The 474068-nt window shown below is 44.1% G+C and overlaps 5 protein-coding genes and 4 long non-coding RNA genes across 32 annotated transcripts in view; 4 read left to right on the forward strand and 5 right to left on the reverse strand.

The window, feature by feature from the left end:
* The first annotated feature begins 7439 nt into the window (after positions 1-7439).
* Positions 7440-17185, forward strand: LOC128344494 (uncharacterized). The gene is made up of 3 exons (XR_008315886.1): positions 7440-7781; positions 16143-16228; positions 17161-17185. It is a non-coding gene; the product is annotated as an uncharacterized LOC128344494 (long non-coding RNA).
* On the reverse strand, positions 10982-241725 carry TAFA4 (TAFA chemokine like family member 4). 5 transcript variants are annotated; one of them, XM_053294683.1, is made up of 6 exons: positions 241078-241725; positions 150224-150360; positions 147731-147846; positions 35405-35560; positions 21010-21134; positions 10982-13386 (listed from the first exon to the last, which is right to left on the reverse strand). In XM_053294683.1, exons 2-6 carry the CDS (start codon positions 150301-150303, stop codon positions 13375-13377), a joined length of 489 nt encoding a protein of 162 aa, XP_053150658.1. In that variant the 5' UTR covers positions 150304-150360; positions 241078-241725; the 3' UTR covers positions 10982-13374. The 5 variants fall into 5 exon arrangements, with proteins under 5 accessions (XP_053150658.1, XP_053150657.1, XP_053150656.1 ...); XM_053294682.1 differs by lacking the exon at positions 241078-241725 and adding an exon at positions 238642-239070; XM_053294681.1 differs by lacking the exon at positions 241078-241725 and adding an exon at positions 210319-210409.
* LOC128344493 (uncharacterized) lies at positions 93917-127060 on the reverse strand. Of its 2 annotated transcripts, none has more exons than XR_008315884.1 (2): positions 126950-127060; positions 93917-94257 (listed from the first exon to the last, which is right to left on the reverse strand). It is a non-coding gene; the product is annotated as an uncharacterized LOC128344493 (long non-coding RNA). The 2 variants fall into 2 exon arrangements; XR_008315885.1 differs by lacking the exon at positions 126950-127060 and adding an exon at positions 97473-97777.
* Positions 241590-244550, forward strand: LOC128344492 (uncharacterized). Its single transcript, XR_008315883.1, has 2 exons — positions 241590-241965; positions 243049-244550. It is a non-coding gene; the product is annotated as an uncharacterized LOC128344492 (long non-coding RNA).
* A 62590-nt stretch (positions 244551-307140) lies between these two features.
* Positions 307141-346792, reverse strand: EOGT (EGF domain specific O-linked N-acetylglucosamine transferase). Of its 13 annotated transcripts, none has more exons than XM_053291142.1 (18): positions 345977-346451; positions 345854-345904; positions 344580-344703; positions 339773-339997; positions 335705-335805; positions 333364-333472; positions 332510-332604; positions 330937-331041; positions 329600-329706; positions 327249-327352; positions 324127-324219; positions 321537-321608; positions 321274-321360; positions 319689-319757; positions 319484-319545; positions 318100-318219; positions 309505-309607; positions 307141-309119 (listed from the first exon to the last, which is right to left on the reverse strand). In XM_053291142.1, the coding sequence occupies exons 4-18, from the start codon at positions 339980-339982 to the stop codon at positions 308973-308975; spliced, it is 1584 nt and encodes a 527-aa protein (XP_053147117.1). In that variant the 5' UTR covers positions 339983-339997; positions 344580-344703; positions 345854-345904; positions 345977-346451; the 3' UTR covers positions 307141-308972. The 13 variants fall into 13 exon arrangements, 10 of the variants coding, with proteins under 10 accessions (XP_053147117.1, XP_053147116.1, XP_053147118.1 ...); XR_008315264.1 differs by lacking the exon at positions 344580-344703 and adding exons at positions 313389-313559; positions 313900-313994 and having other exon boundaries at positions 309089-309119; positions 345669-346789; XM_053291141.1 differs by lacking the exon at positions 345854-345904.
* Positions 346793-352327: 5535 nt separating this feature from the next.
* On the reverse strand, positions 352328-408880 carry TMF1 (TATA element modulatory factor 1). Of its 4 annotated transcripts, none has more exons than XM_053291130.1 (17): positions 408542-408880; positions 401697-402913; positions 399236-399339; positions 398045-398171; positions 396909-397014; positions 395450-395592; positions 385985-386151; positions 385673-385829; positions 384478-384570; positions 379164-379320; positions 370145-370337; positions 368953-369022; positions 368769-368861; positions 358546-358665; positions 357732-357878; positions 356718-356843; positions 352328-353400 (listed from the first exon to the last, which is right to left on the reverse strand). In XM_053291130.1, the coding sequence occupies exons 1-17, from the start codon at positions 408702-408704 to the stop codon at positions 353257-353259; spliced, it is 3327 nt and encodes a 1108-aa protein (XP_053147105.1). In that variant the 5' UTR covers positions 408705-408880; the 3' UTR covers positions 352328-353256. The 4 variants fall into 4 exon arrangements, with proteins under 4 accessions (XP_053147105.1, XP_053147106.1, XP_053147108.1 ...); XM_053291131.1 differs by lacking the exon at positions 408542-408880 and adding an exon at positions 406771-406795; XM_053291133.1 differs by lacking the exon at positions 408542-408880 and adding an exon at positions 404728-404815.
* Positions 363402-367767, forward strand: LOC128342935 (uncharacterized). The gene is made up of 3 exons (XR_008315267.1): positions 363402-363708; positions 365150-365246; positions 365916-367767. It is a non-coding gene; the product is annotated as an uncharacterized LOC128342935 (long non-coding RNA).
* A 4306-nt stretch (positions 408881-413186) lies between the features above and the next one.
* Positions 413187-438929, reverse strand: UBA3 (ubiquitin like modifier activating enzyme 3). 4 transcript variants are annotated; one of them, XM_053292754.1, is made up of 18 exons: positions 438629-438746; positions 438368-438430; positions 436764-436884; positions 435339-435419; positions 432277-432359; positions 431902-431982; positions 430830-430873; positions 429126-429190; positions 426980-427135; positions 426791-426893; positions 425856-425969; positions 425310-425363; positions 419563-419599; positions 419392-419473; positions 417277-417377; positions 417046-417109; positions 416891-416945; positions 413187-414724 (listed from the first exon to the last, which is right to left on the reverse strand). In XM_053292754.1, the coding sequence occupies exons 1-18, from the start codon at positions 438646-438648 to the stop codon at positions 414636-414638; spliced, it is 1413 nt and encodes a 470-aa protein (XP_053148729.1). In that variant the 5' UTR covers positions 438649-438746; the 3' UTR covers positions 413187-414635. The 4 variants fall into 4 exon arrangements, with proteins under 4 accessions (XP_053148729.1, XP_053148732.1, XP_053148731.1 ...); XM_053292757.1 differs by lacking the exons at positions 438368-438430; positions 438629-438746 and adding an exon at positions 438834-438929; XM_053292756.1 differs by lacking the exon at positions 438368-438430.
* A 20515-nt stretch (positions 438930-459444) lies between these two features.
* Positions 459445-474068, forward strand: part of ARL6IP5 (ADP ribosylation factor like GTPase 6 interacting protein 5) — a 20069-nt gene continuing 5445 nt past the window's right edge. The window contains exon 1 of the mRNA XM_053292759.1: positions 459445-459702. Within this exon, the coding sequence (XP_053148734.1) occupies positions 459527-459702 (176 nt within the window). The 5' untranslated portion in view covers positions 459445-459526. The remainder of the gene's footprint in view (positions 459703-474068) is intronic.

Here is a 474068-nt window from a genome sequence, read left to right on the forward strand (position 1 = left end):
TTGTTTTTTTCTTGTAGGCCTGCTTTGTTTCATTGGTGTTGAATAGTTTCGCGTTATTGACCATTTGAAGTGCATCTTCTTCACTGTCCTTGATATATTCTTCAAGGCCTCTTTTCTCCTCCTCTACTGTTTGATGGACTTGCAGCATCCCTCTTCCATCTCAGCTGCGAGGGAGGCATAGCCTATCTACATTACTCCAGGGGTGCAGAGCATGATTGATGGTCATTATTTTCCTGGTCTTACGATCCAGCGTCTCTAGCTCTGCCTGGGTCCAGTCTATTGTTCCTGCACTGTATCTGATAACAGGTTTAGCCCAGGTGTTTATGGCTTGTATGGTGTTCCCACCATTGAGTTTGGATTTGAGGATTTTTCTATCTCTCCTGATGTATTCACTTCCCATTTTTCTTTTAACTTCAGTGTGTGCAATGTTATCAGCCTGGAGAATGCCCAAGTATTTGTAATGTTCTTTCTCTTCCAGGTTCTTGATCTTGCTTCCATTGGGCAGTTCTATTCCTTCTGTTTTTCCTCTGTTCATTATTAATGTAGCACACTTGTCTAGTCCAAACTCCATTGCTATATCGCTACTGAATATACGGACAGTGTTTAGCAGTGATTCGATTTCTGACTGGGACTTTCCATACAACTTCAGATTGTCCATGTACAGCAGATGGTTTATTTGACTTGATGTTTTAGATGTTTGGTATCCGAGGCCTGTTTTGTTTAGTATTTGTGAAAGTGGAGTCATGGTGATTACAAACAACAGAGGGGATAGTGAGTCCACTTGGAAAATACCTCTTCTGATGCTAGCCTGTCCAAGTATCTTGCCATTGATTGTTAACTGTGTACTCCACATGCTCATTGCTTTTTAAATAAATATCTGAATGTTTTTGCTGACACCAGTTGTTTCTAAACATCTTAGTATCCATGTGTGAGGCAGTGAGTCTAAGGCTTTCTTGTATCCATGCAACACTTAGATTTATTTTTCTTCTCTTGCAATTTTCTAAAATCATTTTGTCAATCAGCAGCTGGTCTTTTGTGCCTTTGGTGTTTGGGCAATGTACTTTCTATTCAACTTCTTCTTCTTCTTCTTCTTCTTCTTCTTCTTCTTCTTCTTATTATTATTATTATTATTATTATTATTATTATTATTATTATTAATTTGATTTCTATACCACCCTTCCAAAAATGGCTCAGTGCATTTTACACAGAGAAATAACAAACAAATAAGATGGAACCCTGTTCCCAAGGCCTCACATTCTAAAGAGAAACGTAAGATAGACACCAGCAACAGTCACTGGAGGTACTGTGCTGGGGTGGATAGAGCCAGTTACTCTCCCCCTGCTAAATAAAGAGAATCACCACCTTAAAAGGTGCCTCTTTGCCAGGTTAACTCATTGACTTGCAGAGACTTGAGAGCAGAACATAGTCATCTGGAATGCAAGGGCTGTTCCACAGTGCTCTCTTTTTACTACACTGGGACTTAGATTAATGTATTTTACATTGATTTTGCCACTACAGTAGATTACTTTGAGGGGCACTTAATTTAAAGGGTAAGCAAACAACAGTCGCTTTTGCTTACAAATTGGTTGTTCTTCTGTAGCTTACATGAAAAGAAAAGAAAATCTCACTGCTAAAATACTATAAATAAAAGAGAGCAAGAAAAATTTTTTTCCTAACCTGCAAAACTTTGAATTAATCCACAGTGATGGATGCTTGGATTCAAAGATAATTTCACAGGGTACAGTTTGAAATTGTGGGATAGCTTCCTTGTGTTCTGCCAATAATATGTGAAATGATTTGCTTTATATAGGGTATTAGATCCTGACCAGAATTGGTCTTGCAGTAACAGAATTGTCCACTAAACCCCTCTCTAGCATGTAGCCACTGTTGGTAATATTTGCCCAAAGGGAACAATGGGAAACTCAAATCACCCCATTCCCTATGGGTAGGTCCTAGGGACAATAAAGGGGGTTGGGTGTTAGGACATTATGGGTGCTATCTACCACCCAACCCACAAAAGAAACAGGCAAGAGGAGGTGTGTGTATATATATGTATATATTTCAAAAACAAACAAACAAAAAACCCACAGCCCATAGGATCCTGTGGGGGTTTAGGTTTAAAAAAATTAAAATTGACCGCTTGCCCATTTCTTGTGGGTTGGGTGGTATGTAGCACCTATCATGCCATACCACCCAACCCACTTTGGTGTCTCTAGGGTCTACCATGGGGAACAATGGGGTGATTCGAGTTCCCCATTGTAACCAAACAAGCAGTGTGACTGCACACATTTTGCAATCCTGTCGTGAAAACCAACACGGCAGAATAGAAGCAGAACACACTGTCCCTCCCATCACAGAACAACATAGTTTGCCAAACATACAATCCAAAGATGGCCAAAAAAGAATCACTGGCCCAGAATCCACTGCCAGCAACAGAGCCTGCGCTTCAGTAACATCATTGGCACTAGTTGCTTTCTCACACTCCATCCTTACTTTTAACACCTGCCACAGCACAGCAGCACCCTTAGCAGCCAGCAAACATAGACCTAAGATCAATTACAGCAGTGTCTTCAGCCACATTTGACTGAGTGAGTACATCTTGCAATGCAGAATGCAGATTGCACAGCAGACCAGAGCAGAGAGTGAAGCACAAGTTACTCTCAAGGCCAAACATGGAGCTCATCACAGCAATCACCAAGATATATTACAGAGAGAGAGGGAGGGAGGAGGGAGGGAGAGCGAGCATGAGGGAGGGAGGGGAGAGAGCCAAGCCAAACTGAGTTGCCAGTGTCCATTTCTTACCATCTCACAAACAGACCAAACTACAACTCAAGGAAGGAAGGAAGGCATCCATGTTCTGCCTGCAAAAGCAGATCTTTAATAATATAGCAGCAATATCACAGCATATTATATTCAGTGCTGAGAAAAGAAAACCACAAAATCCAACCTTCCTCCTCTCCTGATGTTAGGGCTCTCTCTGCCTCCCAGTCCTTTTGAAACTCCCTCCTTTTTTGTTCCCCCTTTGTCAATCTGAGGTCCAGCAAAACAGTTATAGTAGCAAAAGCGCATAAGTGAATTCCAGAACACGTTGCAAGATGGTGGCTGTGTGTGTATCTCCCCCTAACAACTTTGCAATGCCTGGACCAATCTGGATCAAATCTAGTACAGTTGCAGTGCCCCATAGAGACATTTCAATGCTGTGTTTTATAATGATGTCATTGTCAATGATGTCATTGTCTCATTGCCATCCTCCACCTATGCGTGGTCCACCCTGTTCTTACAGATGAGGTTCTTGCAATTGCTGTTTTACTGCACTCTGCATATTGCATTTGGAGTCTAACACACACACACAAGCATGCATTTGAAGATGGTGATTTTCAATTAAAATTATAGTGAAAGGAAATTAGGCGGATTAATTCTTAGAATATGTAGATAGATGAGAGAGAGAGAGAGAGAGAGAGAGAGAGAGAGAGAGAGAGAGAGAGAACACACACATCACCACTATGAATACTATTACACATAGTTTTATACCACTTTTCAACAAAAGTTCTCAAAGGGGTTTACACAGAAAAAGAAATAATAAATGAATAATAAGATGGTCCTCTTATTTATAAATAAATAAGGTAGATCCCCAGCAATAGCCACTGAAGGGATACTGTGCTGGGGTTGGATAGTTCCTCCCACCCACCCCGGCCAAAGAAAGAAAACCACCACTTTAAAGAGCTGTATAAAAACATTATAAAAGAATAAGTAGACTTGTGCATCTAGTGTCTCTGTTGGAAAACACAAATGTAACCTACACATGAACAAAGAGAACAATTGATTGTATTACTCTCCCCCCACCCCCGTAGGTAATATACTATCTTATATACATGTACTAGAAGTCTACAAGCTCTTCTGAGTATCTGGTGGTTTTATGGGCAAGATTCAGTTTTATATTATTTGGTTGTAAAGCCATGATGATCTTTTTGTTCACAGCTTTTTTGTAAAACCAGCACATAATTGCTGTTAGCATTATAGAGAGTTATAAGTGCAGGCATCAAGGCTAGATTAGGCCCTTAAGTGTTTGAACAGTAATATTAATTTCTTCTGATGGGAAGGTTTGCCCTCATGCCTATAATAAAACTATATAATGGTGCATAAAAGAAAAAAGGTCTCTGAAGGTTGGTTCGTGCTGTTATTTTAAACCATTATCTTGTGTGCATTTCTGTCCAAAGTTTAGCTGGATCATATGACTAACAGAAGGCAGCCATTTAAAGAACATTAACAGATTCATTCTTTATACTGAGATTTACCAGTGTTAACTTACTCTCGGTTGTGGGGCACAATCTTCCTGCTTCAGAACCAGTTCACATTTCCACTGGGCAGTGTTCCTAGGCTTATTGGACTTTTTCGTTTTTTAAAAAATGGTATAAGAAGGCATTTGCGGAGTGGGAAGAGAACAGTTTGCTCCAAATCTGGCATCCAGGATGATGAGATACCCATGGAATTCAGCAAAGTAGATACTTCTGATGATGCATGAATTGGGAGAAAATCAGTGTTCGTTATTTAGGGAATGAGTTAGATTTTCCTGTGCTGGATGGGGTTACACTCCCCCAGAAAGAACAGGTACGCAACTTAGGAGCGCTCTTGGACCCAGGCCTCACCATGGTATCTCAGGTGGAGACTATGGCCAGGAGCACTTTCTGTCAGCTTCAGCTGATTCGACAGCTGCGTCCATTCCTTGAAGAGAACGAGCTCAAAACAGTGGTGCATCAGCTGGTAACCTCCAGGCTCAACTACTGTGATGCGCTCTATGTGTGGCTGCCTTTATACGTAGTTCTGAAACTTCAGTTAGCTCAAAATGCAGCAGCCAGATTGGTCTCTGGGGTAGCCCAGAGAGACCATATTATGCCTGTCTCAAAACAGCTGCACTGGCTGCCAATATGTTTCCGGGCGAAATACAAAGTGCTGGTTATTACCTTTTAAGCTCTGAATGGCTTGGGTCTGGATCACCTTAGATAGCACCTTCTTCAGTATGATTCCCATTGCTCGTTGAGGTCATCTGGAAAGGTCCGTCTTCAGTTACACTGGTATGTCTGGTGGCGACTCAGAACCAGGCCTTTTCCTGTAGCTGCTCCTGGTCTATGGAATGCAATCCCGGCAGATATCCGCAGTTTAGGCTCACTAGCGGCCTTTAAGAGAGCCCTGAAAACTTATTTGTTTGGCCTGGCCCTCCAAGGCTTGTAAAGTGTTGTTGTTTTCTACAAGTATTTTAAATGGTTTTAATTGTTTTTGAATTCTTTTTATATTGTTTTTAGTACTATGTTTTCAATTGTGTGTTTTTATGTCTTTTAAAAGTTGTTGTACAACGCCCATAACCTCTGGATGGAGTGGTTTATAAATGTAATAAATAAATATAACCACTACTCCTTAGTTGTTGCTTCCATATTCTTGAGAGATAGTCATAGACCTGACGTATAAGCATCGGAGTTGATGGCCACAATCCAATACAGTTAGGCATGCTTAAGCCCACTGACGCCAATGGGCTTGAGTGTACTTTACTTGTGATTGGAGTCATTGCAGTTCTCTCTTCTTGTGCAATGATAAAATGCTTATAAACCATCTGGTTTTAAAACTGAGTCCATCCGTCCCCAGTAAGCTGTCCAGAGGTGTGTTACCAGAACCATGTATCTGTTTAATTCCTTTGCACATACTGTACATCTTGCAGCACTGGAGTCCCAAAATGCATAGGCAAAGCTGCCACAAATGAAGTCTAATCATAGGGCTGGTTCAGACATCATGCAGAACTGCAGTAAGAGCTGGGCTCTGTGTGATGTCCCTGTGCCTTGGGAATTAGCAGTCCCCTCTTCCATTCCCTCATGAGTGTCTACAGGTGAAACTCGGAAAATCAGAATATCGTGCAAAAGTCCATTAATTTCAGTAATGCAAATTAGAAGGTGAAACTGATATATGAGACAGACGCATTACATGCAAAGCGAGATAAGTCAAGCCTTAATTTGTTATAATTGTGATGATCATGGCGTACAGCTCATGAAAACCCCAAATCCACAATCTCAGAAAATTAGAATATTACATGGAGCCAAGAAGACAAGGATTGCAGAATAGAACAATATCGGACCTCTGAAAAGTATACAGTGTACTGTGCTTGATTGGCCAGCAAACTCGCCTGACCTGACCCCATAGAGAATCTATGGGGCATTGCCAAGAGAAGGATGAGAGACATGAGACCAAACAATGCAGAATTGCTGAAGGCCGCTAATGAAGCATCCATAATACCTCATCATGTATTATGGTCTTCCATAATACCTCATCAGTGCCACAGGCTGATAGCATCCATGCCACACCACACTGAGGCAGTAATTGCTGCAAAAGGGGCCCAAACCAAGTACTGAATACATATGCATGCTTATACTTTTCAGAGGTCCGATATTGTTCTATTCTTTAATCCTTGTCTTCTTGGTTCCATGTAATATTCCAATTTTCTGAGATTGTGGATTTGGGGTTTTCATGAGCTGTACGCCATGATCATCACAATTATAACAAATTAAGGCTTGACTTATCTCGCTTTGCATGTAATGCGTCTGTCTCATATATCAGTTTCACCGTTGAATTTGCATTACTGAAATTAATGGACTTTTGCACGATATTCTAATTTTCCGAGTTTCACCTGTACTTCCTATTTAGGTTACAATAAAGCAACATTGGTTGTGTCATCCAAATCCATCAATCTAAGCTTATTCTAATCTACTATTACTATTACAGTCGTCCCTCACCAACTGCGGTTTCCCCAATCGTGGTTTTGAGTATTCACAACTGGGGAAATGAGACCTCCCTCACCAACCGCGACTTAGGTTTCCGCAAGTCGTGAGGGTTTTCATTGGCACAAGAGGTGGGAAATTTGTGGAGAGTCGGAGAGAGCATTGGAGAGGTGAGGAGGAGTGTTTCAGAGCTGGTTTTGAGGTTTTTGGAAAGCTTTGGAGTGGAAGAGGTGAGAGCTGCGGGAATTGGGAGCTGTAGATGTTGGGGGCAGAGGGGAGCTTCTGTGTCCTAACTGCTTGCCTGTGTCCTAACTACTTCTGTGTCTTTTGAACTGTTTGCTGTATGAGTGCGGGGTGTGTGTGTGTGTGTGTGTGTGTGTGTGTGTGTGTGTGTATGGGTTGGTGGACAGCATGGCTTCTGTGTTCCAACTGCTGCTTTTGAACTGTTAGGGGGCCAATGGCTGCTGGGTCTTTGCAGCTTTTTGGAGGCATTGGAGTGTTGGAGTTGCAGCCAAGCAAAGAGAGATTGGGAGAGGCAGAGATGGATGCTGTGGGTAATGGGGGCTGTATGGCTGCTGTGTCTTTGAACTGCTTGCTGCTGGTGGGAGCCTGCATGGGTTGGGGGGCTGCATGGCTACTGTTTCTTCATTGCTGCTTTTGAACTGCTTTTTAGGGAGAGGTAGAGAAGCGGAGGTGTGAGAGAGAGAAGTGCAGTGTTGAAAAATGGGTCCAAAGCATGCAGGCAAGGGAAAGGAGGAAATTGAGGCCAAGCGAGCCCTCCAGATGGCACAGCTGACTCTCCTGAGCTTCTTCAAGAGAGCACAACCTGGCAGTTCGGAGCAGCCTGGCACTTCAGGGAGCTCCTGTGACGTGCCTGCAACAGAGGGTGCATCATCATCATTGGAAGAGGGAGGATGCTACCCCCTCTTCCCTTTAAAAATACCCCCTAAGCCACCCCTCCCCTCAGCTGCCTTCGTACTCCTCCTCCTCAGGATCTTTGAACATCTGCATGGCTGTCAGGTAGGAAAAGTTTCTCAATAAGATTTCTTGTGTTCTGCTGACTCCTGGTGATTTTAAAGGGCATTGGAGAGGTTGTGGGTGACTCTTGACAGCCCTTGCTGACTCATGGACCATGGAGAGGAGAGCTGGTCTTGTGGTAGTAAGCATGACTTGTCCCCTTAGCTAAGCAGGGTCTGCCCTGGTTGCATATAAATGGGAGACTAGAAGTGTGAGCACTGTCAGATATTCCCCTCAGGGGATGGAGCCGCTGTGGGAAGAGCATCTAGGTTCTAAGTTCCTTCCCTGTCTTCTCCAAGATAGGGTTGAGAGAGATTTCTGCCTGCAACCTTGGAGAAGCTGCTGCCAGTCTGTGAAGACAACACTGAGCTAGATGGACCAATGGTCTGATTCAGTATATGGCAGCTTCCTCTGTTCCTATGTAAGGGTTGCCAAGAGTCATCCAAAACCGCTTCAATGCATTTAAAAATCATCAATCAGCAAGGGTCACCATGACTCATCGTGGAGGGGTTTCAGGAATTTCCAAGCCGCTCAATCTGCTCATTCCACTTGGTAACTCATGTTGATCCTTGCTGACTGGTGACTTTAAAATGCATTGGAGAGGGGGTTTTTGGTGGGGGGTGTCTCAGGGATTTCCAAGGGACTCAGTGATCATTCCTGTTGAGTTTTGGCGATTTCAGCGTTTTTAAAAGCATTTCTCTCTTTTTTTGGCGATTTTGCTGTCACGGTTCCCCCATCCCCACCCTTCCCATTAACTATAGTGCCTCACCAATTGCAAATTTGCCAACCGTGAGAACAGAACCCTCACAGTTGGCAACGGACGACTGTATAGGAATTATAAAAATAATGAATAGCATTAATTGCAATAATTGTAATATAATTACTATTAATAGGTTACTAAGTTGGTTCAGAATGTAGCAGCCAGATTGGTCTCTGAGTTATCTCGGAGAGACCACATTACTCCTCTGCTGATGGAGCTTCACTGGCTACCAATAGGTTTCCAGGCAAAATACAAAGTGCTAGCGCTTATAAAGCCCTAAATGGCTTAGGTCCTGGGTATTTAAGATACCCATCTTTTCACCCAAGCTTTCCCAGCTTTTAAAAACTTTTTAATTTTATGGCTGTTTTTTAATTGCTGCATTGTTTTAACTTTCATATGTATTTTAATTGTTTTTATGTTAACCGCCCAGAGACGAAAGTTTGGATGGTATAGAAGTTAAATAAATAAATAAATAAATAAATAAATAGTAATCAACTTTACTATTATAGTAATAGTAAAACTGCTACTACTCAGCTAATTATGACCCTGGCTTATTCTAACTTATTCAAGTAACCTAAGATCTGTAATTCTCTTCAAACACTGGATACAGATCTCGGGTTATTTGGAATAAGTTAGAATAAGTTGAGATGTGTGGGTTCAGACAGCACAATCAATCTTGACATTTTAACCTAGATAGGAAGTAGATACATAGGGATGGTGGGAGAAGCATGCAACTAAAGGCTCAAGGACATTGCATGGAGCCTGGGTCTAACTGAGGTTCTAACTGAACCAGCCCATAGAGAATGTTGATGGTTGCTATATTTATCCTCCCACCAATGTGATTATGATAGAGATCCATATACCACTGGTTCCAACAAATATTTCTTAGTTTATAAATGGGATAAAATAGATTAACAGAACAATCCTTTGGTAACCCACCCACCTCTCCACAATTGGGAACAACTGTTCTATTGTATACACGTACAAAGTTCCACAGAAAGACTGAAGAGTCCATGAAATAAATTGCTAGAAAAGAATGCAACAAATGCATTTGTTGCTGAGCCAGAGAGATATAAGACTCTGAAGACAAGTGAACCAAGCCACACAGAAGTGTCACAGCTCATAGAACATACGCACATGGTCTCTGGTTTGCCTTATTTTCATTGCAGAATACTAGCCACCTTCCTCCATGCTATTTCCATCTTGTCAAAGATAAATTTGCTTCCTATATTGAAGCAAGCCAGAACGAGTTTTATGTACATGGAAGTATTGTAATGCCAGGTTTGTGTAGATAAGAGCTGAGTAATAGCACAATGTCTGACAAATCCCCCTAAATATCATGCCAGCAATGTTTTCTTTGTCCTTATATTCCCAACATCGATGTTAACCAAACGCAGGCTGATCAGCAGTGGTATAATTCTAGGATGATTTTCTTGAGGGTGAACTGGTTCTGCCTCTCTAGTCCACAGAAATCATACTTCCTAATCCACAGGAGCACTGATAATCCCTGCAGTTATCAATTACATGCACAAATTGAAAGATTTGTATTAGGCTGTTCCTCTTTTTAAAAGTTTAACATTCTTAATTTCCCCCCTTTATGTTTAGTGAGTTTGTGATGAATGGGTTTCCAAAATGGTGGCAGAATGAAGCTAATCATATCCCTTTACTCCTAAAACATGAGAATACCTTTCTTTTTCTTACGAATATTACACCCCATGTACCCAAGCATAAAGTATGGGCATCTAGAAGGCTGTACAGAAGCATTCCTGATGACACACATATGTAATTGCTATAAGAATTCAAGCTTGGTGATTACATCCATTGGTAAGCACATGCCTTGAAAAAATAGCATTCCGGAAAGCATCCTGAGTATCTTCCAGAGGCCATGCACACACCCCTTTTCCCATTTGGCAGGTATTTTAGTAGCCTAGCATGAGGCAAAGAATGATTTTACTTGCATTTTTATTCATGTCTGTTTTATCTTTTCATATATGCTATTTATGTATATGTGTTGGCCGGCATCCTAACAAAGTGCCAGGACAGCAGCATTGTGTTCTAGACTAAGGCTGTGGCAGCATATGTGTGTATGTGGGTGGGTGAGGGACATCCTTTCCTTCTTCAGCTCCCTGTGCCACGCAAAAACATGTTCCTGAGGTTCAGGGACATATTTTCAGGTGGTGCACATAGGAGCAGAAGGAAGAAAGGATTGTTCCCTCTGCATGTGGCACTGTAGCCTTAGCCAGGAATGCAACACTGCTGCACCAAAACTTTGTTAATGGGGATTTTGGCCATTGTTTTGTGAGTGATCCTTCAGCTTTGAAGTTTAGGACATCAGAAGTGGATCAGACCAATCCATTAGGTTGAAAATGCAGGAAAACATCATCCTGGTGAGCCAATCTTGTTCTCTGGGTGGCAGAGCAGAGTAATTTTCCAAAACGTGTAGTCAGGGGGAAAAAAACCTCATTTACTAATTAACAAATACAGTAATAGATAATCACCCCAATTATTATTAGAGACAAACTTAAAGCTGGATTAAAACTAAGAATCTGAAGCAAAAAAATGGGAATTCATTTCAAGGAGAATAAACCTTGCTGGTTGAAGAAGGGGTGGGAGGGGGGACTTCCATGAAGGTCTAACACAACGAATGTTGCATGAATATTTCAAGATGTTCCCCACAAAAAATAAAAGCCAGAAATGACTATTATTCTAGACAGCTTCACATTGTAGCGAGAAAATCCTGGGCACAATTAAGTAAATTAGTGCAACAGCGTCTCCATGTTTTTGGCATTTCTGGATCTACAAAAATTGGTTGTACGTTAACACAGTAAAATTTACATAAAGCATAGCAATTCTTGGGTCAATGACAGTTCATCTGCAGAGAGATGAGTGTGCATCGCTGCATTTGAATATGTTCCAATGTATCTTATAGTCAAATGATGCAACCAGGAACAGACGGGCTATAAATTCACTTCCCTTTACAGTTCCATTTATGCAGGCTGATGAGAATACAAAAGCATGTAACACTTAGGGAATGATAGAAACCGGAATGAGATACAACTAAAATAATAGGAAACAATTACATGTCATAAATTGTATGAACTAGAAAATGTGGCCTGTCAAAGAATTGGACGCGTAATTATCATAATAATTATAAATAGCATCTAACTGAAAGTGAAGATCCTCTTTGTAGCTAGAACTTTGCTTATGAGTGTTAAATAGACTACCACCTAACAGGATGCCATCAGACCAAAAAAATTCAGACAAAACAACTTTCTTCCTCTAATCTTTCTAGGTGCCATACCGACAACTTAATTCTAAATCCCTTTGTGCCAGCAAATAAGTCTTAGGACCACAGTGTGCATTACAGCATTGGCAAGGGAAGTCAGAACTTCTCTGAAGAATCACCATCATCACTAGGTGCAGCAAGGCACCCATACAAACCATTCTAACTTAGTACAGAAATGAAGATACTTACACCACATCCCATAGACTTTCCTGTTGTCCTGGGGCCATCTATGAAATGCTAGATATGCTGCAGTTAAGCATTGGTATATGTCTTGCGGTACAATGCCCCCTTGCCCTATGCAAGTTGCTGCACTAGTACTGCTGGCAATAAATTTTATTTTAAATAAGGCTCCAAGTTTACTTATGAGGAGTGCAGTTTTAGGACCTTTGACTTCTGTTCTCCAGATGTGGAGATTGCTTTAGCCCAAGGTAGGCAACATTGGCTTTCTAAGTGTTGTTGAACTACAACTTCCATCATCCCCAGCCACAATTCATTGTGGCTGGGAATCATGGGAGTTGTGGTTCAACAACAGTTTGGAGTTGTAGTTCAATGGATGGGATTTGTAGTTCAACAAGAGCTGGAGAGCCAATGTTACCTACCCCTGCTTTAGCCTATGGTTCCCCACCATTCCAGAAAGTCAACAGGGACCAGTGTGGAGATGACCTATGATGTAAGCCATTTGTCTGGCTCTCTTCTAAATGTGACTATCTCGTGTTAAAAAGGTACCTACCTCTCCCAAAACACTTTTCACAATCATAACTTGGAGAATGAGAAGCTGTCATCTGGAAGTTCCTAACCTGAATGAAAATGCCTTGTTATTCGCTTCCCCGCACCCTTCCAATTTCTGGAAGTAAAGAGGCAATACAGTTTTGTACTTTGCTGTTTCCCAGATGGATGGAGTTATTTGGTCCACTAAAATCTATCTAATTTTGTAATAAACATCCTCACTACTCTCCTTAATACTGTACAAATGGAAATAAACATAATTGCACAGAATGTAATAGAACATAAAGAATGGCAAGGACTAATTATTGAGTAAGCATTATTTACTTCCCTACTTCGTTGGTACTTAGTAGATCTACGTAAAAATATATTGAAGTGGATTTTCTAACAATAATTCGACTGTCTTTCCTATCTTTTTCATGGTTTTATGATGAGGAGGCTGTCTGAATTATTCCTGGTTGTTAACTTCACCATTTCTTCCAATTTATTTGAATCAAGCTTTCAGGATTTATAATGCCTTAAGTAAAGTCCTTTACATGATACACATTAGAAGGTGTTTTAATTGTTCTTCTTGAGCATGAATGTAGACTCATAGTTCTTGTGCTAAAAATGTATAGTTCTGTATAAGAAAGTTGTGATTTGAGAAGTGTTGTCATTAGTCAAAAAGGAGTACTACTACTTCAGTTCTTGCCTACGAAGTTGAAAAGTTCAACTTGCCCATTAAGTTGAACAGTTTGAACTTGATACTTTTCTCACAAAATAAATGTCTCTGTAAAACAGTCAAGAATGCAGCTGTACATCCAACTTTGACATCTGTTTATGCTCTGCTACCGTGTCACCTGCAAACAAAGAAAAAGAGCAAAGTGAGATTTGTAGTGTAAATTGTTCAAAAAGGATATAACAAAATATGAGCTGAATCCTTCCATGATCTTATGAGTTCCATCAGGGTCTCGAATTCTGACTTGTATTTGGCAGCTTCGGTAAATTTCTAAATATTGGTGGAATTCTACATGTGTGGACAAGCAGGAATGGTGACAAGGGAGATGATTTTGAAGCAAACCTATATGAGGAAGCAGCAGAGTTGAGCCAGAGGTATTCCCCCTGCCTGTGCCTCTCAGAGAGGCCCTGGATGCTATCCCAGCCTCCCTTGCATTGCCCTTCAACTGGCAAGCTTTCACTACATCATCTACCTCACAGACAATAGTCCCGCTTGCAAAGGGAGCTGGCTTGCCTGGAACAAACCAGAAGTCCATGGTTCAGACATAGTATGCACCTCAGGGTGAGCAGCACTTGGTTTGGTAAGCCAACTTCAGATTTTGGTTACACATCTAGGTTTGATGCCCTGAACGAACTTCGGTTTCCTGCCTTGGCACAGGTTCAGATGTCCATGGGCAAATCAGTTACCAACTTTGCAAGCAGCTTCCATGTTATCTGTGAACCCAGACCTTTTGTACTTTTGAAGGAAAGGGGTGGTTAGCAGCAGCAAAGGTTACCTGATGCTGAGTGCAATATTGCTGTGCATATAAATACAAGAATCATACCAAGACCAGAAGGGAGAGGAGAGCTGGTCTTGTGGTAGCAAGCCTGACTTGTCCCCTTAGCTAAGCAGGGTCCACCTTGGTTGCATATGAAAGGGAGACTTGATGTGTGAGCACTGCAAGATATTCCCCTCAGGGGATGGAGCCGCTCTGGGAAGAGCAGAAGGTTCCAAGTTCCCTCCCAGGCATCTCCAAGACAGGGCTGAGAGAGATTCCTGCCTGCAACCTTGGAGAAGCCGCTGCTAAGTCTGTATAGAGTAGACAATACTGAGCTAGATGTACCTAGGCGTAGCTATAATTGAGCAAAAGGGTTCAACGAACACGGGGCCCCAGCTCCTGAGGGCCCTTCAGCTCCAACCCTTCCCTATTTTCTTCATTATCTCCCTCACTCTGGGGGGCCGCCAGAGAGAGGGATGAACACGGGCCCCTTCTCCCCTAGCTATGCCCCTGCCCATCTGACTCAGTAGATGGCAGCTTCCTATGTTTCTTCAGAATTGGAAAAAAGGGACTGTTCAAGCTTACTGCTAGAGGAAAGTTTGAGAGCTCTCTTTTGGTTCAGGTAAGTAATCCCGTCTTTATAGCTCAAAATATGGTTTCTAAGCAGTTAATGTGCATTTTAAGAGAGCTCTGTTAATTAGTTATGCTCAGTGAATATAAACAGTAAAATGTGTTCCATTAATTTTTATTTAGCTTCATAATCACTCCAAAAAGGATTTATTTGTGTGCCTATATTCATCTCCTCCAAACAGTTATTGTAGCTATTAACAACATGTGAAGGCATCATTGCACAAGTATTTTGCATTGCTCTGCAATTCATTTTGTTTAACCTAAATGTCTTGCTCTGCTCCACCATAGCACATGCAGATCAGTTGTGGTTAAGCATGCCTAGATCCTTTTTCTAAGATGCTGAAATCCCACAAATGAGCAGTTCAGGAGCAGGGTGCTTCACTGAAACTGCTACAAAGCATTCTTTTTTAAAAAAACAAACAAACCCTAACAATGCTTAAGAGCATTTCCATGCATTACATGCAAGAGAGATGTCTGCATTTCTCACACGATTCAAAAACCTAAACTGTAGGTTGTAACACCAGCTTTTGCCAGTATACAAACTGAATTTCAACATATTTCTGATCAGCATTGTGTCCCATACTAGCAATGGCTTACATGATGCACAGCATGCCTCCTAAGGTATCCCTGATGCTGTTCAGGAGCAGCCATTGGTCAAGCAGTGCTGCTGCAGTTTCCCCCATTTGTGACAATGAGCAAAACAATGGAAGGGCTGCTTGCACAACCACTGCTTCTAAGCAACCTTAGCAGTCCATAGCAGCCCTGGGGCAAAGTATCACGTCTCCATAACGCTATGTATTATGTAAGCTAATGTTCACAAGTATACATGGAATAGAATGAGAGCAGCTCAAGGCAATGTTCTGAGAAAACACATGCAGTTGTTCTTTCTCTTCCTTTACTTTTCTGTTATCATCTGAATCCAAGAACCTTGATAAAGCTGACTATCCCTCAACAATCTGCTGCAAAGGATCCTTCTTAATCTCCTGTGTATGTGTTTCTTATAGCACGATTAAGCACACTGCTTTGCTGAATGGGGCCTTTGGTCATAAGCTCTAACCAGCCATCTAATCAATCCCTTTGTGAATTTTGAGATGGTGCAATGATTGAAACTGAATTCCATTTAAATATTAGCCACAATCCAGAATATAGTTATTCACACTTAAGTCCTATTGATTTCTGCTGACAAGGATATTTGAGTGCTTGACTGCAAACATCACATATCAAGCAATAATAATAGCAGTTTAGCAGATAAGCTCAAAAACATCCTACAAAATATTATGAGGCTGTCCGTATGTGATGTGCATGTTCTGAGTGTACTTATGCGACTCATAAGGCAGTTTGAGTACTGGGTTTGGCAATCCTCAAAGGCATTCCAATTTGGCCCTAGTCTTTCTGAATGGATAAATGCCAGATATATCACAATATTTTATTTCTTTATTTTGCATATTTGTATATCACCTCAAATTCATGGCTATTATTTTATTTTTCAGCACTAGATGCCTGGGAAGCCACACAACCAGGAGATGAAGGCATTTTCCCTCTACAACTGGAATTTGGAACCAACCTGATCCTGGAGGTAGCCTATAGCCTTCAAAACTAGCAGGCATTGATAGATGTGTTCTCCATAAATCTGTTTAAGCCCCTTTTAAAGCCATCCAGGCTGGTAACCATCACCACATCCTGTGGCAGGGAATTCCTTAGATTAATTGTGTGCAGTGTGAAGAAGTACTTCCTTTTGTTGGTCCTAAATTTCTTGGCAAACAGATTCATGGGATGACCCCTCATTCTAGTGTTGTGTGAGAGGGAGACGAACTTCTCTCTGTCCACTTTCTTCAAATCTTGCATCATTTTATCACAGTGAGACTTCCATCCCAAGAAAAGATTTGATAAAACTGGTAGCAAAATTGGGCCTATGTCAATCTGGCCCCTGTCTCAATGAACAGACTTATTCAAATTTTTCATGTCCTATGTAATATGGTATTACGTTTCAACAGAAGTTATATTAATTACTCAATATTCTCTCCACACACACACACACACACACACACACACACACACACCCCACTACTTTGCTTTTCATGTATTGTTTCAGCATATTGATATCTACCAGATCACTCTTTTAGGACATACACCAGACATTCTCCACAATGTAATAAGAAATGCACCCATAAAATAAGCAATACCTAATTTTGCAGTGTTCTGTTTTAAATAGCATAATCTTATGCATATTTGCTTGGAGGTAAATCACATATATTCAATTATGCTTACTTCCAAGTAAATATGCTTAGGATACTAAGTATTGATGATTGATTGATTGGTTGATTATGTGCTGTCAAGTCGGTGTTGAGTCTTAGCAACCACAGTAACCACTGGTTTATAGCCCAAGTTATGAAATGTATACTGTACCATTATTTATACTGTATTTTGCAGTATCATCCTTTTTAATAGGATTTTTAAAAACTATGATAGTTACAGCCTAATGTATAAATTTGTTTGGTGGGGGGGGAGGAAGAGGAGGAGGAAAAGGAGGAGGAGAAAGAAGAAGAGAAGGAGGAGGAAAAGGAGGAGGAGGAGGAGGAGGTGGTGGAGGAAGAAGAGGAAGAGGAGGAAGAAGAAGAAGAAGAAGTTATGATAATCTTATTTATACACAGAAATAAAATGTTTTGCATAGCTCAAGGCACTCTGATTTGGGCTGACAATAACAGAAAATTGTTTATGAATGTGGAATTATTCTGAAATCAAATAATCACAAAAATTCTAGTTCTTCATGATGAATTAGGGAATTTCATTTTTACTTATGAAAATGCCAGATCAAACAGGTGTACATTAGAGAAGCTGGGAATCCAACATTTATATTCCCAGGTCACACTGAGACCTTCTTCCCAAGTAGGGAAGCTGGAGCCACAGCTAAGCAAACACAGAGAAACCAGAGTACATGAATTCACAGTATAAAAGGTTGCTTATGTGCATTATCTGTATATCCTCATCCCTCATCTCTTTGTCTCTGTGAAAAATACACTCACAAAATAACAAGAAACTGGAAAAGCCCTATCATGGACATCTTATCAAATTAAAGATACTTGCAGCACCTTTGGGTGCAATGCTAGCCCATTAAGATCAAAGTGAGCTTTGCACTGACTTCAGTGAGATGTGGATTGCACACTTGGGGACCTCTTCTTTGAAGACGGGAGTTAATAGCTTGTTACTTTAACGAAGCAAAGCCAGTTTAGGACACTCTTGGGTGCTAATTCAGCACAGTAGTTAATCTCAAACCATAGATGTGTGCAAAAGCCTAAATCAGAACTGGAAAGCTCCCTGTGCCATTTCTGCATACTGTAACCACATATGTGAAGAGCCAGTTTCTGCTCATTTTTAAGCTCAGGACATATAGCTCTGCTTTCCAGTTCTCTTGCTTCTGACTGGCACTGTGTGGACTTGCTTTGCTTGGGTAGCATTTGTTTCTAATAATCCGCTTCTTCCTTTATGCTCATGATCCACACTCTGGGATGCCCCATAAGAGCAAGTAAACAACTGCTCCTAGATTGTTGTTGTTGCTGTTGCTGTCATCTCCTTTACTGCCACCACATTGAACCCCTATACATTTGTGAAATACAAAGCAGCAGCACAAAACACAAAAACTATGGGGAAATAAGTAATGCCAACCTGGCAATGAAAAGCACAAAGAGATCAAACAATTGCAAGTGACAAACATACTGTAGAATGTGTGGGATACAAATTGCGTAGCCCAATACACTAAAATAGAAAATTATGTCTCACTTTGAGCCAGTAGAGGAGGAGTAGCCAACCTCAAGCTCTCCAGCTGCTGGACTACAATTCCCATCATCCCATTTCATATTGCAACTGGAGATGATGGGAGTCCAACAGCAGTTGAAGAACCTCAGATTGGCCAATGAGTTTTCAGTTCATGGATGAGGGATGGGTGATGGTTATCTCTGCAACATCATGAACCTAAACCAGTTCCCAAATATTTTCAAGCAGAGTCTCGAATCAGCAGCCAGATGATAAATCTAGTGCAGATGACCGAACATTTCAGGTTATTACTTTATATCTTTATTTTTATTTATTTAACATATTTCTATACCGCCCAAAACTTGTGTCTCTGGGTGGTTCACAATTAAAATCATTTAAACATTAAAATCATTTTAAAACCAACATTAAAAGTATTAAAACTATAAATTAATTAAAAGCCTGGGTGAATAAATATGTCACCTTTTAAAAAGCTGTCAGAGATGGGGAGGCTGTTATTTCAACAGGGAGCACATTCCAAAGCCCAGGGGCAGAAACGGAGAAGGCCTGTCCCCGAGTAGTCACCAGACGAGCTGGTGGCAATCACAGATGAACCTCTCCAGAAGATCTCAATGGGCGATGGGACTCATGGTGAAGAAGGCGTTCTCTTAAATACCATGGCCTAAGCTGTTTAGTTTTTTTTAAAGCTGTTTGCTTTATATGTAATAACCAATACCTCGTGTTTTGCCTGGAAACCTATCAGCAGCCAGTGTAGCTCTTTCAACACAGAAGTAATATGATCTCTCTGAGATGACCCAGAGACCTACCTGACCACTGCATTCTGGACCAACTGCAGTTTCCAGACAACATACAAAAGCAGCCCCACATAGAGAGTATTGCAGTAGTAGTTAATTCGATTTCTATACCACCCTTCCAAAAATGGCTCAGGGAACACAGAGAAATAATAAATAAATAAATAAGATGGCTCCCTGTCCCCAAAGGGCTCACATTCTAAAAAAAACACACAATAGACACCAGCAACAGTCACTGGAGGTACTGTGCTGGGGGTGGATAGGGCCAGTTACTCTCCCCCTGCTAAATAAAGAGAATCACCACGTTAAAAGGTGCCTCTTTGCCCAGTTAGCAGGGATGATCAAAAATCAGTTACACAGAAATGATCAAAAATCAGCTGCCAAGCCTTGATTGTTGACTTTTTGCTTTTGACTTGATCTCTACATCCATATATCAAGAACTTGGGGGACAAACTCCAGTATTTCAAAACTGGAGCTAAGAATTTCAGAATAAGAAGACTGTGCCCATGTGGAACATGGCCACTAACTGTAGTGTAGCATCTAGCATGAAAACAACATACAAAGTATGTTGATGATAACATGTCAAAAGCAAAAACAAACCTGCATAAAAACTACATGCAACTCTCCTTGGCCCAAAAACAGAACCCAAAAGAGGACAATACAGAGAGGAGCAGATGCAATTTTCCGCAGCTTGAGTCACCAGAAGAAGAGTGGAGCCCCCACCACCCAAATGTCCCTGAACACATTTCTTTTTTGCTTTCTTTTAAAAGAAAAGGAGAAAATAAAATCACATTACTTTCTCCTGTATAAGGAAAGGGTTGCTAATTACGTCGATATGGAAAAGTAAAGCATAGCAATTACAGAGACTGGTCATCATACCCCACACGTATGACATACTTATACAGAGGGGATGTGTATTTTGGTTTACATACCATGCAGTGAGCCACCTGTCTAAGCGGCAGGCATGCTCACTGCTTCTGCAGCACTTAACCCTGCTGGTGTCGCTTGGTTAGGAAAGGAAGCTTTGTGGTTACTAAGGAGTGCATCCTTGCACTCCCACTGAGATACCCCCATTATTCTCAATGGGAGTAGCAACAGGAGTGTGAGGATAGTATGTGATGGCATACTGCATGGTATGTAAGCACATAAACATCCTCTCTGTATAAGTATACCATGCATAATACTGACAGGGATTTTGATCCCTGTATGTATTTCCAAGGTAATACTGATTACCCATCTCTGGTTTAGACAATGAAAGCTGAAGGTGAAACAAAGCAAAATTGCCTCTGAGGATAATTCTGTATTTGTAGAATATTCTATATTTGTCATGAAACAAAATTAGAAGGCTAGTCCAAACAATATGTCCGGCCCTGCTGGAACACACATGGAGGAGTGTGGGTGTATATGTAATGTATGATTCAATTCTGCTTTGAAGCAGCATTTAAATCACATGGCTTGGGCAGTTTGGAGAGTCCACCCACACACTAGTGGGACAGCATGCTGGGTGGGGAAGAGTTATACATGCCCACACACTTCACATGATCTGGCCAGAGGTATCATTTGAACTGTCCCTAAATGGTGATAAAGTAAGAGTTAAAACTTCCAGCACTGATCCAATCCCACCCCTCTCTGAAGAAGAAGAAGAGGAGGAGGAGGAGGAGGAGGAGGAAGAGGAAGAACCACCTCAGGGGATCTGATCATGGATGTTCCAGGGTCCTGTCTACAGTAGTTTAGCCCTAGATTCATCTTTATATCTGCCAACTTGAGGAAAGGGAGAAAATGGTGTGTGTGAACTTGCCTTGGTAGTTTTGACCTTGTTTCCAGTGCTACACGACCAACCTGAGTAATCTGGAAGCACTTTACATTCTTCTCCATCCAGGCAAGGACTCATATGACACCACCACTTCTGGATGACAATGGCAGCTGAAAGACAAAAACAAAATACATTTGCCTTTTAGCAATGAGCAACTGTGTGATCAATGCAAGATACTACTAGCCTGCTTATAGACTAATATAGCAACCAATATAGCAATTGTGCAGCACAAGTTAAAAAAAAGGTAGCAGCTGCAGTTCCTCTGCAGTGTATGAGCAATGAACACAATCCTGTGCAAATATCCACGCAGAAACAGGACTTTTCTCTCTCTCTCTTTCTCTTGAACAACAGCCTCACACGAACCTCCACCACATAGCAAATCCTTCAGAAATCCTTCAGGGTTTCCCAAAGCAGTTGTAATGCAGCAGGAGGGAAGACTGGGGTGAGGGAAAGCTGAATACTGTTCTGGGTCATTGCCAAAATGTCATCAATGATCCATTAGGCTGAATTATTTTCTTGTATACAGTCCCAGCAATCCCTTTAGGAGATGTCCAGTGGATGTATGCAGCACGTCAGAAACTGGCCTTTAGGGTGCAAAGCTTCAAAATGCTTAATCTAAAATAGCCATATTGAAGTCCCATGGAGGTTGATGGAGACATTTTAGGACTCTTCCCCCAAAAGTAGTTTCATAGTACAATCCTAATCATGGTTACTCAGAAGTCTAAATTAATATAGCCTCCTCCCAGTAGGAGTGCTTAGGATTGCAGCCTCAGAATTGGAGCCTTAGGAAGCTCAGGGAGCCAGAGAATAGATTTTAAAAGCAAAACCCTGGTGCAACAAGCTGGAAATAAATGAACCTTTACCAACAAAGCAATTTGAAGGTCAGAGCATCAATCACTTTTGAAAATTTGATTATGAGACTCTCCTGAAAATACGAGTCATACTTGCAGGTAATATTAGATACAAATCTTACCCCAAACCACAGAGACATAAATCCTTGAAATCAAAGGTGCAACTGTTTTTGTGTGTGTATTGTAGACTTTGTTAATAACGTTAGTACTGGGTCCTTTTTAGTTTACTACAGTTTTATATATTTCTGCTCAAGTAATCTTAATAAGCTTATTGCCTTCTTTGCAAAGCCAGTAATTGGCAGTGATTAATATACTGTAGGACCAGATTACTCACTCGTTTTACTGATCCAGAGTACCTCCATCTTATCTGGCTTAAGTTTCAGTTTGTTTGCTCTGATCCAACCCAGAAAAAACTGCAGATACCAGTTCAGGTCATCAGCTGCTTCCCTTGTATCAACAGATTTAAATGATAGGTATTTAAATGATAGATTTAGATGGTATATGCATTCAGACTATCTATATATATAATATTCTGCATAGCATATTTTGACAGTCTACAAGAAGACATTCCAGCATTTGTGTTTAAATACACTCATGTGTGCATGCTGCAATACTGCGCACAATTCGGCTGCTTAAATTCCACTTTGAGAATAAAAGTCAGTTTACACAATGGTAACCAAAGACAGTTGCCCCTAATCAGGCTCCTTATTCATTTCTGTAAAGTGATGGTTACTGTTTCTCGAGTTGTGTTTTTACTGGGAGGAAATCACCAAGTGTACACATCCCTTATTTAATTTTATTCAGTGGATGCAATTAATCAATCCATATGAAATTAATAAGAGAATATATTGCTTCACAATTGAAACTGAATTACAAGCTGAAATATGGAAATAAATGTTAATTTGCTTCTCAAACATTATTTTCTTATGTGTACATTACAGAACTTCAGAGTTGATGAAGATTTCTTGTTCCACAGAGGTGTGCAAAATCACATTGCTTACATGTGAAGGACAAAGCAATAGCCCATTAACTGAAAGAGTAGGCATGTTTCCCCCTGTAAAACTCTAAATCAGGTTAACTAACAGCAAGCTGACAATGGTGGATTCAGGAGTTTGGATACTGATTCAATTATTTCATTTTTGTTATGCATTTTCAATGTAGGTAACAGCTAGAGATATCTTTGGTTAAGGGTTTGTCATTACAGAGTAATTTCATTGGCTGAAGTTTCATTTCATTTAATAAAATAAGTATATAATCTATGAGAGTTTTTTTAAGCAATGATATTTTAATGTTTGCAGCAAACATTTATGCCTAGTTTAATTAATGATTAACTAGTTTAGAATTATATTTTATAAGAATTATATTTTATTTTTTTAAAAGGTGAGGTGTATTGTGTTTCATGATACGTAAAGGCTCGTTTTCATGTAGAATCCCTTTCTGTAATGACTGCATCTCCTTACAAGATACTAGTAAAAAGCCTATTCACATGGACTGGAAATAGGAAGCTGGTAGAGAAATCCAATTATGAAGCCTCTACCACTTAGTTCCATGAGGAACAAGGGTTGTGCACAAAACCAGCTGGCCCAGTTTGGTTTGAGTTCAAACCGGACTTGAAACAGACTGAGCCAGTTCGGCTTGGCCCCCCATTGAACTCTCCTACCCTGTTAGGTTCGGTTCCCTGTCCCCTGCTGGCCTCTGTTTTTCCAAAAAGTGTCCAGTTCGGGCATTCTTCAGCCTGTTCTGAGCCTTTCCCCCTTGTGGCGACCATTTTGGAGGCTGCCACATGTGTGCAATGGGACTCTGTGTGGCCTGGGTCATGACATGGCCACGCAGGGGCCCACTGTGCATGTGTGGCACACTCCAAAATGGCCACCGTGACAGGGGAAAAGCCTGGAATGGGCCAAAGAATGGCCAAACCGGGTGCTTTTTGGCAAAACTGATGCTTTTTGGCAAAACTGATACTCAGAAAAGCCCCCTGGAGGGGGTAAGTACTATTTTCTTAAAAACACCAAAAAATGCTCATGAAGCCCCTCCCCCGCCCTCAATGGCAGGGGGAGGGGCAGTTTCGGTCCAGGGTCAAGCTGAACCAGGGTGGTTTGACTCAACCCTGAACTGTCAAACTGAACCGGTTCGATGTTGAACTGGTTTGACATTGAACTGGTTTGCACATCCCTACCAGAAGCTGGCAAAGGTGCTTCTGCCATAACCAATTCCTCTGAGAATACTCACAGTTCATACCAGAATATGTGTCATGGCTCAGACTTCTGACTCAGAAAAGTCAGAGCAGACAGGAGGATTCGCCTGCTGGTGAGGGCTCAGAGGCACAGCAGCAGGATTTGGCAGGGAGACCAGACTCTGGAGCTGAGGATTCAGAACAGCTGCCAGACATGATTTCTGAGGAGGAGGAGGCTGGGATTTCACCTGTCTTGAGAAGATGTCTCAAGAGGAAAGCTCAGTGGGAGTCACGCAGATGCAGGAGATCACAAGAGAGGAAGCAGAAGTGCTGACTCAGGGAAGCCTGATTGGCTGCTGGTTCTCTTGAGCCATGTATATTTAGCAGTCTGTCAATTGCTCAGATGCTGTTAGCAACTTTCACTGACTGCAGACCATATGCTATTTTGAATTCCCAACTTTTCTGAGTTCCAGTTTGCCCTTGTTTGTGCTTTCCTGCTTTGTTCCGTTAATTCCTTGTTCTGGGGTTCCTTCATTCTTTTCATTCCTTGCTTTGTGTTTTCTTTTCAGCTATTACTCAGTTATTATTAGAGGGGGGGTACCTAGTTCAGTTCAGGGGACTTAATTCATTTACTATTTTCTTTGTGAGCCTTTTATTTTCCTTCGTGTAGCTTCGCTGCTACTTTCTGTTAACTCACCGGGGAGTGCTGAAGGGGATTGTAAATCCTGTTGGGTTAGCGGAGCTAACAGATTTACGACAATATGGCATATAAAGTTCATAGCAGAATCCTCTAAATGGGGTGGGGATGTCACACAGTTTGCTTGAGTAGGCAGCCTCAAGCAAACTGAGAGAACACTTTCCTTCACCCTCTAACTTCTGAGCCCCTCCAGGAAGATGAATATAACTGAGTAAAAACTGGTGGAGAGTGGGAGACTGTATCCTGTCAGGTCATTGTGCACTGACATGAGAGAGACTTCTATTGCTAGGAGAAAGACAGGAGATTAAAAACTCATGAAATTCAATCAAACCTAGGTGGTAGAGGGTATGGGTGAAATGTTAGATATAATTTCCCTACACATCATTCATCTTGTAATAGGATTGCTGGCATGATTAACATTGTATTGGAGAAAATATTAATATTTTATTAATTAAAACCATTAATTCCAAGGACTCATGCATTGTACAAGTGTTAAAAACTATCTGTGGAAAGCAAGAATGTCAAAGAGAGAATTCCAAGCTAATCTTTTCCCTGACATGTTAGCTTTCAACATGCAGAGATATTTTACATGAAGAAACATTCAAATATGTGATAGCCCCCATCTGCATTTTGAAGTGGTACAGTTCCAGAAGGACTGCACCATGGATCTTTTCTTTATATGTAGTTTAGTTCTGAGGTAGGTATTTTCCCCAACCTTGGTATCCAAAAGCCTTTATCTGAAGATGTCTGCACAGCTCTACAGGCTGAACATGGGTGTTTACAGAAGCAAAACCCATCTGCTCCAACAATGAGCTACAGCCCTTTTCACACAGAAGAAGGGCAACAAGGAGGCTGTTCTCATGTGCAGCCAAGACTGGGCTAAGGAAGTCAAGCCTAAAATTGGCTGTAGGCCCAGGCCATGCAGAGGCCATGTGCGCAGGCACACAGCTTGCATAAGGACCGCTGGACTGCTGGGTGAAGGCCGAAAACTGGCTGAAGAGCACCAGAACCAGACGAGGGGGTCATTTTGAAGGCCAGTGGGGGGGAAACCTCCGCGGCCCCCCCGCCACCTCCAGGAACTCCCAGGAGGGGAGTAAAAGGTTAAAAAAAAGAATTTAAAGCTTGCAAACCCCCTGAACTTCTGAGGGTGTTCAGTCTGGGGTTGGACTGAATGGGGGGGGGGTCAGTTTGACCCCAAATGGTCTAACCAAACCAGTTCAACCTCGAACAGGTTTGAGGCTCGAACTTGTTTGCACATTCCTACTTGGCTGCTCATAAGAACCACCGGTATCATGCCCGATCCAAGATCTGATTTGGCTGCAAACCTGCCTGCGAAGCAAGCCTCCTAAACAAGGTTAAGGGAGTGAGCACTCCCTCAGCCCCTTTTTTTCAATTAGCTGCAGCGCCGGCTGCTTTTAGCCAGCACTATAGCAGTGATGGACTCCCACCCATGGCTGTTGATATCCCCAAATTGCATCGCGATGCATTATGGGACTTCTGTCCTGGCCACATCCCTGCCCCCAACCTTCCGCACTGCCTAGGCAAGTGGATTTGCACCCAGCAAGGACTGATGGATCATCTGTTGAGAAGGTAGGTTTGGGCAGCCTTCCCCACTGCCCATCATCAAGCCCTTCTCACTGCTCATGAGAAAGGGCTCAAGGACTGTTCTTAGAGGTCATTCACACAATTAGAAACTGTGTGTGCTCCCAATCTTTGGTTGTGTGGAAGCAAGGTAAGAGGAAAATCTGCGTAGAAGTGATTGTGTGGAAGCAAGGTATAAGGAAACCTGGGTAGCTTTTCCTCCTACTTTGCTTCCACACAATCACACAATGAGCCAGGTCTCACGATCAGTGAGACCCGGTTTTGAAGAGTGAGTGGGGAGAGCGGGCTAAGCCCACTCTCCCTGCAGACGAGCAGGGTAGGATACCTGGGCAGCCGGATCGGCCACCCACATGATTGCTGGCTCCATGACGGAGCTGGCAGGGGCTGGGGGGAGTGGGGGTCAATCGGCGCCCGGAAGCTCCAGCATGCCCTGTGCAAGCACGCAGGGCATGCTGGTGAGACCCCCGGAGCTGGCTTTTTGCCTCCCCTCCGGGGGTCTCCTTATGAGTAGCCATGGCGCAGAGCCACAGCGCGGCAACTCACGGTTAAAAAAACAGGTTTGCAGAGCACTCGCTCCGCAAACCCGGTTTTAGGGGCAGGCTACTTGAGTGGGTTAGCTGCTCAAGAACCACCGGGCTCGCAGCCGGGCCCGGTGGTTCTCACGACTGCAGAAAATTGGGCTAGCTGTGGCTAGCCCAATTTTCTGCAATCGTGTGAATAGCCTCAATTACTTCTACCCTGGTTTTTCTCTTACCTTGTTCCACACAACCGAAAATTGGGAGCATACACAGCTCCCAAACCCAGGCAGAACACAGGTTTTAATTGTGTAAATGACCTCTTTGATTACTCTAAGAGCATGTTTCTTTATCTAGGAGTCATAGCTTAAGTAAACAGCTAACAGATTAAGGGATGGGTAATGTATGTATTTTCTTTCACAGCTACAAGTACGTATCTGTTGTCACTCTTGTTGAGAAATCCCTTCTGGGATTTAGAAATACTTTTCACTTCATTGCAATAAAATGTGTTCAGACCGACTCTCCTAATTATGAGGATTGACTATATAAGAAGGCTGCTTTAGTTTTACCAGAATATTCCGCCAGGAAGGTGAAGCTTTACTGGGGTACTGGGATTAAATCCTCTGTGCTATTTGGTTCCCTAAACACAAGAGGAGTAACAGCAAAACCCTGTTATTAGTAAGTAGTATAATAATCTTCCCGTTCCTATGGCACGGAGGCGACTTTGGATTGGAAAGATTTACTCAGAGCCACATTTAACACACCAGAGAAGACAGTTACACAAAGCTTATTAATGCTTCATCTTCTTGGCTGACAGCCAAGTTCTAGGTACTAGCCCAAGAGTGTTTATTCCCACAAAGAGAAGGCGAAAAAAGTAAGTCTCTTGATGATCAGTTTGAATTAAATGTTTACTGCCTGTTTGAAACACAGAAGAGGCTGACCTTTACTAAACACAATAGTATGTAACTCGGTGGGAGTCCTACAACTGCAGTGCTAGGCAGTTAAAAGCTGGCACATTCTCCTCTGGTTCTCTTCCATTTTTTATTCTTCTATCCATTTGCTATGCTGCTTCAAGAGCTCAGCAAATCAACATATCTGGGGGAAACATGAGTTGAGCCCATTTCTAGAGGTTCAGACTCCCCCTGGGAAATGAAAAGGGATTGAGGGTCTGCCTGTATGAGATTCTGCCTGTAGCGTTAAGACTTCGGAGGACTGAGGCACAGGCACCTTAGCCTCACCCCTCACATTCAGTTGTCTTTCTCTTCTATCTGTTATAGCTAGAAAGACAGTCTAGTCTAGTTCCACCCCACAGGAAGCAAGAGAGAAGGGTAGGTGAATAGAATGAGGTATCTAGGATAGAGACTCCAGAACTGGGTAGCTGTTAAACAGTGGTGTAGCTATAATTGCACGGGTGGGTTCAAAGAACCTGGGAGCCCCAGCTCCTGAGGGCTCCCCAGCTCCACCCTTCGCTCTTTTCTTCATTATCTCCCTCACTCCGTGGGGCAGCCAGGTGGACATGGGCCCCCACTCCCCTAGCTACGCCCCTGCTATTCTAAACTACCCACAATGTTCATCTGTGTTCGTTCTCGTTTTCTTTTAATGAGTTCCTTTTACTTCTATCTTGATCTGCATGTGTAGCTGAATAGCACTGAGGAACTGCAAAATGCGGTACCAGCATTAATTAAGCCTTGCATCAGAATGATTATTATTAGACCCATTTCACAAATGAGATAGTTTAAGCTAAGAGTCAATTTTAAAATGCTGGATTTCTCTTATTTATGGCACTCAGGGCTTTGGCCTGATGGATTTCAAATTTTAATTACTGTTTGTGTTTGTTCCTCTCTCACTGCTGTTAGCTCCTGACAATCTACTGGCTACAGTCTCTTATCTTACTTTAATCAAAACGGTGCAAAACTCATTAACTGTAACCAAAGTTTTTCCAGCCCAGACATGCCCCATTTAAGGCCTGCTCAAATTCATGATCTTCTTCAAAGCTTAGAAACTGGATTTTATCAACTTGCTTCTAAGCAACTGCACATAGGATTCCACTATCTCTCTGTGATTTTTTTCAGCTACTCCATTTTGCTCTTCTTTGGGGCATTTAAAAGAGGGGTTTTCTTTGGAGATGCTAGTGATTTTCTCTGAATTCAGAGAATCTCATGGGAGCAGTGAGCTTCTCAAGGCCCTCCTCCCAGGTTCTACTTTGAGACCAAGCTTGGAGAAATTTGTCAGCATCTTTTCTCCCACTCCCACCACCACTATCACCAGACCTCCCCAAACACACTCCCCACCTTACTTTCCAATCCAGGACAAAAGCACTCATGTTGATGCTGTCACAGTGGGGAGGGAATTTCTCCTTTCTCACTCGGCATTGTCCTGGTTTACAGGCACAGCAAGAACAGCAGCGGTGTAGAGAGCGTTTTCTCCAGGATTGTGTCAAAATGCCTTCCACATTTCTGCCACTATTTTTGCAGTGGAAATGGGAGACAATTTTGAAAGGAAATTGCTGCAGAAATTCAAGCAGGAGAGAACTTTCTAAGAGTGGCAGCAGTAGTCCTCTCGTCTATCTATCTATCTATCTATCTATCTATCTATCTATCTATCTATCTATCTATCTATCTAAAATATTTCTATACAGCCCCAAACTTGTGCCTCTGCTTCAGTTTATACTTCATTTAAAGCATAAGCATCTCTTTGAAGAAGCAAGCAGCATCGGCAGCAGCAGACATGCCAACCATCTCCCTGTTGGCATCTTCTTTTTGCTGGAATGCACAGAGGAAGTACACACCATGTCAGATGGTCCATTCCAGCAGGAAACAGCAAACAGGCCGTGTTTCTGCTACTGCTGGCCCACTTCTCCAAAGAGCATTTTATACTTAAAATGTCAGGAAGACCGCTGTGCTCTCAGTAAGCTCCCTGCCCTTGAATTTTCCTACAACGTTCCTCATCCCCTCCATGAAAGCTGCAGGGGCCCTGCCATTGGCCTCAACAATGCCTGGCAAATATCTGGGTTTGAATACTTCGTCCTTATCCCTCAATTTTTGACTCCCCCCTTCATCACCCCAACATATTGCCAAGCAGCACACCACAGAGAAAGGTACAGTTGCCCTTGGGGCTTGTTGTCTTCATAAGGCCTAATAACAGACATCCTGTTTCAGTGGTCCACCAGATGCCTCTGGGAAGCCAGAGGTGAGGGCATGCAAGAGGCAAGGACATGCCCTCTCTCCTGCTGTTGCTCTCCTGCAACTGGTATTTAGAGTCATCTTGCCTCTGAGGCTAGAGGTGGCCTAGTCACCAGACTAGTAGCCATTGATAGACTTGTCCTTCATGAATCTGTCTAAGCCCCTTTTAAAGTCATCCAAGCTAGTGGCCATCACCACATCCCATAGCAGAGGATTCCATATATCAGTGGAATAATATATTCACCATTTCAGATTCTCCAAAACTCAGTCTGAGGTTTTTCCTCACGTGCAGGCAAAACCGGGCTAACGAAGCCAAGCCCAGTCTTGCACATGCATGAGAACCACCGGGATCGCCCCCGATCCCAGCAGCACCCTGGCGGCAAACTCACCAAGCCAGTCACCTTCTTAAATGGGGTTAAGGGAGCCCATTTTTTGATTGTCTGCCAACCCCAGTTGCTTGCAGCTGGGGCTGGGAGACTGGGGGGGATCCGACCGTCATCAGGGGAATCCCCGTAATGCACCGCACACTCACGTGGTGCATTATGGGTGTTCTGGGGGCCTGGACTATGAGTCCCATCCCATGACCCTCCATACTGCCTGAGGAGGCAATTGCACATCTAGGCGCATGATCTCTGCACACAAACCAACAGCGAGGGTCATCTGCAGGAGGGGTATGCTTTTTGAGGCTTCCTCTCCTGCTCTTTCAAGCCCTTTCTCACAGATCTTGAGAAAGGGCTCTCTGTGTCTTTCCCGGAAAAACTGCTTGAATATTTCCCAAGCTGCTGCTTTTGGTTCCTTAACACCCTGGGGCAGGGTGAGGGATAAGTCAAATTATGTTATTGCACCAACTCCTCCCATCAGGTGGACGCATGATATTTATATACTATTGAAAAGTGGTAGTAGTAGCAGTAACAGAGGCTCTGTTGACTTCCCCCATTAAGGTACATTAGGGTCATTAGTACCCATAAGGAAACCCCGGCTGGACTATTAGCCAGCGATCTGCCAAAGGAAAGCATCAACCAGCTAGCATTCTTAATCAAAACCCAAATTTATTACAAATCGAAAGATAAATATCCATGTGAAATGGTCATCAGGAGAGCCAAGTGTGCCGCCCTCATGGGATCTTGTACTGCAAAGCATTTGAACAGTTTCCATTCAGTTCTTGGGGATGTAGGTGGAGGAACAAAATATGATAAATAAATACGATAAATAAACAAGCTGCTGGTGCCCAGATTCAGATTGCCTGTAGTTCCAAACACAATCAACATGTACAGCCGCCGCCTCCCACCTCTAATGAAGGCTAAATGAACTTAGGACTATGGCCAATTTTTCATTTTGCTTAAACGATCTTTAAAAAAGAAAAGAAAAGAATCTTGCTATGTATGCACAAAATACATTCAAGTTACACAGTCCAAACTGGAGGTGGGGGAAACTCTTTGAAAAGGAAATGCATAATGAAACTCTTTCATGATACCAAAAATAATTAGTTACACAAGTGGGGCCAGGAGGAGACAAGCTTAATTAAAAACCTCCTTCAGGCTTCTGCAGCATGGGAGCCTCCAGAGTTGGGTGTATCGCAAAAAAATCAAAATTTCAAACTATAAGTGGACATGCATGGGTTTCTGCCCTAAAGTACCTGAATAAATTACCTCAGTGCTTACAGTGTAAATGAAGTACACTAAGCTATCACAAAAAAGTGAGGAAATGCAGGGGGGTCTGCTTTTAGATCTCCAGTTCTTGCATCTATAATGTTTTTCTTATTCGATCTGTAATGCAGTCAAGAGACATTGAACTGTTTCAGCAAGGGCTTTGTGTTGACAGATTGGACGTAGTGTCCAGTTCAGCTATGCAATCAGTATATCGTCACAAACGCAAAGATGGCTATGCAAATGCATATTTTAATAAATATCTTGAATTTAATGTCTGTCATAAAATACTGCTTTATTATTGTATGGAGCACAGTATAAAATTTACAAGCATTGCCTCAGATTCAGCAGAAAAAATATATCCAATGTATATTGAGTAATTAAATTTGAGTTGCATGCACAAATAACATGATATGAAAAATTTAAACTTCTAAGCAAATCAAATCTTTAAATAAAAGAAGAGGTTGTGCGGCATAGGAAATATGTAAAAGCCGAAACTACTCTAATAGCCAGTACTTTCAAAATTCATAAAAGAGTCTTTCCCCAACTCATGAGTAGCTTATCACCACCACCACCACCCACCCATTTTGGCGTACAGGAGATATGGACCGTTAGGGCTGCACTATGCCAACATAGATATAGCCACGCCCACTATGCTCCACCATGCAGTGCGGAAGGGCTTGGTACCACCGTCGACAGGGAATATGTTAATACATGTCTTCACATACATATGGAATCAAGACCCACCCACAACACAGATAGCACTGTATCCTGTACAGTGAGGCTTTTTAGCAAAAGGTTAACACACCTATGGTGTTTTATGTATCCCACCGGCACTGCATAATACAGAAGCATCAGAAGGCATCAGGAGGAGATGATGGAAACAATAGAAACCCTCCAGCTGCTCCCCCCTGCCCCGCCCGCCCAATAAATCCTCACCTCACCTCATGACTAAGAGTGATTTTCCATATAAGGGAAATCAGCTTCGTTAGGACACCTAATTCAAATGTAAAACCTTCATTCAGATATCCCTTCCTAGCTCATATACTGTGTAACTTAAGTCACCCAGTGCAAAGTCCGTAGTAGGAGTAGGTGCAAAAGAATGCATTCCAGACCCATGGACAATCATTGCAAACGGTCAGGAGAAACAGCTCCAACGAAAGAGGATACAATAATTAGTTACAAAAGTGGTGCCAGGAGGATCCATTTAAGATGTGACATGCATGACTCTGGGCAGCACAGAAGGCTCAATTCATTCACTCTAACTGAATGTCCATCGCTTCACCACAGTCCCTTGTAATCTGTTCCCTCCCTCCGTATTTGACCCTCTCTAATTCCTTGCTTCCCATCCCAGATGTGTCTGCTACTGCCATAGTGTCTTGTCTAACTGGCTTCTTTTTGCCCCAAAGCCAATCAATTACTTCCACCCCTCGGAGTCATCTGCAGTTGTTTCCTGCACTGGCCCAGTACAGTGGCGTCTCCACATTCCACCAACAGTATACTGGTTTGCAATGCACATTTGGTTTCTCTTCTGAAAAAAATGTGCCTTTTGCACCACCTATGGAAACACTAACATGCTGGAGGTTCTTTATGTGTTGCAAAGTTTCATTTATTTATGGGTTAATTCATAGATTAAAATGTCAGGGGAAGTTAGGAAAACCTGGGGCTCTTTGTTATTTCACTTTGAAAGGTCATGATTTTGTGTGGAAAGCAATGAAAATAGAAGATAAGTATCTTCCATGTGGATTAACAAATATTATTTCTGTGTCAATATTAATTAGCAACAAGCTATTAGAATATTGTACTGCTTTGCTTCTATTTAAATATAAATCTCACCACATTTCATGTCTTAAGAATCTTTCCTTTGGTGCTGACAGAAACATTAATTAAGACTTATAGGTGCCATTTCTTAACTTAAAGCTATCCAGTAAAAGGGGGGAATATGCCACTGTGTAGTTGCTAGAGGGAACGGGGAAGAAAAGTGAAATATTGAACCATTTCCTGAATATTTGCAGCAGCCTAAATTTTGGTTCTAAATGTGCATTTAACAGAGGATGGGAGAGCTGTCACATTTCCATCAAAGAGGTCATTCCCATAGTCACTGCAGTAATTTTAATAATAGTTGAAATAGAACTGGAATGTTTACCTGACCAAGCAGCAGAATGCTTATGACTAGCAGTTTGAAACAAACTTATGTATATTCTGTAAGAGGAGTAAGAGTAAAATTGGTGCAAAAGTAATCCAAATTCTGAAGCAAAAAAACCCCAAACAAAATTGAATGCTTAAGCCTAAATAAATTAGCTAACTTTGCTGACAGGATGGGGAGCATTACAGGATGGAGAGCATTGAAAGGCAGTGTTGGAACTGCTCAGAATGGGCAAGCAGCAGGAGATCCTCATCTCCAGACATCTGCTTATGTTTTCTTAAGGGAATCTTGTATCACACTTTGAAAATTCTACTACTAATGGTTTCCGTATGGCCTAACTGGATCCTTGGCCACACTGGAATATTGCTAGCAACATGTGCCACAATTTCCCAATCTGTACCACACCTTATAAGAGCGATACAGTCAATGCTGTTATAAAATACTCTTCCAAACTTTTGCATTGTTTGTACACAAACAAATATCCCAGAACAGTGTTCCCTCTAAAAGGGATTCCCAGATATTGACTACAACTCCCATAATGCCCAGCAAAAAGCCACTGCAGCTGGAGATGCTGGGAGTTGTCGTGAACAACATCTGGAAATCCCTGTTAGAGTGACCACTATCCCAGAAACATCTGCTCATTTCCTCTGATACACAATGGGGTTGGAAAACGGTGAAGCCTGATAGCAGTATAAGGGAATAGACACAGGAGCTGATCACTCTTATCTGGAGCTGTCTCTTCTGCCCTATTTAGCTGTTGGTGAAGAAACTAAACAACTCCCCCCCCCACTTTAACATCTTGTTCATAGGCTAAAATGTGTGGGGGGGTGTGTGTGGGGGGGATTACCTTTTAGCCAATTTTCAGGGAGGGGAGACTGGCAAAGGGATAAATAATTGTCCCAATTACCACCACCAGTACCAGCAGCAGCAAGGCCAATGAGTATTCATTACATGATGACACAGCAAGTCAAAACAGAGTGAGAGCGATGCTTCCTGTCCTCACTGTGGCATCTTGCAGATAAAACATAGAGATCAAATGGTGTTCAGTAACACAGAGTGTGATCACCAAGACCACTAAGAAGACAGAAACAAAGGCGAGTTGGGGGCTTCAAACGTTCCCTCTCCCTGAAACCCCCTATTTTCCCTACAGTGTACTTGAAATACTGGTTAATCCTCCTGTGGCCTACGAAGAGAAATCCTGTGCCACCAAATGGAATAGATCTGGCTACCTGTGAGTTAACAAGGAAGTTAAAACTCAATTCCCTTGTTCTGGTTTCACGCTGGCTTTAGAGCAGACTTTTCTGAGTACAAACAGAAGAGAAGAATCATAAAACCACTAAGAAATCTTCTTGGCACAGACATGGAATGGACAAGTACATAAATTAAGGAGATTAATTGCACCACGGTTTAGGCACATATTCATTATCATTAACAAAGAGAAATGTGTCCAAAATTAACAAGGGGAAGGATTAGACTTTTCCAGACAGCAGGCATTCAAACAATCCAGGAGACAAGGAGATTTCTATCATTCTTAAGCCAGCATTACAAATGAAGCTGAAGCTGTTTACCTTCAACACAGGAGGGCTGTGCTCTTGTTGTGCCAGCAACCTGCCCAGGGAGGCAAGAACACTTGACCGTTTGTGAGCGCTCTTCGATCCTGTTCTTGTTGCAACACCGATGCACCGCAACCACTTCGCATGTCCCTTGCTTAACTTGGTGGTGGCCTGTTAATGATGAAGGGACATTCTGTTGAATAAACCGCTCTCACAAACACAAGACTCATCCTCCCCATGCACTCTCCTAAGTTGGCTCATAGACAAGGGAAAGCTTATTGCAGCAGTCATTTCATGGCCATTCCCATTTTGGCACTCTTGAATCTCTTCTCAAGACTCAACATGGGGCAGGAATCTTGTAGTATTCCACAAAGCAGAATGTTATCAGGAACCATGTACACAGGACTGTCGCACCACGGGGAAAGCCATGGTAGCTTTGGTTCATGCTGAATCAGGAAACCTTAGGTGTGCCCCCTGACATCGCCCTTTTGCATATCTCTGCTCAGCCGTTTCTTATTCAGCACCCCAGAAGCCACTATGAAAAGCAGCCTCTCCTTTCCTTTCTCATAAATATCCTAAAGCCTTCTTTCTCCTCAAGTATAGACAAGGGCCTCCTCATCATGTTTGGGGTGTGTTTGCGCGCACGCACACGCGCCCATGTGTATTTCTCTTGTCCTCTTCAGACTGCAAGGTCTTTAAGGCATTGGGTAGGTCTTATCAGTGTTTGCAAAGCACTGGGCCAATTAGTAGTCTGATATGATCATAATTTCTTTTAATAACAGAGTTTGATAGTCAGAAGGAGAATAATAAAACACGGCTATTAAAGTCACACACAGTTTTTGTCTTACAGAGGGGAAAAGGACAAAAAGTGGGGTAGGCATTTGAAATCAAATGGATCCAGAGCAAAAGAAATAGACTGCCACGTAAAAACACAAAATACTGTTGTTTTAGACAGGAAGTGCTCCCTACTACAAATGTGGTGAAAAGAGTTCTCACTTACTTCCTGAGACATGTGAAGGAAAGCTGATAATAAACGGAGCTTGCTTCCACAAAGTATCGTGTGTGTGCGGGAGCCAGTTTGAGGGGAAATGGCCTTGAGCTACAAATGGTCAGGGTAAAATGGCCACTGCTACCTCAGAAAGGGCCGAAACAGCCCCCAAACAGACCAAACTGGCCTATAGAAGACCAGGGAGAGGCCAGTGGAGGAGAGGGAACCTCTGGAGATCCTCCCATGGTTGTGGCAGCATCCCCCAGAAGCCATCGAACCCGGAAGTATGTTTTTTTTTAAAAAAAAAACTTTTAGAACCCTGAACCAGCTCGAATTCGAGCCGAACCGGGGTTCTAGTTCAGGGGCACAAAACTGGTTTGGGTCCGGTCCAGTTCAAGTCCAGCTCGGGCTTGAACTGAACTGGGCAAACTCATTTTGTACATACCCCGAATGTAAATATTACCTTCTCAGATTACATTATACATTCATTTCCAAACACTAGTATTAAGCACCACAGTGGGGGGAAATGGAATCTGAAAACTTGTGAAAGTGCCCTGAAGCCAACTGACCCGAAACAACCTGGAATCACTCTGTAGGATTTCAAATCCTGAGCTAGGATTTAAGCACAGGCCCAAGACCAATACTCTGTCTAGTGGAATCCACTGACTCGACAACAGCCATGTTTGCGATAACATCCGTGAAGTTCTAATTGGCATGCAGAATTAGGCTGATGGACTGAGAACTATGCAAATGATTCCATCCATGTTTACACAGAATAATGTGTAGTTTTAATCCCCCCACCCCTTGTCTAGAATGTACTTTTAAACAAACTATGCTACAGCTGTGAGATGCATAATGCATTTTACGGAAAGTTGGGGAAATGTTGATCGCAGCATGAAAAGTCTCTCTCACAGCCACTGTATTATGCTTATTGGCAGGCTGTGTATTTTCATGGAAGTTAGGGATGTGCGAACCGGTTCGGATCCGAACCGGTTCGGGTCCGAACCGGTTCCGGTTCGGAGGTTCGGATCGAACCGAACCACCCCTGGTTCGGTTCGAATCCGAACCGAACTGGGGGTGGTTCGTTTCGAACCGGTTCGGACCGGTTCGGATCAGTTCGGAAAGCTGAAAATTGGTCAGATGGTAGCTGGCACCCAGGGGTACCTGTCACCCAAACCCCAAAGCAATCGGACACTCGTACGATTTTTTATGAATTTTTGAAAAATATTTTTATTTTTCTCTCATAGGATATAATGGGACCTGAACCAGGCCATTATTTCTTATTGTGGAGCACTCATGGGTGCCAACAACCATGCAAACCCTGAAGCAATCAGACACCCCTATGATTTTTTATGAATATTTGAAATATTTTTAATTATTTTTCTCATTGAGTATAATGGGACCCGAACCAGTCCATATCCCCTGTTGTGGAGGACCTAGGAGCACAAAAGCAGGGTGGGTGGTAGACAGGCATGGGTGCCTACCACCCAAAAAATCTCAAGGCAATTGGACACTCCTCTGATTATTGGTGAATTGTTAAGTGTTTTTGAATTCCTCATAGAGAATAATTAGGATTGCAGCAAATGTATAGCTTCACGTCGGGGGGAAAGGGGTATCGTAGAGTGCAGTGTGGTGGGTGGTAGTTCCTAGTGTGGGCAAGGAAGCTATCAGAATTATTTGAAAGGAATTGGGCAAAGAGGTGATTTTTAAGTGATTTTTGAAGTTTACGCGTCTTTAAGGTTTTTCCTCATAATAAGTTATAATGGAGCTTTCAGCAGCCCTATAAGTGCACATGGGGGTGCTGGGGTGGCCCAGAGCAAGTGGTGGTGTAGTGCACATAGGGTGCCAACCACCCCCATGGGTTTCTAACCCATGGGGTACAGGGATCTCTGGTAGGGGCACCCCCATGGGTACAGGGTTCTCTTGTTTCTGAGGTATTGAGTGTGGATTCTATGATAGCAAATGAGATTTTCAATGAGACACCATCAATCCACTCTAATATGCTATCATAGAATCCACACTCCGCCTCCTGCTTCTTCTCTGTGTGTGTGCTTAGTAGGGGTGTGCAATTTGGGATTTCGGGTGATTTGGCTCGGACCCGAACCGAATCACCCCTGTTCTGTTTTGTGCCCGAATCTGGGTCACCCGAATCACCCTTGATTTGGTTCAGATTCGGATTTAATCCGAATCCGAATCGGAATCGATTCGGGGGGTAAAAAGGGGCCCAGGGGCAAAATTTTGGGGTGGGGTGGTAGTGCCCAATGGGTAGAGTCTACCACCCCAATTTCAGGGGGATTGGGCAAAGGGCTGATTTTTGGTGAATTTTTAAAGTTTTAGTGACTTTGGGGCAGTTCGGGGGCATAGCATGGGATCTGGGCAAAAGGAGTGGGGTGGGGTGGTAGTGCCTAATGGGTGCAGGCTACCACCCCAATTTCAGGGGGATTGGGCAAAGGGCTGATTTTTGGTAAATTTCTGAAAATTTCATATCTTTGGGGCATATTGGGGCATATTGGGGCAGAAAGTGGGGCCTGGGGCAGAATAGTGGGGTGTGATGGTAGTGCCTAATGGGTGGAGGCTACCACCCCAATTTCAGGGGGTTTGGACAAAGGGGTGATTTTTTGAGAATTTTTGAAGTTTTAGTGACTTTGGGGCAGTTTGGGGGCAGAAAGTGGACCTGCCCCAAAATAGTGGGGTGGGGTGGTAGTGCCTAATGGGTGGAGGCTACCACCCCAATTTCAGGGGGATTGGGCAGAGGGCTGATTTTTTGAGAATTTTTGAAGTCTGGGTGTCTTTGGGGCAGATTGGGGGCAGAAAGTGGATCTGCCCCAAAGGAGTGGGGTGGGCTGGTAGATAGTGCCTAATGGGTGGAGGCTACCACCCATCCCCAATTTAAGAGTGATTGGGCAGAGGGGTGAATTATGGTGAATTTATTTGTATGAGGTTTGTCTTCATAAGGTGAAGTGTGCTAAATTGATTACTTCCTCATATTATTCATAGTAAAGGAAAGTGTGAAAAAGTGAAAGTGGGGTCATGAGAGTTGTTTAATTGAAAAATATCTCATTTGCTATGATAGAATGAGAATTCACACCTTTTCTATTCACCATAATTCACCCCTCTGCCCAATCACTCTTAAATTGGGGATGGGTGGTAGCCTCCACCCATTAGGCACTATCTACCAGCCCACCCCACTCCTTTGGGGCAGATCCACTTTCTGCCCCCAATCTGCCCCAAAGACACCCAAACTTCAAAAATTCTCAAAAAATCAGCCCTCTGCCCAATCCCCCTGAAATTGGGGTGGTAGCCTCCACCCATTAGGCACTACCACCCCACCCCACTATTTTGGGGCAGATCCACTTCCTGCCCCCAAACTGCCCCAAAGTCACTAAAACTTCAAAAATTCTCAAAAAATCACCCCTTTGTCCAAACCCCCTGAAATTGGGGTGGTAGCTTCCACCCATTAGGCACTACCACCACACCCCACTATTCTGCCCCAGCCCCCACTTTCTGCCCCAATCTGCCCCAATCTGCCCCAAAGACATGAAATTTTCAGAAATTTACCAAAAATCAGCCCTTTGCCCAATCCCCCTGAAATTGGGGTGGTAGCCTGCACCCATTAGGCACTACCACCCCACCCCACTCCTTTTGCCCAGATCCCATGCTATGCCCCCGAACTGCCCCAAAGTCATTAAACTTCAAAAAATCGCCAAAAATCAGAGGAAGGTCCAATCGACTTGAAATTTTGGTGGCAGGTAGAACACAAGGTCCCCTTTCAAACCAGCTATTTTTTGAGATCCGAACCGGTTCGGTTCGGATCCGAACCGGTTCGGATCCGAACCGAACCGGGGGGGTGGTTCGGCAAAACCAAAACCGAACCACCCTGGTCCGGTTCGGACCCGGTTCGGATCCGAACCGAACCGGGAGAACCGGTTTTATGCACATCCCTAATGGAAGTGCCTAACACCTAAGTAATAACCATAAAAAAGCTCCATTGGGCAACAGATGGGAATGAGGGAGGGAGAACATAAGCAGTATTATTTCATATTCCAAAAGAGCAATCCCTAAAATCTTCTGGTGAACATTTTCAAACATTAATAAGCAGAAGTTTAAATTTGGGGCAGGGGATGAGGATAGATACAGCTGTGGATGCTAGGAGACTGTTGTCCATTGTTAGGTTGATGGCTCAGTCACAGCTAAGGATGAGCTTTTACGTACGATGATTCCTAGTGAGTTTACTTCAGGCACTGTAGCTGTTTGTTCTTACAACCAGATCTTTTTATGACAACTGGCCCTCAAATACTGTACATACACATACACACACAAAGCAACGGGAAAGTAGTAGTTTAGCAGAACTTTGATAGTGCCTTCTCAATCACTGCGGGACAATCGGCTTGCCAGTGAGAACAGAAGTTGCGATATCTCCGGGACATGCGGAGCTGTGGCCAGCAGTTTGAGGGCGAGATGAGGGGGGAGAATCTCAACAGCAATGCCCCCTTTCATCACCTCTTTAGCTCCAAGAGAATCCAAGAGAAGCAGTGGCTAGCACGGTCAGAGGAGGGCCAAGTTCAGTTAATGAACATGCCCCCCCCCCCGTTTTTTGCACTTTATTTTTGGCAAACACTGCCACCTTTGCTAACACACACACACCCCAAGTCCCCATTCAAGTGCAGCACCTTATCCTCATTGCTGCCCTTGCCACCACTCCTCCCACCCACTGCCACACCACCACTTGGTCACCATTCCTCCTGACCACCACCCTTGCCAAACCTTGCCACCCTTGATGACATTCCCACCACCTGCTGCCGCTAGGAGAGCTTTGCTGCCACTGCTGCTGCTGCGCCTCCTACCGCTGCTGCTTGCAGAGCGCTGAGGCCATTGCCCCTATTGCTGCTGTCCTGTCACTGCTTCTGGAGCCCTGCCACCATTGCTACCATTCCTCTCACTCACTGCCCTGCCACAGCTTGTGGAGCCCCACTGCTATTGCTGCCACTGCTTCCGTTCCTCCCACCTGCTGCCCCATGGCTTCTTGCACAGCCTTGCTTCCATTGCTGCTGCTCCCCTGCTGCCTGCAGAGCCCTGCCACCACTGCTGCTCCTACCACCTGCTGCTCCACTGCCACCTGCAGAGCCTTGCTACCATTGCTGATGGGAACTGAATGGTGGGATGTACAGCAGTGAATGGGGCTCTTGAATGAGGCCAGCCAGAGGCAGTGGCAGTGTGCAGAGGAGGTAGGAGGAGGAGGTAGGAGGAGGAGGTGGCTCCTGGGAGCTATGCCCCTAATTGTAACATAAAGGAACATAGATTGTAACATAAAGGAACATAGGAAGCTGCCATATACTGAGTCAGACCATTGGTCTATCTAGCTCAGTATTGTCTACACAGACTGGCAGCAGCTTCTCCAAGGCTGCAAGTGGGAATCTCTCTCAGCCCTATCTTGGAGAAGCCAGGGAAGAAATGTCAAAGGTTCTGCTCTTCCCAGAGTGGCTCCATTCCCTGAGGGGAGTATCTTACAGTGCTCAATGTGGTCTCTCATTCAAATGCAACCAGGGTGGACCCTGCTTAGCTAATGGGACAAGTCATGCTTGCTACTCCAGCTCTCCTCTCCAGGAGACTGTGGAGAGATTGTGAAGGGTGGGGAGAAAGAGAAGGCAGTGGAAACTTGTGGCTGAACCCCTCAGCTTTTCAACGTGAAAAGGCTCATGTGTGGATCAAAGAAAGGGGGAGAAAATGGAGAAGAGGGGGTGTCTTTGTAGACAACTCTCACTGACTTCCATTCCCATTCAAGGGGAATAAGGGGTATTAAAAAGAGAACAGTACCAAACATGTGGGCAGTCTATGTAAGAAAATCTTACACAATCACTACAATTTCTCAGTTTCTGTTCTCCTTCACATGGCATGACAATTTTATTTACATGAATATCCCACTCTCCCTCTGAGGAGCCCAGAGCGATACATGGTTAGGTTTATTCTCACAGCAACTCTCAGCCTAATTTATGAGGTAGGCTAGGCTGAGAGAAAAGTGACTGGCCCGGAGTCAGTAAGTTTCATGGCTGGGTTTGGATTTGAACTCAGACCTCCCCAGTCCTAGTCTAACACTTTAACCATTACACCTTTTTTTTAAAAAGGTGATATGTGCATTATAAGTGTTCATCTATTTTTGCTTTTGATATAAGTTTTATCAACTTATGACAATGGTCTGAATGAGAAACTGTCTAAAGCATTTGATTTGATCTTCATCTATATATATAATTCTCCTGGGTGTGCCAGCTGGAATGTGCGTCCTGGCTCCCAGCTGATTGGCTGGGCAGCAGACGCACCTGATTGGATGAGGCGCACCCAAGATGCAGAAGCCAGAGGTGGCAGCAGGCCCAGCCCAGCTGTGGAGGCAAGGCCCAGGAGGGAGGAAAGAAAGGGGAGGCAGAAGTGGGGGGGCAGAAGTGGTGGTGGGGAGGAGAGGTGGCTGGGCCCGGAAGTGGAGACTGGGGCAGAAGGTGGCGGGGAGAGGTGACCACCAGCCCCAAAGAGCACACAGATGCTCTGAGTGGGGTTGGCTAGTGTAGTCATATTTCATGTAGTCCCACTTTCAATTTGTAGCCTTCATTTTGCTTCCTAGAATCATCATAGAGCTGGAGGGGGTTTTATAGTCCAATCCTCTCCTCGATGCAGGAAATCTAGTTTTGGATTTCCTGCATTGAGCAAGCATGCTGGATTAGGTGGCCAAGACCCCCTCCAACTCTATCATTCTAGGAAGTAAAATGATGGCTATGGATTGTGCAGCCCGCAGGAACATATTTTTCACTGGCACAGAGTGCTTCTGGGGGAAAGAGAGGTTGCCAAAATTTGCATCCCTGCTGCATGTGCAATGGAGCTGAGTTAGTTGAACTCTTTAGAAACACGGGAGCTTCTCCTGGAGCACCAGTCCTTTGTTAGTCTGGATGTCAGCCACTATTATCATGACTTGCATCAAAAACAGAGATATAGATGACCACTTACAATGTACAAATCACCTCTTATACTGAAGTCAGATGGAAGGAGGCCATCCCCTAGGCAATTGGTTCTTATTGTTGAACTGCTTTTACCTTTAGGAAGTTTTTCATAATGTTCAACTGAAATCAATCCTCCTGTAAAATAAGTCCATTAAATCTGGTGCTGCTCTCTGAGGCATTTGAGAACAAGTCTTTGTGCACTTCTGTCTGGTAGCCCTTCAGATATTTGAAGAGTGATATCATATCCTCTCTCTGTCTTTTTTTCTCCAGGCTAAACATAGCAGTTCCTTCAACCTTTCTTCGGAAGGCTTGTTTTCCAGACCCTGAACCATCCTTGCTGCCCACCTGAATCTGTTCCAGTTTGTCTACATCCATCTTAAAGTATGGCACCCCAAACTGGTCACAGTACTCTAGATAAGATTTGACAAGTGGAAATAAATAAAGTGGAAGTACTACTTCTCATGTCTTGGAGTCTATACTTCTGTTAATGGCGCTTGAAAGTGCATTAGCCATCCTTCCTCCCAACCAGCTGCATCACACCATTGTCTCTTGTTCAACTTGTGATTGATACAATCACGATACCCTTTTCAAATATGCCAGTCTAGGTTTTCATCAAATGTGCCAGACTAGGTTTTCCCCATCCTGCATTTATGCATTTATTTTGGTTTAAGTTCAGAACTTTGTATTTGCGTCTGCTGAACTTCATTTTGTTAGCATTGATCCAGTTTTCCATTCTATCAAGACCATTTTTGAATTTGATCCCATTCTTTTGTGGTGTTAGTCATTCCTCCCAGCTCCGGATTTGATGAAGACTCTCTTCACCCTTTCATTGAAGTCACTAATTTTAAAAAGTTATTAATAAAAATGTTGACAAGTACCAGGCTCAGGTCAGAGCCTCTAAATCCACCTTGACAGTATTATAATATAGCCAACATTTGGCCAAATTTCTAACTAAAATATGATGGGGAACTTTATCAGCCACTTTGCTGAAATCATGAACTTATGTGTCCAGAAGTCAGGAATGGAGTCCAGTAATGAAGCCCTCACAGTGTAACACATTAGGCAGGAACTAGCATAGTTCTGCAACAGCATTTTCCATCAGCAAGGCAATGGCTGAGATACTATGTAAGGCTCCATCTGGCTTGAGGCAGAGCATTTGCGCAATTGCATGAGAATGCCATTGTGCAAGGCCACACAATTTCACAAACACAGTGCGAAACAGAGGACAATTGGAAATAATGGCCTTCTATCCTGCAACTGTATGACAGGCAGGTGGAGCATTGCACAGTACAGCAGCCAGCATATTTTTGAGATATCCTTTTCTCAGAAGTTGCTGTCATTGCAGGCGCGTAACAATGATAGGGCAAGGGGAGACAGTTGTCTGGGGGCCCCACTGCCTGGAGGGGCACCCCAGAGGCACTTCATGTGACTCCCCATTGCCCCCTGCCCAGCCCCATAGCCTCTCAGCCACTCGCCCTCTTCGCCGTCTCTCCTGCTTGTTCTGCTGGCCGGCAATCGAAGCAGCAGGCAAGCTGCAAAGAGCTCCTTTTCTCCCGCCTCTCAGCTGATCGGCGGGTGGGCGGGGCTTCCACGGAGGCCTCCGTGTAGGCCGCAGTGAAGCCTGAACTCGAGTAGGGCCCAAGCCAGCCAGGAAGGAGGAGGCAGCCAGAGTGTTCTCTGCAGCAGAAGACCTCTTGCTGCCCTGCTCAACCCAGACCAGCATTTGCCAGGTAGAGTGTGAACTCCTTTTTGTGGTTACCTTTCCCGCCCCCCCCCCATATATAGGGATCTGCTTGCCATAGGGCTTGGATATGGGGGTGGGGGGGGACCGAGAAGTCTCTGAATATTTATTTTGAAACAGCTTGGGAAATTTGCTGACTTAAAAAAAACTATCTAAAAAGTCCTATAAGTGGCTTGTTTCATGACAGAAAATTGCAAAAACTTCTGGAACAGTATTTTATTAATTTTATTTATTCATTGATTCATTTATAAATGCACTTATGTTCAAGTTGTTTTGCAACCCAGAAGGTCTGAGTGAGAACTGTGAAGCATGTGTGGTGCTTTTATTTTATTTTATTTTTCTTGTGTGTGAACTGCTCCCCAATAACTTGCAGGGACTTCAGGGTCAATCTGGCCAACATGTGAATGCAGCACCTCCATTCCAGAGGAGATGTGTCTTAAAGGGCTTTAAAAGCCTCCTGTGAAAAACCTCCTGCAATCAAACTTGACTGAATTTGTTCAGAATTCTGAGAAAACAAACATAGGTTCACCCTGCATGGTTGAAAGTCTCCTTTGCTAATCTGCAGCGAGGGGCCCATTTTAATAATTCATCTTTCTAGTGTGTTCTAGGCATTAAAAGTAATACAAATGTATAGTACTCAATGTATATCACTATATATTGTGACGTGTGTGTGTGTGTTTCAGTGAAATGTATTTGCAGGCAGCATACTTATTTTGGAATATCAGACTTAAATCCTTGGGGGCCTGGGGTGTGCGGAGGCCCTGGACTTTGTGGGGGGGGCCATTTTAAAATCTTGTCTCTGGGCCCACTCCAACCTTGCTACGCCCCTGTGTCATTGTATTGTACAAATAAACAACTCCTAACATTTGAATTGGCTGCTAGTGTGCTCATGAAATGACCTTTTACTTTACTAATAAGCTTGACTATGCCTCATTTTTCCCAGTGAAAGCAAGAAAACTCTTGATGGTTCCTGTTTCTTCTCAGGCAGATGTTTAAGCAGATCCATGTAAAGCCATTGGTTTTTGATTGCTTGGAGATGCCACTGAAATGCTTAGAGCTGGCTACAATATCTTTACTTTTTTATTTATTCATTTCTTGGACAATAGTTTTTCCCCACCCCAGACCTACCTGCTAAGAGCACAGATATGTGCTTTGATAATGAAGAATTGAGTAAATTTATGACAGGGATTGTATGAAATCGAAACAACTCACATTGAAAGCTAAAGTGCAGATAAATAATAGCAACGTGAACATTGTGTCTCACCACAGAGCTGAATACTGGAAGATGACAGCTACGATAACACATTAGTCAGATACACTTCAAAACAACTGTCTATCGAGAGTAATGAGGATTTCTTGGTAGCAATGTAGTACTACAGTAGAAGACTGGTGTAAAAAGGGAAAAGCAAGATGCCAATGGCTCCATCACAAATGTACTATGACACCAGATGAAAACCAAGAACAGTTTTGAGATGGAAGCTTGTAAAAGAAGGAAAGAGGAATCTCCATAGAAATGGCTGGGGGTAGGGGGGACAACTGGAAGGGAAATGAATATTCCCAGCTACAAGGAGGACTACATGAAGTCTTCAGTTATTAAGTGCATTAGACATTTCTCATTTGGGCCCAATATGTTTCTGTAGAGAAGCTATGCAAATCAGTCACAATGGGGGATCTCCACTCCCATAATCAGTTCTCCATTCCACAGCTATACTGTTTACCAGCACTCATTGAGGTCATTCTCACAACCAGCTCTACCTGGGTAGGGTAGTGCTAGCCCGGGCAAGGCTGGTTGTGAGAACTGCTGGAACTGGGACCGATCCTGGTGCTTCTCTGCCCGGTAGCCCAGGTTTTCTACCTGGGCTAGAAGTGAGGTACAATGGTGTGTGCGCGCCCTCCTACCTCACCGCCTGGTTGTGTGGATGCTCGGGCTGTGGGCAGTCCAAGTTCCACACACATAGGCAGAAGGAGCACCCAGCAGCACGGAATTCCCCCAATGCACCACCCTCCTTGCATAGTGTGTTGTGGGATACTGGAGGACATCGTTGCATCGCTTCTAAAGGTGTGTAATTGGCAGAGCACACAAGAGCTGCCGGTCGCCTACCCTCACCCCCAGCTTACCAGTTTGGTCATGTGAACCAAACTTTAATGTAATGAGCCAATCATGTAACGAGTTTTCTAAGTTGTTGGAAAGGGTGGGGGAACTCAACATATGACAGCCTCTATTCATGAACATAAGAACAGCCCTGCTGGATCAGGCCCAAGGCCCATCTAGTCCAGCATCCTGTTTCGCACAGTGGCCCACCAGATGCCGCTGGAAGCCACAGACAGGAGTTGAGGGCATACCCTCTCTCCTGCTGTTACTCCCCTGCAACTGATACTCAAATGCACCCTGCCCTTGAGGCTGGAGGACTGCTACTACACATCAAGGGGTATGTGGGTGGGTGGGTGAGTGAGTGTGTATAAAGTCTTCCATGGAGATGCTACTCCCAAGCATCACAGTAACTTGTAGCCTAGCTGTCCTTTCTTCCTAGTATGCTTTTAGTCTGAGACCTACTGTGAACAAGGATCCCTCATTCCCCAAAATGTTTAATTCCCTCTGAAACACAAATCTTGCAGAAATAAGAACAGCCCTGCTGGATCAGGCCCAAGGCCCATCTAGTCCAGCATCCTGTTTTGCACAGTGGCCCACCAGATGCCTCTGGAAGTCACAGGCAGGAGTTGAGGGCATGCCCTCTCTCCTGCTGTTACTCCCCTGCAACTGATACTCATGCCTTTGAGGCTGGAGGTGGCCTATAGCCCTCAGACTAGTAGCCATTGATAGACCTCTCCTCCATGAAGTTATCAAAACCACTCTTAAAGCCATCCAGGTTGTTGGCTGTCACCACATCTTGTGGCAGAGAATTCCACAAGTTGATCATGCCTTGTGTGAAAAAGTACTTCCGTTTGTTGGAATTCCAGAAGTTGATCATGTGTTGTGTGAAAAAGTACTTCCTTTTGGTCCTAGATTTCCCAGCAATCAATTTCATGGGATGAGCCCTGGTTCTAGTGTTATGTGAGGGGGAGAAGAATTTCTCTCTATCCATTTTCTCCACTCCATGCATGATTTTATAGACCTCTATCATGTCTCCCCGCAGTCGTCTTTTTTCTAAACTAAAAAGCCCCGGGTGTTGTAGACTTGCCTCGTAAGAAAGGTGCTCTAGGCCCCTGATCATCTTGGTTGCCCTCTTCTGCACCTTTTCCAGTTCTACAATGTCCTTTTTAAGATATGGTGACCAGAATTGTACGCGGTACTCCAGGTGTGGCCACAGCATAGTTTTGTATAAGGTCATTATAATATTAGGAGTTTTATTCTCGATCCCCTTCCTAATGTAATTGGCAGAGCACAGAAGAGCTGCTGGTCGCCTACCCTCACCCCCAGCTTACCAGTTTGGTCATGTGAACCAAACTGTAATGTAATGAGCCAATCATGTAACGAGTTTTCTAAGTTATTGGCAGCTGTTGGAAAGGGTGGGGGAACTCAACATATGACAGCCTCTATTCATGAACATAAGAACAGCCCTGCTGGATCAGGCCCATCTAGTCCAGCATCCTGTTTCGCACCGTGGCCCACCAGATGCCGCTGAATGTACCCAGAATGTTGGGGGGCAATATGCTAAATCATTCTAAACTGCTTAGAGAGCTTCCAGCTATAGAGCGGTATATAAATGTAAGTGCTAAGTGCTAATGATCCCTAGCATGGAATTGGCCTTTTTCACAGCTGCCGCACATTGAGTCAACACTTTCAATGAGCTGTCCGCCACAACCCCAAGATCCCTTACCTGGTCAGTCACCGACAGCTCACATCCCATCAGCATATACTTGAAGATGGGGTTTTTCATCCCAATGTGCATCACTTCACACTTGCCAACATTGAACCGCATTTGCCACTTTGTCGCAGTTTGGAGAGATACTTTTGGATCTCCTCACAATCTGTTTTAGATTTCACTACCCAAAAGAGTTTGGTATCCTCTGCAAATTTGGCCACCCTGCTGCTTACCCTACTTCTATATCATTTATGAATAAATGAAAAAGCACAGTCCCAGTACAGATCCCCTGGGGGACCCCACTTCTTACTTTCCTCCATTGTGAAAACTCTCCATTTATACCTGTCTCTCAACCAGTTAGCAATCCACAAATGTACTTGTCCCCTTATCCCATGACTGCTAAGTTTCCTCAGGAGTCTTTGATGAGGACCTTTGTCAAAAACGCTTTTTGGAATTCCAGGTATACTATGTCAACTGGGTCACCTTGATCCACTCACTTGTTGACACTCTCAAAGAACTACAAAAGGTTTTTGAGGCAAGATTTACCTTTGTGGAAGCCATGCTGGTTCACTCCCAGCAGGGCTTGTTCTTCTGTGTGCTTTACAACTGTATCCTTGAGGATGCTTTCCATCAATTTGCCTGGAACGGACGTTAAGCTAACCGGCCTGTAATTTCCCGGATCACCCTGGATCCTTTTTTGAAAATCAGTGTTACATTTGCTACTTTCCAGTCCTCCAGTAAAGCGCCCGATTTCAGGGATAAGATATATATTTTAGCAAGGTGGTCGGCAATTTCACATTTGAATTCTTTGAGGACTCTTGGAAGGATGCCATCTGGCCCTGGTGATTTGTTAGTTTTCAGTTTTGCCAGACAGTTTAGAACATCATCTCTTGTCACTTCTGAGATAAAATGATCTTAAGACAGTGATGCACATGCTGGTAACCTCTAGGCTTGACTACTACAATGCAATGCACTCTACATGCAGTCTACATAGTGCTGCCTTTAAACATTGTCTGGAAACTTCAGTTAGTACATTTGTCAGGCAGCTTGTCTCTGGGGTAACTCGGAGAAAACATATGACTGCATTGCATTGGCTGCCAATCGTTTCTGAGTGGAATTGTTAAATTGTTTTAAGTGTTTGTATATATTTTAACTTGTTTTATGCTACTGTTAAACACCTAGAGATGAAAGTCTGGGGCGGTGTACAAATTTGATAAATAAATAAATAAAATTAATAAATGTAAAGTGCTGATGTTTAAAGCCTTTTAAAGCTGCCTATAACCTTAGAGAAGCTGCTGACAGTTTGTATAGACAATACTGACCTAGATGGATCAATGGTCTAACTCAGTAGAAGGCAGCTTCCTATGTTCCCTTAACAGCTTGGGGCCAGGTTACCTAAGACAACACCTACTTCTGTAGGATCCCTTCTGCGCATTAAGGTCAACTGGGGAGATCTGCCTGCCACTCCGGGTCGGGCTTTTTCTGTAGCTGTCTCTGAGCTTTGGAATGTGCTCCCTGCTGAGATACAAGGATTAACATATTTGGTGGCTTTTAAAAAGGCCATGAAAAAGCATCTCTTTGATCAGGCTTTTAGTTGATGTTTTACATTGCTTTTAACCGTTTTAACTGTTAATTGTTTGTATTTCTTTTTGTTTGTAAAATACCTCAAGAATCAGTGATTGAATCAAAGAAATATATAAAAATAAAATATCTGAATAGTTTCAGGATGGCTAAGATAAGTGCTGAGATACAACAAACTATTGTCTAGTGCCAGCTGTTCAAAACCCAGCCTGGTCTAGATGTGAAAGCTCAAGGAAAAAATTTTCCCATGTTAGATTGTTGAAGTTTTTAGTCCATTCTTTGCAACATACTATGAGGCTATGTAATCACAACGGGGTTGGGGGGGTGGAGGGTGTTGCTTTATTAATTATTATTATTATTATTACATTTATATCCTGCTCTTCCTCCAAGAAGCCCAGAGCAGTGTACTATATACTTGAGTTTCTCTTTCACAACAACCCTGTGAAGTAGGTTAGGCTGAGAGAGAAGTGACTGGCCCAGAATCACCAGCACTCTAGTCAATACACCATGCTGTCTCTCATTAATTTAGCTAAAACTTTCTGTAATTATCCCCCTGCTCTAAATGGAACCTGATACAAAACCTAAGCAAGAGATCTCATAACCATGACATACAAGTCTTTTCTTGGTCCTCAAGACCATGATGGAGCCCATTAATGAAGGCCTCTTTTGCCAGTAAAGGTTGCTTTTGGGTTAGATGACCTTTCAGGTCAATTCCACGCCAACTATTCTCTCAATCTCAGCAGTAAGCAAAGCAAGCCCATAGCCTGAACATTGACTTTTCCTGCCCTCCTCTCCCCCATGTTCAGATAGATGCTTCAGTGAAGGAATCCGGAATCACGAAGGATTGCTTATAGACTTCAAATAGCAAAACCCATCCATTTAGCTAACAAGTTGAATGTCTGCTCTACTCTCTATATTCAAATGCTAAAGGTAGAGCATATCACAAGACTGAACAGAAAAGGAGGCTGGTGTGTGTGAGTGTCATTTTCTGCACATTTTATACCCAGTCTTTCCCAGAGTTTAAAAAAAAAAAAAAACCCTTCATCTTATCCTTTGAATGGCATAGCTTACTGCAGAAGGATAGGCCTGCTCATGAATAAGCTCAAAGCATCTTACAATCAGTGTGCCACAACTCAGGAAGGCAGTGCAGCCAAGACACACAAATGAAGAATTTGTTAAAAAGAGAAAACCAGACTAGTGAATGAATTCCATAAGAGATTGCGGAAGCCATTACAGAAAGAGGGAGTTGCAAAAATTGCTGTCTGAAAAACAAATTCCTATGAGTCTCACTTATAAAAACTGTCAGGAATGCACAGTTTGCTCATAGGCAACTTCTTAAATACTGCTATGTAGTGGCACTCAAAACATAGACAACAGGTTTGGCCATTGCATTCCAATAAGGAAAAACCCACAGAGTGGAATGGATTCTGTGATAGCACAGCCAGAATTTTATGGTGAGGTTTCTTTGAATTACATTGCCCCAGGAAGAGGATGTTTATTCATGGACAGTACATCTTGACCTATAGTAAGTTAATTATAAGCCTCGGGCAACATCCAGACTAGTTAGCTAGCCATCACTAAGCACCATGGAAATCAATTAGACATGTTGGTCATGACAAACTAAAGTCCTAGAAATTTCAATGGGATTTAGTCATGACTAACGTAATCTGGACATTGACCTTTGTCTTCTGATTGACACATCATTATAATCCTGATTGGTGAAAAGGAAAACTTATGGTCAAAGTCCGACATCCAGAGTCTCTTCATTCTCTCCCATTACCACTGAACAGTAGTTTGCAAAGGAGGAGGATTGTATGCAAGGAGGCAGCTGTGCAGGACAGCTGTCTTCCCAGCAATACCTCTACTGAGGTAGAAGGAAAAGCCATTCTACCCAGTCAGTCTTTATTACGGTCTTTGACCAATAACACAACATTTAACACAATATAAAATTATAAACATAGCCATATTAATAACATAACTATACATTGGATCTAACCATTAGCAAGCAGAGCGTGATCAACTCATGTTCCAGAACAACAGAATTTTGCCACTGTGTGTGTGTGATAGATGAATTCACATCTATTAGCAGATATTTGGTGTAGAATTCATCTGATCAACCTGGCAGATTATGTAAAAGAGGGTCAATTAACCTTCGCCTAAGATCTACATAAAAGAAACACTGCAGGAGCACAAGTGCAACTGATCAATCTCATCAGAGTTACAGGAGCAATATCTCTGTTCAATTGGGATTCTACCCAGCTGCTGCTGTCTCACACATGATCGTTCTCCGCACCTCCTGCTTTAATGTTTGAAAGCACACAATTGAAGATCAGGAATGTGACCAGCTCTCCAACCCTGGCTGAGGGCTTCTCTTACACCTCTGGCGGGCATGTGAACAAGCCTAGTGTTTAACAAATTGTGTGTTTAACGGTAGCATAGTGCTACCAGCTAATGGCTGTTTATAAGAACAGGCCTGCTGGATCAGGCCCAAGACCTATCTAGTTAAGTATTCTGTTTCACACAGTGGCTCACCAAATGCCTCTAGGAAGCCCACAAGCAAGAGGTGAGATCATGCCCTCTCTCTTGCTGTTGCTCACCTGCAACTGGTATAGTATTTAGAGGCATCTTGCTTCTGAGGCTGGAGGTGGCCTATAGCCACCAGACTAATAGCCATTGATAGGCCCGTCCTCCATGAATTTGTTTAAGCCCCTTTTAAAGCCATCCAAGCTAGTAGCCATCACCACTTCCCATGGCAGAGAATTCCATAGATTAATTATATGCTGTGTAAAAAAAAGTACACAGCTTGTATTTCTCCTCTAAAGAAGACATCAAGCAAGGGAACACAGCAAGGAAATCAATCAATCAATCAATCAACCAACCAACCCACCTACCCACCCAACAAGAAAACAAAGGAGCAAGGAGAAGCTAAGTTTGTTAGGGCTAGTAATTTTCTAGGGTTTGATTTCTGGCTGGTAGGTGTTTTTGAGAGAGCAAGACCAGTTAGTCTGAGTGGAGGATAAATTCCAGGTGAGTGACTCAGCTTGAGGGAGGGGTCACATTCCTGAGGAGAATAAGATTGCCTGCAGATCTTGAAGACAATGCTGAGACCAGAGGAACTTTTCTCCCAGGAACATTGTGAACAGGAGTTTGCAAACAGATATCAAAGGAGTTTAGCAGGTGTTTAGCGGGAGATTGGCATGGAACTCTGTGGGGAGTTACACAAGCAGTACACAAGGTACACAAGCTCTGATACCCTTTATCACAGCTGAAAAACACAGCACAAGGATAAGGTGAGTATTTCCCAACTTTTGTAAAAAAAAAAAAAAAAATTAAGACTAAGCTTAAAACCTTTTGCTAACAACTGCACCCAATGCATAGCTTCAAGGGAACAAACCCTATATATTCTAAATAGCCAATCAAACCAGTTATTCTGGTAGAAGGCCAGCAGGGAAGGTGGTGCTTCCCAATGTATTGCACAGAGTGTTGCATGTATGACTATCTGCTGTGGGGCAGAAGTCCTGGGTATGCACTCGGTGGAAAGAGCTGGTTCTCACGGTACAAGTTCATTCCCTTGAAGCCAAGGTGGCTGACCTGAAGAAGCTCAGAGAGGGGTGTGGATGAGACCCTCAGGACTGTGATAGAGGCATCTCACTCCCAGGTTGAAGTTCCTTATATTCTCATGGAAAATGAGGGTCTCAGTGAAGGAGGACATCAATTTGAGGAAAAGGGAAACAATCCCTTAGAAGGGGCCCCTTCCTTGGATGATGCACCCATATTCTCTTGCAGAGGGGATATTCCTCCAGGGGGTGTGGGGGGTGCCCTCCTAGTAGTGGGTGATTTGGTCATTAGGGGCATATAGAGATGGGTCTGTGACCCACATATAGATCGCACAGTGACTTGCCTGCCTGGTGTGAAGGTTGTGGGTGTCATGCTGTGTCTAGGTAGGCTGTTAGGAAGTGCTGGTGAGGAGTCAGGTGTTGTGGTGCATGTTGACACCAACAATGTTGGGAAATGCAGTCAGGAGGTCCTGGAAACCAAATTTAGGCTGCTAGGTAGCATACTGAAGTCCAGGACCCCCAAGGTAGGGTTCTCTGAAGTGATACCTGTTCCACACACAAGGACAGTGAGACAGGTGTTGCTGAGAGGTCTCAATGTGTGGATGAGATGGTGGTGCCTGAAGAAAGGGTTTAGATTTGTTAGGCACTGGGATACACTTTGGGACAAGCAAAGCCTGTACAAAAGGGACAGGCTCCATTTGAACCAAGATGGAACCAGATTGCTGGTGCTTAAAATAAAAAGGATTGCAGAGCAGCTTTTAGAAAGACACCTGGGGGATTGCTGACAGGAACTGGCTGGTATCTGATTCAGCCAGCAAAATCCTCTAAGGTGAGAGGGTGCACACGTTTTAGATAAACCAGAGGGGACAGAGTAGAGCCAGGAGTTGAGCAGAAGGAAACACATGTCAGCTGGCCAAAAAAGTCAAATGATGGTAAGGGAGACAGCACACACCAACACCAACCAGGTGAGGGACTCTGGTATAGGTGTCTATATACTAATGCCAGAAGCCTCCAAGTGAATATAGGTGAACTGAAGTGCTTGGTTACTAATGAAAACATACTGTACTTTGGACTTCAGAAGAGGAAACTTCTCATAAATGAGGGGACTGGTAAGAAGGAAGTTGAAAGGGAATGTCAGGAGGGTCAAATCATTCCAGAAAGTATGGAGCTTACTTAAAACCACAATACAAGAAACTCAGTTAGAATGTATACCAAGAAGGAGGAAAGGTACACCACGTTCAGGAGGCTAACAAGTAGAGTCAGCAAAGCTATAAAAGGGAAGAAGACTTCCTTCAGAAAACGGAAGTCCTGCCCAAGTGAAGAGAACAGGAGGGAACATAAACTCTGGTAAAAGAAATGCAAGGAGACAATAAGAGATGCCAAAGAAGAGTTTGCGGAGCATATTGTTAGAAGTGTCAAGGGAATAACAAAAACTTCTTTAAATATATCAGAAGTAGAAAACCTGCCAGGGAGGCAGTTGGCCCTTTAGATGATGAGGGCATGAAAGGGACTATTAAGAAGGATAAGGAGATTGCAGAAAAGCTGGATGTTCTTTGCTTCTGTCATCACGGCAGAGGATACTGACCATGTACCTGCTCCAGAAGTAAGCTTCTCAGGTTTAGAGGCTGAAGAACTGGGCTAATTTGAGGTGACAAGGGACGATGTTCTAAACTGTCTTGAAAAAATAAAAATTAACAAATCACAAGGGCCAGATGGCATCCACCCAAAAGTTCTGAAATGATTTCAACTGTGAAATTGCTCATCTCCTAGCAACAATATGTTGCTTGTCCCTACAATCAGGCTCTGTAACGGAGGACTGGTAAGTACCCAGTGTAATTCCAATTTTCAAAAAGGGTTCTAGCGGGATTCGGGAAATTACAGGCTGGTAAATTTAACTTTGGTGCCAGGTAAATTGATGGAAAGCATACTTAAGGACAAAATTATTAAACATATAGAAGGAGAACTTGCTGAAGGAGAACCAGCATGGCTTCTGCAAAGGCAAGTCTTTCCTCACTAAGCTTTTGGAGTTCGTTGAGAGTGTCAGTAGGCATGTGGATAACAGTGATCCAGTTGACACAGTATACCTGGACTTCCAAAAAGCTTTTGATAAAGTTCCCCACCAAAGCTCTTGAGTAAACTTAGCAATCGTGGGATAACATGACAGTCATGGGATGAGGAGACAAGTTCATGTGTGGATAGGTAACTGGTTAAAGTAGAGGAAACAGAGGGTAGGAATAAATGGACCGTTTTCACAATGGAGAGAAGTAGGAAGTGGGGTGCCCCAGAGATCAGTACTGGGACCAGTGCTCTTTAACTTGTTCATTTATATCTAGAAGTTGAGGTGGCCAAATTTGCAGATGACACTAAACAATTTAGGGTAATGAAATCCACAACAGATTGTAAGGAGCTCCAAAAAGATCTCTCCAAACTGCTGGAGTAGGCGACAAAATGGCAAACGTAATTCAATGTAAGCAAGTGTAAAGTGATTCATATTGGGGCAAAAAATACCAGCTTCACATATTCACTGATGGGATCTGAGCTGTCAGTGACTGACCAGGAGAGAGATCTTGGGGTTGTGGTGTTGACTCACTGTGTGGCAGCTTTGAAAAAGGCCAATTCTATGCTAGAGATTAGGGTTGTGCGTTTTGTATTTTTTCTGTTTCGATTTGTACCAAAACCAAATCAACCCCATTTTGTATTTTGTCCAAAATTAAGCCTTCCAAATCACCCCAGTTTTGTTTTGGATCCGAATCTGAATCCAAATTAATTCAGATTAAAAAATGGGTCATGTGGTCAAAAGAGTGGGTGGGGGTTATAGTGCCCAATGAGTGGAAGCTACCACAAAAATTTCAAAGGAATTGGGCAAACTGCTGATTTTTTGTTAATTTTTGAAGTTTGCGCGTCTTTCAAATTTTCTCCATAGGGTATGATAGAGGTTTCAGGAAAGTATAGCTTCACACAGGGTGGGGGGGAAGGGTGACCCAGAGTGGAGTGTGGTTGGTGGTAGTGCCCAGTTGGTACAAGGAAGCTACCACAATTTTTTCAGAGGAATTTGGCAAAGGGCTGATTTTTAAAGAATTAATGAAGTTGCGTGTCTTTCAGATTTTCCTCATAGGATATAATGGCGGTTTCTGCAGTCCCATAACTCCACTTGAGGGGCACTGGGGTGGCCCAGAGCAAGTGGCGGTGTAGTGCACATACGGTGCCAACCACCCACATGGGTTGCCAACTTGTGAAGTACAGGGTTTTGTTGTTCTAGAGGTGTTCTGAGAGTAGACTCTCTGGTAGCATATGAGAGTGGATTCATGGCTTTTCATTAAAAATCTCATTTGCTACCAGAGAATCTAAACTCAACACCTCAGAAACAACAAAGCCCAGTACCCCAAAGGGTTAGCAATCCAGGGGGGTGGTTGGCACCCTCTGTGCACTACACCACCACTCGCTCAGGACCACACCAGTGCCCCCCTAGTGCAGTTATGGGGCTGCTGAAATCATCATTATTCCCTATGGGGAAAAAGCTTAAAGATGCGTAAACCTAAAAAATTCCTAAGAAATCAGCCCTTTGCCCTATTTGTAATCTGGGTGCACCACGCTTGGGGCACTGCCACACAACCCACTGTTTTGCCCCTGAAGCCTCACATAAACAAGTTGAAAGAGTGAAGAGAATGATGAACAGCAACACTTAATTTTTTGGCATAGTTATTTGAGAATTTTGCAGCAGCTGGGAGCCTGTCCCTGTGGCACTAGAACATCAGCACAACCCATTTGTGGATTCAAGCAATCTTTCAATAAAAACACTCCCTCCCCATGGAACAGTGACCACAGGTCATTTGAGATACCAAGATAGACCAATGAGCCGGTGTGGTGTAGTGGTTAGAGTGCTGGACTAGGACCGGGGAGACCTGAGTTAAAATCCCCATTCAGCCATGATACTAGTTGGGTGACTCTGGGCCAGTCACTTCTCTCAGCCTAACCTACTTCACAGGGTTGTTGTGAGGAGAAACCTAAGTATGTAGTACAATGCTCTGGGCTCCTTGGAGGAAGAGCGGGATATTAAATGTAAACAAAACAAAACAAAAACCCTGCCTTGGTACTATGGAACAGCTTCAAATGTTAATTTAACTGAAGTGGAGTGAGCTGTAGCCCAAACAAATCAGCCTACTGTTCAGAATTGTTGAGATTTATCATCACTGCATTTAAGAAAGTGCAAAACCATGGATCATGGTTACAAGAAAGAGAGAAGCAACTAAGATTCCTGGGAATGTCAATAGATTGACAGGTGTATTCCCCACCCCCCTCCTTTTGTCTCCTGTAGTCCCATGTGGATGACCTGTCCCTGCAATGGCAAAAGTTGTGAACCCCTGGCTTAGACATCATGTCCCACCAAATTACATTGTGGCCTAAATTACATTAGACCGCTCAACTTGGGCATCAAAACTTAGACACCACTATAACTCATAAAAATCAGGAGAAAAACAAAATAGCACTTCAAAAGACCCCTGAACGAGTCAAGAGATTCTTTCTAAACCTTTGGAAAGAAACACCTGTGTAATTTCAGAACTTTCCTAACCAGCTTCTCGAAAAGATTCTCCACACACTTTATACCATGGCTTTTAGCAAGAGCTTTGGAATTGCATTGAGCTCCCAAGGATATTTGGGTATTTCCGTCTCAAAATGCTGTCTTCCAAATCCCTTTGCAAGGTCAGTTTGTATTTCAATCACACTGAATACAACACTTAACTAAACTATTCAACAGTTTTTGCATATCTTATCTTCTGCTAATCACTCAGTGCCTCAGCTGGAGTGGAGAGAGTCAGAGAAGTCAATCTGAATTGCAATGCTTTCCCAAAGGACAAAGCATTCTGTCTGAAACACAGTCATTTCGATTTGGAAACAAAAATACCTGTTTTGTAATTCTTGATTTTGTTTTGGTTACAAAACCTCCGAAATTGCCATTTTCGGGCACAAAACATTTTGTACTCAAATCGAAATGCACAAGCCTACTAGAGATCATTAAGAAGGGAACTGAAATAAAAATGCTAATATTATCATGTCCTTGTAAAAATCTATGGTACAACCACATCTGGAGTACTGTGTACAGTTTTGGTCATTGTCTCTTAAGAAGGATATTGTAGAACTAGAAAAGGTGCAGAAGACGGCAATCAAGATGATCAAGGGCCTGGAGCACTTTCCTTATGAGGCAAGGTAACAACATCTGGGGCTCTTTACTTTGGAAAAGAGGTGACTAAAGGGAGACATGATTGAGGTGTATGAAATTATGCATGGAGTAGAAGGTGTGGACAGAGAGAAATCTTTCTCCCTCTCTTACAACACTAGAATCAGGGGTCATCCCATGAATTTAGGCCTGACAAGAGGAAGTACTTTTTCACACAGTTCATAATTTATCTATGGAATTCCTTGCTATGGGCTGTTGTCACGGCCACCAGCTTTGACGGCTTTAAAAGGGGCTTAGACAAATTAATGGAGGACAGGTCTTTCAATAGCTACTAGTCTGGTGGCTGTGGTCCACCTCCAGCTTCAGAGGCAAGATGCAGGGGAACAACAGCAGGAGAGAAGGCATGCCATTACCTCTGGCCTGTGGGCTCCCCAGAGGCTTCTGGTGGGTCACTGTGGGAAACAGAATGTTGGACTAGATGGGCCTTGGGCCTGATCCAGCAGGGCTGTTCTTATGTAATTTTGTCAGTCCATCAGGAGTTGTTGCCATCCCACCACAAGATTGCCATCTTTAATTTGGCTGCACATCCACAAGCATCTCTTCTGCACACACAGTGCCATTATGCAGAAATGGAATTGCCTTTCCACACTTAATGTGAAGTGCTCTCTTTCAGGAAGGGGAAGGAGAAGGAGGGCCCCAAAGGACTTAGTGCTTGAGGCAGAAGGGGGAAACTCAAGCCCTTTTTCTCTTTTGCCGAGGAGGAGGAGGTTCCAGAATAAACACAGTGCAAAGGAAAAGACGACCCAGAGACAGAAAAAAATGAAGTGGGAAATAACAACAACCTGTAAACAATTACCAGGCAAGGCATTTTGGTATGATATCTTATTTCTTTAGAAAAGGACCTTACAAAAATATTATTTTACTCCTATTAATTTGTTTATTCAGCATCTATCTATATATTTAATTCTCTTAGCCGGCATGCGTGTCCTCCTGGATTTGGCAGCAGAACTCTCGTGACACATTGCGAGAGTTCCAGCCTTGGGCGAGACTTGAAGGGAAAGGAAAAAATGGAGGTGGTGGCAGCGGCGGCGGGCCACAAAATGGCCAGAGGATGTGGCGGTGGGACGGCCTGGCCTGGCCAGGCCATCCCGGGTGAGGAGGCGGCGGCGGCCTCGGCTGGGCGCTGGAAGGCACTGGTGGTGGGACGGCCTGTCCTGACCCAAGTGAGGAGGAGGCGGCAGCAGCCTGGCCTGGCTGCCGGGAGCAGGAGGCAGCGATGGGACGGTCAGGCAAGGGGAGCGGAGGAGAGCCGGCAAGGGGGCGGGGGAGCGAGTGGGGCAGCCTGTGGTGAGCATGGGGAAAGGGGGGAGGGAAAGAGAGTGGGGCATGGGGGAGGGGCAGGAGGGAGGGGGGCAAGATAGAGTGGGACAGGAATTTGGGGGCAGCCAGCCCCAAAGAGTGCACAGATGCTCTGTGCGGGTCAGCTAGTATTTCTATATTACCCCAAATTCACATCTCTGGGTGGTTTACAATAAACAACACATTAAAACAGATTAAACATTAAAGCATTAAATGTTAAAACAATGTAAAACAATGACAGATTCAACAAACCTAATTAAAAGCCTGGATGAATTAATGTGTCTTAACAGCCCTTTTAAAAACTTTCAGAGATGGGAAGGCTTCTTTCTCCGCAGTAAAATAAATACAATTGCCGTGTTATGGCTGACATTCCGTGCAAGTGACACACGGATCTTAGGGACCCACTAAGGATGCTACACAACTTGAAAGGAAGCCCTAACAGAGCAGTGGAACAACTTAAAACAGCTTCTGGGTTGTCTCACAGCATACAACTGCCTGGAAGCTGTTTTAACCTGATCCACACTGGCCCCATTAGGGCTACTTTTCAAACTGCACAGCAGCCCCAATGGGACCCTCACACCAACAATCCACTGTGCAGACTCTTGGCCTATGAAAGAACATGTAAAAACATCAAATGCATTGAAAAGACCATATATTAAGTTATATTAAATGACATTGTATAGCTTTTATATGAGAGTACAGTTTTTATTGCTGCTTTGTGTTTTTTGTGTTACTGTTTTACATAGGTTTTTTAAACTTTTAAATAGAGAAATATTATTTTATATTTTATATTTGTACTTATTTTGTATTTTAATCAGGCATTGTTTTAATTAGATTGTAAACTGCTTTGAGATGATTTTAATGAAAAGTGGTATAGAAATGGAACAATAAATAAATTATAAGATGTGCTAACAGACATGTAAACAGATGATATACAAATAGGGCAAACAATAAAAAACTAAACAGCTTTTTAAAATATAAAACAAAATCAATTTGTTTTATTTATTTTTAATGCACTGCTCTTTTTTTAAAGTTATCATCAAGAAATGTAACCAGTGTCTCTTCTCTTCATAGGAATAATATTACAACAGCCTGAAATACATTGTGCCTTGGGGACCGTGTTCTGTCATCTTGTGTTCGCACACTATACTGGGAATACTGTTGATTGGCACACCAGTGTCTTCTTGTTTACTGGCTGCATGGAAGTTGTTCTAGCTGTGTAACAATATTCCAGTAATTAGATATTTGGTGTCGGTGGGTGAGGAAACATTAATGGTGCTCAGACGAATCGTGCCCTTACATGGCATTCTGCCCCCATTCCCGCCACCCACCTCTAGGTATGTTGCAGAGCCATCACTGCTGTTGCTGCAGCAGCACAGTTATTGCCAGCTCTGTAGAAAAACCACCACTGTTACCAGTCTCACTACTTCTGCAGGAGCATCTAGCAACAAGGCACGGCGTTATGTTACAAAATCCATTTTTCCTGAAAACCATGCCATAAGCCATGGAACCTTGAACCACAAAAATTCAACCAACTTTCAAGAAACCTCTGCAAACTTACTGAAATATCCTCCTCCTCCTCCTCCTCCTCCTCCTCCTCCTCCTCCTCTTCTTTTACATCAGTACATCTAATGTGAAATGCAGTTCCTCATGTTTTGCCTCAACAAGTGGAATCCGTTTTCCCATTCTTGCTGAAGTCAGGGCTGAGTACACTTGTGGAAGGACATTGTACTTGTAGAAGATATGTTCTGCTACATCAGGAGCTTGCATTCCAGACTAGGGTTGCACTAGCATAATGTTGTTATGCTAGCTTAAGGATGTAGTACAAAGAAAGAAATGTCTTTTCAGGATTAGACCTTGAACTAGCAGATGTTGATAAGCTGCACAACACTCACTGCAATGGCTGTGACTGCAACGTAACTGAGCAATGGCTGTTCCACATCATTGAACAACATAGTTGTGGGACAACTGTTGCACAACAGTCAGTGCACAATCTTGTAGTGCCACCTTGTATATGTCCCAAACAGTGTTCTACCCTAACAGGGATTCCCAGATGTTCTGGACTACAATTCCCAGAATCCCCAGCTGCAATGGCTTTTGTTTGGGGATTATAGGAGTTGTAGTCCGCAACATTGGGGAATCCCTGTTAGAGGGAACACTGGTCCCAAAGAAGAGCTTCCACGAGCGGTTGTGCAACATCACAGAGCACCATGACTTCACACAGGTCTGCAATGTCCTTGCATGAGTGCAATTTGGTTCAGTGTGCAAGCACGCTGTTAGCGAGGAGGTCAATCACTATATATATTTAAATGCATAACCTATCCAGTTTTTTAAAAGGATAATACACCCAACCCAAGTCTTTTGTTGAAACAAACACTTACTGTATGTTGCACTGCAAACCTACTTGAAGCTAAAGTGAGATTATCTCCATGCAGGGACAGATTAATCTCAGGTGGACCTTCTCAGAGTTCCAGGCCCAGGGGAGATACATGGGGCCAGGGCTCATGGGAGGGCCTTCTCTGTTTCAGCCCCCTCCTTATGAAACACCCTGCCTCCTGAGATTCATAATGCCCCTTCTCTTCTGTCCTTTAAGAAGCTCCTGAAAACCTATTTATTTTGACAGGCAAGTTTTTAACGTGTGTTGGGGGTCTTTTTCTTTTTTTTTCTTTTCTCCCCTGCCCTTCTTCTCTTGTCTGCATTGTTGTTGTTTTAATTTATGTAAACCGCCTCGAGTCAAAGTAAGTCAAGCAGTCAATAAATTTGCTAAATAAAACTAACAAACAAATAAAATTAATAACTCCAGAATGGCTGGGCAGAAAGCGATAACTCCCAGGTTAGGACTGGTATAAAACATATACACGTTTGTAATGTAGAAAGGTGTCCACCAGCTACATCTCTCTCTAGTGCTGAAGGATGACACTTTGACCCCACCTCTGCATGCTGCAATCATGGCATCATCTGTGGTTTCTCTATTATGATGTGCTCTTTCTCTCCTTGGTGATGGCTAAACCTCAAAGGTTAGGCACAGCATCATCCTGTGGAGGATGCAGGAGGAGAAGAAGTATCTCACAGGAGCAGCTTGGTTCTCCTCCTCCTCTCCCAAGAATATATGGGATAATCATGACAAAGCAGCTGTGCCCCTTTTAAATATTCAAATAAGCAAAAAGGCTGCCAAGTAAAAAGTATCTTTCTGTTCTAGAACAGGAACCTGTAATGGATGGAGGAAGTTTGAAACCAAGCAATCCAGCACATGAAGCAGGTATTTCAGCATCTCTAAATGCCAAATTATTTTACTTCCTTTCTTTCTTTGGCTCTGTAATTAACCTTTGCCAAGGCTTAATTCTAGAGCTAGTAGGGGAACAGCCTCAGTGAATGTAAAATCAGACTCATAAAATCTGTGTACATACCAGAAGGAATGCTGTATTGATCAAATAAACCATTTTGTAACCAAACAAGAGTACTACCCTACTTTTTAAGCAGAGAAAAAAGCAAACCTCAAAATCTGAAAATTAATAAGTTATTGCTTTCTGAAATATCAGTCGAGAGTGTCTGTCCGTACCCCCGCACCTACATCACTGTGTTAACAACCCTGAAGACCCCTATAAAGAGAGTTCCTGATTATTAAGAGAGCATATATGGTGGTACACAACATCCCCCCTCCTCTCATCACACATTGCATAACAATTTTTCCAGATAATTTCCAAAATGAAAGTTGCTTATTGTCCATTTGCCGGTAGTTTCCTATCCACGTTGGTCTATTCTCTAGGCAATGTAGTATCTTTTCTCACGACCAGCCTAACCCGGGCTGGTCTGAGAAGCAGCATGATCCCAGCGGATTCCTCTGCTTCCTGCCTGCCTAACCGTCCAAACCAACCCATACCATTTAATGCTATAATCATGTAGGAATCATGTAGCAATTTCAGGGCTTTCTGCCCAGCCATTCAGAATTAATTAATATTTTTGAGTTTCTAATTGATTCCTATGGGTAAATTATGATTTAAGGAAGGAATTCAGGCACAGCTCCCTCAACTGTAGATCCATCCCCAGATGACTGTCAATTAGGGATGTGCACGAAATAGATTTTGTGTTTCGTTTCAAGCTCAAAACAAAACGCAGATGGCTGAAACGTTTTTTGATGGAACAAACCTCGAAATGTTTCAAGTGTTTCAGCCATAGGGAACACTAGGGAAACTCAAAACACCCCATTGTTCCCCATGGGTAGCTCCTAGGGACACCAAAGTGGGCTGGGTGGTAGGGCATGATTGATTTACTTGCTTGCTTACTTGCTTAAGCAAGTAAGCAAGCTACTAAATCAATCATACCCATACATGGCCATTTCCCCATGAAGTGGCTGGCAAAGAAAAACGTAAGTGGTCTAGTGTGTACTCTAGTGAAGGGAAGGGAAAGGGGATTACTGTGGCCTCTCCTAAGATAAGCCACCTCTCCTGTCCTACAATCCTACCTTGAATGTAAGCCCTTCCCCCTTTTAGGCCCTATTTAAAGAACTTTAACCTGACTAGTGTGGAGGGAAGGAGCTTACCTTCCGGCATCTTCTGCTGGAGTCTGGCAGGTTCTGCTCTCAGAGGCACTCAGGCTGAGCAGACACTGGGACTCAACACCTGGGGGTAGGATAGGTGGACCAGGCAGGCATGCACCCACCCCCCAAAATAAAAATAAAAAGCTGGGGTGGGAAACAAAAAAACAACACCTGTTGCCAAAAGCCATACTTTGAGGTCATGGAGAAACTCACCCCCCCTCCATGATGTAGCAAAGAGGCTAACAGCCTTCAGTGAACTCTTCACCCTGCACAGCTCAAGTTTTTTTGGCACGAGTCAGGCATTAGTACAGGTGAGAGTTTGGCATCATGAGTCCGGGTTAAAGATTATTTTTACAGATGGTAAAAGGGCATTGCATACCCCTGCTCTATGGAGGCTAAACCTGCTATTGAAAGGAAATTGAAAAGGAAATTGAAAACCCATTGAAAGGAAATTGTCAGGGACGAGACGCTCCCATCCAGAGATTTGGAATACTCAGCAGGATGAGCCCATACACGGCCGTTTCCCTACACGGGCCGTTTCCCCACTTGTTAGTTTGATGAAGTGGCTGGCAAACATAAGTGAGAAGGCATTCATGTCAAACAAGTGATTTGCACATTTGCACCTGGGACAACTTTGTTTTGAGAGGGCAGGCAAACACAGAGCCATTTGCACATGAACATTTACATAGCTTGCACTTTTCTTTGTCCACGAGGACACACCTGCAATGACTAAATCCACTCCGGCACTGAACACTTTTCTTTTGCAAGAATCTCCCTACCCTTAGGGAGGGGGTGATCGCTTGATTGACTCACTAACTGCCTCAGGGCACATTTTACAGTATATTTGCCCTAAGGGAACCACATGGCCTTGGACTCTACTCCAAAACATACTCTCATACAGGTGAGCTGTGGTGGCTCTCAAACCGCAGCTTCCTTGCTTCACCCCTCTCTGTACTCCTGAGGAAGCATAGAAGCACCATCTGTGCAATGAACACACCTGGGAAAATAAACTAAAATCAAATTTAAAAACACCACAGTCACCGCCCCAAAGCCACATGCCCTGATTCGGATTAATGCTTAGTTTCCCCAGGGTTCAAAACACTGGACTTCTTGATCCTCTTTCGGGAAGACTAAAACGGTACACCTTAAGGCAGGAAGAAAGATGGTATGTTGGATTAGATCAGGCTTGCAGAGAAATGCAACCACTATAGCATTGCACAAAATAACCCCCCACAAAAAACCAAAACAAAAAAACACCATTCAACCCTGCATGTGTCTATTTTGTAGCTATTCACCAGGATGAGTACAGCTGATCATGGAATTATAAATCTGTGAGTCACAACTCAGGCCAGCCTCATCCACACACAATTGAGCTAATGCCAAATTGAGACATTATGTGCATTCACCACAAATATCAAATTATCCTCCCCAATTCAGAGGAAAAGGTCTGCATGTATTTTAACTATGTACAATGAAATATATATATATATAAGCATATCATATTTACATATGGAAAACACATAGCAATGAGCTGGATTCATAAGAACATAAGAACAGCCTTGCTGGATCGGGCCCATGGCCCATCTAGTCCAGCATCCTGTTTCACACAGTAGCCCACTAGATGCCACTGGAAGTCTACAGGAAGGAGTTGAGGGCATGCCCCCTCTCTTGCTATTACTCCCCCGCAACTGGTACTCAGAGGCATCCTGCCTCTGAGGATACAGTGTGGGCAAACATATGGTCCCACTATGCCATCAGTTATGTTCTAAGTAGTAGGCCTGCGCATCAACAGAAATTCGGACCAACACTGATCTGATCACTATATGCAAAAAAATTTCAGGGAGGCCACCTGAATACTATCTGTATCAGGTAGGCCTTGACCCAACATTTTACCAATGCTGAAAGTCAGCTTGGTTAAAATGTCTCTCCAAGTCAGCTTTAATCTGAAGCCTGCTGGAGAAGAGGAGAAGAGGATTCCATCTCCCCCAGGGTGAGAGACTGGGGTGTTTGCCTCTTCTCTTCTGCCCTCCCTGGTTGCCATCTGCTTCTCCCAGGACTGCTTGTGGAGAGGCTTTGCAGGACTGGGGTTGTAAGGGTGAGTGGGCAGTTTTTTTCCTGGTTCCACCTGCTGAGCTTACTGCTCAGCCTATATAGGAAGACTGCCAGTAGCCAAAGCCCCCAGAAGCCTGCTGGAGAAGAGGAGAAGAGGATTCCATCTCCCCCAGGGTGAGAGACTGGGGTGTTTGCCTCTTCTCTTCTGCCCTCCCTGGTTGCCATCTGCTTCTCCCAGGACTGCTTGTGGAGAGGCTTTGCAGGACTGGGGTTGTAAGGGTGAGTGGGCAGTTTTTTTCCTGGTTCCACCTGCTGAGCTTACTGCTCAGCCTATATAGGAAGGCTGCCAGTGGTGGCGGGCCCACCACCAGTGGGGTCGCCACCAAAGGGGCAACACCAAAGGGGGTTGCCCCTTTGGGGGAGCCACTTCGGGGGAGAAATGAGGGCGAGGGCTGGACACTTTGTCCAACCATTTGTATAGAGGGAGGCTTCTGTTCAATCAGTTTTAGGTTGTGCTGAGGTTGGGTTGAAGTTGTAATGTGTGTGGGTTTGTCTGGAGATGGGGAGCCAGGGAATGCCTTCGTTGAAGGTGGGGCTGCTATTCCTGTGGTGGTGGGGAATAGAAGAAGTAACGCTGGCAGGTCCGCAGGCTGTTCCAGAGGAAGGGTGGTCAGAAATCTAATAGCTGTCCCCCTTTCCGGCTCTCCTGCCAGCTCTTTGATCTCGGGGAGCACTGCCAACATCCCACATAACCTTACCTTGCTTCTCTGCAATGCCAGGTCGGTCCAAAATAAATCAGAACTCATCCATGATTTGATCATGGATGAAGGGGCCGACCTGATGTGTATTACTGAGACTTGGTTGGGGGAGGCTAGTGGTCCAGTTTGGTCCCAGCTTCTCCTGCCAGGATATTCTGTAGAGGAGCAGGTGAGGGGACGTGGGCGGGGAGGTGGAGTGGCTGTGGTCTATAAGGATAACATCTCCCTTACCAGGGTCCCTGTTAGGGTATCGGACCATATCGAATGTGTGTACTTGAGTTTGGGGACCAGGGATAGATTGGGACTTCTGTTGGTGTACCGATCGCCCCGCTGCCCAACGGAATCCCTTACTGAGCTCACGGACTTGGTCACAGAACTTGCGTTGGAGTCTCCCAGACTTTTGGTGCTGGGGGACTTCAATGTTCATTTTGGGACCAATTTGTCTGGGGCAGCTCAGGAGTTCATAGCGGCCATGACGACTATGGGCCTATCCCAAGCGGTCTCTGGATCGACGCATATTGCAGGTCACACGCTTGATTTGGTCTTTTATTCTGATCAGGGTGGTGCTCCGTGGGTGGGGACTCCTTCGATCTCCCCGTTGTCATGGACGGACCACCATCTGGTTAAGGTTGGACTTACAACCACTTCCCACCTCCGCAGGGGCGAGGGGCCTATTAGAATGGTCCGCCCGAAGAGGTTACTGGATCCGGTAGGATTCCAAGGATCCTTGGAGGGATTTAATGTTGGCTCTGCAGGTGATCCTGTTGATGCCCTGGTTGAAAACTGGAACAACTTGCTTACCAGGGCAGTAGACACGATTGCTCCTAAGCGTCCCCTCCGACCTGCTTCAAAATTGGCCCCTTGGTATACGGAAGATCTACGGGGGCTGAAGCGGCAAGGTAGGTGACTGGAGCGCAAGTGGAGAAAAACTCGACTCGAATCTGACAGATTACGACATGGAGCACATTTAAAGATCTATGCTCAGGCGATACGTGCAGCAAAGAAGCGGTTCTTTTCTGCCCGTATTGCCTCTGCGAGTTCACGTCCAGCGGAGTTGTTCAGGGTTGTGAGGGGACTAGTATCTGCTCCCTCTCCCTTGAACCAGAATTTGGAAGCATCAGTTACCCGCTGTGGTGTGTTTAATGAATTTTTCGCAGACAAAATCTCTCGGATTCGGGCCGACCTAGATGGAGACTCCACAATTAATCTGATGTCTGAACTGGAGGTGTCCGACAACCCCTCTTATACGATTCGGCTGGATCAGTTTCAGTTTGTGACTCCTGAGGATGTGGACAAGCTGCTTGGAGCGGTGAGGCCTACCACTTGTCCTCTTGACCCTTGTCCTACATGGCTTGTTCTATCTAGCAGGGAGGCTGTTGTAGGCGGCCTAGTAGAAATCATAAATGATTCTCTGAGGGAGGGCAGGATGCCTCCTTGTCTTAAGGAGGCAATTATTAGACCTCTTCTAAAGAAGCCTGCGTTAGATCCCTCAGAGTTGAGCAATTATAGGCCAGTTTCCAATCTCCCATGGCTGGGCAAGGTAATTGAGAGGGTGGTGGCCTCTCAGCTCCAGGCTGTCTTGGAGGAAACTGATTATCTAGACCCATTTCAAACTGGTTTTCGGGCAGGCTATGGGGTGGAGACTGCCTTGGTCGGCCTGATGGATGATCTCCAATTGGCAATGGACAGAGGAAGTGTGACTCTGTTGGTCCTCTTGGATCTCTCGGCGGCTTTCGATACTATCGACCATAGTATCCTTCTGGAACGTCTGAGGGGGTTGGGGGTGGGAGGCATTTTTTTTTCAGTGGTTCCGCTCCTACCTCTCGGACAGATTCCAGATGGTGTCGATTGGAGATTGTTGTTCTTCAAAATCTGAGCTTAGGTATGGTGTTCCTCAAGGCTCCATACTCTCTCCAATGCTTTTTAACATCTACATGAAACCGCTGGGAGAGATCATCAGGGGATTTGGAGCTGGGTGTTACCAGTATGCTGATGACACCCAGATCTACTTCTCCATGTCAACTTCTTCAGGAGTTGGCATATCCTCCCTAAATGCCTGCCTGGAAGCAGTAATGGGCTGGATGAGGGAGAATAAACTGAAGCTGAATCCAGATAAGATGGAGGTACTTATTGTGCGAGGTCAGAACTCTAGAGACGATGTTGATCTGCCTGTTCTAGACGGGGTCACATTTCCCCAAAAGGAACAGGTTCGCAGTCTGGGAGTACTTCTGGATCAACGTCTCTCCTTGGTTTCTCAGGCTGAGGCGGTGGCCAGGAGTGCCTTCTATCAGCTTCGGCTGATACGCCAGCTGCGCCTGTTTCTCGAGATCAGTGACCTCAAAACAGTGGTACATTTGTTGGTAACCTCCAGACTGGACTTCTGTAATGCGCTCTACGTGAGGCTTCCTTTGTACGTAGTCCGGAAACTTCAGTTGGTCCAGAATGCGGCAGCCAGGTTGGTCTCTGGGTCATCTCGGAGAGACCACATTACTCCTTTGTTGATGGAGTTACACTGGCTGCCAGTAGGTTTCCGGGCAAAATACAAAGTGCTAGTTATTACTTATAAAGCCCTAAACGGCTTAGGCCCTGGGTATCTAAGAGAGCGTCTTCTTCACTATGAGCCCCACCGGCCGCTGAGGTCACTTGAGGAGGTCCGTCTCCAGTTGCCACCAACTCGTTTGGTGGCTACACAGAGACGGGCCTTTTCGGCTGCTGCCCCGAGATTGTGGAATGCACTCCCTGCTGAGATACGATCCTCCCCATCTCTTGCAATTTTCAGAAAACACCTGAAAACACATCTCTTCAGCCAGGCTTTCTCAGCTTTTTAAAAATTTGTTTTTAAATTGTTTGATTGTTTAATTGTAGTTTTATGATGTTTTAAATTGTTAATCATTGTTATGTTTTATAATTTTTATTTTAATTATTAACTGATTTTAAGGTGTTTTAATGTAAACCGCCCTGAGCCTTTTGGAAGGGCGGTATAAAAGTTTTAATAATAATAATAATAATAATAATTATTATTATTATTATTATTATTATTATTATTATTATTTATGGAATGAATCCATGAATCGAGGCAGGGAGGTCAAGGCAACCCCCCAGGAAGCACCCACTGGGCCAGTGGAGGCTTCCTGGGGCTTACCTCTCCCCCACTCCCAGTTTCAGGAGTCCAGTCCTTAAAAACCATGTCTGCAGCTGACTTGGAGAGACTTTCTCTCCAAGCCAGCTCCTGGCCTGGCCTTTAAGGGCTGCACCCCCCCCCCCCAAATTGGGAGGTGGGTCAAGGTAACCCCCCCAGGGAGTGGGGCCAGTGGGTGCTTCTTGGGGGGTTACTGTTGCCTCCCCCCGGGGGGGGTACAGTGCTTAAAAACAGCCCAGAGCCAGCTTGGAGAAAGAGTCTCTTCAAGTTACAGGGCTGGTTTGCTTCTGATATTACTGTCGGAAGCAGAAGGATTCCCAATAAGACAGCAGGGACTCCCTGCTTTCATATCAGAAATCAGAGCCCTACTAAGTAGTACAGAGGAGCAATGTAAGGCAAAGACAGCACATGACAGCAGAATAATAAGGATCAAGGGAGAGGAGAGACAATTGATTCAACAGGTGAATCTGTATGACTAGGAAAGAAGTGCTGAGGAGGAGGTTTTTGGTGTTTTTTTTTTAAAGGGTAATTTGATGAATAAGAGGTTCCTAACATGACACAGAAAGAAAAGAATGTACAAGCATACATTATAGGTGGAAAACAAATACCAACCCATTTTACTACCCTTCATTCTGAAAGTGACAAGTTGAGGAAACAACCTGCATCTTACAAGCAATTTATTGATGTGAAAGCGTGAGGTGCAATAAAAGTAGAAATGTATTTGAAATCAAGGTGGATGACCTTAAGCTCTAGTAATGAGAGACCTAAGAAGTTAACTAAATCAAAACCATGACCTTTCATATGTGCTGTTGAAGGAAAATGCTGACAAAGCAAGAACGGACGGTATGGTACACTAAATTCTTTGGTGGGTGTCAGAGGTCACATCTGTATGGAGATTAAAGTCCCCTGAAAAATAAGTAGCGTAGGTGACCTTAGATCAGATATTAGTCTGAAGGCTTCACCAAGGAAAGAAGCACAGTCCTGAATTGGAGTGGTCGATAAATCAAATCAGCTTTGACAGAAGTGGGTGCTCCAAATATGCAAGGTGGAAACTTGCAGTTCACAAAGAAGAAAGATGGATGGCGAGTGACCCTAAACAAATAACTAAGAAGAAGGCAATGCTCTGCCCACTTAGGATTGCCAAAGCTTAAGTTAAATATGTAAACAGATATTTCCTTTGTCAAGGTATTAAACTGGCTTGGCCCAAGGATGAGTGCCATGTATTATATCAGTAACATCCTTTCTTACAGTGTTTCCTGAATTTATTCTAAGGTTTCATTATTATTTGTCTTTGACATTGTACTGTATAATAGTGATAACTACCTGAATAGAAATGAGTATCCTGATGATGGTAGGTCTTCCAAGAAATAATTATTTTTCTTACAAAAAGTAGGTTAATTGGACTCCCATGCAGACTTCCATCTAGGCAATGACCAAGCTTAGATTTGCTTAGCTTTAACAATGCAACTTCATTCCACCTAATCTGTGGCTGTTTTTATTGCTGTTTTAATTTGCTGTTCTTTTTACAGCATTGCTGTAAGCCACCTTAAATTAGGGGTATGTGTGGACCCAGTTTTGGCAGTTCGGTTCAAATCCAGAATGGATTTGAACTGACCCGGTCTGGTTCCAAGTTTGGCCTCCTCCAAGTCCCCCAGTTCTCCTGCCTTCCAGTTCTTTCTTCTTTGTGTACTGCAAACCAGTTCTCCTGAAGGACAGCCAGCCTCCTGAAGGACAGCCCAGGCCTCTGCGCATGTGCGGAGACCCTAATTGGGCTACAGCCAGCCAGCCCATACAATTCTTTGGGAGGCTGGCAGGGAGCTTTGAGCCACCACCCCCTGCCTCTGCCAAAGTCTCTAGTAGGGATGTGCAAACCAGCTTGAGAACCTGCCTTCGGTTCTGCCCCTGCACAGGGACCTTGTAGGTAGACTAACGACTTCCTCGAAACACCCACTCTGCCTTGCACATGCTCCATGCTTCCATTGTAAATGGCAATTGAGGGCACCATCTCCTCAGTTTCTTGCAGACTGCCATTTCTTAATGATCTGTCAAGTGCTCTCCTCCCCCCGCCCCTTTTTTTAAATTACTGTTGTGAGGAGGTTCAGGAGAGTCTTATGAATACAACGGGTCACTACCAGATCAAGATTCTCTTAGAATCTGTGGTAAGACAAGGCTGATAAGTCCCATTCAGTTTGACAGGGTTTATTCCCAAGGAACTATGCATAGGATTGCAACATGATCTTTAATGTTCCTCTCTAAACCTACCTCTCTAAACCCACCTCTCTAAACCCAGAGGGAAATAAATGCTTGACTAATAAGCAGAAGGTTGCTGGTTTGACTCCCTGCTGGTACTGTATTGGTACTTCCTTCTAGGGAAGTGTGACTCCATCCATTTTAGCTTGAGATACAAATTAAATCCACTCAAGGCTGACCAGAGAAATGGCCTTAGAAAACAGCTTTGGATTTAAAGAAAGCAAGAAAGAAGGGAAGCCAGAAATTAGTTATACCTAAGTCTGTCCGGTGGGGTGTGTGCACCCTTGTAGCTTGACCGATGTTGAGGGACTCATTCCTCTAGGACAGGCAGAAGGGGGAACCTAAGTGCCAGATGAGGTTCAGAGAACCAGGGAAAATCCCAAGGGGGTCTTATCTTGGGAGACTAATATCTGGATGCAGCCAAGCATGCTGCACAGATCGGGCTTGGAAGTAGCGCTGATCTGAAAGCAACAAGCAGTATGGGAACAAGAGTCCAGACAAAGCAAGATGGTATAGCTAATGCCTAAACACACACACAACGGGTGAATCCGAGACAAATGGTTTGGTAGTCTCAAGAGCTGAAATAGCCAGCATCTTGCCCTGAGGCAGAATGCTGACCACAACTTTCTGTTGGAAAGGGTGACAATGGTGTTGAACAAAAGAATACATTGTGTCCCATTCAAACTTTGCTGGGTGTGCTTCTACCAGCACAATGAGGTGAATAGTTTAGGACACCTGTTTAAGGTGGAATGAAATGGTCACATCAGAGCTTAATTATGGTCAGAAAGAAGCTTGGAGGTGCCTAGGAATGTTTTAACAAGTTTGCTTCCCACACCCAGAGCCAGCCTTTAACATTTGTGTTGGAGAAGGACATGCTACCTCTTATCTTATTCCTTCCTGTGAAGGTGATAAGCTTAAACTGATCTGATGTGCCTGCCAACATAGTGGGAGAGCATCTGGTTAGTCGAATAGCACTTATTTAACTCGTGTCTACTCTGGCTTCCCAACCTGAATTGCCACCGGAGAAGCGAGAAGAGGAATAGTCCTCCTGCAGTTACACTTGACCCAGAGCAACCTTCCCCATGCTACATTCCAAGTGACATGCCCCATGAGTTAGCTCAGGCTTTTAGTTAGATTTATAGTTTTAATACTTTTAATGTTGGGTTTTAAATGATTTTAATGTTAATGGCTTTAAAGTATAGATGATTTTAATTGTAAACTGCCCAGAGACACAAGTTTTGTGCGGTACAGAAATATGTCAATAAATAAATAAATAAAATTGAAATAAATGAATGTTAACCAAGTTTCGCATTTTAATGATCTGGATTTGCACCGCCCCCCAGCTTGGTAGCAGACATGTTTCATTATTGCTTTCTGCGGATGATACTGCCCTTTTATCTCAAATCAGGATAGGCCTCCCTAGGCAAGTATACTGATAAGAAGGCTTTAGAGATCAATTATTCTAAGATCAAGATAATGGTGTTTTCAAAGCACCCCAAAATTTTTAAATGGACAATGTACAGGCACAGTATTGAACAGGTTAACGTCTTTAAGTATTTGGGGGTGGTACTCCACCAAACTGGAACACGTAAAGCCCATCTTGATTATATTTCCCAAGGTGCTCAACAGACGGCAAACGTGATTAAGTCCTTTTATTACTCCAGGGGTGCCTTTTTTGTACCAGCGGCTATAAAATTGTTGAAAGCCAAGATATATCCCCAAATTCTCTATGGGGCACAGATCGGTCTCTGAAAATTTCTCTCAGCTTGAAGCAGTACAAACTAAATTCCTGAGGGCTATTTTTCAAGCACCCAGGGGTACAGCAAATGCCGTCCTTCGTAGGGAATACAACCCAGCAAAACAAAGGGGGATAAACCCAACTGTGACTAGAGCGAACGTATATGAAAATAATATAGCAAACCAACAATGGAGATATGTATTAATAAAAAATAAACCACTAGTAAAGAAATCTCAAAATTCTAACACTGATAAACAATAAATAATTAAATCAAATATAACAATTCAAAATAGAACATAGTTCTTCGTAGCGAAGCAGGGGTTACCATTCTGAAAGCGAAAATATGGTTTTGCATAATTAAATTTTGGTTAAGCCTGGTCTTCTTTCCAGCTGGTCTTGCCCCTTCAGTGTTATCAGACAGTTTCACTTCCAACTGGAAATCAGGTCTGAAATTAAAATTGCATCACTTGGGCACGTCTCAAGAAGCTCTTATTGGATGAGGATTAGAGCAGGCGCTTTGCTTTATGAAGCAACGGCTCCGAGATATAGATTTGCAGGAGGAGTCCGCACAGCTGCCCAAGAGAATATACTCAGGTTCTCAAACTTTTAACTATAAAGTGGCTGAATATTTAGACCAGATTTTGGTACCAAAATTTAGGACATTTTTGACCCTCGTGTGATTTAAAGCTCCCCCTTTGGCAGTACTTAATGGTAAATTCAAATGACTTCCTAATGGTCAGCGCTGTTGCCCTTGTGGCTCAGGGGATATAGAGTCTATCACCCATGTTATTATTTATTGCCACTTTTATAGGGATGCTCACACCAAATTTATTGCACCCATTTTAACCATTTATCCTGGTCACACAGACCAATTTTATTTGGAAATTATGCTGTCTAATTTCAAACCTGTAATTTCAGATAATGTGGCAAAGTTCTGTTTTGTGGCATCGAAGCTCTGTAAAGACTGTATTAGTAATTTGAACCGTTTGTAATTTTGTGAATTTTGAAATTTCTTGAATTTTGATATTAATGTCATTAATTGTTATTAATTGTTAATCTGGTTTGTGACTGTAACAAACTATCATTCATTCATTCAATGGTGAACTCACGATCCTGTGGGTTCAGAGAGATAAAGTAGCCTGTAGCTCCAAATCAGATGTAGGGGTGCTCCTGGGAGCCCCCAAACATGCTATCTGGGTACCAAGCCACTACAGGCAGAATGTGTGTATCAGCTGCATTAGCTCAAGATTAATGGTAGTGAAGGCAAGTGCAAAGATCCCACAGTTATTCTTGATTTTGCTAAGAGGAGCCACTTTAGCAATAGTTCCCCCACCTCATTCATCAAGGATCATGTGAAAACCTGCAAAAGCATTTTATAGAATTGCAAAAGCAACCGAGGTGGCTGAATGAGAGCAATCTACTTGGTCCGGAACCAAGAAATGACATTTTAATATGAGAGGCATGTATTAAAATCTAAGCTGACTGGACTGTCGAAAGATGTTTCAAGCAATCAGGCTGGCTAATGTCCTGGGCTGGAGGCCATCAGCTGCTTTTTAGCTCATCATCAATCCTCCGGAAAGGCCCTCTGCTTTGAAAATGCTGCTTAATTACCTTCAGAATTTGAATCATTTTAAAACAGGCCTTATATTGCTTTTACAGTTGTCTTGGGCTTAGTCACATGAAACAGATGAGAATGATATCCTTGTCATTCAAATTTAAGATCTGTTTGTTAAGCACACAATAATGACTCATAAAGATTAAATAGAACATGTGCATTTTTAATTGTGAAAAAACACTTTTAAAAAGTTTTAGCATTTTCATGTTGGGCACACAGCTTTTTAAAGTCGGAATACTTCTATTCTTTTTCATGCAGACTAAAATGTGAGGATGTAATCAAACAGAACGTGAGTGCCTTTTATTACTTTTTTTGAATTATGGCTTTCAAAATATAACTTGCATTTTACGTTCTATTGGATACCATTCTGCAGCCATGAATCAAGAGCTACATAAAATTATCAGAATCACATAATTCAAGAATCATAAAAACATCCAACAGTTTTCCACAGATCACCACTAGTACCCATGTTACAGTTTTATAGGTTCTGAAAGGCAATGGAAAAGCAGCCACCGTTGTGAAGTGTCTGCAACAGGCACAGTAGATAGGGACTTGATCCATAGATATGAAGGGATATGATCAGCTGTTAATATTTGAGATAAAGCAGACAAGAGTCCTTCCTTCCTTCCTTCTCACCCTCTTCTATGCCTCTCCTTCCCTTCAGGGGCCACCACTGAAAAACCTAATTCAGCAGTAATCACCAGCTTAATAGATGACAGACTGCTCAAAGATTCCCAGTTTCAAATCTTTAAAAGTGGGAAGGGACACAACACCGGAGCCCACCAGTGTGAGCCTTCAAAAGATCCGGCAGGATAAAATCTTTCCTTGGTGCTTTTCCACATTTCAATTGTGCAATCAATTGTTCAATGTCATATAAGGTAACCAGAGGCCATTGTGGTAGGGAGCCTATATGTAAATCAATCTGGGGATATACCTTCTGCTTGCTGTAGAGCATTAAAACGTGTGTCTCCCACGATTCAGTAGAAATTGGGCAAACTTGATGAGTGTAAACATGATTACCTTGGATCCCTCAGGGTTGAACAACTACAGGCCTGTCTCCGACCTTCTGTGGGTGGGCAAGGTAATTGAGAAGGTAGTGTCATCCTAGCTCCAGACAGTCTTGGAGGAAACTGATTATCTAGACCCATTTCAGACAGGCCTTCGGGCAGGCTATGGGGTGGAGACTACCTTGGTCAGCCCGATGGATTATCTTCAATTGGGAATTGACAGAGGAAGTGTGATTCTGTTGGTCTTTTTGGACTACTTGGCGGCTTTTGATACTATCGACCATAGTATTCTTCTGGAGCAACTGAGAGGTTTGGGAATGGGAGGCACTGCTTTGCAGTGGTTCCGCTCATGCCTCTTTGGCAGGTTCCAGATGGTGTCCCTTGGAGACTGTTGTTCTTCAAAATCTGAGCTTTCATATGGTGTCCCTCAGGGCTCCATATTGTCTCTGGTGTTGTTTAACATCTACATGAAACCGTTGAGAGAGATCATCATGAGATTTGGTGCAGGGTGTTATCAGTATGCTGATTACAGCCAAATCTATTTCTCCATGCCAACATCATTGAGAGAGGACATAACCTCCCTAAATGCCTGCCTGGAGGCAGTGATGGGCTGGATGAGGGATAACAAACTGAATCCAGATAAGACAGAGGTACTTATTGTGTGGGGTAGGACCTCGGGAGATGAGTTGGATCTGCCTGTTCTGGATGGGGGTCACAATTTCCTGGAAGGAATAGGTTCACAGTCTGGGGGTGCTTCTGGATCCAAGCCTCTCCCTGGTGTCCCAGGTTGAGGCAGTGGCCAGAAGTGCCTTCTATCAGCTTTGGCTGTTTTGCCAGCTGTGTCCGTTTCTTGAGATAAACGACCTCAGAACAGTGATACATATGCTGGTAACCTCCAGACTGGATTACTACAATGTGCTCTATGTGGGACTGCCCTTGTATGTAGTCTGGAAACTACAGTTGGTCCAGAATGCAGCAACCAGGTTACCATATTACTCCCTTATTGAAAGAGCTACACTGGCTGCCGATATGTTTCCAGGCAAAATACAAGGTGCTGGTTATGACCTATAAAGCCAAAAACGGCTTGGGTCCTGGATATTTAAGAGAACATATTCTTCATCATGAACCCCACCGCCCATTGAGATCATTGGGAGAGGTCCATCGGGAGTTGCCACCAGTTCATCTGGTGGCTAAGAGGGGACGGGCCTTTTCCACTGCTGTCCCGAAGCTTTGGAATGCTCTCCTTGCTGAGCCTCCCCATAAGGGTGTGCATGGAACCGCGGAGCTGCGGTCCAGCACTGGGGTGGGGAGTTCCTTTAAGGCATGGGAGGATTTACTTACCCGTCCCGCCACTTCCCACCCTCCGGTGCTCTGTTGCCAGATTTGGCTTTTTTTAAGCCAAATTTTGGGTTCCGGCCCATTTGACTCACGAGTATACCCCTAAGGTTCTGGCCACCCGCCCGTATTTCTTTGAGTAATTTCTCTTACTATTTGTTTGAGCGCCCCTTCTCCAGCGCTCTGCTGCAGCAATTCTTTTAGTAATGGGGAGGCAGGATACCACCCTGCTGCCCCTTCCCCCGCTTGGCGTGCAGTGCAAAAGGCTTTAAGAAGCCTTTTGTGCATGCGCACGTACGTACTTTCTTGAGTAAACAGAGTGGCAGGATTTATTTTTAATTAATTAATTAATTAAAACTTTTATACTGCCCTTCCAAAAGGCTCAGGGCGGTTTACATTAAAACACCATTAAAACCAATTAATAATTAAAACAAAAATTATAAAGCATAAAAACAATAATTAACAATTAAAAACATCGTAAAACAACAATTAAATAATCAGAAGAATTTAAAAAACAAGTTTTAAAAAGCTGAGAAAGCCTGGTTGAAGAGATGTGTTTTCAGGTGTTTTCTGAAAACTGCAAGAGATGGGGAGGATCGTATCTCAGCAGGGAGCGCATTCCACAATCTCGGGGCAGCAGCCGAGAAGGCCCGTCTCTGTGTAGCCACCAAACAAGTTGGCGGCAACCAGAGACGGACCTCCTCAAGTGACCTCAATGGGCGGTGGGGCTCATAGCAAAGAAGACGCTCTCTTAAATACCCAGGGCCTAAGCCATTTAGGGCTTTATAAGTAATAACTAGCACTTTGTATTTTGCCCGGAAACCTATTGGCAGCCAGTGTAACTCCATCAACAAAGGAGTAATGTGGTCTCTCCGAGATGACCCAGAGACCAACCTGGCTGCCGCATTCTGAACCAACTGAAGTTTCCGGACTACATACAAAGGCAGCCCCACATAGAGCGCATTACAGAAGTCCAGTCTGGAGGTTACTAACAGATATACCACTGTTTTGAGGTCATTGATCTCGAGAAATGGGCGCAGCTGGAGTATCAGCCGGAGCTGATAAAAAGTACCCCTGGCCACTGCCTCAGCCTGAGAAACCAAGGAGAGACGTTGATCCAGAAGTACTCCCAGACTGTGAACCTGTTCCTTTTGGGGAAGTGTGACCCCGTCTAGAACAGGGAGATCAAAATCGTCTCCAGAGTTCTGACCCCGCACAATTAGTACCTCCATCTTATCTGGATTCAGCTTCAGTTTATTCTCCCTCATCCAGCCCATTACTGCTTCCAGGCAGGCATTTAGGGAGGATATGCCAACTCCTGAAGAAGTTGACATGGAGAAGTAGATCTGGGTGTCATCAGCATACTGGTAGCACCCAGCTCCAAATCCCCTGATGACCTCTCCCAGCGGTTTCATGTAGATGTTAAAAAGCACTGGAGAAAGTATGGAGCCTTGAGGGACACCATACTTAAGCTCAGATTTTGAAGAACAACAATCTCCAATCGACACCATCTGGAATCTGTCCGAGAGGTAGGAGCGGAACCACTGGAAAACAGTGCCTCCCACCAGTTTTGCAGCAAAGTGGAAGAAGGGGCGGCAGGGAGATATCCTGCCGTTCCGTTTACTCAAAGTATGTGCGCGTGTGTGCTCACAAAAGGTTTCTTAAAGCCTTTTGCACTGCACACCAAGCGGGGGAAGGGGCAGCCGGGAGGTATCCTACCGCCCCTTTACTAAAAGAATTGCTGCAGCAGAGCGCCGGAGAAGGGGCGCTCACAGAAATAGTAAGAGAAATTACTCAAAGAAATACGGGCACCGGAGGGGGGAAAGCGGTGGGAGGGGTAAGTAAACCCTCCCGCGCCCTTAAGGGGACCCGCCACCCCGAACCACCCGAATCCGAACTGCCCATGTCCAGACCGGTCCGGAGGCCTGTAGAATGGCCTCCGGACCGGTCTGGGCACATCACTACCTCCCCATCTCTGACTTTTTAAAAGTCTTTACATATGTACCTGTTCACCCAGGCTTTTAATTAAATATTGTTTTAATAGTTTTAACATTGTTTTAAAATATTGTTTTAACATTTTAAATTGTTGTAATGTTTTAACTGTTTCTGTTGTCATTTATCTTGTTTTAAGTTAAGTTTTAACCTTTTCTGTTGTCATTTATTATGCTTTGTTGTAAACCATCCAGAGATGTAAGTTTTGGGCGGAATAAAAATATGATAGATAAATAAACTAAGTAAGTAAGTAAGTAAGTAAATATCCTGAGTTTCTGGGGGAAGTCTCTCTTACACAGGGTTTCCTTCAAAGAAAGAAAGCAGTTACTGAACTTATTCTGGCTGCCACCCCAAAAAGGTTGCTCTATATACACTTCCATTGCTGTTCTTTGTAATGCCTCTTTCCACTTCATTCCTCTGTAACAGGGAGCTTCAAGTCCTTTCCAGGGCTTGGCAGGAGGTTCTGGCATGCTAAGGCACTTCTTGCCTGGCAGTGTAAGCATCTGGCCATGGAGCCACAGGCATGCCCCCAGAAGCACAGACTTTGAAATTGTCATTATCTCTCTGGTGGAAAAGGAGCGGGCATGCCTCCTACTCCATCATGCAAAGATGATCAGTACTCAGTGTCAGATCCAGGCTGGAGCATTCATCAGGGCTAATCTTCAGATTCCAGAGCTCAAACTAACCATCCAGTTGTCTTATTCTTATGTATCAGATACACTAACCCATGATGTTTTTTGTATTTTACAGAGCTTCTTGCATTCTTGGGTTTGGATAACTTCATGGAGGAGAGCTCTATTAATGGCTACCAGTCGGAGGGCTGTGGGCCACCTCCAGCCTCAAAGGCAGGATGCCTCTGAGTACCAGTTGCAGGGGAGTAATGGCAGGAGAGAGGGCACGCCCTCAACTCCTGCCTGTGGCTTCCAGCAGCATCTGGTGGGCCACTGTGAATAACAGGATGCTGGACTAGATGGGCCTTGGGCCTCATCCAGCAGGGCTGTTCTTATGTTCTTATTCCAAAGAGAATAGTTTACATATGGTAATATACCTGCACATCTTCTAACCTTGTTGAGATGGATGGAGATAACATGAAACTAGGGTATATCAACCAACCAGCTGCAGCAATATCACAAACTATATTAAGAGCTTTTTGGTCAGTACCATCAGATATTGTTCAGGTGTACCACCAGATATATAGAATTTTGTGTCACAAACAGAAGTCCTTCAAACTCTGTAGTATTTTTATTATTCACAAAGAAAAAGCAAAAATGATGTTTTTCCTTCAGAGCTTAAGAACCCAAATTTCAACAACTGAATTGCATTCTTTTTTTAGACAACTCAAAGTTCCTGTCTGACTTAAAACTGTTGGTGATATTTTACAGGTGAAACTCGAGAAATTAGAATATCGTGCAAAAGTTCATTAATTTCAGTAATGCAAATTAAAAGGTGAAACTGATATATGAGATAGACGCATTACATGCAAAGCGAGATAAGTCAAGCCTTAATTTGTTATAATTGTGATGATCATGGCGTACAGCTAATGAGAACCCAAAATCCACAATCCCAGAAAATTAGAATATTGTGAAAAGGTTCAACAGTCTAGGCTCCAGGTGTCCCACTCCAATCAGCTAATCAATCCATAACACCTGCAAAGGGTTCCTGAGCCTTTAAATGGTCTCTCAGTCTGGTTCATTAGGAATCACAATCATGAGAAAGACTGCTGACTTGACAGTTGTGCAGAAAACCATCATTGACACCCTCCATAAGGAGGGAAAGCCTCAAAAGGTAATTGCAAAAGAAGTTGGATGTTCCCAAAGTGCTGTATCAAAGCACATTAATAGAAAGTTATGTGGAAGGGGAAAGTGTGGAAGAAAAAGGTGCACAAGCAGCAGGGATGACCGCAGCCTGGAGAGGATTGTCAGGAAAAGGCCATTCAAAAGTGTTGGGGACTTTCACAAGGAGTGGACTGAGGCTGGAGTTAGTGCATCAAGAGCCACCACACACAGACGGATCCTGGACATGGGCTTCAAATGTCGTGTTCCTCTTGTCAAGCCGCTCCTAAACAACAAACAACGTCAGAAGCGTCTTACCTGGGCTCAAGAAAAAAAGAACTGGTCTGTTGCTCAGTGGTCCAAAGTCCTCTTTTCTGATGAGAGCAACTTTTGCATCTCATTTGGAAACCAAGGACCCAGAGTCTGGAGGAAGAATGGAGAGGCACACAATGCAAGATGCTTGAAGTCCAGTGTGAAGTTTCCACAGGCTGTGTTGATTTGGGGAGCCATGTCATCTGCTGGTGTTGGTCCACTGTGCTTCATTAAGTCCAGGGTCAACGCAGCCGTCTATCAGGAGATTTTGGAGCACTTCATGCTTCCTTCCGCAGACGAGCTGTATGGGGATGCTGACTTCATTTTCCAGCAGGACTTGGCACCTGCCCACACTGCCAAAAGTACCAAAACCTGGTTCATTGACCATGGGATTACTGTGCTTGATTGGCCAGCAAACTCGCCTGACCTGAACCCCATAGAGAATCTATGGGGCATTGCCAAGAGAAGGATGAGAGACATGAGACCAAACAATGCAGAAGAGCTGAAGGCCGCTATTGAAGCATCCTGGTCTTCCATAACACCTCAGCAGTGCCACAGGCTAATAGCATCCATGCCACGCCACATTGAGGCAGTAATTGCTGCAAAAGGGGCCCAAACCAAGTACTGAATACATATGCATGCTTATACTTTTCAGAGGTCCGATATTGTTCTATTTACAATCCTTGTTTTATTGGTTTCATGTAATATTCTAATTTTCTGGGATTGTGGATTTGGGGTTCTCATGAGCTGTACGCCATGATCATCACAATTATAACAAATTAAGGCTTGACTTATCTCGCTTTGCATGTAATGCATCTATCTCATATATCAGTTTCACCTTTTAATTTGCATTACTGAAATTAATGAACTTTTGCACGATATTCTAATTTTTTGAGTTTCACCTGTATATTTTTCAAGCCTTTTAGTCTAATTTGTCATTATATACATTGAAATCTTAAAACTACTTTATATCCATATGGTTTAACCACTTGTTTATATTGAAAATATTGGAAAGAATTTCTAACATATTCCTGGAGTTTCAACTCTTTTTTTTTTCAACAGAAAAAAAATCAATGAGAACAAAAATGAGATGCAGATGGAAACACAAATTTCATATGTACCTCCCACCTTGAAGCTTGGATTCAGGTAGTGGGGATTAAAAAGTGCTCATTTGATTTAACAAAACAACATCATATGATATAGTGAAGGGAAGAAACAGTGCTGTTATGATAAGAATGCTTCTTGTTAGTATTTTTTTTCTACACTGTGAGATCGGTGGCAGATCAGCAGATGGCCTGAGGTTATCATAAATATGTAAGTTCCTGGAAGTGGCCTTATTTGAACAGTGTCCAAAAAAGCAGGGGAAAGCTGAGTTTTATCAGCAATGCTAAAACACAAATGTTTTGAATGCAGTACCTGTATTTCTGTAGCTGAATTTGTATGGGGGAAGAGGAGCTCAGGAAAGATGCTGCATTAAAGCTGCCAAAACTGAGCCTGTCACCACAGAACACACTTAACCTTCCATGCCCTCTGGATGTTTACATGATAAGAGAGTCAGTATTTGTTATGAGAGTTGGCACAAAACATCCTTGCTAGCCCAGTGTGTGTGTGTGTGTGTGTGTGTGTGTGTGTGTGTGTGTGTGTGTGTGTAAATGAAAGATGGAGGGAGGGAGGGAGGGAGAGAAAGAAGAAGGGAGGGACGGAGGGTGTGTGTGTGAGGGGAGGAGATTAAAATGTTATAAATCACACCACTGTAGCTGCGTACAGCGGCATGAAGTGAGAGGAAGTCCTGCCACCACTGCATCAATCACTCTCGTGCCCCACCATTCACATTTACAGAGGGACTTGTCTGAAGGGGGAAGTGCCCCATCCATGATGGTGAGCTTTTACACCAATGGGCTATGCGCCTGCGCAGAGACCTCATCGGAACCTAACAAGATCTATTCTCCTGCTTTTAGGCGGGAACACCGCCCTGCAGCCGCTATATGTGGCTGCGCTACTCCTCATCCCCTCAGTCACAGAGTCCACCTTCAGGAGACTCAGTGGGGAGGATGGGAGGGCATGTAAAAGTACAGATGACCACTAGAAGAACTAAAGTTACAGGTAAGCAACCAGCAGTTCTTCAACGTGGTCTCTGTCTTTTATACCAATGGGCGCATAACAAGCCAGCACCCAAAGAGGAGGGAAGAAACACAGGCCAACAAAGATTTATTTTCAGAATTCCAGTACATAAACTAAAAATGGATTGTAGGACACTCCTGCCAAATACAGCATCATTCCTTGCTCTGGCATCAATTGCATAATGTCAAATAAATGTATGTGGTGAAGCCCAAGTAGCCACCTGACATATAACATCTAAAGGGACTGCCCGATCAAAGGCCATCGAGGTCACCATAGACCGGACTGAATGTGCCTTAATCGTGGCTGGTAACTGTTTATGAGCCAACTGATAGCAAAGCTCAATTGTGGAAACTATGCATCTAGACATGGATTGAGCAGAAACTTGGAGCCCTCTACAGGGTCCATCATATAGAACAGTGAGGGAGATATCCTCCACTCCACAGACCTCTGGAAGTAGAAGGATAATGCCCTTCTAACATCCAACCGATGCAGTCTGCGCTCCGCAACAGAAACGAGATTCTGAAAGAATACAGGGAGAGTGAGAGGTGAAGAACAGTGTAACACTGACACCACTTTTGGAAGGAACTGGATATCTGTTCTAAGAACTAACTTCTTGTGAAACTGTAAGTAGAGTAAGTCAACCCTTAGAGCTCGCAATTCACTCACCCTTCTTGCGGAGGTGATGGCCACCAAGAAGGCAACCTTCCAAGTGAGAAGGTGTGGCTCTACCAAAGCCAAAGGCTCAAAGGGGGGGGGGGGCTTAACAAGCCGGCCAACACAACTGACAGATCCCAGGCTGGTGCCACGATAGAGCTGTCAGGAAAAACATGTGAAAGGCCTTTCAGGAAACTTTTGACCAATGGGTCCTTAAACCAGGAAGGCCAATCAAGTGGTGAATGGGCCACAATAGCAGCCAAATATACCCTCAGGGAGGAAAGTTTCATAACAGACTCCTTCAGAGACTGCAGGTAATCAGAAACATTTTGCACTGAGGGATTAAATGCATTAAAAACCCTTCAAGGAAGCAAAGGAACAAAAATGAGTCCATTTGTGGTCATACAACTTCCTCGTGGACTGTTTCCTGGCCACCACCAGAATATCCCTTAGGTTTGGCGGGAAGCTGGCAGGATCCTCCACGCCGTCAGGTGAAGGGATTGAACATCTGGGTGAAGTACCTGGCCTTCATCCTGGGACAACAGGTCCGCAAGAAGTGGAAGCTTTTTCCAAGCCACTGCCAGCCTCCTTAGGTTCAGAAACCAAGGCATCCTGGGCCACCAGGGGGCTATTGGGATTGCCTCTGAATGGTCCATTCTCAGTTTGACCAGAACCTTTGGGATCAGGGAAAACGGGGGGGGGGACAAATACACCAGACGGCCTGCCCAAGACTGGACCAGGGCGTCCCCCAACGAACCAACTCCCTGTCCCCCTCTGGGACAATAAAGGGTACACTGGGCATTGTTCTGTGAGGCAAACAGATCCAGAACCAGCATCTCCCACTGAGCAAACTGGTCCTCTAGAATGACTTGGTTCAGAGTCCACTCATGGGAGACTGTCAAGGATCTGCTCAACCTGTCTGCCTGGACGTTCAAGGCACCCTGTATATGGACTGCTTGGGGCCGACACTGCATGAGTGAAGCACCAACTCCAAAGTTCCAGAGACAGGAACAGAAGACTCCTTGAAGATGTGCCCTCTTGTTGATTTAGGTAGGCTTTCGCCGTCATATTGTCCGTCTGTACAGTCATTGTACAGAACCCCTTGAGAGCCATGAATACAGCCAACAACTCCAAGTAGTTGATATAGTGGGTCCGCACCTGGGGAGACCAATGCCTGCTCAGGTAAGAATCATCCAGGTGCACTCCCCATCCTAGCTCGGACGCATCGGTGGTGATCACCCACTGGAACTTGGAAGGGCGCCCCGAAGCTCAAGTGGGGAAACCATTCCACGGAGTTGCACACCCACCTGGGGGGCATTCTTTCCAGGTGTGGGGAATCCCAAAGAAGGTTTAATGTGTCCAGAAACCACCTTTGGACGATGCACATACGGAATTGTGCCTGAGGCAAGACAAATGTAGTGGCTGCCATTTGTCCCCAGAGGCACTGAACTGACCACATAGTCTGTGGTCATCCGTGTAGGAATTTCAAAGCCAGATTCCTGAGTGTTTGGATGCACGCGTCTGTGAGGAAGACTTTCTCTGACACCGTATTGAAAATTAGCCTGATAAAACTGAATCCTGTGGGTTGGTATCAGGTAAGATTTCTTGAAGTTGATGTTGAAACCCAGGCTTTGCAAGGTGTGTACTACGAAAGCCAGAGCATCCAAAACCACCCATTTGGACTGTGCCAGGATGAGCCAATCGTCTAAATATGGTAGCATGTGCACCCCTCTCTCTTGCAGGAATGCGACTACTGGAGCAAGGCACTTCATAAAGACTCTTGGGGCTCTCATGAGTCCAAAGGGAAGGGCCTTGAACTGGTAGGGGGTTCCCCCTATCTGAAACCTCAAGAAATGACGGTGCTGTGATCATATCGAGACATGATAATAGGTGTCTTTTAAATCGAGAGACACCATCCATATCCTCTTCTCCAGAACTTTTAAGATAGTTGGTATCGAAGGCATGCGGAAACGCTTGTACACCAGGTGATTTTCAGGGCCCTGAGGTCCAATATGGGGCGCTGGCCTCCATCCAATTTTGGTACTATGAAGTACCGGGAGTAGAAACAGGGGCTTCAAGGATAGATGAAACACTCTATTGCATCCTTCGAAAGTAGAGCTGTAACCTCATGGTGAATGTCGGGGGTAAATGGAGTAATCAGGATCTGAGACTGCGGGGGAGATTCCATGAATTCTAGGGCATATCCCAGACATATTATGGATAGGACTCACTGGTCCGTTGTCACTTCTCCCAAGGTTTCCATGAATGGCGCCAATCAAGTCCGAAAAGTCCCCGAGTCATTGCTACTTGGTGAAAGTACTCGGGCGTTGCTTTTGGAGGGCCGGATTATCCATGTGTGAGCCCGGTTTGTAACAGGACTGAGGCTTGCCTCCACAAAAGGATCGGTCTGAGGGGAACTGTTGTTAGAAGGGCTTCTGTTGGTATGGAGTCCACCTGGAAGGTCGTTGCAACTTGGCCGACGGCAAAGAGTAAGACATAGACCTCACTGTACTCTGCATCTTTGGGACTTTCTGGAGCATGTTATCTGTTTGCTCCGCGAAAGGGCTAGTGCCCTCGAATGGCAAGTTCTCGATCCTAGCCCAGTCCTCACAGTGCAAGCCAGAAGAGAGCAGCCAGGTATGGCACCTGAGTGCTACTGATGTGGTCATAACCTTGGCGGCGCATTCCGCCAAGTGCCGAGCCAAATACACCTCCTGCTTAGTCACCTGGATCACCTCCAGAAGGAAGGCCTTGGCCAGATCTTTCTTGTCCTGTGGCAAGAGGTCTAAGAAGGGGGCCACCTTCTGCCACAGGAAATGCTTATATCTGGCATTTTATGCCTTATAGTTTGCCACTCGCAGATGAAGGGCCAATGCCGAATATAGCCTTTTCCCAAAAGAGTCCAGTTTTCTGCCCTCTCTGTTGCTCGGTGTTGACTGACCATGCCCTCTAGAATTTTGCATGGAAGCCTCTACAACCATAGAATTGGGTGCTGGATGGTTTCTCAAGAAGGCAGTCTCGTCTTGTGATTGCACTCTGTAAAAGTTCTCAAGGTGTCTGTTCGGCTGTGACAACTTCGCCAGTCTCTTCCAGTGACCTCTCATTATCCCCATTATTCCGTCGAACGATACCAGTTGGACGAGGGTAAAGCACGACGGTCCCAGTCTTGTTTATACACTGATGAGCAATCGTCCGAGTCCCAACAAGCACCCTCTTGAATAGGGTGGAACCGCCCACCTGTGATGATGCTTCTTCCGTCGGTCTGTAAGGCAAATAGGCCTCTTCACCCAACGAAGCACCTTCTGGATCATCTGATGGCATCGACTGCTCCTTCCTCTCTTCGGTATAGTTGGTTACCACGGATGTCGAAGATTCCGCCTGTGAAGGGTCCATTTTCTGCTTCTTTGACGACAAGCCTTCTGCTGTAGAGCTTGGAGCAGTCTTGCTCTTCTTCGGTATCGGGGGAAGGTGCTGACCCACCGGAAGATCATGTTGGGCCTTTGGCTTCTTCTTCTTCTTTTGTTTGGACCCAGCCGGAGTCAGAGAAAACTCCGGTACCGGCAGCAGCGGACGCTACTGCAAGTCCTCAATGCGTGCAGTGGTTTGTGATCCCGTCAGTAGCACTCTGACGGAGGGCGTCGATGCTGGTATCGAGACCAGGGTTTCAACTGGAGCTGGAGCAGATTCTGGGCGATCTGGCTATACCAAAGTGGTGATTTTTGCTGATCACTTTAATGACAAGGCTTCCGAGGAGCGAAGTGCTAAGTCCCACAGGGCTGCGCTCAAGCGAGAAGCCTGATTTTTGCGAATCTGCTTTGTGAACCGTTGGCAGTGAAAACAGGTCTCAACAACGTGGGATTCCCCCAAGCACAGGAGACACTCACTGTGTGTGTCAGGGGAAAGGATCTTAGATCCACAGTGGACGCATTTCTTAAAGTTTGTCGTGCCCAGCATACACTTCACCGGCCACTCAGCCTACACACTCCATCCCAGCTGGGACCGAGGCACCAACAAAAGAAAGACCAAAAGAAAAACCAAAACGCTAAGAAGAAAAAAATGCAACTGCACGAAAAGAACCAAAGAATAAACAGAAAGCTGGAAAATTAACCTTGCTAACTTGGCAAAGAGGCACCTTTTAACATGGTGATTCTCTTTATTTAGCAGAGGGAGAGAAACTGGCCCTATCCACCCCCAGCACAGTGCCTCCAGTGACTGCTGCTGGTGTCTATCTTATGTTTCTTTTTAGATTGTGAGCCCTTTGGGGACAGGGATCCATCTTATTTATTTGTTATTTCCCTGAGCTATTTTTGGAAGGGTGGTATAGAAATTGATTGAATGAATGAATGAATGAATGAATTGAAAATAAAACCACTAGGGGATCAAGTAATCCTGCTCGTCGAGCTGCAGACTCCACGATGTTGACTGAAGCACAGATGATGAAAGACTGAGGGGATGAAGAGTGGCGTAGCCATATAAAGCAGTTGGGGACGGGGTTCCCGCCTAAAAGCAGGAGAATAGAGCTTGTTAGGTTCAGACGAGGTCTCTGCGCAGGCACATAGCCCATTGGTGTAAAAGATAGAGACCACGTTGAAGAACCAGAATGACTTCTGCAAAGGTAAATATTTCCTCACCAACTATCTTCAGGTCTTTGAGAGTGTTAACAGGCATGTGGATAAAGGTGATCCAGTTGGCATAGTATACTTGGACTTTCAAAAAGCTTTCTACAAAGTTCCCCATCAAAGACTCTTGAGTAAACTTAGTAGTAATGGGGAAAAGAGACAGGTTCATGTGTGGATTGGTAACTGGTTGAAGGACAGGAAACAGAGGGTAAGTATAAATAGACAATTCTCTAAATGTGTGTGTGTGGGAGTAAGAAGTGGAGTCCCTCAGGGATCTGTATTGGGACCAGTGCTTTTTAATTTATTCATAAATGATCCAGAAGTTGGTGTAAGCAGCAAGGTGGCCAAATTTGCAGATGACAACAAGCTATTTATGGTAGTGAAATCCAAATCAGATTATGAAGAGCTCCAAAAGGATCTCTCCAAACGGGGTGAGTGGGTGATGAAATGGCAAATGTGGTTCAGTGAGCAAGTGTAAAGTGATGTATATTGGGGCAAAAGAACCCAACTTCACATATACACTGATGGGATCTGAGCTGTCGGTGATTAACCAGGAGGTAGATCTTGGGGTCGCGGTGGGCAGCTTGTTGAAAGTGTCAACACAATGTACAGCCACTGTGAGAAAGGCAAATTCCATACTTGGAATCATTAGGACGGGGACTTTAAATAAAACTGCTAATATCATCATGCCCTTATACAAGTCGATGCTGCAGCCAGATTTGGAGTACTATATACAGTTCTGGTCACCATACCACAAAAAGGACATTACAGAACTGGAGAAGGTGCAGAAGAGGGCAACTGAGATGATCAAGGGCCTGGAGCACCTTCCTTACATGGTAAAGCTACAACATCTGGGGCTTTATAGTTTAGAAAAAAGATGACTGGTGGGTGACATGAAAGAGGTCAATAGAATTATGCATGGTGGAGAGAAAGAAAGTTTCTTCTTCTCACATAACACTAGGGGTCATCCCATGAAACTGATTGCCAAGTAATTTAGGACATACAAAAGGAATAATTTTTCACACAACACATAATTAACCTATGGAATTTTCTGCCACAATATATAGTGACAGGCACCAGCTTAGATAAATTCATGGAGGACAAGTCTATCAAGGGCTACTAGTCTGGTGGGTTTAGGCCACCTCCAGTCTCAGAAGCATGATTCCTCTAAATACCAGTTGAAGGGGAACAGCAAGAGAGAGGGCATGCCCATACCTCTTGCCTATGGGCTTCCAAGAGGCAACTGCTGGACCACTGTGTGAAACAGGATGCTGGACTAGATAGGCCTTGGGACTGATCCAGCAGGGCAGTCCATGGGGCTATTCTCATGACTGCAGAAAATTGGGCTAGCCTCTGCTAGCCCAATTTTCTGTAATCGTGAGAACCACCGGGCTCAGCTGCGAGCCCGGTGGTTCTAGAGCAGGTAACCCGCTCAGGTACCCCTGTCCTAAAACCAGGAGCGCTCCGCAAACCTGGTTTTCAAGATCGTGAGTAGCCACGGTGTGGCTCCATGCCGCACCTACTCACGAGGAGACCCCCGGAGGGGATGTGAAATGCTGGCTCCGGGGGTCTCCCCAGTATGCCCTGTACACTTACGCAGGGCATACTGGAGCTTCCGGGGGCAGCGTGGCCCCTGAGCTCCCCAGCCCCCACCAGCTCCGTCACGGAGCCGGCAATCGTGTGGGCAGCTGATCCGGCCACCCAGGGCTCCCTCCCTGGTCATGTGAGGGGAGAGCACCCTGATCGTGAGACTCGGCTCCTTCTGTTCTTAATCACAGAAACAACTGCCATCACAGGGAGGGCCCTTCCCTCTTCAGACAAACCCCTTTGTAAGCGTGAGCAGCCGGGCATGAGGGTGATTGACACAGCAGAGGCCGTACGTCCTCCCACTTCACACTGCTGTATATGCCTACAGTGGTGTGATTTTATGATGTCTGAATCAGACTAGAGAGAAATATTAAAACTATGGATGCTGTAACTGGGTACAGTGCCCTTGAAGTGTGCCAGCACACCCGACCACCCCACACCAATGCACTTTTAAACAACAGCTCCATTCCTCACACATAAAGCATTTATCTGCATTACAAATGCCATATTTAGATAGAGATTCTCCCTGTGGTTTAGAATGTAAGGTGTTCAATGTTCTGAATCACAGGAAGGCTCTCTCTTCAATTACAGTGCTTGTTTATGCAGATAAACTCCATGGATACAAATGCCGTATCCATGGAGTGTAGGAGGGCCTAGTTTAGGAGCATATCAGTGCTGAGGTGGGGATTATGGCACACTATCCCGGGTGCATACCTGGGTATAGTGCCAATAGTTTCTTAACAGGTAGAAATGTTAAATGGAAGCAAACTTGGGTTTGCCAACTGAGCATCTTCTCTACAGGAAGTTGTAACCAATGACAGCTGATACTTGCATGATTCACACATTTAAAAACCATATGTATTACATTCACACTTTTTATGTTTTTATTTGTCCTTTTTATTAAATATCAATTATTTCACACTTTCTATTTTCAGATGTGCACTTAGGTATACACTTAAAAACGAAATGTGTGAAATGTCCCACAGAGTCAATAACAGAGTTTTATGCTTCTCTGTGCTTGTGTGTTCTGGTGTGATGAGACTGTCCTAAAAGAATTGTCCAGATACATCATACAAGTAATCAGCATTTAGTTCATTCACCATAATTACATGACTGTACCACTGAAAAGGGGCTATGGATATATGGATTTAAGAATCAAACCTGAAAGAGTTGAACACCTCCAGTAGAAATTTTAGTCTCAACACTACAAAGAATGAGCCCATGAGTATGGCCTTTAAAATATGAACCTCCTGGCGATCTCTACCTAAATTACTGTGTTCTCATAGAGGAAAATTTGAATAAGAACCTCAGACATTCCCTCCTTCTTCCCCTTACAACACTGATGTGTCAGAAGCAAGCTAGGCTGCACAGGTATAGATCTTTGCCACAGGCTAGTTGAGTTATAGTCACTTCAATTTCTCTTGCTGCATCCTTTAATGTCAGTTTTTACTCTAATACATTCCAGAAGTGCTGAGATAAAATTAGACTTGTCACTAAACAAGAAAAAGCAAAGAATCTACTGAGCAATTGCCTGAGGTTTCTCTGTCATAATGACATATAGGGAAATAGATTGAGCAGAACTGCAATTGTGCCCCAAAAAGGCACCTTTACTCCCATTAGACAGTGAATTTACAAACCATTTTCAACACAACAGAGAATACCACCAGCTAGGGAGATAGATAGAGGTGTGTGTGTGTGTGTGTGTGTGTGTGTGTGTGTGTGTGTGTGTGCATGTGCCAGTTACCAGATTGTCAGAAAATGAATGTAGGGAACACCGCAATGCAAAAGATTATGGAGAGGCAAGACAATTGCCCACACACCTAGAATGATTATATGAGAGCTGGTATGGAATTAAATAGAGGCCACAACTTTATTAAGACTAAAGGGATCTGCAACAAGAATGCAGGAAACACTGCCACTAGAGATGGCAGTGAGGAAGTGGGGAAATGTTGTAATATCACCCAGTGGCAGAGCACTTTATTTGCAAGTATAGGATTCCACATTTAGTCTCTGGCATCTCCAGTTAAAGGATCTCTGAGATAGGTTCTGAGAAGGGCTTCTGCCAGGGACCTTGGAGAGACTGTGCCATTCAGAACAGACAATATCAAGCTCCAGGCCAATGACCTGACTCAGGCAGCTGCATATGAAGGTTTTGGAAAGTTGAGCTTTCAGGACTCTGGTTTAGATCGGATCTGCAAAACAGATCAATAAAAATTTACTACAAAATTTGATTAGATTTTTATTTGCAGCTTTCTAAAAAGGAGAACCAACAATATACCCTCCCAACACAGCAGTATTATTATTATTATTATTATTATTATTACATTTACATCCCGCTCTTCCTCCAAGGAGCCCAGAGCAGTGTACTACATACTTGAGTTTCTCTTTCACAACAACCCTGTGAAGTAGGTTAGGCTGAGAGAGAAGTGACTGGCCCAGAGTCACCCAGCTAGTTTCATGGCTGAATGGGGATTTGAACTCAGGTCTCCCCGGTCCTAGTCCAGCACTCTAACCACTACACTACGCTGGCTCTATCACTAGGGATGTAAACAAAATGGATTTTGTGTTTTGTTTCAAGCGCAAAACAAAATGCAAAACGCTTGAAACATTTTGTCAAAACAGCAGCCAAGCCAGATGTTTCAAAGAAACAAACTTGAAAAGTTTCGAGCATTTTGGCCATAGGGAACAATAGGGAACTCAAAAAACCATGAGTAGCTCCTAAGGAAAACACAGTAGGTTGTGTGGTAGGGCATAATGAATGCTACCTACCACTCAACCCACAAAAGAAATGAGCAAGTGAGCAAATTTAATAATTTTTAACCTTTCCCCCCCCAAACCCCCATAGGATCACTCAGAGTTCACACAAGTTTTGCATTGCATTTTGCAATGCATTTTGTGACCCCGCCTTGCAAAACACTGCAAGTTAGAAGCACACAGTAAAAGGGAATCTATCCATCCCAACAAAGAACACACACTTTTAAAAACACAGTCCAAAAATGGCCAAAAAAGAATCACTGGCCCAGAATCCACTGTCAGCCACGGTGCCTGCACTGCAGTAACATCATGGCACAAGTTGTTCTCTCACACACAATTATGACTCATTACAACAGCTGCCACAGCAGCACCCTTAGCAGCAAGCATAGCCATAAACTCAACTAAAACAATGTCTTCAGCCAAGGATGTAGCTAGAGCAGAAGTAGCCCGTGTTTGGCCCTCTCCTCGGGGGTCCCTCGAAGTGAGGGAGATAATGAAACAAATAGAGAGGGGTGGAGCTAGAGGGCCCTCAGGAGCTCTTTGATCCCATCCGCTCAATTATAGCGACACCCCTGTCTTCAGCCACATTTTGACTGAGTACACCTTCCAATACAGAATTATTATTTCTTGTTTACACAGTCAGACAGGTGTTATTGACTGGTTTGTTTTATCCAGACATCGTTATTATTATTTCGATTTCTATACGGCCCTTCCAAAAATGGCTCAGAATGTAGATTGCAGAACAGTGAGTGAAGAACAAGTCAGTCTCAAGGCCAGACAAGGAGCTCATCTCAAAGCAATCACCAAGAAAATGTTACAGAGAGAGAAAACTGAGCTGCCACTGTCCATTTCTTGCCATAACACTATCTCACAAACAAAACAAACCACAACTCAAAGTAGGCAGGCAGGCACCCAAGTTCTGCCTTTGTCAAGCTGAGAACCAGCAAAACCAGATAGTTAATACAGCAGCAATAGCACAGCATAGTATACTCAGTGCTGAGAAAAGAAAATCACAAAATCAAACCTTCCTTGATTCCTTCCTCCCTCCTTTCCTGATGTATCCTCTTCAATGGCACACTGAAGGCTCTCTCTGCCTCCCAGGCCCTTTGAACAAATTTTGAAATTCGCTCCTTTTTTGTTCCGTTTCCCTCCTCCCTCTTTCCTTCCCCCCCTCCCCCAGCCAATGGGGGCACAGTTGCCCATGACAACACTTGATCTGTATAATAACAAGCCAACCAAGGAGAAAGGAGATCTCAATCCAATTGGAAGCCAGTGCAAGAAAACCAATCAGCAAGGGGGAAACAGCCCACCAAAGTGGGGCTCAAAACTTGTAATGTTTTGAGTTCAAAATGGGGCTGTTTTATTTTGAGCTCAAAACAGGCCCTTTATTTTAAGTGCATATTGTTTCAAGCTCAAAACACTTGAAATAGTCTGTTTCGAGCTCAAAACACTTGAAACGGTCCATTTTGAGCTCAAAACATTTTGCACATCCCTACAAAATATCATCACCATCAGCAACTATGATTATGGTTAGTTTTGTATGTGCAAGGGTTTTTGAATATGAGAGGGTAGAGTGCAACCCTTAGCTAATCTCTGAAATGGTACACTCCAGCAACAGATACACCATGTGAATCTGCTCACTATGTAGCTTGAGAGTTCTTCATTTGCAAGGATCAAGCACCTGGTTAGCTATAATAATTGCCATTCAGCCATGATTACATACAGTGACTGTCCACAGTTGCCTCTGTGAATCTTAAATTGACAAAAATGTATGGAATTTGGGGATCTTAGCCCCCACTAGTCAGCAGGAAGTTTACAGGAATCTTTGAGATCACTGCTAGTGAGAGAATAGCAGTTGGGTCTGGCTGCCAGGCTTGGACTACTCCCTGATGTTTTGGAGGAGCTGAATAGTGCTTGCTCTGCTCTAGTGAGAGTGACAGAGACAAGTCCATGTATCCTCAGAGACAAGTCCAAGTATCCTCAGCCAAATATTTTTTTGAGATCCCAAAATGGTGCAGCTAAACGGCTATACTAGCACCCTTCACCTTTGTTTGCCAGTGATGCAATGTTCTTGTGTATTTATGTACTTTATGTATGTGTATATGTACACACACACACACACACACACACACACACACGTATTTAAGGGTTAAAGGTCTTTGTAGAGTACCAGTTGGAAGAAAAGAGGTGAAATGACTATCTCTTTTTTTAAGCCACATTCACTTAAAATTTAATAAGGCATACTGGGATTCAGAAAGGTTTAAGCCAGTGTTATAGGACAGAGCACTAATAAGGTGTGCTAACAGTAGTTTAAGGCTAGCTAGTTCATTTTAATTATTTAGCACAGAGACCAAAAGAGGTTAATATCACCCTGCAGATTTCTGTGCATTTAAATCCTCTGCCTCTCCATAAGTAGAAATCTGCAAATGGTGTCACTTTTTCCCAATGTACTGAGCTCACACTTTTTTTAGCATAACTAGAGCTAACTAATTTATACCTCTGCCTTAGTCAGTTCCTCACATAAGAAGAACCCTGCTAAATCAAACAGCATTATATAAATAGTAGTAGTGGTAAAGTGGAGGAAGCAGCTATCCCCTCTTAGACCAGCCGTCATAAAAGTAACCCAACTGGGGGGGTGGGAGTACTCTCCTACCTCCGGAAATTACCAGTGGCGGTGGTGGTGGTCTTGCAAGCCTTTGTTCTTTCTTTAACTGTTTCACCACACAGACAGCAGCAGCTTTCAGCAACACCAGAGAGTGATGATAATGTTTCTAGTGGCCAGTTCCTGCCAGTCACCATTTTCTCCCTCTCTAGAGTTCCTGGCAGATCAAATTTCTTGGCTTTTCTGGAACATTCTAGAAGGGCGAAATGACAAATAGCAGGATCTGGCCACTGAATATTTTATCAACAATTCCAGGCAGTGGCACTCTTACTCCTGGACTTCGGGGTCCAAGTCCAGGGCCTCCACACCCCCTGGGGGCCCCCAAATCCTCTTTTCTCTGTCCTGGGTGATGTGGTCGCTGCTGGCCTGCACTGCACTGCACTGGATAACCGAGTGTGATTATAATCTGTGCCAGGTGCTTTAGAGATAGAGAGGGGAGTGAGGACCCACGCATGTGTCACGGTGTGTGTGTGGAGATGATGCTTAACTTGCAGTGGGGGAGGGCCTCCAGCAGGCAGGGAGGCCTCCAAAGGCCTTTAGGTCCAGGCTCCAAAATTACTAGTAGTGTGCATGGTTCGGTCCGGGCACACTGTGAAAGACCTCCAGACCGGTTCGGAAGTCCAGAGGTTTGGATGGGCGGGGGCATGTAGCTTTAGGGGGTGGTGGTAGTACTTACCACCACCACCCCGCCGCTCTTCCCCCTCCAGCACTGGTCCTTTGAAAAACCTTCTTGGGGCGGCAGAGTTCCTCCCTGCCGCCCCTGCCCCCGTCGTTTTCCTTCAAAGCCTTCCACGGTGTAGACTCTGTAGAGCTAGCGGCGCGCATGCGCCCTTCGCAGCGTGCGCGCTTGTTTTTGTCGCTGGCGCGCGCGCTGCATACATGATATATGTGCCGCGCACGCGCCAGCAACAAAAACAAGCGCGCGCCATGAAAGGCGCATGCGCACCGCTAGCTCTACAGAGTCTACACCGTGGAAGGCTTTGAAGGACAACGACGGGCGCAGGGGCGGCAGGGAGGAACTCTGCCGCTCCAAGAAGGTTTTTCAAAGGACCAGCGCCGGAGGGGGAAGAGCGGCGGGGGGGGGGGGTAAGTACTACCACCACCACCCTTAAAGTAACAGTCGCCCCCATGCCGGACGGGGGGAATTCCGGACCGTACACACCCCTAAAAATTACCTAGGTGCACCTCTGATTCCAGGAGCTGCTGAGAAGTGGCTTTAGAACCTGGAAGCCCTGGAGAAGACATCTGGGGCAGGTGGCACCCACTGATCTTTTTTTTTTTTTTTGCCTCCACGTTCCAGAAAATGTGTCTATGACGTGACATAGGGTCATTTCATGGTACATTTTAGACTATGGCAAAGAAAAATGATGACAAGCAGTAGCTGGCTACCTGGAAATTTATTGGCACTTTCAGGTGCTGCTGAATACACCACTGCCCACTGAGGCACAGCCAAAATGTTTTTTAAAAGAAAAAGGACCCACAACTTACCAAACAGACATTCCAGGCCACCAATGAGGACCAGGCAAGTGGATAAGGACAAGACAGACTGATTTCCCCCTCATCTTCAATAGTGTCTCACATAGGGACAAGTAGTGGGATCATGACTCCCTTACAAACTTAAGGTAAATTCCATGGAAATGAAGGGGACTTACTTCCACGGAATTCTGTGATTTGGAGGTGCAAAAGGAGAATACATCCTATGAACTAGGATTATGGCAACACTGAATTGAAGCCTAGCAAAGCAAATAAGCACTAAATTAGTGATGCAGTCTTCAAATTATTCAGAGCTATTTTGAATGATCCCTTTGAAAATATACAGCTCTGTTCTCAAGGTGTGTGTGTGTGTGTGTGTGTGTGTGTGTGTGTGTGTGTGTGTGTGTGTGTGTTTTCACAATAAGCATATATGCTGACTGACAAGAGGCAGGAACACAATCACCAATTACTATTGTAAAGACTTGTCATGAATTTAGAGATAACCTTAAGTAGTGAGAGGCAGTTCTGGGTTCTTGTCACAGAACAAGCTTGGCGATAGCAAATATAGGAAATGGAGCCTACTTTTGGAAACTGCAGTCTGTCTCGGAGGTATACAATATACCTCCAGTTCCTGAAGAATATCTGTTTTGTATGAAATGCATTGTGAACTGTATGTATCCTGGATGTAGATCCTAGATACATATATTAGACCTGTGCAAAATTGGATCGGTAACACTGGACATGGTCTGAGTTTACTGAAATTGGAGGGGTTCAGAGAGAGTCCAAACCTGAACCTGCCCAGCCCAATTCAGATCGGACTTCTCAGACCCCTTTCATAGAAATTTGGAGCTTTCGAGAGCTCCAAATGGCAGTGAGAATGCTCTTTTTCTTTTCAGCAATTGTGGCTGAGGAGGGAACCCCATCTTCTGCCCCCTCTTCTCTCCTGCGCACCCATGCATATTTCATTTTTTAAAAGTCTTTAAAGAGTTTTAAAGCCAATTTTTCACTCACAAGCAGCCAACTTCTGTGTTTCTCCTGCAGTTCTCTGGTGTTACATCTAGGGGTGTGCAAACTGGCTCGACATCAAGCCAGTTTGATGTCAAGCCGGTTCGGTTCGATGGTTCAGAGTCAAACCGAACCACCTCCTGTTCAGTCCGACCCCAGACCAAACACCCCTGGACTGTTCAGGGATTCGCAGACGTATTTTTTGGTACACTTAAAAAATGCACTTACTCCCTCCAGGGGAGTTGTGGGAGGTGGCAGCGGGGAGCGGGGTTCTGCAGAGGTTCCCCCTCCCCCCACTGGCTTCATTGCAGCCCAAACTAGCCAAACAGGCTGGCTCTTTGGCCTGTTCGGGCCTTCGCCCGTTCAGGCCTTCCCCCTCGGCATGGCAGCCATTTTGGAGGCAGCCGTGTCTGCACAATTGGCGCCCGAGAGGCCCAGTTTGGGCTGCATTTAGGCTGGCGGGGGGAGGGGGAACCCCCACGCACCCCCACCACTATTTCCCACAACTCCCCCAGGGGGGGTAAGTGCATTTTTAAGTGTTTATAAAAGGTCCACAACCCCCCCCAAACCAAACCAAACTGGGGGGCTCGAGGGGGTGCTGGACCGAACTGGCCCAGTCTGGTTTGAGTCCGGTCCGGACTTGAACCAAACCAGGCCAGCAGGTTCCGTGAACATCCCTAGTTACATCTCTTCCCTCGAGACTCTCTGGTGTTAACGTTTCTTCTGGTTTCACAGTGAGCATCCATGGTTGCTTTAAAAACATGTTTTAAGGTTTGTCTAACTCCGACCCCTATCCTGACATACAGAAGGGTCCAAAGGACCCCGAATTGACATTTGTGCGATCAGATTAGATGGGGTCATATCCGAGTCCGACTTCTGTGTTTGTGCACAGGCTTAACATAGATACAATATGTTCCAGCTGCTGGCCAGCCATTTCCTTGAGCAGGTAGATGACAAGTTAGTGGTCTGTAATGATCAGCAGTTGCCTCGGCAAATCAGCACTGAGGACTGGCTTTATCAACGGCAGCACTAGCATCTCCACAAAATAAGACATCATACCAGCTGGCATTATAGGGACATTATGCCATCTTTAGTGGTTTGTGCAGACTTCAACTCACATTTTGCACCTCAAAGCAGCTTTATTGCACAGCTCAGTCTTACAAGCTCAGGACCCTAGACATTTACAGAAACGTTTATTCACAAATAAAAGAAGACAGAAAGGTCCTTGGAGGCTCATCCTGAAATTCTCAGGAGTCATATGCTGGGTGCAGGGGAAGAAAAGTACATCAGAAGTTTCTCCTTAACAATCATTAGCTGTTCAATTTGTATTTTAAGGAGTGAACGAGGGATTGGGGCATGGGAGTGTTTCCCTGCTGACCTAGATAAAAACCATGTGTTTAAATCTTTCCTTTTGCTCAGCTATTCCCCTACCCTACCCCTCGATCATCTCCCCCTTCTTTTCATTAAACTCTCCCGAGGCCCAGTGACAGGCTTAGAGAACCTCTGAAGAGGAGGAGGGGATTGGCTGGCTTGGCATCTAATTCTCCACTCTTCTCAGCCCTAATTACAAGGCAAAGATTAAAAAGACAAATGAGTTTTATCACGGCCTCCTTGGCCTTTTGGAAGGGGGAATAAAACAAACCACAAACAAACAAACAAACAAAAACCCAGTTGAGCTTTCTAACCTTAGATAAACTGTTGAAGTCAGCAGCTTGTAGCAAAGCAGGCAGATGAAATCCAATTTACGGGGAATTTCACTACAAAGCCCGCATGCCTTGTGGCAGTCTTGCTTAAGAACAAAGTTTTTGTTCAGCATGCAGGTGACATAATTAGGTCACTAGGGGCAAGAATGCTTAGAACCGCAGCAGGAAGAAATCCATGAGACTTCTCAAATTAGTCTCCTTCGGGTTCCAAGGGAAGGCTTTTCCCTTTTGCCTGCTGGGCTTCCAAAAGAGCGGTGCAGGGCTATTACAGATGCACTCCTGCGCTGGTGATACTGTGCACTGTGCTGCATAGATCTGGGCTCACTGAATCCCGCCCCCCCCCCCCCCGCTTTCCACCCCTATGTTACTGTATGATCATCTTGAAATTATGTAGGTCGCTGGGGTTAAATACAGCCTGCACACTTGGTACCAAAGGCTGAAGTTGATTAGAAGGGGATGGTTTTATGAAGAGGTTACTATCCATTATTTACCATATACAATCTGGAGTGATATTGACATAACACTGGAATACTCAATGAAGATAGTCCGGAGCTGATTATAGGAGGATTTCCAAAGAACTGACTACTCCTAGTTGTGCAAAGTACCCATTGGTATGGTGGGTTGCATTTATTTGCTGCCACAGAAGTTCACTGAACTTTTGAGAGAGAAAATATTATTGATAAAATAGGTGAGCTGTAGGGATGTGCACGGACCACGGAGGCACAGTCCGACGCCGGGGGGGTTGCTTTAAGGGTGGGGCTCCAGTTTTTGGCAAAATCTTAGGGGCGGCAGCATTCCTCCCTGCCTCCCCTGCCCCCTTGTTATTCTCCAAAACCAGAAGTAACATGGGCGCATGTGGCCGCCACCGCGCACACCACTAACGTGTACGCACCACGCACATCACAGTGATGTGCGTGACGTGCGCAGCAGCGGCGGGCGCATGCGCCTGTGTTACTTCTGGTTTTGGAGAACAACAAGGGAGCAGGGGTGGCAGGGAGGAACGCTGCCACCCCAAAGATTTTGCCAAAAACTGGAGCGCCGGACGGGGAAAAGTCAGGGGAGGGGTAAGCACAACCCCCCCGCCGCCCTTAAAGCAAAAACCCCCCACCGGTGGTTTGTCGGACCACCGGACAAGCGAACCGGTTTGCAGAACTCCAACATGGTCTGCGAACCAGTTCGTGCACATCCCTAGTGAGCTGGGGACAAAAACTCTAGGCACTAGTGCATTTAATCTCCAGAGAAGAACACAGGTTCAACAGTATCCTCAAGTGCAACACCATAATGAGGCTCTCCACATGAGCAGTATGGAGAGCCAAGGAGGGTTTGGCAGGGAGAGCAGCCACAGACGATCATGCTGCTAGCCCTGGGCGGCCGGATCAGCTGCCCACACAATAATAGGCTCCATCACGGAGCTGGTTGGGATGGCGGGGATCAGGGGTCACCTGGCCCCCGGAAGTCCCAGAATGCCCCACACAGTGTGCAGGACATTCTGGGGGAGCTTCTTGCAGGAGGCTTGTTGGAGCTTCTTGGTCGGGGGTCTCCTTGTGTCACCACAGCACCGAGCCGCGCCATGGTGACGCACAATCAGGGAAATGGGGCTAGTGGAGCACTTGCTCCACTAACATCATTTAACGGGGCGGGCCTCCAACAGTCGTGAGAATAGCCTCAATGAATATCTTTCACAGAATTCAATGGGATCTGCTTACCTCTATGAGCAGAAAATGAGGCTGTTCTCATGAGCAACCAAGACCGGGCTAGGGCACCTAAGCCCAGGCTTGGCTACCTGTGAGAACTTCAGGAGCTGACTGGCTCCTGGCGGCACCTTGGCAGCAAATCTGCCTAGGGAGCCCACCTCTTAAATGGGGTTAAGGTAGCAAGCACTCACTTAACTGCATTTACCTGACTGTTTGTCAACACTGGCTGTTTTCATCCAATGCTGACACACTGACAGGTGCCTGCCCGTTGTTGGGGGATCCCCACCATGCACCATGCACTCATGCGGTGCATTGTAGGATTTCCAGGGGCCAGAATGGTGCATCCTGGCCTCTGCACTTCCTGGGACAGTGATGGACCATCTGCACATGCAACGTGCACAGCTCAGCTATCATTTCGGGGAAAGCAGGCTTCTGCAGGCTTCTCCACCACCTACCCGCCACCCTGCCTGTCTGCCCAGTTGTGAGAATGACTTCATTGACTGAGAGCTATGAGGGGACCTCACAGGAGAATGAAATGGGGCTCTGTTCTGAGTACACAGAGTAGCATCATCTTCCATTTTTCTCTTCCTTGTAGCTGCACCTCCTTCAGGGTAGCTCGGTGTGACCAAAAAATATATGCTCAACTGGCATTTGTGCATACATCACAGCACATTTAATCTGCAATGTGCTTTTGGTTTTTACCATATTTCCCTTTACCTTATTTCCTTAACCACAAAAATCCTATGCTGTAAGTCACTTTTATCCCCATTGTTAGAGATCAGAATGAGAATCAGAGACAAAGGTTGTCAGCCAGACTAAGTTACATATATCAGTCCCACTGAAAGTAAAGGGACCAGTTAGTCATAACTAACTGGTCCCATTAATTTCAAAAGGTCTACTCACAAACGCATATCCAGTGATAATTCATGAAGAATGTGTAAACTGAAATACTGGCCCACATATTCCTTCAGCAGTACAAGGACAGAAGAAGAGCTGCATGATTGCAGAGAAGCTGGAAAATAGATGTAGTGAAGGCTTCTTCCACAGCTGGGAGCATGCAGAGAAGCAGGAGAAAGTGATTTTCGCTTACCTTGCCTCCCCGCAAAAGTTTTGCTTCTAGAAATATGTCCCTGAGAAATGCACAACCTTCTAGGGCATATTTCTTCAAGCAAAAATTGCTTCTGGAGGGAGGGGAAAGAAGCAAAAATTGCTTCTCCCTCCTCCTCTGCACAAACTTGATTGTGGAAGAAGCCTTTGCCACAGCTATTCTCCAGCCTTACTGTGAGCGTACAGTCCTCCTTCTGCCCTTGTATTGCTGCAGGACACTTGGGCCACTATGTTTAAACAGGTATTTGGAGCACATGTAGAGGGGCTATTCAGATGAACAGCCCACATAAACACCATAGAGGATGCACCAAGAGCAGGTCGAAATGTCCTTCACTGATGTCACAATGGGTGTGTTTTGGGCAATACTATTTGTCTAACTTCACCTACCAGGATGGAGTCATCCCTACTGGTCCTAATTTCTCTGTAATGCAAAAGGATTAAATTAATGTAATATGCTAAAGGAACACGCAGCTCTACATTTCTGTGATTTCAAGTACTAACATTATGCCACTTTTAACTACCCTCCTAGTAACCTCTCTGTTTCAGTTAGGTAATGATAGCCATTGTGCCCTACTGTCAAGGGGTTTAATCCTTTTTTAACAAGTGTGCCCCTTCTGTCTTAAACCTACAGCACAGATAAAGTAAAGTGTGCCATCAAGTCGGTATCGACTCCTGGTGACCATAGAGCCATAATAATTTTTTGTGTGTGTGTGGATACACACTTAAATGTTACAGTTATGAGAGACTACAGTCACTGGCTTATACCCAGATTAAGTTGTTCATGAGTACTCCCATAAACTTGTTCTAATAATTTCAACAGCAGTACTCATGAGTAACAATCTGGAAATAAGCCAGTGACTGTAATAGCCAAGTCCTCTGATCAGGAAGCAAAAAACCTGCATCCTCATAATTTGTCACTAAGGCGGGGAGGTGGGAAGGCTCTGAGTGCCCCATAAGCAGAGGTACCTGCACGGTTTCATGTACCCCTCATTGGGAACCCCAGAGCTAGAATACTCAGCTGGGCCTGAGGTTCATATCCCTGCTTGGCTCTGAGTCGCTGGGAGTTCTTGGCAAGGTACCATCTTTAATGTTAGATCTCTATTTATTAAAAAGAATGAGAAAAGAGCCCCTGGTGGCGCAGTGGTAAAACTGCCGCCCTGTAACCAGAAGGTTACAAGTTCGATCCTGACCAGGGGCTCAAGGTTGACTCAGCCTTCCATCCTTCCGAGGTCGGTAAAATGAGTACCCAGAATGTTGGGGGCAATATGCTAAATCATTGTAAACCGCTTAGAGAGCTCCGGCTATAGAGCGGTATATAAATGTAAGTGCTATTGCTATTGCTAATTGTTTGTATGAGTATATAGATTTATGTCACAGCATATTAACAAACACGTTAAAGCACCTGTTAAAATGCTATAGAAATGATTAATAACTAGCTGTATCTTTGAGTCAACATACAGATTCTGACTAACCAGGAATATTCCATATTTCCCCTTTACAGGCCTCATATATTTCCTTCATTTACGACATCTCACTTGAGGCACAAGACAGCGGCATTCCCAGCGGTCCAATCACTGCACAGCATTAAGAGCATTAACTAGTCATCTTGCTGGATGATGCAATTAATCCTAATTAAGAGATTTCCCCCCCATTCTATTCCTGCCCCCTTTTTAAAATCCTCCTTCACTAAAAAAAATTTTTTTACCTACTTACCTTTGGGTTTATTAAATTAACCAGAAGACCAGACAGTTAAAACAATCTTAAAAACCCAACAGTTCCGCTTCCACAGTGCAGTGCTGGGTAATTTATGGAGCCCACAATACACTCTTGCTGCAAGAGTCTTACACATCAATAATACTCACAAAAGGAGTTTGCAATGTTATTACTGTTTTTAATTGTTATCACTGTCATGCCAGACAGCCTGTGAGACAGGTTCACAGCTGCAGCCCAGCATATTTTGTCATGAAATTTAAGCTCAGTTATAAGAGAAACCTGCATCCTCTACAGGCTCAGCCATCTCTAGTTAGAAATCAGATTAAACCAAGCTTTTCATCTGTGGTCTGATAATTCCTTCTATCTGCCTGACAACTGGTTAATTTCAAAACCCAGCCCCCCCCCATTCTTTTACTGAAGTGATTCCTGCCTTGTCAGAACAAAAACATAGTACACACGGAAGAAATGTCACACCTGGAGGAGTCCTAGAATCCCACTGAGCTGCACCAATCCAAGCAACAGGTGATATTTATTTAATATATTTTTATACCGTCCAAAACTTGCATCTCTGATAGGGACTAAGATGTAGGCCATTTCCACATGTGAGGCTTAAAACACCCTTGACTCTCTCTGGCTCTATTTAGGTTCATGTCTTGTCGTTGTTCATGCAGAAGAGACAGCAGAGAGGAGAAGCATTTATACCATGAATGAATGTTTTGGCTGGTGTAGATTTTACATTCACATCACAAACCTAATATAGGTATTTTGCAACCCTAGGAATAGATGATCCCTGATGATCAGTATTGGGGGTGGGCACGGGGGACACATTCATACCTGAGGCTGAAAGTCTTAGAAGTTATACTCCCAGCAGTGTGCCCTCTAAGGCACACTCACACATTTTTGGAGATCTGCTCAATTTTAGATCGCACTCAAGTTGAATCAGGAAGGCCCCACTCTGAATGCACGTGTGCACACACTGCCTTGTGACTGCCACCCAGAACAAAACTCATTCTGCACATGAAAAAAAAATAGAGAGAACATTAACTCCCACTCCCTCCCACCCCCAGCCCCTTTCCTCCTCCAGTACCAATAATCAGTAATTCATCTTGTTCCTGGGGTTGGAAGATACTCATATTCTAAAAGACTGGTCCTTATGATGGTACACATTAGCTCTAGAAAACATAAAAGAGTTGTTCAAAAAGTTCATATTCTGACAAACATGTATTCAACCACAGGGCACAATTTTTTTTTTTTGCCCCAAATATCATCTTCCTGCACATAATGGGTTGTTGTTGTTGCTGCTGCTGCTGCTGCTGCTGCTGCTGCTGCTGCACATGGTCTGAGGCAAGTCAATCAATTTGCAAAAAATAGATAAATCTGTAATCCACGTAGTGATAAAGTACCTGTCCTTAAAGGGCATGTCCCCCACAGGAGGTTCATGCCGATAACATGGTTGGAGAATGCACTGATCTATTCAACTGTTGTGAAGTGGCAGACAGAATTCAAGTGTGGCAGAGAATCATGTAAAGATTGAGAACACACAGGACAGTCCTCAATGTCCATCACACAGGAAAGCATAAACAGTGTGCATAATTTTGTGATGCAAGATAGGAGAATGACAGTCAGGACAATTGCTGACGCTGTGGGCATCTCAATTGGTAGTGTCCATTTCATCTTGACTGACAATTTGAAGATGAAGGTGAATGCCAGATGGGTGCCATGAATGTTGACAGAGCAATAAAAGGTATGTCGCTTGCAGATGTCATCAGCCAATTTGTACGTGTTGCATCAAAATCCAACAAGCTTTTGGGCCCGGATCATGGTGATGGATGAAACGTGGGTCCGTCATGTGAATCTTGAGACCAAAAAGCAAAGCATGGTGTGGAAGCATACCTCATCACTGCTGCCCAAGAAGTTCTTCTGTCCTGTGACATCAGCAGGCAAAGTGATGGCTTCTATTTTGGGGGATGCTGAGGATGTCCTCATGGCTGACTATCTGGACCATGATTACTGGCAATTATGTCAACCTAATTGGTCAACTTTGTGCAGTGATCAAGCAGAAGAGGCATGGGAGGTTGTGATGAGGCATGCTCTTTCTTCAAGACAATGCACCAAGCCTCACCACCAACGTTGAAATGGTTGCCATTCGTAATTCAGTATTTGAACTACTTGAACACCTTCCCTATTCTCCACACCTTGCCCTTAGTGACTTTTATGTGTTTCCCTGAATAAAAGAGCACCTTTGTGGGGCAAAATTTTCATGGGCTTCCAAGATCATGACTGCTGTTGATGGGTGGCTGGACAACTGGGGAAAAATACGTTTTTCCCCCCAGAGGGATAGAAAGGTATTGGAGCACAGGTGGAACAAGCATATTGCAGTCAAGGGGGATTACACTGAAAAATAAACATCAAAATATACAGATCTGAGTTGTTCATATATGTCAGAAAAAGAACCTTTTTGAACACCCCTCCTAGCTAGTTACCCTTGCTTTCAAGTATTCAGCTATGTTTACAATGCAACTCAGAGTGGGTTACTCATAGGACCATCAATAGCGTGTATTTCACATGTCAGTGAGCACCAGCAAATGTAACTGCTTCAAATAAAAAGGACAGCATTGAGCCTTGACACTGTATTTAAAAGTGAAACTCTAGTCTATGCTGAATATAAGCAAAGGGACTAATGAAGAAGGTACAAAACTCAATAAACATCCCAGAAACTAGTCAACAGTTCCAATTCACAAGGTCTCTTGTCACACAAAACATTTCCACCAGGCATTCCTTTATGAGTAATTATGTCTTACTGAGACATTCAGTCCAATGGGGGATCATGTTGGGTCATCCCACCCTCCTCTAGTGCATGCATTTTGACCTGAATACTCACATATCAGACATCATGATTGCAAAGGGGCCTATGCATTAACAGCCCAGTGCATGTAGGCTCCAGCTGCCTGATCTGTTCACCACAAAAATCAGAATGTACAGTATACATTATAGAGTTAGGGCTTTTGTGCACTCTGTACAAATATGATCTTAAATGTGTGGCTGCTCTGAGCAATTATCTCTCTCAAATTCACAAAACAGGAATAACTATACCTCACAAGGCTGCATTAAGATGAAGATAAGTACTAAAAGTACTGAATATATGAAAAGTAGCCACAAATTTAGTCTGATGCCACCTGGGCAATAATATATGAAGACCCAGAACCACCTTGAGACCTGATTATAGGTGGTATAAAAATATGATAAATAAATAATAAATAATAAATAAATCCATGATTAAGTAAACTCTTAAGATCTATGAAGATTATCAAAGTGTGTCCAGTGGGCATTGTGATCACAGCAACAGGTCCTGCCACTAAGTCATACATCAGCTCACTGAGCTCACTGTGTGCACAGACCACATACACAAATCTATGTGCCAATGGGAACCCCTATAAAACCCATGGTTCTTGAACACACAGATGATGTACTGTTTGTATTCATACAGGAGGACCTCAATATTAGCAGATTCATCATATGCAGATTCATGCATCTGCAGTCAGGTAAAAGACACCTGATCTCAGCATACACCGAAAAAGGGGGGGACACTGCGACCTCATGTATCCGCAGGTCAGGGTGGCCAGAAATGGCTGCGGAGATCATTTCCGGCCGCCATTTTGTGTTTTGGAGCCTCAAAATGGCTTTAAAAAAAATGAAATCATTTTCTATCATTTCCCCAACAATCAGGAACTTAACCCCTGTGATCCCATAGCCCCAATGACTCGATATTCGTGGTTTCCATATCTGCAGTTACAGCCAGGAACGGAACCCCCACAAATATCGAGGTCCTTCTGTATAGCCTCTTATGCAGACGGTACACTGAACCTGTACAGGGCCAGCTTGTCCACTAGGCAGACCTAGGCAGTCACCTAGAGCACCAGCTTTGGGGGGGGGCATCAACAATGAAAGAATATAGCACTGCCAATTATTCTTTCTCTCCCTCTTGTATTGCACCCCCAAAGTACCACACAGTGGTATAAGATGCAACAATGCACCCTGCACCCTGATCCCCAAAGGGCCTGCATATTCTGCACCCCCAAAGACACAGTCTTCTTTTCCTCAGCTGCCAATAAACAGCTGGTCTTATAAGCTGCACTCCCTCTCTTGAATATGAATTGCCTACCTCAGCATTCATTTCCAAAAAGAAATGGTCTCTGGCTGGATTTCCAAGTTAACAGCAGCATCTTTTTAGCTCTGAAATGCACCATGATAGACTGGGAACTCTATCCCATTGTGCAGGATAGTCACACGCTGGTCATCCATGTGGGCTGATTATTCAGCCCCGTAAATGAGCAGGCTGTGGGCTCAAGTTTTTATCTATCTATCTATCTATTTGAAATATTTTTATACCACCCAAAACGTGCGTCTCTGGGCAGTTTACAATGAAAAAAATTTAAAACATCAAATAAATTAACAATTAAAATAATTTAAAACATTTTAAAAAACATTCATTCATTCATTCATCCAGTTTATATACCGTCCTTCCAAAATAGCTCAGGGCGGTATACAACAGGATTAAAACAATTAAAACCAGTTAACAATTAAAATCAAAACTATAAAAACAGAATAAAACCAATTAAACATTCAAACAGCTAAAAACCCTGGGAAACCAGCGAAACCATTTAAAAGCCAGTATTAAAAAACAACAACTTTAAACTATAAATCTAATTAAAAGCTTGGGTGAATAAATGTGTCTTCGGTGCCTTTTTAAAAGTAGCCAGAGACGGGGAGGCTCTTATTTCAGCAGGGAGCACATTCCAAAGTCCAAGGGCAGCAATGGAGAAGGCCCGTTCCCGAGTAGCTGCCAGATGCGTTGGTGGCAACCGCAGACGAACCTCTCCAGATGATCTTAACAGTGAGCCTCATGGCGAAGAAGATGTTCTCTTAAATACCCAGGGCCTAAACTGTTTAGGGATTTATAGGTAATAGCCAGCATCTTGCATTTTGCCCGGAAGTTTTGCCGCGGCTCCACACTTCCTGGTTGGGGGTCGAGGGGGCGCCTAAGTCAAACATATGCCTAGGGTGCCAAAAACCCTAGGGCCAGCCCTGAACATGCACAGTTTGGGGGTAGCATGTGTAGTCACTATCTGGCTCCCCGCCCATATGTTCACTCTACATTGCACTACTGTGTCAACTTCCCTAGCTCAGAGGGCTCACGGCTTAGCATTAGGGCACAGGCTTATGCTTTGCATGCAGAAGGCCCTAGGTTCAATCCTTGACATTTTCATTTAGAAAGCATGTCAAGAAGCAAGGCCAGGAAAGACCTTTGCCCAAGAACCTGAAGAATCATTATTTTTGGTTCTGGACAAAACTAGATGAACTGAACGCCAAAAAATGCTTGATATGTCCCATTTAATGTAATTGTAATTCTCAAATTTGATATAAGACTCTGGACGTTACTTGCACAAAACAAAGCTTTAGATCTAACTGAGAAGACAGCCTTTACTGTACAAAGTCCCTTCCCTATTATTGTATAGATTCTGCAAGCAGTCTGAAAATATAGCACCATTGTGAACAACCCCCTTTCTTCTTAATGGATCGTTAACTTCAGAGACTTCCTGGTCACCATTTCAAAGCCAGTGCTCTATAGAAGAGGCCTATGGGCACACACAAACACTCAATATAAAACCCTGACATTTAGTTCTGAAACATTTTGTGTTGCAAGTGTCCAATGCAACATAAACTTTTGTTGCATATTGAAAGACTCCTATAGGCAATATCAGAAACACGGTAACCCTCAAGGAGAAATATATTTACAAAGTCAACTGGGATGATGTGGTATTGGATTTTTTAAAAGTGAAAAATCAAATTATTTGTCTGAGCTCTGTGGAAACAACATTTCCTCATGTTTTAATTGCCACGGCTTGAAATAAACAAAATGTTGTTTTCCAGTAAGATTTTGACTGGGGTGGGCTGTTCAGTTCTGGACTATGACCCATGAAATGCATCCTGGCATGTCTCTAATAGACAAGATATGACTCAGCCACCTGCGTCTCAACCGGCACAGAAATATCTGTTTTTCTGATCCTTGTAGTAATTATTAAATTAAAGCACTGGTCGTGCCTCATGGATGCACAGAGCCAAAATGGAGAAAAGCAGGAAGATACAAAATCACCTCTAAAGCTGGGCGGAGAGGAGTAAGGAAGGTCTAGATTCTATCCTACTTCTAGATTTATTTCCAGGGCATCCTCTGTCTGGATGTTCTTCTACTGCCACCTACTGTCCGGGATGAATATAAAAGCACTTGAACAAATCTGGCTGGCCCCTGCTATCAAACAACATGGATCCCTGTCACTTGCACGACTGAACGTTATTATTGTGCACTAAACCATTAAGAAAGAGTAGATCAGCTCTTTAAGAGCCCTGCTGTGATATAGTGCCATTTGCATATGACTGCTGATCTACCATGGAAGCCACATTTTGTTCCTCTGGTTCTCATGACATCTGGGATTGTCAGTTCTTTCCGTCTTGGCTGCACGCACACCCAGTCTGTGAAAAGACTTCATACGCAGTGTAGGGTTTACAAAGTTTCAAGGCCTAGATGGAAGAAATTGTGCAGTGACACCTGAGCAGTTAACTATTGATGGGAAGTAAAGTAAATGGAGAGCTTTTCTCCAGCACTTGCAGATTAAAAGGAAAGTGAGTGTTTCCCCAGCAAAAATGCAAGGGGGCATATGTTTCTCAGCAGTCCTCAAAATCCCTGATGTCTGTGCTTTTATCTGCTGATGTGGACCACTGAATGGACTAAGGGATGTCAAGTGCAACTATACTGCAGAGTAATGCCATTCGCACACTAGCCCTTCCTTTCCCATTCCAATCATCTTACAACCTGCCTCAAAGATCAGGAATCTTCAGCAACAGAAATGGTGGAACTGAGTTCATGCATAGGTTAAAGGATATTGGTATCTCAAATTATCTGTCCCCAATAATAAACGTCCTTAGCTTTTGTATAGCACTTTTTGAGTGTGCAAATACACTTCATGCATATGGTCTTGATACAATCCATGCAACAAACCCTGCAAGGGAGGGGTTCTCAAACTTGGCTTTGTTGTTGTTGGACTGTGCTGTTGGACTGCAGCTCAGGTGTTGTTGGACTGCAACTCCCATCATTCCCAGCCACAAATGTTTAGCCCTGCTTCCAATCTGCAGGTGGAATGATGGGAGTTGTAGTCCAACAACAGCTGGAGCACCTCGGGTTGGCCATCCTGAACCACTCCCTTCACGCCATCTAGAATTCTATTAAACCAACTCCCTTGCCCAGAGTAGCTGCACCAATCAAAATCAGAGCCTCCACCCTGCTGCTGCTTTAAAGTAAAAACTTCTTTAAAGTTTGGATGATCTGATAATGGATGTCAGTGTTACATATAAGTTGGCCCTAAGGCACTCAGATTTGGGTCCCTAAGTGTTATTGGACTACAACACCCATCACCTCCTTCAGACCTTGTGACTGGGGTGATGGGAGTTGTAGTCCAAAATCTGAGGGCCCAAGTTTGTGAACTCCTTCCCAAAGGTAAACAAGGGGTCCCTATATTGCAGCAGAGGCTAAGAGTGAGTGGCTTGCCTTTTAAGGCAACCTACTGAGTTCAAGGCAGAGGTGAGATTCAAACCAAGGAAGCCTGGATTTGCAGCTCAGTCTCTTAGCCACTACAGACTACACTACACCAGGTCTTCCAGTTTTTTTCCTATTTTAACTTGCTGTTTTATTTCACTTTTAAGATTATGCATGTGAAAAGTACCTGTTGAATTTGAGGAGTTGTGCCAATCACTGCTCTTAGATTTCAGTCTAAATGCAGAAGGTCTAAAAAGAAGGTATCAACAATCACAGTGTGAGAATCTATAATTTGTATTTGTGGCTTGAGGGTGGGAGGATTTGAGATTCTTCCTCATTATTTGATGAAAATCTGTTCGTACAAGAACTTTTGCCACTGGTGTTAACTGGAACTTAGCTCTGCTCAACTACTCAAAAGACACCTTCCCCACTGAAGGGCATTAACAAATTTGTTACCAGCTGCTTTTGCAACAGCAGCAGCAGCATCACCAGTAGCGAAGTGTAATAGGGGCTTTTTGGAAAGGAGAGCTGTTTGCTGTGCAGGCAGTGGAGCTTAATTTTCAATTTTTCATTGTAAGAGTATTTGATCCTGTAACATTTAGCCTTATTTTTTATTATATATAGATCTTTGTATTGTTATTTTGCATGGCTCAAATAATTGAAAACATCTATAATATAAAGTTCCCATGTCTGCTCATATGGTGAAACACTGTTTACTACTGAAGAAAAATGCTGTACATAATCAGCATTACAAGGTTGTGTCTTTAAAGTCAGCTCAATAGTTGTTTTAAACCAGTGATTCTCAAACTTAGGTCCTCAGGTGTTATTGGACTTCAACTCCCATAATCCCCAACCAAAGGCCACTGAGGCTGGGGATTATGGGAGTTGAAGTCCAATAACACCTGAGGACCCAAATTTGAGAATCCCTGTTTTAAACTGTTGATTTGATGCTGATGCTTCTGAGGAAGTCTCCCTGTCTTGATTCTCTTGCTAAGTGGCAATATAAAAAAAATCATCTTATCCAATAGTTCAAGCAAGCAATCCTTCCTGACTACAGTTTCAGTAATCAAACATACCACCAAGTATCATTTTTTAAAATGATTACCTGTTGCAATAGATGAACTACCAACATGTAAAATAGAGGAACAGTCACAAAGTTAGTGATGCACCAAAGTTCAGAACAGAAAGAAGGTTTTGGAAACAAAGTGCCACAAGCTGAAGAACACCAAATCCTTCCTAAAGTTTGGCCTGTCACCAGAATATCCACTGGACTATATCAAGGCTTAACAAATCCCAGGCACCAGGAGACATGGTCCCTAGAAACTTAACCATGGCACCTAGACTAGGATATCAGAGCTACAGATATTTAATAAAATCTTTGTGCCCTAGACATCCCTGTTTGTGGTCTAAGTAAGTTACTTGTTAAGGGGATAAACAAGAAGCCCCTTTGCCCTCACCCTCCACAGTGTCCATCACTAAATCCTGTAATTTTAACAAGCATCCTTTGTCTGGCTCCTAAATCCAAAGATAATTTATCATGGCCTGGTCTGCGTTTACCTGTCCTATACGAACCCGCCAGGGTCTTTCATTCTGCCCCAAAAGAGACACAGATCTGGTTGGTGAGAAGCAGGGAGAGGAAGTGGCCCCCTGTCATTAGTGGCCCCCTGTCCTTGGAATGCCCTATCAGAAGAGTTTTGCCAACTTCCATACCTGATGAGTTTTTAAAAGAGCTTGAAAACCCTCCTCTTCCAAGAGGCATTCGTACCTGCCAACATGTCCTTATTTTCCCATTCTGGTGAATGCGAAAATAGGAACAGGTATTGGCAGGAATGGGCATTTTAAATCTGGTTTAAATCTGGGTTTAATAAGTTTTCCAATTTAATCAATTTTAGTCGTTGTGTTATTGCTTCTAATTTTTGTAGCTGTTTGTTTCGTGCTGATGTTATTGTGTTATATTGCTGTTTTTCTTGTAAGCCAACCTGAGCAGCAGTGTGCTGGAGGGGCGGGGTCGAAATGCCTAAATAAAATAAATAAAACAAAGTTGGGGCATGACTTGTAACAGGGTTACCCAGCACCACCTTTCCTTACACTAGCTAACCCTTCCAGCTGCGAGTCCTGCCCCTTCCCAAGTCCCCTTACTCTTACAAAGAGGAGAAGGAGTGGAGGCCGAAGAGGCTTCATTTGTAAAGCTGGATGATTAGGCAAAGCATGAATAATACTGAGGAGCATCGAGAATGCAGGTCTCAGTGCCGGTCAACATGATTTATTAAGCTAAGAGATACTGAGGCTATTCAGACAACAGCAGGTGGGGTGGAGCAGGTGGGCAGGCAGGGAAGGCAGGTTTCAACCTACATTCCCCCAGAAGATCGTTTTTTGTTGTTTGGGCGCATGACCCATGCTGCTCCCAGCAGTGCAGATCAACAGAGGCCGGGACTAGTTTTCCTGGCCTCTGGATATCCTAAAAGGATATTCACACCACACCACACGATGAGTGTGGTGCCTTGGGGCATTCCCCTGTCAAGGGGTGCTTTAGACGCCAATCTCCGAGTCTCTTATACAGCCCAAGGAGACATGCAATCCTGACAGCTGGGTTAAGGGAGTGCTCACTCCCTTAACCTCAGCTAAGAGATGGGCCAGGGGTAGGCTATGTGGGAGTGCTGGGATCTATGCAGATCCTGGTGCTCCACATCAGCAGCCTAGCCTATGATAGGCTGTCCTAGCCTGGGTTATGCTGCTTGTGAGAACAGCCTCCTTGTTAGCCAAATTTCCCATGATACCCAGGACAGTGGATGCTCCCATCCATTGCCTTGAACATGAAAAAGCAATGGAGCATCCAGGCCATAAAGGTGAGGTCTACAACTTTGACACCAGCCTGCCTCCACCCCAATCTCCAACACTGCTGCTAACTTTCCTAGCTGACTCTTCCCCACTGTTGCAAGGATCGTTTCTGGGAAAGGAGAAAGCTCCCCCAGGAAAGAAAATGCTCAAAAATCCCAAGGTTCTTCTAATAATTTTCCTAGAAACCTGGGAAGAACTGCGTCGATTATGAAAAGAGCTGAGAAAAGAGCTCACTCATCACTACATCAAGTTCCTCATACTGAACATGAATGGAACCTTTTTAACCAAAATATCTGTGTTTTATTATGTGAGCTTACATTCACAACAATGAGTAAATTCTAGCAACATCTGTGTTAACACTGGGCCACCTGGATCCCCCGTATTCTTTTTAAAACTCTTCAGAAAGAGACTATAGTGTATTAGTTAGGTTTCCTATATGTATTAGTTTCCAACCCTCTGGGGATTATCCTTACCAGGAAGGTATTCGTGCACAGGTGTATGAAGTATCCATGTAATGGAAAATATAGTCTTTACTAATTGCCTTATGAAATGTAAATTCAACACGCATCTTCATCATCCATGGTCAGTTCACAGAATGACAGGCCAAGATATAGAGCCTTTTCTCATGATTGGTGAAAAAGGGCTCAAGGGAGAGCTGGGAGGAAAGCTGCTTGCACTTACCTTCCCACAGACAATCCCTTTGGGCTCTTTGGACAGATGGATAGCCTGTCTACACAATTTCTGGCACCTGCCGGCAACATGGAGGGTTGGGGGCTGGGATGTGAATGTGCGGTGCATTATGGGGATTTCTCTGATGCTAGGTGGGAGCCCTGCAGTCTCCTAGCCCCAGCTGCAAGCAGTTGGGGCTGGCAGATGATCCAAAAAATGGGGCTGAGAGCGCTTGCTCTCTTAACCCCATTTAAGAGGGTGGCTGACTTGGCGGGCATGATCCCAGAGGTTCTCACGTGCAGGCAAGACTGAGCTTGGCTTATTTAGCCCGGTTTTGCCTAAGTGAAAGAACAGCCTCATAAACTACTCATGATAGAGAAAGGGTTGGGCCTCAGGAACATGTATAGTCATCATCACATAATGGAAATAACATGAAATCTGAGGCATGTCCCATGCCTAGACATCTGTGTATGATTCACCTGATGTCCTCAATTCTCCCATAAAAGCAGGAGGAGGACTGCCAAGTTCAAACACATTACACATACATTCCTATGCTTGGCGACCCACATTTTGCATTACTTCCTACAAGTAATGGCAGCCAAGGCCAATGCAGTATCCCACCACACAAAAACCCTTTCCAGGCCTTTCAAATATCTGACTGGCCCCCAAATCTATCTTCTGGCTATTATAAGGATTTGTGAAAATCACATGCAAACCTATAAAGACCAAAGCTCTCTTAACAAATTTGCAAATTATGTGTGGGCAGTCCTGAAGAGCACAGCGGGGGTGGGGGGGGAGAGAGAACCACCTCTTCCTACTCAACCAATGCCTAATTAGGTTTGACCTCTTAGATCACCACAGAATACTTACCATTTAAAATGCATATAACTCGTTTGCTCTTGATTGCTAAGTGACAAGTGTTACATTTACCCAACAGTGGCTAAGTGTTACATTTACCCAACAGTGGCTAATTCATTAAAACAAGAATCCATCAGGGTATCTGAAATTTAAATTACTATGAAGTACTATATGTTTCCAACCTCTTTGATTGCAAAAGCTGATTGAAGGATACAGCAAGATCACCCCCAAAAGCTTTCTTCATTTTAGTTCCGATTTATTCTGGACAAGAAATCTTTGATTTTCTCCAGTGAAGCCACAGTTTAAAGCATTTTATATATTAAAGGGGGGGGGGGACTCATAAAGCACCACTGCACAAAATTCCACTTTTGTAAAGAGCTGCAAAGAAGAGGTGGCCAGAGAATGCCACATAACATATAATTGTAATACTGGCACATTCTGAAGAAGTGATTGCTTAGAATTGTTCTGCCCTCAGACCTTAGGGTTTTTGTTTTTAGAGGGGAAAGCACCAGGAAAATGGAATTAACTAAAACAGCACAATATATAATTTGATCTGTTCTTTCAGTCAAGAAGAGATGTAATCACTAGAGCGAACCTACATATCTCTATCTCATTTCATCACTCAGTAATTTAAATCTGATTTTTGATTCTCAATCCGCTTATCAAGCACTAAACAACATCATGAGATCCTGTCTCTGCTGAAAATGATTTTCCTTTTCTTCTCCCTCGCAGACTGTCATGTCCTATTCACTTTATCAATCAGCTTGACATTATCTCCTTTTCACAGTGCAGAGTGTTTAAATCATGAGATTTATGCCAAAATTATATATAATAATAAATACAAGAAATAGCTCTTAGAGCAGCAGAGAGCTCTCTTTATATATAGATAGCAGTTTCAAGGTTCACTGTTTATCAGTATATTTACAAAGCCTCGTCCTTCGTTTTCATCAATTTGGTTTATTTGTAGCATATTGCAGGATCACAGACAAAAGCCTTGTTGCAGCATTCTACCTATCCACATCATAAGATAGGAATGTTGGGTCAAAGGACAAAACCATGTCCTTCCAAATTTTCTGAATAGTAGATTATTTTATAATACAATGGATGATCTGCAACGAACAAAGCACCAGCACTACATGAGAAGTGCTGGTAACGCATTCCAAGGTAACACAGTGCTCTCATTTGCGGGGCACAATTTTTGCTAGACACTCCTTCTCCCGCAAGTGCTCCATGCTACCCAGACATAGGTCCCTAAAGGTCATGCAGAAGGGTCCAATGTGCTTCTGGGGGAAGGGGAGATCAGTGGAAATTCCTCCTTCTCTCACAGTGCGGTTGAATTAGGCTACAGTGCAGCAGCAGCATGTCTCACAAAGTCCTAGTATTTTGTCAGTCTGCATGTCAGCCAATTTCAGTACATAACTACTTCTAAATCTATCAACAGATGCCCCCTTAGAAGACGCAGTCCTCAGAAGGGAATTCATCTTCTGAGACGGTGACTGCTGTGACAAAAGCAGAATCATCCAAAAAGGGCGGTGGGGGGGGAGAAGGCCTTTTCCTTCAGAACTATTGCAATTATGTGCAAATTTATGCAGATAGAAGACTAATTAACTAATTAATCCATTAAAACTCATACAAAAAGCCAGCTAAAGTTTATCTAATGAAGAGATTGCCATGATCAAAACAGAAGTGCAGCAACAAATAGCAATGGGGTATTAAAGCTGCCTTTCCCTAAGAAGCCTGCATGACACTTACTTCAGTGGAGGAGAGCTGGTCTTGTGGTAGCAAGCATGACCTGTCCTCTTAGCTAAGCAGGGTCTGCCCTGGTTGCATATGAATGGGAGACTAGAAGTGTGAGTACTGTAAGAGATTCTCCTCAGCGGGTGGAGCTGCACTGGGAAGAGCAGAAGGTTCCGAGTTCCCTCCCTGGCATCTCCAAGATAGGGCTGAGAGAGACTCCTGCCTACAACCTTGGAAAAGCTGCTTTCAGTCTGTGAAGACAATACTGAGCTAGATAGACCAATGGTCTGACTCAGTATATGGCAGCTTCCTATGTTTCTATATTTCTATGACTTTGGATTCTTGTCTTGGATTTTGGATTTTTGTCTTGGATTTTTGTCTTGTGGGGAAAGGGAATATATGATGACAGAGCTGGTAGAGGAGTTTGAATTTGATCAGATGGTCAATTTTTTGACTGACTTAAGAACTTTAAAAAAAACCAAAACCCTGCTGGATCAGGCCAAGGGCCCATCCAGACCATCATCCTGCCTCATGCAGTTGCCAACCAGGTGCATCTGGGAAGCCTGCAAGTGAGGGGAAAAGGACAACAATCCCCTACCATTGCTGTTCCCTAGCACCTAGTGTTCAGGGGCATCCCCCCATACAATGACTAGAACCACTGATATCCCTATCCCCCATGAATTTATCTAATCCCCTTTTAAAACCATCTAGAACAGGGATTCTCAACATTGGGTCCCCAGATGTTATTGGACTTCAATTCCCATAATCCCCTGCCCCAGTGGCCTTTGGTTGGGGCTTATGGGAGTTCATATAACATATGAGTTCATCTAAGTCCAATAACATCTGGGGACCTAACGTTGAGAATCCCTGATCTAGAAGATGGATGGCCATCAACACATCCTGGCAGACGTATCCTTGAGAATCAGGGATATTGTTTTTCACAACAGATGCCACTTCGGGACTAGCATGCTTCACTTGTGTGCCTGCTTGCTTGATACCTACTCAACCGGAGTATTTCTGTTGCATTTTTTTAGAACAGGAATTACAGAACACCATTAAGCATCACCACTGCTTTCTTCTCAAAAGGAAGACGTAAAGATGGATCTTTCCTTTTCGACTTTGCCCTTCCCCTTCCCCACTACAATGTTTTTCATCTTCCTATTATTATTTTTTATTTTAAAAGTCTTACTGTCTGCCCACTCTGAACCCTGGAAAGGGAATCAGCACAAAAATCTAAACAAGTGTTTGGAGCAAGCAAAATAGATGGAGTGACCTGAATGTGTCTGGGATTTGTTGCTCCATTGACTGTCACCGTTGTGTTATTTGTGTAGATTATATCACCCTGCAAGGGACCATGTTTTCAGAGTAAACTGCATTCTCCCTTGTCTGGCACTTGTTACCATGTGATTCATTCTGATAAAAGGGATGCTTCCTGACATTAGCAGAACAGAGTTATTCACAAGCTGAAGACTAATTATCTTAGCTCCTCGTTTGGGGATTGGAGCATCATTTGCTGTAAACAGCCTTTTGCTGAGGCTAGTATTTTCTCAATGTTTCCGCAGGACCTTCAGTTTGCAACAATTTTCATTTTCAGCTGAGAAGATGTAGAAAGAAGCTCCAACACCTGTCACAGTGGCTCTAACAAAGATGCCACGCAAATGCCCTCTCTCTGCAGTTCAGCCAAAAAAAGGGTGAAGTACGGGGGCTGGTGGGAAAAGTCAAAGCAATCTCTTCTATCTCTCCCTCTCTGCTCTGAGTCTCAAGCAACAATACAACCAAAGAAGTGAGGTCCAGAGTAAGGAAGTTATTAAGATTGCCAAACTTCCAGGCAATGACAATTCACCTTGGGATGCAGCCTTGCTTCCACATCTTGTTAGGGGGGAACCTTACAATTCAATTGGCATTTTATTAAGGGCAAAACACTCTTAACAAGGAAGGCTAAGAGAGCATGATGTACTATCATCATTACAGAGTTGCTAGCACTTATTGCTCAAGGAAAGCTCCAAAGACTGGCATTCAAGTAGGCCCTTCAAGGATCAAAACCTCTCAGGCCAAGACATCTCAAGGGCCTCCCACAAGAGGGGAGGAAAAGAGAAAGAAACCACGCAACAGACATTGTTAAAAGACAGAAGCCAAGCATAAAATTCCATATAGAATCAAAGATGAGCTCCTCTCTTAAACTAAAATGTTGAAAGAGCTCTGTCTCGACAGCTAGATTAGCAGGCTAGAGAAAGTTACTCTGGTCTGTACATATACATACTACATCGAATACTTACTACGATAAGGCATATTATTGTAAATCTGACACAGTTACTTATACAAGCTTGGCTAGCTACTGGAATTGGTACTGTACAGGATAAAGCTGCCAAGATATACTTTTTCTTTGTCCCATTAAGAGACTTTGAAAGAATGAAGAAAAAAGTGTGATATCTCGGGTTCATTCTATAGAAGGGATAGAGGCTGGACCTGCCAAAATACCTCATTATACAACCGGCAAAAGCAGCCACCTAATGGCACAGCAGGGAAATGACTTGATTGTCAAGCCAGAGGTTGCTGGTTCAAATCCCCGCTGATATGGGAAACACCTATATTGGGCAGCAGTGATATAGGAAGATGCTGAAAGGCATCATCTTATACTGCGTGGGAGGAGGCAATGGCAAACCCCTCCTGTATTCTACCAAAGGATATCACAGGGCTCTGTGGGCGCCAGGAGTCAAAACTGACTCGACAGCACACTTTACCTTTAAAAGCACAGAACCTCTGCCTTTCACCCAAGCTGGCTGTCCTGACTACCAATGTGGTTGGGATTGGATTGTGCCATTAAACTACTACTACCGCAGATATTTGTATACCACTTTTTATCTGCAAGTTTCTGTGGGAGGGGCCTGTTATTTTTCTTCTCAGAAGTCCAAACAAACATCTCTCCACACACTTGCAAAAAGTGACATGTGCGGTGGCGGTGGGGGGGAAGTATTGCAGGTGTGTCAACCAGTCCCATCCATGACTATATACACTGGGGCTGGGTGCATACCAATGGAGGGGTGTGACATGAGATCAGAATACAAAGGAGGAAATGCCACAGCCTTGTCTTCATAGCAGCCCAAGCGAAGTCCTTTGGCACCTGGATCAACTGCATTTAACCAGTCCAAGCACTGATGATAACAGCAGGGACTGGCTAATGTTCAACTTGCTGCATTCCCTTCCAGACAGTAGCCCAACTCCTCCCCGACATGCCCCTTCAGGAGTGACCTCACTCCCGAGGTAGAGAGCAGCAAATAGGGCTGAGCTGGCAAGAGGTCATGCAAGTGCACCCTATTTCTCCTCCCACCCAAGTCCCCACTGACAGCCTCAGGGCTGGGACCTCCATCCCGATGGTGATGAAACAAGTTCTCAAGACTCCCACTAGTGCTATGCTCCTGATTGGCTGCTATGTGTGCATGTCTGAGTATGTACGCAAGGCGGAACAAATTTGGTGAGAGGCAGCAATGTCGGGCATTTCCCAGAGTTTTCAACCAGAAACATGCCAACTTGGGTCCCAGCAGGTGCTCGCCCAAACCAACTGCTGAATTTGATGCATATATTTGTCCTGTTTTCGATTTCTGTTTCCAGGATTCATATATCTCAGGGACCTCTCTAAAAGGAACTTGCCTGTGCATTAAAATCTGTCTCATTCCCTTCTCTGGGTTACTCTCACTTGACTGTGTCAGATACAATGTGGAGCCAAGTTCTATTTTAACCAAGCTTCTAAGGACAAGCAAAGCTTTGCTCTACACATGAACAACAATGTGGTTTGTTTTTGCTGCTGGTGGTTTGTTTGGCCCCTCCCTTCGCCCAATCCTCCCCAATGCAATCCCAGAGTTCTCAGCCTGCCCGATTCCTGGCAATGCTTTGTCCCGTCATTCCCTCCCCTACCATTAGTTGCCAGCTCTGTGTGTGTTGGCGGGCCGGGGGGGGTGGTGGCTGCACAAACCGCTATAGCTTTGTTTGCCTGTCCTCAGCTGCTCTCAGTGCGTTGGAACCCTAGCCCTGGTGCAGTTATGCAAAGAAGGCAGCCTGGAACATTTTTGAAATAGTTTGGCAGAGGGATCCTGTGCTACAATTCATGCATTCTGCCCTTGGGGGGGGGGTAACTGTCCCTTCTCCCACCTCTGGCATTCAATAGCTTAGTCCCAACAGAAGAAGCTGATGGTCTTCTTTCATAATGGAGGTGGAGGGAGCATGGTGTTTCAAAAACAGCTACCACCACACCCATACACCCCACTGGCAGTGAAGGAGACTTATCGCTTGCCCAGCCATCCACTTCCTCTCAATCTCCTCAGCCCACAGCTTATTGCTTTGCGCCAGATTAGAGGGGAAAGGAGGATGCCAACCAATGGCACCACAACACAAAAAGCCATTTGTGGCTTGGTTTTTGGCTCCTGTTGCCACCCTTTTCTTTCCTTGCTGTAATTATTTTGCCCAGCATGCAATGGATGTGGAACAGCTGGTTTAAGGGAATAGCTGTTGGGGAGGGGGAGGGGAGTGGTGATGTCAGTAGTCACTAGGAAGGCTTTGTCCAAGTGCACTTTCAGGGGTGAAACCATGGAGAAGCATGGGTTGCCTAGAACGGTAGCATTTCTTGGCTGTTTCTTGGTTGCTTTGTGCTGGCTGCTTTGTGCACAGATGCAGAGCTCTTGCAAAAAGCTGAGGGAAAATCCACTAGGGTTGGATCTGATGTAACATGATGGCCAATTGAATGCAGATTAAAAACAAACAAGCCAACTGCAAACCTTGATTACAAAGATTGGTTTGTTGAGCCAAATTGAACCCCAGTTGAAACAGGGATGCATTAGGACAAAAAACAAATCTGGAATGCTAAAATTCAACAGAGGTTCCATGCAGCATCTGAATGCACCCACTGTCAGGAGTGAGGTGCAGGTATAGCCTTTGTGGCAGTGCTCCAGCTCTGGAACGTCCTCTCCAGAGAAGTTTACATGGCACCAAGGTCTTCCAGGCAACAGGCAAAAACCTAGTTATTGACCCAGAATTTTCAGATCTGTGTTTATCTATTTTCCTAGACCTTTCAAATGCTTCTTCTACTAGTGCTGCTGTGTATTAATCATTAGTTGTTGGGAGGCAGGTTGTCTATTGGTTTTGTTGAGTTTTTAATCTTTGTTGTAAACTGCTCTGGAAATCCCTGGATTGAAGACAAGGTAGCAAAGTGTTCACAATAAATAGCAAATATGATTTTGAAATTATTTTGGCAAGCAATGGAATGACAAGAGGCAACCCCCTCCCACAACCCCCTCCCACAACTTGTGACTCAGCATGCCAAATTCAGCCGACTAGCCACAGACTGTAGCCTGTTAGGTGCTTGAGGCTTTGCCTAAGTTGTGACTTCGAAAGAGGGCCATTATCACTCCTAAGAAGTTACAATACATGGCAGACAGGGGGGTTGTGCAGCTTGATGGTTCAGAAGCTGAGCATGCCTGTCATATGCTAGACTAGTAATTTTAAGCCCGTTATAATAACGGGCGCTAGGTTTTGTTTTTTTCCTTTATTCCTTCTTCCTTTCTCTTGCCCTTGTTTTTGTTCCTTTTTTCTTTCTGTTTGTCTTCCTTTCTCTCCTTTTCTTCCTTTTCTCACTCTTCTTTTCCCTCTCTCTCTATTCCTTCTTCTTCTTTTTTATTATTCTTTTCTTTCTCTTTTCCTCTTTTCTTTCTCTAATGGGCGTGCTCTGTGGGGCCGTTCCCCCCCCCCTTTGTTCTTTACTTCTATCTCTCCTGTTTTCCCTTCCTCCCTTTTTGTTTATTTTGGTTTTTTTCCCCTTCTCTCTCTTCTCTCTTATTCCTTCTTTATTTCTTTTCTTTTATCTATTGTTCTGTCTCCCTTCCTCACTCCTTGTTTTCTGTCTCTCTGTCTGTCTGTCTGTCTGTCTGTTTGTCTGTCTGTCTCTTTCTCTCTCTCTCTCTTTCTTTCTGTCTTTTCCTTCCTCCACTTTTTTTTAATTTACCCTTCCCTCTCCCGTATCAATTATTTCAAGATAGTTATCTTCTCAATCTAAGAACCATGTAAGCTCAAGGCAGCATATACAGGACCTTCCTTTATATCCTCACAACAATCCTGCAAGGTAGGCTGGTATGAAAGACAGTGACAGATCTTTGGCCATCAAGTGAGCAGCAGGACTGAGCAAGAATTTGAAGCAGGTGCCCCTGTGCAACACTGTAACCCCTAAACCATTTTTGTCTTTCATGCCATTTGCTCCAGCTTATCACACCCTGCACTGCATGCCTTTACCATGCAAGATGAGAAACATCAGTTGCAAAGAGCAGAGCTTTTATTACAACAGCACCAAACCTACAGAAAGATCTCCCCGATAAGAACAAAAACTGTTCTTCCCTCATGGCTTTCCAGAGAGGAACACAACACTTACTTCATTTGAATGGCATCTGATAGCTCTGTGTAACAATTCTGTAGCTAACATTGTGATGCTTTTGGGGGGGGGGGGAGACATTGTTTTCTTCTCAAATACATTTTAATGTTTGTTTACAAAACAAAGCCAGCTCAGGTGCAAGAAAAGTAGCATATTAACCCTTTAAAATAAAATACATGGCAGGCACTTTCTTCATTTTCCCCCAATCATGGAGATAGAGAAATTGAATGTGGAGACAGCAGGAAGCCATACCTGTTGAATTTCTGCCTTGTGCTTTTTAAAATCGGATTCGTTGTTGCTGTTTTTAAATGGTAAAGCAGTAGCAACCCTATGACAACAACTAACGCACACTGAGAGAAAACAGGTGTAACTACAGGGAAGGCCAGAAGAAGCCGAAGCAGGCCAAGGACAGCCTTCCCAAACCCTCCCCTGCTTCAACTGGGCCGGGCACTCCAAATGTTATCCAACCCTGTCCAGTGTTCAGACTTCGCTGCCCCCCGTGCAAAGAGGACCCCCTACCTGGGCCCAGCACCTTCGCCATTCCCTACCTGACAAAGCCCAAGGAGAGGCTCTTCCCACAGAGCTGCTGCCCGCGAGCGCCTGAGGCAAGAGCTCGCACGCAGCAAAGCTCCACAACCCGTCCTTCCCTCTCCCTTCTCAGCGCTGCTCACCCACATCCGTGAGAGGGGGAGAAAAGGCACCCGCTCTGCGTATGAACCCCTCACTCTGCTTCCGCCATGTTCTCGCCTCCCTCACAGGGAAGCACTACGCATGCACCTCACGGGCGGAAGGCGGGGCTTGCCAGCCTTTGAAAGGTCACTTGAATCCACCCCGCTTCGATTTTTCCCTACTTGCCTTTTTCCAGGCCGCTTTGGATGGAAAGCATCTTCAGTGCTTGGGGTGTTTTGCAGCTCCCTGCGCCCTCGTCACTCAGTTTGCAAATGCAAAGCTCTGAAAAATCAATGGGGTCTTAGAATATAAATGAAAACTGAATAGAAATACGGGTTCCTGTGTGTTGTGTGGGGTTTTTTTGTTTGTTTGTTTGGCTTTGTTGGTTTTTGGGCAGCTGGGCGGGGGGGGGGGTGTAGTGCTTAATGTCAACTTTGTGTGTCTGTGTGTGGGTGGGGGTGGTGGTTAGTGCTTAATGTTAACATTGTGTGTGTGTGTAATCCTCGTCTTTCCCCGGTCTATGGCTGGTCCCGCCGCTTCCGCCTCTGCCTTCGACAGTTTTTCAATTTTGTTTGTTTGTTTTTTGCTGTCTCTGCCTTCCTCTGGATTCCGCAGCTTCAGGCTAGTTCCACTTCTGTTGCTTCTGCCCTTCTCGGCTTCCGCCTCTCTTGCTTTTTCTTCATCATGTTCGTCATGCCGTTCTCTTCTCCCCGCTCTTATCTGCTCACCGCTTTTGGTTTTTCACTCCCGCAGGCCCGTTTTTTCACTTTTTTTTTTAACCTCCTCCCGGCCCCGACATTATTTTCCAAGGCAGGGCTCTTCCGCCGCTGCCGTTTCTGCCCTCCCCGTTCCCCTCTTCTCCTCCTCCCGTCCCCCGACGTTAGTTAACACGGCAGGGCTCTTCCGCCGCTGCCGCCTCTTCCCCAACATGGCCGCCCGTATCTGGCCGGCTGTATCTTTCACGCACGTTCTGCGCATGCGCTCCGCGCATGCCCAGAACAGCCCAAAAAGACACAGGTAGCACGGCCGCACACCGAAGGCTTTTATGGTATAGGATAGGTAGGTAGATGCTTTTATTGTTCCAACCATAGATTCCACATTTTTAGGATTTCTTAACCTTTTGGCTAAGATCAAGTGTAATATCTGTCATATGGGGAAAGGAAGATATAGAGGCTAGGTTAGATAGGATAGGATATCAAAGTATATTAGACAAAGGGAGACAGAACAACAGAAGCTATGTCCTGGAACACTTTTAATATTCAAAAGAAGAGCCCAGTAGTTTCTAATATGGCAGTGGGGGCAGGTACGGTGGGGGTATACACACAATAGTGTGAAATGTTTCTGTTAAATCTATACAGATGGGATTAGCTGATTACTTGTATTACTCTGCATGAGTCTACGCATTTCTTGGTCTATCTATTGGTCCATCTTTTCTACACTGACTGGCAGCAGCTCTCCAGGATATCAGAAGGGGTTCCTCTCTGGGAGCAACCAGGGATTGAAGACCTGCTTCATGGAAAGCATTGACCCACAGTGGTTTTGTGAACCTGTTTATGTTTTACTAGTGAATTTTGGCCCGTTGAACAACGGGCCCTAGTAACGGCTCTCCTGTCCCCCCGCTGCCATTCCCCCTCCCTCCCTCCCAGCTGACCCCCCCCATTAAGGGCCAAATCGGCCCAGCCACTTGCCCCCGCAGCTTCCGCCACCGACCAACCGGCCGCCCACCCAACTGCCGATACCTCCTTACCGCCGGCACACGTCCTCCGCTTGATCCGTTGATCAATTAACAGAAGGAGAGAGGTGCTCGCATGCACAGCTCCACTCTCCTTAAAGTCTCTTCCCGAACTGGCGCTTTGCGTCCTTGCCGCCCAAACTGCCAGTTCGGGAAGAGACTTTAAGGAGAGTGGAGCTGTGCATGCGAGCACCTCTCTCCTTCTGTTAATTGATCAACGGATCAAGCGGAGGACGTGTGCCAGCGGTAAGGAGGTATCGGCAGCTGGGTGGGCGGCCAGTTGGTCGGCGGCGGAAGCTGCGGGGGCAAGTGGCTGGGCCGATTTGGCCCTTAATGGGGGGGGTCAGCTGGGAGGGAGGGTCGGCGGCGTCGGCTGCGGGTGCCTTTAAAAAAATATTTAAGTGGCCTCCGCTCCGCCCCCGGCCTCCGTCTTTTGGCCGAGGCAGCTCCGCCGCTGCCTCGCTCAGTTTACCCCAGCGCTGGTTTTCCGGCTTTTTCAGGGCGGCCGCTTCTGGCCGCCCAAGATGGCTGCCGGATACCGGCGAGCGTGTCTCCCTTGCCCTGTTCTGCGCCTGCGCTTCGTGCAGGCGCAGAACAGGGCAGGGAGGCACGGACACACGCTTGGTGTCCGTCCACGGACGGACACCAAGCGTTTTATTAGAGAGGATGGATTCTGGACATTATTTTTTAGCAAGGGGTCATGAAGAAAAATTGTCAGTGGGGCAAGACAAATACCATGAACACCCACGAACAAACTACTTTTGCTGGTATCTCTGAAGATTCAAAGATGGCAAAGAAAACTTCAACCATCATTGGCTTCATTGTCTTTTGGATCTTGAATAGCAGGATAATTCACACAGAAATCACAAAAGAAAGGAAGAGTTGATACTAAGCAATGAGGGTGATGATCCCGGAGCTTCTTGCTCATAATTTATTTTTATTCTAGGGAGAATTGTTAAAGATTGCTATCCCAGAAAGTTAATGAATACCAAATGTTGGTTCCATTCTGTTCTGACAGATATCATTTCCAGTGTGATGAGAAGAGATTACCCAGCCGAGCACAAGATGACATGTATAATCTCCTGCTTTAAAAAGATACTGCCCTCCAATGGTCACTTTTCTGAAACAAAAACGACTGCAGTAAAATCAAGAAATAGCCTGGCGGTTTATTTTATTTATTTCTTTAAAGAGAGATTTCAGGAGAATTTATTGGAACCAAACTCCAAAATGCTATAACTTCTGCATTGTTCAGAAGGAGTCATCAGAGCTAACAAAAACCCTTTACCACCACCAAACCTTATGTAAATGAATGGGAAATAGTTTTACTGACTCAAACGGGTGCAGCAATGAGTACAGAGAGGAGTTTAGGATGAGTGAAGTGGCAATTCTTCTAAGGCAATGCTCTCCACTGTAAGGCCTGGGAGCCAGTAGTGGCCCTAAGTGCAGCTCCTTGGCTAATATTTTATTGGGTCTGCATGAAGCTTTGGCCAAAGCGGAATATTCGGCACAGTTCACCTGGCACCATGCAGAGATGACTATTTGCACCTTGCAGTGCTGTGCCCTGCCCAGTGCTACATGGTTCCATTAAGGGAAATTGAGACCTCTTGCGTCTCTGAACCGTATTGGAAGTGTGTGCACAAAACGCATCTACTGTGTTGTATCCCCACCCAGCCATATCTTCCTGTGCCACCTGGAGTGCTTGTGCTTGTGAACATACATCTTTGTCGCCTGACTTTCGGGCAGCAAAACACTTAGTGTCCATCGTGTCAACTTGTCCCCTTTCCCTCCTGCTTGCTTGGAGGGGGGAGCAAGGGACAGAGTGGGAAGAGGGCATGCCCCTGTGTGACTTTGCTGGTTGACAGGTGGACAAGCTTAAGCTGAGATGTGGCAATGTCCCTGGTGCCAGGCAACAGCTTTGTTGGATTGGAGATAGGAGGGGCAGGGCGAGTGCTCGGCGAGGCGAACAGCAAGAAGGCATGGAGTAGACGCGATCCCAGGCAGGTCTGCACCGCCATCTCTATGATTGCAGATCCAGAAGCAGCATGGAACCCAGGTTATAGCAGTGTCCACATTCAGGCATAACGCCATGGCAGCCAAACCTCTAGTTCTGGCAGCGAATCTTTGTGCAGGTTCTAACTGAAGTTTGGCAAGGCAAACCACAGGTCACTTTTGCCGCAAAACTGCAGTTACACACATTGGGATGAAATGGAGTTTCAAATCCTGTCCTGTTCAACGCTGGTCTTGTGTTACGTATGAATGCAATCAATGTGTTGGGGTAGAAAGGAAAGATCTACGTTAGACACTAATGTAGCTTGGAGACACATGGAATGGAATTATCAACTGTGCAAACTATTTAATAAGATCCCCCAAGGGGGTGTGGGCTATTTCGGTTTTTTTGTTTGTTTGTTTTTGTATTTTCTTTTGGTTTTGCCTTTTTGTTTTTGCTAGTGTCCTGTGGAACTTAAAACTTCTAATGAGGTGATATGCCTTAACATAATGTCAATGTTTGAGCTTTGATTTTTGATAACTAGTAATGAAGAGATATTAGACGAGTAACAAGTCCCACTACTTTTTTTAACTTGTCTGAACAAACCTTGGATTAGCCTAGCCTAATACCATAGGTGTTCATTTTGCTGTGAGAGAGAAAAACTAAGTTGAGATAAAACATATGTTTACAGCAGGCACATATATATCAAAAGTATCATATCCATGACAAATGTGTTAAGCACAGACACTTTCAGCAGTAGAAACTGTTAATCATCTTCCACACACCCTGCTTAGATAGAATAGGACAAGGTTTCTTAACCTTGGGCCCCCAGATGTTGATGGACTACAACTCCCATCATCCCCAGCCACGATAAGAAACCCTGGAACAGGACATAAGTCAAAATATAAGTTAAACATAGGAAGCTGCCTTATACCGAGTCAGACTGCTGGTCCATCTAGCTCAGTTTTGTCGGTTCTGATGGACAATGTATCTCCAAGGTTTCAGACATCCCTACTGGTTGATTCCGGGGACTGAACCTGGAATCTTCAGCATGCAAACCAGATACTTCTCCTGTTGAGCTGCAGCCCATCCCCTATAATGGATCAATTTCCCATTACAGATATCAAGCTTCTAAAATGATACTGATGGCCACAATAACCTGAGTCAAGGAAGTCTGCATGTCCCCAAGTCTTCCCAAAGGTCTATAGAATAAAATCACCTTATTCCAACTGCTATGGGGGCAAGGGGTGGACAAGAAACAGGACTCTAGTCTGCAGCCCGTGACATGTGTTGACCAATTGTTCGCTGACTGAGGTTTGATCATTCGAAAGTTCACCCTGCACTTCCTTAAGCAATGTTTTTCTTTCCCTGATTGTTTTGAAGCCTGACCCATGAAACCTACACATTAATCATCCAATCTGTAATTTGTTTCCAGCTCTCTTGAATACATAAATCTATTCATATAGGAACACACTGTAAAGTGCACATTCATGGAGAAACCATACCAGAGGCTATATTTTACATTATAAAAGACCAAATTAACATTGAATTGCTCCCTAGTGGAAAGCATACCTATGCATTTAAATTGAAGACTTTGTCAAAACCTGTTCTGTGTGCACTATATTCCCCTTTATAAAGCTATAAATTTTCCCCTCATCTATAGTGTTGGAAAACATGTATGTTCTCAAGCCAAGAATTACATTGTTTAAAATAATCCTTTTGTTGCACTGATGTGCTCTTTTCACCTATCTGTAACAATTACAGACACCGCCTTCCACTATAGCTAGCCTATATTTGGAAACTAGGCAATAATATCCATAAATATAGCATACTGAAGAAAACATTAAGACATAAACGGAGTTCACTGTAACAAAGGAGTAGAGACTGTTATGCCCCATCGATGATTGACCCATGAAGAAACAAAAGAGTTGTGATTCTGATTAGCAAACTGCACAATTATGACTTTGATCATTAGATGGAGTGCTTTGTGTCTGCCTGGTGTTGCTTACCTGGTTTTTAGTCTTGCAGAGCCCTCTAGTGGGATTTAGAAGGCTACTGTCGTTCCACTTACATTAACAGACTTTTCCAGTTAGGAACAATGGCTCCTGACAAACAAGCAAACAAGGAAATCGCAGAACCACATTGTATCCAGACACAGAGGCTGAGACACCCTATATCTGGAATTTCAGTCTTTATTTCACTTCTTATCTGAAGTCTGGAAAGCACTTAATATTTTGTTGCCTCCACGTTTCTTCTTTTAACCTCTTATGAGCGGGAGGGGCTGAAGTGAATGGAGGTGAAAAATAATGCAAGACACAGTTTCCAGCATGGTAGCCTGTGCAGTCCTAAGTTCCTGAGAATCTAACATTAACTAAGAGAGCGTCTTCTTCGCTATGAGCCCCACCGGCCGTTGAGGTCACTTGAGGAGGTCCGTCTCCAGTTGCCACCAACTCGTTTGGTGGCTACACAGAGATGGGCCTTCTCGGCTGCTGCCCCGAGATTGTGGAATGCGCTCCCTGCTGAGATACGATCCTCCCCATCTCTGGCAATTTTCAGAAAACACCTGAAGACACACCTCTTCAACCAGGCTTTTTCAGCTTTTTAAAACTTGTTTTTAAATAGTTCTGAATATTTAATTGTTGTTTTATGATGTTTTTAATTGTTAATTATTGTTTTATGTTTTATAATTTTTGTTTTAATGATTAATTGATTTTAATGGTGTTTTAATGTAAACCGCCCTGAGCCTTTTGGAAGGGCGGTATAAAAGTTTTGATAATAATAATAATAAATAACAATAATAAGAACCTAGACACACTGACTATTTGTACCTGGGTATTGATTGGATTCTCACTCATTAAGTCTGAAAGATGCATGCAAGTAAAATCAGTATACTTGTGGCATATATCCCCTTAAATCAGGGCTTCATATCTCCGGCTGTCCTGCCAAGGATGGAGCTAGAATTGGGTGGACGGGTTCCAAGAACCCAAGCTGCCCAGCTTCCAGGAGCCACCCACTGAGTCTTTCTCCCCTCCCATTCCCACCACAGTTGCTCGCCACCCATTCTTAGTCCATCAGGAAAGGTTCCATCAAGGCCTCTGGGAATGAGGGTGCACAGGCACCATGATGGAGACACAGAGTGCATGTGCACCATCATTCCCAGCAGCCCCGATGGAAGAAGAAGGGGCCTGGGAGCTGGCGAGAGGTGACTGGCACTGGGAGCAGGAGCAGTGACAGTGGGGGCACAGGCCAGCCGGCCTGCAAAGGGGGATGAGTTGAGTGAATGGGGGGTGGGGTGCATGCACCACTCACTGCGTCCGGGAGTCACCTCTCACTCCACCCACTGCCATTGCTTGCCAGCTCCCTGGCCTATTCTCTTTCCATCGAGGCCTCTGGGAATGAGGGTGCGCATACACCCTGATGGAGACACAGGGAACATACGTGGCCCCAGAAACCCCAATGGAAGGAGAATGGGCCAGTGGCAGGAGCACCAGGGGGCAGGGAGCTGAGAGAGGTGGGGGCAGCGGCTGTGACAGCAAGGTGCATGAGCGTGCACACTGTCATGGGGAGAGCGCTGCTGCAAAGCGGGGAGCCATTCTCCCCATTACTATGCCACTGCTTCCTGCAGATGTTAGACTACCAATCCCATAATCCCTATTGGTCACTGTGGCTGATGGGAGTTGGTTTTTGGAGTTGTAGTCCAAAAACAGCTGGAGGGCTGAAGTTGTGCAGCCCTGCCTTAGATACTTAGAAGCAGGAGCTCAACCCTTTCGTGACTGATGCTTCCAAGTATTTTAAAAGGACTTGTAGCAAATTTTACACATGCACATACACACACACACACACACTCTTCGGACCTAACAAAAGAATCACGTGCTAAATCATTGTGAACTGCTTAGAGAGCTTCCAGCTATAGAGCGGTATATAAATGTAAGTGCTATTGCTATTGCTATTGTAGCATATACACTTGGCTATACACAGTCCATTGTAAAATGCAAAATGTGAGAATCAGTCATGAGCTGAAAGAATGAAGACAGCACCCAGGTATTTACTATGTAAATAAGCTATATGCATGACTCTAGGATAGATCAAAAGTATATGTGAGTGGGAAATTTTCTTGAATTCACCCTTCTCTGCTCTTTTCCCCAGTCACATCGCTGTCCATAAATATAGTGAATTTTTATCTTCTAGGAAGCAGAAACATTGTTTAAGTACATTTCTAATATGGTTTCTTCAGTGCTTGCCATGACATGTCCTATAATGTGCAACGCTTTTTACTTACATGTCTAGACTGCCCTATCCTGCAAGCATATGCCAAAGAACAATAAGTTGTTTAAAGAGAGAAGTGTATAGAAAATGTGCAATTCAGCCAGATTAAAATAAAACATAAATCTCAGAACTCCTATAATCCTACTGGTTTATGATGAACACAAAAAGCCAGTCCAAGCAGAAAGGTCTTGCATGATTTCTGTAAGATACTCTTTTCTCGGGGATTTACTTGAGTACTTCATGCCATATGGCAAACTCAAAAGTTAAGCATATGAATAGCAGTTGTTTCTATGGGACCAGGCTCTTTCTTAAGCTTGTTAAAGATCATTAAGGGCATTTTCAAAAGTGTCATCTTTCATTGTGCCTGGAAAGCAATAAGCTCTGGATAACTTCTTCTGCCTTGGGATGGACACTACCTGAAGGATCAACTCTGCATGCCTGGCCTTGGAGCTACTGGGCAGAGTCGTCTCAGCAGGGGCGGATTAAGCTTTTTGCCACTCGTAGGCAAAAAGGCTTTTGCTACCCTTTTACCTTAAACAAAAAATATTTGCCTTTTTTTGTAATAAGGTAAAGGGGGGGGCTTTCTCCTCACCCACTCTACCCTTGCTGCAGCCGCCACTGCCCACAGAGAGTGGTGCCAAAATTTGAGGAGGGGCAAAATTTGGTGCTCCTCAGATTTTGCCACCGTAGGCAAATGCCTACTCTGCCTCTCCATCAATCCACCACTGAGTCTCAGCAACCCTTCTAGTCTATTCAAGAGCTCTGTTCAGTGCTTTTAAAACAATGGGCACTGAACCCAATACAATGTTAGCAGCAGATGCCAGCAAACCCCACTCTCATGCTGATGTGCTCTGTAGCCCTATTTCACCCCACACTCTCATGAATATAGCATCTGCCTTAAGATAAGAACACTATCTCCGAGGAGAGATCCTCCCCATGATTAAGAAGGCTGGGTGCCCAGAGTTCTTAAGCAGGGCAAGAAGCTTTTCTCATATACAGCATTTGAGCTCTGCAGACAAATGCTGTAAGCATGGGAAGTGGGAGCATACTGGAATGGGGAGGGGGGGATTTGCCATTGCACTCCTGTGGGCACCATCACCTAGGTACACTTGAACACGGCTTAGGCTTCCACAGCATCAGGGAAATGTATACCACAGCAGAAAACTTGACCACTGCATACATTCTGTAGGTCAAGTTGTTTATCTAGTTGTCCTAGGACTGCAAAAGTGAGGAGAAAGGATACTCTTAATATGCTTCTCTCCATCACCAGTCAATGGCCACTTGGAGATTTCAACCTCAGCCCCCTGGAAGAACACCGCAGCAAGGCAAAGACCAGGCTGTCCCCAACCATCAGCCAGACAAGAAGCAGGTAAAGGGAACTCACTTTCTTGCCCCACGCCTTAAGAACTCTGCTTCAACTGCCAGTTATTCTTCTCCCCCTAGCAGGCCCAGAACAATGCTCTGGCCTCTGCTATGAGCCATAAAAACAAATGCTGCTGGGTTGTTTCTTGTATTGTTGTAATGTGTTGTAATCCCACCTTGAGAAACATTTGGTCATTAAACTTCAAAATAACCCAATGCAGATCACACTGCATATGCAACCAGGACAATACAACAGGAAAAAAGGAGCCCCCCGATATGGTTTTCCCTCTATCTCCCAGCATGCACTTTCTCCTTCCCTCCGCACTGCACACCTTCATCCATCCCAGTTTTCCCCAAGGACATAAGAACAGCCCTGCTGGATCAGGCCCAAGGCCCATCTCGTCCAGCATCCTGTTTCACACAGTGGCCCACCAGATGCCGCTGGAAGCCTACAGGCAGGAGTTGAGGGCATGCCCTCTCTCCTGCTGTTACTCCCCTGCAACTGGTACTCAGAGGCATCCTGCCTTTGAGGCTGGAGGTGGCCTATAGCCCTCCAACTAGTAGCTGTTAATAAGGGCCACTCCTCCATGAAGTTATCCAAACCCCTCTTAAAGAGATCCAGGTTGTTGGCTGTCACCACATCTTGTGGCAGAGAATTCCACAAGTTGATTATGAATTGTGTGAAAAAGTACCTCTGTTTGTTGGTCCTAAATTTCCTGGAAATTTAAGAAGAAAATACATATTACAGAAATGTTGATGTGGGATGTGTAGTGAATTGTTCAATACTCAATATATGCAGACACTGTTAATCGCACACCACTGCAGTCAAATCATATGTCTTCTGCGTGATCACTTTAAAAGAGAGAAACAGAAATAGCATTTGCCATTAGATTTAGATGTGTAAGAGAAATGTAGTTATCATGTGGACCTCTTACCTTAAATTAGCTTCAGAGTGGTAGTGAGAAGGCAGAACGAGGATACAAAATTGAATGCTTATATCTTCCTGAATAGGAAGGGGAAAGGTGACATTTTATACACTGCAGCTCAATTTTTTCTTCTGCCCTGTAAATGACATATTTCCTATCTCCGCATGTCTGTGTCATGATGCAGCTGTTTGATTAGATGATGAAGGGAGAATTGAGCTATAGGCACAGATTTGTTTGTATGCCCTTTATGTCTCACTGAAGCTGTCCTTCTAGTCACCACTTTGAAGCTTGCATATTTACCAGACCTCTGTCCCAAAATATGTGCATTGATCTTGCACTTATATTTAAAAAGTGCAGGGTGGGGCGGTGGGGGGGGTGTCTCGTAGTGCCACAAACAATACCAAACTCAAGTAGGCAAGAGCTAATTATTGGAATGGGGCTTGCAGTTAATAGGACTTGCACTACTAGAATATTTTTGGAAGTGTGTAAGTGTCAGTTCCAGTGATGCAGTTATAAATTCAGAAGGGCAGGTGTTCTTCATGACAGCCCCCATAGCCACACCTACCCTGACAGTCATGCCCCATGTCCATGCCCATCCCAATGGCCACACCCCTCATTAGATAAATGCAGTAATTGGGGGTGGGGTCCTTTTACAAGAAGTTAAGGGTCATGTCAATTCCAGGGAACGTATGAGAATGAATGACAAGGAATGCCCACTGAAATGCACTGGTTCGTTCCAAATGGCCATAGGACTGCATGGATTGGGAAGAGCAGCACATTATTTCCACTCTTTCCATGAAAGACTGTGTCTTTCTGAGGCTGTCAACTAGGGATAGATTGGGGATTCTTTTGGTGTACCATCCACCCCGCTGCCCAACTGACTCCCTAACTAAGCTGATGGAGCTGGTCTTGGAGTTGGTGTTGCAGGGCTGGGTTGTGGCTGTGAAACCAACCTTAACCAGATAGTGGTCCGTCCATGACAATGGGGGAACCACAGGATCCCGCACCCATGGAACACCCCCCTGATCCAAACAAAAGACCAAACAGGATTCCAAAAAGCCTTGGAGGGTTTTGATGTTGGTCCTGCTAGTGATTCTGTCGATGCCCTGGTGGGAACTTGGAATAGGGAACTCACCAGGGCAGTAGACATGATCACTCCTAAGCGTCCCTTCCGATCTGCTTTAAAAGTGGCCTCTTGGTATACAGAGGAGTTACGGGGTCTGAAGCAGCAAGGTAGGTGACTGAAGCTCAAGTGGAGGAGAACTTGGCTTGAATATGACAGGACACAGCAGAGAGCCCGTTTATGCGGAGGTGGTGCGTGAGGTTAAAAATAAGTTCTGGTCTGTGTACATTGCTTTTATGGGCTCGCGTCTGGCAGAGCTGTCCAGGGTTGTGAGAAGTTTGATTCAGGCTCCTTCCAATCAAACCAATTCCTGGGGACTTTGTTCTGCTGTGATGCTTTTAATGGGTTCTTTGCAGACAAAATATCCTGTATTTGGGTTGACTTGTACTCCACTGTTTCTGCAGAGTCTATTAAGGTGGTGCCCAGCAATCCTTCTTGCAGAATTAGATTGGATCAGTTTCAATCTGTGATGCCTGATGATGTGGACAAGCTGCTTGGGGCGGTGTGGCCTACCACTTGTTCTCTGGATCCTTACCCAACTTGGCTGCTTCTATCTAGCAGGGAGATTGTTGGGGATGGCTTAGTTAATATCATTAACTCATCACTGAGGAAGGGTAGGATGCCTCCTTGTTTGAAGGAGGCAATGATTAGAACACTTCTTAAGAAGCCTTCCCTAGATCCCTCAGTGATGGATAGTTATAGGCCAGTCTCCAATCTCCCATGGTTAGGCAAGGTGATTGAGAGAGGGCTGGCTAACCAGCTCCAAGTGGTTTTGGAGGAAACCAATTATCTAGACCCAATTCAAACTGGCTTTAGAGCAGGCTATGAGGTTGAGTCTGCCTTGGTCAGCCTGATGGATGACCTTTACCGGGGAATCGACAGAGGGAGTGTAACTCTGTTGGTTCTTTTGGATCTCTTGGCGGCGTTTGATACCATTGACCATGGTATCCTTCTGGATTGCTGGGGGGAATTGGGGAAAGGAAGCACTGCTTTGCAGAGGTTCCGCTCCTATCTCTCAGGCAGATTCCAGATGGTGGAGCTTGGTGACAGTTCCTCTTTAAAATGGGAGCTATTATATGGAGTCCCTCAGGGCTCCATTTTGTCACCAATGCTTTTTAATATTTACATGAAACAGCTGGGTGAGGTCATCAGGAGATTTGGTGCAGGGTGTTATCAGTATGTTGATGACACCCAAATCTATTTCTCCTTATCATCATCATCATCATCAGGAAATGGCATTCACTCCCTAAATACCTGCCTACAGGCAGTAATGGGCTGGATGAGGGATAACAAATTGAAGCTGAATCCAAGCAAGACGGAGGTGCTCATTGTGGGGGCTCAGAATTTAAGGGATGAGTTAGATCTTCCTGTGCTGGATGGGGTTACACTCCCCCAGAAGGAACAGATACGCAGCTTGGGAGTGCTCTTGGATCCAAGCCTCACCATGGTATCTCAGGAGGAGGCTATGGCCAGGAGCGCTTTCTATCAGCTTCAGCTGATTTGACAGCTGCGTCCATTCCTTAAAGAGAATGATCTCAAAACAGTGATGAATCAGCTGGTAACTTCCAGACTCGACTACTGCAATGCGCTCTACATGGAGCTGCCTTTGTACGTAGTTCAGAAACTTCAGTTAGTTCGAAATGTGGCAGCCAGATTGGGGTAACCCAGAGATACCATATTATGCCTGTCTTAAAATAGCTGCACTGGCTGCCGATATGTTTCCATGCGAAATACAAAGTGCTGGTTATTACCTTTAAAGCTCTGAATGGCTTGGGTCTGGGCTACCTTAGAGAGCGCCTTCTTCAGTATGATCCCCATCGCTCATTGAGGTCATCTGGAGAGGTCCATCTCCAGTTACCACCGGTATGTCTGGTGGCGATTCAGAACCGGGCCTTTTCCATAGCTGCTCCTGGTCTATGGTATGCACTCCTGGCAGATATCCGCAGTTTAGGCTCACTGTCAGCCTTTAAGAGAGCCCTAAAAACTTATTTGTTTGGCTTGGCCTTCCAAGGCTTGTAAAGTGTAGTTGTTGGTTTTTTAAAGTATTTTAATTGGTTTTAAATGGTTTTAATTGTTTTTGAATTGTTTTTATATTGTTTTTAGCACTGTGTGTTTTTATGTCTTTTAAAAAGTTGTTGTACACTGCCTAGAGCCTCTGGATGGGGCGGTTTATAGCTGTAATAAATAATAATTAATAATAATAATTAATAATAATAATAATGTAGAAAGTGGTGTCGGCTGGTGTAGGTGCCACAAGGGTGGGGCAGCAGGAGGCACCTTTAACGGTAAACTAGAAGGTGCTTGCCTCTCCTCCTGCTGCACATGAAAGCTGTTCAGAGCAGCAGCACACCACCCAACACCCACTGCGGTGGAGGATCGGCTCTGCCACTCAGCTGGCAGAGGCCATTTGTATGTCCAGCAAATGGCCTCCACACATGTGTGGAGGCCAGCTGAGTGGCGGAGCTGATCCTCTGCTGCAGCGGGTGCTGGGCGGTGCACCACTGCTCCAAACAGCTCTCAGGTGCAGTGGGAGGAGAGGCAAGCACCTTCTAGTTTACAGTTAAAGCCACTGCCACCCCACCACTGACCAGCCGCCGGTGGTAGAAAACTCAGGGCTCTGCATCCCTGCTAAGACCCTGGAAGGGGAAAAGTACCAGGAAGGCGTCCTTGCCTGTCCCTGCACCTCTGATCAGTTCTCAGAAGATTTTTAGCACTTATTGCCAAGGGGTCAGCAAATATGCAGTCTAAGGACTGCAGGCGAACTCGGAAAACCGTTTTTGCCTTTTGTTCCAAAGTCTCTTGTGTGACCCTGACCATCTTTGCACTTACCCCCCCCTTCACCACCCTGTCTCTGCCTCTCTCACTGGTCTGCCCCCATATCACCAGCACTGCTGCCACCCCGCTCCCCCTCGCCAGCAACACCATTGCTGCTAGCTTTTGCAGGCTGGCAAGGCAGGGTGCACCTGGTGGCGAATTGGCTGCCTGACTCTCGTTGTCGCCACTTCTGCTGCTGCAGGGGCGTAGCTAGGGGAGTGGGGGCCCGTGTTCATCCCTCTCTCTGGCGGCCCCCCAGAGTGAGGGAGATAATGAAGAAAATAGGGAGGGGTGGAGCTGGAGGGCCCTCAGGAGCTGGGGGCCCGTGTTCTTTGAACCCTTTCGCTCAGTTATAGCTACGCCCCTGTGCTGCTGCGCTAGCACTAGCTTGCTTTCTCTCTTTCTTCTTCCATCTATCCCCTCCAGCACCAAACTTATCCACTTTGTCTGGGACAAGTATGGTGCAAGAGAGGAGAGAGACAGAGAGCAGATGTCCCTGAAATTTGGCATGGAGTAACTATGAGACAGGTACTGCCACCTATCCAAATGTAGTACAGATCTATTAATAAGCAACCGCATTACAGCAGTGAAAGCTTAGCCAGAAGAAGCTGATTTCACATGCTTGCAACTTTTTTGTTTTTGTGGCAGTGATTACACATCTTCTGGGTTTTTTCATTTGTTTGTTTCACATCCCTTTAAGTATGTTCAGAATTTACAGGGATATTTCTTGTTTTGAGAAAAACTACTTGATTCCACCTCTCCTAGAATTATTATAGCTTGAAGTTCTCTCTTTTTTTTTTTTTTTTCCCCAGTGGGAGATTAGCTTCTGGCACAGATAGAAGTGAATGGCAGAAACAGGACGTAACAGTTCTGGGACAGAACTGTGCCCTTCAAGAAAATGACTTTCCCAGTTGAATGGAGGCAGCCTTAACTGAACCTTTTATTGGTCATAAAATCCAAACCATTTTTCTGATCTGCCAGAAATTTGGCACAATTAGGTGACAAGTGTCACAAACTGCCACCCAATATTTGGCAAATTCATATAACTCATTATGTGAATTTAAACACTTTCAGCAGTATCTATTTGACCTCAATGTTCCCTTGGCTCACTGAATCAAGACTCTCCTAGCTTCTAAAGTGGTCTTGCCTGTCCATTACTAGCTCGCCGCCTTCATACAACCTTCTTCCCTGTGGCTCTGTGTGAGATTTTTTCCTCAGCACTCTTCTCACTAGCCTCTCCTAGTCTTTACACCAAGTCTCCTATTCTTGCCCTTCTTCCTTGCAGGCATCTGTTCCTCACCACATCTTCCTTTTAGGTGCCCACTTTTCCCATTACCTGCTCTATTTCCCATCCTCAGCCACTTCCCTTCCAGATTTCCAGATTCATGGTCTGTCAAAAGGTTGACGCCCTCAATCTGAACAGTTAGACTGTGAGCATGTAGCTTATTCAAGGTTATGAGGGGACTTGCATGCAGACAGTGCAGGCAAGCAAGAGGCAGATTGTATTCCATATTATAAGGTAGGCTTCCAGTCAAGTCTGAAGGAAGTCTGGCAGGAGAACTTGCCTCAGTTTCTAAGAAACAAAAGTTATCAGCAACAATATATTGCTTATAAGTTCCTTGAGACTTCCAGGAGCAATTGCTTATGATCATCTGTTATTCATTTGTATAAAGTTGCTGGTGCCTTACAAAGACCTTAATATTAGGAGGGACCATTTTGCGAGGAGTAAAATAAATCTTGATCCTAAACAAATCTACAAACAGAATCTTGAGCTGTAAAGAAAAATAATTTGCATCATGTATAATGAGCATTCATCTTGCATGCACACAACAGACAGCATCATCTTTCCATCTCAGGTATTTCCTTTGGGGATGGATGGGGAATGAATTTTAAAAGTGTGTGATTGAATCCTAAATTGGAAACAAATTCCAATGTCAACATGTTTTTGTCACTGTTAATTCTGTTGCATTCTAGAAAGGAGAAAGCAACCTAATTTGGAAGACTGTGTGGAAATGGTGGTTAACAAGATGGGCTGTGTCTGGGTGCTTGTGTGTGTAAAACAATGCAGATCTTCATTTGCTCATTAATTGTAGCTGATTTCTAGAAACAAAGCAAGGGAGACTATTTGGAAAGCGAAACCAAGAATTCATCCTGCTGTGGTAATTTAGGGCAAGTTTACACATTCAGACTGCTGAGCACCAATCAGCACCTTGAGAAATCACCACATCTCATCACCTCCAATTGGGCTTTCTGTTTTGGGGTGTTTATAGATGAAGTGACAGGTATTTTTTCTTACAAAGTGATAACCAGTTATCCCAAGAGTTTATTATTAACAAAGGAACTTGTCTTTTTTTTAAAGTGAAGTACATGTTTCAGAACTTTATATATTATATAATATTTAATTGTAATACAACTATATTTAAACAAGACAACTGCCAAACACTGAACAAAATCTAGCACAACACTCTAGAGATCTGTTAAACTTTAATTATGTTATCCTCAACCAATTTTGCAACTGGTATAATATTTAAAGTAGGCAGATTTGTATATGTTTGCATAGTTTATTTTGGTCCTACAGTTTGACAGGTCTTTTCATGCTGGGAATTTGAATTCCCCCCCCCTTCTTTCTGTCACCACATCCGCTCCACAGCCTAAGCGTTTAGCAGGAAATACCTACACATATTTCTTTCTAGCTTTCTCAAAGCAAGCAGGATGGTCCGGAAATGAGTTTATTTCTTTTGAAAAATAAAAAACATTTAAGTTTATAACCCCAGCATATGTGGTTATCTTTTCATGGTTCATTTCCTGTACTCTAATGTAAATTTAAACATGCATACTCTTAGGTACTTGCCTTTCCCCATCCCCTTTGTTACCACATTTTAAATATTCTGTGGCATAACAACTGTGATACTTATAAATACTCACAAGGTGGTGCTATATTGTTATTTTCATAGGTACAGCCTTAGCTCATAGAATAAGTAAGAAGACCTCCCTTGAAAAACAACCCATCCTCACTTTGTTCTCTCTGACTGGTACGGAAAAACCTCTCTAGTTCTATGGAACCAGGCTGTCCTCTTTGAGACTGTTCTCACATGCAGGAGAAACCAGACAAGGGAAGCCCAGCCTGGTTTTGCTTGCACGTGAGAACTGCCAGAGCCATGTGGCTCCCAGCGGCAGCCCAGCAGCAAACCCACAAGGGAGCCCTGGCTGTTAGCCCAGGTTAAGGGTGTGAACACACCATTAGCCCGGACTAACTTATTGTGTGCCAGTGCCAAGCAGCTCTGCACAGCACCCAAACACCAACAGCCTCCCGGCCGGCATCAACATACTCCCCATAATGCACCATACACTTGTGCGGTGCATTGTGGGAGTTCCGGGAAACTCCTAGCCCCCAAACTTCCCTGCTGCTGGCAGAAGCCAGCAATCAACTGGGCAGGCAATCTGCTCAACCAGCGAGAGGATCATCTGTGGGGGAGGTAAGCTTTTCGAAGCTTCCTCCCCTCGGCCCTCCAAGCCCTACTCACGGATCATGAGAAAGGGCTCAATGTATCACAAACCAGCACCCATAAGAGAAGCCTTACAGCAATCACATGAGAGGATTGTTGGGTGAAAAATGTGATAGGATAAGTTTGCTTGCTTGGTTGGTTGCTTGTTTAAATATTTATTTTATGTCCTGTCGCATCCTGAACAATATCCAAGGAATCTAACAAAAAACTGCCATGTCTTGAGTTTGAACTCAGACATTAGAATGAAACAAATCTACATGGATATTTGCCTGTTTAAACTTACCCCACTATTGTCATGATTCCCTAGTGCTTACCAGATTCTCCACTAGAAACTACATGTTGTGGGATCAGGGAAGACGTTTGTTTTCTGGTCCCACACCTGAATTTAAGATGTGTGTCATCTACCCCTCAGGATAATATGAGCAGCTATAGCAATGCACACAAAAAGGGCCACATTCACAAGGTCACAGAAGTGTGTATAGGATGTCCTTGAGGCATTAATTACACTACTTGGTGCTTAAGATGTAAAAGCCAAGGCACCAAGAAAAATCACATAGCAAGTACAGGAGACCCTTGTTTTTCGTGGGTTCTCCTATCTCCTATTTGTGGGTGGGTCGCAGATAGCTGGTTTCTTTGTTTGCAGGCTAAAAATAGGCCTATTTTGGCTATTCACAGTATAGAGAGCTGGTTTCTTTGTTAGCACACTAGGACTATTTCTGGCTATCCATTTCTTTGTTCGCGCACCAAAACTAAGGCTATTTTCAGCTCTTTGTCATTCAATGTCACCTGGAAATGACTTCCAGTGTGATTTCCAGTGGCCATTTTGTGAATCTTTTCTACACACACAAAAAGAGAGAAGGTTCTCTGTGGCTGCCCCAGGGCTTTGGAATATGCTCCATGTTAAAATAAGATCATCTCCTTCTCAGTTTGCTTTTATGAAGACCCCTCAAGACACACCTTTCTCAGGTTTTTAACTAAAATTAATTTTAAACTTTTATTTTTATCCCATGAGATTGCTTTAACTTTTTATTCTGTGAAATTGTTTTTTTCTGTTTTATATTTGTCATTTTTTTAATTGTATACATTGCCTAGAGATGCACATATCAAGCGCTATATAACTATGATAAATAATAATAATAATTTTTTAAACCACAAAAACCCACTGAAAATCAGAAGATTGGGGGGAGGCATTTCTACAGAGCAAGTGATTTCCTCCTCATATTTCTCTCTACACCTGCTTTTTTGTGATTTGAGCACACATAATTGTGCTGAGTAACCTGTTCCCTGTTCATGGCAATATTCTGGAACAGAACCCCCGTGAAAAAAGAGGGCCTCCTGTGCTCATAAATATAGCTATTGGGGAATGTCAACATTACATGCAGCAGTGTGTGCAAAATATTAAGTCTGAAGAACATCTGTAGAACAGAAATAAACCAATTTTAACTTCCTTGGCTTCCTCACAGAGCCATGGAAACTGCTGCTTGGTGGAGTCAAGCTTCAGTTATAGATCTCTAGTACCTTCATAGAATCTCAGAATCGCCAGGTGGGACGTATATGATGTACTATTTCCATGTCATGCAGACGTGTGCTGAGCAACAACATAGGCTTTGCGGATTATGAAACAAAGAGTGGACTCTACCCATTAACTTTCAGGAAATTCTGTGTGAGGTTAGGATAGAAGCACAATTAAAAACTATAGTTAGTATGAATCATTCTGCACTTTCCATCAGACAGAGTGCACGGAAATTTTTATCCATCTTCACAAGAGCCTATGACTCAGGTGAGGCTCGGAGATACTATCTCGTTCTCTATACTTACAGTAATCTCCATGGCTTAGCAGGGAGTGAACCTGGAACTTGCAAATCCAAGCCCAACACTGGTCACTGCACCACACAGAATTTATTTTTTAAATGCTATGGCCTTAAAAATCCAAAACCAACTAGACAGAATTCTCAACTGATACACATCTATTAAAATGGGAGATTAGTGCATGGCAAAAGGTTTCTGCATGCCAATGGACCTTTAAGCATATAAAGCATAAAAATAAAAATAAAAAAATAAAAAAAAAATAAAGCATAAAAATAAAAAAAGCATAAAAATATAAATAAGAGCCCCTGGTGGCGCAGTGGTAAAACTGCCGCCCTGTAACCAGAAGGTTACAAGTTCAATCCTGACCAGGGGCTCAAGGTTGACTCAGCCTTCCATCCTTCCGAGGTCGGTAAAATGAGTACCCAGAATGTTGGGGGCAATATGCTAAATCATTGTAAACCGCTTAGAGAGCTCCGGCTATAGAGCGGTATATAAATGTAAGTGCTATTGCTATTGCTAAGTGCTAAAAAGATACTGTATGGAGAAACAGCCTCCTATATTCAGTAGACATGGAGTACACATGTAAGCCTCAAGCCATAGGTCTTCACTGCCTACTACACTGCTCACACAATCCATCGACGAAACTGTTGAGGGAAGACCTCAACTCAGGCTCCCTTTCATCTCTTCAGTAGAGAAAAGTTTTCATAATACACTAAATATTTCTAATGTTTTAGACTGGAGGAACGGATGCCACAATCCTAAGCAGCAGCCTCCCAGCTGCTTAGGGTTGTAGCATCTGTTCAGAAAAGGTTTTTTTTTTTTTTTTTTTTAAGGTAATCAGCTTATCACAGAAAAAAATTAACCAGTGAAATATTGCTAGGAAACAACTTTTCTTCCCCTCTACATTTTCTCTCATGATGGAAAATGTTCTTTTTCTTCCTTTTTTTCATTGTATGAAATCAGGAGTCTTACATAGTTTGCTTTTTGATACAGAGAATAAATAAAGAAACTTGCCCCAAATCCAGGGATGTCATGAAGTCACTTGGGAAACTGCCCTAGATAAATGTAACTATAAACTCCTTTGAAATCTTAGCAATAACTCATCTCTGGTTTTTCGCGTCGACATAACCTTTTCACTCTGATCGTAACACATTGTCAACAGCTTCATCAATTATCCATGGCTAAAAAGTGGACTCTAACGTTCGGAGAGTGTTATTAATTGGCCTCGGTAGCGCGTAATGAGTTTAAAAGCTCCTACCTGGGTGCCCCCGGGGATGGTGGCTGGTAGCGGACAACAATTTACAGCACACCATTAACACATATGCCAGGAACAGCCACTGAGATAGAAGCATTGATTTGGCACAGAACCTCATCCTGCAGGCAGAAAAAGGAAGCCACTGAGTGAAAGGGACAATTTATAATTTAGGACTGATGCAAAATAAAACCAAACGCTGCAGAAAGAAAAAGTGGAGGACAGACTGGAAATTAATTGAAATGGATTATTAAGAACACAATCCTTAAGGAAGGAGAATCACATTCACACCTAAACTGAGATCAATTTTTTTACCAGTCATGTCTCATTATAAGAAGCGATGCAGCAGTTGACAGTGGGCAGCACTCCCCCTCTCCCCCACCCCAGTTCATGCAGCCCATGACATTATGAATATAGAATGGGCATCTGTTGAGGGGGGAAACAAATAACAAAGAAATAACATACTGCTACCAAAATTAAATACATATTAATTCCTTTGGGTCAAATAATAACACAGATCATGGTCAGTCATTCGGACCAACAGTTTTTAAAGGCTATTTGAACCAACAGTGCGATGTGATTTCCTGGACAAAGGAAAGGGAATGATCAAGGGGGGCTCTGTGTGTGTGTGTGTGTGTGTGTGTGTGTGTGTGTGTGTGTGTTTGAAAGAGAAAGGGGGGAGGGGGGGAGATCATAAAGGGAATATATTATCAATGTTTTTAAAGTGGTTGCATTAATTGTTGGACTTAAATATGGCTCCTAGGTTTAGAAAGACACATTTAAGGGAGAGAAATTGTGTTGCAGATAACATGAGAAAAGAGTACTCCGAGGAGCTGAGAAACAGGAATTCTGTGACATCAGAGGACCCAAGCTATCATTCCTCTGGATCCTGGCCAGAGAACACTGGTCTGCCATCTGGATCTGCTGGCTCAGTTGGACACTGACATGCAACCAAGCTACACTGCAACCATAATGCTAATCAGATTGTCACAAGCATCAACCTGTGACAGGATAGTGAGTGACATGGGAAGGAAGAACACTGCACCAGATCTGAGCCTGTTCAAAAATGAACTTTATGTTTCTTTGAAATCAGAAGTGCTCTCCTGGATAAAAGACATCACAATACTGCCTCATGTCTCTTAGGCAGAATGAAAGGAAGTCAAAATTCAAACACTTAGAGGGACCAATTTCCTTTTTCAGCCTCAGCTGGAAATTATTGTTTGTTTTTTAAGATACGTAAATGCAGTCCTTGGGTGAATTCACTCACACTTTTTCCAAGGAGCAATGGCCTACACCCACAGTAACTATTTCACATTGAATTACCACTGCCACCTCAATGAAAATAAACTACAGTTGCTCCTTTGGACTTTACTCCCAGACTTGGGGTGGAAAGCAATGGCTATCCAAAATTCCTTTGTATGAAGTGATATTACTTCAGAAAAGGACACTTATAAGAAATAAGACAATGTTATTCTTGCATGATCTATTCATCTTTCTTCTAGAATCCTTGTAGTCCACCAGAATATTTTAAATTCATGAAGTAGGAATTTATATTTTGAATCTCATTATAGAAAAGGCACAAATCAGCTGTGTAAAATTATCCTGACCAGACAAATTGCTTTAGAATGTAAGAACTAACATTTGGATTGGATTAAATCCACCAAATGCAATGTGTATTGCAAGAATCCTAACAACCAGCAGTGCTCAATGGTTCACCTGAGTTTATAAGCAACTTTCCACCCATCCCTGCTCTATACCACTATTTCTATCCGAATCTTCTTAAGAATTATCTCTGAAGTGCCAGAAGATGATTTCAGAAGGAATTCTGCAAATCTCGGGTTTTGACTGAGATCCAGACTGATGATATTTTTGGCTTTGCTCTGCCTTGCTACATTACACTCCAGCCAGGGCATAATTTCAGGCCCAATATCATTATAATCTATGTTAATGCTAAGACTCAACTTTGGGACATGTGAATGAAGAAGCAAGTGCCTAATGAACAGAGCATCTTTCCCTCGTTGATGAACAATACAGGTTGCAGTCCTATACACAATCCTATCACAGGTTTGTTAATAAGTTCCATTTAATTCAATGGGAATTTCTCTGATTAGATATGCATAGGCTTGTGATGTCACTTCTGAATCTCTACTGACCGCCCCAAACATCCAAGGAAAGAGTTTCTAGATTAACAGGTGCAGCTTCCAGGCCGTTTTTAACTGCAGTACTTCTCTTTTTTAAAAATTAAGCAACAATGACTCCAGACCATCTAAGGAGAAATGGATCCTCCAAAAAGATTATGAGGGTCTAAGTCTTTATAGGAGCTAATGAGATGAATATCAATGCTAAATAATGTTGAATTCCTCCAAATCAATTCTAACTTTTTTTTTCATGATTGCAAAAATCAGTTACTTGTGTCATCAAACACAGATCATTAATATTACCCTTTCAACATTCCAGAAATCCTCATGATCCATCAAAAGAATGAAGCAATCTCCTTACCTTGGTGATTTTTCCAGGTTTTTATTGCAGTTAGACAGAATAATCAATGAGGATATTCTGAAGTAAATCCAAATTCCCATTTGAAAATAGGTCCAAGCATTTCTGCACTTTGTAAGTTTATTTTCTACATCCAGGGCCTAGAGGGGAAACAATATTAGGCAACAATTACTGAGGGCTCAGAATGGTGATCTCTCATTAAAACCATTGTTACAGTGCCATCTGCAGTGCAACAAGAAGACTACAGCAACATTTTATGAAATGAGTTTACACAGGTCTGATTCTAACATAGCATTGTACATAGGATTATACCATTTTTCACATCATAATTTTTAGATCTAGCTTTCCATCAAAATATCTTTATCAACAGATTTTTTAAAAAAAAGAATAAAATAAAATAAGCCAGATTTAAAAAATAAATTAATTAATCAGATGCCTTATTTTCCTTTGTAATGTTTTTTGTTTTAAAATGAACCTATATATAGTTTTGATTTCACATAAGTATTGTTAGTACTTGCTCTTGTAAGCTTAAGAATATCATGAACAGGGATTATAATTATAATTTTATTATGACTCCAGACCACCTAATTATATAGTATGAACAAAACAGCAGTGTATGGCAATGAGAGATAACAGACCTGATCAGCCCTATGTCCCTGCAGAATGCAGCTTTTAAAAAGGAAAAGGAAAAACTGAATAACTAGTAGAAAACAATGAACTGAATGACTAGTGGTTTAATTTGTATTTAAATCATGGTTTTAACTGAGTTGATTTAAATCAAATCCAGACTGTTTGGGAGTGCTGGTCGCAGAGACTTCCTTAAAGTTAACTTGAACCTGAAAAGCCTCTATGTAACCTGAAGACCCATCTTTTCCTGCATGTTCAGTAAAGGTAAAGTTGTGCCCGTGAGTCGGTGCTGACTCCTGGCCACCACAGAGCCCTGTGGTTGTCTTTGGTAGAGTACAGGAGGGGCTTACCATGGCCATCTCCCGTGCAGTGTGAGATGATGCCTTTCAGCACTTTCCTATATTGCTGCTACCAGTAGGGATTCAAACCAGCAACCTCTTGCTTACTAGGCAAGTCATTTCCCCGCTGCGCCATTAGGAGGCTTTTTCCTGCATGAACCTGCCTGTATATGAAGACCTTCATCAGAGGCCCGTTTCTAGGTGTCTTCACCTTCTGAAATTAGGTTGGTGGCAACTAGACGTACAGCACTGCAGCACCTGTAGCAGCCCATTTATGGAAAGCTCTTTTACGTGAGGCTCACTTGGTGCCTACTCATATGTATTTTTAGCACAACACACACACACACACAAAGACCTCTTAATTTGCCCATGTCTTGCTAAGTACCAGTTAAATTGCTTTTAACCTGCCTTTGTAATGTAGCTTTTGAAGTATTTTTCTGTTGGAAGGTGGAAAACAAATTATAGAGTATGATCCTAAAAAACATCTTCCCATTTTCCAAACCAAGTTATTCTGGGATATCACATGGTGATTTAAGCAACACAAAATGGGGCGATCCCGAGGTGTAGAGAAGGTAATTTATTGTCCAATAGGTTTCAGGTATTGTAACCGTTTATCAGGAGCACCTCTAACTCAGGCCAGAAGTGCTTTCCATACCAGCTCAGTTCCTGAATTAGAGTTGCCTCTGATGAAAAGTTACAATACTCAAAATGCACTGGAAAATAAATTACATACCTGCTAACATGTCCCTATTTTCCCATTCAGCTGAATAGGAAAATAGGGACATGTTGACCAGTATGAAATTAACTTCTGTGCAAATTGAAGGTTCTTCCTCTTTTGTTTCTGTTCTTGGTTCTTTCCCTTCTTCCCTCAAACAGTGTTTTACAGCTGGCACCAATGCCTGCTAGCAAGAAAGCCAGAATAGCACAGTGTTGGACTAGGACCGGGAAGACCTGAGTTCGAATCCCCATTCAACCATGAAACGTACTGGGTAACTCTAGGCCAGTCACATATCTCTCAGCCTAACCAACCTCACAGGGTTGTTGTGAGGATAAAAATAACCATGTACACCACTCTGAGCTCCTCGGAGGAAGAGTGGGATATAAGTGTTGTAAAAAAAATAATAATCCCATAATCCCAGGAGGGATCAAGAATGAGAGAAATCTGTGTAACCAGCTCAAATAATGCTGCCTGTGTTGCTGTGTTATAACCCACTGTATGGGTTGTTATATGTAATACTGTATGTTGCTGTGTTATAACCCACAACTACAGCTGTGCTATAACCCACTGTATGGATATGCATGGATATTCCCTTCAAGGCTAGGACAAAGCAAGCAGCTACAAGGAACCCACACACAGCAAATATGCACAAATCATTCATGGAATGCTGGGGGGGCTTCAAACTTCGTCTGTATCTCTGCAGTGTACTATGGCACAGCAAGTACTGGGACTCCTGGGAAGAGGAGCCCAAGCTGAGGCCAGTCAGGCCTCCTTCTCCTACATGCCCTGGCCCTGCCTTCCAAGCCCAGGCAACACCTCTTCCGCCTAGCAAAGTGCAGCAGCAACACCACTGACTGTTTGCACAGTGAACCCCGGAGGGAGGGCAGCATGGAGCATGCAGGAGACTGCCCGGGTTCTCCATTGCTAGTTGCTGTGCCAGCACCGGCAGCACGTTCACTCGCTCTCCCCCCGCCCCGCCCCGCCCCCCCCACACTACACCCCCTTCCTTCCAATTATCGTGTTTTTCCACATCCTTGGACAAGTCTGACGCTCAGAGGGAAGAGGATTCAGTGGGAGGGAGGGAGCGAGAGGGACCGGAAGAGGAAGAGAGCTGCTGTTTGCTGCTGCTGCTCCTCATGCACCAGCCAGCAAAGGAGAACTCCGGCAGCCACCCACATACTCCATGCTGCCTCCCTCAAGGTGCACTGTGCAAACAGCCAGAGGCAATGCCAGCATGCTTCCTGAGAAGGAAGGGGCAGTGCCTTGGCATGGGAAGTGGGGGTGGAGTCAGTGAGAGGGTGGGGCAGCATCAGAGCTGGCTCCCATCTGGAGGCAAAACCAGCCAAGGGAGCTGGAGCAACAGAGGAACACCAGGCAGTAGCCAACAGAGACAGTGGAGGTGCATTCTGGCACCGCCCCAAAGGCCCCTAAAGGGCAAGGCACCAGCTGAGGTGATTGCCCCAGTTCACCTCATGGAGGAGCCACCTGAAATCAGAACTTCTAATAGTGCATGTTTAGGACTTATTGCTCTTCCAATAGTACGCAATACTGTTCCAATAAAAATTGGAATACTATTCCAATAAACAAATAAAATAAAAATCTGTCCCAGTTCAGTTTTGGTCCCCTTCAACACCCCCCACCCCCCGCAGTTCGGTCCAAATAACTTATCCCCTTCTCCAGGGTGGTGGGTGGGTCCGAGGAGGTTCCACCTCCCCCTGCCAGCCTCCTGGGGAGTTAAACTTGCCCGGTTCAGGCATCTTCAGCCCTTTCTGGGCCTATTCCTGGCGCAGTGGCCATTTTGGAGGCTGCTGCACCTCCGCAATGGGACCCTGAATGGCCGGGTCATGACCCAGGCCACGCAGGGTCCTACTGCACAGGCACGGTGGCCTCCAAAATGGCTGCCAAGCCAGAGAATAGACCTGGAAAGGGCCAAAGAGGCCCAACTGGGCAAGTTTTAATTCCCCAGGAGGCTGGCGGGGGGAAGGGGAACCTCTGTGGCCCACCCCCGCCACATTGGAGAAGACTGAGGAGGGGATAAGTTTAAAAATAAAATAAATAGATAAAATAAAACATTTTTTAAAATTGCTCGTCAAACCCTCAAAAGGGGGAGGGTTCAGGGTCGAGTCAAACTTGGGGGTGGTGGTGTTCGATTCAACCCCGAACTTTTGTACCAAACTGATTTGACATTGAACTGGTTCAGTTTCGAAGCTGTTTGCACACGCCTACTGCTAACTGGGCTTACTCCTGCTAACTAGGCAAAGTGGCACCTTTCAAAGTGGTGAACCATCTTATTTTTATTCTTTTTCTGTGTACGTTTTGTGAACATTTTATTGGAAATTGGTATATACATAATATACAACGGCGGCGGCAGACGAGGAGGAATACAGCACATGTAGTACCAAGGTATCTCATAAGTCTCACTGAATGCTTGAAGCCAATGGGAATGACTCATATATAGAGCTGTATCTTGTAAACACATTCATCATTTCAAGAAAATTCATTTTATTTTTGCTATTTTCACAGCTGCAAAATCTTCCTGGTACCATCAGTGGAAGGGTGACTCCCTTTCTGTAAAGTTTTAATTATTTGATTTTAGTGCCACCTTAGAACAATTTCAAAAAACTCCTCCTCTTGCTTTGCACTGTCCATCTCATACTAATGAACCATAATCAGCCTTACTATTTACAGGCGTGGCTCGTGAACGTGCCTCCGGAGGGGGGCTTCTTTAAGGTAAGCGGATCTGGTGCTCCGTGCCTCCCAGCAGCCCCCGCAGCGGGGAATTGCCTCCGCCACTCACCTGGCTCCCACGGAGGTGAGCCCCCGCCAGTGGCCAGGTGAGTAACGGAGGTGATTCCCCACCGCAGGGGCTGCGGGGCGGCACGGAGCACCGGCTCCGTTTACCTTAAAGAAGCCGCCCGCCGGCCCCCCACCGGAGGCACGTTCATGAGCCGCACCTGCTATTTAATCATCTTCACACCTTTTTAACCAATACATTTTGCAACATTCTTGCCACTTGTAAATTCCTTCTCTTTCACCAAACAGTTAACCCTGGCACATATGGCTTTAAAAAAATGTATACCCTCTCTATCCATTCTGAAGGAATCCCAGGCCCAGGTCGCAGAGGAGAAGTAAAACGTCTCTATCCCATACCTTTATTCTACTCCCAAGACATGGTGAAGGAGAAGAGGAAATGGTTAATGAATGCAGAAGTAAAATATATCTACCTCAACTTGTCCTTAGTGGCTAGTGGACTACCCCTCCTGTCAGCATGCATAATTTTGTTAGCATGCACAACTAGCTGTTTTATGAGAAAATGCATGAAAAAAATGGTAGGAGAAAAGAACTGTTTTGATAACAGTGCATTATTATGAGCCCGGTTAAAATTATATAATATTCATATATATAGTTGAAGGTGAAGCTGTGCCCAAGGGTTGAGAGGGAGCAAAGATAAACAACAATCAAAGCAAATGCTTATGCATTTCTATGAGATGGATGAAGAGGCTGGTTCATTACTTTGCAGGACCGCTGTCAATAACGGCTACTGGGACTTCTCTTTCAAATCATTTCTCAAATCAAGTGCCTGTTTGAAAGAGACGTGCTTTTTTAGAAACTAACTGCAGTAAAAGACTCCAGAAAACAACATAATGTTCTGCACTCCTCTCTTCCCCCGCAACTTCAGGCAGAGCCCTACCTAGGTTTGGGCTTCTTTCGCGGGAGAGATCCCTGAGGCTGCGGGTGGTTTTGTTATGTTAAGTTCATTTACAAATATACAAACTGAGCAGCTGGTGGAAAAGAACAGGAATACCACCTGCCAAGCAGCAAGAGCATGACCTCACATCCAATTCCCAGGCAGAGGCCCTGTACCCCAAGGGGCTTCAGCCCTCAGCTCCAAACTCAGTCCATTTCTGACTCTCTCTCACACCAGAAGCTGCAAAACTGCAGTATCTTTGTGTACACACAGAGAGAGCTGGCGTGGGGTAGGATGTATCACCTTACCATCTCAATGGCTTTCCACCTTCTAAATCTCCTGGATATTTCTTATCAAGAAACCTCAGTGAACCATCGGCAGTAATTTGCCTAACAAAGAAATAGCCAGCCAGGATTCATAACACCAATCTGATAACAGTAATAAAGCTTGTGTGGTGAAACTTGGAAGCACTAGTTAACAATGATCTTGGACCAAAAAATAAGAAGTTCAACCATTCATCCATCTCCATCCAAACTTTTGGCTGTTCTTTATTACTAGCAAAGTGCCACCCGTATGATGAACTGTATTTACTGTCAGATCTCAAAATTTTCTTAGGTGAGATGAAGAAGTGTCTCCATTTTGCAAGTGTGGGAAAGAAATATGGCATCTCCAGATGTTGCCACTGCTGCTTATCTCTCTGGCAGCTCTCATGGACCATACCTGAATGAGTCAGAAGGATAAACAGCAATTGCTGGGGCAGTTTGGGAGCTGGCAATAGCCTTCCAGTGATTCCAAAGGGGAGCCCTTATCTCCTCCCCCTTGGTTCAGACACTTTGTGCTGACTGGCCACGTCAAGTGAGAACAGTGAGAGAATCTACAGCAAGGGCAAGGCAATGGATCTAAGCACCACAGTTATAGAGCTATGTTGTCTCCCAGTAGAGTTCTTGATCTGCACATCTTGATTTATTTTGAGGTATTAAAAAACTAACCATAACAAATGCTCTTAAAATGCACTGCATTTTTGCAAATCTTGAATGTACCCAAATGATAGGCCATGACTTGTCCCCTTAGCTAAGCAGGGTCTGCCCTGGTTGCACATGAATGGGAGACTTGATGTGTGAGCACTGTAAGATATTCCCCTTAGGGGATGGAGCTGCTCTGGGAAGAGCATCTAGGTTCCACTTCCCTCCCTGGCATTTCCAAGACAGGGCTGAGAGAGACTCCTCCTTGCAACCTTGGAGAAGCCGTTGCCAGTCTGTGTAGACAATACTGAGCTAGATAGACCTATGTCTGACTCAGAATATGGCAGCTTCCTATGTTCCTATGATGTGAATCTTCCCTAGGCCTTCCATGACTCTCCCTTATTGAAATCTGAAAACAGTGCTCCTCTTCTCCTCAATAAATTGCATTGTCAATTATTCTGAAGCAACAAACAGAATGTTTCATTTTATTGCATGAAAGGGACTCACTTTATGAATAAGGTAAAAAAGGGAAAATCTTGGTCTTAATCACATCCCTTTTCTTTCCAGTTGTAATGCTGTTGTCTGCATCAGACAGAGGCACTTTGGGAAGTACTTAAATACAGCATAATTAACAAGATATCTCCTGACCTTTTGAGGAAAGAGCTCTAGTGTGACATTGTGGTTTGTGACCGCAGCCATTCCCTTGAGCCTTGGTAAGGAAATATATTAATCACCTGTCATTTGTACAACTTCATTTGGTCTTCAGTAAACAGGGGCCCAATCCAGAAATGTGTCAAACTCATTTACCAGCAACAGAAGGACTCAGTGAGTTGGAACCTTGGCTTCAATGATCCCAACTGAGTTCTCACAGCAGTGCTTAAATTTTGGAAGATTATGCAGCAAAGGGGCTAGACCAACCCTTTGCTGCTGTTAACACCTTTCTCCCCAGTAGGACTGATACTTATCTCAGAGCAGATTTAGAGGATACTTATTTTGATCTGACAGCTACTACATCAACTACTATTTTTATACCACTTCTTAAAGAATAGGTTCTCGGAGGAGGAGGAGGAGGAGGTGGTGGTGCTAGCAGTGGTGGCTCCCTGTCCCCAAAGGGGCTCAAAATCTAAAATAAAATGCAAGGTGCACACGAGCAACAGCCACTGCTAGGATGCTATGCTGGGGCTAACAGAGCCCGCTGCTCTCTCCCTGCTTAAGACCAAGAGAATCACCACTTTGAAAGGTGCTTCTTTGCCCAGTTAGCAGGGCTAAACCTAATCATAACATCATATGTTCAATTCAGGCTGGTGCACTTTCTAAAAAAATCTTTCTGCATTTATGCCACACATATAATCGGATCATGAGCATTCATGTGGCAAGGAGACCGTAAAACAACCTCTAACTAGTGAACTTTCATCAAAAAGATAATAGACTGCCAATGTAGTCCATGAGATTTAAATACCAGTAGTGCAGAGAAGTGGTTTGCGCTCACAGCTTAAAGATTAGAGCTGAAGCAGCACAGCTGAGTTTTTGATTAAGACAACATTCTAAATCACATTATTCCTTTCAGCTAAATGCAATCTTCCCCCATCAATATTTACAAATTGCAAAATGCATTTTTATAACCTCTCCAAAATCATCTGCTAACAATTTACTCCTAGTGCAATGTTATAGAATCCTTTATAATGAGCAATTAAAGATGATGACTATGCCAATTAAGGAAATTATGGATGTAGATTTAATTGTGAATTGTTCTCCAGTTTCTCTCTGTCTCTAAAACCAAGTGCCCCATTACTCGTTCTCTTGTCCGTCTCTTTTTACAAGAACTGCTTACATATCCTTATTTTTATCAGCAAAATAAACATGCATGCCATGTTTTTAACTGTTGAAGAATGAAAAAATCGTTAAAATGGAGCTGAGAACATGTACATTCCTGCCGACTTCTTTGTGTACAAATGACGTATTCTAAATAATGAAGCACTCAGAGAAAAACACATGCAAAATTAGAAACAAACCACCTCAAACTGCTGTTGATCAGGTAGATTCTAAAACTATCAAGGCAAGTAAGAGATAAAGTAAAATACAAATCCACTTACCAAATTCTGAACATAACCTGCTGTCCAACAGAGTTTGCCCTTTTAATGGCTAAACAAATGTAAGTGTAATGGATATTTAGCTAAAAATCCCTAAAGGCCCAATTATCCCTGTTTTTGTTCTACTTTATTTAAAAACTGGACTTTTTAATTGGACTTTGGCCCCTAATCTTATATACATGAGGAAACCATACTGAATGTAAAAAGGCTACTCATGAGTAAGCAGGATTGGGTGGGTTCACTATCTCCATCTCTTTTATTATATAATCATATGTCAGTAATGGCAAAATCATTTCAGATCTCCTAGATTTGAGAAAAGAAAGGCAAGGATGCAGAAGAACAGAGTTCATATGCTTCAGAGAACATATAAGTGAGCTTGTGATCATTAGTGAGTGAGTTATTATTAACGGCTACATTTCTAATTACAATCCCCACTCAGCCAGAAGCTCACTGGGTGACTCTGGGCCAGTCACTGAGGCTGTTCTCATGAGCAGCAGAAACCAGGCTAAAGCAGCCCAAACCAGTTGCTGTTGCTGGTGTGCTGCAACGGGAGCCACATGGATCCCAGCAGCCAGCCCTCTTAAATGCCCCACCCCCGTTAAATGAGGTCAGCTCAGAGAGAGCTGACTCCACTAACTCTGGGTTTTTCATCGTGACTCACAAGTAGACCCTCAACGGGGAGGCTAAGCAAGCCTCCTGGTGGCGGAGGGGCTCCCCAGAATGACTTGTCCACTCGCATGGGGCATTCTGAAACTTCTGGGAGCCAGGAGGCCCCAGATCCCTGCCACCTCGTGATGTAATTGTGTGGGCAGCCAATCTATCCACCCAGGGCAAGCTACCTGCTCGTGTGCGGGGAGAACGAGTCAAGCCCACTCTCCCCACAAACCCCCTGCAGGATCTCCACACTGTTCATGTGGAGAGCCTCACTATCTCCCAGCCTAACCTACCTCACAGGGTTGCTGCATGGATAAAATTGGGGGAGGAGAAATCCTTGTATGCAACCCTGGAGGAAGGATGGGACATAAATGTAACTAAAATCGTAACAACTCATCCACCAGACCCGCAGTGTTTCTCAACCTTTTTGGAGTCAAGAACCACTAAATTCTTCGTGCAGAGTTTCAAGGACTGCTACATTCTTCATGTGCAGTTTCCTGGACCAGCAGTTAGAAAAGGGGTTTCAAGTTTTAAGTTTTTCTAACTATCTATCTATCTATCTATCTAGCTGTCTGTCTATCTGTCTATCTATCTAACAGACTTCTATACTGCCCAAAATTTGCATCTCAGGGCAGTTTACAATTAAAATAATATAAGCATTTAAATCATTAAATTTGGTATCTTTTGTGACCATGGAATATTAGGGGTTCTCAACTAGGCATGTGCCCGAAACGTTTTGGAGGCCATTATGAAGGCCTCCGAAACATTTCAGCACTAGGGGCGTTTCGGCGTTTCGTTGCCGATGGGGGGTAGCGCTTTAAGGGCGGGGGAGGGTGTACTTACCCCTCCCGCCACATTTCCCCCACGGGCGCGCTGTCATTTGGAAGCCCCTTGGGGCGGCAGCGTTCCTCCCTGCCGCCCCGTTTGCCCCGTCAGCCGGAAGTGGCCCAAAGCGGCCCGAAGTGGCGAGCGCGCATGTGCCCCTTCGTGCGTGCGCACGCACATGGCAGAAAGGCGCGCACGCATGCACGACGGGCGCACGCGACTTCCGGCCAACGGGGCCAACGGGGCAGCAGGGAGGAACGCTGCCGCCCCGAGGGGCTTCCAAATGACAGCGCACCAGCGGGGGAAATGCAGCAGGAGGGATGAGTACACCCTCCCCCGCCCTTAAAGCGCTACCCCCCGTCAGCAACAACGATCTTCGTGCACATCCCTATTCTCAACTTTGGGTCCCCAGATGTTGGTGGACTTAGACTCCCATAACCCCCAACCACAATGGCATTTGGCCATTATGGCTGGGGATTATGGGAGTTGAAGTCCACCAACATCTGGAGACCCAAGGTTGAGAACCCATGAATCTAAAAGCCTGGGTGAACAAATATGTCTCCAATATGTCTTCAGTATGTACAGGGTGCAGGTGGGGATGCTTGTGATTACTCAATGGAGAGGGGATGTTGGGCCATTAGAAAAATTCAAAAGCTACATGGGGCCAATGAAAACGATGCACAAGCAAGCTTTTGAATTCCCCCAAACTCTTCATCAGGCTGGATGTCAAGCGAAACAAAAAGGAGGTGAGGAGAGCTGGGAAAGTTGTCAGAGCCCGAAGTCTACGGTTTAACCTTCTCTTAATGGAGGTGGAGTTTTAGCAGGAGTTGTGTAGTCACAGGGCCGGATCCAGACGACGTTAGTCAGGACCACCCACTGAAATTAATTTAGTCTTCTCTCATTTGTGTCAATGCTGTTTGGTCATGATCACCTGGCTTGATCTGGATCCTGCTCTTAGATGTGCTCTTTGTGAGGTGGACCTAATGAAACCCGTGCAGCTCCTCCAAAACTCCTTAAAAACGGTTACATGGCAGGTGCTGGGAATGTTTTGGTTGTTGTTTTTTACATGGTGAAAGAAAATGTGAAGAAGAGCAGTGGGGACCTAACGTTAAAGGGAAGGGGGTGATTCTGAGATGGGGGGCGCAGGGCGTTGTAGTGGTGGATGTCTTCCTCACTGAGGAGTCTTCCTCACTGGGGAGACAAGGCACTATTCAGGGTGGGCGAGGCAATGGTGCACTGGACCACTCTCAGATGGTTGCATGGGTCCAAGAGCCGCTACCGCTGTCCTTGCGCACCATAGTGTAGCAGGTGTTCCCCCATCCTCTCTCGCAGTGCACACTTCTGCACCCCCCTCCCAACTCCCCTGTGTGTGCCAATCACAGCAACCTGCCTTTGGGGCCACGCAGCTCATGTGGTCCCACATGCTGCCCGCGTGTCACTGTGAGGCGAGCCAAGGCAGTGCTACTCCCTCCCTCCACCACTTAGCCCTCACCGCAGCATAATCCCAGCTAGAGGTCCCGTTCCCCCCCCCACCCAGCGAGTTCATAAAGGGGACCGCCGTCTTCCATCAGTGGTGCAGACTAGGGTGTTATAGGGGACCGAGGGACCACAATGCCCCACCAATGCAAGAGGAAAACAGCGTTCCCTCTCAAGGTGCCTTGGTCACAACAGGCAGCTGGTTTTAAATTGGTTGGGATCGGACACGAACCACGCTGGGCATCAAATGCCCAGGATCACTTCATTCCATGCCATTCATCCAATGACCCATTTGCATGAATGCACAAAATGGTCTCTTGCCTCTCCCCCGCACCACACCGCTTCCCTCCGCCACTTAGCCCTCCTTGGTACATGTGCTTGCTCCCCCTCCCCTGAGGAAGGTCCACCTGCACTCCCTTTCTGCAAAGCCCGAGCCAAGGCGGCTCTTCTCCCTCCCTCCACCACTTAGCCCTCACCATGGCATGATCCCGGCCAGAGGTTCCACCCCACTGGCAAGGTCACAAAGGGGACTGCCATCTTCCACTGGCGGTGCAGACCAGGGGATTATAGGGGGCCTATGGACCACAATGCCCCACCAATGCAAGAGGGAAACTGCGTTCCCTCTCAAGGCACCTCAGCCGCAACAGGCAGCTAGGTTTCAATCAATCAACCTTTGGCTGCAAACAATGAGCATGCAAGAACCAGCAGCCCTTCAAGCGGCGCCCACTGCCAGCCATACCTTTTCCTTGATGCCCCCGCGCTGCATACAGTTTGAAGCTGTACAGATAGGGAATAAGATAGCTGTAGGAAAATCTCAGTAGCACGTGGAGGCAAGACGGAAGCAAGGTCCCGCGCCTCCATGATACTCCTCCTCTTCCTCTTCTGTGCCATGTGCAAAATTGAGGAAGTGAGTGCCTTGATTGCAGTTGGGGTTTTGGGGGTGGGGGGGGTTGACTCCCAGTCACGGACCGGCACTCAACCCTTCATGGACCAGCAGCGGTCCAGGGACCGCTGGTTGAGAAACTGTGCACCAGAGAACATAACCTTGCTTGCATTATCTTTTATCCTAGGATGAAAAAGAAGTTTGCCAAGAGCCCTTGTCTTGGCAGGGATTACTGACTCTCAATTCAGTACAACCTCACATTCAGCCTTTGAACGTGTGATGTGAGTTCAGGGGTTATTGTTATCCTAAGGCAAGTAATAATGCAAATAGGCTCACAATTCCTTGATTACAAAGAAAGAGTTTCAGAATTGTTTCATCCATAATGATGATGTAAACATAAATGGATGAAAGCCAGACTAAGCAGCTTCCTCAAATCTTAAGACCTGTAACCACAAGAGAGAAGACTGCTGACCATCTCCCATGTTTTTTTGTTTTTTCCATTCTTCTCTGTACTTGCCCCAGCGCTGTGGAATGCGCTTCCTGCTGAGATGAGAGCTGCTCCATCCCTGTTGGCTTTTAGGAAACAACTAAAGACACATCTCTTCAGCCAAGCTTTTTAGTTATGTGGTAGTTCTTATGGGTATTTTAATTTGATATTTGTATGTGTTTTAATTGTTAAAATGTCTTGGTTTGTTTTATTGCTGAAAACTGCCTAGAGATTTTGGTAGTGTGCGGTATACAAATATGTTAATTAAATTAAATTAAGACAAAGCAAAGCCCAGCATCTATCTCAGCTAAGCGAGGTTGGAATGAAACCACTGAGCCCTAGCTCCACTCCACTCACCTCAAAGAACTCCCCACACCACCCCCGTTTTAGTTGTTTGTTGTTGGGGGGACATATATATATATATATGCCTCTGAGAACTTGTGTGTGTGTGTGTGTGTGTGTGTGTGTGTGTGTGTGTGTGTGATTTATTTGTTAATCAGCAACCCAAGTTGCTGATCACAGAAGCACCTGCCATCATGTTTCCTGGGGTAGTGCTCACCTCTTTAGACCAACACCCTAACCGTGAGCACGGCAGGAGGTGGAGTGAGTGGCACTTGGGGGTGTAACTGCCAGACCTGCTTTGCGTGGCACACGTGAGTAAGCCGTCCTGTTTTTAAAATGGTTACAGACATTTTAAACATTCCTACTACATAATGAAGCTATTTGGATGATCGGCAGAAAGCAGGCTCAAGGAGCCTAGCCTGCTTCCTGGTGATTGTCAGAAACACTGATGGCTAGCTGTCCAAGGCGGCAGGCCCACCTAATTCCCCCTCGCCTTAAATGAGGCTAACGGAGGGAGTGCTTGTTTTTCTGCTCGTGTGCTGCTGCAGTGTATGGCGACACATGAGTAGACCCCAACCAGAAGGCTACACGTAGCCTCTCAGGCTCTGGGATCCCCCCCAGAATGTCCCGCATGCTTACGCTTTCCCCGTGCGCTTCCCATGTACTTGCGCAGGGCATCCGTGCGCTTTCACAGGGCCAAGTGGCCCCTGATCCCTGCAGCTCCCACCGGCTCCGAGATAAAGCCGGTAGTCATGTGGGCAGCCAATCTGGCCGCCCAGGGCTCTGTGGGGAGAGCAGGCTTAGTCTGCTCTCCCCGCAAACCCCCTTGAGGCATTTCACATAAATCATGTGGAGGGCCTCAATGTCTTCTACTGCTACACTCCTACTACATAAAGTCGGAATAGGGCTAAAATTATCCAACAACCACAGAAACTTTGGAAGGGGAAGGTAAATGGGCTTCTCTTAATATGTTTTACAAGTAACATAACAAAAACAAGGCGGCTTGAGCCAATAAATATTTTATTAAATAACTCAACTTCTGAATATCCTACTCCAGACAGCTTTTTTTTTTTTTAAAGGCACAATGGCTCCCTGGACCTGGGATTTGTCAAGCTTTATGTTAGTACATTAAGAACTTAAGAACATAAGAACAGGCCTGCTGGATCAGGCCCAAGGCCCATCTAGTCCAGAATCCTGTTTCTCACAGTGGCCCACCTGATGCTGCTGGAAGCCACAGGCAGGAGTTGAGGGCATGCCCTCTCTCCTGCTGTAACTGCCCTGCAACTGGTACTCAGAGGCATCCTGCCTCCGAGGCTGGAGGTGGCCCACAGCCCTCCGACTTGTAGTCATTAATAGACCTCTCCTCCATAAAGTTATCCAAACCCCTCTTAAAGCCATCCAGGTTGTTGGCTGTCACCACATCTTGTGGCAGAGAATTCCACAAGCCAATTATGCGTTGTGTGAAAAAGTACTTCCATTTGTTGGTCCTAGATTTCCTGGCAATCAATTTCATGGGATGACCCCTGGTTCTAGTGTTATGTGAGAGGGAGAAGAATTTCTCTCTTTCCACTTTCACCACACTGTGCATGATTGTATAGACCTCTATCATGTCTCCCCACAGTTGTCTTTTTTCTAAACTAAAAAGCCCCAGGTGTTGTAGTCTTGCCTCATAAGAAAGGTGCTCTAGGCCCCTGATCATCTTGGTTACCCTCTTCTGCACCTTTTCCAGATCTGGTGACCAGAATTGTACACAGTACTCCAAGTGTGGTCACACCATAGTTCTGTATAAGGGCATTATAATACTAGGCGTTGTATTTTCAATTCCCTTCCTAATGATCCCTAGCACGGAATTGGCCTTTTTCACAGCTGCCGCACATTGAGTCAACACTTTCAACGACCTATCCTCCATGACCCCAAGATCCCTCTCCTGGTCAGTCACCGACAGCTCAGATCCCATCAATGTATACTTGAAGCTGGGGGTTTTCATCCCGATGTGCATCACCTTATTATTATTATTTTATTATTTTTACATCCCGCTCTTCCTCCAAGGAGCACAGAGCGGTGTACTACATACTTAGGTTTCTCCTCACAACAACAACCCTGTGAAGTAGGTTAGGCTGAGAGAGAGTGACTGACCCAGAGTCACCCAGCTAGCCTTACACTTGCCAACATTGAACCGCATTTGCCACTTTGTCGCCCACTTACCCAGTTTGGAGAGATCCTTTTGGAGCTCCTCACAATCCCTTTTGGATTTCACTACCCGAAAGAGTTTGGTATCATCTGCAAATTTGGCCACTTCGCTGCTTACCCCTGCTTCTAGATCATTTATGAAGCACCCCACTTCTTACTTCCCTCCATTGTGAAAACTCTCCATTTATACCTACCCTCTGTTTCCTTTCTTTCAACCAGTATGCAATCCACACAGTCCCCTTATCCCATGACCACTAAGTTTCCTCAGAAATCTTTGATAAGGAACTTTGTCAAAAGCATTTTTGAAGTCCAGGTATACTATGTCAACTGGATCACCTTGATTCACACACTTGTTGACACTCTCAAAGAACTACAAAATGTTGGTGAGGCAAGATTTACCTTTGTGGAAGCCATGCTGGTTCACTCCCAGCAGGGCCTGTTCTTCTATGTGCTTTACAATTTTATCCTTGAGGATGCTTTCCATCAATTTGTCTGGAACGGATGTTAAGCTAACCAGCCTGTAATTTCCTGGATCACCCCTGGATCCCTCATCCAGCCCAATTCCACCTCCAGGCAGGCATTTAGGGAGGTTATGCCCTCTCCCGATGATGCTGACATGGAGAAATAGATTTGGGTGTCATCAACATACTGATAGCACCCTGCACCAAATCTCCTAATGATCTCTCCCAGCGATTTCATGTAGATGTTAAACAACATCGGAGACAATACAGAGCCCTGAGAGACACCATACAAAAGTTCAGATTTTGCAGAACAACAGTCTCCAAGGGACACCATCTGGAACCTGCCCGAGAGGTAGGAGCGGAACCACTGCAGAGCAGTGCCTCCCACCCCCAACCCCCTCAGACGCTCCAGAAGGATACTATGGTCGATAGTATCGAAAGCCGCCAAGAGGTCCAAAAGGACCAACAGAGTGATACTTCCTCTGTCAATTCCCAGTTGGAGATCATCCATCAGGCCGAACAAGGCAGTCTCCACCGCATAGCCAGCCCAGAAGCCAGTTTGAAATGGGTCTCGTTTCCTCCAAGACTGTCTGGAGCTGGGAGGCCACCACCCTCTCAATTACCTTGCCCAGCCACGGAAGGTTGGAGACAGGCCTGTAGTTACTCAGCTCTGAGGGGTCCAAAGTAAGCTTCTTCAGAAGCGGTCTAATAATTGCCTCCTTAAGACTAGGAGGCATCCTATCTTCCCTCAGAGACGCATTTATGATCTCTACCAGGCCTTCTACAACAACCCCCCTGCCAGATAGTATAAGCCATGTCGGGCAAGGGTCAAGAGGACAGGTGGTGGGCCGCACCATTCCAATCAGCTTGTCCACATCCTCAGGAGTCACAAACTGGAACTGATCCAACCTAACCACATAAGAGGAGCCGCTGGATACCTCCACATCAGATACTGAAGTAAGTGTGGAGACGAAATCCAAGTCGGCCCGAATACGAGAGATTTTTTTTTACCCATGTCAGGCAAGGGTCAAGAGGACAGGTGGTGGGCTGCATCATTCCAATCAGCTTGTCCACATCCTCAGTTTACCATCCTCAGTGGTTTACCATTGCCATCTTCCACGCAGTGTGAGATGATGCCTTTCAGCATCTTCCTATAACGCTGCTGCTCAAAATAGGTGTTTCCCATAGTCTGGAAACATACCAGCGGGGATTCGAACCAGCAACCTCTTGCTCCCTAGGCAAAACCTAACAGTAGGTTAAATAACTGCATTTCTATGCAACAATTTTAGAACAAACACTGCAAGAATACAATGGGAGTCTGTGTTTAGTGTAGCAAGGCTGCCCTCTTGTGGTCTAACAAAAAAGGAATTCTGAGTCCAGCTAAAGAGCTTCAACAGCTATATTTGAATCAAGCAGTTTGTTCATTGTAATTTCAGCTATATGTTTAAAATAACCAGAGAAAATTCATCCCTGTCATGGAGTAAAATTAAGTCATCCCTGACTTATGGGAATGAAGGCAGCTCACTAGATTGTGCATACATAATTTATAGAGATAAAAGATATTAAACATTTCCAATTTGGGTCATAATCTCATTATGTCTCATCTTGAAGGTTGCACAGCAACAAGATGTGTTTTTGTGTTTTTTTTAATGCTAAAATGTTTAATGCTAAAATGTTGCTTGCTTGCTCCTCCCTCTCAGACAAACCATTTCAAAGGCCTTGCTATAAAGGCTATTATTGATTTCAGGAATCTCCTTTGTGTACAGATGTATCATCCATGCAAATTTAGCTGTGTCATTAATCATATTAATGTGCCAGCATCATAGATGCCTTCATTCATCCTCTTCCCCACACCAAAGCATGTGCCTACTATTTTCAGTCACACGCATCGACACCACAATTACTTTCTCTTATGAATTGAACTACAAGGCTCCCTATCCAAAAATTCTGAGCGAAACTGAGGTTGAGTCAAATTCCTGGGAGTGACTTCTCTCTCTCTTCCTCAGATTTTCTGATCTCTATTTTTTTTTTTGATGGAATCGCATTCAAACCAGGGAAGCATAATGGTCTTATGGGGCCAAGTACACACGGGCACAATTTCTTCAACCTTTCTGCTCAGTCAAAAATAACAGCAGCATCCATTTCATAACAAGTTGCAAAAACTGAGAAGTCAAGTCTTCTCAAGAGAAATTTGATAAAAGGGAAACAATAAAGGAAAGGCAGAGGGAATGGAAGCAAGAATAAACTGAGGAAGAATATCCAATTATTGCATATACTTAGACATAGTTAAAAGATACAAGATATTTGACTGCACAATTTGAAAATGTTGAAGACACCCTAACCCCGAACCTCTTCCTGCACTGACACTGTTTATTTAGGATCTGAATCTATACAGAAAATAAATAGAAGGCATATACTTGTTACTTCCCATCACTTCCTTTCTATCAAGAAGTTAGACAAAATATGGAGCAGTCATTGGTTTTAGTGTGCTCACCACATGAGAACTGCTTGCCCATAGTGGTGCCTCATGGAGCTGCAATTTGTGTGTGAATGTGGATGGATGCCCCTGAACCTTTTAGGGTTAGACTGACAGTATGGGGCTTTCTGACCTGATTGACATCCACCTTCCTAGTTAATGTCCCAAGTGGGTAGGAAAGACCCTTGCTATTGGCCCTGCCCAAGTCTGAGTAGTATTCATGCTAGGGATGTGCAAAACGTTTTGAGCTTGAAACATTTTGAGCTTGGAACGGCTGTCTTGATCTTTCAAAAAAAACTGCCTTCAGAATAAAGGGCCTGTTTCAAGCTCAAAACAAAACAGTCCCATTTCAACTCGAAATGTTTCAAGTGTTTCGAGCATCATTTTGGAGGCCTGTTCTTCTCTTTCTGAATGGTTTTCTGGCACTGGCATCTGATTGACTTGCATTCTCCTTGCTTCTTGTTTGGCTTGTTATCATTCAAATCAAGTGTTGTCATGGCAACTATGCCCCCATTGGCTGGGGGGAGCCAAAGGAGGGGTTTTCAAAATGTATTTAAGGGAGTGTGAGGTCAGAGAGCTTATGGTGTGCCTCAGAGGAGAAAGGATCAGCACTGCAGCACAGAGTGAGACTGGTGGACTGAGGCCTCCCTGTGTAGAGAGAGGGATAGAGAGAGCCTATGGCTTCTCTCTTCCTCCTCCTTTTTTTTTTTTTGCAGAGCCATCTGCTTTTTATTTTGTAATTTTGGCCTGCCTGTGGGGGGCGGGGGGAAAGAGACAGACAGAGACAGAGAGCGCCCTATCTGTGGCTTATCTGCCTCTCTTTTTTTGTTGAACTGCCAATTGCCGTTTTCCCTTTTTTCCCCTATTTGTTTTTAATTGGACCAGAAGCCCCAGTGGATTTAAACATAGGAACATAGGAAGCTGCTATATACTGAGTCAGACCATAGGTCCATCTAGCTCAGTATTGTCTACCCAGACTGGCAGCAGCTTCTCCAAGGCTGCAGGTAGGAATCTCTCTCAGCCCTATCTTGGAGATGCCAGGGAGGAAACTTGGAACCTTCTGCTCTTCACATCCCCTGAGGGGACTATCTTACAGTGCTCACATCTCAAGTCTCCCATTCATATGCAACCAGGGAGGACCCTGCTTAGCTAAGGGGACAAGTCATGCTTGCAACCACAAGACCAGCTCTCCTGGGTGCTATTGTAGAATTTTTCTTCTTCTTGTAGCCAGCCTTCAGTGGCTTCAATAACTGGGGTGCTGTGCTGACATTTTGTCTTTTGCAGCCCCAAGCTGCACCACCTTTTCTGCTGCTTTGTGCCTTTTTCTTTTTTGAGGTAGGTAGGTGCCCACCCGCCTGGCACCCACCTGCCCTACCCTCAGCTGTTGAGTCCCAGCGTATCTGCTTGGCCCGAGTGCCTCCCAAAACGGCACCGGGCCAGACTCCAGAAGAAGACGCAGGTCACCGGAAGGTAAGTACCCCAACTTTGGTCAGGTTAGATTTCTTTAAATAGAGCCTAGCTTGGGAGAGGGAAAGCCAGGTAATATGGAGGACTGTAGGGGTGGGTTAGGAGACAGGCCACAGTAATCCCCTTTCCTTTTCCATCAACTTACCCAACTGTTGCTTGTTCCCCTCCATAAAAGCCCCCCCCCAGCCTGCTTCTTTATTTGGGGGGGTTAATTTTTATAGCTTCTGTGTGTGCGCTACATTGTTAGCACTGAGTGTTGCACAAACAGCATAATAGACCACCCCACACCCCTTTCTTTAATACCCACCTTAAAGGCACTTACTCTCCCCCACCTCATCAGAGCTAGGGCTTGAATTAAAAACAAAACAAAAACCAAGATGCCGGGGAGGGTGTGAGGTAGAGCCAGAAGCAGATTGACAAGCAGAAGGAGGGGTGATGTGGGTCGTGGGCGATGGCGAAAGGGGACTACTCCCTGATGTGGTTATACGTAGACTCTCCCTTCTCAGAGGAGGATGGTCCTGAAGCACAGCCTCAGCCACTAGTGGCAGCTGAAGAAGAATTAGCGGGGAGATCCTCCCCTGTCAGGGAAGAGCTTCCTGTGGCAGTGGAAGAGGAAGTGATTGTGTCAGCTGCTACTAGACCAACCATATCACACTCACCATCCTCCCCAACCCCACTTGGCAGTGCGACTGCCTGGTCTGTGACTGAGGAGGAGCAGGAGAAAGTCATTCCACTTCCTGCGCCTGGACCATCTCAGCTCCAGGCCAAGGGCGGTGGTGGTGGCCCCAAAAAGGAACCAGCAACTGCCACCACCAAAAAGGTCCCGGACCGAAGGCAGCATGCTGTGGGACTACTTTGAGTTTTGCCCTAGTGACCCAACCCATGTTGTCTGCACCCGCTGCAGTGCGCATTTCAGCAGAGGGAAGGCCCAGGGCATCTTCCAATACCAGGGATGCTGCTGCACCTGCGATGGCATCACTTGGGGGGAGGGGGGCTGTTCCTGCCAGCAGCAATAGCCCTGGTGTGCCCTCAACTAGCAGCAGCAAGGCAGTTGTTCCTGCTCCCAACAGGAGAAGTTGCCTGTGTGGTGGGTGACGTTGGCGGGTAAGCAGTCTGGGCACCCAGAGCCTCATCTCATCATCCAGGCCATTGCTGAAATGATGGCTTTGGGCGACCAGCCATTCCAGGTGGTGAAGAATGCCAGCTTCCGCCAGCTGTGCTGACTGCTTGCCCCTGACTATAAAATTCCCTCACGCACCACCTTCAGCAGGCGGGTGGTGCCTTCCCTGTACCAGTTGTGCAGGGAGGCTGTAGGGATGCTGCATGCAGCAGCATGAGACACAAGCACCCACTTCATGTGCATATATGGACCAGCCACAGTGGGAGGCACACTGCTTTCCTGTGCCTCACGGCACACTGGTGGGGGCTGGAGAGTGAGGACATCGGCTACCCCCTCCAGGGAGCATGGCAAACCCCTCCCATACAGCAAAGCACAGGTGGGCTTTGCTGCATGTGGAGGTGCTGGACACTAACCACATGGCAGATGAGCTGTCGGTGGCCATGGATCGTCAGGTGGAGGGATTCCAGGCTTCCAAACTTTTGCGGAGGATTCATGGTGACCAACAATGCTGTTACTGCAGCCCAGCAGCTTCACCTTTGTGTCCATCCATTGTATGGCACACACTCTGAACCTGGCCATGTAGGATGTGCTTGGCCATTCTGGGGCTAAGGCCAGGCATGCCCACTGGAGGTGCTGAGTGCCAGCCCGCTGCTGCCATGGCTGCTCTTGTGTAGAGGTGCTGCAACATAGCAACTTACTTCCACCAGAGCTAAAAGTGTAGGTGGATTCTCAAGGAGAGGCAGCTTGAGCTTGGCTTACCTGAACACTTGATCCCACAGGATGTTCCGACCCGGTGGAACTCCACCTTTCTCTTGCTCTGGTGCCTGCGAGAGTAGGGATGTGCACAGAACCAGGCCAGTTCGGTCTGGTACCCCTCGAACCACCCTGGTCTGGTCCGGTCCAGGGGGGCGGGTTTGGGTTTGCAAATTTTAAGTACTTTAAAAAAAAATTACCTTTAAAATGATTGTCGAGGTGGCAGGGGGGTGCGCGGAGGTGTCCGCCCCCCCCCCCCCCGCCAGCCTTCAAAGCGCTCCCCTCAGACCTTTTAGGCCCATTTTTCTGCCCGTACAGGCCTTGCTGAAAACGGCACGGCAGCCAAAATGGTGGCCGCCACGCATGCACAAAAGGCCTCTGTGAGGCCTGGCATGACCCACGGCCTCACAGAGGCCATTTACGCATGTGCGGCCACCTTTTTTTTTTTTTTATGGGAACCAAAACAAAAATGGCCACCATGCATGCGCAAATGGCCTTCTTAGCCATAAACCCTGATGCCTATTACAATCTTCTGGAGAGGTCTGGTTAAGGATGCCACCGGCTTGTTTGGTGATGACCCATGACCAGGCTTTCTCTGTGGATGCCCCACGGCTTTGGAATAAGCTCCCTGCTGAAATCAGAGTATCTCTTTCTCAGTTTGTTTTCGGGAAGTCTCCTGTTTTTGCAGGCTTTTAATTATAATTTTTAATAATTTTAAAAACATGTTTTCATAACTATTTTATTGTTTTTATTGTCATGTATTTTAATTTGTGACTTCAATATTTTAAATTTTGTACACCACCTAGAGATGTACATATCAGGCGGTATAGAAATATGATAAATACATACATACATAAAATAAAGAAAGAAGAGTTATTCTCATGGTAAGAGTCAGCTTTTTGTTTCTTCTTGTCAAATGATTGGATTGGTTCGTCTACCTCAATATTTTCTAGAGTACTCTGTCCTCCCGTCTCTCTGTGGCAGGCAAGATAGAAGGCTTGATTTTGTGGTTTCCTTATTATACTGAGTATAATATGCTGTGCTACCACTGCTATAACTATCGTATTTTGTTGGATCTCAGAGTGACAAAGGCAGAACTTGGGTGCCTGCTTTCCTTGACTTGTGGTTTGTTTTGTTTGTGAGATAGTGTTGTGGTGAGAAATGGACAGTGGAGGGGTGGGAGTGTGTGTGTGTGTGTGTGTGTGTGTGTGTGTGTGTGTGTGTGTGTGTAACATCTCTTCGTGACTGCTGTGACGAGTTCCATGTCTGGCTTTAAGACTAACTTGTGCTTCACTCACTGCTCTAAACTGCTTTGCAATCTGCATTGTAAGGTGTTCTGTACTCATTCAAAATGTGGCTGAAGTTGCTCTAATTGAGTGTATAGCTATGCTTGCTGCTAAGGGTGCTGCAGTGGCAGCTGTTACAATCATGCCAGGAAGTAACATAAAGGAGTCATAAAGGTGAGAGAATAACTTGCCAATGATTTTACTGCAGCACAGGCACTGTGGCTGGCAATGGATTCTGGGTCAATGATTCCCTTGAATGAGGAAGAGGATGGGTTGCATTAATGCAACCCATACTAATGGAACAGAGGAAGCTGCCATACACCAAGTCAGACCATTGGTCTATCTAGCTCAGTATTGTCTACACAGACTGGCAGCGGCTTCTCCAAGGTTGCAGGCAGGAATCTCTCTCAGCCCTATCTTGCAGATGCCAGGGAAGGAATCTGGAACCTAGATGCTCTTTCCAGAGCGGCTCCATTCCCTAAGGGGAATATCTTACAGTGCTCACACTTCTAGTCTCCCATTCATATGCAACCAGGGTGGACCCTGCTTAGCTATGGGGACAAGTCATGCTTGCTACCACAAGACCAGCTCTCCTAGTATATGCATCTTATAAATACACACAGGCTAGCCAACGTTCCATTACAGAGCAAGTGCTCTCTCCCCCCACCCCCTCCCTCATACTGCTTGCTCTTCAAGCAGTAGGGAGGCTGGCCTCAAGACCATCCTCTTTCTCAGCTCTGATTAAAAATTTAGCCTGAAATCCACAAATCCCTTACTCCATATTACTCCTAAGCAGGACAACAGAAAAGCTTCATAGTTTGCAGACTGGAGACTTGGTGATCTTACATGAGCCGATATATTAAGGACTAACAGCCTACACAGACAAAGATATATTACAAAATCAATTCTATGTAAACTGCCAGGAGATGTCTATATCAGGTGGTTTAACAACTAAAAAATAAATCTAGTAGTATCATACTCCCACAGATCTCCACAATATTTGGTGCCCTGGTTATGAAGAAGATGACAAACTTTCTACAGGAGAGAGGAGAACAGTTAGGATAATGGTCATTCCCCCTTTTCCTTAAAACAAACAAACAAGCTAGCAGGGTGTGTTCTGGGGAATGTACAGCTACAGAGGAGAGCTCAAAGAAAGGCGGACAAGCACAGCAGGTGATAGCACAGACATGGATGAGCACACATTCATTCCAGCTGTAAAATGGAGGAGGACTCACCCAGCAAAGAATTTAAGTGAAAAGCAAAAAGTCACAAAACAGAATGGACAGGGAAGAAGCTGCATCAACTCAAGCCGGGACTTAAACACTGGACTACTCAAATACTGTCAGCTGAACAGTTGTTTTCTGACCTAGTATGTCTTTGGCCATATCTACATAACACTTAAATCAGTTTCAATAGCCATTGCCTCTATCTAGAAAACACTGAGTACTGTAGACCTAAGTACTGTAGACCTAGACTTGCCATGCTATCCCCCCGCCCCCCGAATTTCAGGTTTCACCCAGATTTTAAGCATCTCACCCAGACTGCTTAGCCCACCCAGATGCGCCCGGATTTCAGCTTCCATTTAAAAAAAAAAAAAAATTCATTAAAAAAAAAAAAAAAAAGCTAAGCTCTAGCCCTCATAGAAGCAGAATTATGGAGCAAACCCTGCAATCACTATTCTGTTCAAAAATTATTTTCAAGCCAATTTACATAATATGCAAATTAGGCACCCAGATTTGGAAAGCCAGAATATGGCAAACCTGTGTAGTCCTGGGATCTGAGCCGGTGGTGGGGAGTCTCTCAAGAGTACTCCCAGGATACTTTGTTTTCATATTTGTATACCGTCTGATATATACATCTCTAGGCAGTGTACAAAATTTAAAATGCAATATAAAAGAGTAAGATTAAAATTCCACATGACACAATACGAATACAACCAATATTTATATACCGCTTTTCAACCAAAGCTCCCAAAGAGGTTTACATAGATATAAATAATAAAATGGCTGCCTGTCCCCAAAGGGCTCACAATCTAAAAAAGAAAAGAAAAAAAGATAGACACCAGCAACAGCCACTGGAGGGTTGCTGTGATGGAGATGGAGGAGGCCAGTTGCTCTTTCCCTGCTAAATAAAGAGAATCACCACTTTTAAAAAGCTGCCTCTTTGCTCAGTTAGCAGAGAATAAAAACAATCTCATAAAACAAGTTATTAAAATTAATTCTGTGAGAAGCCTGTGAGAACAAGTGCATCGTGAGGGCCTTCCTGAAAACAAATAAGAAGATGCTCTTATTTCAACAGGGAGCATATTCCAAAGCCCCGGGGCAGCCATAGAGAAAGCCTGGTCCAAGTCACCACCAAACAAGGCAGCAACAACTGTAACCGGTTTAGGGGAACACGACATTTAAACTCCATATAATTATGTGATGCAGAGATTTCCTTTGTTTGAACTGTCCTGGAAAGGGGAGTAATGAGTATTGCTCTTTGTTGTAGTTCTAATACATCAATCCTTCAAGCACCTGATCATTATTTGTTGTTGTTTTAAATTATATCTTGCTTTTCTACAAGAAGTGGTGTACAATCAAGAAGGTTTTTAAACACACACACACCTCCTGTAAAATGTAACTAAAAACCCTAGACAATAATAATAAAGCCACCAGTACCAACAATAACGTTTCTATACATCAACACCAGAGAGATGCATAACGGCTAAGCAAAATAGCCAAGTTTTGGTCAGCCCCCGGAAAGCAAGAAGAGAATTGGTGGACTTCCAAAGGACGGGGACCACCACAAAGAATGCTTTCTCCCACATGGCCATTAGCTGGACATCACCTAAAGACAGCACACACAGCAGGGCCTCCATAAATCCCTTTCCTCACAGATCCACAGGGATCTACTACAAATGTGGTAGATCCCTGTGAGGCAAGGCACCTCAGATACCCCAGCCTCAAACCATTTATCTTTTTAAAGCAGACCTTGACAATTTCCCCCTTAATTGGGATCTATGAGCCAGCCCAAAAATTTAGGAGCCAGGCTAATGGACACTTGACCAAATTACTGGATTTCATGATGGACACTGTCAAAAAGGAGGATAAATGGACTTCTCTTCATCCCCTTTACAAGTAAAATATGTTAGGTATGGCAAACTTACCTAACAGGGCTGTTTGAGATGAATAAAAATGTTATTAAATGTTTAAAATGTTTTGTTTTTGTTTTAACTCATGTTTTACTTTTTCTGTTTTTATTTTGTGGTAAACTGCCCAGAGACGTAAGTTTTGGTATAAAAATATGTTAAATAAATAAATAAAATTAACTGTCTCTCTGAAGATCCTCATGGTTAAATTTTTAGACGTCAAGGCTCCCTGACACCTGGGATTTGTCAAGCTTTGGTTAAAGATAATCAACAGCACCTTGAAATATATCCAGAAACAAACTGGTAACCAAAGAAGTGGGAAAGGAATCAGTGTAGTATGGACTCAGAGTTGTACCAGTCAGAACCCTAGCAGCGGTATATTTTACTAGGCAATCAACCCACTATTTTTGACCAGTCAAATACCTAATCCTGTTCATTGCTGATCACTGTTCATATCACAAGCATGACTCAATAGATACAACCAGCTCTTTTTCTGCAATCACCTATATGACTATTGCATTAGGCATGACAGCACTATTTGAGGACAAAATTGCTTTTCCTGGCAACATGGTAATAGCTTTACCAGATTCTGCCCGAAGGTTATTCCATTTTGGTTCCTGTGCCAGTTCCCTCTCTACAAGCTGAGCTCAGGATCATAACATGACACAAGCTGGAGGCGAGGGAGAGACTAAGTTATTCATCATATTGATAATCAGTGACGTTACAGGCACTGTCCAATATATGTTCATATGAAGAGATGCAGCTACATTCCAGGCAGCACTAAAAATTATAAAAGCCTTCCTAATTTTTCACAACTGCAAAACACTGCTCTTTGAGAGTTAATGTTGGCATGTGATAGTTAAAAAACCTTGCTCAACTGACAAGTAAATAATGGTCAAATATTGTCAAAATAAGTCCAGTTTATAAACCACTAATTTATTAGAGCAACAAGTAAACCAAAAAAAAGTACACTAATCACATAAGCTATCCTCTAGAAGACTCTAGAATCCAGACCCCGCAAATGTTTTACAGTGCACTAGGTCAGACCTCATGAAGATGCCAAACCAAGTGGTCGAATTGGGACTGGAGAATCCTGAGGAGGGTAAATGATCTTCAGGTTATAGGGCAAGAGGCACCTGCTTCTATATGCAGGCATTATACATTTGTGACTGTTGACTCCTGCAGAGCTGGGAAACCACAGACTACCCTCCTGCCATTGCTAACCGACAAAACCATGACACAATAACAAAGATACAGCCACCCATGCAAGGGTATTTTTGAATTTTTGGAATAAATGACAACTGCTGTTGATGGCCAAATAACTGGCAGTCAACTGACTGGTCAGTTGACAACACTTGACCAATACCAATTCTGTTCTGAGTGGTGGAAAATGCAATGTATTTGAAACAGGAGCATTGCTTTGATGTAAAATGCCTGGATCCCACAAGAAATAAGCAAATGTACATGTTTGTGATCTGATATGGAAACACTCTCTACAACAGAGCAGCATGGAGTTAGTTGGGAAGTGACGCCCTTAAATGCAGCACTTGTCAAATGCACATCAAGCAAACAGAAAATGTAGTAGAAAAATAACGTCTTGGTTGAGTAACAGCTTGGTTGAGTGAAACTGGCCCAGCAAGATGAACAGCATTATAGTCCTTGTGTAAACACCTTTGACATTACTTCCAATCATGCTAGATTGAGGCCACCAGAGGGCCTACAGATAAAACAAAATCCCAAAACAAATCTAAGGACCACATCAAGGTCATGGAAGGTAAAAGCTTCTGCTCTTTGAGTTCCACCTCAGGATATATGAGCAACATAGATTTTATAACTGTTGCCCATTTACCTAGTACACCCTTCAGTCAGCAGCACTTTAAAACCATGAATTTACTTTAGAAAACATTATATTCTTATATGTTTCTTGGACACTCAGAGAAGCTCATGGACACGCTCTGCAGACCCCATCAGTTTTTTTTATCTTGATAAAAAAAGGGATATGTATCCCTATCAAGATACATATTCTACATCAGGGTTTCTCAACGTGTGGGTCCCCAGATGTTATTCGACTTCAGCTCCCATAATCCCCAGCCCCAGCGGCCTTTGGTTGGGAATTATGGGAATTGAAGTCCAATTACACCTGGGGACCCACACGTTGAGAATCTCTGTTCTACATCACGGATCCTTGCCCAGTGAGTCTCTGGATGTGTTTTTTCAGTGCAAGACCAATTAGATCCCTGCTACATTTATGCCAAATAGGAGGGTGGTTATTCCCTTTATGGATTATCTCCCGCTCGGTGGTGGGAAGGTTGGTTCCCAGCCATGAAGGTTGATATGAAGGTTGGTTCCCAGCCATTCAATTGATAATGAAGTATATCACCTGAGCGTTCTGCTAAACACAGTAGGCAGCATCCAGACTACATACCATTGAACTCAATGAGACGTTAGTCATGACTTTTCATGACAAGTTAGTCATGACTTAATTTCAATGGGATTTAGTCATAACAAACTAGGATCAAATGCTGACCAGTATCAGGGAAACCAGCAGAAAACTGTATATAGATTCAGACCAACAAAGAATGTAAAAGACAGCAGCAACCCATTTTCCCCAGCTTGGGATTTAAAAATTGCATAATTATTAGACACCTTCTGTTTACTGGGCCCCTGGCCTCTTGTCTTCAGTAACAGCTCTGCTCCCCAAGCCGTTAAGGAACATAGGAAGCTGTCATATACTGAGCAAGACCATTGGTCCATCTAGTTCAGTATTGTCTACCCAGACTGACAGTGGCTTCTCCAAGGTTGCAGGCAGGAATCTCTCTCAGCCCTATCTTGGAGAAGCCAGGGAGGGAACTTGGAACCCTCTGCTCTTTCCAGAGCGGCCCCATCCCCTGAGGGGAATATCTTACGATGCTCACACTTCTAGTCTCTCATTCATATGCAACCAGGATGGACCCTGCTTAGCTAAGGGGACAAGTCATGTTTGCTACCACAAGACCAGCTACCATAAAACCAGCTCTCCTCTCCAGGGCCCACCAATAGCTGGGGGCAGGTCAGGGCTCACAAGCAAGGTCTTTTTTTCATCTAATTACAAGGATCCAGTGCAGCCAATGTAGGTCTTTCAACACAGGAGTAATATGGTCTCTCTAAGACCTGACTGCCACATACTGTACCAAGTGCAGTTTCTTGACTACATACAAAGGCAGCCCCACACAGAGCACACTGCAGTAGCCCAGTCTGGAGGTTACCAGCATATGTACCACTGTTCTGAGGTCATTAATCTCAAGAAATGGACACAGTTGGTGTATCAGTCGAAGCTGGCAGAAAGCCACTGCCTCAACCTGAGACACCATAGAGAGATTCAGATGCAGAAGCACCCCCAGACTGCGTAGCTGTTCCTTCCAGGAACTGAGACCCCATCCAGAACCGGCAGATCAAAATCCTCTCTTGCGTTCTGACCCTACACAATTAGTACCTCCATCTTATCTGGATTCAGCCTCAGTTTGTTATCTCTCATCCAGTCCATTACCACCTCTAAATAAGCATTTAGGAGTTTATGCCTTCTCCCAATGAGGCTGACATAGAGAAATAGACTTGGGTGTCATCAGCATACTGATAACACCCCATTCCAAATCTCTTGATGATCTCTCCCAGGAGCTTCATGTAGACGTTGGAGACAATATGGAGCCCTGAGGAACACCATATGAAAGATTTTGAAGAACAGTAGTCTCCGAGAGACACCATTTGGAATCTGCCTGAGAGGTTGGAGTAGAACCACTGCAAGGCAGTGCTCCCACCCACAAAACCCTCAGACGTTCCAGAAGGATACTATGGTCGATAGTATCAAAGGCCGCCAAAAAGGTCCTCTCAGAAATGCATATAGTATGGAAATTCATGGTTTGCATTTGCTGCAGTATCAGAAATAATAAGAATATTGTACACTACCTTGTTCAAGGCAAATATTTAACTATCTGGTCCTACCTATATTGCTTATATCCCTAACAGTTTTCTTTCTAATTTTCTTCACTGTGTGAGGAATGAATTTAGTTCTGGGTGAAAGTATCAATGCAATGTGTGCACACGTGCATTCAGAGTGAGCCCTTCCTGATTCAACCTGAGCAGCATCTAAAATTAATTGAGCAGACATTCAAAAACTTGTGAGCGTTCACACACCTTAGAGGGAGCACTGATCCCTAATAAACAGACACATCTCCCTAGAGATTCAGTACTACTGGCCTTCTGTCTGGCTCAGTTTCAAGCTGTGTTCTTGAATGCTGCCTTAAAGGCACCTACACAGAGAAACAAAAACTCTGAACCGGGAGCTTAAGATCTGGGTTGAATGTTTGTGTGTTATATTCATCAAAGTACTGTTATCATACCCTAGTGGAACTCAAAGGTGTTACTGGCTGGAGGGCTCAGGGTGTGTGTGTGTGTGTGTGTGTGTGTGTGTGTGTGCGCGCACACAACCTTAATCTGACCTGACACAACTTATTTATTTGTAAACATTTCTATCCAGCTGTTCCATTAAAAGGTTGCTGGTGGTGGATCACAATATAAAGAAACAGCAGATAAAGTCAGCAGTACCAAGTGCCTGGAACCCTTCAAATGAGAGGGATACATGGACTTCCACAGTAGGGGTATGCACAGAACTAGTGTGGGGGAGTTAAAAGGGTGGGGGAGGGTGCACTCACCCTCCTGCTGCTTCCCTTCTGCCGGTGCTCCATTGTAAACCGTGCTGGCGGGGCGGCAGTGTACCTCCCTGTTGCCCCGTCCCCTTGTCGAATTGAAGTAACCGGAAGTACCCGGTGCACATGCACATGTCGGGCACATGCACATCAAGCTTGCTCGCGTGCACGTCCACAATGTGCGCCAGGTACTTCCGCTTACTTCTGGTCCAATGAGGGGATGGGGCGGCAGGGGCATATGCTGCCACCCCGCCTGACCAGTTTACGATGGATCGCCAGTGGAGGGGAGCAGCAGGAGGGATGAGTGCACCCTCCCCCACGCTTAAAGTCATTCCCCCCACCTTCAAACTGGCAGAACCACCAGTTCTGTGCACATCCCTACGCCACAGTAGTGGGGGAAATGTATTAAAATGACGGATGTCATTATTTATACACTACCTTTCAACAAAAGAAGTTCCCAACGTGGTTTTCATAGAAAAAGAAATAAAATGGCTCCTGTCCCAAAAGGGCTCACATTCTAAAAATAAAGACAAGGGAGATACCAGCAATAACTACTGAAGGGACGCTGTGCTGGGGTTGAATATAAGAGATACACCACTCTGGAAAGTGCTTCTTCACTCAGTTAGCAGGGCCAGATAGACTCTACTAGGGTTCCAAGATTGCAGCCTGGAGATCCTGCCTACACATTGGCTAGTTCAGTAGTGGGAGAGAATGTGGCTACTACCCCATCCTTCTCCATTCCCTCCACATATCTTTCATCCTTGCTATCTGTATTATCATCATCATCATAATTTTTATTAGCCCTTGAGCTGATTTACATAAAATCCCATTTTTAAAAGACAGGACTCCAGTAAGCACTGTTTGCTCCACAACAGGAAGGGGGCTGGTGATCAAGAGGGATTGAGGATTGAAGACTCAGCCACTTCTATCTTCTCCTGCTGCCTCAGAGCTTTTAAAGGTATAGGCACAATCTCTGGGTGATCCTGGCCCTACAGTGAGTTAATGGGATTTAGGCACCTAACCTCCATTTGTACTTTTGAAAAATCTCAAATGTGAATCCATACCAGCCATATCTATTATTCATGATCCTACAGAAAAATGGGAAGTGAACAACTTGAGGAGTAAACATCGAGAGCTCTCTTTCAACAGTAAGGCGACGCTGCTAGAAGTCAGTGCTTTCCTCGCACATCATAAACCGACTCCTCATTACAGAGGAGGGCTTTAGTTCTTTCAGCTATAATTTATCAAAGGTAATTTTGAACTGCAAACCTCCCCGTCTAGCTTTTTCTGCAGCCTCTCCTCCCCAGGCAGCCACGCCATCTAATCAAGCAAGTGGAGCACAACTTCAAAAGGCAGAGAGGGCAGTCATGGGAAGCAGACATGCTACAAATGGCAGGGTGCTGTGGGGAGAGGTTCTGCTCTCTCGAGACATCACATAGAACCACTGTGCACTGAGACATTGTCTCCAAATCGGAGCAGGATTCCCCAACCTGGACCTTTATTGCAGCTGCTTTGGAGGTGGCAGCTTGGCTTTTGTAATATAGGTTATATTTTGTGGATGTGTTAGCAAAGTCAGCTTGCCTCTAGGAGTATTCTTCTTTATTTATTTGTTACATTTCTACACCACCCAAACCAATCGCTCTGGGCGGTTTACAAACGAAAATGAAATCAAACGTAAAACCATAAAATCTTAACAATCAATTCAAACAGTTTATAAATCCTGGAAGGCCAGACTAAGCAATTAAGTCTTAAGGGCTCTCTCAAAAGAGGATAATGTATTTAAAGCACAAATTTCAGTAGGGAGTGCATTCCACAACCTAGGAGCGGCTACAGAGAAAACCCAGTCACAAGTCGCCACCAGAAGCACCAGTGGCAGCTGGAGACTGACGTCTCCAGATGACCTCAGCATGCGATGAGGAGCATACATAAGGCGTTTTGGAGCAGGGTCTAAAGCATGCCTTTCTATTCTTCATCACTGTTATATACCTGTAATAAAGTATGGGGTTCATTATATCACTCACACACACAGAGCTTGGAATCTCCCTCCATATCTTAGCATGCCTCATACCTCATATGGAAAGGAGTCAAAGAGATACTCAAGCCTGTTACCTCTGTAATCCAGGATATTCATCCAAGCCTACATTGCAATTTGAGCCTGTGATGAGCTGTGTCATGTAGCAAAGTGGCCTGCATAGAAACCAGTCTAAGCTTTGCACGGCATTGATCAACCCATATTTTAACCAGAATGTCACACAGAGAGAATTTTGGTTTTCAAGGACAGCCACAGAACCACGTATGCACATGATGAATGACAATCACCATGTGCTAAAGTGGTCATGGCAACCAGCCTTCAGCTGAATCAGTAGCAGGATTCATGGCACCACAAGTAATATGCAGAGTGTTTTATACTTGAATCCTAAAACCCATAATCCTAAGGATCACATTTGCACAGGTTGTTTATAGTCACAGTGCATATAGAGTTCTTATTCCCTAACAAGCAATGAGAGGAAACATATATGGTTCTCTGTACTGCATGAAAAGTCCAAAATGGAACTCTTCCAATCAAACCACTCTTCTTCAATGGCCCATCAGTATACAAGTATCCTCCCAATAGTCCCATCTTGGTAACTACAAACAAAGCAGCACAAGTGTGAAACAATGCAGGATATGCTCTCTCTTTTTTTTTTTAAGTACTTTTAAATGCACAAAATAATTTGCGATTATAAATGTGTCTCTGAGGGAAGCTAGGATGCGTCCTTGTCTTAAGGAGGCAATTATTAGACTGCTTCTGAAGAAGCCTACCTTGGATCCCTCAGAGCTGAGCAACTACAGGCCTGCCTCCAAACTTCCATGGCTGGGCAAGGTAATTGAGAGGGTGGTGACCTCCTAGCTCCAGGCAGTCTTGGAGAAATCTGATCATCTTGACCCATTTCAAACTGGCTTTCCGGCTGGCTATGAGGTGGAGACTGCCTTCGTCAGCCTGATGGATCATCTCCAATTGGGTTTGTCCTATTGCATCTCTCGACGGCTTTCAATACTATCGACCATAGTATCCTTCTGGAGCATCTGAGGAGGTTGGGGGTGGAAGGCACTGCTTTGCAGTGCTTCCACTCTTACCTCTCAGGCAGATTCCAGATGGTGTCCCTTGGGGACTGTTGTTCTTCAAAAACTGAACTTTGGTATGGTGTTCCTCAAGGCTCCGTATTATCTCCGATGCTGTTTAACATCTACATCGACATGAAACAGCTGGGTTCAGGTGTAATCAGTACGCTGATGACACCCAAATCTTTTTCTCCATGTCAATATCATAAGGAGAAGGCACAACCTCCCTAAATGTTTGCCTAGAGGCAGTGATAGGCTAGATGAGAGGTAACAGGTTGAGGCTGAATCCAGATAAGATGGAGGTACTTATTGTGCGGGTTCATAACTCAGGAGATGATTTTTATCTGCCAGTTCTGGATGGGGTCACACTTCCCCAGAAGAAACAGGTATGCAGTCTGGGGGTGCTTCTGGACACAAACCTCTCCCTAGTGTCTCAGGCTGAGGAAGTGGCCAGAGGTGCCTTTTGTCAGCTTTGGCTGATACACCAGCTGCGTCCATTTTTTGATATAATTGAGCTCAGAACAGTAGTACATTTACTGGTCACCTACAGACTGGATTACTACAATGCGCTCTATGTGAGGCTGCCTTTGTACGCAGTCTGGAAACTGCAGTTGGTCCAGAATGTGGCAGCCAGGTTGGTCTCTAGGTCATATCGGAGAGACCATATCACTCCTATCCTAAAAGATCTACACTGGTTGCCAATATGTTTCCAGGCAAAATACAAGGTTTGGGTTATAACCTATAAAGCCCTAAACAGCTTGGGCCCTTGGCATTTAAGAGAACTCCTTCTCTGCTATGAACCACACCACCCATTGAGAAAATCTGGAGAAGTTCATCTTCAGTTGCCACCGGCTCATCTGGTGGCTATGCAGGGAAGGACCTTCTCCATTGCTACCCCGAGGCTTTGGAATGCACTCCCTAGTGAAATAAGAGCCTCCCCGTCTCTTACAACTTTTAAAAAGGCAGTCAAAATGTGTTTGTTCACCAAGGCTTTTTATTAGATATTGTTTTAATTGTGTTTTTAATAGTTTTAACATTTTAAATTTTAATTGTTGTGATGTTTTAATCTTTTTATCTGTTTTTGTTGTTTTGGTGTGAACCACCCGGAGACTTGCATTTTGGGTGGTATATAAATGTTTTAAATAAATAAAATAAATATATATGGATATATAAACACAAGCCAAAAAGTGGCTCCACACTGCCTGCAGAAATGCCACTAGACGTGACATGAGAAGTCACTTGCGGTGGCCCAGAAACCACAGATAGGCAAATATCACCTATTTTTAATATCACGGATAATGAAACTGGGTTTCTAAGGCCCCTCAGATACACAAGACCGTGGTTGCCGAAACCACAAACAAGGGCCACCTGTACTTCAACCAGTTTTCCTTCAAAGGTGTGCGTGTGCTCACACGTTTTTTGATTTCCACTATGTTAATTTTAGAACCTGCTCAGTTTGTATCAGGAAGGACCCATTTTGAATGCACATGCACACACACTGCATTGATACTGCTGCCCACAACAAAACTCATTCCACACACAGATGGGAAAAAAATTAGAGAAAACACTGACTTCAACCTTTCTGAAAAATTGAGAAACAAGCAACAATCATTATAGCAAGAGGTATTTGCAATAAACATTCTGACATACATTCTTTTTATAAGTTACAGCAGACATCCCCAAACTGCAGCCCTCCAGATGTTGCTGAACTACAACTCCCAGCATCCCTAGACACAATTTTTTGTGGCTGGGTATGCTGGAAGTTGTAGTTCAGCAACATCTGCAGGGCCGCAGTTTGGGGATGCCTGAGTTACAGGAACATAGGCAGCTGCCATATACCGAGTCAGCCCATTGGTCCATCTAGCTCAGTACTATCTGTACAAACTGGCAGCAGCTTCTCTAAGCTTGTAGGTACGAGCCTCTCCCAGCCCTATCTTGGAAATGCCAGAGAGGGAACTTGGAACCTTCTGCATGCAAGCAGCCAAATCCCTACAGAGAATTTCTTATAGTGCTCACATGTAATCTCCCATTCATATGCAAACCAGGGTGGACCCTGCTTGGCAAAGGGGACAATTTATGCTTGCTACCACAAAACCAGTTGTATGAGGCATTGGAGATAATTATATCATTTGGAGTCATTAACTAATTGTTTTTAAATGCGCAGTTAGGATCTATCTCTATCTCTCTATCTCACTAAGATAGTCCATGTGTGGATGAAGCGGGATGCGTCCCAGAAATCTTGCAAGAGCCACAGAACTCTCGCAGAGAGGCAGGGGGAGAAGCAAACTGGCCCAGAAGGTTGCGGGGCAGGTGGCAAGGGTTAGGAGGAAGTGAATTGCCAAAGCGGCCGCCAGGCTGAGGAGGCGGCAGAGACGGGCCCTGGCCTGGCTGCCGGGAGGAGGGGGGAGACAGTGGGGGGACGAGAAGCTCCCGGCGGGAAAGGAAAGCGCTGCTGGCAGGCGGGGACAGACAGTTGTGAGGAGGCGGGCGGCAGATCCACGCCGCCGATAGGAGCCCAGCCGGGTGGACGGCAGAGCTGTGCAGCACCTGGTGGGGAAGGAAAGCATTGCCAGCGGGCGGGGAGGGAAAGGTGAGAGGAGGCGGGCGGTGGCAGGCGAAGGAAAGCACAGCGGCAAACTAATGGTGCAGAAGCTATGCGCCGGGTCTGCTACTAAAGCCCTAAACAGCCCAGAGTATTTAAGAGAACATCTTCACCATGAGCCTCATCACAATGAGATCATCCAGAAAGATTTGTCTGCAGTTGCTACCAGCTTGGGGTGTCTACACAGAGACAGTATATGTATTGGTTTATTTCGGCCCAAGGCCAGCATATTTACACAGAGACAGGCCTTCTCTGTAGCTACCCCGAGACTCTGAAGAAATAAGAGTCTCCCCATCAGAGGCATATCTAGGGAAAATAACGCCTAGGGCAAGCACTGAAATTGTGCCCTTGTCCAAACCTCTGACACCCATCTTTCAGATAACTTTACCACAATACCAGCTCAAAAATACAAGTTCAGACACTTTCAAGAGAAACAGGCTGTAAGCAACACATACTGTACATGCATACACACATAAAACCACACATGTGGCACATATGTGCCAGTCGCCTTCCCATGGAAACACAGCACATCCATGTGCTGGGCATGCCTCCATAGAGCTAAGCCGTGAAAACTCTCTTTAGCAAATGCTCTGCCACCTCAGCACACCTCACTACAGGTTGCTGCCTCCAAGAAATTCAGAGATGGGTTTTTTCTGTCCAAACAGCTTTTGCCTTAAAGGGAGATGGTTGCAATGGGAAATCCTAGGGGCCCCTAAACAATCTGAAATTATCCAGCTGCAACAACTGTGTTCAAAAGAAAAAGGGAGTTGCATTGATTTTTTTAAAAAGACATTCTAAAATACAACTTTTTTTTAGAAGGCAAGGAAACTTGAACAAATCTACTTGGGAGGGATGCACAGGCAATAAAAACCTGAGTACAACTCAGCTAAATTGAAGGGAATAATTTGCAGCACATTAACCACTTATTACAAAAGACAAACCATTTCTCAGTATGGTAAGACTGCACAACACAGGGATGGCAATACATTGCAAATGCAACATTTCTGAGCGTGAATTCTTACAACAGGTTTTTTTTTCCCCAAAGCACCATACAAGTTAAAAGGCAGGAACTTTCCAAGTTTGAAATCCTACAAGCCTTATAATCAGATTGCTTGACAAATACGCAGATAAAGATAGAGCTCTGTATAGAGAATTAAACAGCGTGTGAGTGAATATTTCCATTTTATTCCTTGCCTCTCTCCCCCTCCCCCCCTTCAGTTTTGCCAGCTTACAAGGTATTAAACCAACATTGTCTTTTTAAGGGGTGTTTTGTCCACTTACTTTTGTGACATTTATATCTGTTTTTTAAATGCTCGGGTCCCTTGCCAACAACTTTGCATTCTTCTGACTCCCTAGATCAGGGAAAAATCTAGACTTGGGTCTCACAGAAGCCATTTGAGCATGTGCGGTGGCCATTTTTGTTTTCAGCAGCCTTTTTTATTTTTAAAAATGGCCACCGCACATGCTCAAATGGTCCGAGGCCTCACAGAGGCCTTTTGAGCATGTGCAGCGACCTCCAAAATGGCCACCGCACTGATCTTTGTAGACTCGAACAGGCCTGACAATCGGCCCGAGATGGGCTGCGGCGGTGATCTAAGAGGTCGGTGGGGGGAGGGGGAACATTTGCAGACCACCACCCCACGGCCCTTAGGAAGCCCCCTGAAGGGGCTACAGGTAAAAAACATTTTTTTAATTTAAAAAAAAATCCGCGTATAGGGGAGGGGCAGCATGGCACTGGCACACACACCCAGTGGCACCTAGGGCATGTGCCCTGGCTGCCCCACCCTAGTTTCGCCTATGCTCCCCATCTCTGACAGCTTTTTTAAAGTCCTTAAGGACTCATTTTTTCACCCAAAGTTTTAAACTTGACAGTGGTTTTAAATTGTTTTAAGGTTTTCATTTGAAAAATGAAATAGTTACAGCCGCATGAACTTTTACAACTCTCTACAGTATAATCCATTGCCAGCTTCATCATGGGCACGATCCAAGGCATAGCTCTTCACCACTGGCCACACCTCCCAATGCAGGATCAGGGGCAAGGCCAGAGCCCATCCCTTCATGCGCCACTTCTATCCCTCTCTATCACCACCAGGAGCATTTTAAACTCCAGATTGGGCAGTAGGAAGGCAGGAGCTCCCTTGCAGAGGCTCCACCGGAGGCCATCACTTCACCTCTTTAATGAGCCACCCTGACATAATCAGTATACCAGGCAACACATAAAGCACTGGCCACTCATGACATTTCACGGCAGGGGCGGGGGGCGGGTAATGCTTAAAAGCATGTCTGTCATATCCATCAAGCATAGGTGTGTCTGTCTGCACTGGAAACAGTGCACTGAGTTTCCTCCCCTTTCTTCCTAAGAGTGTAGCCATTTAAAGGGGCCGTGTCTTATTCCTGAGGTGAATAAGACCACCTCCCAAAGCAAGGGGGTGATTCCTTTCTCACAGGTTGAGGGCCCAGAGAGTCTTCTGAGCCAAAGGATGAGGGCAGCAGTATGTCCTTGGGGTGTGGCAGTGGCGGCGGCAGCTCTTTGGGGACTGGCATCTCTTCAGGTGCCCCCTCCGGTGAGTCCCCTGCACCCTGGCTTGGCACATATGGCTCCAAGGGTAAGTCCCTGATTGGCCCCTCAAGACACAGGTGTGATGGTCCTTTGAGGGGGTCTGGAGTCCATCCAGAGGCCTCGACCTCAGAGCTCTCATTGTCCAGTCTGAATAAGTGTGGCAGCAGGGTTGGGGCCATGACAATGTCCTGTCCTGGTTTATTCAGAATTATTATTTATATACTGGTTTTCAATAACAAAAGTTTACAAAGCAGTTTACGTAGCAAAAGAAATGAAAGAAATTATTTCCTGTCTCAAAGGGGCAAGAAAGAAAACACCAAAGAGCCCTGGAAAAGATGTTATGCTGGGATGAACAGGGACAGTTGCCCTCCTACTGCTAAATACAAGCGAACAACCTTTTAAAATGTTTCTGGGCTTAAAAGCAATTCCCAGTTAGCAGGGAACCACTAAGTAGGCACATGTATATACTGTATGATCTATTTTGCCCATAAGGATGGTGGGGAGGAGGTGGAGACTGCAATGCCCTGAAAATATCTATTATAACTAATAATGTGTTGTTTTGTTCAGAGGATAATGTGCACTTTTTAGTAGCACAGAGAAACAGTAAGCAATGATGAGTGCTATCAGTACGGGAAAGAAGCCAGATCATGAGAGCCAAATCACTCCATGCCTCATTCTGTTCTTCCAACTGAAATCTTTCCGAACTATTTCTTTAGGGGAAACACTGCTCTCATTTGGAATGTACTTTCTTCTTCATGTAGTAATTGGAATGTACTTTCTTCTTCATGTAATAATTGCAAGGATTGTCCATTTCAGAGAATGCTTTCACCAAATTATTCTGAAAAATTAAATGCCATTTTAAGTCTCTGCATGTTATGAAATGGGGAAAAGTTGACACCAATTTCCACCACTTCTCTAGCTTCTGCAGTTTGGTAATTATTCCTGAAAACGGTTTGTTTAATGTCACTCTTCATTTTCTAAAATTCACTGACTGAAAGCAAAACACAGCTAAGAGGCTAGAAGGGCATTTGTACCAGTGTGATGATTCAAAGCCCGATCAATAAATAATTGCACTTAAAAGATTAACCCAATCTCGTCCAATCTTTTCCCTAGTTAAGTGGCTAAAAATACATTCAGAAAAGGGTTCCCGCAGATCTTTACCTATTTCTGGTTTACCAATACCAGACAGGGCAACAATGGATAATGTTACACGGTGCTTTCAAAAATTATGGCTCAGTGGAACATTGATTTTTCCCTGGGTCTTAACTGCAGGAGGCCAGACACTGAATATTGATAGCATGGATACTGCTATCTCTTGGGAATTTTTCTAGCTGAGTACTAATAGGAAGGATCAGTGGGCTTAATCCAATGCCCACTTAAGACTGAGGAAAGGTTTCTAAGGAACGTAATAGGCACAGGATTGAGGTCAAACTTTGCAATCATAATTGAAGTTCTATTTTATGACACATTTGTTCAATTCAGATAAGTTTCCTGGGGTGCTGTGAATATACCAATAAAGTTTGATTAATTCTTTTTCCATGGAATGTCATGACATCCTTTAAAAAAATCATCTTCAATTGTTTCTTGAACATAGCAAACATTTTTTTTACCACATCGGTGGTAAAATGCCACACTAATGCCACACACAAAAATAGAGGGAAAAGTCTTCCTTTTCATATCAAAAAAATTGTGGGCAACTTTTCCACATCAAAAATTTAATGTGAAAATGGACCTTAGGCAGAAGAAGATAATGAAGAATCGGAGAGTTAGAACAAACACCAAAAACCATTTAGTCCAGCAAGATCTTAAAACTGGAGGAGTTCATCAGTGAAATCTTACATTAGTCCCAAAATTCAATTAACCTACCTATTCCAGGCAGGCTTTCACACACTGCACAAATACTTATGGTTTCCCATTATGTCCGTCTCTCAGCCCCTCTCAACAGTTCAGTGGTGCTCCAGATGCAACACATTCCAGAGCACATACTGCACTCATTTGAGATAAGGAAGCTTTGGTTTTTTCCTTTCTTGGTACCCCTCTGTTCTACAACTCAGTAGCAGCTCCATTACAATTTAATGCATTTGATTAACTGAAGAACACTAAACTTCACTGAAGCGAATATGGTTATTTAGTTCTCGGCAGATAACAAAACTATTGTAATAGACACTCTGGTTAAGGAAACATAATCATGGTGGAAGCTGTAAAATGGCAGAGATTAGAATGGTCTGAGCAATTGCTTGGTATACTCTGTGGCTACTCTAGCTTTGAAGAAAGAAAAAAATACCCACCCACCCCCAAAATGCACGCACACACATTCATGCAAGCTGCACAGCTCCAAGCAGCCATTGTGGAGTCAAGAAGTAGATGACAGAGAGCTCTTTCTCACAATCAGAGAAAGGGCTCAAAAGGGGCAAGGGGAGGAAGCCTTCAAAAGCATACCTCCCCTGCAGGCAATCCACTTAAAGAGGCTGGGTGCAAAGATCACGTGCCCAGACGTGCTGCTGCCTCTTCAGGCAGCGTGGAGGACTGGGAGCATTTTCCTGCCCCCAGAACTCCCACAATGCTCCACGCAAATGCCAACCAGGAGCCCTGCCGTCTCCCAGCCCCAGCTGCAAGCAGTCAGGGCTGGCAGACAACCAAAGACACGAGGTCAACTTGCTCTCTTAACCTCATGTGGAAGTAGGAATCCGCAGGTGGGTTTGCTGCTGCAGTGGCAGCCACTTGCCTCCCGCTGCTTCTCACAAGCAGCCAAGAGCAGGCCTGGCTGCCTTAGAGCGAGGTGGACTACTTGCGAGAACAGCCTCAAAGAATGCTGCTACCATTTCATTACTGTGTAATGGGAAAGTGGTGTTTCCTAGAACTCTCAAATTTCCAGCAATGGGAATTAGCACCAAGTTGGATCTCCCAAAACATAGAAGCCTTAGAGAAACTTAAGAGAAATCTCTCACACAAATATTGCAGCAGTTTGGAACGTCTTCCTTGCTTCCACATAATGAGGCTATCCACACGAGCAGTGTGGAGAGCCTTACTGGGCTCTCCTCACAGACAAGCAGGGAGCCATCCCTGGGCAGTCGGATCAGCCACCCAGACGACTACTGGCTCCGTCACAGAGCTGGTAGGGGCAGTGGGGATCGGGGGCCGCACGGCCCCTGGAAGTCCCAGGATGCCCTAGGCAAGTGCATGGGGCATCCATGTCGACTCATGAGGAGACCCCCAACCAGGAGGCTAACACAAGCCTCCTGCCCTCAGAGGTCTCCTCATGAGTCGACACGGAGCCGCACCATGGCATCTCATGATCAGACAAACAGGGTTAGCAAAGCACTCGCTCCACTAACCTCGTTTAAGGGAAGGGGTACTTACTGCAGTTTGCTGCCAGGAACCACTCGGCTCCCAGTGCAGTACACATAGGAACATAGGAAACTGCCATATACTGAGTCAGACCATTGGTCTATCTAGCTCACTATTGTCTTCACAGACTGGCAGCGGCTTCTCCAAGGTTGCAGGCAGGAATCTCTCTCAGCCCTATCTTGGAGACGCCAGGGAGGGAACTTGAAACCTTCTGCTCTTCCCAGAGCGGCTTCATCCCCTGAGGGGAATATCTTGCAGTGCTCACACATCAAGTCTCCCATTCAGATGCAACCAGGGCAGACCCTGCTTAGCTATGGGGACAAGTCATGCTTGCTACCACAAGACCAGCTCTCCTCTCCCACAAACACAGGAAAGCAGGCTAGGTTCCCTTAGCCCGCTTTCCTGCAGTCATGAGAATCACCTCAATATTAGTATAGCTGGTGAGCAGGAATGATGCGGTATTTCTCTCATTTATGCCTAGCAGTACGAAGGAGGGAGGGAGGGCCTTGAAGATGCTACATTGGACAAAGCTGCCTTGAACCACAGAGAACTCAGTGTAACTTCTGCTGCGTGCCTCAAGCCCTGGGATTCACGCACATCAGTCAGCTTTATAACCTCCTGCGCTGTGAGGGCCACCTCAATTTAGTTTAATATTTAAGGCAAGTTTACATTTCTTTATTTATAGTCAATAGTCCAGTGCCTCAGGTAAGGGCTCATTTTCCTGCCCACACCTTCACCCACTCTACAACATCAAGAAGCAAGGAAAGCAACACAAAGCAAAATCACTGAATGGAAAAAGAGAAAATGTGCTGGATCAGAAAAAGACAGTACTACTAATCGTTAGTGTGTACAGAGTTTTGTAGGTGTCCAGTGTGCTTCACATACATTATCTCAGTAATCCGTCTACCCATTTTCTAAAAGAGTTCAGCATTATTTATTTTTATTGTTGAATTTATATACCGCCTTTCATTAAAAACAATCTCAAGGTGATTTACAAAAGTTAAAAAACATACAATAAAATGACAATAAAAATATTAAGCTAAAAATGTAAAAACCAAGCCTAATTTAAAATCTATAAAATACAAGCATAAAAACTATACACGGGTAAAAACACATAGAAGCAGCAATAAAAACAATCATGTAAAAGCCTGGGGAGAAAAGCAGAGATTTAAGAAGCTTTCTAAAAACTGTGATGGCGTCTCAGGAGCGAATGGCCACTGGGAGAGAATTCCAAAGTCTGGGGGCAGCAACAGAGAAGGCCCTGTCCCGAGTGCACAACAGCCGAGCCTCCCTCATTGTCGGCACCCGGAGCAGAGCCCCCTCAGATGACCTTGTCAAGCGGGCAGCAACCCTTGGGAGCAGGCGGTCCATCAGGTACCCCAGGCCCAAACCTTTAAGGGCTTTAGAAGTCAAAACCATCACCTTGAATTGGACCCAGGAATGAACTGGCAGCCAGTGCAACTCTTTCAAAATGGGTGTGATGTGCTCCCAACGGGCAGCTCTGAATAAAACCCTAGCTGCCGCGTTTTGCACTAGCTGCAGTTTCCGGATATTCTTCAAGGGCAGCCCCACATAGGGAATGTTACAGTAATCCAGCCGTGACATAACTAAGGCATGGGTAACAGTGGCCAGATCTGCCTTCTAGAGAAAGGGACACAGCTGGTGCACTAGCCGAAGCCATGCAAAAGCACCCCTGGCCACCGCCTCCACCTGAGCTTCCAAAAGCAGAGCCAGGTCCAGTAGCACCCCCAAGCTGCATACTTGCTCCTTAAAGGGAGTACAACCCCATCCAGAACCCGTAAAGTCTCCTCATCCCGATTGGCTCTCCTACTGACCAACAGTACTTCCGTCTTGTCCGGATTCAATTTCAGTTTATTAGCCCACATCCAACCCATAACGGCCTCCAGCCCTTGATTCAGGACATCCACCACCTCCCTAGGATCAGGTGACAAGGAGAGATAGAGCTGAGTGTCATCCACATATTGCTGACAACTCAGTCCAAGTCCCCGGATGACCTCTCCCAGCGGTTTCATGTAGACGTTAAACAGCATGGGGAACAAGACCGAACCCTGTGGGACCCCACAGGCCAGTGTCCACGGAGCCAAGAAATAGTCCCCCAGCACAACCTTCTGGACCCTCCCCTCAAGAAAGGACTGGAACCACTGCAACACAGTACCTCCGATTCCCATACTCGAGATGCGGCCCAGAAGGATACCATGGTCGATGGTATCGAACACCGCCGAGAAGTCCAGCAGAACCAACAGGGACGCACTCCCCCTGTCTAGTTCCTGGTGTAGGTCATCCACTAGAGCAACCAAGGCAGTCTCAGTCCCATATTCGGGGCAGAACCCAGATTGAAAAGGGTCAAGATAATCCGTATCATCCAAGACCCACCATTATCTTCCCAGGAGATTAAGTCAGAACACTAGTTTGACTAACCCCTGCTAACTGAGCAAACAGGAATATTTTTTAATGGTGATGCTCTTATATGTAGTCGGGGGAGAACTACCGGCCCAATTCACCCCCAGCACAGTATTCCAGCAGTGGCTTTTGCTGGTTTCTACCTTGTGTTTCTTTTGTGAGCCCTTCTGGAACAGGGAACCATTTTATTTATTGAGGCCATTCACACAAACAAAAACTGTGTTCTACCCGGGTTTGGGAGCGGAGTGTGCTCCCAATTTTTGGCTGTGTGGAAGCAAGGTAAGAGGAAAACCTGGACAGAAGTTATGGTGTGGAAGCAAAGTAGGAGGAAAAGCTCTCCAGGTTTGTCTCTTACCTTGCTTCCACACAATACTTCTGCCCGAGTTTTCCTCCTACGGTGCTTCCACATAACCAAAAATTGGGAGCACACAAAGCTCCCAAACGTGAGTAGAACACAGTTTTTGATTGTAAGGCTATTCACACGGGCATGCAAAACCGGTCCAAAAGCCCAGCCCAGTGTTTCATGCATGTGTGAACCACTGGGATTTTGCCCAATCCCGGCAGCTACAAGGCAGCAATCCCTCCTAAGCAGCCTCCCTTCTAAACGGGGTTAAGGGAGAGAGTGCTTCCTTAACCCCATTTTTGTGCTAATGTGTCAGCCACAGCTACTTGCAGCCATGGCTGGCATATTCAGGGGGAGGGAGATCCCAATAATGCACCATTCACTCACACAGTGCATTATTGGAGCTCTTGGGGTGGGGCATCATGCAGTAGTGCTTCCCTGCACCCTGACCCTGGAGCTACTGGTAGGATCCAGTGCTTGTCTGGGTGGGTGATCTGCTGGCCCAAGGAGGGATGGCTGCTCATCTGTGGGGAGGGTGTGTGTAACCCACTCTCGCTGCAGACCACCACAGAGTTCTTCCCACTGATCATGAGAAGAGCTCCAGCAGGAATGACCTCATTTCTTTTTCTATGTCAACCACTTTGAGAACTGTTGTTGATAAGCAGCATATATTTTTAGTAGTAGTAGTAGTAGCAGCAGCAGGCGGTGGCAGAGGAGTTGTTCTAGCCAATAAGTTTGCCTGACTGGCCAATAAGTTTGCCCTTAGCATTCTCAGGTGTTTTCCAACACTGCTGCATGGGACCCTTCTAACCAGAGATGCCAGATATTGAGCATGAGAACACCTCATGTTGTATAAGGTATGTGTTCTCCAACTGAGCTATCACAACAGTGACTTTGCCTATGGCCATCTGGTCAATTCACAGTAACAACCTCTACCCTGCGTAGTGACTCCCAGTCTGACTCTGAGAAGGCAAGACCAGCACTAGAGCCAGTCCTGGACCCTGACATTAGGCCAGAGCTGGAAAGAACACTGTACACTCTGAAATGCACCAGAACCCAAGCATCCCAAAGAGTCAGTCCCTCCTACGCCATGGCACTCCGTGATATCTGCACACCAGCACTGGCAAAAGGCTAGGAAGAATAAGACAGAGAGGAGTGCCAAACTACAGGAAGGAAGAGTCTTTAAACGTTTCCTCCAGATAGAGAGGTAGTTTCCAATAGTGGTGGCCTGAGCTCTGAACTTGATGATGATCTACCTCTGACTGCTGTTCCAGCAACTTGTCATATGGAGCTGTCCATGGTGCCACACCCTGCCTTGCCTTATTCCCCACCAGACCTCATGGGTCCTTGTGTGCAAGATGGAATAGAACATATGGAATGGAATAGAACATATGGAATAATAGAACTAACAAAGTATTCAACCATCTTCTGCTTCTAGGTCTGGTAGGAAGTGCAGATTCAAACAGAAGCTATAGCAATAGCTGAAGTTTAAAGACTTTACTTACTTAGAACACAATTCACAATTCAACCTTATCTTAAAGCATGCCCTAAGATCACATGGAACTGTTTGAGCAAGGAAATTTGGAGATGGCTATATAAACTGTTGAATCAACTCTGAAGATTAAAGTTGTGTTTTCTTCATTTTTATTGTATGTACTACTTGTATGTACCCAAAAATAATACATGGTATCAGAAGAAGAGTCTGAGGAGAGCACTGGAATAATCTGGAAGCAATTTCTGGGAAATATACAATAGACAAAGGAGCAGTAATGACCACACTCTAAGAAGAAAAGAAGGCCTGTGTAAGTACTATTAAAGAGAAGCATATTCTTTTAAAGATGGAATTATTATATCCATGACATATAACACCATCAGTTATCAGGGAATACTGCAAGCAACTGGAAAAATTTAGACAAAGCTTGAAGTCTGTCTAACAGCTAGGGCAGCCACAAAGTGTTTCATTCTTCCTTGTAGTTTCCTAAAGAATGATTGCAAGCAATTAATAGCAATAGCAATAGCAATAGCACTTACATTTATATACCGCTTTATAACCGGAGCTCTCTAAGCGGTTTACAATGATTTAGCATATTGCCCCCAACATTCTGGGTACTCATTTTACCGACCTCGGAAGGATGGAAGGCTGAGTCAACCTTGAGCCCCTGGTCAGGATCGAACTTGTAACCTTCTGGTTACAGGGCGGCAGTTTTACCACTGCACCACCAGGGGCTCATTTGGGCTGCCTGCAGCCTGCATGTGCACAAAGTTGGGTTGCAAGAGTGCCCGGTAGCAGGGAAACCCCCTAGTGCACTGTGCTCCTGGCATGGTGCATTGTGGGATGCTGGAGGACTTCCTAATTTGGTTCCTGGCTCTGCTGCTTGCTTTAAGATAAACTTTGAAAAAGCTGAGTTGATGCATCAGACAAAGGTTCCTTCCAAGAGGTCAAAACCACACAAGTTAAGATACAATACATTTTGTGATGAGCCTCAAAACCAGTATGTTAGAGTGCTGGACTAGGACCGGGGAGACCCGAGTTCAAATCCCCATTCAGCCATGAAACTAGCGGGTTGACTCTGGGCCAGTCACTTCGCTCTCAGCCTAACCTACTTCACAGGGTTGTTGTGAAAGAGAAACTCAAGTATGTAGTACACCGCTCTGGGCTCCTTGGAGGAAGAGCGGGATATAAATGTAATAATAATAATAATAATACAAACAGACAAACATCTGCCACACAATACACCAGATATAACTGTAATCAAGAAGAAAGAAAAACAAGTCAAAATAATCGACATAGCAATACCAGGGGATAGCAGAATCGAAGAAAAAGAAATAGAAAAAAATCACAAAATACAAAGATCTACAAATTGAAATTGAAAGGCTGTGGCAGAAAAAGACCAAAATAATCCCAGTAGTAATTGGCACCCTAGATGCAATTCCAAAACACCTTGAAGAGCACCTCAACACCATAGGGGCCACAGAAATCACCATCACCCAATTACAAATAGCAACTTTACTGGGAACAGCCTATATTCTGCGACGATATCTATAATAATAACAGCAACAACACTGACAATAAAATTCAGCCATCCCAGGTCCTTGGGAAGGACTCGATGTCTGGATAAAACAAACCAGTCAATAACACCTGTCTGACTGTGTAAATAAATAAATAAATAAATAAATATATTCAATTCATGGGACATGTTCATGCAAAACTGCCTTAGTGGCCCAGCCTACAACCGTGGTAAGTAGGGATGTGCAAAAACCTTTTACGGGCCTCCGAACAGGTTCAAACACTGGACGGTTCGGAGGTTCAGCAGCTCAAAGGCAGCGGTGAGACAACTTAGCTCCCGTTCCCTCCTTGGCATGCACACTTGGCACTTCTGGCCAAGGAGGGAACGGGGCGGCAGGGAGGTATGCTGCTGCCCCGACTGAGTCTTTACAAAGCCAGCGCCAGCGGGGGGAAAGCAGAGGGAGGGGTAAGAGCACCCTCCCCCAACCTTAAAGTTGTCCTGCCCCCACCTTCGAACCACCCCCTGCCAGTTCCATGCACTTTCCTAGTGGTAAGCCAAATCACAAGCAATATCTATCTATGCCCCACTCTTCACCCATTGCATTCAGGACTCACATGTACACTGCCTCTAATCAAGGTGGCTCAGTTTGGATACACATTGCTATAAACCAATCACCTATGAAAGATGCTGCTTTTCTATTTCTCTAGATTATTTCTCGAGCAGCCTAGAACTACTGTACTGTACCAATTAAATCTGAGCTTGCACAAGATTAGATTTAGGTGAGATAAGGTGCACATCAACTAAAATTAGAACTAAAGAAGAAACAGAATAAATCTGTGGTCTGGTCCTTAAAAACAGCACTCTGAAGTGTCTTAATTGCTTTTAACAAATATTTAGGGAGCTAAGCTGAATTTGGTGGGAGGATTAAAATGTCTTACAAATTTATTTCATCTTTGGTCCGAGTTATACATTACAGCTACCACTGAAAACATATCCTCTTTGTCTTGCTTATAATTTTGGCTGCAGTGTTAACAATGCATGAAGATATGAAGCTACTTTACACCATATCAGAATAATAGTCAATATAATTCACAATTTTGCATTGACTGCTGGGGCTCTCCAAGCATAGATTCTTTCCCAGCCCTTCCTGCATGTTCTGCCCCTAATGTAAAGCATATGCCCTTGCCCTATCACCAATCTATAGCTCCTCACCTGCACGTATCAACTCCATTCACTGGACAGATTCAATGCTCTCACCAGGAACATCATGTGGTAGCCTGAAGAATCTGCATGCAATGAGCAACTGCCACAGAGGCTGTTTAAGGTTGCCTTCATAGGACAATAGTAATGTGCAGAATGATAAATCTTTCATGCAGGTAGGATACTTCAGGAGAAGCTGGAAAATTCAAATCTGCTTGTGATTTTTGAATGCAGGTAACACTACAGATGCGTTACCACACATATCCTGAAGGTAAGGCCCACATAACGTGTGACCTACCAAGCAAAATGCAGCCCACCAACTGCATTCTGAGGCCTGATAGGCCTTCCTAGTTATTCAGGCTCAGGCAGTGAGCAACAATGAGAGTGACAGAATTCATGGCTGTTTAAGAACAATTCATCGTTAGTGAGTTGCATTCAATTTGGAGGGTTACTAGTTGTAGGTTAGAGCTACACAAAACATTTACTCTATTTACCATTCTTGACATTGTCATTGTCACTCTTGATACTGTCTTTAAGCCTAATAGAGTTCTATTTTATGGCACATTTAAAGTGAAAAGTAGCACACACACATTTTTGTTTCTTGAAAATAACTCATACTACACCAGTTATATCTTCAGAAACTTCTCTGTTCATTGTTAAGCCCTCATGAATTCATAAGCACCTCATTTTCATTTCTTCCCCATGTTGATCCAAATATGCAGTTAAAAAGAAAAATATTTACTGTTACATTTTTATTATGTCATGATAGATTTCAAGGTAGGACGTATCCGAGGTACCACTCAAATGGGAGTCCGGGGGGGGGCAAGAGGGGGCAACTGCCCCCCTCCCCAGATTGAGCCAGTTCCCATTGAATTCAATGAGGCATACTCCCAGGGCAGGGGGTATTAAATTGCTAGCTTTGCCCCCACCCCCACAAAAAAGTCCTGCAGATGCCTCTGCATCCAGACACTGATTAGCTTCAACAAGGGTGTTGTTACAGACTATGCCTTCAGATCATAACCCTGGAAGATATTTTAACTTCTGTCTTCTCTTAAGGAAAACAACCTTGTGATTTATAAACCAAGCTTGTGATTTTTGAGGCAGTGGTGCTCAACAGCACTTAAGAGGGGCAAAGATTAGAGCTAATTTACCATCTAGCTGGGACTCCAGCATGTGGGCAGGTTTTGTTTCTAATTTCACGCTGCAAATGAACTGCAACCCTCTTTTTAAAAGGTGATTCTTCTTGTAAATCAGCCAATTAGGCCCATTTAACCTGCCACTGTCTCCTTTAATGATTGATGTAGTGGAACGCAAAAGTGAAACTCTTACACGTTATAACTGTTCCCTGCTGAATTTCTTTCACTGCTCAAGTTCCACAAGAATGGGATAGCTGGTTGTTTTTTGGTGCGGGTTTTTTGTTTTTTGTTTAAGTAAGAAGCAGATGTCACCGATTCAAGCACGAAGTTTATAACATGTAACACTTTCCTAGCATTGTAACAAAGCTAGCTGCAAAGCAAAGCAAGAGCTATTAGTGAAAAATGTAACAAGACTATTGACTGGAACATTTTCTCTTATTAAAATAGTACTATGTCTTGCCAACTGTGAAAGGAATTTGTTAAAACTTTTGCTGTACTGGTGGCTGCTAATGAAATGTGAAGCAGCAACATAAGCACACAAAAAAGCTTGCAGTAAACTGTTTTAGATTTCCATCCTCTAACTTTTTTTTAAAAACCAACTCTTTTACATCGGGCAGATTTCTTGGCAAGATCACTATGAAATCAACTTGCAGATAATCAGTGAGGTCATTCACACAATCAGAAACTATGTTCTTCCTGGGTTTGGGAGCTATATGTGCTCCCAGTTTTTGGTTGTGTGGAAGCAAGGTAGGAGGAAAACCTGGGTAGAAGTGATTGTGTGGAAGCAAGGTAGGAGGAACTGTCGTCTGGTGGCTAATCAGGGACGGGTCTTCTCCATTGCTGCCCCAAGGTTTTGGAATGCGCTCCCTAGTGAAATAAGAGCCTCCCCATCTCTGACAACTTTTTAAAAGTCTTTAAAGACGCATCTGTTCACCCAGGCTTTTAACTGATACTGTTTTGATTGTTTTTAATGTTGTTTTAGAATATTGCTTAAAAAAATTTAAATAGTTATGTTTTAAATTTCTTATTTTTGTTTTTAACTAATGTTTTACTTTTGTTTTTATCTTCTTGTAAACCACCCAGAGACGTAAGTTTTGGGTGGTATAAAATATGTTAATTAATTAATTAAAATACTTACCCTCCCCACAGATGATCTTCTCCTCTTCCCTGGATGGGCGGATCACCTACCCAGACAACCAGAGGCTGCTCCCAGAAGCTCTGAGGGACTCAGGGTGCCAGGACGCACAGCCATGTGCCCACCCCCCAGAGCTCCGATAATGCACCATGTGAGTGTGCAGTGCATTATGGAGATCCCCCCTCACTTCCCCGAGTGTGCCAGCCGTGGCTGTAAGCAGCCACGGCTGACACACTATGTATTTAGTTAGTTAGATTTATATGTCACCCTACTCCCATAGGACGCAGGGCAGCTTACAAGCAATAAACATACACAGCAACACAATTCCATAAAAATATATCTTACATAACCTCATAAACCACAACCCCAAACAATACTCATTCCACATGACATAATAAGCATGGATTACAGGATCACTCTACAACTAGCTATCTCAGGCTCGGGGGTCGCATAACTGCAAATAACTAGCAAATAAACGGGATTAAGGGAGTGCTTGCTCCCTTAATTTCATTTAGTAGAGTGGCTAAATGGGCAGGTTTGTCACCGTGGTGCCACTGGGATCAGCCCGATCCTGGTGGTTCTCTCTCTCTCTCTCTCTCTCTCTCTCTCTCTCTCTCTCTCACACACTCACACACTCACACACACACACACACACACACACACACACACACACACGTAAAACCGGGCTGGGCTCCCTTAGCCTGGTTTTGCATGTGCATGTGAATAACCTCCAGGTGTTTCTTTTCTTTCTTTTTAATAAAACACTAGCCACAAATGTATTGGGCAAATGGGCCCTCTACACTAAGAACATGTTAAACCTTTGGTACGTCAACTGCACTGTTTGCCAATAGGTTAGCTGGTGCTGGGCATTCCCTTTAAAACTCTAATGGCTTAAGACCAAGATACCCAAAGGATCCCTTTAACCTATATGAATCTGCATGGCCCATAAGAGACCTTAGGGAGGCCCTCCTGTACATCTCTCCACCATTAAAGGCTAGGCTGGTGACAGGCCTTGACTGTGGCTGCTCTCACTGTGTGAAACTCTCTTCCCTTCACATGTGCATGACACCTTCTGTCTACTTTTAATCTCTGTTTAGAGAAGCTTTCCTAAATCCACCTTGATCTGTTTGGTTTGATTTTATTGTTGATCTGCAGTATCTCTGTATTCTGCTATGAGGGGTTCTTTAACTGCTGTTTTTCTCTTTTTACTGTAGTAGTTGATGGGGTGTTTTTAGTTTTAGTTAGCCACCATGAGTTCCTATTGGAGGGGGAGGTAGGGTACAAATCTTTTAATTAACAAACAAACAACTCTACCCTTTTATTGATTAAAAGATTTGTACCCTACCTTTCCCCCACAGGAACTCATGGTGGCTAACTAAAACAAAAAAACCCTGCATCATCAACTTCTACAATAAAACAGCAATTTAAAAATCCCTCATAACAGAATACAGAGATACTGTAGACCAACAATAAAATCAAATTTGAGAGACATGGTGCTTCTAAATTGCTCCTTTGCTATTGAGCTTTTAAACAGGAAATTCTATGCAGTATGTAAGCCAGCATGAGTTTGTATTCTTACATGCTCCCCACTTCCAAGTAGTGGGGAATTCCAAGTCCAACACTACAAGGTTTTGTTCCATTTGTATGAGAGAGGGCACTGGACACCTTATCATCTCTTCATAACAGCCACTTCATTTACAAGCAGAGCATGGACAGAGGTAGAGAGGAACTCAGACAGCAGGCAGATTCTCAGAGAGGCATAACCATTTTCAGTAGGGGTCTTGCCAGGGGCGTAGCTATAATTGAACGAAAGGGTTCAAAGAGCATGAGCCCCCAGCTCCTGAGGGCCCTCCAGCTCCACCTCTCCCTATTTGCTTCATTATCTCTCTCACTCTGGGGGGCTGCCAGACAGAAGGATGAACACGGGCCCCCTCTCACCTAGCTACACTCATGGATCTTGCTCTTGCTCTTCACGAGAGCGTGATTTCCCCACTCTGGCCGCGGCAAGAGCCAACGCAGCAGTGGCAGGGAAAGTGTGGCAGTGGGGGCAGGTCCAAGAAAAGGTGCCCCTAAACCTCTGCATCATTGACCAGTGCCACTTTGGCCACTGCCCCAAACTGGCCCTGGCCATGACTACAGGGTTGCACACCATTCTCCAACTCTCTCTTGCTAAAGACTCTCGAGCTTTTTCTGTCTTCCTATAGCCTGTGGAGTTTGGGCTATGTTCATTCAAACTCCAATTTTCCCACCCGCCTATGTCCCTGCGGTACAGGCCAAGTGGAGACCAGCGAGCATTCTAGTTTATATTGCGATTTTTATAGGGATGCCCATTTAGAATTAATTTCCCCTTTGCTGACTGATTTTATAAGGCATCCCGAGGATAATCTGAAGTTTTTATTAGCCAATCCTGATGAAAATGTTATTAATAGAGTGGCCAGGTACTGTTATATAATTTGTAAAAATCCATTCAGGTTTTTGAATGTTTGATCTTGATATATTTGTTCTTATGTTTTCTGTTTTTCTGTGTCTGTTCTTTTTTGTGTTTTTGTACTCTGGTCTACGACTGTAATAAAGAATGGATTGGATTCAAACTCCAAAACTGCTGTTTCTGATACACACAAACAAAACCTATAGAGCCATTCAGCAAACATCCACAGCTAAAGGAACACTTCTTGTTCCTGTGGTCAAATCCTTGACTCTAGTCAGACTGTGAGATCATTCACACAATCAAAAACTGTGTTCTACCTGGGTTTGAGAGCAGTGCATGTGCCCAATTTTCAGTTGTGTGGAAGCAAGGTAGGAGGAAAGGTTACACAGGTTTTTCTCCTATCTTATTTCCACACAATCACTTCTACCAAGTTTTCCTCCTACCTAGCTTCAACACATCCAAAAATTGGGAGCACACACAGCTCCCAAACCTAGGTAGAACACAGTTTTTGACTGTGTGAATAACCTCTGTGTGCATCTATGATTCTGTACTTTCAGCTCACAATATCAGAAATTGGTATTGTGTATAAAATTCAGCTTTCAGAGAATCTCAAGGAAATTTTTCTCAGGAACATCGTGCTAAACCAAGGTTTATCATTATGTCAGAAGTTACTATGTCTGAAAATATCATCTTTCTGTGTTCCCTAAATACTAGTTCCTATAACAAGAATACAACAGTTTACTTCCACTGTAAGCCAATCTGGGTACAATTAATAAGAATCTAGTTCACAGTTTTCAAGTATTTGGGCAAAATAGTGAAATCAAGAACTATTGTTTTTTTAAAAAAATAATCACAGGAATACCTCAGGCAAATAATAATAATAATTATTATTACTTAGATGTGTTGCAACTATAATTTTCCAACAAACCAAGCTGATTTAGGAAGAAAGGAGGAAAAGGGGTTCTTTATTATATTACTTCTCTAATATTATCTGCTGAAAGAACGCTATAATAACAGGGAAAATGACAAACTAGACTTGACAGGTTCACAATTAATTTTCAGCAGCTTCTATTTACATCTTTGATTCTGGCAGTTTTCTGTTTCTCTGAACTAAGAACACTATAGCATCCATTCTGTTCCTTCAGCTGTAGCTAAATCCACATTAGAGTAGCAGGTGTTTATTATGTCTTTGCCCAGACATCAAATATATGTTTAATCAAAATTAGAGCTCAGAGATACAGCAGCAAAAGGGAAAAGAAAAGGAAAAGCAATGCTTGAGCTAAAAAAACACACACACCAAGATTCAGTCCTTGACTCCTGCCAGTAGCACACCCACAGACACAGAGAGCTGCTGTGGTTCAAACAGCAGAATGAAGGACTCTGACTGGGAAGACCCAGGTTCAAATCCTTATTCAGCCATGAAACTCACTAGGTTATCCCTGGAGCTACTACCATATCTCAGCCTAACATACCCCACAAGGTTGTTCTGAGCAAGAAAGGGACTGTGTGCCACCCAAGCTTTTTAGAACAAAAATAAAAGCTTAATACCTCTGCTAACTGGGCAAAGAAGCTGTAGTGATCAGCCTCCTCTCCCTCTGAAGAGTTAAGCAGAAGTGAACCCTTGTCTTGACAGAGAGGCTCAGCCAATCAGTACACCAGGTGGGTGGGACCTAGAGAGCTGTTGCCAAGAGGAAGGGAGTTCTTTGTTAGAGAAGCTAGGCTGGAGTTGCATAGGACGACATGTGGCCATGGAGGTTGGCTGAAGGAGAATAACTCTGCAGATCATTGAAAGACAGGAGGGCAGGAAGCTTGAATTATCATCTGGTGAGTTCAAAGAAAAGGGAGTTTAGTCTAGGGAAAAGTTTGTTTAGTCAGACCTTGCGTTAGGGGTGTTAGATTTCTTGGGGAGGGGGTGCTTTTGCATATTCCTGATACTGATCTATTATTGTTAACCTTAACTTAATTAAAATAAGAAACATTAGCCTACACCCATCCTACCTAGGGCACTGCAAAAAAAAAAAAACCTCTATAAACATTTAAGTGTGCATTAAGACAACCTATTTTTGTAATCCTACTAAGTATACCTATATTTAAAGCTGAGAAAGCCTCAGATGGAAGCCGTCTGTTGTAACTGAATAAAAACTTTTTTTAAAAGTTATTTTCTTTTTACAAATCTCTCAGAGTTGGTTTTTAACTCAGGAAAAGGGGGATTTCTCAGATGTTCAGAGCTATCAGTTTTCTCACCATGTGTAGGCTTGCACATGGAAGATTTTTGTACTTCTCCAATAGCAAAATATAGTTTTCCCTGGGATTCCACCCCAGGCCCAGGGAGGTTCAAGGTCTGTCAATAAGAGAGGTGATGGTGGTGGCAGCAATTCTAACCTACCGGGAATATAGAATAGTTTTAGGAGAAGCTTAGCCAAGCAGCTCAGCAGGGATGATTCAGCATTTCTTTCCCTCACATGACCTTGCTCTGAGACAAAGGCTTTGATCCCGCTACAGAAGCACATTTCAAAGCAGTGGCTCTCTAATACTTACAGGGGGGAAACAACTGTCCCTATTCAGACCAGCACAGTATCCCTCCCAGTGGCTGTTGCTAGTGGTGTGTGTGTGTGTGGTTTTTTTTTTAATATTGTGAACCCTTTTGGGACAGAGAACCACTTTCTCATACCATTTGCTATATAAACCAATTTGAGAACATTTTGTTGAAAATCAGTATATAAAAATATTTTACTAATAATACTTAATGAAGCAAGTACCAGCCTAGAGCTATCCACCTGAGCTCTGGAAACAAAAATCTTGGTACGAACAGGGCCATGGGGAGAAACTGAAGGCTGCAAAACTGCAGCAGATGTTGAACTAATAACAAAATTTTCTGTTTTGCTCCTATGATTTGTGATGTCAGTGGGCTGGGTTGGACAATAGTTCATTCTGTTGAACTGAACACATGCGAGAAGGACATGTGCACATCATGAGTGGGACATGTGCAGACTAGGAGTGTACACTCCTAGCACACCCTGGTCTAAACTAGAACTTGTAACTACCTAGAGGTATGGTTCAGATGAACGGTCGTCCCAAACAATTATGGAAAGACACCCTGGCACACTGGGGGAGGGGGAGGGCATGCGGGCAGGGCCACTGGACAAAGTATCATCCAACTGGCCAAGATATGCAGAGCTGAACCCGTGCTTGGATATTAATGCAGGGTGCAAGAGCATCACACAGAAGTGGGCATGAGAGCAATCGTCACTATGAAACTGCCACATTTCTCTATCAGCACTAAACCTCCGCTCGAACTGATTGACAATGTAAACCTCTCGGGTGAACTTCTGGAGAAAATGTGCACCTGCAGTCTGCAGTCTCTCAATACAGTAGGGTTGCCAACATTCCATTGCCCGAATAAGGGATACAAGTGAGGGGAGGCCGGGGGGGCATCCATACGAACCAAGTGCAACACAGAGCATTTGGGGGGCGGGATTTATACTACACACCTTCTGGACCATTCCCACATGCCAACTGAAGAACAAAGCATTTCCAGGGAAATAACTGCACAACCCCCACTGGACCCACACACCTTTTTGATCATTCACCACAAATCTACAAGTCTGGAAGAGAATTTGTTTAGTGGTGCTTTTTTTAAGGAGTTTCCCATTGCCTATTACTGAGTCAGACCATTGGTCCACTTCCCAAGGTTTCAGGCAGAAGTCTTTTCCAGCCCTACCTAGAGATACCAGGGATTGAACCTGGGACCTTCTACACGTAGGGCAGGCACTCTACCACTGAGTTACAGCCCCATCCCCAAAGATCGCTTCAAAAGCATTCTGCTCATTTGAAATATACCAATACTATAGTTAAACATGAAAGAGAAAGATCCAACAGCACACCCTAAAGAAGCTCAGGCCTTGGCAAAGATTCCTGAGGAACTTCTAGAGGAAAGGAATCATACAGATGCTAGGCAGCAATTCAGAATGCCTCTTTAACATTCCCTTGCTCGCTGCTGGAGAGGGAAGGGACAGAGAAAAGGAAGGAAAGATGTGCTAACCTTAACCTTTCTGCAGGCATCAGGCTCATTAGAAACACTAATCAGAACCTGTTCCCAGGAGGCAGAAGATCTGTGTGCTGGAGGGAGAAGGAAGGCAAGCTGCCCAGCAGCCCACACTTCTTTGAAGGAACTGAGAACCTACTGTAGAAGGTGTGGTATGCACCTGGCAACAGCCCTCACCACATGAGCCACAGACTTCTATACAGGCCCCAACCACCCACAGAACAGCTGATTGTCAAGTGGGTGGGGGAGCAGCAGCTGTACTATAGCCACAGGAACATAGGAAGCAGCCATATACTGAGTCAGACCATTGGTCCATCTAGCTTGTTATTGTCTACACAGACTGGCAGCTGCTTCTCCAAGGTTGCAGGCTGGAGTCTCTCTCAGCCCTATCTTGGAGATGCTAGGGAGGGAATTAGGAACCTAGGTGCTCTTCCCAGAGCAGCTCCATCCCCTAAAGGGAATAACTTACAGTGCTCACACAGTCCCCCATTCATATGCAACCAGGGCGGACCCTGCTTAGCTAAGAGGACAAGTCATGCTTGATACTCACAAGACCAGCTCTCCTCTCAGCCACCAAAGAGTGCAAGCATAAATCATAATCTCTGAATCAGGCTTATGCAGTTGTTAGGCAAAAGGGGTGTTTTGCCTCCAGGAACCTAACCCAACAATCTCCATTCACTCAATGACTCATTATCTGCAGTTTCACTATCCGAGAACAGAGCCCCCATGGATGAGGTCCACCTATACATGACACAGTATTTTTTTAAAAAAAAATTAAAAACACACTTGCATTTACTATCTGTTCATACAGGAGCTTAGATTAAGGTAAATAAATCTAAGTGTCTAAATCACACATATATCATATAACATAAATAATCTAGACCCACTTCAAACTGACTTTAGGATGGGCTATGGGGTTTAGATGGCCTTGAGATGACCTTCACACAGAGGAAGTGTGACTCTGCTGATTCTTTTGGATCTCTCAGTGGCTTTCCATACCATTGACCATGGTACCCTGCTGGATCACCTGAAGGATTTGGGGATAGGAGGCACTGTATTACAGTGGTTCCACTCACATGTCTCAGCTAGATTTCAGGTGCTGGCACTTGCTGACAGTTGCAATTATAAATGGGAGCCTCAGGGCTCCATTCTGTCACCAATGCTTTTTAACATCTGCATGAAACTGCTGGGTGAGGTCATCGGGAGATTTGGTGCTGGGTTTTATCAATATGCTGATGACACCCAAATCTATTTCTCCTTATCATCAGCATCAGGAAATGGCATTTGACACTTAAATTCTTGCCTACAGGCAGTAATGGTCTTGATGAGGGATAACTGAAGCTGAATTCAAGTTAGACAGAGGTGCTCATTGTTGGGGGTTGTAATCTGCAAGACATAATAGAACTTTCTGTTCTGGATGAGGTTACACTCCTCTAGAAAGAACAGGTTCTTAGTTTGGGATTGTTTTTGGATGGGTGTCACCCTGGGGCCTCAGGCTGTGGTTGTGGCCAGGAGCACAGTTTAGTCAAATCACCAGCTGTGATTAATTCAACAGCTCCACACATTCCTTGCGGAGAATGACCTGGAAACAGTGGTACACCAGCTGGTAACCTCCAGGTTGGTCTACTGCAATGTGCTCTATGTAGGGCTGCCTTCATATGTAGTTCAGAAACTTTAGTTAGTTTAAAATGTGGTCATTAATTTGGCCAAGCTCTCTTTGAGATGCATTTTGCACCAGAGAAATCCCCCTTCTAAGGAGCTCTCCCCCTTTCCTCCTGCTGAGTTAATAACCACCCTTGGAGGCTTGAAAAAAGTAAAAGAACAAAGAAAAAAACTTTTATTTAATTCCTACAGACTAGTTCCTGATGCTTTTAGGTTTTTAGAAACACTTAAAAATACTTAATTGGTTACAAGAATACTTCAAAAACACCCCAATGATGCTGGGGCAGCACACTTTAAACTTTAGTAACTTAGTTGCAAATAACAGATGTTTAGGACCTGCAAAGCACACACCAAAGAAACAGAAATTCTAATGCAATATCTTACTAAAACACTTTCTCCTGCCTTAAACTTCCAAAGCCCCTAGCCTTGGCTTCCTGGTCCCCTTGAACTCACCAAGCTCCTGATGAGAATCAAGCCTCCTGCCAATCTGTCACCCTGAGAGATTAACCTGAAGCTCCACCATGAGGCATCCAACCTCATGCTAGTCCGCACTCTCTGCACAGACTTCCTTTCTTGGTCCCAGAATTCCCAGAAACAACTCTCTATTCCCGCCCAGGACTGTTGGACTGATTGGGTGAGCTCTGGAGTTCACCAGCCTGTCAGTCAAGATAAAGGTTCACTTCCTGTTAACTCTTTACCATTTTTTCCAGCAAACAGGCCTCAAAATGGCACGTGAATGACCTGAATCAATTCAGGTGATTTGGGACTGATTAGTTGAGGAAGCTGGCTGCATTCAACAGATCAATATGGGGGTCTGTGATTCTATTAGACCTCAAATCTAATTGCAGATTTTGATTCGTGCACATGCCTTACACATACATGCACACATACAGTAGATCAAGCCACATCCTGTTACACAAGCGATGTCTCAAAACTTGTTTAAGAATATAAGGAATGGGATGTCAACTTTTGAGAGAGAGAGAGAGAGAGAGAGAGAGAGAGGAGGTTCTTCTCCTTTGCCCTAGATGACACATACAACCACATTAAAAACCTAATGTCCCATTGCTTTTTGTTTGGGGAGGAAAGGTAACTTGTCTTCATTTACATACCAGAAACTAATGCTATCATTAGTCATTTCCTAAGGAAAATCAATATTATCTTGATTTTCTATGGCTCGAATAAGCCAGCAAATGTTACTTAAGATAAGCAGTTCCATAAAGAAAATAAAGTCATTAGGTATATTAATGGAACCTACATAAAATTCTGGGTTCTCATTGAAGATTTTCTTTTTCTTTTCTCCTTCAACTAGACAACTGAATTATGTATTTCTGCTTTCTTGTTGGTTTGTATGACTAAAACATGATGCTCTTGATTTTAAAAAGCTCATATCTGAGTAGCATAAATGTTTCATTTAAATGAAATGTGGTATTTTCTTCTTAATAGAGTGTTTAGAAAAACTATTATCCTTGGCACGCTGAGGAATCATCAGGCATTTTTAAACTAATCTATAGTTCTGCTTGAAAGCTAATATGTTCATTCCCTGTACCCTATAGAATTCTACAATATTTGCACATCAAAATACACTCTGGTGTTTACACATGGGATCCTCAAGCTTTGTAAAAGAAACTGTGAAAAACAGTAAACTTTGAATTCTGGTTCCTTCAGGAGGCAGGGCTTTTTTCAGCCATGCCAAGTGTCCTTTTCTTTTCAGGGTGACCTTAACTTTCATATTTGTAAAATGCTTCTGTGTTCAATTCAGCGGTATCATAATGACTGTTTATCACCTTCAGTGCATTAGACAAACACATTCAGAGAAATCTCTTTTCTACGAAAAAAAGAAAATAAGAAAATAAAAAGCCCAGCTTTAAGTCATGGCTGATTTAGAACAAGTTCTATTTATTGACAAATAAATAATCATGAATATATTTACTGGAAATTTAACACACACACACACACACACACACTGCCTGGCCAGAATGGTTTCGTGTATCAGCCGTAATTTCACACATCTGCATATTTTTAGACAAACCAAGACATCGCTTAATGCAATTTGGAGAGGAGGCTTTGCACCCATACATCTTGTTACACTGACTAAAGTGTCTGGGAAAACAAATCGTGATGTGTCTCTGCCTGCAAATTGATCAAAACATTTTTCAAGTTTAAAAAATTCATGTTTATTCCTACAAGGAGTGAATCAATATATTCCACACAAGGGGTGGACTGGGTTGGAAAAGTTGAAATATTAAAATACAGTTCAATGCTTTGACATTTTGCGTGGCTAATTGTGATCTCAGCTGTTTCTTACTAGGTAATGACCATAATGAATAAACATGCTGTGCTTATGAAGGACTTGGACCTAACAAGCAGATCAATTGTTAATTCTATAAACTGATGGTAGCATGTCCTCACTATCAATAAATAAATCTACTCCTGTTTGTAAAATTAAGAGACCACACCATCTCAATATCCTCTGGTTTCCCTTGTGCAATCATGCAGTTAGCATTTCAGATTTATTTATAAGACAAATGCCAAAGTTGTTCTAATATTTGAAAAGCTACTGCCCGTGAATTAGAAAAAGAAAGCACTATTATAGGGCAAAACTCTAATTAATTGAAGAGTCACCTAGAAATCCACCTTTCTAATAATGTCTTTTGTTAACCCTCGTCAACAATAAGCAAAAAAAAAAAAAAGTTCCAGGAGCAAATTCAAAGTTTGTGCCCTCCTTTGTTATATCTTCTGATTGAGGCTCAAGTATAGCCAAGCAAGAATATTTTCAACACAATCCAGAGTATGTTTCATCCATAAAGCCTTATTTGTTTTGAGAAATGTATTTCAATAGAACAATTTGGTTACAGCTAGCAGGGAAGAAAACCCAAATGGGCAAGATTCTATTTTGCAAGGGAGAAATATTCTGAAATGTATTTCTTGCAAATAGCTACCATCATCTCCTACAATTCCAAACTAGATTTAGCATTCATAGTTTATTCACCACTGACGGTCCAATTTAAAAGAGAAATGTATACATTCAACGTGTGTGCAGGGAGAAAATCATACAGGTTGCAAAGGAAAATAAAAGCACTTATGCTAGTCTCCGCCTGTGAGATATTAGGAGTGTTAATCTTCAAATAAAATAATCTGCAAAACCTGGGCAATAACTATGACTATTGTTTAAAAAAAACTGAACATAGATTCCAAAGACTATTAAGAAATCAGTAAAATAATCAAATATAAATATATTCATAATTCTGGCCCATGGCCATTAAAACCTGTGACTGATTTGGTATTGATTCAGTGATTACAAGATCAAATCTTAGTACTGGTAACTTATCTGACATTTTAATAAATCTACCTTTAGCTAGCATTCTTCTTTTATCTGTATTTTTCATTTACATATAAATACTTTTTTTAAAAAAAAAAAAACCTATTACCTGAAATTGTATAACTATCTCCTTTCTGTCCTTCCTGGATAGATACGGACATAGAAAAAGAGTGAGGGGGAGATGCAGAAATAGGTGACAGATATTTACAGGAATGTTTAAAAACAAGATAGCCGAATAGGGACCATTTAAAAATAAAAACAATATATTTGAATTATTTTTAAAAATCAAACAACAGAACCTCATTATGCCTGAACTCTGGGGCAAACAAGTCCTGTTGAGGTGTAGTATGGACTCAATGGCAACTCTAGAGCAATATCTGGAGGAGTAAAGCAGTTTCTGAGGGAGCAAGCTCGCCTCTCATGCATAAATTGCTAAGGAAATGGTACTCTGCAGTAGAAGATTGCAAAAGGAGCAAGTCATTTTCAGGGGAAGGGCACACACCCCTATGCTACTATGACAATGATGACAAATATTTATATACCGCTCTTAAACCAAAGTCCTCAAAGAGGTTTATATAGAAAAATAAATAATACATAAATAAGATGTCCACAGAGGACATCCTCCTGTCCACAAAGGACTTACAATCTAAAAAGAAACAGAAGGTAGGCACCAGCAACAGCCACTGGAGGGATGCTGTGCTGAAGTTGCTCTCCCCCTGCTAAATGTAAGAGAATCACCACTTTAAAAGGTGTCTCTTTACTCATTTAACTCCCTTTCAACGCAATCTGTACATACACTACACAGACCGGCAACATCGAGTGCCCAGCCTTCTTGTTCTACAAAACTCTTGCCCCTGCATGCAACCCCCCACACGGGGCCCACCCATCCTCTAGGCCAGGGATTCTCAACTGTTGGGTCCCCAGATGTAATTGTGCTTCAGCTCCCATAATCCCCAATTGAATGCCACTGGGGCTGGGGATTATGGGAATTGAAGTCCAATAACATCTGGGGACCCAACGTTGAGAATCCCTGCTCTAGGCGAACTAAGCCGTTGCCTAGGGCATCAAGTGGGGAGGAGCACTTAGGTCACATGCCACTGGGCCACATGCCACTCACACGGGCGCCCCCTGCCCCAAGGTGAGCAAGTGCACCTCCTGTCGTCAGAGCGAGCAAGCAGGCAGGCAACCAAGTGGGCGCTCCCCACTTCTGCCCTTTGCTTCTGCCACTGCTGGCTGCTTCTGGGCAGCAGCAGGACTGCCAGAGCGCATTATAAACACACTAGTATTTTCCGTTATAATAACCGGCGCTAGCCTTTTCCTCTCCCCTTTACTGTTTTTTTTTTTAAATGCTGCCTCCCCCGCTGCCGCCGAAGTCCCACCCTCCCTGCCTCCCAACTTCCGAAACCACCTTACCCTGTCCTTTCCGCCCCAAGTGCCAGTTCGGGCAGAGCCTTTGCAGAGGGAGGAGCACTGCTTGCGAGCTCCTCTCTCCCTCCTCAATTTAGGACTTTCTTTGCTCAACTGTCACGGGCCAGGGTAAGGTGGTTTCGGAAGTTGGGAGGCAGGGAGGGTGGGACTTCGGCGGCAGCGGCGGAGGCAGCATTTTTGCTTTTAGTTTTCTTCGGCCTTCGCTCGGCCCCCGGTCCCGGCCTCCATCTCCCTGGGCCGGTCTGGACCTCCGCCACCATTCCCCCTCCCGCCACCCACCGCGGCCCGTGTCTCCGGCCGGGCCCGCCACCCAGGGCTCCGGCGGGCCCGCCACCCACTGCCGCCGCCCGCGGCTCCGGCCAGGCCCTCCGCTCCCTGGGGCCTCTCCCTTGCCGCCGCAGCGTGTCCTCTGGCCAAGGCGGCGGCCAGTGTCCCCCGGCGCCGCTCACCCAGCTTCTTCAGGGCGGCCGCTTCTGGCCACCCAAGATGGCCACCGGGTGCCAGCCGTCGTGTCTCCCTTGCCCTGTTCTGCGCATGCGCTCTGCGCATGCGCAGAACAGGCCAGGGAGGCACGGACGGACACCAAGCCTTTTATTAGAGAGGATTGCCACGTTGCACAGCCATGTCATTATAACGTGCCGTAGCAGATCAGCTGCCCAGAAGCAGCCGGCAGTGACAGGAGCAGCAGACAGGAGAACGAGAACAAGTGGCAGCCAGGAAATGGGGAGCCAACCTACCCTCCCAGAGCAGTGCTCCTTCTAAGGCGCATGCACAAGTTTTTTGAAGTCAGCTCACTTGATTTTAGATCCCACTCAGATTGAATTAGGAAGGTCCCACTCTGAATATACATGTACATTCACACTGCCTTGGTACTGCTGCCCAGAACAAAATTCATTCCGCACACTGATGAAAATAATTAGAGAGAACACTGACCCAGAGGTGCTTGCCTACACAGGCAAAGGGGAGCGGGGGGCACCAAAGCCAGGCTGTGCCTATGGCATCACCAATCCTTGGGCCAGCACTGCCCACACTTTCACATATTGGCCAACATCCTGATTAACACTGTGCTTGTGCTAGGACATTGCGCTAGCACAAGGCTTTTGTGTTAGCCAAGGCTGGAGCTCGTGTTCCAAACTAATGTTGCCTTAGCGCAAAAATGTGTGTGCTTGCACAACAAGGTGCATGATGGTGGCGCAGTGGTAAAACTGCCACCCTGTAACCAGAAGGTTGCAAGTTCAATCCTGACCAGGGGCTCAAGGTTGACTCAGCCTTCCATCCTTCCGAGGTCGGTAAAATGAGTACCCAGAATGTTGGGGGGCAATATGCTAAATCATTGTAAACCGCTTAGAGAGCTTCCAGCTATAGAGCGGTATATAAATGTAAGTGCTATTGCTATTGCTATTGCAGGGAATTTTTGTGCCAGGGGTGTAGCTATAATTGAGCAGATGGGTTCAAAGTACCTGGGCCCCCCAGGTCCACCCATCCCTATTTTCTTCATTATCTCCCTCACTCTGAGGGACTGCCAGGGAGAGGGGCGAACACGGGACCCCTCTCCCCTAGCTACGTCCCTGTTTTGTGCAACGGCACAAGAGTGAAATTCCAAAAATCCCTGTGATTTAACACAACTACACAATCTTCTTCTATTAGCACAACTTTTGTTGATTGTGCAAGCAGCATTAGTCATTATGGCAGCCAATATCTTTCTTCTTTTCAGGTCAATTGCAAATAAAGGAGATCTGTGCTTTTAGTAAGTATCCAGCAATACTGGGCACTTCTAGATGTGCTTCTCCACCATGAGTTGCAAGTAGAATTACATTGCTACCTTCCAGACTGCGGTAGACATTGCGTGCTTTTAGGGACACAGGAGACTGATCCTCCCCTTTTACCTCTCTATTGTGGTCTGGACATAACCCTCTTTAAAAAAACAAAGAATAGTAGGGTTAACGATGGTTCCACACATGCAGTCATTACACATCTGTCCCACTGCTCTCAAAAACAAGTCAGATTTTCTCCGTTAGTGCATGGGATGATTTAAGTGCAGGGGAAATACAGGTTGTCAGTGGATAGATGACAAAGTTATATTAACGACTCCTGCCCCTGTAAAGAGTGAGTGAACTTGGTGTGACAATCCTGGGCCAAACACCTCATCTGGAAGTATCCATCAAGGTATATGCTATTGATATCTTTTTGTGGGATGTGTCATAGTTCAGTGACAGAGCACTTGCTTGGCATGCAGAAAGTTCCTGTTTCAAACTCTGGCAATCCCAGGTATTTCCACTACAGGTGCTGGAAAAGGCATCTAGCAGAGAATCTGGTCAGTCAGAATGGACACTAACAGTACATATCTCAATGGCCCAATGGTCTGGCCCAGTGTAAGATAGTGTCCAATATACTTTTGTTCAAGTCGGGTCCCTGTTTGAGGAAGCTTACCGTCTCAAAAATCAAGGGTCAGTCAGGAAGGTGGGGGGTTTAAAATAATTAACTCTTCACTTCCCAAGGCTTTTTCATTGCAGGAATACCAAGGAATTGAGTAGGATTACTATGCAGTAATCGGTTTCAGCAGGTTCAATACACTAGCCATATGAGCCAGTGTGGTGTAGTGGTTAGAGTGCTGAATTAGGACCAGGGAGACCCGAGTTCAAATCACCATTCAGCCATGATACCTGCTGGGTGACTCTGGGCCAGTCACTTCTCTCACAGACTAACCTAATTCATAGGGTTGTTGTGAGAAGAAACATTAAGTATGTAGTACACCACTATGGGCTCCTTGGGGGAAGAGCAGGATATAAAATGTAACAACAACAACAACAGCGGGAACACCATACAAGCCATAAACACCTGGGCTATGCCTATTATCAGATACACTGCAGGAATAATAGACTGGACCCAGGCAGAGCTAGAGATGCTAGATCGTAAGACCAGGGAAATAATGACCATCCATCATGCTCTGCACCCCCACAGTGATGTCGATAGGCTATACCTTCCTCGCAGCTCAGGTGGAAGAGGAATGCTGCAAGTCCATCAAACAGTAGAGGAGGAGAAAAGAGGCCTTGAAGAATATATCAAGGACAGTGAAGAAGATGCACTTCAAATGGTCAATAACGTGAAACTATTCAACACCAATGAAACAAAGCAGGCCTACAAGAAAGAACAAGTCAAGAACCGAGCAGAAAAATGGAAAAATAAGCCACTGCATGGTCAATATTTGCACAATATAAGTGGAAAATCAGACATCACCATGACCTGGCAATGGCTTAAGAATGGCAACTTGGAGAAAGAAACAGAGGGTCTAATACTGGCTGCACAAGAACAGGCATTAAGAACAAATGCAGTAAGAGCAAAAGTCTAAAAATCAAAAACAAACAGCAAGTGGCGCCTTTGTAAAGAAGCAGATGAAACCGTGGACCACCTAATCAGCTGTTGTAAAAAGATCACACAGACTGACTACAAACAAAGGCATGACAAGGTAGCAGGGATGAAACATTGGAACATCTGCAAAAAATACAAGCTACCTGTAGCCAAAGATTGGTAGGACCATCAAATTGAAAAAGTTGCAGAAAATGAAGATGCAAAAATATTATGGGACTTCCGACTACAAATAGACAAATATTTGCCACACTATACACCGGATATAACTGCAGTCGAGAAGAAAGAAAAACAAGTCAAAATAATCGACATAGCAATACCAGGGGATAGTAGAATCGAAGAAAAAGAAACAGAAAAAAATCACAAAATACAAAGATCTACACATTGAAATTGAAAGGCTGTGGCATAAAAAGACCAAAATAATCCCAGTGGTAATTGGCGCCCTAGGTGCAATTCTAAAACAACTTGAAGAGCACCTCAACACCATAGAGGCCACAGAAATCACCATCAGCCAATTGCAAAAAGCAACTTTATTGGGAACAGCCTATATTCTGCGACGATATCTATAACAGCAACAACACTGACAATAAAATTCAGCCATCCCAGGTCCTTGGGAAGGACTTGATGTCTGGATAAAACAAACCAGTCAATAACACCTGTCTGTGTAAACGATGATGATGATGATGATGATGATGATGATGATGATGATAGTAATAATAGTAATATGTAATGGATTGACAGCTAGTCTTAATTTTATTATTTCATGCATAAACTAGTTTTCCAAAACCTTGTACATAGTAGATGGGTTAAGCAAAGCAGAGGAAAAGATATTCTATGTGAATCAAAATAGGGAGTTCAGAGGCTGTTTTCCAAGAAGAACCAGTTCTGTAATCCTCTGATGGTATAGCAAATCCAAAGGACTCTCAGATCTTCTCTTTGCAAAGGTCGTCCAATCCACATCCACTGAGAGGGCAGTTTCACACATCCAAAGGAGAAGTGCATGAAGGTTCCCCCCACCCACCACTGAAGTAAATAAACAACTGAGGATGTGCAGAAGCTCTTTGTACCCTGTTTCCCCGAAAGTAAGACCTACCCCGAAAGTAAGACCTAGCAGTAATTTCTGATGTACCGCTAAATGCCCTAGTGCATTTTTGGGGGCTAAAATTATTATAAGACACTGTCTTATTTTCGGGGAAACACGGTATGCATCTTAGCATACAAGAGGCTCTTGATTGGGGATGGGGGGAGAGGAAGGCTGGCAGCAGGCAGCTTAACAATCTATCCAATTGCAACATGAGCTTTTGCAGGCAAGGGCCCAAATTCAGGGCTCGTGGTCTGGGAGAAGGCAAGCAAGCTGTGTGGTTGTAAACTACCTTGGTGAGACAAGAAGGAAAAAATTTTGAAATTGCAAGGCAGGCAAATGAGCTTGGGAGGCAGATGAGTTGGCATGAAATTAGGCTGGCAAGCAGAGATGCTGGTAAGCCAATGAGCTGAGTGGCAGGGAAGCAGGTTGGGGTAGTCTGATGCTAGACTGGTCTTTTTGCCCAAAAGGCAAGTTACTCGAACAGAGGAGCTAAGCCAGCTTTAGAGGCTTTACAGGACTTGGAGGGATCCAGGGGCAGAGCCATGATTGTACGGTTGGGGGGGGGGCATCAAAGAACCCAGGATGCCGCACTCATCTGACGTCAGATGCAAGGAGTGTGACTGGCCACGTTAGCTGGCGTGGCCATGCACGCCGCCGTTGGAAAGTAAACTTCACCTGATGCCATATTTGCAGAGGCGCCAGTAGCACCTCTCCCTGCTTGTAATAGCAGAGAGACATATTCCTGGCTGGGAGGCCAGTGCTGGCTGAAGCCTTTCAAAAAAAATGGAGCAGTGCGGCAAATGTGGCACTGACCAAAGTTTACTTGCAAACGGGGCATGCGCCCCCATTTCCTAATGTGGCCACACACCCTGCACATCACATCAGACACGGGGGTCATGGCTGGGGTGGTGGGGGCCAGAAGCGGCTGGGTGGACAGGGGCCACCGGCATCCTCGCTCCACCACTGGGGAAACCCCACTGGCTCCTTGGAACATCCTATTAATCTCCCATTTGGCCAACTGCTACAACAGCACAGAGTAAGGTACCTGGGTCCAGTTCCCCGAGAGCCCAATTCAAGACTTCTAGTGCTTTCCGTCAGGCTGGATTTGATTTAAATCAAACTGATTTAAATCACGATTTAAATCACTAGCAGGGTGGATAAAAATCAAAAAAATCGATTTAAATCAAAAAAATCCAATTTTTTTGATTTAAATCGGATTTTTTTTTATTTTTATCCACCCTGCTAGTGATTTAAATTGTGATTTAAATCAGTTTGATTTAAATCAAATCCACCCTGGTCACTGCAGCACACGGCAACACATGAGTAGACCTCTGACCAGGAGCCTGGGCTCAGGGGTCTCTCCAGGATGCCCCACACATTCGCACGGGGCATCCTGGAACTTCTGGGGGCTGCTCAGCCCCGAATCCCCGCAGCCCCTGCCAGCTCCGCTCTCCCCACAGAACCCCGTCAGGCAGTTAACACGTGTCGTGTGAAGCGCTTCAGTTTCTGATTGTATGAATGACCTCACTCTCACTGTGAATTCATGACTCCGATGGGGGCAGGGGGAGAGAAGAAAAACCTCACTCTTATTTTCCCCTTTAAATATATTAGTGGGGCGAGTTTGTCGATTGCCTCTGATTATTTAGTGCTTGAGGCAAGGAGAATTAATTTCTGTGTATATTATTATCACCTCACCCTGCTGAGCTATCCCCATTGTTCCACTATAGCACACTGAAGTCAGACTGCTTGCAGTTACTACACATGCTTTTGAAAGAGGTAAATCAAAATAAATTACATTATTAATATATTATTCTTATTGCAGTAGCAGCAAGGGGCCAATAGAAAGCTGAACCCTACTGTGTGCGGGACTGTAGCAGTATAAAGTATTAACTCCCTTTCAAAACAATATAGAAACCATGCACAAGCAAACAAGGAAGTGATTTTACTTCATTTTGAAAACATGCAAACTTTCCATTCTCATCCCATCTTCAGTCTAGAAAATGCATGCCTTTTACCAGGGACGTGCCCAAACTGCGGTTCGAGCATGTTTTTTGGAAAGGGGACCGGGAACTTTAAGATAAAGGAGATCCTGCTCTCTGCCATCCCATGCTGCTTCCAGTGGGGTGGCACACATCTCAATAACCCCCATGTAGCACAAGCACACACGTGGCATCCGCATATGTGTGGGTACCATTTGCATGGTCAGAACTACGCAAATGGTGCCCACACATGCGTGGACGTGTGCATGCTTGTGCCATGCGGGGAATTATTGGGACACGTGCTGCCCTAGCATGAAGCTTCATGGGGTGGTGGAGAACAGGTAAGGACCTGATCTCCTTTATCTTAAAGTTCCTGGTCCCCTTTCCAAAAGCATGCTTGAACCGCACTTCGAAACGTGGTTTGGGCAAATCCCTACCTTCTACCATTAGTTCTAATGCAAATAGGAAACTAATTCCTTCCAACAAGATTTCCTATTTTCTATCAAGACATCGTTTTCCAGTGCATACACTGTTTGATTAGAATGTTATTTATTGTTATTGTTATTATTTATTAGATTTCTATACCGCCCTTTCAAAAATGGCTCAGGACAGTTTACACAGAGAAATAACAAATAAATAAGATGGATCCCTGTCCCTAAAGGGGTCACAATCTTAAAAGGAACATAAGATAGACACCAGCAACAGTCACTGGAGGTACTGTGCTGGGGATGGATAAGACCAGTTACTCTCCCCCTGCTAAATAAAGAGAATCACCACGTTTAAAAGGTGCCTCTTTGCCAAGTTAGCAGGGTTCAAATATATGAATCTGAAAAAGCATGTACAGGTCTTGATAGAAAATGGGAAGCAGTTCCTCAGAGAACCTTGCTGGAGGAGGAGTCAGCTTCCTTTCTCAGTAGAACTGATGGCAACAGGCATGCTTTTTTGTAAGCTACGGATGGAAATGCTTATTTCATCCTTCATCCCTTAACTCAAATTATTAAATAAGTGATCTCCTTACAGTATATCCTCCCTATCATTTAGTTTTAGGGTATTTGTTGTTGTTGTTGTTAAACCACTTCAACACAAGAAAGGTTCTGAAAGTAGCTACTAAAACTACAATGTAATACACAGTTAGCAATAATGCACCTTGTTATGTGTACGTTAAGTTCTATTTATTTTCTTGAGACTCTGGCATACAAAACTGGCAGCAGAATTCCAGCAATAAACAAGGCCTTAAAAGTAGCTCTGAAACCAAACGAGGCTATTCACAGGATGGGAAGAAATCCGGCTAGCTCCGCAAACCCGGTTTTTCTGCTCGTGAGTTGCTGCAGTGCGGCTCCGTGCCACAGCTACTCACAAGCAGACCCCCAACCGGGAGGCTGAAAAGTAGCCTTCCAGCTCAGGGGTCTTTCCAGCATGCCCTGCGCACTCGCACAGGGCATGCTGGAGCTTCCAGGGGCTGCACAGCCCCCAAACTCTCCAGCCGGCTCTGTGATGGAGCCGGCAGTCATGTGGGTGGCCACTGTAGCTGCCCAGAGCAGACTGTCTGCTCATCTGCAGGGACACCCCGCAAAACTTCCCCAGGTAGCTCCCACTGATCATGGGAACAGCCTCAAGATCTACATATGATAACTTCTAACCATAACTACAGCATTCAAACTAGTCAGTTGTTCCTCACAGCCCACAGATTCCAAAATTACACAGCAGGGACTGAGGGGGGAATTCTATGGACTGTTCAACATCATTGCACTGCATCCCATCCACAGCTACACGAAGCTCCCCCACCCCACCTCCTGGGATTAACAGGGCACTGTTTTCACTAGTGACATCCTGGGACCACTGGCCATTCGGATGTCAAATCTGAAAATAAATCCTTGTTCAACTATTCTCTTTTTTGTGTGTTGTGCATTTCAACAAGCCTTGCACAAGTGAACTTCCAGATGGCTTTCACCCTGGGAGACCACTTTGGTCCATTCTTTTAGCTCCTGAAAAACCCTGACAATAACAGGGTTATTTTGAAAAGCAGTATATTTTATTATTGGGGAAGTTGTTCAGCTGTACAAAAGCAATATTTTTAAATTGATAAAGTTTGTAATTCTACAAGATGAGTTCTGTTGTTGCTGCAGGGATCAGGGAAACTATTTTTTGTAGCTCTTGTGAAAACTGCTTTGCTCTTCAGTCTTTCAAGATTCCAAAACATGGAAACAATTTGGCATAAATGGTAATTATGAAGATTATGATTCATCATATACCACACTCCCTCTCTTTGGGGAAAAAATTCTATATTGCTAAGAAGACTACAGTGATGATGGGGGGGGGTGTTAATTGCTTACATGTGCCAATTAGATGTCACACACACACACACACACACACACACACACACACACACACACCGGGGGGGGGGGTGTTCCTGAGATTATAATGGTTTTCAATTTTTCAAAGATGATGATAAAATAAATTAGAAAAGAGTCCTAGTAAATAGGTGCAATGATCCCTTTTTAAAAATTTTAAGTCTCCAAGACTGAAAGCAGGGCAGGAAAATAGCCAGAGCAGGAAGAATGCGACTTCTGTCCTGCCCTTTGCATGTGTTAGAAGTCACACTATACAACAACAGCATGGCAGTGGGCACAATGAACTATGGTTCTGTTTGAACCTATGTATACACACAAACAGAGGCAGTCCAAGGCATCTGTGCACCTAATGCGAGGCACCAAATGCTACCTCACCTCATCCTCATCCCACCAGGATCAGCCCCATCCCCTGCAGGGTTTAAAGGGACTGCTGATCAAGGAGAGGAGGCTGCTTGCTGGTAGCCCATTCTCATTGCCCTGCTGCACCCACTCTTAAGGTTTGCCATATTGACCCCTCATTCATTCCTCCTTCTCCCCACCATGACCACCTTTCACTTCTCCCTATTCTCCTCCCCATCTCCTTATTTGGTTGGAGGGGTGGCAGCAGCACTAGCCACTGCTTCTGCTTAGGCCCAGTGGGCTTTTCTTCCTATTGCCCACTCCCTAGACCTAACGGAGAGTTACTCCTTAGAGAAGTGGTTCCCAACCAGGATTCCTCCAGATGTTGCTGAACTACAACTCCCATCCCCAGCCACAATAAATTGTGGCTGGGGGTGATAGGAGTTGTTCATCAACATCTGGAGGAACCTTGGTTGGGAATCACTGCCTTGGATTCTAGCAAACTGAGAGTCCTCCTTCAGATTGAGGAACTGGTTGATGGGTATTTCATTCACATAGATATTGTGAATAAATGGACTGATGCCACTGAATAAGGCCTGAACAGCCCTGATCAGGCCAAAATGAGTTTAGCGATCCAATACCATTGTTAAGTACTGTGATGATGCCGAAAATACAGGATCATGATGATCAAGCCCTATAGCAATGAATGTAACATCTGTCTGAAGGACTTGTGTCCATGTATTCATTTTTGCTTGCCCCTGTATGGGGATAGTCAGGAGACTGTTTGGTAATTTATAGTTTATACCATCTTTTGTGGTTTTATATTAATGCTTTTCTGAACTATTGTACTGAGCTATTAATTATTGTTATGATTACAGTCTGTTGTAGTTATTCACCATATTAATATTAACTTTATGACTGTATACGAATGAATTATTGACTGCTTTTAGGTTTATTTTAAATTACTTTTATTTTTATTAACATAAATTTCTAATTATAATTATTATATTATATTATATTATTATTATATTATAGTATATATTATATTAATCTGGGTTCTTTTGGATTTTTGTTTCATTGTCAGTGAACCCAGACATGGGTCTTTTTTATTTCACGGACACCATCTATGCTGTCAGTACAATCCACAGGGTAAACTTGTTTTCAGATGTTGAAGTCTTACAAAGCAGCAAATGCCACACAGAAGCTGCTGCTGTGGACTATTGTGCAAATGTTCTAATGTTAGAAACAATCCTCAGCAACAACAGAAGAGTGCATTTAGTAAGCACTAAGCTAAATAATCATTTGTGATTAAACAGTCAACTTGGTTTACTTGAAGGAGTAGGAGTATGAACAGAGGAGAATGCTGGAATATCTCACAAGATTTCAGTAAATATGATTCACTTCATGTGTAAAAGATGAATTCAAAGACCATATAGAGAAGTGTAGCACAGTGCCAGTCTTTCCAAAGCACTTAAATTTCTCTCCCTTTGTCATGTGAACTCAGCTCAACAAGTTTGAAGCCTACTGTGAGAAGAGCAGAAGTGGATACAGGAGGTAAGCAAGCTTTTCTAAAAACAACATCAAGCCTTTTTCCTTCAAACTAACAGAAGGAGGGGAGGTTTTGAAGGGCTGTTTTCTCCTTAAGGGAGAGGTACTAGTGTGTGTATGTGTCTGTGTTTGATTCTTGCCAATACTAGCATTTGCCAGAGCTAGCATTTGCTAGGGCTAGCACTGGGGGCTCTGTGGCATTTAGTTGTTACTTCTTCCTGCCTGGAGGAGGACAGAGGGAGGAGTCAGCTAGGGCTGCAGTGAGTCACAACTGGTGGGAGGGCCCACATTCCTGGGAGCCACATTCCTGTGTCTCGGTTTGAAGCCTACTCTCTATGTAAGAGGCAAAGGCCTGAGAGCTTAGCCAATGGAGCTTAGCCAACAGGGCATTGGAGTTTAGCGGGGAAGTGGGTGGGGAGCCTGAAATGAGCCCTGTGAGAAGAGAAGGTAAGTACTACTCCCTCCTTCATATTCTTGAGAAAGGAAGTCTGAATAGTTAAATGCCTGACCGATACACCTAAGACCTCATTTTCTAATAAAACTATCCCTAAATACCATCTGCTAAGACTAATAAACTATCTCTAAATACTGTAAACAGCCAACAAAACCAGTTTCGAAGATAGAAAGTCAGCAGGGGAGAGGGCACTTCCCAGTGTATTGCACAAAGTGTCGCATGTATGACTATTTGATCCATGGGCAGAAGTCATGGGTGTGTGCTCAGTGCAAGGAGCTCCTGGCTCTCAGGGAACAGGTTTGTTCCCTCGAGACCAAGGTGGTGGATCTGGAGAAGCTCAGAGAGACAGAGAGGCATGCAGACGAGACCTTCAGGGACATGATAGAGGCATCCCACTCCAAGGCTAATAGCTCCTCTGCTGTCAGGGAGTATGAAGGTCTCAGGGAAAGAGGACATCAGTCTGAGAAGATGGATACTCCTTTAGAAGGGACTTTTCTGTGGATGATGAGCCCATATCCTCTCACACAGGGGATACTCCTCTGAGGGGGTGGAGGCCTCCTTGTGATGGACAATTCAGTCATTAGAGGTATAGAGAGATGGGTTTCTGACCAGAGTGTAGACCTCACAGTGACTTGCCAGCCTGGTGTGAAGGTTGCGGACATCACACAGCATCTAGATAGGCTGCTGGGCAGCTGACAGGAGACGGCGACTGTGGAACACGTCAGCACCAATGATGTGAGGAAATGTAGTCAGGAGGTCCTGGGAACCAAATTTAAGCTGATGGGTAGCATATTGAAATCCAAGACCCTCAAAGTAGCATTCTCAGAAATGCTACCTGTTCTACGTGCAGGTTCAGCGAGACAGGCAGAGCTGAGGGGTCACAGTGTGTGGGTGAGATGTTGGTTCCGGGAGGAGGGGTTTAGATTTGTTAGGCACTGGGTTACATTTTGGGGGCAAGCAAAGCCAATACAAAAGCGACGGGCTGCACTTGAACCAAGATGGAACCAGACTGCTGGCACTTAAAATGAAAAAGGTCACAGAGCAGCTTTTTAAAATGATGCCTGGGGAATAGCCGACAGGAGCTAGACAGTATCCAGTTTGACAAATGCCATCCCTTAAGGTGTGAAGGTGTAAAAGATTCAGATAAAACAGAAGGGGACACAGCAGAACCATATAAAGAGCAGACAGAAGGCTGTGCTAGCTGGTCAAAGAGATCAAAGAGCCAAAAGAGAAATAGCATACACCAGGTAAGAGATTCCACGTATAGGTGCTTATATGCCAATGGGTGAGCTGGAGTGCTTGGTTGCTAATGAAGACATACAGAAGATATAGTGGGCATAACAGAAACATGGTGGAACAGTGGGAACCAGTGGGACACTGTTATCCCTGGATATAATCTCTATAGAAAAGAGAGAGGGAGGGGCACCTTGGAGGTAGAGTAGCACAGTATGTTAAAGAAGGGATAGAATCTAACAACCTAGAAAACCTAGGAGGACCGGAGTCCTCCACAGAAACCCTGTGGGTGACAATACAAAGCCTGAAGGGAAATGTGCTACTGGGGACATGCTATCACCCTCTGGTGACTGGGAGTTGCAAAAGGAAATCAGGGAGGCGTCAAGGAGAGGCAGGGCATTAATAATGGGTGATTTCAATTAACCACACATAGACTAGGTAAATTCACAGTCAAGTAATGACAAAGAGGTCAGATTTCTTAATACACTGAATGACTGTGCCCTAGACCAGTTGGTCATGGAAATAACCAGAGAGAAGGCAACCTTTTTTTTTAAACCTTTTATATCCCGCTCTTCTTCCAAGGAGCCCAGAGCAGTGTACTACATACTTAAGTTTCTCCTCACAACAACCCTGTGAAGTAAGTTAAGCCGAGAGAGAAGTGAATGGCCCAGAGTCACCCAGAAAGTATCATGGCTGAATAGAGATTTGAACTTGGGTCTCCCCAGTCCTAGTCCAGTACTCTAACCACTACACCACACTGGCTCACTTGGAGTTAATCTTGAGTGGCACCCAGGACCTGGTGTATAACATCAGTGTCATCGACCCTTTCGGAAACAGTGGCCATAGTTTGATCCAATTCAGCATACATGCAGGGAAAGAAGCACCAAAAGAAGTCTAACACAGACAATTTGAATTTAGAAGAGGAGACTTCTACAATATGAAGAGTATGGTGAAAAGAAATCTGAAAAGAAAAATCAGGAGAGACTTCACTCCGGAAGGCATGGAGTTTACTCAAAACCACAATACTAGAAGCCCAGTTAGAATGTATACCAAGAAGGAGGAAAGGTACCACTAAGTCCAGGAGGATGCCAGCATGGCTAAAAGGTAAAATCAAGGAAGCCATAAAGGAGAAGAAGACTTCCTTCCGAAATTGGAAGGCCTGCCCAATGAAGAGAACAGAAAGGAACACAAACTCTGGCAAAAGAAATGCAAGGTGACGATAAGGGAGGCAAAAAGAGAGTTCGAGAAACATTTAGCTAAAAGTATCAGGGGGGATAACAAAATCTTCTTTAAATACATCAGAAGCTGGAAACCTGCCAGGCAGTTGGACCATTCGACAATGAGGAAGTGAAAGGGATTATTAAGGAGGATATGGAGGTTGCAGAGAAGCTAAATGAGTTCTTTGCATCTGTTTTCACGGCAGAGGATACTGATCATATACCTGTTCCTAAACCAGGCTTTTTGGGGATAGAGGCTAAAGAACAGTCAGATAGAAGTGACAAGAGATGATGTTCTAAACTGTCTGGAAAAATTTAAAAAACTTGTAAATTGCCAGGGCCAGAAAGCATCCACCCAAGAGTTCTGAAGTGATTTAAGATGTGAAATTGCTGATCTCCTAGCAAAAATATGTAAATTGTCTCTACAATCAGGCTCTGTACCTGAGGACTGGAAAGTAGCCGGTGGAACACCGATTTTCAAAGAGGGATCCGGGGCGATCCGGGAAATTACAGGCCGGTTAGCTTAACCTCTGTTCCAGGCAAATTGATGGAAAGCATTCTCAAGGATAAAATAGTTAAGCACATAGAAGAACAGGCCCTGCTGGGAGAGAACCAGCATGGCTTCTGCAAAGGTAAATCTTGCCTCGCTAATCTTTTGGAGTTCTTTGAGAGTGTCAACAGGTGTGTGGATCAAGGTGACCCAGTTGAAATAGTATACCTGGACTTCCAAAAAGCTTTCGACAAGGTTCCTCATCAAAGACGCTTGGGGGGGGGGGATAGCAGTCATGGGATAAGGGGACAAGTACATTTGTGGATTGCTAACTGGTTGAAGGACAGGAAACAGAGGGTAGGTATAAATTGAGAGTTTTCACAATGGGGGGAAGTAAGAAGTGGGGTCCCCCAGGGATCTGTACTCAGACTGGTGCTTTTTAATTTATTCATAAATGACTAACCAGGAGAGAGATCATAGTGGTCATAGTGGATAGCTCATTCAAAGTGTCGACTCAGTGCACGGCAGCTGTGAAAAAGGCCAATTCCATGCTAGGGATCATTAGGAAAGGGATTGGAAATAAAAATGCTAATATTAGAATGCCCTTATACAAATCTATGGTGAGGCAACATCTGGAGTACTGAATACAGCTTTGGTCACGGTATCTTAAGAAGGATATTGTAGAACTGGAAAAGGTACAGAAGAGGACAACCAAAATGATCAGGGGACTGAAGCACCTTCCTTATAAGGCTAGGCCATAGCATCTGGGGCTCTTTACCTTGGAAAAGAGGCGACTAAGGGGAGACATGATAAAGGTGTATAAAATTATGCATAGAGTGGAGAGGGTGGACAGAGAGAAATTTTTCTCCCTCTCTCAACACTAGAAACCTGGGGTCACGCCATGAAACTGAAGGTTGGGAAATTCAGGACTGACAAGAGGAACTACTTTTTCACACAGTGCATAATTAATCTGTGGAATTCTTTGCCATGGGATGTGGTGATGGCCACCAGCTTGGATGGCTTTAAAAGGGGCTTAGACAAATTCATGGAGGACAGGTCTATCAATGGCTACTAGTCTGGCGGCTGTGGGCCATCTCCAGCCTCAGAGGCACGAAGCCTCTCAATATCAGCTGCAGGGGAGCAACAGCAGGAGAGAGGGCATGCACATACCTCTTGCCTATGGGCTCCCCAGAGGCATCTGGAGGGGCACTTTGTGAAACAGGATGCTGGATTAGATGGGCCCTGTGCCTGATCCAATGGGGCTGTTTTTATGTTCTTATGATCTAGAAGTTGGGGGAAGCAGCGAGGTGGCCAAATTTGCAGATGACATCTAAAGGGTAGTGAAATCCAAAAGAGCTTGTGAGGAGCTCCAAAAGGATCTCTCCAAACTGGGTGAGTAGGTGACAAAATGGAAAATGCAGTTCAGTGTTGGCAAGTGTAAAGTGATGCAGATTGGGACAAAAAAACCCAGCTTCACGTATACACTGATGGGATCTGAGCTGTCAGTGACTGACAGAGAGAATGAGAGGGATCTTGAGGTTCTGGTGCTGAGAGGGATCTTGGGGGGTTATTGAAAGTGTCCACTCAATGTGTGACAGCTGTGAAAAAGGCCAATTCCATGCTAGGGATCATTAGGAAGGGGACTGAAAATAAAACTGCTAATATTATAATGCCCTTATACAGAACTATGGTGCAGCCACACTTAGAGTACTGCATACAATTCTGGCCACCACATCTTAAAAAGGACATTGCAGAACCGGAAAAGGTGCAGAAGAGGGCAACCAAGATGATCCGAGACCTAGAGCACCTTCCTTATGAGGCAAGGCTGCAACACCTGGGGCTTTTTAGTTTAGAAAAAAGATGACTGCGGGAAGACATGATAGAGGTCTATAAAATCATGCATGGTGTGGAGAAAGTGGATAGAGAGAAATTCTTCTCCCTCTCATGTAACACTAGAACCAGGGATCATCCCATGAAACTGATTCCCAGGAAATCTAGGACCAACAAATGGAAGTACTTTTTCACACAACTCATAATCAATTTGAGGAATTCTCTGCCACAAGATGTGGTAACAGCCAACAACCTGGACGGCTTTAAGAGGAGTTTGGATCACTTCATGGAGGAGAGGTCTATCAACAGCTACTAGTCTGAGGGCTATAGGTCACCTCCAGCCTCAGAGGCAGAATGTCTCTGAATACCAGTTGCAAGGGAGTAACATCAGGAGGGAGGGCATTTCCTCAACTCCTGCCTGTAGACTTCCAGCAGCATCTGGTGGGCCACTGTGTGAAACAGGATGCTGGACTAGATGGGCCATGGGCCTGATCCAGCAGGGCTGTTCTTATGTAACAAGAGAAACACTCCCAAAACTAGTGCAGTATATGAGCAATCTGTTTAAGCATGCGAAGAAGAAGTGCATTGGAGTTTGTCTATTGATCAGTTCTTCCCTGCATCTTTTCGCAGTAATTTTTGTACACCATTCATTTTGTACAGCTTTGAAAAGTACAGAACTGAGGTTAAAAAAACATTAAAAGTTTGTCAAATTGAAGATACCATTCAGTGAACATGGCCAGAAACTCTAAACCTTTTAGATTAGAAATGCCTGGTGGTGGTGGTTTTTGATTGTGCTTTGTAAACTACCACAGAATCATAAAGTTGGAGATGACCTTGTAGGTCATCCCTACAACCCCGTGTTTGATGCAAGAAAAACAAAATGCCACAATACATAAGATAAATTATATAAGAGAAGTTGCACAATATTAGCACAATACTAGCACATTACATATTAGCATATGTAAAGAAAATATGTTTTTCATTACAAATTATTCTAGCACAAAACAAATATTTCATTCTATAAAGGCAGTACTATATACCATTGCCACTCAGTTCAACAATGCCACTAGCAATCTCTACAATTTTATACAATTTATAATTTGATAATTGGAGCTAGAAAAGGACTTGCTTTCCTATAAGTATGGTTACACACATTCTCTTTCTTGATATTATAGGAAGAAAACAGATTGCCTAGGAAATTTAAAATGTCATCTTATGGGCAGCAATGTACATCCCAGGAAAGCCTCCATGGGAAGAGGTGCCAAAACTGAAAAGGCCCTCTCCCCTGTTGCCATCTACCCTGCCACAGAGAGAAGCAGCACCTCTGAGGATGACTGTGTTTGGACAGTTGTTTGGACAGACGGGTGTGGGAAGAACAGGTGTTTCTTTAGATGCCTGGACCACAAGCTGTGTAGGGCTTTGGAGAACACCAGCACTTGGAATTGTGCTCGGAAATAGATCCGGAGCCAGTAAAGTTGTGGCAAGATGTGTTCCCAGTATGTGGTCCCCAGTTTGCAACTTACCAGTCATACTGTACTAAATGCAATTTCCAAACATAGCGAGCCCCACAAACAACCCATTAGAAGAGCGTCATCTGGAGGTTGCCAGAGCATGACGAGCCGTGCTCAGGCTAAGACACTTTTAATGTGGGGGTTTTCTCTACCAAGACCTTTGTGAAACCAGAACTGGACAAGAGAAAAAGAGGCGGCATAATTTGACAGGACTGAATTAAGTAACAAATGCAAGTATCTAAATATTGTTTGTCACCTAAGTCAATAGCTGGCAACATAGGACCTGATAATACTCTTCCTGCTCTCAGTTCCTAGATGTTAGAATATGTGGTGGACATGGTAATGTATGTGGGATGACATGGTGCTTTTATATCCATGCAATAGATCCTCGTTATATATCGCATGTTAATTAACGTTCACATTTATAGAGCCTTTTGCCATCTAAGGGCTTTTGATAGTACCTTTTAGAAGGGCTAGCCATTTAAGAGGTTATTAAGCGCTAGCCATTGGAGAGGAGAGCTGGTATTGTGGTAGCAAGCATGACTTGTCCCCTTAGCTAAGCAAGGTCCTCCCTGGTATCTTCTTATTCTACAAGCTTGGAGTATCAGAAAGATTGCACTCTTTGCTTCATTATCATTTATACAGTACTATTAATATTTATATAGCACTGTTGATACACAAAGTTCTTTACAATCCTTATCTCATTCACCTTTGCCTTAGCCCTGGTTATGAAAAATCCCATTTTACAGATAGGGAACTGAAGAATAATCATAGATGTCAGCCCATCCATTTATGTACCAGGACATATATGGAAGCCTTGCACATCCAAATGCAACAGTCTTATCCACAATACTTGATAATGTGCCCTTTCTGGCCTTAGATTCCAGTCCAATAATCAGTGCCTTTCAGAAACAACAACAGCAAGGTCATACATGTACCACATCTTTTGAGGAGATTCCATTCATTATTTGAAATGTACCAACTTTAATCACATGGAAAAGTGTCTGTCTATAACCACATTAGGGGTAGTCAAGTTCCAAGGTTCTTACTGCAGGGGAGGGATGATTCCAGACAAACACTCACTAAGTATAACTGAGCTAGTATACTCTCTTCATGAGGCCTATACCACCTCAGAGACATTTGTGAATCAGCCTTCAGTTTTTCTCAAATATAATAAGCAACAAGATTAGATGAATAAATCTGGTAGGGCACGATCTAAATGCCAAAATTCATGCAGCAATTAAAATTCATTTCAAACATGTAAAAAATATTTTAAATCCTCCTGGTGTTTCCTTTCTCAGCAATAGCCCATGTAACTGGTAAAAAAATGTGACTAGTAAACAAAAAGATGGTGACATTCACCTAATTTGAATATTCCCTAATCTAATAACAAGTTGTTTACAGCTTTCTAATTCAAGGTAATTAATTACATGTACTGTGTCTCATTTTATTGTCAACTCAAAGCCAATTACACCCACATACACAAACTCTCAGGCAATCCAATAGCACCATTTTAATTCAATAAACACCTATATATGCAAATTACCAGTGATACAAGACATGCAGGAAAATACATCATTAAATAATGTTAAGCAATTCTAAAACTAAAAAGATCCTATTGATGAACTGAATGCTCAAGTCTTTTTATAAAAACACTACAAAGCATGAAGGCAAAACATTGCAGAAATAAAATATGTATCACTTCAGTGTTGAGTGATCTGTGACTATCTAAGGCTGAACCTTGCCACCTGCTAAATTATTAGTATTGTTGTTTCTATGGACTCAAGCTGGAGCTGAATCAGGCATCAAAAACTACTAGTACATTTGAGCAAATGTACTGTTACATTATAAAAGCTAAAATCAATTTGGAAACAAGGGTAATCCATTTACATAAGGAGTATGCACACTGTTTGCTTGTTTGTGACCACTGTTCATTTTCATCACTTTCTTTTTTCATTTCAGGATTAAATGGGCTTCTCCCTTTCATTTTGGAGCCCATTTAGAGGTCCCAATTAGATTTGTTTTGGTTCCTTCCTAATTAGTATTTCCTTTTGTCGGCCCTAAATATCCTGGCCTTCAGTTTCATGGGATAACCCCTGGTTCTAGTGTTGTGAGAGATTTCCCCCATCCACTCTTTACTCCATGCATAATGTTTACACCTCCATCATGTCCCCCAGTAGTTGCCTCTTTTCTACACTAAAAAGCCCCAGATGCTGTAGCCTGGCCTCATAAGGAAGCCCGGTGCTCCAGGCCCCAGATCATCTTGGTTCACCTCTTCTTCACCTTTTCCATTTCTACAATGTCCTTCTTAAGATACGGTGACCATAACTGTATGCAGTACTCCAAATGTGGCAACACCATAGATTTGTATAAGGGCATTCTAATATTAGCAGTTTTATTCTCGATCCCCTTCCTAATGATCCCTAGCATGGAATTGGCCTTTTTCACAGCTGCCGCACACTGACTCAACACTTTCAACGAGCCGACCACCATGACCCCAAGATCTCTCTCCTGGTCAGTCAATGACAGCTCAGATCCCATCAGTGTATATGTGAAGTGCAGGGCGGGGGGGTAGGGTGGGTTGCCCCAATATGCATCACTTTATACTTGCTTACAGTGAACCACATTTGTCATTTTGTCACCCACTCACCCAGTTTGGAGAGATCCTTTTGGAGCTCCTCACAATCTCTTTTGGATTTCACTACCCTAAATGGTTTACTGGCATCTGCAAATTTGGCCACTTCGCTGGTTACCCCAACTTCTAGCTCTTTTATGAATAAGTTAAAAAGCACCGGTCCCAGTACAGATCCCTGAGAGACCCCATTTCCTACTTCCCTCCATTGTGAAAACTGTCTATTTATTGCATGAGGTTTTTATATGTATATCTATTTTTTACTCTGCACAAGTCAGACCTCATCTAGAGAATTGTCCAGTTATGAATATGAATATGATATACCACTTTTCAACAAAAGTTCCCAAAGCAGTTTACAAAGATATACATAAATATTTTTTTAAATGGCTCCCTGTCTCCAAAGGGCTCACAATATTTATTTTTTTAAAAAAAAAACACCACACAAACACACACGATAGACACCAGCAACAGCCACTGAAGGGATTATGTGCTGCGGATGGATAGGGCCAGTTGCTCTCCTATTACTAAATAAAGAGAACCACGACTTTTAAAAGGTGCCTCTTTGCTCAGTTAGCAGTTCTGGGTGCTATACTTTAAGAAGGATATTGATAAATTGGAACAGGTTCAGAAGAGGGCAATCAAGATGGCCAAGGGTCTGGAAAATAAGCCCTATGAGGAATGGTTGAAGGAGTCCATTTAGCCTGGGAAGAAGAAACTGAGCGGAGGACACTCTTCAGATAGTTGAAGGGCTGCCAGACAGAGGAAGGCAAGGACTTCTTCTCAGTTGCTCCAGATCTGGAGTCTAATGGGCTTAAGTTATAGGAGGGCAGATTTCAACTGAACATTTGGATAAGCTTCTTAAGAGTAAGCAGTTGGACAAAATAATTACCTTGTGGGGTGGTAAGCTTTCCCTCACTAGAGATCTTCAGGCAGGGACTGGACAGCCATCCTTTGAAGATGCCATGACTCTGGATTTCTGGCATGGAGCAGGGAGCTGATCTACAAGACCCCTCCTGCTCTATGATTCCATACTACAGAAATCGCTTCACAGTCCTAAATCATCTAATTCATCTCTCTGGCAGTGTGGTGACAGAGGTCCTACTCTTCATTTTACGGTGGGACTTGAGGACAGAAACTTGCCCCAGGCCAAGGACATTATTGGGGATCTGATATTTGACACCACTTCTTTACTACTCCATCCATTGTGAACCTGCTCTCCTGTTCACTCCACTATCCACACTGGGTAGAATGCTACAGCAGCACTTTAAAAGACAAGAACGCAGTGGTTCTACTAAGAAACTGGAAGAAAAGTGGTGAAAATAAAGTGTAATACATAAACAGGCTAAAGTATATTGCAATCCTTCAACTGATGAATAACCTTTAAACTTGCATTAGTGGAGCTACAATAAATATCACTGTTGGACTATATAGGTCAGATCAGACAGCAGAATCAGACAGCACAGGTACAATTTAATTATCTCCAAAACAGAATGTATGGATAAATGGAATTAGATAGGATTCTTGAATCATGTAAGGTAGATAACTGAAGATAGTTTTATTTAACATTCTCCACTTTACTAACTGCTATAATTAAAGGAAAATTAAAATGTAAGCAGGAAATGTTTCACTTAACTAAGCAATGGAATCTTTGATCTACCTGGAAATTAGAATTATAACACTAAGCTTTTTTTTTTTTTAAGTAGGCATTTGCTTACTTCCATGTAAGTCTGATTCAGGTGCTAGTTAATGCAGTTTTCTTCAGCTTCTGGAATTAAAAAAAAGCCTGTACAGCAGGAATGGAATTCTGAAAATGTTTAAGAATCAATCGGTCTAAATTTGTCTTAATCATGGGGAGTACAATAAAACCACCAAATTGGTTTGGTCAGTATGCATCTAAAACACCTGATCGGTTGATGATGATGATGTTAGGCACATGCTTTATATCCAGCAATATCAATAAATTTAAATATCAGTAAATTTCCCTCAACAGCTGTAAAGCAGAAGCATGTCCATTAGCATTATTTAAAGTAGCAGAAGTGAGGTACTCAGGCAACTTGTTGAAATAGAAAGGCTAGTGTGGCATAACTGTTTTGGGTTCTTTTTCCCCCAAATTTATTATTTTCAATGTTGCTAAAAAACATCCTCTTTTCAGGGTTTCCTATTATGAAAAACAATTGTTGCAGAAAACAAACATTCCAAAGAATCTTGATGTTTAGCAACTGCATATAAAAAACAAACACCACTCTTGTATGATTCCTGTTTCTGTAACATGGTAATAGTGTGTGTTACTTCTCTGTGTAGTCGGATATCTATAAACTAGATCCTTTCCAAAATGGCTTAGGACGTTTACATGGCAAGGTACAACAAACCTAAGAAAAAATGACAAAGATAGCTAAGTATTATTTTGAAAGTATATATTTAAAACTATGAATTCCCACAACATAAGAATAACTCTTCACACAAAGAGAAGTCAGACTGTAAACAACCAGATGATCACTTTGGAACAGACACGTCTTTATTGTCCATAATTAGTCTGATAATTATCATCATAAATATGCTACCTCAGTAGACTCACATTTTTCCTGGGACGAATGTTGCATTTACAAAATAATCTGATGTTTAAAACATTATATAATTTCACAGGTCTGTATTCATTGACTATATACATGACATTTCAGTAAAATATTATATTGTTCTTTAAAATAAATTAGGGTGCTTCCCTTCAAATATGTTTTGATTCCAAAACTCTGGGAAAAAATGCCAGCTATGCAAATATCACATGTGCCAGAGAAAATGTATGTCAAAGCAATTTGAAAACACATCTGTGCAAAGGTTTGCATGCAATTACTGAGCACGCACCTTGGAATACATTGAGCAGCATACTGGGAATACACTGTCATGAGTTATTTATTTTTACAGCATGTGGAATCAGAAAGGGGTGGGGGAGTCATATCTCAGCTGGCTACCTCAAAACTATGGAGATCCCAAACAAGCACAAAGGTCAGCAAATGCTTTCCTAACCACAGACACTTTCACTCACTGTTAGACAAACAACACCACTTAGTTAAACTACATTGGAGTTGACATCAACACTGGAGTTGTACTATCAGAACTGTTGACAATATAAATATTAGGACGTGAGATTTATTCATAGCTTTGCTTGTGTTTTCCTACTGCTACAACCCACAGTAGTAGTCTTTCTTTCTTTCTTTCACACATGCTTCAACTCCCATTTACTTGGAATTCTTACTGTGTTTAAACTGACCATACTCCTAAGTAAGTGTACATAAGATTGTAGGTTTCTACAGTCTTAGAATACCAATCTTGGTATTTCCAAGACCAAGTAGTAAATGGAGTTAAGTGGTGTGTGGACACTAGCAATAGTTCCTATCACAACAAGCAGGGGTTAGTCCTGACAATTTTTTTTTCTTTTTTGTAGGGCTGTTCCCAGTTTTGTAATCACAGCAACACAAAATGGTATTTGTCCATTTCTTCTAAAAACAAACAAACCATGACTTCCACAGCTTTCTTGTAAAAGCCCTATTACAGGCGCGTACACCAAAAAGTTAGGATGAATGTATTATTAAATTATTTATGAAGGAGTTGGGTTTTATTATTATTGTATTCTTTTAAATAATAATAATAATAATAATGCAGAAAAAGACCAAAATAATCCCAGTGGTAATTGGTGCCCTAGGTGCAATTCCAAAACAACCTGAAGAGCAGCTCAACACCATAGGGGCCACAGAAATCACCACCAGCCAATTACAAAAAGCAACTTTACTGGGAACAGCCTATATTCTGCAACAATATCTATAATAACAGCAACAACACTGAAAATAAAATTCAGCCATCCCAGGTCCTTGGAAAGGACTTGATGTCTGGATAAAACAAACCAGTCAATAACACCTGTCTGACTGTGTAAATAAATAAATAAATAAATATGCAATGTATATGAAGTAAAAGGATTGCAAAGGAGTGGGAATCCTACACACAGGAAGCAAACATCCCAGCGCGGACATGACCGGTGCATTTCTAAAACGACCTGCCTCTTCAGCGCAGTGCTAGTCTGCCCCCTGAGAGAAACTGACTGAATACCCAGAGATCTGCTGCGATCAACTAGGAGCGATCTGCTGCTCAGGGAGCAATAAGCGCCCGCCCGCTACCCAGCCGCGCGGTGAAGTCCCATTTCTTGCTCTGATGCTAGGAGGAGGATCCAAAGTTTCGATTTCGCCTTTCCGGAGTTTCTTCGCCGCGCGACGCGCCTCCTCACTCCTCCCACGCTACACCCCGCGGTGCACACCGCAGAGCAACGACGAGACAGCAGATGGGAAGGGAAGAGCCCACTCGGTTCCTTGGCGCCCACCCAGATCTCAGCCAACAAGATACGGATCATCCGGCCATCCATCTCTCTCCCTCCCGACTGCCCATCCTCACTGCCTCTAGGTTTTCACTCGTTATCGATGAACTTGCCAGGGAAGGAATTATTTACACTGAGGCCTCAAGGAGAACGGGGGTGGGGGGAGAGAGAGGAGGAGGAGGTCAATGCCTGCCGTCGACGTCTCGCCTACACAGACCCACCCCGCTCTCCTTTAGCAACCGTGGACCCAGCTAGGCGTTAGCAGTCGCCCTTGCGCTGGGTTTCTGCCGCTTCCTATATAGGCGCCAATGATAGCTTCCCTCCCCGGGAAACAGCGGGCGGAGATCCGGATCGGGACCGCAGGTGGGCAGAAGGTTAAAGCCGCTCTCTCCCCATGCACGATCCCAATCCTGATCCCCTCAATTTAGGAAACAAAAACCTATCAAGCAAGCAAGGGCCAATGACGGCTTAAGGTAACGTGCAGCAGCTTCTCCTAGTCCTTTCTCCGAGAGAAGAAAGGGGACTCAAGCAAGCCCTCCCTCGAAGAGTCGCCCTGTGCGGTCTGGAATCGCAGCCCAATTCCTGATGCGTCTGAGCTGGCCCTGTCTGACAAGCCGCACTCTGCACATGCTCGGAGCGTACTCTTTTCTTTCTTGATAATTCACCTATGCCAGGACTTCGCCGGAGCGTTCGAAACAGGCTTCGGGGCTGCGCCCTGCTGGCAGGCTCCGGTTTAACCCTGCATCTGCAGCGGGGGAAATGCTGGTGGTAGCAGCACGGCCAGGCCACCACATGGCTCCAGGGCCAGGCTCGCTAAGCCGGGCAGCCACGGTCTGCTGGCCTCCCTGGTGCCCGTGCCCGTCCGATGGCCAGGCAGGTTTCCCCCTAGAGCGCTGTACTTCCAAGCGCACCGCTTCCTCCTCCAGCGGCAGCTCCTTCCGCCTGCCAGTTTCTGCTGTCCAATACCACTCCAAGGCATCCGCCCGCAGCGGCAGACATTCGGCCTCCGATCTCTAGCTCCGGACGATCACGCGAGGCGCCTAAGAGACTTCGACGCCGCCTGCCAAGACGCCAAACCATTCCAAGTCACCAAGGCTGCACACACGTCTTGGGGAAGAACTGCTCACTGGGATTTACTTCGAGTCTCCGCGGAGTTTACTTCTGAGTTAACGTGCAAAGAGACTCGGCCAAGACTGTATACACCTCCGCTCCTTCACCCCCCCCCCCACCGCATCAAAACAAAACCCAAAGTACCGCAACTGACTCAACTAACCACAAACCAAGCTATCGCAGCTCACCTCAGCTAAGCATATTTGTTTCAAGCCTCTGAGACTGGGAGGAAGAGAGAAACATTTATTTCAGAGCCACAACGCTCCACCTGACAGGCAGAAGCACACACGGTCACTCTCCTTGCGAGTTTCTTGCTACTCGATGCTCTTAGCCGAAGTTCTGTTCTCTCCTTCCGCGAAGGGATCGCCAGTCCCTTTGCAAGGTTGAGAGTTCCCACTAGGTGAAGAAGAAGCCACTAAAGTTCACCAGAAGCAAGCAAGCGCACCCGCTTTCTCAGAGAGAGCATCACACGAGTGTAATTTCGGATTGATTCTTTCGAAATGGCCATCACCACCGCCGGGCCCCTCATTCACAAGTCATTAGCCTTGGCTTTACCCATAAGAATAGATTGAAGGCCCGGGAAAACCACCTCGAGTGCGTGCACGGGGAGCTAGTGTATATCAGCGCAATCCTGTGAATACATTTACATGGAAATCAGCCCTACTGCATTTAATGAGGCTTACTCCTTAGTAAGTGTGTTTAGGATTGCAGACTAAGCGTATCAGCAAAGTAAAATTGATTCCCATCATTCGGAGCTTGACTCCCGAGTATGCGGGCTAGAGGACGATCCACACAGGAACGCATCTCCAAAGCTGCTGCCCTGCTTCGCTAGAGCTTACAACCAACGATCGCCCATTATTCCGCCATCAATTCAATACGCAGCAGGTTGCATGGATCGCTCACTCTTGGGAAGAGAAGAGGCTGGCGTGGGTCCCCACCAGAGCTCAGTAGCAAACCTTACCTGTGGCGCGGCGAGGAAGCGCCGGGATTATCTAGTAGCTCCGCTGGAGGGAAGCGAAGGGACTCGATCGCCCAATTCACATCACTCTTCCTCTCCTCTCTGCCTTTATTTCAGCGGTGAAATTGCCTACCGGAGGCGGGGACAACGAAGCGCCCGCTTCCCTTCATGCGGCCGAGAAACAGCCACCTGTACCGTACGAAGGGAGTGGGGTGCCCCGGAGAGCGGGATCCAAAGCAGGCGAAGCAGCAGCAACGGCTCAGGAGCGCGGAATGAGATGACACCAGGCAAAGCCGCGGGAGGAAAGCTCAGGGCGTAGGACAGGCAAGGAAAGGACCAGGTCGATCACCGGAGCTGACGAGCAGAAAGTTCTAAAGTAGCGGCGGCAGCAGCAAGATGGAATCTGCAGCAATCGCGGGACGACGCTTCCTCTCCCAGCTCGGCAGAAGCCGAGGAGATCCCCGCTCAGCTTTGGAAAACTAAAGACAAGCTCATCAGCTCTCCCAACCGCTACTCCCGAAGGGCTCCGGGGCGGTCCAGCACTGATTGGACAGCAGAGTATTGGGTCCGCCCTCCCCCTCTCCGGGCACGTTACTTTGCCGCCTCCACCGAGGGCTGCTTCGGCTCCTCCCCTGAAGACCTGCACGTGGCGGTCAGAGGAAGGCAAGTGGGATGGAACTTGGAAATGGGGGCGGTGATGTAGCCAGTCTGCCTAGGACGAGGCTGAAGTTGGTTGCTAGCTTCCTGTTCTTCAGTCCTACTTTCCAGTTCCTTATTGGACACAGAGATGCCTGAGCAGCCTGAACAGAAAATGTCAATTAGATATGCCGGTGCACCCCCATATAAGCATTGGACTGTCCCATATCACACACCTCTTCAATGATCTGGCAGGTGAGGAGGGACCGTAGAATGCTGTGTGTGAGAGCCTGTTAATTCTCCCTCCGTGATCTGGAGGCTGCTTCCAAGTCTGTGTCCTTGGCTTAGAATTCCAATTTAATTTAAAGACCTGTTCAAACATATTGACTTGGAGGGAAGGAAGTCACATTGATCTCAAAAGAACTTTGTCAATGTGTTTAGTATTGCATCCTCGTCTTAAATACACGCACAACCTGATCCTCTGTATATTGCTTTGCTTTACCTGAATGTAAGTTCTAGAGGACTCTGCATTCTAGAGAACTTATTCTTGCATATGCATGCTTGCAATTGCTGCCCCAGAGTAATCTTTCTGCAAAGTTTTCAAATCTTTTAGAGAGTTTTCAAAGGGTAACTGAATATGAATGTAATTGATCTCTGATGGATTGTCTATGGATAATTGCAACATATTGTATTATTTTGATTTTAAATATTCTTTTAGTTACTGTTCCCTCTATTGTGGATGTGTTCTTATATTGCAGTGGCCACTGGTTGCATGATCAACAATAATTTCTCCATTAATGCTACATTTCCAGTGCTTCTGTTAAACAGTTTGGTAGCAAAAAGCAAATTTCCATGCTAAAATCTATTCACGTATGATGTTCCATGGACATACAATCTAAGTACAGTGTATGCCTGTAGCTCACATATTATGTTCAAGGCATGTACAACAGTAGACTCCCTGTCTGCACCTTGAATTTGAGGAGGCCTACATCCAGTTGGAATTCATTTTAAAATGCATTCATTTTAAAATGAATGCATGAACAGTGATTCACACAAAAACATGTACAGAAACCTGTGTGCATGTACATCATACCCAAATAGGACTCAAACCTGCACAGTTTGTGGCTGGCCAAGGCAACACAACCATGTTCTGTTGCTTGCTAGTTGCTGGCAGAAGAAATAGGAAGTTTACAGAGCTTCAAGTGGGGTGTGATTCGTGGCTGGTGGGCATTTGGGGGGCTGGCTGCTCATAAGTGCAGGCTGCCAGAGCCACAGTTGGCAAGGACAGGCCAAAAAGCAGCATAGCACTGAACAACTGTCATTTGTTATTTAACACAGGTTTGCAGGATCTACTTTGTTTTTATCAGAAGCCCAACATCCACCAATTGAAGTCAGGTGCTGGAGCCATGTGCACAATGGTGGCTGATCTACTTTCCTCCCACCCTGCTTTGACACAAATGTGTAGATGAATCCTGAGCTGCTGCAAACTGCTTAGTAGCTGGTACTAAGAAGGGAGACCACTTGTCATTCACTGTTTTTATGGGGAAAGAAAGCAGGACTCTGGGCCTGTTGCAAGAACAGATGTTACCGAGATAGCTTGTTTGGGGGCTCCCAGCAGCACCCTTACACCTGTTTCGGAGCTACAGGCTTGTAGTTTCCACTTTTGCCTTTTCAGAATTTATGGGATTGTGGGCTCACCATTTGGTTTGCATGAGCTAACTCATGGCACGTAGTCACCTGGTACGTGGCTCTAGGTCCAATTTAACCCATGACTGCAGGAGGACAATCCCTGTGATCGCTTCTCTGATTGCCTTTCAGGTGGGGAAGCAAGAGTAGACATGAGTTAATTAAGTGCTATTCTTCTACAGAACTAGCCAAATACTCACCCCCTATGTTGACACATCGGATCAGTTCAATCCTATCACCTTCCCCCAGAAAGAGATAGATAAGAGGTAACAAGCTCATCTCTTTCTCTAACAAAATGCTAGTAGCTGGCTTGGGTCACGGGAAGCAAGGTTGTTGAAACATTCCTAGGCACTCCCAAGGTCTCCTGAATACACAAGATAAGCTCTGATGTGCCCATTTCATTCCACCCTACACAGGTTCCTTAACCTATTCACCTCATTGTGCTAGTAGAAGCACACCCAGCAAAGTTGAACAGGACAAGGATGTACTCCTTTGTCTATCCCTATTGTTGCCTTTGTCAACAGAAAGGTGTGGCCAGCATGCCACCTCAGGGCAAGATGCTGTCTATTTCTAGTCAAGACACAATCAATCAGTGTGTCTCTCCTTTGGATTAACCAATTGTGTTTGGGCATTAGCTATATTATCTTGCTTTGCTTTGTTCCTGTCCCATTTGTTGCCTCCCAGTCAGCCCTATTGCCAGGCTTGGCTGCAGCGAGATACTGGTCTTCTGAGATCAGACTCCCTTTCGATTCTTTCCAGCACCCAGATTCTCGTTTGGTACTTGCATCCCTATTCCTGCCTTTTGCCTTCCTACCTGCCCTGAAGGAGAGAGAGGTCCTTTAACATCGGTCAAACTACAAGGGTCCACATACTGCACCGGATGGACTTTGGTATCACTGTCTCTGCTCCAAAACCTCCTGCTCCCCTCCTTTCTTCCCCCACCCCAATCCAAAGCTGTCCTCTAATACCATTTCTCTGGTCAGCCTTGAGTGGACTTAATACAGATCTCAAGCTAAAACACCTCTTCATAAACCTCAACTTAGTCCTGTTTGTTTGTTATGTTATTTTTGCTAGTTAAGTGTTATATTGATTATTAATCATATTTCATTTCCTGTACCCCAAGACCCTAAAATAAACCTGATTCTATTTTTGAACTTTCAGCTCTCTGTCAGTCACTTCCACAACTGAAGCTTTGGATAAATTAATTCAACAAGGAACTGCTCGCTTTAGTTTTGCTGGTTCCCCACACAAACCCAAAAGTAGTCAGGGGGTGTTTGCCAGTTCCCCCAGGAGCAGTATAATCAACACAGAACAGGATACTTTGCAGAAATAAGAAGCCTCTAGTGTCTGCTACTGATGCCTTTTGTTTCTTTTAAAGCTGTGAGTTCTTTGGGGAAAAGGAACTCTCTTGTTAATAACATTATTTACTACCTTATCCCTCGCAGAGCATCTGTGCTCTAGGACTTTATTGCTCCCTCACCCCCCTCAGCCAGTCTCCCCACCCCCACCGCCAGTCTCCCTCCACCCTCTCTGCCCATCTTCCCTCAGCCAGTCATCTCCCCTCATCCCCTCCGCCAGTCTCCCCTCAGACATTGAGCAATGGCATCCGTCGCCTCCGAGTTTCCTCATGAGGAGGATGGCCGAGCTGGGGCTTCCCTTCCAGCTTGCATGGATGGCCCTCAGTGCACTCTTACGCCCCGGCTCAGCCGTCCTCCTCATGAGGTGACTCAGTGGTGATGGATGCCGTTGCTCAATGTCTCTTCTTTCTTTCTGTCTTCGCCTCCTCCTCGACCTCCCTCCTTGGCAGCAGCTGCCCTTCTGGCAATTCTCTTGTGCCAGAACTCTCGCGAGGGCTACCACACACGGGATTAGCCACAGGTACGCCTTAGAGAATTATATATATAGAAGATTCAGTTTGCCTCCTCCCCCAGGTTTGGTCTGTTTCCTTCCTTTTCAGCCTTTAAATCCTTATTGAAGACATTTCTTTTCTGCCAGGTGTTTGCTCTTTAATTGGGGTATTGTTTTTTAATTTTGATTGCTGGTCTTGCCATGTACATGGGTCTGTGGATTGGGTGGTATATTAAATCTTTTAATTAATTAATTGTTGTTGTTATTGTGTATGTAAATTGCTTTGAAAACTTTTTTTGTTGAAAAGAGATATATAAATGTGATCTCTCTCTCTGTGTGTCACTCTTCCATTCTCTGAAGTGCCTTGCCATGGTCACGTGTATGGTGCTGGTGTGCAGAAGAGTTGCTCATTGGAAAGGAGTGGGTAGAAGTGGTAAAAAAAGAAGGAATAAATTCTAAAGAAATATAAGAGAAATGGAGATTTGGGTCCATTTGTATGATTTTTTACTCTGTAGTTAATGTAAGCTGAAAATAATTTGAAATTACCACCAGTGTTCCCTCTAAGGTGTGTGCATGTGCACGTTCACTCACAAGTTTTTTTAATGTCTGCTCAATTAATTTTAGATCTCGCTCAGGTTGAATCAAGAAGGCTCCACTCTGAATGCATGTGCACATACACTGCCTTGATACTGCCACTCAGAACAAAACTCATTCCACACACAGATGAAAAGAATTAGAGAGAACACTGATTATCACCTTTAATTTCAGGCTCCAACCAGCTACAGAAATGTGTCCACATCTCATTTAGTAGGTCAGGAACCATGGGCATTAACAGCATGTGCAACAGAATGCACACCTAAGTATAGATGTCTGCCCACTCTGCATTGCTTTCAATGGGGTGTTCATTCTAATTGAAATGATAGCCATTCTATCAATGGCTTGGGTTCAGGGTACTTAAGAGAGCACCTTCTTTGTCATGAACCCTGTTACCTATTAAGATCATCTGGAGAGGTCAGGTTACGGTTGCCGCCAGCTCATTTGGTGCCGACTCAGGACCGGGCTTTCTCTTTGGCTGTCCTTGGTCTTAGGAATATGCTCCCTGTCAAAATAAGAGCATCACCTTCTCTGTTTGCTTTTGGAAGACCCTCAAGATGCACCTGTTTTCTCAGGCTTTTAACGAAATTAATTTTAAACTCTTTAATTTGTTTTTATCTTATAAGATTGTTTTTACTCTATTTTGTGAAATTTTAACTGTTTTGCTGTTTTATATTGTTTGTTAAACTTTGTACACCGCCTAGAGATGCACATATCAGGTGGTATAGAAATAAGATAAATAATAATAATAATAATAATAATAAAATTAACTGCACATCCCCATCTACATTCTCTCACCAATAATCGCATATAAATGCCTAACAGGAACAGACACTAGAAGGCTGCACAACCTTGTGAAGGTTTGGTACCAAGGACAGCTCCACATTTTACAAACAGTTGCTTCCTTCCACTATTGTCATGTACACTTACATGCATGCATGTTCATGCACATGTCTTTCATAGAAACAAACTTTGAATATAACAGTTCTGTGACTCGTTTGTTCTATGTCCATCACTGCCAAGTGGCAACAGGTGCTGTGAGGCCAAGGCTTTGGAGCAATAGCGGCCCATACTAACAAACTGGAGAGGCAGAAAATGGGCCATAGCTGCCCTCTCACTCCCTTATGGCCCTGCTTAACTGTAATTGAGCCCTGCGGGCTGGTCATTCATCTGGTAGGAGAGGGAAATACCCAACTGTGTCAATGACCAGACTGCAAGACTCCAGTACAGCCATGGCAGGGCCAGAAGGGAGTGAGGGAATGGCTGCTGGCACTGGAGCAGCTAGTTTTCCACTCCTCTAGCGTGTCTGTACAGGCAGCTACTACATCAGAGTCAGCTTCTGAAATGGAGAGATTCTTACAGTGCAGCATAGCTGTAAGAAGGATGGGTGCTGGTGTTCTTTTTTGGGAGTCAATGTGGGCGGTGGGGGTGGCAGTGAGCAGAGAGCTATAAATAGTAGTGTAAGTAAACTGTGCCATCGAGTTGATTTTGACTCCTGGCGCCCACAGAGCTCTGCGGTTTTCTTTGGTAGAATACAGGAGGGGTTTACCATTGCCTCCTCTTGTGCAGTATGAGATGATGCCTTTCAGCATCTAGTGTGAGTGAAACATAGGAAACTGCCATATACTGAGTCAGATCATTGATCTATCTAGCTCAGTATTGTCTTCACAGACTGGCAGCGGCTTCTCCAAGGCTGCAGGCAGGAATCTCTCTCAGCCCACTTCACAGTACTTGTTGCAACCCGATCACCCTATCGCTCTCTTTAAAGAGAAAAAAGTCCCTTTCCATTTATGGGAAACAAGGTGGCGCTTATACCATCAAGTACTACCACTTAATGCGGCTAAGCCATGGCTCCCAGAGGACCAGCAAGAGTGCCCTAAAATCACCTGCAAACAGAAAGCTAGTGAGCTAGGCAAAACATTCAGGGAAACCCACTCACATTTCTTAAAAGAGTGTGTGGTAGCCAAAAGAGTGTGGCAGGGGGTAAGCAAGCTGTTAGAGTGGCCTGATTTGGAAAAACAGACTTGGGAAGAACTAACCTTGGTTTTGAGCGATAGAACCTCCTTTCGAGGTCCCAGAACGAAACCTTCAAGGAAACGGGACGGAACGGGTGCTCCCATACTAGGGAATTGGAACGTTCCCCTTCTCGTCATCAGGTTAGCAAACTTGTATGTCATTTATGCAATGCTCCTGCACAGGGAGGGAAGACGCGACCAAGAGGTTCACGCAGATGAGACAGTAAATCTCTTCTGGAAAAGTTTGTATGGTTATGTGCAAAAAGACAAGAGTATCTCTTCTAAACAGCAATGGGACAAATTGTGGAAATGGACGTCGGACGTAACCCCCCGCCCCACCGATTACCTGATGTGCCTTGTAATGCCCCACCCCCGAGTTACAGTACTACCTGCATATACTTCATAACCTTGTGGGTTTCCAAATCCTTGTGCGTAAATCTTTGTAGATATATGATGTACAAACAACCACTTTGTATATAATTGTGCTTTGGCAACGTACTGTATGCTTTGGTAGTTTGTTGGTTCAATAAAAAAATCTTGTCCTATAAAAAAAAATAAAAAAATCTTGTCCTATCTTGGAGAAGCCAGGGAGGGAACTTGAAACCTTCTGCTCTTCCCAGAGCAGTTCTATCCCCTGAGGGGAATATCTTACAGTGCTCACACATCAAGTCTCCCATTCATATGCAACCAGGGCAGACCCTGCTTAGCTTTGGGGACAAGTCATGCTTGCTACTCACAAGACCAGCTCTTCTCTAATCCAGTGGGGATTAGAACCGGCAGCCTTCTGCTTGTTAGTCAAGCATTTCCCCACTGTGCCACTTAAGGTGACTATATAGTAGTGTACATGGCTTTAAAAAAGGATTAGGCCACTTAATAAAAGTTCAATGGCTATTAACCTTGGTAGCTAAATGGGACCTCCACATCCAGAAACATGATGAGGTCATTCACACAATCAAAAACTGTGTTCTACCCGGGTTTGGGAGCTGCATGTGCTCCCAATTTTCATTTGTGTGGAAGCAAGGTAGGAGGAAAACCTGGGTAGAAGTGATTGTGTGGAAGCAAGGTAGGAAGAACAGCTACCCAGCTTTTCTTCCTATCTTGCTTCCACACAACCGAAAACTGGGAGAACACACAGCTCCCACACCTGTGTAGGACACAATTTTTGATTGTGTGAATGACCTCACTATTTCAGTCTCACATGTTGAGGACAGACAACCAGGGAGAGCTGTTGCCAGAGGCATCAAGCTGCCCTTTGTTAGAAACAGGATGCTTGGCTAGAGTCTCCTTGGTCTGATCTAGCAGAGCAATATACTCAATGCTACTGAACATGCTCAAGTGCAATGGAGCTTGCTCAGAAGCAGCCGTCGAAATTCTGCCCTTTTGTTTCCCACAACTAGAATTGTTCTCTACATGATAGAAAATGTGTACAATTTAAGCCTAAATTAGGGGACAGAGGACCAGCAGCTGCTGCTGTTTAACATACAAAGGCACTAAGATCTGCGGAGGGGGAAAGGGCAATCTTGTGCATTGAGCTCCTCCGACTTCTGTGCAGCCTGTGTATGAGTCACGTGACCATGGAAGGCAACTGGTTAGTGAGGGTGAATCTGCCTTAGCCAATCTGCTCCCTGCTAACCCACCTACCCCCCAACACACACACACTTTAAGTACAGAGATTTGGATAGCAATCATAGGTCTTTAATTCAGGGTGAAAAAGAGCAGGGTGGTTATTCTAGAAAGGTACATAACTTGAATTCAGAGTTTTGCAAAAATTATTTTCTACATTTTACAATGTGGGACTTGTTTCTGAAACTTGTTCTTTCGTCATGTCAACCAGTATTTATTAAGGGTTTTTTTGTTTTTTGTTTTTTTAATTCTCTAGCATAATAGTCAAATAGTTGAAAGGAAAGGAAAGAATTATAACTAAAAAGAGAATGAAAATTTAACATAAATGGAAAAAGAGAATGAAAATGTAACGTTTTGAAAAAACAGATATATTGTACCTTTGATTGAGAAAGCTCAAAAATCAATAGTTTTGATTGACAAATTATTGGGAACCCAATAACTAAATTATGTTCCTGTTGTTATGCTTTGGGCCTCTGTGGAAGTACTGAAAATACAGTATTCTTATTTCAGTCAGATATTCCTTCATTCAGAATATTTATTCTCCACTTTACAACAAAAAAGGAAAGGCAGATGGCATAGGGGCAGGGAAGTTTGTGTGCTGGGCATGGGCATCCAGGGGAGTGAAATTAGGCAGTCCCCCCCTCCAAATTGAGCCAGTTTCCATTGAATTCAATGGGGCATACTCTCAGGGAGGGGGGTATTGGAGGCTTTGCCCTGCCTCCCCTGAAAAATCCTGCGGACACCCTTAATACTAGGTAAGGAGTCAGGCCACATCCCAGCCGTTTCTGGTTTGGGACACTATTGTAGTCAAGGCAGCCATATGCCAGTCAATTTGTGGAAGCTGTTCCTTCATAAATCCAGTATGTCACTTGCTCTCAAGGTGCAGAACTTCTCATTCTGCTGTGTCTTCACCAAGTATTTCACCAAGAAATGCTTCTCATTGATTAATTATGTCAGAGCTCTAATTATCGGTGCTGAAACATTTTTAGATGTGGACACTTGAAGAAGGCCAAGCGAGTCCAAGGAATGTTGTGCACACAGGGGTGAGATAGCACTACAGGTGCTCAGTAGGTGCTCTTTCAGCAACCAAGTTATTTTGTACACCATGCTGGCCTATTGCCTGGTGCATAAATAACTTGTAGTTAGAGGCTACTACTAGGTGGACATGCAACCTACATGCAGCACAATGGCTCCTGACACAGAATGCAATTTGCACCTCTATTGGGATGCTGCCCTTTGCACCATTGCAACTACACATATTTCTGGGATTGGGATCCCAAACACAAGGAGGCATACCATTGCTGTTGTAAATTGTTGATCTTCTGCCACTTACAATCAGGTATACTTTGCATTTGAAAAAGGGGTTGCAGACTGTTCTAACCACAAGGTACATGAGACATGAAGTAATGGTACAATATTAGATAATTCAGCATTCTTAATATCAAACCCCAGACGCTAGGTCAATAACATCTATATAGCTGTCAAGTTATTCTTAAGTGCATTGTTTGCACTGTCACTCGGTTGCCCGCACCACTCCTTTTAGCAGTGGTATGCTGTATGCATCTTCATCGTCCTTTTCTTCACATGCATTTGTATTTTGTTGTAAATATAGGCTAATGGTACACAAGTTTTACAAAGTTCATTATTCAAGGAGAAATGGATGATGGTGAACCACATGCCTGTCACATCCAAGACATTAAGCGTTCATAGCATCAGCAGGCACCTGGTATATATATATATATATATATATATATATATATATATATATATATATATATATATATGTTTATATTTATATTTATATTTTTATTTATTTATTTATTTATTTATTTATTTATTTATTTATTTATTTATTTATTTTACACAGCCAACAACTGAGGATTGGTGCCTTCACCCAATGGATCATTTTGTAGCTCTCACCTGGAAGGATCCCCACTTCAATGGAATGTTACCATATTGATATAAAAGGAAAGGAGGTATTGGTTTTACTTCCAGGGCGCACTGTTTACCATTAAAGTTCCCTTTCCCAGTCCTGCAGTTTCTTAAACTGATGTAAAATTAGTGCTAGTGAGCCAGATCAGGACTTGGGGTTGTGCTTGATTAAGGATAAGTGTCAATAGCAAGTGTCTAGGAGATTCATTTTGTTCATTCATTTGTCTGATTCATTCTTGAAGATGAGTCTAAAACACTGATTCTCAAACCTGGGTCCTCAGGTGTTATTGGACTTCAACTCCCATAATCCCCAACCAAAGGCCACTGAAGCTGGGGATTATGGGAGTTGAAGTCCAATAACACCTGAGGACCCAAGTTTGAGAATCCCTGGTTTAAAAGATTCAGTTTGTTTAGGCAAAGAAAATGCTGCTACCTTGACCAAAATGGCTGCCATTCTATTCAGAATCTCTATTTCTAAACAATTAATTGTTATTTGTTTGTTTGTTCAATTTATATATCTCCCTTCCTGAAGTGGCTCAGAGCAGTTTATATTAAAATTAAAAAAAACACAGACTAAAACAATCAAAATCAATAAACATTTAAACCAGATTAAATCTCATTAAAATTAAGGTTAAAACTAGATACCATTAAAAAGCCAGTATTAAGAGATGAGTCTTTAAGGCTCTCCTTAAGTTCTCCATAGAAGATACTCCTCTTATATCTACAGGGAGCATGTTCCACAACCGGGGGGGGGGGGGGAACGGGACTGAGAAGGCCCAATCCCAAGCTGCCACCAGATTTGTTTGTTTATTACATTTCTATATCACCCCATACAAAGGCAGTTTACAAAACTAAAACAAAATGTCTGTCTATCTATCTATATATAATTATCTAAAGAGTACCTGTGGCTAATCCCATGTGTGGCAGCTCTCGCAAGAGTTCGCAAGCGGAAGCACCATGGTGCTTGGGCAGTAGGGATTCCATATGCAGATAGGGAGGAGGAGCCTGTGATGGTTAAGGACAGTTGGGATGCAACTGTTACTGGTCGGAAGATGTTCTTAATTGTAGAGGAGAGGGGTGTGTGTGTGTGTGTGTGTGTGTGTGTGTGTGTGTAAAAGGATAGTGGTCAGGAGTCAGCGAAGAAAGGGGTTGTGAAGGAGGAAAGACCCCCTTCGGGAGAAGGAGGCTGCCACTGATTGAATGAGATGAGGAAACAAGACGAACAAGATCTGTTCTCAGGAAAGGAGAGAGGGAAGGAAGGAAGGAAGATAAGAAAGAGGTGAAGAGTGAGTGGAGGAAAAAGAAAGAGAGAAAAAGAAGGGAAGAGAAGAGAGAAAGAAGGGCGAGGGACGGGCCTGAGCCTGTCAGCAGCCTGAGGGGAATGAGCAGCCATCGCGGCGCCAATTGGCAGCAAGGAAGTGCCCAGTCAACCCCTGCTGCTGTTTGGGACTACCAAGGCCATTGGCAGAGAGAGGCAGGCAGACAAGGAACGGGCCTGAGCCTGTTAGCGGCCTGAGGGGAATGAGCGGCCATGGCGGTGGCAGTAGCGAGGAAGGGCCTGGTCAACCGCCGCTGATGCTGATGCTGCTCCTGTGGGAAGGAGCGGGGCTTGGGTGAGGGTGGGGAGGTTTCTGGGGATAGGGGGCTGCAGCTTGGCCAATAGGCACTACAATGCCAAGAGGGGTGAGGGGGGTGGAAGCAACCAGGTGGAGGAGGAGCAGAAGTGCTGCTCAGGTGAGGGTGGAGAGATCTCTGAGGTGAGGGGGGCTGTGGCAGGGGGTGAGGGGAGCAATCAAGTACTAGCGCGCAGATGCTCTGCACAGGTTAAGTTGTGTATATATAAAGCCCTAAGGAGATGCATAGCACATGCATGTGTGGCACACTGGAGGTGCCTGGAGTGCAGAGCCACGCGGGGTGTCATGCCCAGTCAGAGGCAGCAGTGGCAGTAATGCCACTACTGCTGCTGCTGCAGGCAGGGGCAGTGCTCGAGCTCCAGTTAGGAGCCGTTCTGGACCTGTGAGAAGGAGGAGAGAGGAAAAGGTGGGGAGGTCTATGGGATGAGGGGGCTGTGGTGGGAGGGGCGGTGAGGAGAGCTATACAATACTAGCTCAAGATACTCTGTGCCAGTCAATCTAGTAATCATTTGAAAATCAAATTTAAAACCATATAAAATCTAAACAATTCAAACACAATTTAAAACAGTTAAAACAATTTTAAAACGCTGGACAGCCAGACCAAAAAAATTAGTTTTAAGACCTGTAATGTTTCTAAACTATTAACCGGTGGCAGCCCAAAGGTGGATGTAATGGTTGATGTGGCGGGGGCGGGATACAGTGTATGTATGCATGGAACAGGAAGTCCAACTAAATATACATTAGCAAAAGACTTGCAAGGGAGGGGGAGGTTACAGGCTGATCCCAAATATATTAGCCCCCAAATTAGTGATAATTTCTTCTTGACAAGTATAGACTGGGTTCCTAAAGAGTTCCGTCAACTCACATTTCCTTTATTGCATAAAACGTACAATTTTAAGATTCTGCTTTTCCAGAAAAGGATAGTTCCAAATTCAGAATATGTCATTATGCTACTGCAATAACTTTCCTGACAAAATCAGGAGTTAGCAACCCAAATATTTACACCCCTGACCAGTATAGCCTTCCTATGGGAAATTAACTGTGGTGGTCCATCTCTGTTACATCCCCTCTCTTTACATATCAGGCAAGAGGCACATTACCCATCGTACAGTATATATTTTATAAAGAAGATTTTGATTTATAACAAGACTAAATATTCTTGTGGGCCTGTAGCAAATGCTCTGGCCTCTGCACTGTCCAATTAGGATGACAAATAACAGGAGGTCTACAAAATTATTCCATGTACAGACCATGCTGAATTCTTGGAAATCCAGATCCTTTGGAGACTTACAATCAATGTAGGCAGTTTTGACTTCTAAAATGAGGAAGAGTGAGGCTGAAGCCTGTTATCCTGTTCCCAGTGGGCTCGTTAGAAAAGCCAGGGTTTCCGTTGAGGCAGGGGTCTTGGTGGGTGCAGGGGTCCTGGAGGGATTCAGACCTCTGGCAGCTCCAATGGAGATCACGAGTCAAGCAAGAGTCTGGTCAGACAGCTCCAAGCAGGCAAAGTAGAGTTGAAGAGTAACACCAGAGCAAGAAAGATGTTGTTCCAGCAAAATGGCCCTAGTTACACCAAGAGCTTCTGATACTACACAGAGCTTCACAAAAGAAAGGAATTCACTTAAATGCCAGAACATGCACCACACATATACTGTACACACATCATTGTACAGATCTGCATATACAGGTATTCACTCATCATGTTCAACTCATGTACAGCAGTACATTTCCTATCTGTGTCCTCCATTTAAGGGACCTGTACCCTGGTTCACTTAGAAAGTGAATGCACGTACAGCCATTCACACAAAAACGTATACATGTGTACAGACATCTAAACACAACGGAATGTCTGAATACGGCTAGTTTTGATCAACAATGAAGTGATTGTGGCAGCCTTGCTTCATACAAATCTCCCTATATACATAAGGCTTTTTTTAGATTTTAGTTTGTTAACATGGCGTCAGTGGCAATCCTAGGCACCCTTACTTGGAAGAAAGTCACACTGAAGTTGGCGAAACACCATGAGTAAACAGGCTCAACATTTAGCTGTGTGTTGTAAAATGCATTTTCTGGGCACAATTTAGAGTGCTGGTTTTGACCTTGAGAGGCCTAAATGGTTTGGGGCCAGCCAGGATATCTGATGGACCACCTCTTCCCCCATGAATACACCTGCCCTGTGAGAACATTCAGAGAAGTCCGTTTGCATGACCCTCCTTTTTCAGAGGTACAATTGATGTCCACATGAGAGAAGGCCTTCTCCATGGCTGCTCTCACTATATGGAACTCCTTCCTCTCAGGAGAACCAGCTTTGTTGGTATTTTGCAACCTTCTTAAGACCTTTTTAAAAAATTGTCTGGCATTATCTGCTTCCCCATAATTATTGTTTGGGACACTATTGCTAAATGGGTTTTGGATTCAGTTCTCTGGTTTGGCATTGAAATTTTAATTTTCTTTGTAAGCTGCCTTGAATTTTATGAGAAAGGCGGGCTATGCATTTTTAAAATAAAGAAAGACCCAGTTAGGTGAGTCCATGTGTTGGTAAAATAACTCCCTGTGTTTTTTGCACCTCAGTGTAGTTACTCCTGCACAGAAGGGCTTGTGCTTGCTAAGCCTCGTATGTTTTCATTCCTTGAAGGTTACAGTAATCAGAATACTTATTATTACAAAATTATTTTTCACTTTTCTGTTTGCTGAGATTATGCATATTTTAAGTAAACAATCAAACAATTAATTGCCAATTAATAAACTATTAAAGGAAGGAGATAAAGATCACCCCCTTCTCTTTTGTATGCCACTTTATTCAGAAGCCTAACTTCTGTAACCTTGTCGAATGCTAATGAACAGCATAATTATCTGCAACGGCTAACAGGGGCTGATTAATTAAGAACAGAGGGGCAGAATTCAAAGGGTTTGAAACAGACTTACAAAAATAATTCAATTATTCATTGTAAACCTCATATAATAAAAACACATTTCCCTGTTACACTGTACATCCCACCCCATCAAAACTGGTTTGCTTGTGTACTTGTAAGAGACATAATTGGGACATCCAGGTGCAATGCTTTCAATAACACACAGCAAAGCATCTTCACCCTCACTGCTGCTTATTTGCATCACATTCTGGCTTGAGAATGGTTACATTTGCCTGAATGTAGTCCAACTTTTATAGACTGATCTGACATTTTTTGTATTTGTACTGCAGTGTTACAATACAGGGTGGGGAGTAACTAGCAAAACAAATGGAATGGAACAAGGCCTAAGTATGTGTTACTACATATGTGTATATCCATCGCCTATGGCCCTTGCCTCCCTCTTTCCTCTTCTCCCTTCCTCCTTTCTGTGGTCTCCTTTGCTGCTGAACTTTAGACTGTATACTTCTAAGGGCAGGGATCTGTCTTTCTGGTGTATGCTTCTCTGCAAAGTGCACATATCAGCTTCTTTTCTACAAGACATACTAGAGCAGTGTACAAATTACTATTAAAATGTGAACAATCTAACCAGTTCAATAAACATTGCATAAAAGTAACTTGAAAGTATAATATAACCAGAGTCTCCATAAAAGTAGCAGCACCTGACATGAAGAAAACTATTCAAAGTAGTCCCATTGAAAAGGACAAGTGAGGAAATGCCTAACTTGTCCTTTTAATTTCAACTGGACTACTTTGAGTAATTTTCCTCACCATGATAGCCAGTAAAACTAGCATAGCCGCCCACATATATGAATATTCAGGCAAGGTCTTCTGGTGGAGGAAGATCTTTGCCTGACAGCAAAAACTAAAAAGGCAGGTGATTAGGCAAGTGTTCTTTGAAAATCAACATGGTGGGTGCCATCACCAAAAAGGCCCTGCTCTTCATTCTCACAAGCATAAGAACAGCCCCGGCCTAGCTAGTCCAGCATCCTGTTTCTCACAGAGGCACACCACCAGATGCCTCTGGGAAGCCCACGGGCAAGGGGTGAGGGCATGTCCTCTCTCCTGCTGTTGGTAACCTGCAACTGGTATTTAGAGGCATCTTGCCTCTGAGGCTGGAGGTAGCCTAGGATGACACACAGAACAGAGCATCTCCAGCATACTTCTGTGGATGGGAAGGACACATGGAAAGAGGCATTCCCTCAAGTATGAAAGACACAGCCCTGCTTAGGGATTTTAAGGTAAACACAACATTTTGAGATGGGCTTCAAAACTTATCAGTGACAGTGCAACTTAGGCAAGAAATAGTGTCAGGTACTCTCTGTATCAGAGTACCAGTATTTTGCATCAGTTGCAGTTTCTAGGCCATCTCAAAGGTGGGCCCAATGGCAAGGCAAGTATTAATTTTGCTTCCAAGTCAGTACTCAGATTCAAGTGCACTTTCAAATGATAGAGGTGCAGCTTATGGGTTGAACCGTCCCAATCAGCCCTGCTTACCAGAAAACTGCCAGACTCAACAGAATCCATGAGGCACAGAGCCCCCTCCTAGCTGGATGGAGAGGGTCCTTCCACCATCATCACACCAAGGCTACAGGCACACGGGGAGTCCAAGGAATCCGTAGCAGGCCCTTCTGAGAGCCCTGGGTCCTTGGCAGCTGCCAAAAGATGTCGGCCCTTGATTTTGGCCTTTAAACTCACTATTAAACATGACTGACACCAATTTCTCCATGCCAGTGGAGTGGCTCCTAATAGTCCAAAGGATGCTGTGTAAGTGGGCCACGGGGGTTTCCATTCCCAATGCATCTGCATTACCAGTAACAGACCAAGACAGTCAATAGTCCAACATAACCATGCACAGCCAACAAAAGAGGGGCCATAGCTTCATGGCCAAGTCCATAAGGGCTGTGCGAAGCTACATTCAGCTCAATCTGATCTGGTCAAACAGAAGAGAATTGGGCTGAATTCAATTCAGTCTCAGACTCCATCTCCCCACTGCACATTCTCAACTCCTGTATTTATGGGATGGGTAGGAGCAGTGTCTTTTTAAACGTCATCTTCCTCCTGGAAGCAAGGAAGCGGAGGTTGCAGCCACTTTACTTTTTAATAGGCTCCCCAGCCCCACCCCATGGCATAGAGACGCAGGTTTCAGGTGGTATATAAATATGTTAAATAAATGAATAAAATATGCATGCACGCCTGGGAAAGATGCAGGGTCTTCTGGGTATTGTAGTCTTCTCAGGGGCTGCTGCAATGGCCAGGTAGGGGTCAGCTGACAAGGGTCAGCTCAGAACTGCATCCCAGAGGGCATCCTTGATCCATGAGGCTTTTATCTGTCTGGCTTGCTAATGGACACTAGCGCAGAAGGTCAGGTGCTGGAGAGCACTGCTGGAAGACCCAGTTCAAGACTATGAACACCTTACACTGGATGACCTTGGTCAGTCATTATCCCTCAGCCTAGCCTACCTCACAAGATAAAAGGTGAGATTTCCATGTACACCATCTGATCTCCTTGGAGGAAAGATGGGCTATGAATGTATTCATTCCCAGCAGGCTATTCCACATCACCTAACCCCTTCCATTAATACCTTTCCATCAACTGTAGAACAGAGACTATGCATTTTGGGCGGTATATAAATGTTTTGAATAAATAATAAATAAATAATAAATAAACTCCAGGGAAGAATATAGAGTTGTCTAATACAGGAGGGGTTTACCATTGCCATCTCCCGCACAGTATGAGATGATGCCTTTCAGCATCTTCCTCTATTGCTGCTGCCCGATATAGGTACCAGTGGGGATTCGAACCAGCCACCTCTGGCTTTCTAATCAAGTCATTTCCCCGCTGCAATACCAACTCGATGGCACACTTTACCTTTACTGTTGTTGGCGGGGGGGTGGGGGGGGGGGCTCTGCTGGATAGCCTTTGCTAGCAATAAATAATGAGGCACAGAGAGAAGCCAGCATTCCATTGCTCTTTCATTCAGTTCATTAGCGTTCAGCTTTGATCTACAACTGGGGATAGACACCAGAAAGGGGTGAGGTATGTCTGGGTCTGGATGGTAATTAATGACTAATTGCAAAGCCTAAGTCCACTTGCACACTTGTGAGTTAAGGACCCCATACACACACAAAAGAAGCCGTATCACTGCAGCAATATCATCTGTGCGCTGGATGTTTGAGAGGCATCCACTCCCCACACTTGTTGATGCGGCTGGATGGCGTGGTCTAGGCTTGTTTTGCTCGGTGAGAAATTAATCAGGATCCATCTGTTTCCTCCTTATCCTGGACAATTTCATTACAACTAAACTGAAGATTAGAGGATTCTCATATCTGCTTTTTCTCCCCTCTGCACAGTTCTGGTGCTCTCTGTCCTGGGTGATTAAAGCCGCTTGGTTTAAAGTAAGATTATTTCCAATCTTCCTTTCTTAAGGGAGAGGCATAATGAGAACAGCCAGGGATCAAAAGCCATTCTCAATTACCGCAAGTACAAAAATACTGCAACTCCATTTACAGGAACAGAATAGTTGCTAGCAGAAACCAGACACTTTGTTTTAAATATGATCCTATGCAGAATGAGCTTTTGGTAGCAGCTGGGCTATGACGCCCAAAAATCATATTGCCATGATTTAGATTTAATCGCATCTTTCTCTATTGACTCTGAGTGCATTTCAAAAGGAAACTACAATATCAAATGGAATTATGTGAGACACCACTCATCTGATAAACCCATTGTTACCCATTTCAAAACCCCTCCTCTCACACAGATCGCTATCTTGCAATGAATTTAATCTTAAAATACAGTTTGCAAACAGGGGGCCCTGATGAAAAGGGTTACTTAACAATTTTCAGTCTGTAGCCTCAATATGGATCCCCAACCACACGTGCTGCTTACAAACAAACCCAGAAGGCCACATAACATAGTTAAATCAGAACTGGTTTGACTCGAGGTTGTGGGGGGGGGGGGGGCTATCCACAAACTATCTATTATATTAATTCTCCTGGGTGTGCCTTGGAATGTGCGTCCCAGAGCCCAGCTGATTGGCTGAGTGGCAGACGCGCCTGATTGGCTGAGGCACACACCCAGGAGGGCTGGTTGCTGCCACGGCAGCCCAGCCGTGGAGGCCAGAGGTAGTGGGCCTGGCCGGGCCCGGCCGTGGAGGCAAGGCCCAGGAGGGGAGAAAGAAAGGGTGGGGTAGAAGTGGCAGTAGGGAGGAGAGGTGGCTGGGCCTGGAAGCAGAGACTGGGGCAGAAGCGGGGGGAGGTAACCGCCAGCCCCAAAGAGCACAAAGATGCTCTGTGCGGGGTCAGCTAGTCAATAGTGAAACAGAACTGTAGTAGAGTTTTTTCTGCATTGAAGAAGCACTTAATGCAAACAGTCAGCCAGAACTAATACTTGACATTTTCTGTGATGAAGCTAACAGAGAGAAGCAGTTCATTACTGGTTTCCGGAAGCCACCCAAAGTTAGAAGCTCTGGCAATAGGGAAGCTGGGAATCACTGAGTGGGTGGTGGGCTTGGAGGCCATCTAGCAGTGCCCACTGCTCCCTCTGCTTGATAAAGGAAACCCAAAGACAGAGTAACTTAAGCAGACAGCTATCTAGCCTCTGCCTGAAGATCTCCAGTGAGGAAGAGCCTGTCACCCCACCCGCTTGGTCATTTCCTCCATTGTCAAATAGCTCTTACCACTGCCAGCGTAGTCTGGAGGGTTTTCACTTGTAATTTTAAATTTGTTTTTAGCTGAGGCTTGTTTTTAGTTCATTTCCATTAATTTTATATAGCTTTACAGTGTAACTGTTTCACTGGCTTTGTGAGCTGCCCGAAACAGTAGTGTACTGGAGGCCCAGGGACACACATATTTAAAATACATACATAAATATTACCATTAAGATCTCTCTTCATGTTCATTCTACCCTCCTGTAAGTTAAGCCTATAAGATCGGTTTTTACCTCTGGGGCTGCAGAGAATAAATCTTTGCTCTCTTCATTCTGACAGCCTTCAGAGTATTTGAAGAGTGCTACATGGCTTTCCTCAGGCTTCTCTTTTCCAAGCCAGTTTCATCCACTTTTCCTTATAGGTACCAACTGAGGGCCAACAGTTAGGGATACAGATGTTTTATCTTCTCTTCAGAATCTTCAGGTTATGTCTTCGTTGTGGGGTATCCAAACCTGTTGAGTGCCTATTCCAGCTGACATTAGGTTTAGCAGGTTAAGTATTATGAGCTGAGCTGGGTAATTCAGGAGTAAGTGGATGCTGGGGGTTTTTCAGTCATTTTTGTATGGCCATTGTGTATTTTATAGTTTTTAATATTGTATGTTGTTTTAAATTATATTTTATCTGTGTGTAAGTCACCTGGAGCTTATGGGAAAGTGACCCATAAATGTGTTAAACAAACAAATGACAACTGGGATTGGTTAAATGCCCTTTAAAATCAGCTCAAATAGCAGGCATAGATACTCAACCCTCTTCTTCCTATTGCAAAGAACTCTTGCCTGCCTGCCTGCCCGCCCACCTGCCTGCCTTCCAGAAAATTCCAAATAAGGATCTGAAGATATATTCCCAGTGTGCTAGTTGCCAGTACAAAAATGTATTATTGCATGTGCCTCTTCCTTAAATATTCATCCCTATAGGTGCAGTGAAAGTATTTGGTCATCAAATACTTTTGGCTATGGGGTCGAGACAGCCTTGGTCAGCCTGATGGATGACCTTTCCTGGGGAACCGACAGAGGGAGTGTGACTCTGCTGGTTCTTCTAGATCTCTCGACGGCATTCTATTCCTTCGACCATGGTATCCTTCTGGATCGCCTGGGGGAGTTGGTGATAGGGAGCACTGCTTTGCAGTCATTCTGCTCCTATCTCTTGGGTAATTCCAGATGGTGGAGCTTGGTGACAGTTGCTCCTCAAAACAGGAGCTGTTATACTGAGTCCCTCAGGGCTCTATTCTATCACCAATGCTTTTCAATATCTATATGAAACCGCTGGGTAAGGTCATCAGGAGGTTTGGTGCTGGGTGTTATGCTGATGACACCCAAATATACTTCTCCTTTTCATCTTCAGGAAATGGCACTCATTCTCTAAATGCCTGCCTACAGGCAGTAATGGGCTGGATGAGGGATAACAAATTGAAGCTGAATCCAAGAAAGATGGAGGTGCTCACTGTAGGGGCTCAGAATCTGAGGGGTGAGTTAGATCTTCCTGTGCTGGATGGGTTTACACTCCCCCAGAAGGAGCAGGTGCACAGCTTGGGAGTACTCCTGGACCCAGGCCTCACACTGGTATCTCAGGTGGAGGGCATGGCCAAGAGTGCTTTCTATCAGCTTCGGCTGATTCGACAGCTGTGCCCATTCCTTGAAGAGGATGGCCTCAAAACAGTGGTGCATCAGCTGGTAACCTCCAGGCTTGCAATGCGCTCTACATGAGGCTGCCTTTGTACAGAAACTTCAGTAAGTTCGAAATGCGGCAGCCAGATAGGTCTCTGGGGCAACCTGGAGAGACCATATTATGCCTGTCTTGAAACAGTTACACTAGCTGCCGATGTTTCAGGTCAAAATACAAAGTGCTGGTTATTACCTTTAAAGCCCTAAATGGCTTAGGTCCGGGTTATCTTAGAGAGCGCCTTCTACTACATGATCCCCACTGCACTTTAAGGTCATCTGAGGAGGTCTGTCTCCAGTTACCACCGGTTCATCTGGTAGTGACTCAAAGGCAGGCCTTCTCTGTAGCTACTCCTGGGCTATGGAATGCACTCCTGGCAGAAATCCGTAATTTGAGTTCATCACTGTCTTTCAGGAGAGCCTGGCCTTCCAGGGTTTTTAAACTGTTGTAAACTGCTTTAAATTGTTTTAAATGTTTGCTCTGGTTTTCCAGGGTTTTTAACTGAATGCTTATTCTGTTTTTATAGTTTTGATTTTAATTGTTAACTTATTTTAATTGTTTTTATTCTGTTGTAAACCGCCCTGAGCCATTTTGGAAGGGCGGTATATCAATCAATCAATCAATCAATCAATCAAATAAATAAATAAATAAATAAATTCACCTCTCCGTTCAAGCCCTTGTACGATCCTTTGACTTCCATGATGTTTAATTCTCTGGTCTGCCACTGTGAAAGCAAACCAAAAATGCCTTTGTTTTTTCTGTCTTAACTGGCTACAAATCCATATAATTCCGACTTCCCCTTGAATCAATGCACAACTGCTTCACTTTCTAAAGGCTCTGTCACTTGGGTGCTATCTGCCTCTGTATGAATAGATTTCTAATACTCACTAGACATTTGTATAAAAATAGGATCATGCCTTGCTTCCTCATTGTTTTACTGTCAGACCTCTCCCCTTGAACATTACCTTGCCCTAGGCAAAACTGCAAGTCACATATAGGGTTCCAGGCCAGCCAGAATATGGCCAAAGAGGCCAAAGGGAAGTCCTACATGGATGACTGACAAAACTTGCCATAGTTCATCCAGTGCATGTAATGGGCATGTACAAACCATTTTGATGTGAAAAAGAAACATCTTTGGCCATCTTCTAGCCATTATCTTATATAAATCTTAAAAGTAGTTCTCAAGAAGAGCAATACCAGACAAGTTTAGTGTCAAGCTACAGCCAAGTTCCGAAATAAAAGATGTGGTCTAAGAAAGGGTGCAGTCAGATTCCAGAGCAGGCAGACAAGGATCAAAAGAGCCAGGGGCAGATGACAAGGTCTAAGACAAGCCAGTAGTCAGACAAGAGCAGACAAGGCTCTCTGTCAACATTTTCTCCCAATTATGAGTTGTTCCAACTGAGGAGCTAGCTCAGAACTATATTCACCATAGGATCTGGTAGATATAGATAGGTTCATAGGATCAACAACTATTGAGGCTAGTCTTGCAGCCTAGAGGGTGCAATCTGCTCAATCTATATCCATATAGCTCAATCTGATGGCCTGCCAAGAGGCCAAGTGCTGGTAGTGCAGCAAAGACAGCTGTTGTTTGAGACCCCTCATTCCAGCATCTTATTATATTTATTAACAGTTGATGTGGGAGCTGTTCAGAAAGGACAATACCCAGCTGGCAGTGGCACAGCCACCAATTAACTGGGAGGGAATGCCTGGGGCCATGGGTTACCAGGGGCTGCCAGCCACCCCCTCCTGCTCCCCTCTGTGCTAGTCAATTGGGCCCTGTGCCAATCACCATGGCAGTCACTCTCCAGAGTTACCAAACGAGTGAGGAGCTGCCCTGATACCATCAAGAACAAGTGGCCTCTTTAAGGCAGGCCTGTTCTCACTGGTATGAAGAACTGCAACCACACTGGGTCTATGACATCATCAGGCAGCATAGTGTTGGCAGAAAGGTTAGTGGGTGAGCAGAGGGCTGCAAAAGTTGGGAAGTGGCGGCGGCAGCAGGGAAGGTGTCTGACAATCTTGTTCCAGGGCTGCTTCCAATCATGCTACACCAGTTGGACTTCTAAGTTCTTCTAACTTCTAAGTTTTGTTGATTGCAGTGAAACTTCGCATGTGCTCAACTCTCTTCCATTGAAATTTCAGGGTGTTTAAAAATACTTAATTTTGACTAGATCATGCCCATTGTTTCGTTTGTCCAATGTCATTTTCTCAGAATGCCTTAATTATAAACTCACAGGGGCTATTCTCATGATTTTAAAAAATCGGGCTAGGAGAACCTAGCCCGATTTGTGTTACTCGTAAGAACCACCAGGCTCGCAAGCGAGCCCGGTGGTTCTTGAGCAGCTAACCCGCTCAAGTAGCCTGCCCCTTAGCCTGGGTATGCAGAGCAAGTGCTCCGCAAACCCGGGCTATCTGCTTGTGAGTAGCTGCGGCGCGGCTCCACACCGCAGCTACTTGCAAGTAGACCCCTGACCGGGAGGTGAAAAGCCGCCTCCCAGCTCCAGGGGTCTCCCCAGTATGCCCTGCGCACTCGCGTAGGGCATACTGGGGCTTCTGGGGGCCACGCGGCCCCCGCTCCCCCCAGCCCCCGCCGGCTCCATCATGGAGCCGGCAATCATGTGGGCGGCTGATCTGGCCGCCCAGGGCTCCCTGCCCGGTTGACTCTGCGGGGAGAGCGGGCTTAGCCCACTCTCCCCGCAGTTTCAGCGAAAGTGGGTCTCACGGATCGTGAGACCCGCCTCACAGTCTAGAGTTCTTAAAGCAAAGGTGGGGGGGGGACTTCTTGTGGTACCTTCCTGTAGTATATTTAAAAGTTACAACAAAGCATTCCTGGTTACAGATACTTAAGATACTAGAGTATACTGCTAAGCACTTGTGGAAAATTTTTTTTAACCACTACTGTCCATTTTTGCACATTAAAAGCCACAAAGAGATTTATTTACCACATTAACCCCCATCTTTTCCCCCCGCACAAGTTTTTTAACTGTTTAAATATTCATCACACAATCTGAGCATTAATGGCAAGTGATTTCCCTCCTAATACAACCTTTTAAAGGAAGAGCTTCTGCAAAAATACCTTCAAGTGCAGACATTAGTTAGCAAAATTGTAAGACACCAAGGAGATGAACAAGACATGAGTCATATACAGAGTGTGACCACATGTGAACTCATTAAATACAGTCATTCATCATTCCAGAGCTAGCAAATGAGGGAGTTCTAAGGAGTTCTCAGTTTAAGAACGAGAAATAAAGTGTTGCTAATTCTTATGACTTTAGATGGCATTTTATGGATCTTAGCACTTTGTTAAACATTCCCACTTCTAGACACACAAATCTCAGATTTTGTTTAAGCAAAATAAACTGTCTTACTCATTCTTAGATATGAATGAAAGGAATGAAAATATTTATCTCAGTATCTCAAAAATTCCCCAAAGCTCATCATCTTGCATGTTTAAAGCAGCTGAGTTTGTACATGATCAGCCAACCCAGATCAAAACCAACATCAAAGGTTATAAGTACCAGGAAAATGATCAGCCGAACACTGCTAAGCACAGAAACTCAGACCTTGCAAACTAAGATCACTAATGTTGGACAGAAGCCAGCACGCCTGCCACACATCAGATCAAACTAAATCTTCAGTGCTGTGCTAGCCTCCTGAACTCTATCCTTCTGCTCTTCTGCTTGCCAGCTGTCTACATTCTCTTTGTGTATTGCCTCCAAGATACCTGGCATGTTGTGCCTGTTTGGTCATGTGATGCATGGATTTTCTGATATGGTTGGTAGGACCTTGGACAGCTCCTTCAGGAAAATGGAAGGAACAAATGGCCCTACTTACAGTAAGAAATCAAGAAGACCAGCTTCGTACAGAGACAGACCATCTAGCCTAGACTTGTCATATTCTAGCCTAGACTTGTCATATCCAAATGGTCTCAGGCAAAGGTATACCCAGATCTGCTCAATGAGTTCTTAATGATGGTGGTGACAGGGATTGACCTTTTGGATCTTCTACATGCAAAACAAATGGGGGAGTGGCCACAGTAGAACACATACTTTCAACAAGAAGGTCTTGAGTTCAATCCCTGGTGTCCTCAGATAGAGCTGGTAACAACACTTTTCTGAAACCTCAGTCAGCCATTGCCTTTCTGTACTGAGCTGGAAGACCTATGGTCTGACTCTGTAGAAGGCAGCCTTGGATGCTCAAGGGTCTTCTGTTCAAGCTATGTCTTGTCTCCTCTGCTCTCTAATGTTTTAACTTTTTATATGTGTTTTAATTGATTTATGTTAACTGCCCAGAGATGACAGTTTGGGCGGGACAGATAGATAGATAGATAGATAGATAGATAGATAGATAGATAGATAGATAGATAGATAGATAGATAGATGATGGATGAAAGGATGGCCTTCTTGCTGCTTTTCCACCCCATGCATATAGTTCTGTTCCTAAAAAGAATTGGTCGTTTGCACCATTTACATGAGAGGGCAGTAACGATATCATCACTTTTCATGTAATCCTGTAGGAAATGATAGCAGTTGAGGTGAACAGATTACGTCTGAGGACTATGTATATTCAGGCAGCATTTGTTATGACTCATGATTTACTGGCTGCAGTGTTGGTTCCAGCTTTGGGGGGCGGGGGGGAATACCCCTGCTAACTCGGCAAAGAGGCACCTTTTGAGGTGGTGATTCTCTTTATTTAGTAGGGGGAGAGTAACTGGCCCTATCCACCCCCAGCACAGTACCTCCAGTGACTGTTGCTGATGTCTATCTAAAGTTTATTTTAGATTGTGAGCCCTTTGGGGACAGGGATCCATCTATTTATTTATTATTTCTCTGTGTAAACTGCCCTGAGTCATTTTTGGAAGGGCGGTATAGAAATCGAATAAATAATAATAATAATAATAGATGCAAGGGACGCCTTCCCCCAGTGAACCCAACTCTTCCTCACCACTGTGGCCACTGGCTCTTCCATCTTGCAGCCATTACATTTCATTTGTTTTCACCCTTTTAGCGTGAAACCAATTCTTCTATGTGAACCTTTGTTGTAAACCAGCCAGAGACTTGTGTTTTGGGCGGTATACAAATGTGTTAAATAAATGAATAATGAATAACCACCACCTTGGGATTGTTTTAATGAAAGGCGGTATACAAATTGAACAATAGATAAATAACAATAAAATCCAAGAGAGTGGGTGAGTAAGGGGGGAGCGGTTATGAGGTAAAGGAACAGAAGAGCTCCTCTTAAAGGCTGGCCTCCTTTTGGAGGATAGGCCTCAGGGGTGCCAACAGGATTTTCTGGGTGCGGTACAGTGTATGTGGTTTGAACCTACCCACCCACCCACCATCTAGTGGCAAGAATTTCTCCTTGCCTCTCCCCAGATGGGGCACTTCTCTCCCCCTCCCTTTGTTTCATGCTTCTGCAGCTGCTGCAGGCAGGTGCACAGCGAGCGAGTAAGAGCTTCCTCCCTCCCCTTGTGGGTCACATCTCCTTTGCCCTCTTCACTCTGCACCATTGCTAAAGGTAGTGAGCCAGCAAGCACCTCCCTCCCCCATCCCCCCATGAGGTGCTTCATATTCCCTCTTGACTCTGTGCCACCGCTCCATGCTGCAGTCAAGAGACTCCTTGCCTCCTTCTCCCTTCACTTAAGGCACTTTTCCTCCCAGCCCTCACTGGAGATCTATAGGCCACCTCCAGCCTCAGAGGAGAGCAGGCATGCCCTCACCTCTTGCCTGTAGGCTATCTGGTGGGCCACTGTGTGAAACAGGATGCTGGACTAGATGGGCCTTGTGCCTGATCCAGCAGGGCTGTTCTTATGTTCTCTTCACTTGTTTCAGCCAGTCAGCTTCCCCATCATTTCCTCCCCAGTACTTGTCTTCTCCTCCACTGACTTTTGCTTCCAGAAGGAGGAATAAGATAATGGAAAAGCTGGCTGACTGAAGCAGCAGTGGTGGCACGGAATGTGAGAGAAAGAGAGGCCCATCCCAGATGAATGATGGACCCAATGCTGACTGTAGGTCCAGTACTGGAGGTTTGTCCTCTGCTCCTGGTAGCTCTGATGCGCCTTACCATCTTGTCCTCTGACTAGAGAGGTAAACTTTCCAGAAATTTTCAAGTCATTAAAAAAACAAAAACCAGGTTTTTCCTGGGGTTTCCTGATGGAAATGGAAATTTTGGGGGAAATTGAAATATATGCAATCCTTTTTCCCCTAGCGCCCTTTATGGGTCTAAAGTCACATTATTTCTCTAGGAGCATTTATTATGTATAACCTGCTTTGCTCATAACATCATTCATGTTTAGTATATTACATTTAGAAGTACTGTGTCACTATCAGCAGTTTCTGCTTCTTCTGATCCTTCATTTTTATCATCTTAATGACTTTCTACCTTTTTAAATGTTCTTTTATTTCTTGATCTGGTATATTTCCAAACATAGTCCAGTTTCTTTCACATGCTGTAGAAGACAGAAGACTTGAAGCAAGCAAGAAGCTTGGGAAAGTAAAGACACGAACACCTTTCCTTATATGACTATACCTTAACACCTTTTCTTACATATTTTATTCATATAAAATATGTGAATATAATAAATATAAAATAAAATATCTCATAATCCTTTTTCTTCTTCAATTTTTCCATTTGGGGGGTGGGGGGACCAAAAAAGTCTAGGGGGAAATGGAAAAAACTGGGTTTTCAAAATCAATTTCCCCAGTGTTTTCTGGGCCTTCACATTAGGGAGGTGCACAGAACAGATTTTGCATTTCATTTTGAGCTTGAAATGAAATGCAAAATGCTCAGGATGTTTTGCCAAAACAGTAGCCCAGCAGGCTGTTTTAATGAAATGACCTCGAAACGTTTAGAGTGTTTTGAGCACCATTTGGAGGGCTGTTTTTCCAGGGAGAGCTGGTCTACCGATTGGGGTCAGCAAGCCAATGTCATGTCAACAAGCCAAAAGCTGTATCGTGGTTTGATGCCAAAGGCATCTGGAAACCAAAATGATCATTTGTTGTATCCATGCTAGGTAGTAGATGAGACAGCAAAGTCAACAGAGGTTAGATCCAAATGATTAACAATCAGAATCAGTTGATAGTAGTGGAACATATTATTATGGGGAAACCCCGGAAAATAATATGTTAGAAATTGACTAATTTTCCTGATTAAACTATGGTTTTTTTTCCAGTTTCCCCCCTCTTACAGACCTGTTTCTTTCCTTACACCCTCATTGGGGTTTGTGCAAGTGCAAGGCTTTGAAGAACAAGCTATTTTCCTCTACATTAATTTTCTGCAAATCCTTTGCTTATTCCTATTGCATTAATCTTAGTGTGAGAGCCTGTTACCAAGTCGCAATCTTCAATTTCAGTGACATTATCTTTTAATTAACCCAAGGAAATTAATGCTTATAGTATTACAAACTATCCGCTAATTTTTTAAAATATGTTCCTTCTAAATGTGCATGACCACTCAAAGAGCCCTTTGAAAACTGCAGAATGATTCAACACAAAAAGCCAAGATCTAAAGGACTACTTTCAGTACCCCCAACAGCTTGGACATGCTCAGAGGGATTTTTTAAACTTTCTTTTTCTATGAATGGCAAAGCTCACCCCAATGCCATAGCTTTTTAAAACCCTCTCCGTTACAAAAGCAGATTGTCACACATTTGCAGGACTTGAGAACCAGAACTGGTTGTGTTCTTTGGATCCCCACACAATTGCATGGAGATCCTACTCCAAATGCATCTCATTGACAGGGTGCTGTTTGCTGTTGCTCTTACAATTTAATATTTGTATTGTGATATATCTTTGGAGTTTGGAGTGTAACCTAGGTTGTATTGTACTATGAAATAATTCATTTTCTTGCATCAAGGGTTCCCAACTGGTGGCACTCCAGATGTTGCTAACCCACAACTCCCATCACCCCCAGCTACAGTTTATTGTGGCTGGGGATCATGGGAGTTGTAGTTCAGCAGCATCTGGAGCACCACTGGTTAGGAATCCCTGTCTCAAATTATAGCTGAAATAAAATACTATCAAAGAGATTAGAACATTAGACGGAGAAAAGGAGCCCAAAATTCACTAGGATGCAGATGTGGAACCAATTAATCATGGTCTTTTCATGGGCCACTACCAGCTACGGTAAATATACCATATTTACCCCCCAAAAAGGCGACTCTAAATTTAATACAATCCCTTAAAAAATAGAAGTTAAATATAGGTTTTACCTGTATTTACCCAAAAGAAAAAAGACTTGAATTCAAGACACCCCCCCCCCCGCACATACACACACACAATATTTAACAGGAAAGAATTTGGGGGCTGGGACTAGTCTTGGATTTTGGGTAAATACAGCTTGTTAGGGATCATTTGTTTGAAAGGTTCTTCCTTTCAGTGTGTGAGTCTTCCAGGACACTTGGATGTTAATTAAAACGTAAGCTCTGAGTTGTTCCAAGTCAATACAAGGGCTGCGTTTCATCTGACAGAACTCTGTGAGTTGGTTCAGTGCACCAGATGCATGTTTGCTGTGTTACTGTGCATGAACAATCATGCACCTGGGAGCATCAAAGAAACATGCCCCAATCCAGACACGTGAGCTTCAAGAAGAGCTATTCAATCAGCATCCATCCTGCTGCCTCTCAGGTTGTAGCCACCACCCAGTCCAAGGAGTTCTAAAACAGGGTTAGGAAAACTAAAGTCAATGTCTGAATAGGACTTCTTTGGAAGTATTGCATGACTAGAACACACAGATCTGGGCAAAGGAATCCTGGGAGGAACTGGAGAAATAAGAATATATGGACAGCTCTACTGGATCAGGCCCAAGGCCTATTTAGTCCAGCATCCTGTGTCACACTGTGGCCCAGAATGGCATGCCCTCACTCCTGCTGGTGCTGCCCTGCAACTGATATTCAGAAGCATTTTGCCTCTGAGGCTCAAGGCGGCCTATAGCCCCCAGATTAGTAGCCACTGAAAGACTTGTTCCATAAATTTGTCCAAGCCCCTTTTAAAACCATCCAAGCTAGTGGCCATCACCATATCCCATGGCAGAAAATTCCATAGATTAATCATGAACTGTGTGGAAAAGAACTTCCTTTTGTCGGTCCTAAATTTCCCGACCTTCAGTTTTAGTTTTATTTATTTTATTTATATAGTCAATTTGTATACCACCCTTCCAAAAATGGCTCAGGGCGGTTTACACAGAGAAACAATAAATAAATAAGATGGATCCCTGTCCCCAAATGGCTCACAATTTAAAAAGAAGCGTAAGAAACATAACATAAGTTTCATGGAATAGCCTCTGGGTCTAGTGCTGTGAGAGAGGGAGAAAGATTTCTCTCTGTTCACTCTCTCTAATCCATGCATAATTTTATATAGCTCAATTATGTCTCCCCGTAGTCACCTCTTTTCCATACTAAAGAGCCCCAGATTCTGTAGCCTTGCCCAGGGGCGTAGCGATAATTGAGTAGATAGGTTCAAAGAACCTGGGCCTTTTGGATCCTGAGAGCCCCCCAGTTGCACCCCTCCCTATTTTTTTCATTATCTCCTTCACTCCGAGGGTCCACCTGGGAGAGGGGTAGACAGGGGCCACCTCTTACCTAGCTGAAGGAATTTGAATTCCTTCAGAACTCTTGGGTGGATGCCATCTGGCCCTGGCGATTTGTTACTTTTCTCAAGAAAGTTTAGAACATCCTCTCTTGTCACCTCAAATCGACCCAGTTCTTCAGCCTCCAAACCTGAGAAGCTCAGTTCCAGAGCAGTTATATGGTCAGTATCCTCCACAGTGAAGGCAGATGCAAAGAACTCATTCAGCTTCTCTGCAATCATCTTATCCTCCTTAACAATCCTTTTCACACCCTCATCATCTAAGTGTCCAACCGCCTTCCTGGCAGAGTTTCTGCTGCTGATATACTGTATTTAAAGAAGTTTTTGTTATTCCCCTTGGCACTTCTAGCTATGTGCTCCTCAAACTCTATTTTTGCATCCCATATTGTCTCCCTACATTTCTTTTGCCAGAGTTTATGTTCCTTTCTGTTCTCTTCACTTGGGCAGGACTTCCATTTTCTGAAGAAAGTCTTCTTCCTTTTTATAGCTTCCCTGACTCTACTTTTGATCTATCCTTGAGTTGTCCTGAACCTGGTGGTACCTTTCCTCCTTCTTGGTATACATTCTAAATTTTCTATAATTTTCTATAATTTTCTATAATTTTTCTATAATTTTCTATAAGTTTCTATAATTGTGGTTTTAACTATGTTCCATGCTTTCTGGAGTGATTCAACCCTCCTGACTTGCCCTTTCAGCTTTCTTTTTACCAGTCCCCTCATTTTTGAGAAGTTTCCTTTTCTGAAGTCCAGTACATCAGTGTTGGACTTCCTTGGCAATGCTCCACTCACATATAAGCTGAATTAGATCATACTATGGTCACTGTTCCCCCAATGGTTCTACAACACTGACATCTCGCACCAGATCCTGGGCACCACTCAGGATTAAGTCCAAGGTCGCCATCTCTCTGGTTGTTTCTACAACTAACTGTTCTAAGGCACAGTCATTTAGTATGTCTAGAAATTTGGCCTTTTTTTTCACTACCTGAATGTGGATTTACCCAGTCTATGTATGGATCACATGGTTTCTCCTCCTACTTCTGATTGGTTGACCACCACTCACATGTCCTTTTCAGTCCTCAACAGACCTCTCCTGCCCCCCCATAGGGCTTCATCCGTACCTGGGGTTCTAGCTCTACTATTTAAGAAACTAAAGGTACTGTGGCTCAGTTCTATTGGGCTAGACAACTGGGTTTCAAATTTACCATTTTGGGGAAATATATTTTTCACATCAATGGCTGTGCAACTTTCACTTTGCAGAAGGTTAGGGAAACATGGCCAGGAGTGTTGGGTTTCTCCTGGCCATGTCTGACCTGTGTGAATCTGGGCTGTCTCCTACCACATAGCAAACAGCCCTCTGCAGCCACACACTGTAGGAGAAGACTGGTAGTGATGGGCACTTTGACCCTTCACAGGTAAAGTTCCTAAGGGCAGGATGAAGTCTACTGATCAAATCTCATCCATATTCTCCATTTGCTTGATATGAAATACTAACAAGTCTAAGATCATAAAAAACCTTTTCACTGAGCCTTAAGAAAAGATACAGTTACCGGAAATAGTGGTACATCCCAGTGGTAGTAAAAATGTTCAAAATAATTTGCAGTCTTTTTTCCTTTTCTGTCAAGATGTGGCACCCACTTGTTGTTTACCTGATTGTCTATTAAATCAATACAAGGAAGTCATGGCCTTTCTTTTTAACTACTTATTTGTAGTTTATTAACCTCCAACCTTTGATCCAGCCTCAAAGATTATTCCAGGAAAAAATTAAGATATAAAACAATTTGATGTTTTAATTATAATTTTGCTCCATATTGGGTTCACTGTATATATTCAGTCCTCACCGGCCCTCCCCTATTATTTTTGTGAGCCTTCCTGAACAATCTTGCAGAGGAGGGGTGGGATATAAATATTGTTTGTGTGTATAAAGTCAGCAAGAAGCATCTATGACATTCACTATATCCATCAAGTATTCAAAAAGAATTATTTTTCCTTCACTGAGATTTCATCCCAGATTAAGCACTTTTCTGGGGAATCCTTCTGCCGAATATAGTTTTACACCACAGGAAGTAGGCCTAGAGTTGTTTTTGTAGCAATCATACTCCATACAATGAAACCACATTATATTATTTCTCCCAGAAAAATGATATGCAGCCAGATCCTAAAATATTATTGTAGGATCCCCTTCTTTGCTTCCTAGGGATAACTAGATAGGCATAGGCCTGATCTCCAGGGCTGAATGGAAGCAATTAGGGATGGATGGGACAAAGCCGAAATTTCCAGTGATCAAATTTCTAGAACCTATAAAGAATTATATGCTTTCTGCAATACTTTGAATTGTTGCCATCAGCTACAGCCAATTTCAAATGCTCCTTCTGATCTGATCAATAAAACAGTTTTACATCAAATGACCAGAATGATATCATTTCCCCCCACCTCTTTTGTTTCAAAACATCCTAGTCTCTCTCTCCCAGATTCCTCACTTCAAAGAATAGCATTAAGGTTATTAAGTGTAGTAATGATTGATTTATTACATAACATTCCGAAGTGTTGTCTTTGAAGCCCGAATTAAAAGGTCTCGTATTCCCAATTTTTTCTAAGGGTTGAATGCTAAAAATGCTGAGCAGATAATATCAAAGGCAATATTGTAACCAAGGGCATTGGAAGGAGCTTTTGGAGTATCTGCACTCCTCTGCATTTACTTTGCAGTATTTTAATGAAATGTTTAATATTCTGCCTAGGATTCTGGCTGCAGCTCTTTTTTCTCTGCGTTGGGGGGCGGGGGAGAAAATGTAGGAAATTAAGATCCAGTTTGAAAACCTTGTTATATACTTGTCCTGTGGAGTTTTCATATAATGCACCAAAGAAAGGCAAACTCTGTTCCACACTGGGACACGGTCAATCATAGTGCTCAATGGACAAAAAATGATTGCTCCCCGAATTATGACAGCATAATGCACTGCTCTCAGACTTAACAATGTACATATTCAGTGCTCAGTTGCATTTTTTTCTTTAGTTGATGCTTATTTCACTGGGTAATTAATTACAAGAAAATGTAATGCTTTGCTACTCTGACAAAAATGCCATCCATTGGAAGATCCTGGTCCACTTTGCAAGCATTAGGGAATAGACCATTCCAGACAGTCTTGCTTAGCCATTGAAAGGTTAAGAATGCTGACCAAGGTTCACATGTAAAGGTGAGTGGTGAGTGGTAGTGATGTGGGAGAGCACCCAAGGCTGTTTCCTTCCAGACTTCATCTTATTCACTCCACCACTCGGCAGGCGTCAGGAGTCACTGTTTTCAGGCACCCAGGCTCCAGCAGGGGGCTCACTGCCATAGCCAGTTTCATGGTAACAGCCAATTACTGTAGCCACTCTGTAGCTTTCATGATAACAGTGCTAAAAGGTAAAGTGTGTCGTCAAGTCGATTTCAATTCCTGGAGCCCACAGAGCCCTGTGGTTGTCTTTGGTAGAATACAGGAGGGGTTTACCATTGCTATCTCCCGCTCAGTGTGGCATGATGCCTTTCAGCATCTTCCTATATCACTGCTGCCCGATATAGGTGTTTCCCATAGTCTGGGAAACATACCCGCAGGGATTCTAACTGACAACTTTCTGCTTGTTAGTCAAGCATTTCCCTGCCATGTTAAGTGGACTGAACCCTCCCCCCGGACTTTCAGGTGTGTGTGTGTGTGTGTGTGTGTGTGTGTGTGTGTGTGTGTGTGTGTATGAACGTATCCCCTCTGGGGAATTTGCTTTAGGTGGTGGTGGGTCCATGGGGGTTCCTCGCCTCCCAAACTGGCCGGTCTCCTCGCCTCCCAAACTGGCCTGTTCAGCTAGCTCTTCTGCCCATTCGGGCCTTCCTCCTCCGGTGCGGCAGCCATTTTGGAAGCCACGGCACCTGCGCAATTGGCCTCTGTGTGGCCTTCAAATTTTAAAAAATTTCGTGAACCTCCCCAGACTGAACCAAACCAGTGGGGGTGGGGGTTTGCGGGGTTGCTGGAACTAACTGGCCTGGTCCAGGTCCAGTTTGGACTTGAACGGAACTGGGCCAGCCAGTTCCGTGCACACCCCTAGCTGTGACTAACTTAAATCCCATTAACTTCAATGGCACTTAGTCATGACTAAAGTCTGCATGCTGCCAAATTCCTGTTTTAATTAAAATGCGAAGAAATGTTGAAATTGCTTCGTGGTTGTGAGCCTCCTGAACAATATTTGCAGTCTTGTTGGTGGAGAAGCACTTTTGTAGCTTAAAAGAGCAGATCATCCATCCTCGGGGGGTTAAAATTCTAGCTTCCTCCAGAAACAATGTGACCCTGATCCTAGGTAAGTTAAGTCATCATGACTAACCCCACCGAAACCAACAGGACTAAATCTTGACTAATTTTAGCTGTATTGAGGTCAATTCATTTATGAAATACTGCTGGCCAGAGTCCTCCAGGGGAGATTCCACATACACCATTAGGTTTCCAATAACATCCTCTGAACTACCACCCCCTTCCCTGTGGTTTTGCAGCTCCCCAAACTTTGGGGGATATCAGGAGCCTCCTCTGAAACTGTGCAAGCAACTGTGAGTCTCATGTGGGGGCGGTGGGGGGCGGGGCATGGCAGTGGGGAATTTCATGGATTTAAAGTCATGAAGAGCTGCTAACTGGCTCAAGAGGCCCAGTTCTAAAGGGGCGGCTCTCTTGCATTGAGCAGGGAGCATGCAGCTGTTCTTAGCACAGCATCCCTCCTAGTAACTGTTACTAATGTATGCCTTGTGTTTCTTTTTAGATTGTGAGCTCTATGGGGATAGGGAACCATATTCTTCTTGTTCATTTTTCCTCTGTAAACTGCTTTGAGAACCTATTTGTTGAAAAACAGTATGAATATAATGTCATAATGATGGCATACAGTGCCAATCCAAGGGAGAGGCACATGCACTGCTTCCAAAGCCTTTTAAAGCACGTCCACACCGCTCAAGATGGTGGGGTGGCTCCATGCCTCAGCACTGCATAAGCACAATTGTGATGCTACTCCCAACAGATCCAATGATACAATAAATTGCGGGGGGGGGGGATGCATGAGAAATGAAATATAGAAACTTTGACTTTACTGTATATTATAGAATCATATAGAAATGGTAATAGCAATACATACAAAGTAAAAATGCTAACAGAACATAAGATACACTAAACAACATCCAATCAAAAGAGAACGATGTAGTCCATGATATATGTTAAGATGGCAGCAACCCGGTGATAAGCCGTTTCGAACTACTTTATCAAGTGCCCATGTATGAGTTTGTTTTGTCTCCCATGAACATCAGCCATATCTTCATTGTACAGAACCATGTTGGGAAAAACTTCTGAAGACATGGAATAAATCCTTTTCATAAGGTACTTCAAATCTTCTCTTATGATGCAGCACTTCCTATAAAATATACGTTTATTTCCATCCATATAACTAGTACTAAATTTTTACTTTTACTTTATTTACTATCTATCTATCTATCTATATATATATATATTCCACTCTTCTTCCAAGGAGCCCAGAGCGGTGTACTACATACTTGAGTTTCTCTTTCACAACAACCCTGTGAAGTAGGTTAGGCTGAGAGAGAAGTGACAGGCCCAGAGTCACCCAGCAAGTATCATGGCTCAATGGGGATTTGAACCTGAGTCTCCCCAGTCCTAGTCCAGCACTCTAACCACTACACCACACTGGTAGTGGTTACACTGCTAGCATCATGATATGCTACTTTTAAAGTAGACGAAATTTCTCCATACGCCTTTACTAAATCCAAGCATAGGCATGAAGCAGCCCTGCCTTTGCAAGCAGTGTGGGAGGGTTGCAGAGTGCTTCAGAAGCAGTGTGTGCTTCTCCTCCTTGGATCAGTAGTGCACTGCACTAGTAGCACACCTAGGTATTTTTGGCGCCCAGGCCTGAGTCTAAAGGGCTTCGGAAGCCGCCCCCCCCACACACACACACACTGCGAGGTCCCTGCACGATCTGCTGGATCCAACCCTGGAGATCTCTCCACCAGAGCCACTGAGGAGGAGAAGTGAGAAGGTGCCAAGGAACAAGCCCCAAGGCTCTCCACGGTGCTCTTTTCGCCTCTGGGAGCTTGGCTCTTTCTCGGTGCGCCCAGAGTGCACTCTGAGCAGCCCATAAAGAGGCTCTGGGCAAGCCCCTCAAGCCGACACACACAAGCCTGGGGAAGGGCAGGAGGTGCTCTCTGCTGGCATAGCAGCGGCGGCATGGAGGAAACACATTCACATAGGGAGGGGGCTGTCCTTGGCCGGCGGAATTCTGGAAAAGAGCTGTGGCAGCCCTGAATTGAGGTGGGGGAGAAAATCCCATCTACTGTCCATTTAAGATGAAGAGCGGGAAATAGCAGCAGTGAAGGGGAAATAGCAGCAAGGGCCGGGCAGCAGCGGCAGACATCGCGGCTCAGCATTTGGGGGCCCCAGAAGGCCACAGACCCCGACACCGTGGTCCATGCCTAAATGTGCCACTGAAAGCCAATAATAATATGTACAATCTTGGCCTATATCAGAGCTACAATTTATTGTTGCTGGGGATGATGGGAGTTGTAGTTCTACACATCTGGAGTACCACAGGTTGGAAAACTCTGGCCTATCTCATCGAAATGGAGGCACACCGTTAAGCATGCATTGAAGTATTTTTCTAAACAAGGGTCTCCTTTATCCACATCAAAGATATTCCTTTTCCTTCAAAATTATATCAGAAATGCTTTCAAGAGCCTCTGATTATGTATAATTTCTAACAGGAGATATGCATAGGGGCATTGGGACAAGATAGGTTAAAGCAAGGAGAACATTAGGAACCAGCTCGACTTGTTGCTTGCCAAAATGCTTTTGACATAACTATGCAAATTCCCAATGATAGCATTAAACTACAAGTGGGGGAAAGCTTTAAAAGTCAAGTAGGATCTAGGCCTCTTTAATAATGAATAATGATGCATCAAAGGAGGAAGATGTAAGAGGGCCGAAAGGGCAGATCTGATATTTTAAAGTAACTTAACACTATGGTAAATAAATTATAAGAAAGGTTTAGCACAACTCTGCATGCAAAGGAGGTTAGTGAGGGGGAAAGTTTGGATCTATTACATTATAATTTCCATGCTCAAGGATTCACATTTAAAGGCATGCTGGGAGTATCTACACATGGAAATGGCCTGGGAATTTCTTGTTCCCCCCATACTTTTTCTGGATCTCAGTCTGTAAATAGCACCTCATGGGCATCTAGAGTCCTGTTTACAGATCTATCTAGAAACAGCTGCAGTTGCCATGCAATACTTCATCAGATTTATATTAGACTGTCTGACCAGGCCTCTCTGTTCTAGAGTGAGCTGGGTGAGATTAGCATCACTCCCTCACACCATTTTGTTGCCCTCACAGCTCATGTCAGCCAAAGAAGGGAAATTGCAAGCCTACTCACAGGGACTTTCTGATTCATCAGTCGGGCTGGAACACTTGTGACAAACCTGAGATTTAAGTTTTGAGAGAAGCTAGTCCCCTTCTAGCCCTGCACTGTCAGATGCTTCCTGGGGTTCTTCCAGGCAGGGTGTTTAGTCCCAGATTACCACACTATGTTCACTCATTTTTTGGCAGGGATGGGGGTAGGTTTCATAGGACATTGGCATTAACCTGTACTTGCCCTGTGCTTAAATTGCAACATTTGTTATAGAAGAAAATCTGACCTTTTTTGAGACCAGTGATACAGCAGTTCAGTGACCACACATGCAGACAGTTGTCAGCACTACTGTTCTCTTTTTTTCCAGAGGCACATGGTCAGATACAAGGCAATCCACCAGAAACCAGAAGGGTGAAAAGAGGATCAGTGAGTCTACTATGTATGTGTGTGTGTGTGTGTGTCATATTTTTATACTGTCCAAAACTCATGTCTCTGGGCAGTTTACAACAAAGCAAAACCAGAACAAGGTTTTAGTTAAAACAAAATAACAGAAAAAGTTAAAACATTGCAACAATTTAAAAGTTTTAAAAATAAGGTATTCCCCAAACAGACCCTAAGGATGGAAGTACTGCAGTGAGACAATTGCACTTATGACTCACCATGGAAAAGCCACAACAGGGTGCCACTGCTAAGATTGTAGAAGTGCCCACTCTTAAAATTTAAAAAAAAAACCAACCACCACCAAACCACAACAGTAGTAATAATTGCTTGTCACCATTCTAAATGGGTATTTGGAGGGTGCTGTTCTGCTTTCTACCTGGGGTACAGGTAGCAGGGTTCTGGCCCAAGGGCCAGGAAGTCCTTAAGCAAGATGGCAAGGTCTGGGAAGGCTAGAAACAAGGATTAATCTCCTAAAGCAGGCTTCCCCAACCTGCTGGTCTCCAGATGTTGCTGAACTATAACTCCCAGCATCCCTAGCCACAATTTAAAGGGGTTTAAATAGGCAGGGTTTAAATGCACCTGCTCATGGCTCATAAGGTCTGACATCTGTGGAGGCTTCCTTACCTTCTCCTTCTCCTGAGGAACCCTTCTGCTGAGAGGCCTGGCTGAGCTGCTGTATGCTTGCTCCTCTGCCATTCCTGTAACTCCTTTCTGGCTCACTGCCACCAGTGTTCACTGCAGCTTGGCTGCTCCCCTTTGTCTGAGTCTTCCAGGGGCCTTGTGGGGATCGGCTGAGGTTGCCTGACTTGGGGTCCTGAAAATCCTGGTCTGGGCACATTGAGGCATCAGCCTGGGTCTCGTGTGCAGGTCCAGCTTCACAGGGGCTTCTGCCAGGGGTCTCAGTAGTTCCTGCCAGTGCTTTGGATTCCTCTTCAAGTGGATACTCCACCAGGGGAATCTCCCCCTTGCCTCCCATTGTTCTGCCCTCCTCTGGGGGCTCCCTGGGCTTCACCTCTGTGTCGTCCCCTGACCCCCAGCCTGGCTCTAGGGAATTGTCAGAGCAGAACAGAGCAGACTCTGTGTAAAACATAAAAAGAGATGTCCAGAACTAGCAAACATTTCTCTTTTCGATGTAACACATCAGCTTCAGTGCTATGCACTAGTGGTTGAAGCATGCTCTTAAATATAGTAGCTAAGTATCATGACTCAGCAAACTAACAGCAAATAGTCAATCCTATTACAGATCTCATAATGAGAGAGAGACAGGTCTGCCTGTCTCTACGATATAACACTGCATTCCATGCAAACCGTTTTATATACCACCCCTTTTGTTTCACACCATCCTTCATTGTTCTCACAAATCTGCTGTTAGTTTGCTGAGTCATGATACTTAGCTACTGTCAAATAAATGTTGGAAGTGTAAAAAAGAGGAGGGTTCCTATATATATTTATGGTGGACTTGTAATAAGTCTAAAGGTTATTGGGATTTGATATACAACGAGCTTAAGAAAGTGTTTAAAATGACTTTCCCTAAGAGCCCAGAAACAATATTGCTAGGCATCAATAATAATGCACTGCCTAGGAAATACTGAATCCTTTTTATGTATTTAACAGCAGCAGCAAGATTGACATTTGCATACAACTGGAAAGATATTGATTGTCCGAGTAAAGAAGATTGGATATTTAAAGTGCTAGAGCAGGGATTCTCAAACTTGGGTCCTCAGGTGTTATTGGACTTCAACTCCCATAATCCCCAGCCTCAGTGGCCTTTGGTTGGGGATTATGGGAGCTGAAGTCCAATAACATCTGGGGACCCAACTTTGAGAATCACTGTGCTAGAGCTTGCAGAAATGGCAAAGCTAATGGCATTATTAAGAAATAAACTTGAAGCATTTAAAAGGGAATAGGACCCCCTTCTTATTTACCTAAAAACATATTATAAAATGGATTTGTATCAGGCTTTTGAGTGGTAACAAAAATGTTATTAAAAATGCCCTAGAGTTGACTTTTGTATGATTTAACTGGGGGAGAACGATTAAGCTACAGGCAAGTTCTTGGTATTGTAATTGATACTTGCTCTAATGATGAAATGGAAGTCCTCTTGTTGTTGTTGTGTGTATGTCTGTGTGTCTTATGTTGTGTAAAAATTGAATAAAAAATTATTGCAATAAAAATGATACTTAGCTACTGTTTTTAAGAGCATGCTTCAACCAGTAGTGCATAGCACTGAAACTGATGTGTTACATCAAAGTGTTTGCAGGTTCTGGACATCTGTTTTTATGTTTTAGGTTTTATACATTAAAGGAGATCTTTGAGAAAGCTTGTGGGTTTTGGAGAATGCATTTCATTGCCGTTACACCATCTTATAGCTATGTAAATCGCTTTGGGAACTTTTTGTTGAATACAAATATTCATCATATTCATATTCGTAATTGGAGTCCTGCAGTTCTGCCCAGAACCTCCTGCTGTTTGGGATTCATTCTAGCTCTATACAGACAAGGAGGCGGTTCCCGCAATCAGTGGGAGCCGCCTGGGCAGGGTTTGCGGGGAGAGCGGGCTTAGACCACTCTCCCTGCAGATGAGCAGACAGTCTGCTCTGGGTGGCCGCAGCGGCCGCCCACATGACTGCCGGCTCTGTGATGGAGCTGGTGGGGGCTGGGCGGATCATGGGCCGTGCGGCCCACGGAAGCTCCAGTATGCCCTGTGTGAGCGCGCAGGGCATACTGGAGAGACCCCTGAGCCGGGAGGCTGCTTTTCAGCCTCCCGGTCGGGGGTCTCCTCATGAGTAGCCGCAGCACGGAGCCATGCCACGGCAACTCACAAGCAGAAAAACTGGGTTTGCGAAGCGCTGGCTCCACAAACCCGGTTTAACTGCCAGGCTACTTAAGCAGGTGACCCGCTTAAGAACCACTGGGCTTGCAGCCAAGCCCGGTGGTTCTCACGATGGGAGGAAATTGGGCTAGCCTCCACTAGCCTGATTTCCTCCCATTGTGCGAATAGCCTCATTATGTTGTACATACATACAAGTGTGTGCGCACAGTTGTGTGAATGACTGTATATGAACATATGTACAGCAAATACAGGCCCTCTAAAAGCAGGGTATAGATAGGAAGCATTCTGCTGTATTTGCATTCAACATCACGCATCAGTAAATGCATATGTGTATAGACTGTTAAATGCATATGCAGTATACTGATTGCATTGAACCTAATATGTGACTAGGTCCTTTGTCTCATCAACATAGAGTTAAGTCAGTGCAACACTATGGCAGTACCACTCCCTTTTACCAAGACATCTGATCTGGATGACTCTAATGCTATTTGGTTGTACTGACATTCACTTAAGGAGCTTTGCCTTTGTTCAAAATCTCTTCAGTATCTTTCACTGTGTTTAATGCACTCGAGGAGGACTGTGATGCCAAGAGTAGCTTGAGTAGAAGGCAAGAGTAGCCTTGCCTACATCAAGAGTGACTCACAGCTTCACCTCCTGCTGCCTGTATCTTTGTGCTGCTTGGTAAATCAGGATTTGTTTTTAATGATGAGTTTCAGAGCCAGCCTGTTCCTCTTTCTCCCGTTGTCCAGGGTTTATAAGCCGGGATGTGGCTGTTTATCAGCTTCATCACTACTGGAACTATCTTCATTGGTTCCAGCAAGAAGCCCTAATTGAATCTAAAGCCTGGACACCAACCTTCAGTCCAGTTCACTGCCAGTATAACCATCAATGGCATTGACTCTTGATTATAAGACTACAACCTTTCATTGGTTTAATCTGACCATTAAACAACTAAAGTTTTAGTTGACTAATCAAGATTTTAATCAGTGAGGGCAAATTGTTTATTTTTGGAAGCTATCTGTATTCTGGAAAAAGGAAATACGAGAGAGAGAGAGAGAGAGAGCGAGCGAGAGAGAGAGCCATGCCTTCTACAAAGGAGTGGTAGCTGTTCTCTTCTTACATTGTAACTTATTAGGCACTCCCTTCAATAGCACAAAAAGAACACTGCTTTTGAGGTTTTGCTAATATATACATCCACTGAAATTTAATCAGTTAACCAGTGAAAAGACAGATGACTGACAATGTTGTTTGTCTGCAGTCCTATTCATTTTGCTGTAGAAAATGCAGACAGAATTAAAACAGGGGCAGGCAACAGAGACCTTCACAAACAGGTAACCCCAGTGCCGTTGCTGAGTCTGATCCAGGTCCTCAAACCATCATTGCATAGCACTCTTGTGAGCTCGATGGTTGCTAGCAGTAACATAATGGCTTACATATTGACTGATCTAGGTAGCCTTTAAGCTCTCAAATCTTGTCAGGGCATTAGCCATCATGCAAAAGAGCAACAGTTATTTTCAATGCTCAGGGATGGAGTCAGATGCAGGAGTGTCGCTACAAATGAACAAGAGAGAACAAATGTCCCTGGGTCCATGAGATGGCAGGCGAGGGGACTGGCTGAGAAACATCCTGATCTTTGCTCTCCTCTCCTGTCTCCCTCACTCAGTGGCAAGCCGCTAGCTCCTGCTCAGAGTTTGGAAATTGTGTGATATGATGTGCATAGAATAGTGATGTTGAGAATGTTTTGCTTTTTACCATGTCTATATAGTTCTTTTGCAGCAAGGACATGGTGTGGGCGGAGGGGAGAAGAGGCAGCAGAGGGCCTGAGGGCCCATCTTTTCACTTCTTGTCCCACTCCAACCTAGCTACACCCCTGGTCAGATGTTAGGGTGTTCACTAAAGGCATGGGGTGCCCCTCCCTTCCTGTGAAGGCCATGGCCACCTCTTTTCTGTAACAGAAGTGTTTTGTAAGCTGAAGAAACATAGGAGGAATGTAGCAAGTGGCCAGATTTCCTTTAGAACTTGAATGAGGAATGGTATCAAGGGCCATATCACTCTATAAACTAGTAAATTTCTGTACCAAGTAGCACACAGTGTGTACAACCATCATCTTCATACCAGTAACAACTTCACTCATCAAGAAACAGCCTTAGAAAGGTTAGCTCAAGCGTGTTGCCCACTAATCTATTTAACCTGCTCCACAAAAAGACAAACCATTCAAGCTGTGGTCATCAGAGGATGAGTGTCTTTCTGTTAGTAAATGACACCTCTGCTTTCTAGCCTGCAGTGTTTGGAATCCAGTAAAAGAATAAATGACTCTGATTGAAGTGGGCAGACTCTCCAGCTAGGCTAAGCATCCAGTGGGCCTTGCCAGGCACAGCCAAGCAATGGCAGTCAGGCGCGTGGAGACCAGGCTAAAGACACGCCCTCTGTCCGAATTAGTGGATGTAGTGCTCTGTTCTTGGAGAACAAGTGGCAGGGAAGGACAACGGCAGGCAAAACTGGCTTCTGGGGCAGCCGTATGATTCGTAGGCCGTGGGAGGACAGTTTCTGTTGCAGCAATCTACACTCTCTTGTGCAGGAGTGAGATTAAAGAAAGGGGTTAAATTTAACATCTCAAGGTTTAACATTTCAAGGTTATGTGGCAATGGACTTAACAGCTGTGACGGACTGATGAGATGGTGCAGGAGTTGTCACCTGCTGATACATTCCAGTCTTACTCCCTGCACTCTGTCCAGTATTGTTCCTGTAATATTAGACTGGTACAGAACATTGAGATTGTCAGTATCAAGAAAAGTGTGAGTGATGTCAAGATCTAACCAGGTACTGATTGGCTGGAAAACTGAATGCATTATCAGTGTATGAGTCTATGTGAGTAGTTGGCCCATGGATGGGTGATTGTGTCCTTTCATGATGGGGGTTACAATAATGTGGCGAATTATTTGGTGACAATAACTGTATTCACATGCTGTGTTCAACACAGAGATCTGTACATATGTATAATCATTCATACATTATGCTTCTGCACTTGAAAGGGCTCACTTTTTAAGTGAACGCATACAGGGTAGAATATATTGCAGGGTATTCTAACATGCTTCCCATTGAATGTGCCCAGCACCATATAGTGAAATGAAGGCCTACATGAGGCACAATGTTATATTGCTGAACTAACTCCATAGGCAACTCCATGGGCAACATAGACTAACCCCTGCTTATTTGGCAAAGAGGCACCTTTTTAACATGGTGATTCTCTTTATTTAGCAGGGGGAGAGTAACTGGCCCTATCTACCCCCAGCACAGTTCCTCCAGTGACTGTTGCTGGTGTCTATCTTGTGTTTCTTTTTAGAATGTGAGCCCTTTGGGGACCGGGTTCCATCTTATTTATTTGTTGTTTCTCTATGTAAACCACCCTGAGCCATTTTTTGGAAGGGTAGTATAGAAATCGAATAAATAATAATAATAACTTTGGCACCCCAACATCTGCTCGCCTGCTCGCAGCCCAACACACACAAAGAGGGCATGACCAAGCTCCAGAAGGGCCCGGCCCAGTGCTTCGAAGCTCATTTCCCAGCCAGCATCACAACACCTGGCAGGGTTTTGTCTTCATTCCCTTCCTCCCTGCAGGGAACGAAGACAAAACTCTGCCAGGTGCTGCGAGCCTGGCTGGGGTAAGGTGGTGGCACTCAGTGCCAGTGAGCACCATCACAAAAAAAGCATTGCTCTTGGTGCTCCAGGAATTTCTCAAGCCTCGTTTTCTAAGGGGTGAGTGGAACTGGCCCATCTTTGTCAGTTATTGTTTAATGCTGACGAACAACCTCCTGGTAAACTGTGTGAAGTTGCAGAACACCGTTCTGTGAATTTTTAAGGGAATACATTAATTATGGATCTGTCATGAGAATAGGGCTATAGAGATGCTTTTGCATTGCTAGAGGCCAAATGGAAGAAGCAGAAGGGCTGTAGGGAGAGGTGAAATGTAGGTCTGGTTCAATGTGCATATGCATTTCTGATTTCTCATCGTTTGTTTGCCCAACACTTGCTGACTCTCAGCAGAACACGTGAACCGTCTCCACTGAGAAGAATTATGTCTGAGGGAACATAGGTGCTATGAACACCTTCTGTTTAGGGTGCTTATTCTGTGACAGCTCATTCACACATGTGAGGCATCATCTATAGCAGGGCTGCACAACTTCAGCCCTCCTGCAGATGCTGAACTAAAAATCCCATCATCCTTATCTATTGGTCACTGTGGCTGGGAATTATGGGATATGTAATCCAAGAACATCTGGAGGGCCAAAGTTGTGCAGCCCTGATCTATAGACAGAAAGTGACAAACTTGCACTTATAAAACTTAGCTGGTCATGTACTTGAGGCTGGTCTTGGAATAAGAAAAGGCTGACATATTCATTTCAATTTCTCACTTTCTGCAGTTTGTCGAAGGCCAGCTAAAGAATGTACTATAAAACCGATGCCGCAAAGGACTCAGTTCAAAGTTGGGGACTGCTAGGTGATCCTGACAGCCCAGATGATGACAAGTTACCCTTGAAGCAGTGATTGTTTTATAACAGTAAAGCCGTGGTTTAACCACTGAGTTATGCACTGACAGAAGATAACTGAGGCAAGTGGCATCCAAGGGAATCCAAGGTTCACATGACCATGCTGACAAGGGTTCCTACCTGCCTCCCCCACATGATCTCCCTTCCCCAGTAACCTCTGCTGCTCGCATGGCACACAAGCAGAGCCACAGCAAGCAGCAGAGCCAGGAACCAAATTAGGAAGTCCTCCAGCATCCCACAATGCACCATGCCAGGAGCACAGTGCACTAGGGGGTTTCCCTGCTACCGGGCACTCTTGCAACCCAACTTTGTGCACATGCAGGCTGCAGGCAGCCCAAATGAGCCCCTGGTGGTGCAGTGGTAAAACTGCCGCCCTGTAACCAGAAGGTTACAAGTTCGATCCTGACCAGGGGCTCAAGGTTGACTCAGCCTTCCATCCTTCCGAGGTCAGTAAAATGAGTACCCAGAAATGTTGGGGGCAATATGCTAAATCATTGTAAACCGCTTAGAGAGCTTCCAGCTATAGAGCGGTATATAAATGTAAGTGCTATTGCTGCTATTGCTATTGCTAAGTATGCACATGACTGGGGTAGAAGTCACATCCTTCTACCTCACTATAAGCCTGGGTGAAAAGTCCGGGCCACCCTAGTGAAGAGCGCCAAGATCAGAACTGAGCAGCCCTACCCTTTACATCTGCTTTCCTAAAGCCTAAAAATCACAAAACTGGTCCCCCTTTTTTTGCGGGGGGGATGTCAGATCTTGCATTTGGCCACCAGTGCCACGTTGGCTTGCTGTTAATAAGAGGCACCTGCTTTTAAGATGCCTTTTAGTACAAGACAGGGCAATGCATACTAACTACGTGATCCTTAGAAAGGCCTTTAGAACATAATTATGTGCATCTTTATGCAAGAGTAAACCTCACTTTGTCCAATAGGACTTGCTCTCTCGTGTTTAGAGTGCAGCCTTAGACTCCTAAGTGTTTGCAATTGATTTATCAGAGTCTATTTCCACCTATAATTTTTATAAGAAAACTAGTACAACAGTTTGCAGTTTGCAAGCATATCAGCATCTTATGTCATGGTGACTCTTGTCTTTTCCGAGCTTTATGAGACCTCATAACCCCTGCTGTCCAATAGGAGAGTTTTCTCACATTTTCTGGAGCATTAATGCATTTTTCCAGGGTTTGGTTGTAGTTGTTTTGGGGGTAGTCAGGGTGAGGAGTGGAATCTATCTGTGAAAATGGTATGTTTCTATCTTTCATGGTTTGGTCTGGGAGCTTCATGCCTGTCATTGTAGTGGAGTGTAACCAAGAGGAAAAAATAACTATTACCAAAATTAACTATTACCAAATCATAAACAGTCCAACTCTGAGTGAAAGATCATCCTAACAGAAAAATAACAGTCTCAAGCATCCAGTAAAAAATACAAACTGCCCAATTAGTCTACAGAACTGATGATTGACACAAACATTCTGAACTCTTCCACAAGCCTATACACAAGTATACATACATCAGTGGCAAGAACAAAGACAATGTATATACACATAAATCCCAACAGTCAGTGAGTCAGTTACTGAGCAGGTCTGTCAGTCATTGAGGCCCAGGCAGCTTTATATTATAGATTAGACAGAACAAGCATGAGTGCAAACTCATATTGATTCACGTATTTCATTGGCCATGGCCATAGTGCTCTTCACAAGTGTTCAAACCACCAATTTTAACCATACGACTCCAGCAGAATAAATATTTCAGTTGCATCATTCAATTGTTATTTGGAGGAAAGAATGGATGGTATGATGTTACTACCGTTCACTGGTTTCCAAAGACGATGATGACTGGATGAACACTCAGTGCTGTCTTAACAATGTCACTGAAGAAATATAAGAATAAAGCTCATAAAATGAAGTGGGCATGGAAGAAATAGTAATAATAATACTAGCTAACATGTATATAGTGCTTTAGACTGCTCACAGAACTTCCCATATATTATCTGAATAAATCCCTGGAAAACCCCAGCATTATTCCCCTATTGCAGATAGGGAGGAGAGGGCAGAGTTGCTTGTTTTGAGATATAAGGAACATAGGAAGCTGCCATATATTGAGTCAGACCAAAGGTCCATCTAGCTCAGTATTGTCTTCACAGACTAGAAGTGGCTTCTCCAAGCAAGAGATCCTACACGTTTTAACAAAATGGGACTATCACATCTATGTTCTGTAATAGACCCATTTTGAAAATGAGAGCCTCCGCTTTTCGGCACAACAGCAATGGACAGTGGGCCCATCCTTCTGGTCCTACGATGGGACCGACAATGCAGGGGTAGCGATATTGTTTAAAGACAGACCTGATCTCAAAATCAAGAGGGTATTGGAATTGATCAGGGCAGACTAATGTATGTAGATTTTACTGTCAGGGGTGACCCAAGCTCGGCAACCACTCTAAGGCTTGACCAAGCCTTTAGACTCTGCGCCATATATGCCCCGGTACAATCACACCTTAGGAAGGCTCTTTGGGCTAAACTAAAAGATATATGTGACACCAAGTGCCACCTCCTGATCATGGGGGATTTTAATAACAGAGCCCAACTGAGCGACAGGAAAGCCTTTTTGGGAGGCCTCCCAGTCTCCCCCTCAAGTCCCTCTTTAACAAATGAGGAAAAAGCTCTCCAACGTTTTCTGAGTGAGACTCTTGGTTTAGATGATAAGGCCTTGGGGGTATATAATGATTTGGTTTTTTTCCCAATCCGTCACGAAGAGAACTTTAAATCGCAGTATAGACATAAATTTAAAACCGGAGTCAAATTTACATATTACCACCCGAGATCAGCTAGCCGGCTAGATAGACTCTGGGCTCCCCCTTCTTTTGAAGTCTACAGGTGTAAACTAGTACTTACCCCATGGTCAGACCATGCGGCTGTGGGATTTATTTGTAATCTCTCTGAGGTAATTCCACATGGTAAGCCCTTGTGGCGATTACACCCAAAAATGTTAAGTGATGAATATCTCAAAGGTGTCCTTTTATCAGAACTGAGGCGACAGAACCCTCAGCTATTATAGGCAGAAGATGATCTTTTGGGAGCCTGGGAGACACTTAAAAAGAGGGTGGGCTGCCGTACTAGGGCAGTGACCAGCCGGACATATAAGATAGAGGTCAAAAATTATCAGAAAGCCATCACCCAACATTGAGGATTGTCAATAAGATGAACAGGGGAGAAGCCTTTGACGTGGAATCATGCCGCTGCTACAAAGAGACAATCAGGTCATTTCAAAATGAGCTGCGGCACAGGCGTTTAGAAAATAAGCGGTATCGCTTCAAAGAGTCTGTAGCTGAAAAGGGGGAGTGGGCAAAGGACAAGATGCATGCATCTAGTTTGACATTCCAAGGCCTGCGATCGGATGGAAGTAGCCGACTAATGGCCGACCCCCACGATATGTTAAAGATCATGGCCCAGTTTTATACAAACTTGTATGCATTGAAGGATATTTCTGTAAAGGACATTCAATCCTATCTAGATAGGTTCTGCAGTCTGAATGAATATGGTCTCGGCTATTCCCTCACTGAGGGGGGGGGGAAGCTCTTTGACCCATCCTGTAACGATAGAAGAGGTCAGAGCAGTTATCTCAGCGGGAAAGAACACATCGGCCCTGGGGCCTGATGGTCTGACATGGCCTTTCTATAAGTTTTACGCAGACCAGCTACTACCAGTTTTAGTAAAATTATTTAATTTTGTCCTAGACAATGGGCGTTTAAATAGGTCTTTTGGGGACAGCCTCTTAATTTTTTTCCCTAAGAAAGGTGACACCACTTTACCACAAAACTGGAGACCGATAACCCTCACAAATATCAATTACAGAATCTTTGCCAAAATCCTAAATAATAGATTGGCAAAAGTGGCCCCTAAATTGGTCCACAGCTTGCAGACAAGCGCTATCTCGGGAACAAAGATGACAGACTCATTGTGTCTGCTGAGAAAACCTTTTTACTCTATACAGAATGAAAGTTGGAAAGGTCACCTCCTCTTATTGGATCAAGTTAAGGCCTTTGACAAAGTGAACCACAATTATCTGTGGACATTGTTGAAAGCTAAAGGTATACCAACCCCTCTTCGTTACTTGGATACAGCTGCTCTAAACAAATGCAAAGGTGACACCACAGATTAATGGATGGTGGGGTGACCCGATCATTTTGCATTCGGGTGTCCACCAAGGATGCCCACTGAGCCCATTACTTTATGTTTTTGCCCTGGATCCGATCCTGATCAGGATTCAGAGAGAACCCCATCTGCAAGGACTCTCGGTCTCTATCCCTCCGCCCTGCGAGACCTTCCCAGGAGGGAGGAGGAGGGAGAGTGATGGGATAGCCGAACCACCTGTCCACTCAGAACCGCATTCTGAGTTTAGGGTAAAATTTGTAGCTCATGCCGAGGATGTTACATTACTGAACAATCGAATGAAAATGAAATCTCTGTAATACGAGGCCTTTTCTGGGAATATGGCAAGATCTCGGGCTCAGAATTAAATACTGATAAAAGTGTATTTGTTAAAATGGACCCCGGACACCAGCAACTCTCGTGCCTACCTATCTCTGAATGTAAAAGCGAAGGGGCCTCAGAGTCCAAATTGAAGTGGGGAGATACAGTAAACATTTTGGGGATTGAATATGGGATTAAGGAAAAAGTCTGGGGGGGAAATTGGACAGATTGGAAAGAAAAAGTAATGCTTAAAATCACCATGTGGAAAAAATGGAGCCTTGCCATAACCACCATGCTTAAAATCACCATGTGGAAAAAATGGAGCCTTGCCATATACCAGAAAGCGGTTTACATCCGGACTTACCTGATACCCCCGGTGCATAACCTGGTGGTAGTCTATCCTCCCCCGCTCGATCTCCTTCGGAGAGTTGAAAGCCAGATCTTCCTCTAGTATGGCACACAGCGTCCTTCCCTTTGGTCCGTACGGTAGCATTTAAGGAGGTTGAGCGGGGAGGCCTAGCCCTACCTGCCCTGCAACCCTATTTTGTAACTGAATTCATGTCCTACAATTTTGGAAACTGGATTTTCGTGAATGTCCATAATATGTCCAACCTCCTGCAAAAAACCTGGGTCTCGCTTTTCGCTCTGCATTGGCGCAAGTCAGCATGGGGCACAGCATGGTGGGGGAAAGGCTCTTTCAATGGTAATATCACACAAATATTAAAAAGAAAACACCCGGTCTACTTGAGATATTTGTTATTCACACTTAAAAAATGGAAGGTTGAACCGGATCTATTTAAAGGATCCTCCTCAGTTAAGCAGCTAAGGAAAACAATTTATGGAGAGATTCTAGAAGTGGATTTTTAAAAACCTGATTTAGAACATAAACGCTACAAACACCGCACTTCACAGTACTTGTTGCAACCCGATCACCCTATCGCTCTCTTTAAGGAGAAAAAAGTCCCTTTCCATTTATGGGAAACAAGATGGCGCTTATACCACCAAGTACTACCACTTAATGCGGCTAAGCCATGGCTCCCAGAGGACGAGCAAGAGTGTCCTAAAATCACCTGCAAACAGAAAGCTAGTGAGCTAAGCAAAACATTAAGGGAAACCCATTCGCATTTCTTAAAAGAGTGTGTGGTAGCCAAAAGAGTGTGGCAGGGAGTAAGCAAGCTGTTAGAGTGGCCTGATTTGGAAAAACAGACTTGGGAAGAACTAACCTCAGGTTTAGTGATAGAACCTCTTTTTGAGGTCCCAGAAAGAAACCTTCAAGGAAATGGGACGGAACGGGTGCCCTCATACTAGGGAATTGGAATGTTCCCCTTCTCGTAATCAGATTAGTAAACCTGTATGTCATTTATGCAATGCTCCTGCATAGGAATAGGGAGGGAAGACGCGACCAAGAGGTTCACGCAGATGAGACAGTAAATCTCTTCTGGAAAAGTTTGTATGGTTATGTGCAAAAAGACAAGAGTATCTCTTCTAAACAGCAATGGGACAAATTGTGGAAATGGACGTTGGACGTAACCGACCCCCCCCCCGATTACCTGATATGCCTTGTAATCCCCCATCCCCGAGTTACAGTACTACCTGCATATACTTCATAACCTTGTGGGTTTCCAAATCCTTGTGTGTAAATCTTTGTAGATATATCATGTACAAACAACCACTTTGTATATAATTGTGCTTTGGCAACGTACTGTATGCTTTGGTAGTTTGTTAGTTCAATTAAAAAATCTTGTCCTATTTAAAAAAAAAATAAAAATCTTGTCCTATCTTGGAGATGCCAAAGAGGGAACTTGGGACCTAGATGCTCTTCCCAGAACGGCTCCATCCCTTGAGGGGAAGATCTTGCAGTGCTCACAAATCAAATCTCCCATTCATATGCAACCAAGGTGGACCCTGCTTAGCTAAGGGGACAAGTCATGCTTACTACCACAAGACCAGGAGCTGCTTTATATGGAGCCAGGCCATTGGCCCTTCTCTAGTTCAGGCCCAAATGGGGGCAGCACTGTTTTTTGTTCAGGTATAAAGCAAGAGTGAGGATCTACTTTTATTCCAGAAGTGGGATGAAGATGAGAACTGAACTCTCCCCTCCACCCTGTGTCATGCCTCTCCACTCTTCATTGCTTCAGGCTTCCCCACACACCTCTACAGTCCAGCTCAGATACCAAAAATGAAAGAAGCTGGGAGGTATGGCAGGAGAGGGAGCAGGACTCAGGTTCCCCCCACCCCACCCTGGCAATCCCTTTTGTTGTAAAAGAAAGATCTTAATACAAAAATGAAAGAACAGAAGAGGCTGCTCCAGTCCCAACTAGTTTGGCCCTCGGGCAGAGATCTGTCTCAGACATGCTACTTAAGGCCAGACAGAGCGTGGGACTTTCCACATGCAAAGCATCTTCCCTCTCTTAGTGGTAGAAAGATGCAAGATTTTTAGAGCAGTAGGGATCCTTTGGAAGTGTCCTCACTGCATTCTCTCCAAATATTCTTCTATATCAAGGGCTGAAGGGAAAGAAAGCCCACCAGTTCTGCTGATTTGCAGAGAAGATGGATATGCATAGTGCCAATTGGCTGGCACCTGTAATGTCACAAAGAACATCACACACACACACACACACACACACACTCACTGGATCAGTGCACTTTTAAAAGGATGTTACCTTTTTTTAATTAATAAAGTACAGATGAACAGGTAAATCTGCATTCCCATTTATAAAAAATTAAAAAAGGCAGACAACCAATCCAAAGTGGGTGGAGGCACAAGACTGATGGCTAACCAGCATTCAGTTTGCTGGTATGTCTGTCTGTCCCTCAGACTGAGAACCTAGCTAGAAGAATGGCTCACATCACAGCTGTACAACTTGTTACAAGCCCTCTTATTACATTAAGTCTGTCTCCACCACAAGTTATGCCACTGTGAGTCCTGCAAAAACATATTTCCTTTCCATAAATTCTAACAGCCTGGTAAGGAACAATGTACAACAAATGCACATTGCTAAAAAGTTCCGATTTTGTGGAAAGGCCCTAAGACAATTATGCTTTTCCACTCTCTGTAACTGATAGCATCCTTCCTACCTCAGAAAAGTCAACTCTCCTCTATGAAAAGGTAAACTGGCCAGATTCATAACTCATAGGAGATTTTTAACTTCCATTTGACTTTTCAATGGGAAGATCCACTTTTGCTTGGAGGAGACCAGTATTTTTTCAAGTTGAGCTATATGCAACTATGAGGAGCTGACACTTATGCAAATCAATTTCATTACTAATGATTTCTCGTTTCTTTTCTACTGCAGGCTTTGCCCATATATCAAGCATTAGTAAAGCATAGGATAAATATATTCAAACTGCCTCCTTCAAAAAACACATTTTGCTTTGTAAAAGAGTCACCATAAAAGTGAGGGTTTCATTATCCATTCCAGCTTCTATTGCTTTTGGTTCTGGCAATTGCCCTGGGTTACCAAATGTGACTTATACCAGATACTCAGGCACATCAAAACCAATCCACATTCAACCTAACATTTGCAGAGATTATTATTTTGTAGCTAACACTAATAATAACACGGTGAGGACAGCAGTGTTTTAGATATGGTCTTCAAATAGAGAACAAAAATCAAATATGATGCTTGAAACATGCAGTGTTATTTTCACAGAATTTCCATCAGTATTGCAATATTGTGTATCAACGTATACCAAAGTAGAAAATAATGTTTGTTATTTCAGCCTATCATTTGACTGTATGTATAATGACCTGGGGAAAAGAGTTATTTAAGAAGTTTGTTAACACAGATTACACATTTTCAGAGCCTTCGGTTTATTCTTTCACAAGGTAAAATAGCCCCCTTAGCAAAAGAAGATGGCAACACACACACTTTATTATAATTTGCTCACTACTTGTTGTTCACCTGAAAAACAAAATTAGGACATACCAAACTTTCATTACTGTTATAAAGAGAAATGGGGTGAACTTCTTTTTTAAAAAAATGAACACCCTGCACCATCAACAAAACACAACTGAGCCACTTGTGCTCTTGAAGAGTCACCTGGTGCAATCCACCAAACACGTCCACTGCACAACCCCCATTTCAACACGATGTGCAGGAAATTAATGGCATTTACGCAGCAGGGGCCCTCAGTGAACTGTACTTGTAACATGTGGGTTCTGAAGAGCCCAAACAGCAATGGAATTGGCAAGAGAGGATTAAAAGTAAAAAGTTATCAATAGATTTATGCAAATATTCATTAACAGAAACATTTAACTTGGTTCTCACAAATGTCTTTTTCACTCCCTCCTTTTGTCTTTAAAAAAGGCCAATGTTCAACTGATCCAATCCACTTTGGGAAGAAGGAAATTAGAACAACTGTCCAACCTGAACTCCTGGCTTGACCCAGGTCTTCTATTTGCAAGCACTTGACTTGCAGCTTTCCATGAAGGCCCACAAGAAAAGAATTACAGCCCTAAGCAAGGGGTTAGGGCTGGTTCAACTTCTGCCCCATGCATAGGACAGACACCCAAACATTGAGCCCTTTCTCACAACCAGTGAGAGAGAGCAATCGGATTAATGGGGAGGAAGCCCTGAAGAGCCTACCTCCCTGCAGACAAGCAGTTCCCTTTCCTTGGGTGGGTGGATTGCCCATCCAGATGAGCACCAGTTGCTGCTGATAGCTCTGAGGATCGGGATGCAGAGATGCATCGCCTCACATTGCCCCCGCCCCCGCCAAGCTCAAATAATGCTGAGTGGTGCATTTTGGGGAGCCCCCCTACCCAAGAGCACCGCAGTCTGCTAGCCGTGGCTTCTTGCATCTGTGGCTGACAATCAAAAAACGAGGTTAAGAGAGTGCTTAAAATGAGTTTAGAGGGTGGCTCCATAGGTGGGTTTGCGGCTGCGGTGCCGCCAAGATTGGGCCCGATCCTGGCGGGAGACACACGTATGCAAAATCGGGATGGGCTTCCTTAGGCCAGTTTTGCACACACGTGTGAATATCTTCATTATCTCCCTCTGGGTCTACTCACAGCAGAGTACTATTTGGCCACACCCACCAGCCTGAACCAAATACTACATCCTATTGGGTGGGGGGTGTTACTCAAGCTTCTATTGAAAATTGACTATAATGACTTTTTAAAAAAAGAATTCCCCCTTTTCAAAAACCCAAATAGATTTGTGTTCTCCTTATTTACTAGGGTTGACAAATGATTTACTGAGTTTGCTATCAATGTTTCTGCAAGGCCCTAAAGCAGGCCTGCTCAACTTCGACCCTCCTGGAGATGTTGGCCTACAATTCCCATAATCCCTGGCTATTGGTCACTGTGGCTGGGGATTATGGGAGTTGTAGTCCAAAAACAGCTTGCGCATGCCTGCCCTAAAGGCAGCATACACAGACAGTAAGTACCCTTTTTAATCTTCACAACAGACCTGCATGGTAGGCTAGGCTGATAGCATGTGACTTGATCAAGATCCAGTGAGCTTCATGGCTGTACAAGGGTTTGAACCCACATTTCCCTGTCCATTTTCAGTACTCTGCACAAAATGGGGTTGGGTTTTATTTTGTTACCATACTATTTTGGTGTAATAGCTCTCACTAAGGAAGTGCAAACAGTTCCCAAGGGAGACACAAATTCCTTTCCCATCGGCATGATCAGCAATCCAATGTGATGCATCTGCTGGGCTATTCCATTACATGGCAGCTGTTGAGGTCACATTTTGAGGTCATTCACACAATCAAAAGCAGTGTTCTACCCAGGTTTGGGAGCTGTGTGTGCTCCCAATTTTTGGTTGTGTGGAAGCAAGGTAGGTAGGAGTTTCTAGTGACCTAGGTTTCCTCTTACTCTGAGGCCGTGTCTAGGTGTGTAGCAGATTAAAGCCATTGAGGCTCTACACATGAGTGGTCCCCAGCTGGCACCCGTAAGTCCAAGGATGCCCAGAGCGAGTGGGCAGGGCATTCTGGACTCCCGAGGCCAGGAGACTTATTGTTGCCTCCTGGTTGGGGGTCTACTCATGTGTTGCCACACACTATGGTGGCACATAATTAAAAAACAAGGTGAATGGAGCGCTCGCTCTGTTAACCTCGCTTAAGGGGAGGGAGAAATAAGCGGGCTAGTCGCCATGGAACCACCGGGCTCGCCTGCAAGCCCAGTGATTCTGATGATTTTTTTTTTTTAAATTGTTGAATGTATATAATGCCTTTCATTAAAAACAATCTCAAGGTGGTTTACAAAAGTTAAAAACATACAATAAAATGACAATAAAATATCAAACTAAAAATATAAAAACAAACCAAATTTAAAACCTAAAAAATAAAAGGATAAAAACTATACACAAGTAAAAACACATAGAAGCAGCAATAAAAACAATCATGTAAAAGCCTGGATAAAAAGCCAAGATTTAACAAGCTTTCTAAAAAAAACTGTGATGGAGTCTGAGGAGCGAATGGCCACCGGGAGAGCATTCCAGAGTCTGGGGGCAACAACAGAGAAGGCCCTGTCCTGAGTGCACAACAGCCGAGCCTCCCTCATTGTCAGCACCTGGAGCAGAGCCCCCTCAGATGACCTCGTCGAGCAGGCAGCAACCCTGGGAGCAGGCGGTCCCTCAGGTACCCCAGGCCCAAACTGTTAAGGGCTTTAAAGGTCTAAAACAGCACCTTGAATTGGTCCCGGAAACGAACTGGCAACCAGTGCAACTCTTTCAGAATGGGTGTGATGTGCTCCCATCGGGTAGCTCTGGATAAAACCCTAGCTGCCGCGTTTTGCACTAGCTGCAGTTTCCGGATATTCTTCAAGGGCAGCCCCACATAGAGCGTGTTACAGTAATCCAGCCGTGTCGTGACTAAGGCATGGGTAATTGTGGCCAGATCTGTCTTCTTGAGAAAGGGACGCAGCTGGCGCACTAGCTGAAGCTGTGCAAAGGCACCCCTGACCACCGCCTCCACCTGAGCTTCCAAAAGCAGAGCCGGATCCAGTAGTACCCCCAAGCTGCGTACTTGCTCCTTCAAGGGGAGTGCAACCCCATCCAGAACCTGTAAAATCTCCTCATCCTGATTGGCTCTCCTACTGGCCAACAGTACCTCCGTCTTGTCCGGATTCAATTTCAGTTTATTAGCCCACATCCAACCCATCATGGTCTCCAGCCCCCAATTCAGGACATCCACTACCCCCCCAGCAACACCTTCTGGACCCCCCCCCCCTCAAGAAAGGACTGGAACCACTGCAATGCAGTACCTCCAACTCTCATACTCAAGAGGCAGCCGAGAAGGATACCACGGTTGATGGTATCGAACGCTGCCACGAAATCCAGCAGAACCAACAGGGAAGCACTCCCCCTGTCTAGTTCCCAGCGTAGGTCATTCACTAGAGTGACCAAGGCAGTTTCAGTCCCATATCTGGGGCGGAAGCCAGATTGAAAAGGGTCCAGATAATCCATATCATCCAAGACCCTCTGCAGCTGGGACGCCACCACACACTCTATCACCTTGCCCAAAAAAGGCAGGTTAGAGACCGGTCTATAATTGTCCAGGTTGGAGGGATCAAGAGAGGGCTTTTTTAATAATGGTCTCACCACCACCTCCTTGAGGCACGGTGGCATCCTGCCCTCCCTTAATGAAGCATTAATAGTCACCTCCAACCATCTACCTGTACCCTCCCAGAGCACACGACGTCACCCACACACTACCCAAGATCTTGTCCACATCCTCAGGCCACACTAACTGAAAAGAATCCAACACAACGGGATAATCAGAGGGTACCAAAGGCACGTCTGCCGGAACTGCCAAAACTCTGGAGTCCAAATAGGCACAGATGCGAGCAACTTTATCTGCAAAGTGGCAAGCAAACTGATCACAATGAGCTGTAGATGATTCCTCCCCCATTACCTGGGGGGATGTGTGGAGCAACATTTTTACCACATGAAACAGCTCTGTTTGTCTGCACTGAGCAGATGCAATGGAGGCAGAGAAAAAACGTTTCTTCGCCACCCCCACGGAGTAGTCCCTAAAATGGGCTCTAGCCCGCGTTCGGTCGGATTTGTCACGACTCTTCCTCCAGCGTCATTCCAGCCATCGTCCAAGTTGTTTCATTGCCCTAAGCTCCGAGGAAAACCAAGGAGCAGATCAGGCTCCACCAAGCCGGAGAGGACATTTAGTAGCAACCGTGTCAACAGCCCGGGCTGTCTATCCATTCCAGAGATCGACCAGGGCCTCAACAGGGTCACCAACTCTGGACACTGGAAACTCCCCGAGGGCCGTCTGGAATCCAAGCGGATCCATAAGCCTCTGGGGGCAGACCATCCTAATCGGCCCACCACCCCTGCAGAGAAGATGATCACTAGAAAGCAGGCTAGGCTCCCTTAGCCTGCTTTCTAGTGATCATGGGAATAGGCTCTTTGTCTCAGAGCAAGCTCACATGAGGGAAAGAAATGCTGAATCATCCCTGCTGAGCTGCCTGGCTCGGCTTTTCCTAAAACTATTCTATATTCCTGGTAGGTTCAAAATGCCGCCACTGCCACCCTTCTTATTGACAGAGCTTGAAACTCCCTGGGCTTGGGATAGAATCCCAGGGGAAATTCTCTTTATTTTGCTATTGGATAAGTACAAAAATCTTCCATGTGCAAGCCTACACATTGTGAGAAAACAGCTGTTAAACACTTGAGGACCTGTTTGCACCAGAGAAATCTCCCTTCACTGCCCTCCAATTTTCCTGAGTTCAAAACCAACTCAGAGAGGCTTGTAAAAAGAAAAAAAACTTTTAAAAAGTTTTATTCAATTACTACAGACTGCTTCTGTCTGAGGCTTTCTCAGCTTTTAGGCACAGTTAAGAATACTTAGTAGGGTTACAAAAATAGGTTGCCGTAATGCACACTTAAATGTTTATAGAGTCTTTTGCAACACCCTAGGTATGGTGGGTGTAGGTTAGTGTTTCTTATTTTAATTACGTTACAGGTAAACAATAATAGAACAGTATCAGGAATATGCAAAAGCACACACACCAAAGAAATATAACATCTCTTACGCAAAGTCTGACTAAACAAACTTTCCCTTAGACTAAACTTGCAAAACCATAAGCCCTGGCTCCTTGCCTTGAACTCACCAAACGCCTGATGAGAATTCAAGCTTCCTGCCCCCGTCTTTCAAGGATCTGCAGAATTATTTACCTGCAGCCAACCTCCATGACCACGTCCATCTCAGCACCTCCAGCCTAGCTTCTTCTAACAAAGACCCCTGCTAACTGGGCAAAGAGGCACCTTTTACCACGGTGATTCTCTTTATTTAGCAGGGGTGAGTAACTGGCCCTATCCACCTCCAGCAGAGTACTTCCAGTGACTGTTGCTGGTGTCTATCTTATGTTTCTTTGTAGAATGTGAGCCCTTTGGGGACAAGGTTCCATCTTATTTGTTTGTTATTTCTCTGTGTAAACCGCCCTGAGCCATTTTTGGAAGGGTGGTATAGAAATCGAATTAATTATTATTATTATTATTAATAACAAACAACAAAGAACTCTCTTCTTCACAACAAACAACAACAACGAACTCCCTTCTTTCTTGCAACAGCTTTCTAGGTCCCACCCAACTGGTGTGCTAATTGGCTGAGCCCTGGAGTTCACCAGCCTGCCAGTCAAGACAAGGGTTCACATCCGGTTAACTCTTTATAGAGAGAGGAGAGAGGATTACTACAAGGTGGTAGCTCTCTCCATGGTGGTTTTAACACTACACTGCTAAGCCATCTCAAGAAAGATACACTAATCAGTACAGAAGAGGTACACTGCAGTCACTTTGGACTGTGTCAGCTAGTCCTGCTAGCGCCCAGTGTACCTAGCCACATTTAGCCCCATGTGACTCACAGGTCTCATATGCAGCTTGCTTAACACTTGGAAAAGCATTCAGCCAAAACTGCCCTTGTAGTGTGATCCTAGGCATGTTTACTTGGAAGCAAGTTCCACCATGCACAGTGGGGCTTACTCCTTAGCAAGTGTGTTTAGGCTTCCACCCTTTGTTATTCTACTGGCTTGGGGAGGCCACCTATGTCACTGAATCAAGTGAATTCAAGTATTGTATCTGTATTCTATACAGATGTAGTTTTTGAGCCTATTTAATGAAGAAGGTAACATTTACATAAACAAACACATACCCACCAAGAAGACAAAATCATGAATTGTCTGGAAATAAACATCCTAGATCCACTGCTTATATCAAGAGATGTACAGAGGTTATGTAACAAGGCTATCAACACTGAACATCTGCTCACAGGATTAGTTCCAATTAAAACAAACATTTTAATCAGCAGTTAAAATACATTGAACAGTGTTATTTAATTTGTAAGATAATCTTATTTTGTTATTTTATACTGATTTAAATTATGTTTGTAAGCTCTCTCAAAGACCTATGTGGTAAAAAAGTGGCATGCATAAATATATGTAAATGTGCATATAATTTACATATTCGCATATATAACATATATGTAATTATACATATGTACAGAAATGTTTTGTTTAAATAAAAGTCCGGTGATTATTTGTACCAGCGAGCTATTAATATGTTCATATTTGATAACTGCTTAAGGAGTTAATACAGTGTACTTTTCACTCCTAAATTTAGTTGAAGCAGTGGAACCCATGATATTTGAAAGTATTCTAGTGCCATCTAGTGTCCTAATGTCTAAGATTAGAAAAAATTGGCAAGAAATCCTGGAAATGGTAATAATGTCATGCATGGATTCAATTTAAAACCATTAAGTATTTTGGAATTGTGGGGGTCGGGGGCGGATTTCTCACTTTTAAATGCTTTATTACAATTTCATCAACTAGCCATAAGTAGGAGATACCCTGGACACAGGAATTATTTGGAAAATAAAATGGAGTCTGTTACGAAATACAAAGCAAACCCAGACACTGATGTCATCAAAGCTTTTGAAATCAAAGGAATACATAGTGCAAGCCAGGCAGATATGGCACTTTTCTCTTGTGATTAATATAGTTGTGCCTAAGCCTATAATCCAGGGCTGGCCATCCTGAGACATTCCAGCTCTTGCAGGACCAACTCTCCTCTTCCCTACTGGCCACTGTAGCTGGGGATGATGGGAGTTGTAATCCAACAGCTATAGAGCCTAAGGCTGGCCATCCCTGCTATAATCTACTTGGAGAGGTGTGTGGAACTGGATTATTATGGTGTTTTAAGTTATTTTCAGTGGGTTCCTTCACACATTATGAAACTTCTACATGGAAGGCAGTTCTGCATAAGAAGCAACATGTTAAACAAGTTGATTATAATTTGTGATGGTCCATCACTACATGGGCAGATGCTGAAAAGACATGATTGGCTATGGACTCCCAGCATGTAAACAGCAATTTACATGTTATCCCATACACTATGATCAACATGCAGCATTTCTGTTTCTACATGGAAGTGCCTTCAAATGTATCTATTTTGGTAAATTTAGGACGTGGAATTCCATGTGGAAATTGGGAATGTGTACAACAGTCCTGCAGTCCTTTGTAAAGAAGCACAAATTGCACAGATACATTATCCAATGTAGTGCAAATCTGAATCTGTATCCTCCCTCTTCTAAGGCTTTTGTTCTAACATCCAAAATTAGAACTTGCACACCAGCTCGTCTACTGCAGTGAGACACTTCTGCTCCAGTTGCGAGTACACTTCATACAGCCCATCGTAGAGGACATGAATGTTCCCGCTTTAGATGTTTCACCAGAGCAGCAAGTCCCTCAGCTGCCTTCAATCCTCTACAATATCCAAAGTCACCTCTTGTCAGCAGATAGCCTTGCCAATTTAAGGCCTTTTGTCAAATGACACACAAAAAAAATACTGTAGTGAGGATCTCTGGGACAGTAGCCCATTCCCATGTGGTGAAAGGAGATGGGAAAGGCAAGTGGGTGCTTTCCTCTTTCTTCCTTGATCTTATTGCCAAGCAGATGCTTAAACTCTGCAAGTCCTCTCTAGTAAATCCCATCCAATATGTTCAACAGATGCATGAGAGAGACAAACAAGAGCCCATCAGCTAGCAATGCCCCTAAGTCAGGCCTGCTCAACCTAGCCGCCCCCATCGGTTTTTGGACTACAACTCCCATAATCCCCAGCCACAGTGGCCAATAGCCAGGAATTATGGGAATTGTAGGCCAACATCTGCAGAAGTTGAGCAGCTCTGCCCTAAGTGTTCACATAGGGAGGTAGTTCCCAATCTGGGTTTCTGCAGATGTTGCTAACCTACAACTCCCAGCATCCCCAGCTATAGTTTATTATGGCTGGGGATGCTGGGAGTCATAGTTCAGCAACATCTGGAGCAACCCAGGTTGGGAACCAGTGACATAGGGTGTTTATCTACAAAGACAAGTGCTGAATGTATGAATGTCCATTCCGTCCTGTCCACCGCTACCCTGCCTCATGATATATGGCTTCTGTACTGAATTGAACAAGCTTCTGTGCATTCAGTGCTTGTTGTTGCAAACAGGCACTGAGAACACACCAGGGCTTTGAGGAACAGGGTGTGCGTGGTTAGCCAACATGCTCCCATGCTCCGTCCCACACACATTCAGGCATAACACCTGAATAGGACGGAAGGCAAACATCCTTGCAGGACATTGAACAAAATGTCAGCTACACCCATGTGGTGTATTCGATGTGCCATTTAAGGTCTCTGTATTACCCAAGTCAATTTCCAAGAATTTTGGCTTGCTACTGGATGAGAAGTGCATTGAAAGCCAAACCTTTGTTCAAAGCAGTGAATGGTTCCATGCAGAACCCTTATAAGTTAACATCCCTTTAAACTCCTGACAGAACTTTGAGGGGAAATGTTTACAGCGGTTTGAGGCTTTGTATGAAAATGTCTATTTTCAAGTACATTTCTGCATTACACAGTTAACCCTTTTCCTTAGTAATTCACTGCTATAAAATTTTGCTTTGTTAAATGAAGCTTACAATACCAATGCAAATATAAAAAATCAGTATGTTTTGAAAGGTACTTTTCATGGCAAAAGGTACAATTTGGCTTTTATAGTTCCTTTCAAGTTCTATAAATACAGCTTTCTCTGTCAATTGCCCTAGTTCAAGGAGGGAAGCAAATCTCATAATTCGCTCCATTTCAGAGATCTCTAGCTTTCTTCTGCAATGCTTCAGGTCACAAGAGATCTATATGCAAGTTACTCTTACAGTAATTCATTTTTTCCCCTATAGGCAGGACAGCAAATAGGCCCACGCTCTATGAAATTGCTTATGATTGTTAAAAAAATAGAAGTCAATAATATCCACAGTTATATACTACTCAAGTGTTTACACTTAATATAACACTTTCCTGCTTTTGCATACCAATAAGCAAGACTTCTCTTTGAAGCTATGCAGGGCTGAAACATTTGCTGATCGACTCATTCAAAACCTTGAGTGCACAGACAATGCAGGTCTGTGCCAATGCATTCTTCTCGCTGTGCTTTTCCCGCGCCTCTGTTTGCTAGGGCTGCAGAGGCAAATTGACTTTGAAATCACCTTAGGTGTCATATTATGTCCATACTGAATGGCAGGCAACTAATTCCTCACGACACCAGTACCATGGGCAACGAGCCGTATGGAAAGACAGTGGGACAACAGCAGTGCTGTGGTCAGGGGGCAGAACATGGCATCATCCTGATAAGAATTCACCATTACCACAGTTCTATTAAAGTGAGCTGTACAGCATGTGAAATGAAGACCACGACCACTGCAGCTTTACAGACATAAGACAGCCTCCCAGAGGAAGGCACAGTAGGGTGTGTGTGTGTGACTATGCAAAGCTGCTTACTTCATGGAGGCTTAATTGTGCCACTACAGACATGAGCTGCAGGCTTGCCTTGAGTTGTTGCAGAAGAGGGCAACACATTCTTGCTAAACTGGGCTAGTCTTAAGAACACAGCATAAGAGCATCACTCTGCTACATAGCACTTCTACCCCAGTCCTCTCCAAATACACAAAGCAGTTTGCACTGACTTCCGTGAACACTCAGTTTAAGACAACAGTCTTTTCATTCTGTTTTGGCCTGACTGGAATGGTACTTGAGTGCCATCGAACCTTTTGCTGTGCTTTCTCCAATACCTCTACACCACATGTCCCAAATTATAGAACAGTCACCAGGTGAGAGGAAGAGGAAACAGATACCTTCCTTTCTCTCCTTTCAATTTGCAAGGATCAGTTTTGAAAGCACACTGCCCCCTCCCCCTCATGGGTGTGGAGCAAGGCAGCATTTGGTGCCTCATGTCAGGTGCCACAATACCAGATCTGACTCTGTATAAGGCAGCTGCATACGTGCTGTGGTTGGGCACCATGGAATGCGTATAGTTGGCATAACAGAGTCCTTGATGATGGAACAGGAGTGTCAGAAGACTTCCTGTCTGGTATGAACTGGAGATATCCTACTCGCACCAGACAGGAAGACTTCTGACACTCCTGTTCCATCATCAAGGACTCTGTTATGCCAACAGCACGTATGAAGCTGCCTTATACAGAGTCAGATCTGGTCTTGTGGCACCTGACATGAGGCACCAAATGCTGCCTTGCTCCACACCCATGAGGGGGAGGGGGCAGTGCTCTTTCAAAACTGATCCTTGCAAATTTTGAAAGTAGCATGGAGAGCAGGGAAGGTTGCCAGCAGCCTTCTCTCCTTCACTTCTGCTTCTTGCAAGCTTTGCAACGAGTGTGCGGAGACCCACTGCTTGAAAAATTTGCAAAGGTCAGATCAGTCTATAAAAGCTGCTCTGAAGGCAGTGGTGGTAGGGCACCTTGTCACTCTGCTGGTGCCTCAATAATCTGCCACTTGAGGCAATGGCCTCACCTTGCCTCATGAAAGGACCACCCTGCTCAGACCATCGGAATCAGTTTTATCTTCTTGGACTAGCAGAAGCTCTCCAAGACCTCAAGCCGAGCTCTCTCTCATCACCTAGAACTTGATCCTTTTAACTGAAGATGCCAGGGACTGAATCATAGATCTGCACATATGCAAACCATGTACTCTACAAATGAGCTACCCCCCTCCACCATAGCTACATACTGGAATTCAAATTATGTATCCCCCACTCCACCCCACTGAACTATAAAAGCATGGAACTTATGTTGTCCTTCATCCTATTTGTCTTGCCCTCTCACTCAACCTGCTAAATAACATTGATTTTGCACTATCCATGTTAAGTGGGGAAAAATGGCTGTCGTGAAATGTGTGACAGGTAGAGCGAAATAAGATGTAGGGAGCACTTCTTTTGCAACAAGGTCACAAGAAAGTAGATTAATATATTCCCAGCACAGCAAGAGGTGGTCCGGCAAGAGCAATGAGGTACTTCATGCAAGTGAGGGGACATCATCTGTGGTATGCTAAGGCCTCAAGATATATGATTCAATTTGCCTTACTTGTTTAAGGAAAGATGGTCTCTGCATCACTGTAGGCTATAATGCTAAGCACCTTCTCTTGGAAACAGTCCTACTGAGATCAGTGGAACCTGCTTACCAGTAAGTGTTAGACATGCATACACAATTATATTTGGATTTTTCTAATCACCACTGTAGTGCAAACACATAAATAATAGAAAAGTTTATTTAGGAAAAAGTAAATTGTCTTAAAGCATTAAGTCTTAAGTTTCCAAGGGTTTTGTAGTTTTAAAGTTACATGCATGGTCATACATTTCCATTCAGCACTGATGTTACACCTTTTTAAAATTTCATTTTTAAAACTTACAGTAGGATAGTTCTAACACACATGGGTTACAAAAATACACCCGATTTTCTTCCAAAGAACATAAACTTCCTTCCTATCACACACAGAGGTCGACAGCCAAACTGAGCACTTGTGAAAAGATGTCGCACTAGTGCAAAGTGCTTGTGCTAGCTAACTGTGCTAAGTCTGGTGCTTGTGATCCAGACTAGTAGGAACATAGGCAGCTGCCATATACTGAGACAGACCATTGGTCCATCTAGCTCAGTACTGTCTACACAGACTAGCTTCTTCAAGGTTGCAGGCAGGAATCTCTCTCAGCCCTATCCTGGAGAAGCCAGCGAGGGAAACCTTCTGCTCTTCCCAGAGCAGCTCCATCCCCTGAGGGGAATATCTTACAGTGCTCACATGTGGTCTCCCATTCAAATTCAACAAGGGCAGACACTACTTAGCAAAGGGAACAAGTCATGCTTGCTACCACAAGACCAGCTCTCCTCGTGTTGCACTACTGCAAACATGCTTGCGTTTGCACAACAGTGTGCGAGTACAGCACATCTCATTTATTTTCAAGGGAATTTTGTGCAAATCCTTGCAGGATTTTTTAGTGCAACTATGCAGTCTTTTCGCACCAATGCAACACTGCTCATTACACAAGTGTTTCATCAGTCAGAATGTCAGCCAATAATTCTGAAATTTAGAGTCTACTGGTGAGAAGAAAAAAACAACGGCATTTTTTAACATGACTTGCCCGAGTGCATCACAGACATATAGTTTCCTATGTCGGTTAATTAAATTTATACATGACAAATGTAATTTGAAATGGATGGACAGCAGTAGAAACAAGGGAGGAATTAAATAAGAATAGTAATAGTTGTTCTTTTAACCCTGCAAGAATTAGAAGTTTGTCAGCACCTGCTTTTTTCTGGCTCTGCATTTTCTCTTTAAAATGGCAGCAACTCAGCTGCATTCTGAACCCCTGCTACCTGAGCAAAGAGGCATCTTTTAAAAGTGGTGGTTCTCTGTATTTAGCACGGGGAGAGCAACTGGCTCTATCCATCCCCAGCACAACATCCCTCCAGTAGCTGTTGCTGGTGTCTTATTTAGATTGTGAGCCCTTGGGGACAGGGAGCCATTTTATCTATCTATATCTATGTAAACCGCTTTGGAAACTTTTTGTTGAAAAGCGGTATTCATCATCCTATTCTCTTTCTCTACCTTCCTTTATTTAGGACTATGGAGTGTCTTGCAAGCATAGAAAGAAGAGAGGGATGACAGAGTTTTAAAAATCTGGAATGCTATTGAATGACCTAAATAAGAAGAAGGGAAGATGACAAACAGGATCCTGTGTGCTTATCTTTAACTGCACAGTTTTAAACAGTCATCCTTTCTAATAATGAAGGTGGCCATCCTAAAATAAACAGGAAGAAAGCAGTGCAAACATTAGTCATCTTAATAAATAGAGCTCACATAATTCAAACTCAAGTAAAATTAGGAAGCGAGATGTCAATAAGTAAATAAAAAATACAGAAATAAGACACAATGAAAGAGCTGGGTATACCATGTTACTCCCATTCCGTTAGCTTTTTTCCTTTTCCCTCCAGGGAAAAAAAAATTAGCAATTATCAATTGTGTATCAAAACTGATGACCTTCTAAACACTTTAGTATTTAAAATACTATGTAAAACCTGATATTAGACCTAGAATTCATCGTGTTTTCTTCTAAATGGCCACTTGGAGTGTTGTGATACATGATCAGCCGCCAAGAGCACCAAGCGGACAAATTCTTCCACATCGAAGGAGTAATTTGTAAACTTCGGGTGCTTTCCTAGTGTTGGATGATGCCCCTGAAGAAAAGGGAGTTAAAATGGTTTTAGGGAAGCAAGCAAGTCAGCTCTTTTGCTGGAAAAATAGGCAGCAAATTGAGTAATTATTTTAATTCATAATCACTGATTTATTGATCCACCCTAAAGCAACAGTGTCAGTACAAAAATGCCTAACAGCAGCACTATTGACAATCTGAACTAATGGCCAATTAATTTCATTTCTCTTCCTCTTCCAGCTATTAATATAAAATGACTCCTTAATCAGAGCAGAGAATTTAATTTGGGCTGAAGCAGTAGAATCATAATTCATGTACAAGAACAGAGAAGGGTAAAACTAATCTTTAACACAATTAAACAAGAACCAGGAGTCACTGCCATCACACCCCCACCCGCCTCCATGCACTACCTCGTCCTGAGGGAACACTTTATCCTTCCGTTGCCATGTGATGTAATGGACACCTCTCAGCCTTGCTAGATCTAAATAACAACGTTCATCTTCACAGTTGTATCTAAGGAAATAGGGGAAAGAACATAGCACGTGACCACTAGCACACTTCCCTCTTGCTGTAGGGGAAAAGAGCAGAAGAGGCCTAAGATGACATTCTACTAGGCAACTCCCCTAGATGACGTTGCAGTGAGTCTTGCATTCCCGTGTTTTCGGGGTTGCCTTCCTGTGAATTTCTAGATCTGATTTGTGGTGGGGTCTTTTGTTGTTGTTTTTAATAGAACTCCATTGCTGCACTAGTCTGTACAGTGTGAGCAGACGAGTGCTATTTAGGGTTTTGAGGGCTCCAGTGCCTTCCATTGTTTCTTTACTCCTCCCCGTAAACAGTTAAATAGTAAATAAAGTGTTTATTTTTAAAATTTGTGCAATCAGTGTCATACTTAATGCAACCCACAGGTTTTTTAAGTGTTGGATAATCCAGGATAATTTTTACCCCAATTGACTGATACAGTACATTTTTAGTCTCCTTGGAGTACTATATATACCCAAAAACATTTGTTGATGTGCCTGAGAAGATGAGTGATCTCTTATTCTATTTGGAATCTAGGAAAGATCTTGCGTGTTCAGCCTCTGTGCTCCTTTCTCACAAGACACAGAATGAATAGATTCTACGATTTAGGACATCTATGGACATGAAGATTGCTCATAATACTTTGACAGTATTTTGTGGTGTCTCTTTGACCCCTAGCACTGTTAAGTGCACAGTTCTTTCAGTTAACATGGAGGAGAAACCTAAGTATGTAGTATACCGCTCTGGACTCCTTGGAGAAAAAGTGGGATATAAAATGTAAAAATAAAATAAAACAAAATAAAACAAACAAACAAACAAACAATAGGGGTTGTTGATGCCCCAATCTCATATTAATAAAAAGGCCATTTTAGAGAGAATATGGGGTGGAGGGATGGTATTTGAGCTCTTTAAGGCTGAACCTCACCTGGAAGATGGAGTTGCAGAGCATTGAGCACTAGGTTTTATGGTTTTTTAAACTGCTCAAATTGGGTACAATCGATCCCATTTTCCATCAAGAGTTAAATAGTGATAATTGATGGAGATGTAATGTACAAGGAGCTACATTACTTTAATTATTTTGGGAATGCTTTGTGCTCTAATCCTGCAAAGATACTTTGCAAAGAACAAATACAGTATGTTTATGAATAGTAAGCAGTATGTTTTACTGTATGTTTATGAATAGCAATTTCATATTTACATCAGAAGTAACAATACTAATTCTGAGTAACTGGAAATTGTCCAGATATGAAAAGGCATGGATTCTTTGAGCTTTGATATTGGCAAAACATCTAATAGTTCAAAAGTGGGGGTGAAAGTGGAGGTGCAGTAGTACAAAACTGATTTACTGATTTGGCAGCATGTGGAAAAGAAATATAATTTCTGCCCTTTCTATCTATTTCAGAAAATTTGGAAAAATTTCTTAAGAGTTATATGTTTTGTGATGGTTATCTCATGTGGAAACGAATGTTTTCATACACTGTAATTAGAGGGGTTTTTGTTTTGTGCTGGCAGAAAGAGAATTAATATTGGGGCTCTTTATGTGTTTGTTAGCCTACTTTCCAGTAGGCGTATGCGATCACCCAACATTTTGTGTGTCCGTGTGTCCCCCACCCCATCAACTTTGCAACACCTGGGCCAATATGAATCAAATCAGGTACAGTTGTAGGGACACATAGGAACACCTCAACGGCATAGTCTGTGATAATGTCATTCACCCTGATTCAAGATGGCAGATGTGTAAACATTTGAGGCACAAGTGGGCTAACTTGTGAACTGTCTAACCAATTTGAACCAAATTTGCTACAGCTGTAGGGGCACATGGGAAAACCGCAATGGCATAGTTTGTGATTATGTCATAAACCCCAATCCAAGATCACAGATGCGTGAACATTTGAGGTGCAACAGATCTAACTTATGGACCTTGATCTGAACCAAAGGGGGTTCAGTTGTAGTGAGTGACACACAGGGACATCTCAATGGCATAGTTTGTGATGATGTCATCCACCCCAATTCAAGATGGTGGATGCATAAATGTTTGAGACACAACTGGACTAACTTTTTGAACTGCTTGGCTGATTTGAACCAAATTTGCTACAGCTGTATGGACACATAGGGATTCCCCAATGATATCATTTTTGATGATGTCATCCACTCCGATCCAAAATGGCAGACACTTGAACATTTCAGGCGCAAGAGATCTAACTTGTGGACATAATGGGCATAACAGAAACCTGGCGGAATGGTGAGAACCACTGTTATTCCTGGATATAAATTCTACAGAAAGGGCAGGGAGGGAAGGTTTGGGTTTGGAGTAGCACTTTATATTAAAGAAGGGATAGAATCCAACAAGCTAGAAAACATAGGAGGACCGGAGTCCTCCACAGAATCATTATGGGTGACAATAAGAGGATTGAAAGGAAATGTGTTACTAAGTGACATGCTACACCCTCCAGATCAAAATGCTGAGAGTGACCTGGAGTTGGAGAAGCAAATCAGAGAAGCACCAAAAGCAAGATAGAGCTGTAATAATGTAATAATTTGTTATTAATAATAACAAATACCCTCACATAGACTGGGCAAATTCACATGTGGGTATTGACAGAGGGGCCAAATTTCTAGACATGCTAAATGACTATGTCTTAAAACAGTTGGTCATGGAACCAACCAGAGAGAATAAGACCTTGGACTTAATCCTGAGTGGTGCCTAGGACCTGGTGCGAGATGTCAGAGTTGTAAAACTATTGGGAAACAGTCACTATAGTGTGATCCAATTCAGCTTATATGCAAGTGTGGAATTGCCCAGAAAGTCCTATTTAGGTGCGTTGGACTTCAGAAGAGGAAATTTCTCAAATATGAAGGAACTGGTAAAAAGGAAGTTGAAAGGGGAAGTCAGGAAAGTCAAATAACTCTAGAAAGCATGGAATTTATTCAAAATGACAATACTAGAAGCTCAGTTGGAATGTATACCCAAAAGGAGGAAAGGTACCACCGAGTTCAGGAGGAAACTAGCATGGCTAACAAGAAATGTCAGGGAAGCCATAAAAGGAAAGAAGACTTTCTTTAGAAAATGGAAGTCCTGCCCAAGTTAAGAGAATAGAAAGGAACATAAACTCTGGCAAAAGAAATGCAGGGAGACAATAAGGAATGCAAAAAGAGAGTTTGAGGAGTACACAGCTAGAAGTGTCAAGGGCAATAACAAAAACCTCTTTAAATATATTAGAGCCAGAAAACCTTCCAGGGAGGCAGTTGGATCTTTAGATGATGAGGGCATGAAAGGGATTATTAAGGAGGATAAGGAGATTGCAGAGAAGCTGAATGAGTTCTTTGCATCTGTCTTCACAGCAGAGGATACTGAACATATACCCGCTCCAGAACTGAGCTTCTCGGGCTTGGAGGGTGAACAACTGGGTCAATTTGAGGCAATAAGAGAGGATGTTCTAAAACTATCTTGAGAATCTAAAAAGTAACAAATTGGTAGGGCCAGATGGATTCCACTCAAGAATTCTGAAGGAAATCAAATGTGAAATTGCTGATCTCCTAGCAAAAATATGTAACTTGTCCCTACAATTAGGCACTGTACCAGGGAACTGGAAAGTAGCTAATGTAACTCCATTTTTCAAAAATAGGATCCAGGGGGATCTGGGATATTACAGGCCATTTAGCTTAATTTCTGTGCTGGCTAAATTGATGGAAAGCATACTTAAGGAAAAAATTGTTAAACATATAGTAGAACAGACTTTGCTGAAGGAGGAACAGCATGCCTTCCCTCACTAACCTTTTGGAATTCTTTGAGAGTGTCAGCAGAAATGTGGATATAGGTAATTCAGTCAACATCATATACTTGGACTTCCAAAAAGCTTTTGAAAATGTTTTCCACCAAAGGCTCTTTAGTAAACTTAGCAATCATGGGATAAGGAGTCAGGTTCGTGTGTGGATTGGTAACTGGCTGAAGGACAGGAAATGGAGAATAGGAATTAATAGATAGTTTTCACAATGTGTGTGTGTGGGGGGGGAGTAAGAAATGGAGTCCCCCAGGGAACTGTACTGGGACCAGTGCTCTTTAACTTGTTCAAAAATAATTTACAAGTTTGGGTAACCAGCGAAGTGGCCAAATTTGCAAATGACACTGAAATATTTAGGGTAGTGAAATCCAAAAGAGCTTGCGAGGAGCTCCAAAAGGATCTCTCCAAACTGGGGGAGTGGGCAACAAAATGGCAGATGTGGTTCAATGTAAGCAATTGTAAAGTGATTCATATTGGGTCAAAGAAACACAACTTCACACATACCATGATGGGGTCTAAGCTGTCAGTGACTGACAAAGAGACAGATCTTGGGGTCGTGGTGGACAGCTCATCAAAAGCATCGACTCAGTGAATGGCAGCTGTGAAAAAGGCAAATTCCATGCTAGGGATCATTAGGAAGGGGATCGAAAATAAAACTGCTTATATTATAATGACCTTATATGAATCTATGGTATGGCCACATTTCGAGTACTGTTTGCAGTTCTGGTCACTGTATCTTAAGGAGGACATTGTAGAACTGGAAAAGGTAAAGAAGAGGGCAACTAAGTTGATCAGGGGTCTGGAGCACCTTCCTTATGAGGCAAGGCAACAGCATCTGGGGCTTTTTAGTTTGGAAACGAGGTGACTATGAGGACACAATAGAGGTGTATTAAATTATGCATGGAGTAGAGAGAGTGGACTGAGAGAATTTTTTCTCCCTCTCTTACATTAGAACCAGGAGTCAACCCATGAAACTGAAGGCCAGGATATATAGGACCAACAAATGAAGCACTAATTAGAAAAGAATCCAAACAAAACTAACTGCAAACTCTAAATGGGCTCCAAAATGAATGGGAGAAGCCCATTTGGTCCTGAAATGAAAAAAGTGATGAAAATGAATAGGGGTCTGAAATGGGTAGGGGACCAATGAAAGGAAGTACTTTTTCACACCGTGCATAATTGATCTATGGAATTCTTTGCCATGGGACATGGTGATGGCCAATAGCTTGGGTGGCTTTAAAAGATGCTTAGACAAATTCATGGTGGACAGGTCTATCAATTAGTGATGTGCACAGAACAGTCCGGAGGCCATTCTACAGGCCTCTTGGACCAGTCCAAGCATTGGCGGTTCGTGGTTCAAACGGCCTAGGGTGGGGGTTGCTTTAAAGGCAGGGGGAGGGGGTACTTACCCCTCCCGCCGCTTTCCCCTCTCTGGTGTGCCTTTTTTAGTTAGCAATTGGGGCAGCAGGATACCTTCCTGCCGCCCCTTCCCCCTCTCGGCTGCAAAAGGCTTCAGGAAGCGCAATGCGCGCGGGCACATACACGTCGTGGAGAAGTGACACGCACGACATGTGCACCTGGAGGTCCCTCCCTGGAGCCTGGAGGCTAAAATAGGCAACTTGGTTCAACATGGCAGTTAATAACATAAGAACAGCCCTGCTGGATCAGGCCCAAGGCCCATCTAGTCCAGCATCCTGTTTCACAAGTGGCTTGGTTGAGATTATTCCCAAGCTATGTGAGGCCCAATGCTACTTTATTTTATTTATTTATTGCATTTATAAACCACTTAACACCTAATTTATAAACCACCTAACACGTCTCGGTGCAGCCGAGAGGGGGAAGGGGCGGCAGGGAGGTATCCTGCCACCCCAATTGCTAACTAAAAAAGGCGCGCTGGAGGGGGAAAAGCAGCGGGAGGGGTAAGTACACCCTCCCCCCACCCCTAAAGGGACCCCCACCCCAGTGCTGGACCGCAGCTCTGTGGTTCTGTGCACATCTCTATTATCAATGGCGACTAGTCTGGTGGCTATAAGTCACCTCCAGCCTCAGAGGCAGATGCCTCTAAATACCAGTTGCAGGGGAGCAACAGCAAGAGAAAGGGCATGCCCTCACCTCTTGCCTGTGGGCTTCTCAGGGGCACCTGGTATGAAATAGGATGCTGGACCGGATTTGTCTTGTGCCTGATCCAGCAGGGCTGTTCTTATGTAATTAGAACTCCCACCATTCTCAGCCACAATAAATTGTACCTGGTAATGATAGGAGTCGCAGTTCAACAGTGTAGATGAGAAACGCTTGACCTGTCACACACAGTTATAGAGCAAGAAGAATCTCCCAACACCAGTAATCTGAGGGTTAAACGTAGGCCATATCCCCATGGAAACATACACAGTAGTGCTGTTCAGGTATTCACTACCTGGATATGGTGTACTTGAGTAAAGGAATCAAGGGAGAATGAGAATGCACTAGATAGCTACATCCTCTGGCACTGCCACACTCTGTAGCAATGCTCCCTGTGTCTCTGGGCACAGCATCTATCTGAGAAGGGCCATGTTTGTTATGGACTCAGAAGTATATGGAATATAGGCCTGTGTCTGATTTCATTTTATATTAAGAGTTCAATTAGATCTGCCTGGGTAATGCTTGGTAAATGATTTGTAGAGGCAGGGGTAATCTAGCATTGGGTATCAGTGTTTGTGGAAACTCACTGAGACAATGGGTCGTCTCGCACTGCTGAAATTAACCTGCTGTACAGTAATCCCCTTACCTCAATGACAGGATGCTTCTAGTCAAATGTGTTGATTAACTCCCTCACACATGTACCCCTTTTGATGTTACTTTAAATACACACTAGATAGAGGTACACAAGAAATAATGTAATTGCTGTCTCACACAAAATAGAACTAATTCTCTCACTAACTCCTGACTTTTAACACCTTTTGGGACCAGGCTAGCACATCTGGGGGCCCATTTGCTCAGAGATGCAGATTTGCTTTGGGCAATTTCCCCTCCTCAAGATAGCAGCTAACAGAAGATGAGATTGAGATCTCTCTGGACTGACCAAATATCCTGAGCTAATTTTGGTAATTAAAAGACAATATTCAGAGGATAGCAGGAATAGACGCCTTTTGTGATCCAGAAGACTCAAAAGGATGGAACCACTATAAGAAGGAGTCTCTGGACATGGCAGATTAGCAATCTTGTGCCTACAGCAAGATTTGCTCACAGCAATGCCAGAGTTTGCTGCTAAGCCGCGGGGCTAGAGGCAGGAACTCTGTCCATGGACAGGAACTGTCTCCTACAAGCAGTCTTGTGCCTACGGGCAATCTTTTGCCTAGAGCTGCCCAACAAGGATCCCAGAGTTTGCTGCTAAGCCGCGGGGCGACAACAGGAACTCTGTCCATGGACAGGAACTGTCTGTGACTTCTACTGCATAGTGAGAAGTCAAGACCTCCCCAGCCATGGTGCTCTGGCTCTCAGCCGTGATCTGAGCAACTGCAAACGCTCCTGTCTCCCACCAAGCGCCTCGCTCCTTCAAGCTGAAAAGATCTCCACTCTCAAGTCTCTGATCCTGGTAAATATGCTGTTCCTACAAGCCTGGAATCCTTTCGTCCCTTCCCCTTCTTCTCCTCCCCCCCCATCCTTTTCCTCTACTAATTCCTGAACCATGCCAGCCCTCAGCCTTCCTTCCCCCCTCTTTTTCCGTCTGTATCTGAATTGTATTAGGCTCTAGGAAGATTTAATACACACACATATGGTAGTTAGGAACACTGGTTGTGGCTAGGATGTTCTGTTTACTAATACTGTTAGTAACACTGATAGAGTGTTCTGCTTTCTGCTAGATTATGTTGTTACTCTTTTATACTCAATAAAGCCCATTGAATCTTGAGGATTGGTTTGATCTCCTTTCTTCCATGCGCCCAGATCCTACATGGTCACCATATAAAAGAACTTGGTCACTTGGTGACACTATGAGCCAGACCTAATTTTGTATACTAGCTAATGAGCAGATTTAGTATATAAATCAGGCCTGTTCCTTAACATGTTGAACCCAAGGTCACTTTCTCCGCATATCATGGGAAGCAAGTGCCCCCGAGTTCAGAACTGTCCTCCTCATACCAGAGTTGTACCTGTGGACAGCAGGGGGCTTAGCTATAGAGTGTGTCAGCACTGGGGGTGTAGCTAGTTGCATACCAGCATTGCCCTTTCCCCCAGTTTCTGAATAGAGAAAACCAAAACAAATGAGAGAAAGCCTCAGTGAATAATACTTCTTTTTCACGATAAATCTTTATATACATATGTGGGTTGGTCTGAGTAGGTCTTGCCTCAGGCCAAGGGATCGGACTAGGAGGTCACTAGGGTCCTGTTTGGACCTAGTTGGCAGTGCGTTTTACAAGTGACCACTCCAAGAAGGCAGCTAGATTTAGCCAGGGGCAGCCAGATTCAAGCCCCATCCAATCAAGGTGAATTAACAGAGTTGTCTCCTCCTGCTTGAAAAAGCTTTCCAGGACCTCTGCCAGCTGTATGGCCAAGTAAAGTTCAACAGCTACTGTAACAAGAGAAGCTGTTCTTCCCTCTCTGTCATGTAGCTATTACAGAATACAGAACAAAAGCCCTCTTTGGTACAGGAAATGACATCCCATCATCATGTGAGTACACAAGACAGACATTAAAAACCGCAAGCATAAAAACCAAATGAAGACGTACAGTTCAAAGATGACAGCCCAGTCTGGAAGAAAGAGAAGATGGGTAAGTCCTGCTCCATGCATTCCAATGAATATATCAGAATTGTGCGTAGTTTTCAGCTGCTCTGAAAATTTAAGCTCCCTACAGAAAAAAGAAAAAACGTGAATGGACATGCAACATGTGCTACTCCATTCCCCACCCTCAGGGCATCATAATGGGTAGATCATTATGGTTCAAGGATATTCTAGGATTTTGTACTGAGATTAGCTACAAATTAAAATAGAATATGTGCTTACAGCTACAATGGCATAAGTTTTAAAATAGGATTCTGATGCAGTGAATAAATTAACAGGTCTTAAAGTGAACCCAGTAAGTGTTTCACGACCCACCTTCTATTTTTAGAAACAGACAGTAGAACAGTTTTTTTTTTAACAGTATGAGAGCAGTATTGTCTACATCAAATAGATGTAGTATCCTTAACCAGGCTTCCACATCACTCTCCATAGCAACTGTGTTGCTGTCCTGTGGCAAGCAAGATGAGTCCCCTTCTCCCCTCCATTCTGAAGCTGTGGAGAAAAAGGGAGAATCATCCTTGCCCCTTCCACACATCCCTTGCCCCTTCCCCAGCTCCAGGGTTAGAAAGGAGGCTGGGTGCTGTTTTGTTGCATTTGCAAAGCATCCTCACAAATGTAGCAACCAAACAGAAAAGCACATTGCCCCACACTTCCAGTGGAGCAGTGAAGACAGCAATGGGCTTGTTTGGGCTTCTGCATTTGTGAGTTGTGCCTTGCATATCAGCAGTCAGATGTTTAGGCCCTACCCTGCTTTCCAAATGCAAGCTAAAGATGAGGGCTTGGAACAATCTCCCATTCTCGAGCTGGAAGCTTGGAACTGGAAATAATTGCTGCATTTTGGAGAAGCAACATAAAGTCAAGTATAAGACTGTGCCACTTAGGGAACAGAGTTGGTAGTCACACTCTTTTTTTTTTTTTTTTTAAGAATTTTTGCTTTTATTAGTTATAAAAATAGAACTGGTTACATCTCTGAGATTGCCGTAGTTGTACATGAATAAAAGCAATGACTTATTCACATTTTTGCCACACATTTTTGGTTGGCCACCAAATCTAGACAAAATTTGACTGCAGGCCTCAACATCAGTCATGTGAAGCTGATTCATATTTTTTAGATGTGTGTCATGGCTGTTCTTAAAGCCCAATCCTATACATTGTAAATCCCATTGTATTCATTGAGACATCCTCCCTAGAAAATGTGTTTAGGATTATAGTTATAAAGTTCCAATAGGATTTACTTCCAAGCAATTATACTTGAAGGGAGAGAAGACATGGATAGATGTCTCTTCTTTATGAAGAACTGCAAATCTGTTCTCTCTTTCCGATGCACTTACTTGTACTTGTAATTCACTATTCGGACCTCAAATAATGACAGTGTTTTCAAAGCACTGGCAAGCTAGGAAGGAAGGAACATAAGCAACATTTCAGTGTTGTATTGTTACTCTTTTCATATTTCCCCCAATTTCCTACATCTGCAAACATTCCTGTGTGCCCATCATTATATAGAAGCCTTTACTTTAAGAGGGGGTGAACTCCAACCTCATTCTGGTTTAATATCTTCCTGTATTCTGTACTTCGGGCAAGTATTGTCACTCTGATTTTTCCATCCTGTTGAAAAACAGATTTTTAAAGTTTAAATAAAACAGCACCACAATAATCCCATGATTCTAAGATGGGGAGGAGAAAGACCAGTTGGTTGACAATGAATACATTAGAGGCCTTAATGGAAACAATCAGTGGAGTGATTAAGATGTCTTTTCCATTTGATCGCCTCATTTGCATTACCCCAGGAAAGCCACACATTCCTTAAGAGGAATCTTAAGATAGATGCATGGAGCATGTGTTCTCTCAGCTCGCCTTCCTCTTCCAAAAGCAATATTTGCAATAAATGCCTAACAAGTGACTTAAGAACCCCCCAAACCCACCCACACAGAACTCAACAATGTTAAGAACAGCAAAAGCTTTCTATTTACTTTTGTACAAGCAGACCACATCAACAGCCCCTATTACTGCAGAATCAGGGGTGTGAGGGGAATGGCAGTCATATGGCTATACACAGTGTGTTTTATGCATCAATGAATGATGGAGGGGGAAGAGACTTGCCCATCTAACAAGGCTGTTATTTCCCTTCCCAATTTAAAAATCTATTGAACACTCAGGGGTAAATTATAAAAATGGAATGTAAAAGCTTAGCTACATGACACCTATTAATACCAGTAGGATATGTGCAGCAAATGGCTGCACAGAGGTTGAAATCCCAGCCTCTTTTGATAAATATGCAGTATATTCTTCAGGCAAATATTTTAAAGACTCAAAAGCTACAGGATCCCCCCCCCGCCCCATAGTGTATTCACTGCAGAATCTGCTTTAAAATAATAATAATCAAATTAATTGAGAACCAACATCTTGCTGTAGATTCAGATAGCACAGGGAGCAGACTTTACATCCCAGTTCAGCCAAGGATTTCTTGGGTGACTTTATTATTACTAGTTACATTTATGTCCTGCCGTTCTTCCAACTCAAGATGGCATGCATGGGCTTTCCAGGTGGTCACCTATTCAGACAGTAACCAGGCCTAGGCCTGCTTAGTTTTGAGCAAGGTGGCTGTATCATGTGTTCCAAGTCCACACTCTTTAGACAAGCCATTGTCTCTTAGGTTGATCCTGACGGAAGTTCTCTGGCAACACCAAGCATATAACACAGGATGGCTCTAAAATTCAGGGTACTACTATTCCCATAAAGAGAAAAAACATTTAGCAAAAATATCTACTGTCACTAGGCAGCTATTGGATATTTCTCCTCATGCACGTTCTGGCCGTCTTTGTCTTTTTGAATGCAGAGTTATTTATAGTTCCCTCATCACTGCAAGGGTGCATAAGGCAGCCACCTTTACATATTTGTCAGCAAGAAACACATACTGAGGGCAAGCTAGTAGAAAGGATTACTTAAATTACCATGAAACTTTGATTGTGTACACAGGAAAACAGAATTATTTAATGCTCAAATTCCAACAGGAGCAGAATTTAAAACAGAGATGGTAGTGGAAGAGATGGCACATGCAAATTCACTTTCATTTGGCTAACAACTGTGATTGTTACCACGTGACATACTGAAGCACTAATACCTTTGGTCCTTCTTGTGTGACATTTAATCTGTGCAGCACATGCTGGGGAAAAGCTCTGAATAATCCTGTGCCATGGCAGCCAGAGATCTGAAATCAGAACAAATATACAGGGATACAGATGTACATGTGTGCTCAGTCTTTTGCAGTGACAAAAGAGAAAGCTTGTTATGCATTACAACCTTCTCTGACTTATGTATCTAGTTATGAAGTTAACACATTTTATACAGGATTTAAAAAAATAAATAAATCCCAGATTTACTCACCAATGGGGTGTTATAAAATAAGCCATACCTCATTCGAGGCAGTAGCGTAAAAACTGCTTCTTTGAAGCATACCTGTATAGGGAGATAATTAACAAGTTACAGTCCAATTCCTAATGTATAATTAAAAGAGGTGAATATAAAGCAGAGCCTATTAATATTGCAATAGCAGCCAGATCTGAGCATCAATCTGAACCCTCCCTGTGTTAGGTAGTGAACAAGTGACTGAAACAAAAACAGTATCTGACGCAAAGCTAACTACATAGATTGAAGAAAATTTACAAGTAGAAGTGGGGGAAATCCAGAAGAGCAAAGCATGATGGGCTATATGACAAAAAGGGAGAAAGATTAAATGTAGCAGCCACAACAGATATATATGGTAGGCCTGTGCAAATGGAGATTTGGAAATTCAGATTTATCTGAAATCAGTAAAATCTGAATACAATTTTTAAAAAACTAGATCAGTAAAGTCAGAAGTAATTCTAAAACATCAAAATTAATTTCAAATTAATTAATTTGAAATATTTCAAAATTTTGGAATTAGCAAAATGGAATAGGATTGTTCCCCACAGAGATTAATAGGTAAATTTTAAAAATACATAAAAATCACTGTTTGGTCCTAGAGCCTTGAAACTTGCCACACCTATGGGGAAGGAGGTCAGGGCCCACTGTAGTGAATTTGAAGATAATTGGCCAATCCCATGATTTTGGGTGGTTTGGGGAATTTTTGTTAAAAATGGCTAAAAATTATGAACTCTGGCTTGTTTCAAGCCAGAACTTTAAAAAAATTCTGAAACTGAAGATTTCCCATAGACCATCATCCCACCAGCATGTGGTTGCCCTTTCCTTTCATGAACAGCATGCCCCTTTCCCCATTTTTATATCTCCTGAATGGATGGACATACAGTTAAAAAATCTGGCACACCAAGTCCACATTGGCAGGACTCTGTGTAATTGTTTTCAAAGCTCTGGTTCTTGAGAATTTGTGGGGGCGGGGGGATAAAATTAGGGGAAAAGGGCAAAAACTGGTTTGTCTCAAGCCAGAACTTTACAAACTGTTCTACATCTGAAGACCTCTCTAGGACTATCACTCCACTCCCCATGCGGAGAAACAAGGACATTCCTTTGATTTTATATTAATTTTCGTCTTCCCCATTGCAGAAGCACAAATTCAGTAAAAATTAAAACACTTTGAATGTTTCTGCTTTTGTGATTAGAAAGAATTGCTCACTTTCCCTTCTAGCCAATAAGGGATTAAAAAGTGTGTAATCCCTTTTAAAAGATCTGCCTGTTCCTTCATTGGGGAAGGAAAAAATTAATATAAAATCAGAGTAATGTTTTTGTTCCTTCACATGGGGGTGGAATGATGGTTCAAAAAAGGGCTTCAGATCCAGAAGTTTTTTTGTAAAGTTCTGGCTTGAAACAAGCCAGATTTCACCATTTTTAGCCATTTAGGAAAAATTTCAAAAATTCACCAAAAATCAGGAGATTGACCCATAGCTTTGAAAAAAAACTAGAGTCCTGACAATGTGGACTTCATGTGTGTCAGATTTCATAACTTCATGCCCATCCATTCAGGAGATATAAAGGGTGGGGCGGGGGGGGGGCAAAAGGGGTATGCTGATACCACTTTTCATGAAGGCAAAGGGCAGATTCCTCTACATGCTGGTGGAATGATGGTCCAAGCAGGGTCTTCAGTTTCAGAAGTTTCTGTAAAGTTCTGGCTTGAAACAAGCCAGATTTTACCATTTTCTAACAAAATTTTCAAAAATTCACAAAATATTAGGGGATTGACCAATGCTCTTCATATTCACTATAGGGGGCCCTGACCTCCTTCCCCATATGTGTGGCATCTTTCAAGGCTCTAGGACCAACCCATGATTTTTTATTCCCCCCGCACCTGATTTCCCTTTTACTACTATAGTGGAAATCAAATTTAAGTTGGAATTCAAATCCAATCCAATATCACCAGAGCCCATAGAATCCAAATCTGATATTGTCCAATTTGGATAGGGTGTAATCCAAATCTGAATTTTCTGACCGCACACAGGCCTAATATATGGCCAACCAGGGGTGTAGGGAGCTTGGCCATAGCTGGAGGGGAAAGTCTTCAGCAGGTGCCCCACCCCCTAGGTTTTACAATTGTGTGCACTTTGCGCATGCCCAAGCCATGCCCCCTGCATCTGACATCAGATGCAAAGGATGGGGCCAATGCAGAGGGCGGATTCCCCTTTACACTGAATTCCCCATTATAAGCATCACCCCTCAAACCAATTCGTAATGGACCAGTTCAGTTCTAACTTGGACCGGCTGCCTTCCCGCCCCCCCAAGGCCGGGTCAGTTTGAGTTCAAATCTGTTGAACCAGGCCGGTTCGAATCAAACCCAGTTCAGTTCAAACTGGTTCTGCACAACCCTGTTTTACAGTAATTTGACTTTTGAAGCTACAACGGTTAAGGAAAGTATCAATGGTCCAGTTTGTAGTTAAGGACCCAGAAATATTAGGATGCACAACCACAAAATTGAGCTTGAAACAATGGCTTTTGGAAGAGCTAAAAAGATCGTGCAAATTAGTTTTTTTTTAAAATTCCATACCCTTTTTGAATCATAGGATTTCAAATGTATAATGTCATAGTCTGTAAATGCCTTCCAAGTTTCATTGAACAAGTCTCCATATCCATAGGCGCTCTAGACAAAAAGATGGATAAGCACATGTAAGGTTTTCACAACTATTCCCACATTATTCATCTCTTTTGTATAGCTGTGGTGCCCAAAGTCTTATATGTTTTTTATTTGCCCAAATCAAAATATAAATCTATTTTGTCTCAAATATACAAACTTTTGCTGATATTTAAAAGGGGGGACATAGGTCAGTGGCAGAATACATGCCTGACATGCATAAAGTCCCATGTTCAATCCTCAGTACATCCACTCATGGAAGAATCTCAGGTAGCAGGACTGGAAAAGACCCCTGTACAGGGCCCTGGGGACTTCTTGCCTATCAAAGCAAGCAACAGTAAGCTGGATAGGTGAATGGTCACATGAGATGTTGGAGATCCAGCATTAGATGTCCCATTCCCTTAAACTTCTTTAGATGGAGGAAGGAGCTGCCTCAGGACTGCAGTGCTGGGCAATAGGCCTCCCCGCCTACATTATTCCTTGATTAAATCACACATCCCAAAGTGCTATTTGCCCAACTCAGTGCAGAACAACCAATGTTAAAGTATTTCTCCCATGATGAAGTATATTGCCTCCAGCCATCTGCATTTGACTCAGTGGCAGCACAGAGCATATGCAGTTCCCATTCCCTCAGGGGAGCTAGCTTCAGTTTACCCACTTCTATGGATATGTGAAAGTACCTAGATGTCAGCACCATGTCAGTACCAAAATGTTGGGGTTAGTGGCCGACATGATGCATAGGCTAACAGAGCCATAAGTAGGGGTGTAGCTATAACTGAGCGGTTGGGTTCAAAGAACCCAGGCCCCCAGCTCCTGAGGGCCCCCCAGATCCACCCCTCCCTATTTTCTTCATTATCTCCCTCACTCCGAGGGGCCATAGGGCAAACACAGCCCCCCTCTCCCCTAGCTACACCTTTGGCTATAAGGCTCTGTTGCAGGTCTGCAGTGAAGCCAGAAGATAGCCCTCGTGCTTTTAAAAACCAGCAGCTGCACAAAGGACAATTGGGGATACATGCAGAAATGCTGCTTGTGTAGCCACCTGTTTTTAAAAACATCAGGGCTATCTCCCAGCTTCACTTCAGGTCTGCAACAAAGCCTTGTGGTCCTGGGAACATGTACAGTCATGTCAAATAATTCTTTTTTTCCAGTTGTGCCAGGAAAACACAATTGCCCTTTTCCAACTAGCTGTTCTATACACTATTACACCAGCATAATCAGCTATTCAGCAACTTCAAACAGTTTCTTGGCACCATCATCTGGCAAAATAAGGAATTAAATATATCAAGTTGGGTAAGCAGTATTGCTTAGAAAGACTCCACAGTTACTATAGGGAAGCAGCATACATTCCTATGCAATGTTGCATCCCAACACAATCTAGCATGATGGGAACTCTAAATACCAGTTGCAGGGTAGCAACAGCAAGAGAGAGAGTATGCCCTCACCTCTTGCCTGTGGGCTTCTCAGAGGCATCTGGTGGGCCACTGTGTGAAACAGGATGCTGGACTAGATGCGCCTGGGGCCTGATCCAGCAGGGCTGTTCTTATGTCAGTGAATGGAGAGTTCTAAAGTTAGGAGAAGTGCTGCTAGGCAAAGATGAAGCCACCAGCACAGCATGTTGTGCCAAGGATCAGCATGTGCAACAAACAAGAACTGATTCCCCAGAGGTTCTTCTATGTGTACTGCTGGTCTTCCTAAGGAAAGGGCAGGAAGGAAGACATAGTCAGTAATAGATCTTATAGGAAACACACAGCTAAACTATGTGACTTCAACAAAGGAAAAATGTGCAGAGAATTTGATGTGGGAATATAGTGATCACGACATGGAAGGGAGAAGCTTCAAGCACTGCACTGTCAGACATAAAATTCACTGTAAATGGCCCTATAAAGAAAGTATCCAGCAAACACTGCTGCCAAGGTTTCTTGAAGGATATAAGGAAAGCACTTAAGAACTGCCCTAGCGGACAAGAGCAAAAATCTATCTTATCCAGCATCCTGTTTCACACAGTGGTCAACCAGAAGCAGGATGTGTAGGCAAGCAGCCCTCTGCTCCCGCTGCCTCCCAGCAACTAGTATTCAGAGACATACTGCCTCTCAACCTGGAGACAGCATACATGATTAGTAGCCATCATGACTAGTAGCCACTGATAGACCTGTCTGCCATTCATGCATTGAATCCCTTTACATAATCCCGATCTATTTATCTATAAGTGTGTGGGCAGTTTCTGGTGTTAATCATACAACCAATTCTTTCACTTAATGATGATTCAGACCTGAAGAAGAAGAAAAAAGGGGACCCAGACTGGTAAAGTTGAGGATAAAGTAGATGTTTCTCTATCAAAATGGGAAGCTGCAAGAGTGTATGTACCCATTGCCTGCAGGATATTTATTCTCACACAAATGCACTCAAACACGTCAGCACACTTCAAGATACACAGGCAGCAGCATGCACTCCTTCCCTGTAGCCTAATACCATATAGATGTACATGAATAGGATGGGTCCATCTTACATTTACAACGCAAGAAGCAGAAAATGACAGTGTCAGCCAAACATAATGGCTGAGAGGCAGGAGGAGCCTTGACATGGGAGCCATGTGTGGGCAGCACCACAGCAAAAAGGCAGTGAGAACCGCCCTCGTGGACCAGAGCAAAGCTCTATCTTGTCCAGCATCCTGTTTCGCACAGTGGTCAACCAGAAGCAGGATGTGTAGGCAGGCAGCCCTCTCCTCCTGCTGCTTCCCAGCAACTAGTATTCAACCTAAAACTAAGTTCTATCCCTTGCATACAGCCCCATTAGAAAGACACTTCCCGCAACGACACTCACTTCTGGGAAAGGCATATACCAGCCCCTCTGCCACATACACTGAACTCTTAATCATTTGCCATAGGTAGCAGCAACTATGCTTCTTACTAGTATTATCCAACTCTTGGGAATGTTATTCACCCAACAATACGAGGTCACATCAGCCTACATAGCACATACACAGAAAGTAGACGATACTTACAAACATCATCATGTTGCAAACAAACGTTCTTACTTACTGTATCCCACATGACAATGTTGACATCTGTGCTGAATGAGTTGATGACATGCTGTGTGATGTAAAGATTGACAAAGTCACAGAAATGGTGATACATATTCACACCTGAGAGGAGGAAAAGAAAGCTTGTGAGTAAACATAGTCCCTGACTCTCCTAGCTTGCAAACCTCTATATTTGCTTTAAACAGGGAAACAGTGGAATAGACTTTCTTTTTCTCATATAGGAAAAGCACACCCATTTTATTTTAAAACCATCTCTAGCATTTCTTTAAGTTATTTTATACAAGTACTAAGATTTTTATTTTATTTATTTATTGTTAAATTTATATACTGCCTTTTATTAAAAACAATCACAAGGTGGTCCACATAGAAAAAATTAAAACAGGATTTAAAAAATTACACAATTAAAATATTATGCTAAAATATAAAAACAGATCTAATTTTTTTTAAAAAAATACATACATAAAAATAACCATACATTATACAAAGAAGCAGAAATGGAGACAATCACATAAAAGCCTGAGTAAAAAGCCAAGTCTTCACATGCTTTCTAAAAGCCATGATGGAGACCAAGGAGCGAATAGCCACCGGGAGAGCATTCCAAAGTCTGGGGGCAGCAACAGAGAAGGCCCTGTCCCGTGTGCACGACAACCAAGCCTTCATTGTCAGCACCCAGAGCAGAGCCCCCTCAGATGACCTCATCAAGCGGGCAGCAACCTTGGGAGCAGGCAGTCCCTCAGATATCCCACACCCAAACCGTTAAGGGCTTTAAAGGTCAAAACCAGCACCTTGAATTGGATCTGGAAAGAAACTGGTAGCCAGTGCAGCTCTTTCAAAAGGAGAGTGATATGCTCCCACCGGGCAGCTCCAGACAAAACCCTGGCTGCCGCATTTTGCACTAGCTGCAGTTTCTGGATATTCTTCAAGGGCAGCCCCACGTCGAGTACGTTACAGTAATCCAGCCGCGACGTGACTAAGGTGTGGGTAACTGTGGCTAGATCTGCCTTCTCAAGAAAGAGATGCAGCTGGCGCACTAGCCAAAGCTGTGCAAAGGCAGCCCTGGCCACCGCCTCCACCTGAGCTTCCAAAAGAAGAACCGGGTCCAGTAATATCCCCAGCCACGTACTTGCTCCTTCAAGGAGAGTGCAACCCCATCCAGAACCCGTAAAATCTCCTCATCCTGATTGGCTCTCCAACATTACCAACATTATCACCAACATTACCTCTGTCTTGTCTGGATTCAATCTCAGTTTATTAGCTCACATCCAACCCATCACAGCCTCTAGCCCCCGATTCAGGACAGCCACCACCTCCCTAGGATCAGGTGACAAGGAGAGATAGAGCTGAGTGTCATCTGCATATTGCTGACAGCTCAGTCCAAATCCCCAGATGACCTCTCCCAGAAGTTTCATGAAGATGTTAAACAGCATAGGGGACAAACCCAAACCCTGCAGGACCCCACAGGCCAATGGCCACAGAGATGAGAAGTAGTCCCTGAACACCACCTTCCGGACCTTCCCCTCAAGGAAGGACGGGAGCCACTCCAATGCCGTACCTCTGATTCCCATAATCAAGAGGCGATCTAGAAGGATACCATGGTCAATGGTATTGAACGCTGCCGAGAGGTCCAGCAGAACCAACAGGGAAGCACTCCCCCTGTCTAGTTCCTAGCGTAGGTCATCCACTAGAGTGACCAAGGCAGTTTCAGTCCCATATCCGGGGCGGAAGCCAGATTGAAAAGGGTCTAGATAATCCATATCATCCAAGACCCCCTGCAGCTAGGACGCCACCACACGTTCTATCACCTTGCCCCAAAAGGGCAGGCTGGAGACAGGTCTATAGTTGTCCAGGTTGGAGGAGTCAATGGAGGGCTTTTTTAACAATGGTCTTACCATCGCCTCCTTGAGGCACGATGGCATCCAAGATGCATAAAAATGTCATTTTGGAAGGCGTATTTTCATAGATGAGCGTTTAACATGACTAGATTGATACCCCTAAGCGTCCTTGGCAAGGTTCACTTGCAGGGGCATGGCTAAAAACAATGTGTAAAGAGTCCTGTGCACATGACTGACCTGCGCATGAACAGATCCAAGCATGTCACCAATAGGCAATGGCTGCCATACTGATAAGAGCTTTAGAGAATCAGCTATCAGGAAAATTACACTAGTTTATGTATACTGCAGGGCCCCCAGCTAAGTGGTCTGTGGATTGCAGTCACAGCAGATGCTCCAAAATAACATACACTCTGAAATGGCATACACCTGTAAGCCTACAGAAACATCACTATAGTGCCATGGTACAGGAAGAGGAGGTTAACACAGTACTGTGCAGAAAAATAGGAATACCTTGTACCTGCATCAAGCTTCATGAAGTAAGTTGGCTTGTCAATAACCACATCACAACTGCCATCTTCCATAGGTCTGGAGTTCAATTCTATATATGTATGGAGTTCAGCAAACCTGAAATTACAGCTATTTAATAGAGGCTGCAAAACCTATTCCCGGCAGATAATTTAAGCAATGCACTGTGCAAACTTCTCCTAACAATATTGGTGAAGTTTGACAAAGTTTGACAATTAAAATTATTTTTAATTGTAACTAAAGCTTCTTCAAGTAAGGCTTCAAAAGGTTAAACTCTGCCTTTGATCTCAGAAGCAAGCAGCATCTTTGATCTATAAATCAAGGGCTGGGGAAAGTTGCAAGAGAGAGCACCTTTCTGTCCATGTTTCCACGATCCAGTTAATTTGAATACATCTAGGTTTGTGTCAAATGTATTGGCCATGATTTTTTAAAGACATTTCAGCAAAGACATGAGTTATTAATGATTGCAGGTACAAGACAGATAGAATTTGAGACCAATTAGGAGGATCTATTTAACAGTCTAGCAAATTTCCTCCATGAGGTATTACCATTTTCACTAGGTTTGGTGAGTAGGGCAAAGCAGTTTGGGAGGGAAGGATGTAGGGTGCTTCTCACAGTGGCAAGGATGCATTGGAAATGGTCTGATGAAATACTAAAGGATCAAACCCAAGGTTTGGGTTTTTAAAAATTTTTTAAAGTAAGTCATTACAGAACAAAAGTATGCTTGCACTTGTTTTTCATGGGATACACATGTGAATTTATATACTGGGAATCAAGACAACTACTTTATGATTGCCCAGTAATTTTTCTGTTTTGTTTTACTTTGAACAGCAGTCCCCCAAGCCACATCATAAACTGCATTTGAAACTTCAGACAGTTAAGATGTTTGCCATGTGTCTCGGCAAGAAACACAAGTCCAACTCACATTTGAATGGAAGAAACTAACTGCACATCTCTTTGGATACAGGACACACAGAACAGAATGCTTCTCTTTCCCAAATCTGTTTCTTCTACTTCTGGATTTACTTTCTGTATACAATAATCAATATCTTATTAAAAAGATTATATCACTCCTGCAATTCCCCTCACAATATCCTAGTATGCTTCAGCTCAGTCATTGCCCCACTGCTCCACCACTATAGAGGCCTTTTTCTTTAATTCTTTAAATCCTAGTTTAAACCTTGGGTTTTAACATTTAAAAATCACAGTGCCCAAACAGCTGTGGTTGAATTGAGGGAGAAGAGGGAGTAACCAGTCTTACACAATCATGGCAGCTATCCTATCTTGTTTAAATGTCCAAAATGGAAACACCACAGTTATATGCCTTACCATGACTGAAGAGGGCTTTTCCGCTGACCTTCAGCAAGGAAAGTTTGAATGTCCATTTTACAGTGACCTCCAACTTGACCCTTCTGGAAAAAGTCTTCATTGAATCTAAAGTTAAGGGAGTGTGTGTGGAAAAAATATTACTGTGGTTGGTCAAAATAAGTTTAAAGCAGCACTAAGTTCTGGACTGAACTATCATGAGTAAATATAGCTCAGAACTCTATTTATAACCAGTGTCTCAAGACAGAAATGGTAGTCATTGATTCAACACACTTTAGCATGAAACTAAAGGCAAGAGTTTCTAAGTGATATATTGGAAACATGGATTCCAAGGATTCATGCATTTCTGAACATATGCTAAAATTACAGTTCAACCCACATGGTACACTATGGATTGAGTTAAGAGTTGGACAAATGTTGTATGAACCATATCACTATTTAAGGATCTGCTCAACATGAGACAGTCCAGATTTAGAACGTGCCAGTTTGGTTCCAGGAATGGTCCAAATCTAATTATTCATTTCTTCCCCCAAATTCTGATCACACCAGTTACTGCCTATTGACTTTTTATACAATGTTTTATTTTATTGTAATCTATGAATCATATTCTGTTTTTTTCTAATATAGGTTTTACTTCAGTTGTAATTTTAAGTTTATATCCTCAATATACTTATATAAAGTTATTTTTAAATCAAAAGGCTGGTGTGTGTTTTTAGCATTATGCTCATTTCTCAAAAAGAACCTCAAAACAATTTTTAAAAATGGCTCCAATTACTACACAGTGCAAAAGGTAACTTCATTTGTTTGCTAGACTATTTAGGAAAGGAACGAGGAGATCAAAGCACTGAGCAAATTGAGGAACTATGCTTATTAAATTGAAGCACGCAGCAAAGAAGTTGCTGAACTGTTTAATACCAGAACCACCACATACACTTGGTTGCCTTTGTTGCAAAAGCCAGATTTAGATAAGTACAAGTTATTTCATATATGCAATGGAGTATGTCACTTTTTTCTCACCCAACCTTAACACCTTGTGCTGTACCAGAGCTCTTTCTTAAGTCCTCCCAAGAGTTTGAATGGCTTGTTCGTTTTGGAAGAGGGAGACTTCAGAACCCACTGCATGTAAGCTGCTTACCTTCATGGCCTCTTGGATCACACCTCATGTGCTCAAAATCAGATAATTTTGAACACATAACATTCAGCACTCAAGATGCCCAGTCCGCAACTGGAATAAATTAGCATAAATATAGACTTTTTTTTCTTGTCAGAGATAACTCTATGATGGGAAGCAGGTGTTCATAAACCTTGCCCCAAAGAAAGTGCAATAGATCATCTCTCTGACTCCTGAGCCTTCTTACATACAATTAACACTTTATATTTTTCTCTGCAACCATTATGGCTAGAAACATGCCATTAAAAAAATTAAGACAGATTTCCACCCATCATTCCTGGATGATCACAACACAGTGGAAACAATGAAGTAAGAATGAAGGCAATAGGTCTTCAATGGATGGGCAGATTTACTTATTTAGAGTGTAACTTCTCCCATGCATTTTATGGAAAGCAAAGCAGAGACCTCTCATGGTTTCTCTTTGGAGTTCTTAAATCAATGTACAAATTTGTTGCTCTGCAATACTGAAGGAAACGAGAGCATTCGAGTGAAGAATCTCCCTGCAAGAGAAAGGATAGACAACTGTAATTTTAAAAAACTAGCTGACCTGGCGCAGAGCATCTGCGCCCCTAGTTTTCCCTGTCTCCACTCCATCAGCCCTATTTCATTCTCCCCGCCAGCCCCATTTCGTTCTACCTCTGCGGCTGGCTGGCCTGGCCACTGCTTTCCCTCCGTGGCCGGCTACCGCTGCCCCTCCTCTGCCCCCTGCCAGGTGCTCCTGCCTTTTGGCCGGCAGGCAGGCTGGAGAGGGAAGCTGTGCTGCCCTCTCTGCCACCCACCAACCACCATCGTCTCCCCCCAACAGCGCCCCTGCACCTCTAGCCACCCGCCCACCACCATTTGCCATTGTTTTCTCTTCCCCTCCCCTGCTTGCCACTTCTTCCTTTCGCCTGCCCACTTCTTCCTTTGCCCGCTGGCTGACCCCCTCCCCCGTCACTTCTTCCTTCCTCCACCAGCTGGCTTCTTCCCCCGCCCCCGCCCCGGCTTCTTCCTTTCCTTGCCAGCCAGCTTCTTCCTCCCCCCCACCCACCCAAGCTGGCTTCTTCCTGCCCGCCGGCTGTCAGCACTGCTGTTAACTGCCACCACTTTTTTCCCCTCCTCTGTCCCGTGGCTAATCAGCAGCTGCTCAAGAACTCTCACAAGAGCTGCCACACATGGGATCAGCCACGAATATGTCTTAGAGAAAGAAATATATAGATTATTGAGGGGAAATGTAAGACAGAGTTAAAAAATCATCAAGTATATACTAATATGCTTACCATTGCCTGAGGTTTGCAGTGGATCTTCACTTCGTTCATCCTCTCTTTAACATAACCAAAATCAGCTTGCTTCCAGAAGACAAGCTGTGCCTCCTCAATGGTACTAGCCCTGGCATGAAGAAACCAGGCAAAAAGCACCCATTTGAGATAATGACAACTTTCACTATAGCAGAACTTTAGGCACAAGACATAAACAAATTCCACTGCACACGTCTCAAATTACTTTACTGACTTTCCATGTAATGTTGTGAGAAAGGCAATAAAAAGGAATACCTTCCATTTCCTACCTAAACAAAAAGAAAGGCTAGAGGGTTGAATGGTCACTAGAGGGTGCAGGGAGTTTGCTAGGTGTTTGAGAACTGCATGATTCAGTAGTTCCATGCCAATCCGAGAATCCAAGGCTTTGATATTGCCAAACCGTGGTAGTGTTCTCAAAGCTGGAAAAATAAGAATCTAAAATTCCTGATTCAAATGCTGACGTCTGTCTAGCAGCCACTCAGTTCATACAGGCTGAGGATCCCTTATCCGGACTGCTTGGGACCAGAAGTGTTCTGGATTTCAGACTTTTCCGGATTTTGGAATATTTGCATAATGAGATATCTTGGGCATGGGAACCAAGTCTAAACACGAAAGCTTACTGTATTTTATTTTTTTAAAATTTTCTCTCTAAGTCTCTCTTCTCCACCCTGCTTCCTTGCTGCTACCTGCCTCCATTACGGCCCTTTTATTTGCACGGCAAGACCCCCCCCCCCGAGTGCTTCACATACGAGGGCTGAGGGGGTCTCGGCTATCTACCCTGTGGGCCCACTCTGGGCTGCACGTGACACTGCCACAGAGCCCATCTTCGCCAGCACCCTTTTTTCCCTGGCTGGAAGAAGGCCTCCAGAGCACATGGGCACCACCAATCAGCTGTTTGCCAGCGTCCGGGAGCAGCAAAGTCTGCAGGCCTATCGTGGAGAAGGCGGGAAAGCACACCTCCGCTTCCGCTCCCCCAGCTACCTCTTGCTGGCCACCAACAACAGAGAGACCAGCATACCCGCAACCCCCGCTCACAGGTATGCAAGTTTTGACTGCATGTTTAACAGCAGCAAAATTGGGAATCTGCAAGCAAGTGAGCTGAAGCGTTTTGTTTTTTGTTATGGCGTGGTGTCCGGATTTTGGAGCATTTTGGATGTCCAGATAAGGGATACTCAACCTGTATGCTTCATTGCATTTGTAATATAGACTAGAGCCCCTGGTGGCACAGTGGTAAAACTGCCGCCCTGTAACCAGAAGGTTACAAGTTCAATCCTGACCAGGGGCTCAAGGTTGACTCAGCCTTCCATCCTTCCGAGGTCGGTAAAATGAGTACCCAGAATGTTGGGGGCAATATGCTAAATCATTGTAAACCGCTTAGAGAGCTTCGGCTATAGAGCGGTTTATAAATGTAAGTGCTATTGCTATTGCTAGAGAGAGCAAGAAATGGCTAATGAACTTTTTTTTAAAAGGATGTATTGTTGAAGGATACAGTCTTTAATACAGAATCTAGTGGTTTGTACAGTATCTCAAAACTCAAGACCTTCCACTTTCATATTAAAAGAGGACAAGTTCTCAAGTTCCTCAAGGCTATTTTATCAAGAATCCCATGTTAAGTCTTGCATTGATGGCATTTTTGGATTATTAGAAATAGGTCTGTTCCAGGCCTTCTGCAAAAACTGGAAACCACTGGGCCAAAACTGGCTTAAAAAATAAGCCTAGTGCAAAACTGATATAGAAGTAGACATTCAAAGATAACATGGATCTTAAGGCATGGCAGCTCAGTATTAAGCAAATTCTATATTTATCCAAATACTAGAACCATATTTTAATGCAAACTGTGGACCAGTTTGCATGATAACTCTAAATTGGCCACACCTATAGCCACCTTAAGTGGCACAGTGGGGAAATGCTTGACTAACAAACAGAAGGTTGTTGGTTCAAATCCCCACTAATACTATATCGGGCAGCAGCGATACAGGAAGATACTAAGAGGAATAATCTCATACTGCGTGGGAGGAGGCAATGGTAAACCCCTCCTGTATTCTACCAAAGCAAACCACAGGGCTCTGTGGGTGCCAGGCGTCGACAACCACTTGAGGGCACACTTTACCTTTATATGAAGTAAGGGTCATAAGTGTGCACATTCCACCCTTTTGGTGTACCTGTATTGGGAGGGGGGCAGGATGTGCACACTCTTGCCCCTTATGTGTTAAAGGGGCCAGTTCAGATATATCATTCAACTGACCCATAAAATGAATTTATAAAAGGGGGGAGAAAGAAGATATATGCAATAGTACCCCATGCATTTTGTATGTATACTTACCATCCTATCTCAGCATAACTACATGCTGGGTATCCAAATCTGTGCTCTGCCTTGCATGATTTCTCATAACCCCAACAGGCTTTTAATTTCTTCAAGTACTTCTGTGAATAAAAATGGGGTGGTACTACAGCAAAGTATAGTTTACTTCCAAGGGGTTATTAAGCTACAAATCTCTCCTTCAGGGAAATACAATCCTTGCTTTCAGTTTTACATTTTACTTACCCTATTGAAATGAACAGATTGTCCTAAAAATGTGTAAACTGTGTGTACTTTAATCAATGACTGCAAAAATGTATGCAAATTTCCATTTCTTCATATAAACCATCTCACTCATACAGAGAAACTAGAACACTGTGCAAAATTACACAAACACAAGCATCTGTCAGGCAAAAAGCCCCTAAAACTTTCTGTGCAAGCAAATAAGTGCTTAGGATAGGATATGCCAGTTGCACAGCATCACAAGCCATGCCTCTCACGTCTGTTATGCCAGAGCAAGTGTTTTTAATAGAATGTTTGGCTCTTCTGGGTTGGATTTATTTATTTATCTATCATATTTTTATACTGCCTAATATGTACATCTCTAGGCAGTGTACAAGATTTAAAAAATTCAACACTGATTAAAATACACAACACAATAAAAACAATAGTATAAAACAGTTATTAAAACAAATTATTGCAATTATTAAAATTAATTCTAATTAAAAGATTGCGAGAACAGGAAAGTCTTGAAGGTCTTCCTGAAAACAAACAGAGAAGGAGATGCTCTTATTTCAGCAGGGAGCATATTCCAAAGCCCTGGGGCAGCCACAGAGAAAGCCCCATCCTGAGTTGCCACCAGATGGGCTGGAGGCAATCATAACCAGACCTCTCCAGAAGAATGTATCAAGCTGCAGGGTTCATGACAAAGGAGGGGCTCTCTTAAATAGCCTGGACGCAAGCTGCTAAGGGCTTTATAGGCAATAACCAGCACTTTGTATTTCACCCAGAAACATATCGGCAGTCAATGCAGTTCTTTCAAAACCAGTTATATGGTCCCTTCGTGTTGTCTCAGAGACCAATCTGGCTGCCGCATTGTGTACCAATTGTAGTTTTCAGACTACATACAAAGACAGCCCCACGTAGAGCACATTACAGCCGTAAAGTCTGGAGGTTACCAGCATATGTACCATTGTTTTAAGGTCATTTACCTCTAGAAATGGACATGGCTGATGTATCAGCTGAAGCTGATAAAAAGCGCTCCAGGTCACTGCCTCAACCTGAGAAACCAGGGAGAGCTTTGGGTCCAGAAGCACTTCCAAGCTACGTACCTGATCTCTCGGGGAGAGCGTAACCCCATCCAGTCAAGGCAGATCTATTGAAATCATCAGGAGAGGTTCGTCTGAGGCTGCCACTGGCTCGTCTAGTGGCTACTCGGGGATGGGCCTTCTCAGTTGCTGCCCTGAGGCTTTGGAATGCACTCCCTGCTGAAATAAGAGCTTCCCCATCTCTGACAATTTTTAAAAAAATCTTTAAAGACACATTTGTTCACCCAGGCTTTTAATTAAATACCATTTTAATAGTTTTAACTTCATTTTAAAATATTGTTTTAAGTTTTTAAATTCTTTTAATGAATTTAAAATTTAATAAATGACAACAATTTGTTGTCATTTATTTTAACCAATGTTTTAATTTGTCATTTGTTTTAACTAATGTTTTAACTTTTTTTGTTGTAAACCACCCAGAGAAGTAAATTTTGGATGGTATAAAAATATATTAAATAAATAATCAAACAAACAAACCATCTCTCAAGTTCCGACCCCCCACAGTCAGTATCTCCGTCTTATTTGGATTCAATTTCAGTTTGTCATCCCTCATCCAGCCCATTACTGCCTCCAGGCAGGCATTTAGGGAAGATAGGCCATTTCCTGATAAAGAGGAAGTTCTTCTCTTCTCCAGCTTATGGATATGCTGCGCTGAAACACTGCTGCCTGCCTGTGTCTGCATAACACCATGGTCTCAGATTGGTGCTGGGCCCTGGCTGACAGCCTGACACATGGGTCAGGGCAACAGTCCATCATCTCAAGTAGATCTGGGTGTCATCAGCATATTGATAACACCCTGTACCAAACCTCCTGATGATTTCTCCCAGCAGTTTCATGTAGATGTTAAAGAGCACTGGAGACAGTATAAAGCCTTGTGGAACTCCACACTTCAGTTCTCGCTTTGCAGAATAACAGTCTCCAAGTGACACCATCTGGAATCTACCAGAGAGGTAGGAGCAGAACCACTGTAAAACAGTGCCATCCAATCCCACCTCCCTCAGGTGGTCCAGATGGATACCATGGTTGATGGTATTGAAAGCCACAGGGAGATCCAAGAGTATCAGCAGAGTCACACTCCCTCGCTGGATAGGATCTTGTTCGATGGGGGCAAACAAACGGAAGTATAATCCAAATAAGAGAGGAGTGTTCTGGATCAGTAAAACAGTTTAGTGGTGAGGTAAAACTGGTCCTGGAAATGGTCACATGATCCTGAAAGACAAAGTTCACAACTTAGGGGTACTTCAGGACCCAACACTGTCCTTGGAGGCACAAGTGGCGGCAGGGTGCAGGAGTGTCTTTTACCAGCTGCAGCTGATACGCCAGCTGTGACTCTCCTTTGAGAAGTCTGACCTAACCTCAGTCACTCGTGCATTGGTGACACCCAGATTGGATTACACAAATGCACTCTACCTGGGGCTGCCCCTGAAGACGGTTCGGAATGCTGCTGCAAGGGTGCTCGTGGGCACTAGTCACTTCTCTAGTATTACACCCACCCCGTGGCAGATGCTCCGGTTACCAGTCTGCTTTTGGGCTAGATTCAAAATGCTGTTGTGATGCAATAGGGATTACTCTATGCTTTCCTGGGATCTGCCCTCAGTAGAGCGATTGCCCTGATCCCAATCTAGGAGCACCAATCTAGGACTCCTTTGAGGTAGGCTGCCACCAGTTAAAGACTGCTCTAAAGCCAGTGACCAGGCTTAGACATGGCTTCAACAACCTAGAAGAGTTTGGCTTGGGACTTTTAGCACTGTACAGCCGGAGTCCACACAACCCAGCTCTAGACAATAATATAATATTCAGAAAACAACCTTACGAAAAGTGACCTTAACGAGGCACATGGGGAAGAGTTTTGCAAGTAAACCTCCAGAACCTTTCAAATCAGACTGAAGCCACTTCTAAGTATATGAACTCTATTAAGAAACAAGGGTTGCATATAAGGAATTGGGGAAAATAGGGGAGACTGGCAGTAAAGAAAGGCATACAGAAATTCAAAAGAAAATGCAAAAACCTTAACTAACTAACTAAATAACTAGCATAGAGTTCTACCTTAGTCTAGCAGTAGGCCAGCCCATGGCTCAGAGAGCATTAATCTCTACAGCTTTTCCCCTGGAGTCCCAAACCAGACAGTTCTAGGTTGTTGAAGCCATGTTTAAGCCTGGTCAGTGGCTTTACATCAGTCTTCAAGTCTGATGTAGTCTTCAAGTCATAAAGAGTAGGGATGTGCACGAGGTGGTTTGGCACCTCCTCTGGGAAGCGCCAAACTGGTTCAGGCACCCACAGCAGAACCAGTTCCGCGGGGCAGGGAGTAGTTCCCCTAAGAAGCAGCTCAGCAGGTCTTTACCTGCTCCACTGCCACCCCATTGCTTTTCCAGGTGCGGCGGTCACTCGAGTAAAGGCCATGCCCAGCTGCGGTGCTCTTCCATGCAGGCTGCATGCGGCATTGGCATGCACAACCTGAGGGACAGCACCACAGCTGCACGCTGCCTTTGCTCAAGCAGGCACCGCGCCCAGAAAAGCAGCGGGGCGTTAACAGAGCAGGTAAGGACATGCTTACCTGCTTCTTAAGGGGTCTGCTCCCCGCCACACCCGTGCCTGCATGAACGGCTCATGCACATCCCTTATAACCAGTTGAGAAAAAAGGCCTATGCCTAGCACTTTAAGCAGCAGCAATTCCAACCCCAGTTGGCCAGAAAAGTAACCAATCTTCATCTTTAATCTCTATTAAAACAAATCAATATTACATTTCCGTAAGTAAGGAAGTATTTACTTTATAGGGGCACTGAAGGTCCTGCTTGCAGGCTGCAACAATATGCTGGTTATTTCGTAAAAAGTATGGGATATGCTCTTCTGGCAAGTTGATGTTTTCATAGTTATACAATGGTACTTCCCGAGTATTGTTGCCAGCAGTAAGATTTTCATCTTGAGCCTTAGCCAAGATTTCTTGAAGTAGCACTCCAAATGCAAGCAGCATTAACATGGCAGTTACAAAGTCCTGAAGTAAAGACAGAAAAGATTTAAGCATGACATTTCACCTGGCCCTTTTTAGTATTTAATTCTATCAAATCATAACACTATTTTAAATATATATATACCGCTATATATCTCTTGCCTAGAAAAGCTCTCTTCTGGAAATGAGCTCATGTTCATGCAACAGCTAACTACTCTCACAGATGCTAAACCAATGAGCAGAGGATTTGCTGTTCCCAAGAGGTGCTTGGGAAAGCAAGTCAAGAAAGTATGCAGGACTCCCTTGGGATTTGTTTCTTCTACATCTAAGAAAGAAGGAAAGAAAGAAAGGGTGCCAAAGCAAACAAAAAACAGAAACTTCTGATCAGCTTGCTGCTGGACCTGCCTGTTCTGGATATGAATTCCATGAGATTTTGCATATAGGCCAAGGGCTGAAACATAGGCTCAAATTCAATCCCAGGGAGCCTTTGGAAGTCAAGTGGGGAAGAAGCCAGTTCTCAGGCAGCATTCACCACAAGACAGCTTGTGAAAGGATCTTCACGAATGCATTACGTCAGAGCTAGAGAAACATCCCAAAAGCAGAAACATATATGGAAATATGGCCATCAAGAGGGGCTGTAGCTGAGTGGACAGACAAATGCCAGTTGTTGCTCATCTCTATACAGGCAAACCTTGCTATGCATGGACTCAACACCCACAGTTCTGCATATCCAGTTAGGTAACTGACACCCAACCTCAGCATACACCAGTTGTGTGTGTGTGTGTTTTTGCGGGGGGTTAAATGGTTAATTGGGGTGGCTGGAAATGACTTCCAAGGTAATTTCTGGGCACCATTTTCAGAAAAGGAACCATTGTGTGGCTCTCCCTCCCCTCTTGTTTGTTTCTTTCTTTCTTTCATGGAAATAATGGGGGAAGTGGGATTGGGGGGCATTCCTGGACAGCTGGAGGCCCACTGAGCACAGGGGGGGGAGGACATTTTTTTCCTTCGGGGGCAGGCTGTTTATATGTCTATCTTTGCCCTTTTTCCAGCCTCCAGGAACCTACCCCCCCCCATTCCCATTGCTTTAATGCCTCATTATCCACAGTTCCGTTGTCCGTAGTTGTAGCGGAGAATGGAATCTGCAAGAATAACAAGGTCCATCTGTGTGCCCCCATGCATTTGTCTTAACATGTCTAGGTTAGTTATTGTCAGGAGTTTCCCAAGGCTGAGACTCTGCTTACCACTGTGCCTTATGTTGACTTGCTGCACTTCAGTAGCAGCTTCTAAGTCTCCAGGTCAAATGCTGGCCACACTCTATAAGGCCTGTTATTGGCTTCCCTGCAGACAGGAAGAATATGAGAAGCTTCCTGTCTGAAGTAGACTTTGCCTCACTTTTATGGCCTTTTTGTTAGAGGTCTGACTGTTCTCGCTTACTGTCTTGTTTTGAACTTTTGCTGTGTTCCCGACTATTAGCTATTAGTTTGTCTCCAGATTCCTGGCTGACTGCTTGGCTTCACCTCCAGTGTGCTGCTGACCTTTTGTTACTGGTTTTGATTGCTGAGCCCTGACTGTTGCCTGGCTCTTAACTAGTGGCTGCTGCCCAGGGGTGTAGCTATAATTGAGCAAAGGGGCTCAAAGAACCCGGGGCCCCAGCTCCACTCCTCCCTAATTTCTTCATTATCTCCTCCACTCTGAGGGGCCGCCCGAGAGGGGTAAACATGGGCCCCTTCTATCTGTTATGATGACAATCTTTGACTCCTGGTTGCTATGCAAGAAAATAGATCTGAGACTACAACGTTTCATTTCTGAGCACCAGTATGAAGTTTTGCTTCTCCCTTTGGTGGGTTTAATGCTGCCTTGTGGAGCTGGGAACAACCAGCTTTGTAAAAATGACAAACTAGATGTTTGACTATGTGATGATTTCCAATCCAGTTGGAAACAGACAGCTATGAATAAAATAAAGTCCCTGGACCTATCCCCGCTTCACTTAGTTAGCTTGGGGTACAACCTGGCCAAGGCACTCATCAAACAATGTATTACGGATATACAGGTGAAACTTGGAAAATTAGAATATCATGCAAAAGTCCATTAATTTCAGTAATGCAAATTAAAAGGTGAAACTGATATATGAGACAGACTCATTACATGCAAAGCGAGATAAGTCAAGCCTTAATTTGTTATAATTGTGATGATCATGGCGTACAGCTCATGAAAACCCCAAATCCACAATCCCAGAAAATTAGAATATTACATGGAACCAAGAAGACAAGGATTGTAGAATAGAACAATATCGGACCTCTGAAAAGTATAAGCATGCATATGTATTCAGTACTTGGTTTGGGCCCCTTTTGCAGCAATTACTGCCTCAATGCGGCGTGGCATGGATGCTATCAGCCTGTGGCACTGATGAGGTGTTATGGAAGACCAGGATGCTTCAATAGCGGCCTTCAGCTCTTCTGCATTGTTTGGTCTCATGTCTCTCATCCTTCTCTTGGCAGTGCCCCATAGATTCTCTATGGGGTCAGGTCAGGCAAGTTTGCTGGCCAATCAAGCACAGTACACTGTAAACTTTTCAGAGGTCCGATATTATTCTATTCTACAATCCTTGTCTTCTTGGTTCCATGTAATATTCTAATTTTCTGGGATTGTGGATTTGGGGTTTTCATGAGCTGTACGCCATGATCATCACAATTATAACAAATTAAGGCTTGACTTATCTCGCTTTGCATGTAATGCGTCTGTCTCATATATCAGTTTCACCTTTTAATTTGCATTACTGAAATTAATGGACTTTTGCACGATATTCTAATTTTCTGAGTTTCACCTGTAGAGTGCCAATCTGACATAGGCAAGGCCCCTAACTTCCCTGTAAGTGAAGGACTCAGGTATGTCAGCGCCCGCTTGCCATACCTAATGCAATTGGAGGCCCCAAAGCATAGGAGGGTCGTTACACTGGTGTGCTGCCATGTGCTTCCTTCACCGTGCTTGAAGGTCGCTATAGGAAGATCCCAATCTCAGAGCACAAATGCCCCTGTGGCTCAGGGCAGGTAGAAAAAGCCAGACACATTTTTCTGCAGTGCCTGTTCTACAGGGACATCCATGCCTCCCTTATCTTACCCCTATTACATGGCTATCCTGGGCAAACAGACCAGTTTTACCTCTTTGCTGCTCTCTAATAGCAACCCTGCTGCCACCTATAGTGTCGCCAGGATCTGTGCGGCAGTGATTAATATTAGGCAGACGATGACCACGCATGCCCAGAGCCCACCTCTATGAACTAGAGCAGGGATTCTCAAAGTTGGGTCCCCAGATGCTATTGGATCCATAATCCCCAACCATAGGCCATTGGGGCTGGGGATTATGGGAGTTGAAGTCCAGTAACTGCTGGGGACCCTATGTTGAGAATCACTGAACTAGAGGATAGCCACGGCTACTGCCTTAGTGTGGCAGTCCAACAACCTATAGACACGCAACTTCCTGGCTACTATTTTACTGGCTTATATTTTTGTGTATATTATATCCTTTTAACACATCTCAGCTCTTATTATTTTAAATGACTGTCATGATTTTATGTTTTAAATCTTTTAAAATATTTTCTTACTTTATAAGCATGCAACGCAATCTAGAGTGCTGCTACATGATTTATTCCTATGCTTCTTATTGCAGCCGTAGTTAAATGAAAATGTAGTCCAGAGTCTACGATGTCTCTTATTAGAGCCATAGCTAGATTTTTAGTGCAGGCACATGCCTATTTTTAATATTTTAAATCATTTTATGTTAATAATGTATTTTAGCATCTTTTGTATTTCTTATTGTATATTTTAAAATATCTCATGACAGTCTTGGAGTGTAAAATCTATTGCTACTTAGGTTTTAAAATGTACTTTATGCTGGTCTGCAACCATAATAAAGACTGATAGAAACCAGCTTTGTAAAAATGATAGACTAGATGTTTGCCTCTGAAGTAAATAGCATTCTCAGAGGTGTGCAATCCAGAGTGGAATGACAAGTAGAACCCCTACTGCGCTCAGCCCTGATTTACAAAATAAGACATGCAGGGTCAACATGAATTCAAAATGTATGTTTTAACACTAAGCCTGCATAAATTACCCACCCACTTGCCTATATATCTGCCTATACTAATCACTTGTGGTATATTAACAGTCTGGAAGAAAGAATGAATCTACTCTTTTTCTAGTTATGAAGGTGTCCCTACTTGGTTGTCTAGAGGCTGTTCTTGCTTGTCATGGGCTACAGAGTGAGCAGCCATTTACAAGCTTGCAGTAACTGCTGTCCTTTCCCTAAGATGTTCACCTGCCTTAATGCTGGTACTGGAGGGATGAAGGTGAAGCAGCAAGCCAACTCCCCAACCTGCATTTTGTTTGATGCATATGTTTAACTGTTCAGTTACTGAACTCCTTATCTTTGTATATTTTTGTATAGTTACTCAAACACGTTTAAAAGGTCATCTCCAAAACCTAAGCACTGCTTGGGTTGTGAATGAGAAATAAAACATAATTGGTGCAGTCCACCAATGTATTTTACAATTTATAAAGCCAAAAAAGATAACCACCAAAAGTCTGAAGTTATCCCATCTCTAGGGTATAATTATATATTCAGTACATACAGTTATTAGACTACATTTGACAGCACAGAACTATCTCCAGTGTAGTAGTATAATCATATTAATTTGGATATTCCAGCTTTCCAGATACCAGCTTTGACATCAACAAACTGGTCTTGGTTTGTCCCTGTGGGTTAAAATTAACTTTTGGTGAGTTCAGAAATTGTTCCCCAAAACATCACACACTACAAAGGATGAACATTAAATTTCATTTCCATAAAACACATCAAATACAACAACCCTGATGTTTCTTAGATGTCAACATTTATACTGAAATGACAAGAAATGGGCCCAGGCTCTTCCTGCCAATACCTTGAGTTCCTTGGGGTTGGAGTGGGGGGGGGGACACAATAGCTTCCCTGCCTGCAGCAGAAATTAATTTGTGATAAAAGCTCAATCCCAGGACCGTTTTTGAATGCAGGACTCAGAATAGTAACAATACAGAAAAATATCCTTCTGAACATATACAGGGTATCCTTTCTCTATCATTTTACAATCAGCCTAAGCCACAATCTAGGAATAGGAGGCTGGTTTCCAAATAAGAGGGTAGTAGGTTCCAATCAAGTCTGATCTTGGACATTTTAACATTCAGACGATGAACATCCAAATGGATGGATAAATTTCTATAGAATGTAAAGAGATAGGTCCCTTTTCCAAGTAGTTAGCCATCTAAAATTTGATACAAGAGAGACAACAAAAGAGGAGAAAGAAATGGACAGGCAGGGAGAAAATATGCATTTATTTTAGTTACATGTACTCAGGCACCAATGTCATAGTAGGGTTAGGGTCCCATAGGGGACCCTACATAGTAATCTCATAGAGGAATAAACTTTTGCCAAAGGCTTCACAGAAATGGTGGGTTAGGAGGAGGAATTTGAAGGGAGAGAGACAGCTGCATGGAGATGTTCAGGAATGCTGTTCCAGGCATAAAGGGGCAACAGGAGAGAAAAATGGAGCCATGGGAGGAGACCTCCGGCTGGCAAAGGATGCTGAACTTAGCAGCGGGGAAGAGCGAGAAGGCACGTGTCGCAATGTACTCGGGCCATTGGTGCTGATGGGATTTCCCGGGCCCGCATAGGAAGGATTACATACCCAAAGACCTCTTCCTTCCTAGGCCAATAAGATTCCGTCAAGCTAGAGCCTTCCCCCAGCGTCCATCTCCCAGGTTAGAAAGTACCCGCCCACGATGGAAACATGAGTGTGGAGTCAGCAGAGAGGTGCCACCTGCAATGAATGGAAGGAGCCAAAGAGCGCGGCGGAAGGCGCGCCACACTCACGCGTCAGCCAGAGGAAAAGGCCAGGGGGTGCGCCCTCTTCGGCTCCATGCCCTGCAAGAGAGGCAAAGTGAAAAGGCGGCGGCGGCGAGTCAAGCTTGCTAGGAGACGCCCCTCCTAATGTACCTCAAGCAAAGGGAGCTGGCGATGCCCCGCAGCGACGAGGCGCGCTTAAGTCTCAGGCCCGCGAGCCGCGCGCAGCTTCTCCTGCCTGGAGCCGGCGCCAGTGCGAGCTCTCCTGCCACGGCTCCCCTTCGCCGGGCGCCGACTGGAGATGGAGAAGAGAAAGCAGCGCGGCAGCGAGCGGGAGGCGGGGCTAGGGCCAGAAAGCGCAGGCTCAGCCCTCCGGAAACCAAGCGGCTGGCCGTGGCTGCTTTAGAGTGAGCCCTCGCTGCCTGCGCTCTGGACTGGAAGCCGGGGTGAAGGTGCAGTCCAGCCGGGTGGTGACGATGACGAGAGGTTTTCCTCGGGGTTGCTGCTGCAGCAGCCCGGCCAGGGCCGAGAAGCCCGCCTGCTTTGCAGCTTGCGACTTGCCCGGCCTGCCTGCTGCGTCATCTGAATGACCCACTAGCGGCTGGGAGAAGAAAAGCTGCCCAGCCAGCCAGCTCAGGTGCAGTGGGGAGGCGCGAGCCGCACAGCCCTCCTGGCTTCCAGGCTGGGCTGGGCATCAAGGCGGACGGGAACTCCAGCCCCTTCCTTGGCTGGAAATGACCCATTACAGGGGCATAGCAAGGTTGGAGTGGGCCCAGAGACAAGGTTTTAAAATGCCTCCCCCCCTCACTGAAGCTCAGCTCATGAAGTCAAGAAGTCTTAAATGAGGCTGAATAGTGGTAACAAAAAGCATAATGTGCCACAATAGAACATCATCCTAAAAAAATTTTTTTAAAGGTTTTGTAAATTGTGGACTGTGCAAGTCATTTAATGGTACTAGAGAAAGAGATGCTGTTCTGGTAGCTCCAGGTCTTAACACTCACATCAATTTCGGAGGATGAATACAACTGAAAGAACTCCGGCTGGGTGCGCGGCTGGGGGAGTCAGTCATGTGACTTGCCTCTGACAGCCCCCCAAAGGCAGTGGGCCCCCAGACAACTGTCTCCCCTTGCCCTGTTATAGTTAAGTCCCTGATCCATTACACTTAGCCCAATCGTGGCCCGACAGCTTTTGAGAAAGCAAAGGGCCTTTCCACGTGTTCCAAGCCTCTTGTCTTGGGCATGACTGTCCAACCAAAGTTAAAACGGAAGCAGTAACGTAAGATCTCCATTTTAGGACCAGCTGAAAGTCACAAAATAGCTGGGGTCCGTGAACCTCTTGTAGTGCAATCCTATGCATGCTTTCTTGAAAGGAAGACATCTTCAGTTCAGTTGGGCTTATTCCCAAGTACGTGTGTGCAAAAGGACTGCAAGCTTAATTACACCTCCTTCATACAGGTCGTTAAAGAAAAAGGGGGAGGAGCTAGTGATGTTACTGGTAGGTGGTGGCATTATAGAGGTCAGTCTGTAAGATGTGACAGTCTTAAGAGGAGTCAACATTAATAATACATAGGGCCATCACCAGATTAAAGGGATATTAGTCAATGATTAATTAATTGATTGATTAATTGTAGCTGAATAGGTTTGCGCTGAGTTTTGTTTCTTTAAATATATCCTGCCTTTCTTCTGATGGAACTCAAAGTAGGGTAGCTGACTTGCTTGGTAGCCTGTGCCAGGGCTGGCAACCAATTTAAAGAAAACTTAGTCAACTTATTGATTCAGGAATCCTAAACTTGTTTACAAAGGAGCAAGTCCATTGGACACTGTTAATCTGTCTGGGGTGTGTGTGTGTGTGTGTGTGCACATGGAATTATACTGTAAATTGCACAAAATTGCATTAAAATTCTTCTGGGGGGGGGCCCTTTAATTATGCAGATATATGCCTCAGAACACAGCTTTATTGTTAGGAGAGCATGCTACTTCTAAGACAGCAGCTGCTATGTACAACTTATATAAGATTTCTAGTAACAAACCTTTTTAAACACCTGCTAATCCTGAACCATAAAGGGAGGGAGTATCCAAGTAACTGTGCTTTGGTTAGCATCTTCTTTATATATATTTCTCTAAAGCATACCTGTCGCTAATCCCATGCATGGCAGCTCCCATGAGATTTCGCGAGCAGCTGCCTGGATAGCGACGGGGACGGGGGAGAAAACAGCAATGGGTGCCAGTGAGAGGAAGCGGTGGGTGGCCAACGGGAGGAGGTGGTGGGCCAGGTGGGGGCAGCCAGCCAGGTAAATAAGCACCCATAAGCGGCAGCAGTGGCAGGCAGGTGGAGGGGGAAGAGAGAAAAATGGCTGGGGCAAACTAGAGGCACAGATGCCCTGCACAGCTAGTTCTCATTATTGCAACTGCAACTGATTTGTCACCACTGGCTTTTGTGCCCTTTTCCAAATAACACAAAATGCCTTCAGTTCATGATGGACTTGTTAAAATCTACATAGTAAGCATAAGAGCAAATGGCTTTAAGAGTTATCAGTCATTTGTTTAAAACCAAAGATCAGCTTAAATACAACATGGTTAACAGATCTTTCCTTGCAGTACTGTCAGATTTTTTCCAGTGGACTTGAAAAGGAAAACATCTTTTCCACCCCCACACTAGGAAATGTCAGAAGACTGAACACCATTGTTCTGTTTCCTCCAAGTCTTGAACTTATTTCCCGTTTCTGCTTCAATTAAATGCTAAAATATCAGATTATTCTCCAAAGCAGCATTGAGACAAAGGAAGACATTTGTGATTAACACTACTGCTGTTATCTTAATAGTGAAGAATTTAGCCACATACAATTGTCCACATTTTACTAGTTACAGGAATCATGTTTTAAAATAATCTTAAGTTTTAAGTATCATAGCAAGTTGCATCTATGAGGGACTATATACATGAGTACTGTGCAAGTAAAGTTATGTTTTAATGTTGGTTTTTAAATGATCTTAATGTTTAAATTATTTTAATTGCAAACTATCCACAAGTTTTGGGTGGTATAGAAATATGTTAAAAAAATAAAAATGTGTAGACAAAGTCCAGTGCCCATTTTGTCTTCTAAAGAGAAGTGGCACATATTTGTAAATTACAATCAAGTGTGGTAAAATAGTCAACATTCCTGGAAGAGATAATGCTTTTCTTTTAACGGTATGCTGTGCTGCCATCCAGGAAATATATAGCTCTTTTTCAGGGGCGTAGCTAGGGGAGAGAGGACCTGTGTTCATCCCTCTCCCCTTAGAGGGAAGGAGATAATGAAGAAAATAGGGAGGAGTGGATCTGGAGGGGCCCTCAGGAGTTGGGGCCAGGTTCTTTAAATTCATTCGCTCAATTATAGCTACACCCCTGTTCTTCTTGCTATGTAAACTGCTTAATGAACATGCTTTTGTCAAAAGGCATCATAGATGGCATTAAAAAGGGAGCATGCCTTTCTGTATGCCCAGTAGTCCTGCCCAGGCACTGAGATGCTGAGAAGTGGTCACCCTCCCAATACTCTCCAAGCTTACAGTATTTGTCTGAAGAGGCAAATACCATAAGCATGACTGGAAGATCCAGCTTTCCAGAATGACTAATACCCCTCCCCCCACCCTTATGTGGATGTCCTAGGCAGCTACTAAGGTATATTCCATAAATCTAGTCAAGGTAATGTGGTGCAGTAGACAGAGCACTTGGTATTTTTGTGGGAAAATTTAGCTCTGCCGTGAAGCTTACTGGAACATAGGAAGCTGCCATATACTGAGTCAGACCATTGGTCTATCTAGCTCAGTATTGTCTTCACAGACTGGCAGCGGCTTCTCCAAGGTTGTAGGCAAGAGTCTCTTTCAGCCCTATCTTGGAGATGATGCCAGCAAGGGAACTTGAAACCTTTTGCTCTTCCCAAAGCGGCTCCATCCCCTGAGGGGAATATCTTATAGTGCCCACACTTCTAGTCTCCCATTCATATACAACCAGGACAGACCCTGCTTAGCTAGGGCAACAAGTCATGCTTGCTACCACAAGACCAGCTCTCCTTCCATGAATGAGGCCTTGAACAAATCAGCATAGCTTTGCACTTCATGAGGTAAGTTAAGAGACCACTGTTGCAGATTTTTATAATGTACAACATGCAAGACATGCAGTTCCAAAAAAAAAAAAAAAATTCTTAAAATGTGTGTGGCTCAAAAATTCCACTCATATGCTAGATCAGGGGTTCCCAACCTACGGCGCTGTACTAAAAGTCCCATCATCCTCAGCCACAATTTACTGTAGCTGGGAATGATGGGAGTTGTAGTTCAGCAACATCTGGAGTGCCACAAGTTGGGAACCTGTGTGTCAGAAGATATAAAAAAACGACTGATGAGAAAGGCAAAGGAAGTATACCAGTAGGCCTGGATGGGTGGATTGAGAAGTCCTCAAATGCAGCAAGAGGCATCCTTCATGGTGAGTAACCAATGCTCCTTCATCTGCTGCTGGATGAGGACATCTCATATGCCACTGCCAAGAACCCTGGGTAGGAGTGTCAGTGGAGTTTGTAGTGTTTGGTGATGGTGGAAGACGACATCCAGGCTCTTCTCAAACCTACTCTAGGGCTGCACAATTTTGGCCCTCCAGCTGTTGGACTACAGTTCCCATCTTTCCAAGCCACAGTGGACCATCGTTGGGGATGATGGGAGCTGTAGTTCAACAACAGCTGGAGGGCCAAAGTTGTGCAGCCCTGACCTAGACCTTGATCAAGCGTATCAACAGGTGTGTGGATAAAGCTGATCCATTTTGATTGTCAGATTAGTAAGCTGATGAAAGACTGCAGAGGAACTGGGAAGATAAATTACCAAAATGTAGACTGCATTACATTTGGAGTTTAAACCTCTAACAGTACTTTTAGTACAGTTAACAAAAGAGAATTGTGTGTACATGTATGTGAGGATGTAGTGAATAAAAGTTACAGAATCAAAGTAACAAAGATGCACATTTCTTAAGAACAGGCTGACCGAAATCACTAGCTGCATTCAGTAATGCATTTTACTTGTTTGAAACATGCAAGCTTCTAAAACCATGATTACTTTTACCATCGTATTTGCTAATGCAGTATCTTATGGGAAAGTCCACACATAACAGTGGTAAATTCTGCTGCCAGCAAGCCATGGTTTTTTACTCCTAGTTTTACATCAGTATCCAACTGCTAATGCAAACCTCAGTTTGAATCAAATTCCTCCATTTGACTGCACTGTGTTTTAGTATCTCCTCAAGAAAATGTCACCACTTTCTGGCTACTTGCTACAAATGAAAGTGTATACATTTGCCACCATCAGAAGAATTCCGACACACACCTTCTGAGAATATAGCTCTTCAGGTAATTCCCTGTCTGTATTCTGATTAAATGCCTCAACTATTAAAAAAACAAAACACCCTGGAAATAGAAAACTAGCATGTCAAAGCGAAGCCTACGCAATAAAATTATTTCCCCCAACAAATTGGCTTTCATCAAGCAGGAAATTACTGATTAAAGTAGCAATCAACTATATGACACCCTTATATCTATCTATCTATATATTATTTAATTCTTGAAGGCAAACCCATTGCTAATCCCATGTGTGGCAGCTCTTGCAAGGGTTTGGAGAGCTGCCGGATAGCCACGGGTACAGGTGGGAGTGAAGAAAATGGCGGCTGTGGCAGTGGCCAGGGGGGAAAAAGGCAGCCGGGCAGCCAGAAAGCAGCAGGGGTGGTGGGAGAAGAAGCAGGCCAGCTGGCTGGAAAGCTGGCAGGGAGAGACAGTCAGCTGAGCAGGTGGGAGAAGCTGGCTGGCCTGCCAGCCTAAAAGCGAGGGAAGGGGGAGTGGGCCAGCCAGCCAGAAAGACATGGGGCGGGGGGAGCAGAAAAAGGTGACAGCGGGTGGGTGGGCCATCCAGAAGTGCAGGTGCTCTGCACCCGGTCAAGCTATTTCTGAATTAATTCAATATTAGGTCATATTTTTCAATATGCAGATCAGCTCTAAGTCTATGTGATGCAGTGACAAAGTACTCCATCAAATAAAATATTGTTTCCCATACACCTTAAAGCTAGGGGAAAGCACTACAGATAAACTGTATTTACACAATACAATTTACAGTGAGTTGGCTAGTAAATTGAATCAGCTGCTCTGAATACATTTGTTAAGGATTTTATGTCTTTATTTACCAGCAACTGAAGATTTAATTGAAATTCACTTAAGAAAACTTGAAGAGTGAACCTGGGGATTCATTATTACAGTGATACAATTTTCTCAGAACAGCTATTTAAATAGCTTAAAATTAGTTTTGTGGGAATTGTTCCAAATATAATTCTATTAAAACTGAAAAATATGCTGAGCACATTGCTTCTGTGAATGTGACTCATTCTAGTGAATGTTTGCTGCCTCAGGCTAAAAAGCAGGAAAGGCAACTTAAGGTGCTTTTTAATATTTTTTTTGGCAGATACCTTCTAAAGATAATTTTTAAGCTACTAGAGAGCATCTGAAGTATCTGAAACAAGTTTATTCACTTTTAAAATAAAGTGCATTAATACACACTGGAAAAAAGCAAACCATGTCAGAGAAAGGAGCAACAGTTTCAGAGTGTGACCATTTACACCATACTCCTTTTTGTCCTCCAATTTGTTATGTTTACAACAAACCGCATTGTCTCTCTCACTACAGTTAAGACCCATTAAAGCTGCTAAGCAGCTCACCTCTAATGTGGCAGTGTATTATGCTTTAGGAATGCAGCCCCATATAGGAAGTGCAGCAATACATTTTAATGCAGATAAAGCGTACTGAGTTTTATCTAATGAACCAAAGTGAGCTTGCAGGGGGCAAAGGCTATGTTCCAATTTTTCAAGTAGCAACAGTTAACTCTCTGGTTAGGGCAGCATAGTACAAATTCAAATAGCAGTTAAAAAGAAAAAAGCCTTGAAGGCACCCACCTTCTTTTCAGATAGAAAGTCACAGTTAACTGTATATACATTTTTAAAACTGATATATTTGAGATGAAAATTTCCCCCATCCAAGTCATCCATCCATTCAGATAGGAACATATTAACATTCAGATATCAATCGGCTAACTGAATGGAATTATTCCAATGCATCATTATGTGATGATTGCAAATAAAAACTCCCACTATTTTTACTATTCAGTCAGAATTAGCAAGTCAATGTACTATTTTATAGACACAAGATGGGCTGCATTTTAATTGGCATTAAGATAAAGCCATGGCTTTAAGATTTTAAATATTTAATAATTTAACTGTCAACAGTCAGCCACTGTGAAAGCATAATGATTTCTTCACATATGAACTCTACAGTATAATCACTCTATAGTACAGATTCTTTACAAGCTGTTTATATTTACATAAACATCTTTACAGTTTAATGCAACCTTGTTTCCAAGTTGCATTTGCAGCAGTTATTAACTATGCCTTTGCTTTAGAAGTTCATCAATCTGAGTCTTGTACATGTTCTTCACATCTTCAAGGTCCAGTCTCAATTCTTCTGCCTCTTCTGCTTTCTCACCATACATCTGAAGGATGGTATTGTATCTCTGATCCAAATCCTAGAACAACATGGCCTGGTGATTAGGAACTTGCTCTCTCTCCATTTACAAACACACTTATCTCTGCTAACAGTCATTTAATGAAATACAAGATATAGAAAATATGAAAACTTATGAATTAACTTGTTTTTATTATATTCAAATTTGCACTCTGATCCTGAACATATTTACTTAATAGTAAACCAAACTGATTTAAAATTAAAGTATACTGTAATATGGCATAAACTAAATCCCTATTCAGATGTGATTTCAAAAGATGTCTACAAGTATAAGCATTGAAAGCAAGTTTGGTAGTCCTGCCCAATCATTCACCCCTGGCAAAGCATCACTCATGGTTACAGCAGCACTGGTCTGAAAAAGCAAATGCTGCATCCATGACGGCAGGCATTTCCATGATCGGGGGGCGGGGTAGTGCAAAAACACCTGCCCTCACAGATACCGTATTCCCCTCTTCAGACAAACACCACTGCAACAGTGAGTAGTGCGCTACCAGGGGTGAGTGACGGGCTGGGTCTTCCAACCAGGGGTGAGTGATGGTCCAGGACTTCCAACCCCATTTCTGATGCTTGTACTCAAGTCCAGCGTGTTTTGGAATCATGTCTGAATAGGGCTTCAATGTAATTTAGTTTTAAAGTAAAGGCTGTGATGAGCATCAAAGAAAGTTTCAGAGAGTCACAACCAACATTCAAAATATATCTCTTTTAAAAAATGGTTTGGTTTGAGCTTTTTGGAGGGTGATGCAAAAGAGAATAAATGATATCTGTTCTCCAGTCACAATTCCCAGAGAGAATGGGAAAAGCAATTATCAGCACTCACCTTCCCTACCATTTTATTCTTGTCAGGTATGAAAAACAGGTTACTCATCTGTAACTGATCTGGTAGTGATCCGTTGTATTCATAAGGAATGGGTTCTGTTCCTGCGCAGGGAACTTGCAGGTAGATTGACTAGCTCCTCGTGACACCCAGTCTGCCTTGCATATGCTCCGTGCTTCCAAGGAAATCGGCAGTTGGGGGTGCGATTTTCTCAGTTTCTTGCAGACCCCATGTCCTGGTGATCTTTCAGTGTCTATACCTGTTAGTTCTTCGTAAATATTTGTACCACTTCTACTGTTGTGGGGAGGTTTGGGAGGGTCTTATGAATACCATGGATCACTACCAGATCTTCATACAGGTGAGCAACCTGTTTATCTGGATCGTGATCCATTACATTCATTAGGAATGGGTGATTAGCCAGCTTCCAACCATGGTGGTGGTCACATTAGTCCCTGAAGTCTACGGCAGCACCCGCTTTAAAATGCTCCTCCCAAAACCTGCCTACTCAGCAGATTGCAGATCACAGATCAATGGCATAATGTTTAATCAATGTCTGCTGTGATGATCACATCGCAGCCGCGCAAATATCAGGCATACGGATTCCAGACAGATGGGCTGCCAAGGCTGCATAAGCCCTAGTTCAATGTACCCGTGTGGTACGTGGTGGATTGATACCCTGCAGCTTATATGCTTGCACAATCAACTCCAGCAACATATGTGTGAGTGTTGGCCAATCATGCTCTGTTGCCAGAGCCCCTGAGAGCTCACATACTGCATTGGTGACTTCCATGCTAATGAAGGAAGCACAGACAAATGGCACGGACAGTTGAGAAAGCAGACCAAAAGATCTTGGCACTGAATGATCTGGAGCGCGCAAAGGCAACATCAGACGTATAGGCATCGTAGTGGCAGCCTTAGTAATGGACACAGGTGACATTAATGGCGTTTTTTGTGCTGACTCCAGAATCTCCTCGACATCCTGGTCGACATCGAGATCACTAAAAAAGCCATGGAAAGTTGACCTCAAGGGGGTGTTGTTCGAAGAATCTAGCATGGCAAGTAGGGTAGCAGCAGTGTTTGGATCCAAGGAGACATCATCATCCTGAGGATGCTCAGTGGAAAAATCAGCAAAGTCCCCCGCTATCCAAATGCTGCTGCCATAAGGGAGTTGATGGAGATTGCACTGGCACTTGACCCAGGGACAATTGGTTCCAAAGGAGAAGCCGGTACTGATGTCGACATTGTGTCCGTAAAATAAAGATCAGCTTCAGTTGAGCCCATAGTCAGTATGGTTGATATTGATGGCAAAGTTCCAGATGCTGACCTTGAGGGCTGTTCCGTCGACATTGATGAAGCCGCTGCCAATGTTGAAGGCAGGCTATAGCTTTGTAGTGCAGTTGGAGAAGACGTACTGCCCTTAGATTTCAATTTGGTACAGTGCTTCTTCCTCAGAGGAGAATCCGCCTCCTCATTCAAGGAGTGCCTCCTCTTTTGTCCTTATGCCTATGAGTCAACTTCGAGACTTCCTTCTGCCATATTTATCAGCTCTGCATCCCCCACAGGGGTTTTAGACTGCATTTTCACAGTTCCCTGCACGCTCAATGTTAACTCCAACATCGACCCCGATCTCAACCCCGATGACAAGAAGAAATTTGGTCTCAGCGTCGGAGGGCGAAGTACATCGTCGTAAAGTGCCGCACGGAGTTGCAGCACCCAATTTTTAAGTGCTTGGAGGAAGAGCAGCATATTTTGTAAGCTGCCGGGTTGTGCTGCTCCCCTAAGAATAGCAAACAGGAGTCATGGTAGTCCGTAAATGGTAATTTAGCCCTGCAGTCCTCACAACGTTTAAACGTTTTCTTGGTCTCCACTGCCGTTAAAGGCATGCCCTGAGGCAGCAGCCTTGAAGCATTAAAAGAAAATCCCGAAAAGCCAAATCTAGTCTGTTTTACATTAGAAGAGTCAAATGCAGTCCAAAGTCCATAGGAATAACAAAACTAATATCTTATCTTTCCTTTTCAGTCACTTGAATCTAGTTGAACTGAGGAACCAGCAACGAGGTGTTGACACTTTGGCGGTCAAAAAGGAATTGAGAAAATGGAGCCCTCAACTGCCAATTTCAACAGAGAAAGTGCAGGGCAGAGTGGGCATCACAAGGAGCTAGTCAATCTACCAGCAAGGTCCCTGCGCAGGCGCAAAACCCATTCCTTGTGAATGCAATGGATCACGATCCAGGCTGGCATAATTTCTTCCCAAAAGAAAACCATGGGACAGTACTCAACCCCCGGAGTGCCTGACTGAGGTGCAGGAGCATTGCAGGGAAGCTGCTGCTCAGCTGGGCAGGCAATCCGCCCATCCAGAAACCAACAGAGGATTGTCCGCAGGCAAGGTAAGGTAAACCCTCCTTCCCCGCAGTTAGCCCCAAAGCTCTTCTCTCTAATCGTGAAAAGAGCTTCATTAGCTGCTGAATGCATTCCAAGTTATATAACAAATTAAATTTTGCCTACCCGTAGCTGTGCACGTAGCTTGGGTATCTCCTTTACCTTTTCTTCCAAGTCATCATTTTGATTTGTTAACTTTACCAGCTCTTCTGCCATTACTGACCGAGTTCTTTCAAGGTTTCCAATTTCCAACTAAGATAAACACTTTATTATTAGATTTTGATGTTAAAAGATGCCAGAAGCTACAATTCTACATTAGTAATACACAGGTTTGCAAAGTAAGAGGATAATGCAGACAAATCAAAGTTCTTATAAAGCAAGTCAACACAACACAACATACATGTTGGCACACCATGATGCAGTATCCTACACAATTACTGTGTGACTAGCAGAGATTACCAAATTCCACCCCCTGCTCTGATATAGCATCAAAAAACAAAAATACAGGATGCAGTTGAGGGAAGAATGTGGAATAAGAAAAGAACTGCCCAATACTAAGCTATCTGCTTACTGAGAGACATTACAGCAGCCTATGGCCTGGAAAATAGAAGGGTTTACACCTACAACACAATCTCTAGCTCTTAAGCTGAAACCCATGCCCTGCAAGCTGCTGTAGTATCTTTCAGCAGAAAGAAGATTCAGCACACTATTCCTCCTTTCCCCCTTTGTGCAATGTCAAGTCATTCATAAAAATGTTGATCTGTTTGCTATAATTTGGCTGGGATCAAAATGGCTGTGTGCACATACCAGGACACCTCATCTACCATTTTCAGGGGTCAGAAGACCCTTGAGAGTTGTGCACAGTGCTCCAGCCCCCACCCACAAAAGTGCCTTCCACTAATGCAGAAGGCTGTTTGGATCTTGGCCTGAATAATTTTTACATTTGCATTTATTAAAATCAATGGGGAGCACATTGATTTTAACCACAGCACTGGAAACACCCAAAGGAAATACTGGCAAAAGAGATAAGATCTCTGGCAAAACAAGCACACATAGGGAAACTGATCCCGTGTTTCTTCCAGGTATGTGTATCATGGGTCTTGAATACATGTTCACAGACACACTTAATGCTCTGGTTACCTGTAAATGAGAAATCTCTCCATCCCGCAATTTTAATTGTGACTGCAGGTTTTCAATAATGCTTGAACCTGCTCCCATTCGCACTGCATCATACAGATTGCTCCCACTTGTAGACATTGAACCGAAGGAATGATCATGAGGGTCATCCTGAAAATGCAGTGTGTGGTACAATCATGAGACATAATTTTTTCAAGAAAAATCAAGTTAGATTATTTACTAAACTAATGAACATGTGTCTATCTTCTACATACACTGCATTGTGTTTTCTACATGTATTCTTGCATTTGTTCATTCAGGTATAGAGGAATAGCAAAAATATTTTGCATCAGCCCCTCCGGCCGGCCTTTTTCTCCCCCCACTCCCGCCCCGCCCATCTTTCTATCCGCCCCCCCCCCAACACACACTTTCTGGCTGGTGGGCTTCTTCTCCCCCGCCTTCTTCCAACCACACCCCCCCAGCGCTTTCTGGCTGGCGGGCTGACTGGAAAACTGACCCGCCACCTCCTCTCGCCCGCTAACTCCCGGCAGTGGCCTGCCCAGCCCACTGCTGCCTCCAGCCGCCATCCCTATTTTCTCCCCTATCCCCATCGCTGTCCTATCTGACAGCTAATGCGAACTCTCGCAAGAGCTGCCACACATGGGATTAGCGGCGAGTATGTTGAAGAGAATTATATATAAATAAGATGATGCTCATTTTGACAAGAAGGCTTAGCTGGATAGAATGAAAATCCTAATTAAAAAACACTTAATGCATCATGTTCCACAACAATACACAGACAAGCAGCACATGCAGAAGTCAAATTAATGATACATACCTGGGATATGAAGGATCCCTGGAGCCCTGCCATATCAACCCCACTTATGGAACTCGAGCGTGACAAAGTTGGAGTGCTCGACACAGTTTCCATTGTCGATGAAGTGAATAATTTACGTTCCTTGTGGAAAATACACAATATCCAAAGAGAAGAACAAGGTTAGTGAGATTTTCAGAGAGAGAGTGAATTTACATCTTTTTGTACCAGGACGATAGCAAAGGCATGGCAAGCACACACAAATCTGTAGCTGTTTAAAATGACAAAAAGGAGCACTGGCTACTCACCATGAAAGCTTCTTACTGCTGGATTAGAGGACATCTCATGTGGGTTCTCCTTCCCATGTGCTCCAGAGGGCAGGTCTATGTAAATTGTGAGATGCTTTAAGAACCTGGGAAGGAGAACCCCACCCAGTTCACAGTAGCCAAGTCCAAGGTATAGCGAGAAGTGTGAGAAGCAGAAAAAAGGAAGTATACCAGTAGATGTGGATGCCCGGACAGGTGGGCTGAGATGTCCTCAAATCCAGCAGCAAGAAGCAGCCTTCACAGTGAGTAACCAATGCTCCTTTATCTGCTGCTGGATGAGGACATCTCACATGCTACATGTCACAGCCAAGAACCTTGAGCAGGAGTATCAGTGTCTACTGGGGTGGAAGAACCTGTTGGGAGGACACATCTGCCGAAACCAGCTTGTGCAGAGCAATGGAAGTCAAGTTTGTAGTGTCTGATGAAGCTGGAAAGGGATTCTCAGGTGATTGACTGCAGATTTCAGAAAGTGGTGCATTAGTAGAGAATGCAGCTGATGTTGCCACTGATCCTGTAGAGTGCGCTGTGATGTGTAGAGGTGTTTGTAGCTTCTGTATCTCATAGGCCAATGCGATACAGGCCTTAATCCATCTGGCAATGGTAGAGTTGGAAATATTCTGACCCACAGAGGAAGGGAGGAAAAGACGCAAGTAAGGCATCTGTAGAGCGAAAGGATGTTGTGTGGGAGAGGTACACTGAGGGAAATAAGTATTTGATCCCCTGCTGATTTTGTCCGTTTGCCCTCTGACACAGAAATGACCAGGCTATAATTGGAATGGTAGGTTTATTGTAGCTGAGAGAGACAGAATAACAACAAACAAACCCTCAAAAGCCCAGTGCCCAAAAGTCAGCGATGGATTTGCATTGTAGTGAGGGAAATAAGTATTCGATCCCCTATCAACCAGCCAGATTTCAGGCTCCCAGGTGTCTTTTCATTATATGCAGGTAACGAGCTGAGATGAGGAACACCCTCTGTAAGGGAGTGCTCCTAATCCCAGCTTGTTACAGTACCTGTATAAAAGACACCTGTCCATAGAAGCAAGCAATCACTCAGCTTCCAAACTCACCACCATGCCCAAGACCAAAGAGCTGTCGAAGGATGTCAGGGACAAGGCTGTAGACCTGCACAAGGCTGGACTGGGCTACAAGACTATCACCAAGCAGCTTGGTGAGAAGGTGACTACAGTTGGCACGATAACTCGCAAATGGAAGAAACACAAAATAACTGTCAATCTCCCTCGGTCTGGGGCTCCATGCAAGATCTCACCTCATGGAGTTGCAATGATCATGAGAATGGTGACAAAGCAGCCCAGAACTACACGGGGGGAACTTGTCAATGATCTCAGGGCAGCTGGAACCATAGTCACCAAGAAAACAATTGTTAACACACTACGCCGTGAAGGACTGAAATCTTGCAGTGCCCGCAAGGTCCCCCTGGTCAAGGCAGCACATGTACAGGCCCGTCTGCAGTTTGCCAATGCACATCTGAATGATCCAGAGGAGAACTGGGTGAAAGTATTGTGGTCAGATGAGACCAAAATCGAGCTCTTTGGCATCAACTCAACTCACCGTGTGTGGAGGAGGAGGAATGCTGCCTATGAGCCCAAGAACACCATCCCCACCGTCAAACATGGAGGTGGACACATTATGCTTTGGGGGTGTTTTTCTGCTAAGGGGACAGGACACCTTCACCGCATCGAAGGGACAATGGACGGGACCATGTACCGTCAGATCTTGGGTGAGCACCTCCTTCCCTCAGCCAGGGCATTGAGAATGGGTCGTGGATGGGTATTCCAGCATGACAATGACCCAAAACACACAGCCAAGGCAACAAAGGAGTGGCTCAAGAAGAAGCACATGAAGGTCCAGGAGTGGCCCGACCTTAATCCCATAGAAAATCTGTGGAGGGAGCTGAAGGTTCAGGTTGCCAAACATCAGCCTCGAAACCTTTCTGACTTGGAGAGGATCTGCAAAGAGGAGTGGGACAACATCCCTCCTGGGTTGTGTGCAAACCTGGTGGCCAACTACAAGAAACGTCTGACCTCTGTGATTGCCAACAAGGGTTTTGCCACCAAGTACTAAGATATCTTTTGTGAAGGGATCGAATACTTATTTCCCTCACTACAATGCAAATCCATCGCTGACTTTTGGGCACTGGGCTTTTGAGGGTTTGTTTGTTGTTATTCTGTCTCTTACAGCTACAATAAACCTACCATTCCAATTATAGCCCGGTCATTTCTGTGTCAGAGGGCAAATGGACAAAATCAGCAGGGGATCAAATACTTATTTCCCTCACTGTACACCTTTAGACAACGGCACATGTTGATTTTATGCCAGGTTTTTTCTAATGAGTGGACAGGTTTAGGATAAAACTGTGGGAGGACTATGTCCTGAGAGTGGTGAAATACGGAAGCTACTTTAGGCAGGAAAGGAGGGTCCAGTATCAAACAGTGTCGAGTGAAAAAATGCAAAAATTGCAATTGGTAGACAATGCCTGCAATTCTGAGACACATCTGGCCAAAGTTATGGCCATCAGAAAAGCAAGTTTGAAGGTAAGTTAGCGGAGCGGTGCCAATCTGATGGGTTTGAAAGGCGGCTTATGAAGGACACGCAGAACCTTATGCAAATCCCAGGATGGAAACCTGTGCATGGGTGGTGGTGGTAGTAAGGATAAGCCCCTGAGGAAGCATTTAAAGTGAGGATGGGAATGTAGGCCATGAGTAGAGGATGTGGAAAGAAGATTTGCCAGTGAGACTTCTTTATGTTTCAGCATGTTAGCTTTGAGTCCTTTATCAAGACCCTCTTGTAAGAAGCAGAGGAGCTCAGGTAGGCCGCACTCTTCGCCAGAGAGCTTATGATGTCAGCACCATTGGAGAAAAACCCACTTGGTGGACTGGTTAAATGCGGTTTGTAGAGTCTCTTCTTAAGCCAAATGTTGTACGCTGCAGTGAATAGTCTCCCTTCCCTCTAAAGGGTTAACAGGAAGTGAATCCCTGTCTTGACTGACAGGCTGGTGACCTCCAGTTCTCCAAGTAGAGGAGAACTCGGTTCAAATCTGACAGGATGCAGCATGTGACCCATTTGAAGACTTATGTGGTAGCAGTGCGTGCAGCGAAAAACTGATTTTGGTCTGCGTGCATTGCGGCTGCAGGTTCAGCAGAGCTATCCCGGGTTGTGAGGAGTTTAGGCCCTGCTCCTACTTCAAATCAGTCCCCGGGGTCGTTCTGCTTTGATGCTTTTAATGTGTTCTTTGCAAACAAGATCTCCTGTATTCAGGCCAACTTGGACTCCACTATTTCTGCAAGGACAATGGAGGAAGGTGTTCAGGGATCCCTCTTAGAATGGATCCTAAAAATGTATTAGATTGGATCCTAAAAATGGGAGCTGTTATATGGAGTCCCTCAGGGCTCCATTCTGTCACCAGGTCATCAGGAGGTTTGGTGCTGGGTGTTATCAGTATGTTGATGACACCCAAATCTACTTCTCCTTTTCATCTTCAGGAAATGGCACTCATTCTCTAAATGCCTTCCTACAGGCAGTAATGGGCTGGATGAGGGATAACTAATGGAAGCTGAATCCAAGCAAGACGGAGGTGTTCATTGTGGGGGCTCAGGATCTGAGGGCTGAGTTAGATCTTCCTGTGCTGGATGGGGTTACACTCCCCCAGAAGGAGCAGGTGCGCAGCTTGTGAGTACTCCTGGACCCAGGCCTCACACTGGTATCTCTGGTGGAGGCCGTGGCCAGGAGTGCTTTCTATCAGCTCCAGCTGATTCGAAAGCTGCACCCATTCCTTGAAGAGGAAACAGTGGTGCATCAGCTGGTAACCTCCAGGCGTGACTATTGCAATGCACTCTAAGTGGGGCTGCCTTTGTACGTAGTTCGGAAACTTCAGTTAGTTCAGAATGTGGCAGCCAGATTGGTCTCTGGGGCAACCTAGAGAGATCATATTATGCCTGTTTTGAAACAGTTACACTGGCTGCCAACATGTTTCTGGGCAAAATACAAAGTGCTGGTCATTACCTTTAAATCCCTGAACGACTTAGGTCCAAGTTATCTTAGGGAGCGCCTTCTTCTGCATGATCCCCACCACACATTAAGGTCATCTGAGGAGGTCCATCTCCAGTTACCACCGGTTCGTCTGGTGGTGACTCAGAGGCAGGCCTTCTCTGTAGCTGCTCCTGGGCTGTGGAATGCACTCCCAGCAGAAATCTGCAAATTGAATTCTTTACTGGGCTTCAGGAGAGCCCTTAAAACCTATCTGTTTGGCCTGGCCTTCCAGGGTTTTTAAATAGTTGTAATTGGTTTTAATGGTGTAACCTGGTTTTCAGGGTTTTTAAAATTGTTGTGATTGTTTAATTACTGTTTTATGATGTTTTAATTGTTAATTGTTGTTTTATAATTTTTGTTTTAAATGTTAACTGATTTTAATGGTTTTGTTTTAATTGTAAACCACCCTGTGTCATTTGGAAAGGCGGTATAAAAAGCAGATAGATAGATAGATAGAGGGAGGGAGGGAGGGAGGGAGAATGAGTCAATCTCGAGAGGTATCTTATTACTCCCAGGTGCTGGATCTGACTGGAAGGGTGATGTTTGGCCCTGTTTACCAGGAAACCAATGTTCCAAGAGCGTTTGAAGAGTGTTGTGCATGTCCAACTTTGCAGTTGGAAAGAAGGGAGAGTTTATCAGGAGAATGTCTAAGTCAACGAATACTCAAATTCCCTTCAGGTGGGCCACAAGAGGGGCCAGAATCTTTGTGAAGATCCTGGGTGCTGAGGAAAGAGCGGACCCTGTAATGGTAGTGACAACCTGTGTATCTGAAGCGAAGGAATGAACGACTCACCAGATGAATCAGCAAATGTAGGTATGTTTTTGTCAGGTTTGCTGAGACCATGAAGTTGGAGTGATGGAGAGAGTCTGCAATGGATCAAAGAGTCTCCATCCAGAACTTTCTATGTTTGACAGATTTTGTGTTTGACTGGACCTTAAGTCCAGTACTGCTCTGAGGGAGCCGTCCTTTTTGGGTACAGTGAACAAAGCCCCTGCCCCTTTGATGAAGTGACACTTGTTTTACAACATGGATGGATTCCAGGTGTTGAATTGCTTGTAACAGACATTCATGTTTGACAGGCAAGTGCGACTGGGGGATTGGAAGGAAACAGTCAGGGTGGGGGTGGGGGAGGAAAGTAAGCTCTATTTCGTACCCTTGTAAGATAGTATTGAGTACCCGTTGGCTTCCCATGTGTGGAAAAAGTCCAAGAGGCAACCTCCCAAATTGGGAGGTAGTGAGTCAGGAAAGCTGACTAGGCATGGGTTGAGTAGTGAAGGTTTGTTATGGTTATTTAGGAGGACTGTTATTGCATTTTCTGTTCTGCACTCTATTCTCTGTCTCTGGGTCTGAAGTTGGGACAAAAAGAATGAAAAGGCTGTAAAGGCCTTCGTGGCTATTGTCTGTCATCCTTGCAAGAAACTGAAGGAAGTGCTTTCTTCTTGTCTTTCATTTCAATACGACGCCTTTAAGGGAGTGATCACCAAAGAGTTTGGTTGAAGTGTATGGTACTGCTGCCAAGTTTCTACGTGAGCCTGAGTCTACTTGCCAATGTTTAAGCCATAGGTTTCTTCTTGCTACCACTACAGAAGCTGTGGAGCACGAGGAGAAACTGACTGAATCCAATGTAGCATCAGCCATGAAAGCCTGTGCTTTTTGTATCTTTAGCAGTGTTTGCTTTTGGCGATTAAGATCTGTGAGAGGAGCCTGGAGTGGTGTCATGGCTCAGACATCTAACTCAGAAGAGTCAGAGCAGGAGGATTCGCCTGCTAGTGAGGGCTCAGAGGCACAGCAACAGGATCTGGCAGGGAGACCAAGTGAGACTGCGAAATATATATGGCTCAAGAGAACCAGCAGCCAATCAGGCTTCCTTGAGTCAGCACTTCGGCTTCCCCTCTTGTGATCTCCTGCACCTGCGTGACTCCCACTAAGCTTGCCTCTTGAGACGCCTTCTCAAGACAGGTGAAATCCCAGGCTCCTCCCCATCAGAAATCATGTCTGGCAGCTGTTGCGAATCCTCAGCTCCAGAGTCTGGTCTCCCTGCCAAATCCTGTTGCTGTGCCTCTGAGCCCTCACTAACAGGCGAATCCTCCTGCTCTGACTCTTCTGAGTCAGACGTCTGTGCCATGACAATTAGCTCATCTACCCAAAGTAAGGATGCCCATGCTATGATGGCAGTAGAGCTCACACAGACAAGGAAGCTACCTTGCAACCTTTCTTTGGGGCTGACTCCATTTACTTTTCATTGGGATCTCAGAGAGAGGTGTCCTTGTCCTGAGGGAGGATGGCGCCAGACAAGACCACCCACAGGTGCCTTCGTGGGGGAAATCTGGAACATGTCCGAAGCTTCCTGAGTAAGACTATATAATTTGTTAACAAAAGGAGTATGTTTCATGTTTGCTGCTGGTGCTTTCCATTCCTGTTTAACTGTGTCCACAAAACAATCAGAGAAGGGGAAGAGAAGGTCATGTTTGGGTATTGGGAAGACCAGGGTTTCCCTATATGGTGGAGGGTGGTATAGTGAACCCGTTTGCTGGAGCCCTAGTATACTGATGGCTTTGGTAAACACATTGATGAAATCATTTGGTGGGGAAAGGATTTGGAGAAAGGTTCACAGGTTTGGTCATAAGACTACTCTTCTTCTTCTTCTTCTTCTCTAGAATCCACATCACATCCAACTTGGGGCCCTCTGTCCCTGGGACGGGATTATTTGGGTTTTCAGGGACAGTATCAGAATCTTCAACATCAAGGATGGGCCCTGGGCTTGGTGGGATCAGATCAGGTCCCCTGGGATGGGGATCTGGAGAGTCATACATGGATTCCCAGATGTTGCTGACTACAACTCCCATAATCCCCAGCCAAAGGCCATTGCATCTGGGAATGCTGGGATCTGTAGTCAACAACATCTGAGAATCCCTGTTAGAGGGAACACTGCTGAGTAATTGGATAAGAGCTGTGAAGGCTCCTGTGTTTCTTGGATCTGTTTGTTTTTATGAGATTTTTCCCCCCATTTGTCTTTTTAGGGGAGCTGGACAAGGAAGAGGGCGAAGAGAAGGATTCCCTGCCCCATTTTCTAGAGGCTCTAAGCTTGTTTGTGCTGCTGGAGCAACTTATTAAGTACCCATTGGAACCAGGCCTGTTGGGACTCTGTTAAAATAGGAGGTATGGGGGTAGAAGGCAGAACGGAGAGCAGGAGGGAGTGGGCGGGAAGGCCCAAGTTCTGCTGGTACATCTAGGTCTCGTGGTACTGGTTCTGGTGGTCCACTTCCTGCCTTGAACTCACTGGTTGGGTCAGCTGGGAAGGATCCCATTCCCGTCATCGTCAGGCCGTTCTAGGTCATTCTCATGGGGTTTTTCTGGCAGCATTGGGACTTTGCCACTGGGCAGCTTTGGCATCAGAGAAACAGTCTTGCTGGGAGGCCTCTGTTGCTGGTCCACTCAGGGATGGGAAACTCAAGCGGTGGGTAAGGAGGTGTGGCCAAGGGAGGCAAGTCTGCTCGGCATGGATGTTTGGGAGGCCGCATGGTAGGCAGAACAGGGCCTTGCGCCAGTGGAGAGGACTGGTTGTTTCTGGGTCCTAGGCATGGAGTAAATGGGCCCAATGGGCCTTCCAGTGGATCCATGCTGCCTCTGGTATCAGAGGGCACCAGCGAGGTTCAGGTGGTCATCGGTGTGCTAGCGGCAGTTGAGCAGGTCGCTACTGTATGCTAATAAGGTCTCCTTGGAGGAGGGAAGGTTTTCTTTCCCTTGGGGAGAAGGATATTTCTAATTTTTCCAGGCATCTGGGCCATAGAGAGCCAAGAGACAGAAAGGAAGACAGATAGGGGTGTGTGTGTATGTGTATATATACAGAGAGAGAGAGAGAGAGGACTCTGTGTATGTATAAATAAGCAAAGATGGTAAGAAAACACTGAGAAATGTATAGGATAGTGAAGAATAGAAGGCTTGGATAGGATTTTAAAAGGCTGTATCTGGAGGAGGATGCAGGACTAGAACTGGGTGGGGTTCTTTTACAGGCTCTTAAAAAATTACATAATTTACATAGTCCTGCCCTCTGGAACACATGGGAAGGCTAACACACCTGAGATGTCCTCATCCAGCAGCAACAAATGGACTTCATAGCATATTTTGCCCTATTCCTGCTGTTTTCCAAGTTAAATCATCTACAAAACCTTCAGCTTATTTGAAGCAAACAACTATTAGTGTTCACAAAGCACATCAAACTCCTACTGTTATAAACTCAGTATCTGAGTTTATAACATCCTTGCTAAATACAGTGCAGGAATTTATATTTTAAATATCAAAATAGATTAAGGCTTCTCAAACTCTGTTTAATGACCACCCTAAGTGAAGTGGAGAGAGAAAAGTGAAAAGTAGTACTCTAATAGTAGTATTCAGAGGACTGGGGACCAAGGGGTAATCTAGGAGAAAAGGTAACTAGCAGGCCATGCACACACACAGAAACAAGATCCTTAAGGCAGGGGTTTCCAATGCTGTGGTACTCCAGATATTGAACTAGAACTCTCATCATCCCAGGAACAATTTATTGTAGCTGGGAATGGTGGGAGCTGGTTCAGTAACATCTACTATATCACAGGTGCTTTATGCTTTAAAGCATAACGCACAAAGAATACAAGGCTGTTGTCACTGTTCCCATTGTACACATAGTTCATGCAGCCAACACCATTCTGAGGGGATAATATGGCATTGTCCTCGTCCCCTGACCTGATCAAGACTAGGGATGTGCACGGACCAGTCCAGAGCCCATTCTAAGGGCCTCCGGACCAGTCCAGACCTGGGGCCAGTTCAGCGCCGGGGGTGGACCTTTAAGGGCAGGGGAGCGTGTACTTACCCCTTCATTTCCCCCTCCAGCGCTCCCGGGTTTTAAGGCATTTGGGGCGGCAGGATACCTCCCTGCTGCCCCTTCCCCCGTTCCTTGGCTAAAAGCTTCAAAAGGCGGACTGTGCGCATGCACGCCGCATGCATGCGTCCCATGCATGCGTCAGATGTGGCACACGTGTAGTCTACCTTTTGAAGCTTTTAGCCAAGGAACGGGGGAAGGGGCGGCATGGAGGTACCCTGCTGCCCCAAATGCCTTAAAAACGGGGAGCGCTGGAGGGAAAAGCAGCGGGAAAAGCGGCGGGAAGGGTAAGTACACCCTCCCCTGCCCTTAAAGAGTCCCCCTCCCCAGTGCCGGACCACGGAAGTGCGGTTCCATGCACATCACTAATCAAGACACACATACAAATTAAGATCCTGAGAGCGTTCACTCTCCCTCGGCATCTGCTTGAGCTTTAAAGACTGCTGTACTTTCTAAGGGCCTCCGGACCAGTCCAGACCTGGGGCCAGTTCAGCGCCGGGGGTGGACCTTTAAGGGCGGGGGAGCATGTACTTACCCCCTCATTTCCCCCTCCAGCGCTCCCGGGTTTTAAGGCATTTGGGGTGGCAGGATACCTCCCTGCTGCCCCTTCCCCCGTTCCTTGGCTAAAAGCTTCAAAAGGCGGACTGTGCGCATGCACGCCGCATGCATGCGTCCCATGCATGCGTCAGATGTGGCACACGTGTAGTCTACCTTTTGAAGCTTTTAGCCAAGGAACGGGGGAAGGGGCGGCATGGAGGTACCCTGCTGCCCCAAATGCCTTAAAAACGGGGAGCGCTGGAGGGAAAAGCAGCGGGAAAAGCGGCGGGAAGGGTAAGTACACCCTCCCCTGCCCTTAAAGAGTCCCCCTCCCCAGTGCCGGACCACGGAAGTGCGGTTCCATGCACATCACTAATCAAGACACACATACAAATTAAGATCCTGAGAGCGTTCACTCTCCCTCGGCATCTGCTTGAGCTTTAAAGACTGCTGTACTTTCTAAAACATGATCAAGTACCTTTTCTCTTACTGTTTCTTGAACAAAAATGGCTTTCTTTTTTTCTTGTTCAACTTTCATCTTCTCCATTTCTAACTGAGTAGCCAGCAGCATCTGAAGAAAGCAATACAGATTTCTTAATTTACTGGAACTGTACTTCATAATTAAAGCAACACTATACCATAGAAATTGCTATAAAGGAAACCTTTTCTTTCTTTGCCTCTTCAATTGTTTTCACATACTCTTCTTTAAGGTTTTCCATTTCAACTTCATACCTATTGTAGAGAGAACAGAAAGTAGGTAGAAAAAATAATCCATGACAATAGGTCCATTCACACATTATGTTCAACACTCTTACAATGAGTATACATTGCACACAGGCACAGATCTGTACACAGGTACAGTCATTCACATGTTATGTTGAACACAGATATAGAAAAACACTTCCAATCTGTACCATGCATTTGAAGGGCCTGTATCCAGGTTCACTTTTAAAATGAACACAGGTATAGTCATTCACATAAACATGTATGAGTGTATAGACATCTGTACAATGGTGCAGCAGAATGTCCAAATCGAGCTACAGTTACTCTTAATTCATAAAAGGTGTTTACAAAAAAGACAAAATTGCATCCTTCATAATCTGTCTTTGGTAATTTTCCACAGAATCCTTACTAAAAATTCAAAAGTCATCTCTAATAGTCAAATTTATATAGCATGCACACCAATATAGAACAAACTCATACAGGCTGCAGCATGCCAGTTTGGCATTACACAGGATCTGCAACCAACAAGGATTTCTGCCCACCCAACAAGATCATCAGAGGGGCCTTTGCTCTATGTGCAGATGTTGAGAGGGGCTAAATTGTTGTGCAACAGGGCCTTCTCTGTTGTTGCCCACAAGCTCTGGAATAGTCCCCCAGAGAATTTCCACTCTTTGACATCTGTGGCTGCTTTTAAAAAACAAGTAACAAATAGCTTTATTTGATCAGGCTTTTACCCCTTAAGAGGCTGCTGGGTTTCTCAGCTTTCTTGCTTCCATTTCTTTTTATGGTTTTTAATGTTTAACTGGTTTTAAGGTTTTAAATGTAACTTTTAAGGAATTTTATTGTATTAACTTTTGTAAACCACCTTGAGATGCATTATGAAAAGCAGTATAAAAACTGAACAATAAATAAATAAAAACTTGCTTGTGTTATCTGCAGTGGAAATTATTTCAACTGCTAGCAAGACTAGATTTACTAATGTTTAAAGTCACAACATTGTGACCCTTTCTGCTTCCTATGGCACTAGCAAAACTTCTCCCAATGTAATTTTTAAAGCCCTACCTTTTAAGGAAGCATTTCCCACTAACACCCCACCTGGCTACTTGGACAATTTTTTATACATTTCGTTACCGATTGTTTTCATTTTCCAGTTTCTTGAGTCTGGTTTTCTCTGTCTCTAGTTGAGCTTGAAGGCGATTATTTTCTTGTCTTAGCAGACTATTTTGCGACTCGGTGGAAGATAGCTGAATTTTATTGGAAAGAAGTTCTTCTGTAGCAGCACGTTCTCTTTCAGTCTGAGCTGCCAGGGCAGTTTGAGATTCCCCTAATAGTAAGAGAGCAAATATACTACCAACTGTAACCAACTGACATTTAGGGATGAGTTGCTTATAACGACAGGCGTTTACAGAGAAAGAGGACACAACAACTGAAGCTGTCTCCTATGGCTTCTTCCTCTGGAGCTACCGCATTGATTAGAGCTGCTCCTTAGGGATGTGGACGAACCAATTTGGTGCTCCTTTTCTGGAGTGCTGAACCGGTTCAAAAGTCTGGCATTCAAGCTGATTCGGAGATGGGGGGAGTCCTTTGAGGGGCAGGGAGGGCACCCTTACTAGGGATGTGCACAGAACTGGTGGGGGCCTGCTCGAAGGCAGGGGGAATACCTTTAAGGGTGAGGGAGGGTGCTCTTACCACTCTCGCTATGTTTCCTCCACTGATACTACACATTAAAAGGGTCTGGCAGGGCAGCAGCGCCCACGGCCAATGTGCACACACGTGTCGGGTACTTCTGGTCTGATGAGGAAACAGGGTCGCAGGGAGATATCCCCCTGCCTTCAAACTGGCTGAACCACCAGTCCTTCGGACCTGTTCAGAGGCCTGTAAAAGGGCCTCCAAACAGGTTTATGCACATCCCTAGCCCTTACCTGCCCAACCGCTTCCCCCCCTCTGGTACTCTCCCCCAAAGCATTGGTGAATGAGGGGCATTGGCCATGACAGGGAGGTTTTTAGAGGGGTGGAGCAGTAGGGATGTGCACGAACTAGTTTCTGCACTCCCGGGAGGCAGGGCCCTTGTCTGCCCCGCCGCTTTCCCCCTGCCGGTGCTCTCCTCAAAAGTGTTGGTGTCGGGCTGCAGCGTTATGTCCTTTCAGCCCTGGTGAACGTCACCACGCAAATGGCTGACGCATATGCGCGTGTGTGCCATGCACACACATGGCCATTTGCGTGGTGACGTTCACCAGGTTGAAAGGACATAACGCTGCAGCCCAACACCAACACTTGAGGAGAGCACCGGCAGGGGGAAAGCGGCGGGGCAGACAAGGGCCCTGCCTCCCGGGAGTGCAGAAACTAGTTTGTGCACATCCCTACTGCTCCACCCCTCTAAAAACCTCCCTGTCATGGCCAAAGTCCCTCATTCAGGGGAGATAAAATAAGACATCTGTTTCATGTTCAGTTTGTGGCCCAATACAACCTTTATTCAAGCCACAAAAGCTTGATGTGTTCTCCTTTCATAGTTGATGGGTGAGTCACTTCACTTAGCACCTTTTGGATCACTGTTGATGTACAGGGGCACTGGACACAAAGGGAGTATTGATTTGGGGGTAGATATGGTTTCCTTAGAGGACTCCCAAGGATGTTCACTTGGGTTCTTTTCCATCTAAAGGACAACTGGGGCTAACAACTTGTACCAGATGCAGACCTTGATTGGGTGGTACTTCAACAGTGCTTGGGCCACTTGGATCGAAAGGAAGGCCAAGCTTCACCTATATGGAGAGGGGAGGGGAGAAGAGATGATGATACAGCAGCAGGCTAGCCCCAAACCTTTAGCTCTTCCCACCTGAGAGGGAAACTGTGGAAGCTGTCCAAGAGGCAAGCCCTTTGGGCTGAGGGAAAGGGAGGGAACAGGGGTTACCCTTCTGGGCAAAATACAAAGTGCTGGCAATGGCCTATAAAGCCTTGAACAATTTGGGCCTGGGATTCTTAAAAGAATATGTTCATCTTCATGAGCCCCACTATTCATTAAGATCATCTGGGGAGTTCATTTTTAATGGTGTCTGAATGTTAATTGTTTAAACTATCTTGAGACATGTTTAGGCAGTTAAAATAAGTCAATAAATAAATAAATTCCCCAACCCATCTCCACCAACCCTCACTTCTTCCTCAACAGCTTTTCCCCATCTCTGGACCAGTACTTATTTGTATGTGGGATCACAAAGAGGCAATAATCCTGGAGCCTGACTGTTGCTGCTAAGGCAAGACATCAGCTGACAACTGAAAATAGTCCACCCTCCTCTGGTTCAGAGTTTGCCTAACGAGCCAACAGCACGGCCTTCTCCATGCTAGCTGTCCTTGATAAAAGAGTTAGCACCAGAAAATATACAGCTATCCATAACATGTAAACCATTTATAGTACCAATTCAAACAGGTTATACTTACCCAAATGGTTAGATCTGTTTCTCTTCTTAAAAAAACAGGTTGCTTACCTGTAACTTATGATCTGGATGGGATCCGTTGTAGCCATAAGAAATGGGTTCTGCGCCTGCGCACGGACCTCGCGAGCTGATTAACTAGCTCCTCTTGACGCCCCACCCATCTGCACGTGCCGTGCCGTTGATATTGGCGGTTGGGGCGTCTCTCACTTAGTTTCTTGCAGACCGTAGTATGACGATCCACAAATAAAAAACACAGTATCTAACTGGACTGCAGCGGGGATGGTATGGGAGGGACTTATGGCTACAATGGATTCCATCCAGATCATAAGTTACAGGTAAGCAACCTGTTTATCTGGATGAGATCCGTTGTACCCATAAGAAATGGGTGATCAGCAAGCTACCTCTCAAGGAGGCGGGTGCAGTCGACCCAAAGCTCAAGCCAAAACCCTTTTCAGCACAGATCTCCCAAAATCTGCCTCCCTCACCATCCACAAATCAAGTGCATAGTGTTTGATAAATGGCTGTTGAGAAGACCATGTGGCAGCCATGCATATATCTGACATTCTGATGCCTGATAAATGGGTTGCCGATACCACATAGGCTCTTGTCGAGTGTGCTCGTACTGTTCTGGGCAGCACAACCCCTTGACACTTATATGCTTGAAAAATAAGTTCAACAACCCAGTGGGCTAGGCGCTGTCGCGATATTACCCATCCTTTACATTTGCCTCTGTAAGAGACAAATAACTTCTTGCTCTTCCTAAAGCTGCGGGGCCTGTCAAGGTAATGTAGCAGGGCCCTACGAACATCCAATGAGTGTAGAGCTTTTTCCAAATCCGTAGTTGCATTCTGGAAAAAAGCAGGTAGAATTATCTCCTGATTTAAATGAAACTCCATCACCACCTTAGTGCGAAAATGAGGATCTAGCCTCAATACCTCCTTGTGTGGATAGAACTGTGTATAAGGCTTATCCACGCGAAGCGCAGTCAGCTCACTCACTCGCTTTGCACCAGGAAAACCATCTTTAGTGTGAGAATACACAAGGGTACAACAGCTAGAGGCTCGAATGGCTGCTCTGTTATTGCTGACAACATCAAAGACAGGCTCCACTGTTCCATAGGCTTTCGGACAGGTGGGTACAAATTGTTGATGCCTTTCAAGAAACACTTAGATTCTGGATGGGAGAACACTGTCTTCCCATCCCAGCCCTTGTGTCGCGCTGAAATAGCCGCTAAATGCAGTTTGATAGATACATTGGCTAGTCCCGTCATCTTCAACGTAGTCAGGTATAATAAAACCTCCTTTGGAGTGGCTCGCAAAGGCCTGATTCCCTTTTGTATCATATAAGCTCTATAACGTCTCCACTTGCACGCGTAATTCCGGCGTGTGGTTGCTCGCCTACTATTTAGCAAAATATTCTTCAAAACTTGATCCTCCATGCCGTCATTCTCAGGGCATGTACCTCGGGATGTAAGATCCATCCCTGATCCCTTTGTACAAGGTCTGGTACTCCTGGAAACTTGTGGTAAATGCCTTGTGTCAGCTGTGCGAACCAAGGCTGGCGTGGCCACCATGGGGTCAGCATAATGCAGTTTGCTCTGTCCCGAACAATCTGTGCCAACGCACGTCCTACTAAGGGCAATGGTGGGAAGAGATAAAGTAGTCCCACACTCCAACTGTGTTGGAACGCATCCCCCAGGGACCCCTTTCCTATGCCCGCACGTGAGCAGTAACTGACACACTTTGTGCTGGCAGTGGTCGCAAACAAGTCTACTGAGGGGACCCCCCATTTCTCGAATACCTTCCAGAGGTACCTGGGGTTCATCTCCCACTCGTGTTTCTGCTCGAAATCAGCGACTCTGCTGAGGCTGTCTGCCAAGCAATTGTCTATCCCCTTTATGTGGAGCGCCATCAGATAGACAGAATGTTGCACGTACCAATTCCACATTTTCTGGGCGAGGAGACACAGCGATTGGGAGACTGTTCCGCCTTGGTGGTTGATATAAGCAATTGCTGTTGTATTGTCCAATTGCACCTGTACATTCTTCCCCTTGAGTAGTGGTGCGAACGACTTCAGGGCCAAGAACACCGCCATCAGCTCCAAGTAGTTGAGATGTTGTTGAGTCTGTGGCTGTGTCCGAGCCCCCTGGATGCGGTGGTCCATGCAATGCGCCCCCCACCCTATCAGTGACGCATCTGTTGTTACCCTGTGGGTGATGGTTAGTGGTGTGAATTGGATGCCCTGTGTTAGATTGCTCTCCTCCATCCACCACTTCAAACTGCTTATGACTGACTGTGGTATTGTCAATCGCATCCTCTGACTGTCCACATTGGGGTGGAAGTTGCAGAGGTACCACCGCTGCAAGGTCCGCATGTTTAGCCTCATATAACGTACAGTGGTGGTGCAGGAGGCCATCAAGCCTAGCAGCTTCTGTACCCTCACCGCTGGTTGATGTGTAGAGACCACAAACTGCTGAATAAGCGACCTTATTTGTTGTATGCGATCCGATGGCAGATACGCACGTTTCTCCTTGAAGTCTAACACAGCCCCAATGAAATTTATTCGCTGTACTGGAGCAAGATTTGATTTCTTCCAGTTGATGTTGATGCCTAAGTCTTCCAGCAGGTGAATGACCTGTTGGACCTGTTGAATTAAGAGTTCCTTGCTGTGACTCACCAGGAGCCAGTCGTCCAAGTACAGATATAGCATCATCCCCCGTGTTCTCAAGAAGGCCATCACCTTGGCGCTGTTGAAAGTCCGAACAGGAGGACCATATACTGATATATCTGATCCCCCACCGTGAATCTGAGGTATTTGCAGTGGTTATCTTGAATGCCTACATGAAAGTAGGCATCCTTCAGGTCTAACGTTGCAGCCCATGCACCTTGGGCCAAGAACGGTAGAATAAATTGAAGAGTCATCATTCTGAACTTCCTGGTCACTATATAGTGATTTAGACCCCAGAGGTCCATAATCGCTCGGATCCCTCCGTCCTTTTTCGTAATTTGAAAGTACCGGGAATAATACCCGGAAAGTCTGTTCTCCCACTGCACCAGTGCAATCGCTTGTTTTCCCAATAGCACCTTGACCTCCTCCTGTAATATCTTCGTGGCAGGTGTGAATTTCAGACCCGAAAACGGAGGCTTGGTCTCGAACTCTAACGCATATCCCGTCTGTATTATTCTCAAGACCCACCGGTCTGATGTTATATTGTGCCATGCTAGGGCATGGCTTGCCAGTTTGATGGTATTTCTGGCAACTACAGGATCGGTGGTGGTGATCCTGGATATTTTGGCTCTCGAAGGAGTCATTCTGGCTACAGTTTCGGTGTTCAGGTGCAATGGAGTGTGCAGTAGGAGAACATTCCCGTCAAAAGCCTTGCTTGGGAGTGTCCTTCGTTTGCCTAGTCGCGTTACCCTTTGCTTTCTGATTGTATCCCTTTGACCGTTGGTAGCGTCGGTATTGTTTTTTGAAGTCCCTTCTATCTTGGTACTTATTGCCGCGTTGACGGTAATAAGGGCGATTATTCAAGGTGGTGCCTGTTGTACCCGTGGATGACATGAAGGTGTGGGCCGTAAACTTAGACTTCTTTAAGGTCGCCATAGAAGTGTCAGTTTCTTCGTGGAAAAGTCCTTTCCCATCAAACGCTAGAGATTCCACTCTATCTCTCATATCCTGTTGGAGCAAGGTGGAATGAAGCCAAGCATGCCGACACATGGTTACAGCCGTTGCCATCGTGTGGGATTCCATTTCTGCCAAGTGCTTAAAGGCGCTCCGTTGTTGCCTTGTGACAGCAGTTGTCCTCTCATAGGTTTCCTGGAATTTCCACTGAAATTCCTCAGGCGACATTGTAGTTGAGTCCTGTAACAGTGCATCCCATAATAAGTGGCTATACCTGGCCATACAGGCAGCATAGTTAGCTATACGAATTGCAAGGCTAGCAGTGCTGTAAACCTTTCTTCCTAATACGTCCAGCTTCCGGCCCTCCTTATCCGCAGATGTCATGTGGCGGCGACCACCCTTGGACGTAGAGGCGCAATCAATAACTAATGAATTTGGTCCAGGATGATGGAGCAAGTACTCATTGTCCTTCTCTGTGACCCTATACAAATTCTCCAGTCATTTTGACGTTGGTGTTGCCACATTCATGGCCTCCCAAGCCGTCTTAGCTGCCCTACTGATTGCAGGGATCGTCGTCAGCGAGACTGGGTGTGAAGCCTTTGACTGCTTCATCATATTATAAACTGGATCTATGTCTTCTGCATCTGGGGATTTCAACTCCATTCCCAGTGCCTCTGCTATATCCCATATTAGGGCGTGATACGCCTTCAAATCCTCCGTTGGTGAGGTGGAAAGCCTGGGGGGCACATCAGAAGGAGTGTCCGACCTCCGACTCATATCATCGCCCCCTGAACTATCACCAGAATCTTCCCCTGTATCATACCCGCCTGGCGAGGATGGTGGTGAAGGCGGTGGTGTCGACTTTCGCTTCCTCTTGCCACCCGGTTTTTCCAGTGGCCGTTGGGTTTCCAGAAGACGGTGAAGGTTTGGTTGTCTGATAGGTGCCTGCTGAACTTCAGGTGGTTGAAAGTGAGGCAGTATAGCCAGCGGAGGAGGATGAGGTGGTAATTGCAGTTGTGCAATTTGTTCCTGTGATTGTACAGCCTCTGGTGGATGTGGCTCAGGCTGCCCAATTGGTATTTGTGGCCGCAGCTGCTGCTGCGGTTGCAAATTAGCAGGAGGTGGTTGCTGCTCAATTGGTAGTTGTGGCTGCAGCTGCTGCTGCGGTTGCAAATTAGCAGGAGGTGGTTGCAAGATTGGTATATTCTGAGATTGTGCCGAAGGCACCTGTAAAGATCTCCAAAGGAGGTATTCCGCGTAGTCATCAGGCAAAGTGTGGCGAAAACCACAAGTGTGTGTGGGTTGCACTGAAAGTTGGAGCACTTCCTGCTGTGGAAGCACCAGCTGGTGATTCAGAAGCTGCCCTGATGATGGAGCAGACATCCGTAACTGTGTGCCCTGTTGCTGGGCAGGTGTATAAGAAGGTGTTCTGGGTAACCGGACAGGCTCCTCCTCATCATGTTCCACATCAAGACCGGAGCTCAAGAATCCACGAAACGTGGATCCGGAAGGAGTGCTCGAAGCTGAGTCCAATGAGTCTTGTAATTGTACGTAATGCAATCGTTCCCCTGCATCCAAAGCCGGAGTTCTCGGCGTTGAGGGGGACTGAACTGGAGTTACAGCTGGTGAGAGCAGACGAAGGACTTGTCCTGCCGACGTCAATACAAGGTGTACCGATGTCGATGGATGACCCGCTTCTGTCCATCTCGAAGTCGATGTCGACGGGATCTGTGGAGTCGACGCCTCCGCCAACTCATTCGATGTCGAGTGTTGTCTGGATGTCGAGTCCTGTCTCGACGTCGAAACTGAGGCCGCTGCCAATGCCGACATCATGTTCGATGTCGAGCCGGGCCTTGAAATCAGGTCAGCAGCCGCTGCCGATGTTGGTGCCGTGTTTGCAGCTAAAGCAGTGGTCTGGGAGTAGCTGTGTTGTCTCAGCATATCTGAGGTAGACTCATCTGAGTCACCTTCAAAGGCTTGTGCTGCAGTCGGCGACGGGGTTTTCTGTGACTCAGGCGCTGTTGGAGTCAAATTCCTGTCAGGTTCCTGTTGAGTACGATGTTTGCGCCTCTTTTTCGACACGTCCTTGGGTTGCTTAAAAACTTCCTCTGGATGTTTCGTGCTGCTAGCCGACACGGTTTTAGACTGCTGCTGTGCAGTTCTGCGAGCACTCGATGTCGAGGGTTCTGGCGAACCCCGCGGTCGTGGTGTTGGCGGTCGAAGCGCCTCATCATACAGAGCTGCCTGAAGGCGCAATGCCCTATTTTGTCTCATCTGCTTTGAGAAAGCGCAACAAATCTTACAAGCCGAGGTATTGTGTTCCTCACCAAGGCACATCAAACAAGCTTCATGGTGGTCCGTAGAAGGAAGCTTAGCTCTGCATTTTACGCATCTTTTAAAAGTTGTCTTAGGCTCCATTTTATCAGAAGTCCGTCTGATGTAAACAATCCAAAGTCCGTTCCAAGTCAAGCCGTAAAGTTAAACTATCTTTCACCAAGTTAAGTCCAACAAGCGTATAGCAATGTCCAAAAAAACCAGTCCTAATTCAAAACGAAGTATTCTGACCAAAGTAACTTTCTCTGAGGAGCTACAGCTATGAGGTACGATCGCTAAGGCGGTCGAAAAGAAACTGAGTGAGAGACGCCCCAACCACCAATATCAACGGCACGGCACGTGCAAATGGGCAGGGCGTCAAGAGGAGCTAGTTAATCAGCCCGCGAGGTCCGTGCGCAGGCGCAGAACCCATTTCTTATAGGTACAACGGATCTCATCCAGATCAAGGAATACCAGATACACTTCCCCTTGAACCCTAACCCTACCTAATTTTCAACAATCAGAATTCAATTGTCATTTGATGCAGCATAAGGGGCTGCAGCGAGAACAGCTACACTGGAAACACATGTCTGCTTTCCATTTACGTAGGGCTCTTTGGATCCCAGCTAATCTAATTAGCATGTTATCGCAGATGCAGGCCTAAATCTATTGCACATAAATTATTAAGATGTCCCATTTCCTTATTATTGATGTTTTCTGCCTACAAGTACTTGGTACCCTCGTTATATTAATAATAGTCCTTCACCCTCCCATAGATTTTGCCTTACCAAGTCTATCAGAAAGGTTCTTCTCCAACTTCTCCCATGAAGAGGTCTGTGCTGCAAGGGTTGCTTGAAGGTTTTCTATCTGCCGGAGCAAGGGCCTTGTGGCAGTTGTAACACTTTGACTCAATTCTTGGTTGCGGGCCTCTGCTTCTTGCAATCTCTGAAATTACAAACAAGACAGTTGCCACTGAATCCCTAGAATACCATGAAATTGTTTAAAGCTTTATTCCAGTTCAGACAATTTCAATGTTTTGGGGAAAGGTTTACTGCCAAGTTCTCTTTAAACTAACACTGCAAAAAGAATATAAAGAGAATACTATAAATTGTACAGAACTAGTGGCAGCAGCTGTTAAAAGCAGTATACCATCTGCTTTAAGCCAAATAAAACTCTGTATCTAAGCAAAGGCAATATGATGTACGATTCTGTGGATTTTAATTGTGTTTTAAGGTTTTATGTCAGTCACTTTGGGATGACTGGAAAATACAAGGAATAAATTTGTAAATTAAAATAAATACTGAATCCTGCTACTCTGCTGTTGGATTACAACTCCCATCATTCCTTCCTGACTATTGGCTCAGGATGATGCCCTTCAACTAGAGGGATGAAGCTGGGCACCTCTGTGCACTGTATAAAATGACAGCAATCTGTAGATATCTACATGTATTAACCATTTTGCATAATTGCTAGTCATGAGGAAGGGTAAGGAGCTATGTGAGAAATCCCTCTACTTGATGGTCACAGCACTTCCCAAAATTCCTTTGGCTTCCGGAGAGTCCACTGACTGCTTCCCACACAGCACCGATCAAGCTCTCGAGGAAGGCCTGCCAAGCCGCTGGAATGGATGATGGAATATGTTTTGCATGCACTTAAATATATTAGTTAGGTTTCCCCCCCTTTATTATTAGGTTTGGTTTTTTTCAGCTTGTTACTACTGCTGATGCTACTATTTAAATTTCTTGTTTACAGTATTTGCTAATTTAGGTAATTTTATTATTGTCAGGTGCTTTTGGGTGTATGGAGTAGTTTTCCCTGCTGTGGGAAACAGAAAAGGTGGGATCCAAACATTACAATAAATTTAGATGCAGAGTAAAGATGTAACAGCTCCCTGAAAGTGTCGACTCAATGTGCGGCAGCCGTGAAAAAAGCCAATTCCATACTAGGCATTATTAGGGAGGGGGGTGAAACTAGAACTGCCAATATTATAATGCCCTTATACAACACTATGATGCGGCCACACCTGGAGTACTGTGTACAATTCTGGTCACCACATCTAAACAAGGACATTGTAGAACTGGAGAAGGTGCAGAAGAGGGCAACCAAGATGATCAGGGGCCTAGAGCACCTTCCTTGAGGCAAGGCTGCAACACCTGGGGCTTTTTAGTTTAGAAAAAAGACGACTGTGGGGAGACATGATAGAGGTCTATAAAATCATGCATGGTGTGGAGAAAGTGGATAGGGAGAAATTCTTCTCTCTCGCCCATAACACTAGAATCAGGGGTCATCCCATGAAATTGATTGCCAGGAAATCTACGACCAATAAATGGAAGTACTTTTTCACACAACGCATAATCCACTTGTGGAATTCTCTGCCACGAGATGTGGTGACAGCCAACAGCCTGGATGGCTTTAAGAGGGGTTTGGATAACTTCATGGAGGAAAGGTCTATCAACGGCTACTAGTCAGAGGGCTATAGGCCACCTCCAGCCTCAAAGGCAGGATGCCTCTGAGTACCAGTTGCAGGGGAGTAACTGTAGGAGTAACAGCAGGAGGGAGGGCATGCCCTCAACTCCTGCCTGTAGGCTTCCAGCAGCATCTGGTGGGCCACTGTGTGAAACAGGATGCTAGACTAGATAGGCCTTGGGCCTGATCCAGCAGGGCTGTTCTCATGTTCTTAACATCTAAGAAGCCAGGAAAAATAGAATTATTGTCCTTTGAACTGATTTACTAGCTATTGCTGATTTTGTTGCTAGTTAGTAGTTTGAGGATTTGGTGTTTGTTTTTATAAATAAGTTGTACATTGCCTTGGGTGCCAGTCAGTAGAAAGTTTTATAAATGAAACTTTTTAATTTAAATTAATTGATGCGTCTCTCTCAGCAGCCAAGGAATTCTTATTTGTTTGCACAGAAATGATACCCTCTTTCTCAAATGTAGATGCTTCTGCACACAAAGAATTAAAAGCCTCAAAGGTGAAACAAACCACACCCAACAACTGAACAAATGAAATACAAAATTGTTTATAAAGACCAAAGTAAAAAAAAAAATCTAGATCAAAAACCCTAATTAATCTAATTCCTGACAATTAGATCTAGAAATCCACAGAATTCACTGAAAGTCAAACTGCTTGTTGGTTTCAATCTCTGAAGTTCTGGAGAAGATACTTTCTTGCTACTAGTCAATGTGGCCTCCATCCAGATAGAAGATGCATCAGGCATCATAACACTATTTTAGCACTACCAAAATATTTCAGAGAGGAGAGTGTGTGGGCACATGTAGATATACGAGAAAGAAATGTTGAGGCATATGGATTATAGAACAAACCTACCCTCCTCTAAATTTTCTTCCTGCCTGTTTTGTCACACTGGAAGAGGAACAAAAGTCAACAATGCAAATATTTTTAAAGATTTCTAGCAGCTGCAAGAGCTACATCACGTCTGTAGACTGCCTCAAAACTTCTGTCTCTGGTCAGTTTACAACATAAAGCAAATTAAAACCTTAAAACCTTAAAACCCCATCAAGTTAAAAAGCTTGGGTGAAAAAAAGTCACCTAAAAAGATGTGAGACGGCGAGGCTCTATTACAGCACATTCCATTGTCTTAGGGCAGCAACAGAGAAGGCCCATCCCTGTGCGGCCACCAGACAAGCTGGTGGCATCTGCAGATGAACCTCTCCAGATGATCTCAATGGACAATGATACTCATAGTGAAGAAAATGTCTTAAAAACCCAGGGCCAAAGCTTTTTAGAGCTTTTTAGGCTATAAGCAGCACCTTGTATTTTGCACGGAAACCTATTGGTAGCCAGTGTAGTTCTTTTAATATAGGAGTAATATGGTCTCTCCGAGATGACCCAGAGATCAATCTGGCTGCCGCATTCTATACTAACTACAGCTTCCAGACTAGATACAAAGGCAGTCCCAATAAAGGGCATTACAGTAGTCAAGTCTGGAGGTTACCAGCATATGTACCACTGTTCTGAGGTCATTTATCTCAAGAAACAGATGCAGCTGGGTATCAGCCAAAGTAGATAGAAAGCACCTCTGTTCATCACCTCAACCAGGGACACCAGGGAGAGGTTTGGATCCAGAAGCACTCCCAAGCTGTGTACCTGTTCCTTCTGGGGAAATATGACCCCATCCAGATCCAGTAGATCAAAATTTCCTCCCAAGTTCCGACCTCACAAAATAAGTACCTCTGTCTTATTTGGATTCAGTCTCAGTTTGTTATCCCTCATCCAGCCTATCACCAACTCCAGCCAGGCATTTAGGGAGGTTATGCCTTCTCCTGATTACATTGACATAGAGCAGGGATGGGGAACCTTGGCCCTCCAGCTGTTGTTGAACTACAACTCCCATCATCCCTAGCCACAATTATTGTTCAAAAACAGCTGGCGGGCCAAGGTTCCCCACCCGACATAGAAAAATAGATTTGGGTGTCATCAGCATACTAACACTCTGCACCAAATCTCCTGATGATCTCTCCCAGCCATTTGATGTAGATGTTAAAAAGCACTGCAGTCAGTATGGAGCCCTAGAGGGCGCCATATAAAAGTTCACATTTTGATGAGCAAGAGTCTCCAAGGGACACCATCTAGAATTTGCCCAAAGGGTAGGAGTGGAACCTCTACAAAGCAGTGCCTCCCACCCCCAACCCCCTCATCCGCTCCAGAAGGATACGATAGTTGATAGTATCAAAAGCCACTGAGAGATCCAAAAGGACCAAAAGAGTTACACTCCCTCTGTCAATTCCTAATTGGAGATAATCCATCAGGCCAACCAAGGCAGTCTCCACCTCATAGCCTGCCCGAAAGCCAGTCTGAAAAGAGTCTAGATAATCAGTTTTCTCCAAGTCCTTTTGGAGCTGGGGCAGCTATTTTGGAGCTGGTGGTGGGGAATAGAAGTAATGTTGGCAAGTCAGCAGGCCATTACAGGTGAAACAAAATTAGAAATCTAATAGCTGTTTCCCCTTCCGGTTCTCCTGCCAGCTCTTTGACCCTGCGGAGCAGTGCCAACTACCGACAGAGCCTCACCTTGCTCCTTTGTAATGTCAGGTTGGTTCAGAATAAATCAGAATTTATCCATGATCTAATTAGGAGTGAAGGGGCTGACCCTGTATGTATCACAGATATTTGGTGGGGGAAGGCTGGTGGCCAAGTCTGGTCCCAGTTTCTTCCTCCAAGGTACTCTCTTGAGAAACAGGTCAGGGGACATGGGCGGGTGTACCGATCTCCCCGCTGCCCAAAGGAGTTTTTGGGCAGACTGACAGACTTTGGCTCAGGCTTGGCATTGGAGTCTCCCAGGACTGTAGTGGTGAGGGACTTCAATGTTCATTTCAGGACCAATTTGTCCAGGGCAGTTCAGGAGTTCATAGCGGCCATGACAACTATGGGCCTATCCCATTTGAAGATCTCTACTCGGGCAATATGTGCAGCAAACTAGTGATTCTTTTCTGCCCATATCACATCCACAAGTTTATGACCAGCAGAATTGTTCAGGGTTGTGAGAAGGCTAGTACATGTCCCTCCTCTCTTGAATCAGAATTTGGAGCCATCCATTATCTGCTGTAACGTTTTAGATGAGATTTTTGTGGATAAAATCTCTCATATTTTCTTGAATTTTCTTATTAATGCTATTAATTGTTTGTTAATCTGGTCTGTGACCGCAATAAACATACTACTACTACTCCTCTCATATTTGGGCCGACTTAGACTCTGACCCCACAATTTCTGCAGTGTCTGATGTGAAGGTGTCTAGCGACCCCTCTTATGTGGTTAGGCTGGATCAGTCTCAGTTTGTGACTCCCGGGGATGCGGACATGCTGCTTGGAATGATGTGGCCTACCATCTGTTCTCTTTTACCCTTGCCTGAAATAGCTTATACTGTCTAGTAGGGGGTTTGTTTTAGAGGGCCTGGTAGAAATTATAAATGATTCTCTCTGAGAGGGAGCAGGATGCTTCCCTGTCTTAAGGCAATCATTAGACCTCTTCTGAAAAAGTCTGCATTGGGTCCCTCAGAGTTAAGCAACTACAGGCCTCTCCCCAATGTTCCATGGCTGGGCAAGGTAACAGAGAGGGTTGAAACAGAGAAGAAACTGTTACAATACCTGTTGCAGTTCACCAATTTCCTGACGGAAATAATCCTCTTTTCTAGCTGTTTGTTGTTCTGCACGTTGCAGGGCCAGTCTCAAGTCTGCCACCTGTGAAACAGGAATAAAGATAAAGCACAGTGTAATAAGACATGCATCTAATGTTTCACTGATCTTTTAGCAGGCATTAATGCCACACAAGGACCACAGTTTGTTCAAAAGGATTAGCTTTGTACTTCTGGCAGTTGAGTCTAACAAATCAGGAACACTATTTATAGAATTAATATTTTTTGCCACAATAAGAGTCACAAGCTATTATGTAACTTACAAAATAGTCCTAGAGTTACAATCCTAAATGCAAATGAACCCTGCTTCAACTAGTTCTAATCTAGTGCCTTTACAGTAGTCTGCAAGGAACATGCCAATTTCTGACTTGGAAAAAGAATATCGTTTGCAGTATTTGAACAGCTTGCTATTTTTTCCATGTCCCCTCACTTAATTACTGTCTGCTTGCAATTACACCAGGTATGTGTTGAACCAGATTTGTCAAACTAATAGCAACTGTTTGGGGAAAACTAATTTTAAATTTTCACTTTTTGTCAAAATGTTCACAAAGCAGTTTACATAGCAATAAGAATGAGAAGATGGCTCTCTATCCCTAAAGGAGCTTACAACTTAATCAACACAAGGGAGATACCCACTGGAGGGAGGCTTGGATTGAACAGAGAAGGTTGCTATCCCCCCACTAAACTAAACCTATTACTACTTCTGACTCTTGCTAGCTGTGCAAAGAAGCATCTGTTGAACCACCATTTCAACAGACGCTTCTTTGCACAGCTAGCAAGAGTAATAAGTAGTAATAAGCAGCCCTAGTAATAGAGGAGAGCTGGTCTTGTGGTAGTAAGCATGATTGAGCACTGCAAGATATTCCCCTCAGGGGATGGAGCTGCTCTGGGAAGAGCAGAAGGTTCCAAGTTCCCTCTCTGGCTTCTCCAAGATAGGGCTAAGAGAGATTCCTGCCTGCAACCTTGGAGAAGCCACTGCCAGTCTGTGAAGACAATACTGAGCTAGATAGACCAATGGTTTGGCTCAGTATATGGCGGTTTCCTATGTTCCTATGAGTTTTTCCTGGTGAGCTGCTATGGCACTAGGCTCAAACGTTACAGAACAATGGCAATAAGCAAGCTTCAGTCACTTTACCCAGCACACCGACCTGAATTGCTAAAGCCTCTTGTTGCTGACGAGCCTCTTCTTGGGCTCTCTCGAGAGCTAAACCCAGTTCTTCCTTTGCTTTCATTTCATGGCTCAATGCTGCTTCTTGTGCCTTGCTCTCTTTTGTAGCGTTAGCTTTGTGAAGATCTGTAAGCTCCCTGAAAAATTGTTTAGAAGTGTAAAACACTTGCATATTTTAAAATCCACTGAAGACATATTATACAATGTAAAACAAAGTAGATTTAAATGTAGAATGAATTCTGCTAAGCACACCAAAAATCTTTCTTGTCAAATTGTATGAAAATAGCCTTACTTATATGCACTATCAAGGGCTGCTTGGACACTTCGATTCCTCTCTTCAAGTTCCTCCAAATCCACCTGGAGTCTGCCAAGATCCTTCTCTTGCCGTTCAACCACACTATTTAGCTGCTTAATGTTTTCTCGATGGTGCTTTTCAACCTCCTCTTTGCCATCTAATACCTGTAATGATCAAAACTCATCACAATCAATTTACTCTGAAATAGTTTTTGGTTTACAAAGCTTTTTCAAGAATACTCCGTACAAAAAAAAAAAGAGGGAAAAGATATTCTGGAAGTCTTCTAAAGGTAAAGTGTGCCGTCGAGTTGATGTCGATTCCTGGTGACCACAGAGCCCTGTGGTTGTGTTTCGTAGAATACAGGAGGGGTTTAGCCTCCCGCGAATACAGGAGGGATTTACCAGCTCCCGCACAGTATGAGATAATGCCTTTCAGCATCTTCCTATATCACTGCTGCCTGATACAGGTGTTTCCCATAGTCTCGGAAACATACCAGCGTGGATTCAAACTGGCAACCTATGGCTTGATAGTCAAGTCATTTCCCCGTTGCGCCATTAGGTGGCTTCAGAAGTCTTCTACTTTTAACAAAAAACAAAATGCAGCTGAAGTCTAAGGAAAAACATGAGCTGTGAAGAAAAGTCATCCAGCTACAACACGATGACAGCTTGCAAGAATCATAAAATCTCTAAACCAACCTAGTCAAAAAGCTTAACCTAATGTAATTGGTTATGCCTACACAGTTTTACTCTCACTGGCCTACATGCTGTGCCGCATAATGTGGGTGGTGCCCATCTGCCCACACTGCTGCAGGCTCCTAACAAACTGCTTAAAGACACGTGTCCAGAAGCACTGCATAGATCGGAAGCACATTGCCTGACCTTCAGCAATGTGTTTGCGATCTAAGTAGTGTTTCCAAACTGTAGGCACACTTCTTTAAATATGTCTCCTCCTGCACAAAAATGCAGTACTGCTGGCGCTTCATAAGGAGCACACGGGGGTGGGGTGGATTGGCACCACCCACATTATGGCTTACCAGATGATGTGAAGCAAAACATGCAAGATGTACACAAACAAATGTCAAGCTTCCATTTGGAGCCAGCCCCATGTATCTTAAAAGGCCACCACACAACAATGATGAGTTTTTAGGACCAATTCAAGGTAATGTTTAGGACCAATTCAAGGTAATGTATAAAGCATTCACAACCTGCAACCCACAAAGCTCAGGCACCACTCCTCCCCGTATCAGCCTAGTTACTGTTTGTCAGTCCCTGGTCCACCTACCCATAGTGTGAAGTGAGGACACCACCAGGGTGTGGTGTAAGGTGAGGACATCTGTGGCAATGAGCAGAGCCTTTATTACAATTGCTCCAAGGCTCAGAAGAGACCTGTGAACTTCATAACTGTGTTTCGGAAAGGATACAGTCTACCCCTTCCAAAAAGCCTGACTGCTGAACTGGCACCATGACCTTGTGCTGCTGCTTACTGTATTATGTATTATTGACTATTTTAAATTTTGTTTCATTGTTTCTTGTTGGAAGTCACCTAGGGTCCTAGAGATGAGACACAAATATTTTAAACAAACAGAGCACTGGTTACTCATCATGAAGGCTCCTTCTTGCTGCGGGGTCCAAGGACGTCTCATGTGTGGGTTATGCGATCCCACGTGACTCCAAGGCAGGACTAAGCTAATTAGTGCAGCTTTTAAGGCTGGGATGAGCAAACACTCCTCAGTTCTTTAGTACAAGAGGCGAAAGGTACTTCGATGAAGCAGGAAAACCTGGTAGAAACTGGACATAGTAACAAGTCAAAAAAACAAGCAAACCACCCCTGCCCCGGCATCCTAGGCGCACAGCCGCCAGGAATACCGAAAAAATGAAGAGATAGATAGATAGAGAATATAGCCCAGTCCCTGGACAGTAGGTGCTGGTAGGATAAGGGCGGGTTGAGACGCCCTAGGATCCCACAGCAAGAAGGAGCCTTCATGATGAGTAACCAGTGCTCCATTCTCTGTTGCAGTGGTCCAAGGGCGTCTCACGTGTGTGTGGGGGGGGGGGGGACATACCACAGCCCCAAGTCCAACCAGGGAGGATATCAGTGTCTACTGTGCAGGGAGGACCTGTTGGAGGACCCTCCTCCCGAATGCTGCCTGAGCAGATGCAAAGACATCTAGTTTATAGTGCTCAGTAAATGTAGAAGGCGCCCGCCAGGTGGCTGCTCTGCAAATGTCCTGAACGCGTGCGTTTGTAGAAAAGGCCGTTGATGTGGCCACCGCCCTCGTGAAGTGGGCACACACTTTGGTGGGCGCCCTGAGGTTTTGTGACTCATAAGCTAGGGTTATACACACCTTCAGCCACCTAGCTATGGTGGCGGGAGTGACAGGCTGTCCCACAGACCTTGGCAAGAACAAAATGAAAAGAGACTCCAAGGTTCTAATGTGCTTGGTCTGCTTGATGTATACTTTAAGGCACCTGCGGACATCAAGCTTATGCCAAGCCTTTTCCACCAGGTGAACTGGTTTGGGACAAAAGGAGGGCAAAATGTCTTGAGAAACATGGAAGGCGGAAGCCACCTTAGGCTGAAAAAAGGGGTCTGGAATAGGCTTGAAAGAGTCTGTTGAAAAAAATACAAAGGTTCTTGTGTATAGATAGGGCTCTGAGTTCCGAAACCCTTTGTGCCAAGGTAATGGCCACGAGGAATGCCAACTTGAAGGATAGTATGCAGAGAGGAACTGAAGACAGGGGTTCAAAGGGGGGACCCTGGAGAGCCTTAAGGACTGTATGCAGTCGCCAAGTAGGGAAGTGATGAACCACCAGGGGAGACGGAAGAGTAGCGCCCTTCAGAAAGTGTTTCAGGTGAGGATGGTGACACATGACGCCTTTCGAAGTCACCAAGATTAGGTCCACCAAGGAGGCTGCCTGGCGTTTTAACATATTAGTGGGCAGCCCTTTGTCTAGTCCATCTTGCAGAAACTGTAACAGGTGATTCATGGAGGCGGAACCCTTGGGGATCTCGTGGCGTGCCGACCATTGAAGGAAGGATCTCCATGTATATTGGTATATCCTGTTGGTGGACAGCCATCTGGAGACCAGCATTGTGTTGAGGACCGAAGATGAGTAGCCACGTTGTCCTAGGAGGCACCATTCAGTTTCCAGGCAACTAGCCTTAACCCATCTGGATCTGGGTGCCCAACCGGTCCTTGCTGAAGAAGATTTGGTGTGACGGGAAGCAGCATATGGGGTTCCGTGGCTAGGTTGCTGATCTCCACAAACCACGGTCTCCTTGGCCAAAATGGGGCCACCAGAATGAGTTGTGCCCATAAAAGCTTGACCCTGCACAGAACCCATGCTAGTAGGGGTGTGGGAGGAAACGCATGCGGCCATGGTGAGGATAGGGCATCCACCGCTTCCGCTTGGTGGCAGGGAAACCTCACGAAGAAGCAAGGCACTTGTGCATTCACTAGTGTCGCAAACAGAACCACTGTTGGGAGGCTTCCATTCCGCTGGAAGGAGGTCTAAGAGGCTCAACCAGTCTGCTACAGTGTTCAGGTCGCCCTGTACATGATGGGCCGTCAAGGATGCCACATGGTGTTCTGCCCAGTGGAATAGCAGTACTGTTTCCACTTGCAGAGACTTGGACCTGGCTTTCCACTTGCAGAGACTTGGACCTGGTTTTCCCTTGGTGATTTACATGAGCCTTTGCCCTGGTATTGTCTGTGCGAATGAGCACATGGCGGTGAAGGACCATTGTTTCGAATTCACAGAGGGCTAGGTTAATGGCTCTGAGTTCCAGCCAGTTTATTCGGTGCTGGCGTTCCTGTGTCAACCACCTGCCCTGGATGGACCGGTGCTGAAAGTGAGCCCTCCAGCCCCTCTTGCTGGAGTCTATGGTAACTATAATCCTGGGAGGATCCAGGAATTCCTTTCCCACTGACAAATGCGGAGCGGCGATCCACCAGCATAGGGAGTGAAGAATTTGGCACGGCAGGGAGACACGTCTGTTGGACCTCACTGCGATGTCCGCATGAAAGGGGAGCAGGAACCACTTGAGGGGCCTCAGATGGAAGTGCCCACAGGGATCAACTGTAGACTTGCCACCATCAGGCCCAGAAGCCTGGAGAGGTCCATAAGAGGTGAGAGTCGCGAGTCCAGGACCTTGTGTACTTCTGACTCCAGAGTGCATTTGCAGTCCTGTGGCAGGAAAAGTTTGTATTGTTGAGTGTCTATGAGCACACCAAGATGAAGGATCTGGTACAACAGGCACAGCTGACTCTTCGCTCCGTTGATCAGGAACCTGTGACAATTGAGCATGCAGATAGTGGTCTGTAGGTCTTCTTGAGCTGTCTGATGTGACCTCGACTGGCTGAGGAGATCGTCGAGCTACCCCCAAATCCTAACAAACTGGAGTCTGAGGTGTGCTATCACAGGAGCCAGGACCTTTGTGAAGATGTGTGGAGCCGATGAGCAGACAAAGGAGAGCACACTGTATTGGTAGTGCACCCCCAAGTACAGAAAATGGAGGAGATGATGACTGTCCTGGTGGATAGGTATATGTAAGTAGGCCTCCTTGAGGTCTATGGACTTGAGAAGATCCAGGTGATGTAGGGACTCTGCGATGGATCTCAGTGATGGATCTCAGTGATCTCCACGTGGAAGGTGCGTTTGCACATGAAGTGGTTCAGATGTTGTAAGTCCAGCACCACCCATAGTTAACCATCCTTCTTTGGTATGGTGAATATTATGGAGTAGACTCCTCTACCCCGCTGGTGTTGCGGAACCAGTTTTACAGCTCCTATCATCAGAAGGTGACAAATCACCCCTTGCATGCCCTGATGTTTGTGTTTTCGGTGGGATGAGGGAGTCGGCAAGAATCTGTGAGGCAGCTGGCTGATCAACTCTATGAGTAGCCTTCTTTTATGTTGAAGAGCACCCATAGGTCTGATGTGGTGGCCTCCCAAGCAAGTGGCCTCCCACCTAGGGGCACCTCTCCCACTCCGTCACGCTTGTTGCTTGGACTGCTTGGTCTGGGTGCTGAAGGATGCCCTACTTCCAAAAGCCGGCCTAGATGCCCTAGTCCTACCCCAGTTGGGGTCTTGATCCCATCTCTGTCTCAGAAGGAGGACTGAAAGGGGTGAAAGGGTTGAGAAGACCACCTTCATTGAAAGTGGTCCTGCCTTTTAGTGGAAGTAGGCATGGCTTTCTTTATTATTATTATTTATTTACACAGTCATACAGGTGTTATTGACTGGTTTGTTTTATCCAGACATCGAGTCCTTCCCAAGGACCTGGGATGGCTGAATTTTATTGTCAATGTTGTTGCTGTTGTTATAGATATCGTCCCAGAATATAGGCTGTTCCCAGTAAAGTTGCTTTTTGGAATTGGCTGATGGTGATTTCTGTGGCCCCTATGGTGTTGAGGTGCTCTTCAAGGTCTCTTGGAACTGCACCCAAGGCGCCAATTACCACTGGGATTATTTTGGTTTATTTCTGCCACAGCCTTTCAATTTCAATTTGTAGATCTTTGTATTTTGTGGTTTTTTTCTATTTCTTTTTCTTCTATTCTGCTATCCCCTGGTATTGCTATGTCAGTTATTTTAACTTGTTTTTCTTTCTTCTCGACTAGAGTTATGTCTGATGTATTGTGTGGCAGATGTTTGTCTGTTTGTAGCCGAAAGTCCCATAATATTTTTGCACCTTCATTTTCTACAACTTTTTCAGTTTTATGGTTCCACCAATTTTTGGCTACAGGTAGCTTGTATTTTTTGCAGATGTTCCAATGTTTCATCTCTGCTACCTTGTCACGCCTTTCTTTGTAGTCACTCTTTGCAATCTTCTTACAACAGCTGATTAGGTGGTCCACGGTTTCATCTGCTTCTTTACAAAGGCGGCACTTGCTGTTTGTTGTTGACTTTTCTACTTTTGCTCTTATTGCATTTGTTCTTAGTGCCTGTTCTTGTGCAGCCAGTATTAAACCCTCTGTTTCTTTCTTCAAGTTGCCATTCTTAAGCCATTGCCAGGTCCTGGTGATGTCTGATTTTCCACTTATATTGTGCAAATATTGACCATGCAGTGGCTTATGTTTCCATTTTTCTGCTCGGTTCTTGACTTGTCCTTTCTTGTAGGCCTGCTTTGTTTCATTGGTGTTAAACAGTTTCTCGTTCTTTAACATTTGAAGTGCATCTTCTTCACTGTCCTTGATATATTCTTTAAGGCCTCTTTTCTCCTCCTCTACTGTTTGATGGACTTGCAGCATTCCTCTTCCACCTGAGCTGCGAGGGAGGTATAGCCTATCTACATTACTGCGGGGGTACAGAGCATGATGGATGGTCATTATTTTCCTGGTCTTAAGCGTCTCGAACTCTGCCTAGGTCCAGTCTATTATTCCTGCAGTGTATCTGATAACAGGTATAGCCCAGGTGTTTATGGCGTGTATGGTGTTCCCGCCATTGAGTTTGGACTTGAGGATTTTTCTAACTCTCCTGATGTATTCACTTCCAATTTTTCTTTTAACTTCAGTGTGTGCGATGTTATCAGCCTGGAGAATGCCCAAGTATTTGTAATGTTCTTTCTCTTCCAGGTTCTTGATGTTGCTCCCATTGGGCAGTTCTATTCCTTCTGTTTTTCTTATTATTCCTCTGTTCATTATTAATGCAGCACACTTGTCTAGTCCAACATAGGAACATAGGAAGCTGCCATATACTGAGTCAGACTATAGGTCCATCTTGCTCAGTATTGTCTACACAGACTGGCAGCGGCGTCTCCAAGGTTGCAGGAAGGAATCTCTCTCAGCCCTATTTTGGAGATGCCAGGGAAGGAACTTGGAGCCTAGATGCCCTTCCCAGAGCGGCTCCATCCCCTAATGTGAATATCTTACAGAGCTCACACTTCTAGTCTCCCTTTCGTATGCAACCAGGGCAGATCCTGCTTAGCTGAAGGGGACAAGTCATGCTTGCTACTTCAAGACCAGCTCTCTTCCCACAAACAAATAAATAAGATGGATCCCTGTCCCCAAAGGGCTCACAATCTAAAAAGAAATATGATAGACACCAGCAACAGTCACTGGAGGTAGTATGCTGGGGGTGGATAGGGCGAGTTATTCTCCCCCATGCTAAATAAAGAGAATCACCACTTTAAAAGGTGCCTCTCTGCCAAGTTAGCAGGGTTTTATCCTAGGATTTTACTAGGATGTCATTTAGGGCTGCGTTCCCGAATAGCTTTTCACCATCATACAGAACAGCGGCCAAGTTGGTTTTTGACGCAGCATCTACTTGCCAGTATTTTAGCCACAGATTGAGATGGCCCACTATCGAAGCTGTAGCAGCTCTAGATGCAAAACAGAGACAGTCCAGGGTAGCGTCCAAAATAAACGCATGCGCCTTATGCAACTTTAATAGCGTTTGGTGCAACCTGACCAGATCTGAGGTGGATTAAATTGTCCAGCCAGATCAGGGAGGCTCTTGCTACTATAGAGCCTGCTGCTGAAGCCCTCATGGACTACGCTGTTGATTCATGAATGCGTTTGAGGGCCCCTTCCATGTGTTTGTTTGCAGGGTCCTTAAAGACTGATTCCCCGTCTCTAGTCAGGACCAAGCCAGAAATTAGTTGTATGACTGGTGTCTCTGTAGGAGGCATAGGAAAGATTTCGCTCCCCTCCTGCTGGAAGGAATAAAGCTTATTAGCCATGGCAGTAGCTCTCAGAGGAGGTGGCTAGAGACCATTCTAATTTGACTGCTTCTACAAATTGTTTTGGGAGTGGAAGGGATACGCTAGAGTGCTTTGAGCCTGGGAAGACCAGGGCACTTTTTCCAGCTGGCTGGGTCTCCTGAGAGGCGGGAGGATTAAGGCCCAGGGCGTGCACGGTTTTGGACATAAGTGGTGCTAGATCCACCACTTGGAAGAGTCTGCGGGGTGCCTCCGATAACTCTGGTTCTTGGGCATCAGACCATTCGCCCTCAGATCTATGCTACTCCAGATCCTCTTTACCCAATGGGTCAATTGGTGAGGATGAGTCCCCATATAGAGGGATAAGTGGAATGGAGCTGGGAGGGGGCCATTGGGAGGCCTCCTGTGAAGGATCGGTGGCTAAGTTCCTCGTACCGCTGTGAGTTGGAACCCTAGGGTTTGAGGACCCATGTTCAGAGATAGATGAATGAATACTGAGTTCTCTCTGTCTAGATCTAGACCTGGCCTTTTTTACATGCTTCCTCTTTTTCTTCACTTTCTTAGGGGCTGGAGTCTCAGACGGGGAGGAAACAGCACTGGTAGAGGAGGGGGAAGCCCATCTGGTCCGCTTTCACTTTTTGGATTTTAAAGTACCATATCTCTCGAAAAACTTTGGGAATAAGTCCTCAAATCACAACCCCCAGGTGAGTGGCACAGCCCCAGGAACTTCCATTAAAGTCTGAGTTGTGTGGATATTCTGGGTCAGACTAGATGACCCTGAGAAACCCAGGGTCGGGGGGGTCAGATAATTGCGGAGGCCCATCATGGGCTGAGCTCACCACTTCAGTAGGTGCCATTGAGGCTGAGCTCCACATCACCACTATGCGGGGCGCTGCTATTTGTTTTGGAGGCGCCAAAGCGCTTTCCAGAGACACCCTGGACTTGGTCGCCACCATCTTCTTCGAGGTCTTTTGGCCAGAAGACGCCATCACTGGCGGCGAGGGCCCGCTCGGCCGGTACTGCTGGCGGCCGGCAGGAAAAGACTGGGGAAAGCGGCAGCGGAAGCGATACTCGGGACACTTCCCCACCCTCGAAACAGTCGGCCTGATGCCCCTGTAGCTCTGGGACACCGCCAAACAGTTGACTGGTGGCATCCTCAGGTTCCAGAGGCCTCCGGGCAGAGAAGGAGCACGCCAGCAAACATGGCCTGCGAGGCGGGGTTGCGGATGGCCCAGAGGGAGCAGGCAGGCCGGCTAGTTGTGAGCCCCTGAGTACTCTGACATGGAGTACTCTGGGGGCTCTGTCCATACAGGAGGGGAAGGAAGGAGGCAGAAATAGGAGCGAGCAGAGTAAGAAAGATGGAGGGGGGAGGGAGAGTGAAGGGGAAAACAAAAGCACTGAAAGAGAGCTGCCTGGAGCCTTGCAGGACTAAGAAGAACTGAGAAGGGTTTGCTCCTCCCAGCCTTAAAAGCTACACTAATTAGCTTAGACCTGCCTTGGAGTCATGTGGGATCGCATAACCCACATGTGAGACACCCTTGGACCCCTGAAGCAGAGAATAAACATTTAAATAGTCTAGAGCAGGGTTTCTTAACCTTGGGCCCCCAGATGTTGATGGACTACAACTCCCATCATCCCCAGCCATGTCCATTGTGGCTGGGGATGATGGGAGTTGTAGTCCATTCAACATCTGGGGAAGCGATACGGTTAAGAAAACCTGGTCTACAGAGCAGAAACAGCACAGCCAAAGAACTAATGCTGTCCTTCAAAGTTCTGTATTTTGAGGTCCAAACATCCACCCCACCTGTTTCAGATGCTGTAATTCTTCTTCTAACTCCTTAATTTTTTTACTCTGCTTTGTATTAACATTTTCCTTTTCCTTATCCTTTGCTCTTAGTTTCTTAATGATGTTAGAGTTTTGCAACTGCTGTTTTGAAAGCTTTTCTCCTGAAAAGAAAAACATGGATGTGATTAGCTGACATCAATATATATCACTACAACTCTTTACACTCCAGTTCTCAACCCAATTTGAATTAGTTTGGTTTTCAACCCAAGCACCCGGAACATGCTACAATGATTTGAATCCAATTACTTCAACTTCACTAGTATGTGGAGTGGTTTATGTATCATCAGGAAAGACAAAGACACAAATATCAGACTCCTTTATGTGACTTATCTTCAAGCTGTATTAAACTAATGGATAGATATAAACCTAACTGAAAACATTTATCCAATCTTACACAATTTGCAAGAATCTCAACTTGTTCTCTTATCTTTTTAAAGAAAGTGTCCTCCATTTACAGGTGCAGAGAAAACAGACTTGTGACTGAAGAACAGTTTGCAGTCTAGTTGAATAATCAGAGATAGCAATACATCTGTAAAACACAGGGCCTTGTGCTAAAAATGGACAAAGTCCAAAGCCCTATAGGAGCTCTAAAATACACACAAGAACTCTGTGTATTCAGGGCTTCACATTGTTCTATATGACAAAATAATCTGTCTGTATATAAGAATTCTCCTTTGTATGCTAGTGCACAGAAGAGAAGCATGCAGATCCAGTGTGCATGGAACTTTGTTCTCAAATCAGAGCTGCACTACACGTACCACAGTTGTTGTATCATGTGCAAGACACATGGTCGGAGAATACAAAACAGCCATTCAGAGCACAATTCTACTATCCCTATCCCTCTAGGGCAGCTATATACCAAGGGACACACTGTCAGTGGCATTCAATTCTAGCTAAACACACACAACAGCCACTGACCCCTGCCCCACAAACACACACATGCATGCATGCACAGATGCAGCTCATCAAGAAGCTGCACCCAAAAATATTTTTCTCCTCTTATTTTCTCACACTCTAGTAGAAACGGTGCATGACAGGAATTTAAATTGGAACTAAATCTGGTCAAATTAGGCTTTTGTGCATAATGATCAAGGGACAGAGCAAGCTAATATCTTTACAGCTCAGTACTGCAGCCTTGCAGTCTCCCTTTTTCACCCCTCTTCACTGGTCTTACATATATTTCTCTTTAATATCAGGGATTGGTGAGCTGTACAAATCTGAAATGTTCAAGCCTTAAATTGTTCCTTCAAAATAAGGGGTTAAGAGGAAAGAGTATTTTTCCCTTGATGGTTAAGTGCTACATTAAAATTAAGTATATTTCCAATAGCAACATGTTAACACTTTAACACAGGCAGAGATTTGAAGCAATGTCTGTTTCTCAACCTCCTTATATCATGAAATACTAACTCAGACCCACCTTCTTCCATTAATCCTTTAATCTGTTCTTCTTTCTCTTTTAGTAGCTCAGCAGTTTCATTGCTGTTCAATCTAGTTGCTAGCTCTTCTTTGAGAGTTTTTACTTCCTAAAAAGAAGAAAATATCCCATTTATTCCTTGAACTATTCATACATATTAAATATTTTTTATTTTTAAACTCTCAGTTCAAACTATGTGGACTCTGCTTATTACAAAAACAAACAAACCTGTAACTGTTAACCTTTAATCCATATTGATTCTCAGTGGACCAGTTCAGATGCCATACAGAATCACAGTTTAAAGCATAATTCCCCAAGCCTTGGGAATACATCCTCTCCACTCACGCAAATCTCCCAGAAGTCTACTTCTGATTTGGGTTAGGAAGAAACCAAGACTGATTGCGACTAGGAGAGTGGGCCTGTTCTTTCAAAATTTGACCCTTTCTCTCCCTAGAGCTCAAGGCCCTCCTCCCAGGAAGCCTCAAATGCAACCACTTATCCAAGCCTTGCAAGCACTGGGCCACCTCAGCTTGCAAGGCCCAGTCCTGCTCGGGGTCAAATAAAGCTCCCGCAACTGTGCCTCTTCCCCAAGGTCTCTTAAGTTCCTGTGCCAGGAACAGGGCATCAGTCCCCACTCCCTGCCTCCACCATCCACCAGCTGCCCCAGTCTAACTTCTGGGTTGGCCCATCCCACTATGCATCCTCATCCTTGGATGCTGCCATTTGCAGTTTCCTCCTGTTCGCAGTGTGCAAGCAGGAGCCTTCAGTCCAGGTGACTCACTCAGGACCAGTGTTCTCTCTAACAGGGAATTCCAGATGTTGTTGACTACAACTCCCACAATTCCTAGTCAAAGGCCATCACGGCTGGGGATTCTGGGAGTTGTAGTCAACATCTGGAATTCCCTGTTAAGAGGGAATGCTGCTCAGGACCACATCCAGACCGTCTCCAGCTAAAATCTATAGCAAGGATTCTAGCATTTCCCCCAAGCATGGATTTCTGCTACTTTATGGTGGCAATTGTAAAAGTTATATCATCTCAGCCTTAAAATACCAGGTTTTACCATTTGAGTGTAAGATGCCATAAGTAACACTATAAAACTGGAGAAATATAATATTTATATAAAGTAGGAAGTAATTACCTTTTTTGTTGCATCTCTCTCTTTGCATGCTAATTGAACCTTTTTCTCCGCGTCTGCTATTCGCTGAGCAAACTCCTCTTTAAGAGATGAAATGCTACTGCTCTCTTCTTTCATTCGGAAGATTTCACTAAACACAAAGTATTCTCATCACTATGAAAGTGCTGAGCATTACAAACGGCATGCAAAATGTATGCTTACAAATACACACATTTTACAAGCATACACTTATGTATGCTTACAAAGACATACATAAGCCCCTCTTTTCCTGAGCCAGACAAAGCAGAAGGAAAGCAAGCAGGAGCTACTTCTGCATTTCCCCCTTCAACCTTTTCTTTGAAGAAGAGCCTGAGCTCAAAAATTATATGCCTAACACAAGAGATACTACAAGAATGTGTTTGGATTTTGCTTTTCCAAATTTCTCAGTTGGGACCTGAGGTGAGCATTAAATGGGATGAGCTCCATCCCAGGAGCACAATTTACCCAGTAGCTAATGTAGTTTTTCCATCGTGATGATGCTCCCTCATGAGCACAGAGCCTAGTTTGGGGGAGAGAGAGAAATTGGGTCCTGATCCAAACTGAAGCTAAGTTATTAGGACACTTGCAAGAACTAGTTAAAAACTGGAAGCGTCCCAACTGACCCCAAATGCCTGAAGTTCTCCATCCCTGCCTATAATAATTTGTAAAAGGCAAGTATATTTACTGAAACCTACTGGAGCTCCCTTGAGAAGTCCATAATGCTGGGGAAAATTGAAGGAAAGAGAATGACCAGCAGCAAGGTGGATGGATGCACCACTGAAAGATCTAAAGGCCAAGTTGAAGACATATCATCCTGGAGAGAATCCATCTATGTGGTCGCTAAGAGTCAACACCAACTTGAAAGCACTTAATTAATCAATCAATCGCATAAATAGTGATCTCTACATTAAATTCCCATTGCATTCAGCTCTGCACTAGTCACCAATATCCAATAACGCTTCTCGAGTTTTTAAATGAACTGTTATAATTCATTAAGCTTAAATACAAAAAATACAGACTGACATCCAGACTAAAGTACTCCTGAGCAGTCCCAGTGAAATTAATGGGACAGGTTAGTCTAAAAAGGCAACCCAGTGCATGTATTAAACAAGGGGCAGATGGGATCACATTTTCATGAGATCTACACAGTCTCAACAGGAATGCTATTCAACTTACTCTTTAAGGTTATCACAAGCTTCTTCTAGGCATGCCTTCTCTTTACTAACACTCAACAGCTGATTTTCCCTCTTCTCCAGTTTCTCCGTCAATGAATCAATGATCTGAAGGAGATTTTAGACAGAAAGTGAATAAACAATAGCATTACAACCCTTTTCATCACTGCAGAAACAAAGCCGAGTTTCTGAAGTATTTTCCTAAGCAATGTAAATATATCACATGGCATTGCTGTTTTTGGATCTTCCCAAAAGGTACCCAATTCATTACCACCTAATCCTGTTCTGCATGGTATAAACAACTGACCAAGCTATAAAGTGCATGTAGCATATTCCCAGCAAGTTCAGCGCAGGCCTTCATATAGAAGCTAGCCCCCAAAATTAGCAGCCAGACAATGGACACTTGACAAAATTACCAGACTTAGGAATGGATATAGTGGAGTGGGAGGATAAATGGGATTCCCTTTATCCCCTTTGTAAGTAATAGAGTTAGAACAGAAAAAGGGCTGCCTGAGACAAATAAAAGTTTTTTAAGAAATAACACTGCTTCTGAATATACTATGCACGGGGACTAGTGCCAACACACTCATCAAAGCAGGGTGGCGCAGGCAGTTCTCTGAAAACCTTTTAAAGAAAAGCTAGCTCTATGAATCCATATTTTGAAAGTGCATTACTCAAGCATGCCCTCATCAAAAAGCTTTAAAAACAGACACAGTGGGAAAAGTATTGTCTGTCCACAGAGAGAGCATTCACATCTCTCTATCTCAACTTCAACAAAATAATTGCTTAAAGTGGAGGTTAAAAAAAAATTGCCTTGAGCAAGATATCTGCTCCCCACTTTTTTCCTTCCCATCTCTCCCTCCCAAGGCACACTCAGGTGCCCGCTGCCACTGTTACAGCTTCATGCACCATATGTCCCATTGATGCCTTTCCTGAAAACTAGAACATGTGGTGCTGGGGAGGTGGCAGCTGTGATGGTTGGGCCGCAGAGCCAGTGGGGCACAGAGTGCACAGATGTGGAACAGCAGCAGCGGTGGGTATCAGAGCATGTCCCAGGAGGAGGAGAGGGGAAGGGAAAAGGGCCAGTGGCCATTGCTTGGTGGGGAACAAACAGAGTGGGGAACACTCACTCATTTCTTGGTGGGGAACACGCAGAGCAGGACTTTCTTCTCTGCATGCCAGCAGCAAGCCTGGCTGTTCATACAGCCAGCCTCCTTGCCCCTTCACGGTCAGCAAGTGCAGGCCCTCTTCCTCCTGCAAATATTTATGTACCGCTTTCCAACAAAAGTTCCCAAAGTGGTAAATATAAAGCAATATAAATAAATAAAGTTGGCTTTCTGTCCCCAAAGGGCTCACAATCTAAAAGAAATGTAACTAGAGGGATACTGTGCTGGGGTTTGGGGGTTGGATAGGGCCAGTTGCTCTCCCCTAGCTCAATAAAGAAAATCACCACTTTAAAAAGGTGCCTCTTTGCTCAGTTAGCAGGGGAACTGGGAGGAACTACTCCAAAGTTGCAGCAATCAATATGTCCTGCCCATCACCATCCCCTCCAGCACAGAGCCCACCTTGCCTGCCCTGAGCAGCAGTGGCGCTCTTGCCCTCTGGCTTCTTGCAACACTGCTGCCTACAAAAAAGGAAGAGGGCCTGTTTGCTTACATGGTAAAGGTGAAGAAGGAGGCCACACACAGCAAGGAGAGAGGAAAAGAGGAGGTAGGAAGGGTCGTGTAACAGCAGAGAGAAAGAGGGGTGGTAATAGTGGCCTCTGGTCCAGGGCGAGGAATTGCTAAGAAGCAATCATTGAGCCAGTTTTCTCTAGGAACCACTGTCAAATTTCTAAGAGTCCTGGTTCAGGTGGATCTGACCACTTCTACTACAATATAAAGACTAAACTAATTTTAAATAGAATAATCCTAGAACAGATAACTTCAGCTAAATTTTAAATGAGCACACCTGAACCAATAGCAACTGTGCCAACTGAACTGAATCCATGTAATTCAAATGGTGATAGTGTATAGAGGCTAGAGTTACACATGTTAAAGCACAATCCATTTCCTTTCCTTACCCCCACCCCAAAGCATTCACAACATAAAGAGAGCAGAGCTCTGCAAACACACAATCACACACACACACACACACACACACACACACACCATAAAGAGAGCAGGTCCCAAAGTATGATTACATGACATCAAACATTAGCAGGCCTATGACCAAGCTGCTACCAGAGAGATCTGACTGAAGAATGGGGTACACAGGAAGATAGACCACTGGTCCATCTAAGCTCAGTACATATTCTTTACTGCCTGGCAGCAGCTCTCTAAGCTTTCAAGCAGGATTCCTTCCCAGCCTTAACTGAAGATGCCAGGGATTGAACCTGGGACCTTCTGCATGCAAAGCAGATGCTCTTCCACTGAGCTATGGACCTTCCATAATGATTGAATTTGAAAGGCTGATTTGGTTGTTACCTTGCAAAGTTCCTCTTTTTCACACTTTACACTGGACGATGTTTCACCACTGAACTGAAGTACCATCATCTCCTCTTTCACCATCTGCCCTTCATCGGTTTGCACAGGAACAGCCAGAACATCTGGCTGCTCAGGGTTAACAGGGGTTGCACTTCGCCCACTTTCCTCCATTTCCATTTCTTCTGTGGGTAGAGCAAGAGCCTCATTTACGATTTGATCATACTTTATTTTTATAGGTTCAGCCTCATCACTCTTTGGTATTGGAGGGCTGATGTTGACAGATGCCGAAACACATCCCCTACCTGACAATTCATCATCTGAGTTTATTTCACTTACACTACGGCTGTCTAAAGACTGCACACTGAATGAGTCTATCCTTTCAAAAGCATCTGAGGAGCAGCAACTCTCAGTCAATTTCTGAAAGTCATCTAGACGGTTATATTCTGCGCAGGCAGATGACGATAGAAGCTGGAAGGAAGTTTGCATCAAATGAAGACTGGCTTTTGAATCAGCAGCCTCTTGCCTAGAACTTACTGAACTCTCGCTTATTACACTTTCATGGTCCAAAACTTCAATATCACTAGTTGTGGATGTCCCTGAGGAGAAAGTGCTGATTGGAGGTGAAGGTGTATTGCTCTGCCTGTCCTCACTTTTACGCTCTTTAGTATCCAAGCCTCCATTCTTTGCCTCTGTAGACAGAGGCTGCGCAGAGATGTCAGGCACATGTCCAGGTCCATCACTTCTTGAACTCAATTTCACAACAGCATCATCTGCTACAGCGAGATGCTGAACAGATGCCTTTTGATCAGCATCTTTAGTTTTGTTTTCATCAGGCTTTTCTTCAGTATTATTTTCTTCTAACGTTTCCTGGGAATCATCAACAGTTTCCAGTCCCACTGATGCAATTACAGAGAAGTCTTTTGCTTCTGTTTCTGGCAGGTCAGGAGGCAGAGAATCCTGTAATGTGTTTTTTACCTCTTCTTTGGGTCGCTGCGATTTGGTGGGTGGCTTAGACACCACTGAATTTTGCTGTATGCTCTGAACATCCGTTGGAGAGAGAAAGGCACTGAAGAAGTTTTCTGATTCATCTACCATAGTCCTCCTGACTGGCTTGGTGATTGCTGTAGGAGATGATATTGGTTGAGTTTGAGGTTCGATATCTAAATTTGATCCCCAGGTAGAAGTATCCCATCCTCCAGTCGTAAGAGAATTTGTTCCTGGCAGAAAGAAAAAGAAAAAACAAATGTTAAAAAATTAAAACACACACTGTACAGCTATCTCTTACAAATGTTAAGATAATTATGCAGTACCTCAGAAGAACCATGAAAACATAAGTAACACTTTAAATGAACTTTGCAGTAGTAGTAACATTCTGCAGTAGTTCCACACCTACCTCTCAGGTAGGTTCCAGATGGTGTCACTTGGAGACGGTTGCTCTTCAAAACAAGAGCTCCGGTATGGAGTCCCACAAGGCTTCATACTGTCTCCAATGCTTTTTAACATCTACATGAAACCGCTGGGAGAGATCATCAGGGGATTTCATGCAGAGTGTTATCAATATCCTGAGGACACCCAAATCTATTTCTCCATGTCAACTTCAACAGGAAATAGCCTAACTTCCCTAAATGCCTGCCTGGAAACAGTAACAAGCTGGATGAGGGATAACAAACTGAGGCTGAATCCAACCAAGACGGAGGTACTCATTGTGGGAGATCAAGACTTAGGAAGTGGTTTAGATCTGCCTGTTCTGGATGGGGCTGCACTTCCTCGGAAAGAGCGGATACATAGTATGGGAGTACTTCTGGATCAAAACCTCTCCCTGATCTCTCAGGTTGAGACAGTGGCCAAGAGTGCTTTTTATCAGCTGCAACTGATACGCCAGCTACGTCCATTTCTGGAGATAAATGACCTTAAAACAGTGGTGCATATGCTAATAACATCCAGACTTGACTACTGCAATGTGCTCTACATTGGGCTGCCTTTGTATGTAGTTTGGAAACTGCAATTAGTATAGAATGCAGCAGCCAGGTTGATCTCCAGGGTTGCCTGAAGAGATGACATTACACCCATTTTAAAAGAACTACACTGGCTGCCAATAAGTTTCCAGGAGAAATTCAAAGTGCTATTATGACCTATAAAGCCCTGAACAGCTTGGGTCCGAGGCATTTAACAGAATGCCTTCTTCTTCATCAACCCCACTGCCCATTAAGATCATCTGAGGAGGTCTGGTTGCAGTTGCCACCGGCTTGGTTGGTAGCAACTCAAAACCAGGTCTTTTCTAGAGTTGCCCTGGGACTCTGGAATGTGCTTCCTAATGAAATTAGAGCTTCCCTTCTCTGAATGTTTTTAAGAAGGACCTGCAAACATACCTGTTTAGTCAAGCTTTTAGTTTATAGTTTTAAAGCTTTGGGCTTTAGAGTTTTAATTTGTATTTTAAATTGTTTTAATAGCATTAATACTTTAATGGTTATTTTTACATTGTGAACCACCCAGAGACATTTTTTGTATGGGGCAGTACAGAAATACATTAATTAATTAATTAAAATTAAAGTCAGCATATTCACAGTGGACAGCAATGAGATGAGCAGCTTATACCACAACACTTCTCTGGTAGTATAATCTTTAGTTCTCTGTCTTTCTAGCAGACTTCTGAATGCACAGGCCAAGTTACCTAAAGAGGGGATGGGAAACACTGGGGAAAGCAACTACATCTCATTGCATTGTGCTCCCTGGTGTTTTGCTTTTCCTTACTCAGGAAGGGACTTCCTGAATGGCATGTAAAATCATTACATGCTCTTGTTGCTTCACTTTTGTTACGTTTCTGTGATCTTTTCCATCAAAACGGATATATCCCTACTTCCTGGCATGTGAGTATAACAAAAATGCATACACCAAAAGCTGGTTGGGAGAAAATTACTTTCCATCCGATACATTATGTAATTAAGCTTCTACATGCCACCTGCCCACTCGCTAGCTTTTGAATAAGGCAGCTTTCTGAGGGTTCCACTGTGCACCCGAATAGATGTGGTACCTTTTGCTGTAGGATTCTATTAATATTTATAATTCATATTTGCTCCATTTGGTTGAGAAGATTGAGAATCCTCACCCAGTAAGCATTACTGCAAGACAAGATAATGCTGTAAACATCTTTGATATCAGTCACTTTAAAAATAAAAAGGTAGTATTTTGATAACAAGAACTGGTATCACCCAAGCAGCATTAAATTCCTCAAGTGTACCCACTGAAGTTTATAATCTAATCTAAAATCACACCACAAATCAGTGCTGATTTGAGGCATGGTCAATGTGTATTTGACTGCCTTGTACACATAGTGTAAGGACACCTTTCCCCAACTTCAACTTATAGTAATTAAAAAATGTGTGTGGAGAAAAATCCCACAGCACGAGAGGAGTATTTATTTTCTACAAGGTCAAAATATTAGATCTGCTAGATTTCCTGGATTAGCTGCTATAGGATTACAATTTTCACAGACCTGCAGATAGCAACATCATGTTGGAATTTTACAAAATGCAGTTGTTAAAAGAGATAACTTCTTGTTTATTTATTTAACATATTTTTATACCGCCCAAAACTCACTTCTCTGGACGGCTTTCAACAAGTTAATATTCATACTGTTTCTTTCAAACACCTCTAAAGGTCTCTATGAAACAAGAAGCTCAAAATTGTTTCCTTAGCAAAAGATTTTCCTTAGCATATGCCCACAAGGAATGAATGCACACTAAAGCTCTCTGGCTAGTTCAATAACATAACATTATTTCCTCATTGCTGCTATCAGGATATGCAATTAGCAAGCATTACTGCAAGATAAGATAATGCTGTAAACATCTTTGATATCAGTTGTTTTATCTTTACAAGTTATAAGAGCTACTTTGTCTGGCTAACCCTTACTTCAACTCTCTGCATAAACATACTCCGTTGAAACATCTTTGTGCAGCTATGGCTTACTTGGCCCACTCAGTGCATCTGCACAGAGAGGGGGGAGGGGAGCGGTTCTGAGAGCTGAACAGCCTCTCCACGTGAATAAGCAACCATGTTTTAGATATAGTTTGACACACAGAGCTTTTGAATTCCAAACTACATCCATGCTACAAGAATATACTACCATAAGATGTGTGCCATTTTTAATGCAACAGCATGCTCTACTACCGGGGGGGGGGGCGGGAAGAGTCACAAGTCAGCCCTAAGTTTAAAAAAGAAGCAGCCTTTTGGGGGGTACATTTGCATGAACAAAATGATCACGCATCTGCTCACATAAAACTCTAGTGCCAATAAGAGGGGATCATGAGAAGTTTATCATCATACTACTGAATAGAACAAGAACACAACTTTTCTACAGCTACCTGCCCACATTCTCTTGCTTTCCCCACTGCAGTTGGTACATTATGTCAAACATTTATTTTACCAAATATTACTTGGGAGGCACAGGGCTGGTGAAGAGGAGACAGTGGCAGCCACCACTTAGTTAGGTTCCAAGCAACTGTCTAGAAGAACAAGCGAAGAAAGAGTGAGGAAAGGCCTAGACAAGTGTGCTACAAAGGAGTCCCCAGGTGTGTGTGCGTGTGTTTGTCCATCAGGGAGAGGGGAAGGGAGAACAGGCTGAAATTATGAAGACTCATTCTAAAGAACACAATATGCATTATGTTACTCATTAACATCAATAAACCACACTGTCAGTCAACAATCATGATAGCCGAAGATTGCAAAACACAACATTTTATCAATCCTACAGATTCAGTATTCTAAACCATGTTAGTTTTGTTATGTAGCATTACAAGCTGGTCTTTGAGGAAGACAAGTGCAACATATACACCCCTCAAGGGGCTAGTTATTGTAATTGCATAGACACTGCAATGGTTATGTTGAGTTGTGAGGGCACACAAATCTCCATCTTAGCTCAAGAATGTCTTCCATTCCATCCTGAGTATTCTGAATGGGGAACATTTCTCTCTTTTGTTGTTGAATGAGGACAATCCTTGCTTTTTGTCACTGAAGAGACAGTGTCATTAAACTATAGCCTTTTTCAAAATAGATAACAAGCTCAAATCAGACTTACCTTCAGACATAAAAGTTCAGACATATTATGGAGGAACCACCTCCAGTTTGGAGGGAAAATCTCAAGCCCTGGATTGGTCTAACCAGCGTTACACCAGAGATACCCTGACTCCATGGGATCCCAGAGCCGTGTATCTCTGGAAGAGTGGAAAGTCTTCCTCCTCTTTAATTACTATAAAATAGGGGACAAGACCCCCGCCATTTTTCTCACCAGTCATGAGTTGCCAGTAACCAAGCACCATGTCATCAGCTGCTACTAGTGTCCCAAGGGAGATGCTGTCAAGATTAATGCTCTCAGCCAAAGACCTGCCTACTGCTAGACTAAAGTAGTCTAGGTAGTTCAATGCTCAAAAACTCAATGCTAGTTAGTTAATATTTTCTTTTGAATTCTTGTGTGCCGTTCTTTACTCCCAATTTCCCCTCTTTTCCCCAGTTCCTTATTCTGTGTGGAACCCTTATTTCTTAATAAACTCCATATACTTAGAAGTGGCTTCAGTCTGGTTTAAAAGGTTCAGGAGAATTATTTGCAAAACTCTTCCCTGTGTGCCTCATAAGGTGGTTTGATGGTTTGTTTTTAGGCTAATATACTGTTTGTCTAGAGCTCAGCTGTTTGGACTCCAGCTGTACAGTATCTGCACAGCTGGAGTTCAAGCCAGACAGTTCTAAGTTGCTGAAGCAGTGTCTGAGCCTGATCAGTGGCTTTAGATTAGTCTTCAACCGTGGCAGCCTACCTGAAAGGAGTGCTGTCTCCTAAATTGGAATCAGAGCAATCTGTTTATTGAGGGTAGATCCCATGAAAGCATAGAGTGATCTCTGGTCTGTCAGATGAGTTAATGATTATTTACTCAGGGTACATAGCTCTCATCTTGCGGGTGCAAAGCAAGACTGAAGAAATGAATGGGCTGTTATGAATACCCGGCAATGTATACATGAGTGAGATAGTGTAAATATGGAGTTTATACTGCAGGAATATGAGGCAACAAAGAAAAAGATACACAATTATGGCACATAAGTTAATGAGGCAAAAAGTGTGATAGTCTCTGAACATTTAAAAGTCTGTGAACTGCTGCTACCTTTCATAGGCTCATGAGATTGGTCAAAGGTAAATTCAAATAATACATGGATGAAGGCCAAAAATGGAACAGAAAGCCTGGAAATACATCACGGAAGAAAGATGAGTCACCACCAATACTGTACAACTAAGGAAGGTTTAGTGAGGCAGTTATCAAGTCCAAAGTGTACATTTACTTATTATAGTTTATATCCCCGTTTCCTCCATTTCCACACACCCAAGGCAACTGTGCCTACGAGAATGGGTGGGGTAGAGAACAACCTGTGATTGTAATAAACAAAATATATATACACACAACACACACAAAAGATATTAAGTGTGTTCATTTCACAGACTTGCAGCACAATCCTATACATATTTACTCAAAACGAAGCCTCACTTTATTCAGTGGGCCTTATTCAGAGGGACGTATTACAGGACTGCAACCCTTAGTAACTCAACTCACCCAACAACTGAGAAACCACAACGAAAAGGAAGAGAGAGAAAGGGGGGGGGGGAAATAGGCGAGAAAGAAGAGTTAGCACCGGGGCCAATGGATGTGTCTGTTTTTATGCGTGTGAGGGAAGAGGAAGGCGGGGCGGGGGGAAGCCGTGTTTACCTCCGTTCAGTACTGCCTAGAGACTGACAGGGCTAGACTCTCGCCACGAGGGGCTGCCAGGACCCCTGCCCGCCCGCCGCCCCGACCCACACCGCCGCCTACCAGCCTCTCCGGGCCGGGAAGGGGCAGATCCGACTTGGGGGCTCCCCTCGCCCTCCTCTTCCTCCTCGGCCTGGATGTCCAGCACTCGGTCGATGGACTTCTGCGCCTGCGAGAGCGCCTGCTTGGCGAAGCTCGAGAGCTGCGACGCGTTGAACCAGCTCATCTCCCTCGCCTAGGCCAGGCTAGCGCCCATCGGCCGTTTCCCCCAAGGCTGCCTGCCTGCCTGCCTGCATTCAACCACAACCAGCGTCGACATCCATTCGAAAGACTAGGAAATGAACCCGGATAGCGCAGCCGACCACACAAGCGAATCGCGCATGCGCACGGCCTCCGCCGCTCCACGTAGCAAAACAACGCGGCGCCGGCGCCCTTCCTCGCGGGCGACACTCACGTGACGACCAGCCTTGTTGCCATAGCCACCACCAGCGTGTTGGGCGCCTCAGAGAGCCAGACGGAAGCTTTCCTCCCACTTCCGCCTCTCATGGCATATAGCGCTATCATGGGGTCGGCCTGTTAACAAGTCCGGGTCTTTTCTGTTGCTCATCTCCCAAAGAGGTAAAGGTAAAGCGTGCCGTCGAGTCGATGTCGACTCCTGGCGACCACAGAACTCTGTGGTGGTCTTTGGTAGAATACAGGAGGAGTGATTGCCAACTGATAAGTTAGTCTTCATCGACCGTCGATAAATCACTCCCCTTTGGGTGATGAGCACTATTAAAAATGCAAGTATTTGAATGTTTGGTATTACATACCTCCTGTCTCGGCCATCCCTGTTCTGTCCTCTTCCGTTTTCTACAACCATACGTTTAATTTCTTTTTAGGTGCACTTTAGAAACGGCGATAGTCAACTCCAGTATTTGGATTTGCAACATCAATTCTTCATGAACATTTTGGTCTAATCCCATATTGTTTTCTAGTGGTGTGCACGGAACCAGTGCCTGCCGGTTTGAAAGGCGGGGGGGATATCTTTAAGAATGGGGAGGGGGCTCTTATTCCTCCCACTGCATTTCCCCCGCCAGTACTGTCTTTTAAAATGGTCTGGTGGGGTGGCAGCATACCTCCTTTCTGCCCCAGTGCTGCCTTGGACCAGGAGTCGCCAGAGGCACACGTGTGATGTGCGTGCATGCGCACCAGACACTTCCAGCCAGGGGCACTGGGGCAGCAAAGAGGTATGCAGCCACCTCACCAGACCATTTTAAAAGTCAGCACTGGCGGGGAAAACGTGGCGAGAGGGATAAGAACACCCTCCCCATCTTAAAGATATCACCACCACCACCGTCGAACCAGCTGAACTGGTTTGTAGGCCTTTGGGGCCTGTGAACCAGTTTATGCACATCCCTGTTGTCTCTCTCTGCAAGGGAAGTAGCAGCTGGGTTGCTACACTTTACTGCTCTAGCCTTGATCATTACATAGGAAGCTGCTTTATACCAAGTTGGAGCACTGGTCCATCTAGCTCAGTATTGTCTACACAGACTGGCAGCAGTTTCTCCAAGGTTGTAGGCAGGAATCTCTCAGCCCTATCTTGGAGTAGGCTTGAGCCTGAAACGTTTGGGAGGTCGTTATAAAGGCCTCCGAAATGTTTCGGCTTGGGTGGCGGGGGTGTACTTTAAGGACGGGGAGGGGTGTACTCACCCCTCCCACTGCATTTCTCCCGCCGGCACGCCATTATTTGTAAGCCCCTAAGGGCGGCAGCATTCCTGCCTGCCATCCCGTTTCCCTCATCGGCCAGAAGTGGCTGGAAGTAGCGACCGTGCGTTCACCCGTTGTGTGCGTGTACAATGCCAATCTGCCGTGTATGCACACGATGGGCGCACACGCAGTCGCTACTTCCGGCCGATGAGAGAAATGGGGCAGTAGGGAGGAACGCTGCTGCCCCGAGGGGCTTAAAATAACGGAGCGCCGGTGGGGGGAATGTGGCGGGAGGGGTGAGTACATCCTCCCCCGCCCTTACAATACCTCTGGCGCCAAATACATTTTGGGCACATCCCTATCTTGGAGATGCCAGAGAGGGAACCTGGAACCTTCTGCTCTTCCCAAAGCAGCCCCATCCCCTAAGGGGAATAGCTTACAGTGCTCACACATGTAGCCTCCCATTCAAATGGAAACCAGGATGGGTTGCTAAGCAGCAAAGTGAACAATTCATGCTTGCTACAAGACCAGCTCTCCTCTGAACTTCAGACCCCTGTTAAAAGCTATTTTTTAAAATTGATGTCAGGAAATGAATGATTACAGACAGTCGTGTCAATCTACTGACTCCTAGTAATTTTTACCACATACTTCTACCTGTACACATGCAATCTTTATCTTTCATCCCATCTGCAAGGAAATCCTCCACACAACAAACCCTTGGATATAGAGATGTACAATGGGCTCCATAACATCTGGACTAGTCCAAGACCAGGTGTACCACAGAAAGAATGCCTGTAGGAAAAGAACTCATCTTGCCTCAAGTGACCAAGCAAACTCACACTATCAGCATCACCAATCCAAAGACCAGGACACATCCACATGCATGTGGTAGGGCACCTGAGACAGCATCGCAAGCCATTATTCCAGAGCCCGTTGGTGTATGGAGCATACTGATGCCCCCCATTTGGCATCCAGAATACAACACATGCTACTCCCGCTTCCCCACATACACACCCATCGTGCATCAAGCATACCAATTTCCCTCCTGCCAGATTTCCACTACTACACATTCCTACAGTGCACAAAGCATTGATTGATTGATTAAGTGCTGTCAAGTTAGTGTCGACTCTTAGTGACTACATAGATTCTCTCCAGGATGATCTGTCTTCAACTTGGCCTTTAATGTCTCAGTGATGCATTCACTGCTGTTGTAATCGAGTCCATCCACCTTGCTGCTGGTCATCCTCTTCTTTTTCCTTCAACTTTCCCCAGCATTATGGATTTCTCAAGGGAGCTGAGGCTTCACATAATGTGCCCAAAGTATGATAGTTTAAGCCTGATCATGTGTGCCTCGAGTGAAAATTCTGGATTGATCCATTTGTTTGTTTTCCCGGTTGTCCATGGTATCCTCCAAAGACTTCTCCAACAACAAAGTTCAAAAGCATCAATACTTTTTCTATCTTGCTTCTTTAAAGTCCAGCTTTCGCATCCATAGAGTGTCACAGGAAACACCATTGTCTTGGCATCTGAATATCCTTTCCAAGGCCTTCATTACAACCCTACCAAGTGCTAGTCTGCGGCATATTTCTTGACTGCTGGATCCTTTACTGTTGATGGTCGATCCTAAAAGGAAGAAACTATCCACCACTTCAATGTCTTCATTATCAATTCTGAGGCTAGGCCAATGACCCACTGTCATTAGTTTAATCTTCTTGACATTTACCGTATTTTACGGACTATAAGACGCTACGGACTATAAGACGCACCTTAATTTTAATCCAGTTTTTCAGAGTTTTAACATATTAAACTGTTAAAACACATAAGACGCACCTGAATTTTGGCGGATATTTTTCGAGGAAAAAAGTGAGTCTTATAGTCCATAAAATACGGTAGTCAGACGCCATCAACAGTGGTGATGTCCATGTGTATAGGCACCACTTGAAGCGATCAAAGGATTGGCAGAAACTAATTAGTTCTCCTGCTTCGTTTGTTTCCTAGGCCATACAGTCCGACTGTGTTTTTCTCCTTACTATTTCCAGCTTTGGTATTCCAGTCTCCAACTACCACCAGCACATCTTGCTTGCATATTCTGTCAATTTCAGACTGAACCTGAGCATAAAACTAATCAACTTTTTCTTCTGCATCAGTCGTTGGGGCATAGACTTTAGAAACTCATGTTAAAGGGTTGTCCACGAAATCTAATTGATATTAGTCGGTCACTGATCGCATTTTACCCAAGTACTGTCATTGCTATATCCTTCTTGACTATGAAAGCAAAACTGTTCCTTCTTTGTTTTTTATGTCCTGAGTAGTAAACGGTATGATTTTCTGAAAGTGTCCCACTCCAGTCCATTTTAATTTATAGATGCCCAAGATGTCAATCACAGAGCATACAATGCACCAGTTACCCTCCTCCCTTTACCTGGAGTTAGCTGCCAACATTGATGCCACTTCTACTCCTACTCCAGGAAGTAGGGCAGAGAATGGGATGGCAGGAAGTGTCACCTCAGGGCACTCCACCAGTCTTCTGTTTAAGGCAGCCACCTCACCCCACCTCAGTAGTGGGCAGGCCCTGGGACCAAATGTTTATTCAGTCTCCAATATTGTCAACCATTACTAAAGCAAAATTTACAAACATTATTTTCAAAAGCAAAATTTCTTCATACAAGTCCATGCCACCAAATACCCAAGACGCTAGCTGGAGTTGTCCCAGAGGAAGCAAGGGAGGTGGTGGGTAGCATCAGCAGGGAAGAAAATCTACACCCATGATATCCTTCATAAATTTATTTTTTCTCTCTAGCTGTAACGTTATTTGATCTCATAACCCGCTCTGGGAAAGTATTTCACAATTTTATGCCTTCTGATTTTCAACACAAATTGTTAAAAGTCTTCTCTATGTTACAGTACTCATAGGTAGGAGTTATGAAGGGCTGCAACCTTCAAGAATCGGATAAGTTATTTTCCAACACAAAAAAACATTTTGTATCAGGAAAAAATTATTAAATGCTTCTCAGCTATGAACATACATGTGGAGAAGGCTTTATTAGTTTTTTTAAAATAATTACATTAGACTTTCTTTCACTTTTTGTAGTTGTGCTTACGTCCTAACAGGCACCAGTGACATGCTAACAGACTAAAGTATCTTATATAATTTTTATTAATAAATAGCCTAACAGTGAAACACCAATCCTGAATACCATTGGGCAACACCATGCACAACAGTCACTAATAACTGCAAATATACAAATGAAGTGTTTAATTTTAATGTACAGGTGATAGTTTTAAGTAAAAATTTCCCCACATTTTGAAAAAATACAGTAAAATTTGGCAATACTTCAGAGGCCAGTTTTGATGATATAGTCCCTGGCACACATAACTATGAAGGGAGCACACTGGAAGGACAACCATTGTGACTTCCTCTGCAGACATTCTGATGTCATCCTGGCATGTCCCTTTATCTTGTGGCTGTTTGTTCTAATAGCCCCTATACAAGCATTCCAGATACTTGTTCAAAAAATATTTGGAGCATGTGTAGCAGAGTCATGGAGATGAACAGCCCCACATAAAGGAATACACCAAGAAGGCATCATGATGTCCGCAGAGGATGTCTCAACAGGTGCACTTTGAGTGTGTCCCCATCATAATTATGTGCGCCAGGAACTGTATCATCAGAACCAGCCCAATATGCATCTTAGTAAATACATTACATAGAGCAAGAAACAGGATTTTTTTTTTAGACTACTATTTGGTAGTCTGATTTTAAGAACTGTACATATATTCTAAAATTTAATTTAAAGTTATCTTGCTTCACTTTGTCATCGTGAACAATGAGACCACCATCCAGAATAACGTTACGCTAACACAGCAGCATTTTCCATCACAGTGGGTGTGGTGGCAGCAGCATTTTTTGGTGATCTGTTTTCTCTGCAGTACCCTGCACCTCCCAAAAAAAATATGTTCCAGATGGTCCCACAACCCTCACAAACAAGTTCTGGGGAGTCACAGATGCTGCAGAAGAAACATTGGGGAAATCACCAAAATCATCTCTGTCCTCTCCCCACCCTATGACAGAAAACACTGTTGGCTCCAACATGGTATTAGTCTGGATGTCAGCCAGACATTTTATGGTAGTTAACAGATTGGCTCTTGAAGCACATGTAGAGTTTCCACTTGAGGAAGGAGTGTTGGCATTCTTTAATGTGCATACAAATTGAAAATATTACTGGTGTATATCAAATTTCTGTACATTAGCTGAACCTTTATACAGATAACTTCAACCAAATATTGGTTTTCAAGGACAGTTCTAAAATAAGAGCAATTTATTCAGAATAAACTAACTTCCAGCAATGCTTGTACAAACAGGGATAGGTCTGGAAAACTCTTTTCTCCCCTCCTCCTAGTGTACAACAGTAATTTTACAAGACGTGCAAGCTTTCTTCAGTGTGTGTTTACATCACTTGCATTTATATCAAGTAGTAAAATGCAGTTTGAAGAGCACAGTCTGTGGTGTAGTGACATCTGCAACTGCAAGTTCCTGACCTTCAACAAGTCCCAGTTCTAGAACAAGAAAAAAAAATCATTTGCACACACTTATAGAAAATATGCAACTGCCAATCAGAATGAGAAACCATGCAAGACAGTGGACCAGGCCAGTTCCCCTCATATAAGGTAGGAGTTGTGAGGCCCTCAGGAGCATATTTATTTGGAGGGTGGGGTGGAGTGCATGGAACTGAAGTGGGAAGAGGGGAGACTGGGGGTGGGGGGAAATAGTCCCTTTCATGTACAGTGGAACATTTTTCTTGCACGAGCAGAACTAGTAAGGATTCTGTCCATGACAGATCCAAAGGTGAGCTTTCACTAGTGGATGCCTCCACTAAAGGGAGACTTTTTTCAAAATAGAACATCCAGGTTGTAAAAGATTTAACTGATTTCAACTGAGCATTCTGCTTCAGGTGCTTGTGGCTCTTATAGTTAGAATGAAAGCCAAAGAGTTTACTCTAAGAGCATACTGTTAACTTTGGATACAAAATGAAAGAATGATCTTTACATTTCTTGTTTTCATGAAGCCTAATACACAAGGAGAGCCAGAATATTAATGCAAGGCTTCCAGGACTCCCAAGTCCTACAGCATTTGTTTTTTGTCAGTCCTATCAATTACTTGTGGAGAGGGGCAAAACTCAGTATGCGATTAACTGTAGGCCTAGCGAATCCTGTCAACACTTGTTAATTAAAAAAACTAGAGCATTACAGCCCATTCCTAAAAGTTTAGCACACTAGTACCCAAGTGCTAGGATGAAGGTATGCCAACTACAGCCGTAGAATAATATCGTTTTGCCAGTATTCTGGAAATGTTACAATGGTGCCACTGGCAAAACTGCCTGTGTAAACTAAGACTGGTATTTTATATATTCTCTCCTTGCTGTAAACATATTAGCATACAACAAATACAAGCCCGCTTCCAAAAGTATTCCAAATAACTAAACATGCTATTAAATATTCTTCTTTGCCAACACATTAGGCATATGCAAGCTCTGTGTGCTTTCTTTCTTTTTATATATATATATATATATATATATATATATATATATACACACACACACACACACACACACACACACATATACATATACATACTGCCTTTCGTTAAAAAGATAACCCCAAGGCGGTTTACAAAAGTTAAAAACATACAAGAAAAAGACAATAAAAACATCATGTTAAAAGTATAAAAACATATAAAAACAATACAACAAATACAACAAATAAAAACACAGGGAAGCCGCAGTAGAAAACGATCATGTAAAAGCCTGGGTAAAAAGCCAAGTCTTTAAAAGCTTTTTAGAAGTTTCCTCTACTACTTCTCAAAATGCATATATCTCTGATGTTCTAAAAGATCTCCTGCAATTAATATGCCCCAAATATTTCCTGTGTTACTGAGACAAGTTTCTGTTGAATTTGCTTTTCAATGTATATTCTGACATTTTTCTGTTTCCCTTGCCTCCAGCATCTCCACGCTGCAGAATCACAACCTCTGTCACTGAGCAGACACACTCCCCTTCTTAGCACACCATCATGGTAATTTTAGTCATGACTAAGTCCCTCTAAAATTAATGGGATTATAATTAGTCATGATTAACTTGTCTAATTTATTTCAATGGTGCTTAGTCATAACTAATTTAATTTGGGTTGTGCTCAGCATATTTAAGCTTCATTGGTCTTAAAAAAATAAAGACATGTGTAATTCTCTCTCATTGAAATCAATGAGAGATAAATACGCTCAATTTTGGCTGCCTTCTGCTCAAACTAAGTAGCAATCCCAGGAACTTCAGAAAAAAATATTAACAAACATCTCACTACTGTTTTAGGAAAGTGCTGACCCCTACAGCTGATACAGAACAGGTTTAAGTGGGGACCAATAGCATGCTGAGTCAACCTCCCTGCTTGTTCTATCAGTAGAACTGCATAACCAGGATTCCACTATATTTAATTCTATGGAAATTCAGTACACTGCATGTTTCCATGGCCTCCTGCAGGAATCAAGTCCTCTGAAATTGGTGTACTGACTTTATTTCCTATGGAAAGAACTCTGAGAACTACTAGAAAGTTCCACCATGACTCCAACATACCAGAGTAGGTAGATTAATACCATACTGGTAGATTAATATATTAGATTAATGACTGTTTTTATTCAGCTATATGCCTAATATTTTATAATGTTTATATTACCTTTTAAAGTCTTTGAAAGGTTTGGCCTTGTCCGTTCTTCAATTGAAGCTACTGACTGGGGAAAAGGAGAAACACATACAGTTTGTACAAGCTTTGCTTAGAACACACATATATTCTCTCTCCCTCTCCCTCTCTCAAAAGTATATATCAATCACCTGTAAGTAAAGGGTCTTATTCCTCCCATACACTGTAGCTGTTATTGCTGGAGATTTCATCTGTCTGTGCAAAAAAGGAAAGAAAGAAAAAATAGAACAGCCAATCAAAATTTTAGTAGTTGCAAATATCAGTATGCCTAATAATCTGAGAATGTGTTTCCAGGGCCTGGATAAAAATATTTCTTGGTGGGGGGGGGGGGGGACAGTGAATCAAATTCATTCCATACTTACAATGAAGCACTGTTTGTTAAATAATCCAAAACTTCCTGCAGTTTAGCTGACTGAGAAAATTCTATATTTTGAGGGAGCTGGCTGCAAGCCAGACAGTTCTCCTATAAAGTAGTAAATAAAAAGGTTAATGTGAGAAAACATGAACTGACAATTATTTATTCACAAATTAGCTTATTTCCTTTCAAAACTATACAGCACAAGGAATTGTCTGCAAATGAAAAATTAGCACCTGGCTACAGTCCTAAATGAAGATAAATACATCCTTAGCCTAATATGAAGAATTAAGGTTCAATATGCATGTTATTCCATTTCACGTTCAATCTCTTCTGCAGCATTACTCAGTTATGTCATGGGAAACCAGGTAGCTAGATTTTTTAAAAATATGCCTAGCAACTTGTGGAATAAAATAACCATGAATCCTGGAATTTAACATCCCCAAAGGGGAAGAGTTCAAGTGTCACACACATAAAATGGTGGTGGAAACCTCTGTTCATGTTTTTGAGCGAAGAAGGCAAGGACTCCTAAAATAAAAACAATAGGGAACTAGCACTAAAGCGTCAGATTCTGTGCCAGTGGTACTACAGAAATATTGGCAATAGTCCTATCAACAATATATTAATTGTGATTGCTTGGCACAATGTATGTGGAAGTTGGTGGCTCTCTGTGGTGGCTCCCACCATGTAGAACTTCCTACCATATGAGGTGCTGTTGGCTCCTTCCCTGCTGGTACTACAGTACTGGAATACCAGTATTCCAGTACTGAATACCTGGCTATTTCAGCAAGACTTCTTCTATCTCAATTATGACCCTCTACAAAAGTTATTTTTAGTGTTCTCTATGACATTACCTGTTTTCTTCTTGCCGTTTTGATGTTTGTATGATTTTTATTATTGTTTTTAACTGATTGTTGTAAGCCACCTTGCGTCCACTGACAAGATAGGTGGGTAACATATTGTGGAAAAAAATATTCATCTCAAAATAAAAGAGAGAGCCTTCTGTTACTCTGCTACTTGAGTGCTTGACTTCCAGTGGCAAGGAAACCATGGGAGAAAAGCTTAACAAAAAGGCTAGCGAGACATTTTGCACTTAATACTGAAGTCCCCATCCTCATAAGGGGTTATAAGAATATAGTGTGGGGCGATTAGTTATGTTGTCTGAGAGTCTGTCAGAGTGACAGAATCTTCAGAGTCACTCATTTTGTTTTAAAAAAATCAGTGCTGTTCTTTCCCCAAGGAAATACTAAAAGCATATAAATACAAATACTAAAAGCATAAAGATGCATGCAAGTATAAATAAATATTAAATTTAAAATTTTTTTAAAAAACCCTAAGTTTGACTCATAAATAGTAGTTCAAATAGAATATTCATATTCCTTTGAAAACAGGACTCTAAAATAGAACATCCCACAGTTGTGGTGCAAGTGTGAAGGAAACTCTCCTTTGGACTTCAGAGTTCTTCTGCACAGATGATACGTTCTTAAGAGCCATGCAGAGGGCAAAGATTCATCTCATATGGGAGAAAATGCTCTCCAAAATATGCAAAAAAAACCCCACAAAACTTGTGCGGTTGAAAAAATATTGGCATTATGGGATCTCAATGAGATAGAGATAGAAGTCTTTCATACTAGCTATCGTTTCTAAATCTTCAGTGGCAGCCCCATGTAGGGGCATCCTTTTCCACTAGGATTTGGGAATAAAGGAGTAGTACAAGCACTTCGATGCTACTGAGAACCCCAGATCAGCAATTCATTATATTCTAACAAAAATCACAACAGTTGAGTTCTTACAACATGGGATGTGTCTCTCTGTCCCCTGTAATAATCAAGTCAACTAGGTAAACAAATAAGACACACACATTAGTCAGGCTAATTCTTTATATAAGCATGTGAAAATTGATAGAAACTTCTCTTTAGTCAATAAAGACAAAGAATGAACACATTTGATCTTTCAAGCTAAGAACGTTTTCTGCAGCAATAGAGTAAAGGTAGTGTGCCGTCAAATCAATTTCGACTCCTGGTGCCCACAGAACCCTGTGGTTTTCTTTGGTAGAATACAGGAGGGGTTTACCATTGCCTCCTCCCACAAAGTATGAGATGATGCCTTGCAGCATACAAACCTTCTTTTCAGCTTCAAATGTGTACGTGTAGAGTCCATCTACATCATTGAAAACTAAATAGTTGTTCAAGGGCATGTATGCACTGTAATAAAATATATGATAGCATTTATAAGCAATGTAAGTTTTTCAGCATATAAGTTTGCTAAAATATCTGATTAGGAAATAAGTTACCTTGTGGCTATTTTAAAGACTTCAGTGGCACATATAGCTAGAGAGAAACAACCAACCAAAATTATTGGAAACTGCAAATCAAACATCACACATTTAAAGACATGGGCAGATATACAGAGCAGGGTAATGCGGATGGTTCAGTATTTGTATATAACATAATTTGTTTGTTTATAATGCTATATATTTACATAGCACTAGCCAATGGCCATCTTCGATGGCTCAGCACAGCTGGTTCAGCACTACCTGTGCCCCTGCATGTGTCCACCACCACGCCTGGCTGTTCCATTCTGTATTTAAGTTGTGCAATCACAGCTGTGCAATGCTGCCTCCAGTGGAAATAATGGAACTGCAGTTGCAGTTGCACAACTGCATGGAGCAAAAATGGCCCTGTGTCACACCACTACAAGTAGTGCTTTAGACACATGAAGAGGCATAGGAGGAGCTGAACTTACAGTGCTGAACCATTAAAAAATAGCCATTGGTAAATGCTATGTAAATTCATAGCATTATAAACACACAACCACATAAACGTCTAAAAAACAAATAGGCACAAGCAAATTTTATATGCAAGAGAACTGGTCATCATTTGAAACAAGGAACAGTAGTCCAAAGATGATAATTTTGCTATTAAACTAAACATCAAATTAAGAGACAGTCAGAATCTCAAACCTGTGCTGTCACAAAATGGTTTGCCTACAGATCCTGTTTAAATGTACCATTCTAAGGATATATCGCTTCCAGTTAAGTGATAAGGAAATAAAAGGAAGAGATAGCCTGTTTGAGGAGGTCACATTGAAAAACACCTACCCTACACATTTTTAGGTATACAATTACTGCCTACCTGCACAGCACACTGGAATTACCAACTTTTCATTTGCTAATCTCCAAAAGGCAGGGTTCATATAGAAAGTAGTATGTTCTGTTCCAGCTTCCAATGGAGATGTCTTCTAAATCTCATATAGTATCCTCTCTAATAAAACACTTGGTGTCCGTCCGTGGACGGGCACCAAGCGTGTGTTCGTGCCTCCCTGCCCTGTTCTGCGCCTGCGCGAAGCAGGGCAAGGGAGACACGCTCGCCGGTACCCGGCGGACATCTTGGGCGGCCAGAAGCAGCTGCTCAGAAGAAGCCGGGAAGAGGCGGCGAGGGAAATCGCGGGGCCAGAAGCGGCCGCCGCGAAGATAGGAAAGAGGCGGAGGGGAAAGAGGCGGCGGGGGAAGCTGGCCAAGGTGGTGGCGGAGCCGCCGCCGAGGCCTGGCGTCGCCGCTAAAGCCGGCCAGGGGGAAAACTTTGGGGCCCGACTTCCCCACACTAGAGCCCGACATCCCCGCACCCCCCCCCCCATGAACAAGGGCCAACATGGCCCAGGAAAATGCCACCGCGGCGGCCGCCGCCAACCGCCCTCCCAATAGCCCGATCCCGCCTTCCCCGCTCCCCCACACATGAACAAGGGCCAACATGGCCCAGGAAAATGCCTCTGCAGCCGCCGCCGCCAACCGCCCACCCAGCTGCCCGAGACCTCCTTACCCAAAGAAGAACCAACCCCGACGACCGAGGAAAAAGGAGCTCACAAAAAGAGCTCCTCTCTCGGCAAAGACACTGCCCAGACTGCCGCTGGGCGTCCTTTACGCCCAATGCAACAGTCCGGGAAGAGGCTTGCCCGAGAAATGAGCTCTGCTTGCGAGCTCCTTTCTCCGTCGCGTTCAAAACAGTGAGTAAAGTTGCCAGGTTGGGGGGGGGGGAGCGCAAGACTCTTCTGGGCAGGGGAGAGAGGGGAGGGGGGGGCAAGAGGGAGGGTTGGAGGGGGGGAGGGCAAGAGGGAATGGGGCAGGGAGGAGGGCAAGAACGAGTGGGGCAGGGGGGAAGAGGGAGGGCCAAGAGGGAGTGGGTCAGGGTGGAGGGGCAAGAGGGAGTGGGGCAGGGGGGAAGAGGAAGGGCAAGAGGGAGTGGGGCAAGAGGGAGTGGGTCAGGGGGGAGTGGGGAGGGCAAGAGGGAGTGGGGCAGGAGGAGGGGAAAGGGCAAGAGGGAGTTAGGCAGGGGGAGGGGGAAGGGAAGGGCAAGAGGGAGTAGGGTGGCAGGAGGGACTGGGGCAGGAGGCTGACAGGAAGGGGAGGGTGTGAGCGGGGTGGGAGGGGGAGGAAGAGAGGCCAGAGTGTGGGGCAGGAGGGAGGGTGGGACAGGAGAGACAAACAAACACACACACACACACACACACAAAGAAAAAAAAGATGAAGAACACATAAAGGGGTGTAAAAAGGCTAGCGCCCGTTGTTATAACGGGCTTAAATATACTAGTTGCAGTAATATTAATCCATTAAGCAGCTCACCATTAGGTAGTGTGCTTTTTTTTTTTTAATCCTACATGAAGTAATGTATTTAAAAACCCTGTTTAAAGATTCACATTTCGCTGGCACAGTGAACACTCTCTCCTATTGGCTGAGGTGATTACAACATCAACACTGCTCAACCTCCCTGCAGCCTTCTGATATGTGTGGGAGGACTGATTAAGTTGTGTGGACTTGTTTTGTGTTGATTATTGAAAAAGGATTTATAGAAGGAGATCTGCCATTTGTAGATTCCTGCATGTTCGCAAACATGCAGGAATCTCTGCTAGCAATGAAGATTACGTTGGAATGGAGATGAAGAGAGTGAAGACCACAAGTTTAGTATCAGAGCTGTTTCTATAACTAAAAAAAAACCCTCCCCAAACTATTGCCCTCTTACATGGCGTGCCAGTATAGGGGGAAAATATTTTTTATTTTTCTCCCCCTTAAAGAAAAAAGGAGGGGAGCAACTATGTGAAGAAAAGGCAGCAGTAACAGTGTCTGTTTCCTGCTCTATTTGGCTTTCACCCTAGTAACAGCTGAGAATAATTTCTGTCAGGGCTGGTGAAATTCTCCCAGGCAATGAGAAATCTCTTGAAAATAAAGGGCAACTATTATTACACTTGAATGATTTAACTCATGTCTCTGAGGTAAATAGGGGAAAAGGCTCAATCAAATACCACATTTACCTGAATCCAAGACTAGGGTTTTTCCAAGTTATTTGAGGTTAGAAATTGGGAGAGTCGTCTTAAATTCAGAGTCTTCTTCCTTTTAAGTAAATACAGGTGTAACCTATATTTAACCTCTATTTTTAAGGGGGTCATCTTAAATTCAGAGCCATCTTCTATTTGGGTAGACCTTGGCTCCCTAGCTGTGACAGTGACTTCTCTTCATTTTACCTCACAACTGCTAGAACTCAGTGCTCCTGTTTGGCTTTTACAACCATCCAGCCTTATACCTGCTAAGTTCCTTTAAGGGCCAGAGGGCCAAAGACCTTTAGGTATGCCTTTAGGTGCCAGTCCAGGTCAAACACAAAAACAATCACGTCAGCCAGTCTGGGTCATACACTATCAGAGAACATCAGCCAGTCCAAGTCAAACATAAGCAGTAAACGTCAGCCAGTCCAAGTCAAATACGAAGGATTCAAAGAAGCAATAACAATTCTCTCAAAAAAAGGACTCATGAGGAACCTTCCGACATGAACGGCAGACCGAGGTCCAAACGCTGCGGTGGTAGGAAAAGAACTGAGGAACCCGACGTCCAGCCGCTCTTAAATAGCACGCTGAACGCATGGGGGTGGGGCTTGGATGCCTTGACAAGCTACGGCATGGCTACCGCATGGTCTCCAAGCAGGCGCAGAGCCTATTCTTATGGATCTTGACGGATCTCAATCCAGATCATCAGTTACAGGTAAGCAACCTGTTTGTATGTCAGGCCAACATACAACTGGTACAACATTACCTACCATATGAAGATAGCAAATGAAACAAAATGGAAGAGGCCACTGTTGTATAGATGCAACACCACTAACACTACATAGCATTTAAGGTCTATGTGAAAGAACAGGCCCAATCTACCTTAGAGACATGAGTTCAAATGTAATAATGGTTGCCCTTTCTTTTCATGGTTGTCCTTCATTCTCTTTCCTGGGGTTGGGTGGAGGGACAAATTTCACCAGCATTGACAGAAACTCTTCTTAGCTGTTACTAGGGCAAGAGGCAAAAAGAGCAGGAAATAGGCACTGTCTCTCCACCCCCCCACCCCCTTTTTAAAGTACAGAGAAATTAAATAAAAATAATTTCCCTTTATACTGGCATGCCATATAAGAGCGCAATTTTGGGGCGAGGGGAAGATTTTTTGAGTTATAAAACTAGCTTTAATACTAACCTTGTGGTCTTCACTCCCCTCCTATTTGCCGCCCTCACTTCTCCACACAGATGCTCCCTTCTTTTAAAAAGGGGCACCCAAAAATACAATATTGGAGGATAATGAACATTTTATAATTTATTTGTACAAACATTGAAATAGTCCTGAAACATGAACATCACAGATTTCTCAATGAAAAACTTTTCTCTTGCAACTACCCAAGCTTTCCATCACTTCTTTTCTATAGGTACATGCACAAATATTTATTTATTTATTTTTATTGTTAAATTCATACCCCACCTTTCATTAAGAAAATCCTAAGGTGGCTCACAATAAAATTTAAACACAAGAGTATAAAAAAGTCACATTAAAACAAACTTTTTCTGGTGTTTTTTTGTTGTGGTCTTGCAAAGTGATACTATGTGCCACTTACCTTCTGAATTGTTCTAAGTCATGGGTTTTTTTGGTCAGATTACTGCAGGAAATCTCACTCTTTATACTCGGAATGACCAGGCCTCAAAAGAAAGTCAGCAGCAGTGATGTCACAGCAGAGCTGTCTGATTTGGTGAGGGCGTGGCCAAAATAGGAATTTCAAGCCTTGATTTCAGCTGCATATGATCAGATTTCCCAAAAACACATACACCAAAAAACAACCACTCAGGTAATACTTGTAATCACTATTTGGTGAGAACTGAATAAAAGATTTTTTTTTTTAGACATCTCCATCGCCTAGCAACTGCAGACCTAAAGGTCAGCACATTTTGGCCTCTGCCATCAGCCAGAGAACTATAGGCCACTGGAAAGCTGCACAACCTACTTCTAGGAAGAGTTGAAGAGAACATCAAAGCAAGGGGGAGAGCAGTTTGGCCTGTCAATCACCAAAGAAGCATCAGCTGCAGGAACTCTATCAAGGGTTGCTGGCCTGTGTGTGAATCAATGCACACTGTTCCTGACTGCAGTGCAAAAAGGGGCAAGAGACCAGTCACAGGGCCAGAATGGAAGAACCAATCAGCGTGGGATGCTTTCATTCTGCATTATTGATATTTCTGGAAACTTCTTACTTGTATTTGATATAGTAAGCAAGTTTATTTATGGTCCATGACCAAATTATGTAATTGATATATGTAAGCTACCTTGAATAGGATTTAGTTGAGTGATAAATGTCAAAATAATTATACATCACTACATATGCATGTATGTACACACACACACACACACACACACACAGCCCCCTGTACAAAACAGAGAAGGTGTAGCTATCCCTTCAACTGGCACTCCAGAAGAGTCACTGTGCTCAGTTCCCCTCTAGCAGCCCAGCCCTCACCATGTTTGCTTTGAAATCAATGAGATCTACTTCCTTATTTATCTCCAAGCAAGTCTGTTAAGAATTGCATCCTGAGGTAATTTTCTTTGTATATTTAGGCTGCCATAATAGTTATTCAGTCAAAATATACAAGAAATAGAACAGACACTCTGGTTTTAGCGGGGGTCACTAGCACTACTGTTTGACACATAATTAAGAAGAAATACACAGACAAGAACATTTGGCATTGCTTTACCTGCAATGACAGCATTTGTGGAAGCTACAGCTGGAATGATTCGTTTCACAACTCCTGCAATGGGAGGAATAGGACCACACATTACTTAGTAATAATATTAGCATTTGTATCGTACCTTCAAGAATTCAAAGCGTTTCACATATATAATTTTCTTCAACCTTACAACAATGCTGTAAGGTAAATATTATTGTCCCCGTATTGCAGATGGGGGATGAGGCTGAAAAGGACTGCCTTTGTCTACAGTCACCTAGTGAGTTCATGGCAAAGGCAGGATTTGAACCAAGGACTTCCTGGTTCATCGCTCAGTTGCTTAGCTATGATGTTAAGCAATTCTGACATACAAGAAATAAAGGATTTTATGTATTAAAAATGCTGTAGAACTTACTGCAATAATTCCAAGAAGAATATCTACAGACCTTTGTAATAGCTACCATAACTTAAATGAACAGAACAGGGATAAAATATATCTAAGACTTGGTTTTACCATCATATTTTTCTAGAGACCAAAAGCACTAAATAAAAAAGGCAGCTCTTGCCATATTTTACCTTGCGTGAGCCTGTAGGTTAGACCTTTAATATTGAACTGTGCTGCCCTTTCTAAAGATTTCTCAAAAATCCACTGTATGTGCTCTGGATCGTCTCCATCTAGTGCAACACCTTCTGCAGGAAAATGTATAATTCATATTGATTAGGCTTGAAATACTTCTCTTCAGAACTGCAACATATCTTGGCTAAGAAACTGTATGCTTACTTGCAGCCTCATTAAGAAAAGGCGACCAAGACATTAATTTCACAAGGATCTTAGTTTGCCATTAAAAATACAGGAGGATCTCGTTAATCATGGGTCCAGCACTCACGGTTTCGCATATCCGCAGTCAGGTAACTAACACCCGACCTCGGCATATGCAGAGAAAAACCGAATTGGGGGGAGGGTTAAACCCGGGTCAGGGATGGCCAGACATGACCTCTAGGGTCATTTTTGGCCATTTTCAGCACCGAAGCCATTTCGTAGCTCATTTGCTGGAAAAAAAAACCTGCAATTTTCAGCCAGTTTTGGGCACCATTTTCACTCGTGGGCATGGTAGGGTACTTCTTGGGGTCATGTGGCAGGGGGAGAGTTTCAGCTGATTTTAGGCTGTCCAGAACCTAACCTCGCCCCATCCATTCCAATAGCCTTAATACTCCAGTATCTGTGGATTCGCTATCGCAATCCCTTACTGAAACAGAACCTCCATAAATAACAAGTTTCTCCTGTAGTTATTTCAGCAAAAGATAAGCAAATTGCTGATAAATAGAGAGCATTAGAAAATAAATAAGAGCATTAGATAAATAGAGAGAATTAGAGAGCAAAGTTGAAACCATGACATTTTCAAGTGAGTTTTCCACATTTTCATGTGGAAAAAATAATTATTTTTTCTGAGTAATTATTATTGTATTAGACTTACTATTTTGAAGAGGTTTAAGGATAGTTTATTGATTACCTCCAAAAGGTTGTTCCTTGGGCCACTGCAATATCCTGACAAACTCAATACAATGTTCTGGTAGCCGAGGCATTGACGCGATTGTACACATAGGAAAATTCACCTGGCAAGAACAGATTATAAAATGATTCAACATGAATATTTTCAAGAGGTGACCCATTTATGAGAACACAGTTTCTCTTTAGCTACCTGAGGTGGATAAAGTTCAAGAGTGCATTCAATACAAGCTGTCATGCTGGGAATAATCACACGAGCATTTCCTTTAAAACCTTCAGTTCCTCCATCAATCAAAGGTATAATGGAAGTTGGATCCAACACACCATCTTCATAGTTTAAAAGTGATATCTAGGAGGGGAAAATACAAAAGAATTTTGTCTTTATTAAATTATGGCCCCTCCCTCCAGAGTTTTCCAATAGCATGTTCCATAGTGTGCCGTTTAGCATGACATGCTGAATGTGAACCAGCTGAAATAAGTGCCATGTTAACTGCAGTGAAAGCAAATTTTATTTCTGCTCTGGAGAATATGGTGGCAGCCCTCATCAAAAAGCACCATATCTTTCAGACGCAACACAAAGTTTCTATACAACTCAACTCATTTTTGTTCACACTTCAACAGCTTTAGATACACTTCTAGACATTTCAGTCACCACATATGAAATATGAAACCTTCGTAAGCAGTGGGTGTTTAAAGGGTTACTGATGCAGAGCATAAACCATGCTTACTTTTCCACCTTTTGTTTACAACATTCAATACCAAAACCAAAATAGCACACAAATCTCTTGTGGATAAGCAACATACTGCAAACACACACACTGCAGATAATCAATTTGCACAAAGACACTTGGGAACTATCACAAACCAATTTAATAGGTTCCCCTTTTTAAAAAATTGAAAGAGAAAAGCATAAATATGTCACCTTAAATGCGTTTCTAAGATAAATTAATTCTTCAAATATTTATTTATTTATTTAGCAAATCTGCCCCAAACTTTCGTCTCTGGGTGGTTTTTAACAATATAAAACAGATTAAAAATGAAAACCTTGAAACAATTTAAAATCACTTAAAAAGTATGGGTTGAAAAATAAATCTTTAGAGTCTTTTTATAAGTTGTCAGAAATAGGAAGGCTCTTATATCTGCAGGGAGTGCATTCTAGAGTCTCAGGGCAGCAACACAGAAGGCCCGTCCCTGCATAGCCACAAAATGAGCCAGTGGCATATGAGAGAGAGAGCTGGTGGACCATAGTGGCAAAGAAACTGAACTAAAAGTCTCCAGTTCCAATTTCACCCCGGCATGAATTCACCAAGTGACCTAAGAAAAGCCACTCCTTTGAGAATCTCCCTGGCTTCAGCTCCCTATCTGCAACATGGGGATCATACCTATCTAACAGTGTGTAGTTGTTTTAAGGATAGGATAATACCTGTGAAGCACTTTGAACACTCCAAAGTGCTATACAAATTCTAAGCATTATAAAATTGATGTTACATATTGTTAGCCAAATTTACATTAACTAGAAAAAAATATTACAGAGCAGAAACAGACAAACACAAACAAGAATACAACATTCTGGTCAAGGAGATCACAGCTAAAAATCATCTGTCTGAACCCCTTCCAAATTCATCTAAATAGTCAGCTCATTCAGGTGAACCTAAGCGCCTTGATCTCAGTGTATCAATCCCCTAATTCAATCTGGACCATACCCAAGTCCATTAGGGTGAGAAAGTGAATGAATGTAGTCACATTACCTATGAAACATGAACAAGGCTCTTCCAAGACTATGGGAGCCCTCTTCACACAGACACTGTGCCCATGGTGGATTGGACTGTGCCATTTTATGTTATTTTTGTTCTCTAGGTTTTGATACAATACCCCAGCCATGTCTAGAGTGTACAAGTGTTATCTTTTTGTTAGAGCACTATGGGAAAAGCACTTAAAAGGTCTGCCTGTCCCAGCATTTCCTATGCACACCTCCTGCGATGACCCTGCACACCATCCCTGCCAGGAAGATATGGGACTCAGCATCCTGTAAAGGAAGACCCTCACACCAAAAGCATGCAGTAGTGGCCACCTCTGCACCGTACCTACACAGAGGTGCAGATTATTTGGCCTGCTGAATACCCATCAGGGTGTCAATTGTGTAACAAAATACATTCCTGGTCCCTGAACTACTGTATAGCAGAGGAGCCCCTAAGAATACGTAAATTGGCCATTCCTGGCAAGACTATATTCAGGTAAGGATCCACCAACACACAGTAGTCAACAGTAACATAGAACAGCAATACCCACATTTTGCAAAAACTGAAGAACTTTACTCTTTATTGATTAAAGGTATTTACCAGCATGCCATTTATCCATCTTCGTGCGATTATTGAGTCCAAACCACATACAATTATATGAAATTCTGTAAGAAAACATATATAATTATGTGTATATAATGTTTTCCTCCTCTCCAATACTGCCAACATATTTCCCCCTTACTTTCATAAGAAATACAATGTACAGGTTGACAGTTTTGCTGACAGTAGTTTATCAGCCCTTTTGTGAAGAAATGAAGCCCAGACCTCTTGGGATTCTGTAAATAAGCCCCTGTATTGTATTGTGTATTAATATTCCCAAACCTCTTCTTGTAAATAAGCCCTGATAAATGAATTGTGTTATATTCATAAAAACTCTGCAGTATTGTAAATAGGATTTCTTTGCTTACAAATCCCTGTGCATGGAGGAGGATGGCAGCATCAAAAGTTCATTCTTGGTTTTCTTTAGTTTCACTTTTGGTTGAGCATTTTGACAGTTGATTTTTGAAAAGAAAGGAGAATTCAAGAAGTGGAGGGTAATTTTGTTTGTTCTAACTGGATGGCTTAAAAAACCAGATAAACTGTATATATTGGAGAGTGAAATCATATTGGGCCAGAGAAACTGTATACATGGAGAGTGAAATCAAAAGAGAGAGTCCCGAGAGTCAGTTTCCTGGGGGGAGGGGGAGTCAAGAGAGTCCTGGCAACAGAAGGAAGAAAGCTTGGAAGTCTGCTAGAGTATATCCATGCAGAGAGTGAGCAGCCAGCAAGAAGAAGAGAAGCCTTCTAGGTGAAATCACTGGAAGAAAAGGAAGAGCCAGGCTAGGCTGAACCCCAGACTTGGGCCATAATCAGAAAAAACGATTCTGCCCAACAAGCCAGAAGCTGAGAAGTAAGAAAATACAAGAGGACTCTGAGTAGGGACCTGTAGGTCCCTACTCAGGTAGAGATTATGTTTCTCCCACTTTTTATTTTCCCTGACCTGCTCTGTAAGTAACTGTTTTGAGTTTGTATTTCTTCTGTAAAAGAAATGTTTTAATTGAACAATTTTTAAAAAGTATTTTCTTGTTTTAAAAAATTAGAAGCTTGTTGATTGTCTCCATCCCATGCCTATAAGCCTTTCCACACTACTGAGGTTATTTTGAGGGTTGGTTTTTTTGGTAAATTTTGATAAACGTGAAGGGCTGTCGCTGTGGACCCAGCCATACCAAAAGTCCATGTGGTGGCAGGAGTAAAAAGGTTAGAAGGATAATCAACATAGATAATCAACATAATCAACTTCTGGAATTCTCTGCCACAAGATGTGGTGACAGACAACAACCTGGATGGCTTTAAGAGGGGTTTGGATAACTTCATGGAGGAGAGGTCTATCAATGGCTACTAGTCGGAGGTCTATAGGCCACCTCCAGCCTCAAAGGCAGGATGCCTCCAAGTACCAGTTGCAGGGGAGTAACTGTAGGAGAGAGGGCATGCCCTCAACTCCTGCCTATGGCTTCTAGCAGCATCTGGTGGGCCACTGTGCGAAACAGGATGCTGGACAAGATGGACCTTGGGCCTGATCCAGCAAGGCTGTTCTTATGTTCTTAAGAAATAGAGGGCTGTTTATCCACACGTGGTGGCAGTGGTGGGATCTGTCACCCATGGTAGCATGGTGGGATAGCTGCTCCTCCATACATTAAAACAAAGCCATGCTCCTCTCAACTGACTTGTGAGAGCAGCTTCTCAATAGCACATCAAATAACTTACGCCGATAGAAAGTATCATCCAGATCCTGAATTTTTTTATAATGTCTGAACACACATTCAGTAAAGGAATTATTTTAGAACCGTTATCTGGTCTTAACAGAAATAGCCACATGAAATTTGGGCTATATATGTCACACTTCAAATTTCTGGCAGGAGATCACATTCTCAACACAGAATGCCTTATAATAGTTTTTAAGTACCTCAACATTTTTTCCTTTTCAATCATTACTCAAAATATTAGACTTCTCACCCCAAAGCACTAATTTTTCAACCTACCTATACTATTTTCATTTCTCAGAGGATATGAATTACCTGTAGACCTAATGACTGTATCCAAGTCTGAGCAGACTCAACCTAGGGTCAGTCAGGTGAAAATTTCCCTTTCAGAATCAAAGGACGGTCTCACTTAACACCAAAAAGTGAAAACAACAATAACAATGCACCACTGAGTATCACTCTTGCTATTTACATACTTAAGTATTCTTCATACAGATTAAGCAGCAAAAGGGAGCTATTTTAAAACTGGCTAAACATTCTAGCCAATGCAGATAATACACTGAAATAACAAAAGCAAAACCAGTTTTTTATACATAGCATTTCGAAAATGATCCAATTCCAGAGTACCAAAATGTTTTATGGTTGTCACACTTGATCCTAGAGAAACAAAAAATGCCTCAAAGAGTGAGGCATCTTAACCTTGGATTCAGGGCCAGAAACTCTTAAGGTGAGATCTAGGAAGCTTTGAGCTCAAAATCAATCCTTTCCAAAGAAGATATAAGGAGCAGCTCATAAGCAACCCAAATGCAAAGTTGTTGCAAACCAGCAAAATCTTTGGTGATGCAAAGTCACCTTGCAGACTGCGAGATAAGTGCCCTTCAGTAGTAATATACAAAAATGACTTTGAAGGAAGAAGTAGGGTAGAGGAGCTGCTCATATACAGTAAGGCTAACACTGGGAACAACTGATTCATTTCTTTTCCCTGAAGGAGAGCCTTTTTCAAGTTGAGCCCATGCAAGCGATAAAAAGGTGGGTGATTTTAGAGATGAAAGTTGACGCTTTTCATAAAAGGATACGGCACAACAGCACAATTAGGAATTCGACTGTTCAGAAATTCAGCAGCAACGTCTGCTTTAGGCCGTCCAACATCTTTGGGTCTGCAAAACACACAATATTTGTTAGAAAACAAAGACCCATATCCAAAGTTGCTGCTGTGCTCATGGAAGCTCCATCTGTGAATGGAAATAGTGTTGCTCTTGTGAAAGGGAAGGGGGAGTGATTCTGCCAATTTACTATTAGCAACATTATGGCATACGTTTTTCTTCCAAAAGATACAACCCACTAGTGGGTTCCCAGAAACACTTACTAAAATTAATGAAGGCTGACTGAAGTGAAGAACAGTAATGTGAGATATATGCCCAAATATAAAAGTTTCAGAACTTCTCTCTTACCGAAACAAAAACTGCCTATTCAGGTTAGATACATCAATAGTGTCCATGTCGATGACATGGATTTGCCTAAAACCAGACAATGCCTGAAAGAGATAAAGAAAACAAGTTACAAAACAAAATAGAGTGTTTTCATAATTAGACTGTGTCCTGACGAGCTTACTGCTTCTGAAAAACAACATTTGAAAGCATTTGCAAAAGTATTGTTGAAATTATCTGCAGCTTAATTAGTATATAAAGAAGAAAAAATTGCTACCTGAACAGAGAACACTGCTTGCAGAAGAAAAAAAACAATGGCCAAAGAACCATGCTCATTTCATCAAGGCTTTTCCCTTGCATACCGGTGAGCCACATTTTCCAGAAAAATACCTGTCAGACTAAATAAAGCACTATGGGCCATACTCTGCCTAGCCCTGTTACACAACAGGCAACATAAATTATCCCCAAACTCAAACACCTCTGCCGGAGCTTTTATATTTTTCAAGAATTTCTATTTAAATTTCCATTCAAATTCCTCACACTATAATGAATTATCCCAATTATATTACTAAAAAAACTGAGATGAAACAACAAGTTAACGATTATTAGTAAAACTGATATACTTTGGCATTTATTCTGAATTGGACTATTTAAATAGTATACCTAATTAAAATGAACAAGTCAGCTAAAACTCCCACTGTGTTATATTTTACATTCTCTCTTAATATCACAGACTTACAGTACAATCCTAAACATATGTATGTTGAAGCCCAACTGCTTGGAACAGAACTACTGTCAAGTAAATATACTTTGAGGATTCCAAATTCAAACCCCATTTGTGGAGCACAACTGATGCATTAGTTATCTGCTATTTTTCCAGTTTTGATTTCCAGCAACCACAAGAGTTGTGGTTGTGCAGGTTGCAAGAGTTTTCAGTCTGCACTGTTTTTCTCCTTACAGCGTATGTGTGTGTTGTGCAAATCACAGAGCAAGCAGTATCTTGATGGGATCACTTTGATCATACCGAGATTCTTTTTTGCACTGATTATATCACAGTTCCTTTTAGCACAGTGTCTTAATCAAAGTACATATCTGTACTGCCCAGAGTCTTCAGAGTGGGCGGTATATCAAGTGTTTCAAATACATACATACATACATACTATAAGCCAACTAATGGCACAGCAGGGAAATGGCTTGACTAGCAAGCCAGAGTTTACCAGTTCAAATCCCCGCTGGTATGTTTCCCAGACTATGGGAAACACCTATATCGGGCAGCAGCAATCTAGGAAGATGCTGAAAGGCATCATCTCCTCCTGTGTGGGAGGAGGCAATGGTAACCCCCTCCTGTACTCTACAAAAGACAATCAAAGGGCTCGGTGGTCTCCAGGAGTCAACACTGATTCGTCGACATACTTTACCTTTACATCTGTACTCTGTAAGGTTGGGGGAATGGATGCCAACCACAAACAACCTCAAAATGAAGCATGTGCTTATTTAAAATTTATTTTCAGAAATTTTCCAGGTTACACTGGGAAACAGGAAGAGCTAACCCATGGGACAGAACAGATGCGTTGACTCGTCTCTAATACAACAAAGAGCCAAACTCTAATAAGAAAAGCACAACTGTTGTGACACACGCAACCAAGTGGCTCACAAGAGACAGTGATATGCTGCAACTTTCCTTAGAGGAAGGAATGAACCAGCAAGGAAGGTTGGGCTTTTCACTAACCAAACAAATTAAGGGGCATAAATCTAGTTCTCCTGTAGAAGAGAGACTGGCTAAGACAAACCCAAAAACAAGGCAAACAGATGTCATAGAAAAGGCAAGAGCCTCTCAGAAAAAAGTTCTGCCTCTTAGGCAAAATGTTCCCATCCACCTTGTAAATTATAATAGCAGTCCATTAATTTGAAAGCCTATCAGTATTTCCATCACATGGTTACTTATTTAATCTTTCAAATAACTATCCTTTTATTCATTTGTCAATAAACACAATCAGTTTATGAATTTCAGAACATCATGTTCCCTTTGAAAGTACCAAGGAAAATATTCTATACTTTTAGGATTCCATTCACAAGTGACATATGAAACGGTATAAATTAAATGTAAGACCAATAGTTTTTTCTGACAAATTGCCTGTCGTCCTACTCAGAGCAGAAGTAGGGAAGTGCAGATACATGAAACGCAATCTGTGAAACTATGGATAACAAAGGTCTCCTGTATTGCAATTAAAGCACAAAACACCTTTATTACTGGGTACATATAGCTTTGGAATGTCGTGATCATTTCACATGTTAGAGGTACAACTTCTAAAAGCAAATCCTCTAAAGTTTCTATGGTTTCCACCATAATTTTCCTTCCACTGTGTGGTCTTTCCATCACAGAACTAGCCAAGATACAAGCAAACAACAAGATCCAACAGTTCTTAGTGTACCCAAGTGTTTCCCCATGGCGAAAACTTATTAGTAGTAGAGTTTGAAAGTTCTGTCTTTGATCTAAGTCCTAGTCAGCTAAGACAGTCCTCTACAACCTTCTACTTGACTGAAGATGTGCAAAAATTATCTATGAATAGAATGTCTTGGAGAGATAGGCCAAGTAAAAGATGGTCCTCATTACTACCATCTATTAGTAAGAATCAATTCATTGTCTTCATTTTTAGTCAGGATTTCTTCTCCCCCCATCCCTTCAATAATTAGGATATAAAAATGTGTGACTATCTGAAAAGTGTAAAAATCACAATGGCAGCAAAACTAAATACCAGTAATCAATATCAATATAGCAAATGTACTGAGATAATGTAAAGAATACTTAAATTTTCATATTTTTCTACAGGTCTACATAAACCTAATACTTAATATGTGTTAAGCATATATGTGCTCAGTTCAATTTTGTATTTGTTTTAGTTTGTGTGTGGAATTTTCTGTGACTTTTAGATATTAAAGCAAGCGAAAAACATGCTGTGCATATGAAGATGAAGTATCAGTCACATCACTCTGACAACTCGGTATGCAAAGCAGGCAAATAGGCAAAATGACAATCTTCTCAATAAACAGGGAAGGCTATCAAGGGGGGAAAATGAAATTGTTACCAGATTTTTCAGGAGTTCACATCCTAATCCTCCTGCTCCAATAACTAGAACTTTACACGTGTTTAACAGAAAGTCAAGGGGCTGCAAAGAACCAAGACAAACAGTTTGTTGAAAAGAGAAACAATAAATTTCTATGTAGATTCACACAATATATTGTATAGAATACTATATGTAAAAAAAAAAAAAACTGTGCAAAGCAACAGAATCCAATGCAAATTATGTATTTAGTACATTTATATACCTCCCCATACAAAAACATCCCTGGGTGGTTCACAATATAATAACAGAGTTAATCTTATGTCAATTTTATATCTCACTTGCACAATCTTAAACGTTTAATCCCTGGATCTACTATTTTATGCATATTGACATATGTAAATATATAGCGTCACTACTGCTTGCAGCTGGGCTGCAGCATCTACACGAGGTTAACATCTAATCAACATGACTCTGCCAGGTTGAATCAGAGTTCTGAGATGAAATTTAGGAGTGTCCCCAAGGCTAAAATATTCAGATGTACTGAGGAACCTAGGTAGAGAGAAACAGGGGGAATTGGGGTGCAAGAAGGGAAATGCATAATCCCACCCCATTAAGCCCAATAACGTTACACCTGCTTCAGACTTAGGACTAGCTTGCATATATCCCCTTAAATCCAGTTATAATTAGAGACGTGCTCAAATCATTTAAGTGCTTCTTTGAATTCGGCCTCCTGCAGTTCAAATAATTCAGCGCAGGCTGAGGGATACATTTAAAAGGAGGCCAGCAGGTCATAACTGCTCCTCTGTTGAGCCGCCACTGCCCCATCGCGGTGCTGTCATTTATTAAACCTAACTTGAAAGCAGCAGCTGTGCTGCTGTCCCCTTTAAACTGCTGCACCACACCGATGGGATGCTGCTCCCAGCAGCCCTCACACAGTGCCGGGACGCAAATGGCATCGACGCATGCATCAGCGCCATTTGCATGCTGACACTGCGCAAGGGCTGCTGAGAGCAGCATCTGACTGGCATGACAGTTTGAAGGAGACAGCCACAGCTTCTGCATTCAAGTTAGATTTAAAGAACCACAATGGGGCGGGGCTCAATGGGAACCAGCGGCTCAACAGAGTCACAGGTACAACCTGCCTGCCTCCTTTTAAAGGTACCCCTCCCTACCCCCGGGATATGCATGAAGCATTTTGTGCACATTGCTAATTATAATTATGTTTGCCATATATTTAACATGAATCTCAAAACAGGCGTTCATAAGATTTCCCAACCGCACTAGAATTTACACACGCTTCGCTGTGCAAGATTTCTCAAAGTCATGCAGAAAATTAGTTGGGGAACATTAAAAATTCACTATAGTCCTACTAATCTTACATTAACAAATGGCAAACAACAGAAGTGTGAATAACACAATACTAAAAAGTTAAAATAACTTTCTCACTTGAGTGCCTGGCTCGAAATCAGGGTGTGTGAATGGTCCAGATCGCTCGAGGAACTTCTTTACATGGTTCCAGCGACCTTCCCAGTCTCCATTGTCCCCACACCCACCATCAACAGCCATTCTGCACAGAACATAGAAATTCAGCTGCAAAAACCAATAGAAACACACACGCACACACACACACACACGAGAACACTATCGCTACAAGCTTAGACTTTCCTTTTGCATTGCTAACAGTCATCACACAGACCACAAAGAGTGAAATGTTGTCAACTTTATTTTACTTATGGCACTACATCAGCTATTGGGAATAATAAAAATATGTACCATAACCAAATAGAAATTAATTCTTGATTAAAACAAACTTTGTACTATGTGCGAGTTATGAAAAGTGACTTGGAATGGAAAAGATAATACATTAGTAGCTTCTTTCTTATAGATAACCACAGCCTGCATTTTCAGCTTTCTTGATGAACCACCAAAAAAACACCAACTATTTTTAAGTGTGACAATGTTAACAGGCAGCCATTTCTAGTTTGATTTATAAAAATGGAGTAAGTTTTAAAAATAAAAGCAAACACAAATATTTCACTAACATATTTTGATGGTATGTGTACATGTAGAAGAATGTATAAAGGTGGCCAGTAGTGTACTACTTCTTTTTAATAACAGAAACAAACTACACCATTATGTTGGCAGCAGTACAAAATACACTTTTCTTGGTAATTCATTCAGGGAACCCTGTGGCTTCTTTTAGGTGAATCTTAACATTTTTAGATGTAACATGACATTTGTGTTTTAAAAAAAAAATTAAAAAGGAAAGTCATGCAGCAATTATTTGCTTCTGAATGTCAAAGCCTTATTATATATGCTAAAATTCACACACTGATAAAATTTCAGAGTTGTAATTGATACAAATTTATCATTAAACTTTGTCTTACAATTTAACCTTCAAGTTGATGAAATAAATAAATGCAGATTTCTAATCCCTTCAAAAGAGCCAAATGTGTCCATTTAATGGTGGTGAATGCCACAAGACACTAATTTTACAAGTTATTTTGTCTGACAAATCATAAATCTCCAAAAAAGAAAAAGAAATAAAACCAGAACCAGTCTGTGAGAAACTACTGGAGCATTTCCTAATGGCAGTTTAGGGCCATTTAGTAGTTCATAAACCTGTGTCCAGACTGTACGATTTCAAAGATGTGGACTCACAATGACTGAATGCTCCTTCGTAGAAGGAAAACCATCACTGCACACAGAGAACTGACAGGTCAGGGTTCTACCTAGTTTTCCAGATGCAGGGCGTTGGTTTTATTACACACAACGCATTCAACCAACAACCACGTGAGCCGCCACCTGAAGCCCTAGAGTCCAGGCACAGGCTTAACTACCTTCGGGAGAACGAGGTCTGTGCAGGCCTGTGCGGGGCATACAGGGACCCTTGCGAGATAGCCCACGATCGGAAGCGACCATCTCCTGGCTCGGTCCCCAATGCCTCACCCTCATCACCCGCAACCCCCTTCTCCTCTTTGCCTGCCCTCCACTTTGGCTCCTCCCTGCCCTCCCGGCGGCGCCCTCTGGTCTCCCCACCCCACACTGACCCCATCTCTCTCTGCCTCTCTCCCGCGAGCAGCCGCTCCTCTAGCCTCCTTCTTTTCTTCTCCCTAAAAAGAGAGAGAATAAAAGAAGGGTCAGTCACCAGGTCAGGCTCAAGCTTGCGCTCCCGCCACCACGGCTGCAAAGGCGGATGGGGCGGGGGGGCAGAGCTCAGTGGTGGGCCGCCCCCGTCACCCCTTAGCCCCATCCAAGCAGCGGCGGCCGTGGGGCGAAAAGACTCTCCAGGGAAGCCGGCAGCTACTTACGGCTCCGCACCATCCGCCATAGTCGCTCCTTTTCCCTCCTCTCTGCTCCCTTCCCACAATGCACCACAACCGGCCTACCCGCTTCTGAGACCATAGAGCGCGCGCTCGCTCGCTGGCCCTTTAAAAAAAATTTTTTTTTTTAAGCCTATGGTTGCCGTTTCCATATGAACGGATATAGAGATAGAAAAAGACAAGCGTTACGTACAATCATTACTTCCGTTTTCTATTTGGGCGCCGCCATATGCGTGTCTCCCAACAGCCTAGAGCCTTCAGTAGTTTAAGGGGAAAGTTAAGATGTTTTACATTTTCACTTGTGCTGTAAAAAGAATGGGAATGGCATGTTAAGGTGCCGCATCTTGACTTGCGTGCCATATAAACTGTAAAGACTTTCTACAGTCTGGTATATGATGATAGCTTTAGAAATGATGCTCTCAATGCACCCACACTTTGCCTTGATCCGAGATGCATCAGGCAGAAATTCATCAAGAGCCAATGGCAATGTGGAGTGCACTTTTTTCAGTTTCTCAAGTTGTGAGATGGACTTTTGCTGCTCCAGAGTCAGTAATATTTCAATTGCCACTCTGAGGAGAGATTTGGAAGCTAGGTGAAGAGCAATTTTACCTCTCATAATTCTGGTGTTGATATCTAGTCCTTGGTTCACAAGTGGTGGTATAAATTTTTTTATTATTATTATTATTATTAAATAATAATAAAATAAACTTTATTTGTTAGCTGCCTCATAACTAATTGTTCTCTGGGCGACTTACAACATGATATTAAAACACAAGATTAAAAAAACACATTAAATCATAACAGACCAAAAAGACGGGAGGGACGGGAGTACAAAAACCACAAAAACAATTTTAAAACACTTTTTAAAAATCAGTTTCAATCAGATCACAAGCTTTAAAATTTTTAATTTAAAAGACCTGAGTGAACAAAAAAGGTCTTTACCTGGTGTCTAAAAGACAAAGCAATGAAGCTAGAGCCAGGTGAACCTCACTGGGGAGGCTATTCCATAAACAGGGTGCAATCACCCAAAAGACCTCCCTAGTAGCCACCTGCCTCACCTTGTTTGGCAGCAGCACCTGGAGAAGGGCTTCCGAAGGAGATCTTAAGGACCAGGTTGGGACATGGGGAAAGAATTCTCCTCAGGTAACCCAGTCCCAAGTCATTTAGAGCTTTAAAGGATAATAAAACCAGCACCTTGAATTGGGCCTGGAAACGGACTGGGAGCCAGTGAAGCCAAGGAGGCACTGGCGAAATATGCTCAAAACATCCAGTCCCAGTTAACATTCTTTCAGCCCTGTTTTGTACTAGCTGCAGTTTCCGGATCATTTTCAAAGGCAGTCCCATGAGTAACTGTGGCCAAGCTATCTCTGTCCAAGTACGGTCACAGTTGGTGTATCAGTCGAAGCTGATAAAAGGCACTCCAAGCCACAGAAGCCACTTGAGCTGCCAGTGACAATGCTGGATCAATGAGCAGCCCCAAGCTGCAAACCTAGTCCTTCATGGGGGAGTGCAACCCCATCTAGAACAGGCTGAACATCATTCAGCTGGGTAGAGGAACCACCAACCAGCAGTACTTCTGTCTTGTCTGGATTGAGTCTCAGCTTATTCACCCTCATCCAGTCCATTAATGCATCCTAGCACCAATTCAGAACAGTCACTGCCTCACCAGTGTCTGATGAAAAAGAGAGATACAGCTGAGTGTCACCTGCATCTCAATTACACTTCAAGCCAAAACTCCAGATGACCTCTCCCAGCGGTTTCATGTAGATGTTAAACAACAGCATCGGGGAAAGAATGGAACCCTGTGGAACCCCACAGCATACATTCCAAGGGGTTGAGCAGTAATCCCCGAGCACTATCTTTTGGGAATGGGCCTCGAGGTAGGAGTGGAACCACCTCCATACAGTGCCTCCCACGCCCAACTAGGCGGGCCAGCCTATCCAAAAGTATACCATGGTCAATGGTATCAAAAGCCACTGAGAGATACAAGACAATTAACAGGGTTGCATTCCCCCCCCCCCGCATAAGTCATCCCACAGCTACCAAAGCCGTTTCTGTTCCAAACCCAGGCCTGAAGCCTGATTTGAAAAGGATTTAAATAGTCTGTTTCCTCCAAGAGTGTCTGGAGTTGGTCAGCCACGACACGCTCAAGCACCTTGCCTAGGAAGGGAATATTGGTCACAGGCCAATAGCTGGTTATGTCCTCTGGGTCCAGAGTAGGTTTCTTTAGGAGTTGAGAGAATTGAGAGAATCCAGTACATACTGTCAAATGTAAAGGGCTTAGATTATACTGACTGCACAGGTCTGAAATGATCTGGCCCCTCTTCTCAAGCGAGGGGTGAGGATGCTATTCATCACTTACAAACTTATTGCAGTTATCGAAAATATGTCCAATAGAAATCCTACAGCTTTGTAACTGTTTAGGTAGAGATGTAACAGATAAGTGAAGTGCTGCATAATTCCTTTTTCCTTTGCAATATAATGTACAAGCCGACCCCGCACAGAGCATCTGTGCTCTCTTTGGGGCCGGCTACCTCTCTCTCTCTCTCTCCACCCCCCCCCCCGTCTCCAGCGGGGCTGAGTGCCCCCGCCGCGGCCGCCGCTGCCAGCGGGCCGAGTGCCCCTGCTGCCAGCGCGGCCTCCACCAGCAGGCTGAGCGCCCCCACCGACGCTGCCAGCGGGCCGAGTGCCCCCGCTGACGGGCCAAGTGCCGCCTTAGCATCTGCGGCCGAGCTAGGCCCGCCAGCCACCACCTTGCATGGCCGGGCCTGCCGCCGCTGCCTCGCGTCTGCCCAGCCAGTTAATTCTCCTGGGTGCGCCAGGACCAATCAGGCGCCCCCGCAGCCCAGCCAATCAGCTAGGCTGCCAGGACGCACATTCTAAAGGCACACCCAGGAGAATTATATATATAGATGTTAACATTCTTTTCAAATATGTTATGTCATAATTTGATGGTCAGAGAAAATACCCCTAGATGGAAGCCCACCACTTCCCATTATTTAGAGAGGACAACAACAGCCACTCTCTAAAGCGTGGAAGTAAGAAGAACCTCCAATTCCCTTGGCAGTCTTTCCCCCTCCAGGTACAGAGGCACTCTTACCCCCACACCATGGCCTCCTAAGTCCAGGAGGATCCTCCAGATGTCCTGGAGGGGCTCCTGCACTGCTGCCCTACCACTGCCCGCACCTGCAGCTGTTCCAGCTGCCGCACTAGTCCTTCTCATTTTGGCAGCCTTTTTGTGACCACCATGTTCGCGGCCGGGTGGTGGTGGGTGAGCCAAGCAGGCCTTGGCCTCTCCCTTGGTGGCGGTGGCTGGCAGCAGGTACAGTGGCTGGTAGGCCCGTCCGCCTGGGCCTTAGTGCCTGAACAGTGGGAATATCAAGCTGTCGCAAGCCTATGGGCTTGCGACGGCTCGATACTCCCACTGCGCAGGCACTGAAGGCCCAGACGGACAGGCCCACCAGCCGCTGCGCCTGCCACCACCATGGGGGAGGCCAAGGCCTGCTCAGCTCACCCCCCACTCCCCGGCCATACACATGGCGGGCACACAAAGGCTGTGAAAGTGACAAGAAGCAGCATGGTGGCCAGGACAGTGGCGGAAGGTAGGGGGGCAGCACAGGAAGCCCCCCAGGACTAAGGTTGCCAACTGTCCCTCATTACGCAGGATGTCCCTCATTTCAGGGATGAAATGTTGGTCCCTATTGGGACAGCATTTGTCTCTCATTTGTGACTAATTTAATCAATAACATATAATTCAATTATTGTTGTTGTTGTTGTTGTTATTAAAACTTTTATACCACCCTTCCAAAAGGCTCAGGGCAGTTTACATTAAAACACCATTAAAATCAGTTAATAATTAAAACAAAAATTATAAAAGCATAGAACAATGATTAACAATTAAAAACATTGTAAAACAATAATTAAATAGTCAGAACAATTTAAAAACAAGTTTTAAAAAACTGAGCAAGCCTGGTTGAAGAGATGTGTTTTCACAAGTTTTTAAAAAATTGCCAGAGATGGGGAGGCTCGTATCCCAGCAGGGAGCACATTCCACAATCTCGAGGCAGCAGCCGAGAAGGCCCGTCTCTGTGTAGCCACCAAACGAGTTGGCGGCAACTGGAGACGGACCTCCTCAAGTGACCTCAATGGGCGGTGGGGCTCATAGCAAAGAAGACGCTCTCTTAAACATATGTCGATTACATATATGTCAATGATATTCAGGCTCTTGATTACTTCTGCATACACTTCCCAGCCCTCACAAACTTGTATCCCTCATTCTGGAACTTGTGTCCCTCATTCTGGCAATGAAATGTTGGCAGCCCTAACCAGGATGAACATTTGCTCTAAGAAATTTTAAGTGGGGGCCTTGCAGTACAGGGGGCTTGTGGTGGGGGGACCTCCAAAACCTGTCTGGTCCTGGTGCCAAAATTACCTAGGTGCGCCCCTGTCCAGACATCCACTATCTCCACAATTACATATGTTTTTGGTTGGATTTGTTCAGGATTCCCTTTCAGTCATTAAGAAAGAATTGTAGTTCTTACTGTAAATTTTCCTACTAGACCAAGTGTTGGCCAGCCTTTATGGCACATGGTTTGTTTGGATATAAGGGTCCTAGGGATAAGGTGTGCTGTGTGGGTGCCTTAGATTTGCTCCTAATGCAACAGCTCAACCATGCTTAAGGTTCTAGTCTGTGGTGACTGTGAAGTCCTACCATTGTTGTTTTTCAGCTCTTGGTTTTTAGCTTTTTACTAATAACTTTTAACTTGAAACTTAAAATTTGTAATTGTAAATGTGGTTTTAGCCTGATCTTTTACCTTGTTTAATTTTATTAATTTTTTAACTTGATATTGTATCTATTTTATTAATGTTGTGAGCCGTCTCGAGTAGTAGTGTACTGGAGAGGTGGGGTATAAATATTTTAATTAATTAATTAATGTCAGTCATGATATCTTTCTTGCTGTATTCTCTACAAAGTAGAAGAGGATGGATTATTGGCATTTTTGTTTTAAATATACTAACAGATCTTATGTCCTGTGGGATGCTTTGGCTAATGTCAGATTCTTTGAGAACAATCTGTGTGCTAAGTGGGGTGCTGTGGAGCCTCACAGGATTTTTACATTCTTTTCCACTCACATCTTTTCAGATGTGAGAAAAGGACCTTTCCATTATTCTCCCCTCCCCCAAAACCATTATTCAGGGATTGTTTTCTTCATTATATGGATGCAAATCCCACTGAATTTAATTGAGTTTACTTCCTTCTATGTGTACACATAGAACTGAAGGTTCAATTTATCAAAATGCTGCCAGAAAAGGCATGTGTACTCCAGCCCAGCATCCTCTTTCTCATAATGCTCAGCTACATGCTTCCAGAAAGCTCCAAAGAAGTGCTGCACCAGTCCCATATGGACCTGAATGGCGGGGGTGGGGAGAGGGAGAGGTGCTAAAAATACATCAGGCATTTAAAAATATACATTATCTGTGGTGCAAAAAAAGCTGACAACACTTGTAAACCCTTCTTTAGGAGTTAAAAACTTAAACGGTTGTATCTCAGCCATTTTGCAACTGATTTACACCAAATTCAGAGGAGTGGTCTCTCCTGTCCCCTAGTTGATGTGTGCATGATTTCAGAGGGATTGGGTGGATATCTTTGACTTTATAAGGAATAGAATATTCAGGGTTTATAATGGCAGAATATTGGAAACACTCCTGCCCTGCCTCATTTCTTGCATTCAAGGCTTTGCAAGTTAAATTCGGGACCAGAAGTGTTTATATAATTTTGAATAGACTGTGCCTCTTTGAACATGATGCTCCACTAGTCATTTTATGTGTTCTAGTTATAGAGCTCTGCCAGGAAAGTAATCCACAAAAGAGATCCGCAGAGAGGGCTGATGGGATGATAGAGTGCCCTCTTGTGCCTTAACTAAGGTACAAACATCGCTAGGAGCACACAGCAACCTCACAGTGACAGCTGAGACCCCGTAGGGGAAAACATACTGGGACTACTGTATCTCTGCTTGTCCGTGCATCATTGGTCTGTTGTCCAGCTCATTATTGCCTGCACAGACTGGCAGCAGCTTTTCAGAGTTTCAGACAGAGATCTCCTAGGTCTATCTAGAGATGCAGGAGACTGAACCTGAGACTTTCTGCATGTAAAACAGATGTAATTCCTTTAATAATCTTAAGAATGCCTTTCTGATATTTCTCAATATTGGAAATATTAATATCCATTGCCATAAGATGTGATGGTTGCTACCCTAACATGGCTTTAAAAGCAGGTTAGACAAATTAATGGAGGACAAGTTTCTCAGTGGCTACCAGTCTTGGTGACCCTATGCTACCTCCAGGTTCAGGTGGTTATGTCTCTGAATAGCAATGGCAGGAGGCTTTACACACAGAGCTTCTGCCCTGAATCTACTTCAGATGAGAGTGTATGTGTTCACAGACCAGCCAAACTTACCCTAAAGTTCCGTCGAGATTCTTGGACCCACACCACACATGAGTCGGGCTTTGTCTTGCTAATTCTAGCTTATCTTGAGGTATTTCCAGATTTTTTAAATGCCGGTTTTAAGTTACTTTTTCTGAAAACGCTGGAGCAAACAGGGAGAGGTGCGGATGTAGAATCATTAGCATGATAAGAGGCATGCTCTCTTCAGAAATGCAGATCTATCTCTGTAGGGAGCTCCCTCTCTTCCCCCACCCCGCATTGGCTAGAAAGAAAACACTTGACGCCTGCATGAGGACTTGTTTCAAAAGAAAAGTGAGAGCAGAGGGGAGGGGCTGCTTCCCTTAATGCTGCGAGTGTAGTTTGAAGTGGCTGCGCCCATCATTTACCCCAAAGCCTGAAGCTAAGTGCAAATAACTCCTAAGGGAACAATGGCAAGGGAGTTATATTTGCCATCATCTCCCACTTGTGGGTTTCTTAGGGGCATCTGATGGCCATTGTGGAAAAGAGGGCCATTCCCACTTAGGGCCATTGTGGGAAAGAGGAAGCTGGACTAAGTAGGCCTTGAGCTTGATCCAGCCAATATCTACTTAGGTTCTTATAAGAACAAATTATTTGGGGCAGGGAGGTGGGTCGCAGGGAGAAGTTGATTGCCTTCCCATGGTTGGAAATAAAAGATTATTTGAAAACTACTGCAACAGAACCCTCCTGAAAGGATCAGCCATTGAAAAAGAGGGAGAGGAAAGACTTTGTCCATTGGAGGGAGGAACAATGGTTCTTCTGAGGAGAAGGGAAAGGAGAAAGAGGAAGAAATGGGGTGTTTTCTCTACTATGTTTCCTTTTATCCAGCTATCATCCAACCTGGCCCCAACAAATGCGGGAACATTTGCTATCATTAATCAACCATATATACAGTAATTGTTACTAGAGCCCTATTTAGACAATATTTTGTAAAAGTGTACAGATATCTGTACAGAGGTACATGATTTTGTGTGAATGACTGTACCTGTATTCATTTTAAAAGTGAAGCTGGATACAGACCCCTGCAATGCATGTTACTGATAGGAAGTGTACTGCTGTACCTGTACCTGTATCAGTATAAAGTGTAAATAACTCTATCGGTGAATAGCTCTGTACTTGTGTACACTGTACACTTGTTGTACAAGTGTTGAGCATAACATGAGAATAAGACTTAAAGATTGCTGGTTTTAAGAATATTGTACTTTCATCCTTTATTATAACCTACTCACTTCCTCCTCATATTCTTGTATCTTTCCCCATTCAAAGGATAATAATTTGAATAGTAAATTTATTTATTTGTGGTACTATGTTATCAGTAGGCTGCTTATAGTTACTGGGAAGATATCGGATAATATCTTCTGGGGCATAAAAAAGCATGTTTTTAATTCTGTGGCTATTTTGAAAATAGACACAGTGACCAGGAATAATATAACAACCTGTTAAATGGGCAGGGCCAAGGAAAAGAGCTGTAAAATCACATCAGAGCAGACCACTTTACCATACTAATGTAAGGATTTCCAGGCTTTCTTCCCTCCTTGCAACTAGGAAGCCAATGGAAAGCCCAAAAAAACCCTACAAAAGAAGAATACCCAGGAGAGAACACCCGGGTGGGGCGGGGGACCTAACAACCAGGGCAACGTCTGACTGGTAGTAAGAAAGACTTTGTTTTCTAATCTCAGCAGGTCTGCCAAGAATCCAAGGATTCTTTCTTTATAAAGGTTTAAATATTTACTTCTGTGGCATTTGGTCTGAGTCAGGGATGTGTGTAAAGTTTATTTTCAGTTGTTTTACACCTTAGATGTTATTTTGGCTTGTTATAAGTGTACAAATATTTTCACTGCCACCAATTATAAGATGAAGCCTCTGTAACTCTGTTGATTTCTTTATCCTGATAACATGGCTTTGCAGACATGAGGAGGGTTTGTTGCACACCCAGGCCCAATAACAAGAAGACACGTGTTATTGAATGAACTAGGGCTACTTTTTATTAATAAATTACAATAACCTTCAATGAGTTATTTACAGTTAGAGTGCGGGTACCCCCTCTGTGGATCAGCCTCATAAGGAGGACTGCCCACCACAGGGAAAAGGACTGCGTGTTGATTCAGCCTGGTGCCAAGTCCAGATGTCACCACAACTGCGAGGCTTTAACCCCGCTGAGGGGAGGCAAACCAGCCCCCACCCTACCCAGCCCTCAAAACTGAGTGGTGCTATTTGCGTGCCCAGGTACTAATGTGCCCAGGGCTGCCATATTCTGGCTTTCCAAATCAGGGTGCCTAATTTGCATATTATGTAAATTGGCTTGAAAATAATTTTTGAGCAGAATAGTGACTGCACGTTTTGTTCCATAACTCCACTTCTGCAAGGGCTAGGGCTTAGCTTTTTCTTTGCTTTTCTTTTCTTTTCATTTCATTTCATGAAAGCTAAGATCTGGGTGAATCTGGGTGGGCTAAGCAATCTGGGTGAGATGCTTAAAATCCAGGTGAAACCTGGAATTTTGGGGGAATAGCAACTCTACCAGGTCACAACACGGGTCATGCAGGTGATGTGTGGTGGCCTCCAAAATGGCCACCACAAGCAGGGAGATGGCCGAAAGGAGGAGCCACGCTCCTCCTCCTCTTCCTCCTCCTTCTCCTCCACCCTGTTGCTTCCATCCCGCTCACTCCCTCGCCGCTCTTGGTTGCTCCATCCCCCTCACCCCTCTTGGTTGCAGCTGCAGTGTTGCCAGTGCTGATTGGCCAAGCTGCAGCCTGCTAACCTCAGAGACCTCCCTATCCTCACCCCATTCCTGCTCCTCCCTGTAGGAGAAGCAGCAGCAGCAGTTGACCAGGCCCTTCCTCACCACCACTGCCACCATGGCCACTTGTTCCCCTCAGGATGCCTGTCCCTCGCCTCCCTCCACCAATGACCTTGTTAGCACTGAGTAGCACCAGCAGTTGTGGTAGTTGACCGGGTCCTTCCTCACTGCCACCACCATGACCATTCGTTCCCCTTAGGCCCTCTCTTCTTTTTCTCTCTTTCTCTCTCCTCTGCCCACTCTTCCCCAGTGTCTTTCTTCCCCTCTCCTTTTTTCTTTCTTTCTGTCTTTCCCTCTTTCTCTTTCTCGTCTTTCCTGAGTTAACTGATCTTGTTCATCTTGTTTCCTCATCTAATTCATCTAGTTTGTGACTCCTGAGGATGTGGACAAGCTGCTTGGAGCAGTGAGGCCTACCGCTTGTTCTCTTGACCCTTGCCCAACATGGCTTGTTCTATCTAGCAGGGAGGTTGTTGTAGACAGCCTGGTGGAAAGCATAAATGCTTCTCTGAGGGAGGGCAGGATGCCTCCTTGTCTTAAGGAGGCAATCATTAGACCTCTTCTAAAGAAGCCTGCATTAGATCCCTCAGAGTTGAGCAATTATAGGCCTGTTTCCAACCTCCCATGGCTGGGCAAGGTAACTGAGAGGGTGGTGACCTCTCAGCTCTGGGTGGTCTTGGAGGAAACTGATTATCTAGACCCATTTCAAACTGGTTTTCAGGTGGGCTATGGGGTGGAGACTGCCTTGGTCAGCCTGATGGATGATCTCCAATTGGGAATTGACAGAGGAAGTGTGACTCTGTTGGTCTTTTTGGATCTCTCAGTGGCTTTTGATACTATTGACCATAGTATCCTTCTGGAATGTCTGAGGGTGCTGAGGCACTGTTTTTCAGTGGTTCCCCTCCTACCTCTCGGACAGATTCCAGATGGATTCACTCCTCTCCCTGGTTTCTCAGGTTGAGGCGGTGGCCAGGGGTGCTTTCTATCAGCTTCGGCTGATACGCCAGCTGCGCCTGTTTCTCGAGATCAGTTATCTCAAAAGGTGGTACATCTGTTAGTAACCTACAGACTTGACTTCTGTAATGTGATCTACATGGGGCTGCCTTTGTACATAGTCTGGAAACTTCAGTTGGTTCAGAATGCGGCAGTCAGGTTGGTCTCTGGGTCATCTCAGAGAGACCATATTACTCCTTTACTGATGGAGTTGCACTGGCTGCCAATAGGTTTCCGGACAAAATACGAAGTGCTAGTTATAACTTATAAAGCCCTAAATGGCTTAGGCCCTGGGTATCTAAGAGAGCATCTTCTTCACTACCAGCCACACCGCCCACTGAGATCATCTGAGGAGATCCATCTCCAGTTACTGCCAACTCGTTTGGTGGCTACACAGAGACGGGCCTTTTCGATCGCTGCCCAGAGATTGTGGAATGCGCTCCCTCCTGAGATACAATCCTCCTCATCTCTAGCAATTTTCAAAAAAACACCTGAAAACCCATTTTTTCACAGAAGCTTTCTCAATTTCCTAATTTTTTTAGGTTTTAATCTCTGGTTTATTTTTAAATTGTTAAATAGTTTTAAGGCTTTTTGTATATGTTTTTAACTTGTTTTATGCTATTGTTAACTGCCTAGAGATGAAAGTTTGGGGTGGTGTACAAATTTGATAAATAAATAAATAAATAAATAAATAAATAATTCACACAGTGGCAGCCTCCTTCTGCTTTAGGAGCTCTTTACTCCCTAACAACCCTCTCTTATCTATAGACACAGGGACCAGGAATAATATAACAACCTTCTAAGTGGACAGAGCCAAGGAAAAGAATTCCCCCCTATATTTATAGGGGTCCTAGGTTCTTTTCTGTTTATGTGTGGGAAGATTCTTTTCTCTACAACTTCAAAGTATGTGTGTGGAGGATAGCACTGAGGCTAACAAAGATGGTGATTGCTTTAAAAAAACCCAAACTCTTCTGCCTTGTCTACTACATGTATGGCAATTTGAGGCGAATCCTATCTTTATTAGTTTTAAATAGGTCTGGTGTTCTTCCCTTTCGGCCTTTTCTTTACTATATTATTATCATTATTTTTAAAAGTTCTTAAAGCAGTTTGCATAGCAAAAGGAATAAGAAAATGGTTCTCTGTCTCCCCGGAAAGACTACTGTGTCAGCAGTGATGAGGGCATTTTGCCAGCCTGCTGCCACCTCAGTGATCTGCTGCCTCATGAAAGGACCGCCTGTGGTTAAGATGGCAACGAGCAAGTATTTTCTGTGGAGTATGGCCACCAGTGCCCACCACCAAGGAACTGTTGAAATATTCATTTCAAAATGTGCAATCTAGCACACATATTTCTGTATTTAAATATTGTCATGCATGTGCAGTACAATCCTATACATGTTTATTCAGAAGTAAGTCCTAGTATGCTCAGTTGGACTGACTCCCAGGTAAATAATTACTACCCAACTACGAATATTCACAGAATTTCAAAGTACTTTACTAAACAGTACTGCAGGAAGATTCTATTTTCAAGATAGTTAGAAATTCAGTATATTCTATCAACCAGTACTCATAATCACAGACTTAAGCTGCAATCCTGTGCACACCTGGAAATAAAGTATATTGGTCACAGTGGCCAGCATCCAGGTTAAAAACACTGCTTTAGTTCAACAATGTTTTCTATTGCACAGGGGGCAGAATTCCAATGATTTCCCTCTTCCCTCTGTTCCTTCCAAAAATATATCCCTGAGGGTTGAGATAGAAGTTGTTGGTGAGAGACTGAAGCTAGAAGGGAGAAGAAGAAGGCTGCAGAAGAAGCAGAGGAGAAGAAGCAAAGACTTGAAAGAGAGAGACTTACCTGATGGCACAGTTCCTACAACATATCCAAAAGCAGTAGAGTTCAGCATTTACAGTGTCAGGCCTGACTGAAGAACAGGGGCGTATCTAGGGTGGGGCAGGCAGGGCACATGCCCCGGGCTCCATTTGAAGGGGGCGCCATTTTGTAAAATTAATTTTTTTTAAAGGCTGCCAAAAACAAAATGGCCACCGCGCATGCTCAGATGGCCTCTGTGAGGCCCTAGACCATGCCAGGCCTTGCAGAGGTCATTTGAGCATGCACAGTGGCCATTTTGTTTTCAGTGGTCATTTTTTTAAAAAAAGATTGTTTTAAAAAATGGCCATCGCAGATGCTCAAATGGTCCCTGCGAGGCCCTAGAGGCCAGCAGCGGGAGGGCAGACCCACCACGGCCTTTAGGAAGCTCCCTGAAGGGGCTACAGGTTAAAAAAATTAAAAAATTAATATAATATAAGACACTGTACATATTTAGATTGGCACTATGTACAGAGAATCATGGCTTGTGAATAATGAGCTGAAGTTTATGAGCTAGGATTGTATTCATTTGCTCTTACTTTGCTTCTTGTGATAAGTGAGTAAAATGTGATGTCTTAATAATATTGTTATTAACGGTGAGTTTGTCTTTGAATCAGTGTGAAATCCTTAGTATTAAGGCCCACTGGGAGTTTCTTGCTCTCTTTCTCTCATTTTAACTGTCTTTCTGAAAGACTAGAATATATTCCAAGCAGTGACACAGTTTACTCTGCATATCCTTTAATTATTTTCAGAGTATCTGGGAAAAGTCAAATTCTCCATTGATTTTTAAAACTTATCTAATGGTGATGCTACAATACATAGTAGAGAATTAGACAGGCACTTCTGTTTAGTTTTCCAAGTACACCTCCACATAGTATTTGGGTATTTCATGAGCCCCAGCATACTGAAATTTGTAGTTCTCCAGCATTTTTTGGTCCAGCTACATCCACTGCTAAATAGTTTTTGAAATAGTAAAAGATTAACAAGCTTGACTTGTATTTTTCAGCTGATATTATGGTGAAGTTATCTGAAAGATGGGTGTCAGATGTTTGGACAGGGGGCGCAATTTCAGTGTTTGCCCTAGGCGCTATTTTCCCTAGATACGCCTCTGCTGAAGAAACTGAGGGAGTTTGGTGGGACTGTGGGATGGGCACCTCTGGAGGTGGGGGAAATTGTCATTTGTGTAGCTGTCACTGAGGTCATTCCCACAACCAAGTCTACCTGGGCTAGCACAGTCCCACCCAGGTTGACCTGGGCATGAGAACCGCCAGGATTGGTCTTGATTCCAGCACTCCTCTGCCAGGTAATCCACATTTTTAATCTATCCCACCGCGCATTAGTGTGGGAGCAGTGTTAGTGTGCTGGCAGCCATAGAGGCTGGGGGAAGAAGCGACCTGACCGCTGGAATTTCTACAACACCCCATGCGAGTAGTGCAGTGCATTGCCAGATTCCTGGCTTCCAGGCACCCTTTCCCCCGCCTCTCTCTCTCCACACCACTTGCTGCAGCAGCAATCATTTGGGGCATGGTGTGGTGAGTGGGGCAGCAGTGCTGGTTGTGTGGGGGAAGGTAGGACTGATCCTGCCTTACCCTCAGCCCTCCCTGGCCCCAGGAAAAATGGTTGTATGAACAACCCCAGTGTTTGTTTTGTTCACGTATTTTTGTGACGACTTATTTCTTTACTTTGCATCTGCTTCTTACTTTTGCCTATAAATTCTATTGATCTAACAACTCCGCTTGTTAGATCTTAATTTCTGAGAATCCAGGGTCCAATACAATACTTTTGAATAAGAACACATGGGATTGGGTTGTTAAATGACTACATTTGGAGGACAGGAATCCATTTATATTAACCGAAAGAAAATGTAGAAGTCAAAATCAACATGTACTGTACTTTTGTGATGCACAGTTGCTTAGAGGAAAATGTGTATTCGTCTGTTGCCCAAGCAATAAAAAAACCCTTCATAATATGGAATATTTGTTTGGAAATATGCTATATTGGTAGATCTACCAGTGTTAGCTTGTTCAGTACATAACTGTGAATTCAAGAGCAGCCTGATCCTATTCCATGCTTTAGTTGCTGGCCCAAGGCCCATCTAGTCCAACATTCCGTTTCGCACAGTGGCCCACCAGATGCCACTGGAAGCCACAGGCAGGAATTGAGGGCATTTCTCCTGCTCTCTCCTGCTGTTACTTCCCCACAACTGGTACCCAGAGGCACCCTGCCCCCAGGGCTGGAGGTGGCTTACAGCCCTCCGACTTCAGAGTAATCATTGCTGCAAAGCAGAGCTGGAGACAGGGTTGGGCAATAAGAATTTATCCTACATTGCAGACTCTGGTGTGCTATCTACAGTTAGTCAATAATTATAGACAAACAAATGATAGCTCTAGCTTTTATTAAAATATACTTTAAATTTGGCTGAAAAATTGCAATCATGGAGAAAGGCTTAAAATGCCTCCTATTGACTGATAGGATTATGACATTGCTGGTCAGCTCTTCCAGGAAGTAGGTAGTGCTGAAGGTCCACAGCTTGTGATCTGGGTTTTCATGCTTCCTTTTTTCAATAGCTTTGCTATCACCTGCCAGTCTCTAAATCTTGTCAGACCTCTAGGTGACAAGTTGCATTGTTTTAAGTGGGAGGAGAATGGGACTTTGTTCTCCAGCTGTTAGTGAGATGGGCTTTCATTCTGTCTCTGCTGCCTTTCTTGGTCAATATGCTGTAACTTTGGCCTTCTTCAGATTAGATATCAATGAATATCCAGTACAACATCCACAGAAGTGCATCTCAAAGCTCCACTCCTGCACTGAAACAAATTTAAATCAAACCCCTTGCTGCTCATAAGTGTCTGTGTCTGAAGAGACAAACACTGTTCTTTAATACTATTAATACTTATAAAATAAGCTCACAGAGCAGTTTACACAGAAAAATAAAAGAAATGCAAGATAGACACCAGCACCAGCCACTAGAAAAATACTGTGCTGGGGTTGGATAGGGACAATTGGTCTTCCCTCACTAAATATAAGAGCGTCCCCACATTACAAAATGTCTCTTTGCTCAGTTAGCAGGGGCTGAGGAAAGATTCTCCATGTAATTCAGATAATTGGGGCACTAGTGCTCTGAATCATCGAGCAAATCTCTCCCCACTCTTTGCAGTAAGGGAATGTTCCCCTGTTCTCCTAATATCTCTCACCCAAACTAGTACTGCAATTATCTAGTCCCCAAAAGGCCTTCTTTGTCAGGGGCTCAGTGTAGTGGTTAGAGTGTTGGACTAGGACCAGGAAGACCCAAGTACAAATCCACATGCAGCTATGAAATTCATTGAGTGACTCTGGGCCATTCACATATCTTTCATCCTAACCTACCTCACAGGGTTGTTGTGAGGATAAACATAACCATGTACACTGCTCTGGGCTCTTTGGAGAAAGAGTGGAATATAAATGTAATAAATGAAATGTTATTGGAGAATGCAGAAGTTCTATTCAGGTATTAGACATTTGTGGACAAGGCAAGGCCCACTCCCATATCTAGAGACTGGAACTGTGGGTGCCCACAGCCACCAGACTAGTAGCCATTGATAGACCTGTCCACCAGGAATCTGTCTAAGCCCCTTTTAAAGCCATCCAAGCTGGTGGCCATAACCACATCCCATGGCAAAGAATTCCATAGTTTGTGTGAAAAAGTACTTCCTCTTGTCGGTCCTAAATTTCCCGACCTTCAGTTTCATGGGTGACCCTTGGTTCTAGTGTTGTGAGAGAGGGAGAAAAATCCCTCTCTGTCCACCCTCTCCACTCCATGCATAATTTTATACACCTCGACCATGTCTCTCTTTAGTCACCTCTTTTCCAAGGTAAAGAGCCCCAGATGCTGTAGCCTTGACTCATAAGGAAGGTGCTCCAGGCCCCTGATCATTTTGGTTGTCCTCTTCTGCACCTTTTCCAATTCTACAATATCCTTCTTAAGATACGGTGACCAAAGCTGTACGCAGTACTCCAGATATGGCCGCACCATAGATTTGTATAAGGGCATTATAATATTAGCAGTTTTATTTTCAATCCCTTTCCTAATGATTCCTAGCATGGAATTAGTCTTTTTCACAGTTGCTACACACTGAGACAACACTTTCAATGAGCTGTCCACCACAACCCCAAGATATCTGTTCTTGTCAGTCACCAACAGCTCAGATCCCATCAGCATATATGTGAAGTTGGTGTTTTTTGCTCCAATGTGCATCACTTTACACTTGCTTACATTGACCCGCATTTGCCGTTTTGTCGTCCAGTCCACCAGTTTGGAGAGATCTTTTTGGAGTTCCTCACAATCTGTTGTGGATTTCACTACCCTAAATAGTTTAGTGTCACCTGCAAATATGGCCACTTTGCTGGTCACCCCAACTTCTAGATTGTTCATGAACAAGTTAAAGAGCACTGGTCCCAGTACCGATACCTGGGGGACCCCACTTCCTACCTTCCTCCATTATGAAAACTGTCCATTTATTCCTACTCTCTGTTTCCTGTCCTTCAACCAGTTACCAATACACACAGGAACCCGTGTCCTTATTCCATGACTGTTAAGTTTACTCAAGAGCCTTTGGTGGGGAACTTTATGAAAAGCTTTTTGGAAGTCCAAGTATACTATGTCAACGGGATCACTATTATCCACATGCCTGTTGACACTCTCAAAGAACTCCAAAAGGTTAGTGAGGCAAGACTTTCCCTTGCAGAAGCAGTGGCTTAACTAGGGAAAATGGCGCCCAGGGCAAGCACTGAAATTGCGCCCCCCCCGCCGCGCCCCCAACATACATCTGACTGACACACATGTTTCAGAAAACTTTTATTTTAAAAATTTTAAAAATTTCAAAAATTACCAATATCATACATGTGGTCAAGCTCCTATCTACCACTTCAGATTTATTTTTTAAAACGATCCAAATTGTGGGGCTATCATTAATTTGTTTGGATAGCTCAGGTTAAAATGCTGGAAAATGACAAATTTCAGTATGCTGGGGCTCATGAAATCCCCAAATATTATGCGGAGTTGTACTTGGAAAAACTAAAAGAAGTGCCTGTCTAATTCTCTGCTATGCATTGTAGCATCACGATTACATAAGTTTTAAAAATAAATGGAGAATTTGACTTTTCCCAGATACTCTGAAAATAATTAAAGGATATGCAGAGTAAACTGTGTCACTGCTTGGAATATATTCTAGTATTTCAGAAAGACAGTAAAAATGAGAGAAAGAGCAAGAAACTCCCAGTGGGCCTTAATACTAAGGATTTCACATTGATTCAAAGACAAACTGACCATTAATAGCCATATTATTAAGACATCACATTTAACTCACTTATCACAAGAAGCAAAGTAAGAGCAAATGGATACAATCTTAGCTAATAAACTTCAGCTCAGTATTCACAAGCCCTTATTCTCTGTACATAGTGCCAATCTGAATATGTGTACAGTGACATATTATATTAATTTTAAAAAAATTACCTGTAGCCCCTTCGGGGGACATCTTAAAGGCTGTGGGGGGTCTGTAAAGTTTCCCCCTCCTCCCACTGGCCTCTAGGGCCTCACAGGCACCATTTGAGCATGTGCGGTGGTCATTAAAAAATTAAAAAAAAAATGGCCACTGAAAACAAAATGGCCACTGTGCATGCTCAAATGACCTCTGCGAGGCGTGGCATGCCCTAGGGCCTCACAGAGGCCATTTGAGCATGCCCAGTGGCCATTTTGTTTTTGGTGGCCATTTTAAAAAAATTATTTAATTTTAAGAAATTGCACCCCCCATCAAGTGGTGCCCGGGGCACGTGCCCCCCCTGCCCCCCTATAGATACGCCCCTGTGCAGAAGCCATGCTGATTCTCCTTCATTGTTAAGCATTGCTTAACAATTTTGTCCTTAAGTAGATGCTGAAAGACATCATCTCATATTGCACGGGAGGAGGCAATGGTAAACCCCTCCTATATTCTACCAAAGACAATCACAGGGCTCTGTGGTCGCCAGGAGTTGAAATCGACTTGACGGCATACTTTACCTTACTGTAACGGAATAATCGTTAAATAGGGCACAATCTTAATCATTTCCTGTGAATTTCACTCAGAAGTACACCTAGGTAATTTTGGAGCCTGGAGTTTTGCAAGCATGGAGAGCAGACACAAAACATCTGCTGTCAGTGGCTCCCCCTGCTGGTCAGGTTGTGGAACTTCTGGGGCTGCTTGGGTTGCGTCTGTGTATTGAGCAGAGGTCCACCTAGGTAATTTTGGAGCCTGGACCTAAAGGCCTTTGGAGGACCCCACCACCACCCTGCTGCAAGTTAAGCATCATTCCCCCCCCACACACACACCATGAAACACATAATTTTGAACACGTGGGTTTTTTAGAGCACAAACAGCAACTGAACTCACAAGAATGTAAGAATATAGAACAGGTATATTTATGCAAATATGCATTAAGAGAAACATTTCAACACGCAACTTAACATATTACCATCCCACATATTTCTTTCCTCACTCTCTAAAGCATCCGGCACAGGTCTCTAAAGCACCCAGCACATGTCACAATTGCAGTCATCTGCCCAGCACAGCACTTGGCCATAACACCACCCAGGACAGACTAAAGTGGATTTGGGGGGCCCCAGGGGGTGTGGAGGCCCTGGACTTTGGCTCCAGAGTTCAGAGATAAGAGCGCCTCTGGCATTGACACTCCTGGGATCTGCCAAGCTCTGCTGAACTTCGGTAGGTGTAAGGTCGTTTGGATGCCACAGGTCTTTGGGGAGAGTCACTTGCCAGTAGGGGTGTGCACGAGCCGGTCCAGAGGCCACTGTAGAGGCCTCCGAATCGGTTCGAATGTGGCACAGTTCGAAGGTTCAGCACCAGGGGGGTTCTTTAAGGGTGGGGGGTGTACTTACCTCTCCCGCTGCTTTCCCCCCGCCGGCAATCCTTTAAAAAAAACCCAACAACTTCTTGCGGAGGCAGTGTACCTCCCTGCCGCTCCTGCCCCATTTTCGTCCAGAAGTGGCCGGAAGTGCCTTGTGTGCCTGTGTGTGCACATAGAGTGCATGTGCACATGTTGGACGTGCGGGCACGCGCACAATGTGCACACACGGGTGCAGTACTTCCGGCCAAAAACAGGGGCAGGGGCAGCAGGGAGGTACGCAGCTGCCCACCAAAGTTTTTTTTAAAGGAGCGCAGGTGGGGGGAAAGCGGTGGGAGGGGTAAGTGCACCCCCCACCCTTAAAGAACCACCCCTTGGCACCGGAACACAGAGGCATGGTTCCGTGCACACCACTACTTGCCAGGGGTGCGTGTACACTGGAGCTGAAGCCATCAGTTGCCCGTGTTTCTGCCCTGGGGCGATGACATCCTTCCAGCTCTTGATGCGGGCTCCGCCAATTGGCAGGCAGCGCAGGGTGGGCGGTTATGGCAGGCTGTGCAGAGGTGCCACCTGCTGGTACAGGCAGAGTAGAAAGCGGATTCCGGGGCTCAGCACCTGGGGTACGCGGGTTCCTATGAGGCAAGATCTTAACTAATCCCTATAGATTTATTTATTTATCAAACATGTACACTGCCACAAACTTTCGTCTCTGGGCGCTTAACAATAACATACAACAAGTTAAATCATACATAAAACTTATCAACAATCTAAACGATTTAAAAAGTAAAAACAGATTAAAACCTAAAAACTTAAAAAGCCGAAAAAGCTTGGGTGAAGAGGTGGGTTTTCAAATGCTTTTTAAAAATTGCCAGAGATGGGGAGGATCGTATTTCAGTAGGGAGCGCATTCCACAATTTCGGGGCAGCAACCAAGAAGGCCCACCCCCGTGTGGCCACCAGCCGAGCTGGCGGCAACTGGGGACGGACCTCTCCAGATGACCTCAATGGGTGGTGGGGCTCATAATGAAGAAGACGTTCTCTTAAAGACCCAGGGCCCAAGCCGTGGGGAAACAAAAATAATTTCACTGGGGAAACAAAAATAATGCTCCCTCTGTGTGCTAATCAGTAAGCAACTGTGATTATTCTTGTTATGAACACAATGGCTGAGTTATTGCAAAATGACAGCCAGAGCTATAGTGCAATTGCTGGGGCCCTATTCCATGTCCTTGGTACCTGATGCTTTCACTGGTTGTGTTCAGCATGCAGTGACTGCAAATACTGAACACACACACACAACACACACACACCCCCGCCACTGCTGCCCAAAATGAGATGGCAGACTTGTCTTATTGGAAAAAGCACCAGGATCCAACGTGTACCCCCTTCTCTTTGTGCTTTTATTTTAACTATATACATCCTATCTGACAAACCCACGTTCTTAACCTCATTTCTAAGGGAAGTTTTCATGTAAAAGTGAGAAGGGCTGTCTCCACGACTTCTTGAGTAAAATTCAGAATAAAGCCCATTGAAACAGCAATACTTCAGTCGAGATATTTGGTAAGGTCCCCATACAGCATTCAGCGACCACGAGAGAATAGCTGACTCAGTTTTCAAACGAGCCAGCGATGGTAACTTGCTTTGTGTGTATGTGTGTGCAAATGTGACTTATTTTGCCGTCTTCTTGGACTGTTATAATTCTTGAATTCTTCTGCTCCTCTCTCTCCAAGAGGAGAAGCACGAGAAGCGTCGGGAAAATAATCCGCCCTCCCCCAAGAGTGCCTTCCCGTTAATTTTGCAGGCAGGCACAAAAGCAGCCCGCAAGTGGCAGGTTGGCTCGTAGCTCTTTCACCCTGCCCTGCTGACGTGCTGACGTTGCTGCAGGATTCCGAATGGGAAAGGCATTATGGACGTGCAAGTCGCGCCGCTGAGATCTTGGGACGATTTCATCCCGGGCCACGATCGTTTTGCCGTGCCGGATTTCAAAGATATTTCCAAATGGAACAACAGGGTGGTCAGCAATTTGCTCTATTATCAGACCAACTATCTGGTGGTGGCTGCCACCGTGATCTCCATAGTGGGGTAAGCGTCTTCGCTTGTGTCCGTGTGTGGTTCTCTGCAAATATGGAGCTGAGGCTAAGAGGGGACGCCTTTCCCTCCCCTGCCGCCTAATAACGGAGCCTTGCTTGCGCATAATAGCGGGGAGCCTGGGTTGCGGCAGTGTGTGCTTAGCAAACATGCCTCTGCGCCTCTGTTATAGGAGGTAACGCTTTTCTGTGGGGGGCCTAGGGCTCCAGTCTCCCCCCGCCCTTCTCGCCTCCCACATACGGAGCAGAACTTGAAGCAGAAATTGAGCAGCGATGGCGTGGGGCGGGGGGGGGGGGGGGTCGTCTGCGTGTAGGCAGGGGGGTTAGCATTATTTCAACCTTTAAGCTTTAGAGGATTTTGAGATGGAGGTTGTCGGAAAGTAGCAATCAAAGGCAAAAACCCCAAGCCTATGGCTGCTCTCGAGTAAGTCTCGCCGAGTTCAGTTGAGCTTCCCAATAAATAAGATTGTTGCTTTAGCGATACAGAGCTTGATTCTGTTACTAATTTCAGTGTGATATGCTAAATGCAAATATCAGCACTATGTGTGTGGGTGTTGTTGTTTTTTTAAAAATACAGTGCTCTTAAAAACAAGACCTATATATCCTTCATGAATGTTCTAAAAAATGGGTTCCAAGTCCACCTTGAACATGAGCTTTTTGGGGTGGAGGCCATGACTTTGGTGCGTTTCTGTGGAAAAACCTAGTTTCCTGTGGGATTTTGTGTTACATCTCTTGAGTATCATTATCCTGGGGTGAATGGCCTTTGTAAATAATGGGTTTTCACACCCACTCCTCGACCTTAATAATGGATATTTTAGCACTCTAGTTTTGTGCTAAGGAAGATATATTTTTAAATTTCTGTCCAAGCAATCTGTTTGGAAGTGAAGGGTTATGAAATGGTCAAAGGTGGGTTTAATTAAAATTCACCCTATTATTTTATTTGGCCTGCATATGGCTTTTCTAGGCAAGACATGACTTGATTTAAAGATTTTATAAAGCTACCCTGGCTCTGCACCTAGAAACAATCCCTGCTTTCTGGTATGAGATGCCTAGTGAGTTTGCTTAGGATGGCTGTGGGGCGTTGTTACCTTGATGCGTGGTGATGAATAGTAGTTCTGGGTCACTCCTAAACTTGGTGGAGCTTATATTATAAATGTCTGTGTATGAGTCATGTTTGCTTGACTGTCCCACGTGACATTTCATCTTTAGAAATTAGTTCCTGGTATGACCGGAAGTGCAGCATTTTGCTATCCAAGTCTTCTACACCGTTAATAGCATACAAACTGGTCAAGAATCAGCCCTGTCCTGGGCTTTAATAAGGGTAGTTCTTGACTGTGCTCCTAATTTGAGACTTCTAGTGATATATTAACTGACTTCCCAAACAAGTTAAGCCTCTGATGCACACTCATGAGGGTGAGGATCTGTGTTCTTCAATAAAGCTGAGTACTCTTTGTGATAAACCTTAGGCTGCATGTTTTGTGTAATAAAAAGCAAAACTATAGTTAGACTGAATCTTGGTCCTCAGGCTCTCATTAAAGAGCCAGGCTTTCATAAAGAAAGATTTTGCTTATGTCAAAGTAAATGTGAAATTACTAACTCTTCATTCTGTATACAGGACATGTATATAGAGACCTGGCTCATTTGTTTTGTCTTAATTTGTACATCATAGGGGAAAAGCTGCTGCCTCATTATGGCAAGGTCTGTATTTCTGATGATAAGGAAATTCTCTTTAAAACATCACGGTGTTGCAGCTAAAAGCATATGTAATATGTAGTGATAGAAAATCTTACAGTCAAATTTTCTAAAATTTACCGTATTCCCTCTTAAGGTGTATGCCTATGCTCACACGTGTCCCCCCCCCCCCCCCCCCCGCCGGTCAATTTTAGATCTCATTCATGTTGAATCGGGAAGGCCCCACTCTGAATTCATGGGCGCACACACTGGCTTGATACTGCCGTCCAGAACAAACTCATTCTGCGCACAGATTAAATTTTTGTAGAGATAACAGTGTGTCGCGCCCTTGAAAAGGAAGTGGTTTGAAAAGGATGTGGTTTGAAAACTGGAATAGCAGCACAGCAAAGATCAGGTAAAATAACGCACATGCAGATTGGCTGGTGTAGCACTTAAGGGTTGGACTCTTCGGTGTCAGCAGTAATGCTTGCTGGTCTCTTTATAGACATCTATAATTTAATTTCATGGAATGAAATAAAACAAGACACAGAATGTTCCTTGATCAAATGGAAATAAAAGGAACAACATATGTGTCTGTTGAGTTTCACAAAACATTGTCTTTCTTTTCAGAGAGATGCTTTAGGGTTGACAGGAAATAATAAAAATTCCATTTGGACATTGAGTAGAATGGTGACGTAATTAGAATGTGGGACTGAGTAGTAGTGGACTTAGGTTTGAGGTTCTGCCATCTGCTGCACTCTTGGCTTTCTCACCATTCCAAGTTCAGGCAGTAGATTGTATCTCTCTCTGAAATAGATTAACAGTTGTTCCTGTGATGATTAATGCAAGTCTGTTACACCATTGGTAAGAGCTGCTGCAGTATCTCCTATCCAATTGCACATAATAACTCCATAATCTGGAGTTGTTTGACAATTTCTGACTTGCTGCAGGGAGATGAGTTTGCTCTGGACTTTACCCACTTAAATGTAGACTGGCTCCTAGAACATAAATATTAGTTCCTGTCTTTAATCCCAAACCATTTTTTTTTTTGAGCTAACATACTAGTTGGGTAGCATGAATAACAAACTGTCCCCTGGTGTTGGTTTAAGTATATGTTGTAGGGTTCGTAGGATGCGTTCTTCTTCTCCATCCTACTCCAGTTACATGAGTTTCAGGAGGGTTGCAATATAGGCAGTATCTGCACAGGAGTCAGGAATCATGGCAGGAACACTGTGTCACCATTATTGGTGAAGTATCCTATCCATTCTTCTATACCACTATGGAGCTGTTAAGTCCAGGCACGCCCATCATATTGTGGGCCCATTGGTCTTGCTGTATAGATAGTGAGCTTTTGCTCAGTGAACAAGCAGAAACAAAACACTTCAGAGGCAAATGTTTTCTGTCTGTCATTTATTCTGATCCTGAATATGCTTTGAAGAATGTTTGACTGAAATTGATAAGATTTACTTAAAAGCATATATTCAAATCTAAGGCTAGTCACAAATTATACTAATAAAATCACTTTGGAATAATTAGTTACAAGGACTATGGAGTAACTAGCTTAACCCGCACAGAGCATCTGTGCGCTAGTACTTGATTGCTCCACTCACCCCCTGCCACAACTCCCCGCACTTCAGAGCCACCCTCACCTGAGCTGCACTCCTGGTGCTCCTTCTCCATCATCCGGTTGCTTCCACCCCCCTCACCCCTCTTGGTCACTCCTCCATCCTTTTACTCCAGGCCTGCCCAATTTAGGCTGTTTTTGGACAACAACTCCCATAATTCCCAGTCACAGTGGCTAATAGCCAGGGATTATGGGAGTTGTAGGCCAGCATCTGCAGAAGGGCCGAAGTTGAGCAGCCCTGCTTTACTCCATCCCCCTCATGCCTCTTGGTTGTGGCTGCAGCGTTGCTGGTGCCTATTGGCCAAGCTGCAGCCCCTATCCCCAGAGACTTCCTCACCTGAGCCCTGCTCTTGCTCTTCCCTACAGGATCAGCAGCAGCAGCAGACCCTTCCTTGCTGCTGCCGCCGCCGCCGCCACCATGGTTGCGCATTCCCCTCAGGCTGCTGATAGGCCTGGGCCTGTCCCTTGCCTGCCTGCCTCCCTCTGCCAATGGCCTCGGTAGCCCCAAACAGCAGTAGTGGTTGACTGGGCCCTTACTTGCTGCCGCCGCCACCATGGCCAGCCATTCCCCTCAGGCCGCTGACAGGCTCAGGCCCATCCTTTGCCCTTCCTTCTTTCTCTCTTCACCCTCCCTTCTTTTTCTCTCTCCTCCACTCACTCTTCCCTTCTGTCTTTCCTCCCTCCTCTCTCTCTCTCTCTCTCTCTCTCTTTCTCTCCCTTCCTGAGTTAACAAATCTTGTTCATTTTGTTTCCTCATCTAATTCACACAACGACAGCCTCCTTCCTCTGGGAGCTTTCCAGATTAGACCCTGGAAAGATTAGACCCTGGGTCACCATGAATCTCTGAAGTGTGCTTCCACACTTCCTGTTTTGTGACACAACAGTCCCTATGCTGACAGGAGGGTGCCGTTCATATTTCAAATGCCTTGTTTTGAATTTAATTGCTGTGATATAGTGCTGTGAGACGTTGTATATCCGGTGTAAAGAAGTTGCTGTTTTTTCGGGTTGTTAGATTTTGCGAGACTGCTCCTCCTGCTGCGCGCTTTGCTATTTATGTTTTGAAAGTGATTTGCTGGAAGCATTTTGCTGCTGTTGAGCGGGTAAACTGGAAAGCACCCAGAAGGGGTCTTTCCTCCCTCATGACCCCTCTCTTCACATACTGCTGCCCACTATCCTTTCATGTATATATTTATATAAATTAAACTGTTTAGCAAGCCATTGTACTCTGATTAATATCGCCTTATTTTGTTTACTCTAGTCTGAAGTCTGAAATAGGATATAAAACCCGTGGCAATGAGCCATTTGCAAGGTCATGGTGAATTGGTGTGGTCCTATGCTAAGGTAATGACGAAAGATTAAATAGTTGCTCAGACACAGACTTGCACATTCTTTAATAGTAATGACCTACTTTATGAGCTGATCTTTCTGTGCCCAACAATAGCCAGTAGTTGTGCAAGCAGTCTATCTTCTACTGTGCAATAAAGGCAACATAGAAATGAATTTCTTAAAAAAACACAACCTGCTAGTATACTGTTATAGCTATCTTATAATATGCATTTCAAAGGAACAAAAATAGTTGTATTTTAGCCTAATTTCCTTAAGTAAATTAAACTTAAAAGATCACCCAGCATTCTGTGTATGTCTCCTCCCCACCACCTCCCCCCAATCAACTTTGTAATGCCTGGACCAATATTAACCAAATTGGGTACAGTTGTAGGGACACCTCAATGGTGTAGTTTGTGATGATGTCATTCACCCCATTTCAAGATGGTGGGTGTGTAAACGTTTGAGGCGCAAGTGGGCTAACTTGTGGATCACCTAACCAATTTGAACCAAATTTGGTACAGTTGTGAGTGACGCATAGGGACACCTCAATAGCATAGTTTGAGATGATATCAACCCCCCCCCCCATGCAAGATGTCAGACATGTGAACATTTAAGGCTGAAATGGACTAATGTGAGGATGGTAATTATCAGTTAAGATTATAGTCAAAGGAAAATAGGCAGATTAGTAGGCAGGTAAGCACTTTTCCTTAGAAGACAAAGGAGCCAAATCTCTCTGCCTTGGAAAACAATTGCATCTCAACAGCTGATCATTGTGCATGACTCTATTGTTTTCTGTATGTATATCTATGGGAAGGTGCTGTGTTTGAAGCAGGAAATGCAAAAAAGTAAGCCTGGGAACCATAGAGAGATGGGAGTGATAGGCCTTCATCTGTGAAAGGAAGGTACAGTGGGATTCTAAATATGTGATTGACAGAATACACTCTTACCCACATTGGTCTGCTGTTAATCTGAATCTGTTTTCCAAGTATGTATAAAAACCCACAGATATACTAACCATGCATGTAAAAGTATCACCTGAACTGGCCAATTGAAAGGCTAGTTATTCACTCTGAAGGGCTGAAGCGAAATAGTGTGCACGTTGCCCCTGGTCCCACATAGAGGCAGCCATCCACAGTGCTTACCTCTGTCTAGAGCGGTGCTGTGTGTGACACTAGGGTGTCCCCTTAAAGGCAACCAGAGCCCCAGGAAGCCCCAGTGACATCTGGGGAAACTTGCACAGAGCTCTGAGAAGCCGTATACTTACAAGCACTCTGTGTGCCCCTTCCCAGATGTTGCTGGGGCTTCCCATAGCTCTGGTTCGTTTTAAGGACCCTCCTTGGCACTGTGCCCAGCACTGCTCCAATAGATGAGAAGGGTGATGTGTGCCTTATTTGGGTTTGATTTCTTGGAGCTGAATAATTGCACAGGCCTACTAGTTCTGTCCAACTCCTCTTACTTTTACCTCAAGGCACCTTTGCCTGTTTGGCCTGTTATCTTCACCTCTGGTATGACTTTGGCTTCTTTGTAGGCAGGGCTGGGTACTAGCCGAAGGCCCATGCCAACTGGAGGGCCCACCTGGCTGGTCCCTCCATCTCTCTGGACTTGCCTCAGTAGCAAGTGGCAGAGACTGCCTTGTTTTGGGCTCTCTAGGAGAGACTCACTATCACTGACGGTGGAGTGAGAGAAGGCCAAGGTGTCTCCTAGCCAGGAGATGAAGAGAGCTGCACAGCAGCTGCTCCTCCCTTTGACCCCAGTTCTCACCTGCCAGTTTGGGGGAATGAGGGGGAAGACAGACAAGGCAATGGCTTCTCTTCCCCCATCCCCTCAGAGGGTGTGAGGGGGAGATGCTGATGGCCCCTCCCCGCATTCTGGAGTAAGGAAAAGCAGAGCCCAGCATGCCACAGTGAGGGCAGTGCAGGGATTTGCCTTAGTACCTCCTGCAAATGGATGCCACCACTGCTCACAGAAAGGGAGGGCTTTTTGAGATGTACAGCCTGGACAATGCTAACCTCGAAGTTTTCAGGGTATAGCTGTTTACAGTTCAGCTACTGAATTTTAGGGGTTTGTCAGAAAATGTGTATTTAATGTAATGTGCTTCTAATTGCAGCTAAAAATGAATCTGTATAGTGAATGGTATACTATGAGTAGACACTGGGTATAGATCCAGGTCTCTTTCTTGCTTCTCAGAACTCTTCCTTTTGCTTAAGTAGCAGTGTTCCTTTCTAGAGATGAGTTACTTTCTCCAGAAAAAGTAAGCCAAGCTCGGGCTGGGAGGGCAGGGGACTACATCTGAATTCAGAAGTTAGCCAGCCAGTCCTCAAATTCTTTTCCATTTTAAACTGCACTTTCTGGTGGTGCAGAAGAGGAAGAGCTGTCTGTCTCTTTGGCTAGTCCCTTGTACATAGCCTGGGGCGGGGCTTGGGAAATGCAGTTGTCTGGCACACGACAGAGAGGCAGATGCCTTGTTTGCTGCAGCCAGGGCACTGCTGCTGCCATCCGTAAGTTTAAAGGGAAAAGGAAATAAGCAGCAGGTGGACAAAATGGGAATTCTGGCTCAAACGTTAATCTGAGCTGGAGAAAACTTGAAGCCTACAATGATTAACTCAAAGAGGGGAGCATTACAACTCCCGAAGCTAGATTCTAGGGCTAAGCCTGACAATACTTGCCCTTTTCTACAGGTTCCATCTTCCTTATTTCAGTTACCTCTCAGTTAGATTTGTGTCATTTTTTGCATTCATATGTACCTCCGTCCATAAGGAGCATGTGCAAAAAAGTGGGAGATCTTATTATTTTAGTCTGGCACAAGCGATTTGGCTGCATTAACCTTATAAGACTAGGCATGTAACTAAGCCATATCTCCCTTTTCTAGTGTCACTTCATCACTAAACATTAATAATATACTGTGCTGCTTGTAAATCTTCTCCATCCCCATCATTGACTAACTGCTCCAGGAATATATCCCTGCTCACGCTGCAAAAAGATATCGTTATAGCATTTTTTAAGGTTTAGGTTTGTAGAAATATGTTGTTATAGACCCAAATGATGGAAGCATGATGATCCAGGTGGGTCTATTTCATTGTTTATTGAACTTGGTTAAGTTAATCTAGTTCATGAAACAACTTGTTTTTTGGCCCCAGAGCTAGCCAGTGTTTCAGCTTTCAATTGAAGTAGCTTAGACAAGGGCATCAATTGGCTGGGCAATACAGACTCACTGCCAGTCCGTAGTTCTATACTCTGCTGCTGAAATTCCTAAAAAGTACTGTTAAAGAAATCAAGCATGCACTGTGCGTTGCTTACCTGTTGGTGGTGTTTAGCCAAAACTGTATATTATAACTAAATCTATTTATATAGCTTTTCCTTGGTTTTAGCTTTTGCTTATTCTGTTATAGATTTTGCTTGGTAAAGTTTCCTTTACCTTGCTTATTAAGACTTAGTCCTGCAAGGCTATATTGCAAGCAATCAGCTTTTAGGAGCATGCTTAATCCCTGCAACTGTAACGTTACTTATTCTGTCTACCTTGCTTGGTCTTCAGCCAGCCAAAATAAGTTTGGTTAGGAAGGCAAGACTTCCACAGTAGTCTGCTCCATATTCAGTTTTGCTGCAAATTGCTGGAAAGTAAGTGTTCCAGTCAAAAATGAAAATGCCATTGTCTTGGCTGAAGGCAGGAGTGCACAGAGGTGTTCTGCAAATCACCACTTTTAACATTCTTTTTGGATTGGTACACTTTATTCTGGATGCAGAATATTTCCAATAGGACTCCTTGTTTCTTACATCTCAAAGTGAGGCCATCAGGCATCCAATTAGCAGTCTATTTATGTTGGGTGCTTTACACCTCCTGGCTTATTCCTGCCACCACTGCATCACCTATTCCTGGGCAATAAGAGCTAATCACCTTCTTCCCAAGTTTCTGTTTTTCCACGTTGTCTGAGTAACCACAGCATTAAATTACCACAGTGCTACTATATTCTGTACATATACTGTTGGTGTCTGATATGTCCAATAAATCTCTCTAATGAGGTCTATATTTAGAGTGCATCTCATAACTAACCTAGCTTCAGATGCCACCTGTAGTATCCAGTGACTCTCTCCAGCTTTGAGGACTTCAGACATGATGAATTACTTGTCTTATCACCTTAACAGAGATGTCAATGCTCGCCCCCTGTTAGAGAGGAACTTCCTGGTATTACCTTGAATTCACATGAAGTCATTTTAAAAAAAGTAATATTTGCAGAATATTACTTGGAGAACATAAGAACAGCCCTGCTAGATCAGGTTGAAGGCCTATCTAGTCCAGCATCCTGTTTTACACAGTGGCCCACCAGCTGCCCCTGAGAAGCCCACAGGCAAGAGGTGAGGGCATGGCCTCTCTCTTGCTGTTGCTCCCCTGCAACTGGTATTCAGAGGTATCTTGCCTCTGAGGTTGGAGGTGGCCTGTAGCCACCAGACTAGTAGCTGTTGATAAACCTGTCCTTCATGAATTTGTCTAAGCCACTTTTAAAGCCATCCTAAGCCATAAACAGATAATTTATTACTTAGAGCTGAGCAACTCTAAACATAAAGTTATACCAGGAGCTTTGGAAATCTGCATCTCTAAGATAGTGGAGCATTGCAGATGTGACAAAATAGTGATGAAATATACAGCCAGTAAGAAAACTAGGACTATGCCCAAATTGCTTTATACACGTCTAGAACAAGTTTCTAGCCCTTATGAGCCCTATTCTGGTGTTTTTGCTAAGACATGGTGGGGCAGGGGTGGTGAAGACAGGAGCATGCTGGGCAGCAGGTCCCTATGCTTGGTAGCACCATCCCGATGCTGTCCAAGAGTACAGCATTTGCCCAAGGAGTGATCTTCTTTGTTACTAGGAATGAAGGTACCCCAGCACAGGGCTCAGGAAATGCCTGCATCTGCTTGTCTGGGACGAATGAAAAATAAAGGCTGAGAAGTGAAATCTGCTACAGATCCAGCCCCGTCATGTAACCTTGTATCCTGTCCAAAGCTTGGGATCAGCAGCAACTTCGAGAAGGCACATGTTGGGTCAGAGCACCTTCTTTTGCTGCTGCTATCATCACAGGAGCTCCATGAGGCTGTTTTCAGTGCTGCTGAAGCTGCCCGGGACCCTTCTCCTCCCCAGCAGGATGAAGCCATTTCCACCCCTCTCTTGTTCTCTCTGCCTGCTGTATGAGCCCCTCTAGTCGCTTGGTGAATGCGGACTGCAAGTGGGAGCCACAGGGGGGCTGTAGGGAGGGAGTTTGGAAGAGCTGGGGAAACTCCAGAGTGGGAGCTCAGAGGGCATGGGCTGACCTGCCTGAAAAGAGCAGCCGCTGCGCCGTCGCCAGAGGGCTTCCTCTTCTTTCCGTCCCAGCCTGACATGCGACTGCAAAAGCAGACTTCTCTCCCAGCTCTTTCCTGCCTTTTCTTAGTCTGCTCATTTTTGCTGGGTTTCTCCTTGATGGAGACTGACACACACACCCCTCAAATTACTTTGCTCTGTGTTTGTTTTAGCAGACACTCTGCTTAGAGAATTAGGTTTGTTTGTGCTTTGTATAGACTAATTCTGCTGCAGTTCTTTTGGTGGTCTCTGACCCCAGAATAAGCTATCAGTTGCTGCAGCTTGACCCAGATCATTTCACATCTGTGGTGGTGTTGTTATGTAGTATTTGTACAGAGATGGTGAAGTAGGAAATCGAGTGAGAGAGATGAGTGCTCATACATGCTGGGAAGCATATGCACAGCAAAATAGATGTGTGTGTGAGTGAGTGGACGCTGAGGCAGGTAACCTTGGAGTGAGTTCACGTAGACTGAGGAGGAACGTTCTGGAAGTGACTCCTGCTAAACAAAATCTGATGCCTGTACTCCTCATTACTTTGGAATTTTAGACTTTGTTCCATATTTGACCCATCTTTTCAGCCTGGCTTTTAATAATAATTAATTGGCTTTAAATGGTTTTTTAAATGAGCTAATATTTTGATTAAGTGCCGTCAAGTCGGTGTTGGCTCTTAGTGACCGCATAGATAGATCCTCTCCAGAGATAGATTCTCTCCAGGCTAATATTTTAAGTGCCTTTTATTTTTAGTTTTATGTTAAATTTTAGATGGTTTGAATTTTTGATGTAAACTTTAGGGATGTGTATGGAACCGGCCGGGGCGGTGGATTGAAGGTGGGCATAACCTTAAGGGCAGGGGAGGGTGCCCTCCCCCTCCCCCCTTCTGCCACATTTTCCCTGCCAGTGTGCCATTTAAAAAGTCTCTGGGGCGCTAGCGTACCTCCCTGCCACCCTGGTGTCCTCAGCCAGAAGTAAAGGGAAGTACCCAGCACACATGCGCATGCATATTGGGCGGGCGTGATGTGTGTGTGCCTGCGTGTGTGCACACCAGGTACTTTTATTTCTGGCTGAGGAGGACACCAGGGTTGGCATGGAGGTACGCTGCAGCCCCGACAGAGACTTTTTAAATGGAGCGCCAGCAGGGGAAACGTGGGAGGGGTAAGGGCACCCTCCCCTCCCAGATGTGCCCCCGCCTTCGAACCGGTGGAACAGCTGGTTGTTCAAACCAATTCGGAGGCCCATAAAGGGCTTCCAAACCGGTTCCATGCTCATCCCTAGTAAACTACTCTGAGCTGTTTTGGGATGGGTGGAGTATATAAATGAAACAAACAAATACTACTCCACATTGGCTTCCACAATCCCCATCCATAACATGTACTGAAAATGTGGGGAGAAAGTACCCATTTATCACTGTTCCTTGCCCTTTGATGGCATCCCCCTCAGGAATTGCTGCAAACATGGGGAGGCTCTGAACCCTGAAAAATGGTGAGGAGAGAGGAAGGAAGGAAGATTTGCAAGACGCCTCCTTGCTGCTCAGAAGTTGACTTTTAATATTCCCAACTTTCTGGGGATGTGAGGAGAGCAAAGGGTTTGCAGGCTGCAGCAGAGAAGGGAAGGCAAACGAGGGGCTGGGAAATGCCCAAGGAGACAGCTGCAGAGAGGGAGTGGGCAGGGCAAATAAGGGATCCCTTCTTTCCTTCTGCAACCCCATGAGGAACTGGTTCTTCCACTCACAGCTTCACTTTTGCAGATGGGGGTAGGTGAATCTGAGCCCTAAAGAGTGGCAGATGTAGGACTTGGCAAGATGAACAGAGCATGGAGGCTTTGTGCTGCTGGAGAGTCCTTGCTTTCTCTGTCCAGGTAGATGATGGTGAGAGGGAGAAGGGAAGGTGAATCGAGGAGGAGAGGTGACTGATGGAAAAGGCTCTGATGAGGTGCGTTGTGGTATTGCAGCCTGGTGCGTGCCTAAGAGATGATGGTATTGCCCCTGTGAAAAATGCGGTGATGGGGTGGGGGTGGAGAATCTGCATCTGTGGTATTAGAGCCTGTCAAACTAGAAACAAGAAGCCCTATTTAGACACTGTTACTGTGTTTATGCAACATGGCAGACTGGTGTAGTTCTTGACAGCATACATGGACCAACCTTGATTGAGGAACTATCTGACCAGTAAAAATATTTTCTGGCTAGTGAATTAAGAAAACATTTCTCAACCCCTGTCCCAGTATTACTAATCATTAAGAGGATCTTGCTGAAGCAATGTTTGTCTCCTCAAACAACCACTGTACTTGTAGGCAGTGGGAGCAGGGCTATCGAGCACATTGATAACATGGGGCTTGCTCATGTACTCCTGTTCTTCATGTGCAGTAACAAGTGAGCAGGTTGCAGAGAGAACTGAGAATGTGTTTGCCTGGATAGGGATATTAGTAAGTTAGAAGACTAGCACTTAAAAGTTATCAGCTTCTCACCTTGTCTGTTTTCTTGACCTGTTAACCTCTCACTTCCAAGAGCTGATACTCATGGCATGGTCTGTCGCAAAAAAAGGGAACTAATTCCAAAAAACAAAGTGAATTGCTCAGTTATACACTACTTTATTTTTCTCAAATAGCATAGCTTGAGTTCTGCAGCAGAACTTTGGTTCTGTAATCACAGAATTAATATGTCCAAAGCACAAACACACCTAACTCCCTAAGCAGCGTGTCTGTTAAAACCAACACAGAGCAAGGTAAGTTATATTGCATAACAAATCTAGTATAATGAATCTTAAGGCTCCTGTCTTCTAGTGACTAAACGTGGAGAAACTAACTTCCCACATATGTAACAGCTTAGGTTTTTCACTGAGTGACTTTCTCATTCAATTGAGCTTTGAAAACTCAAAAAAACCCACCCTATTTTGAGTATTGGATAAGCATGAACACAAATATACTTGGCCTGAACTTATTCTGCCCAATCTACTAGAATTGCAAAATAGTGGACCAGCTTTATATCTCCACTGTACCACAAAATGTGCTGGGTGACATTCAGCTAGTTTCTCTTTCTCTCAACCTACCTTAGACCACCTTAAGTGCTGTAGTGGGGAAATGCTTGACTAATAAGCAGAAGGTTGCCAGTTCAAATCCCCTCTGGAATGTTTCCCAGACTATGGGAACACCTATATTAGACAGCATCGATATAGGAAGATGCAGAAAGGCATCATCTCATACTGCGTGAGAGGAGGCCATGGTAAACCCCTCCTGTATTCTACCAAAGACAACCACAGGGCTCTGTGGGCGCCAGGAGTCAGAATTGACTTGACGGCACACTTTACTAACCTACCTTATTTTTAAAAAGTGGGGGAAGAGAACCATTTGTGCTGCCCTGAGTTTCTTGGAAAGAAGACAGGATAACTATGTAATTTAAATCAATCCTGTCCACAAAATAATCTTGTGAAGTTGATTAGTCTGAGGGAGACTGTGACTTGCTTCTCTGGTCCCTACTGGTTTGTGTTCCTATCTGTAGCCACGCTAGCTTCTGCCTAACTAGATCATGGATCTGGGCCCTGGATTAATCTATTCAGGTTACAGTGCTAAGCACATTTACTTCAAAAGAAGTTCAGCTAAATTTCATGGGGTACTTCTGCTTAGATGTTGGGTCTTAACTGGTCCAGTTAAGTGAACCTTGGACATGCCCAATAACTGAGGTCTGAACAACTTGTGACCTCCAAGCTGAGCACAGCCCAACAACTGTTTACGTGAGGCCTGTCGCACAGTGAGGACACATGAACACACCCACTTTGTAATCTAAGTCTTACATCAACAACTGAAGACTTCTCAAGCCCTTGTTGATCAACATGTGGCTTGTAGGCTGCATCAGTGACTTGCAATCTGTATAGGCCTGTCTAAGCACTCTAGCTAGGCTGGATTGCAATTTCCACTCTAGGAGTTGATTCTGTTTTTTTTTTTTTTTAAAGCAGGCTTCTCTCAAAACCCTGCTGCTGTGATGCACGGTGGAGTGACTTCGGCCTGGAGTTACTGCTCACTTTTTCCAGGCAGAACATTCAGAAAGTTTTGATCTAAATATAGCCACAGGCTGATCAGGAGTGACTCAGATGTTGCAAACAGCATGCAGATCTGGCCTGTTCTTAGGATGCCACACTGAAGCTCATATGAGCAACAGGAGCAGGTGGGCAGCTGACCTGAAGCTGTGAAGGGAAGATGGGGTGTCTTTTTAAGTCCAGTTGTGTCATTCTAACCATAAACTGGCAACAAGAGGTGGACTAGGAAGGCTTCATTTGTGTTTTGAGAGACTAGTGAATTAAAATGTGTGTGCATTACCAGTCTGATGTTTATGAAGCACAGCACGGGGAGGCCTGTCTGGACTGACAGTCTTGATGAAGTAATGTAAAGTGCCGTCAAGTTGGTGTCGACTCCTGGCGACCT

Source organism: Hemicordylus capensis, chromosome 2 (genome assembly GCF_027244095.1).
Source record: "Hemicordylus capensis ecotype Gifberg chromosome 2, rHemCap1.1.pri, whole genome shotgun sequence".
Taxonomy (NCBI): Eukaryota; Metazoa; Chordata; class Lepidosauria; order Squamata; family Cordylidae; genus Hemicordylus; species Hemicordylus capensis.

Bases quoted from the DNA above. Each gene is read 5' to 3' on its own strand.
- EOGT (XM_053291141.1), bottom strand. From the start codon at position 339,982: ATGTTAATGCTGCTTGCATTTGGAGTGCTACTTCAAGAAATCTTGGCT. The intron at 332,605-333,363 runs GTAAGCATATTA...TTTCTCTTGCAG, and splicing joins ACTGCAAACCTCAGGCAATG to GGAGATTCTTCACTCGAATG. The intron at 321,609-324,126 runs GTATGGAATTTT...CTCCCTATACAG, and splicing joins AATCCTATGATTCAAAAAGG to GTATGCTTCAAAGAAGCAGT.
- TAFA4 (XM_053294681.1), bottom strand. From the start codon at position 210,405: ATGAGGTTGGATGCCTCATGGTGGAGCTTCAGGTTAATCTCTCAGGGT. The intron at 35,561-147,730 runs GTAGGAGCTTTT...CATCATTAACAG, and splicing joins CCATCCCCGGGGGCACCCAG to GCCACCACCAAGTTAAGCAA. The intron at 21,135-35,404 runs GTAAACAGCTTC...TTTGTCTTTCAG, and splicing joins ACAGCCCTCCTGTGTTGAAG to CTGCCATTGTCATCCAGAAG.
- TMF1 (XM_053291130.1), bottom strand. From the start codon at position 408,704: ATGAGCTGGTTCAACGCGTCGCAGCTCTCGAGCTTCGCCAAGCAGGCG. The intron at 399,340-401,696 runs GTAACAACCAAA...AATCTCCTTCAG, and splicing joins AAAAAGAGGAACTTTGCAAG to ATCATTGATTCATTGACGGA. The intron at 353,401-356,717 runs GTAGGCAAAATT...ATGTTGTTCTAG, and splicing joins AGCTACGTGCACAGCTACGG to GATTTGGATCAGAGATACAA.
- UBA3 (XM_053292754.1), bottom strand. From the start codon at position 438,648: ATGGCGGATGGTGCGGAGCC. The intron at 426,894-426,979 runs GTAGCTAAAGAG...TGTTCTTGCCAG, and splicing joins TTGAACTTTATCCACCTCAG to GTGAATTTTCCTATGTGTAC. The intron at 417,110-417,276 runs GTAAGTATGGAA...TTTTTTGCACAG, and splicing joins TTAACAAACAGTGCTTCATT to ACAGATGAAATCTCCAGCAA.